The sequence below is a fragment of the Myotis yumanensis genome, unplaced genomic scaffold, assembly GCF_028538775.1.
Source record: "Myotis yumanensis isolate MYYU_CA2020_CCGP unplaced genomic scaffold, mMyoYum1.0.hap1 SCAF_9, whole genome shotgun sequence".
NCBI classification, from domain to species: domain Eukaryota; kingdom Metazoa; phylum Chordata; class Mammalia; order Chiroptera; family Vespertilionidae; genus Myotis; species Myotis yumanensis.
The window spans coordinates 83873574-84438948 of NW_027223760.1; the positions used below are offsets into that span (position 1 = coordinate 83873574).

General features: G+C 54.9%; 10 protein-coding genes, 1 long non-coding RNA gene, 2 other non-coding genes and 1 pseudogene across 22 annotated transcripts in view; 8 read left to right on the plus strand and 6 right to left on the minus strand.

The window, feature by feature from the left end:
• The window catches only part of SPMIP7 (sperm microtubule inner protein 7), a 36515-nt gene extending 23405 nt beyond the window's left edge, over window positions 1–13110 (minus strand). Inside the window, exons 1-7 of the mRNA XM_070425230.1 lie at window positions 12552–13110; window positions 6679–6776; window positions 5433–5509; window positions 3406–3544; window positions 1719–1786; window positions 948–989; window positions 123–230 (exon numbers count right to left, since the gene is read on the minus strand). Coding sequence (XP_070281331.1) covers window positions 123–230; window positions 948–989; window positions 1719–1786; window positions 3406–3544; window positions 5433–5509; window positions 6679–6776; window positions 12552–13110 — 1091 coding nt within the window. The remainder of the gene's footprint in view (window positions 1–122; window positions 231–947; window positions 990–1718; window positions 1787–3405; window positions 3545–5432; window positions 5510–6678; window positions 6777–12551) is intronic.
• A 1104-nt stretch (window positions 13111–14214) lies between these two features.
• Window positions 14215–28987, plus strand: ZPBP (zona pellucida binding protein). The gene is made up of 8 exons (XM_070425231.1): window positions 14215–14356; window positions 18317–18397; window positions 21262–21387; window positions 23421–23570; window positions 24028–24246; window positions 24583–24659; window positions 26529–26706; window positions 28893–28987. The coding sequence occupies exons 1-8, from the start codon at window positions 14236–14238 to the stop codon at window positions 28985–28987; spliced, it is 1047 nt and encodes a 348-aa protein (XP_070281332.1). The 5' UTR covers window positions 14215–14235.
• Window positions 28988–33589: 4602 nt separating this feature from the next.
• Window positions 33590–63949, minus strand: VWC2 (von Willebrand factor C domain containing 2). 3 transcript variants are annotated; one of them, XM_070425234.1, is made up of 5 exons: window positions 63692–63949; window positions 63153–63238; window positions 61165–61978; window positions 45901–46030; window positions 33590–35143 (listed from the first exon to the last, which is right to left on the minus strand). In XM_070425234.1, exons 3-5 carry the CDS (start codon window positions 61867–61869, stop codon window positions 34992–34994), a joined length of 987 nt encoding a protein of 328 aa, XP_070281335.1. In that variant the 5' UTR covers window positions 61870–61978; window positions 63153–63238; window positions 63692–63949; the 3' UTR covers window positions 33590–34991. The 3 variants fall into 3 exon arrangements, with proteins under 3 accessions (XP_070281335.1, XP_070281336.1, XP_070281333.1); XM_070425235.1 differs by lacking the exon at window positions 63153–63238; XM_070425232.1 differs by lacking the exon at window positions 63692–63949 and having other exon boundaries at window positions 63153–63510.
• Window positions 63950–91451: 27502 nt separating this feature from the next.
• TRNAR-ACG (transfer RNA arginine (anticodon ACG)) lies at window positions 91452–91530 on the minus strand. The gene has a single exon. It is a non-coding gene; the product is annotated as a tRNA-Arg (tRNA).
• A 29982-nt stretch (window positions 91531–121512) lies between these two features.
• On the plus strand, window positions 121513–254853 carry LOC139016034 (protein FAM3B-like; annotated as a pseudogene).
• Window positions 133967–134157, plus strand: LOC139017139 (U2 spliceosomal RNA). The gene has a single exon (XR_011472805.1). It is a non-coding gene; the product is annotated as a U2 spliceosomal RNA (small nuclear RNA).
• A 16555-nt stretch (window positions 254854–271408) lies between the features above and the next one.
• ABCA13 (ATP binding cassette subfamily A member 13) lies at window positions 271409–389602 on the minus strand. Its single transcript, XM_070424853.1, is given in 57 exon segments — window positions 271409–272798; window positions 273291–273428; window positions 274225–274327; window positions 277341–277433; window positions 283422–283525; window positions 284425–284559; window positions 284855–285005; window positions 290359–290468; window positions 291925–292111; window positions 294084–294337; window positions 294958–295114; window positions 295402–295517; window positions 296551–296728; window positions 297165–297219; window positions 299170–299278; window positions 302469–302556; window positions 303281–303408; window positions 304497–304566; window positions 305747–305836; window positions 309371–309593; window positions 314605–314713; window positions 317890–318120; window positions 318219–318278; window positions 318280–318377; window positions 319319–319515; window positions 321621–321839; window positions 323138–323318; window positions 324100–324237; window positions 327742–327873; window positions 329199–329268; window positions 330701–331030; window positions 332340–332454; window positions 336518–336824; window positions 337933–338109; window positions 339587–339677; window positions 341566–341679; window positions 342228–342367; window positions 343829–344003; window positions 344793–344957; window positions 345121–345315; window positions 350104–350222; window positions 350833–350912; window positions 351725–351888; window positions 352337–352455; window positions 355085–355185; window positions 356909–358522; window positions 359186–363883; window positions 366603–366769; window positions 367883–368047; window positions 368285–368418; window positions 369555–369691; window positions 371721–371884; window positions 375436–375464; window positions 377201–377352; window positions 381036–381159; window positions 383278–383371; window positions 389533–389602. Coding segments are annotated over 57 exon segments (13956 nt in total). The 5' UTR covers window position 389602; the 3' UTR covers window positions 271409–272705.
• LOC139016592 (uncharacterized) lies at window positions 373236–377058 on the plus strand. Of its 2 annotated transcripts, none has more exons than XR_011472697.1 (3): window positions 373236–373341; window positions 375244–375642; window positions 375725–377058. It is a non-coding gene; the product is annotated as an uncharacterized lncRNA (long non-coding RNA). The 2 variants fall into 2 exon arrangements; XR_011472698.1 differs by having other exon boundaries at window positions 375404–375642; window positions 375725–377056.
• Window positions 389603–394743: 5141 nt separating the features above from the next.
• UPP1 (uridine phosphorylase 1) lies at window positions 394744–405526 on the minus strand. Of its 2 annotated transcripts, none has more exons than XM_070424854.1 (8): window positions 405364–405526; window positions 400185–400249; window positions 398496–398613; window positions 396834–396992; window positions 396373–396487; window positions 395800–396009; window positions 395453–395599; window positions 394744–394948 (listed from the first exon to the last, which is right to left on the minus strand). In XM_070424854.1, the coding sequence occupies exons 2-8, from the start codon at window positions 400226–400228 to the stop codon at window positions 394809–394811; spliced, it is 933 nt and encodes a 310-aa protein (XP_070280955.1). In that variant the 5' UTR covers window positions 400229–400249; window positions 405364–405526; the 3' UTR covers window positions 394744–394808. The 2 variants fall into 2 exon arrangements, with proteins under 2 accessions (XP_070280955.1, XP_070280956.1); XM_070424855.1 differs by having other exon boundaries at window positions 405419–405522.
• A 1364-nt stretch (window positions 405527–406890) lies between these two features.
• On the minus strand, window positions 406891–418313 carry CUNH7orf57 (chromosome unknown C7orf57 homolog). Of its 2 annotated transcripts, none has more exons than XM_070425236.1 (9): window positions 418232–418313; window positions 417768–418100; window positions 415488–415673; window positions 413280–413391; window positions 412514–412667; window positions 409538–409635; window positions 408878–409110; window positions 408286–408300; window positions 406891–407507 (listed from the first exon to the last, which is right to left on the minus strand). In XM_070425236.1, the coding sequence occupies exons 2-9, from the start codon at window positions 417820–417822 to the stop codon at window positions 407461–407463; spliced, it is 900 nt and encodes a 299-aa protein (XP_070281337.1). In that variant the 5' UTR covers window positions 417823–418100; window positions 418232–418313; the 3' UTR covers window positions 406891–407460. The 2 variants fall into 2 exon arrangements, with proteins under 2 accessions (XP_070281337.1, XP_070281338.1); XM_070425237.1 differs by having other exon boundaries at window positions 417768–418104; window positions 418232–418307.
• Window positions 418314–422504: 4191 nt separating this feature from the next.
• On the plus strand, window positions 422505–435105 carry SUN3 (Sad1 and UNC84 domain containing 3). The gene is made up of 10 exons (XM_070423547.1): window positions 422505–422617; window positions 424349–424410; window positions 426060–426160; window positions 427680–427720; window positions 428600–428771; window positions 429196–429280; window positions 430313–430428; window positions 432028–432195; window positions 433218–433310; window positions 434986–435105. Exons 1-10 carry the CDS (start codon window positions 422505–422507, stop codon window positions 435103–435105), a joined length of 1071 nt encoding a protein of 356 aa, XP_070279648.1.
• A 1191-nt stretch (window positions 435106–436296) lies between these two features.
• On the plus strand, window positions 436297–444567 carry HUS1 (HUS1 checkpoint clamp component). The gene is made up of 8 exons (XM_070425238.1): window positions 436297–436421; window positions 438201–438325; window positions 438408–438584; window positions 438770–438877; window positions 439745–439819; window positions 441498–441597; window positions 442735–442854; window positions 444298–444567. The coding sequence occupies exons 1-8, from the start codon at window positions 436370–436372 to the stop codon at window positions 444378–444380; spliced, it is 840 nt and encodes a 279-aa protein (XP_070281339.1). The 5' UTR covers window positions 436297–436369; the 3' UTR covers window positions 444381–444567.
• A 4467-nt stretch (window positions 444568–449034) lies between these two features.
• On the plus strand, window positions 449035–508038 carry PKD1L1 (polycystin 1 like 1, transient receptor potential channel interacting). The gene is made up of 53 exons (XM_070424856.1): window positions 449035–449510; window positions 450247–450412; window positions 452694–452811; window positions 453459–453579; window positions 453950–454143; window positions 454548–454870; window positions 457374–457547; window positions 458114–458233; window positions 458544–458712; window positions 459155–459394; window positions 460021–460153; window positions 461798–462004; window positions 462471–462652; window positions 463145–463366; window positions 464100–464257; window positions 465731–466033; window positions 466706–466771; window positions 469456–469632; window positions 471122–471199; window positions 471958–472100; window positions 472562–472682; window positions 473375–473486; window positions 475975–476170; window positions 477151–477207; window positions 477594–477806; window positions 478654–478878; window positions 480023–480133; window positions 480243–480400; window positions 481026–481126; window positions 481291–481480; window positions 482801–482884; window positions 484102–484309; window positions 486780–486886; window positions 487469–487688; window positions 488118–488291; window positions 489440–489559; window positions 490323–490479; window positions 490676–490814; window positions 491573–491657; window positions 491961–492137; window positions 493116–493234; window positions 495252–495362; window positions 496593–496701; window positions 499075–499158; window positions 499696–499862; window positions 500175–500409; window positions 501501–501605; window positions 501780–501920; window positions 502453–502587; window positions 503226–503426; window positions 505482–505643; window positions 506587–506763; window positions 507632–508038. Exons 1-53 carry the CDS (start codon window positions 449436–449438, stop codon window positions 507671–507673), a joined length of 8112 nt encoding a protein of 2703 aa, XP_070280957.1. The 5' UTR covers window positions 449035–449435; the 3' UTR covers window positions 507674–508038.
• Window positions 508039–534762: 26724 nt separating this feature from the next.
• Window positions 534763–565375, plus strand: part of TNS3 (tensin 3) — a 106308-nt gene continuing 75695 nt past the window's right edge. The window contains exons 1-3 of one of the 5 annotated variants that reach the window (XM_070424858.1): window positions 534763–535109; window positions 556351–556429; window positions 561089–561126. The gene's annotated coding sequence lies outside the window, so the exon portion shown is untranslated. Of the gene's footprint in view, window positions 535110–536222; window positions 536240–542614; window positions 542634–556350; window positions 556430–561088; window positions 561127–565375 lie in introns of those variants that run through there. The other 4 variants (XM_070424862.1, XM_070424861.1, XM_070424860.1 and 1 more) reach the window with 4 other exon arrangements.

The following is a 565375-nucleotide window of genomic DNA, read 5'->3' on the forward strand; positions in this document are numbered from 1 at the left end:
TCACTCAGGAAAGTCACCTTTCTCCTCAACCCACGTTCAGAGCTCATTCCTTCACTTACAGTAAAACCCATCACCATGCTTCCTCCTTAACAATAAAGCCGGGCAGTTATGAGGGGACTCACCAGCCTGTGTTTGAGTGAAGGATTTTGGAGCTCCGAGGCTTGGCCAGAGATGTGATGTCCCCAGAGGGGTTGTCAATGTCGTCAGCATTGGTGGCCTGCACGTGGCCGCTGGGAGCAGGAAAAGAAAGGACAGCACAGGTTTCTTTCTAAGAAATACGGACGGAACAAATAAACAGTGTCCTACCTCCCCCAAATTGTTTGCCAAAACAGATCAAAAATTGACAATGCGAAAGAAGAAAGAGAGAGAGAAAGAAGAAAGAAAGAAAGAAAGAAAGAAAGAAAGAAAGAAAAGAAAAAAGGAAGGAAGGAAGGAAGGAAGGAAGGAAGGAAGGAAGGAAGGAAGGAAGGAAGGAAGGAAGGAAGGAAATGATGATGGAACAATTTGCCTAAAAAATAGGGAGAGGTTTTCTTTCTCAGAATAGGAGCTGCCAGGCTCTTGTGAATGTCAGTTTGGACCAGAGTGAGAGGAATGGCTGCCTGTGCTTCTGAGCACAGAAAGGCTGTTTCTGCAGAACTGACAGCCCATCTGCGGCCCTGCACTGAGGCCCTGGGATGACCATCTGTGGATCCAGGGAGGCGGCCGGGGCAAGGCAGGGGTGGGACCTGCAGAGCTAGCAGGGTCCCGGGAGATGGAACCCGGGCCACCAGCAATGGGCCTTTCTGTGCTGAAACCTGTCAGGGCTCTGAGGAAAGTCCTCACACTGAGCAGGCGCCGTGCGAGGAAAGCGTTAGTGTCTGTGACTAGGCATGCGCTGCCGAAAGGAGTGAGGCACAAACAATTAGATGTGGATCCAGTCATTTTAAAACATTGAAAACATTACTTACGTGTAGAGAGGAATGTATTTGCTTCTAGAACTTGGACTCACACTTAGGAAAAGAGAAAATACGGGCAGTTGAGTTCTTGATATTAACTTACAAAACCTCCACTTGTTACAGTATTTCTTTTCCAAATAAAAACAAAGTTTCAGAGCCATCGCATAGGAAGTGGCCTCTACAAGTCTCTAATGTTAAATAGGAATCACGTCAAGTTGGCGTTGTAAGTGAAAACCAAACACTGAACAAACTCGCTCCCAGCTCTCAGGGACACGTGTTTGCTGACGCCACGACCTCGCGCCAACGCGCACCTTCCCACGCATCTTCCTCTGCTCTGCCTCCCTCAGTGATCACACGTGGACTGTGGGTTGTAGTGAGAACCAAAATAAAGGGACTTTCAAAAGCACAAGTGCCATTTTTTAGACTAAATGAAAAAGATTACCTATGTGGAAGGATTTGTAATAAACCCATCATTTTTAGTGTTAGTAGAGCCCTAAAGAAGTCGATGACACGAAGTTTGATAAAAACCATTTCTAATCCCCGAAGCCCACAGCTGCCCCCTTGGAACACCTGGTGTCCTTGGGGCGCTCGGGTGCTGCGTTGTGCCACCTGAGCAGTCCAGCCGTTAGGGGGTAAGAGGCAGGGCCAGGAGGCAGCGGCCTGAGCACCGCGGCGGGTGGAGTCTGCGGCCGCCGGGAAGCCTCCCACGGGGGCTGTGGCACCAACTCCTGACCAACATGCCATCGGGAGGCCTGGGGGAAGCATGTTAGGGATGCGACTTACAAATTGACTGGTTTCGCCGGAACCAAGAAGGGTCTCGTCTGAAATCTGTCCCACAGTCCACCGACCATCTAGAACCAGTGGAACGGGCGACACTTAAAGAGCAAGTCCCTGTGAGGCGGGCACGCCCTCCACCCGCCACTCCTCAGACGCTGGCCCAGGGTCTTCCCTGCCCCGTCACCCCAGAGGCAAGCCCAGGCTCCCCAGGAAGAGCATCCCAGCTTCCCTCACAACTCGGCCGGCTCCAGAGCCACTCCTGGCCTCGGCGCCTTAACGCCAGCTGTGCTCTCACAGCTGGAACCGGCCATATCCTCCTCCTTCAGGACGAAGCCCCGGGAAGGTCTGGAGACTGTGCTGACGTGGATCCACCTTCGTGCCCACTGCCGGGTCTCCCCTTCCCTGCCAGCCCCCGCCCCCCCACCCCCCCGCTTGGAACTGCATCATGTGGGAAGGACTTTGGATAGCCGCATAATTTAACACCATTATCTGTAATAATATGACCAAGACGTAATACTTTCATGCAGCTGAGAAATCCTTAAAAAAATAGCGATAAGTTAGACACTTTCTTTTGTCCTTTAATTGAATTTCTATGTGAAAATCCCCTGCTGAGCCCATATGAAAGCTGTTTTCCTCTCTTAGTATCCTTTCCCTGTAAAAGCTGGAGACGTGTTACAGGATAACATGGGCTGCCGGACCGCTTGGGCCCACGGTGAGGACGGACTGCAGTGTCGCTGGTCCGTTCAGTCCGGCGGGCTTCACGTGCGCACATGACACTCCACGTGGGCACAGGCCCAGGGCCTGCCCGGCTCCTGAGAAGTGAGGAGGGCAGGGAGGTGAGGGCACCCGTGGGAGCAGATCTGCCAGCGCAGAGCAGGGCTGCTGGGAGGCCCAAGTGAGGTCTGAGGTGCTGAAACCTGGTGCGTCCCTGGGACTCAGCCTGCAAGAAACAGCGATGAAGGCGGTGGAAGACCATTTGCAACAGACAGGCCTGAGGAAGAGCGTGGGCCTGAGGTTGGCGAGGGCAGCACAGGCCGCACAGGCCGCACAGGCCGCACTGATGGATGACGGAGGGCGTGGGCCGGGCTGGACGAGGAGGAGGAAGAGCAGGAGAGACGGACTGCGGGGGCCTGTGGGCGGTGAGGGAGCCTGTGCCGGTCAGGGGACAGGCTCACTTTGTCCAAAGTGCGGCTGCCTCCGAGGAGTGAGGGAAAGGGCCTGTGGGAGAAGCTCCGGGCGGTGGAGCGGCCACCGCAGCCCGAGATGAATCGGGTGCTGAGAAATGAAGAGAACGGCCGTCTCTGCAGACCCCGCGGCGGGCTTTGTTTTCCAGACTCAGGCCGTCCCTTTCTGCGCCGAAAGCTCAGCGCTAGCCCTTTCCGGGGAGCCCTGCCCCCAGCACAGGCCTCTGTGTCCTCACCGTGCACTCCTGCTCTTCAGGGTCTAAAGTGAGCAGGCAATGCAAACGCCTTCTGAGAAAGAGGCGTCTTAAACACAACGTCTAAAATATAACAGATCATATAAAGTATTTGAGCTGATCGATAACCTTTATGATTATGGCACTTCCAATCCACACGTGCATAGATGTACTTGTTCTTTCCATAATTCTTAGCAATAAAATAAGTCTTACTATTGCGCAGAGTTTGGGAGTTCAGGTCAGTAAGTGAGACGCGGCGCCCGCGCGGCCCCTGACCTGAGTTACTGCCGGGACCCTCTCATATCTTTTCTGTGTGAAACACTGAGAGACGGGGTCGGCAGCTCTTTCCACTGTGGTCTCCTCTGGGTCGAGTTTTGGCGCCAGCATCTTGTCCCAGGGAACGTTTTCATAAGCTCTGGAAAGTGTTACATGATCGCATTTTATGGAAAACACAAGTTCAGTTGGTCTAGTTCACCACAATATCATACACTGTCCCAGGCAGAATTCTAAGGTGCCCCCCCTATCTCTGCGCCCCCCCCCCCCTATATGCCATGGACAATCACCTCCCCTCAGGTGTGGACGGGGCAAGTGGGTGTGATAAAATATCACTCTCATGATACTTTGTATGGCAACTGCATATGGCAAAAGATTGTGCACATGTAATTAAGTCCCTAATCAGTTGAATTTGAGTTCATCAAAAGGGAGACGATTCTGAATGGGTCTGATCTAAACTGGAGAGTCCTAAAAAGAGACCAAACAGCCGCAGGCACGTCACAGTGTCCTGGGACAAACCCTGTGAGTCCCGCAGCGGCGATGGCCAAATTCTGCTGAGATCGTGCAAGTCCTGAGCTGCCACGGCCTGAACGACCTTGGAGCTGAGGACGTGGCCGTGGCTGGCACCGGGACTCCAGGCGGGGACCTGAGCATTACAGGTGGGGCCTGCACTACAGGACGGTGCGATCAGAAGTGGGGAGGCTTACCGTCGCTCAGTTTGTGGTCATCTGTTACACAGCAGCAGGAAACACACACACTTACACACACCACCCCGTTTACAAAAAGCAGGCATGAGGCGCAGATGCCAGGCTCCAGCTCTCTACCTGTCTCGGGCACTGCCCCCGTGGAGCCCTCATCCAGTCACGTGGCTTTACGTACCCATCTACCCACCATGACACCCGGCAGTATTTCTCACACAGGCCTCTCTCCCAACCCCAGATCAGTGCACCGTCGCCTAACGGACACAGCCACTGGGATGTCCAATGAACGGCCAGACTGGCAGGAGCCTTCCCTCCACCCCTGCGGCACCGCGTTCATGTGTTAAGGATGGCATGTCCACACGTCCAGCTGCACAGCTCAGACCAAGGAGTCACCCGACTCCTCTCCCTACAGACCCACAATCTCCAAGCTGGACACTGCACTGGCTCTGCCTTCCACATACACCCAGAAGCCAACGGCTGCCTCTACCTTCCCACCACCCTGCCCGGGGCCACTGCCCACACCTTCCCACCACTCTGCCCAGGGCCACTGCCCACACTTTCCCACCACCCTGTTCGGGGCCACTGCCCACACCTTCCCACCACCCTGTCCGGGCCACTGTCCACACCTTCCCACCACCCTGTCCGGGGCCACTGCCCACACCTTCCCACCACCCTGTCCGGGGCCACTGCCCACACCTTCCCACCACCCTCCCCGGGGCCACTGCCTCCACCTTCCCACCACCCTCCCTGGGGCCACTGCCTCCACCTTCTCACCACCTTGCCCGGGCCACTGCTATTTGTGTCCTAGATGACAGTGTCTTCTTTATTTTTTCATAGACTTATCTCTATGATGTGAGCTATTTACTTATCATGCTTGTTGCTTAATGTCCACCTCTTTTTAGAATTAGAGTTCTTTGAGATGGTAGAGCTTTGCTTTAGTCACTGATGAATCTCATAGTTTAGGGAATAGACACATAGTAGGTCCACTATGTATTTTTTAAATGGATAAATGAATTCTGCGTCAAGCTTTCCCTGCTCCTGTTTTCTATGATGCTGCACTCACCTCCTCCCTCTCCCTCTCCCTCCCGCTCTCTCTCTCTCTCTCTGAGCATTTCCGTCCTGTTTTGGTTTTCCTTTCTTAGTAATCATAGGTTTTTTTAGATTCTTCCTTGACCTGTTTATGTTAGCAATAACATAAGTAACTAAATATCTCTATCTGATGTTTTCTGAATTTCTCATAGGATTCAGGATAATGTAGACACAAAGGGGCTATATCATTAAGTATAAAATAAAATTTTAAATCAAAATTCTACTTGAAGAAGTTCTTACTTTTGTGTAGAGGACTTATAAAACAAGTCCTTCGCGTCACGTTTCTTGTCTGGCTGTGCAGGGAGCTCTCCATCCTCCTGGAAGCATGAATAGAAAGACCAGCCGTAAACGGGATGGACGAGGCCTCGAGTCAGCTTGCTCCCTCTTCCTTTCTTCCCTTTTCTTCTTCGACGGCACCTTTGGGGTCAACTAGTGTATGCTTCCCAGCTTTCCTCCGCTGCCTGGGAAATTCACATTTTGCATATATTCTCCTAATGATTAAGTTAAAATTCACAAAGATGTATATCAAAGTTAACATAAAGTCAGATTTTTATGAGAAAGCCCTTGAATATTTAATGTTGACAAAGAGCGTTTAATTCCATAAAATTGCAACATTTAAAAAAATCTTCTTTCTTGTCTAATAACACAAGCACATTAGTTCTGAAATATTACCCTCTTCCTATCTTTCATCTCATTTTATCAAAACCAATTCATTGTTAATGCAGCCGCTGCTGCCATCGCTGATGGCCCCTTGCTTACATCCAGCACCACGTTGCCAGTCCCCGCCTGCCTTGGCTCCCTGTGTCCTCCTTGGTTTTTCCCACCGTGGCCCTTGGTTCTGTTCTTTCCACTAAAGTTCAGTTTTCAGTAATTCTCTCACGGATGCGAACTTCTCTAGCCCTCTTTTTAAACTCATCCTCACGTTTGAATGATGTTCTAGACGGACTAGAGGTCTAGTTTATGGTTATGATTATTTAATAACAAATACGTCCCATTGTCTTTGGACGGCACTGAGTTTAATTGCTTGCAGGTGTTCTGTGAGCTCTGACCTCCCCGCCCCCCTCAGGTTACAGTCAGGGTATCTGTATTGGGTTTTTCTACAGTCCCAAGGTAATTTCTTTAGGAGAGGCTATATCTCTGTCATCTGTTTTCAGACTTGTGATGCTTCTTCAGCCTGAGAATTCATGTCCTCTGAGGTGGTGGCTGTCAGCCATGGCGTCCATCAGGCCCTGCAGCTGGAGGAGGTGCGATGGGGGTCTGGATTGGGCCCTACCAGCCTCTACTACTCAGTCCTCCCCCGAAGCATAGCTGTCGGGGAGGCACAGGATAATGCAAGACACACGATGACTGTGAAGGTCTGCACGGCGCCTGGCACATAAGGCGTGTTTTAAAGTGGTAGCTATATCGGCTCAAATTATAAACACCACAGACAATGAACTAATTTAGTTACAAACACTGTGTCACACTCCCCGGGAAGAAGCCTTACTTTACAGGCCGCTTCCTCATCGAACGTGTACGTGTGAGAGACTGAGCACGCTTCATGCCGAGGCCGGGGAGGAGCGACTCTCACTGGGCTGGTCCAGCCTGAAAACAAACAGGATACCTTTCCGTTACCCTGCAGCGAACACTCCTTCCACCAGAGCTTCCTACGAGAAAGCTGAAATGTGTGCTGGGAATTAACTTTTCGGTGGGTTATCCAACAATTTTTCTCATCAGTGAGAACAGGATAGCTCTGAAATTTACATGTTAGATTGTTGTATTAGTGTAGAATTGCTTGTTATTTATTCCTCATTATTGGGAAATTAGGAATTATATTGAGACAAATGAAAACACACAACATAACAAAAGTCATGGCATTTAGCAAAAGTAGCACTGACAGAAATTCATAGGTATAAACCCTTATATTATAGAAGAAAGCTCTCAAACCAACAACCTTCATTTACATCTTACGGAGCTAGAAAAACAACAAACCAAACCCAAAGCTAGCAGAAGGAAGGAAACAATGAAGATTAGAGCGTAGCTACAAAATAGAGAAAATTCATGAAAGCAAAGGTTGGTTCTTTGAAAAGATTAAAAAATTGACAATTAACTAGATTGATAAGAGAGAAAGAAGACTCAAGTAAAATCATAAATAAGGAAACATTACAACTGATTTTACAGAAATAAAAATAATTATAAGAAACTAGAGGCCCGGTGCATGAAATTCGTGCAGGGGTGTGGTCCCTAGGCCTGGCCGTCAATCGAAGCGCAAGTGTCTGGCGTGGAAGGGCAGGTCCCAGCTGACCTCTGTGCCCTGGACAGCACCTGGGCCCTTGGGCCCCCATGCACCTCCCTCCACCTGAGTCACAGGTGCCCGAGTCCCCACTCGGAGCTGTGGTGAGCGCGGCTGGACGCTGCAGGCCGAGGCGCAGCATGGGCCTCTGGGCTGCCCAGCAGCACCGCAGAGAAGCCAGGTGGGCAGTGCACTCTCTCCCTGCCGGCCTCGCAGACCAGCTCCTGCGCAAACCCACGGGAAGCCCAACTGGCCCCTGTGGCTGCAGCCTGGCTCACCCAGAAGAGGTTGCGTGGGTGCAGGGCAGGCTCCTTGTGGGCGCCCGGCACCTGAGCATAGGGGCTTCCCTGGCCCACAGGCCCTGGCATCCCGGGGGAGGGTAGCAGAGGGAGTGCGAGTGAGCTCGGCAGACACCCCACATTCTCCCTGCACCTCCGTCCCCATCACCCCCGCCCCCAGGTAGCCGGCAAGAGGTTACAGTGCGTTGCCAACACCCACCATGGTCCACACCGCCCCCTGGTGGTCAGCACCGGTCATAGTGAGCAGTCAAACCCCTGGTCGAGAGGACAATTTGCACATTAGGCTTTTATTATATAGGATTAGTATGAAAAAAATAATTATATGAAATTACTGTACACCAAGAAATTGTATAACCTAAATGAAATGGACAAATTACTAGCACCACACAACCTACCCCGTCTGAATCATGAAGAAATAGAAAATATGAACAGACCTGTAACTTGTAAGGAAATTGACTCAGTAATCAAATACCTACCCTAAAGCAAAGCTCAGGACCAGACGGCTTCACTGGTGAATTCTGCAAAATGTTTGAAGAAGAATTAATACTAGTCCTCCCCAGGCTCTTCTAAAAAAAAAAATGAATGAGGAGGGAATACTTCCAAACTCATTCTATGAAGCCATCATTACAGGGATGCAAAAGCCAGACCATATCCTACTAAACACTGATGCACAATCCTCTCCAGAATACTATAGAAGAGACTTTAAGTGCACACCAGAGGATTATACACCAGGACCAAGTGGGTTTTATTCCTTGAATGCAAGAAACTGGAATTCTGCACTATCGGTGGGATGGTAAAATGTGGCGGTTGCTGTGATGAACCGGTGGTAGTTCCTAAAAAAATTAAACATAGAATCACCATAGGATTGAGCAACTCCACTCCTGGGTACATATTTAAAGAATTGAAAGCAGGTTCTTGAAGAAATATTTGTATATGTGTGTGCATAGCAGCATCATTCACAACAGCCCACAGGTGAAGCAACCCAAGTGTCCATTGATGGATGAATGGATAAAAAAAAGTAGCGCATGCCTAAAATGGAAAAGTACTCAGCTTTACAAGGGAAGACAATTCTGACACATGCTAATACATGGACATTGTTGTCCATGATGACATTATGCTCAGGGAAACATGCCAGTCATAGAAAGACAAACACTCTGTGAGTTTACTTATACGATGTATTCAGGGGAGTCAAATTCATTGAGACAGAAAGCAAAACTGGTTTCCAGAGGAGGACGAGGAGGAGGGAACTAGGGAGTTAGGGTTTAATGGGTAAGAGAGTTTCTGTTTTGCAAGATGAAAAAAGTTATGGAGATGTATTGTGGTAATGGTTGCACAATGCTGTACTTAATACCAATGAACTATATGCACTTAAAAATGGCTGAGAGCTGTGATGGAGCAAATGTTTTTGTACCCCCAAAATTTACATATTGAAGGACTGACCCAAAATGTGATGGTATTTGGAGGTTAGGCCCCTGGGAAGTAATTAGGTTTAGATGAGGTCGTGAGGGTGGGGCTCCCATGATAGGATTAGTGTCTTTCTAAGAGGAGAAAGGGATACTGGAGCTTGCTCGCTCACTCTCAGCCATATGAGAAAACAACAGAAGGTTAGCCTTCTGCAAGCCAGAAGGAGGGTTCTCAACAAGAACTAACTTGATCTTGGACTTCCCAGCCTTTAGAACTGTGAGAAACAGGGACCTGTGGTTTAAGCCACCCAGTCTATGGTATGTCCTTATAGCAGCTCAAGCTGAAACGATGATTTTAAAAAGGTTGGAAGACATACAAAGAGTTACATATATTGCTATTAGGATGCTGAAGGTAGGAAAACCAGAGGTCGCAACAGGCAACATCTTTTTCTGTCTGTGACAAGGGTGACTGTGTCAACTGCTGCAATGAGAACAAAGAGAGCAAGCAATGAAGGGTTTGAATGTGATTAGGATAAGTCTGGGACACTTGATCGGTGCATAAGAAAGAAAGCCAACGCTGAGCAACACGGAACTACCGCGTCAGTTAAATGTCTGACAAGCTTGGAATTGGGCAAGAAGCCAGCCAGCCAATCGTTTATGACTTGGCTTTGGTATTTATGAAAACCCACTGGAAAGCATACTGGGCTGAGACACGATTAATTCTGAGAAGATGCGCTTCCTTATCAGAATGTCTTAGGAATCACATGGATTCAGGTTTGCTAAAAACTGAAGTTCTTATTAGTAAATAATGACTATTTCCAGGATCTACAAAGTCACTGAAAGCCTAGGACAAATGATATTGCAACCAATCCCTGAACTCATGGCATTATTCTTTGAAAATGCTAATAGCTAATAATAATAAATGCTATTAACTGAATGCTTTACCAGGTTCCAGAAATTATGCTAAGTATTTTACATGTTAACTCATTATTTCTTACACTTTATAAGAAAAGGATTAATATTGCCAATTTAAGTGTAAAGTGACTAGAAACTCTAGACTTTGCTTAACCTTATAATATCTAACACTTATCGGTTCATGGTTCATTCCTTAATGTCAGGCATATTTACATGAATTTTACTAGTTTCACATGTTTACTAATTTCACATGTTTGCATGTGAACTTATTTTACAAACAAGGATGCGTGGACATAGAGAGATTAGTAACTAGCCCAAGGTCATAGTGAAAGTAAGCTCTGTGCCTGGATATGAGCCCAGACTGTCTGACCCTAGAGCCCATCTTCTGAATTCTGTTTTACTGACCCGGTAGCACCATATGGAGGCTGGATGAACTCTGTACTCGGTTCTGAGCTGCTGGTACAACCTCTGTTAACCCTAGTTTAGTGGGAAATTAGCTTTAATTTCTTAACCTTGTAAATTGTTGAAACACAGTTCTTAGAAAAACTTACAGAAACAGCCCAACCTGAAGCTGGGGTTGTCTGCTTACAAGAAAAGCTCTTACTTGCCTACAATGGGACCACTGTGAAAAATGAACTCCGTTCCCTTAAAGAAGGATCCTCGGCAATGAATACTGTTATGCACTAAAACATTAGCGAAAGATTGAGCTCCAGGCCTTTGCTGACAGGCTAGAAAAGTAGTTGCTAGTTCAGAATCAGGGCAATGTGCTGTCTGAGATGGACCTGAACTCACCACTGGTCCCCTCATGCACTTACCTAAGACAATTCTGCACCTTAGATAGTATTTGATTCTTCGCAATACTGTTTTTCCCTAAGTAGTATTTCCAATGGGTTGTAAAATAATTAAAAACTGGTCGTTGAACCTTATTTACACTCTCCACATGAAAATTCCAAACGAAGGTATTTCCCTAAGCCCTCTGTTAAGTCAACAACTGGAGTGCATATTAAAAGCATAATTCTTATCCTATGCTTACTAGTATATGTCCCCAAATTGCTCTTTCTGGTTCAAACGCGGGTACCTGGAGGGTAGGGCTCAGACGCGTCATATTGTGGCGTTATTTCATTCACTTTACCTTTTTTCTTACCCCTTTTTCTAGTCTCAATTACCTATGGCTTCTCTCCATGCAGTGGCAGGAACCATGACTCCCCACTGCTCCACCATATGCTGCTGCCACTGTCCCTCCCCCACTGCCTGCTTAGGCCTCTGGTCTAGGCTGGGTGTGGAGGAGAAGCAGTGCTAGAGGAAGCTCAGCATCTCTTGACGCCGTGTTTGGCCTTTTCCCTTCCACATGCTCAAAGATGTTAGTCTCTTTGCACTTCCTGTCTACCAGACGCACTCCCATACAGGAATATTTCTCGTGGCTTTCCTTTGCAAGTGTCAGCACTGCTGGCCAGGCTGGCGACATTCTCTGGGAGTGCCGACATAAGGTACAGCTTGTCAGGAGGTTCATCAATTGTGCCTTCAGAGCTGTGTGCAGCTATTTCTGCAGGGGTTGCTTCTCAGCTCCTGTTCTTACCAGGCGCCAAATTTCACTTTCAACTACTTTCCCATTTCAGCCCCTTCACCTAACTCTTGCATAACCATCAGATTTACTTCTTCCAGAGAGAGAATGCGGCATGTTACACACTTATCAATGTCAAATAGAATTTGGCTTGTGATACAATTAGGTTATCTATCCTATATAACAAAAGCCTAATATGCTAAGTGTCTGACCGTTCAACCAGTCACTATGACACACACTGACCACCAGGGGGCAGATACTCCAACCAGTAGGCTAGCTTGCTGCTGGGGTCTGCTTGATCCGGACTGGGAAAAACAGGCCAGACATGCCCTAGATCCCTCCCCTGGTCCCTCCCCAGCCCCAATCGTGCACTGGTGGGGTCCCTCGGCCTGCCCTGCACCTTCTCAGAATCCGGGAACCCTCAGGGGATGTCAGAGAGCTGGTTTCAGCCGGATCAAGCAAAGGGACCCCACTGGTGCACGAATCCATGCACTGGGCCTCTAGTATTTATGTAATAAACTAGAAGCCTGATGTACGAAATTTGTGCAAGGGGCTCGGCCCTTGCAACCCCAGCTTCATCTGGAAGGTCATCTGGAAGGATGTCTGGAAGGTCGTTCGGTCTAATTAGCATATTATGTTTTTATTATTATAGATTACCTCACATGTAATTTGTGTTGGTCACTTATACTAATGAATGCACTTTTAAACACCAAATATTATTTTACAGATAGATTTATAAAAGGGTTATCATTTTTACTTTTTCCTTACAATTTATAATTTAAAAATAAGATTTGATTTGGTTCTTTACAACTTTGTTAAATTATCTACTGAATAATGAATCTTATATCCATGCTCCTTCTCCCTGGTTTCAATGTTTAAAAATTATAAAGCCAATGTCACTTTATTTACCTCCAAGTCTTGCTCTGATGGCAGAATCTGAAGTTGCCCTGGAATTCCACTTTCTGTCTTGTTTTAGTTCTTCTAATAAAATTTTTTGCCTTTTTAGCGTTGTTTGAAATCCCCTATCTGGCCTGGGAACTCGTTGTTGAGGTTTCACGTCACTCAAATCCACCAGAGTTGGGATGGTTCTGCCAATGCCAGGCTTTAAATCAGCGTCGCCACCAGGACTCATGAACCCCGAACAGGGATCAGCTAAGGGTACATCATCACGGAGTGGAAATAATGGGTAATCTGGCCCATGTGGTGGGGGATAAGGATAGTGTAAATGATAGTCTGGTACGAATGAAGGGGGGTAAGGGTGAAATTTAAGAAAAGCAGGGTTGCATTTCTTTTCCGTTCTCTCACAGTCATGTCTGTCCTCAATTCCTTTCACAAAAGGCATGTTCATTCTTCTTAAGAGGTTATAGTAGTGTGGGTAATCTGCATTCTCAACCGCCTTTGCTCCTGAAAGAATGGACCGTTCAGAAATACTTATCTTCCCAGGTGTGCACTGTGAATGTATATCCATAGCTTTTCTTAGAAAATTGGGTGGCTGCAAATACAGTGTCTCTGATGACTCCTTTCTCTTAACAATAAAACATATACTTCCAATAGTTGAGAACTGGTTAGTTTATCGTAACAGTATTGACTTGGCTTTCTAAATGTCGACAAGTTAGGGTTTTTGTTTTTTTCTTTTTGAAGGTATTTTCTCTTGACCAAAGGACGCACAGGGCGGTAATGAACCGGGGCAGGAAACACAAACAGAACAAAGCCCTTGTTGCTTAGCAACAGCTAGAACGCAGACACCCTGGGTCCCTCATTTCTTCCTCTGAGAAGTGACAATACACACTGTCGTTTGGGCATTTTGTCTTCAGTTGCTGGAGGCTTCCTTCTTGAATGCATTTGCACCAACCGAATAAAATGTTATTTCTAGCGACTCTGTTCCGATTGAGTTGACCCTCCCAGTTGCAGAAAGCAGAGCCATCATTCTCGCACGTCCCGGCTATAAATGCCCTTTTAGGCTGATGGGTGGCTCCACAGACACTGTGTGAGCTCTGGCGGGAAAGCCTCCCTCCCAGGCCGGTGCTGCGTGGAAACCATGTCCCGTCGGGGCGGCCACTCTTCCTCCCGCGGCCTCCTCCTCCTCCTGAGGGGCGGGGGCTGCTTGCCGTCCCACCGCGTGTGCGTCCTACTGGCCTCCCCTTAAGCTCCAGGGAAGCACCGTGGCTGCCATTCCCGGGGCCCGCCGTCCCCGGCGCCCGGGTGCTGACCCGCAGGCCGCTCCCTGTGATGCAGGCCCGGCCTCGAGGCTCCGGCAGCCATCAGCCTCCGGGGGCCTCCGGGCCCAGCAATGGTCGCAGCGGGAAGGCGGCTGTAGTCGGGGCTGCTCCCTCGGCTCCGGAACCTGCTGGGCCCGCGTGTTCCCGGGGCCACGGTGGCCTGGCGCCCAAGGCCCCTGCGCGGCCAGCGGACCGAGGCCCGGCCGCCATGTTGGCCCGGCCCCGCCCCCACCCACCGGAAGTGGCAACCAGCACTTCCGGCCGCCATTGTTCTGCGGGCCTCCATTCCAGTTCGCCGCGGGCGGGCGAGCGGGCGCGGGCTGGCTAACGACCGCCGGAGTCCACGGTCGGCAGGTGGCGGGCGGCGGGTGCGGATGGAGGCCTGGGCCCCGGGCCTGGCGCGGCGGGGCCGGCGGCGGGCCTCGGGCTCCCCGCTCCCCCGGGCCGCCCTGGTCCTCCTGCTCTCGGCCTTCCTCCTGCGGGCGCCCCCGGCAGGTGAGGGGGCGGGGCTCCGGCGTCCGGGTCACGTGCCCCCAGGCGGGGCGCTGGGCGGGCCTGGGGCGTGTGCGCAGGGCCGGGCCCTCCCGTCTCGGCTGCGAGTCTGCGCCCCCGCCCTGCGCTCCATAGACCCGCACCTGCGGCGAGGCTCCCCAGGCCCATGGCCGTCCCGCGCTCCTGCAGCGCCACCTGTGGGCGGGCGGCGTGGGCCCAGGGAGGACCGGGGTGTGGTCTCCCCCTTGGAGGCCCCTGAGCCCAAATGCCGGCCTCGGCCTCGGCCCCCCTCCAGCAGAGGTGCTGGGGCCTCGCTAGGAAGGCTTGCCTGGCCCTGCGGTGTCCAGGCGGCAGGGTGTGTTTAAAGTGAAAAGTGTCCCCAAGCCCGAGAGGGACTTGTTTGAAATGCGCATATTTGCCCCATCGGGAAGGAGCCCCGCCCGGACACGCATGGAGACGGCTGTGGGGGTGGGGGTGGGGGTAGGGGGAGGAGGGGAGCACAGGGGTGACGAGGGCAGGGGCCCCAGGACCCGGGACCATCCTCCTGGGGAAGGTGGGACCAGCCGGTCACTGCTCATTGCCCGGTAGGAGCAGGCCCTTCGCGGCCCTGGCTGACCCAGATCCACCATGTCTTACTCTAGGGGTGATGGGGGGCACGGGGGGACACAGATCCACCATGTCTTACTCTAGGGGTGATGGGGGGCATGGCTGACACAGATCCACCATGTCTTACTCTAGGGGTGATGGGGGGCATGGCTGACACAGATCCACCATGTCTTACTCTAGGGGTGATGGGGGGCATGGCTGACACAGATCCACCATGTCTTACTCTAGGGGTGATGGGGGGCATGGCTGACACAGATCCACCATGTCTTACTCTAGGGGTGATGGGGGGCATGGCTGACACAGATCCACCATGTCTTACTCTAGGGGTGATGGGGGGCATGGCTGACACAGATCCACCATGTCTTACTCTAGGGGTGATGGGGGGCATGGCTGACACAGATCCACCATGTCTTACTCTAGGGGTGATGGGGGGCATGGCTGACACAGATCCACCATGTCTTACTCTAGGGGTGATGGGGGGCATGGCTGACACAGATCCACCATGTCTTACTCTAGGGGTGATGGGGGGCATGGCTGACACAGATCCACCATGTCTTACTCTAGGGGTGATGGGGGGCATGGCTGACACAGATCCACCATGTCTTACTCTAGGGGTGATGGGGGGACATGGCAGACACAGATCTGACCATGTCTTACTCTAGGGGTGATGGTGGGGACATGGCGGACACAGATCTGACCATGTGTTACTCTAGGGGTGATGGGGGGCATGGCGGACACAGATCTGACCATGTGTTACTCTAGGGGTGATGGGGGGCATGGTGGACACAGATCTGACCATGTCTTACTCTAGGGGTGATGGGGGGCATGGTGGACACAGATCTGACCATGTGTTACTCTAGGGGTGATGGGGGGCATGGCGGACACAGATCTGACCATGTCTCACTCTAGGGGTGATGGGGGGGTGCCTCCTTTTAATCCAATAAGGTCAGACCACAGGGCGTCAGAAGGGTGATAAGCAGGCAATATCTAACCTCGACGCTATGGACAGTAAAGACTGCTACTGCTACAGCATTTTATAGCTTAGACAATCGTCCATTCAAACCCTGCTGCAACTCCAGAAATCTGGAACTTAGCCTCATTTTGCAGATGAGAAGACTGAAACTCCTAGAGTTTACAGTGACTTTCCTAAGGCCAACCAGTGGCAGCTACAATTTAAACTTGGTCCTCTGACTTGGAGGACCGTTCTGTTTTTCCCTTACTCCCTTTCTGTTAAAGGTAATTTGGGGAATGCTTTAGAGCAGGGGTGGGCAACCCCTGGCACGCATGCCAAACATGGCACGCCAGTAACTTTTGCTGGCACGCAAAACCCTCTCTTATCTTCCATTTACAGTTTTTGTGAACATTTGAATGACTTAAATGTTAAATTACAAGGAACTGGCAAGACACTTGATGTTATGTTAGGTTACATAAAGGCTTTTGAAAAGAAACTGGAAGTCTTTAAGAGGGATGTGGATGGTGAGAGATTTAGATATTTCCCAAACCTCAAGAGGCACATCAAAGACCTCCCAAAAGATGACAGAAAAGACTGTCAAAGCCTTCAAAAGCTGTTTTTAAACATCATCGAGTCATCTATTGAGCAGTTCTTCTCAAGATTTGCAAAATTCAGAGAACTGGAAGAGACAGCAAAATTCATGAGGTTTCCAGACAGCATGAAACTGGAGGAACTAAACTTACAAATGTTTTCATGGATAGACATGGCTGACTTTGAAATGCAGTTGATTAAATTTCAGATTAGCTCAGTTTGGAAGCGGAAATTTATTGACCTTAGAGTTAACTTGGAAAACATTGAAAAAAGTGATTAGAGACAGGAGTACCAGAGAGAAGTGTCGAAAACGAACTATTGAGGACTTGGAATGCCATTCCAGAAAATTTTTTCTGTTTAAAAAACTTTGCAACATCGTTACTCTCCATGTTTTCATCCACATAAACTTGTGAATCTTTGTTCTCAGTGATGAATTTTGTTAAGTCTCATAATAGGAGTAGCCTGACGGATGAAAGTAGTAGCTCGTGCATATCTATGAAGGTCACGAAATAAAAACCTGATGTAAAATCTCTGTCATCAGTGATGCAGCAGCAAAAGTCCCACTGATAATATCAAATGGAGTCATAAAGTTTTCTGTCGGACTATCAGTGTACATGTATACATTAAAAAATAAATGTATTTTTCATTATCATATACTGTATTTTTGTCGCTCAAATGAATTTTATTATTTCTTCAAGGTTATTCACATACATACCTTAAGAGATATCAAGTATGCGTAACATGTTCTCAAAAAATTAGGGTTGGCACACAGAAGAATTTTGAGTCAGAGATTTTGCTGATTTTGGCACGCACTCACAAAAAGGTTGCCCACCCCTGCTTTAGAGCATTTTTATACTGTTCCTCCCACTAGTTCTGTGCACACAATTATGTCCATCTCATTTGCTCATTCCACAATGACTGGAGTATCAGGATATATTTCACACTCATTATTTAATATTTACTAAGTGCAAGATATAGTACTTTATACAGATTTTTGATAAGTTGACATAAATACTGATCCTATTAGAAGTGGAGCTTGTAATCTAAGCAGGAAAATTACGTATGTGCACACAGAACTGTGATAGGACGCGGAGTGGGTGTTGTCAGAAGGGTGCTGATGGTGTACTGTGGGAGGTTAGAAGTGACACAAACCGAAGGTCTGAAGGAGGAGAGACATGGGACCTGCGCCTTGAGGATGCCAGATTTGGACTCTTACAAATGAGGAATGTATTCTAAGTGGATGCAGTGAAAGCCGGAGGCAAGATACAATAGGGGCAGCAGCGGACACATTCATTTTATTGGAGCATGTAAGGGCAGAAGACTTGATGGGTGCCAGGTGTCAAGGGACTGATTTATGGCTTGCCCCTTCAACCAAGATCAAGTATCCTATATAGTAAAGCCTAATATGCAAATCGACTGAATGGCAGAACGACCAGTTGGCGGGGGGCAGGGCTGGTGAGTGAGCGGCACCAGGCCAGCCAAGGCAGGTGCCAGCGGGCAGAGGGAGGGGATGGTGATCGGGGCGGGGGGTGGTGGCGGCGGAGTGATGGGGAGGGGGGCCGGTGCCGTCCCCCTGTCGGCCCGCAGGTTGCCTCCTGCAGAGGGAGGCGAGACTGCAGCTTAGGCCTGCTCCCTGCGTCAGATATCCCCCAAGGGCTCCTGGTCTGCAAGAGGGTGCAGGCCGGGCTCAGGGACACCCCTATTGCACGAATTTCCATGCACTGGGCCTCTAGTACTATGATAAAGTACTACTTGAATATGTTGGAATTTCTCAGGAAGATTATTGCTCATTTCTTTCTTTTTTTTTTTGATAGTTGGATATTTGATTCGATTACCAAGAGGTTTTAGCTTGACCCAAGATTCACTGAAAATAGTGGGATCACCAAATTATCCAGGTATTAATAGATAGATATTCAGTAATTTTTAGAAAGTAATTAGCATTTGTTTGTATTTTATCAATCTTGTCCAAAAGGCTCATGTTCTTCAATGACCCTAGTCTCCTAAGGCCCTTTTCCTTCTGGGACAGTGGGTTATAGTTGTTTCCATATAGTTAGATTCACCCAAGTCTAATTATGTAACTGCTTACGTGTGCAAAAAATAGTTCTTTCTAAAAGTTATGTAATTAAAGTTGCCTATAGTGTTTTCTTGTTATTATACAATAACTCCCATATTATTAAGTGTATATAGTTCAAATATAGTAAAGCTTTTTTCAAACGAGATCTATATATCATAAAGATTTTGGATTCATAATATTTTGCAGTAGCCATGTAAGATATAGCAAGTAAAATTTTTTGTATATTTTCTTATTGAGGTAAACTCACATGCCTTAAAATTCCTCCTTTAAAGCATACAATGCAGTGGTTTTTAGTATATTAACAAGTTTGTGCAACCATGGACACGATGTAATCTCACATTTCATTGTTCCATAAAGAAATGCCATACCCATTAAGTGACCACATTCCAGCCCCTTTCAAGCACTGACCCACCTTCTGTCGCCGTGAATGTGCCTGCTCTGCACGTTTCATACGAGTGGGCTGGTACACCAGGTGGCATGTGGTGCCTGGCTTCCTTCACAGTACAGTGATTTCCAGGTCCGTTCATACTATGGAGTGCGTCGGTCCTTCATCCCTTTCTGTGGCTGTGAGATCCCATGTGGGATATGCCACTTGCAGTGTCACCTGTGGATATGTGGGTGGCTTCCCCTCGCTGGCTGTGAGGAATGATGCTGTGATCGTCCTGGGCCAGCTTCTCTGTGAGCATCTGCTTCCAGTTCCCTCCTCCTCCATGTGGATATCCAGTTGTTCTAATTCCAGTTGTGGAAGAGCTTTCTCATTCTTGATTGAACTGTCTTGATGCTCTTGTTGGAAAGCAGTTTACCATAGATGTGTGCTTTGTTGCTGTTTTTTCTCAATTCTTTTCCATTTATCTATGTCTATTTTTAGGCCAGGACTATACTCTCTCCATTACTCTTGCTTTATAGTAAGTTTCAAATCATTAAGGTTGGTTCCTTCAAATTTGTTACTTTTAAGATTGTTTTGACTATTCTGGATCCCTTGCAAGTTGATATTAGTTCTAGAATTAACTTGTCAATTTATGCAAAAAAAGACCATTGGGATTTTAATAGGGGTTGCATTAAATATGTAGATCAACTTTGGGAGTATTACCACTTAACAGGTGGTAAGTCTGCCAGTTCATAAACATGGATTATTTTTCCATTTATTTAGGTCTTCTTTAATTTCCCTCAGTGATATTATGGTTGTCCGTGTACAAGTCTTATACTTCTTTTGTTAAATCTATTCCTAAACATTTTATTTTTTGATGCTAATTTAAATGGAATGGTTTTCTTAATTTACTTTTTGGATTCGTCATTCCTATTGTATAGATATACAATTGAGTTTTGCAAACTAATGTTGCATCCTGTCACCTTGCCACCTTACTGACTCACTTATTAGCTTTATTTTTTAGTGTGGGTGTGTGTGGGGTGGAGTTAATCTTTAGGATTTTCTGTATATAAAACACCACATAATTTGCAAATAGAAGTAGTTTTATTTCTTCCTTCCCAATCTGGATGTGTTTCTTCTTGTGTCAGTTGCTCCAGCTAAAACTTCCTCCAGTTCAGAATTGAAGATAGCAGATGCCTTAATCCCATCCCTAATCTTAGGGGGAGGGAAAGACTGAAGTCTTTCACTCCTGAGTACAGTGTTGGCCGTGAGCTCTTTGTAGATGCCCTTTGTCAGACTGAGACAAGTTCCCTTTGTCCCTGGTTTGTTAACTGCATAAAGCATTCGTGTGAAAGGGCGTTGCATTTGGTCACATCCTTGTTTTGCATATATTGAGATGATAATGGAGTTTGGTCCTTTATTCTACTAATGTGACATGGTATTGAATGATTTTTGTATTTTGATCTAACCTTGCATTCCTGGGGTAAAAAGCAATTGATAAAGATGTATAATCCCTTTTTATGTTGCTGGATCTGGTTGCTAACATTTTAAGGATTTTTATGTCTATATTCATGAGGGAAATGTATAGTTTTCTTGGGTAGTATTAGTCTGATCTTAGGATAATAGTGACTTTATTAGGTGGGATGTGTTCCTTCATAGTCTATTTTTTGGAAGAGTTTGGGAGCTATTGTTAATTAATTCTGCTTGGAAAAGTAATTTTGTTTGGAAAAATTCACCAGTGAATTTATCTGGGGTTGGACTTTGTGGGATTTTTTTTTATTACAAATGCAAACACTTTGTTTTAGGTCTACTCAGACTTCCTATTTCATATGGTTTCAGATGAGAAATGAGCTACTAATTTTATTGAGGATCGCACGTATGTGATGAGTTGCTTCTCTCTTGCACAGCTGGAGAGGGGAGCTGGGAGTAGGGCAAGTCAGAATGCTAGCACGCTCAGCTCTTAGCAGCACATTAGTGTCCTAGGGGTGGATTAAACAACAGGAATGTGCTGCCTCGCAGGTGTCGGGACTGGAAGTCCCATCATGCAGGCAGGGCTTTCTTCACAAAAAAGACCAAGTGCAGATATAGAATCATCTTCACACTTTATAAGTAAGACCAGTGCATTATGCTCAGATTGAGATACCCACACACAAGTAATGTATGTGTACATTTTTAGTGTTAGTTACCTGGGATGCAATGAAATTCAGTCCTTATGAAGTAATAACAATAATCCAAACAAAACTTATGAAAACATGTAATCCAAACTGCAAATATGAAAGCACGAAATGTTATTGGAACATTTTAATATTGTATTTCAGTGAAGGTATATGTCATGGTCCATCAAAAAAGTCCACACGTGCTATGTGTAACCCAAAGGCTGCGGAATACCGAGCTGATCGACCCCTCGTTCCAGTGGCACGGGCCCAAGGGGAAGATTATCTCAGGTAGGCCTTGGTTTCCGCTGGCGACAGTGAACCGACATGTCTGAGATACACAAGAGCAAAAGAACATCTGTGTCTCATGTTCATTTATCTGTTTCCGCACTTCTTTTTCCTGTGGTTTCCTTTGGGAGTTGTGATCCAACGGTGTGGATGGTGTGCCCACTTTTCCCAGGCCTTAATTTTAGATACAGGCATAACTGTTTGGGAAGTTCTCTAAGCATCTATATTCCAAAAGGTGTTCCTTTATTTTAAAGTTCATAAAATCATTTGGTTACCTCAACCAGACTCATGTTAGTAACTCATAGTCTGTATGCAGAAGTAAATAGGATTCGAGTTTTTGTTAAAAATACAAATGAACACTTTGAGCCATAGACTTACTTGTAAGTATGATTTTGCTTGATGTCTATGGCCCTACACCAGGGCAATTCAGGATTTTAATAGTAGTTACAGTTTTATACCTTTGATTTTATATTTCCTTCTGACCAAAATCCTGACAATATGGATATTTGATTTTAATTTAAATATTATTATCAAATATTTTTAAATGACTAAATTTAACATTGAATATATTATATCAAAAACATGCCTTTAAAGTGCTTATAAGAGAGTCACTTAGCATTTGCATATAGATCCAGAGGAAAAGTTGGGCTCAAGATACATCTGAATGGTAGCCTTGCATTTTTCACATTTTTGAGAAACAAGATCTAATTCTCATGCAGGTACTTTTCCCACGGGGCAGTTACTGTTGGTATGACTGATTCATCCGCATTTTCTCCATTCAACTTCTTATTTAGTGATTTGGAAATGCAGATCTTATTTTTATTCTAATGTTTCATTTGCTAAAAGCCAATTTATTTTTGCAGTGCAATTCAAACGTGTAGATGAGCTTAGCTCTGTTCTTTTCAGCCTTGAAAATTCAGATGAATGAATTTTCATCTTGAAGGTCTGTTCAATGAAGCACTTAATCATTTTTGCACATCTCCTGAAGAAGTTTTTCTTTAGTGCTCTGTCCCCCTTCATTCCTTCCTTCTTTTTTCCGCCCTCTCTCCCTCCCTCTTTTCCTTCCTTCCTTCACCTTATTAGTATATTGATATGGTGCTTGCGGATGAAAACACACAGATTTACGTTGTCACCTTGGATAGAGGAAGAGGAACATATTCATACAAAGACTTGCTAAAGAAGCAGTCATGGGAAATGTTTGTTTTGTAGCATGTTTTGATATTTTATATAGTTGAATGATCTCCGCTGTACCTTACTATGAAGCATCTGATATATACATGTGTGTATAAGATACATGCAAGTTATGAAGCATGATAAAACAAACACATATGAGCCTGCTGTGCAAGTCAAGATTTACAGTTTAACCTCTTAGTAAGTGGCTTTAAAAATTCCCTTAGTCTTTTCCCAACCCCTCTATCAAGTAAACACTACCCTGAACTTTTACAATATTGCTTCTTAGCTTTTCTCTGTGCATTTACCACATATACACTAGTAAAGGCACACATTCAAATACATATTATGTATAAATATACGTGTATGTATTTTGCAAGAGTATGTTTTCACATTTTTATTTTGAATTTATAAAAATTACAGACATACTATATTTGCCGTGTGCTAGCTGCAGGTCTAAGCAGTTGGACATGACAAATCACTGAGTGTTGCAGCAGCCTTTGCAGTAGGCACAGCCATAGTCTGCACTTCACACCTGGAAACAGCTGCATGTACGTACATCTGAACAGGTGTCTGAGAATGCCCCGCTCTGGTGCCCAGTTAGAAACTGGTCCTTGTAGAATTCGTCTCTTGCCACTCAGGCAGCCACACAGCTGATGCGCTGAGGTTAGTGACATTTTGACACCACGGTCACCCTGGCACCTGCCGTCAACAAACACCAGATGCAACCACACGTTCTGCCCTCCACTCCTTTGAATGATCCTGTGGATAAATGGTGATGGCTTTACTTTGTTTAGAAGATATGTTGTTATTTTATCTTAATCTCATGTAATTTAAGAAACGACTACATCTTATTTCTTTATTAGAAAACAGCACCACACACATCACCACCACAGGGAGCCTTGTGTTCCAGGACTTTGAGGAGAGTATGACTGGCGCTTACACGTGCTTCCTGGAGTACAAACCTACCGTGGAGGAGGCGGTTAAAAACGTCCAGCTCAAGTTCATTGTGTACGGTGAGGAGGGCGCCTACGTGCGTTTATCATGTCTTTGTGTTTTCAAATATTTAACGATTATAACATGTTTGTGTTAAAGGGATTGTGTTACTTTTACTCTTTCAGTTCAAGAGGAATTCCTGCCTCCCTCTCTTTCACACAGTCCTGTGTGAGGAGGTCACGGGGAGGGCAGATCATCTTCCTTCAGGGCTGTTTGTGTAGACAGTCTGTTTATCCCTAAATTTCTCAAGATGAAAGTAAAAATAATTCCAATCTTAAATGATGTTAGGAAATTTAAATGAGTTACTATTTGCAAAGTGCCTATTATAGCATTTGTCAGTGATGTTTAGATAAATTGCTTATTAAATTGATACATATAATGGCTTTATTCCATGCAATGATTGCTCTTGAGTAGTGGCAATATATTGGAATTGCGTCAGTAACTATTGTGTGTTGCTCTCTGTTCATTTTTTCGCAGCGTATCGTGAGCCTCGCTTTTATTACCAGTTCACAGCTCGATACCATTCAGCTCCTTGCAATAGTATCTACAACATTTCTTTTGAGAATAAACTTCTCCAGATTTTAAGCAAACTGGTTCATGACATTAAGTGTGAAGTTTCCTTACAGAAGTCTGAATGCCATCATGTTAAAATGCAAAAAGCTGGTTTTCAAAATGAATTGTTTTTTAAATTTGCAGGTAAGGATATACAATTCTCTAAAGAATACAACTTGAGAACAGGAAGCCAGTGTTGAGACCTGTGAATTACCAGCAGTGTTTTCACATGGAGATGCTAGAATCTGACTATGTTCATGTTCTCTACTTTGACTTAGTTCTAGGACCCCCCAAATAATAACCTCCTGATTTATGTACTTAGTGAAAAGTTTGAGCTCACATAACTGAAACCTTGCTACGATATTTTACTTTAGAATGGAATTTAGTATAAGGAATGTCTGTTATGACATTTAGCTACAAGCTGGAAATATTACGATATAATATATTAGATCCATGATCAAATGTACTGTGTTTTCCCAGTTTCATGTATAGATACTGAAAAAGAACCCAAGCCATGTGACGACAATACTTGTGACTATTCCAGACAGCTGTCTAAGGTATGTGTGAGGCTGGGAATAAGCAAAGAAATGCGCATGCCCGGTGCGTAAGGCGTAAGCAAGCATCTTAGCTCCTCGTGAAGCAAATCAGTCCCCACACACACTGAGGGAATTCAGCAGTGATAATAACACTTCATGAGGTAGTAAATGCCAAGAGTTTGCAACATTTTGATGAAATACTTTGAAATTTAACATTCTGATTACATTAAGATGATTCCCATTTATTTGGCTTAAGATAAAAATTACGCTTTAACTTCCAGCAGCAATTTAATTTACTTGTTTCTTTTACATTATACTCAATATATTGTCATGCTCAGTAAACTCAGATATTTTCCTATCTCTAAGTATTCTAAATGACCATATATACTTTATAAAATTATTTTTAAATATTTGGAATATTAAATTATTTATATTATGATGATTGTAAAACTTTCCCATTTAAGGTGTAGGAATTACACTTAAAAAGGGGATGATTTCTTTTTAGTCATTTATTTTTTAAAGTATATGTTTTTATTGAGTATATTGGGGTGACATTGGTTAATAAAATAACAGGCTTCAGGTGTACAATTCTATAATCTATCATCTGTATATTGTATTGTTGTTCGCCCCAAGTCAAGTCTCCTTCCATCACCATTTACCTCCCCTATACCTTCTTGTACCTCTTCCCCCCCTTCCATCTATATTCTGTCCTTACTGTTTCCCTAGAGGGAACATAAGAAATAGGCATCTGGTTTACATGGTCTTTTTAATTCCCATCGGGTTTTGTGAGGTTTGTTTCATTGATATTTATTATTTACTTACTGGATGCTGTGTTAGGAAGCTAAGTGTTTCCTGACACTTTTAATCGAGTTTGGCAATTAAGCATAGTTAATTAGATACCATGTTTCTATCTCTAATTAATTCTTAAGCACTTTCTTAAATAAAATTTATGTTTTACCAAGTAAGTATCAACAAATTCACCTGAATTTATTAAAAGTTCAAGAAAACCATTTAAACTATAAAAAGGTAATAATTGAGTAATGGAATTAGAATTATATATGTGTTGAAAGAAGTGTATGGAAAGCATTTTAATAATTACTTACAGACATTTTTATGGAAGGAATATACCTTGTGTGGTGTGTGAGGTGCACCGTTAGTGGTTGTAGGTCAGCGAGAGCCGTTCACCCAGCTCCTGACTAGGTCAGAGGGGAAGCTAGCTGGTGAGAACCCAGCAGAAGCCACTGGCTCGCAGAGGGTTTGCCTCCATGGCCACACCTCTTGCTTCAACAGGTAAAATGGCCAGTCATTGAAGAGTATATGCCTCTTGTTAATTTTATTAGTCAATCCAGAATAATTATTACAGACAAAAATGTGATTAATTATGGGTCACAATGATGCGGTGATTGTCTTGTAAATTTAATTTTTGGGGTCACAAAACTGGAAGTTGTGACATGTTTAAACCTGATTTTTGTTGGTGGAGCGTGCAGGGGCTGCCTCAGGACATACCCCCGTGAAAGATGCTCAAAGCCGTTGCTTGCAGTGCGTTGGGTTGTTTGAGTGCATTTCCTGGAGGACATTTAATTTCATAGACAAGTCTTGATTTCGCTCATAGGCCCATCCACATATCATTCAAAACCCCAAGCGACCAAAATGTGTGGGTGTGTGTCCAGTGGTTTCTCTGGGTTGTGTTCGGAAGGGCGTTTGGAAGTAGTTGAGGTCTGCAGTTGCCATTCTTTAATTTTCACGTATTATCTACGTCCTATGAATGCAAAGAAAAGAAAGAGAACCTCAAGAATGTGGGCTCCCCTGCTTCTACATCCATAGCAGCCTTATGTATCTAAATCACACTTATTTATGAAAATGGTTTTTCACGTTGTATTTCTGTTTTAGGCTAAAAATCTCATAGAGAGGTTTTTTAGTCAACAAGTAGAAGTTCTCGGCCGACGTGCCAGTCCATTGCCTCAGATATACTATATTGAAGACACGCTGCAGATGGTGTGGATTAACCGCTGCTTCCCCGGGTACGGAATCAGTGCTGCGAAGCATCCAAAATGCCCCGAGTGCTGCGGTAGGTCCTGGCCTGTGCTCCCTGCCTGGTTCATGAGCATGCGCTTCTGCTCGTTATGCCTAAGTGACCACTGGCGTGTGTTTTACCAACGTAGTCATTTCTTAGTTTATCGGAAACAGTGTTTGAAAAGACTGTGAGTCTGAGGATATAAAAGAGAAAAGGCTGGATTTCTGCCGAGGGGTTAATACAGCAAAGAGGGTGAGGCGTGCTGGGCAGGGGTGGGGAGTGGGGGTGGGGGGTGGGGGGGAACAGTAGTTACGAGTCAGAGTTCTTTACCCGAAAAAGAGTCCAGTCACCTCTCCTTTAGCATCCACTCCTGATGAGTGCACGTGTGTGGGCTGGACTAGGGACCATTCCCCTTCTCTCTCTGGAAGAAGCACGGGAACGGCTTCGTTACCAGCTGTTCCCCGATTGGATCCTGGCGCCAGAGGGTCTGAGCCGCTCTGGCCGCTGTACATTTTTGGGGTTTTGGACAAATGTCCAGTGACATGACCCACCATCATAGTGTCACACAGGAGCTTCATCCAGATCCTCCCATTGTCCCCCTCCGCGTCCCTTCACCGCCGATGACCTATGGCCTCCCTGGCTCTGCACTCACAGAACGTCAGGTCATGGGAACCACGCCATGGGCCTCTTCCACTAATTTTGTGCTTTAATAACATTTTAGTATCTTCCTCAACCACTTAAAAGAGGACAAAGTGCGTTAGGCTGTTCACTTGGAGAGAGAGCCATTTGCATCTGCAGCCCCCCCGCCCCCCCCGCCCCGCCCCGCGGTGCCATTACATGGACCGGCTTAGGCAGTTTCGTCCGCTCTGAAAGCAGTCAGTACACAGCTGATAGGGGGGGAGCTGCTGTGTCCCGGTGCCGCCTCCCGTGGCCTCGGGAGACGTGCCCCTCTCGGTGCGTTTCCACGTGTGTGTGAGAAGGCGGGCCATGGGCACAGGCCTCTGGAAGCATGGCATGACAGCAGTAGAGTTTACCTCATGTGTGGCCACCTCAACACCCTTATTACTGCAGGAAATAAATCTAGCTAACTGTTCAGCCAGTATTTTTTCCATCTGAAGTATTATTCCCCAAATAAAATGCCTGTTAATACTTGAAGAACTCCGTGGAACCGAGAATGGGAAATTATTTCTCTGAATAACAGTTTAAATATTTTGCAGTTTGAAAAAATATGTGTTAAAAAGAAAGCTATGAGGTTAAAAAATAGCATCTGGCCCAGATCCAAACAATGCCGTGCGTTTTCGCATCATGGTGCGGGAAAGGGTCTTCTCTGAGGCCAGGATCCCGGCCTCCAGGCCTTGGCGGGCCCTGGTGGCCTCAGGTGCAGGGGCAGAAGGAGGGTGAGGATCAGACCCGCCAGTTGAGGGGGAGGGGGTGTCACAGGACTGCCGCCGCCTCCGCCCAGTGGGAGGAGTGGGCAGTGAGCGGTTAGTGACACCGGATGCTTTCCGGTCTAAATCCTTGTTTTTTCTACCTTCTTTACTTTCTCTGATGCAGAGTAGCTGGTAACACATTCACGATATGATATATGTTATTCTTATATTGGGATGATCCAACTCCAGTTAGGCTAAGTAATTTTTTTTTTCAAAATTACACATTTAGCAATTGATACATAGGCTTGAATTGAGATACTGTTAGAAATGCGGTACATATCCTTCCATATTGGCTGTCTTTAGCCTCTAAGTCATGGCTGTTGTGGGCAATACCAGTCACATTCGGTCCACCCACGGTCCTAACCTCCGTGGCTTCTGCTGTAACTTACAGGACGGCCCAAGCAACCTTTAAACTCAACATTATGTGACCAGTAAGACTATTGTAGCTCACAGTCTTAGTCTCAGGCGGATCGGAGGAAAAGGTTAAGACTCTTCACTTGTATGAAGTCTTTCGAGTGTCAGACTTTACAGAAACAAGGAGCAAGATGGGGGCTGCAGAGCTGGGAGGGGAAGAGGGGGAGTGTGAGGGGCAGGAGCTGCAGCTTTCCCCAGTGGAAACATCTGGAGATAGTTGTGCAGCAGGGCAAGGTACTTAACACTCCTGGGCCACACACAAGAATGGCCAGATGGCACATCGTATGTTCTGTGCGTGTTACACAGTTAAAAACCAATGACGTGTTCAAGTACAAGGCATCTTAGGAAGTGGCCCTCGTGCGCGGGGACACGCTCTCACCCTTGTTCTCTCCACAGTGATCTGCAGCCCCGGCTCCTACAACCCCAGCGACGGGACGCACTGCCTGCACTGCAACAGCAGCCTGGTCTTCGGGGCCAAAACCTGCCTGTAGGCGCTGTGCTGTGGGGCTTGTCACGTGGACGGATAGTTTTGAAATATTAACACATAATAAATCACTATTATGCAAAATTAAATGTATCAGATTTTACCAAAAAATGGTGTCATCATTTCACTTGCAGCCCTCTGTGCCCACATGTTTTATGAGGGGAGCACCCAGGACTCCGTGCTCATTCGTGTGAGTCCGGAATACCTCCTGGGTCATCGCTTTTCAAAAATAGTCGCAAAACTGCATCAGGCTGGCGGGGCTCCTCCAGAAAGGTCTCAGCGCCCTGCACTCCGACTGCCTCCGGCCACCGGCTCCACCGCTGTAACTGCGTTCCTCCCCGCAACCGTGGGATTTGATTTCTGTTAGTTTGACCTTTCATAGTTCAAAGTCACTTTTTAAAAAGACTGTTAGTCTTATTATTGCAGTTTTTAGCCACTTGTATAAGGTCTCGTGCCAACAACACAATAGGTGGCAGGCTTTAAGTTTTATTTTAAAGTCCTTTAAATTACCTTCTTGACATTTTCAAATGGAGTAATTTTTGTGTGTGCCTAAAGGAAGGTGTGACTTCCACAAGGAGGTGTCAGAGAGAAACAATTTCCCCCAGAATGCCTCTGGGGAACGACGGGCAATAGCAATAAAGTTTAACAAACAAAAACAGTGATCACCCTCTGCATTTCTGACGCTGTGAAAGGTACAAGGGGAGGGCCGCCACCACCTCACACTTCCTGTTCACACTGCAAAGCTATGTCAGAATACGAAAACTACCAGGAATTGTAAAGATTAAGCACAGGAAAATACGTGAGTAGCTTACAAAACCCGTGGTTGCTCAGCTTTCTAATTGAGCGGCCGCCCGTCACCCAGGCCCAGTGCCCCTGAGGCCGGCGTCAATGCCCCCAGCAGGCGGGTGGGGCTCTTTAATGGAGAGGGGAGTATGGGCCCCAGGGGCCAGCTGCTCCCCCTGCACTTGGTGGGGGGATGTGAAGTCGGGCCTGAGACCCAGAAGCTTTCTATGGCTTCCAGGGAAGCAGGCCTTTCTTCCCGTGGCAACGGCCGCCCTCCCTGCAGGCTTCTGTGGGCCCAGCAGCAAAGCACCTGCCCACCACCTGAGGCGTTTCCCATGTGAGAGGTGGGGCATCACTCGGGACAGAGACTGGGCCCCTCCAAGCCGAGGTGAGGACGCGGGCGCTGAGCCGGGCTCCCACACCTCCTGGGCTGCTCGTGCCGAGAGGCAGCCGCCGGCCGCGGAGTGGAGGCGCTCCCTCCCACAGCCCTGCCTTTGCTGCTGAGCCCAGACCTGACCTGAGTCCTGGCAGTTGCAGGGTGTCTGGTACCCCGTGACCTACCCTGCACGTCAAAGGCCTTGCGGTGTCTGGGCAGTTTGGATCAGACATCTGGGGCGCACAGGCCATGCCAGACACACCGACGGGCCGTCTCCTGAGTTCTACTCTGGAGAACCCTCTCCCCTGAGTGAGGGTAGAACCTGTGACTGAACCAAAACAGGTGTCCAGGTGAGAGAGTCACGCGTACGAGTGCGTGACACTGAGCCGCGAAGTGAGGTGTGCACAGCAGCTCCGTGAGCCCCGGGGGCGCCTGGTGTGTACGGAGCTGGGCTCAGGCAGGTCCTGACGGCAGAGTGCGGCCCATGAGCAAGTGGCTCAGGGTCTCACGGCTCCTCCTCGCGCCTCCTCCCTTCCGCCTGTGTCTACCAGCTTGTGGGGACTTCTCTGCGACACATTCAGGGGGGAGATGTTGGCGCAGACTTCCAGATGGCTGACAGCGCCCCCAGTGGACAGCCGCAGGCACCTCGGGGCTGACGGGCGTGGAAAAGAGGCACCTTGTGCAGGCGGGATCTGGAGCCGTGCACCTGCTTCCCCACTTGGGGAATGAGAGCTGATGGTGTGGAGCCGCAGACATTTGTAAACAAGTCAATGATCGGGGACTTGGAAGAACAAGAGTGGGAATTTGGTACCAACGTGCTGGGAGGAAACGGACCTGCACGGAGAGCGAACGCCCCGAGAAACTGGAGGGCCTGCTCAGCCAACGGACAAGACGGCCGTTCTGCGGCCTGTGGGCAGCTCCTCGTTCTCGTCCTTGTCTCGGGGACAGAGACGGACGATCTGCTGGGCTACCAGGTGCCATCTGACCAAGCCCCTCTGCGTGCCCGGTGTTCCCACGCAGTCAGAGCCCAACAAGGAGCCCGCCAGCGCCGGGCAGCAGGCGGCTCCCTGGCCAGCTTCACCGCGAAGGGCCAGCTTCACCGCGGAAGGGCCAGCGCTCCGTTCCCACTGGAGCTGGAGTGGACTTGCTCTCCAGAATTCCTGCCAACTCCACCATCTGTGAATGTACTGCATGCTTTCTATCGCTGTCGTCATGTTTATCACAACACTGCTGCTGAGCGGGTGCTCATTGGACAGGAATGAGCTGTGCAGTGGGCTTCCACTCGGGTCATTTACTGGTAGCACCACGGACCCCATGTCCTGGAGCAGCTGGACTACGGCTGTGGGGAGCCCGTCAGACTCTGATGGTCCCAGCCGAGTGGCAGCGCTGCGTCAGGGAGGCACCGTCCTCCAGGGTACGAGTTCCGCTCTAAATCACCAAGCGATGGCAGCTGGCCACGGGTCCCTCATTGATTTTATGTCTGTGGAGCGACGGTGATGGTTGTAAGAAAGGCCTGGTGGAAGCCCCTGGAACTTTCCCCACCTCTGTGACAGGGATGGTTGGCGGTGCTGCTTCTGTAGCTAAACTCATGGGTCCCAGAACTAGGCGTGTGTTGGAGGGAGGGCGGTAGGAGTGGCTTCTCATGATTACGCCGTGTTGAGTAGCAAAGCATGTCTTGTGTCTGCAGTTTGGGACAAGGCGAGCTCAGAGGTATGTGTGAGGGAGGAACGCTTCTATTATTGCAACCCAGAACGTCCACCTCGTGCTGCTGAGCCAGCGGTCAGAAGGAGGGGACTGTACAAGGGCTGACCCCCGCCATCTGGGGGAAACGGCATGCCATGGCACCTGGGACGGAGGAGTGCCACCCATCCTCTGGGTGTCCTGGGGTAAAAGTGGATGGGAGGCTCCAGCGCCCACTGTAGGAAGCGCTGGGGATGGCAGGGAATGAAGGTGTCACAGCTCTGACAAGCGCCTGTCTTCCCGTGTGAGGAGCAAGGGGACTGGTGACTTGCCGCTGCCTCCACAGCCACCGCCGCGAGCACCGACGCCATGTCTGCAGCGACGCCTCCCCTTCCATTCCCAACACTGGCTCCTCGTGCCTGCTCTCTCGTTTTGTTCATGATCGAGGGCATGAGGGTGACAGTTTTTATTGTGGCATCTCCTTTGTCCCAGGGACATTTAGAATTCTATTTCTTAATTTGCAGCATAGGAAGAGTTTTTGTTTGGCTTTTCTCATGACATATAGTCTAACTGAACTGGTGTCAGTATTTACATTCTGTGTGATGTCAGTTTTTTATAATGTACTATGGCTTGGCATAAAGTCTTTGTTTATAAATTTTCCACATATACTTTAAAAAAATACATATCCCATAATTTTTTCAAGAAGAATTATGTACCTGTCCACTAGGTCAACTTTGTTAATTATAATATTCAGGTCTTCTATATCTTTTATTATTATTTTGTCTCCTTTCCATTCCACCAGTTAAATGTAAAAATATTACCCTATAAATTATAGCATACGTCCTTATCAAGATCAAATAATTGTTGGTCCTTCACCATTTTATAACCTTGTCCTTTAAGAATGCAGTCAACATAAAGATATTTTCAATTGAGTAGTAGCTGAAAAATACTACCACTACTGGAAATTCATTTCAAAATATACCAAAAAATATTCTTCAGGCAGAAGAAAATAATCTGCAATAAAAAGTGAAAGAAGGAATCAAATCACAAATATGGGGATATAGCTAAATCAATAGTGGCTATTAGAAAAATAAAAGTAAAGACTTGTCAGATTTAAAATACACCTAAATAACAGATGTGTAAGAAAGAGGCCAAGGGAGTAAAACTATACTATGACTTTCACACTGTTCGTAAAAATGATGGAAGCCTCCACATTTTTGGGGCACCTGTGGGTACTGTAGTGATCTACAGGTGCTATTTCTGTGTCTAGAATTCTAAATTAGCAGTTATTTTCCTTCTGCACATTGAAAATATCCAACTGTCTCCAGAATTCCATGGTTCCTTTGGATACCATATCATTATAATTGCTTGCGAATGGAATCAGTATTTGTCTTCTGGCTGCTTGGGGATTTTCATTTCCCTTGTTTCACTGTAGTGGTGCTGCTCTGGAACTCTTCACTGCACGTGGTCCATCAGCTTCAGAGGACTATCAGCCATTACCTGTTCAGTGTTGATTCTGCTCCATTCTCTCCCTTCTCTCCCTCTGTAGCTTTAAAAGCTCACCACATTCTTTACTCTCTTGTGCTTCCTTATGCGTTTTCTACATGTGCTTCTTGTTGGTGCTCTGTATTCAAGTTCACCATTTTCTCTTAAACTATGTCTAATAGGTTGTTAAACTCATTCAACTGAATCTTTAATCTTAGTTATTATATTGTTCAGTTCCAAATTCTTTTTTTTTAATATATATTTTTATTGATTTTCCACAGAGAGAAAGGGAGAGGGACAGAGAGCTAGAAACATCGATGAGAGAGAAACATTGACCAGCTGCCTCCTGCACACCTCCTACTGGGGATGTGCCCGCAACCAAGGTACATGCCCTTGACCGGAATCGAACCTGGGACCCTTCAGTCCGCAGGCCGACACTCTATTCACCGAGCCAAACCGGTTTTGGCTCAGTTCCAAATTCTTATTTGGTTCTTTTCCATTTGACTGGCCTGTTAGGTTTCTAAGACTCTGCTGAGATTTGCATTTTTATCCTGTACCTCCTTGAGCACAGCACTGTTATCCTGCATGGATTCTGATTATTCCACTCTTTGGAGACCCTATAACTCTGTCCCTATTGTTCTTGGTTTCTGCCCTTTGTGTTCAGCTTGTCTCATAGGCCTGGGTGCCTCCTCAGCTTTGATAATATGCTTTATCTTTGAAATTTTGGGTAATCATAATTTAGGGCCAAAGCTGTGGTCATTCTGAGGAGAAGCGTGAGTCCACTGAATGGAGTGCTGGGGTTTCTGTGCCCATTCAGACTTCAGGCATAGACTCAATCAGGAGTTCATCTGCCTTAACTCCCCTCCAGTCAGTCAAGGGAACCCCTATTTTACTGCCTGCTTCAGCTGGATGGAACAATGGTGCAAGTTGTCCAGCTCACCCTGCTCCTCGGTCTAGGGGACAATTTAAATTCATGATTAGGAGACAAAGTAATGTCAGTGAAAATGAAACATGTATGTGTCCATCCAGCAGGGGTGCTTCAGATGAACAGAAAAAGTGCCCATCAGTTACCTGACACCTGCATTTTCCAAGCGACAGAGCATGGAGGTGACAACAGCAATAAAGTGCAAGACGGGAACATTACATTTGTGTGAATCACACTGGGCCTTCCAAGGACAGACACTAGCTATACCTCTGAAATGAAACCGCCTGTGGGCAGGGCCCCAGGAGAAATCAGCCCCATTATTTCATGACCTGCTCATGGGTACAGCGTTCCGAGACGTGGAGGAGGATCAGCCCCCAACAACGTCACGTGATGGGGACGAACTGAAAAGGCGCACAGTGCAGACGTGGGCAGCACAGCATTTTAATCTGTGTCTATAGAAAACAGCGGTGAGCTCTCTGACGGGGATAGAAATCCATCGCACAGAGAACAGTGGACTTGACTGCACTTGCTCTGAAAATAGCACGTTTATTGAGAGAGAGGCTTCCTGCCCAGAGTTCTCGGTGATGTTCTGAACTATATCCTCTTCCTTCTCTTGCAGTAATTGTTACAAAGAAAAGCCAAAGTCCCGACAATCCCCCATTGTTCCTCATCAAAAGTCTCCTTTTGGGTGGCACTTCCCAGTCCCCTCGAATGTTCGCGTCAGGGAAGTGTTCCAGGAGCCGGCGTCCCGTGCGGCCGGGCCTACCGCTGCCGGCACTCGTGTCGGGTGCACGTGGCCTGCCGCTCGACCCGCCACGTGCCCTCCTCGTAGGTGCAGTGGCAGACGGTGCACTCGTCCGTCTTCACCTCTCGCCCGGCGGGGATGACGGCGGTTTCTGCAAAGCAGTTGGGACCTGAAACACACAGACACGTCAGTAGCGTGCGATAGGGAAACACGCGGCGGTTCAGTCAGGCGCCGGCTTCCCCGTCCACATCTGTCACTCTCTCACGAGGGACAGAGAAGCCCTAAGTGAAGGGGCAGCACCCCATGCTCCTCCTGAAGTGTAACCAATGTTATTTAAAACTGTCCACGTGACGGACAGCTGTTCTTTTCACTAACAGATTATCCCATCTGGGGGCCTGACCTACCCAGAGGCCAAGTCTGCAATCATTCGAGCTAATTAATTCTACATCATCTTAGAAAAAACATAATTAACCGTGACTTCCGAGAACCAGTCTTATTCTTCAGGCACTTTTCCGAGTGAGAGTCTAGCACAGCGAGCTGCCTGAAACAACCTGTGTCTCACACAGCTGCCACAGCACGCGGGCGGCTTTGCGGACGTCAGAGGCGAACCAGCCGCCTGGAGGGCTCTTCACACATGTCTCCGGCCCAGCACCCCCAGCTCCGCAATCACAGCTTGAAACTGGCTTTGGAAACCAATTCCCGGGCGATGCTGAGGCTGCTCTGGGACCCCAGCTGAGACCCGCCGTCTGCGCACGCTCCTGGCTGCATCCGCCACAGATGCCCGTGGGGACCTGAGGGATCCTCAACCAACATCCACTGTGAGCCCCTCCACCCCCACAGGGGCCATGTCCACCTTCAGGTGAGGCTGCGGACAGGGAGACGCGACCGTCAGCAAGGGGCAACAGTTCCATGCTGTGCCCACACACCTGGCTCAGCTGCCAGCCTCCCTCTGGGACGGAAATGCCTGTCGTTACTGCGGCTGACAGGAGGCTGCCTGACCCCGACCCTGGGCAGGGCGCTCCAGTTCTCACCTCCTGCCTCTGCCTGGAGCGTCTGCGTCTCCGAGTGCTCGCCACCCGAATGCTGCATCACGACGCCTGCAGGGGTCCAGGCGAAAGCAAGGGAAGGAAACCTGTCTGCTAACGGCGACAGAACACTGAGCCCACGCGACAAAGTACAGGCTTTCAGCCACCTTGCACAACTCAGCGAGGGGGAGCAGGGGAGCGAGCAGCGCATGGGGGAGAGGCAGGGGAATGATGGAGGCACCATTGGAATCTCTACCTATTTCAACACAACAACACCCGGCCGGCGTGGCTCAGTGGTTGAGCGCTGACCTATGAACCAGGAGGTCAGGGTTCGATTCCAGTCAAGGGCACAGGCCCGGGTTGCAGGCTTGATCCCCAGTGTGGGGTGTGCAGGAGGCAGCTGATCAGTGATTCTCTCTCATCATTGATGCTTCTCTCTCTCCCTCTCCCTTCTTCTCTGAAATCAATAAAAAAATATTTTTAAAAAGGAAAGAAAACAACAAAGGTTTAAATAACGGCAACTGATGCCAAAACAGTGACCCTCACGCGGGAAAAAGTGAGGCCTAGACAGTTGGTGGTTCCGGTCCCCCCAGCAACAGATCAACCAGGACAGTCACAGAACAGATCGTCCTTCCTGACTCTGGGCCTTGACCTTGGAAAGGGTCCCGGAGGACAGGGAAGGTCAGTGCCCAGCAGGAGGCTGGTGAGCGAGTCCGGAAAGGCCCTGTGTTGTCCGGCATATCCTCTCTTTTGGTTGTCGGGACCCCGTGGAGGATGCTGGTGGCCACGCCTTCGCTCCAGTTCCTTGGGCGTCACCGCCGTCTGCAGAGGCGGCTCTGGATGGAGAGCTCAGCCCCGAGGGTCCTGAGGAACGGAGGCGGTTAAACGCGTCTGAACCGCCAGGCCCGTCCCGGGAACCGGGCGGAGCCGGGACCGCTGGTCCACGGCGCAGAGGAAGCACCTGCTGGGAGTGCGGGCTCGGGTTCGAAGTGGGCTTGGCAGGTCTGGCAGACGCTGAGACAGACGGGTGGGGGGCAAGGAAAGCCGCTCCACCCGGCGATTAAGAGACTCGCTTTCCAGCTAATTAGGCCCCGTTTCTTCGCGGCACCTAGTAAAGCTGTTGACAGGTGATGGCTGAAGGCAGGGTCAGGCTGTCAGAAAGCCGGAGGAGGAAGAGGGTCTTAAAATAGGATGAAGTGTCAGGGCTCTTGAAACAACAGCACCAGCTTCTTCCCGCTCCAGGCCCTCCAGGCCGGGCTGCCCAGCGAGCGCGGAGGTTTCCCAGATGCCTTTCCTCGCAGCCCAGCGTGCCCAGTGCCCTAACAGCAGGTGCTGCACCCGGGGGGAGGGGGGCGGGGCTTAAACAGCCTTTGCAGCCTCGTTACTCTCCCACCTTACAGATGAGGAGACGGAGGCCCCTCCTGGTCACCACACTGAGGCCGACAGAGAAAACAAAACCGTCTTTCCAACGAAAGGCAGTGCGTTTTCCATGGGACCCAACCAGCTGCTCCCTGTGAGGAAGCGCCCTGACCTTCCAAACTCCTCGCACAACAGCCCGTATGCACCGCCCTCACACTGTGCCCTCGCCGGCTGGTCTGCGACAAAGAAAATGAACCTGCGATTGAGATTTTGAAATTTATACAAAATTCATTTGGCAAAAGAGACCCAAACCTGGTGTCTGCTTTCGCACAAGCGATGCACATCTCTTACTAATAACCCTCATCCATCCCTGAGCTCTGACAAGCCACCAGTGTTACCTCGAGACCAGACCGCAGCCATCGTCCAGGGAAAAGGGATTCATTCCTTCTCACCTTCCATGTGATTTTGCTGGAGCACAATCCGTGCTGCTGTGGGCAGTGGGCAGCCTGACTCCTGGCCGCAGCCCCGCCCTCCAGCTCCTGGTGGACTGGCTGACGGTGTGTCCCGGCCGGAGCCGAGCTCTGCAGGGTCCAGACTGGGTCTGAGGCACCCCGTCAAGCAGGTGCTGCCCAGAACCCTGGCTTCCCCGGCTACTAGAGTTCTCCACGCTCAGGGCAGGGGATGCGCCCGCAGCCTGTTCTCCAAAGTTCTAGAACAGGGGTCGCCAACCTTGCGCACCTCACAGACCACCAGTGGCCCATGGACCCGGGTTGGCGACCGCTGTTCTAGAACATGATGGCGAGTCTAATAGTTTGCATTCAGTGTTCAAAGAAACACGTATCCATCCACGAGCCACGTAAGAAAGGAACTTCCGAGACTGATGCTACCACCGACCAAAGAGCAATCGCCCTGTTCAGGCACCTGTACTGGGGGCGGGCCACGTGCGGGAAGGAGGCAGGGGCCTTGACAGGCAGCCGGGGCGGCCCCGTGTTCCGAGGGGTCCACACAGTGGGAGAGAAATAGCCCAGCATCCTTGCTTTAATAACAGTTTTTGCAAAAGATAGACACGTTTCCAGCAATCAATCCAAGAATGTCTCCGTGTCATTAAGTCCGATTACACAAGGTGGCCTGGGGAACATTCACCTGCCCACGGAGCCGCAGAGCTCTGGCTGCTTAAATTTCCCTCAATGAGCATCGCAGCAGCAATTCTTCGTCAAGAGGCCTCCCATCTCCATGGAATATGTTTAATCAAAACATTTGAAAAGAACTGGACCATTTCTGTTAAGGTTCTCAACTCACTTCAATAGCTGCCACATGCCATCCTCTGAAAAGCCAGTTTCTCATGTCACACAAAGCAAGTGACTTGGACTTCACAGGCTAACAATTCCAGCAATTATTGGCTATATTCTTTAGCAGTAAATTGTGCACACATTTTCATGTATTTCAAATGTTGTTCAAGGGCAGAACACAGGTAGTATGAACCTGTGACCTAAATTCTCTCTGAGAAGAATAAACTACATATATAAAGAGTGGTGTGGTTTCTTGCTCAGAGTGCATATATACATATATCGTTTGCATATCAAAATTCTGGAAGATTTTGCCAGGCCCAAAAATATTTGTATAAATTCTGTGCTCACGTAATCACAGTTTTTAAACAGGGTTTGAATAAAAGCTGCAGACAAAAGCATGACTTGAAGAGTAAAAATATTAATGAAAACCATCCACCCACACATTTCTCTCTTAATGTATCTTCTTCAATCCTCTGTTACCAGTTTGGTTTCGTAGCGGTGAACACTATTCTCTCATTACCTGGATGAAATACCCCACCCAGGTCAAGGGTGACAGCGTGGTGCCACATGGGGTTAGTCTGGGAACAGCATCCCAGGCTTTGGTTGAACTCAGAACGAAAACAGACGACCTAACGAAGTCCCTTTCTCTGGCTTCTGGTCACTATCTACACCAGCGGTTCTCAACCTGTGGGTCGCGACCCCTTTGGGGGTCAAACGACCCTTTCACAGGGGTCGCCTAAGACCATCGGAAAACACACATATAATTACATATTGTTTTTGTGATGAATCACTATGCTTTCATTATGTTCAATTTGTAACAATGAAATTGGGGGTCACCACAACATGAGGAACTGTATTAAAGGGTCGCGGCATTAGGAAGGCTGAGAACCACTGGTCTACACGCTCCCGTTTAATGTTTTTATTGATATTAGAGAGAGGGAAGGAGAGGGGGGGGGGAGGGAAGGAGAGAGGGAGAGAGAGAGAGAGAGAGAGAGAGAGAGAGAGAGAAATGTCCATTGGTTGCCTCCTGCAGGGGCCCTGACCGGGGTGGAACCCACAACTTTTTGGTGCATAGGACAGCGCTCCAACCATTGAGCCACCCAATGAGGGCCGAGTGCCCCTTTCATCCCCAGGGATGGGTAACCAAGAGCTGTATTTTCCTCTGAAGCAATGCAAGACCCTTGATTTCCTACGTAAGGAATTTGGTCATCATGCCATTGTAAAAGCTTCAACTTGGTGTTTCTTTGGGTTCAACACCGAATGGTCATTATAACAAATTAAGCGTGGAAAAGGGAGTAAAAATATTCAGACAGTTTCCTCTGTCCTTCGGGTGACAATGAAGCACTCAGTCGCCCGGCTTATTACACGTTCTGACCGGCTGTCCCTGGTGCGGGAACGCTGCTGACCTCCAGGCTCAGCGACACGACAGCGACTCTTCCCGCCCCTGGTCCCCACGAGGGACCGTCGCAGTCCCTGGGGGCCCGAGCCAGGCCACGTCACTGTGGCCTCACGGCCCAACATTACCCTGGCTTACACCTCTCTCTTCATTCTAGAACCTCAGGGACTTTACTCTGTTTTTCTTTCAAACTAGGCTACATATTTCAAAAGCAACGCAGACTCTATGTCCATATATACGTGTCTCCCGTCTTTTGCATTTGCAATAGGAGTTTCATGGACCTCAGCTCCATCTGCCCTGCGACCAGAACCCAGCGTATTTTCTGTTGATGCTTCAGCACACAGCACAGACACTGACACTTAGTAGGGCCAGCGAATCAGCTTGCTCCCGGCCTGCTGCTGGGCACACGGACATCACTGGGTCCCCCTCTCAGCCCTGGATCTGCTTCCGGCCTGGGGTTCTTCATGTGTGAGGGACACTTCCTGCCCAGGTTCACTCTCCATGTAATTGGGGGATTGTCCTCCCGCAGAGTCCCTCCTGGAAACGAATTAGCCGCCGGGAAGAAGACAGAGGACACTGGAACCTCCCAATACGCTGCACCCAGTCAACCTTGATGTCCGCCCCAGGCCCACAGAACCCACGGAGATCATCAGCAAATCGGAATGTCAGCCCACGGAGCAGCCCTGGTCATGGAATAAACAGCCCTGGTCACGGAATAAACAGCCCTGGTCATGGAGTAAACAGCCCTGGTCATGGAATAAACAGTCCTGGTCATGGAATAGCCCTGGTCATGGAATAAACAGCCCTGGTCATGGAATAAACAGCCCTGGTCATGGAGCAGCCCTGGTCACGGAGCAGTCTGGTCACGGAATAAACAGCCCTGGTCACGGAGCAGCCCTGGTCATGGAATGGCCCTGGTCACGGAGCAGCCCTGGTGATGGAACAGTCTGGTCACGGAATAAACAGCCCTGCTCCCGGAACGGCCCTGCTCACAGAACAGCCTGCTCACGGAGCAGAGGGGAACATCTGGGAGAAGAACAAACCTACCTCAGTCCCAAATCCTACCCACCCGCGAGGGCCCAGGGGACCACTGCTGATCCCAGCCAACCAATGACTTTACCCAAGATCAAGGCCAACACCTGGCCTCTGGGCAGGATGACCCAAAGGTCACTTCCACATTCACCTCCCTGGCCCGGGCCCCCCTCTGACTTCCAGACCCCAACCACCAGCTGGACAACGTCCCATGGATCTCTGCTGGCGTATAGAACTCAACACACCCAAACCTGACCGCCTAGCTCGTCCCGCCCCCATCCTGCTGTGCCCGCCCACACTCTTCTCCACAGGCACCAGCCCCTCCTGCAGCGGCCCGGGCCGAGCTCCGGAGTTCACCCGAGCCCCTCGCATGTCCCAGTGCAGTCCCTCAGCAAATCGCATCCCCCGCCTTCAGCATGTCTGCGTCTCCACTCCTGCCATGGCCACTGGGTGCCCTGGAGTCTGCACATTTCCAACTCAGGACGTACGGGTCTGTAGTGGCGATTCTGGAAACGTCCTTCTCCGTGGAACTCTGGGAGATGGGCCTCCCTGGGCACAGCCACTTTCTGTCCTGCCACTTTCAACCCTGCGGCTAATGGAGCGTCCAGGGCTGGACACGTGGCCGAGGGAAGCTTAACGGCCACTGGGAAGCTCACTGTCAAGAAGCTAATACAACTTGAGAACGTCTCGCCAGCGTGAATTTTATCTGGAGGTCAAGGCCCCACGCACACACGCTTGCACACACATGCGTGCACACACACACACACACACACACACACACACTGCTGTGCTCTGGAAAACGCTGGCTGCAAAGGCTCCCTCCCTCCTGCAGGGCTGGGAGGAGACACACCCGTTCCCGTGTCCCGTGAGCAGGCGCAAACCCTTCAAATTCCCCTTTTTCCTCCATGGTTAGCTGAATTGTTTTCAACGCTGGCAACTCAGAAGAAGCCGTGTTAGCTTCCCTCCGGGGCCCTGGACGCTGGGACACCATCTGCCGAAGAAGCAGAGGGCTCAGCGCCTGCCCCCGGAACAGGCTGGGCCCAGGAGAAGCGTCCTGTCGTCTCCGACCCCATCCTGCCCCCTTGGCCCCACTTCCCACACGCGCTCCCTCTGCCTGGGCGCCGTCCCTCAGAGGAGCCCACAGGCCTAGCGGACGAGGCCTGCGGGCCTCCTGGCCACGGCGTCTCTCGTCTGCCACCATCCCTTCCCCCCTGATCCTCTCCCTGAACAAGTCTTTCCTTGCCGTCTGGATGCTGTAATGAGGTGCTGGACCATCCTGTGGACAGAAGAGGACGTTGGGTTTTCACCGTCGCCTCGGGCTGTAAACATGACCACAAGCAGCAGCGAGACCGAGAACAGTTAGCCAGGAGTCATCTCCCCGAGGCAGCTGTGACCTGCGGTGAGGGTGAGGCGGGGCCTGCAGTTGGCATGGGAGTCTGGGGAGATGCTCGTTCCAGCAGCCGGAGAAGGAGCCAGACACCCGGGGCGCGGCGCTGGGCCTGGTGCTGTTGGTTAACGTGTGAATCCTTGGAGAGCGGAGGGGGCCGGGGCCCAGCTGAGCCAGATCCCGAGGCGACGCGCCTTCAGTGAGCGAGGAGGCACACCCGGCTGGCAGCGTGACGGGCGAGCCGGAGGCGGCCAGAATGCTCGCCAGCGTCAATGGCTGTGAGTAAAAGCCAGGCTGCAGCAGGCACAGCCAGGGAGCCAGTCTGCACCCCAACGCCTACCCTGGGGTGCTGAGAAAGTGATGGGTTCAGGGCAGGCCACCCCAAGGCCTCCTGGTCCCCCAGCAGCTCTCAGACACCAAGAGCATGTGCGCTCTGTTAAGGGGACTGAGCCAGGGCACGCAGAACAGCGCCGGAGACGGCTGGTGCGTCACACTGACCCCGGGCACCGCTCCGCACTGACACACGAAGGGCAGCGAGTGCGTCGTCACACCAGACGCTGTGAGTGGCGCCCTGGTGGCACAGCAGGTTCTACGGGTCAGAATCAGAAAAAGGTCCCGCCTTGGACCCAATCGCGTCACTGCTGGGTTCATCCCAGTGAAGTCATTCAAGGGCCACCAGAGGCCCCACCCACGCGTGTTCACCGCGATGTTACTGGGGTCCCCCGCCCCGTCCTCTTCCTTCAGTGAAGCACAGACACCTCTGTTTGCAGGGCCGCAGTCGGTGAGCTTCTGGGGCGGGGGCCACGTACCCGATTCACCTGTGCACCCGCAGTTAAGTCAGTACCAAGCGCCTCCTCTTATAACAGCAGTATGTCAGCCCACAAGCCTGCCCACAGGCCTGCCCACACGTGTGCTCACACGCGTGCACACTCACACACACACACACGCACACACACACACGCACAGACACCACACACAGACTCCGCTCCGAAAATCAGCAAAGAGACCAGACATTCAACAGAACAGCCACAGAGCACGTTGGAGGTCGCCCCACTGTCCTGCTCAGACACAAGGCGCTCAGATAGTGTGCTGTCCGGTCCCTCCTCCAGGCTCCTCTGACGCCTCACGGCCACTGCAGGTCAGCACCCTCCAATCCCACTCACGGGAGCCCCCGTTTTCCTGCGGCGTCTTTGTCCCGGGAGCAGCCCTCGCGTGCCCCAGTGCAGTCCCTCAGCAAATCTCATCGCCCCCACCTGACAGTCGTGTCAGAGCGGCGGTTCTCAACCTGTGGGTCGCGACCCCTTTGGGGGTCGAACGACCCTTTCACAGGGGTCGCCTAAGACCATCGGAAAACACATATATAATTACATATTGTTTTTGTGATTAATCACTATGCTTTCATTATGTTCAATTTGTAACAATGAAATTGGGGGTCACCACAACACGAGGAGCTGTATTAAAGGGTCGCGGCATTAGGAAGGTTGAGAAACGCTGGGTTAGAGGCTTACAGTCACCTGCGTGCGTTTGTGAACGTGGCGCCCTCCTGGCGGAGCCGTTCCCCTTGGAGAGTCAGAGCCAGGCCCGCAGACCCCGTGGGTCCCCCCTACGTGCAGGAACGGTGGGCGCCTGCGTGCAGACCCGGGACCTCTGATCATCCACGTCCACAGGGCAGCCCGGACGGAGGGGTCAGGTGGGACGGGGCTGGGGACCTCACCTCTGCACGCACCCACTACCAGAGAGACCCGGGAACCTCGAGGTCAGCCTGACACCCCCTGATCGTATTTTCGGGGGAAACAAAGACACTGCCACTCAAGCATCCACTTTATCAAGAGAAAACCCTCGAGAGAGGGAGCCACGCAAGCCAACCGCGTGAGCAGACCAAGTCGCATTTGCTTAGTGATCATTTATTTATGTTCCAGGCTTTCTTGGCCCAGATGTTTGCTGCTCTGATGTAAGCGACTCTGGCAGCTGCGAGGGAGCGGCGATTCCCCTCCGTCGGAGGAAGAGCTGTTTAACGCTGCAGGTCAGGGCGTCGGAGGGAGGGCAAAGGCCACCATGGTGGTCACCAGCCCCGACGGCCCTAACCCCCTCAGCCAAGTCCGCCTGAGCATTTACTTTCACAGAAGGCGCCGTTGTTGATGTCCCGTAACCTGTGAGCTGCCAGTGTGTAATTGTGCTTTATGGAAGTGTTCTGTGTGGGGAGCGGCGTGGACAGCAGCCGTGAATTAGTCACCAATCCCACTCAATCACTGCAGAGCGCTCCGTTCTCATAGAAACTGTCTTCACTTTTCAAGCAAAAATTGTACCAAGAATTCCAAACTGTTTACCCTTTCAAGGTGAGAAGACGACCAGAGAGGGCTGGAAGCCAAGGCTCTGTGGTTGGACGTTGGTCTAGGAACCAGGAGGTCACGGTTCCATTCGGGTCGGGGCAGAGGCCCGGGTGCGGGCTCCATCCCCAGTGGGGGGGGGGGGGTGCAGGAGGCAGCCGATCAGTGATTCTCATCATGGATGTTCCTCTCTCTCCCTCTCCCTTCCTCTCTGAAATCAATAAAAATATATTTAAAAAACAACAAGGAGAACACAGACGGGGAAACCAAGATGGCAGCATAGGTAAACACCGGAGTTTGCTGCCTGGAACAACCACTTCAAAAATACAACTAAAAGACGGAACAGACATCACCCAGAACCACAGGAAGGCTGGCTGAGGAGAGATTCTTCAACTAGAAGGAAAGAGAACAGCATACCGAGGCTCAGAGGCGGCGCAGTGTGGAAAATACAAAGGTACCGAGGTGCGCGTGGAGCGGGCTGGTGGCTGAGGGCGTGGTTGTCGTTTTCAATCGGGAGGGAGTCTCAGACTCTGAGCTCCAGATCCGGGCGAGTCTCTAGGGACTCAGACTCAAACGGGAGAGGCGGGATTGTCTGGCATCGGTCGGAACGAGAGGGCAGCTTTCTCTCTGAGATTTGCAGCGGTTGCTGGGATTCTGAGAAGCAGAGCCTCTGGGAACGGGTCTGAGAGCAGCCATAACTGCTCCCTCTGCCCGCCCTGTTGATCCCGTGCGACCCGCCCCACCCCGCCCAAGCCCTGCGCAGAGCCATTTGCCTGATAGTCTCATTTTCTAACTCTCTATCCCTCTCCCTTCCTCTCTGTAAAATATCAAAAAAATATATATATATATATATATATATATATATATATATATATATATATAAAACAACAACAACAAGGACAACACCACCAGAGAATTCCTACCTCCTACTGGGCGGCTCCCAGCAGCCCGGGGCCTGGAGGTCAGAGACGTGCACCTGCTGTGTGGACACCTGGCCCCTCCCGCATCCACACCTTTCACGCCGGGAAATACGGGGGAACTCTGGATGGTGGGGCGCACAGAGGCGCACCCCGCTGATGTGCACCCCGCAGTGGACACGTGCACCACCTACCGTTTTTGCAGATGGGGCAGCACTGGTCAGGCTCGTACACGGGGTCCACGCACTCGGTCTGGGGACACGCGGACACGGAGCACAGCACCTCCCCGCTGGCCTCGCAGCGGCAGCGCTCGCACGGGGACACCTGCAACACAAGCCACAGTCAGGGCGTCCGTCTGCGCCTGTCTCCCCGCAACCCCACCCCCCCCCACGCACCTGTCTCCCCCCCACAGGCCTGTGTCTCCGCCCCCCGTCCCCCCTATCCCCACATGCCTCTGCCCTCTCCCCCAGTCGCTGGGAAGACAGCCCGTGTCCTAGGCACGTGGTTTTCAGGGGGCACAGGCCCGGGGTTGGGGGGCCCTGGGGCACAGACACAGGTGGGCCCGGGTCGCTCCCCTCTCAGCTCCCAGCGGGCAGCCCATCGGCTTTGGCGGACACACTGTGGTTTGGGCAAACATTGCCCAAAGCCTGCGGCCCACGGAGCTCCTGCCACTCAGCGTGCAGACAGGACAAGCCCCTTCCCCTGGCCCCCAGGGCCCCCACCCAGCCCACAGCACCCGGCGAGCGTGTGAGGAAGACAGTGGGGCGGGGGGCACTGAGGCGGGAGGGAAACTGAGTCAGGAGCTGCCCGAGCAGGCCTCCTCCCCGGCCCCGCCCCCGTAGCCCGCGGGCCCCCAACTCCCCCTGCGGGGCATGTGCTCACTGCCCGGAGGCTGAGCCCGAGGGCAGCTCCTGGCGTCCAGTGCGTGGGCCCTGCCCTGTCACCCCCGCGGGACCCTGCCCTTCTCCGTGCAGCGCAGCCTCAGCCCCGCTCCTGTCCGGGTCCCTCCCTCGGCCTCAGGGCTGTGCCTGGGAGGGCGGCCGGGGGGGAGGGCACAGCGGGCGGGAGGCGCCTTTCCTAGGGGCCACCGCACCCCATCTGTCCACCTGTCCAGCCCACCCAGGACGCAGGAGACCCGGCACACAGAAGCAGAGCTTGGACGGGGCTGGGGGTGAGGCCGCGGAGACAGGGCACGGCCGGCTGTGTGCTGGGGGCCGGGCTGTCTGGGGTTCCAGGCCCGGGGCGCCGCCGCACCCCGAGGGAGAAGCGCACACAGCGGCCACCTCCGTGGTCCCAGGCGGACGAGGACATGACCTCCGAGGGCCTGGCTCTGCGGGGGCCGTCCCCGGCGGGAGGGGCCGATGTTTGCACTCAGGGAGGTAAATGAACATTAGACTCCACCCCCTGCTCTCCCCCCGAAGGGGCCTGACCCTGAAGACGGCGGCGGCTGCATCTGAGGGTCGTGTCCACATTCACCCCCACTTGAAGCGAGTCCCGGGACCCCAGCTGAGAAACCAGTTTCCAGAGGCACCAGCTCCAGCCCTTCACCCGCCCAGCGCGGGCCCGGCGTCATGTCACCGTTTGGTCACCAGAGGGCGAACGTGCCCTTTGCAGCCGGAGCCGTCTCCTGCAGGTGCCAGCGCCCTGAGCAGGTGCAGCAGCAAAGTCCCAGGCCCCCCTTCCAGTCACACCTGGGCTTCTGATTACCTGGACCAGGGGTCCTCAAACTACGGCCCGCGGGCCACATGCAAATACAAATATTGTATTTGTTCCCGTTTCGTTTTTTTACTTCAAAATAAGATATGTGCAGTGTGCATAGGAATTTGTTCATAGTTTTTTTTTAAACTATAGTCCTGCCCTCCAACGGTCTGAGGGACAGTGAACTGGCCCCCTGTTTAAAAAGTTTGAGGACCCCTGACCTGGACGGTGGCCTGGAGGCCGGGAGGCGCAGGGGTTGGGTCAGCTCTGCTCCGTCCGGAGCGAAAAGCCGCCCGCAGGCTGGGAACGGCCAGGAGTCCACCCGGCAGGTCGGGGCGGCGGCTGAACCCGGGTCTGCGCAGCCCTCCGGCCACTCAGGTACCATCTCAGGTCTGTCCCGGCCCCACTGCCCGCTCCCCCAGCCCCTCCCGCGCCCGGGAGCCTGGAGGGTGTATGCAGGTCACGCTTTGTTTCAACAGGCGCCTCAGACTGCATCTCCCAGCCTGGCTCAGGTTCCTGACCTCAAACTGTCTCATCAAACCAGCCCGCGGCATCTCCAAGCTCCATCTCCAAACCGGAGCAGGTCCGCAGGGACAGGAGACACTTCGGCCTGCCTCCCCACCCCACGGCCTCCCTCCCCACCCCTCGGCCTCCCTCCCCACCCCTCGGCCTGCCTCCCCACCCCTTGGCCTCCCTCCCCACCCCTCGGCCTGCCTCCCCACCCCTCGGCCTCCCTCCCCACCCCTCGGCCTGCCTCCCCACCCCACGGCCTGCATCCTGGGCTCCCAGTGCTGTGTCATCCTCCCCCCTCACCTGGGCTAGCACAGGCCCGGACCCTGCGCCCCTCAATCTCCTCCTCCATGGAGGGGTGACTCCCAAGCAGCCGCCCCCAGCCCAGCACCAGCTGTGCCTGCTGGCCAACAGAGCCTGTGCTCTTGCAAGACTTTCTTGTGGTTCGCTTTGTCTTTTCATCCTGACAGCGAACGGATTTGCACACAAAGAGACTAATTAAGAACTGTCCCCAGAAGCTGTCAGCTCCCAGGCCCAGGAAGGAGACGAGTCCCCCAGCACCTGCAGAGGCACAGGTAGCTGTCAGGCCCACGGCTCTCTCCGCGAGACCCCCTCCAATAACTCGTGAGGCCTCTTGTGACTAATCTTGGGCAGGGGCTCACTGAGGAGGGGTGAGGAGGGGAGGGGGGTGAGCAGGGGTGAGGCAAGCGTGCTGGCCAACAGCTGTGAAGGGCATGAGGTGGGCTCCCCAGGGCGGGGCCCCAGGCCTGGTCAGCTCCTGGGGACACAGGTGCTGAGGGAGCAGCCAGACCATGGGCAGCCAAGTGCAGGCCGAATCCGTGGTTGGAGCCCAGCCCCCAGTGGCAGGGCATTTGCAGGTGGGGCCTCGGGAGAGCATCAGAGACGATTGGAGGCAGGTGAGGTCGTGAGGGTGGGCCTCCGGCTGGGATCTCGCCCGCGGCTGCAGGTCTCTGCTTTCTCTCCACCATGGGGAGACCAGAGACAAGGGAAGGCGTCCTCTCAGAACCCCACCGGCAGCACCGTGATCCCCGCACCGTGATCCCCGCGGCGGCGAAGGTAAATGTCTGTGGTTCGGGCCTCTCCTGGCCGTTAGGGCAGCTCGCGCTGACTGAGACGCCACCTGCACCCGTATTTTTGCCGTAGAATCAGATGTGTGCCCCCTGCCCCCACCCTGGCCTGAGGCGCACAGAGCAGGACAGCGGGGAGGAGTTTGGGGAGCACCCAGGGGCCACAGGCAGCACTCAGCTCGGCTCAGCTCCACCTGGACACTGGCCCTGAGCAGGGAGGGGCGTCTTCTCCCCTCCCCCTCCACCTGGGACGCTGGGCCATGGTGAGGTCTTGGTGGAGTTACTTTAACAGATGCTGTTCTCACTCCTGGATCCCTAAGCTAATTCCCCAACAGAAGGGATGCGATGTCAACAGGGCACACTTATCTGGAGCAGACTGGGGGCGGGGGGAGACAAACCCCTCATGTTAAAAAGGTGGGAAGATCTAAACCCATTTGTTTTAGATTTAGAATAAAGGGTCGTTAGAGATAGGCAATACTTGGGAGGAAGAAAAGGGCTTGATTTTCACTGAATAGGTAAATAATCAAAACTAAATGTCTTCCAAAGAGTAGGCTTTGAAACGAGGGGTGTGAGGGTGGCCTACGAGGCTGGGATCTCTCGGGGGGTCACAAAGTCAAGTTCTTTCGGGGACTCAACATATAAGATGGGACAGTGAACTCGGTGCGTAATAGAGAGCAGTGGGGACGGCGGCAAACAGAAACTAACAAGACATTGCATCTGATATGCACACCTCTTCCTAAAACACACACACACACCCAGACACACAGACACACAGACACACACACACGCACACACACCCAGACACACAGACAGACACACACAGACAGACAGACACACACGCACACACACCCAGACACACAGACACACACAGACACACAGACACACACACACAGAGACACACACAGACACACAGACAGACAGACACACACACACACACCCAGACACACAGACACACACAGACAGGCAGACACAGACACACACACACACGCACGCACACAGAGACACCCACACACACACAGACACACAGACAGACACACACACGCACACACGCACGCTCACACACGCGCACACAAGACACACACGCACACACAGACACACACGCGCACACAAGACACACACGCACACACGCGCGCACACACAGACACACAGACACACACACACACACACGCACACGCACACGCACACAGACACACACGCGCGCACACACACAGACACACAGACACACACGCGCACACACACAGGCACACAGGCACACACGCGCACACACACTCACACACACACGCACACAGACACACAGACAGACACACACGCACACACGCACGCACACACATGCACACACACACGCACACACAGAACAGCCACTCCTCTCAGGCATCCTTCACCTGAGATGGCAGCAACAGTTTAGGCAGGGCGTGGGGAAGACAGCCAAAGACGTGAGTCCATCTCCTTTGCCCAAAGCTGGCAGGGCTCCGGGGTCGGGGCTGAGATGGCCCAGCGATAGGGCGGCTTCCTGGGCGCCTCTGGACGCCATCTGAGGTCGGAGCTGGGTGTCTCCCTTCAGGGCGCCTCCGCTGCCAATTGCCCGGCGGATGCTGGACCAGGGCCCAAGCAGGCGGTGGGCATCGCTGGCTCACACCGTCACCCCGCACTGCTGGTTGGCGCGGAGCCCCTTCCCGAGCACCCTGAAATCACAATAGGACGCCCCCGCGGCATCTCCAGGTCCTGATGGCCCTCCCACCGCAGGGCTCCCTCCCAGGAAAGGGCCCCGCCAGCTCTGCCTGCATGGGACACACCGGCGCCTGGTCTGAGAGATGACCACTGAGTTGTGTGGCCCCCGAGGAGCAAGATGAGCTGCTTCCTTGGCTTCCTGGGGGCATGGGGAGCTGGGGTGGAGGGGATCCGGGGAGGGGGAGAAGGAGGCTCTGCTGGGAGGTGACCTGTGCTGAGAGGTTCTCATCAGAGCACAGTCCATCCCTGGGGCTCAGGAGCCTCCGCTCCTCGCAGGCCCCGGGGAGGGCAGTGCTTGTCAGAATCACTTCCCTTCCAACCTTCCCGCCTGACACGTCTGCGCGCATGACAGCCTGGCTGACCCCCCAGCCGGGCCAGCGAAGGTGCTCAGGGCAGCCTGTCCACTGGCCAGGCTCCCGTGTCCCCAGGACGCAACTGCCCACAAGGCAGGACTGTGACCAGGAGCAGAGCGATGGCTCCTGACACCTTCACGGAAATGAACGAATGTGAGTTGTGACTTGCTTGACACTAATTGTGTGTGTGTTCCGGTCCAAGCCTCCTCAGACAAAAACACTGAGCTACCCTGACCAAAAGAAGGTGAGATTTGAAAGTAAAACACCTAAGCGAGGAGCTGTCAGGCCGGCAAAGGAGTGCAAACGTAGCACGGCAGCCTAGGCGGGAGAAAGATGCCTGCAGGCCTTTCTGGTGGCCTGCACCTCGCTGTTCACTGCGGAGCTGCCCAGGGAGGGGGGGGCCGGAGAAGCAGCCAGGAGCCCTCCTTGCCGGTAGCTCTGCATTTTCTCACAGGAGGCGTGGGAGCCATCGCTCATGGCCGACCAGAACTTGGGGGCATCTGTGACCAGCGGCCACGGACAAAGGAGGGGCCTTTGAGGATGTTCATGGGTTTCGTGATTTTTGCCTAAAGCTGAGCTGGCCCAGTAATAACTTTTTTTCCAAAACATTTAAAAGTTGTATTTAATGGGATTGCCTGTGTGTTTAAAGATAAATTTCTCACCCTAACTGGTTTGGCTCAGTGGATAGAGCGTCGGCCTGCGGACTGAAGGGTCCCAGGTTCGATTCCGGTCAAGGGCATGCACCTTGGTTGCGGGCACATCCCCAGTGGGGAGTGTGCAGGAGGCAGCTGATGGATGTTTCTCTCTCATCGATGTTTCTGACTCTCTATCCCTCTCCCTTCCTCTCTGTAAAAAATCAATAAAATATATTTTTTAAAAAGAAAACGAAAATATCATTGTTTAGACTTGTTCCTAAAAGAGTTTTGCTGGGTATTTAAATCGGATTGACAGATATTTTCTCTTTGTTCTTTAAGGCTGTTCTCCCGCTGCTTGGGATTTTCTCCTGTTGACAAGATGTCAGCTGACCACCTACTTACTGTGATTGTGCAGGTAAAGTCTCTTCTCTCCTTTTGTTCTTAGAATCTTTCCTGCCTTTGGTGCTCTGCAGCCTTGCTGTGATACGGGAGGTGTGGGTGTATGTTTATGTATCTTCCTTTGGATTCACTGGGATGCCTGATTTAGAAAACAGTGGTCTTTCACCCGAGCTGGTGTGGCTCAGTGGATAGAGTGTCAGCCCTCGGACTGAAGGGTCCCAGGTTGGATTCCAGTCGAGGGCGTATACCTGGGTTGCAGGTTCGATCCCTGGCCCTGGTCACGGCGCGTGCAGGAGGCAACCAATCGGTTTGTTTCTTCCTCATCAGTGTTTCTCTATCTCTCCTCCTCCCTTCCACTCTCTCTAAAAATCAATTTTTAAAAATATCCTCGGGTGGGGATTAACAAAACAAAAAAAACGAAAGAAAGAAAATAGTGGTGTTTCAACGAGAAAGTCCGAGACGGCTCTCTCCACTTCTCCCGTGCTCTCACCGTCCTCCCGTGTCCAGAACTCTAAGCTGATGTGCCTTCGGTCCTGTCTCTGCCCTCCAGGAATGGAAGCACCTCCCATGCTCCATCTCTGTCTGTGTTCATTCTGGGTCACTTCAACCCCTGCGGGGCCACTGCCGTATCTACAATCTTTTCCTAACTCGCCACCCCACCCTCCAGTGAACACTAATCCAATTGTTATGTCCTTCATTTATACGAGCTCTGCTTCTTTTCCGAAGTTGACTCGGGTTTCGGGTTCGCTCGTGTTGTTCACCGTGCATCGTACCCGGCGTGGATTTCTCTGTGTGTGTTAAACGCCCCCCTTTATTCTACGCCAGCAGCTGGGTCTCCTCTGACTGCTCATCTCCGTGGCCTCTGGCCGTGGACCCTTTCTTCTTGTATCTCATCTTGACGTCACTTTCCCGGGACACTGAGTGTGGGGCTCGTCCCGGCCTGGGTGGGGAGTGCATCACTGCTGAGGGCGTCCGCCTGTCAGACACCAGCCTGGGACCCTTTAAGCAAAAGGATCCCTCTTGGTTTTTTGGGACCGCTCGGGAGGCAGGAGCTGGGCTCTGCACCTGGCTCAGCCCTCCCAGGGCCTGCGCCTGCCCCGCTCCCTGCGCCTGCCCCGCCCTCCCTTTGCATCTGCCCCTGCCCCGCCCCCTGCGCCTGCCCCGCCTCCTGGCATCGGCCCCGCCCCCCGCTCGGCCCCACCCTTTGCGTCTGCCCCTGCCCCGCCCCCTGCGCCTGCCCCGCCCCCCACATTGGCCTCACCCTTTGCATCTGCCCCTGCCCCGCCCCCTGCGCCTGCCCCGCCCAGGAGTGTCTCTGCCCCGCCCCCTGCGTCGGCCCCGCCCCTACCCGTGCGCTCAGGTGGGAGGTGCTGATCTGCTCTGATGCTCGGGATGGGGCCCTGACTTGTCACCTGCGCGGCTGTGAGGACCCCGCGGGCCCCCGGCAGCTCCTGCTCCGAGGCTGACAGCTCCCTGGACCCTGACTCCACCTCCGGAGGCGTTCCTCTCACTGGCCTTTGAGCGGTGCTTTTCAGAAGAATAGTACAGGGTTTCCGGGATTTCGCGAGTTCTGCACACGGCGGCCTTGCCGGCTCTCCGTCCTCCGTGTCCCCAGGCCAGGGGTGGTCACATCCTGTCTGTAGCAGCAGCATTTCAGCCCTGAGAGCAACTGTGCGGAGGGGGCTGCCAGCCAGGCTCCCTCCCGGCCTGTCCAGGGCTGGGCCGGCAGGAGCCACAGGACGGGCAGACGCCTGACATCATCCTCCCTGCAGCTTCGCGAGGCACGCGGTGTCCTGGCTGCACCCCAGTGCCCGACAGAAATAGAATGCCAAGCGCGTCCGCTGGCAGCTGGTCAGCTTGGAGCAGAGGAGCGGCGAGAAGGGTTCCAGCGGCCTGGTCAGCCCCGGGCCTTCCTCCAGCCACAGCCACTGTTGGAGACAGACTCCTGCCCTCGCCCCAGACGCAGCCAGGATGCCTCTGTCACTAACAAGGACCCACAGCAACCACGGAGCCTGCACGTGTGGCTTCACCGTTCCCCGCAGAGCCCCCCGTGGTGCCCCCTGCACACCTCCCACACCTGGGTCACTGCCTGGTTACTGGGGACCCCATGGTTTGTCACTGCACTTCCCGTCTCCTGACCAGTGCCTGGCAAATAAATATTCAAAAACTATTTTGAATAAATAAGTGCAAGAATGATATTTTTAATTGGAATTTATGAGATTTGGAGATATTCCCTGAGAGGTAAATATCACAGGAAGACACAGCCCCCTGCAGCCACTCCCTGGTGATGGTGCCTCCGCGGGCAGGCTGTCCAGAGCCCAGGCTGTCCAGAGCCCAGGCAGGCTGTCCAGAGCCCAGACGGCGCTGGGGGCAGTCGCCTCCCGTAAGATGCAGGGGCCCCGACGGCAGGCGTGTCTTCCCTGCTTGGTCAGAGCTGCGGAGATCTGATGGCTTCCGTCTCTCAGCTCCTTCTTATCTTGTGAGAGGTGAGCAGGACACGCTCCAGCTTTAACCATAGAAACACGGAGGCTCTGACAACTGCCCCGGGCCCAGGCTGCCCCGGAACCAGGCTCCTGCCCACCCCGTCTTCCCGTGGCTCGTGCCCTGTTCTTGAAGCTCTAGATTCTAGAAGCTGATGCTCCACCCAGACTGCAGGCCGGGCCTGACCGCTGGGCCCCGGTGCCCGAGCCTCCCCTGAGCCAGCTGGCTGCAGGACTCTGAATAATGAGATGTCTCTACTTGTGCAGAGAGAGGCGTGACAAAGCCAGGTGGCTGAAGGACCACAGGTAAGCCACGCCCAATGGACACATGGTCAGCAAACGCCCTTCGAAAGGGGCGGCGTGGCGCAGCTCGGGCAGATGGCTGCCAGCTGGGCACCGTCCCGTCTGCACCACTGGGCAGTCCGGGTGTGTACGTGAGCCCCTCGTTTGTGAAATATATGCACTCGTCAAACAAACATCTTATGTGCCAGAGGCCAAGAGAGCACGGTCTAGCGCTAGAGGTGCCCCTCGGGCCACCAGTCTGCCTCCCACCCCCACCCCCGTGGGCCTGCTCTTCGCCAAGGTCTCGGCCGCTTCTGGTGACCTAGTGTTCCGTCCACTGCCCACTGAGCCCTTCCCTTTGCCCGCAGGCCACTCCTGAAACCCAGTGCTTCTGTCCTCATTCCGAGTCAAGATTCCCTTCTTTGAGGGGCACAGGTATTTATTGTGTCCTGGGTGGCTGGAGTCAAATATGACACAACCCACATAAATAAACACTTCACCAGACCGATCCAGCGCTTACTAGACACACTGCAGTCAAGTGCCCCACGCCTGCCTGTGCTCTCCCTTCCCCAGGGACCAGAAATTCCCTTGGCCACACCCTGCAGGCCACTTGGTCCCGTGTGGTCATGTGGTCATGGAGCTGAGGAGGTGGAGTCCCACCACTGGCCCGCTGGTTGGCACTGATCCAATTACTTAATGGATATGAGCCTTAGTTTTCTCTCCTTTAAAATAAAGAAAATACCAACTCATCAGTCTGTTGTTTACGTCACCCCCACAATGTGTCACGCATCCAGGTGCTGAGTAAATGCTGGCTCCTTCCTCCGTCACGACAGATCGAACTTCTGACGTGTTTATCCCACCGTCTTGGCCAATCGGATGTCTCGTGGTGCAGACCACGTGCAGGCATTCGAGTTGTTTCCCCACCGAGTGAGGGACACAGCCGTATGGACGCCCCAGTTTTTGTGTCCTGGTTCTTGTTGAAGTGGCTTCAGACAGGAGGCAGAAGCTGAGAGTCCGGAGTTTACAAAATCTTACTCAGAACCCAAGCAGACGCAGAGGCGGCAAAGGCACAAACATCAGACCGACTTAACGAAAAGCACATGCCCTTTCCGCGGCATGATTCATTCGATGTGACAAAGGTCAATAATAACTATTGTTTTATGTTAATAATATCAGCCGGTGGAACATCAACTCCATTTGGAAATATGAAGAATCGCATCTCCCTCTTTGCAGGCGCTTTGTCACAATTGCAATAGCGATCTACTGAGATGGAGCTTTTGATTCCAAACCTCACGTAAGATAACTTTTCATGAACAAACTTCGCGATGCGATGTGGCGGCAGGGTTAGTGGCCATAGGGTAAGTGGCCGTCAGACGCTGACGACAGAGCGGAGGGTGTGTTTGACTCAGTGGTCCCCGGGCATGTCACCTGCTGCCACTCTCGCCGTTATCTCCCCGTCGCCAGTCCTCAAGCTGTGAAAGACAGCCCTGGAGCAGCACTTATTAATAATTCATTGGCTCTTTTTCTCCAAAGACGTGTACACTCGCCGATCAGAGCTCCCGATCAGCTAGGATACCCAGTGTGGACACAGTGAACGGGTCCCATCCCGCCCACAGCCGAGCGACGGGGAGCCGTGTCCTGCGCGGCCTTATCTCGGGAGCTGCCTAAGTCCCACCAGCTCCCATAGGACACTGAGCCCAGCGTGCAGACCCGTTTCTATGGTCACCTCCCCCAGGGCCGGGATGCCCACGGGGGAACAATCCTTTTATTGTTCAAAATGGAATTCTGTCTTATCAATGAACTTCCAGTTTGATTTGCTGCCGGCCTGCCGGTAGTCATCGGGGTGAATTAAAAACTGCTCGGTAGAGCCTGTCAGATTGCCCGTGAGTTACAAGGACACAAACACAGTGACCTGGGTCACGCACCCCTGAAGTGCTGCTCAGCACGGCTGGGGCAGGATCGGAGGGCTCCCGGGGCTGCAGAGGTACGGTTCCAGGCCGGCGGTTTACTCCCCTCCCCCCCGTGCCTCCTTTAAAACACTTCCAGCCGGGCTCACCATCACCCTCCCCGAGTGATTCACCCTCCCCGAGCGCGCTCCTCTTATCCACACGGCTCCTGCCTATGAGGTCGAGGAGGCCCAGGGACTCTGCCCACCCTCCCCGAGCGCGCTCCTCTTATCCACTGGGCTCACGCCTATGAGGTCAACGAGGCCCAGGGACTCTGCCCACCCTCCCAGATCCAGACGCTGCAGTTCTACCACCTCCACCTCCGAGCGGGACTGGATATAGGCACCTTAAGGCAGCGGTTCTCAACCTGTGGGTCGCGAACCCTTTGGGGGTCAAATGACCCTTTCACAGGGGTCGCCTACGACCATCGGAAAACACATATATCATTACATATTGTTTTTGTGATGAATCACTGTGCTTTCATTATGTTCAATTTGTAACAATGAAAATACATCCTGCATATCAGACATTTACATGACGATTCATAACAGTAGCAACATTACAGTTAGGAAGTAGCTACGAGAATAATGTTATGGCTGGGGGTCACCACAGCATGAGGAGCTGTATTAAAGGGTCGCGGCGTGAGGAAGGTTGAGAACCGCTGCTTTAAGGTAAGGAAGTTAAAACGAGGTCATAGGAATTGGCCCCAACCCAGCATGGCCAGTGTCCTTACAAGCAAAGGAGACGAGGAGACGGCCGCAGAGGGATGCCCCGCTGAGGACAGGGAGGAAACGCTGCCTGCTCGCCAAGGGGAGGCCTCGGGAGGAGCCCGCCGCCCACAGCTGAGCTCGGCCTCCCAGCCTGCGGGGCTGTGCACCAGGCCTTGCCCGAGCTCCAGCCACTGGCCGCGGTACTTGGTCAGGGCAGCCCTCGCCCAGGAACTCGCCCCGGGAGGCAGACGGCGCGTGGACATACCACTCGCTCCTAAACAACGTGACCCAACAGGCAGGCCTCCCTGTCAGCGCTGGGCGCCTGCGGGTGCGGGTGAGCACGGAACCTGCTCTAATGGGAGAGGCAGCAGGGAAATCCTCCGAGCGGCTGGGTTCTGATTTGGACAAACAAGCGAAGCCGGGCACGTCCTGGACGCATGAGGAGACCCCTAGTGGGGTTTGGTTGGTACAGGAGTGAGGTCAGTCAGGCTGTGAGGGATGGGGTCCCCATGGGGTGAGGGACATGAAGAGGTGGGGAAGGCGGGTCTGAAGTACAGGGAACCCTGGGCAGAGGGCAGCCAGCGGACATGCACCCCAGAAGGAGAAGCACCGAAGGCAGGGGCCATGGCACTTCCCAGGCACAGGTTCTATGGCTCCTCCCCGAAGACCACAGCCCACCCCCCCCCACCCCCCCCACCCCCGCCCCACAGTCTCCTCCGGGGGAAGCAGAGAACAGGCGGCCCCCGCCTGAGTGCCTCCGAGGGCAGCCTCCCTTTCCCCTCCTTCCCTCTACGCGAAGGAACCGGTGCTCACAGCCTGGCCAGATTGTACCCCCACCGGCGGTTCAGGCAGGACATGCGCTCCTCTCCATTTCCCATACGCCCTGGGCCGTGCACCCCACGGGCTACGAGATCTTGCTCTGAGCCCAGGATCCCCAGAGCAGGCGTGCGAGCTGTGGTTGTGTCCTGGCACTTGGCACCATGACAAGTCTCCATTGTCACAAACCAGGGACCCCGTGGGCTCCGGGCTCGCTCTTGACTCTTCCACAGTCATCCTTCCGACACCCCTCTCCCGGCGTGAAGGGAAACCAAACTACAGCCACCAGCTGACGGACACAAAGCCCACTGAGCTAGGGACACGCGTGGAGATGTTCCGATGCTAACAGGAAGGAGCAGGCAGGGTCTATCCCGCAACGCAGTCAGCACGCAGTGTGCGTCTGCAGGGCAGGCACAGAGCTAAGGACGCGAGCAGCTTCCCAACATTCCTGCTGGGACAGCTCACGGCTGACAGTGATTGGACAGAAGTTAGAATGAAGAGTCAGTCCTGGTCGGTGTGGCTCAGTGGTTGAGCACTGACCTATGAACTAGGAAGTCATGGTTTGATTCCCAGTCAGGGCACATGCCTGGGTTGCCGGCTTGATCCCCATTGGGGGGCGTGCAGGAGGCAGCCGATCCATGATTCTCATCATTGATGTTTCTCTCTCCCTCTCTCCTCTCTCTCTCTCTTCCTCTCTCTCCTCCTTCCTCTCTGAGATAAAAAAGAAGAATGAAGAGTCAGTTGAAGAGGAGAGATGCAGTTCATGCTCTAAAAATAGGGTTATTGGCCCTTTCTTTTTCCCCAACACGGCCCTCTTTCCAATGTCCCCTTTGCTGCCCCATCTCCCACCTGCGGAGTGTGACACACATTCCACTCAGTGGCCCACTTTGAACGCAGGAGTCAAATAGGAGCCCCTCCCCCACCCAGAGGCAGGCTGGCGGCATCCGCCACTTGGCAGGGAATTACCGCACAGGCGTTTGCGTTGGGCATTTTAGATCAAACTGCTAATAACCCCGCCGCCTACCTCCTGGGACACGTTTAAGAAGTGACCATGGAACTCCATACAGTGCAACAATCCATTTTAATAATTCAAAACTAACCACACGTCTTTGCTCTTATGACTCTTAGATTTTCTTATGAACGGAAACCTCAAGAGAATTGTTTCGTTGGGTCCCTCCCTGCCTACAGCCCTGTCCCAGGCCAACAGGGAAGTCCCTCCTCTGGGCCTCGCCAGCGCCCATGGCCACCTCTGCCTCTGCCCTCAATGCCGCACCCAACCACCCGGGTGTCCGCCCGGCTCCCAGGACTCGGGGAGCACTGTGAGGGCAGAGCCCTGCTGACTCAGGGCTGTGGCCCAGCCCGGCCCGTGGGAGTTTCTCACCAAAGTTTTCTTTGTTTCTCCAAGGGCTGAAACCAAGGACTGTGAGGACAGACAGGTTTGGCATTGGCTCCCAGGAGGCGGAGGCGTCGGGGTAGCCTGGCCCCTTATGTCACAGGTAAGAATAAAGGCACCACGAGGGGCCTGGGCTGGGTCCCTGTCGTGCGCTGGTTGCTGCAAAGCCAGAATGGATCCTCGTGGTTCCCGACTCTGAACCCCGGCATTCTTTCTACACTTCCTACTTTACAGACCTATACCCCCAGCTTCCTGTTTGCACAGCATCAGCATCGGGGGTTCAATCCTAAAACTCCCCACAAGCAGGCCCACCCTGGGCACACCCCGAATCTGCATTTCTGGGTGGCTGTGGTCTGGGGGACCAGCAGGATCCTCCCCACCTGCCCTTCCCGTTCAGCTTTGGGGGCTCTAGGTCCCAGGATGCCTTCTGCCGCCAGGAAATCTCTGGCCTTCCCAGTCTATGGGCCGAGGCCAGGCAGGCCTGGCTTGCGCCTGCGCTGGGGGGTTGGGATGGTCGAACTGCCTGCAGGTGTCTCCCAGGCCCCTGGCGGGGAGGCAGGGCTTTCACTCGGGGCCAGGAGGTCACTTGGGGCCAGCGCATGCGTGTTGGGCAGCATCTCCATCTCCTCCCTGGACTTTGGGTCCCAGGGAACGGGGCAGCCGCATGGGCAGCGGAGTAGAACCTCTGATTGGGACACAGGAGTTTACTTCTGAAGAGCGGTGCCGCCTTCACGTTACTTAACAATCCTGAGGCTCAGTGTCCTCTTCTCCACGCCTGGGGACAGCAGCCGTAACCTGCTTGGTAGCATGGCATGAGGCTGAGCTACGTGACCCGAGTTTGAAAACCAGCCCGGAGCCTGGCTCACAGGCACTCGGAGGGGCTGCTGCTCACACTGGCACGTTCTCACCTAAAAGAGGTTTTACCCCTGCACTGGCATCTGGGTTTTTGCTGACCACTGTGTCTGGGCAGCCAAGGAGCAGGCGTTTTCTTTCCATTTTTAGAATATTTTCAGGATGGCCCAACACATACCAGGGGAATGGCTGATTTAGATGAATCCTCGCCCTTAACTGGCTATTAGCGTAAGAATACACCCTGAATGGCCCGCACTGTCATGCAAATCGCCGTGTGTGAAAGCTGGTGGAGCAGGTCAAGGGCCAGGAGTTTACAGGAGTAGCCAGAGCTAAGTTCACCTTAGAGGTGCCGCCAGTGGAGACCCGGCCGCGCCCTCCGAGCCTGGCCTCCCTCCCAGGAAGCCCGGTCCCTGGAAGGCAAAGGGGCGAATGCCAAGTGTCAGCCGCTATGGGAGAGGTGGCGTTAGGGGCGCGCGGCGATGCCCAGCTCTGGGGAGCGGAGGGCGCCTCTTGTCCCCAGCGGGGCTCCCCGCGCTCCGAGCCGGTCCCCCCGCGGCTCGCCTCTTACCGCGAACTCCTCCAGGGTCTGGTAGGTGCGGCCCCGGAATTCGCAGTAGTTCTTCCGCTCCTTGCACTGCGGGCAGCACTGGCTGGTGTCGACGTGGACGCAGCGCGGGTGCAGGCGCGGGCACTCGGGCTGCGCGCACAGCGGGCCCTCCTCGGTGCACAGGCAGGGGCAGGCCGACGGCCCGGGCGCGAACTGCTCCCCGATGGCGTACACGAAGCCGCTCTCGTCCACGCAGCCCTTGCCGCGGTAGTCCGGGTACGCGTACTCGTCGGGCGGCTCCGTCGCGGGCGCGGGGTCGGGGCCGGCTGCGTTCCGGGCTGTGGCGGCGGACGGGGGCTCCTCGCGCGGGGTGTCCCCGCGGGGCCGAACCTGCAGGTCCCCGGCCTTGGCCCCCGCGCCCTGGGCGGCCCAGGCCTGCTTCTGCCGGCCCCACGCCTCCCGGCCGGCCAGCCCGCGGCCGCCCTTGCTCTTCCAGTCGCGGCCGCCGCCGCCCTCGTCCCTCGCCGGGCGCCCCAGCTCGCTCACCCGCCCGGGGCCCTCCCGCGAGGCGTGCTCGCGCTTCTCCGGGCCCGGCCGCTCCCGCGCGGGCGCCTGGGCCAGCTTCTCGGGCGGGATGCTCGGGCTGCACAGGGCCACCACCAGGCAGCAGGTGACCAGGAGGGAGCCGGGCAGCGCGCCGCCGGCCATCGCCGCCGAGCGGGGCATCCCCTACCGCGTCCCGGCGGACGGGCGGGCGGGGAGCGTGGCCGAGGGACGAGGCGCATTCACAGCCCCGGGGCGCGCCGCCGGCCCGGAGCCGCCGTCCCTGTGGTCCCTGCGGAGAGAACAGCAGCTCAGCCGAGCCCGCGCCCGCCCCGCCGCCCGGCCCGCAGCTCCCGCAGCTCCCGCAGCGCCAGGGGCGCGAGCAGGACCGCGCGGGCGGGGGCCCCGCGTCTGAGCCCGGCGGCTCCTGAGGCCTCAGGACGCGGAGACCGACATGGAAGCGAAGTTCCAGACAAACCCCGCGGCGTTTCTCGCGGAGTCGTGAGGAACAGGCGGCCGGCGGGGCGGCGAGAAGCCGCGAGGCGGGCCCGGTCCCCCACCCCCACCGGCAGGTCCTGGATGGAGCCCGGGGTGCCCCTCCCCAGGTCCCGGCCACAGTCCCAGAGGGTCCCAGTGGGGAATTCCCTGGCGGAGTCGGGGACCAGACCGCGCTGGCAGCTAAGCAGGACCCCCACCCCACCCCACCCCCCGGGACCGGAGGGGGCATTTCCAAAAACTTTTAAAATGCGTGGGGGGGGGGGGGCGAGGGCAGACCCCCTCCCCGCCCTCCTCCCAGGCCGGTGCCCAGGAGGCTGTGGACACCCCCGCGGCAGGGTGGGGGACTCTGAAGCTTGGCGCCCCACTGGCCACAGCACCCAGCAGGCTGCCAGTGACTGGGGGGGTGGCGGGGAGAGAACCCCGCGTGGGCCGCGGCGCTCCGTCTTCTGATCGCTTTGCACCCGGGAGGGGGTCATGGTGGAGGAGCCCGGGTGCCAGGGGTCCGGTTGCACGAAAGCGCGCGGTGGGGGAGCTGGGGGTGGAGGGCGCAGGTGGGACGAGTCCCCCTCACCACCCCTGTCCCTAAAGCCTTTCTAGATCCCAAAGTTTCTGCCGCCCAAAGGGACCGAGAGAACCCTAGACGCAGCAGGGTGCGGGCACCCCAGCCACCCTCCGCTTCCAACCCCCACCCCCACTCGGCGCGCTCCGGGGACCCCACCCCTGGCCCCACCCCTGGCCAGCTCTCCGGGGCTCCGGTCAAGCGTGTCATCTGCTCACTCAGCCCGGCCGGGCCCCTCAGCAGGCATGAGGCGCCGGTATTTACAAACTCGGGAAGGAGGCCTTCGGTGCCCAGGGAGTGGACAGCCGGCATGCGCCCTCATCCCCATCCCCATCCCCATCCCCATCCCCATCCCCACCCCCATCCCCATCCCCATCCCCATCCCCGGGCGGGCGCCCAGTCTACATACATGATCGCGGGTCGCTGGTCGGGCTCCGGGCTCCTGGAGGGCGCAGCCCCGAGGCGCCGGCACCCACCCTCCAGGCGGCGGGGGACCTGCGCAGGGCGCACGGAGGAGCCGGCAGCCCCACCTGCGCCTCCCGCCCGGCCCGGCGCGTGCACCCGGCTAGGGCATCTGCGGGGGCCGGTCCATCGTGCTGCCCGCGGCCGGCAGTGGCCGGCCTGACCAGCATCAGAGCCCCTGCCGCCCTCCGCGGCTCATCCCCGGTCCCCGGCCCTGGCGGGACCTGGCTCCGCCCCTCCGCCCAGCGGGGAGCTCTCCCGCCGCAGCTGGGATGCCGGGCGGCCGGCGTCAGAGGCGGTGGAGACACCGGGAGCGCAGTGGCGGGCGAGTGGCTCGCAGGCCGGCCTCCCCGGAGACCGCGCGCCCGCCTCGCCCGCAGCGCTGCCTCCCGCTCCGCGCGCTCCCGCTCCCTCCGCTGCGTGGCCCGCGCGGCCCGGGTTTGGGGACCTCCTGCCACCGGCTCCCCTTCCTGGGGGCGCACCTACCTGTCACTCTCGCGCGCGGCCGCGTCCCCCACTCCGCCGCCGGCCAGCAGCCGGGCCATCCTCCTTCCTTCCCGGCGCTCACTCACTTCCCTAGACCCTCATCTGGGATTTTCTCTCTTTTATTCTTTCCTTTCATTTCTTCCTTCCCGATTGGCCCCCTCGGCTCTCCCTGCGTGGACAGCTCAGATCTGCCTCCTTAGGAAACGCTGAGCTGCCTGCCTTCCCTGTGGGACTCAGAGGCCGAGTTAGCTTGCTGGGCTGCTAAGAGTGTCCCCTTTACATTCAGGAACAGCGAGGAAGGAACTCCTCAACCCACCCAGGTCCCGCCCAGATCTCCGCCATCCCTCCCCGCCCCCCCCCCCACCACAGCTCCCCATGCCCCCCCCAGCCCCCGGCCTCCCCCGTGCTGCCCACTCTTTCCTGCGCCAACAGAAACATTGGTGATGAACTTGGTTGGAATGGGGCCTCAGGCAGAGGCCTGCGTGGCTCAGATGTGTTGTGATCCTTGGATCTTGGTCAAGAAATGTGCTACCTTTTGGGGTAAAGGGGAAAAATAGGCAACTGTTCACATTAACCCCTGAGAGGGGACTTTGGGGCGTTATCTGTTTCCGGGGCACTGGTTCCCACTCCCGGGTCTTGGAGTCACTGAGATGCTCAGATGCATAAACACGGAATCTCTCCCCCCAATTCCCTCCTCCCCCACTTACGATGGAGGAACCAGACTTAGGTGCTAGGAAGGACAGGAGGCCCCTGGAGGCTGGCGGGAGGCTGCTGCTCCTGACACCAGATAAAAGGGGGGAGGGGGTGGCCAGAGCGCAGAGCCAGATGTGGGTGCAGGCCTCTGGGAGGCTCGCGTCCCTCTGCCTTTGCCCTCCTCACTCTTTCTGCCTCCCCAAGGCTAGAGGCAGCCCCCCCCCCTTCCCTGCTCAGCAGACCCCACGTGACCCACTCCATGGAGCACAGGCCCCAGTGGCCATGCAGGCCTGGACCAGCAGGCACTGCGGCCCCGAGGTCAGGCCCGAGCAGGGCACAGGCATACGGGCCTGGCGGAGGAGGGTCCGGGTGGGAGCGTCCTGGACCTGGAAGGAGGAGGAGGGGCAGGTTCTCTGGGAAGGAAAGTAAGACCAGGTGCCCCGGGTGGGAGGCACATGGAGGGAAACAGATTTGCTGCTGGAAGGTGAGGGAGGTCCTCCCTGGAACGTGTGTGGCGGAGGTGGTGTTTGTGACCTTGGGCGAGGCTGCATTTAACTCGAGGTCAGAACCTGAGCCCGTGGAGAAGAGCTGTGAACCTTCCTCTTTGGGGGTTGAGGGACTAGAAGCCGGGTCCACCTGGAATCTAGGCTCAGCGGGGTCGTGTGTTCGTGCAGGAGGCTGACCTCGGACTCTGAGCGGAGAAGCCACCGCTGCTGCTCCGTGGCTGCTGTGGGTGCACACAAGCAGGCCTGCTGCTCAGGGATCAGATTCTGCCAGTGTCAGGCGCCCAGGGGGCAGGGGCAACTCCATTCCTGCCAAGTCCCCCCATCAAACTGCCCAGGGAGCCTTCAACAGCCCCCCCTCCCCCCCATCTCTACTCCTGGGCATGTGTAGGGCGGCATTGCATACGCGGAATTATCCTCTCCCCTCCCTGCCAGCCCTCACTGGCAGTCACTTCTGTGCGCACAGCGTCCAGCTCCTGTGCCATCCCTGGCACGCGGCTAGGCCATGACGGAAGTTTATGGGATGAATTAAAGGAGAATCACGAACAGGACACCAAGTGCTTTTCTGATCTTGCCTTTGTCTCCATCCCCTGGCCCTCCCCCACCTGGCTCAGTCTCCCAGAATAATCCTGCAGCTCTCCCTCCCTCTGCCCTTTGCCCCATCTCCCAGGCACTTCCTCTTCTCCCCCTACCCCCACCCCCCACCCAGGAATATGCAAATTAGGTTTTGTCTCCAGCTAAAGAGAGAAACTCCATTCTTTCACCACCAGGCATAAGGCAGCCTGGAATTTCCGGTTGTTCTGGGCCATGAACAATTCTTGTTCTATTGCTCTGCTATGGCTTCTGCATCTGAGTCACCCCCTCTCTTCTGCAAGAAAGAAGTCCTTTGAGGAGTCCATTGAGGGTTGAGGGATTGCACACCTGGTCCCCATCAATAGTCAGGGAACAGGTGACTTGGGTGCCCACCAGAACGTGACTGTGGGCCAGGCTTCCCCACCACACTCTTGGAGTTGGTCTTAGGCACCTAGTAATCAGCTCTATTTTATTCTTTACAGCAAGTTACTCGGCGTGGTCCATTTTGGGGTGATTCTCATTCTACTTCCAGTAAATTAACTTGCCAGCCAATGGTTCTCAACCTGTGGGTCGCTACCCTTTGGGGGTTGAATGACCCTTTCACAGGAGTCGCCTAAGACCATCGGAAAACATATATAATTACATATTGTTTTTGTGATTAATCACTATGCTTTAATTATGTTCAATGTGTAACAATGAAATTGGGGGTCACCACACATGAGGAGCTGTGTTAAAGGGTCTCGGCATGAGGAAGGTTGAGAACCGCTGATCTAGAGCTTTAAGGAATGAGCCTGGAGGGGCTATGGCCACACCTGGGACCACTCAGCACATCACTGCCCCCCTTGACTCCAGGTCGAAACCCAGTCACTAATTTGTATTCTTGGAGTAAAGATACCAAAGCACCTTCTGGGCTGCATTCAGATCGTATTCCTTCCTTTTGCCCCAAAGATACTGTTTCTATTCATTCACCAGAAATTTACTTCTTTATATTCACCCCGTTGGCCCTCCCTACCCACGGGGTCTGCATCCACGCGGAGTCCACCAACCCGGATGGAAAATATTTGGGGGAACCTTTGACGTTGCTGCTGCAGACTAGTTAGGCCTAGATGTTTGCGTCGCTGCTGGACGTGTGCAGACTTTTTCTTGTCATTGTTTCCCAAGCAATATGATGGGGCAACTACTTACACAGCGTTTACCGGGCAGTAGGGATTACAGGGAATCGGGAGATATTTAAAGTATCTGGAGGATGCGTGTAGGTTAATGCAAATACGACACCCTTTATATAAGGGACTTGAGTTTCCAGGGACTCTGGTAACTGCCGGGAGGTGGGTCCTGGAACCAATCCCCCTGGATACCAGGGAGCCGGGCCTACTTGCAATGGAGACTGCGTGCAGGCAGCGGGGTGCAGCTCGCGCTGGCTATGCAGAAATGTTTGCCACCCAATAGCCGTTCTCTTTCTTCTCACTGCAAATGCTCCCTGGAGAACCAGTCCCCGTCCACGCGCAGCCACCTGCTCACAGGCAGAGCTGGCCGGGCCAGGGCAGGTCCTGCCAGCATGGCCGTCACGTGGCCACGGTCGGTGGCTCAGGGACACTCCCTCGGTCTGATTTACACCATGAGAGCCAGACCTCCGACTTCTGCTCGAACCATCTGAGAGCAAACGTGTTTTTCTTGGGACGTGGATCTCATGAAATATTAAGGCTGGGCCTCCCAGGGCATCCCGAGTGGTAGCTCCACCTGCAGTGGCGACAGCACAGCAGAAACTGGAAGCAAGACAAGAAGACGGGCTCAGTGTGATGGGGTGAATGAGTCTGCGTCGCCCAAGCAGAGCTGTCTCTCTGCCTGAGCTGGCTGGAACCGGAGTTCTCTCACTTGCAAATTCAAAAGCCCAGACAATAGCAGGGCTCCCTGATGGAGCTCAGCCACAGCAACATTCTTCAGTGGCCCCGAGGCCCCACCATGGTGCTGGGCTGAGTGGCTTCTGTCCCATAGTCACTGCTCCCAAACGTGCCCCCCAACCCCCAGGAGTGAAGCCTCTGCTCTCTACACAAGAATTCCCCTCGCGCGGGAGTCCCGCAGGCTGCTCTGCGCTCAGAGGCACAACTGTCTGGGATCGTGCACTGACCGGCTGCCAGCTCGGCGTCTCTGGCAGCCCTGGAGTCCAAGCAAGACGCTGGACCTCTTCCAGCTGCAGCGCCATTAGGAGCGCTCAGTGCTCCCAGCCCAGCCGGTGGGTCCCTTTCAAAGGGGGAAACACCTCACAGACCAGCTCCTTGCCCGGGAAGGTGGTCAGGCGGGAGCAAACATAACACCCTGTAATGGTCAGGCTGCTCGCGTCCAGGCGTCTGTAAGAGACATTTACGGATCCGATAGAAGATAATCCCCAAACCAACGGCACTGACTTAGCCTGCAGGGGCCGGGGCCTGGGTGGCCGTGTCTACAGGGCCGTGTGCTCCGCATCATGTCTCGTGGCCCCTGGATGGTCCGGCCTTGCTCTCTGCCCAGAGCCCTGGCTGCCTGCCCAGCGTGGCTCCGATCGGCCCTGCGTGCTCTCACCACAGCCACAGCGTTGTCCGGACACGCACGCTGCTGCTGGCTGAGATGAAAGCAGAGACTCCTGAGCCCATGTCTCCATGGTGGTCTCTTGAAAAACAGCAATTTTGTCATGAATTCCAACTTATCAACTGTGTGTTTTATTCATTAGTGTGTGTGTGTGTGTGTGCACGTGCTTTCCAAGACATCTGCACTTACTCTGAGGCTGAGAACAGTGTTCCCATGTTTCTTCCGGAGTGTTACAGGGTTAGCTTTTGTGCTTAGCAAGTTCAAGGTCATTTGATGGTTTATCCAAAGTTAGAAGTCAAGGTTTATTTCATTCCAGATGGATACCTAACTTTCTCAGCATCGTTGTTGAAATGACTTTCCTTTCAGATTTTTTCCCTTTTTTAATTCTTTTAAAAAAATATGTTGTTGCCCTAACCGGTTTGGCTCAGTGGATAGAGCGTCAGCCTGCGGGCACATCCCCAGTAGGAGGTGTGCAGGAGGCAGCTGATCGATGTTTCTAACTCTCTATCCTTCTCCCTTCCTCTCTGTAAAAAATCAATAAAATATATTTTAAAACATTTTTTTTTTTATTCTTAGAGAGAGGAAGGGAGAGGGAGAGAGAGATAGAAACATTGATGAGAGAGAACATCTTGATTGGCTGCCTCCTACAGACCCCCTATTGGGGATCTAGTGTGAAACCCGGGCATGTGCCCTGACCAGGAATCGAACCAGCAACCACTGAGCCACACCGGCTGAGCCCTTTCAGAATATTTCAATGTTCTATCAACGATTGAGTGTATCTGCTTGGGTCTCTGTTCTGTTCCATGGATTTATACATACATCCTTATGGCAGTAACTACACCCCTCCAGCAGAATTCACGGTTTAGGGAATTACCCGGTGGACCAGACTGTCTTTGCTTTTGCATCTCCTGCAGACTCGGAAGTGACACGCCAGCCGTAGATTTCTCAGTGGACTTTAGCTCTCAGATTGCTTTGCAGCCACAACTCCTCAATGAAGTTTTCAAAAATTTGCTTTTGGCATTTTGCTGGTACAATGGGAGGGATTTTCTTTACATCCTTATAAATCTTAAGTGGACATGGAACCAGCTGAGGTGATTTTTAAAATTCTTAGAAAGATGAAGTTTAAAGACTTAAATCAATGAAAACAATCTAAAAACCTCAAAGCTTATGCCCTAGAATATTTAGCTCAGTTCCTGGTCAGGGCACATGCCCAGGCTGCAGGCAGATCCCTGGTGGGGGGCCTGCAGGAAGCACCAATCGGTGAAAGTTTCTCTGTCATTTATGTTTCCATGTCTCCTCCCTTCCTCTCTCTCTGAAAGATTCAATGAAAACATTAAGGCTTTTCTTACCCTGGACTCTTTCCACTTGAGACTGATGGGTAAATGCATGAAATACTGCGGGAGACATACTTACATTAAAAATATTACCTGTTGTTTATAAGAAATTCAAATTGAACTGAGAATCCTACATTTTTATTTGCAAAACCCGACAGTCCTCTTTCCACTGCATAATATCGCATAATACCGACTACTTACGTTAAGACGTTCTACAAGAACACATTATAATGACCGTTTTCCTTTTTACGAAATCAAAAGGCCAACAGTGAGGTTTTAACGTTCTACTCTTCTGTAAGCAGGGCTTCGTGAGGAAGATTTTGGACATATAGTGCAATCATTCTAAAGCCTGGGCTCAGGAAAGGATCCAAGCAGATGTTTTACGCAACTGAAATTTCTTCTATTGTATTGTAATTTCCTTGAGGGAAGAGACACACTCTTTTTACTGATATTAAAAATATATATTAAGGGCACTTAATAAGTATCCATCTAACAGACATTTGGAAAATTATGACATTGCATAAGAAAGAATCAACAATGATTTGATCACCCAAGGGAAGCTTCACCCAAGGGAAGCTGCGTTCCTTTCCCTCCTTGTGTAGATACAAGGCGCGTGCGTGCCTGGGGGCCGGAGGGGGGCGGGGGGCGCGGGGAGGAGTATTTGCAGATTGTCTTAAACTCCAGCAGCCAGTCTTAACCACGGCTGTAGATGTATTTGCAGCAACGGCTCTTGGTGACAGCCTGCGAGGTGACTTTTAAAGGCTGAGGATGCACATGCTACATTCACATTTGCTCTTCATCTTACTGTTACTCTCCACTCCTTGTCTCTGAATGATGCCTGCAGTTTCAAGTCCCCCAGTGAGGCTCTCCCCGCAGGCCCCTGGCGGAACCCGGTCTGGTCCAGTGGCAGCAGCAATCACCTGCCTTGTGGTACTCTGGGTCCAGCGAACAGCTGGCTCCTATCCTGCGGCCGTGCTGTAGTGGGAAGAGCTGTGTCCACCCCAGGCCACGGTGGCCGAGCGCCATTCTGAGCGGCGGCCGTCCATCGCTGGAGAAACTAGAAACTAGTCCAAACATGCTGGGGTCCAACCCCAGCGGGTCCAGGGGTCCCCAAAGGTGTGGACGGAGTCGGCGATGAAGGAATGACATGGAGACAGTGTTCAGTTGATCAGCAGCCTAGCCAGGATCTCTAGCCAGGAACTCCAGCCAAGTTCTGGTCAGGATCTCCAACCAAGTTCTGTAGCCAGGTTCTGGTTCTCCAGCCAGGTTCGGTTGCCAGGTTCTATCCAGGTTCTCCCGCCATGTTCTGTCTAGGTTCTCCAGCCAAGTTCTGTAGCCAGGTTCTGTCCAGGATCTTTTGCCATGTTCTCTCCCTAGGTCCTCTCTCTAGGTTCTGTGTCCAGGTTCTGTGTAGGATCTCCAGCCAAGTCTTGTCTCTAGGTTCTGTCTAGGATCTTTTGCCATGTTCTCTCCCTAGGTTCTCTCTCTAGGTTCTGTGTGTTGTTGTCTTGTTACATCTGTATTTATACCAGTCGATTTTAATCCTGTCAATTTCTATTGCAAAGGTTAGGGCGTTTCTTATCTCCATTCCAGGGAGTAAAGATTATGTAGCTTAAGTGTGATTGTTTGTAGTTAAAGTGATTAACTACCCGCCTGGCACTTAGTTAAGGGGTTGTATCCCCTCCCTAACCTCAGGGGAAAATCCCCACCAGGGGAAACAACCTTTCTCGGAGAGGTGACCCTGGTTAAAACGCATGGCACTAAGGAAAGCAAACATATTAAGAACAATATGCTATATATGCCAGGTCCCTTGAAACATATGCTGTGCAGATGTTTCTTTCCTGCAGTAACTGTGTCAAGCAGCAAGGATGGACCGGCTTCCGGCACAAACAGGGAAGCCATGGGAACTCTGGGAGATAGGGCCAGGCCATCCCAGTGCCGAGAAACAGCCTTTGTGCCCTGGCCGGTTTGGCTCAGTGGACAGAGCGTTTAGCCTGCTGACTGAAGGTACCACTAGGTTCGATTCTGGTCAAGAGCACATGCCCGGGTTGTGGGCTCGATCCCTAGTGGGGGGCGTGCAGGAGGCAGCCGATCTATGATTCTCTCTCGTCATTAATGTTTCCATCTCTCTCCCTCTCTGAAATCAATGAGAATATATTTTAATAAAATAAAATATAAATAGAAACAGCCGTTGAGGTCCCTTCATTGGAAGATAAGTCTTGTCCACTGCATGTTTACTGCTGTGACAAACAGGAGCGTCTGGAGGCAATTCAGAGAATGAAAAATTCATCTTGGTCGTATCTGTGGCCTGTGGTTGGCTTGTGCATGGAGTATTTCTATGGCAACATGTTGCTTAGAGTTAATCAATACTTTGCTAAGATAAGCCCATCGCCAGCGATGAGATGCGCCCACCTACCATGGAGGCCGGAGAACCGTGGGCAGGAACTAAAGGAGGCCCTTGCTTTCGAAGGGAGGCCTGTGAGGGGCTAGACACAGAGCTTCGGATGGAACACCGTGCTGGGTGTGTGTGGGGGGTAAGGTGGGGGGGTCCTCCTGCCTTACCTTCCACCCCTTTTCAATCCCAATCAATCTTCAGAGCAGCTTGGAGCCTCACAGACCCCCCTGCTTTGGGAACTGGGCAATGTCTCTCCCAAAATCAGGGACTCAGCCTGTCTCCACCTGCAAAGTCCCTGGAACCGAGCCCCCTGTCCAAGCCAGAGCCCTGCCAACCCCGGGAGGGCGCCCTCTGCGGGGGTTCCCGCGGCGGTGACTCAGGATGTGGGCCTGCCCCTTCCTCGGGGACAGGACCCATGAAGGTCCAAGGTGGGGTGGGGGGCCAGGCTCCCCTGAAGCTCCCGCTGCAGGGCCGGTTCCGCGCCAGCCCCCCCGCCCCGCGCCCTCGGATCAGCCGCGCTCACAGGAGCCGAGGGCCCCTCGGTGCTGATGGCCACGGGCCACTCCTCCAAGAGGGTCCTGCTCCTCTGCCCGCCCGGCCCTTAGGCGCCTCCTCGGGTGCGAGGGTGTGCGCGTCAATGCTCACAGCGTCTCACGCGGGAAAAGCACCCGCAAGCCTTTCCCCTTCTTTCCTTTTTATTTATTTATTTTTATTGATTTCAAAGAGGAAGGGAGAGGGAGAGAGAGAAACATCAATGATGAGAGTCCCTGATCAGCTGCCTCCCCCAGCCCCACACTGGGGATGAGCCCACAACCTGGCACCTGCCCTGACCTGGGACTCCAACCGTGACCTCCTGGTTCATAGGTCCACCCGCAGTGCACTCTGGGAGCTCCCAGGCTCCAGGCCATCCCCCCTGCAGTGCACTCTGGGAGCTCCCAGGCTCCAGGCCATCTCCCCTGCAGTGCATTCTGGGAGCTCCCAGGCTCCAGGCCATCTCCCCTGCAGTACATTCTGGGAGCTCCCAGGCTCCAGGCCATCTCCCCTGCAGTGCATTCTGGGAGCTCCCAGGCTCCAGGCCATCTCCCCTGCAGTGCATTCTGGGAGCTCCCTTGCAGTGGGCTCGGTATGGCTGTTCTTGACTTATCCGGAACTTTTCTAGCCGATTTGGACCTGAGATGCATCCCTTTGAGCACCCAGTTAAGTGCCACCTTTTCACAGCACGGCCTCCCGCTCGCCCAGTGGAGATCCCCGCATCTCCCATAGTCCTGGCACCTCTGCCGCACCCCCCGCGCCGCCCGGTAAAGGCCTCCTCCCGGTGTGCGGCGGTGGGATGAATGCTTATTTGAGGCGCTTGTCTCCGTCCCCATTTGCAAACCCCGTGCGATCAGAATCTTACCTGCTTCCTCTCGCCTCCTTCCCGGACCCCAGGAGATGGCACGCACACAGGAGACGGCCTGCAAATGGGTTTTAGTAAATGCATTCATTTATTAGAACATAAACTACTCACCCACACAGTCTCCCAAGATCTTTTGCCATTTTATGCCCTTAAAAGCCCATTATTATTGATAAAGCTTCTCCTCTAGCCTCTAGCTAAAGAATTTTAAATAAATTATGGCCTACTGAGCACAGAAGTTATTTAAAATGATAATGCTATTTTATTTATTACAAGGAAAGCCTTGCATTCTAAGAGGAAATGTAGATTAGTAAAGGCATGGATTATCTATCTGTGCGTGTGCCTGCCTATAAGCCTGGGAGGATAGAACCCGACACATGAGTGATGGTTCTTTCTAGAAAACGGGACTCCGTGTGGCGTTTCTCCCATTTATTTGCTTGTGCTTCCTGTTCTTCTGCCGGGACTGGATGACGTGAGGTTGATTGTTTTTAAGGGGAAAGGACAGGCCACCGCTAAAGTGAACATCCGGTGGACATGCCATCACTGGGGACATCCCCGTCCCCAGGTGGAAGGAGCTGCGGCCAGGGCGCTGTGAGGGGGCGGCCGGGCCCCTCCGCGGGGGGCACCTGGGTTTGCAAAGCTCCCGCCTCAAGCAGTTTCAGGCCCGAGGCCTTGTCTCTGCGGAACAGCGAGGGCTGGAGTCCCTCGCAGGCCCAGGCCGCTGTGCGGAGCAGGAGAGCTGGCCTTTGAAAGCTCTGGAGTTGACAGGTGATGAGCCCGAGGTGCTTTCAATAGGAAACCGAGCTGGCCCGGGCATGCAGTGGCTGCATTTCCCAGCTGAAAGGCCAGGGAGCCCCTGAAAGGTCCTTCTCCGAAGGCCGTGTCCCAGAGCTCCCTCCCTCCCCGCCAGGGCCATCTCTGCGCCCCGATGTCACTGGGGGGGAGGGGGGCGTTGTGCAGAGGGGACCGCCTTAACTGGGCTTAGCCTTAGCCATTCCCACTCTGCAGCCACCAACCAGGGACGCTGTGCTGGGAACCAGGGAAGTGCCTGCTCAGCAGCCTATGTGCTCGGCTTTACCTAAACCCGCATCTGGGCCGCTGGTTCTTGCTTCCCCAGATGTAAGGGGGGGAGAGGGGGCATGGGAGCCTCATGAGCGGGACACGGGGGTCTGTGCTCCTGGCCTTGACCTTCCTGGGAAGGAACTGGGGGAAGATCCTAGCACCTTCACTAGGAACGTGCCTTACTGCTTGCTGCGCGTTAAATGTGAAGATAAATGCTCACCCCTGTCCTCTCACCCTTTCAGTTTCTGTAATTATTATTTAAAAATATATATATATTTTTAAACATATATTTTTATTGGTTCAGAGAAAAAGGGAGAGGGAGAGAGATAAAAACATCAATGATGAGAGAGAATCACTGATCGGCCGCCTCCTGCAGGCCCCGCACTGGGGATCCAGCCTGCAATCCCGGCCTGTGCCCTGATGGGGAATCCACCCTGACCTCCTGGTTCCTAGGTTGTTGCTCAACCACTGAGCACACCAGCCTGGGCTGTAATTATTCTTATTTAGCCTAGAGATGTGGATCATTAATGTAGCAATACACTCTTTGTTCTTTTTTTTTTTTCACTCAAGAAGTATGTATTGAGCGCCTTCCCTGTACAGGTGTAACAGTGGGCGGTATACAGGATATTGGCTTTTCCAATGCTGAGCCAGCTTGTATTCTAGGGATAAAACACACTGGGCCGTGATTTGGGGTGGCTTTCTGTATTGCTGGGCTCTGTTTGTGAGCATGCATCTACGTTCACAGTGATACCTGTGGTTTTGTGTCTCTGACTGCTTTGTCTGGTGTAGCCCCCCCTGCGGATCGGGGTGGTTGGTGGGTCCTGGTGTTGGTGACATCGTTAGTGTTTGTTGGAATGGGACCGAGGAAGCAGCTGCCCCTACGGTTTTCTGAGCTGGAAGGTGAGTACCTGTCAGTGAACGTGACGAACAGGCAGAGGGCAAGTCAGACGAGTCATTTTTTTCTTGACCTGCGCGTTGTTTAATATGATTTTAAATTTTTTCAAATGTATAGCATTCACCTCTCTTTATCTGTTGATATATCCCTATAGTAAAATATGGAGTGATCCAAATATGTATGAGGATTTTAATGAGATTATACAGGTAATTTCCAGTGAAAAAGCAGCAGTCAGAATCATTCATTCAGAAGCATTTCAATTTGGTACAAGATTTTGGCAAAAATACTGGGTGTGATATATATAAAATGATTCAGTGGTCCTCTGAGCGGGGCTATGTAGTTGATTTACACACTTTTCTATTCTTTCTAATTTTGAACAATGATTCCTGTTGTTTAATTGTCAGGACTAAAGAATAAAATTTCATTGAAAGGCACAGAGGTTCCCAGAGCTCTCTGTGAAAGCCTGGACACCCTGGTGCTCTGCTTGTAGTCATCACTATCCCCAGGGCTCCCTCGAGCAGCCGGGGGCGGGCCCGGTGCCTGGGTCCTCTCCCTGCTCCTCCCTGAGGGCACCTCGCCCTGCCCTTCACCTCTGCTGGCTTCCGCCCCCCATGGCCCCCCTGCGCCGTCCTCTGTGCCCTCAGGAGTGGACGAACCCCTCCGGGTTCTCTTGAAACCCTTACTGACACCTTTGGGAGCCCCGTCTACCTTGAGACAACCCACTGAGTGTCCCTGGCTGGGGCTCCCAGCCGGCTGTCCCCAGGCTCACCTTTGTTCAGGCGTCCAGCCAGGGAAGGCGAGCCCGGTGGCACATTTGGCACTCCCTGCTCATTGACTGTGGGAAGAAAATTGATTTTCCCATTCACAAGAAATGCTGATAGGCAATGACTACTCTTCAGTTAAAAACAAAAATAAAACCAAGGGAGGCACAACCCCCAAAGCACACTCGTGTGACCTGCTAGGCTCACCCACTTCCATGATCCAAGTGTGCTTCCGCGCTTTCAATACATTATTCCTTTTAATCTATGAGCATCCCAGGGCGCTAACGAGTATTATGATGTATCATGGATTCCCTGTGCTGCTAGTGAGAAATCTAACCTCCGAATGCTGAGGCTGCGAACTCGGAGCTCACCGCGGCTGCTGGTCCCAGATCCAGGTCTTAGGTGCACGGATGGGCTTGGGCCGCGGCCCCTCTGAGGCATCATCTGGGCACCTTCCTGTGAACTGCCCCCCCCCCCCCCTTCCCAGGCTCTGGAGCAAAGCCCTCGGGGTTTGTGGTGTGAGTAGCTCCATCCTTAACCACTGGGATCCTGACTTCTTCCTGGCGCCCCGGGAGCTTGTACTGTGTTTGTGGCAGCTCCTGTTCCATCTCTACAGACCTTCCCGGGCGTTACATCAGGAGCCCCTCTTGTTCAGCTGGTCCTACGTCAGACTTCAAGCACCCCTTCCATCGGAATGTGGGGGTCACTGACCCGCCGGTGAGCCGATGAGGCGGCCACTTCCCTCGGGCCTGACTTGGGAAGGTTGCGTCCCCACCTCGCCTCCCCGTGGCCCCCCCAGCCCCCCGGGAAGAGCTGCTGTTGCTATGGCTCCGTTTTCCCGTTTTTCCTCGTGTGGACACGTTTGCAAGGGTCTCTTCTCTCAGGAGAAGCTAAGTACACAATGTAATCAGAGTTCTGCTTATGTCCTTAATATTTGATAAGATCTTGCAATATCATTATTATCCCACACATAAAAAAACAGAACCCAGCACACATTGTGAGCTTCGTCAACGTTATCAGAAAAAATTCAGGGAGGAGTGGAAAATGTTTAGAGGAACCGTATCGCCCCAACAGGCCGCCTGTCCCAGGCCGCCCCGAGTCAGACCCGCACTGAGCTGCCCACCCTGAGCTGCCTGCCCTGAGCTGCCCACCCTGAGCTGCCCACACTGAGCTGCCCGCGCCAGCGCAGGTTCCTCCAGGACCAGGTGTGTCCTCCCCACGCAGCACTTCCTCCCGTGGGGACACCCGTTCTTCAGGGCCTGATGCCTGGCCCCGCTACTGAGCTCTCACTGCAGAGCCACCTGCCTTCCAGGATGCCTTTCCCTCTAACGTCAGTCACACCCCCAGGTCACCAAAAGCACTGCGTTCTCCTGGGGCTCAGTCTCACCAGGTAACTGTGCATGTGACCGTCCCGTTCTCTCCTAGTTTCCTGTACAGCGAGTCTCAGATGACAGCGCACTGTCGGCCAGAGAGCGAGCGCAGCAGGGAGAGGGCTCAGTGCTGAGAAGGCAGAGAGCACTTACACAGAAGTGGGGGTGGGGGGGGCAAGCCCCCAGCCCAGCAGCTAGAGGGCACGCCCCTTGTCTGTGCCGAGCGCTCACTTTCTCTCTGAACTGCCTCTCCCGTGTTCATTCCCAAGCCCACCCCATCCGAACCCTCTCCACTGCATCCTGGTCACGCGGGCTAGTCCCTAGACACCTGCATCCAAAGCGTGTCCCCTTCTTCCTTGGTATCAGTCGCCGCCAATGGAATCGTTCATGCTCCTCAGTGAGTCGTATTGGAAAACGCGGTCCACTTAATGGTGGTGATGGCGGGCGAGTCCGGCATCCAGATGGGAAACCATCGCGGGAAGAGGCTCCGTGTCATTGTCACCGGAGAATCGATCGCACATTAAGATAACAGTGTGGGCCGCGACCAGGTGCTAGGACGGCTGACACCCAGACACGGACAGCGCCGGCCGCTGTTCAGGACACCAATCAGGCACTCCCGTTCGTGGCTGCTGGGAACGCAAACGGTTCAGCCCCTTGCGAGATGGGGCAGCAGTTTCTTGCAGAACGAACCCCAACCTTCCCACAGGCCCCAGCAGTCACACCTGAGGCGTGACCACCGAGGTGAGCACTGGTGTCCGTGCAAAACCCTGCAAAACCCTGCACGAGAAAGTTTACAAATGTTACTCATGGTCACCTGCAACCGGAAGCAACCGAGCTGTTCTTCCGCGGGCGGATGAACGAAACACGGGCTGCATCCGCGCCTCGGACTGCTGTTCAACGGGAAGAGAAAGAGCTGCGATTACAAAAAGACGTGGCTGAGTCCTAAACGCATGTCGCCAAGTAAAATAAGACGGTCCGCAGAGCTTCCTGCCACGTGGTTCTCATGACATGACATTAAGAGATGGTTTGGTTCAGTGGATGGAGCGTCGGCCTGCAGACTGAGGGGTCCCAGGTTTGATTCAGGTCGGGGGCATGTACCTTGGTTTCGGGCACGTCCCCAGTCGGGGGGCGGGGGGGAGGCGGGTGCGGGAGGCGGCTGATCGATGTTTCTCTCTCATAGATGTTTCTGGCTCTCTGTCCCATTCCCTTCCTCTCTGTAGAAGGTCAATAACATATATTTTTTTAAAAAAGAGAGATCAAATCTAAGGAGCCAGCAAATAGCCTGGCGGTGGCTAGGGGTGTGGAGGAGGCAGTGTGGGAGAGGTAGGTTTCAGTGTACTGAACCCATTCTGTATGATACTGCACTGGTGGATGCATGGCCTTATACGTTTGTGAAAACTTACAGCACAATGAGTGAACCTTAATGTATAAACGTTTTAGAACCAGCCCCGCCCGGTGTGGCTCGTTTGGTTGGGCACCGTCTTGTGCGCCAGCAGGTCGTGGTGTCAGTCCCAGGCAAGGGCACAGGCCTGGGTTGCAGGCTGGACCCCGGGGGCAGGGGTGCCGGAGGCAGCCAGTCCATGTTGCGCTCTCACATCGATGGTTCTCTCTCTCCCTCTCTCTCCCTTCTCTCTAAAAATATCAATAAGCTAGTCTTTCAAAATCATTTAGGAGTCAAGGAGCCCAGGAGGGAACGCAGGAGGGGGCAGAGGGGAACAGGTGCTGACCTAAGTAACTTGGGGATCAGTGGCGTCTGTGAGTTGAAGGCGGGAGGAATTTCACTCGAGCTCTGTGCTGCGGGCGGGCGGTCGGCCGGTCGGTGGGGCTGCCTCCCAGGCGCAGCTAATCATCCCGAGGCTGAGGCTGTGCACACAGGCTGGAACGGAAAAGCCACATCGGTGCAGAGTCAGTGGTTGGAGCCAGGTTTCTGGAAATGTGCTTGGCCAACCCAGGAGTGGCTAGCCCGCCAGGCTGCTGGTTCCGAGGGCAGCCTGAAGGTCCAGGCTGGGCAGGACGGTTCCTGCCCCGTGGTCCCGTGGGTGCCATGGTGCCCAAGGGGACATCTACAGAAACTGACTCCTGTTGGCCAACCCGAACGGCAGTCGCGTGGCAGGTCCTGCGAGGGTCAGAGCAAAGGCCCGCCTCCCTCCGCCAAGGACGATGCCTCCTAACAAACAGCCCATCCTGGCGGAGGCCGCCTCCTGCTACCAGGTGCCACGTGACAATCAGACTTGAGTTCCCCTTTTTTCAAAGATGTCCCCTTCTTCCCCATTGACCACCCCTTCCCCCCCAGTCCTTCACAACCCTGTTCTCTGTGTCCATGGGCTAAGCCTCTATGCATGTAAGATCTCTGGTTCATCTCTTCCCACCCGCCCCCTTTCCCTTCGAAACATGTCAGTCTGTTGCTGCTTCAACGTCTCTGGTTGGTCAGTTTATTTTGTTCGTTGGATCCACATAATGAGATCATGCAACACTTGTCTTCTCTGGCTGGCTTGTTTCGCACCGTGGATTGGTCGATATCGAGTCACCAAACCACAAGGCAGCTGCAGTGTGTGGCCGGAATATTTACCATGGAAGCGGTGTTTACAAATACCCGGGCTGAGCCCTGAGGCGCCCGCGCCTGCACGAGAAGGTGGCAGACGGGCCTTGTTCTTTCCTGACCTCTCCTCAGCCCACAGCTGTGACCTCGAGGGAAACTCCCTTTGGCCAGTTAGTGATGTTAAAATTAAACACCAAATGGAGATTGGACCCGAGAATTTCCTGAGCCGACAAAACCATGGAAGCCACGTCAGCAAACTAAGTCTCGCCTATTCTTCAACGTAAGCCAAGCCCAGCGGGGGTGTGTGTGTGGGGGGTGTTATTGTAAATGCCTCTGACAGCCAGGAGGAACCAGAAGCATCTCCCTCAGAATGGCCTGAGGGAAGCACTCTGTTCCCCACCCCTGCTGTCTGGACCCCCTGTGATCATGGATGGTTGGGAAGGTTAACAGCTTCCTCCTTTTCGCTTATGGGCCACCCTGTAACTCCCCTCCCAGCCCCTTCCTCGTGGGCGGCCCCTGCCTGCAAGCCCCGCTCCTGGTGCACACAGGCACGCCGGCGAGTGGCTACTTCAGTGACCCACGGCTTCACTTTGTTTTTCTCCCTGAACTTCTGACAGCGAGAAGGAAAACACCTCCGCCCTGGCTTTCCGCAGGTCCTGTGCCGTGTACTGGCCTCAGCCAGCCTGCTGCTGCCCTGATAAACCCCTGAGGCGTGGCCCCACCACGCGTGGTTACGGGCAGCCCTTCCGACGGGACAGCTTCCCCAGGTAGCGTCGGGCTGTGCCCTCCGAGTAGAAGGAGAAATGGCGGGAGGCGCAGACATGGCTTCTTCATGGGGAAGGGTTAGGGTTCGGCCGCTCGGCCCCGGGTTTGGAATGAGTGCAGGGCTTGTTCCCAACACGAACAACCAGTTCTCCGGGCGCCAACTGGGCGTCCAACCATTTCCTTCAGTTCCGATACTACCTACCTGGTGTTGGCCTCGGACTCCGCGGCGTTCAGGGTTTAGTCCGAGGGGACTGCCCCCACTTCGGACGGCAGCGGAGAGTCCTGAGACGTATGAAGGACCGGCTGCGAAGCCGGCGTCCCCACCAGCGGCTCCTCAGGTCACTGATTCTCTGCGAGGCGCACAGAATGTTCGCTTAGGTCTACTGCTTCGTCAGGAAGGAGTGTCGGGCCAAGAAACATCCAAGCGCTAGAGAATTTGAGTGTATTTGAGCCAAAATGATGGCCTGCCAGGAAGCAGGGTCTCAGACGCTCCAGAGAGCGACAGGTGCGCAGTTCTCCTTACGCATTCGGACTCAGGAAGGTTATGTGAGGGCGGGAGGAAGCAGGGGGCAGGGGGCGGGGGGCTCGGGGGGATTCTCTATGATTGGACATAGGAAATGAGCAAGATTATGTGCTCCCAGCACAACTGAAAACTTGAAAAGTTTAAGTTCCCAGGTTAGTTACAGCAGGAATTGTCTGCTTCCTCATGCCTCAGACAACCTGGTGCTTAGTAATTCAGCGGCTTGAATTGCCCGCAGCCTCTCTATTCTCCCCTCACTGGCCCCTGCAGACCCCTTGGGGCAGGTTGGTCACCCCAACACGGTAACCTCATCACGATGTGCTGGGGACAGAGACCTCATGTCCTGGGGACAGATGTATTTCACGTGCCCAGATGCTTCCGCCAGCCGCACTGGTCTTGACGTGTCCCCTATAATTAGGAGCAAGACCCTGATGCATTCATGTTCTACTCAGTCACCACTGGCTTAGAGCCGCCCTTAGGAGTGATTGCTGTGTTCCAGGATGGACTAGGTGGCGGGCCATCCCATGAATAACCTTTGCTTCCTGTTCCTTCAATTCTGAGACCTGTTGGCTTAGAGATCCTAGTTTTCAAAAAAAGAAATCCTTGTGTCTGTGGCCAGCCCGTTGTCCCGTTCCGTGGGAGGGTAGACCGCCCCTTGACTACTGCTGGCTCCTGAGGGCTCTGAACCCATGAGCCCGTAGAGTACTGTATTCTTTGGGGTGACTGTTCCCAATTATTAAGGAGAAATGGGGTTGCTCCTCACTGTGGAGTGGGAATTATATATCTGCACACTAGGGAATTCTCTAGAGTGCCCCTAGAAGTCCAGGTTCAATGGGAACAGTCACCACGTGACTATAAGGAAATAAGTGGGGGCCATTTAGGGTTTTACTAGGCACAGAATGCCAGTCAGTTAAGGAGCTAATGGAGGCAAGATTGTCAAGAAATAGATGTGGACGCGGGAAACAGAAATAGTAACTGCTGCCTCTTGACCAGTTACTCCTCTTGCCTCTGAGGAGTGTCGGCCGCACTTAGGGTGTGAGCAGACCAAGACTCAAACCCTGAATTTATTTAGAAAGTCACAGAGGTAGTAGTGAGCCATAGAAGAAATGGGCTCAGGAAACAAGTTACAGTAAAAGAAGGGTCCTGGGATGGGGGGGGGGGGGGCGGGGGGGGGGGGCGGGGGGGGGGGAGAGAGAGAACCCTGGGGGAGAAGGGGTGGGAGAGCCTGAGGCTTGGCCACAGAGGGAGCCACATCCCGAGGGCTTTTACCTGAGGTCTCAGGGGAGGATTTCAAGAGAATATTCATCAGCGTTCCCTTGCCTTGCGGCTTCTCAGGGCCATGGTCTCTTCTGATTGGTCGGCGCCAGGCCATTCGTCAAGGACATTCCTCCTGGTGTCAGTCCACCGCGGTGCAGTCACTCAGCTGGTCTGGCTGCTTCACTGAAGCCCACGTGTCCTCTCCAGGGGTTGATGCTTAAGGGCCTGGTGTGCACGGGCTTGTAGCTTTGCCTGTTGCCAGGCACCTGGAGGTCTCCGCCCCGTGACCCTCTGTCCCTGGCTCACATCCTGCCCTGCTCAGTGCCCTGCAGCCGAGGGAGGGAGACAGGAGGCAGGACCACACACCAGACCGGGGATGGCAGGGTCCGAAGTGGGGAGACCTGGCTCTTCCGTGCTGAGGACCGGGGGTCCCGGCGCTGTGGTGCCTGAAAGACCGGAATAACTGTGTGCCCAGAGGCTCTGCTCTCTCCCCTCTGTCGTATGAAGACCCAGCTCCCTCTCAGACGTGTCGGTGTTGTTCCTGGGTCATCTTGTAAACATGGCCAGTTTCTTCGCTTCGTAACCCGGCTGCCCAGACGTTCCGGAAGAGTGTTTCTTCCGATGCCAATACCGTTTTATTAAAGAAATAACTCAACCTTTTGTAACCGGGCCATGAATTGCCAGAACAGGTCCAGCCCGGCCGCCCTCGCCAGAAGCAACACATTCCGACCCCGGAGCACGCATCTCCCTCACCTTGGTCCTTTGGCTCCTGGAGGAGGTTTCTATCCAGAAGATTATGGGATTATAAACGCTCAGTGAAGGGAACACATCCAGGTCTTTGCATCTAATTGATCATGAAAATAATGGCCAGTATTTACATAAGATAAAAATACATTTTAGGTAGCGTGTTAACCACATGGATCGCTGGCTATCCCCATTTTGAAAACCACCATGAAATAGGTCTGTTGGTGTGCTCATTTCACTAGGAGAGTTTAAATAATTTGTTCAAGGTTCCAGAGACAGTCAACATTGGAGCCGAGACTCACAGGAGGCAGTCTGCCTGTAGAGATAGCCCCCTGGCTTCCTCGCTCAATGGGAAACAATTCTGGCTCCATTTGCATATTTATTTATATTGAATGTAGCTAAAAATGCTATTATAATGTTAATCGTTTGGCCAACTCTTCTTTTTTGTTTTTTGTTTTGCTGTAGTTATTTTTTATGTTTAAGGATATTTTTTTTGTTTGTTTTTCTTTAATAATTCTTTATTGTTGAAGGTATTACATATCAACTCTTCTTTTTAACCCCTGGCCCATCAGATGTGGATCTCAGGCCCTCTCCTCTGGGTCCCTGTCACCCTAGGAAACACCCCACTGTCGCACCAGTCCTGGGGCTCTTGAGAGAAATGGTGTGTTTTTCTGATATTGGAATCAAACCCATGTCCTTATGCCCGACGTGCAGCAAGACCAATCACTGAAGCACCGAGTGTGCAACAGGGAAGGGTTTATTCTGAAAGGCAGCCAAACAATGAGACAAAAAGCCAAACCCTGAATCCCCAATCCAGGGTACAGGGCAGGTTATAAGGGGGCAGGGGGAACAGGGGTGTGGGATCACTTACAGGGCAAGTTTTAATCGGGGCACCATCGATCTTGACCATTTATGGTGAAGGAGTATCAGCACCAGATCTTCCTGGACAGCGGACTCTTTGATTCTGGTTTTCCTGTTCAAGTTCCTGTTGTGTCACTGTCCTTAGGTTCCCTGTGTCTGTGTGTCAGGGGGAGACTTTGGTTCTGGGAACAGCTGGAGAGCAAAGTTCTCTCCTCTGTATGTGCTTCAGCTGCGTGACTTGCAATGTGGGTCTGTTGTCTCTGAAAAGCAGCTCGGTATCTTATTAAACAGGACAGGACCATTTTGAGCTTGTTCTGTGGTTCCAGTATCAACATTGAGAATGAGGAATGGTGCTTAATGTAAGGACAGGAAAAAATAGGTCTTTATTTTTCTTTGCTGTGGTCTTCCACAACTTATGAGAAGCCTCTGGTGATTAAACCCCAAGATTGCAAGCTCCTCTGATTCAAACAGCCCCTCCGTTCAAACTACAAGACAAGACAAGCTACTCTCAAGGCTACATTCTTGCAATCTCCTCCCCCCTGCTGTTTTCACAACTCAGGGATAATTTGCACCAATGAGTCTCTAGTTAGTAGAAAGTTCCCTTCCCCGCTATTCTTCAAACAAGCCTCTTTTGAACTCTTCATAACTTTTGCTCTAAGAATGTTCTACAGCAGCGGTTCTCAACCTGTGGGTCGCGACCTCTTTGGCGGTCGAACGACCCTTTCACAGGGGTCGCCTAAGACCATCCTGCATATCAGATATTTACATGATGATTCAGAACAGTAGCAACATTACAGTTATGAAGTAGCAACGAAAATAATGTTATGGTTGGGTCACAACACGAGGAACTGTATTTAAAGGGCCAGAAGGTTGAGAACCACTGCTCTACAGGCTTGGGAAAAATACTGATAAGACAACTCCCCAGGACTCTGCAGGACTGTCTCCTAAAAAACAAACTCAACTTCAGCCCCAAATTCTCCTCCCTTCCTTGTCACTTAGCAACAGCCAGGACTTAAGAGGTAAAGGATCCATTTGTTTCTTGCCCTTCTATTGGTTAGCAATGCACCGGCCCTTTTCCTTTGTGGAAAGTACAAGAAACTTCCTGGGTGCATCTCTTTCTTCAGTTGTGAATTCTTTCACATCCCTCGTCACGGGCCCACCCCTAACATCTAACACCTAAAATCACCTAACAATTATCAACTGAAAAGGTGGATGAAAGACTATGGGTATTTCTGGACTGGAGTTTAGGACATCTGAGGGGAGGGGCAGGCCTTCTGCACCCCCTCCTCCTCTGAAGCTGGACTTCCATCCGTCTTACCCTCTCTCTGCTCTTAATTACCAGGACAGCCCCCGTCTTAAAACTCTCCTTCTCCGAACAGTTGCCTATTTTCGGTTTTTATGAACACGGCTGAAGGGAGATTCTTTTCTTGCTTTAGATTTCTCCTTTTTTTCCCTACTTGACAACTCTTCAGAAATGGGAACTCCACAGGGAGGATTTAGGGAACATGGAAGCACTTCCAGCCAATAGCCTTGCCGAACTTCTCCAGGAATTTTAAATTCTGTCTTCAGGGAAGCCCTGGGGTTTGGAGAGTTGAATTGAGATTCTGGATTTTCGATAAATCTTTTTATTCCCACCCCTGCTAAAGGGCAAAGCTTTTATTCTTCACATTTCTCCCGACTCCAGCCAAGCGACATCTTCTTGACTTCAGGAGCGTCGGCAGCCAGAGGGAGGCCCCGTGTCATTTAGTGGCGTCATATTTCATTTCTCTCTGCAGAGGTGTTTTACAGGTTTTGCTTTTCTCATTCCCTTTCTGCCAACCCACTGGGAGCAGAGGACTCCGCAGACGCTGCTGCCTTATTTGTTTTCCTCCCTGGCTCGCGGGATAATGTGATTAGTCGCTAATGAAAAAGGCCGAACTACATCAAATTTACATCGTGATCACGCACACTCATTTCTCATGGGCCAAGTCCAGAGGCTTGAACTGTGAGGGAAGCCAGTAAAGATTCCCGTGAAATAAAATAGAAAGCTTGGGCAGCTCTGGTGAAATCCCAGCTCTGACATTCTCTAGATGTAGAATCTTGGCAAGTTCTCTTTCTCTACGAATTGTATTTCCCTTTTCTATGAAACTCGGGCTCTGTGGAGTTGTGTCATGACTTTTAACAGCCAATGTAAAGCATCTAGAATGGTGTCTGATGAATAACAGGTGGTCAACTCATGTTCATGTCCTTTCCAGTGTTTTATATTGGAAAATGGATACCCAAAGGCATGGAGTGCAAGCCCTGCATCTTTTCCCCAAATCTTACCCAGCCAAGGGCTCTGTCTCTGCTTGACTCCTCCAGCGGCCTCTCACTTCCCTTCGAGAGCCTATTCCAAGCCCTCATACCAGAGAGATCTTTCTTACAATGAGATGAAGAGAGAGTATCATGGGCAGGGGTGGTGTGCAGTTTTGGGTTTTGTTTGACTGTAGCCTTTTCCCCGCCAGCCGCCATGCCCCGTCTCCCCGGCCACCGCCCCGGGTAAAGAAGGCCCTTGTGGCGCCCCCTGGTGTGGCTCAGTGGATAGAGCATCAGCCTGTGGATTGAAGGATCCCAGGTTTGATTCCAGTCAGGGCACATGCCCGGGTTGCAGGCTCAATCCTCACTGGGGGGCATGTAGGAGGCAGCGGATCAGTGATTCTCTCTCATCATTGATGTTTCTCTCTCTCTCTCTCCCTCGCCCTTCCTCTCAGAAATCAATAAAAATATATTTAAAAAATAAAAAAAGAAGGCCAGTGTGGGAGAGCTCCCTGTGGTTCCGCCTCCTGGCTCTCACCACTTGGGCGGTCTTCTCCCCATGAGTGTGGGCGGGGTCTGTGGCTTGCTTTCCTCCAATAGAATATGGCAAAGGTAATGCTGCTTTCGTGTTACATTTGGTAAGATTGCAAGTGAGTCTTTCTAGAAGATTCTATGCTGTTCTTAGAACATGGCGCCCAAACTGATAGACTGTCTACTGTCCTTCAGCAGAGCAGAGTGTCTCTGGGGCCTCCTCCGACCCTGGGACGCTACGATAGTCAGAGGCCCAGGTTCAGAAGCTCGGCCAGAGGTTACCCCCCTCCCCCACTCCCGTCACCTGCCCCGGGCTCTGGCTTGCTCCTCCGTTCCCTCGTCACGGCCACCCCTGTCTCAGCGTTGGCACCGCCGTTTATTAGCGCTCCTGAGACTGGCACTTACTGCTTCACCCGCTGACTCCTGGCTGCCTCCTGACTGTGGCTCAGCTTATCGTGGACGGACTCTCTGGAGATGAGGCCTCCTGCTTGTCTTCCTAACGCCCCTCCGGCCTGTCTCCTGGGCAGCCTCAGTGGGCTCAGCCTGGCATTGCCCTCCCCGGCCCTTCCTTGGTTCCCGTCTTGCAGGGACAGATGTAAGAAACATTGTGGTTGTGCAAGTAGGTGTGAGGAAAACAAACAGAACCTAGTCCCTTCCCCTCCCCCCAAACTGGTGGACGGAGTTTCATCCCCGTTCATTTCCATTGTCTTGGCTCTGCCGCGGCCTCGGAAGGTCACTTGGGATGCTGCCATCCCATAAATTCACCGGGTATCCTGGCTTTTGTCCACTTCAAAAAATGATGAATGTGCTGCCCCAATTGTCTCCCGTGAGACAATTTTCTGGCAAATTTGGACAAAAGATAAAGTCTGATTCCCAATATAGTTAAAAACAAAACAAAACAGATCGTGTCTTCACATTGGCTAAAAGCAAGTACAACTAGATTTGTTTTAACATTTAATGGGAGGTCTTGGGAGAAATGAAAGACTCTTATGCTTTTCAACAAAGGAAGTTCTCTACCGACAGAAAGGAGCAAAGAGTGTATTTGATCCAAGACCGAGGGCCAGCCCAGAAGAAAAATCTCAAAGGATTAAGAAAGTGCTCCGGGGATGAGCAGTGTGGCGATTCATTTTCTACACGAGAATAAAAGCCATGGGAAGGGCACATGAAATCCGCTGGCAGTAGAGTAAGGAGGTGGGGAAAGTACAGTGGAGAAATCTCTAGAGTCTGATAAAGAGTGAAATGGAGAGGTTCGTACTTTTTTCCACTGGTGGGTGCAGGAGTGCTGACATTGAACACAGTGCACAGAGGCGCATGGGGACAAGGTAGCAACGAGGAAGGAGGAACGCCGGTGCTGTCTCCCCCGACTCGGGCGTGTTTGTCTCTGGAGCTGAGTTTCCACAATCATCGCCTCAGCGCGTCACCCCTCCCCGTACCACCCCTTGCTCTTCGCTTTGGTATTCACACCACAAAGGCAGCATCCCTTCCTCCCCCTCAGCTTTGAGCTGTGCCTTGTGTCCAGTAACACAGCTGGTCACAGCTGGCTGGACACAGACAGGGGCTTTGCGTGTGCTGGTATTGTCCGGGAAGAACATACGCCGTGGCCTGCTAATCCTTCGTGGGGGGTGGAAGAGGTGTGGAGGCGAGTCATTCCATGGATCCATTAATATGTGAGCAAGAAGCCAGTGCTGAGAATGAGACGCTGGGGTTGTTTGTTACGCAGCAAGAGCTGACAGTCACAAGTCCCTTATAGCACCTCCCAGAAGCTGGGCCCTCCTGATCCTTTGGCTTCACTCCCCACCACGGATTCCCTGGTCACTTCCCCTGAGTGGCCTCCAGGGGATGGCAGGTTCTTGAACAAGCGCGTGGGGTGGTGATGTGTTCCTATTGGCCCGAATGCCTGCAGGGCCTCTCCCCAGCCTTTCGCCCGCTCACCACAGGGGTTCAGAGTCAGACCGCCCTCTCCGTGGACACAGCCCTGGCCACTGACGCGTGGGTGCACATGCTTGCTCTCTGCGTCCTCACCTGGGAAATGTGTGCAACACTCTCAGAGGGCTTCCTGACCATTACGTAAGTCACGTGCTGCACTAGGTTAACCTGCTCAGTAAGATTTGCTGATGTTACGTATTCTTTCCATTCTTTCCAGATTTACATAAAAGTCACTTCATCTTGAGAATTTGCTATTCCCGGCCCCTGGCTTCGGTCTCCCTGTTCCCCGGAATGAAACTCACTGTACTGCCCTGTGACGGGGGAGACCTTAAACCTCTAAGTCTAAGGGGACAGTGTCTCTTAGCGCCGGTTGGGACGTAGCAGGGGCCGCGTCTGCCTCGTACTGCGCTGAACTCTCCCCTGGGCAGTGGCCTCTTGCTGCCCCACCTGAAACCCGGCTTCCCAGGGCCACGTCCACGATCAGCGTCCACATCGGCCCGGCCTCCCGACCTCTGGCTGTGCCTCTGTTCTCGCCTTAGAACCAGGCACATGTCCTTCCTGCACGTTCATTCCAGAGGGACGGGCGGACATGACTGTTCACACGGAGGCGTAGACATACGCAGCGGGTGTCCTTCTGGGAGCCCGTAAACTAGAGGCTATTAATTCAGCCTGAAGACGAGGAGTTTAAAACGCGTTTCCCGTTTAATGACGCGTTCCGCGTAACTCGATTGTGTTCCGCTTGGGAAATGGCAGGAGAGTGCTCTCGCGGCTAAGTTAGCACCTGTTAACGGCGAGGCCTTCCTCCCCGCTGGCCAGGGGCGCGGTGGTTGCACCGCTTTCCTAAAGAAGAGGAAAGAGGAGGGCACGCATTACCCGAGTGAAAGAAACCGAATCCAACGTCGCTCCGGGAGTCCTGCTCTGCTCACCCCTTTTTAGGAACACGGACTGCGGATGGGTGAGCCCGCACTCACTGCGTTTCCTTCACGCGGTTTCTGCCACTCTCCCCTTCCTGGGAGACGTTATGAGGAAGTGGCAACCGTTCCCCACAGCTTTTTGAGAGCTTCGAAGCGAATAATTTAGTGTAAAGGGTTGAACTTGTAAAGAAGAAAGCGTCAGGTACACAGGAGACAAGGGCTGCCGCTTCGAAGTCAAGGAAAGGTGCCCGTTGAAGCGAATTTTCCCGGCGTCTTGGGCGTCTCGGCCTCAGATGGAAGCGACAGAGATGGAAGCGGCTTTAGATGGAAGCAACAGAGACAGCGCACAGTCTGCCTTCAAGCGCAGCCTCCAGGGCGCAGTGGCCGTTCCCGTCGCATGGTGCTGGTCGGTGACGAAGCCGCGCCTCTGTCACGGAGGGACAGGTGGCGCTGGGGTTGTGGCCTCACCCGCGTCCACCGTCCCCTTGACCGTGTCGCTCTGAGCAGCCGCCTGCCCTCGGTCGCCTCGGCTGGGTCAGCGGGGGAGGAGCGGGTACGGGACCAGCTTTGCGGAGCTGAGCAGGAAGATGTTTTGGGGGCTCGGATGGCCCGGTGACTCGCTAGCGTCTCTGCTGGGGGAGAGGCGCGGGCTTATTCCGATATAAGTTAATGCCACCAGGGCTCCTGCTTCCAGTACAGATGCTCCCTGTCGCCCACTCAGGAATCATCGCGCAGCCTCCTCAGAGCGCGGGTATAACCCCCAGCGCCACTGCCCATCGCGCCCACTTCTACCCGCTGCCTCCCAGGCCCCTGGCCGCAGCCTTAGGCCGCCACGAACCTGCTCTCTGCCTCTTACACTCGCCCATCAGAAACCTTTCCATTGATAGTGGAATTACCTGATGTAAATACGTGGAGTTTGTCCCGGCGTCCGCCCCTAGGCCCCGGTTCCGAGGCCACCCATGCTGCACGTGTATTCTGCAGCCTCACCGGCCAGGCACCACGTGGTCATGTCCGTCACCCCCACTTGCGCTGCATTTCTCTTTCCACCAGGTTGGGCCGGTGGTGGCCTCGCTGGTGAGGCACCGTCACCAGTCACAGTGACTAACGCCCACCTGCGCGCTGACACCTGCCCGCGGAGCATTGAAACGCACTCGCTCGGCCGGTTAATTGGAAACAAGTATGAACCGCCGCCCCTGCCGCAGCCTGCGGGGCGGGAAGGGGGCGCCGGGCGGGCGGCGGGGCTGCCGCTCAGTGAACACACCACGGCCAGAGCCGAGCCGGAGCCGGGTGCGCCCTGGCTGCCAGCCCGGCGTGGGGCCGCTGGCTCAGTCCCCGGCACACGCAGTGCGGGTAATTAGCTATGCAAATCAGGTAATTACGGACATAAGTGCCCACCGCGCCTCCCTGTCTGCGGGCGGGGACTGCCAGGTCTGGAAGGACCATGTGAACCATCTCCAGGAGGAGAGGCACGGCCCGGCCCAGCTGCCCCCACTAGGGTTTTGCAGTGACTCCCCTTTTTTAAATTTTATTTTATTTTATTTTATTTTTAATATATATTTGTATTGATTTCAGAGAGGAAGGGAGAGGGAGAGAGAGACAGAAACATCCATGATGAGAGAGAATCATGGATCGGCTGCCTCTTGCACGCCCCCTACTGGGGACCAAGCCCACAACCCAGGCATGTGCCCTTGATCGGAATCGAACCCGGGACCCTTTGGTCCGCAGGCGGACGCTCTATCCGCTGAGCCACACCGGTTAGGGCAGACTACCCTTTTTTAAAAATTGATTTCAGAGAGGAAGGGAGAGGGAGAGAGAAACACCCATGATGAGAGAGAATCATGGATCAGCCGCCTCCTGCACTGGGAATGCAGCTCACAACCCAGGCATGTGCCCTGACCGGGAATCGAACCCAGAACCCTTCAGTTCGTAACCCAGCGCTCTATCCACTGAGCCACACTGGCCAGGGCAGTGAATACCTTTCTTATTCACTGTTGTCTGGAATGGGACACGGTGTCTCTGAGAAGCTGTGCGAATTCGTTATAACGTGCCGGGCTCTCCCTGGGGTCTGTGGACAGTACGGATTTAAATTAATGCTTATTCTTGTTTCCACTGTTCAAAGTGTCTCTAAGACCCCCGGCCCAGCACTCCTGACGGTCTCGTGTCTTCTCCGTCCTCACGCCCACCCGCACGCATCGCTTCTGTTTCCCAGAAAACCACATGTTGCAGACGGACGTTCATATCAAACCACATCACTTTGACATGAAGTATTAGTACGTCCCGTGACGCTATGGGTTGTGAGTACCTCCTAGTTGTTGGGCGGCAGATCAGTCGTAGTTGAATTCGCCGTTTATCGAACCGCCCCCCGCCCCGGGTGTGGCCGCCAGGGATCTGTAGCTGCAGAGACCCCACCTCTGATTCAGGAGGGACTTCGGTCAGCTGAGGCGCATCAGGGAACAGCGCTGGACCATGCGACTCGCCAGGTGGCGGGCTCCTGGCTGGAGGTGGCCCCACACAGGAAGCTGACGACCTGCTGTGACAGCGTGGGGAGCGCCGCACGGTCCTCGGCCGGAAGCATGAGGCCCAGCCCCACTGCTGAGCACCGGGCGTCTCTCGGGGTGAAGGCGGCGCACAGAGGCAAGAGCCCCAGGAGCCCCAGGAGCCCCAGGAGCCGCTGCCCGCCCGGCAGGAGGAGGAGCGGCGGGAGGACTGTGGACTTGCAAACCGGGGCTGCTGAGCTCACACCACTCCTTCATGACCCAGAGACGGCGTGCGTTCTCTCTGTCTGTCTGTTTTCCGGCTGGAAAGACAGTGGTGACCCATGAAGGCAGGGCAAAGGCGAGGAGACGTGGCCACCGCCAGGAGCGCCAGGAGCAGAAGTTGCGGGGAAGCGGACAGGCTGCGGGCCCGCGGGGAAGGGCGCAGGGAGAACCTGGGGGGCGGGCCTGACGTCCCTCTAAGAAACGAGGCTCTGATGAGCTCATGGGCGAATCCAGTTCAGAGCGTTGGTTCGCGATGAGCTGGAACGGAGTCCAGGTCCGGCCGACTCGGCGCTTACTTTCCTCCTGTGTTGTGGCCTCCGCTCCATCCAGAGGAAGCCACCGCCGGCGACAAGGGAAGTCACGGAAGATGCTCTGAGCGGGCGGCTCAGGCGGGAAACGTGCGGTGAGGACGGTCTCCCCCACTGGACGGTCTGTGCCGGGAACACGCCAGCGTGGCCCTGGGTCTGTGCGAAGGCTGGATGCAGCCAGGCCTGGGGGAGTGTGTGTGCGCGTGTGTGCGCCTGGGAGACACGCGTCTGTCTGCGGGAATCCGGGCTTGCCTTTGGGTTGGGAACCGAGGAGCAGCTGCTGAGGGTGAGCCCAGAGGGTGGGAGTTGAGTCTCACACAGTGCAGGGTGGACACGTGCAGGGGGCGGGCAGGTAGGGGTACAGGTTAGAGTCCTCAAAGCACAGAGTTATCCTGGACCCACGATTTATTAGTTACTGCACCGTTTTCCATACAAACACTGCAAGCCTGCTCTGCCCCCTGCGCCTTCTGAGGGGTAAACCCACGGCTATGCTCCCCTGTCCTCAGGCCCAGGCCGCTGTGGGTGGGCGCCCAGCCCTGACAGCAGTGAGTGAACTTTGTTCTGACTGTGGGTTAGTTCGGGACACGGATGAGGACTTGGTCGCCGCATCCCTCGAGTCCTGGCAGCTGGTGTGCGAGCTACTGCCGAGCGGGGATGCAAGGGGCTCCTCCGAGGGAATCGCTCACTCTCTGGACATCCACCTGCTGCAGCCGTCTCCGAGGGGTTAAAGTTCAAACGCATTTTTCTGGGAGAAAAAACTTTGATCACACGTTTCTATTGTACGATTTTTTAAAATGATCTTTTTAGAATATGTTTTTATTGATTTCAGAGAAGCGGAAGGGAGAGTGAGAGAGAGAGAGAGAAACACCGGTGATGAGAGAGAATCATGGATCGGCTGCCTCCTGCTCACCCCACACTGGGGATCGAGCCTGCACCCTGGGCACGGGCCCTGACCAGGAATTGAACCGTGACCTCCTGGTTCTTGGGCCATCACTCACCTGCTGAGCCACATTGGCTGAGGTGTACAATTATTCTTTTTTTCTTTCTATTCTTTATTGTTTAAAGTATTACATATGTCTCCTTCCCCCCCCCATTGACCTCTCCCTGGCCGCTCCCACCCCCCAGCACATGCCCTCACCCCCCTACTGTCTGTGTCCATGGGTTATGCTCATATGCATGCACACAAGTTGTACGATTATTCTCAACATACATTCATTGACCTGGATTGGATGTTAAGGAGAATGGAGATATGTTTACCTACTGCAACCGTCAGCTCCTACTTAGCACATGGGCCCGGTGGTCACAAGGACATAGCGGGGGTATCTCTCTCAATACCATGAGGGTTTTAATAAAGTTTTATTTAAACTTGAAATAGTTGTACGTGTCACTAAGAGGGAAGAAAAGGAACTGAGAGTAACAGCGTTTAAGCTGTGCGGCTCACAGAGAAGCAGGACTAGTGGGCGTGACCTCATTCTGTCCTCGCGTAATCTTGCAAGGAAGCAATATGCTGCCTTCGTCCAGACGGGCACGTGCTGCTGAGGGACAAACCCAGACACACACAGAACCCGTCGCACAAAGATACTCCCGGAGAAGAGAGCGGTGCACAGACACAGCATTCTTTGGGAAAATGGAGTTCATAGGATTGCTAAAATATTCATGATTTTAAACACAGAGCAGTTTGAAGACCCATTCCTAATTTAGCATAGATAAGAAGGCCATAGTATTATTAAGTCCAAAACATAATTACTAATCCATTACAGAACATTCAGAACGGAGGTGGGAATTTGGGCAAGTTAATACACATATTTGAGTGTTTTAGTTTATCATTTGTAACAAGGAGCCATTGGTCTATTTTAAGTGATTTCACATGAAGCCCTAGTGCAGCGGTTCTCAACCTGTGGGTCGCGACCCCTTTGGCGGTCGAACGACCCTTTCACAGGGGTCGCCTAAGACCATCCTGCATATCAGATATTTACATGACGATTCATAACAGTAGCAACATTGCAGTTATGAAGTAGCAACAAAAATAATTTTATGGTTGGGTCACAACATGAGGAACTGTATTTAAAGGGCCAGAAGGTTGAGAACCACTGCCCTAGTGCCTTCCCGACCCTAGCACCCTGAGCACTGGCATATCTGCGTGGTGGTGGCGTGACTGCGACATTAACGTGCAAGGTGGAGGCAGGTCACGGGAAATAAACTTGAGCAAATATCAGACACACGCTCCAGAGCAATCCCTTTGGCCGAGTGACGCCTTGCAGTGATTGCTCTCAATATGCAGCATGTCTTCTGGCTGAAGTTTATAAAATTCAGCAAAGAAAACCTTCAAAAACTCCCACCAATAGTCAGAATTCTTAGAAATAAAAGACTGATTTCAGTAATCATTTGTGTACACACTGATTTATTGTTGAATCCCACCCTAGTCAGAGGCTCTGCAGTGAGCAGGGGCCGGTCACGCCAGTCCCTGCTGGCTGCGCTCCCAGGCCTAAGACGGCCCCTGCGGGCCCAGCACCGGGCTTCTTGGCTGCACTGCGATGCCTGTCCCCTCGGTCATCACCACAGGGAGCGAGGCTCTGCCCCCGGCAGGGACGGAGGTGCTGGGCCTCCCCTGCTCACGGCCTCCCTCCCTCCAGGAAGCGTCTGGGAGCCGGGGCCTGGGGCCTGCGCTGCAGGGAGCTCAGCGGGGACCAGGCCAGGCTGCCAGCATCAGCACCGCCCACGGTGCTGGGCTGGGCCACATGGATTTCTAGCCACTCGTGTCCCTGCCTCAGGAGGGACCAACTCAGAAGTGGACTCAGGAGCTGGGCAGTTAAAGTCTCAGAACGACTTGGCCAGCTGCGTTGTTGATGGCGAGGCGGGGGCGGGGTGGGGGGGGGCACACGGGTTTCTTCTGCGCCCCCTGCCATGAGAGCCACAGCCCCTCCCGGGCACCTCCCTCCAGGACCTGCGGGGCAGAGCGGTGACCACAGGAGCTCAGCTCCGCACACGGAGCCAGGTGTGCCCTGCAGGCTGCCCCGGGGAACCTGCCGAGAACGGGTGGGCCTGCAGCTGCGTTCAGCACCGCATCTTAGACGGGAGGCCGGTCCTGTGGCAGAGACTGAGCCCAGGGACCGCCCAGAACCTCCCAGAACCTCACCTGGCACCGCCTCTCTCAGCGGAGGACTCTCGCCATGTCCGCCACCTCCACGGGCTCCTGTTTGTTTTTACAATAAAAACAGCCCGAGCACGAATGTTTCTGTGCCCAGGAGGCCCCCGAGGGCTGGGGAGGAACCCTGGGCCCGTGTCTGTGCGTCTGGATCAGTCCACCTGCAGGGGCCCAAGGGCCTGATTAAACTTCTGCTGTGCAAGCAGGTTTGGAGGCAAAGCGCGTGGTTTTCGTGGCCGGGGTGAAAGAGTCGGCGCTGTCATATTTCCTTCTTTTTTGTGCTGCATAATATGCCCCATCGGGAGTCCCTCACAGCCCAGTGAGCCAGCACAAACAAGTTACCTCTCACAGATTAATTCTGCCAGCGACGGTTTTCCTTTTTCCCTAAACTTTGATTTGAATCTCTGTGGTAATTTCATGAATTCAAGTATTTTTGTTGCCTTACCAACAAATGTCTCCATGTTGCCTTACTTTAAAGAATATGTGTATGTAACCAGGGAATCGTTGTTTTACAAAGAACAGGTTTTGTGAAACCAGTTTAAGCAAAAAAGGAGCCCGAAGGGTGACTTGCGAACTCACAGGTCCCAGCCTCCTAAAGCCGACCGAGCCCGGGGGGTCTGCGTGCAGCAGGCCGAGCCTCGCCCCTTTCCTCTCAGAAGCCCAGTCTCCCGCCTGGTTCTCTCTCTCCCTCTCCCCCTCTCTCTCTTACCCGTTTCAGCCAAAATCCAGCCTTCTGGCCTCATCTCTATGAGCCGGGAACCACACTGTGACATGTGCTCTCGACTTCTATGATTTCATGCTGCATTGGCTATACCAGCAGAAACTTTTAACAAAGAGAAAGCAAATAGATTTACAAAAATTGCAAAGAGGTGGACACAAGTACTATTGGAAACTTGTGGGGATGTATACCGAGGAAACCCCAGAGAATGCGCTAGAAAACAAAAGCAGAGAATCGGAGAAGGCGGTAATGCCCAGGGCACACGCTCATCATAGATAACCCAGGGCTTTCACATGGATCAGCCACAATCAATCAGAACTTATTGATTTACCACAGTAACACAGGGATTAAGTACTCAGTCAATCAACTTAACGTGACTTCTGTAATGTAACTAAAACACACGTAATTAAAACAAATGAAATGGGGACACAGTCATAAGGTTTTTATAACTTAAATTTTGTCAAAATAGAAATATACTAAAATGTACAAGACCAGTGAAAAATAACAATCAGAACACTTCGAAGAGGACGCTTGAAAAGTAGGAACATTACCAGAGAATGTCTTTGTTTTTCTGCTTTTCTATGTGAATACGTTTTACCACTTCTAACGCTAATGTCCTCAGTAAATGGCCTGTGCTTTGTAAATGCATCGTTATTCGTTTGATTTCTCAGAATACACGTAGCAGCCGGAGACGCGAGACGCGCCCGGGAGGAGTCAGGGCTGACCTCCCCGCTCTACACTAATGACCACAATCTCGGGAAAGCCTGTCGCTCCTTCGGAGATCAATTTCCTCCTTTGTTCACCAGACAGAGGCTTCCGGAATGAAAGCCAGGGCACCGGTCCTGGGTGGCACGAGCTGCAGGTGGAGAACTTGCCTTTGGGGCGGAGGACACCATCTTCTTGCCCAATGAGAAGGCGGGGCCCTGCCCCTTCGCCACCTGAGCATAACTGCACCGCAACTTCGACAGGTGGGGATATTCTCATACAGCTCCAGGGGCAATGATGACATAAGTGCATCCATCAATAACAAGCAAGTGTGCCGGCCGGCCTGGCTCAGTGGCTGAGCGTCGACCTATGAACCAGGAGGTCACGGTTCGATTCCCGGTCAGGCCACAAGCCCGGGTTGCGGGCTCCATCCCCAGTAGGGGGCGTTCAGGAGGCAGCCGATCCATGGTTCTCTCTCATCATGGATGTCTCTATCTCTCTCTCCCTCTCCCTTCCTCTCTGAGATCAATAAAAAAAATATTTTAAAATAATAACCAGCAAACGTAAGCAGGACGCAGACATTCGGAGAGCGCACGTGTGCCTCTGAAGCAGGCTGCCTTCCTGCTCGGGGTCTTTTCCATCATTAAACGCGCTTGTTCCTAAGCTGAGAGGAGCTGCGCAGCTGCAGGCTTGGTGCTTGCCAACTTGACGGCAGTTTGGAGGCTGTGCAAGTTCTGAGCACTTCACTGGGCTTGGAAGCCATTTTTGCAAAAACTGGACGCGGTGGCAGCCTGAGATGGATTTTAGAGCGAGCAGGTCGGCGCAGAGGCACAGGGCAGAGGTCTGCATCAGGCTGGCACTTTGGATACGGAGGGTTGCGTGGAGCCTTGGTGCCTCTGGGATGCGGTGACCAGGCTTGACCTTGGAGAACAAATTGGTTATGTAAGTGTGTGGCTTGAATCAGCAAGCACAGAGGACTCCTCTAGCTCTGGGTGAATTACGTTTTCCTTGAGCACAATTTTAAAGCTGTAGAACTTAGAGAAAGTCAACTAGATCCCATGTCCCAGAGACCGAGACTCACGATTTGTTTTCCCAAAATGGAAAGCATGTTAATTCTCTATCCTGCTTCCCTCCCCCCACCCCCACTTAACATTCCAATAGGAATTGTCCTGTGTCATTACCTGCTTTTAAAAATAAAGTTCATTGATTTTGTGATTGCACTTTATGGATCGACCATACTTAATGTAACCATTTGCTGTACTGGAGACCCCACGTTTTTGCCCTTATTTGTGAAAATGTGCTGAAAGCCTAAATCTGTGCTTGGATTTCTGGTAATTTCCTTCTACATTTTTGCTTGAAATTACTGGGCCATAGGGTGTCTTGATTTTAAGGTTTTAAAACATATTTTGAAATTGCTTTCCAGAAAATGTTTTACCAATTGGGTGTTCTCAGCGGACATTGTGAATTCTGAATGTCATTCGTGATTAAATTGGATGGATGCGTGCCGGCGATTGTAAAGGCCTGGGAGACTCTGGCCTTACCACGGGCTGCGGGGAATCCTTTCCTGCATTCAGATTTCTCTTGACTCCGCAGGGCGGTGGGCGTCCCAGGAGGACCAGGCACCCACGGGCAGGGCTTAGGACAGAGAGAGTGAACTGGCCTTCAGAATAGGAACTTGCTGGCAGTAACGGGGACACTGCAAATAGATAATTAGAATCTATTCGTCCACAGGGTAAAATGTTTATTTCTCCAGAGATATTTTAAAAAAATGTAGAGCCTATCTTCCTCTGGTCGGTTCAGAATCCACGCTGGTCATGTAGAGGCTAGAGCAGGTAATGCTGAAGGCAGTCGGTAACGCAGGTACCGAATCGCCACGCTCACCGTCTGGTACAGAAGTGTCTCTGGATGTACCTGTTGTGTCGTTGGTCTCTGTTTTATGTGACGGTTCTTCCTGTAAGCATTCCCGTCTCCTCTAACTCAGGCTGGAACCCTATGAATCCACATCCGGCACCCGGGCAGGAGTTTGGGGAGCATCTGAAAGGAGCAGGCATGGGTGGAGAGCTACGGAGTTTCACCCCTGAGAAAGCGGTTACCAGGGCTCGTTTCAGGAGAGCGAACCGGTTTGTTAGGTCCTTCTGGTCTACGGCCTCCCGAGTGACCTGAACAGCTGAGCATTGTCCGGTTCATGTTCTACTTGTGTTTTCCCACCAAAGTTTGGCGTGTGGAGTTGATGAAGACGTCAACCTCTGAACGGAGAAGTGACTTCTGTAATGTAACTGGAACACATGGCATTAAAACAAATGAAAAGGGGACACAATCATAAGGTTTATAACTTGCATTTTGTTAAAAATAGAAATATATGAATTAATCTACACTATCACGTTGATTTCACAGAAGAGAGATCCCCAGTTCGGGGGCCGGAGCTCCTCCTCCCCATGAGCTTCCTTCCTACCTAAAAGCCCTCACTGTGAACCTTTGTTCCAGAGTCTTCTGGGAGATGAGTGTATATCTGACAAGTATTTGCTTATTGATTGATCAATTTTTTTAGTTTTTTAAAACTTTTTTTTTTCAAAGAAAAATATCAATATCCAATTGGAAACATTATTTAATTTCATTTTTTAAATCTAGAAGTAACTTACTGATTTTCTATTTCACCACCTCCCCCTCTTCCTCTTACTGAGGTAAGAAGCATCCAAACCTGTAGAGAACTTTTATGAGTTTAATTTGAGGCAAACATAATTGTCAGGGAGCAAGATCTCAAATTCTCCGGAGGATAACAGTTCTGCCGTTTTAAAATGTGTTTGGAGTTAAGGAGGGCATGATGAAGGTGGCATGGAGGTGGGAGACTTGGGCTCCCAGTGTTGGATTGGGTTAGAGTTTTGTGCCTTAGGGGTGGTTACGACCTTGAGGGGTATTACTTTGAGAGGAGTGTTGACCTGCACCAGCACAGCCCACAGGAACACGGGCAGGTTGGCTTAGAAACCTTTCGCTAAAAATGTTACAGGCCTGGGCATGACTAGTCACCTTGACCTGCCCAGGCAGGAATTTATTTTTAAATTAAAAAAATAATTTAAATATATTTTCATTGATTTCAGAGAGGAAGGGAGAGGGAGAGAGAGAGAAAAACATCCATGATGAGAGAGAATCATGGATCGGCTGCCTCCTGCACGCCCCACACTGGGGATCGAGCCCACAACCGGGGCCTGTGCCCTGACCGGGAATCCAACCGTGACCTCCTGGTTCATAGGTCGACGCTCAAACACTGAGCCACGCTGGCCGGCCCCAGGTAGGGATTTATGATTAGATCACCCTGTGAGCTTACTTTCCATAGACTCCTTTTCGTCCACAGCCTTTGAATGCTTTCTACCTGCTGTGCTGGCACAGGCAGGGGTCATGAGGGACAAAACCAAGGTGACATCACACTTAGGGGAGCCTGACCGGGCCCAGGTCCCTTTGGGCCCCTCTGAAGGAAGTGAGTGGGCCTGAGCCCTAGCAGTAGGTTTTGTGGCCCAGACCCGGCCAGGTGAGCCCTGCTCACCTGGCCATCCAGGCACAGGCTGCGGGGGCCGGGGGGTTGGGGGGGGGGGCCGGGGGGTAGGGAAGGAGAGGGCATCTCTGTCCTCTGAGCTCGATTCCTGCTGATTCTCCCAGCAAATGCTTCTCAAAATTCTTTGAAGTTGGTTCTTTCTTGTGTACACAGGCAGAATTATCCTTCATTAATGCACATCGATCCCATGGATTTAGTTAAAAATTAATTCATCGATCCGTGGGCTTACAGCAACCGCTTTCATGGGATGTGGGCACGCCGGTAACGCGGGGCCAGCTTTGAGAAGGAGGCGCAACCAGCCCAGGCGACGGGAATAGAGCGCACCCTGCGGCTGGCGTCACCGCCCCCAGGGAATGAGCGCGTCATGGTGATTTACTCAGGCGATGGGGCGCTGGGGGCTGGGGTCCTTGCAGGAAACACGGAGAAACGCTGGCTTAAGGCTGGAGGCTGCAGCCTCGACCAGGCCCCTGGTGTCCGCCGAGCTCCCTCTCCATCTGCTCTCGCCGACTCCTTCACCTCTCGTCTTGTCAGGCCGAGTGCTGTCTCCCCACCACCTACTCACCGTGTACTGAAAGGACCCTGTTCTCTCTTATTCCCCCCTTGTGTATGGTCATTCTTAGGACGTAAAGGGTGCGTCTCCCCCCTGCTTTCTAGCCTGCAGAGCCCACTTACCCATCAAGGCGAACCTCTGGGTCCCTGAAGGCCGTCCCACCTCTCGCGGCCAGTCCCCTCCGCCTCCTGGCTTCCCGTGTGGGGTCTGGGGCATGTGCTGATGAGCTGTTGCTGGGGAGCTGTGCGTGCTTCTGCCGCCTCTCCTGCAAATTCCGTGGCCATGGCGTTGAGTCTGTTGGAGCCGTTAGAATAACAGTGCCAGACCCCGGTGGCTTATAACAACAAGACGTGCAAGATCAAGGGCCAGCAGACTCGCTGTCTGGTGAAGGTTCCTGGTCCGTGGAAGGCCATCTATTGACTGTGTCCTGGCACGGTGGGAGGGGTGGGGTGCTCTCTGGGGCCCATGGGCCTCACCCTTATGACCCCATCACCTTTGAAAGGCCCCCCACCAAGTACCAGCACTGGGGTCAGGGTTCGTCGGTGAATGTTGGGAACACACTCAGTCCACAGCAACAGTGATGAACATTTGTACCGTCTGCATTTCCCTAGAGAACGGCATTTCCTGGGGCTGATGTGGCTTCCTGGGCACGTGCTCCCACACGGACTCCTGAGTGTTGAGGGGTTCGGACTCTACCCCCAACCTCAACTCTCTATCTGGACGCTCCTGGCCTCCCCGCCCTGTGAATCCCCTCAGCTTGTGGTCAGCAGCCTTGGCTGCAGCGATGTCAGCAAATGCTGGCTCGTGTCCATGTCCTGTCCACTCTGCCGCGTCTCTGTTTACCAGCTACTTGGTCGCGATCCCACCCACCCTTCACTCCCCCCGCAGGAGGACCGAGCGTCGGACCTGCTCCTTCCTGGTCCAGGTGATGGAACGAGGAGGCCCATCCGCCCCCTGGTTAGTTGGCAGTTCTCTCCGGGCTCGGGCCCTGCCTCCTCAGTGTTTACCCTCCGTCAGCCGCGAGGCCGTGGGCAGAGGGTGCTCCGTGGGTGTCTGCTGATGGGGGAGTGAATGGATTAATTGCAGAAGGCTGAGCACCAGCTCGGGAAAAACAAACACACAAACGAGGTCCCATCTGCGGGCGATGCAAGCGGTGGCAGGAGGCCTCCCGCACCCCCACCCCCACCCCGGGCAGCTGGGCTGAGTGGAGCTTTAAGTGAGAAGCCCGTTTCGGTGCTGATAACCAGATGTGGTGATGCCTCCCGGGGGAGGCGGCTGGTGGCTGCCTCGCTATCTCCCGCCTGCCGTGTGGAGGCAGAGTCGCGGGAGCTCGGAGGGCCCGGGTGGCCCTCCTGTGGGAGTGGGCTCTGCCACCATGCCTGGCCCTGCGGCTGACCTCGTTTCTCTTACCCCAGCCCCATGGCACCAGGGTCTGGCACTGTTATTCTAACTCACCTGCAACAGCTGGTTTCTGTTCAGCGGTGGCCCTGTCGCCGTGAACATCTCTGTTCACCACTGACGTCCCGGCCTTGCAGCTGGGACTCCGGATCTGATGGTCCCGGTGTCCTGTGCTCCAGCCGGAAAACGGGACCAAATTAGCAAATGTCAGCTGTGCCCCCCTGTGCAAGGCGCTGCCCCGGGCTCAGTCCCTCCCTAGAAAGCCAGGCTGCTGCCAGGCTGGCCGGGGCCTGGGGAGCACCTGGCAGCTGTGGGGGAAGCGTGACGTCTGGAGGGGGATTCTGCAGGTGAGGGAGACATCGGAGCAGGAGGCCACCCGTCACGTCATGATGGTGAGGGTTTGACTGAGAGTGAGTGGGCAGGGGGAGACCAGGTGGGCAGGGGGAGACCAGGTGGGCGGGGGGGAGACCAGGTGGGTAGGGGGAGACCAGGTGGGCAGGGGGAGACCAGGTGGGCAGGAGGAGATGAGGTGGGCAGGGGGAGACCAGGTGGGCGGGGGGAGACCAGGTGGGTAGGGGGAGAGCAGGTGGGCAGGAGGAGACCAGGTGGGCAGGGGGAGACCAGGTGGGCAGGGGGAGACCAGGTGGGCGGGGGGAGACCAGGTGGGTAGGGGGAGAGCAGGTGGGCAGGAGGAGACCAGGTGGGCAGGAGGAGACCAGGTGGGCAGGGGGAGAGCAGGTGGGCAGGAGGAGACCAGGTGGGCAGGGGGAGAGCAGGTGGGCAGGAGGAGACCAGGTGGGCAGGGGGAGAGCAGGTGGGCAGGAGGAGACCAGGTGGGCAGGGGGAGAGCAGGTGGGCAGGAGGAGATCGGGTGGGTGGGAGGAGAGCAGGTGGGCAGGGGGAGACCAGGTGGGCAGGGGGAGACCAGGTGGGCAGGGGGAGATCGGGTGGGCGGGAGGAGACCAGGTGGGCAGGGGGAGACCAGGTGGGCAGGGGGAGACCAGGTGGGCAGGAGGAGACCAGGTGGGCGGGGAGAGACCAGGTGGGTAGGGGGAGAGCAGGTGGGCAGGAGGAGACCAGGTGGGCAGGAGGAGACCAGGTGGGCAGGGGGAGAGCAGGTGGGCAGGAGGAGACCAGGTGGGCAGGGGGAGAGCAGGTGGGCAGGAGGAGACCAGGTGGGCAGGGGGAGAGCAGGTGGGTAGGGGGAGACCAGGTGGGCAGGGGGAGAGCAGGTGGGCAGGAGGAGAGCAGGAGGAAGGGGGGACACTGTGGGTGAGGAGGCTCAGGGTGGTGGGCGGACCAGAACTTACCTGAGAGGATCCACGCACCTGCTCCCAGCCCAAGTGGCAGTGCTAGCACCCCCGTGTGAGTCCCCCCTCAGACCCTGTAGCAAATGATGGAAAGTTTTCAGGCCTCGGCTCCCTCATCTGTGAAATGAGGCTGAGGATCATGGTCTTGGGGGGAAGGAAATAGAATGTGCAGCACGGCCTTGGGGATGGGTCCATTGTCGCTCACTCGGCGTCTCTCGGGATGACTTCCTGGCTGCAAGGTGCCCTCGCTGCAGCCTGGACCAGCTCCGCAGAGGGGTGCGCAGACATGGGCCAGGGAGAGAGGCGCACACAAAGCTCCTTGGGTGCCGAGTCAATATTTAGGAATGTGGCTGAGCTGCCATTAAACTTCAAATGAGGGACAGGCTCTTGTCCAGGCGGAGAGCAGTCCGGGGTCGGGAGCGGTGGCCACTGGACCAGTGGTCCTCATGTGGCACAGGGAAGGGCCAGGGGGTGGGGGCAGAGCAGGGACAACGGCTTCAGGGGTCCGGTTTGGGGGCTGCACCCGGAAGTTATAGAAATAGGAGCTGTGGGTCAGCCACACCGCAGCGTCTCCGAAGGCGGTGCAAGGGCTGTGAGCGACTGTTGAGCGCCATTGAGCAGGGAAGTCACGTGTTAGACTCGAGCTTTGCAAACTCACCTGCAAGCAGAGAGGTGCTCCCGGCGAGGCAGGAGGGGGCTTCGTGGGGGCGAAGGGGTGTGCAGGCCGGAAGCCCACCCCCTTTGGCAGAGGCAGCGTGGGCTCTCCCCTGGCCATTCTCTTCACGGACCTGAGCTGGGTGCTCGCCCACAGCAGGGACCCGGCTGGTGGCTGGTGTGTGCATGACCGCACAGGGGTGGCCTGAAAGACCTCGCGCTGCTTATCTTCTGGTCCTGGGGGTGAGAAGCCTGACCTCGGCCTTCCCTGCGAACACCAAGGCATTGGCAGGCGGCGCTGCTTCTGGGAGGGACCCCGGCCTCGCCTTCTCCAGCTCCGGGGCGGCCTCCCTCTGCAGATGCAGTGATGGCTGCTGCGGCCCCGCACATGGGCAGCATCCTGACACGGACTCACTGGTTCGTTTTCTGCTTCTGCCCCTTTGACTGTAAGTTCTCTGATGTCAGGGACTGTGCTGTGTGCTCATCCTACTGCCTTGAGTCCTTCGTGCTGTGGGTGCAACAGAGATTTGGTAAAAGAAACATAAACCAAAGAAGGACACAGTGTGGGGGCAACAGTCAACATCGATATGACGGATCTAAAGAAAGAGTCCACAGACACTGTTTCCCCAGACGGTCAGTATCGATTATGATTATGTGATAATGTGAACAATTAAACCAGAATTCAGGCGTTCCTTACACAGGGAAACTACTCTGAAGAAAGCACATCAACCATACGCAGCATCTCCAAGAAGGGGGTTCCTGGGTCATGTTTATTTCCTTCTTTATGCTTTTCTGCAGTTATTAAATTCAGCTACTTAGTGTTGGCACAGGCTCCCGGGTGAAAAAAATGCTATGCAAGTGAGTGCACATGAATATTGGACAACATGCCCCTGTTAGGGAAACATTATTGTAAATGGAAGTCATTGCTTTCAGGAATGTAGCCACGAGAGCTGCAATGATGGGGGAAGTAGGGCCGTGATGTAAAAGACCTAGCAACCCGAGGTTGCATAACACAAGTGAAGGCCAGAGATGGGAAAGAAAAGAGCCCCAAGTGTTGTTCTTGTCAACCGGAGAGCCCCTGCCTCCTGCAGCCCTGGCCTGTCTGGATGTAGGATGCTGACAGCAAAGGAGGATGTCCAGGGTAACCGGCAGGGGCGGGGGCGGGGGGGGGGGGTGCTGCCTCATCAAAGTCAGGACCTTTCCATTTCCAACGCAGGAAGGGAGTTCTCTGTGAAACCGGTGCAGAGGGCAGTGGAAACGGAAACTCTTCAGGAATATTTTTTGCTTTTCTCTCATTTATCACATGGGACAGGGCCACGCTGGGATACTGATGCAAATGTAGAGCTAGAAATAAAGGTTAAAGTAGATGGATATCTGGTAGATGCAGATGGAGATGGAGAAAAAGGTGGGTGGAGATGAAGATGGAGGTGGAGAAGGAGGCAGATGGAGGTGAAGATGGAAATTGAGAAGGAGGTGAAGATGGAGGTGGAGAAAAAGGTGAGTGGAGATGAAGATGGAGGTGGAGTAGGAGGTGGATGGAGGTGAAGATGGAGATTGAGAAAGAGATGGAGAAGGAGATGAAGATGGAGATTGAGGAGGATGTGGAGATGGAGATGGAGGATGTGGATGAACGTGAAGATGGAAATTGAGAAGGAGATGGGAGTGGAGAAGGAGATGAAGATGGAGGTGGAGATTGATAAGGATGCAGAGATGAAGATGGAGGAGGTGGGTGGAGGTGCAGATGGAAATTGAGAAGGAAGTGGAGATGGAGGTGGAGGTGCAGGAGATGAAGATGGCGATGAAGATTGAGAAGGAGATGAAGATGGAGATGAAGATGGTGATGGAAGTGGAGTGTAGATATAGTTATAGATATACTGGTAGATACCCCATGTCCCATCTCATACATTCTTCTCCAACCCCCCTCCCTTCTCTTATTCCTTATGCATTCCAGATACATGTTTCTGTTTTGTGCAAACATCATGCTGCTTCACACCCCCTTACCTCTTCTCATGTTGTTTCCTTCACTAGGAAAACCCTACTCTCGCTCCACCGGCCACCTTCTTCAAGAACTAGCCCAGGAACATGCTTTCAGAAAAGCTTTCCTGTGATCCCAAATGATGGGCTGGTGTCCTCGACAATCCAGTGGGACCCTGCACTTTTCTCTGCCTTGGCGTTTACCACACAGGGAGATAATCGCCTTTGTGGTGACGACTAGGCTCGGAGGGAGGCAGAATGAAGTATTTCTTCGCTGGCTCCAGATCTCTCTGGGAGTTCGCTGACATGCACCTGATCCCGGCCAGGAGAGTCAGTGCCCACACACGGTTTGTGTTTATTATCGAGCTGGTGCCAAAGAGCTCTTCCTTCGCTGTCACCGCTAATGGGAAAAGTACTAGGGAGCGTTAACTCATAAGTGATGTGCTTTCGCCGAGCGGAGGCCAGATGGCACCGTGGCACAGGGCACTAATGAGGTTTCACAGTCGCTCAGACAGGGATGCGGTGGGAGACACGCGTCATCCCGGTGCTCGGGCTCACAGACGCACAACTGCAATTCACGGCTGCAAAGCCTCACCCTCTGCCTCGTTCAAATCTTATTTTAATCCACATTACATTCATTTGTGGTTTGTATATTATTTGTAGGTGGTTCCATATTTACTTATACTTGGTCTTTTATTACATGACTAAAGGCCCGGTGCACGAATTCATGCACGGGTGGGGTCCCTTGGTGTGGCCTGCGGGGATTGGGCCGAAACCGGAAGTCCAACACCGCCTGCTGCTCCTGCTGGCCAGTCTGCTAATCCCAGCCTGCTGCACTTGCTGCGGGCTCATGCCCATTCAGTCCTGATCAGGAGAGATTTATGCTACCGTAGTGGCACTCACCAGCCATGAGCCCTGCGTCTGGCACCTGTCCGAGGGGGGACTGGGACATGATCGGCCCTCCGGGCGGGCAGTGGGATGCCCTTGTGGGCCAGCTGGGGACCCGGATCCATCCCACTGGTGTTCACGCCGGTTGTCGGGAGCCACCTAGGGTTGGCTTTTATATTTTTTCTTCAGTGCAGAGGTCTAGGGAAGGGAAGCAGCTGTGGTGCCTGAGGCTGACTTCCAGGAGGCCAGCAGTGCTGTCTGGATCATGCTGATGGCACTGGTCCATCAGTGCCTGGCCTGTTCTCTGGAGATTGGACCTGCAGGACTACTAAGGGAGTGAGTGGCTGCTGCAGGGCTGGTGGGCCACTGGGACACTGAGCGGCACTCCTGCTGTGGGAGCACACTGACCACCAGGGGGCAACTCCTGTGTTGAGCGTCTGCCCCCTGGTGGTCAGTGTGCATCATGGCGACCGGTCGGTCGACTGGTCGACCAGTTGTTCGGCCACTTAGGCTTTTATATATATAGATTAACATTACAACACATTGAGTTAGGTTGTGAAGGCTATGGGAGCTCCTTCTCCTCACTGAAAAATGGGGATACTATTGGAACCCACCTTATGTGTTTTTTAAAGATTTAATGAGATAATCCATGTGGAGTGTTCGATGCAGTGTGTACTAACTACACCCGGTTGTCATTGATATTACTAGGCAGCCGGAGGGCAGGTGCTATGTCTTATTCAACTCTGCCCCTGAACAAAGTCAGGTGCTTAGAATAGGTCAACTATAAGAATTCATTGAAGTAAAGTCCCATTTCTCCTCTGTCGTTTCACAAAACGGGGCTTCCTGCATGAGGGGTAGGGGTTCTTGAGTTAGGACTTAATGAATCAGAAACTGTGTCCACAGCTCCATCTTTCAACACTTGGCCCTGCCTGGAGCGCAGAGCTCATGACTCCTGGAGCCCAGATGGAGCCCAGAACATCCTCTGCTGCCAATCAGACCTGCTCCTTTGTTTTTGTTTTTGTTTTTGCTTTTGTTCAGTGGTCCTTTCGCTGCAAAGGTGGTTACTCAGAGCAGCTCTAAGTTCTAGCTTGACTCAGACCATCCCCAGCCCACCCTCTTGGTGTTGATTAGATACTGTGTGCTGTACAGACGTTAGTGCAAATCCCACGTCCTCAGTCTGCAGGGTCCTGTGTGTGGTGGGCTCTGCGGTCTCGACGTGCTCTTTCTCCCTCCAGCCCTCCTCCCAGGGAGCTCTCCCAGCCTCGCTCTGGTTCAGTGGACACAGCGTCCAGGATGCGCATGTTTGCTCAGACCCTTTGCTGATGCATGAATACCCTCCCCTTCCCTCCCCTGTGCCTCTCGTCACCTAAGTGACATCTGCGCTCGCCCAAACTCAGATTCCACTGGGTCAGGCCCTGGGAACCTCGAAGGCAATGGGGCCTGATCAGATCTCTGAACTGTGTTCCAGTCCCAGGGCAGGTCGTGGCCCCGACTCTAACTGCCCCTCACCTTCAGTTGCCCGGAAGTGTCCTTTACAGCGATGGTGACTTGCCCTAATGTCTCAAAGCGGCAAGGTTCCTCATGGAGCGGAGCGGTGAGGGGACTCACAGGGGTGAGCCCGGGGCGAGGCCTGTCCTTTCAGGCCGAGAGGCGGAGGCAATCTCCTCGCGATGCAGCGACTGGCTCCTTATTGGCACAGATGCGCGTCTCTGATTAACGCGGTGCCTTCTGACTGAAGGGCTACAGCGAAGCTTGGCTTCTACGCACTCACAGTTGGAATTTGGTAATGAAATAGAGGCTGTGTTGTGGGAGGGACACGCTGTTTCTAAGTTACAGTAAATGGAACGTGTGTGTCAGGACTGTATGGGAGGAGGACTGACTTCCTGGGGGATGTGCTTTTCGTTAGGACCAAGTGCACAGAAGATCCTCAGTGCATATGCTCAACGTCATACATCACGAGGGAACAGCAAATTAAAACAACAGTGAGCTAGCACGGCACACCCATCGCAACGACCAAAACCCGGGACGCTGACCACACCGAATGCGGGGGAGGGTGTGAAGCAGTACGAGTGCTCGTGCGTCGCTGGAGGAACGCACAACGGTGCCGCCACTTTGGAAGACAGTTTGGCTGTTTCTTATAAAACTAAACGTAGTCTTAGTAAGAGGTCCAGCAGTCACAGTCCTTGGTATGTACCCAAAGGAGTTGAAAACTTACATCCACACAGAAAGAGCACACAGATGTTTATAGCAGCTTTATTCGTAATTGCTCTTTATCCGTAAAAGCAGCCCAGATGCTCCTCAGCAGGTGAGCAGACAAACAAACGGTGATACATGCAGACAATGGACTGTTGTTTGGTGATAGAAGCAGAGGAGCTGCCAGGGCCCAGGAAGACAGGGAGGAACCCAGGTGCCTGCTGCGCAGGGAAGGAAGTCAACCTGAGAAGGTCACACACTGTGTTTCCCAACTACGTGCATCTGAAGAAGGCAAGACGATGGAGGCAGTAAAAGGGTCATGGCTGCCAGGGGCGGGTGGAGGGGAGGGGGGTGAACGGGAAGAACACAGAGAACTCTTAGGGCCATAAAACCTAAACGCATGTTATGTGTGAGACTGTATGGTAGACATATGTATTATCCATTTGTCAAAACCCATAGAATTTCAGCACAAAGAATGAACCGCAGTGTAAACTATGGACTTTAGTTAATATTACTGTTGCTGTTGACTCATCACTATTAGGTTTTACGCCGCCGCAAGGAAAAACCGTGAGTCCAATCAGAGACCAGATTAAACAGGCTTTATTGGGAGCACACGGGCGGGTTCACCAGCTCGGAGAGGGGAGCTGGAGAAGCCGCGCCAGACTGGAGCAGGGGCAAGTTTTTATGCTGGCAGAAATTGGTGGCAGTGGGGGTTTTCCAGGGTCAGGTGAAACCTGTGGTCTGTCCTGCGGTTTTGGCCATTTCCAGGAGCCGTTTGTCCGGCAGGGACTTTCCACAGGGGTGGGGCAGTTTCTGGACGTCAGTGTGGTGAGGTCAGTTTCTCACCGGCCCAAGAGAGGGAGGGGGTCTTTTCGCCCCCGGGGCAGGGTGCCAGCGAATACCGGACAATCACTTATAACAAATGTACCACCAAATGCAACATGTTAATCATGGGTGAAACTGTGTGTGGGGGTGAGTGGGACAGGTGTATGGGAACTCTACTTTCTGCTAAATTTTTCAGTCAGCCTGAACCTATTCTCAAACAATAGCTTATTAATTAAAACAAAACAAAACAAAACAAGGTGTCCCTTAAAGTTGCTCCTGTAGAAGTCTAAAGACTCCCTGTCTAGTCTGGGATGCCCTCGCCTGCTGCGGGTGAGTTCCCTAGGATGCTACCTCCCCCTTCGCCTGGCCAGGGTTCCGCTCTGCCTCACGAACTCCGAGAAGAGCAATGAGCCCGAAAGAGATTGAGAAAAGGTGGGCGGAGTCTGGGCTGGGACAACACAGCTGCTTGGGAACCAACCTGTGAAGGCCAGTTGGTGTCATTTCTGACTTCTGAGCCCACAGCCTGTCTCCAGGGGGCTTCACTGTTGAGCCCTCTGCAAGAAGCTTCCTTGGGCCGTGGCTAACCTTGGGGCTCCATCATTCTTGCTCCCATCACTGGCTTCTGTCTGGTAGAAATGGCGCCGATAAAAGTGACGAATCCCGCTTTCATCTGAGATGCTCTGTGTTGTCATCCACCCGAGGGAAAGATATGGACGTTGTTAAAGGCAACGGGGAGATGCCAATTTCAACATGGCAGTTGGTTCCGTCTGCAGCTCCAGTACTTCTCCCTGCACGGGACGTGGTCATAGGTGTGCAAGGATGACATTAAAGCTCCCCTGGAAGACAGAAAGGGCACCTTCCCGGGCTATGCACTGTGCGAATTCCTATTATTATTAACCAGTAGCCCTGTGCACCAATCCATGCGCGAGTAGCTCACTGCCATTGCCTCAGCTGGCCAGCCCGCCCACCACCGCTGGTAGCTCTCCGCCACGAGTAGCTCGCTGCCCCGCCCTCCTGTAGCTCTAGCCACTTGTAGATTGGTCGTGATGTTATGGCGTCCTGGCTAATTGGCATATTCCTCTATTATTACGTTAGATTCTGTTGGCAGTTAACATGCTCCATCAGAGCTCCTCGGTGTCAAGGGCTGGGAGTAAGTTCAAGGATGAGCACAGTCAGTCATCAGGAGGTTCTGACAAAGCCACAGACCATCTGGGACATCGAAATGGGCTCCCCATGCCCTCCCTCCTCCTTCAGACTCAGCCCCTGGCCCAGCACATCGGGGAGGTATCCAGGTGCCCTGTGTGAGGATGTCTCCGCAGCAGGAAGTGCTTCCTGCCACACCTCCAGCCACTCCCCTCAGCTGTGCGCCTGGCATTGGGCCTCAGAGGCTGGGCTTATCTGCCAGGTAGTTTCTGCTAAACGAGTGATTGGTAGCGGGGGTTTGGGCCACGCTGTGCTGGTCTGATCACTGCAGGGACTGGGACTAGGGACTAAGGTCCACCACAGTGGGGCTCCATGCCGAGATTCCTCCTGTGAGAACTGGGAAAGGCTTTATACTCCTCTGTCTCCCTCATCTCCCGCCTTCCCAGACTCTCCTGACCTGCTTCCTCTCCTCCCTGGGGCCGATGTCACCTGGAATGTGTAGCAGGTCCCCCGTGGGGAGAATTGGGCCGACACGTCCCTCCACTGCCCGCACTGCCCGCACTCAGCTTCCATCCGGAACAGCAGCCTGGAGCACGTCCCGGGGAGGGCGAGCGGGCAGGTCTCTAAGAAACGTGTGCATGTCCTCGGGGAAGACGGCGCTAGACGGAAAGATGCGGGTTCCAGTTCTTGGCTCCTTTTATTGTGCAAATCACCTTCTTGGATGCTCTCTCTGCTTATGCTTGATTCTAGTAAGTCGTCTTTCACTAGCCGGGAGCCAGAAAAAAGACGCTTCTTCAAACAATGGGATTCCTCTGCTGTGGTGCAGCTCCCATGGGTTGCCTTGGAAATCGGACTACGCTCATTCTCCTCAGAAGGAAAAATAATGAGTTGGCCTGGTCTTCTTTAATTGTAAGATCCTAGAGAGAGAGCAGACGGTGAGAGCGTCATGTTTGAGGAGGGAGTGCGAACTCGATTGTTCTCAGTGCTTTGTGTCCCCAAGGAAGGAGGACAGGGAATTTCAGTTTAATGTTTGTCTTCCCTGCCACAGAACCGTGTAGGCCACTTCACAGGAAGGATCTCCGATTGGGCCACGGCCTTTGTGAAGCCGGTACGGCCATTTCCAGTCTCCAGATGAGAAAACAGGTGACAAAGCCCACAAAGCAGCGTGCGGAGGAGGCAGGGCCTGCGGACCGGGCTGTGATGTTCCGGCAGGTTCCTTTCCATTTATATCTGTCAAAGGACTTAACGCAGGATCCTGTGATGTCATGAAAATCTCCACTCAAACACATTGCTCTGAAGCGCATGGTAATTGTGGGCTCCGTGGGGTTTGTGAACACAGAAAACTCTGCTCTCTGCCTCCCAGAAACGTTTCGTATTGATCACACTCATGTCCGTGTCTTCAGCAGAAGACGAAGCTCCATTATAGGTTTTATGAAACCCCGTAAGCCTGCTGCCAGCCCCCCGTCCCCCCCCTCCCGGACCGCTTCCCCATTCTCCTCCCCCCATCACCCCCACCTCGGACAGGCCTGCAGCGCAGCTCGGGCGAGTTCAAGCTTTCCTTTCTTCTCGTCTCTTTTAAATTCTGTTGAGGGCACAAGCGTGCCCACGTGCACAAGTGAGTTCTTTTCTGCAGCCTCGTGCGGTTAGGAAGCAGCTGCCGCGCATCCCGGGAAGCGACATGGACATTTGCATGTGGAGGAGCGAGAGGGTCACCCTAACGTGGTCCCTGCCAGGCCGGACGCCCAAGTGCTAGCGTGTCCTCCGGCCCTGAGGGCGCCCCGGGGAGGGGCACAGTCTGCGCAGGTGCAGGACATTGTGCCCAAACCAAGGGCAGGAGGCAGGACATTCCCAAAGGCACCGAGTCTCTCCTAGCGTTCTGTGAATGTCCTTCCAGAATTGCCCGGGCTGGCTCTCTGCACAGCTCCTGAATGAACCGCCCACAGTCGCCCTCCTCCTTGGCCCCTGGCTGCAGGCATCCCGTCCCCGCTGTGTCTGTACAACACAGAACCCTCCGGGGATGAGATTAATTCCATGAAATGCATCCAAGTCGTGTCTGGGGACTGCGGGCATGTTAATTGGCGCCCGCGGGCTTTGGAGCGGCTGTTCCCATTAGCATTGATGGGATTAGCAGTTAGAGTCGTGTAAGGAACAAAGAGCAGTCCTCAACTCGGGCAGACAGTGCAGGGAGGGGAGCTTCCATTACATCCGCACCTCGTGCCCAGAGGGGAAGGGGCTCGCAGGGAGGCGCAGCCTGTTTGCCCAGAACGTGTTCACAGGATGGGAGTGCACCGGGCTTGCTGGCCACCTAAGCCTGGAATCCTGCATCTGAGCCCGTGACCCTCGCGGGTGCTGAGTGCGAGGGGGAAGCTCTGTGGTCCCCAGGACAGTGCACTGACAGGAACATTTGTTTTTCCTCTATTAACAAAACAGAGGATGAGACTCCAAGCAGAATGATGCTGCAATCTGTAACAACTGTCTGCAGGCCAGATTGTTCCCAGACAAACTGGCGGCTGACAAAAATCATCTTGGCAATGGATCAATGAGGATTATTTGTGTAGTTACGAGCAAAATGCAAAAATAACTTCTAAAAATATACCCTCCTGTGAGTGCCTCCCTTATAGTATTGTTCAAAAAATAATTGAAACGGCAAAATTATAGTCCAGAGGAATTGAAGTCTCTCTCTCTCTCTGCCTCTCTCATTCTCTCGGTTTGCAAGGAGCTGGCATAACAAGCCACCACAGATTATTGGCTCCAATAACAGAAATTTATTTTCTAACTGTTCTGCACGCCAGGAATTCAAACTTGAAGGTGATGGAAAAGGATGCAGCTAAATCCCATTAGGACACCTGACTCCCAGAAATGACACAACGAAAAATGTTCAAGCAAGAGCGCAGGTGACACGCTGGTCAGGGCCGTGGGTCATCCCCAGGTCCACCTGGTGAAAGCTGTCCCTCTGAGCCAGGTGGCGTTGACCGCGGACGGTGCCTTGTCAGTTTTAAGCCCGAGGGCCTGCGTCTGGCTGGTGGTGGGCTGGGGCCATCCTCTGTCCTGGTGTTATGTGGGCCCCTCCTACGGGAACTGTGCACCATGGCCGCGTGCTTCATCAAACTAGCAAGTGACAGAGTCTGCTAGCAAGACAGGTGACCCTCTTCTGTCAGCGAGTCATGGAGTCACCTCCGCCTTTGTCCCACAGAGGGCTCGAGAGCCTGAATGCAAAGAGCGGGAGAGGTGGGGCAATCGTAGGGTTGGTCTGATGGTTGGAGAGGGTCTCTCCCTGCTGGGATTCATCAGTGGGGATATCAAAGGAGACAACGCTTCCAGAGAGAAGCCTCGGACCCGCTGTGGCCTCGGAATTTCCCCCGACGGCTCTCCCTCCCTGAGTCTGGTCAGACGTCGACATTAGTGATTTTCCTACCTCTTCCCATCCTCTTCCTCTCTCTCCTATGAATGGGTTTCTCCTGGGGTTCTGCCTTCGTCACTGTCGACTGTATTGGTCCCTCAAGATCGCATCCTCTGAGAGTTCCGCCTTTCCTCCACGAAGAAGGATCCACGGTTTACACTGTTCTCCCTCACTTCCTCTCCCCGCTCCCCTGTGTTTCCAACCACCTGGCAGGTAACAGTTGGCTATCCGTCAAGATCCTCTAAAGTAGCACTTGCAAAAATGAACAGACATACCTGCAGAATCATACATTTTTCACTATCCTGGTAGCCAGGCAATTTAGTATCCGTGGAGTCCCACCCAATGTCACCTTGGGACTTCCTACGTGCCTTCCTATAGCTTCGTGTGCTAGGTATTTGAACGTGTGCTTGCATGTGTGTGCACACTAAGGAAAAAATATCTGTATCTATATGTGGTGATATATATTCTCACGTCGCACCTCTTTTTGAAAATTTTTGCTATTTCCCAATTGATGCCAACCTTCTTGAATAGCAGCTAAGGCCTTCCACACTGTTTACAATGTACCTTCCAAAATCAACGCCAGCCCCTCCCCCCACTTTTTCAACTCACCCTCTAACTATCCTATTCACTGCATGGCTTTGTCAGCACACTATACTGTTTATGCCTTAATAACATATCATTCGTGCAATATTACTCACTGCTACTTTGACAGAAATCCTATTCATCAGAAGTGCAACATGAAACCAAAAAGCACGGCAGTTACGTATGTTGATTTTAAAGAACAGTAAGGTGAACAACCATGTGACTACTCCCATGAGTGGTTTTGACATTCATGGAAATGTGTTCATACCACACGTGTTCTTCTGTGCCTTGTTTATTTTGCTCAAGAAGTCTAAGATTTATCAATGTTGATGCTGATGGCTGTTTGCCCATCTTTGTTTTAAATTAAATTTATTGGGGTGACATTGGTTAGTAGGATCATATAGATTTCAAGTGTCTCTCTTATCTCAAATAAAGGGTGTAATTCAGAAAATGACTTATTTCCATCTATTGAGATGACCAAATAAGACCTTACTCTGTTAGTGTTGATAACGCTGATTGATTTTTGACATGTTAAGTCCATAACACAGTGTGGGCAGAGCCCGACTTGATCATGATGCGCCATCCTTTTCACACGTCGTTCTGCCTGGTTTGTTAGTTTCAGGCATAGAACTCGGCATCCACATTCACAGGTGGTACTGGCCGTCCCCGGACTGTGCCTTGTTCATATCGTTCGCAGGCCCGCTTGGCACTCCCGCTCCATGAAACCCGGCCGCTGCGGGGAAGCATCAATGGCTGGGGACGTGCTCACGGCCTTTGTCCATCTGAGAGCTACGAGGACAGCTTGTGAGGACTGTTCCAGTCACAAGAGCTGCAGTCAACAGGCAGGGCGATGCTGGCAGGATGCAAGCACATTCCTTGAACCAGTGAATGTAATTCAAATGATGACTTCCTGGGTTTGGAAAAGCCTGAAGAAAGTGGCTACACTTTCATTAACGTTGCCACTGATTCCTGCTGCTCTGGGAGATGCTCTGAGGCTGGGCTCGTTCCCAGCCGGGCTGGGGTTAGCTAAGCCACAAGTCTCTGTTCTAGAAGCACTGCAGGGAGACCCCCGGGACAGGCAGTGCTGATGAGCAGCTCCCTGCAGCGAGGGGGCGCCGGGGGTCGCCCTTTACCACACGCTTGTTAGATGGTTTCTGTGCTGACGGTTTCCTGCAATTAATACTCAATTGTTCAGATTAGATTTTCTTTCCAGGAAAAGATTTGGAAAAATGGTAAAATCACAAAACCATAAAGCTATAAATATTTAAACACCAACTGTTAAATATTTCATTTATTTATTCATTCTCTCACTCACTCGCTCAGTTATGATTCCCGTGTTCATTGAGCCTTTAAGGCACCTTGGTCTTCGGACAATTGAATATGCACATTTTCATTCCCCACACCCCCCTCCACTGCAGCGCCTTGTTTTCGCCTGGCTCCGACCAGTGTCTGCATCCTAAGTCGCTCTGGCCTAGTCTCGTTAGTGAGTCCAGTTTATTCCAGGTTTGACTTTATTCTCTAGGTCAGGGGGCAGGTGGTACCGCTTATGGTGGTGGAGTACAGCTGAATGTGGTCGGTGGAAATGAGGCTTTTCCACGAGACCATGAGGAAAACACTTCGCAGACCCATGCAGGGGAGACTGTGTGTGGCCAGGGTTATTCGGGAAGGCTGTCCTGGGTTCCCCCCATGTCCCTCTGTCCTGCCGGGAACAAAGTCCAGCCGTGTCTTCAGTGAGGCCAAAACAAAGTCCAGGGTCCAAGGCCTCTGCTTCGCATGAAAGACTAGTCAGTCCTTTGGAGACTGCAGGTCTGCTGTGGGCCCCATGCCCGCTAGGCCCACGTGGGCTCGTGTCCCCGGGTGAGAGAGAATGGGAATACCCGGGGCAAGTGTGAGTCACCGAGTGAGAGAGATCATTGTTCACCTGGGGTCATAACCAGGAGCCTTTTCAAAATAACCAGCCAACTGCCCAAGCTTTGGCAGGCTCCTGACGGGCCCACTCCCTAGCCAATGCTCCCTTTCCAAGGTAAAGCTGACAGGCCTCTAGGTCACGCAGCGCCCCCTGTGACATTGACTTCTATTGTGCATGTGCTTATCTCCCCCTGCTCCCCAGACAAGTCAGTGTGGGAGGGCCGGCTGGTCCCCACCTGGGGGAAGGGGGTGGTAGGACGATGCTGTCTCTTCCTGGTGAAACAAACAGGCTCCTGCTCCCCAGCCCATTAGGCTCAACAATGTAAGTTCCTCTTTGACATGCGCCCACCTGTTTTCCATCAGGTATGGGACACCCCTAATCGAGGTCCTCTCTCTGTTAGGGGCAGAAATAGAATCTTGGGGATGAGCTAGTCAATAAAGAAATAGTAATAGTGCTCTCTTAACCACAACTGTTTTGTGCTGATGAAAGAAAGCACATTCTAACGTGCTGGGAGTTGTATAAGGGACCCGGGAGCTCACGTGGAAATGTGGCCCCTCCTCCTCATCCAGGAGCTGCCTATTATCATGGGAAGATTAACAACCTGTTGAGGAAACCAGAGCCCCAGCCCTTTGCAAACCCCCAGCCCAAATTGCCTGTAAACTGTAACCATTATATATATTTTTATTCTGCAAACCCATTCTTATTCCTTTTGCCTACTTCCCCATGTAATCTTTGTCCTTCTACCCCATATAAGCAACTGGCTGGTGACCTGCTGCTCTCCCTACTGCATTTATTGAAATAATGCTCATATGGGATTCAACCCCATCTCTGCTTAATTGGCTCTAGAAGTGACAGGCAGCCCAGATCCATTTGTTGTCCGGTTTCATCTCCAAATCTCTGTCCTTTCTGTTGGTTCTTATATTCCTCGGTTATTATTTCTTTGTGTTTTGTATGTTTAAACTCTTACAGGTTTACACAGAAGAGCCCTCCCTCCAATTTCCATGACCACCTCTGAGGAGCTCTAAGCAGTGGAGAAAACCGATTCATCTTGCATTTTAAAATATTCCTCTGGCTGGTGGAGAGAATTGATTGGAGCTGGAGTGCAAGTGTGGAAATGTGGAGATCAGTTAGGGGACCACGGCAGCACCCCTGAGACTGCAGAAATGGACAGGAGGGAAAACAGATGGATTCACTTGGGAAATATTTGGGGTTTGAAAGGAAGTTTAAACTCCCACCCTCCAAATATTGGGAGGGAGGAAAATCCAAAGATTCATAAAATTAAAAAAGGTCTTTTGCTACTCATATTGGGTGCTTAAAATGTATTTCTTGAGGAAGTACATCATGAATAAAGTAAGGAAAGTATTGTACTTTTTTTTTTGTTTAGAGCTTTGATTTTTGTATGGAGGTCTTGCTTCTCTTTTCATTAAATGTATTCCTCAGCGTATGTTGTTTTCTAGTGCTATCAATTAACACCTTTTAATCAGCTGCAGATTATAAAGTAGGGATCAGTTACTGAATTACTTTGGATTTTCTATGTACACGATTTGCCATCTGTGAATATTTATAGCATCACTTTATTGTGAACCTTTATTCTTTTACTACTGTTCCTTAACTTATTATCGCACGTGCTAGGACACGCAGTACAACATTGAAACGGTGTTTTGATTTTAGACCTCTTCCTTTTTCTCCAGTCCAAATTTCTCGATCATATGGCAGCTCTATTATGCTTTTTTTTAGGAATCTCCATACTGTCTTCCATAGTGGCTGCACCAATTTACATTCCCACCCACAGTGCACGAGGGTTTCCTTCTTTCCACATTCTCACCAGCAACTTGTTACATTGATTTATTGATGATAGCCATTCTGACAGGTGTGAGGTGATATCTCACTATAGTTTTAATTTACATTTTCCTGATTAGTGATGTTGAGCATCTTTTCATATGCCTGTTGGCCATATGTCTGTCCTTTAGGGAGAAATGTCTATTCAGATCCTCCGTCCATTTTTTAATTGGTTTGTTCTTCCAGTGCCAAGTTGTATGAGTTCTTTATGTATTTTGTATATGACCCATTATCATATGTATCATTTGCAAATATCTGTTTCCATTCAGTAAGCTGTCCTTCTGTTTGGTTGATGGTTTCCTTTGCTGTGAACGAGCCTTTTAACTTGATATAGTCCCATTTGCTAATTTTCCCCTTTGTCTCCCTTCTTGATGAAATATACCTAAAAAGATATTGCTCACAGCGATCTCAATTTACTGCATACATTTTCTTCCAGGAGTTTTCTAGTTTCACGTCTAACATTTAAGAGTTTAATCCATTTTTAGTTTATTTTTGTATATGGTATAAGAAAGTGGTTCATCTTTTTTTTTTTTCAAGTATCTGACCAGTTTTTCCAACCACTTATTGAAGAGTTTGTCTTTTCCCCACTGTATATCCTTGCCTCATTTGTCATAAATAGAACATGTTAATGAGGGTTTATTTCTGGCTCCTATTATATTTAACTCAGGGCCTAGTGCATGAATTCGTGCACCTTAAAATGAACTGTGGGCTGCAGGGCTGCAGTAGGCACACAGGCAGGTCTTGGCCCATCCTCTGTTCCCCCACTAGGCCCCTCCCGCCGTGGCCCCCAGTCCTGTCCTGTCTGCCAGCAGCCCCGCTGATGTTACCGGCCCCATTCACATCTGCTGAGGGTGTGGAGCGACTGGGGCCAGTGCCAGCAGCAGGTACGAGCAGCAGCTGCTGCCCCAATCGCCCCTCAGGAGCAGGGGGAGGTGGAGAAGCCCTCAGGGGCAATCAGGGCCGGCAGCCGCCACTCACACCTGCTGATGGGGCCAAGTGATCGGGACTAGTGCCGGGCACCAGCAGGGGGTGCGGGCGTCAGGCAGGACCGCAGTGTGTGGGAGCAAAGAATTTTCAGTAACCACCAGAGGCTTGCCCCAATGACAGTGACTGGCACTGCTCCACCATCCTGCCCCAGCCAATGCCCACCATGTCCCGAACACTCTCCCTGGTGGTCAACGCACGTCATAGCGACCGGTTGTTCGGTTCCACTGTTCAGTCTATTTGCATATTAGCCTTTTATTATATAAGACTGATCTATGTGTCAGGCTTTGTGTCACTACGATACTGTTTTGATTATTGTAGGTTTGTAGTGCAGTTTGATATCAGAGACATGTGGGTCCTTTTTCTGTTTCATAGAAACCAACCTGCTAATGTTTTGTTGAGAATTTTTGCATCTCTGCTCACCAAGGATTATCCTTGGTTTTGCTATCAGGGTAATGATGGTTTTATTAAATGGGGTTGGAAGTTTTTCTTCCACTTCACTTTTTTGAACTAGTTTAAGGAAGGGAGGTATTCATTGTGTTTGGCGTTTGGGGAGGCCGATAGGAACCAAGCGTGTGGCTAAGGCATCGGGCCGGCCCAGGAGCAGCTCCAGGTGGGAAAGCCAGGTGCGGTAGTGACCTCCTGTTCAGGCTAAAAAGGCTCCAGCGAGAGCGTGAACACAGTGTAGACCCTGCAGGCAGGCCCCGGGCGTGGGTAGCCCACGCAGCCCAGAGGCGGGAGGGACTTAGCCCTGGTGCTCCTTACCCTCCAGCCCCGGAAGTCCCGCAGTCCTGGTGCGCCCCGCAGCCTTCCCCGTGTGGCCTCCCTCTTGCTTGTCATGCTGGAAGGTGTCCCTCGTGGAAGCCACCTCCGTTCGGGCTTCATGGGGCTGGTAGTTGGAGAAGCTATGCAGGCGGTTCTCCCCTCTGGGCCAAGAGGAACTTACACCACCTGGGCCCGCAGGCATTGCTGGCACCTGGGCCGGGCAGGAGAGGCCTGCGCCTGGGCCCGAGCTTAAACTTCCAGGCTGAGGCCACAGCATACACTTCCGGTGCCTGGGCCCAGCAGGTGCTTCGGGCTCCGGACCGAGCAGAAACTTCCAGCGCCGGGGCCTTAGCATGCACTTCCGGTGCTTGAGCCCAAGCCGGACTTTCGGCGCCTGCGCCAAGCAGAGACTTCCGGTGCCGTGGCCGAGCAGGCACTTCCAGTACCTGAGCCAAGCAGAGACTTCCGGTGCCATGGCTGAGCCGGCACTTCCGGCTCCTGGCCTGCGACGCTTCGACGCCTGGGCCGAGACAGCACTTCTGGGCCGGACCGGACGGAACGGGCCGCAGCCCAGGTAGGTGCGGTTCTGCCATTGCCCGCGCCCTTCGTGAGGCGGCTGCTCGAGGCCGGAGTGGAGGGCGGAGGTGGGGGGGCAGCGCTCCCGGCTCCTCCGCCTGGAGGCTGCCGGCACCTTAGCCGCTGCCGGGCGGCCCCAGCGTCTCTGTCTGGTTCGCGGTCCGAGCTGTTGGGCCGCACCCACCCGCGGTCTCGCCAGAGCGTCCTCCGCATCGGGTGGGTTCGCTTTGCTTGCGGAGGAGAGACCAGATCCTCGCCGCCGCCGCCATCTTGGTCCTCAGCAAACGTTCCTCAGAGTTAAAGGTCTGTCCTTGTCAGAGGACACTGCCCTCGGGCAGCACCGGCCTGAGGCTGCAACATGCAGGGAGGTCAGCGCGGCCTGAAGACCGCAGGCACGTTCGCGGGGCGTCCGTCCTTAAGGTGGAAAGAAAGGAACACGAGGGCGCTGCGGGCTTCAGTGTCTGAGCGGACGCTCACTGGGAGCGCAGTGCCGGCGGGAGGGCTGTGCACAGGGGCCCAGGTCGGGCAGGACGGTGGCCGGAAGGGGCTGTGCACAGGGGCCCAGGTCGGGCAGGACGGTGGCCGGAAGGGGCTGTGCACAGGGACCGAGCGGGCTGGACTGGACGGTGGCCGGAGAGAAAGTGGGTGGTCGCTGCCATGTTGTTTCCAGGGGAGGCGGGGCCTGGCCTCCCTGGTGCTGCAGCGTTGGCTTCTGATGGTTAGGGTTCTGTTTGCGCCGGTTCCGCCGCCCCTGCTTCTGCCCCGGGGGGACACCGGGCGGTGCCCGCTGCCCGGTGCCCCTGGCCTCACTGGGTGACCATCTTTTGGGGCCGCCCGGGCAGTGTCCTGGAACCATTGTTGGGTGCATTTGTGCAGGTTTTTCTTGCTTCGGGGGTGAGGTAAACCCGCCTCTCGTTTATTGTGGTACAAAGTCTCAGTCCGTTGTTTCCGTCTAAAGGTGCGTCTCACGCGGCTAATGGAGTTGACTGTCTCCCGGCTGCACGCAGGCCCGCCCGCCGCGTGCGTGGGTCCCCTCCTCGCGTGCGTGGGTCCCGCGTGTGTGGGTCCCCTCCCCGCCTGTGTGGGTCCTCTCCCCGCGTGCGGACGGGCTGCTGCAGGTGCAGCCGTGGCTTAGCCCCGCTTCTGCCTTCCTCTCGGCCTGGCAAACCCTTCAGCGGGGAGCACACCTGGGCTTTGCCGTCTCAGCTCAGAGATCTTTCCGGAAACCGGCGGTGGGTGCTGAGTGAGCCTGCGGGGCCCCTTTTAAAGCTCACGCCTCCTGAGGGTTCGCCAGGGCGGCCCCGTGCCTTTTCATCCCTCCCTTGGTTTTCCATTTCCGGGTTGGACTGTCACTTCCTCTCCGGTGTGGGCGGACATGTGCACTAAATGTCTGCCCACCAGGCACAACTTACACCGCGGACAGCAGCTCCGGAAGCAGCCCTGAGCCTGTGGGCACTACAGCGCCCCTGGCTGGACGGCCTGAGAGCTCCCTGCCCGAGAAGGGAGCTGCCGCACACAGAACATGGCGTCGGCAATAGGCCACTCTGGGAAATGAGCGAAGTGACTGATTTGGTCCTCAGTACTCACACTGCTGAACAATATAATTATGTAGCCTTTTCCCTAATTAACCCGTTCACAACTCTTAACATTGGAGAAGCATAGGTTATTTTTATGTTGTAATCTACTCCGAACGATTCAGCTGAAAATCAGCTAATTCAACCACTGTAGTTTAAATGAATATAGGCTCTGATTTTGGGATGCTGTTACCATAAACACCAACCATATACAGAATGAGTCATAATATTTCTACGGTATTTAAGAGCAATCACGTCCCAGAGCCGGCAGGAAGGGAAGTTAGGGATATAACTCATCCAGGACACAGTCATTATCGGAAACGTGATGCCGGCCTCAGCTGTGCATGTGGAGGGATGCAGGAACAATTACTGTGAAAGTTTAGAAAGTAATAATGTCTTCTTAAATGGAATATTAGTTGGAGCAGACTCTATTTTATTTTACTTTATTTTTTAAATATGTTTTTATTGGTTCTTTAGAGAGAGAGAGACATGGATCGCCTGCCTCCTGCACACCCCCTACTGGGGATCAAGCCTGCAACTTGGGCTTGTGTCCTGACCTGGAATCAAACCAAGGACCGCTTGGTGCATAGGATGGTGCTCAATCCACTGAGCCACAATGGTTGGGCAAAGCAGACTCTTTTTAAATCACTATAATGCATAAATGTATTTAATATTCTTCAACATAGGGAAATATAATTCCTCTGCCTACATATTAAAGGTACAAGGGGGGTTTGTGATGTGTGATTTGCACTTGGGCTGGTGTGAGAGCGAAAAGTAGATAAGGAATGATATATATGTCACCATTATGTTTATACATGTATCTACACTTCAAAATTCAGAATGGGTTGAGTTTTTGAAGGTATAAGCATCATTAAATTCTTTTCAGACACACTATAGGGTTGAAACTGCAAAAAGATAATCTTGCCTTAACTTAGTAACTCTTGTAAGGTGGTTAGTAGTATATTTAATTTAAAATCAGATAACATAGAATGGAAATATCCCACTTAAAATCACATTGCCTGTTTTACAAAACATAAGCTTCGCTATTCATTTTGCCATGACACATACGTTATTTAATTTCGGTTAATTTTGACTTGCAAACATATGGAAGATGTGTTCAGTCAGAACCACTGGAGAGTCTGGGAGAGGTTTAGAAAATATTGGTGTGTAAATCCACCCTCGAAAGCCTGCTTGAATGATATAGGGTGCGGCCCCAGTCTCAGGACTTTACAGTCTCCTTGGGGAGTCAAATGTGTAGACAAGAAGAGAACTACCCTGTGAAAGGAAGAAAAGCTTCCACACACTAATGTTAAGGACTTAGCAGCATATTTCGTTCATGCATATGCTTATTTCCCCATCTCTATAGCCCGAGTGTTAGTGGTGCAACAGATTTCACACCATGGGAGAAACAGCTGACTTTCCACAGCTTCAACCTCTGTGCGAAACATCTCTGTGCAGAGTGGTGAGAAAGATTGTCTTCATGCTGTCATCCCAGTAACAAATACAGCTGTTTTTATGGCCCATTCATCAACTTTAATTCCCTTTAATAGAGTGAATCCAATATCCTTGGTAATTCATATCCATAGACTTTGTACAGCAAGCTCGCTTGTGTGAAAAAATATGTTACTTAAGGGTAAGCCAAGTGGAAGGTATGTCCTTTATGGAGCTTGGAGCCAATGGGAAAGACCGGAAACCTGGAGGGATAGATAAGGAGACTCCTAGAGGTAGAATGTTGGGGAAAATTCGAAGCAAAGCTGTTGAAAGGATATGGGGACAGAGTTCTCATGAAAAGCCATCATCTCAGACGACTGTCATTAGGGAAACAGCACCTGTCCAGTCCCCGAAACCTCAAACATGGTGACTGTCTTCACCAGGCCACCTGTGTGGTGCCTAAGGAGAACTCGTGACTGGAGGACCAAGTCTTTAACATGATGGCATGTGCTTTGTCCTAGATGGCATGGAGAACTGGTTTGATCTCACTAGACACCGATCAGAGACTATCGGGGCCTCTTTGATCCTAAATCTATCCTTTAGTCGTGGTCTGTTCGATCTGGTATTCTGAGGAAGAAGTTTGTGATTCTGGGGAAAGCATGCAGGGATAAGACATGGTTGACCTCAGAGGCTTAGAACACAGTGAGTCTCCTGGGCCTAGAGTGGGCAACCCTGATGCAGATGGATGCCACCATCCCTCTGGGAGAAGGGCGTCTGGGAGGTGAGGAGCCTCCGTGAATCCGTCCAGAGCCTTCCCTTTCCACTCACACTCCACTGCGTGGCAGGCTGAGGCAGTAAAATGTTCATCTCGGTCTGACGGTCCATGTGAGAATAGGACAGAGCGTTATCTTTGAATCCCACTGCAAACCTTCAAGTATGTTTGTTGGATTATAATGTTTGAAGAGATGACATATGACTTGTGTGCCGATATGAAGTAAGGACACATGTTTGACATTTGCTCAACTCATGTGGTGGCTCTTCTACAGCGTAACTGTGGCTTTATAGGCAGGGACTAGGCAGTAGCAACCTTTGTGTTGCTCATTTCCTCTGACACTAGAAGAATTGGGTGAAGTTGATTTGAATGCATTATCTGATGTGTGCAAACGGGTTATGATGGTTTATGGGTAACTTTGTAATTGAACTGTAAAATGCGTTATGAAAAATGGCCTCCTATTAGGGAGAACTCCCATTCTGGAGAAGCTAACTAGTAAGGTTCACCATTGCCTGTCTAGTCAATTTCAGAGAAAAGTCATATAATACCGAACCGTTGCTAACAGAGAACACCACACACGATAAAATAAATGCCACCGTTATAAAAAGCCGGCCAGTTTCTGGTCTTGAGCGTTAACCAGCACTTGTTTTATATGCGGGTCAGAGAGCACAGGCTTTAGGTTTGGGGCCTCATGGTCCCTGTTGCAACACTCCCTCTGCCATTGTAGTGGGACGGAGGCTTAGGTGGCACGTCGTGAATGACCTTCCGTTAAATTGTTACTGACGGAAACAGGCAGTAGGATGGCCATTCTAGTACCTCCACAGAGGAGTCTTTGGGGATGGAAGGGCGATTGCTAAAGTCCATCCATCCTCTGCTGTTACCGGAGGACCCGCTGGGGAGCAGTCTTCGTTCTTTGAGCAGACAGGTTTTCCATGGTAATGGTAAGGGCACCTTGGTGAAAATTCCCCACCTTGTGAATAGGGGTGAAGGGGCCGCAGAACACAGTTCATGTCCTCCCACCCTCACCACACCCTCCCCAACTCCAGTCATTCATCCATCCTGCTTATCTTTGTAGGGGTGTGGAGGTGAGGTTCGTCAGAGCTGTTGGGCAAACAGGCAATTTGGGCATCTCACAGGGAACCGGCCAGGACTGGGGCTGGTTCCCAATGGGTGACAGGAGGTGGATCCAGAAATGTGATCATCCAGAACCTTCCGGCCTGAGTTGGAGGTCAGGGCTGGAGAGACGAGCAGGAGGCTTTGTTCAAGGCAAGATCAGAAGTTTTCCTGCTGAGGATGGGACGATGCTCTTGTGCTTATGCCAAGCATCCCTGCGTGTGAAGTGTGCGAGGTGCATGTGTGCCAGGCCAGCTGGAAGCTGGGGATTGAGAAAGCTAAACGTGGTTCAGGTGACATGAAAACGACAATTGGAACCTAATAATAATATCGCTTTCGTGTCCCAGTGTTTCAGGGTTTTTTCTCGCCGTCTCAGAATCTCACAGTTCTGCAGGGAGGACGTGGAAGGTGGTGGGCTCTGAGGAGAGCACGGGCCTTGAAACAGCAGCACCCTTGGCCTCCTTTGTTTGCAGTTGTTCTCGGCTGCCTTTTCTGCCTGGGCCTGTGACCCGCTGTTCATGTCCATGGAGCCGACTTCAGAAGGAAGCACCGGCCTCGTAATCCTCCGCGAGGGGCTGCGGGGACAGCTAGCCTGTGCTATTGGGCAAGCATCTCCCCTGTGTAGGCACCTACATTGTACAGTGAGCCTCCGACACCGCCCTCAGTGTTCAGACATCGGCATCTGAGTCTTTAAGGCTATGTATGTTAGTTTTAGCACAAGCCATAGAGGGATAACTGACTTCACTGGTTTTCTGAATGGGAATTCATATTATGCTGTTTCTGTAACTGGAGATGAGTAACAGTTTGGATCTGCTTCAGTATTTAAGTTGATAAGCATCCTTCACAGAAAAAAATAGCTTAGAAATGCCAATTGCTTCGGCTTCCCGGAATGATTTGCAATTATAAACCACTTCCTCTGAGTAATCAGAGGTGGCCCAGCTCAGTAAGTCGGGGGAGCTGGGGTCAGGCGGGAACTGGGGGTCAGTAGGGGCAGGTGGAAGTCAGTAAGAGGAGCTGGGGCGGAGGAGGAAGCCTGGGTCATCCCAGGAGCTCAGTCGGGGAGACAGCACGCAGCCACATGTGACGTCCTTTGTGAGCCTTTGGGTTTCGTGGGAGTGCAAGTGTCATCTGAGGAGGCAGCTGTCTTCTCGGGCCGGCCGTTTATAGCACCCATGTCTGCATGCTGGTTCTCAGCCTCACAGTCTCACAGTTTACAGACTTCGGGCCCCGAGCGGACCAGATGCAGGAGAAGCACAGGGCTGTGCGACAACCCAGAGCCTGACCCACAACCCAGAGGCCAGTCTATGAGATGTGGGCGGGAGTGTCCCCTGGTAGGGACAGGGGTGCTCAGTGGGCTAAGCAGGCAGAGCCGCCTCTCCTGTCCGGAAAGCCGAATGGCTCTGTGTGCATGTGGAATCACGAGTAAAATAGAGCACCTCCCAGGAGGGTCCTTGGGCTGGGGGTGCACAAACATTTCACGTCAGATCTTACTTAAAACTCCTAACGACCTGTAAGTTGGAGTCTGTTACTCTCCTTCCTTTCCAGAGAGAAAGCGGCCTTTTCTCAGCCAGCAGTGTCCTCGCTGGGGTGGTGGGCGGGGCTGGGACAGGGTGTAGTGGGCCAAGGGTGACCCCTGCCTTCAGCACCCACGTGGACTGCAGGGATCCCGTCGCTGCTGGGCACCCTCCCTGCAGTTCCCCTCTGTTCTCATCACACCCACACGGCTGGGATGTGCTGTCCTCGCTGGCCTGGCTGAAGATTACCACTGGCACAGCGACTTGGAAATCACACATTTGCCAGTCAAGTTCCATCTCCTGACTTCCATTTGTTCGTTCATTGTAATGCGACCTAATTGGGCATTTGTCACGATGTGTCATGGACTCAGTACCTGACACACATACTGCTTCATCAGATCCTCACAGTGACACCATAGTCCTCTTCTGACATCCAGAGAATCGGGGCTTGGCTAGCTTAGGTCATTCGCTCCAAATGTCACCGAGTGTTCAGATGTCACAGAGGAACCTTTGGAAACGAAGCACCTGGTTCTAATCAAGGTGCTGCCAGTGCGGCCTCATTGATGCTGGTGATTTATGCCCTTGGAGACAGTGTCCCAGCACACAGACGTGCCATAGGACAGGTGATTATTCACGCGGAAGTGCTTTTTAAACACCATGCAGCCCCCTCACGGAAACGCTGAGGAAAATGGTTGCTGCCACCTTGGCCTTTTGAGCATCATTCAGAAACAAGGAGAATGAGAGCAAGGAATTAGAAATCCGCCTTCATCAATGCTGGATTGTAAAATCCCGAAGCACCGGGTGTGAGGCAAGGCTGAGAGCAGACAGAGCTGCTGGGATCCCTGTCTACACCCCCCGCCCCCTCCAAGCTGAGGCAGCCACAGAGCCCTGTCCTCCAGGAAGCGGGCTGGCGGCCGCAGGAGAGGATGTCCACCCTCGTGCTCCAGGCTGTGAGCTGAGGAGGACAGGCCAAGTCACAGCGTTCATCCCCTGCCCGATGGGAGTCCTGCTGGGTGAATGTGGCTGCTCCCTCATCCACCAGACTTCCTGCCAGTGATGGGCCGGGTGACCCTGTGTTCCCATGTGAATAATGGTCCAGGAAGAACCAGAGGTCCATCCGCAGCGCTGCGTTCATATGAGTCAGAAGCTCTAGGCGGTGGGCGTGGCTCTGTGGCCAACAATGGCAGCCACGCAGGCTAACCTCTGGATGGAGCTCAGCGGTGTGCTCCTGAAATCAGCCCACATCCTCACCACTTGTAAAGGTTCTGCCAGCCATCGACACGTGTCCCAGATTATGTTGTGGATGATATTAGAGTTCTGTGGTACATGGGAAATGGGTCTTCTAGTCACAATGAATTATGGGATTAGAATAGTAGGAAGAGGAACAACCATTCACTCTTGACTAATTGACATAATCTTGGAGAATTCACTTTATTCTCTTAATGCCGCTTTACTCATCTTGTCAACAAATACGGCAACAAAGCCTTACCAAGTAGGATGCCATTAAGTTGGAATAGACACCAGCTTGTGTTCCAGCGCTTGTGCCATGTAGTAGGTTGTCATCTGGAGTTCAATTCTAGGATCGCAGTGGCATTAGAGCATCATTGTATGAAGCTCCTTTAACAGTTTTTTACTTTATTATTATTCTGTCAAAATAATTTGTGTTGCCCTGGCTGGTTTGGCTCAGTAGATAGAACGTCGGCCTGAGGACTGAAGGGTCCTGGGTTCGATTCTGGTCAAGGGCACATGCTGGGGTTGTGGGCTCCATCCCCCAGTGTGGGGTGTGCAGGAAGGAGCCGATCAATGATTCTCTCTCATGGGTGTTTCTATCTCTCCTCCCTTCTTCTCTGAAATCAATAAAAATATTTTTTTAAAATTATGTTGCTTCTGCTGCAACTGGTAATTAGAAGTGTGTTTGTCCCGCATCTGAGACATAACTGTCATTCTTAAGCCACCTGATGCTTTGAAATGTAACATCTAACATCACATTATAAACTGAGTAGAAATTTCACAAACAAGAAAGCAGTACTGCTGCTTCTCCTTTGTTTTGTATCTTCCCTCAGCTATCTCACTCAAAAGAGGAACAAAACGGCCAATGGCACCGCCTTTCCCTCCACATTTGTCACTGTAAAGTCCTGTGCTATTATTTCTTCTCGGGTTTGGTGTCGTTTCTTTGTGGAAGAACGGGTCCCACAGACCTTCTGCTTAATCAGTGTTCATAATCTCCCGCTGAGCAACATCCCTTCTGGACAGTCACTGTCATTCCACCATCAGATCATGCCCGGTTTGGGGTTACCAGTGAGCACATGTTTGTTATTCAGACACCATTTTTGCCCTCCTCCACAGCCGCTTCCCAAATGACCCTGACGTTAACCTAGGACATGGTGGGACCATCAGGGGCCAACTGACCACTTCCTTCCTTCATGAGGTCGAGAGGAAACCATTGTTAGGAGGCTGGAGGTAGCCTGAGTGTTAACAGGGGTTTTTAATCTGTAGTTTGTTTGATTGATTTGGTTAAGACCAGGAGCTGCAGTCTGGTTCTGACTGCTTCTGGGAAGACAATGTCAGCTGTAGAGAGCTTAGTCGGGGGTAAATGGCCGAGGAGGGAAATGAACAGAGGTTTAATGAAATGTTTAATAGTGATCTGTCATCGTCAGGCATTAGGTAATGCTGTGAATGGCATTTGAGGGAGCCTGGCCGTAGTAGTACCTGGACATGGAGACTACCCCAGATTTGTACTTGTGCTTGTATTACCTTGTCCAGGTAAGTCCTGGGCCTAGGGCTTTAGTTTAGTTCTGCCTGTCTTGCTCTAGAGTAGATAGGAAGGAAATCTCGAGGATGTAGAGCCAGCGTTTGCCGAATTCCGTGACAGATGGGCCATGTAGATTATCTCTCGAAATCATCCTTATTCAGAAGACGAAGAAATGAACATTTAGAAAACATGCCATACAAATATAGCAACAAAAACATCCACTAAACAGGATGTAATTAAGCTGGAATTCACACCAGGGCTGAGCCTGTGCAGCAAAAACTGCCTCTTCCCAAAGAGAAATCTGAAATCCAGGCCCCGGTGTCCCTCCTGACCACAGGTCTTTGTTCCCCGTGGCTTCGGCCAGGCTCCCACTGTGGTGGGTGCTGTGGTTCTGGGACACGTCTTGTCAGCGCTGGCTTCTGAGGAACCTCAGACTAGGCCATTCGAGGGAACCTCCGGGAGAGGCTGGGCACTGAAGGGCCCCGCAGCAAGGTCTCTGGACACTGATGTTTGGGGCAGAGCAGGGCCCTGTACACACCCTCAGAGGAGACACCACTCCTGAGAGGGGCGACTGGAAGCTGGGGTTTGACCCCTCCCAGCCTCCCTGCAGGCACCCCTTCCTTTGGTGAGCCCAGTTCACCTCCTTTGGCTGTAATCGTAGGGGCAGCACTTTCCTGAATAATTCTGTGAGTTATTCTAGCAAAGGTCAGTGTTGAACCTGATCGGGGGACATTTCCCCAAGTAGTCAGCCAGCTGGTCTGCAGTGAGAGTGGCCCTCGGGACCCTAACCTTGCAGCTGGCGCCTCAGTCATGTACAGCCTGTGCCTTCAGACTGTGCCGTTGGCCTGACTCTCCAGCAGCCCAAGTCCGCGCTCTTCCTCCGTCACTGCTTCACTGCTGGGGGGGGGGGGGGGGGGGTGCGGGGGGGGGGCGGGGAGGATTCCTGCAGGAGGCCTGAGGCCCGGTGTCCCTCAGACCTGTGGGTGGGCCCAACAAGGTGAAGTGCTCTGCGTCACTCACCATGTGAAAATAGTCGCTCATTCTCCTCATTCTGGTTTGGCAGCTTGGCGGTGCTTTTATAAGTGAAAAGTTGTAAAAAGATGGATATACTCATCTGTGATGTGTGGGGTTCGAGTTCAGTAAAGGCTTTGAAGGTGGAAATTTTGCAGTGTATTTCAAAATAAACATTTCACATCATTTTACTCTATAATTCCCTTACTAGGGGTTCTCTCCTAAAGAAACAATACAAATGCAAACCCAGATTTCCTCACAGAAGGGCCATCACAGAGTTATTATTTATTATATATGCAACCATTGACTAAATCATACAAAGCCGATGAAAATCATGTTTGAAAAAAGTAAATGACAAGAGAAACAAGCTGTGGTGTGTGTTGGAAACATACCCAGAGCATATATACAATGCTTCCTACATTGTTTGCAGAAAGTAGTGTATAATTCAGAGAGTGGAGGCAACCACGTCAAAATCTCACCTATGATTTAGCCTCCAGGTGCAGGATTGTGGGTATTTTTTTTGCATTCACTCAGCGAAAGTTCTCATCACTTCAGCTGCCTGAACAGGCAACTCTGCGTTCCCACGTGGGCTGAGGTGCCATTTGAGGATGGGCCTGGAGACCTAGTCTGAGCTGAGTCTCACTCAGCAGCTTTGGTTTGAAATCAAAGCCCTCGTGTCGTGTGAGCAGGGAGCTGGTTTAACACCCGAGAGGACCGTTGTCAGGTGTCTCTGTGAGGTTGGAGGTTAGAAGGCAGTCGGAGCTAGTGGGGAGCGGTGTGAGTGTGTGTGTGTGTGTGTGTGTGTGTGTGTGTGTGTAAGCGTGTGTGTGAGCGTGAGCATGGGACACCGATGGATGCTGCCTAATGATTCGTTGTGGCCAAAACACAGCCCCTCGCCCAGCACCACAGATATGATTAGAAAGTCCGAAGGCGTCAATTGAAATGCATCTGGTGTAACGACAGGACACTTTCAAAATTTCAGATACATGCAGTGCCACTGGTTTGGGCGGCTACTGGGAACTGTGCTAAAGATCGCTCCACAAAGCTGCTGCAATTTCCAGAAACAAGAGCAGCCTTATTGCTTTTATCCTTGATTTAAGTCCTATTTAGTGGGTGAGCATTTTTATTCATGAACAATTGTTCGTTGCCAAAGCATTGCATTCTGAGTCCTGTGAGCCCTGGGATATTGCTGTAAATGTATTAAACCAGGAACCTTAAACACAGGCTTCTTTACAGATGCATGAGGACATGGGGTTCGCTTATTTCTCCTTGTGGGGAATGAGATGGTTGTCCAGGGGATGCATTCGTTAATAGAAATGGGAAAGCAGAGTTAGACTGTTTCAGAAACACTTAACTGTTCTCGTCTGACTAATATTTTTGTCAATAAGGTCAAACCTTGAACAACATTTTTCATATTTGACGTGAGCTGATGCCACAGCTGTGACATGGCACAGAGCGAGGACAGCGGTCCCAGCACCAGGTCTGACTTCGCCCCACACCAACGTGGTCCGGGCTGACCCGCAGAGCTCAGACAGAGCCACGTGGTGACTGCCTGGGTCAACTCAAAACAAGACCCCTGTGGCTACATCTGCGCACAGGAGCATCAACACTGTCCAGAGCGATAGTGACCAGACTGCATGCGCCCCGGCTAAGTGCAGCGCCTGCTGCTTGCTCACCGCTCAGCGTCAGCCGCGGTTCACGCCTGAGCCCTCACAGACCGGTCCGCTGTGACAGTCACAGAATCGTCCACGTCCTGCTCCTGCGGGTGTGCGTGTCCATTAAGGAAACTTCCAGTATCAGAGCCAGCTCCATGTCTCTGGTCTAGGGTGTTTGCATCACAGGTTCTTTTTCTACATCTAAACTTTCTTTCCAGAAACATAATTAGCCCTTTAACAATGAAGATTTTATATTTACCTTCTTTATTTTATTTTCTAACACTATCCCTTTTCTTCTTCTCTTTTGGGAAAGTTTTTTACGCTAGGAAAGATTGGAAAAAATCACTTTACACTAGTATGTATCCTTTCATGACAAATAGTCAAAATATCTATAAAAAAGACAAAGTTTATCCCTTCTCGGCCTTTTGGCTAAGATCAAGTGTAGTGTCTCTTCTTATCAGTTTAACATCTGGTACGTCCTCTCTCTGAGGACATTATATTAAATGTATTTTTGGAGCAGGGAGATGGAGTAGGAGCTTGCTCCGTCCACTTCACGCATTGACCCGGTATTGCAGTACCTCCGGGAACGGTGCACCAAGAAAAAAATAAAAGCTCTCACCAGTTTGGCTCAGCGGATAGAGCGTCAACCTGCAGACTGAAGGGTCCTGGGTTCAGTTCCGGTCAAGGGCACATGCCCGGGTTGTGGGCTCAATCCCCATATGGGGGCGTGTAGGAAGCAGTCAATCATTGATTCTCTCTCATCATTGATGCTTTTATCTCTCCCTCTCTCTTCTCTCTGAAATCAAGAAAAAAAGAAAAAGACAAAGTTATTAAACTATATTTCTTTTTTCTCCACCCTTAATAGTAAGTACATTTACAAAATAGCTTTCATTACTATAACCATGCGCTTTCAAAAAGCTCACGTCCAAGATAAAACAGTACGTGTGGGACAAAGTCATTAAAAATTCAACATCTTTTAAAATTAGTTTCCCATACAAAAAAGTTCATACAATAGTTTTGTTTGTATTAAACCACAGTTAATTTAATTCCTGATTCTAGCTCCCTAAAATCCCTATACTCATTTTACAGACTAGATAACTGTTTTTCACAACTTGTTTAAAATTTAAAAATACATGTACAAAATGACATTTTATAGAGTTAAATTTTATAATAGTCTCACAATGGGAAGATTCATAAAGATTTAATATTATTCACTAAGTTTTAATTTCCAGATACTTTAACTTTCAGATCTTAGGCCATTGATTAAGTTAATTAAATAATTTCTGAACTGCCAGGCATTTCCTAAATAAGAAGCAGGTATGAAATATTCATTTCTAAATATAATTCTTTGTGGGCCTTATTTCTTAAAATGCCAATAGGTTAACCAGGTACAAAGTGCCTTTCTACAAGCTGGTGGCTGGGAGCACCCTCCGCTCCTAGAGGCCTCTCTGAGGTCCTTGCTGCCTGGAGCCCTCCTCCAGCCCCGCACTGTCCCTGAGTGCTTCTGTCTCTGATATGCGCCTCCCCCCCAGGTGCATAAGTTGAACCCTACCCCGCAAGGTGATGGTATTTGGAGGTGAGACCTTGAGGAGGTATTCAGGTCATGAGGGTGGAGCCCTCAGAAATGGGATTCGTGTCCTTATAAAAAAGACCCCACAGAGTCCCTCAGCCTTCCTCCGTGCGAGGACACAGTGAGCACGTCACAGGGTGCAGTGCCCGAGCTCTCTGCCTCCATCTCATTCAAGCCTGCGCTGTTCCCGTCGCCTTCAGAGTGCCTAGACCTTGACTCCTGCTGTCCCTCCTGCTCATCAGGGCACCTGCCACAGACAGAGTAGCTGAGCGATAAGCAAAGGGGTAGCCTCCTGGGGAACGTGTGCTAGCTGCCTCCCTCTATGGAGGAGGAAACAAACGCGGTGCTAGCTTTACTCCATGCAGCGTCTGCACTCTCCTCTCTGCCTGCACCTGATTCTATGCACACATCTGGGGTCACGAGCTCATCATGGGGACACTTGGGCACAGAGCCTGTGACTGCTGGATCTCCCTCTTTCTGTAGCACCTCTCTCTTCCCCGGTCTTCCTGGAGCAGGAGCCTGGTGCCTGTGGAGACTCTCAGGAGACCTTGTGAGACAGGGAGCTCAGGCAGATGTGTGAAAACACCACTTTCTGCACATCCAGCTGCATAAGTGAAGGGTGCTGTGACAGGAGACACAGCCCGAGGAGAAAGAGTGCTGGGTGAGCGAGTGCTGGAGGCACCTTCCCCCCAGTAGGAGGAGGGTGGGGAGTGGGCAGAGGGCATAGACTGGCATCTCCACAAGACCAGGCGCTCTTACCAGGAAAGGCAGGAGGTCCTATGTTGGGTAACATAGAGCCAAACCCTGCAATGGATCCATCACCCATTCACACATAAAATAACAACTGTCGAGATGTATGTCTTTACGCTAATGGAAATGACATTTCAAAGACCAGCGTTTTCATATACAAAATATACCAGCCAGAGTTAGTGAGCTGTGATGATTAGTTTATTCGTTTTTTCTTCTGGACCTATTTATCCTTGCCCTTCAGGGGTGCGATCTCTCTAAACCAGACCCCTTTCTGCTGGTACCTTCCCTGTAACTGCCAAGCTCCGTTCCGTCTGCACCTGCCTGTTCACGTTCTAGAGCGTTTTTCACTGAAAATCATTATCTTTTTCTACCGCTGAGTTTTTTAAATAAGTTGCTCTCATCTTATTTAAAACAACTTTTGTTGGATATTTTGAATTTACTGCATCTGCATGTTAGTAACAAAAGTCCTGCCCTTTAGTAGATATTGCATTTTAAAGCCAAAGGCAATTAGGGCAGAGGCGAATTTTCTCTGCTCACGCTCAGAGAGAAGATGGTTTGAACAGAATGTCTTTTGATATATCAGGGTAATATTCGAGGTTTTCTTTATCCTAAAAAAACAATAAAACCTTTTTGGGGAAGGTGATAAAAGTCATCTTGCTTATGAAAACATGTATGTTCACCTTAAAACATTTTTATTGCTTTCGACAACCACAAAATCGCATGCTCCTAAGAGTTAGAGGGGACCCCGAAGACCACTTAGAGCAGCTTCCTGGGGCGGGGGGGAGGGGGTAGCTTCTCCTTTATCACCCAGTGAAGACGCCGCTGCAGCTTCATTTTTACGCTGGACCAAGGAGCACAGGACTGGGAGCCGGCCGTTCTACCCCTTGACAATACTTATTATGTGAAATGTTTTCACTTATATTAGAATCAAATCATGTTTTGAAACTTTTATCACTAGTCCTATTTTAAAACAACAATAGAACCTCTTTTCTTTTTTCCAAATGAATCCTTTATACATTGGAAGGCAAGCATAATAAGCTCATAGATCTTTCTTGTGATTCATATTTGAAATATGTTCTTTCAACATTTTCCCAGTAGCTGTTATTCTTCAGGATCCCAGGCTGGTTGCTGGAAACACAGAGATGAAGGGCATGGTCTTTGCACCCACAGTGTGTCAGGAAAGATGCTCAAAGAGTGGTGAATGTTGCAAAATAGAGAGATATCCCTGCATATATATATATATATATATATATATATATATATATATGAGAATGAGAGATTCGGAGGTTCGGGGGGGGGGGGCATAGAACAGAGTATTAACTTTCATTGTGATTTGGATCAGAAACAAACAGAAGAGCTGCAAAATTGGGAAGCATGTGGAATGGCCTTCCAGGGATGTAAGGCAAAGAATGACCTAGGAGAGGGAAAAGCTCATGCAAAGGCAGGAGACAGTGAGGCCTGTCTTATTGTGCTCGGGAGCATCAAGGAGCTAGTGGAGCTCGGCTACGTGTTAGTCACGGAGAGAGGCAGACACAAAGCTGAATAGTAAGTGGGGCTCAGGTCACAAAGCATCTTTATTCTGCTGTATATAGTTCAGATTTATAGTTAAAAAATGATAATTTTCCTGGGTGGGTAGATAAATTGGGATAGAGAAGGTAAGGCCAGAGCTGCTGTGTAAATCAAGGAAGAGGTCAAGGTGGCTTGACAATGCCAGTGACACTGAGGATGTTGGGAAGTGTAGAGATGGTTTTGAGGGTCTGTCTGTAGGCCACAGTAGTAAAAATAAACAATCAATCACACGGGGAGAGGGACTCATGAGCAAGTAGGAATAAGAAGCAGCACTAATAAATTGAATAAATATATAGATGATAAAACAACTAGTTAACACTCTTGAATAAGTAAAATAGAACTTTCATGTATCTACAAGAAATGTATAATTATGAGCATAACCTAACAGATTTTAAAAAATAACACTAAGTAGAGTATCTGTAAGTGGCAAAAATATAATTGGAATGTAGAAGTTACTATCTGGTATACTAGAAGATTGATACAGCTGCAGAGAGAGTTCATGAACTGGAAGATAGATAGGAGGACGTTACCAGAATGCACCCCATGGGAATACAGAGGTGAGCCATAGAACAAGTAAGAGACTTGAAGGACAAAGTTCAAAAAAAAGTAAAGAAAGAAAATGCATAAGAAAATAATGTCTTCTAGAATTAAAAAAAAGGAAATGTTTAGTATTAGTAACTGATAAGTAGAGAGAAGAATATAATCAGAAATAGTTTTCTTCTACATTCTTTGTACTTGTAGGATTTATGAAGAAAAAAAGACATTTATTTCACTTAGACTTTGGCCCATTAAGCATGCATATTATAAATTCTAGGTAAGCAGTCGGGAATAAGCTTACAGTAAATATAGTGTCAGAAGGAGAAAATTAGCATGCCCAGCCATTTAGTCACACAACTTATATTATTGAACAGAATAGAAGATCTCATTTAGAGTGAGAGAAATTCTCTTCTAGTGATAATTGTATTAAGTTTGTGGAAGAAAGTTTCATATATATATTCAAGGAGAGATAGCCCAACCAGTATGAACTCTTAGAATTTGACAATTTTCTAGATAAGAAACAGGATCTTACACTTCAGAAAGATAAGAATTTGATTCTAGGTGTTGGAGGTTTCATCCAGTAACAGCTATGACCAACAAAGGAAAAGTAGGTATAGTCCAGACATGCAGATAATCCAAGAATAACAGGAGGAATTTTGGATTTTTCCCAAACAGATATTGCCATCTGTTTAAGAAACAAGAAAATTGGGAAATAGAGAAATTAGCCTCCCACCATAGGGCAGTAAGAAATGACATAGGACTAGTCTCCTCTGTTGTCCAGCATCTAAATTAGAGAAACAATGATTAATGCTAAACTTGGAAACAATGCGCATATAGAATTATATGCTCTCCCATTTGTACATGTATCATAACAACTCTATGAAAAATAAACAAGTAAATCAAAACAAGCTCGCTGACTTCAAGCTCAGGATGCTGTTAGTTGCATGAGAACATGGAGAGGCACGCACCTGGTCATTCCCTTTGCACATGCTAAATTTGAAGTGATGTACAATTTAAACATCATTTCCTTCACTTTTTCATGTCCTACTTCTCAACTTCTGTTTAAATCACACTTGTCATCAGATGAATTCTATTTTTGTTTCACTTAGAGAGTTGTACTTCAACTTTCAGCAAACATATAAATATGGTTTAATCAGCAGAGCTCTTGGAAACTAACGCTTTGGTAGATCTCATAAAGCCTTTAACACAGGTTTCAGAAGAGCCAGAGAAAGGTCAGAGGGCAGTGACTTGGTTCATGTCTGCTGTGAAATAACCCTGAGGATTCCAGGATTTCAGTGCCATGCTTGCTGCTGCGCTTTCACTGGGAGGGCGCTGGAGGGGCCCTGTGGGAGGATGGGCCTCCCTGGTTCCACCTGCTCTGTTTTGGTATTTTTTTTTGCTTCTGTGGCATCGCATGGTCAGCAGTGGTGCGTCTATGGGAGAATCCGTGGTCCTCTGCCCAGCCACACACCCAGGGTTAGTTCCTAGGTTCAACTTCTATTAAACAAATGTTAAAGTTCTTTTTGAAGAGTTCTGTCTCCTGGTTGCACCCAGGTTGATACAATGGTCCATAATAATGCTCCTCACCTTAGCCACTCATTAGGGAGGCTTTGTACCTTGCCTTGGATCCAAGCAAGCTTATCTAGCTCCCATCCCTGCACCCCTCTGACCATAGTATTCTGAGCCCCCCGCTGCCTTTGAGGTTGGAATCACCACTAAGCCTTGTATTACGGAGCGTATGTATCCTGGCTCATGTATTATAACTAAGACTTCACCGGAAACATTCCCAAACAAGTGTTCAGACTAATATTTAATCTCTGCTGAGAGTCCCATGTCCAAGTCATTGTTGCCAGTTCCAACCCATTGTCTTTATCTCCAGACTAGATACCTTCACGCCTCCTGAGCTGTCTGAATAGAGGACACGAGGCATGCAGTCCCCGATGTTGTCCTCCTCGTCCCATATGTTTACTTTCTGTCCTCACATATGGAGTTCATTGTCACCAAGTAGCTATCCTTGGAGCAGCAAACCCTCCGTGAGACAGACTAAGGAAACAACACGGGAGATGACCCCTGGGGCAAAGAGCAAATTAATAACAATCTCTGAGTTTCAAATTATGGATTAATTGATTGACATGGGAAGGAGAATGAGACCATTTATTTAGTGCTCTGCTAGTGGTCTGGTCTCTGTAGTCAGCAGGGCTGACCTTGAGGCGAACAATCAGTGGAAAATCGATTGTCAGAGCAAATATATATGAATTCTCCAAAATTCAGTAATAAAACCATAGTGTTGTCTATGGTTACTCAAAGGAACAGTGTGTACAAATATGGACTGATTTAACATTCTTTTCATTCATTTTGCGGAACAAGTCATATTTAGCACAAGTATCTACAGCTGTGACTGTGATTCCCTTGTCTCTAATATTCACTTACATCAGACAGTGGCCTGAACACGGCTCCAAGAGAATGTCAGCATACTCAGCAAGTATTGGAAAGCCGGTGTGCTGCTTTAGGCTCTACGCATGGGTAAAACTGACCAATGTTTGCTCTCCAATTAAAAAGGCATGTTTAACACAGTTTATCACAAAGGTAATATAGGCAGCATCCATTTTGCATTTAGAAAGGTAATGGTTCTTGCATGTGAGGTATAGAAAAAAATAGTAAGAACTTTTTTTAAAAAAACCTTTGTCAGTTCTATAGTCTGCCTGCTGTCTCCTTGTCAGTATTGACAGCCAGATCAACCCACACATCAGTTTGAGAGGAAACGTCTGATCTGGCTCAATGTCTTGCCTGACTCATTACAACAGAAGACCGATCTACTCACAACAGTTAATCCATAATTTATTTGATGTCAATACTTGCATGTTAATAGCCAAAGGACATAAAAAGTCCTTACTAAAGAAAACAAAAAGCAGCTAGTTTAAATCATCTTGTTTTAAAAATAAATTCATTGGGGTGACATTGGTTAATAAGATTATATGTTTCACAGAGCAATGGATCAGAAGTAAACCCACATATATATGGGCAAATAATTTTCAACAAAGGAGCTAAATCATTCTAACACGTTAACATTAGCTATCAACTGAAAATTTTACTAAAGTTACGTTAGCAGTAACACTTCACATGGATAACTTTATGAGAATGTATTCAAAATTGAACATGAAAGAATATAAATTCTATGAATCTTGAAATTACCTTAATAACATAATATGTTAATATAAAATATAATACATGATATAAAGTACATAAAATATAATGCATAAAATATTATTACTGTAATTATGGTAAATATATTTACACATTAAAATATGTATCATGATATACAATACACATAGTATATATTATATTTCATCGTGTGTTTCAGTGCTATTCATCTTACTATGTATTAAAAAAAAAACTTAACATCGATGGATTAAATATTTGGTTTTGTTTGAGCAATGAAATATCTAGGAACTGAATACCGAATTTGTATTTTCAAGAGATTTCTTTATTTAAACAAAATGATTGCAGATTCATGAGAGATTAAGGATACCACAGCTTTCTAAATCAAACCACCTCTGGCTTTATTCCTCATAAGAAAACTGTGAATTGTTCCATTTTACAGGTAAACAAACCTGGGGCACTGTGGTGACTTACTCGAGATCATATAGCGGCAAAGGGACAGAACTGAGACAGTCCCTTAGCCCGGATCCATCATAACAGCGATTTCGCCATCACCCATCTCTGAAGGGATGTGGAAATGGCAGCTACTGTTAGGCTTTGTAGGCCGGTAAAGACATTGTGCATGGACAGAACTGGGTAGAACTTGATGTTGGCATTGGCACTGCAGTCAGATGCCTCCTCATTGTGGAAGATTAAATTTTGAGGCTCAAGCCTACAGTGGGGCTGCCCATTTTACTGAGTGGTGACAGGAAGCTCCAGTTGGATAGAGAATGTCTGACAACTGATTTCAAGCACAATTTTAGACAGATTTCAGCAAGAACTAGAGAATCCCATCCTAGTTGAGCCAGAGAAATCCACCCTTTCCTTCAGCACCACGGCTGGGATTGAGACTGATGTCACCTGTCCGCCACAGCCCACATGTGTGGCACGTGGAACCTGATGTCTTCCATGGCATGTTAGACACAGTGCCCAGACCCTTCATACCATGACAGCCAGGCAGGGCTCAGCCATGGCAGCACCCCATCTCTAAGCTGAATACTAGGTGCCAGTGTTACCCTAGAAAACACTTTCTCCACCCTCAGTGACTGGGAGAAATTCATTAAATATAGGGTATCCCAAAAATGTGTACACACACTTTGAGTAATTATAAAGGCAGTGTTTATTAAAATACATTCCATGTTCAAAATTGAGCTCTCAGCTGCTAAAGTGTGTATACATTTTTTGGGACAGTCTATCTACACTAATAAAAGACAAAGATGCTAATTGACCATACCTTCGCTACGCCCATCAGCCAATCAGAAGAGCAAGCAAATTAACCCAACAAAGATGGCCGTTAAATTTGCATACTGCAGGTGGGGTGGGACAGCACCATCCGCCGCCCGCCCGGCTGCCATCCCGGCCTCCCGTGTGCGACCCGGGGCGGCGGGGCAGGACAGCGTGGCTCCTCTGTCACCCCAGCTTCCTCACCACAGCTGTGGAAACTGACAGCAGGGAGAAGGAAGTCCCACCCCCACAGAATCATCCCGAATCAGCCGTTGGTCACACAACTCTCAGCGGCCTGACAGGCAGGACTCTCATTCACCTGCATCTCAGACCATGACAGTAGAGAGGTGGGACTATGTCCAAAGAAAAACGGTTGATACAATGTAGCTCTGCAGCCTATCGACAGAAAATGTCTGCAGAGCAACATGCGTCTGATCTTGAAAGAAGGCGCCTGCAACAGGATGTATCTGAAGAGCAGCTACTGGAAAAACATCACTCTGAAGCCGAAAAACAGCGGCGTCTTCAACAGAAAATGTCTAAAGACCAACTTGCCTTTGAAGTTGAAAGAAGGTGGTGGCGACGACAGAATATGTCTGGAGAACAGTCATCAACAAGTACTACCAATACCGGTAGGAACTGCCTTCTCAGCGAAAATGGAGTACATGAGGATGCAATTCCAGAACATAGTTGTGGTGGAATGACTGTTAGATGTGAATTTTGCCTATTCCTAAATTTCTCTGATGAAAAACCATCCGATGGGAAAGTTACTCAATGTTGTAGCAAAGGGAAAGTCTGTCCAAATGATATACATTTTCCAGATTACCTGGCATATTTTAAAAGATTAATGACAAATGAAGATTCTGACAGTAAAAATTTCATGGAAAATATTCGATCCATAAATAGTTCTTTTGCTTTTGTTTCCATGGGTGCTAATATTGCATCGCCATCAGGATATGGGCCATACTGTTTTAGAATACACGGACAAGTTTATCACCGTGCTGGAACTTTACACCCTTCGGGTGGTGTTTCTCGGACGTTAGCTCAACTCTATATTTTGGATACAGCTGAAGCTGTCCCGCCCCGCCTGCAGTATGCAAATTTAACGGCCATCTTTGTTGGGTTAATTTGCATGCTCAGAAAGACTCATGATCAACATCAACAACCTCATGCATGAAATAAATGAATTAACAAAACCGTACAAGATGCTACATGAGGTAGAAAAGGAAGCCCAATCTGAAGCAGCAGCAAAAGATATTGCTCCCACAGAGGTAACAATGGCAATTAAATACAATCGTAACAGTGACCGAGGTAGATATAATTGTCCCTGTGTAACCAAAGTTGCTGTCATATTCAGAAATGAAGATGGAGAACCTCCTTTTGAAAGGGACTTGCTCATTCATTGTAAACCAGATCCTAATAATCCAAGTGCCACTAAAATGAAACAAATCAGTATCCTGTTTCCTACATTAGAAGCAATGACATATCCTATTCTTTTTCCACATGGTGAAAAAGGCTGGGGAACAGATATTGCCTTAAGACTCAGAGACAACAGTGTAGTCGACAATAATACTAGACAAAATATAAGGACACGAGTTACACAAATGCAGTATTATGGATTTCATCTCTCTGTGAGGGACACGTTCAATCCTATTTTAAATGCAGGAAAATTAATTCAACAGTTTATTGTGGATTCGTATTCAAAAATGGAGGCCAATCGGATAAATTTCATCAAAGCAAACCAATCTAAGCTGAGAGTTGAAAAATAGAGTGGTTTGGTGGTTTATCTCAAATCTAGATCTGAAAATGACAATGTGCCGATTGGTAAAATGATAATACTTCCATCATCTTTTGAGGGTAGTCCCAGAAATATGCAGCAGCGATATCAGGATGCTGTGGCAATTGTAACAAAGTATGGCAATCCTGATTTATTTCTAACCATGACATGCAACCCCAAATGGGCAGATATTACAAACAATTTACAACGCTGGCAAAAAGTTGAAAACAGACCTGACTTAGAAGCCAGAGTTTTTAATATTAAGCTGAATGCTCTTTTAAATGATATATGTAAATTCCATTTATTTGGCAAAGTAATAGCTAAGATTCATGTCATTGAATTTCAGAAACTCGGACTGCCTCACGCTCACATATTATTGATATTAGATAATGAGTCCAAATTACGTTCCGAAGATGACATTGACCATATAGTTAAGGCAGAAATTCCACATGAGGACCAGCATCCTTGACTTTTTCAAATTGTAAAATCAAATATGGTACATTGACCATGTGGAATGCAAAATCCAAATAGTCCATGTATGGAAAATGGAAAATGTTCAAAGGGATATCCAAAAGAATTTCAAAATACGACCATTGGAAATATTGATGGATATCCCAAATACAAACGAAGATCTGGTAGCACCATTTCTGTTGGAAATAAAATTGTCGATAATACTTGGATTGTCCCTCATAACCCGTATTTGTGCCTCAAATATAACTGTCATATAAATGTTGAAGTCTGTGCGTCAATTAGAAGTGTCAAATATCTATTTAAATACATCTATAAAGGGCATGATTGTGCAAATTTCTGAAAAAAATATTATCAATCATGATGGAGTACAGGACTTTACTGACTCCAGGTATGTGAGCACTCCTGAGGCTGTTTGGAGACTTTTTGGAATGCGAATGCATGACCAATCTCATGCAATCACAAGATTAGCTATTCATTTGCCAAATGATCAGAATTTATATTTTCATGCAGGTGATTTTGCTGAAGTTTTAGGTAGGGCTAAAAGGCATAACTCGACTTTTATGGCTTGGTTCTTATTGAATAGAGAAGACTCTGATGCACATAATTAATTATTATTATTGGGAGATTCCACGGCATTATCTAATCTAATAAAAGACAAACATGCAAATTGACCATACCTTCGCTGTGCCTTAAGCCATGCCCACCAGCCAATCAGAGCGACTATATGCTAATTAACTCAACCAAGATGGCGGCCGTCAGCCATGGAGCTGAAGTGAGCAGGAGGCTTGGTTGCTCCAGTGATGGAGGAAGCCAAGCTTCCCGGCCGGCTCTGAGCTCCACTGAAGGCAACAAAGTTTCAATTATAGAAGATAAATAAACCCCAGATACCTGCTTTCAGCCGGCTGTGGCCACGGAGCTGGAGCGAGCAGGAGCCAGCTCTGAGCTCCACTGAAGGCAACAAAGTTTCAATTATAGAAGGTAAATAAATCCCAGAATAAAAAGAATAAAAGGAGAGGCTGGGAGCTTCCGTCACTGGGGGCCTTGACCAGCCTGAAAACGGCCCTCAGCCCCTCACCCAGACTGGCCAGGCACCCCAGTGGGGACTCCCCACCCTAAAGAGGGTGTGGCCAGCCTGAAAACAGCCATCAGTCCCTCACCCAGGCTGGCCAAACCTCCATGGGGTGAGGGTCCCCACTGGGGGGGGCTTGACCAGCCTGCAAACAGCCATCAGCCCCTCACCCAGGCTGGCCAGGCACCCCAGTGGGGACCCCCACCCTGAAGGGGGTGTGACCAGCTGCAAACAGCCATCAGCCCCTCACCCAGGCTGGCCAGGCACCCCAGCGGGACCCCCACCCTGATCCGTGATATCCTTCAGGGCAAACCAGCCAGCCCCCACCCATGCACCAGGCCTCTATCCTATATAATAAAAGGGTAATATGCAAACTGACCCTAACAGCAGAAAGACTGGGAATGACTGGTCACTATGACACACACTGACCACCAGGGGGCAGACGCTAAATGCAGGAGCTGCCCCCTGGTGGTCAGTGAGCTCCCAGAGGGGGAGCTCTGCTCAGCCACAAGCCAGGCTGACGGCTGCCAGTGCAGCGGTGGTGGTAGGAGCCTCTCCCGCCTTCTCAGCAGCGCTAAGGATGTCCGACTACAGCTTAGGCCTGCTCCCTGCTGGCAGGTGGACATCCCCTAAGGGCTCCCAGGCTGCCAGAGTGATGTCTGACTGCTAGCTTAGGCCCAATTCCCCAGGGAGTGGGCCTAAACCAGCAGGTGGTCATCCCCCAAGGGGTCCAGGCCAGGCCAGGCTGAGGGACCCCCCCCCCCCCCCCGAGTGCACAAATTTTTGTGCTCTGGGCCTCTAGTGTGTTTAATAATTCTTTGTGGACAAAACGCTGAAAGGGTGGGAATAAAGTATTAGGTAGACTGTTCACTGTGAGCTTTAGAAAACCAGAACGATATTACCTTAGACTTTTGCTTCTGCATATAAAAGGTGCTGTAAGTTTTGAAGATCTGCGAACTGTAGGAGGTGTAACTTATGATACATTTCATGAAGCTGCTAAACACCAAGGATTATTACTTGATGACACTATCTGGAAAGATACGATTGACGATGCAATCATCCTTAACATGCCCAAACAACTACGGCAACTTTTTGCATATATATGTGTGTTTGGATGTCCTTCTGCTGCAGACAAATTATGGGATGAGAATAAATCTCATTTTATTGAAGATTTCTGTTGGAAATTACACCGAAGAGAAGGTGCCTGTGTAAACTGTCAATGCATGCCCTTAATGAAATTCAGGAGGTATTCACATTGTATGGAATGAAATGTTCACATTTCAAACTTAGGACTATCCTTTATTAATGAATGCAAATACATGTGATCAGTTGTACGAGCAACAATGAGCAGAGGTTTTCATAAATTCTCTGAATGATGAACAGTTGGCAGCCATTCAGACTATAACTTCAGCCATTGAAGATCAAACTGTACACCCCAAATGCTTTTTCTTGGATGGTCCAGGTGGTAGTGGAAAAACATATCTGTATAAAGTTTTAACATACTATATTAGAGATCGTGGTGGTATTGTTTTACCCACAGCGTCTACAGGAATTGCTGCAAATTTACTTCTTGGTGGATGAACCTTTCATTCCCAATATAAATTATCAATTCCATTAAATGAAACTTCAATTTCTAGACTCGATATAAAGAGCGAAGTTGCTAAAATCATTAAAAAGGCCCAACTTCTTCTTATTGATGAATGCACCATGGCATCCAGTCATGCTATAAACGCCATAGATAGATTACTAAGAGAAATTATGAATTTGAATGTTGCATTTGGTGGGAAAGTTCTCCTTCTTGGAGGGGATTTTCTACAATGTCTCAGTATTGTACTGCATGCTATGCGATTGGCCATAGTACAAACAAGTTTAAAGTACTGTGATGTTTGGGGATGTTTCAGAAAGTTGTCTTTTAAAACAAATATGAGATCAGAGGATTCTGCTTATAGTGAATGGTTAGTAAAACTTGGGGATGGCAAACTTGATAGCAGTTTTCATTTAGGAATGGATATTATTGAAATCCCCCATGAAATGATTTGTAACAGATCTATTATTGAAGCCAACTTTGGAAATTGTATATCTGTAGACAATATTAAAAATATATCTAAATGTGCAATTCTTTGTCCAAAAAATGAGCATGTTCAAAAATTAAATGAAGAAATTTTTAATATACTTGATGGAGAGTTTCACACATATTTGAGTGATGATTCCGTTGACTCAACAGATGATGCTGAAAAGGAAAATTTTCCCATTGAATTTCTTAATAGTATTACTCCTTCGGGAATGCCGTGACATAAATTAAAATTGAAAGTGGGTGTAATCATCATGCTATTGAAAAATCTCAATTGTAAATGCGTCTTTGTAATGGTACCAGATTTATTATCAAAAGATTACTACCTAACATTATCGAAGCTGAAGTATTAACCGGATCTGCAGAGGGAGAGGTTGTTCTGATTCCAAGAATTGATTTGTCCCATCTGACACTGGTCTCCCATTTAAATTAATTCGATGACAGTTTCCCATGATGCCAGCATTTGCAATGACTATTAATAAATCACAAGGACAAACTCTAGACAGAGTAGGAATATTTCTACCTGAACCCGTTTTCTCACATGGTCAGTTATATGTTGCTTTCTCTCGAGTTCAAAGAGCATGTGACGTTAAAGTTAAAGTTGTAAATACTTTATCCCAAGGGAAATTAGTTAAGCACTCTGAAAGTGTTTTTACTCTTAATGTGGTATACAGGGAGATATTAGAATAAGTTTAATCACTTTATCAGTCATTATTTGCATCAGTGTTGTTTTTATATCATGAGTTTGTTGTTATATCATTTTATTGTTTATTAATAAAATTATGTATTATTTTCATATACATTGTACTCATTTCCTTTTATCTCTCACACTTTTATTATAGAAAAAGGGCAAATAGCAATATTAAAATATTTCCTCTAATTAATTCCCTTTCAATGTGCATGAATTTCATGCACCAGGCCACTAGTATTATATAATTCTATTATGACTATTAAAGCAGAATGTTAGAATGCACTGAGCAGAATCCACAGTTGCTGATTTGGTGCAGGCAGACTGGTGTGTATACACAGGACATTACACCCCTTTCTCACCACCCCTGGGAGCTTAGTCATTCTTAATACCCTGAGGTCTGCATCACATCCTGAGTGAAAAGACCTCTGTAGGTCAGGCCATCTTTAGATATTCGGGCCATGACATATCGCTGGGGATTTTGGTCCCTGGAGTGAACAAAGCTAGTTTGGAAAATTCTCCTTTAAAAGTTCAGGCTCATTGCTCCCTGGGTCGGCTTAGTCATCATTTGTATTTGGTGCCAGGATGGGTCACGACCTGATTGTCTCTTCTTCTGAGTCATAGTCGAAATCTGCTCCCAGCCTCTGAAATAACTTTGAAGATCAAAGGCATTTCTGACATATTATTTGGGTCATCTTTTATTTCTCTGGCAGGTTACAAATCCCTGCTCCTCCGATTTCTGGGGACAGGAAGTATAATTCCCTGAGTCTACTCTAAGTAGACTGTGAAGCATGCATGTGGCAGGCAGTTGACCATGTTCGCAGCATTTTCTGTAATATTTCAGATGTATATCAATTGGTTGTGTAACGACAGGAAGGGGACTGGCTATGTGAGGAACAGGACAATTTCCTCCATGCCCCCGCTGGGAGTTATCGCCCAGCCTGGTGTCATTCATTTCTATCACTTAAAGTTCCAATCATCACTTGAAAATAGATGCCATGATAATTGTTACTTTAAAATGATCGATTCCAATCACTTCCCCCAATAAGGTCCCAAGCCTGGGGACATTTTGGTTTTTGTTCTTTAATGTCCATTATTTTATTTGAACCCTCTCCCAAGTTTCCATGAATACATGTGTGTACCTGAGGACCATCGAGCTAGACTGGACGGGCGAGAGCCCTCGGAACAGGCAGTGCTGGGTGCAGGCTCCTGTGAACACGAACAAGTCCGTGGCTGGGAGATGAGGACAGAATCTGTGCACTCAGAGTGGAGGTGCTGTGAGTACGACAGGATCTATTGCCACATCCACACTTGTTGCTTCTGTCAAAGAAAAAATTTCCTCTGGAACCACATGATCTTCCATTTCTTACAGAAAATTCAACTTCCTCTTATGGGACCACTGACATGTGGTTCGTCATTGACCAGAATGGCATCCTAAGTTACCTGACTGCATTGGCTTTAGCTGAAAATGTCAATTGCCTGTGACAAGTGTGCCATCGTCATGTACGACATGAATAATGAGGACACTTGGTGTCGGTTATATGGGAACTATTGGGAATCTTCTCGATTTTTCTATAAAACTAAAACTCCTTTAAAAAGACAATTATTGCAAAATCAATGAGAAAAATCACCATAGAGAATGTTGAGAGATCTGACTGAATAATACTGGAAGCAAGAGTGTTTCGAGCACATAAAAAATGGAATTAAAATATACATAACTGGGGGAAAAGTCATTGACAAAAATGGTACCATTTTGTTTTAAAATTATCAGAGTTTTAAATTATTATGAGATTACAGAGATATCTATGTAAATTGGGACAAAATGTCTGATAATAAATATTAATATGTAAATTAAAAGTTTTAATCACATGTGTGCATTTACCTAAGTAATTCTACTTTAAATTGTGTGATAAAAAATTTGATATGCTGTCATTGTTCCATGTTGAAAGTTCTTCATTGAAGCATTAGTTAAAATGATCAAATCTTAGAAGACCATCTAACAAGAAAATTTTTAGGAAATTCTGCTAAATCTATATGATATAGTATTGTCTATTAAATAGCCTGAAAATATCTTAATGACGAAGGAAAATGCTTATGATCCAAACTGGTTAGGATCGGAGTTGTATGTACCAAGTAACCTCAAATATGTAAAATCGAAAGCAAGGAAATCCTATATAATAAAAGAGAAACATGTAAATTGGCCATCCCTTCGCTATGCTCACCAGCCAATCAGGGTGAATATGCAAATTAACTTGGGTGGAGAGCAGAAGCGGGAGAGCTGGAAGCTTGGGGGAATGTGCCTCTCTCAGTCGCTCCCTTGGGAGGACGTGGCTCCCTCTGTCGCCATGCGGAGAGTAGAGTAGGAGAGCCAGAGGCTTGAGGGGCCATGGCTCCCTCGGTCGCTCCCAGTGCAAGGAGCACCAGGAATTCTTGGAATAGTAATTCTGATGGCAGCCCCAGGACCAGAAGCAGAAGCCCAGAGCGCGGGGAGCACCAGGAATGCTGGGAATCGTAGTTCTGGTGGCAGACGGATCTCCTAGACACTAGAGCAGCAGTTCTCAACCTGTGGATCTCGAACCCCTTTGGCGGTCGAACGACCCTTTCACAGGGGTCGCCTAAGACCATCCTGCATATCAGATATTTACATTACGATTCATAACAGTAGCAACATTACAGTTATGCAGTAGCAACGAAAATAATTTTATGGTTGGGTCACAACATGAGGAACTGTATTTAAAGGGCCAGAAGGTTGAGAACCACTGCACTAGAGCAAAGTGAGCCTGGAGGAAGTTACTGTTGCAGTGTGGGATGGAGGGAAAGCAAAGATGAGAGACATAAGTAAAATCAGTGTCTAAGAAAAATTAAAGGGAAGATATCCTAAAACTTCCAGGAAATCTCCACCAATGAAGCAAAGAAAAAAAAAATACCTCTATTATTCTGTGAGCATCAAACCAAACTCGGTTGGGGATCTCAGACAATTCGTTCATATGATTGCAAAGACAGGCAGAAACTCCCGGATTGGAGAGGTCTCCCCTGAGGGCTCCCAGATTGGAGAGGGTGCAGGTCGGGCTGAGGGACACCCCCCCCCCCCCCCGCCCTGCCCCGTGCACGAATCTTCGTGCACCGGGCCCCTAGTATTTATTATATTAGAATGGGTTCTCTTGAGATGTTTGGATTATGAGTAATAGTTTTCTTATTTATAATATTTTTATTTGCCACTAATTATTATGCACTATTTTGCAATGAGAAAAAATGAAATGGAGATACTTATTCTGCTCTGAATGAGTTGAAATATAGCCACAGGCCACCCTTTATTATAGCTGTTATAAAATCTATTGTAATATCTATCTTTATTACAGCTATGAAATCTATTATAATAGATATTGTCAATAAAATTTGCAGCAGAACCTTTATCTTAAGATGACTTATTTTCTTTCTGAAAGTTCAGATATCCTTCCAGAATGCAGAATTAATTGCAAATTGCAATGCCCCCCTCGGGTCAGTGGAATCAGAGCTCTGAAGGAAGTATTGATTTCTCTCTGTATCTTTTCTCCCAGGATTATCCTTTTATCTCTTTTAACCATAGTTTTCTTGTATCCCGAGAGCCTGAGTACCTGTATTCCCAAACCCACAAACTCTAGAGCAGTAGTTCTCAACCTGTGGGTCGTGACCCCTTTGGGGGTCAAATGACCCTTTCACAGGGGTCGCCTAAGACCATCAGAAAACACATACATAATTACATATTGTTTTTGTGATTAATCACTATGCTTTAATTATGTTTAATTTGTAACAATGAAATTGGGGGTCACAACATGAGGAACTATATTAAAGGGTCGCAGCATTAGGAAGGTTGAGAACCACTGCTCTAGAGTCAGCCGTGTATCTGGGGAGGAAATATGTGTTAAAAAATAGCAAAGACCATATTGATGATACCATGAGATTGGAAAAGTGTTGAAAGATTAGAGAGGAAGGTGAGCGTTGACCTGGTCCTTCAAGGAAAATATGATTGGGAAGTTAGTTGGAGGGAAAGTGAGTATGAGGGATGAGTTTATTCCATTTTTTAGGATAGTCAAGTCTTGGGTGTTCATTTTTTCCACAACAAATTTTCAGAACATCCTGCACACAAGGCAGCCTGCTGGGCACTGGGGTTACAGTAACAAGTCAGATGTATACCTGCCCTCGGACAACCGGAGCTTTGGTGAGTCAGAGAGACAAAAAATCTATATGGTGATAAACAGAAACATGAAAGAAGTTGAAGAAAGTTAGAGTCTGGATGTTGTAAGTTAAAGAACAAGAGGAGAGGGAAGGACTTGAAAATCAAAGAGAAAGAACAATGGAGGCAAACTTCCCTGGGAAAGGAATGGGCGGTGCAAGCGGCTGGAGGTTTAACTTTCCCTGCAGGGCAGGGCAGGGCAGCAAAGCCTGGTCAGAGCATTTGCCCATTTTTGTGCTGTTGGCCAACTTAAAATACCCGTGCGGTTCCCCGGCAGGTGGCGTTGGGAGAGACCCCGTGGCAGCACACACCTTGCGTAGCATCTCCACCCACAGGTGCCCCCGAGCACAGATAATTTAGAGCTGATGGCTGCCAAGCATGGACTACTATTGCTGTTCATTGATTTAAGTGTAAGTTTATAAAACAACTTTAACGATGAGCCGATGACAAGACTTTGAAAATTTAGTGATCAGCTCTTCAACAGAACACGGACACGTTCACGTGGGTTTGAGTCCATTGCAAAGGGAAGAAAGGAAAGAGCGTTCGGGATATAGAACAGGATGTCTGGCAAGACTCGAGCTGACGACCTTGAATTCCAATCTCAGGAAAGGAGACCTCATTCTGCCGTGCTCAGGAGCCCCTGGGATCAGCAGTGACATAGATGCTGAAACCGGGCTATTCCTCTGGTGGATTCAAATGGGCAGCGTCGGACGGAGCACGGGGAGCCAACCCGGAAACTCCGTCCCGCAGCAGGAAGGAGACACAGACCTGGAGAAGCAGAGTGGGGACAGGGTGACACACAGGAGAAGCCCTGGGAACCACTGCTCTGTGCTCCGCAGTGAGCCTGTGACATCAAGAAACATGGGAGTAAAATACAGGCTCCAAGGGTGGAAGCTGGCAGCTACGCAGAGAAAAGGCTGAAATCGGAAAGAGAACATTCACGGGGTATTTCCTGTTTCTTTTCTTTTCGGTTCCTCTTCCGATAGGTCCAGTCTGCTTGTCTGAATGCTGTTAGCTAGTAATAAAGAAATGGCCGCTGACCTTCATCAGGTCGCGCAGCTCAGCTGGGCGATTTTCAATATGGTTTCTAACTCAGGGTTTATATGAAAGAGTGTAGGTGTGTGATTTTATTAAAAGGTGGTTTTCTGACTTTAGGAAAGTAAGCGTGAACCCTGTTTGCTCTGGGTGGTTCTGTAAATGTTCTCTATCCCAAATTCGGAAGAGATTTCCAGTTCTCAGCCTGGGGTGGGAGCTGTAATTAAAATGCAAATGTGTTAGCTTCATATAATCGCTGGAAGAAATCTTAAGGATCAATCTCATTGAAGAATTTCATTTCACAGATGAGAAACCTGAGTCTGAGAGCTTAGTGACCTTTGACAAATGGCGATGGCCCGTCTCGCAGGGGGCTGTAAATGGGACCAGGCAGGCCCACGTGCAGGGCGGGCGCAGGTGGGACCTCAGGTGGCCGCCGGCATCAAGAATCCAGCTCCGGCCTGTCCATGGTGCAGGTGACCCGCTGGTGGTTGTTATTGATGATAGTGTTGCTTTGAAAAGAAATATCTCTGAAAACGTGATTTTTGTTATATTTCTGAACTGAATTTGATCCAGAGAGGACCTCATCTCATTTTATGAACTAAATGGCAGCCTAACTTGCAATGCACTTCAGCATTCTGGAGCCCCATTACCTGTGAATGAGGAAAACAATCGCCTTTTGTGAGCTGAAATGCTGGTTACATCGGGTCACACGCACCCAGTGCTGGTCCTGTGCCTCACACGCTGACTCACCCTCCAGGTGCTGATAGATCAAACGGGATTGCACTGTTATGGCTCCCTGATTAGGGCAGAGTGGACGGCACTGATTCTAAATTAGAGCTGCCTACTCAGCAAAGCCCAGGGTTATTTGAAAACTTACAAATCATCAAATCTGAAACCCAAGTTTTATAAATGGAGAATAGATTCAGTTGCATCATCTATGCGTTCATCCAAATAAAGGAAATGTTATTTATTTAGAATTTAATTAAATTCCAAAAATCTTGTTGCCCTTCTATGCCTGCCTGGCTCTAGGTCCAATGCTAAGATATCCCGATAAGAAGAAATGGTCTTTTCATCAAGAATATCTCATCCACAGTGGGGAATGGGAAGCCAACAAGCCCTGCCTGGTCACTCATGTCTGGGAAGGCACACCTGAGTCAGCCGGGGGCTTCCTGGCGCGCAGGAGGTTGGACGGACTTCTCCCAGAGCAGCAGGACTGAGTCGGGCGATGAAGGGGGCAAGGGTGGGTGTGGCCATAGGGATGAACACACAGACCATGTGGCTTAATGAGAACATGGTTTATGACGGAGAGGTGGTCTAGGAGACACAGGCTGTTTGATGAAAGTTCACTGGTTTTGTTTCTGTTGGTCATGCTTATGCAAGGTTGGCTTAATCTCAAAACGGTAGGAAGCCATCCAAGATTTTAATGAGGAGAGGAGTCTGATTCCGTAGTTACCTTGTTACCTAGAGCAGTGGTCAGCAAACTGCGGCTCGCGAGCCACATGCGGCTCTTTGGCCCCTTGAGTGTAGCTCTTCCACAAAATGCTGACTTCTGCGCATGGGCCACGAAGTTTCAATTACACTGTACATGCCCGTGGTATTTTGTGGAAGAGCCACATTCAAGGGGCCAAAGAGCTCCATGTGGCTCTTGAGCCGCAGTTTGCCGACCATGGCCCTAGAGCACTACAGGGGAGTCTGGAGACTGAAGGCCCATTTGCGGATCTGTGACCACCCAGGCCTGACCAAGACCTGTCCCATGGGGAGGCATACAATAAGTTAGCCAATATGTAATACTGCCTGATTCTGAGTTAAAAACTAACATTAACCAAAATTCCTCCTTTTCCTAAAATTGTCACTTATGAAGGGGTGAGGGATACTGTCATTCTCCTGATTTGTGATATTTGTCTTCCTACTAGTGGGAGCCCAGTGGAAAGTTCACTTTCCCAGGGCTCACAGCCTCTCCGGGGACAGGCGTCTACTCTGATGCATGGTGTTTGACTTCCTGCCAGCCAGGAGATTGACTGAGAAGATCTACAGCTCCGTGCGACTGAAGGGGCAGAATTTACCCTCTGGGCCTCTCTGTGTCAGAGCAGCCCCGGAACCTGCATTCAGAAGACCCAGCTCAGACAGAACACCACAGCCTTGTGGGTTTCCTGCCCTGTGGGTGCTCTTCAAATTAGGGCTCAGGCCCAACACTCTGTAGCCTTGAGCTCTCCAAGAGGTCTTAGAGATGGCCCGAGTGTTTGTGGACAGTGAATACTGTAAATACAGTCCGTCCTATCCAATGTCTAACAGTGGGTGGTAATGATGGGGAGGCTAAGATCTCTCCCTTCTTAAAGAACGACACTGGTTAGCGCTCCGGATTTTTGCTTACTAGGTATTTTTTTCTGTGCAACCTTCCTGGTTCCTGCTGTTTGCTAGTTTTTCTTCTTTCCACCTGCAGATTTCCTTCTCAGAGAGTGATGACTGTGAAAAACAACTCGGTAGCATTTCCCCCCAGGGAGAGTTCAGCACACAGGAAACAGGCTTCTCTTTCAATTCCTGATACTTGTCTGAGGACATGGCAGAGAGAGTTTAAAAAGTAACAGAAACTTTCCCAGGAAAGATGACTAGACCCTGCCGTCCTGGAGAAGCACTAGACAGAGGGTCAGCTCGCTTGTGTGGACTTGGCAGGAGCTCAGGAAAGGGCATGCACAGGGCATACCTGGAGCTCCCCACTCTGTGGATGGGCAGGGTCAGGAGGGAGACTGGGAGGAGCTAGACCAGGTCGCTGGGAGGGCAGTGAGCTTCTAGGGAAACTGTTTAGTCACGCTAATGGGTTTCTTCCACAGAAGGTAAGTCCTCCAGGTCACGTTGACCTAGGGGAAGGGAGCTACAAATGTGGTGGAATCTAGGCTACTTGGTACAAAGGCTCATCATGGCGTTTTGGTTACCAGATGTTATAAAAGCAAAGTTAAAAACCAGAATATCATGCTAAGAGAAATAAGGTGGAAAGAGTCAGAACCACATGATTTCATCCACGTGGGATATAAAACAGAAAGCAACAAACCAGAAACAGACTCATAGACATAGACAACAGTCTGGTGGTTACCAGAGGGAGAGGGGTAGTGAGAGGTAAAGAGGGCCAAATATCTGGTGGCAGATGATTGGGTGGTGAACGCACAATACAATATACAGATGATGTATCATAGAGCTGTACACTTGAAGCTGTATAATCTCATTAACCAATGTTACCCTCATACATTTAATAAAATTTTAAAAAAGAAGCAGGCAGCAGTAGGTATGGAAGCCATGAAGTAAATTGAGCCGGTGTCACTTTCCCAGCCCTTCACCTCTTCAGTGGACGATAATTGCTTCCTTCCACTCAATTTCCTTCTTCATGACTCAGCATAACCAACATGTGCTGCCGGTTTAGAATGTTTCCGTAGTTTTTCATCAGGCTTAACAATGATAAAAAGTCCTTTTCATGGTCCTCAAGACCTTCCATCTCTGGCCCATGCCCAGGAGTAAAATGGGCATAAATCTCATGTCTGTGATGGAGCCTTAGCCAAGGTGGTCAACACGTTTTCATTGAGAAGATGAGACTGTGGCTGGTCTTGCTAGTTGACCCAAATTTTGAGAGGAAGGGTCAGAAATGACCATTAGAAGGACTCAGCACCTGAAAATCTGGACCTTACGCTGTGCCTGGAGCAGAGAAGAGGGTTAAGGAGAATTGATTATGTAGAGTAATCTGCGGTGCCTTTTGAGAGTTGGTTTGGCTATGGAGTTTGGGCTTTTTGGTACTAAAATGTAAGTGAAGAGCGTGAGCTGTATGATTACACTAGAGGCTCTGGTACACAAGATTCGTGCACTGGGTGAGGGGGAGGGAGAGAGTCCTTCAGCCTGGCCTTCACTCTCTCGCAGTCCCGGAGCCCTCCTCAGGCCTAAGCTGGCAGTGGGACATCCTTAGCGCTGCCTCAAAAGCGGGAGAGGCTCCCGCCACCGCATCTGCGCTCACCAGCCGTGAGTCCAGCTCAGAGCTTCTCTGGCTGAGCGGTGTTCCCCCTGTGGGAGCACACTGACCACCAGGGGGCAGCTCCTGCATTGAGCATCTGCCCCCTGGGGGTGAGTGTGCATCATAGCGACTGGTTGTTCCGCTGTTTGGTCAATTTGCATATTAGCTTTTTATTATATAGGATTATACAGGGAGCAGTATAAGGGATAGATAAAGCAAAAGTTAATGGAACCTGAGATATTTGGGAGTTTATTGAAAATGTCCCAAGAACTAGAGATAACTCATTTGCATTCTAAAGCCCTTGTATCAGCTCTTAACAAGGTGGCATGGGGAATAACTTAATTAACTATAAAACGGAAATGTTTCTTCCCAGGTTTGTGAAAGTACATTGGAAACCAATGAGTGTGAACGTGTTTTATAAACTGTCAAGAATCATTAGTAACAACGTGGTGATATTCTTTCATTTAGTCCATCAAACTAGTAGGTTCTTGAGCCTTTTTTCTAGATGTTCCAATTTTTCTTTAAAGGATTAAAACTCTGTCAGCTACTTTCTAACATTTTTTCATAAGCAACAGCTGGTTTGATGTGCCTTCATAACCTGTATTTATTACTTGTCTCTGCAGAAGGGCAGAGTAAATATTCTTACTCTCTGGGTGACACGCCTGTTTTTCACCTTTAGAACACATTTATGATGAGGCTTGCTTAGAATGATTTCTTGCATGCCAAGTTTTTATTAAGAAATCCCAAGTACCTGGAAATTCTCAGCATAAAACACAGCTTTTGTTTTGGCTTATTAGCGTGAATACAGTGTGCCCTTTTAGCCTGCTTCCTCCTGTGGTCTGTCAAGCAATTCCCTTACAGATTTCACTCCAAGTCCTGACCTTGACTTCCCTAAGAGACTGCAGGGAAATCACTCCACATTTTTGCCTGAAGCCAATTTACTCATTATATTTAGCAAAGGCCACTCACTGACCATGGACCTCTCCATCCTCCTCCTCCATGATCAGATTCCAGACTCCATGCTACCTGGGGGCCATTCACGTTATTGACTTTGGTGGGTGAATGTCAATCAACTTGAGTTCATCTGGCTCTCTTGACACTCCCTCTCCACATAACTCACCAACATTATGTTATTCCTTTCTTTAAAGTTGCTTCATAAGCTTCATAACTTTTTTCCTTGCATGTCACCCTCTGAGTTTTGCAGGCATTTATAATTTATTGAAGAGTGACTCACCTTAGTATATATCATCACTGCCTTCAAGTGGTGACAGAGACTTTGACACTGAGTCTTCATAGCAACTCGGAGAAAAATGTATTAGTTACCCCTATTCCATCGGTCAGCAATAGTAATTTCTAGAAAGAGAAAGTTAAGGAAGTTGCCGCGAGTTCAGAATTCTGACTAGCAGAAGAGGTAGCTTTCCATAAACCACAAGAGAAAATGAACTTCTTGTTTTACTTTTCATCTCACATTTTATTCTAAAATATGTTTGATTTAATTTTTAGTGAGAGGAGAGGTCAGTGTCATGGTATATCCAGGTAGATCTCAGGTTTGAGAATCACTCAGACTTGCAGATGTGGGGACGGCAGACCCAGCTCAATCTTCTGACCTCTGCAGGAACGCTATATACCAAGAGGACAGTCTATTCATCCTGCTTCTCGTTGATCATCCCCAGTTTGGGGACATGAATTATCTTCATAAACTGTCTCTTCCCAGATTGAACAGCTGTTACTTTGTGCTTTTCTCAGATTTGACAAAAGAACACAGGTGCTTTTTTCGGTTATGTGGTGGCCCTTCAGTATTTTGAAGTCCTCACTGTCTTTCAGGGGTGATCGCCTAACAACTCCTTCTGGGTTAGACGACTTAGATAATCAGTTGACGAGCTCAGCATTCAGACAGACGGAGGGTGCACATCCTAAGGCTGAGTGGAGCCTGGGTCTCCAGGTCAGCTCACGCGTTCTCATCAGGCAGCATCATGAAAAGTCTTTCCAAAAGGAACCTTCGTTCTGTGGCGGAAGGTCATGTCCACTCACTAAGTTAAGATGATCATGACAGTAGCCTGTGGTTCCTCAACAACGTATTGCTGGAGAGCTGCCCTGTGGAGGGAATGAGGGCATCTTAGAGCCAGTAGAGGGTTTTCCACCCACACTTTTCATTTTGAAAAGCACAGAGGACTCGCACGCCCTTGCTGAGAAGAGCAGCGAGCGGGCCAGGAAGTTCGTCTCTGTGACAGGTGTTTTCACGTGGCTCCAGGTACAGAGACCGGAGGGATGAATCGGCCTTTACATGTCACGGAGGTACACCATTTGGTCAGTCCTCTGATCTAGGGAAAATCACAAATTCTTTTGTTACTTGCATAGCACACGCTGCGTTGTCATTCATGGACATGAGAGCACACCTTCTACACGAGTGAGTGTGCACAAATATATCCAGACAACATCTAGAGAAATATATCCAGACAATATTCTCCATAAATCCACGAGAGATCCACTTTCTGGAAGCTTCTTCCTCTCTGACTCCAAATAGACCTCAGAGAACAGACGTCCTGAAGGTCTGTGCTGACCCTCCTCCCAAGCCAGATACTGTGTGTGTCAATGGCCTTCACAGGCTGGTCTCTCCATCTGTCGTTAGATGTCCTTCACCATGACATTGGAAGACGTTAATAAAGCACGTGGAGTCTTTATCATGGAGTTAGCATGCAGTAAATGCAACAAAGGGTACCTGCTGTCATCCATTCCCTCGTCTACCAGGTTGCCAAATCGTTTCCCATTTAACCTAGCCCACACTCACGTGTTGAGACACAAGTCCATAAATCGGGCAGCCAGTCCATCCCGTGCAGCACATTCAAGAAAATGATGTCACAAACGAAAAGAAATAAGTGACCTCAATAAACTTCAGAGATGAATGTGTCCTCCAGGTGTCTTACCTGAGGGTGGCCTACACTCTAAGGACCCGTCCATCATCGGAGCTGTCAGACCTGAGCCCAGGACGGAGTGGCTCTGGTTTTGCTGGAGTTTTCCCTGCGTGCAGTGCATGTCTTCCTATTTGAGTCCATTTCTCTTTCTGCTTCAATATGAAACTTCTTCTCAAATGCTTTCCCGACCACTCAGAACACCTGCCACAGAGGACAAAGATGCTGTTCTTGAATTCTTATTTCCATCAAATCCAAAATGGAAACACAAATGAAGAAATGGCCTATTTTTCTTCATCTTCAACTGTTTATACAGATATTATTGCAGGACATAAAAGTACTTGTTTATAATAGTTTGACTATCTTGTTATATTTTATGATGTTAATTTTGAACATCTTGTTTTCTAATATTATATAATTTGTGTCTTGTGCAACTTAAAAATATTTCTGAACTGCAAAGCTTCCATTTATATAAATTTTCATTGAGTTTTTATAATATTTAATGTATCGTTTAATAATGAGAGACATAAAAAAGTTAAGCTGGGTTTTCATAAATATTCAAGATGTTTGTACTTATTCAAACTCCTTTGTGGAAAAATTAGCCCATAAATTTCTGTGAAAACTCATGTCTCTCTTCCCATTAAATTTGCAAAATGTGATGAGTCTAATGCTTTTATTTGTGTCCATTTGAATTTCTACACAAACATCCCTTGCTTTCTTCAAGAAAATACCTTAAAAACTCCAAAATTCAGAAGATGCTAAAAAAAATTACTATGTAATGTCAATTGAATTTCTCTAGCCGGTAGTACTTGCTAACGTCTGTATGGCACTGTGGTAAGTGCTGGCGTGAGCTGACTAAGTCTTTGCAAACTCTGTGGGGCAGGTACGGGTGCTGAGTGTCCCTGACCTCGCTGATGACCGGGAGCAGAGACACCAGGATCGCTCTGCTGATGTCAAGGGGACTTAGCACATAGAACACAGTTTGGCCATCTTTCCAACGTTGCATCTTGCCGACTTGTAGCATATCAACCAGCACGTTTTAAAAATCCATAGAAAACCCGTGGAACTTATTGAGGGAACACCAAATATAAACGATGTGGAATTACAGGCAGTCCTTGGGTTACGTCGACTCGACGTACGTTGTTTCGTGGTTACGTCGCCATTTCCCATTTATTTATAAAAAAAATAAAGTTCCATCATTTCGACGTATGTCCATCTGTGCTTTATCTTTTTTACTATTTCTTTACCACAAGTAAAGGTCAGGAATTGTTATCTTTCTTTTAAATTGTTTTACTGTTTCCCTTCATGACTGCTGTGTCTGTGCTCCATGGGAGTGACGTAGGTGCTAATGTAGGTGGGTTCCGACTTCCGGCGAAAATCGTGTTATGTCGCCGTAGGAACGGATCTCTGACGTCACCCGAGGACCTGCTGTACCTGGAAATGGGCCTTTAGACTCTGTGGAGCTGTCTAAAGGCCCATTTATTGCCATCCCTGACTGGCGCAGGGGGAGTGCCAAGGTGCAGGGATCTTGGCGACCTGCTCGGGGTGGCCCGCTTCCCAGCAGCCGACGGCGTGGCCAGAAACTGGAAAGGCAACACTGCTCAGAGTCCCGTTGGTTTCTGTCTTTCCTGGCACGGAAAGCCCAGACAATCTTGACCTGACCTCGTGATTAACTCATGTTCATGTGCGCCCCTCGCCCGAACGATGCAGATCTAGCCTTCGACCTGCAGTCTGCACTGACGCTGACAGCTGCCCCCGCGTGATTCCGGCCGTGGATGCTCGCGTCTGTTTATCCCCGCTCCCACCTCCAGTTACTCTGTAGCCACGTGAGTCTCTATAGAACAGCTTTGGGCATGTGACTGTTGCTCTGTGGACACCAGTCCAGTCAGATCTTCACTCGATCTTCACTCCTGCTCTTTCCCAGCACAGGCATGGGGAAGTAAAGAGAGCATCCAAATTACAACAACTTACTAGGAGCAAGTAGCGCAATAAAATTATCCCTGCCCAGCCGGTATGGCTCAGTGGTTGAGCATCACCCTTTGAACCAGGAAGTCACGATTCAGTTCCCCGTCAGGGCACATACCTGAGTTGTAGGCTCCATCCCCAGTGGGGTGTGCAGGAGGCAGCTGATCAGTGATTCTCATCATTGATGTTTCTCTTTCTCTCCCTCTCCCTTCCTCTCCAATAAAAATATATTTTTAAAAATTGTTTAAAATGTTGATCTGTAGAGTTATGCTGTTTGCTTGCTCTCGATGTGAATAAACGAGGATGCTCAGAACAGGTGGCAGCAGGCGCCGTATCCGCTGAGACGTGCAGGGAGCATGGGCTCTTTCTGTTTCCAAAGAAAGAGAGACAACAGCAGCAAAGATGATGTCAGCTCTTATTATGGAGTTTCCCTCACTAGTGATTTTTTAAAAATCAGATTCTATTTTTTTTCTGATCAAGGTTATTATCTGCTTGAAATTAACCAGCGTCCTCACTTTCATAGAAATCACAGGATAGATCATTGACAAAATGCACAAATGCACACCCAAAGGACCATATAAAAAAAAATCACTGGAAGCAGACAGTCCATTCTTTCCCTACCCCCTGATTTGAGTGCATCATTGGCCACATATTTTGCTTTCTTGTGGGTTTTTTTTTATTCTTACTAAATTTATTGGAGTGACATTAGTTAATAAAATTATATAGATTTCAGGTGTATTATTCTATAATACATCAGCCATATATTGTATTGTGTGGTCACCACCCCAAGTCTCCTTCCATCACCACTTATTTCCCCTTTATCCTCCTCTACTTCCTCCCACCCCCTTTCCCTCTGGTTATCACCATACTGTTGTCTATGTCTATGAGGGTTTTTTTGTTCTTTGCTTAATCTCTTCACCTTTTCACCCAGGCTCCCACCCCCTCCTCCCCTCTGACAGCTGTCAGTCTTTTCTCTGTATCTGTAAGTCTGTTTCTATGGCTGTATAGTTTGAAAATTACTCTGGATTAAATGACCCTGAAGGTGCCTTTCAAATCTGGGATTGTAAATGATTGTTGCTAAAATGCACATATGTTTATGTATAACTCTTATCTTTTTTTAGATTTTAATATTTTTAAGAACAAGAACAGTGTTTTGAAATCCTTTGAAAATCCTTCACTCAGGTAATGCACTTTGTGGCAGCTTCATACATATTTATTGATGACTGTTTGAATGAGGGGGAGATAAAATACCAGGGAATCCTTGTACACTCAGTCGCAAGCTCTGTTTGCTCCTAATTCAAAATTGTTTAGAAAACACATAGAAAGATGCTTGCATCTGTGGTCTTGGCTTGACCAGGAATTCAGACCCTTGTGCTCACATGCTGTGAGTTGCCCTCCAACTAGCATTTTTTGTTATGTTTGTTGACTTTATGGTTGTGTGTCCATTTCTCTTTGTCAAGTGTCATGATTTTTATCCTCCGACCTTCCACTAGGCCAATGGTCAGCAAACTCATTAGTTAACAGAGCCAAATATCAACAGTACAACAATTGAAATTTCTTTTGAGAGTCAAATTTTTTAAACTTAAACTATATAGGTAGGTACATTATTATTAACTTAATTAGGGTACTTCCAAGGCTTAGGAAGAGCCACACTCAAGGGGCCAAAGAGCCGCATGTGGCTTGCGAGCAGCAGTTTGCCGACCACAGCACTAGGCCCTTGCTTGCAACATGCCTAGGTCCCTCATCCTGTGCCGGGCTGACCGCCAGATCCTGAACGACGGATGAATGATTATTCTGACACACATTTCTGTGAAAGAGAGGCTATCGCCATCAGGTAGCCCTGTTCGCCTGCCTCCTTTGGCTTTTATTACAGCAACAGCTTGAACTAAAATTAACTATTAGATACTATCGGCAGGGTAAGCATCCTTGAGAAGGCACAGGCATCCTTTAAGCGAGGATGTTTTGAAATCTAAACATAAAGATTCTAGTAAAATACCCAGGGGATCAGACTTGTTTGGAAAAGTCAAGGTAGGGGCTGCCGCCTTTGGCAAGGTCTCCCCAGAGACCCCCAACCTTTCAGAGAACCCTCCTTATAGACCTTCCAACCAAGTCCCGCGCTTGCCCACACCCTTGTTCCTGTGTGTATTTGTTGAGTCTCAACTCTTTCACTCACCATCCCCTTGAGATTGCTCATTTCTTTACATCTCCCCATAATGCTTTTCGTCATGAGTTTATTTCGGGCTCATTCTATAAATCCACGAAGCTACTTCAGGTTGAAATGCAAGCTTCCTTCCAGACTTGAAGTTTCTCCTGCAGCCCAGTGATGAGCTCACAAATCCTTGGGTCAGTAATTGACACCTGCCTCAGGCAGGAAAACAATGGTGCGCAGACCCAGAGGGCGCGAACCCACGCTCCTCTGTCCACATCTCAGTCAGGGATAAGCCCATTGCTGTTGGTTTTCCCAGTGACCTGACCCCCAGAGGAGGGAGACAGAAAACGACGCTGCTGCCTTTCCCTCCGGTTACTTCCACCAGCATCAGGAAGTTCAAGTACAGCTCCAGTGCCAGGGGCACTTCACCTCAGCAGACCGCATTGCTAGTCACCCATTGGCTCGTTTCACACAGCAAATGCTTAAAAACAGTCCAGCAACTGGGGAGGTAATGGCCATACAACAATGAGACTGAATCCCTTCTTCCGGAAACCTAGTTACAATGGAAAACAGGCACGCAGGCATGGACCATACAACTAAAGCACCAATGAGGGCTTCCCTAGAACTGCGCTGAGGGGATGAGGGTCCCTCCTTTTTTCAACCAGCGAAGCCTGGAGAGGAAGCTCGGGGCTGGGTTGGGGGAGGACAGGTGACGCTCCCCGCGTGGATGAGTCTAGGCGTGTCTGGAAGTCAGAGCAGAGGGCTCTGAAGGAGACTCGTGGTCCTGCCTGTTTGAGAGGTAGGAGCTCACAGGAAATGTGGCTCCACAGCTCCCTCTCTGTTCCTTTCAAGAGGCAAGCTCTGTATGCACAGAACCTCAAGACTGGGAAGACAGATGAGAAATCATCTTTGATGCTGGAGTTTTCTCTGTGGACACCCTCTAAGTATGTGAATGACATTCGGAAGGCATACAGCTTCATACATCACAACAAAGGAGAGAAACACTGACCACTGGAGAAGGACTTGGGCCTCTAAACTACCCCGTGTCCTTGTCATCTTAAACTAATCCTGGAGGGAAAACAAGTATTTCCAAGGTAGTAACTAGAGAAGAGAATTATTACAGTAAATTTAAAAGTGCCATCAGTCTACATTGCAGGCCTACTGCTAATGGTGATTAAAATGAAATTGATGCCTCCAATTAAATCTGGATTCACTTGTTAAAGAAAGAAAAAGTCTTCAGAGGCTTAAGCTTGCAGATCCCAGGCAGTTTCACACACTTCGGTGCAGCTCATCAAAATTCCATCTGATTCCATGTCAACACACTCCAGAAGCACTTCCAACCTTCCTATCGGTATGAGCCCTAGAGCAGGATGGAGATGCAGAGGGGGTCACGGGGTGAGGCCCACTGTCAGGGAGACATAATCCTGATGATGAGAAACCTGTTCGATGTGCTACGGATCACAGGTGAGCATAACCAGGGACAATGAACACCTGCAGAAGAGGTGCCCTTGACAGGGAGCCTGGAGGGTTGAGGAAGATTCCATGTGGAAAAGTAAGATATGGGAACATTGCAGACATGAAGACAGAAGAAATGGAACCTCCAGAGCATTAGCGGACTGTGTTTCACTAACTCTGTCCACAGATGCTGTGTCCATGGTTGTGCTGGGAGAGGCAGGGAAGGGAATAGCAAAGGCGAGGCCGAGGCTGGGAAGGGCAGCCTTCGCCAGGGTTAATGCTGCAGTGGCATCACTGTTATTCTGCAATTTAACATCTGGATAAACTAGAGTGACATCATCTGATGCTACCCAGTGACATGGGTAACATCAGATGTGTGGAAATTGGAATTATCCCCAATGCAGAGCTTTTTGTAGGTTTTGCTCCTATCGCTTGGCTTCCCTTGACTTTCACCCTATAAACTCTAATCTCACAGTTTTTGGTATCAGCCAAGAGCTCATACTTTGGGTGGCATGTTGGGCATCTGGCTTTGGAGAAGGAAGGGAATGATAATCCGAGTGGACATTTCTGGTCACAGGCTGAAGGTGAGAATGGACCCAGGAAAGCAGCCAGTCATCCACCTGCCAGTGCGCCCACATCCACCTGGAAGGAATCCCCATCAGTGGGAAGAGAGTCAGAAAGATCCTGAAATGCAGCGCAATTGCAGAATTAAAAATGAACAAAAATACAATCAAATGTATGAGCTTTTGTTGAGATATCAGAATATATAATCTATGTGACAACAGTCTCGGCTTAACCAGCTTGAATCTAGGAAGAAACCATCATCAGTCTTGGTATTTTGTGATAATCTGGCCTAATCTTGCTGTATTAAACAATTTACTTATTCAACATAGATTTGTTGAGTGAGGATAAATGTTGAGAGATCAGAATAGGTAATATAGGTAACAACAGTCAGCTTCACCAGCTTGAATCTAGGAAGAAATTACCATCAATCTTGGTATCATGTGATAATCCGGCCTAATTTTGCTGGACTAAGCAATTTACTTATCCAACAGATGTGTTGAGTGAGGATAAACATCGAGGCGCTGTAGAACGGTTTCAGGGTTCTCTGTCTTCCACATTCCGGAGGAGACAGGGCTGGCTGGGTGATTACAATGCACAGGACACATGCAGTCATCCCTGAGATGGAGGGAGTGTAGATGGATTAATTCTGGCTCAGTTAATTTCCCCTGACTTCACCCAACAAACATGTCCCTGAAATTTTCAGAGCTAATTGCATCTGACTTGTAGGTAATCCTTCAGACCAAACACTCTCCATGCGAATTCATGGTTTCAGCATTGGATTTCTTAAAGTTAGCAGTTTCTTATATCCTGACTATTTTCCAGCTTTAGAAAGTAATACTAAGCAGAATTCACTTCTTGTGCCCTGTATTTCAAGCCACGCATTTGAAAAGGAGGCAGTAAACAACCTGAGGCTCCCTGACCTGTTCTGCACACAGGCTCTCTCCTTCCCTCTCTCCTTCCAGGAGAATGTGTTCCGCCCCTCGGCCACCGCGCTGTGCTGGGGGAGTCTCCGCTTGGTCCAGAACGGCCTCTTCTCGCTCTAAGTAAGCTGTTCCGCTTCCCCAGTGCATCCTGAGACATAAAAATGATTTTGCAAAGTCCACCCGCCGCTACATTTCAACTTTATAGCCACATGCTTTAAAGGCGCTGTCATGTGATCGCGACTCCCCACATGGTAACTATTTCATAAAACACCCCTGAGAGGGAGAGCGCGGTGTAAATCAGAATATCTCCTCAGTCGATCTCCACTCCTGGACTCCTCTCACCCTCCTCCTAGGCCACAGCGCGCTCCCTCTCGCTCTCACCGCAGCTGGGGAAATTCTCAGCTTTTAAAGATTTGCATGATTAGATTGCATCCATTTGGATAATCTCACCACCTCCAGGTTCAGTATATTTTTAATTTATTGGGGTGACATTGGTTAATAAGATCATATAGGTTTCAAGTGTACATTTTCATGATCCATAACCTGTATATTGCATTGTCCGCCCACCACCCGAAGTCAGATCTTCTTCTGTCACCAGATATTAGGGCCCCCTTTCCCTTTCCCTACCCCACTCCCTTCCCTCTGGGAACCACCATCCTGTTGTCTGTGTCTATGAGTTTCAGTTTACATTCCACAAATGAGTGAAATCATATGGTACTTAGCGATTTCTGTCTGACTTATTTCACTTAGTGTGATATTCTCAAGGCCTGTCCATGTTGTCACAGTATTTCATCTTTCCTTATGGCCGAGTAGCATTCCATTGTATTTGTCCACATCTCCTTATCTAGTCCTCCATCAGATCTGTCTTGAGGGTCAGTGTATAAGCACATAAGGCAGCACATGCAAGGGTTGGGCGGATTGAGAAGTGGATACTTCGGGAGGGAGCCTTGTTCTGCTGACCACACAATGGAAACAAACAGCACTGACCCTTAGCCCGCCCCGGGGAGCTTTCCTTGTCCTCCAGGAAGGGATGGGATGAAGTGGGGCCATGAAGTGGCTGTTAACTACATAGTCGGAGAATGGGAAGCTCATTCTTATGGAAAAGAAGACAGTGTAAGGTTTAGGTTACCGTCTTGTAGAAGGAAGGTAAAGCATCGACCTATGAACCAGGAGGTCATGGTTTGATTCAGTCAGGGCACATGCCCAGGTTGTAGGCTCGATCCCCAGTAGGGAGCATGCTGGAGGCAGCCAATCAATGATTCTCTCTCATCGTGGATGTTTCTCTCTCTCTCTCTCCCTCTCCCTTCCTCTCTGAAATCAATAAAAATATATTTTTGGGGAAAAACACCGTCCCTGAGGTTGCATGTAAAGTCAGTTTCTGGATATTGTAAACACAGGTATGTAATAAGTGACACCAGCATTCCATCATATTAGCAACGGGATGAAGTGCTGTGGCTTTGACTTCACAGGGGACCGGCACAGGTGACGTCTTCAAAGGGCACGCATGGCCCCCCTCCGCCTTGCGTCATGGAGAGGTTAGTGGGGGTGAGGTTGGAACATGCCAGGGAAAGGATGGGCTGGTCATAACAATTTCATTTGAAGCCATTGATGTTGCTTTTGCTGCAAATATTGCATCTGTTTATCGTGGAGTACACAGCAACAGAAAGGCCTTCCGTGCCAAGACGAAATCAGTCCATTTCGTTTTCAGTGCATTCAGCTAATCAGGCAGAGGGACATTCAGTGTATTTATCCACCTGCGTGTTGAAAGAGACACCAAGAGAATGTGCTAAGCACAGGCACAGAATAGGAGAGGGAAGAACCGGACGGGCCTGCCCGATCGAATCAATAACCGAGTACTTGAGATCCTACCAAAAGGGAGCTAAGCTGTTAAGCAAGGTGGGTAATGTGGGCTCAAGTGCATTTTCACAGATTAAGGTTATAACGACACTTGGTCTTCCTGAGGCAGATGTGGTCACATGTAAGGAGATGCCGTTAGAGAGGAGGACAGTGTGATGGCAGAGTCTTGGACAGAAACGCTGAACAATGGTGTGGGCATGAGAATGCTCACAGAGAGGCCATCTTGGAAGCCTCTGGAAAGTCAGGTGATGTTAGGAATATATGAGGACTCTCAGCTCCAAGTCATCTACAGAACACTGGGATGCATTCTGGCGTTGCATTGTTCTCATAGGAACAATACTATTGTTTATGGGCATTCTGTCTTAGCAAATAGATTATTGTTGAAATTTTAAAATGCCAGCTTTGTTTTAATTCCAAAATATTTTAGCTCATTACTTTCTGAAGTTGTTTGCTTGACATGTATCGATTCGTATTGATTAGTGAGCAGGATATGAAGAGACAGGCTGACAGAAGACATAGCCTCGCCCATAATAAAGGTGGGACTGAGCAGGGAGTGTCACACACACACACACACACACACACACACATTGCTAGAATCTAAACGAGAGACAGCCCTTCAGCCCACAGGTGTTTAGCACCTTATATTCCAAGCTCTGTCTGGAGACAAGCAATAATAAAAATTAATTTTTTTAATGGAGAATTTTTATTTAAAAACTCTCTTTACAAAAATTTATATTTTAGTTGTTTGAAATGTATAATACAAATGAATATAGAGTACCAAGAATTTTTTCAAGATAGCAATTCTTATAATCTACAGAGGTAATCTATAATAATAAAAGCATAATATGCTAATTAGACCAGACAGCTGAACGACCTTCCGGACGACCTTCCGGACGAAGCCGGGGCTGTGAGGGCCGAGCCCCTTGCATGAATTTCATGCATTGGGCCTCTAGTGAAATACTAATCAAATAAAAAATTTTAAACAGCATACTTTGTAGATATTAACGAAATAATTCAAAAATGTATATGGAGAGCCAAAAACCAAGACTAGCCAACACAATATTGAAGAACAAAATCCAAGAATTGACACTACTTGACTTTGGGACATACTATAAAGCTATAGTAATTAAGACAGTGTCCTGAAAAGTTGACCAATAGATCAGGAACAAACTGGAAAGCTCAGAATAGACCCACACATGTGTGGTCCACTGATCTGTGACAAGAAGCAAAGTCAGTCCAATGGAGCAAATAGTCCTTTCAACAACTAATGCCGAGACCACTGGACATCCACATGCCGAGACAACTAGACATCCACATGCCAAGAAAGTAGACACAGAGCTTCCCTCTTTCACAGAGTTAGTTCAAAAGTGGACCATAGACTATGTAAGATGCAAAACTATGAAACTCTTAGAAGATAATGTGGCATCTTAGGTGACCTTGGGTTTGGCAATGATTTCTTACACATGACACCAAAAGCACATCCATGGGGGGAGAAAAAACTGACACATTGGGTTTTTAATTTAAAAAAATTACTTCTGTAAAAGGCACTGTTAATCTATGAAAAAAGAAGCCACACACACATAGGAACATATAGTGAACACATGATTTGACCTTGCACAATGGCCATTGTCATGGAGTGGAGCCTAAGGTATGCTGAGATGGTTCTCAGACTTCCCTGTGCCAATGACACCTCAGGGAGCTTGTTAAAGGCGATGGCCGGGCATTCTGATTCCTCGTGTGTCTAGAGGATCTCTGGACTCAGAATTTAAAAGCAAAATAAAACAAGGTACCGTTGCAGTTCTTAACTGGCACTTTGAAAAACAAGGAGGATATTTTAAAAATTAGTGCCTGAGCTTGCAGACTCCAGAGTGGCTGCCGCTGGGGAACCGCACGGATTCTTTCCTCCATCTATTGAATTGATTTCAGTTCAGTTCCAGGAGCAGGAAGCCCGGCGCTGAGATAAGCCTAGATGAGCTCCGGACGAGCACTGCGCTGCGAGGGCCCAGCCTCAGCGTATCGGGTATTGTTGGTGCTCCCGGGGGAGGACAGGCACGATGATTTAATGAGCACACCTTGAAGAATGCTTTTATCCATCTGTACTAACAATTGACCCAAGATATATTCTTTCAGTTTCAAATACAGTTTGCTTTTCTGTTAGGTCTTTTTCCCCCTCTGGTTTCCTGAAAGTTGTGAAATAGCTTGTAGCTAGCATTTCACAAAATCTTCTCAGAGATGCTACTACTATGACTGATTAAAGGAAACATATGTGTAAAACACAGCATACCTAATAATTTAACAACTGTTATGAAACAAGGTAATTTTGGTTCCCACGTGGAATGTGTAAATGTACTCACTGGTGTTGCTTAGTAACATACATTCACCCAGATTTTCCAAGCAATTTCACGTGGGTCATAAGACCTTGTTCCCACCTCAGGGGTCACCGAATGCTTCATGCCTTCCTTCATGCCTTCCTGTGGAGCCACACTAGTCTGAGGACTTCCCCTCCCACCTCCCAGATGCCCCTCCCACATTTAAAACAGGAACTATGAGCTCTGAGAGTGGCATCATGGCACAGAAATGGAACCAGTATTTCCTGAACCATAGGAATTAGGAGTGCTAGACAGCTTGTGTCACAGCAGGTTTTAATCCTTACTTCACCATGAAGTTGGCATCACTAGATCCATATAAGTGAATCAACTCTTGTTAAAAAAAAACAAACCCTACTGAGTACATTTTAAAGATCTTATTAGCTTTATTTAATGATTCATGAAACAGGCAGCATCTCCACGGGCGTGGCACAGAGGCTGGCACATAGTAGGTCAGCAGTATGCCTTCCAGGAAGTGAAAGTCTATGTAAGAACATTCAGAAGTTGGTTTGACCGGCGTTGAGCAGAGCTGACCATGACATTAATACCTAAATGGGGTTCTTCTGTAAACAACACAGACAACTTGAAGGAAATCAAGAGTCAGGCTGCCTTCTTCTTTCTTGTCCTAAAACAAGAGAAAGAGGTTTAAAAATTCACTTCTGGTGACAGAATAATTGGATGACTTGATGCCATTTCGCTTCATGTCATGTTTTCAGCCCCTTCGGCCCAGTTTAAACACGGAAAGTCTGTCGGGGAAGCGTGTGCTCAGCTTGTCTGTTTGTTAAGGCGGCTTGATCCCATGGCTGAGGTCGCCTCCCTCTCAGAGCCTCTGTCACTGGTGGCTCCCGCAGGGATCAGGGAGGAGAGGAACTTGTCGCTGAGACGATTTCAGACCTAATGCCTCCTTCCCCAAAGGGAAGGGAGAGTAAGCCTCCACTCCCAGCCATCCGGGTCTTTGAATTTGTCACAAATGAAAAGCTGAACTTGCTGAGAAGGAGTCATGTATTTGTTTATAGGCACCAAAATAAAAAATAATAATATGACATTCCTCAAACAACATCCATTTCTTTTTTAAAATATATCTTTATTGATTTCAGAGAGGAAAGAAGAGGGAGAGAGAGATAGAAACATTAATGATGAGAGAGAATCATTGATCGACTGCCTCCGGCACGCCCCCATCTTGGATCGAGGCCACAACCTGGGCAGGTGCCCTTGACTGGGAATCGAACCATGACCTCCTGGTTCATAGGTCAATTCTCAACCACTGAGCCATGCCGGCCAGGCAAACAACATCCATTTCAAAAAAATAGAGAAAAATCACTGCCTTAGGGGAATAAAACATTAAATATTTTTAAACCTCTCTTAGGCACACACACTTTGTAGGCCAAAATATATATAATGATGCTAGAAGAAAACCTCTTTATTGTAGGTTCTGTTACGTGGAACTTGAGTTCAGTCTCAGATCCCGGAAGCCCGATGAAGGTATTAAGATGGTTACTGCTATCTCAGGCCTCCACATTGTCGAGATCTATAAACCTACATCATAAACCTGTTCCCTCTCAAAAAATCCCTCAAGATTTAGCCTATTTGCTCTGCTGCCATCAAAAAACCATCTCTGCTTTCCCCGAGAGAAGCCTCCCGTGTTACCAAGGGAACCAGTTTTGAAATTGGACAGATTCAGGTTCCACTAACAGTTTCAAAGTGTGAAGTGTGAGGAGTTACAAATTGGCTTCATTGCGACCTAACTCACAGGATTATGACGAAGATCAAGTGAGAGCACAGATGTGGGGGAGACAAGCCCTTAGTCACTTCTTCTCCTCTGGACGCTGACAACCAACACTGTTGCCAAACACGGGGACCATTTGGGAAGTGAGACCCAAAGCAACTTTTCAGAAGGAAATTAGGTCAGATCATTAAATAGAGAGTGTCCCCCCAAAACGTAGACACACACTTTGAATAATTATAAAGAGTGTTTATTACAGTACAGTTCATTTTCATAATTGAGCTCTCGGCTGTTACAGTTTGTGTACATTTTCGGGGGACAGCCTGTATTTAGAGTCACAGCCTGTGAAGTCCAGCGGCCCCTCTTCTAGGCATTAATGACATACATACGTGCACACAGGCACAAACAGGAGGTTTCTTGTGTGTAACCCAACTTTGCTTACAGGGACACTGGTTCATTACACAAATGCAGATATATAAGAAATATATTGCTTTGCTCATTTTTAAAAATTTTTTTGAAAAATCTTTGTTGAAAGTATTACATATGTCCCATTATCCCCCTTCCCGCCCTCGCCCCCCACCTCGGGCCCTTCTCACCCCAGTGTCTGTGTCCACGGGTTAGGAATATATGCAAGTTCATTGGTTGATCTCTTCCCCTCCACCCTCCCCTGCATTCCTTCTGAGGTTCAACAGTCTGTTCATGCTTCTGTGACTCTGGGTCTATTTTTGTTGATCAGTTTATTTGTTTCATTAGATTCCACATATGAGTGAGATCATGTGATACTTATCTTTCACCGACTGAATTATTTCGATTAGCACAATACGCCCCATGTCCATCCATGCTGTTGCAAATGGCAAGAGTTCTTTTTTACAGCTGCATAGTATTCCATTGTGTAGATGTACCACAGTTTTTCAATCCACTCCTCTGCCAATGGGCACTTAGGCTGCTTCCAAATCTTAGCTATTGCACACTTTGAGGAACGATTTTTGACTGTGAGTTCTCAGAATGTGTGCTGATTTATAAAACAAGTGATCTCTGTAACTTTCTGAGTTTGTAGAGGGAGATTGGCATCACCTCTCTGTTAACACCCTATTCCCCGGGTGTTGAGTTGATATTTCCCTTTTGACCCTCTGACGTAAACCTTCATTCATGATCAACTCAAGGTGCTCGACTCCTCTGTGACTCAGAATCACCCAACACTCATGAGGAAGCCAGCCTGACTGAGCGCAGGACTGCAAGAAACACAGGTGACAGAGGAACCTGGTGAAGGGCCCAGGGCACGGGCAGGCACGGAGTTCACACGGTGAAGAATTCTCTAAGAAAACCGACTGGGGGATCTTCAATCAGTATGTGGCAAGGGCCAGTACAAAAGGATGAAGACTCACAGGTTAAAAGAACCTCAGGGCACACATCAACCAAATGTGATGTGTGATCCTTATTTGGATTCTGATTCAAATGACCAACTACTTAAAAATACGCAACAGTGTGGAACATTTTACTATTGATTGGGTATTTAAAGGTAACGGGGAATTATTGTATTTTAGTAGCCGTGGTAGTAGTGATGGCATTTGAGACATCAGCATTGATTTGCTGTGCCCACATGTTTGTCTCAGATTTTGTTATATTTTAATTGTAGTGCAGTTCAATCTACTTTTTAAATTTACCTTTAAAGTTCTTTGACACAGTAATTTTTTAGAAATATTTACTGTTGTTTTTCTGTCATTGATGTTCTGTTTGGCGCCACCATGGTGACACCCTCTCTACAACTTCAATTCTTTCAGTGCTGCCAGGCTGGAGTCCAGACCAGGGTCGCTCTATCCACTGAATGTCCTGTAGGTGCCTGTGGGGCAGCACTCTGCCGCTGTCCATGGTGCTGTAAACGGCTGCATCGGAGAGCGTGGGTGAATTGTGTTGATCGGGTCTCCTGTCTTGCTCATTTTCTGTCTAGTGCCCATCAGTGGCATACAGGGGATTTCTGAAATATTCAACTATGGTTTTAAGTTCATCTATTTATTCTCTTGGGTTGATCAGTTTTTGCATATCCTTTGCAGGTCTGCTGTCTGATGCACACACGTTTGTAATCAGTATGTCTTTCTGATGGATTGTTTTATTGTTATGCAATATCTCTCTTTGCTTCTGGCAATTTTCTTTGCTCTGAAGTTTATTTTATCAGACATCAATACACCCTCTACTGTTTTTGCTTTATTAATTTTGGCATAGTATATTGTTTTCTTTTTTTTTTCCTACTTTCAATTTACCTGTGCCATTAAATCTAACTTTCATTTCTTGGATAAAGCAGAAATGTGGGTGATCCTTATCTACAGTTTAGTCTCTGTCTTTTAACTGGTACATTGCCAATAATTACTGATATGTTATTTCTTAAGTCCACCATTTTATTACTTGTTTTCTGTGTATTTCTTTAGTTCTTGCTTCTCTCTCTGTTCTTTCCTTCCTGTGGATTACTTAACATTATGCAAGATTCCATTTTGATTTTTTGGATGTATTTTTTTGTATATATATTTAATGGCTTGTCTGAGTATTACATTATGAACACATGACTTATCACATCTTCCTAGTGTCAGCATTTTACTACTTTGAGTTAATTCTGAAATCCTCACTGCCACAGGTTTCTCTGCTCTCCCCACTTTTAAATATCATTGTCTTCAGTGTCACATATTGTTAATAATTTTGTTTCATCGCTATTTATAAATGGATGCGTTAAAAGATGATCTAATTGCATCCCCATTTCTGATTGCTGTGTTGTTCTTTCAGAATGCTCCAAGAACTAAAAAAAAAAATCCTTCTCTTACTTTTTGAAAAACTTTCCCCACCAATCGTTACCATTTAGTCTACCAGTAACACATGCTTCTTTGTCTGATAAGGTTTTATCCTCCCTTTAGCTCTGAAGGCTTGTTTTTCAAGATACAGAACATGCAGCCAACAGTTCTTTTCTCACTTAGATGCTGGTCCCCTCCTGCCTGGCCGCCCTGGTTTGCAGGGGGATGTGCACGGCCATTTGAATTGTTCCTCCGCAGGAAGCTCATCTTTCCTCTCAGACGGTCTTCAGGATTTTCACTTTGGATTTAGTTTTCATAAATTTAATAATGAGGTGTCTTGGTGCGGATTTCTTTGGTTTAATACTGTTCAAGCTTACGGAGCTTCTTTAATCTCTAGTTTTAAATCATGTGTCATATTGGGAAGTTCTTAGCCATTATTTCTTCAAATCCTTTTTCATTTCCACTCCCTCTCTCCTCTCCTTCTGAGACTGTGATACTGATGATGAATTCTTTGTTATTTCCCACAGATCCCTGCGGCTCTGTTTATGTATTTTAACTCTATATCCTCTCTCTTGTTCAGATTGGGTAAATCCTTTTTATTGTCTTGAAGTTCACTCATTCTGTCCTCTGTCATCCCCTCTCTAATACTGAGCCCATCTCACAAGATTGTTAAAGTACTGCTATTTAATTTCCAATATTACAACTTCTATTTGTTGTTTTTCTCTTATAACCACTATTTGTTGGTGTTATCTTAGTATTTCTAAGAGCGTTACATGTGGAAAAATTTTGACCATTATTCTTTTCAGACATCTTTCTCCTTTGTTGGGAATTGAAATTACAAATGTATTTGGCTTCTTGTATTATACCACAGTTTAATGATATTTTGTGGATTTTAAAAAACATTTCCACTCTGCATTTTATTTGGGTTTGTTTTTATTACCGTGTCTTAAAGTTCACTCATCTTAAAGCTCACTGTTCCTAATCATAACTTTTTAAGCTTTGCTTCCTCATGGTGTCACCTGTGTCATCCGTGTGTCAGGTTCAATGTGCTGCTTTCTTCTCTTCCTCGCATTCATACTGTTCGGCATTTACTCACCTGGCCCTGGTTTCCGGGCTGGCAGACCCTGTAGTAGATTGTTTAAATTCTATAAATCTTACGGGACATTATCTTGGGCTCCGCTAGCTCACTTGCTGCTGGTTTCATCTTCTTGGCGCTGCTTTGAAGCTTGTTGGGGAAGAGCCACAGCCTTGAGTGCAGGATTAACTAAGCCCCTGTTGCAGCCACAGCCTGAGGCCCACCTTCTGTTGGTGACATTTCCTCCCCTGGCGATGTCAGTGAGCGTGTTCCTCTGAGATTCGCTCAGGTGGTCCTTCTTGTACTTGGGGAGTTTTCTCACATGTCCAGCTGGTGTGGACGCAAAGCATTCCCAGCCCTGGGTGCGCCGCATGTTCTAGTGCAACATTAGGGGGATCCTTACCAGGCTCAGAGGTTCCTCCTGCGCACGCGCTGACCGCCACTCAGCTGAGAGTTGAAAGAGCATTTCTCTCTCTCTCTCTCTCTCTCTCTCTCTCTCTCTCTCTCTCTCTCTCTTCCTCTTCCTTTGCAGGCTTCTTCTTCCCAGTGCCCTGCTTTGTGGACTCCCCCCTCTCTGACCTTGCAGGCCTTCACCCCTGCCTTCTCCAGTTAAAGTATCTGTGCTGCTCCGCCTGGTTCCCCCTGTGAGGCTGCAGACGCCCCAGAGAGTGGGGCGGGGGCATCACTGGGCCCCTCCTCTGTTTCCGAGGTTCTCAGGATCACTGTTGTTCCTCCTGATGTTTGATGTCTGGTTACCAACCTTTTTGACGGTGTCGGTATTGTTGTTATTACTGTTATTTCTACACTCGTGTTTTCATGGATGGCATGGTTATTATTTTAATGCTCATTCTGGCCCATAGTTGTCCAATAAAGTCTTTCGTATCGGCGACAGTGTCATGTCGCCTGGGCTGTCACAGCAGCATAGCCCCCTGGATACTCCCACCGCTGCCCCAGGCGTTCCTCAGGGGCCGTGAGTTTCCATTCAGAATTTCACACGTTATAGTCACACCTGTTACTTCAGTGTGGCGTGACCTTGAGAAAGTCACTTAATGTATCGGAGTCTAAATTTTGTTTTTAGTTAAACCAGTGTAGTAACTCCTATCTTGTTGTATTGTTGTGATAACTAAATGAAACACTATATATAACAAATCTTGGCAGAAACCCTGATATTTAATACATATTCAAAACCCATTATATTATTTTATACCTTCCTGTCTCAGAGATAAGAATATCTTTCAATAATTATAAAGATATATGTGGGTATTCCTGCTGCTACAGTTCTAATTGTTCTGTCACATCAGTAATGATTTATTAAAATGTTATTTCCATTACTCACTTAAAAATACATGTTCAGGTATCTCCACTTTATTCTCTCCGTGAACTCAGATAAGTAGGTACATGATGGATGGCGCCTGTACTCACTGAGCATCCCGTGTCGTAAATCTCTGAGCCTCCTGGGTTCCCTGAGTGTTGTCATACATCCAACCTCACATCCACCTGCCCATGAGCGGCCTCCACTCCTCACAGCCCTGGGGACAGGAAGCCAGGGTCAGGGACAGGGTCGGCGTCTTTCATGGACACCCCCTCCTCTGCCGCGCAATTACGGGAGGGATCTCTCGCATCCCTTTGTCGGGGCTTCACCAGTGGGAGAACCATTAACAGTTCACATATCCTCCTCCCATTGTTTACTTCTTTGATTTTCCAAATAATAGAGAACAAAAGTCATTTGCTCAAAACAATTTTCTGAGTGGAAAATTATTCCCCATTATGCCTGTACTCGGCTTTTTAGAATTCCTGTTTAAAGCTCCAAAGAGTGAATAGACCAGAAAAAGTAAAAAATAAAGAAAGGCAGGAAGAAAGAAAAGGAAAGAAAAGAGAAAAGAAAGAACAAAGGAAGAAAATGGGGGGGGGGGGGGGAGGCGAGGAGGGCGGGCGGGAGGGAGGAAGAAGTAGAAGGAAACCTTCGTGGCCTGTTTGGCGAAGGCTCCAGCTGGACGCTGGGCGCCCGGCCCTGTGCTTTGTGCAGGAGCAGGAGGAAAGTGGTGAAGATGCGGAAACAGCTGGTGGGAGACCACAGCTGCTGCATAAAGTGTGAGGATGCGGCGAAGGACAGGTGTTCTCCTATGTCTCCCTTTCTCCTTATCTTTCCAGCCGTAACCAACTACTCTTGTTAAATTCCAAATAAGTTCATGACAGGGTATTTGCAAAATGATACAAAATATTGTGGCTCGGAGCACAGCGACCTAGGGGAGGCGCCCTAGGACCCAGGCAAGGCCGCTGGCATGTGGAGGTGAGGTGAGAGGGAGGAAAAGCAAGAGAGAGCAGCGATGACATGCAGGAGGGACCCGGCGGGGCGCCCTCTCTGTAGCGCCACAGGCCCGGGCTGGCCCTACACTCATCACACACATGAACACGCGAGCAGAGCGCCTCAGACCGACGAGATGGCGGGGAATCATCCCTCCCTGCCCCTCCTCACGAATAAAACCCTGGAAGCAGGGAGAGGCGACCAGAGGGAGCATTAGGAGCCGGTAAGGAGATGAACGGGTTGGGGCCCGGGAATGGGAAACAGAGCAGCCTCGGGCGCCTCCGTCCAACCCCAGAGAGCGCAGGCCCGAATTTCCTGCCCCCACACAGCGCGAAGGTGGCCCAAGTGGCTCCATCCCTCTGCTGAGTCAAAAGTGAGCCCCACTGCCCCAGCGTGGCTCAGTGGTTGAGTGTCAACCTATGAACCAGGAGTCATGGTTCCATTCCTGGTCAAGGGCACATGCCTGAGTTGTGGGCTCAATCCCCAGTAGGGGGTGTGCAAGAGGCAGCTAATTGATGAATCTCTCATCATTGATCTTTCTATCTCTCCCTCCCTCCCGCTCCCTTCCTCTCGGAAACCAAAAAATATATATATATTTTTTAAAGTGAGTCCCGCGGACAACCTCAGGGAAGCCCGACAACCACTGGGCCGCGCGGCGGGTGGAGCAGCCACTCTTCCAGGGGGAGCGGGTGGAGACCCTCCCCCACGGGACCGCCCCTCCCCGTCACGGGCGTGGAGCATCCGAGTCTAATCAGTCTCACACCTGAAGCGTCACTAATGCGCTGTCGCCTTTGCCCTCAGCCCTCAGCCCCTCCGACCCTCCGACCCTCCGACCCTCTGTGGGTGGGAGTCCGTCCGCACAGCGGCTGGAGGAAGCCTGGGCCCTGCTCCTCCAGCATCGCGTCTGGGCCATCTGAGAGTCGGGTCATGCCCACTGCCCAGCTGTAGAGCCTGCCCGCCGCTACAGGCCCCGCGCGTCCCTGGTCCAGCCGCTGGAGACCCCTCCTCATCCCGCCACGCGGTCGTCTGTCTGTCCGTCTGTCCGTCTGTCCCCGCTCCCTCGGGGACTCTCCTTCAGCGGGGACGGCAGCTGCCAGTGCACGGCTCTGGGTAAAACCACGTTCTGTTCTCCCAGCGATGGGAGACCCCGGGGTTATAGGCACATTGCATATTTGAGATGTGACTCATTAAAACAAAATCTCGCAAAAATAAGCCGCAGCGATCCCGAGACGAAAGGAAAGGCAGTTCTCTCTGCAGGCCGCTGGCCCTGGGCTCGCCGTGCCTTCTGCGCGCAATGCTGTCAGCCCATCGCCTGCTTTCTCACGCTCGTTTGAACCAGAGGACTGTGAGCTGTGTCCCTTCCCCAGTGCCTCGCAGAGCAACCGATACACAGAAAGCACTCGGCCGTGTTTGCTGAGGGGCCTGTATTTCATAAACATCACCAATCCGAACGCCAGGAGAGGTTCTGCCAAGAAGCGGCCGCGGCTGCTTGAACAAGTGCCAACACGGAGCTTCCCAGGGCTGTGCCACCTTCACTTTGCCAACCCAGTTCTTTCTCAGGAGACCTTTCCATAGTTTCCTACAGAACAGGGACGATTCCCACTGCCGCACAACAAAAAGAAAAGTAAGCATTTCCCTTTACAAAGGGGGTCAGGTCCATTACATAAAGTCCGATTCAAAGCATGACCTTCAGCCTTTGCCAGAAGAGGTGGCAGCTATGAGCCCACAAAGAGCAGGTGAGGCCGGGAGCAGCTTCTGAAGGGAAAGGGGGTTTTCTGGTGAAAGATATGCAAATGGGCAGCGTATTCACAGTCTAAAATAAGCTTCTGGGTCCAAGATCACCCCTCCCACCCGAAACTCCAAGGTAAAAATAAATACCTGACGATTAAAGAAAGAGGGTAAAAGGAATATGTTATTTTGGGCCTGATGCTAAGACATATTTATGAAGAAAGAAAAAAAAAACCTGATTATTTTACGATTTCAACAGCAAGAAAGGAAAACTGTGTGAAACATCATGTCCAAGAGGAGCAACACTTTTGTAAGAAACATTTCAGTTAAGCTACTAAAATCTTACTGCACTGGCCTTAAAGCTTCCAAATTATTAAAACTTTGGAGAAAAGCTCTTATTCCCAGTTGTTCACCTAAGAAACTAATTCAGACCTGGCTTCAAACACCGGGGAGATGGCGCAGATGCGGGAATAGAAACACCATTGGTTTGTCTCTCCACAGGAACAATGAATCATGAAGACAAACTGTGAGAACTGGCATTTGAAAACCCGTAAACTAGCAGATCTTACAAGACCCAGAAAAGCAATTCACAAAAAACCGGGCAAAACAAAAACTCCACGGTCCCTGGGCAGCAAGGTCGGCTCTGGCCTGGTGCTTTGCCCGCTGTCCGTGGCTCCCAGAGGACCAGCTCCCGGGGCTTTGTTTTTATCTCATCCCACTCAGAAGCTCCCAGGCAACTCCCCGCAGAAGCTGTGCTGACAATTTCAGTAACTATTTCAGCAAACGCATCAGGCAGTGCGGCCTGGACCCGTGAATAACAGCGGGGGAGACGCTGGGCAGCAGAGGCTGAGGAGATGGATGCGTCAGGGGACGAGCGTGGCCCTGTAGCCTCAGGCCCTTCACGTGCCAGGGCCCGTGCGGCCGGGTGGAGCGTGGCAGGAACGCCGGGGGAAGGCCCTGGCTTCGGGCGTGGTGCTTAGTGAGCAGTGTTTTAATCTACACCTTCTTTGGAGAAATGTCTGTTTAAATCCCCCCCCCCCCCCCCCCCCCCAGTATTTAGTTGTGTTTGACCCTTATTATGGAGTTTTAAGAGTTATATCATATTCTGGTTGCTAGACATTTATCAGTTCCATGATTTGAAAATATTTTCTCTAAATCTGCATCGTCTTTTCATTTTCTTGGTACAGTAACTATCTGTAAATGACAAAATGGTTAAACATGGCCATGGTTAGAGATCTGAGGAGAGTTCATTATAACACAGTTGACAAAGGAATGTGGTTATGTCTGTGACATTTATTTTAAGTAGTAACTAGAATCATGACTGACAGCATTGTGCCATATCAGATTTTTAGGAATTTTACACAATTTCTAGAACACACTTATACTAATAACTTTCATGCAAATAGAATCCAAAGAAAGCTTAGCATCGCTTCTCTCTTGACAATACCCCCAGTGGAATTTAGCACCAAATAAGCCTAAATACATCAGCATCTTCCTTTGATAGGGAGAGAGAACAAGTCCTTTGAGATGTTCAAGTGACGCGCTGGGAAAATCCCAAGTTGCTTTAGAAGTCAGAAATGCTTCATTTAGAATTTGATTTTCGAGGATACATTTGTCAAAATATCAAAGTTGACTGAGATCAAAGATCTTTATAAAATAATACTTAATTACCTATGTAAGTGAAGTGGAAATAAAGTTTTATGGAAAACTCAGCAGATTACAGTTTTGAAAAAAGTTACCTCTTTTAATAGACAGGGGTCTGATTCCTTAACTAATCAAAGACCTGATAAAGACATCATGAAGAAAAGGGCAGGAAAAAACACAGAGTCTTGCCCGGCCCATGTGACTCAATGGTTGAGTGTCGACCTATGAACCAGAAGGTCACAGTTCGATTCCCAATTAGGGCACATGTCCAAATTGCAGGCTCAATCCCCAGTAGGGGGCGTGCAAGAGGCAGTCGGTGATTCTTTCTCATCATTGATGTTTTTCTCTTTCCTTCTGCCTTCCTCTCTGAAATCAATAAAAATATGTATTTTTAAAAAACTAGAATCTTTATTTTCTTGGCAGATTACTTATAATATAGAAGCATTTCACAATTTTATCAGGAAGAGACCAGTAGTACAGAAAAACTTTTTCCTTTTTACAGATGAAAGAAAATTAAGTTTGAATTTTACCTAAGTACAACATTGATATTAAAGCTTATTCTTTAAGCTAATTAAACAGAGCTCTTTTACAGGTTAATTTTGGCCATACCCTCCAGAAATAGAAAACCATCACATACACATAACATATCTGTAGATGTTCACACACACAGACAGACACAATCAGAGACCCTACAGCTTTTCATCCAGATCTTCCCCCAGGGACACTGAGCAGACAACAGAGGTAACTAGAGACAAAAGGGAAGTTGTGCTGAAGGTCACTGGATCCTATGGTATTTTGGTGGGAACAAATATGCATATTAATCAAGGAAGAAGCAATTTTCTAAGTCAGGGAAACAAATCAGGAACTTAGGAGGTAAAAACAACCCTGCTATTGATCCAAACTGATATATGAAGTCTTACATCAAAAAACTTTAAAAAAAATAGGTATTCAATAATTAGAGAAAGCCCTGCGGGCGTATTTGTTCAATTTGAGCACAGCAGGGCTGAGTCATTGCGCATAGTTTGCGTGAACTCAGTTTTGACATTTGGAAAGTATGGAACAGGAAGTCATATAAATTGTGGCATAGAGTTTATTATAACACCAATTGCTTGTATAACCAACTGAATTGTAGTCCTATCTGGTTTAGTCTATGCCATCATTAACTCATTCTTAAAAGAATAAATGCAACATAATTATGAGGTTCATTAATTTTTTTATGATGGTCGTACCAGATATTGGTGCTGCCGTAGCAAACACCTAAGAGTGTGGAATCAGCTGTAGAGTTAGATAGTAGGTAGAGGCTGCAAAGTTTTGCGACCCATAAAGAAAAAAACCAAAAAACTCAGATGCCATGAGGAGACTGTTAGCAGAACTAACTATAAATCTTAAAGGTACTTCTAATGAGAACTAAGACAGAAATGAAAAACATGTTATTAGAAACTGATGGAAAAGCAATTATTGTTACAGAATGGCAAAGGAATTAGCTGCATTTTGTCCCAGTGTTTTAGGGAAAGTGGAACATGAAAGTGATAAACTTGGATATTTATTGAGGAGATTTCTAAGCAAACTATTACATGTGCGGCCTAGTTTCTCCTTGTTATTTATAGTAAAAGGCAAGAGGAGAGACATAAATTGAAGAAGCAACTGCTAAGCAAGGAGAAACCAGCTCTTTATGATTTGGAAGATTCTTAGCATCTCCAGATGGTGAGTTCTGGAAACAAGGCCAAGGGTGTGGCTAGACAACCACTTGCTAAATAGATTATCTGTTGACTCATGGATCCAATTCCATGAGTTGTTTTTATCTCAGGGTTGTTTTTATCTCAGCAGATGCCAGACAGAGAGATGTGGTTCCCCGGGAAATATTCAGTCTCCTCCAATGGTTTGGACCCCCTTGAATTGCAGAGGAAGCCAAGACTTTTGAGAATATTATAGCAGCAGTAACAGTGCAAATCTGCCTGGACAGAAGTGAAACCAGGGGAACAACCCTCAGGCTCGGCTGCCTGCCGGCATGAAAGCCAAACTCATGAAACAGGTTATGGTGAGAAGGAAAGTGATTTATTCAGGTGCCAGTAACCTGAGAAGATGGCAGACTCATGCCTTACAGACCATCTCAGTGCAGACAGAGGTTTTTATAAGGAGGGAGAGGGCAAGTAGAACAAAGAAGTGAAGGGGATGGGTTGGTGGAATTTCTGACAATGTGCAGTCCTTGCTCAGGCTCATTCTTGCTGTTCTGATGTTATTTTCAATGTGGGTCACCTGGACATCTGTAGTTTAACTGCTGACATTATTGTTCCTTGCTCACAGGACAGGCTGTTAAATTGTAACAAGAACTTGGCCAGAGGTGAAAAAACTGGGTTTAACATGAAGATTAACACGGGTAGCTTTATATAAACTCTTTTATAAGCTTACTTTCTTAGTACATTTTTGTTTTCGTTTTATTTTATAGCTAGTCAGACTAGTATAAGTAGTATACCAGGTTCATTCCCTGGTCCAGAAGGGGACAGAAAGGAGACAAAAGGAAGGAAGAATGTGTCCTGGGTGGGCAGTGTCGTGGGAGAGAGGCCTATGGAGCTGCCACTGTCACCAGGGGCCGAGGGTCCAGGCAGGGTATGGCCACCACTCTGGTGGACCTGGAGGGCATAGCATTCACCCTGAAGGCCTGAGGGACAAAGTGTGGAGTCAGAAGGATTCTCCCCAGGCCTTGACGTCTAATGGAATTGCCCTGTGATTTTTTGGACTTGCTCCAGCCCTTTTCTCCCTCTAATCTCCCCTCTTGAGTGGAAATGTCTGCCCTGTGCCTGACTGGCCACTGCATTTGGGAAGCAGATAACTGGTTGAGAAGTCTGGCTTACAAGTCCACAGCTAGAGAGGAATTCAGAATGAATCATACCTCAAGTCTCACTCACCTGACTTCACTGATACTTAGATGAGGTTTGGTACTTAGAGTTAATGCTGGACTGAGTTAAAGCTTTTGGGATGATTGGATTGGAAGAATGTTTTTGCATGTGAGAAAGACATGAATTCAGGGAGGGGGGAGGCTGAGGGAAGAGTGTTATGAGTAGAATTCTGGCTCCTGAAATTCATGTGTTGAAGTCTTAGCCACCAGTACTTCAAACCCCAGGTATTCCCTTCCATGGAAATAGGTTCTTTGCAGATGTAAATAGATAGCGAGGGTGAGTCACACTGGAGCTGACTCATGCACCACAGCCACTGTCATAAAGATGGGGCATTTGGACACAGACACACACGCAGGGAGGCCACCTTTTGAAGGTGGAGACTGGGATTAGCTTCTATAAACCAAGGAGCCTGAAGATTTCCATGAGCCACCAGAAGTTCAGACAGAGACATGAAACGCCCCTCCCTCCCTGCAGCCCTCAGCAGGAGCCCACTCTGCGCCTCCGGGATCTCGATGTCTGTGTCCAGACTGCGAGACGGTGAATTTCTACTTCTTCACCCACCCAGTTGGTGCTGTTTTGCTACAGCAGCTCTAGCAGATCAATACAGATGACAGCAGGGAGAGAGGAGAAATGTGTCAGACCTGCCGTTCCCAGGAGCCAGCCATTTGCAAATTGGATATTTGTTAGTTCAAATTGCCTGTCTGTGATCATAAGATTGTTTTAAAAGCTGTTTTTATGACAAGTTTTCTCTCCTTGGACTCTAATTTGTTTCTGATCTCTTCGTATAGTATGTGATTTAACATTCTGGTTTTTCAGCACTTCGCACTTTAAGAAAGAGAATATCAATTATGTCATAATTTATATTAAAAAGTGTGCATGTTTTAGTTTACACCAGCTGTTCTCTAGGTGATGCAACAGCAGAATAGGTATTTCCACACAATTTACTCACTTTTGAAGATGCAGATTATTGAGTGTGGGCGGTTGAACAAGTGAAGGATAATTTTTAATTTTCCTCTCGGATTAACGAGATGTTTGATGTGAGTGGGACATAGGGGACACTGACACACACACACACACGCACACACACACGCGCGCACACACACACAACCTGTCCAGAATTATGTTGGTCTCAGGGACCACAGAGACTTTCAACCCTTTGGGCTCAGTGATGCAGCCCTTTGATTATTCTACTCCTATGAACTGTGCAGCCAACTCTGTGATCGTGTCCTTATCAAACAGAGCCAGAAGGTCAGATGAAGAGGAGGTGATGTGACAATGGAGCAGAAAGAGAATGCAAGCTGTCTTGTGTTGGCCTTGAATCTTCGAGGAGTCCCAATCCAGGGAACACGGCCTCAGATGGGTGTGGCCTCGCCGACACCTGGTGAGGCCCGGAGGCCCATGTCAGACTTGCTTCCTCACATCCAGACAATGAAAGAACATGGTCAGGTTGTTTTAAGCCGTAGCTCTGTTAGAGTACCAGCAGGGAGTGAATACAGATTAGATACGGTAAAACTCTTTTGGTTAATTTGGGGAAACCTTTTGAATTAATAATACGTTATCTCAAGTATTTTAAAAAGGTGATTCCACATTTGATGACCAGTCTCCTTTGCTAACTACTGGAAATGAATGGAGGGATGGATGGTCTAGAGCGTTCTCGGGTGCATTATTTGCATCTTATTAAATGGTTCTTCTCAACATGGCCCTAAATTTGAGCAGCTCTGGTTTTGTAAATGCCGGTTCTGAGCTCAGAGCAGGACAGCTCCTCCCACCCCTCGTGTTTCCGCCTGCAGAGTGATGTTGGTCATGTTTCCTCTGCCTGGACCTGCTCTCCCCAAGCTGCTCGCATCCTCCAACTGCCTCGCCCACCACCTGGGAAACCTGGCCCCTCCGGTCATGCCCAGACCTCAGTGCTCATCTCCGGATGCTTCCCTGGCCGAGCCTCTCACACACCCCTCCCAGCAGACGTGTCCCTTCCTGCAGAGCTCCTGGTGCAGCTGCAGTACTGCAGCCTCGGGAAGCCTTGCCCGGACCACGTCCTCAGTGTAGCGCTCTGTGTTCATTGTACACCTGACACCGGGGGCCTCTCCGGAAACTGTTCAGGACGTCAGACAGCTGTCAACAGGAAGGAGAGAAAACCTACGCTCGCTCACTTTAACCTCTGACCCAGAACAGTCTCCATACAAACTCCAAGCGAGGCAACTTACATGAAAAGTATGACTTCACATTTAATATTGTTTCCTTTTTTATGCGTTTCTTTAGGTTACGCTAAATGCACGTCTTACAATGAGTGGCTTTGGCAAAGAAGATGTTTTTTTTCTATGCAGATCACTCGGTTACAAATGACCTTGCCATCCGTTCTTACCTTCTCTCCCCTCCTGCTGGTACTTGAAGTGCTTCTGTTAAATAAGTGGAGGAGATGCTGATGACCTTGAACGCCATGTCAGCACTTCACTTGCCGGGCGGTGGGTAGCCCCACCCGGGACGCGCCGAGGCACCGTGCGCGCAGCCGGGTGGTTCCCGAGCGGGAGACGGTTCCGGCTTGCAGTGCCATTTCCATGAGTAAGTGCCCTAGTGGCTCCTACCAAGTGACTTCCTCGTTTGGTGGCATTTTTTCCTAAACGTGAAGGTTTAGATGATATGATTGTCATAACAGTGTGACTAAGATTTCCCCTCCCCCGAGTTTTTAGGAGAAAAATGGAAAAGAATAAGGTTTGTTAAAGAGGTAGCAATTGATGACTTATTTACAAACAGAAGAAGGGATGAGAGGGACTTCGTTCACAGGTAAGCTCTCAAAAAATAGAGCAGGTGATAGGTGCTAATTTGTGTTGGGAGCCATTATAAATCACATATACATCTCCAGCTTACAACAATAAGTTTCTGGCTCCTCCAAGCCAACTCCCGGTTTGGCCTGGAGTTAAAAGTTAACCTTGCGATTTAGCCTGGAGTTAAGAAATAACATACCCTCACCCTAAGCACAAAGCAAGCTACATCTCCGCTGATAAGCTGCGACATTCCAAAGCCTGTTACATCCTTAACGACTTCCTTTGCCCACCCCCCTCCTCTAGAAACAACATAAATACCACCCACTGTAAAAATAAAACTGAGGCTTGATCAGAACTTTGTCTTGCCTCCATTTCTTCGCGTCTCCTATCCTCTCATTCCTTTGCAGGATTTGGTGTGGAATACCCACGATGCATGCCCTGCAGGTCGGGGCAAATTTGTATAAAATAAACAACTCTGATCATAAATGAGTTTTTAAAATAAGGACATTTACTTTACTGTAAAGACCAAACATCTATGAAAATTGGGTTTTCCTAGAACAGTGTCATTGTGGGCCAGAGCCGTAGTTACTGGTCGCTTGGCCTTTTCCATGCACAGTGGTAATCCCTGCTCTCCCTGCCTGATTAACGTACAATTCTCCTCATTGTAGAATTTGAAAAACTAAAGTTTATAGAGTTTAACAAACTGTCCAAAGGCCACCAGGCTCTCAGATGCTTTGAACTCAGTCTCCTGACTGCCCTTGCGTGTGTGGGTGTGTGAAGGTGGGTAGGTGTAGAGGGGGACATCCGTGTGGTGTGACGTGCGGGCCTCCGGGCTGGGAACTGCCAACACCCGGAGCAGTGGTGGAGGGAGAAGATCGGGGCGCAGCTCCAGCTTTCAGCTCTGCCCCTGTGTGTCACCTCCTTCAGCAGGTTAGCATCTCCAGACCTTAATGGCCGCATTTGCAAAATAGGAAGGTGGGCCCAGGCGAGCTCTGGTTGTGACGGCTGTCAGTCAGTCAGCAAGACAGCTTCCCAGGTGAGGCTGTACCTCCGCACATGAAAGCCCCTCTGAGCGCAGGGCGTGCGATGAGTGTCGGAGGCTTCTCTAAGGATTTATTGACACCAACTGTTACATCTTGGTTTCTTATAGGAAGATGGAACCTGATGGCTTGTTAGAATCTAAATGAGATATTTTTTATACGGATCCACAGAGTTATGTGGCTGGTTTAAGTCAGTAGTGTGTTTCCATGTGTTCATCCATCAACACTTTTATGAGAAACGCTATTGCTTCATAAGAAGAGAAAGGCGGGAAAACAAGAGGGTTCACAGCGGTTCAGAGACTGTTTCCAGGAGAGCAGCTAACGTTTGACTCTGGGACTGTCTGCGGTCTCAGGGCTGCAGAGTTTGTGATTCTCCCAGAATCGGCAGCCTCGAGGGGAGCTGTGTGCAGAGATCTTACACAGGGATCCTCTAGGGCAGTGGTTCCCAACCTTCCTAATGCCACGACCTTTAACACAGTTCCTCATGTTGTGGTGGCCCCCAGCCATAACATTATTTTCGTTGCTACCTCATCACTGTAATGTTGCTACTGTTATGAATCGTCATGTAAATATCTGATATTCAGGATGTATTTTCATTGTTACAAATTGAACATAATTAAAGCATAGTGATTAATCACAAAAACAGTATGTAATTATATATGTGTTTTCCGATGGTCTTAGGCGACCCCTGTGAAAGGGTCATTCGACCCCCGAAGGGGTCTCGACCCACAGGTTGAGAACCGCTGCTCTAGGGGGCCTCAGCCCTGGGTGAGGGTGGGACTGCTTCCCCCGAATCCTTTGCCTGGCCTCGCAGGGCGGTCCCGCGGGCTGAGGCACTGCCTTGAGGGGCAAGGGAGCAAGGGCTGATCAACATCAGCCAGAGCACGAGAAAGGGGTGTGGTCACCCAGGGGTTCGCCCACCCAGCGCACCCGCCCAAGAGGCGGACTCTTTGGGAGATGGTGACAGTGAAGGTTTTACTCTCAGAGTATTTGTCATGTCCCAGGCCTTACCACGCATGTGAATATGTCACCTGTGTAAATATGTGGTGCGGTGTATGACTCTCTGGGTTCAGAATCTGCAAACACCCGAAGCAGTGGTGGAGGGAAAGAGGGAAATGATCACCCTACACCCACACCTGACTTTTGCTCTGAGCATAGAGACTGTCTTGTTTTGCACTGAGGTCGGCTGTGCTTGCTGAATAGAGAATCAGTCTATAGATACTTGAGTGACTGCACAAACGTTTGAATGAACAACTCACTAAATGAATCAGGGATGGAGGTTCCAAGAGACCTACAACCCGTGTCTTACCTCGCAATGAGAATCCATCCAGAAATGTTCGACTTTCCAGTTAGAATTGTCTAAGCACAGGGCTACAGAGAGCCATGCGATTTAATTAAAGAAAAGTAGGTCATGTTTTCAGACACATTGGAAATGAATATGGGCTTTCATATCTTTGTTCACTTACTTAGCCGCAGCCTTGTTCCCATTTTAAAGATGAGAAAACAAACCCTCTCCACATGATAGGTAGGATCCACACGGAGGTCTCCTGACTTCACAGCTCGAGGCTCTTCCTTTGTACGTGGCATCTACATGTGAAAATGCGCACAGGGTGTGCGGGTGGCTGGAGGCACAAGAGTGGGCGTGTCTGGATTGGGGTGGGTTCCCCTGTCTCCGAGGGCAGCGGGCGCCAGCTGGTGGTCCGTGAGGGCTGAAAGGTTGGCGACTGCTGTCCTCGGGAACCTGGGTCCCAGCACAGGTGTCTATGCCCGTCCTCTTCAGGCCCCCTCCCCCCGCACTGTCAGTAACGGAAGCTGTTTCCAGGTGTGGTCGTTCTTTATGCATAAATACATGGCTCACTTGAGCTGTTTCCCATCCCCTCGTCCATTCTGCCATCAAACATTAGGCCGCACAGCACAGCAGGGAGCCATTCAGACGCGCTGCTGGTGGCGGCGTGGGCCACGCCTCCTCTAGGACACAGACATCCCAAGTAGCTTCCCTCTGCCTGATGCCAGGGACTCCCATCGCCCCTCGCACGGCTGCCTTCAGGGCATTTACGGCGACTCCAGGAGGCAGCTCGGGATGCTGTTTGGGGTGAGCAGCTCTCGGACCTTCAGTGCCTCCTCTGCCCGTCCGCCTGGGGGCTCAGGTGCTTCCCCCCGGGTGCTGGGCGTGCTTGTTTAGGAAGTGTGGGTGTCCCTGTCCGGGACCTGTCACTCATCACCCACCGTCTTCCCAGGCGTCTCCTGATGCCACCTAGACCTTTCACCCGGAGGGTCAAGTGCAAGACGGATAATGGCACTTTATAAAAGTTCACTGAATGGAGCTTAAATCTTTAGAACCACCCCCCGCCCTCTTTTTCTTTCCAGTGGTCACCGAGCGGGTGTGGCTACCAGGTTGACCAGGAAACAAGAAAGATCTATCATAGCTGGCAATCACCAGGGTAAAATTCTAAATTTTCAAAATAGGCCTATTCCGATCTCCCAGTCCTTCTGCCCTAATTATCCAGGAAGCAGCCAGGAGGGATGATCCTTCTCTGAGCAGAGACTTTCTCTACGGTGTGTGGTCCAGGAGGGGGATCGGGCCAGTGATGTTTTTGGTTGATTTTGAGCAGGCCTTGCCAGCATTTAAGAATTCAAGGCACGCCCGGCCGGCGGGGCTCAGTGGTTGAGCATCGACCTATGAACCAGGAGGTCAGGGTTCGCTTCCCAGTCAGGGCACAGGCCCGGGTTGCGGGCTCCATCCCCAGTGTGGGGCGTGCTGCAGGCAGCTGATCCATGATTCTCTCTCATCACTGATGTTTCTGTCTCTCCTGCTCTGAAATCAGTAAAACATATTTTGAAAATAACAAAATAATAAAGTTTTTTTTAAAGGGTACCTACCAGGTGCCTGTGAATGGCAGGGAGTCCTCACTTCATTTGTGAGTGGCTTTCAAGATGAACACTGTGCAGTCACCGAGGTGCCACCCAGACCCCTGAGGGGCGAAAGGCCAGGTGTGGGCCTCTGCCAGGGCAGCTGGGAGGATGTGCCCGTGCACCGTGGCTGCCCTTCCTGCCAGCAGCCCAGCGTCGGCGCGGGCCTGGGTCATGCGTCCCCGCAGGAGCGCCCGGCATCAGGGCCTTGTATTTGTTTATTTTACTGAATGTGCGGGGTGATGCTGGTTACTAACGTATGTGGACTGCAGGTGCACACCTCTGTGCTCCGTCTGTGTGCTGCCTCTGCGCTCACCAGCCACGTCGGATCGGCTTCCTTCGCCGTCTCTTTGGCCCCTGGGGCCTCTCCAGCTTCCTCCATGGGAGTTAGAAATGATGATGACCGTCATCCAGAGTATTCCTGATTTGTGAACAAGAGAAAAGCCAGAAGGCAAATAGCAGAGAGGACGACAGGACATCTTCTGGACATCACAGCAGGTTTTGTATAAGACGCACATTTCACACGCGGGACTTCAACACAAACCCAGCGGGCACCGTGCGTCCCCTGCGCCCGTGCGCATGAAGCCGCAGGACAGGCATCGCGCTCACCAGCTCGGGGTCAGAGGCCGAGGCTGAGCCAGCGAGGTTTCCCCGGAAGGCCTGCACCAGGGAGGCACCCCTGGGGGAAGCACCAAATCTGCTCGAGGTCAGATTCCCTGGCTTATGGCAAAGCTTTCCTTACAAATTACAACACTCTTCACTGTGAATGTTAAATCATCTAATGGGGTAAATGTCACAGAGTTCCATTTGCTCAGATGGATCGCCCATTTTTCAAAGACTGTTCTGTAACTCATTCATCTTTTCTCCTGTGGCCAGAAAGCCACGCTCACTACATGCCTGACCCTGAGGCTTGTGTGTGTCACCTCACACAGGGTGTTCCTGTCACCTGCCCCAGAGCACAGCTCTCCACCCGTGAGTGCTCAGCACTCCTCAGCTTGGATGCCTGTGAGGGTCGCTTTGCTGGGTTCCCAGTGGGGTCCCCCACCGTGAGTGCCACACCCACTAATGCCCTCTGCCCTGTCTTCTCTTCCATCCTCGCTTCTCCATCACCAGGATCACGTCCTCAATAAGTTACTGGACCCTCAGTCCTTTCCCTAGGGTCTGTGTCGGAGGAGACTGTGGCCACAGGCCCTCAGACATGTCCATCCCTCCAGGCGTGCATTCCTGCTGGGATCACTGTGGGGCAGAAACTCAAAGCTGGTGAGCAGGCAAGAACCCAAGGCCTCGGGATTTGATGAGCTCGGACCTGGTAGCTGCTGTGACACCCGCGTGTGACCACGGTGATGTCACGGTGAGCACCCTCTCTCATGGACTGCACCCCCGAGGTCCCAGAGCACTCAGGGCGCCCCCACGAGTCCTCTTGACAGCGACTCGCGCAGCTGCTTACCAGCAGGAGCCACTAGGAACTGGCGCTGATGAGCTAAAGGCGAGCCGCATCTGCTTTGGGGTTTCTCTGTGACGGTTTCCACGCCACTAGCAAGCGCCGGGACGTGCGTCTGCCCGTTACTCACGGTTCGGCCTCCCGTGTGCAGACGTTTGTGTGTGAGATAATCGGGTCGCTGCCCACCAGCGTCCGGGGAGGACTCGCTGGGAAACATGAGCTCCCCATTTCTGAGGGGGCAGCCAAAGGGCTCCCATTGACGTCTGGGGAGGCAGCATGCTGACGTTGAAAACGTCATGGTTCTCGTTACGTGAATTCCCCTCAGGGAGAGGTTTTGGTGATCACAAGCCCCAGCTTCTCTGCTGCATGTAGTGCCTCTGGCTCTGACTGGAACAACCGACCTGTTGTTCAGCGATCCGGAGAAGTCTGTCCGTCCGTCCGTCAGCGCTCTGCCAGCTGGAGGTCAGAGGTGTGCACTCCGGACCAAAGGCGGGAGCGGGCGGGGAGATGCTCACCGACGGGGGGCCTCTGCCACAGAGTTCGTTCGACGTTTCTAGCTTATCGCTAGGGTTCCCGCCTTTTCTTCAAATGCCACTCAGATACATTTTTTCACACTTATCAATATAATCAATTAATTTACTTATAGTTTTCAAATACTTTCTAAATGTCAACCGCTCTTAATGTCATGAGCCATCCTGATGACAGCCAGGACCTTACTCTGAGGGACAGCCGAGAGGAAGGGTTCGCTGGACTGAGTGGGGAAACCGTGACTAGATGGGTAAGTTCTAAAGGGTTTTGTCCGTGTTGTGGATTTACAAATTCCTGAATACAACAGCAGGCAGAGAGTGAGGGTGAGTGAGAGGTAGAAGGGATGTTTGGGGACATCACAGAGGAGGACACTCCATGGTGGAGGCAGTACCTCCGTGGGAAGCTCCCCGTGACAGGCGGCGTGGCGAGGCAGAGGTCACGTGTGGATCTTAAGAGCAGTCGGGTGTGGACCGGGTCCAGGGCTTAGACTCAGAAAAGTGCAGGGAGAGGAGGTGAGCGAGAAATGCCTTCGGTTGGAGGGTAAGAAAAATGAAAGAGAATAAAGGAAGAACTGTGTGCTGTGAAATTCTCAGCAGCCGGGAGGTAGCTAGTCATCTCTGTAGGAATAGACCTGCAGAATAAAGGTTATTCACAAGTCCCAATTGAGTAAAAGAATGACGATTTCCTCAATAAGTCAGGTCAAAGGCCAGAGTTCAAGTTCTGCCTGTAACTCCACTGCCTCCCGCTGGAGTGACCTTGGGCGCCTCATGAACTTCTCGGCCTCCGGCTTTCTTCGTGTAAGACGGCAGTCAGGAGCAAAGGTCTGTCATTTGTTGAAAAGCAAAGCGCTCGTTTGCCATTTTAGCTGAGAAGAGCAGACGTTAAAAAATAAATATATCATCTTATATAAAAAAGGCATATGAAACAAACTAAGAGAAAGCAGAAGAATGAATGAGAAGTGGAAATTAAAAAAATTATAAAAGTGGGGAAACTTTAAAAGTAATAAAAAGCTGTCTCGGAAAAATCCATATAATATGACAACAACTCCCAAGACTAATTTTAATAAGATAGAAATACAAATTTAAAAAATAATTATCAAAAGAGACAAAAAACAGAGACTCTAGTACATGTCTATATAAACAATTAGGAAACCTAGGTGGCATAAATAACTTTCAGGGGAAATGCAATTCGCCCTCACTGACCAAAATGGGGTGAAATATCCAAAGTGCCCCCTGTGCTTAAGGAAATGAAAAGGTGCCCCCAGCCCATGACCACGGGGCAGGGATGTGCACGGGTGTGCTCTGCCGAAGCGCTGACGCCGAGGTATCCATTTGGTCCTCAACTCCACCCAGATACCATTTCTCCAATAAAATATGGCCAAACACAAGCAGCCGAGAATGGAACCTGCTGGTGAGATGAGCCAGCCTCTCCCGCGACGCAGGCAGAAGGAGCAAAGCGGCATGGAGATGACGTGCCTAGCATCCTACTTCCCCCAGAACAAACCCCGAAAGCGTCACGTCCGTGGGATGTTGCTGAGGTGATCGGATCTGAGGGCTGGGTCCGTGTGGTATGGTAACGACAAGGTCCAGGAGGCGATGACTTGCCAGTGGCCCAGGGGCCCTTTCATGCGCCCTGAACACACAGCGCGCACGGGCCCCCGGAGAGCCCCGAGGGGAGACGAGGAAGGCAGGCACGCAGGACTGAACGCGGCATTTGCTGGCCCTGGGCCCCTATGTAACAGGAATGATTTTTTTCATAAAAGAGTTTCTCCCCATCGGTTGCACTTCTTGCTTGTTTGCAGAATATCCTCCCTTTGGTCACAATTGTAGACTCGTTACATCCTCGTGAACAAACGCCTGTTCCGTGACGGACGGACGGCCAGCACTCCGCAGAGCGAGGCCATGGCAGCACCACGGTGACGCAGGCAGGCGCGTCCCCACAGACAGGCCCGGCCCTGCCCGCTGCTCTCCTCGTGCACAAGTCGTGGGCATTGGCTTCACATTTCAAGGACAAGGATTCCTAGAGCCTGGCACGTGGGCCGGGTGGGCCCTGGGTGTGCAGATTGGGTATCCTGGGTGCTGTCCGTTCCGGAGTCAGGGCGTCCTGTGACCTATCATGGGCTGAGGCAGGAGGTTAAATCCCTCGCTGCAGAGGTGGCCGTGGCTCCCGAGGTGATGAAAACTGTTTCCTCATGAGAAATGGTGCCCAGGAGTGACCGAGGCTCCTGCGATGTTAGGAAATTGGGGCCATTGGCCGCGCTCATGCTGAGTTGCTCAGGACACTCAAATAAGCTCTTTCTGCGTCTCTTCAAATGCTTATTGAATGTATTGGGGTGACATTGGCTAGTAAAATTATAGAGCAGCGGTTCTCAACCTGTGGGTCACGACCATCGGAAAGCACATATAGCATATCAGATATTTACATTACGATTCATAACAGTAGCAAAATTACAGTTAGGAAGTAGCAACGAAAATAATTTTATGGTTGGGGGTCACCACAACATGAGGAACTGTATTAAAGGGTCGCGGCATTAGGAAGGTTGAGAACCGCTGTTACAGAGGTTTCCAGGGTCCAGTTGCACACAACACCTGTACATTGTGTTGTGTATTCAGCACCAAAGCGAATAAACGCCTCTATATGTCTCAGTCATTCTTACGAGGAGCGAGCAGTGGGTTGCTCACCACATAAAGAGCTGGGGCTCTAAGGAGGCCAGTGTTTCTGAGACGCAGCAGAGCTGTGCAGAGCGAGTCAGGGCTGCAGATGCCGAGACTGAAGGGCCAGGTGAGGGAGCTGTGGCTTGTCCTGCGGGCGCAGCGCCCTGGGGTGCGGAGGATGCCTGCAGGCCCGCACCTCCCCTGTGTTTATTCCTCTTCCTTGTCTGCGGCTCCTCCCCTCCTCTCCTGCAGGCACTTAGATGTCAAACCAGCCAGTTGATTTGTTGGAATCAGAGTTCTGCCTCCATCCTATCTTCGTCTGGTGTGTGAAATTATAAATCCCAGCCTGTAAATTACAGATTTCACCCCTATGTGCCAGCTGTCTGGATATTTCTTTCTGTTAAAAAAAAAAATCTGTGAAAATCCTGGAACTGCATGAATCCTCCTTCCATATAATTTTTTAAATTCCCGCTGGAGAACCCCTTCTCTTCATGATTCCGTTCAAGGGCTTTGCTCATCCTCACACTTAGGCACTAAAATAATATCTTCTAATTTGGTGCCACGTGAGAGAACTCTGACCATGACCGCGAAGTTTGGATTATTTGGGGGAAATCACTGTTGCCAGCTGCATCTCTTGTTATTAAATCTCTGCGTTCACCAACTGTACCGTCTCGTCCTCTCATGTGAAATAGAAACACCCACTTAGCAGGGCGTGAGGATTCACTGAGAACTTGATACGTTGCATTCGGGGAGCGTTAGATTTCTCCCACTCGTTTGTGGCACCAGCCCCGACCATGAAACTCCGAGTGTGGAATGGCGCCTTGGCCATCGCTGAATCCCGCAGCGTCTCCCACAGCGCCTCCTACAGGGGCGCTTGTCACCTCCGGGTGGCAGCCCAGGGTCGGCCCGTTCAGGGCGCTGGCTGAGTGGCTGTTTCCTTCCACAGGAGGCAGCTGTGAGTTCCGCCCTCACGACAGATGTCTCCATTCAGAGGCGTCTCCCGTGAAATGTCGTCTTTCAAGCCGAAGTAGGAAGAGTCTCCCAGAAATAGTCTTGATGAGCTGTTGCGAGTCGCATGAAGCGCAAGGACAAAATTCTGTACGTTAGAGTTGTTGCTCTTGATCATAAAATCACCACCATTATATACGGGTCCATTCACGACACGGTGGCTGATTAGGCCCACACACCTGACAGGTGGCTTTTCTCTCCCAAATTGATTAAATACAGTTTCATTACTGACCAACGAATTCACTGTTAATTCAAGAAACCAATATAAACTTGATTCATCTGATGAAAGCTCAGATATGACTTGCATGTGGTCTACTTTTGCTCAGTACAAAATACGTAAGAAAAGTACCAGCTGGTTCATCAGCACTTGCAATATCTCAGTAATTAATTGTATATTTACGGGGGAGATACCAAATGCACATTCTCAGTGAGCTCTGCTTGTGGCAGCCAAGTACTCGCTTGGTGGGCGGTTAGAGTGAAACCCCAGCTCAGCATCTTACTTGTTCGGAAACATCAGGCCAGTTATTTAAATACCTGTTTCATCATCTGTAAAATGGGGTAATATCAGTTCCTTTCTCAGTGACTGTTAGGAAAATTTGGTGACACAACGCATGTAAGAAATGTAAGGTTCTAAGCTGAAAATACTAGGAATAGGTTATCGATGATTGCTTTAACATTTTCTTAATTATTTTGCTATGTCCACGATGGTATTGATGAGCAGGTTTAATGACAATTGGCTGTTTGAATAAACTGTGACTTCCCTCTCCTTATTTCATGAATTACCTAATCATGCGTCGAGCAGAGTAAGAACTACAACTGCAGCAGCCACAGATGAAAAATCAGTTTTTAGCTCCTTCCTCTCAGTGCAATAAAAATTTTGAGAATGATTTTTTCAAACATTTTAGTTTTACAAATGATATTTTTATGAGTATTTTTCTTTTTGTTTTTAAAAATATTATCATCTTTTCTAACGGTGTTGCCAGGCATGTGGTCTCACTAAAGTAAAACTGCTTTCCAAGCAAGCTGACAATCTGGGCTCTTGCACATCACTAATATTTTTCTAGTGCGCACGCGCACACACACATCTTAATTCATACTTTTTTTTTGCGAATTACCTCTTTTTAGACCACTGAAGAGTGATTTTTTGTCCCCCTCCCCTCTTCCCATTTGACCCCTGTCCTCAGAGACCTGACCCATCACTGTTTTAGTAGTAGATTCAAAATAGTGAATTCTTGCCCTTTATGCACCAACTTCCACTCTGGCACAAGTAAGCTGTATACCCGCAGTTCACACGGCCACTTGAATTCTTTGCTCTCGGGATCATGGTTTTCAAGGACCCACTGCCAGCTTCATGTCTGTGTTGGAGGAAGCAGCGGCGCTTTTATACTTGGGAGCTCTTCATGGGCGACGAGGTGGTTACGGCGAATCGTCTCGCTGGCCTGCGTTTGGAACAGGTTCTCTGAGCCGGTCCTGCAAGTGGAGGACTGAGGCTTGGAGATGAAGTCCCTGACGGATGTCACATGCAGCCCGCAGAACCTGAGTGAGGGCGCTTGGATCACACAAGCGTAGCGCCAAGCACCGATGGGCTGGTGTTTTACAACCAGAAAAAATTCGAGTTGAAGGTCAAGTTCCAGACCTCCCATGGTGGGGAGTCGTGATTCCCTTGGTGCTGATGCTCTTGTCTGTAAGGAGACAGTAGCACCTTGTTTAGGAGTGTCTCGGATATTCCCACGATTACAGGGCCACGCCTACTTTGGCCAATGACCTGTTCCCAGATGTGACTGACAGACGAGCGCCTTCCCCGTGTCACCCAGACTTTACTGGGCATGCGTTATCTGGCCTTCCTCTGCTCCTTTCCAGTTATTCATAACTAGTTAATTACGAGGGGATCAGGGGGTCTAAGAGCAAAGCTCACCCCTAAAGCTCCAGGGGGTTCCGATGCATGACCATGAGCCATGCCGCTCTGACCCCCAGCACACAGCGTCCTCTCTCCTGCCAATCGCCCCCCTTGGACAATCTGTGGATGACAAGGCAACGACCTTAGCCCCACACCTGAGGCCCCTCGCCCTGTCCTGTCCACAGGAAGCGCTAAGTGAGGAATAACTGGTGGTGGTAGCATTTGTGATATGACAGGTTAAAGTAGGTTTTAACCAAAACAAGAAAATTATTGTAGAGCGTGGAACAGACTGACACACCTAGATGCGGGGTTGCGGGTACGAGAAGAGATAGACCCAGAACTTACACACTAACAGGCACGGCAACAGGGCAGTGAAGGCCTGGGGGGCGGGTGGGGGCTGAGAGGAAGGGGGAAGGGGAGGAAAACAGGAGGTGTCTAATACTATCAACAAGAAAAACTACATTTAAAAAACTTTATTTATAAAGCAGTTGGGGGCCTAATTTGAATCTGATTTGGCCCTGGGCTGTTGTTTGCTGATCCTGGTCTGAGGTGTAGACAGAAGCTTCCAGGAAGATACAATTCAATCTCCTTCCTCCAATTTTAAATCTCATATGGAGGAAAGGCGAGCATGCAAACAAATCTATCTAGAGGAACATAGGAGAGAAACTAACCAGTTTTTCTAATGAACTTGTCTACTTCAGTGCCCACACAATAGATATGCAACAAGATCGAAAGGACAACTGACACAAATACTTTGTAGAAACTTCAGAGGGAGAAACATTGTAAAAGACGGCCAAGGACCAACGGGAATGACTCTTACATTCGAGAAGCTCTGTAGGCGGTGCAGTGCCTTCCTACTTACGTGGGAGCCTCCGGGCCCCATCCCTCGATTTCAAAGTCCAGTGCCCACGGGAGGCCTGTGCCCGCCCCCGGCCCCAGGCTTCCTGTCTTGCTGCGAAGAATGATTTCATGACACATGTCTAAGGCCATCACTTCTTCTGAAAAGTTGGTAAGAATTCTTCTCATTTAAAAATACCTGCATTTGCTCCCAAAATGTCGGCTTCTCTGCACGTAGAGACCATTTTTCTGGAAGCTGTTCCTCGTCCTTCCTCTTTGCGCTACTCTTTTGGCATCTAACCTCTTGCTGGAAGGACCTCGGAGACTGACCCGGCCAACATGGCGCTTCAGTCATTTCAAGACACCCTCCCTTACGGTCAGATGTCCCTGCGTGTAGTCCCTCTGGCTGAATAAAAATGATACCAGGACGGGCATAATGCTTACTTTTCTCAAACATAATCCAGTTCCCTCATCGGAACAAGAAGTCAGTCGGCCTCCAGTGTCCTAGGTTTCCACCTAGGAGTCCTGTGAATGGCTTTTGCGGTGGGAAAGGGCCAGGTGTTTCAATGGCCACTGAAGTCTGACTTGCTTCTTGTCGGCCGTAAGGTTACTGCCCCGTAAACAGTGCCGCTGCCCGGTGTTCCTCACCCGCGCCCGCGGGCTGGTTCCGTGAGGCCACCTGGGGGCCTCGGTGAGCCAGGCACACGTGCTCCCTCCCGGCTGCCGCCGAGGTTCATGTGCATTCTCATGTTCCTTGAGGTTGCATTTATGCTAATATTATTCTAAATCTAATAACCACACGGTTATCTAGCACAGGGATGAAGACAATAGGAGTTCATAACATAACACACTGCTCTCAAAAGCTGCTGGCACAGCGTGAAGTGTCAGCTCCCAGTCATCTTCCCAAACTGGCTTTGACTCCGGGAAGGACCCGGTGCTGACGCTAGCAGAACTGACTCCTCACTGTGGACGTTCTGCTGTGTGTCACTTGCCCGCACCCGTCGGCGTCTGCACCCTGAAACCTGGGTGGGGCGGGGGGCGCCGGGCTGATGCCTCCTGAGAACGTGCCTCGCGCACTTGCGAGTTTATGCGGCATCACTTTGCTCTTCCTTCCTGAAGGCTCCGCAGAGCTGCCGGTGAAGGCCCGAGGCTCGGGGATGATACACCTTCTCCTCTGTCGTCCACCCGCTTCCTCATCACGTGGACCAGAGCCCACGAGGGTGGATTTCTCCTGTGTGGTGGCCAGAGCGGTGAGGGACGGCAGGTGCCAGCAGGTGGTGGAGGTGCCCACTGAGCGCGAGGCTGGGGCTCCCCCTCCAGGAGCCCACACACCTGGGGACACTAAGGCCGGTGCCACGGCAACCCCAGCTGGTGTGCAGGACCAAGAGGAGCAGGGAGGCCTGCGTGAGGGACTCGGACTTGTCCAGGGGGAAGGACAGGGACCCTGTGACCGGGTCCTTGAGCCGTGTTTAAAATGCAGCCTGAGGCCACTGGGAGCGTCAGAGGCGCCTGATCTGGGAGGGGGTTCAGAGCTGAACCCACACAGAGCGCTCAGAGAGAGTTCCGAGGGGAGGGAGGCTGCTGGCTCCTGAGGGCTCAGGCTCCGTCCACGTGACTGGGAACCACGGTGCGGGGAGGGGGATCGAAAGCCTAGGAGTGTTATAAAGGCCCAAACAGCACCTTGGCAGCAGCCAGAGGTAGAGGTGGGCCACAGAAGGAGGCAGGGGCTAAATTAAGGACCTGCTGCCACAGTTCCTTACAGGATCGATGAGGGCGGCGGGGGAGGAGAGAGAGCACGTGAGGCTCCTGTCCAGGAGCAGGCATCACTCCAAAGTGGACACGAGTGTCATTTGAATATGGACCAGGAAGATGAACTCGTTCGAGCTATTGTAGCTTACAAAAATGACGTCAGCAATTCAGTACACGGTGGAAACGACATATGTGCCCTGACTGGGAACCGAACCTGTCACTTCAGGTGTACGGCAACCCTCCCACCCACTGCGCAACAGCAGCCAGGGCCGTAGTGTTTATTCCCAGCCCACACCGGTCAGGCGTAATTTACAGCCAGTCAATGTGCGGGTGATTAATTTGCCAGAGCAGCCGCATGTTTTGAAATAGCCTGTCTTACACGTGCTTTCATGTCCCGGCGTCTTTCTAAAGCAGTGGTTCTCAACCTTCTGGCCCTTTACATACAGTTCCTCACGTTGTGACCCAACCATAACATTATTTTCGTTGCTACTTCATAACTGTAATGTTGCTACTGTGATGAATCATCATGTAAATATCTGATATGCAGGATGGTCTTAGGCGACCCCTGTGAAAGGGTCGTTCACCGCCAGAGGGGTCGCGACCCACAGGTTGAGAACCGCTGTGAGCCTGTGTAACTCACTGCTTTCAAAAAACCCCAGGAACTTAAGACCCGAAGGAGGAGAAAGGCACATACGTGTGTAGCGTGCACAGCGCCCATGATACATGACCCAAGATGCCACTTAGGGAACACTTTCCAGTGGAACTTGCGTCTCTCCTTAAGTAGCTCTTCTTGCTCTGCCAGATGGATTACCTGCCTTATTTCAGATCCGGGCATTGGTTTATAAACATTTATCTTGTAATGGGAAATTTAAATAGAGATCGGCTCTGATGCATTGTAAATCTAATGGTCTAAAATTGCTTTGTAAAACTTGGCAACTTAGCCAATTAGTTAAATAACACTCTCAGAGCAGTGCAAAGATTTATTGACTTTTACTATTCAAGATATTCATGAAAACAACCTTCAAAGATACCTATTTGTAAACATTTTAATCACAAGATCTATGCCATTAGGTGGTGGTGGACTGTGGGAGGAATATTAAGTTGCCAAACACTGCATCATCCTTAATAGCTGAACACCACATTAGCGCTTATCTTCAGAAGCAATTTCCTTCACTACATTTGCAGGGAGAGTTCTAAGAAGGAAAATGCTAAGAAGTTACAGCATCAACTACCTTTTCCTTGCAGAACCGCTTCAACAACGCCACAGCGATGGGCCGTCAGCTACACAAAGTACGACAGACCTTAATTAATCCCTAGTTGCTGGTTTTAAAAAAACTAATTTTTGTTCATTCCATCATTTTGAAGACATCATTCAAAGACTCTTCAAAGGAGAGTCTTAATGCGGAATAACACTAAGGCCGCAGGAAGCCGTTTTCCTGCCACTGGCCATGTAATTCACAAATGAATCGAAATTAGAAAATTAATGTCTGAGAGTAAGTAACAAAAACATCATTAAGTATAAAGAGGTGAGTTAAGAGGACCATTGTAAATATAATTACTCTATTGAAGCACAAGACAAGAAGCTGGCCTTGAAGATCAGATAAAAGCGTGGTTTTGTTTATTTTTCTTTTTTTAACGAAACAAACGTTGCCTAATAGTAAGCTGGATGTGTAAACTTAGATGCAAGTAACAAACCGGGCAGGAGTGGGCGTCCGGAAGCTCTGTGCAGCAAAAACCCAAAACTATGGGTTCTGTTCATGACGGATAATTAAGAAAATAAAGTCAAAATATGTACTTGAGAAAATACATTCTAAATAAAATTAAATCCAGCTAGCTGCTAGCAGATTTTCTGAAAACCTTCTTCCCAAGTTGGTACAAAAAAATTAAGCAAAGAATAATACCCCCCCCCCCCCCAGATTACAGAAAGTACATCAAACAATTATAACAAAAAAAAAAAGAAAGAAAGAAAGAAACCGAAAACATTTGATGGGGAAAACAAGGATACAGAAGATGGAACATGCAGTTTGCAGAAAATAGGACCAATGCAATATCTACTTGGGGACCATCTATTCAATATTTATGTGGAGAAGTATGACTAATTTTAGCTAAAATGTACTGAGCTGGTTGAATGTGCCTTTACAAGTTGCTATGTGGTTTTCACGTTTAAGTCTATTTTTTATTATAAAATGTTCAAACACTTTCCCCTGGGTTGGGTCTAGACGTGCCTCTTCCATCTGCACTGGGCAGGCTGGGTCCCTATTGACCTAGTATGGATGGAAGGGGCATGTTTAGAAGACCCTGGGGTGGACGGTGTAGGGAGCATAGCTGGGCCTGTGCATGTGGATATGCTGGCCAAGAGATTAAGCACAAAGAAAATCCTATATAATAAAAGGCTAATATGCAAATCAACCAAATGGCAGAACAACCAGTCGCTATGACACACACTGACCATTAGGGGGCAGACGCTCAATGCAGGACCAGGTTCACGGCTGGGGAGCTCAGTGGCGGTGGCAGGAGCCTCTCCTGCCTCCATAGGCCCATGGGGAGTGGGCCTGGGCCATCAGTCCGACATCCCCCGAGGGCTCCTGGACTGCGAGAGGGCGCAGGGTAGGCTGAGGGACCCCCCGCCCCTTGAGTGCAAGAATTTTGTGCACCAGGCCTCTAGTAGTATATAAGTTAATATTTCAATATAGTAGGAACCGGGATACAGAAGGCAGTAAAAATATGAAAATAAATAAGGCTAGGATTAACCTGTGGCACTGAATTAGAATCCCCTGGTCAAAGTTTGAGGTCATGGTTATCAATTCTATATAATAAAACCCTCACATGCAAATCAGCTGAACTGCTGAACGACCCGTCACTGTGATGCGCACTGACCACCAGGGGGCAGACACTCAGTGCAGGAGCTGCCCCCGGTTGCGGGGAGTGTCCTGTGATGAGCATCTGCCCCTCGAGAGGGAGGCGACCAGTGGCGGTGGTGATCAGGGGGTGGGGTTGGCCAGCGAGCGGCACCAGGCCACCAGCCAAGTCGGGTGCCAGCAAGGGCCCCCTGATTGCCCCGTCCTCCGGTCACCCCGCAGATGGCTCTGATCACCAGCCAGGTCTAAGGACCCTACCCTATATATTGGGAACAGTCTCTTAGATTTAAAAATTAAAACCTGGCAAGGCTACTCTAACACTGAAAAAACAGGATGATGCAGCGATGACATGCATGGACTCTGGCTTGCACATGTTGTGGTCAGCCCTGATTCTGACACTTACAACTGTGTGACAAAGCCAATTACTTAACTTCTCTCTGCTTCAGTTTTTACACCCGTAAGATGGGGAAATGGTACTATTGCCTCGGAAGGATCATGTTATGAACTACTTTTTATAATCAGGGCAAAAAAATGTAGCTGCCCATACAGCAGCAAGATGCCTTTCACCTGTGTGAAAAGTGTGGTCACTGGTGCATGCAGCGTCCCCGATGGTGAGAGGGATGTCTGACTGCTGGTTTAGACCTAATATCCCCTTAGGGGTCCTGGATTGCGAGAGGATGCAGGGCAGGCTGAGGGACCCCCGCCCCCCCCCCCCCCCCCGCCACCGGCACAAATTTCATGCACTGGGCCTCTAGTATTTATATAAAGGTATGTATAGCCCGGCCAGCATGGCTCAGTGGCTGAGGGTCAACCTATGAACCAGGAGGTCATGGTTCAATTCCTGGTCAGGGCACATGCCCAGGTTATGGGCTCCATCCCCAGTGTGGGGCATACAGGAGGCAGCTGATCAATGATTCTCCCCCAGGATTGATGTTTCTATCTCTCCTCTCCCTTCCTCTCTTAAATCAATAAAAATATATTTTAAAAAACTAAAGATACATATAGACATAGATGTACGGACATGAATTTTTTCCAGCTCCGTCTGCCGAGAGGGACTAGCCGGAATGACACCCCCACAGCAGAGAACCAGCGACCCCCCCTCCATGGCTGGCCAGGGACAGTACGGGATGAGCCGAAGGATCTCGCCACAGCAGGATGTGAGGAAGTGCTCGGAGAGTGATGAGACTTGTCAGAAGGACCTGAGAGCCAGCTTGAAGGATTCCCGTTGGCGGGTCTGAGAAATACTGAGCTTCCAAATACGCAATGATAGTAATGGATTGTGACACATTGAGTTAAATTGGAATCTATGAGTCCTCACGGATATAAGTCAATACACGGGGAAGGGAGGTGAGCTCAGCCTCAAGGTAGAGCACAGCTTAATAAATACAAATGGTCTGGTAGGAATGAAACCTCCACTCGGCTACCGTCACAGTCATCATGGATTCAGGGGAACTGGCAGCAAGTGTTAAAATGAGTGGATGAAAGCTTGATGTGGAATATGATAGTTACATGATATTTATATCGTTATTTTCTACTTCATTTAAATTATCTTTTATCACCACTGTTGGAAGTAATACAGATGTACCCTTTTCTCCCCGCATTGACCTCGGCTAGCCCCCCCTCTCCTCCCACCCCGGGCCTTCACCCTGTGTACAGGGGTTATGCATAGATGCATGTAAGTTCTGTGATTAATCTCTTCCCACCCACCTCTGCCAATAAGTAAAATTTAATTACTAATTAAGTTGCCAGTGCAGAAAACTCCGGATGTCATAGCAAAGTGAGAAACTTAGCATCGCCAGTAACAGAATAAGTTAACTTCATGGTGTCCTGATGAAATGAGAAATAAACATCATTCCTATGGTACGTCCACCCAAAACGCATAAACCATGAGCAAATGCCTAACAGATCCAGACTGGGGGATATTCTAGAAGGAAAACAGCTTGTAGTTATCAAAATATCAAAGTGTGAAAAACAAAAAATAAAAAGACAGCAATTGCTTCAGACAGAAGGAGACTACAGAGACAGAACGACTAAATAAAATATGTGCTCATGGATGGGATTGTGGATCTATAAGAAAACTATTCAAGCAAAAATTGGCAAAATTTAAGTGGGTTCTGTTGATTATAGAGTGGTCATAATTTTTAAATTTTGTTTTTTGTACTGCAGTTATATGGGAGAGTGTTATTTTTTTAAGGAATAAATGTAAGTGTTAAAGGGTGAAGTGGAAACGTATTTGCAACTTACTTTGAAGTGATTCAGAATAAAAGTGTGTGTGTGTGTGTGTGTATGTGTGTGCGCGCGCACGCGTGCAGAGACAGAAAGAGAATTTGCAAGCATGCACTAAAAAGGAATAAATTTTGCTTCATTGCTTAAAGTATTACAAAGAGTATTACAGATGTCTCCTTCCCCGCCCCCCGCCCCAACATTCCCCCGGCCTCCCCTACCCCCAGTGTCTTATGTCCAAATAAAAGGAATAATACAAGCCAAAGACTTTCACTCAAATTCAACAAATAGCAATATTTTGCCACATATGTTCATTGCTTCATTGATCCATTCTATATTGCTAAGTTATTTTACGGAAATTCCCAGACATTTTAACCTTTTACATTTAAATTCTTGGGATCAGGGTATAGAAAAGTTCCATCACCCTACAAGTCTCCCTCGTGTCACCTGTATGCTGACACAGATGCCCTGCTCCGCCCATCATCGCTCTGTCAGAGCCACGCCCTGTCGTTGCTGTAGCTACAAGAGCCTGACCATCAGGAAGAGGGCTCCTCCCATTCTGTTGTCCTTTTCAACACATTTCTGGCTATTCCAGGGCTGTTGTATTCCATTTAAATTTTGAAATGAACTTGATTTCTCTATTTAAAAAAAATTGTTGAAACTTTAACATATAGATCAACTTAGGGAGTATCAGCATGGTACCTGTGTGTTCAGTTTGGGTATTTCATTTCTTCTTTGTTTTGTAAAGTTGAGCATATAGATCCTGGACATGTTTTGTTTTGGGTTTTTTTTTAATTTATTTATACCTGAGTATTTTATTTTTGTTACAGCAAATGTACATAGTGTTGTGTTTTTAAACTTTCTCTTTTTACCTGTTTGTTGTCAATATATAGAAATGTAACTGTTTTTTGTGTTTTGGTCATTCATCTCATGACTTGACTGAGCTCACTTATTAATTCTAGGAGTTTTGTTTTGTTAATTAGTTGAGACATTCCATGTAGACAACCAGGCCATTATCTCTATGTAGACACAGGTTTATTTCTTTGTTTTCCATACTACATGGCTTTTATTTTTCTTATCTTATTGCAGTGGCTAGTGTTTTCGGTACTATACTGAACAGGGACAGAGAGAACAAATATAACTGCTTTGTTTCTGATCGTGGAGAAGTGATTAGTCTTTAACCATTAAGTATAATGTTAACTGTAAGGTTTTTTAAAAATAAATTTTGTATGGGATTTAATGGTTCTCTTTATTCCTAATTGTTAAAGTAATTAAGCAAGGAGCCTTTGGATTAAAATGGTTTAATGCCTTGATAAGCAAACCAAAACCTAAGCTAGTGTTAATTCCTATAAATGCCTCAAGATTAAGGAATTGAAAGCTAAAAGCAACCAATCACAAACAGACAACCCCAAATAAGATAATGACATAAGCTACTGCCAATCAAATAGTTTCCTGCTTGGCTTCCACATCTAATCTATAAGGTTCTATAGGTGGGTGTTCCTCTCCACTTCCAGTTGAGTCTGCCCAATTCAGATTCATTTTCTGCTCAAATAAACTCTTGAATATTTTAATGTGCTTCAGCTTATATTTTAACATTAGAGGCCCAGTGCGCAGGTGGGGTCCCTTGTCCTGGCCTGCGGGGATCAGGCCGAAACCGGCTCTCTGACATCCCCTGAGAGGTCCCTTATTGCAAGAGGGCAGTTCTCAGGTGATGCACCCCAGAATCGGGCTCCCTCTCTGGTTCCAAGTGCGTCACCTGAGAACCACAGCTGCCAAGTCACTGCAGTTTGGCAGCTTCTGTGTTGAGCGTCTGCCCCCGGTGGTCATTGCGCGTCATAGCTACTGGTCGAACAGTCAGACGGTTGCTTAGGCTTTTTATATATATACTAGAGGCCCGTTGCATGAAGAGATTCATGCAATAAGCCTTCCTTCCCCTGGCTGCTGGCACCAGTTTTCCTCTGGCACCCGGGACCCAGGCCTTCGCTCTGACTGCAGTGGAGAAGCCAAGCCTCTTCAGCAGTGGTTCTCAACCTTGACTGCACATTAGAATTACCTGGGAATCTTTTTAAAATCCTGATTTCTGGGCCTCATCCTCCGGAAATTCTGTTTCTTTGTATGGGGTGGGGCCACAACATTAGTAACAAAGAAACAGAATTTCCGGAGGATGAGGCCCCAAAATCAGGATTTTAAAAAGATTCCCAGGTGATTCTAACGTGCAGCCAAGGTTGAGAACCACTGCTCTTCAGTCTTCAGTTGTCTTCAATCTTTAGTCGTCTTCAGTCTTCATTCGGGCGGAGCCTTCAGCCTTTGCTCCGTGCCTGCATATGCAAATTAACCACCGCCTTTGTTTGGTTAATTTGCATACTCACCCTGATTGGCTGGTGGGTATAGCAGAGTGACACCAATTTGCATATTTCTCTTTTATTAGTGTAGATAGTATTTGGAAAGTTTTTAACACAAATAGATGAATTTTGTGACATCCTTTTCCTGCTTCAATTTATATAATAATGTCATTCTTTAACCTGCTGATATGGTTAATATGTGATTAACAGTGATTGATCTCATGTTGACACAGCCCTGCATACCTGGAATAAATCCTGCTCCGTCATGTGGCATTATTCTTATTATAATTGCTGGGTTTAGTTTACTAAAACTGTGTAGAAGACTTTCGCATTTCCGTTCACGAGATATTGGTCCATAGATTTTGCCTATGGGCTGTTTTTTCATATCAGGTATTGACACCAGTCATACTGGTCTCTTAGAATGAGACTCCTCTTATATTTTCTTGGAAGATATTGTATAAAATAGGTGTTAATTCTTCTTTGAATGTTTGCTAAATTCTCTGGCGAATTCCTCTTGGGCCTGAAAATATCTTTAATTTGTAATTTTTATAATATGGATTCACTTTCCTTATTGGTTTCAAGGCCAAGCAATGATGCCTTATGTTTAGTGAGTCCTGGCAGCGTTTGCTTTGGAGGAATCGGTGCCTTGGCTGTGGGTTGTGTGCAGGGTTTTCTGGTTGTCACTCTGATGCCTGCAGCGGCTGTCCTGCTATCCCCGGCCTCGTTCCTGAGGTTAGGAATCGGTGTCTTGCTAGAGATTTGATCGTGTGATGAAGAACCAACACTTTGTTTCACTGATTTTTCTCATTTTCCTGTTTTTAATTTCATTGCTTTCTCCCTTCTCCTTTTTTATTTCCTTCTTCCCCTTGCTTTGGGTTTATGTTCTTCTTTTTCTAGTTTCTGAAGTGGGAGCCGATGTTTCTGATTGAAGACTTTTTTTCTTTTCTCCGTGTTTGCATTTACTGCTCTAAACCCCTCAGCACTGATCTGGCCGCCTCTGCCAACGCTGGGTACACGCGGGAGGGAGGGCAGGTCTGGAGAAGTTTGGGTCTCGCTCTGAGAGAGACCGTGGCAGGTGGCTGGCTTCAGCGACCAGTCAAGTAGTCGGGACAGCACTGGGCTCCCCCTCACAGCTGCCCGCCACTCAGCCACCTGCGGCAGGAGGGCAGGGCTCCCCTGGGACAAGAGAGCCTGTTTGTGGGGAGGAAAACCATCAGCCTGGCTACAGGGTTTAATAAGCGCATACAACTCCCCGAGGAGCAAGGAAAGCTGTGGTTGCAACATCTGTCCAGGACCTTCATTAAGCAGCCCACTCCCGGCTCAACCTGATTGCAGCATTTCAGAGACGAAACCGCGCCATCTGGCACTCGAGCCACATCCACTCCCCCTTCTCACAGCGTTTGCCTGTGGATGGAGTTAGCGCGGAGCGGAGGCTTGCCCTGGTTCCCATCTTCTCCTCTCAGTCGTTCCAGCCCAGACCCTGACAGTCCCCCACCCTCTGCGCTGCGTCCTTCCCACCGCAGAGCCGGTCCGCACCCCCTCCGTGTGAACCCCGGACAGAGCCCCACGTGCTGACCGCGGCTCACACGCACCTCCAAGGAGCCACTTGTTACCTCTCCTTCTCAAGCACCCGGAATGTTCTGGAATCCATGCTCAACAGCTTGTGGAGAGCGAAGAGGTTATTTGTATTTTTATCTGTGTTATGTATGACAGGGAGTTAATGTGGAAGGAGCAGCAATTTATTGCCCAAACCTCAGAGACAACCAGTAGAAGAGGCAACATCCCCCCCGTGACATCAGCCCACCACGCGCTTCCAGCAACTGGGGTGGGGTGGGGGTGGCCGGGCCCCGAGGAGGCAGATGGGGGCGTAGCGGGTGTCCCGCCCCAACTACACTCCTGCCAGAGGCCGCTCAATACTGAGCATTCCCTGGGGGCGGACAGCGGGCTTCCTTCACTGGGCTCTTCCTTAGAGGAAATGTGCCCTGGAGCCCAGGAGGCCTCACTGCTGAGGCCACACCAGCCTGGTCACCGCCGCCCTCCGGGACCATTGATTGTCACTCAGCAAACCCAGCTGGGCTGCTCCCAGCAGGGGGCTGCTCCCAGCAGGAGGGCTCCTCCCAACAAGGAGTTGCTCCCAGCAGGGGTCTGCTCCCAGCAGGAGGGCTGCTCCCAGCAGGGGGCTGCTACCAGCAAGAGGGCTGCTACCAGCAAGAGGGCTGCTCCCAGCAGGGGTCTGCTCCCAGCAGGAGGGCTGCTCCCAGCAGGGGTCTGCTCCCAGCAGGAGGCTGCTCCCAGCAGGGGGCTGCTCCCAGCAGGAGGCTGCTCCCAGCAGGGGGCTGCTCCCAGCAGGAGGCTGCTCCCAGCAGGGGGCTGCTCCCAGCAGGAGGGCTGCTCCCTGCAGGAGGGCTGCTCACAGCAGGGGGCTCCTCCCCCCAGGGGGTTGCTCTCAGCAGGAGGGCTGCTCCCAGCAGGGGGTTGCACCCAGCAGGAGGGCTGCTCCCACCAGGAGGGCTACTCCCACCAGGGTGTTGCTCCCAGCAGGAGGGCTGCTCCCAGCAGGCGGGCTGCTCCCTGCAGGAGAGCTGATGGCGTTGGTGTGACGTCACACAGGGGTCACTGGAAAGAGCTGACCTCGAGTCGGAGAAGACAAGGGAGCCAAGTCGGCCTGAGACTCCAGGGGCCGCTTGCAGGAGCCCCCTGAGGACACTGCCTTGTGGACTCACTGCCTGAGGGGACAGAACAGGGACCTTTTCTCCGGGAATATGGTTTCGCCCGTCTGGGGTGGATCAGTGGTTGAGCATTGACTATGAACCAGGAGGTCAAAGGTTCGACTCCCGGGCAGGGCACATGCTTGGTTGCAGCTCCATCCCCAGTAGGGGGCATGCAGGAGGCAGCCGATCAATGATTCTCTCTCATCACTGATGTTTCTATCTCCCTTTCCCTTCCTCTCTGTAATCAATAAATAGATATATTTTTTTTAAAAAAAGAAATACGGTTTAATTTTAATAACGTTTCTCTCCTGTGCTGCTTTGGACTGCTTTAAAGAACTTCCCTAAACATCTAAACATCTCACCTTGGTGACATATAGTCTGCACCACATGCACACGCTTGGCCTTCGCTCATGATGAACCACCAAGTACATTTGGAGAAAAGAGCAGCCCCCAGTGAGGAGCCCCCCGCCCCCCCAGCTGGTGGTGCTCTGACTGACAGGAGCTCGCTGGGTTCGCAGCTGCCTCTGGCGCCCCCTGGGGCCTGTTTGCTCTGTTTGCTTGGGGGGGGGGGGGGCGGTAGTAAAGATGTTATTGAAGCCACTTTATTTGAAGTTAATCATTTATTCATGTTTCCATCTTTAATTATTTAAAAATACATAATCATTACAGAAACATGGCATTGTACACGAAAGCCAATGTGACAGGAAAGGAGCACCCACTCCCATGGCCCGTAACGAACATGCGCTGTGAACAAGGCAGAAATCCCATCAGATGCATAGCTGTGTGCGTGTGCGTGTGCGTGTGCGTGTGCGTGCGCGTGCGTGTGCGTGTGCATGTGTGAGTGATTGTAACTGTTCAACCGAAACGGGACCTCGTGGCTCCACCATCCGCCACGGGGACAGACTGTCTGGTTTTGTCACTGGTGGCACAGTCTTCTGTTTTGAGATATATAGATATTCATAAAATTTATGAATTAGTTGCAGAGTATTTTTATTTAAACTCTTAGGGAAAGATTTATTTTTTATTTTCAGGATTATAAAGCAATGTCATAGGCAATCTAGTTATATATTCAGCTATCTTATTAGGATAAATTGCTGGAAATTTTACTTTAGGGTCCAATGCCTAGAATTCCTTAGAGTTATTCCTTAGAATTGTCTGTAGGTATGGTAAATCATATATACAGTTTTTATTTATCTTAGCCAAACTATTGGACAATTTAGAGGCTCAAATTGTACTTTTTGTTTATATTAATATGGTTATGTTGGTAGTATTGGTACAGTAATATGAAATATTACCACTGAATCATATATACATAAGTTATATACGAAATAGTATGTTGTTGTGTAACGCTGACGTTTCAAATAGAAGTTTCTCTTATGAATCTTTGCTGTGTCCTTCGCTGCTGTCCTCCGGGTTTGTGGGAACAGGACTGTGGCATTCTGGCTGCCGTTCCCTCACCTCCGGGAAGGGTTGGTGGCTGTCTTCTGCCACCTTCTTCGAGAGGGGGAGTATTTGTTTAGTACAATTGGCAGCTTTGTCGATCTGACGTCGCTTTTGCTAGCACGCCTCACCCAGCCTAAGTGGCCGTCGATGGTCCTGTGTTCGGGGTTACGCCTGCAGCGCGGGCTCCGTGGATAGAGCATCGGCCAGGTCATGTATTTAAAGGAGACCTGTCGGGACTCAGAATGTCAGGGACGTGTCTTCTAAGGAGGAGAGAAAAGTGAGAATGAGTTGCTTCGAGAAACAAAGAGCAGGAGGCGGACAAGGGAGTCGCTGAGTGGCTGCAGGGAGCGCGTGACTCTCAGCCCAGAGTAAAGAGGAGCGAGCTTCTCCCTGGGCTCAGGGTCAGTGTCTGAGTGCTACTTGGTCACGTTTACTCAAGTCACTCACTCTTCGGCCCTCACCCGACTCCCAGGGGCCGTGGGAGCTGCCCGGCGGGCTTCCCTGTCCGCTCATCCCTCTGGCCCTTCCCTGGGGCTTCTCTCCTTTCGCCACAAGGTCTCGGGTGGCTCACAGAGGGCATGGCTGGCCCTCAGGCCCCTCTGGTAGCCCCCGCCCCCCTCCCCCGCCCCCCCCCCCCCCCCCCCCCGCCGTCCCACTGCGGCTCTCAGCTCTGGGGTGATACCCGGCCCGGAAAATCCCGCTTGTCCTCGCACAGTGACCGGCCTCTCATTTCCTTGTCTAGGAAGCAGGACTCCCGGCAGGAATCCGCTCTGTTCCCATGAGTATCTTGAATGGGCCTGGTCTCTCCTTAGTGGCGACAGCAATAGCGTGTTCGCTCTAATTTGTACAATAACTGAGGATTAGACGTGCGAAACTGGGTGAGGGGCCTTGAAATCATGGGCCCAATCCGCCTCTGGAGCGTCACACTGCAAGCACTTGTGCTGGAGGGAGCCATCCCCCCGTTTTCTGGTTCAGCCCCCCCCCCCAATCCGCATTTCACGTACTTGTTTCAGCAGCTGTTGCTAAGTGACTAGCTGCCTCCTTCCCCATTATTGAAAATACCACTTTTTTAAAAAATAGCAGCATTTACAGACTTAATCTCCTGTCCCTAGTCATGACCTCCGATTCATAAACAATAATTGCAGTTCATGGTCATGCAGATGTCTTAGGTCACTGGGCAGAGTGACGGTGTTCCCTTTACTGTCTGCCTACAGCAGGAATGAGAGCGCATCTCAGTGTCATCATGGAGTCACAAAGTTTCCCACATTCTAAGGCCAAACTGTGTTCTAGCGCCGAATGGAGCCCTGTGAACAATACCGCGGTTTAGTTTATCAGATGCTTTAAGGACTTGTGCACGTTGCACCTCACATTGTTTCACCGCCTCAGAAAACCACGGCAAACATTGGACTTGGCTTCGTCGTTCACTTCAGGACGCCAGCACCTCGCGGTTCATGGACGGCAGCGCCTTCCCTCCTGCTGCGGACTGAGTCTGCCGCCTGCCAGTTCTCTACACAATTGTTGTGTTTTGAAAAAATAGACACAATTTATTAAAACGCTATTGAAACTTCTCACCAGTAGGAAGAACTGGGTAATGACATTAATTTATCCTCATTCAAGAAGCACCGCACGATCCCACAGCTTCAGCAGCGTCTGGGTTGCACCGAGCCAGGACTTACCACGTGGGCCAGCCGACCGGTTTTCATGGGTGATCGCCAGCAGAGTTACCCTCCCAGTTCCCAGGCGTCTCCCTTCTAACCGACGAGCAGAGGGTGGAGGGCCCTGTCCTGAGGGGGGCGGGAGGGTCTCAGGGCCGTGGCTGCAGGGGCATGGGCCCCCTGACCCCTGGCCCCCTGCGCCGTGGACAGGCAGCGGGCCAGGGGCCAGGGCAGGACTTGGGCAAATGACACCACCGAGCCTTGTTTTCTTCGAAGGGAATCGGGATTTTTACCACAACTTTTCTCTGGTTTGGGGTAGAAATGACCCCCCACTTGTTATTTCTGTTGGTAAAGATGATAATGACCGTAATCCCACAGATCACAGTGATTTGGGACAAGTATGGGGAATGAGGACATTCTGCAGGGTTCCAAAACCCACGGGACGGGTGGTGCAATTGCAGGAATAGAGTAGATGCCGGGACACCGTGTTCTCGGCTGTAACTTGACAGAAGCATTGCATGTTTTCATCACAAACGGAAATTACTCAGGAGAGAGGAGAACTGGGTTTCTTGGGAGGAATGGGTGACTTAGTGGAAGAAATGACGTGGTCGGAGTTGAGGCCAGGTGTGGGATGTTCTTGGATTCTTTGGAGAGAGGGTGCTCCCCTGAGTCGGCCCGGACACGGCAGGCACCTTCCCGGAGGGTGTGATGGGCTATCCTTTTATCCCGAATAAACCAGCAGCACCCAGATGCTAATGTTCATGCTTCTAAAACGTGTCTACTCGCCCCTTCTAGGGCACATGAGTAAATCCTATAGAAGTTATATCCATTCAAAACAACGTGCTTTTAAAAATATAAAATTTAATATGTAATACCCTTTGTAATACTTTGAGCAATAAAAAAATTTAAAATAATAAAATAAAATATAAAATTTAAAGAAGTCAGCCCTGGTCCGTGTGGCTCAGTTGGTTGGAGCATCATCCCGGCCACCAGAAGGTGGTGGGTTTGATTCCTGGTCGGGACACATACCTGGGTTTCGGGTTCCATACCAGGTTGGGGCAAGTATGGGAGGCAACCACTTGATGTTTCTCTCCCCCCCCCCCCCCACCCCCTTCCTTACTCTCTAAAATCAACTAAAAAAAGAAAGCAAGCAGGAAAGCTACTCTACAGATGTTTCCATAAAGTCTGGTTTGCGGATGTTCTCAGTTGTAAGCAACTAGTCTTCGGCCAAGGTGGCAGGGCGACTGGAGAATGAGCTCCTCATTATGCAGCATTTTTGCATAACTGACATTGGCTTATGTTTTTCTTCCTTCCCCTTTGTTAGTGTTCGGTCCAAGCTTCGTCTCTGTCACTCCAGCTGTGGCTTCCCTTTGATGTTCGCTATAATAAGTGACAGTCGCTCCGGGCTCTCAGCTTTCATTCGCACAAAGAAAACCTGGCAGCGCTCTCACAAACGCTGTCAGTGCTGCATCTCACTCCTCGCAGCGTCCCACACAGCTGCGGGCCCTCGAGGAGCCAGCACTGCCTTCCGCCCATTCAGTCACAAATGGGGGGCTGTTCTCCTGACAGCAGCCCGAGTGCCCCCCCCCAGCATGGCAGGCACCAGCGAGCGTCCCTGCCCTTCCTCTCTCCAAGTCTGCGGGGGGTTTTTGCCCTTTCCCCAGCTTCCCGTTAGGTTGAGTTACACATCCGATGTGTATTTGTTAAGACGCGCTTTTAAAACCAAGTGACCAGGTGGAAATAAATAAGCATTGGGACGATTATAAATGCGTTTATTTTTCTGTTAACATGAAAAATATGCCAGAAGTACTTTCTTGGTGTTTTAAGGTTGAAAAGGATCCCTAATGATCATTGAGAACATTCACAAAAGCTTGGAGACCCAGTGGGCAGTGGCCGCCCTGTGTCTGGGGAGGGCAGGAGGACGTGTGGACATGACCGAGTGGACGTGGCCCCGGAGGGAGACTGTGAAGAGGTGGTCATCCCGCCTCCCACGGGCTTTGTAAGCAGACTCGGAGACGAAGGGTATTTAACTACCAGATCAGAAAGCTCTGAACTCAGCAAAATGGAGAGTTCCATCAGGAAGAACGGGACCAAAGCTCGGGCTGCAGAGTTAGGAGAATCAGAGGGTGTGACGGAAGGAGAGGCAGGCGGGGCCCGTGGACGAGGTCAGTGTCATGACCCTCACAGTGAGGATGCTCTGCTCAGACGGCACAAACCTTGGGCCCGAACGAGGACGTCCTGAACACCCACAGATGTGGTACGATTACGGGGAGAAACACGCGGGCCGGTTGTCTTTAAAGAGCGGATGGATTTGCAAGAAGAAAAATGAAGGAGGAGGATATAGGGACGCGGATGTAGAAAAGTTCAAACCTGCTTGGAAATCAAGAGCTTGCTATATTGCCCTAACTCAGCAGTTCTCAACCTGTGGGTCGCGACCCCTTTGGCGGTCGAACGACCCTTTCACAGGGGTCGCCTAAGACCATCCTGCAGATCAGATATTTACATGACGATTCATCACAGTAGCAACATTACAGTTATGAAGTAGAAACGAAAATAATTTTATGGTTGGGTCACAACATGAGGAACTGTATTTAAAGGGCCAGAAGGTTGAGAACCACTGGAACTGATTTGGCTCAGTGGATAGAGCGTCGGCCTGCAGACTGAAGGGTCCCAGGTTTGATTTCGGTCAAGGGCATGTACCTTGATTGCGGGCACATCCCCGGTAGGGGGTGTGCAGGAGGCGGCTGATCGATGTTTCTCTCCCATTGTTGTTTCTAACTCTCTATCCCTCTCCCTTCCTCTCTGTAAAAAAATCAATAAAAAATATATATATTTTTTTTAAAAAGAGTTTGGTATAGAATCAATAGTGTGCTCAAAAAGTGGGCTAGAAATGTGCCTAACTCGTTCCTGGAATGCTCTCTCTTCCTGAGAGCTTGCAGAATTCTTGTTTACTGCAGAAATACATTTAGAAAATCTTGGCTTAAAAGAGTTGAACGTTTCTTTTCTCTGAGACATAAACTATAATCACAATAATTACTTTCCCAACAAACTGGCAGCCTGCAAACTGTCACAGCTCTGCCTGACCCCAGAGCCAGTGTTGCTAATGCCCGTGAGGCCCCGTGTGTACAATTGGAAAAGCCTGGAAATGTGATAGGTCCCGTGTCCTCTGGCTTAGAGATAAGTCAGAAAAGGCGGGAGGAAATGGGCCTGGAACCTGTCACCAGGCAGAGGCAGGGTCCCGCACCTCCCAGGTGAACCTGTTCTTCTCAGGGACACAGTCCTTCCACAGGGAACGAATTTGCCAAGGAAAACACAACCCTCAACCTCAGGAACTAAGTTAAAGGCAGGACGGTGCCTACCTCCAGGGGCCCCAACAGAGCGGAACAGGACCTGGGGGGGGGGGGGGGGGCGGGGCGCCTTCCCTCTTTAAATACAGCTCCGTGGCCCCGGGTGTCCTGCAGCTGCCGAGGCGGCCGAGGCTCCGTCTCATGCCTGTGCTGTGCTGTTCCCATTGGAACCATCTGAAGATTGAGGTCTTGCCTCCGGCCAACACTGGCCTCAGGCTGGTCGCTGCGAGGGTTGAGGGGAGGACAAGCCAGTGGTTAAGGCCTGGCCAGCTGAGGTCAAGAGAAATGGGGGAGATGGGAAACAGTAGCCTGAAGAGTTCAGGGGAAGAGTGTTTCCCGGCGGCAAAGCTCGACGCACCCCCTGCGGCCCGTCGACCAGCAGTGCGAGGACCGGCTGGGAGAGCAGCGTGTGGACGCTCGGCGCTCGGGCAGTGAGTCGCCGCCGGTCACCGCTGACACATGTGGGAGAAAAATAAGGAAAAGCACACCTTGAATCGGGACTAACTGGGAACTAACTCCCCTCCCCTCTGGGCCCTGGAGACGAGGTGATGTGCCAACTAAGAAGCACACGATGTGACCTGAAATATGCTGGTATGTGCAGCAGGACATGTTAGAAAGCGGTTCCAGTCAAACTCCCCCCAAACGCGGCCTCTCTAAGACATGAGTACACCTGCATCCATTTAAAGTGCAAACAAATCCAAGTTCCCACAAACCAGGACAAGGCTAAACAAAATGAAGGACAGTTGAAGGTCCATGTGGTAAATTTGCTCCAATGTGAGAGTGTGGAGAAAGGATCAAGACAGTAAAAAGGCGTACAGAATAGATACACCAAATTATTATAATCAGTTAATAATAACTGTCCTTCAGTCACGATCAGCAGAGGCTAAAGAGTGGACGTGAGAGCAGTAAACAAGACATAGAGTTGGAAGATACTGTCCACAGGGAACACCGTCAAATGAACTCACAGTAACTGAAGCCCAAGGGCCTGTGCGAGGACATTTCCAAGTACGAGTTAAACAGGCCCCTGGCCTGACATGTTTCTCTTGCAAGTTTTACGGTTAATCATTCAAACTCCAATCACCCTGAGAGAAGTAGAGAAATAAAAGTTTACTCTCACGGCTCCACTTGAATTGTCTGTCAATCATCTACGTACTTAAATTTATTTATTTGTTATTGATTAAGGTATTACATGTGTGTCCTCACCCCTCTTTGCCCCCCCGCCATGCCTTCACCCCCCTGCTGCCTGTGTCCACTGGTGAGGCTAATATGCCTGCACACAGTGAACTTACCTTCGAGTGGCAAAGGCTTGCGGACAGCTCAAAGGACTGCTCGGAGGCTCGCTCGCTGTGCGTGCTGGGCTGCAAGTTAACCCGTTGCGCATAACCGTGGTTCTCTCGCCTCTCAGATCAGCACGCGATTCCTACCGGAAGCTGAGCTTACTGCAGACATGAAGGGTCCCATCGGTGCGGCACAGACCACAGGGGCAGGACAACGGCCGTGCATTGTTTGCTGTGTTCCCCTCGCCGTCCGGTTACTGGCATTTCCTCAGAACCTTCTCCGGGGGGAGGTTCTGAAGCAGTTCTTCGTCTTCGGCGTTCGCGTTCGAGGACAAGCTTTATCTCTCTCACTAGGCCGGCAGCCCTGCGTCTGGTTCATTCATGTTACAAATAATCGTTAGGCGATTTTTCTGTCTGGCGCTCTGGTAGGAAGCATAAGTTACCTGCGTTTTTGAAGATAATGTTTGTACACTTTTGGTAATTAACAAAGTGGCAGTTTATCTTCAATGTGCAAATTACAGGTGTCTCCCGAAAACCAGGGTACATCCATTCGTTTAAGTTAGAAGCATTGAGACAGCAGGAAGGTGAGCCTGGGGTGGGACAGGAACTGGGCAGAGGGGGGCAAAGGGAGAAAAATGGGGGACATCTGTAATGCTCTTACAGTAAAACACACCTAAAAAACTAGTCGGAACCAGGCATTTTGCATGTAAACAGGAAGTGAAGTATTTCTTGATAGAAATCCATAAAGATTCATCATAAGGGATGTAAATGAAGGAACGTTCAGTCACTAATTGCGTTGAAGCAAGTCCGTAAATGAGTTACGGCTCCCGCTTCACGTCTAGAACAGAGGCTAAAATCTGTATAATAATCTCACCTTTTGAGCGAAGGAGTTGGGTATTTGCCAACTTGAAGTAATACACAGGGTGGGCAAAAGGAGGTTTACAGTTGTGAGTGTACAAGAGTTTATTCTTATATTATTATTTATTAAGTACTAGAGGCCCGGTGCACAAAAATTTGTGCACTCAGGCGGGAGAGGGGGTCCCTCAGCCCGGCCTGTGCCCTCTCGCAGTCTGGGACCCCTCGGGAGATAACGACCTGCTGGCTTAGGCCTGCTCCCGGGTGGCAGAGGGCAGGCCCAATCCCTAGGTGCAGCCCCTGGTCGGGCTCAAAGCAGGGCTGATTGGGGAGTTGGGGTGCCGCCCCCTGTCATGCACAGAGCAGGGCGGATCAGGAGGTTGTGATGCCACCCCTAGTCACGCTCAGGGTAGGGCTGATTGGGGGGTTGGGGCACCGCCCGCTGTAACACTCAAGGCAGGGTCGATGGGGAGGTTGTGGCGCCACCCCCTGTCACGCACAGAGCAGGGCCGATCAGGGGGTTGGGGTGCTGCCCCCTGTCACGCACAGAGCAGGGCCCATCAGGGGAGTTGGGGCTCCGTACCCTGTCACGCACAGAGCAAGGCCGATCAGGGGGTTGGGGAGCTCCCCCTTGTCACACACAGAGCAGGGCCCATCAGGGGGTTGAGGAGCTCCCCCCTGTCACTCACAGAGTAGGGCCATTAGGGGAGTTGGGGCACCGCCCCCTGTCACACACAGAGCAGGGCAGATCAGGGGGTTGGGGCACCGCCACTGTCACACTCAGGGCAGGGCCGATGGGGAGGTTATGGCTCTACCCCGTCACACACAGAGCAGGGCCTGTGGGGGGGGGGGGGGGGGGTTTGGGCGCCGCACCCTGTCACACACAGAGCAGGGTCGATCAGGGGGTTGGGGCGCCGCACCCTGTCACACAGAGCCGCAGGGCGATCAGGGGGTTGGAGAGCTCCCCCCTATCAGGCACAGAGCAGGGCTGATCAGGGGGTTGGGGCGCCTTCCCCTGTCATGAACAGAGCAGGGCGGATAGGGAGGTTGTGGCCCCACCCCCTGTCACACACACAGCCGCAGGGCGATCAGGGGGTTTGGGCGCTGCCCCCTGTCACGCTGATCCCGGTGCTGGGAGGCATATTACCCTTTTACTATATAGGATAGAGGCCTGGTGCACGGGTGGGGGCTGGCTGGTTTGCCCTGAAGGGTGTCCTGGATCATGGTGTGGGTCCCCACTGGGGTGCCTGGCCAGTCTGGGTGAGGGGCTGAAGGCCGTTTTCAGGCTGAAGGGTGACTGAAACTCCCAACCGCTCCTTTTTTTCTTTTTTTTTTATTCTGGTCCAGCTTTAGCTCTGAGGCTCGGCTGCTGAAAGCAGGTTTCTGGCCTTTGTTTACCTTCTGTATTTGAAACAATGTTGCGGTCCTGCTGGCTGAATCCTGGCTGACTGAAAGGTTTCTGGGGTTTTGTTTAGCTTCTATATTTGTTACAATGTTTCTTAGAGAGCGGCTGAGAGGCCGGCAAGGCAGGCAGGGAACCTGGCTTCCTCTGTCACTGGAGCAAGCAAGCCTCCCTGTTCGCGTCAGCTGCCTGGCTGCCGGCCGCCATCTTGGTTGGCAGTTAATTTGCATATCTCAGTGATTAGCCAATGGGAAGGGTAGCGGCTGTATGGCTAATTACCATGTTTCTCTTTTATTGGATAGGATTGTATTATTTTCCATACGAACAACCATAACCTCCTTTTACCCCACCCTGTCGTTGTAGGTTGAGATTGGTTCTTCAAAAGTGACTCAACTATTCTGTTGCGTTAGCAGCTTTTGATTAAACTCTCACCACACGGATTTTCCATGGCGCACGCCTGCGTCGTCTCACCAGCTGCCTGGAGACGCTGGACAAGCCCATGTCTAGTGACAGGTGCGGGGTTGGGCCGGGGTCACACAGAACGGACTCAAGGCTCAGTGTCATCAAAATAATATTTATTCCAGGCACCTGGTGCAGGTGGTCTGACTTGGGAACGAGCCAGCGGTGACTTGGGGAGGGAGCAGGTCTTTCATGTTCAGGGAGAGCTGCAGACGGCTGGGCTTGGTCCAGGTGTCAGGACCGCCCCCGCCCCCGCCCCCCATAGTCTTATGGCCTTGTCCTCTGTCCTTCTGGCCTTTCTCGTGGGCTGTGCAGGGTGATGATCTTCAGGAATCTGTAGAGTAACCACTCGAGGGGAGCATGTGTGCAAGGCTCAGAGCGGCTTTCTCTGTGGGCCCTGCTTCAGTGGAGCCTGTGCTGGACTCACCTTCCCCCAGGAGAAAGCGGGCAGTCCCCGTCCTGAGTGAAGCCTCTGCCACTGATTGTGGGAGAGGCCGGAAGGACGGTTGTGTGACCAGTTAGTCAGCCCCAGTCATTTGGTGTCTTCTCTTTGTGGAAACGCGTGCGAATGGGGCAAGTTTTATCTCCGCGGTCTGTGTTACTGTTGGATCTTCACTCCTCTGTCCATGTTTAACCGCTGAAGCGAAGTGTGGGTTCTCATTCACGTCAGGATGCCCTGCCTGACACTGCTGATGGGGTCAGTTATGCAGTAATATCTGCTGCACTTTCCCGTGGATTCTCAGCACGTCGCTAGCAGCACGAGTCCTCGCGTCCTCTGCTCTTCTGTCTCCTCGTTAATAACTTCGTGCCCAGTGAAGTCATCAGAGCAAATTCTCGACAAAAGCAAATAAATAGCAGTCACATGCTTTTCAAAAACCATCGTGATGCATCTTTCATTTCTCAAATAGAAGGTGCTGAAGGATGAGGGGCCCCGCAGCCCCGCTTTAATATTCTCACGGTGCGTTTTCTTCTGCATTAACCGATTCTCCCGGCACAGCCTGAGGCGCGGGGCGCCCGGGCCTCTGTGAGGAAATAGGACCTTTCCAGTGGGAAGCAGAAATGGAAGGAACCGCTTTTTCACACTGATGCGTGTCTCTCCCTTTTCAAAGGGAAAATAATTCCGTGAAACTATTTTAATGTGAAATGGAAGAAAAGCACTCAGAGCGGCATCGCGGCCATCAGCCTGGCATTGTGAGCACCCGTGGAAGGCGGGCATTCCTGCGCGGATCTTTCTAAAGGCCTCCAATTAGAGCTGCAATTTGCCGAGCGCCCAGCCCAGGCCAATCTCCAGGACGCTCCTCGGGAAAAGGAGAAATCCTCCGCTGTCTGCTGGGGCCTCCTCCATCTGCATTGCTTTTTTCACCTCGGTGCCTTTTTTATTGTTTGCTGTTTTATTGTTTGCTGGCTACTTGTTATAAAATGTGCAAATTACAAGATCTAAAATCAATGTTAGAGGAACCCCAAGGGCTAGAGAGAGAAATGTTTCTTAACAAGTTCACAGCTCTCCCTGAAATTAAAATGCACCATTATATTACGATGAATGTTTAATCAGCTGTCCATTTTGGAACTGTTGAGGAAAATCACTCGCTGCAGGTCCCAAGCCGCTGCTCCCATCTCCTTGCTTTGCCGGTGCAGCATGGCTTTTGCATCGGGCCCGGGCAAGCGTGGATTTGAAACCGGGTGGCAGCCTGTCTGAGCGCCATTGGGCGGAGCCCTCGCTCCTGGGACAGGGGACGCTCCTGGGACGCGGACGGTGATAGCCTGGCAGGCAGCGGCTCCATGGCCCTGCGAGCTCCAATCTGTGGCTGATTGGAATTGGGGCCCGGCTGCAGCGATGATACAAGCTCGGAAACAGCAAGATGCAGCTGGAGGTGGCATGGCTGGGGCTGGGGCTGGGGCTGTGTCTCCATTGGTCTCACCGCGTGCAGACACCTTACGGGCTGGGGCACCTGCTACCTCATCACCCCCCTGCGGTCCTGTGAGCTGGATACGGATGCTCTGTTCTCTTAAAGTACTTGAAACACACAACTGCCAACAAAAGTGGAACATTTCAACAATGGCCGATAAAGAAATGTTTGTTGAAGAAATTTAGTTTTTTAGTTTTTGATCTCAAGATGAAATTTATTTCCATAATTTAAAAAATTATTTCCTACACAACTACACTTACTGCTAATAAATGTGAACTTATATTCTAAATTATATTTTTAAAAGTTTACAAACATCTGAAATCAGCTTCTGCTTGGTTATTCTAAACCCCACCGAGCAGACGGGACAGATTTATCGGTGAGAAAAGGTCTGTTTGTTTTGTTTGTGTGTTGTCTTCCGACCGGTCATGCCCAGCAATACTATCTAACGATTTTTTAATATGCGATTCCTATTATAAAAGATGCAAGGAAGTCATCATTTTTCTGTAACCATTTGTACAGATTTATTACTTAATTAGTTTTCTTACCTTTATTTGACAGGGGTTATGAAGTGCAGCTTAGAACTCTATGCAGCCAAAACAAAATCTAAGTCATCTTTTATGGAGTCCGACATTCAGACGCAGTGTAACTAGATAGTAAAGTGTCTTAACACATCTCAGAGAGACCTCAAGTTGTCATATCTTTCAGGCACTTGGGAAATGTGTCCACGGAGTGATTTCTTTCCTGGAAGGGAGTCAAGTCATTCAACCACAACAACAGAATTAAATTAGTGTTTTCTACCCAATTGAAATGGTCAGAGCCACACACCGTGCTGCCTGTGACGGGGAAGCGGAGACCCGCTCGGCGCTGAGGGAAGGAGTATGAACCGTGGCACAGAGGACACGGGGGATACTGTGCGGAGAGGATCAGCCCGATCGGACCTGTCACAGCTCCGGGTAAATGCTGCTGCTGCTGCGGGTCCTGCCGACTCCACCCGGACCTGCACTGCCCGTGCTGACTCGCAGGACGGAGACCCGGGGTCGTCCGGGCAGCCAGGGCAGGAGGAGAAACAGCCTGTCTCCAGGGACAGCTAACACTCTGGATGAAAATACAAGCGTGAATTTGAATATGAATATTTATTTATCAAATGAACATGAATGCCACAGATTTTGCCAGCTGTCAGCCATTCCTCGGGCCCCCGAGCTCACGCACAGGATGGAGGCTCTGTTTTCACAATGGCCCCTTGCACTTTCTAAGAGTCTCTGTGGTGACTCAGGTTCTTTGTCTTTGGGCCAACGGCCATCGATGAAATAGAGGATAAAAATATAAAGTCAGCCCAACCAAATATTCTCTTTGAAACAGACAAACTTTAACCAGATTAATGAGACAAACAGGCAGACAGATGGACAGAGAGGGAGGAGACTCAGGTGACGAAAGCAGGGATGATGGATGGACCATCACAACCAGCCTTAGCGGGCTGAGGAGGATCATAGAAAAATACCACGGGCAGCTTCTGCCAGCAGCGGAGAAGGTTGTGTCTCCTCAGCGTTCACAGGTGGGAACTTAATCCCCGACGTGCTAGCATTGGGAGGTGGGGCCTTAGGGAGATGATGAGGTGGGGCAGGCAGGCCCCCGGGAGTGGGGTCCCTGCCCGTATGAAAGAGACCCCACCAGCTCCCCCCACCTGGTGAGGACACGGAGGAAAACACAGCTGCCTACCAACCAGGAAGCGGGTCTTCACCAGCTGCCGGATCAGCCGGTGCCGTAATACTGGGCTTTTCTGTGGTTACTGAGCCGCCCAGTGTGTGGAATTCTGTGACAGCAGACCAATCGGACTAAGACAATAACCTCAATTCATGGAGAAAATTCCTTTAAGGAGACAAGCTACTTGAAACGGAATCTAGAGAAATGAGAAAACCTAAGTAGGCTTAAGAGATTCAAGTACTAATAACACTTCCCACAGAGAAAAGCCAGACCTCGTGGCTTTCCTGGAAAGTGTTTCTAACTTTTAAAAGAAGAATGGACACCAGTCTTTGACATAACCTTCCCAAAAATAGAAGAGGAAGGATTACATCCTAAGTTATTCTAGGAAACCAGTGTTGCCTTGAGACCAAAACTAAGAAAGAAATCACAAGGGGAAAAAATGATGCATCAATTTCTCTTATGAATGCAGACCCCAGAATCCTCAACAAAATACTAGCAGACTAAATCCAGTAACATATCTATATATATAAAAGCCTAAGCAACCGTCCAACCATTCGACAGTCCGACTGGTAGCTGTGATGCACACTGCCCATCAGAGTTGCGGTGACTTGGCAGCTGCAGTTCTCAGGTGACACGCCCGGAACCAGAGAGGAGGGAGCCCGATTCCAGGGTGTGTCACCAAGAACTGCCCTCTCACAGTCTGGGATCCCTCAGGGGATTCAGAGAGCCGTTTTCGGCCAGATCCCCACAGGCCAGGCCTAGGGACCCCACCAGTGCACGAATCTGTGCACCGGGCCTCTAGTAAACATATAACATTCATGATCACTGAGTAGCATGCATCACAGGAATGCCAGGTTTGTTTCACATACAAAAAAAAATCAGCCAATAGAATAGACTCTTGTTATTAGAATGAAAGGGGAAAAAACATATCATTTCTATGGACTTCGATAATCATATGGCAAAGTCTAACATTCTTTAATGATAAAAACACTCAAAAAACTAGCCATAAAATATTACTTTAGAAAAATCTGGAATTTTAATCTAGAACTGAATGCAAACTCATGACCCACAATGCTTTGTGTTTCCACAAAACGAAAGAGCATGTAAGTGTCAGCCGGGCACGGGGGGCAGCCAGGCTGCCTCTCCCGGAGTTTCCGCAGGCAGACGCCCATCGCTGAGGGAGGAGGAAGGAGAGCTTGGGTACCACTGTCCCTCCATCAGCCACTCGCTGGCTCCTCCAGTGAGTGTCCGGGAGGAGACACTCGATGTCTGTCTGTTTCCCATTGGCCAGACTCGAGGAATTGCGTGTTACTGTCTTTCCTTCTCTAATGAAAACAATAGACTAACTTATCTTGCATTTACCCATGAAAAAGAATTATGCCCTGATACACACTGGTTGGCTAATAACCAAGAAATGGACTGTTCTATGCGCACGCTGAGGGACTTGCTGAAGAGGACCTGGAAATATCTGTCATGTCCCTCTGCTCACTTCGGGAGATTTTTGAGGTCAATTGCCCATCTGCACGGAGAAGCATGTCATTATTTTGCAGCCTCTGAAATATGGCCGGCTTTCAAGGTTCACTCGTTTTTTGAATAAGCGGTTATTTTACTCATTTAATAAACAGCGAAAGTGACGCATCTGGACGTACCCACGTGTCGGCCCAGAGGAGCTTCTAATTACAAGCCATTTCCTGAGGAATCAGGGTCAGCGTCACAGCAGCTCCCCTGGAAAGCTCCCCCCCTCACCCCCACCCGCCCGGCAAAGCACAGAGCGCCAGGGAATGGCTTGGTTTTCAACTTTGGAAGCAAAAGTTTTTTCAAGATTTGGTTTCCAAATGCAGCCTGATCCAGGCTTCTTTCGAATTATATACGGAGTTTTCTTCCACAAAAGAAACCACATTTCTACCAGGCGAAAAAATAAACAAACAAATAGGCAAAAGGATAACATTCACTTTCAAAGGAACTTCAAGCTTTACGTTTAAGCGTTTTAGATTTTGCCTTGAAACAACCCTAAAGTCCATCAGGGGATGCTCTATGTGTCCAGAAGAAATCCTTTTTTTTTTTTTTTTTAAGTTCCAAGTCGAGGAGAAGCGTACTGTGTGACACTGAAACCTGCTCTCCGGCTTCCTGGGCCCTGGGAGTGTGTAAGTCCGGAGCATATTCCCTAATGAGAACGACACGAGTGATCATCACCAACAGACACTCAATACGGTGACCTGTGCCAAGTTTTGTTCTAAGTTCTTTACGTGTATTAACTCGTTTAGTCCCACAGCAACCCAGCGAGGTGGGTCCTATAAACACCCAGTTCGAGGCGAGAGGGAGGGTGTGGAAGGTGGGGGAGCTTGGCCGAGGCCACCAGGGGAGCAGTGCCAAAGTGCAGGGATAAGGGATGCGGGCAGAGCCTCGGTTCTGGCCCAGGCGGGACTCGGGGTATTTGTTACGGGAGTGAATGAACACATAGAAGAACGAAGAGGAGGGTGGTGGGTGCAATTAGACTTTATTGGTCTCTACAATAATCCTCGATATTTATGTAACTTTAGCATCAGTGAGCATTGTATTTACGTGAACTTATTTAGTGTTTATCACAGTCCTCTGCTGAGGCAGCAGGAACTCCATTTCCCCTACAGGGACATCAACTCCGCTGCTCTGACAATCTTATCCCGTGATCTTGGCATTGAAGCAGCCCTACAATTAGTGCTAAGTAAGATCTAGTTCACCGCCTGGCAAATAATAGTGTACAATGACTTTCTCTTAAATAATTGCTTGTTAGAAATTATTGAGAGTTTAAATTAAAATGCGATTTGGTGTTTAATTGTCCATGTGCCCACAGACAGCTCCAAACATCCTACTACACACATAGAATTGACAACAGACCCAACCATGAGGAAATGGGGCTTTTTAAGAGGTAGAATAAGACACAGCGCTTGTGCTTGGAGTAAATGTAAGTATGTGTACAAAGGAATAAGATGCAAAACAACAAAAGCAAGAGAGATGTTTGCGATGTTTTTTTGAAAGAACGAGTAGAACCTGCATGGACTGGAGCAGGAGAGCCGTTCTCTGGAGCAAACGCTGCTCTGTCCACAGCCCCTCACGCCTCAGCATCGGGGCAGCCTGCTGACCGGGCCCAGCCCAGGGGGCGTGACCCCTACATTGAAGGCCTTTGAATCCACCGCTATGACCGTCATCCCCGGCACATCAGCTCTTGTCTGGGTGACTCTGTAGCCTTCAGATAGATCCATCTGCCTCTACTCTTGTCCACTTAGGGTTTATTTCTCAAATAATCACATCTATTTTTTAAACATACAACAAAAAACCTCACTGACCTATTTCATATGGGCCCCATCGTAAGTGTGATAACATCAGGATTCTTCACGGTGGACTCCAAGGCTACCCGCCGGCTCTCCGTGGCCCTGTGACCTCCTTCTTATTGGTTGGCCGTGTTCCCACGATAGTTGTCATATTTTTGTTAACAATCTCAGGCTTTTTCCTACTTCACCTCTATGCACATCTCTGTTTTCTGCTGGAAATGTTCTCCTGCTGGAACCCTGTGACCGTCCCTCCTACGTCAGCGCTGAAGACCACCGTTGCATCCTCAGAAAGGACTCCCTGAGCACCCACGCCTGCTCCCCCTCATCATCATTCCTCAGAACCGCTATCTCTACAATCGCCATCCATATGTATCGCTCCAGCGAGACCCCGCCAGAGGACACCACTACTTGGCCGAGGGGAGAGGAGACCACAAGAACGGCTTCCATTTTCAGGAAGACCCTGCCCTGAAAGGTGCGTGGAAGGGTGTTTCCAATGGGGGCAGGACTGTATCTTCTCAAGCTCCTCCCATTCACTCTCTCCCCGACTCTGTTCGCCTGTATCCGTGGCGTGGCCGGGCCTGGGGGAGTGTGGCCGGGCCTGGGTGAGTGTGGCCGGGCCTGGGTGAGTGTGGCCGGGCCTGGGGGAGCGTGGCCGGGCCTGGGGGAGCGTGGCCGGGCCCGGGGGAGCGTGGCCGTGCCCGGGGGAGCGTGGCCGTGCCCGGGGGAGCGTGGCCGGGCCCGGGGGAGCGTGGCCGGGCCCGGGGGAGCGTGGCCGTGCCTGGGGGAGCGTGGCCGGGCCTGGGGGAGCGTGGCCGGGCCTGGGGGAGCGTGGCCGGGCCTGGGTGAGCGTGGCCGGGCCTGGGTGAGCGTGGCCGGGCCTGGGGGAGCGTGGCCGTGCCTGGGGGAGCGTGGCCGGGCCTGGGGGAGCGTGGCCGGGCCTGGGGGAGCGTGGCCGGGCCTGGGGGAGCGTGGCCGGGCCTGGGGGAGTGTGGCCGGGCCTGGGGGAGCGTGGCCGGGCCTGGGGGAGTGTGGCCGGACCTGGGTGAGCGTGGCCGGGCCTGGGGGAGTGTGGGTCCTGGCGGAGCACCCAGGAGAGCCTGCCCCTCGCATCGGGCTCCTCTGGGGAGGAGGGTGCGCTGTGACGAGCATGGCATCGCGTTGACTCCTGTGCGGCTAAGATGCCCACGTTAGCGTCAAAGCGTTTTGCTCCTTGGCCTCAGCCAGTTGGGATCCACCTGGAGCCTGGTGTCATTTCCTGTTTTGGGCACGTAAACGCCCTTTGCATTGATGTTCTGGTGTGAGACTCTGCTGATTTGGCTAAAGCCTGCAACCCTGCTGTCGCCTCCACTGGGGCGGGGCCGGGCCGACCAGTGCTCTGGACTGTAACGGAACGTGCGACTGTTCGGGGCTCATTGTCACCCTTCACTTTTCTGCTGTTTGTATGGTAAGATATTGATCAATTTAAGATGCAACACGTTTTGACAAACACACAGCACATGCAACCACCGCCGAGTGCAGGATACAGCACCATCCCAGCACCTCCTCCTGGCCTGGCCTCGCCCCTCTCCTCGCCTCTGGCGCAGTCATCGCTGTTATATTGCTTCTAACGTTTTACACAAATGAAATGGTATATTTTGCAGAATCTTCTGTCAGGAATAGGATAATGCCAAGAATTGTATTTTTTAACCACTTATGATAAACTGGCGACTCCTCCCTTTCTTTGTTAGCTGAAACAGCACCGAGGAGGCCGGCCCATCTACTTTGGAAATGTTTCGGGAAATAAGAGAAAACTATAAATATATATAAATATTTTTATAAAGTTTAAAGGAAAAGGCATGTAAGTAGATAAAAGGACATGATTGATTGCCTTTTAACTCACAAAATATTTGAAAGCGTACACGCTCTTTCCAGTCGCTTCTGGCCTCGCTGCCCTCGGTCTGGGCTGATCTGCTGGCTGCCTCTGCTTTAGTTTAGATGGAGGACAGTCCACATGGACACCTGGCTGCTTTCCACTGGAGCTCGTGTCGGGGTTTTGTCCGCGCTCATTTGCAGCCAGTTCGGTCCAGGCACCTCCTTGGGGCTCCGGGTGGCCCAAGGCTCTGGAAACGGCCCCCCAGCACTGCCTCCAAAATGAGATTCCGTCCAATCTGATGGCGGAAAGCTAGTGTCAGCACGCGCCCTGTCTGTGCTCAGGAATTTCAATCGGCACAAAGCGACAGAAATAAAATAACAAGAGACCCAGAGAGCGGCCATCAGTAAAGTGGGGAATGGCACCAGGAACCTGGTTTGAGACCAGTGTCCCCTGCGTTCAGAAATGCCTGGGAGCCGATGTGAACGAAGACGTTACCTCACTGACAATACTTCTCATCTGCAAACCCGCCGCCTGCTTTCTGGGCTTGTTTGCGTTTGGTTCGGTCCTGTTTTCACAAAAGCATCGCTTTGTCTTTGCACTGACTAGTGGGTTGGCTTTTGATTTTTGTGCTTTTGCCAGTTCAGACTCTCCTGCTGCCGAGACGGGGCCTGGCTGCGTGTCTGTGTTCTCTCCCTCGTAGCTTTCCATGTCCTGGGCGCCAGCACATACCCCCTGGGGACCAGGGCTCATGCAGGTGCCGGGTCGGAGCTGGACGAGCATTCATCTCCCGTCTCTGCAGACCCTCCATGGCGCACAGAGGAGATGCGCTGTAACCCTTCTGACCAGCAGCCACAGTCCCCGCGAGTGACTGCGTAGCCTGTGAGATAATGTGAGATGACGGAGCTGACGGAATCATTCCGCCGCCGGAGGGCTCCAGGTCCTAGTCCCGGCCGCCTGGGAATGCGTTCTCTCGCAGGACACAGTGGGCTTGGTTGTGTGGCTGAGTTGAGGACCTGGGGAGGGAGGGTCACCCTGGGTTCAGGGTGGATCAGTGTAATTCCTGTCCCCCCCTCGGCATGGCCCTCGCCAGGCCCGATCTCAGCTCCCTCCCTTCTCATTCCCCGTCACTGGTGCTCAAGGCCTCAAATCCACTTTGTCATCCAAATCTAGACAGTGACTGTCCATCCAAGCGCAGATCTGGCTGGTCTCCGTACTGACATGCACTGTAACTGTAATTGGTAAATATTACCATCAGCTGCCCTGGCCGGTGGCTCCGTGGATAGAGCATGGGCCTGTGGACCAAAGGGTCCCGGGTTTGATTCCGGTCAAGGGCATGTACCTCAGCTGCAGGCTCCTCCCCGGCCAGGGCCCTGGTCGGGGCACGTGCAGGAGACAACTGATTGATGTGTCTCTCTCACATCGATGTTTCTCTCTGTCTTTCCCTCTCTTCCACTCTCCCTAAAAATCAATGGAAAAATATCCTCAGGTGAGGAGTAACAACAACTACCATCACCTATTGGAATTGCTCCGTGCCCTTCCAGGAAACGCTGGGCTTTCCTTTCCCGCGGTCGGAATCCATGCCAGGAGCAGCGACAGCCTCAGCCTTGTATCTTTCACCCTCACACCACTGAGCTCTTCCTGACTCCCCACGTTTACATTCACGATTACAATTTGCCTGGACTCATCCACTCAGTGACTCATTCATCACGGTCGGGCCATTATGAGGACGGCATAGAGGTTCCTCAGAACTAAAATAGGGCTTTCCTAGGATCCTGCACATCCTCTTACGGGCACGTGCGCTCACAGGGAATGAAGTCAGCTCCCGGAAGCCATGTCTGCGCTCCCAGGTTCAGTGCAGTGTCAGTCTCGACCTCCGGGATCAGACACGACCTCAGTGTCTGCGAACAGATGAATGACGGAGACACGGCGGAGCATGCGACATGGAGTATTCCTCACCCCGGAGCCAGAAGCGCCTCCTGGAGGGTAAGCCTGGAGGACAGTGTGCCGGGAGATGTGCCAGCCCAGGAGGGTGAATGACACCGCCCGATCCCACACACACAGAGACCCCACATACCACTCACACAGGAGCAGGGGCTGCGTCACCGGGGACACAGGGTGGAGGAAGTAGGAGATGTTGGTCAGAGGCTAGTGTCCCTGTGGGGCTGGACGGTCGGAGGTCTGATGTGCGGCATGAGGACCATAGATAATACTGGGAAAGGCGAACAGAGTCGGTTTCAGGTGCTCCGCCACCCCCAATGGTGACTGTACGAGGAGGTGATGCGTTCACTGGCTTTACTGTAGCAGTCATTTACGTATCCTAGAGGCCCGGTCACGAATCCGCACACCAGTGGGGTCGCTCCACCTGGCCAGCAATCGGGCCGATCAGGGCCGTCTCACCCAGTCCCGATCTCGGCCCTTGGGGGCCAGTGGCAGGGAAGGAATTGCAGGAGAGACCTCGGGAGGGCTCCAGGGCATGTCCAGCCCCATCTCACCCAGTCCTGATAGGCCAGACCCTAGCAGCAAGCTAACCTACTGGTCAGAGCGTCTGCCCCCTAGTGGTCAGTGCACGTCATAACCGGGCGGTTGAGCGGCCTTAGCATATCATTAGCATATTACATTTTGAGTGGTTGAACGGACAATCAGACACTTAGCATATTAGGCTTTTTTTATATAGGATGTATATCAGATCATCCTGTCTATACCTTACACAATACAATTTTTATTAAAATAGTAGACAAAAGAAAATAAATAAAAATATGTGGACCTTCGGACTCAGCCCCTTGGTGTGCATGGAGCACTAAATGGATATTCTCAGCATGTAGTTTGGTCGTGGTACAACTTAACTGTTGAGCTGCTCTTTCCTGAACCCTACACTTTCTGGAATTACCACTTAAGGGCACGAATGACTCAGTCTACGTTCTGTCTAAACCCGGGCCATTTGAGATTTACCTTTGGATCACTAATCATTTGAACAAGCCCTTCCCACTGGCCCATCATTCCTATTGAAAAGACGCTCTCATCTCATTACAGCTCTGATCCAATTAAGCTTCTGAAGTGCTTGTCGTGTGTCCTCTGTCTGAAATGTCCTCCATCCGGTGCATGTAGAGGGAGACGTCTTTTTTTTTTTTTAATATTTTATTGATTTTTTACGGAGAGGAAGGGAGAGAGATAGAGAATTAGAAACATCGATGAGAGAGAGAAACATCGATCAGCTGCCTCCTGCACATCTCCCACTGGGGATGTGCCCGCAACCCAGGTACATGCCCCTGACCGGAATCGAACCTGGGACCTTTCAGTCCGCAGGCCGACGCTCTATCCACTGAGCCAAACCGGTTTCGGCAGAGGGAGACGTCTTTACTGTCTAGCCACGTCGCTAGGACGTGCACACAGGCAGCACTTGTAAAATTCACACCTGCACCCATGTCTCAGAGACGCACCTGCTTCCTCGCCCACCGTCACCATCCTCTTCATCATCCTCTTCAGTCTCGCCTTCTGTGGGCTTTTTTCTTTCTTAAAAAAGTATGTTTTTATTGATTACAGAGAAGAAGGGAGAGGGAGAGAGAGATAGAAGCATCACTGATGAGAGAGAATCACTGACCAGCTGCCTCCTGCACGCCTCACCCTGGGGACCGAGCCCACAACCCAGGCCTGTGCCCTGACCAGAACTTGAACGTGACCTCCTGGTTCCTAGGTCGATGCTCATAGGTCGAGCCACGCCGGCCGGGCTCTCGGGACTGTTTTCTCAGGAAGTGCGTGCCGTCGAAACAAAATGACCAATGACAGCAAAATGCACCAACAATTGCAGAGCTTGACAAGGCCCCGCCGGTTTCACCCGTTGATCTCAGTCCTGTTTCCACAGCAGGGGCCGCATGGTCCTGCAGGCAGAGCTCCGAGCCTGTGCGCTGCCGGGAAGAGCGCCGACCCTGGGGGGAGACATGCACTCGTCCAGGTTTAGGACCAGCGCCTGGGAGTGTGTGGCCACGGGAACAGCGTCTGCTCCTGCTCCAGGCCCTTTATCCCATGAGAGGGGCGACCACCTGCCTCCCAGGACTGGGGCAGAATGACCAGTCACCCCACTGGCAGCGCCCCCTTTCTTTCCGACTCCAGAAGCTCTGAGTTTTATAGTCATGAGGCCACGGGAATACTCCTCCCGAAACTAGATTTCAACGCCATAAATCTGATGCGATTTTATGGTTTGTACTTGGAGCATCTTCTCAGTGTAATGGGGGGGTGGGGGGTGAAGTTCGGCCATAAAGTGGAGAGGCGGCGGCGGGGGGGTCTCCGCGTGCGCCTTCAGAGCTTGCTGACCAGCACCTGCTGCTTCTCCCTCCCGAGGGGCAGGTGCCGCGGTGGAGGCCGTGGTGGGGGCGGCACAGCAGGAGTCCGGGGCCCAGTCATTTCCCGTGGAGTCGCGCCCCAGGCTGCCAGCCTGTGCGGGTGACATAAGAGAAAATGCATTTAACCCCAATCCAACCTCAGGCTGCCCCGGTGGGACCCGATCGTTTCCTGGCCGCCTGTGACTGCGAGGTTTTCTCCTAGTTACTCACAGGCGTGCCTGTCAGATGCCGGGTGTTGTGGTCGCTCCAGACTCCTGTTTGTGTTGATTACTCTTACTGATTTCTCAAACTCCGCGCCACCCATCTCTCCCCCTGACACAGCAGATACCCGGGCAGGCCCGTGCGGGGTGGGCCGTCCTCCATACCCCGAGTTGTAGCGACGGGCGCAAGCGCTGGCTGGAGTACCCGCGGATACAGTTTCTGGCCACACTTTGTATTTTGTTTTCTTTTGGTTCTGGGTTTAATTTGCTTTAGACACCATGAATCTGATGAGATTTTATAATTTCGACTTGGGGTATCCTCTGGGATTGGTTTCTTGTTAACTGAATACAAATATCCTTCTTACGACATCACGTCTGAACGATACTTTCTAAATAGAAAATGATCGTCTCGTTTTATTTTCTTGGTTTCTCTTCCTTCAGCGTGTACAAATGCAGCCCCATTGCCCTTTGCCCTGTGTGCTGCCTCCGGGAGTCTGGCAGCAGTTTAACCCCTAATCGTGGTTGTCATCTCCTCTTCTGGTCAAGCTTCTAGAATTTTCCTTTGTCGTTGGTTGTCTTGAATTTCACAGTAATTCACCAAGATGGGTGTTTGTGTTCCCCGGTGGGTGTGAGTGGCCCACAGAGGACTCTCCTTTTCCTGGGAGTGAGGGTGACCCAGGGTCTGGAGTAGGTTCTGGTTCCGGATCGGCCACGTGTTAGACCATTGAAATGGGGCGGGAACTCCGGCGACTCAGTTTTCTTGTCTGTAAAATGGTGTCACGGTGGTGGTCGTTAAGAGGTAAATGAAACACTGGCAGGTCCCCGATACTCAGAGCCTCCTTCCTGCATCTGAATCCCTGCTGTTGTGTTTGTGTTTATCCAGCAAGCCGAGCCCTCCCCTGAGGCATCAGCGCCAAGGGGAAGGGGGAGGAAGGAGGGAACAGGAAGGGCATGCGTGGTTTGAATTGTAGGGAAACAGGAGGGTGTTGGGGAGTCTCGTCCTTTATGATGATGGACCCATCATCTCAAGCACAAGGGTTTATAACTGGAAACGAAAGCGTGAAATCTGAAAACGTTTTAAATAACAAATCCCGCCGCCCGTCTCCTGGTCTCGGTGCCACGAGGCTCCAGAGCTGTCGTGGCAGCTGGTCTGAGAACAGCGTTTCCGGGGCAGACACAGCGAGCCACTCGTCTCTCCATGGACACCTGCTCCGTCCGGGGCCCAGGGTGGAAGGAGCTGCGTTTACACTCCGTCCTCGGGTCCGCGCCCGCTCCCAGAGCGCCCTGTGGATCAACCCCGGGCCTCGCCAGTTACGTCAGGAGGAAATACTGGACTAGGTGCAGGTTACTCAGACGCCCACAGTGTGGGGAACACACCTCATTCAGAGGAAGAGGAGAAGGTGGGTCCTTGGTAGAGGCTCTCACCGTCGCTCACATGGCTCATTACCCTGAGGTCATGCCCGGCAGCAAACAAGCGCAGTGGCAACCAAAGCGAAGGCTCACGCGGATGAAACGGCATCGGGCAGTGGGCTGTGGCCAGGGCTCCTGTGCCGGTGAGAGAGCAGGGGTGTGAGCCACCTGTGTTCGGGGAAGAATCTATGTCGGAGCGTCTCTGCGTGGCCGCGTCCACATTCCATCCCTCCACAGTCAGGCCTCATTGGCTGCAGAAGCCCCTGCCGCCGCCTCCACGGGAGCTGCTGGGACAGCATCTTGTCCAGAACAACAGCCGTCAGCGTCCCTGTGGCAGCGCCCCGGGCGGGGCCGAGGGACAGCTTGGGCCTCGGCGCCTCTGAGAACCTGCAGCTCCCGGCCCACGCGGTGGGTTGACTTTCTACGGAAACTCGGCAGCATCCGAGCCCGGTCTGCCTGGGGCCGCGCTCCCGCCCGCACTCTGTGAGGTACGTTCCTTCTCATTGAATGTGTGTGTGTGTGGCGGGGGGGAGGGTCACTGGTTAATAAAGTCACAGAGGTTTCAGGTGTGCACGCCTGTAGTCCAGCATCTGATAGCGTCTGTGTGTTCACCACCCAAGTCAAGTCTCCTTCCATCATCACTGATCCCCCTCTACCCTCCTCTACCTCCCCGCTTCCCTCTGCAGTCACCCATTGTTGTCTGTGTCTATGAGTCTTTCCTTTGTTTCTTTGCTTAATCTCTTCACCTTCTCACCCAGGCTCCCCGCCACCCCCATGACAAACCTAGGCTTTGGGAGCCTGGCTTCCTGGGGTCCCGCGAGCCCGCTCCTCTGATGACACGGAACTGAGTGGGCACGTGAGGGAGACGTGGTAGGTCCCACCAGTGACCTGCTGTGGCACCTGCATCCCCCGGGAGAGAGGGGGTGGGAAGACGCCATGTTGGTGAAGTTGGGGGGGGGGGGGTGCCATGCCTTTGACAGCAACGATGGGGAACTTCCTCCTTTATCAAACAGTCCTGCTCTGCTGCTGGGCTCTGGACATGTCTGAGGACTAGGCCACCAGACACTGACCCTAATCCCGTATCTCACACCCAGCACCTCGCCTCGTCCAAAGGCGGCACTCCCAGACGCTGGCCACGAGAGCACTTCCATCAGGTGACGGACGAGCCTGAGAAGCCACGTGACCCGAGAGGCAGCGTGGGAATGGGGCAGCTTCTGGGTTAGTCGTGTGTGTGTGTGGGGGGTGGGGGGAGGTCCTGAATTAGTTCCGTGACCTTGAGAAACTCGTGCACCAGCCAAGTTGTCAGCTTCCTCACGTGTGAAATCAGCTGTTTGGTCTGGATTTTCTCGGAGCCGAAGACCTCCTGGCTCTGAAGTGACAGGACTCCGTGTGACAGGCCCCACGGTCAGCAGCGTCCAGGTGCCGGCACAGGACGTCCGCCTCCATCGGAGTGTTTCCCGTGTGCTCACTCCTCACTTCCCACATGAGAAGCACGGAAAACTGAGTCCTGAATGGGAAGATGCAGAAAAGAATCAGAAGAAACACTGAACAGCGATCAAGTTAAATTAAAGCAGAAAATAAGGATGAAGTTCCTCCGAGCTCTCGCCCAGATGAAGGGAAATGTTGAAAGTAAAAAAGCCCGAAAGACAAGACAACCGCCTCGGGCCCCTTTCACCAGCGATCCCCTCTTTCCCTCCTGACAGCTCGCTGGCTCCGCCCTCACACGCCTTTGAAAGCCAATCAGAATAAAGGTCTTCAGAACCCCAGGGAGCAGGTTAGTTCTTTCTGCCTTTGTATTTTCAAAGGACCTGTCCCCTCCGGCAGCTTCCTCACGGGAGGAGGCGTGGAAATTGGCCCAGGACTGGAGCAGGGGGTCCCCTTCCCGCTGGACTCCAGGGCCAGATGGGGAGGCGCGGCTCCCGTGGGGCTGCAGGGCTTGTTTCGTTCCCTGCACGTCCGTGTTCTGGGACTCTCACTCCAGGCATCCCCAGTCCACGGCGCTGACTGGCGTCTGAGCTTCAAACAGCCTCAGTCTCTGTTCCTGACAGTCCCTACGGCGCCTGATCAAGGGAGCGTAACCCTTTTATCATCCCCTTTAAAGATGAGTCCCGTGACCCATTTCGCTAATAATGATGCGTGTCGCACCAGAGCCCTGGCACATGAAGCCGCAGTGAACTCACTGAACAAATGTGCTGGGATCCACTGGGAGCCAGAGACGGAAAGACGACCTCCTGGCCCTCGAGCAGCCAGAGGCACAGACGCCGCCAGCAGGACAGAGTCCACCGAGGGAGGGACGCGCCCGGCGCTGCTTACGGAGGCAGGCGGGTGTGCTGTCTCTTCAGCTGGGGCTCGATGAGCCCCCCTGCGTTCCAGACCAGCCAGGGGCTCGCTCTCATGGAGAGCTGCCACTTGCAGGACAGCAGGCAGAACACAGGCAACTGGGGAAGGGGTATAGGATGGCGAGGCCTCAGGGCCATCTGGTAAACCGAGTCCTGGTGTGGGGCATCCGTCCGCCCAGTCTGTGCTTCGCTCTCCTTCAGAGCTCGTGTCGGCCTCTGGCCGTAGACGTAGTCAGTGCACCTGGACCGTGACTGCGAGCGATGCCAAGGGAGCTGTAGCGTAAAAAGGACCGGGGCTTTGGGAACCAGAGGAGGGAGGCGCCCTGCGTGCCCATCTTTATTTCTTTCATCTCCTGTGCGCCTCCAAGCAGGTGGCCTAACCTCTCTGTGAATTAACTGAAATCAGTGCCTTAATGTCCCGCCTGTGAAATGTGGACCACGCACATCAAATCATTGCAATATGTGTTGTCTGTTGTAATATGTATATGTTTCTTAGTCGGATAAACCATAGTAACAGAAGGCCTTTGCTTGGCGCATAGTAGCTGCTCAGGGAACGTGTGTGTGTGTGTGTGTGTGTGTGTGAGAGAGAGAGAGAGAGAGAGAGAGAGAGAGAAAGAGAGAAAGAGAGGGAGGGAGGGGGTATTGAGGGACTTGCCAGTGGGAGAGCAGAGAACAGCACAGTTGAGCAGCGTGACTGTATGAATGGAGCTCGGTCACTGGCCAGGCCCAAGTGTCCATGTGCAGTCCTTGCCCTTGGAGCCCCTGCTGGCTGAACTGGGAGCCCAGCCCGGGTGACACCGGCCCCCCCGCCAGGCGTGCCAGGGCTGGAAGCGCTCACAGCTGCTGAGCCTGGTCCAGGGGAGGCGATGCCCCCCAGCCGTGCCTCTCCTCCTTCCACCACATCCCCTAACCCACCACACCCACAAAGGCCGCCAGTGTCCGCCGGCGCGCGCCTCCCCGGGCCCTCCACTGCGCACCAGATGCCGTCACGGGATTTTTTAAAAATATATTTTTATTGATTTCAGAGAGGAAGGGAGAGGGAGAAAGAGAGTAACATCAATGATGAGAGAGAATCATCGATCGGTTGCCTCCTGCACGCCCTCCACTGGGGATGGAGCCCACAACCCGGGCATGTGACCTGACCGGGAATTTAACCGTGACCTCCTGGGTCAGAGGTGGATGCTCAACCACTACGCCAGGCCGGCGGGGCCGTCGTGTGATGTAAGTCCTGACCCCATCAGCTCCTTCGGTGCAGGAAAGCAGCGGTCTGGCTTCCCGTCCACTGGGGGTCAGGAGGTGGGGAGACGGCGTTGGAGGAGTGGCCGCTGGCAGTCCGGGTCCAGCTGGTGAGCAGGGCTCACTCGCCCTTGAGGCCCTGCGGTCACGGGTGGGAGGGAACATGTGCAGATCATCGAAATGGGGGCCAGGTGCGAGCACAGGAAGCCGCACATGAGTGCTGTACGTGGGGGTCCCGAGGTGACATCTATGAGCCCTGAGGGAACCGGGAGACGGGACAAGGCAGCGGGGCCTAAGGGATGTGAGCCAGGAGTGTGTCGGCGACGGGTGGGCGCAGGCGGAGCAAACACAAAGACGGACAAGAAAACGAGAGAAAACTGAGGACCAACCCAGTGGAGCGCTGGAGCCTGAGCTTGGAAAGCCTGGGAGGCACTGCGACGGGCGGATGCCGCGCTGCCGAGGCCCCCACTGCTGGGACTCAACAACAGCGTCACGGCAGCTCTGCCTCAGTCCCTGCTGTGGGAACTCCACGCAGTCTTCATGGAAACATGACCTAGTTTTCTGTTGGGGACGCTGAGGACCAGGGGCTTAGTGACTCCAAAGACCAGACAGACTGGGGGTCACAAGCAAGGAGGCTGTTTACCTGGCAGGTGTGGCCCCGTGTCTGGGCCCCTCCCTCCCTCCCTCCGGGCCAGGTCCTTTCCTTCCCCGCTGGCTCCCTCCTGCCTCGCTGGGAGGCCCCGGGAGCTCTGTGCTGTTCGCCGGGCCGCCTGGGAGCTCACAGCAAAGAGCATCATCTGAGGCCTCCGGTCTAGTCCAGGACTGACAGCCCAGGGGAAGGAAAAACGAGATTCGTCTTCAGAAATATACAGCCCGGCCAGCGTGGCTCAGTGGTTGAGTGTTGACCTATGAACCAGGCGGTCATGGTTCAATTCCCAGCCAGGGCACGTGCATGAGTTGTGGGCTCGATCCCCAGGAAGGGGTGTGAAGGAGGCAGCTGATCAATGATTCTCTCATCACTGATGTTTCTATCTCTCCCTCTCCCTTCCTCTCTGAAGTCAGTAAAAATCTAGAAAAAGAAATCTGCATCGCTGGGTCCACACGGCTGGAGAAGAGCCCCAGGATTTACCTTCATGCACACGCCAGGGAAGGAAAAAGATCCGGAAGTGTTTTAGGAAGAAAACATTAAACGAGTCCATAAAGTTTATTTACAAACCAATAAAGTGGTTCAGTGATGAGGCCTCCCTCTCCAGTTAACCACGAAGATCCCCAGCGATTTACTGCGGGGGTCGCCTCTCCGGGGCACAGTCCCAAGTCTCATCATGAATGACACTGGCCTCCCTCTCACGGACGGGGCGTGGGCTGTCGTCCACAGGATGGGAGAGGAGCCCCGGTTCAGTCTGAGGACCTGCGTCTGCAGGTACTTAAGCCAGAAATAGTTCACGCCCGGCAAGGGGAAGCACAATAATCCAAAGAATCGGTCGAAGAGTGGTTTTCATCAGTCAGGCACTCGCACTGTGTTGGGTAAGACTGAGCATGGAACCCCCGTGACAAACCTTCTCCAGGAGAAATGAACAAATCACATTTATTGTGGACTTAAAGGCATGACTTGGCGTTTGAATCTTAATTGTACCGTCACTGACTAGTGGTCACTGTTTAGCAAGTCAATTAAATCTTGGTTTTCTGGGAGGGAAAAATCTAGATTGTATCCCTCGCCTACGGTAAGAAGTAAATGAGCTCACGGAGAACCAAGTGCTTTTCATATAAAGGACTTTATGATCCTGGTACCCAGTGGCCTCCCTAACCATTTCAGCATTTACATTCTGGGGTCTGAATTTCTCAAATAGGCTGGTGGCTCATTCAAGACGAGAGACGAGCACATGTATGGAGTAGCTTCTATGACCGAGTCACATACAAAGCACCCTTAATCTTCTATACACACAGCCCAACAGTCCCCAAAACTATCTTACTCTCTTTCTTTAAAAATGAAGAAATTATTTTGTTGTTGCGATGGTAAATGGGATTATGTTTTAGTACAGGGGTCCTCAAACTACGGCCCATGGGCCACATGCAAATACAAATATTGTATTTGTTCCTGTTTTGTTTTTTTACTTCAAAATATGTGCAGTGTGCATAGGAATTTGTTCATAGTTGTTTTTTAAACTATAGTCCGGCCCTCCAACGGTCTGAGGGACAGTGAACTGGCCCCCTGTTTAAAAAGTTTGAGGACCCCTGTTTTAGTATCTCTTGCTGAGAATTAATTATTGGTGTATAAAAATGGCATCAATTTCTGTTTATTAATTTTGTATCCTGCTGCTTTGCCAAATTCATTTATTAAATCTAGTAGTTTTTTGGTGGAGTCTCTAGGGTTTTCTACACACAATATCATGTCATCTGTGAATAATGACAGTTTTACTCCCTCCTTTCCAATTTGGATGGCTTTTATTTCTTCTTGTCTGACGGCTGTGGCTAGCACTTCCAGTACTATCCTATATAATAAAAGCCTAATATGCTAAGTGTCTGGTTGTCCGGTTATCCATTCAACCAAAGTGTTATATGCTAATGATATGCTAAGGCCACTCAACTGCTCTCAATGATGTGCACTGACCACCAGGGGCCAGTTGACCTGTCAGCCAGTTGCTATGACATGCACTGACCACTAGGGGCAGACACTCTGACTGGTAGGTTAGCTTGCTGCTGGGGTTCAGCTGATCGGGACTGAGCGAGATGGGCTGGACATGCCCTGGAGCCCTCCCATGATCCCTCCCCGCTGGCCAACCTCCCATGTCCCTCCCCAGCCCCAATTGTGTATTGGTGGGGTCCCTCAGCCTGGCCTGCACCCTCTCGCAATCAGGGACCCCTCAGGGGATGTCGGAGAGCTGGTTTCGGCCTGACCCCACAGGCCAGGCCAAGGGATCCCACTGGTGCACTAATTCGCGCACTGGGCCTCTAGTGTGAATAAGAGTGGTGAAAGCGGACATCCCTGTCTTGTTCCTGTTCTTAGAGGAAATGGTTTTAGTTTTTGCCCATTGAGAATGATGTTGGCTGTGGGTTTGTCATATATGGCCTTTATTATGTTGGGGTATGATCCCTCTATTCCCACTTTGCTGAGAGTTTTTAACAAAAATGAGTGCTAGATTTTGTTGAATGCTTTTTCTGTGTCTATTGATATGATCATGTGATTTTTATTCTTAGTTTTGTTTATGTGATGTATCATACTTATTGATTTGTGAATATTGTACCAGCCTTGCATCCCCAGAATAAATCCCACTTGGTCATGGTGTATGATCTTTTTAATGTATGGCTGGATCCAGTTTGCTAATATTCTATTGAGGACTTTAGCATCTACGTTCATCAGGGATACTGACCTATACATTTCTTTCCTTCTAGTGTCTCAGAGGGCAGCGGGGAGGGGAGGGATCAGGGAAAGAGATTAACCAAACAACTCATATGTGTATATGCGTAGCCCATGGATACAGACAATAGTGTTGTGAAATCCTAGAATGGGGTGAGGGCTGGTGGACAGGGGAAGTGTTGGGCCGGGGCGGGGGAGAGTAGGGGACATCTGTAATAATGTCAACAATAAAAAATTAACTTAAAAAAAAAACAAGCCTGGCCAGTGTTGCTCAGTGGTTGAGCATCGACCTATGAACCAGGAGGTCACGGTTAAATTTCCGGTCAGGGCACATGGCCAGGTTGTGGGCTCCATCCCCAGTGTGAGGTGTACAGGAGGCAGCTGAGCAATGATTCTCTCTCATCATTGATGTTTCTATCTCTCTCTCCCTCTCCCTTCCTCTCTGAAATCATTAAAAAATAAATATTTAAAAACAAAAACAAATGAAATAGAGCGAAGAAAGGACGGTGGCCAGCGAGCTCTGCCCCTGTCCGTGGTGCTGAGTAACTCTAGTCAGCTTGGTCCGGGCTGTTTCTCCTAATCCAGTGGTTCTCAACCTTCCTAATGCTGCGGCCCTTTAACACAGTTCCTCATGTTGTGGTGACCCCCAATTTCATTGTTACAAGTTGAACATAATTAAAGCATAGTGATTCATCACAAAGACAATATGTAATTATAGATGTGTTTTCCGATGGTCTTAGGCAACCCCTGTGAAAGGGTCGTTCGACCCCCAAAGGGGTCGCGACCCACAGGTTGAGAACCGCTATCCTAATCCCAGAATCCAGGGACTCTGCCCAACTTTCCTTTGCTTTTCATTTCTCTTCTTGATGACATTTTAACAGTGTTTACTCCGCTGCGGCATAAACAGAATCTGTCTTGTCTTTTAAAAGGAATAAGAAACGAACGTTCAGAGATCAGGTAACTCAACCGAGTTCACACAGGAAGAGTCAGAGGTAGTATGAACCGAGCGTCTGACTGTGAAATCGGCCCCCAGGTGGTGACTCCACACCCTGCCCCTCCGGTCTTGCGCTCCCGCACCTGGACACGGCTGTGATGTAGACTGGAACCTGCTTCCGGACCGGGGAGCCCAGACTGACCGCGCCCACCGGCTCATGTTCTTATCAGTTGCCCCTTCGACCTGCAATTTCCTTCCATTCCACGTCTAAGGTGTCTCCTACTTTCCGAATGTAAGTAGCACATGCTCCCTGTATGATTTTGTTACAAATACTTTAGGACAAGATTATGACAACCTTGTCGGACCCCAGCAACACTAGAGTCCCGATCGGCCGGGCCCCGACAATGTTCAGTTTTGAGCTTTCACTATTTTCTTCAATGGAAATAAATGAGATAGATCCCTATGCACATATTGAAATCACCTAGAAACACAGTTTTGTCCTTGCACACGTACCACTTACTGTGTAGGCAGCCTCTCGGGTAATTTAAGAGGATTTGTTCGCCATGCTGAAGAGTTTTCATTCGCCACGGTCATCTGAGCAGTGTTCTCACCAGCGTGGGTAGAATTCATCGCGGATTCACATGGCACTTGAAGAATCCACTCATATGAAAACGGAAGGGAGCGTGGTGACCTCTGGGTATTCATTCCAGGAGTCAGACCAAGGGAGAGGTTTGCATTGCCCGCAGCTCTCCGCAGCTCTCCGGGAAAAGCCGTGTTAGAGAGCTTCCCTTGTTTCCTCTTTCTTTCTCCTAAACGGCTTCCTAACCTCCTTCTCTCCTTCTGGATCCCACTCTGAACCTTTGAAAGCCGCTATGTTGCAGAGAAATTCATTGCCAGCCTAACTCCTTCCCCAGATCACAGGTGGCGGCCAGGTCAGGGCTTCATGTCCTTCGATGGCCTCATCCAAGGGAGAGGCAGGCACAGCTGTGTTTACCCCCAGGGCTCCAGGGCCTCGGCGTGACCAGAGGCGTCTATCAGATTAGCTCTCCTCTTCCCAGCCCTCCCGGGGGCATCTTCCCAATAAAGCCGTCTCTCCACTGTGCGTCTGTGCGTGTAAAGTCGTCTTTAAATGGTGCTTTTCTTTAGCGACAGTGACAGGCTAATTTCCTAAACTTCCGCAGCACCTAGTGGGGTTCTGTAACGTGCACACAAGCCCATTTGGAAGAACAGGTCTCAAGAAGGGGGTAAATGCCCCCCGTTCAGAAATGGTAGACAGCCCTGGGTTTTTACAAAGAACCAACAAGCGTAAAGAATTTCTAAACGTCAGCGTGGTTCTACAGCTTCTACGGCTTCTACCCCAGAGAGAACGCAGCTCGAGCTCAGGTCTACGGTCACTGGTGACGAGCCTGGCCCCGTGTGGTTTCTGTTGTGTCCGTCCCACCGAGAGCTCTGCCCGCTAACGATCACCACTCGGGCCGTTTCTCCTCTTCCTGACCTGTCCTCCGGCCAGGCCCACTGGCCCCGGGACCCTGTGACACACACGGCTCTTCTGTCTCCTGTTTGCCGCGGACTCGGCGCCTTCTTAGCCTGGATATGAAGCCTGAAGGTGTCTTCACATCTGTGCTCACCTTTCTCTCAAAGCCCATGTCCTTCTGCCCACCTTCCAGGCTGCTCAGCTGGCACAGCGCACCGTGTCCCTTTCTGTTGGAGCCTTTGCTCCTGGCCGTTGTAAGTGTCCCTTCGTCTTTCCGATTCCTGTTCTGCCTCTCTCTTGCCAAGGAGCCTTCTTGTGACCCAAAGACCCAAATCTATGGGCAGCATGTTGTTCCTGAGAGTGTGTTTATTTACCTGCCTCCTTTTCGCACTGGGTTGGGGTTTGCCCGAGGCCAGAAAGTGTAAATGGTGCTTCTCTCGTCCCTAAGAGAACAGGGAGCACGGGAAGGAAGGAAATACAGACATTGAGCCAGCAGATGTGTTGACCCTGTTCCCAGGAGCTGTGGGCAGTGCTCGGGCGCGTGCGCGCTCAGGTGCTGACTCGGGCAGACAGTGCAGTCGAGAAGACGACGTATGCGACAGTCGCTCATAAGCTAGGAAAGGTGATTCACACTTAGACGTTTATTAACGTTTCGTTCTGCACAGACAGAGTCACATTCTGAAAACAGTAACTACCGAGAAAGAACATACCTACTGACCATCCCAGAAAGTGTGCGTGGAGGAGGTCTTCCTGGAGATGCACTTGGAGAGGCAGGGTCTGCACCGCAGCCTGCACGCCGGGGCCATGCCGGGTCCTGGACAGGAAACGGACGACGGGCGCCGGGAGGACAAAGGGAGGTGCACGGCGACCAGGAGGAGTGGGGGGGGAGGGTACAGCTTCAGTAGATGGATGTGAGGACGCAGCCTCCGCCACGTGCCTTCAGTTTCAAGTCCACACGCTCCACAGCCTCTCCTGACCTGGCTCCCCCGTCCTCCTGTGCTCCCCGCATCTCCCCGTGCTCCCCGCATCTCCCGTGCCCCCCGCATCTCCACGTGCTCCCCGCATCTCCCCGTGCTCCCCACATCTCCCGTGCCCCCCGCATCTCCCGTGCCCCCCGCATCTCCACGTGCTCCCCACATCTCCCCGTGCTCCCCACATCTCCCGTGCCCCCTGCATCTCCCCGTGCTCCCCGCATCTCCCGTGCCCCCCGCATCTCCCCGTGCCCCCTGCATCTCCCGTGCTCCCCGCATCTCCCGTGCCCCCCGCATCTCCCCGTGCCCCCTGCATCTCCCGTGCTCCCCGCATCTCCCCGTGCTCCCCGCATCTCCACGTGCTCCCCGCATCTCCCCGTGCTCCCCGCATCTCCACGTGCTCCCCGCATCTCCACGTGCTCCCCGCATCTCCACGTGCTCTTGCAGGGCGCGTGCAGACTCCTGGTGCACAGCTTCCCGAGTCCTCTCCTGGCTCAGCCGTGCTGACCTGTCCTCGTTGCCATGGTGAATGCGTGCTGACCCAGATAGTGGCTCCTCTCAGCGCGGGTCTCATGCTACAATAGGAAGGGACGCGTGTATGGTTTGCCAGTTGAAGGGCTGGAAGGTGGGCAGTAGGAGATGGACTTGGAGACAAAGGCTTAGCACGGACTTGGAGAAACCTTTACACTTGAATATCAAAAAGCCACCAGAAGTCCAGAAGCCAACATGAGTGACAAATTCGATGTGTTTTACAGGGTCTATCGGGCATGTGACCTTTTTATAAAAATATATGTTTTTGTGGGTTTTTTAGAGAGAAAGGAAGTGAGAGGGAGAGAGAGCAAAACTTTGATGAGAGAGAAGCATCCTCAGCTGCCTCCTGCAGGCCCCCTTCTGGGAACTGACCTGCTGGGTGACCTCTCGGTGCATGGGATGCTCAACCAACTGAGCCACACTGGCCAGGGCAAAACACATAAATATTGAAGAATGATTTAAACGTTTAAAAATATATATAAAAACTTTGATTTAGCGTCATCGGTGAAGTTAAAGTGAAAACCTACCCTTGTCGCCATAAGATTAGATTTGATTGTTTTGTTAATACTGTTGTTTTTTTTTAAAGAGAATACAATTGTTCACAGCCCAGCTCTGTGTCACATTTCTGTGTTTCCCGTGGCAATGGTGCCTTCTGTGCATAAGTGATTATAGGCCGGACACAAACCTTTACTTTCAAAGCTGTGCAGACAGTCACAGGACATTTACCAAGAAACAGTATTTCCACATTGTTGAGATAAATTTTTTAATTTTTAGTAACTTTAGGACCATTTAGCCATTACTGTTGTCACTCCATTTATCAGAGAGTCTTATGTCCATCTTTGTACTATTTTCTCTTTTGTTCCAATAATATGCTCATTCAAGATAGTGTCAAGCATTGTGATTTCCCAAGAAACTGTATAAACTTTTAGGACCTAAGAACCAAGGGGCTGAAGGAATGATTTTCAGAATCCACCGTCAGCCAGTGCTCTGTGTGGGGGGGCTCTGACCGCATCGCGGGTTTGCTGCTTGTCTCGGGAGCAGCACCTGCCTCCCCACTGACACTCCCCGCCGTCTTGTGATGGGAACAGCGTGTCTCCCTTTTTAGAACGTGGTGGCGGTAACCGACTTTTGCCTTTATTTAAATTTAAAGGTCACCGTATACTAATCCGCTGGCCTTCTTTCCGAAGCCAGCCTGCAGGAAGTTAGTTGATGTTTTGTGTAGTAAAGAGGGCTTGGGCCCGGCTGGCATGGCTCAGTGGTTGAGCATTGACCTATGAACCAGGGGGTCATGGTTCAATTCCCCGTTAAGGCACATGCCTGGCCTGTGCGCTCCATCCCCAGTGTGGGGCGTGCAGGAGACAGCCAAACCATGATTCTCTCATCATTGATGTTCCTCTCTCTCCCTCCCGCTCTCTGTTCCTCTCTGAAATCAATTATACATATACATTTTTTTTAAAATAGGGCTTCTCGTTATGGCACCACCTCTAAAGATGTCTTTGCTGAAGAACAGACCATCCTCTGAGCCTTCAGAGCTCGTGTGCAGGAGATGGAAGCCAGAGGCCAGGGAACCCCCTGCGTGTCCCCTTGAGGAACAGGGACAGGGGCTCCAGGAAGCAGCGGGACCCTGAGGAGGACTCTCCCTCGGTGTCCCTCCAGCGCCCTCTACTGACGAGCTTCCCACGGAGCCCAGACAAGCACTGCAGGGTCCCTGCCCAGGTCCCAGCGCCCGTCCCAGCGAGGGCAGAGGGGGCAGAGGGCAGGTGCAGAGCCCGGAGGCTGCGAGCTGGACGGTGCACAAAGGAGACTCCTCAGTGCTATTGCAGGAAGCGCCCCGCTGGACACCACGCAGGACTGGCCGCTTTCATCCCCTTTCCGCCTCTTTTCTAACCTGTCTTGCTGAGCTGTCATCACTTCAGTGTTAACAGATCTCGGAAAGCGAAACCCACGTTATTTGAATGTTTTGCAAATACGTGAACGTCCCAGCACAGTGCGCTGAGCAGGGGGCACTCGGTGCGCCCGTGTGAGTGGGCGCCTCACAGCAGCCGGGGTCCCACCGGCAGGGCCTTCAGGGGTGCCCAGCACCCGCTTCCTCACCATGGAAACGAGAGAAAGGCCAAAGCAGATGGGACTTTTTTAAGTGATGTGTCTCAGAAGATTTTTTAAATGTTTCAATTGCATCTATTCCAAGAAAAAACTTTAAAAATCTCTCTTCTCTCTCTCTCTCTCTCTCTCTCTATATATATATATATGTATATATATGATATATATATATAATTATTCTCTAGAATTTTTTTTTTGGTTAATCCTCACCCAAGGATATGTTTCCATTGATTTTTAGAGAGAGTGGAAGAAAGGGGGAGAGACAGAGAGACATCGATCTGAGAGAAACACATCGGCTGGTTGCCTCCTGCATGCACCCCAACTAGGGCTGGGATCCTGCAACCGCGGTACGTGCCCTTGACCAGAATCGAACCCAGGACGCCTCAGTCCGCAGGCCAGCGCTCTGCCCGCTGCCAAACCGGCCAGGGCTCTTCTCTAGAGTATTAACGACCCAGACCCTCCTGTTCTGGGAGGCGCTGTTGCCAACATCCCAGCTTCACTGAAGTCGCTGACACGGGTCCAGCATCACAGCCCAGGCAGAGGCCGGGCCTGGCTGCGCTCGCCCACAGCCCCCCTCGGTGCCAGGGGCGCCCCACTCTGCGGATCCTGCAGCGTCGGCTTCGTGCCCTTGTCCTGCCGTCGCGACCTCGTCAGTGTGACGACGGCTCCAGCGTCGGCGCTGCCGGTCTGTGCTGCTGCTGTTCCCAGGGTGCACGGCCGCTCAGTAGATCCTGGTGAATCCGCCCTCGCGCCCTCCATCTCCACCGACTCCTGTCCCGTGTCGACAGGGCACCTGGGCTGGACCTCACCCACTCCGTTTGCCGAGTTCATCACGAGCGCAGCAGGAGAGCAGCTAATTATGAAAGGGGCTTGGTCGGCAGAGGGGCGGGCGTGCCCTGTGACGATGAGCGGTCTGAGAGGCCTAAGGAAGGAGCAGGCCGAGCACTGAGCGTGGAACGAGGACACTGGACTCTCAGAACCAAACCCGATGTCCTGCCCGATGCGGCTCCGTGGATAGAGCGTCGGCCTGCGGACTGGACGGTCCCAGGCTCAATTCTGGTCAAGGGCACATGCCCGGATTGCGGGCTCGGTCCCCAGGAGGGGGCGTGGGGGAGGCAGCCAATCAGTGATTCTCTCTCATCATTGATGTTTCTATCTCTCCCTTCCTCTCTGAAATCAATAAAAATATATATTAAAGGGGAAAAAGAACCAAACCAAGTCCATCTCAGGCCCTAGTGCTTCGTTTCGAGTGGAGAATCGTGGTACGTGACCTGCCAGCTCCATCAAGGGCGTGTGAACATTAACAGGTCCCGGGAGCGCCACGCCTCCCTGAGCCACCGCTGCGGATGCAGGGACTCGGTGATGCGGGAACGCCGTGCAGCCCAGACCGGCCGGCACTGGGGCCGCATTCTGCTGGTAGCCCGAGGCTTCCTGGAGTCTGATCGGGTCCACGGCGCGGGTTCCGTGATTCTGTATTCAACTGCAGGGATCCTTATCTTAGTCACTGTCCGGGTTACAGCCGCTTCTCACCGAATCCCCTCCCTCGTCAGCACTTCCTCTCGCCCTGCTGGTGCCATGTGGACGCCATGGGCTCCGGGCCCTGGGGAGGAGGGTGAGCAACTGCCCACAGAGTGGCTGCAGGGCAGGGGCAGGCCGCCTCTCTGGTCCTCGGAGGCCCTGGCTGCTGGCTTTCCCAGGTGAGGAGTGAGACAGACCCCCGGTGGCCCCAGCCAGAGGGGGGCGGCCCCGGCCCCCCCTCGTGGATGAAGGTGATCAGCAATTTCCAGAAGGCGCTAGCCAGGCAGTGCCTTGGCCCCGCTCACAGGCGGCTCAGAAGCCCCCGCCTTCAGATGAAATTTGGAAGTCGGTTCCCAATTTTCAGAAACACTCTTCAAACCCCTCCTTCAGCGCAGGGCGGGGGGTGGGGGACCCCGAGAAACATCCCCTCCACCTTCCGCTCCCCACCGCACCTGATAGGAAACAAGCAGACAGACTCCTTCCCTCCGGCAGCGGATGACAGAATGTCCTGATTGTCATGGTTTCCCACGAATGTTGTGATTGGGAAGGTTCTGGGTTCGCACTGAGTCCCCTGAGAGTTCGGGTGGGATAGGCCGGGAGGACGCCTCACACCATCAGCCTCACTCAGGACGACAGGAAGGTAAGCGGGTTGGTCGGCTTATGCTGACATAGTTCCATTGCTTGGGGTTCAGACTACACCGCACCACGTGTGTCTAGATGAACAGGGGTCATGGTCAAAACGAAGACTTGGACCCTTTCGTACGTAGCTCACAGGACCTTGACGCCCCCTTTCCACGTGCAGGTGGTGGTGGAGTCTGTCCGTGCCCACGACACGGACACGGTGAAGGAGACGCCAGGGCCCGGAGTCAAAGGTCTCGCTGCCGGTCCCGGGAGCTGCAGCAGAAAAGACGGAAGGACCCCACCGAGGAGCATCTTCAACAGGAGGGCGAGGGCGAAGGCTGCTCCCTCCCCGTCGGGGATGAGATACGGGCAGCAGGGACAGAGGACACGCGTGCCTAGTTCTCTGCTGACCGGTGCCGAGCAGGGACCTGCTGAGGTGAGAGCTGACCGGCCTTTCCCGATGGAGCCGCCACAGGGACAGCAATGACCCAAGTCCGCCCAGCAGACGAGGCTGCCTCGTCCTGCAGTCCCCACAGGTGCCCAGGCCTTCGCTGCTGCCACGGGGAGCTGGTGGTGCCACTGAACGTGTGAGCTAATGAACGGGAGTGACTGGCTACGACACGAAGCTGCCTCCGCGTGAGTCCTCCCCCGCCCCCTCCACACGGCGGCCCCTTCCCCAGCCCTGGCGTCTGCTTCACGGAGCCAATGCCTCGCACTTTCCATTCACACACGTCACTTCCCTTCACGGACAACGCCACGCATGCTTTCTTTTTTTTTTTTTCTTTTTCATTTGTCTATAAAAAAGGGGATGGCACGGGCTTGGGGGCGCAGACGGCTCCTGGCGCAGAGGCCGCAGGCGGAGACTGGGCGCCCTGAGAGCCGTGCTCTTCACCTTCGCCTCCGTGTGCGCCTGGTATGCCGGGTATCTGCTGGCACGGCTCGTCCCAGACGTGCCCCTGTCCAGTGCCATCTACAGCGTCCGGAGCATCGGGGGGAGGCCCATCCTCAAAGCCCCGGCCCCCAAGAGGCAAAAATGCAACCACTGGTCCCCATGCCCCCCGAACACCTATGCTTACCGGTTGCTCAGCGGCGGGGGGCAGGGACAAGTACGCCAAAATCTGCTTTGAGGACAAGCTGCTCATAGGAGAAAAGATTGGAAACGTTGGGAGAGGAATAAATCTTGCCATTGTCAGTTATGTGACTGGGAAAGTGATAGCAGCACGGTATTTTGATATGTATGAAGGAGGTTACTCCGGACCCATGACCAAGTTCATTCAGGGCGCGCCTGCGAGGTCCCTGCTCTTCATGGGGACCCACGATGACGGCAGCAGCGACTGCGGAGGACGCCAAGAAGACCACAGAAGCACTTGGAAGCAAAGAAATCAGGAACATGCGGCTCAGGTCCAGCTGGGTATTTCTTACAGCGAAGGGCTTGGAACTTCTGCAGGAATTGAGAGAGAGAAGATCAGCCACTCTGATGTTGCAAAGAACAGACACCCGGGCTGGCTTGCAGAAATACAGATAGTCGGCTGTGTACCGAAAGAGCTAAGCTAACATTGTGCAGACTCAATAAATGTGTGTATTTTTATAGACAAATGAAAAAAAAATCCTCCACACGTGCTTTCTATTCTCTGTCCAGTGCAGGCTGCGGGATGCACGGCCATTAGTGGCGGCAGCTCCAGGGCCAGGCGCGCGTGGGAAGGGGCCTGGGGCGAGCGGGACACGGGTTTGCGGAGAGCACTCGAGCGCTGGAAACGCGTTTCATAAGCTCCTCGCCAGTAAGACCCTGGAGTTAATTTGGCAAAACCAACACCGGTGGGGCTGTGGTTTGAGGACAAAGGCGACAGGAGATCCATCACTGTCAGCAGGAGCCTCAGGCCGGAGAGCTCCCCGCGGAGACAGGCGTGGGTCTGGGTGGGACTCGGGTGCCCACCGAGCTCAGGCACACATGTCCGTAGACCCCGTAACCTGCTGCTGACGGCCAAACCACCACCTGTCAACAGCTGCGCTCACAAGCTCAGGGCGCCTGCGCTGTGACTTGTTCAAACCCAATGTGCTCCTGGTATTTCTTGCCTGAGGGCGGGGGAGGAGGGGGGTTGTAATATGTTTTTATTGATTTTTAGAGAGAGAGGAAGGGAGAGGGAGAGAGAGAGACATCCGTGATGAGAGAGAATCATTGTCTCGCTGCCTCCTGCACGCCCCCCACTGGGGATCAAGCCTGCGACCCCGGCCTGTGCCCTGACCGGGAATCGAACCATGACCTCCTGGTTCATAGGTCGGTGCTCAACCGCGGAGCCCCGCCAGCCGGCCTCACCTTTGCTTTTATAGAGCTATGTCTCTATGTTCTTCAAACCAGAATTTATAGATCGTGGGCAGCGCCCCTACTGTGGGGAGCATGCCCCAAAGCCCCCCTCCCAGTAGCTTTGGCTCCGGCTAAGCCAAGAACGTGCCAGGAGCAGCAGCTAGAACCCTGCACTGAGCAGGTGCCCCTCGGGCCGTGCTGCCGACCGCAGGGCGGGGAGTGCGAGGAGGTCACGCAATCATCCCAAGAGACCGTTCGTCTACCTTTAGCCTTTTCCTAGTTGGTTGTTTATTTGCCTTTAAGTTCCAGTTGTTCAGATGTATGTGTATTTCACGTCACAGTGTCCTCAAATGCTTTGGGATTGGCTATCACAGGCAGACTCCCTAAGACACTGTCCGATACCCGTGTGAATGCCAGTGCACGCAGGGGTGAGGGGTGACGAGAGAGCAGCCGTGCCCCACAGGCCCGGCGTGGTGAGCCACCCCCTGAATGTTTGTGAAATTCTTACCAATTGTTCTGAAAGTCAAATATTGCCATTTAAAGTCATTGTATCCGAACTGAAATATTTATTCCTGGGACACTTTAATCTCATTCCATGTGACAGGCCTTCGCGCGGCACTTGTTGGATTTATTCTGTTACGTCATCACATAATGTGATCTCCCCAGAACCAAGGGATTATGTCACCCAAATGCTAGGGAAGCACCTCCCATCTTGATCCGACTCCCCACATAGGCAGGAGGCACCCACCAGCACATGGGTGACATAGCGACAGCCTGTGTGATAGTCACACACTGGGACAGGCCACCCTGCCACCCTCCCCTGGCCGCTGTGCTGCATGGCTCCGGCTCGGGGCGAGTTAGCACACAAACCCTGCGCTCCCATGGGTGAGGGTGAGGGTGAGGGTTAGGATGTATGGTGAGGGGGAGGGGGAGGGGGAGGATGGAGGGGGAGGATGGAGGGGGAGGATGTATGGGGAGGGGGGGAAGATGGAGGGGGAGGATGTATGGTTAAGGGGAGGGGGAGGGTGTATGGTTAGGGGGAGGGGAGGGTTAGGATGTATGGTTAGGGGGAGGGGAGGGTGTAAGGGGAGGGGGAGGGGGAGGGGGAGGGGAGGGTTAGGATGTATGGTTAGGGGGAGGGTGAGGGTGAGGGTTAGGATGTATGGTGAGGGTGAGGGTGCAGGTGAGGGGGAGGGTGTATGGTGAGGGCCGAGCGGGGGTGCCATCCGCTTGGGCCTCCTGAACACGTCCAGAGCTCGAGTCCTTCTCCACCACGTTCTGACCCAGGGTTAAGCCTCGGCTGAGTACATGTCTCATGAATTGGTTCTGCCTTCGTTTCTCTCGGTCATTAAATATTCTAAGGGGGGTGATCAACTTTCTTGACTTCAATAAATTTCCCTGACAGAGGAAGCACCGAAAGGGAATTAAAGTTTCATAAAATCTCTAATGTGCACTGTACACATTTCCCTGTCAGACAAGCTGTTTTTAGTAAAGACTTGCAGGAGGTTCGGTTTCAATCAGTGGAAATTTAAATAAATTCATTCCAATCGCCAGTTCCCCTTCCAGCTATGAATCTGGGGAGACCTGCAGAATTCATCTGAGCTCATTACCGGGCAAGATCCGTGGGGCCGCCGTTTTCTTGATATTAACCAGAACATTACAGGAGGCAGTGAGACCAAGCCTCTGGATTGGAAGATAAAATAATAGAATTAAATCAAAGTCTGTCACCTTAAATCAAGACATTTAAATGTAAACTGTTGTTGGGGAAGGAAGTGCTGCATCAAGGACGATTCTTAATGCACCGTAAGGAGGGAAATAAAAGAATATTCTGGTGAAGGGGAGGGGCCGCTCGGCATGTAGATCACCCAGGCTATTCCCAAGGCATCGCATGTTAGCTTATTTCTTTTCCTTTTCTATTACTATTTTTCTGTTAATTTAACAGAAAAGTTATTTATTTATTTTATGTTGCTTTTTAAATGTTATTTTTCTGTTCGTTTCATAGCAAAGTTGTTTTCAGTTATTGTAACGTGCTTGTTTTTGTTTCTGTTAATTTGACAGTGACGATTGGGTGGCCCAGAACCAGGGACGGTGAGCGTCACCTCTCGGGGGTAAACTGGCCTCCAGTGCCTCCCGGCTCTGACGTTCTAGGAGGAAACTGCACCAGCCACGGCGACCAGCCAATGTCTCCACCACACGTGGGCCACAGCCACGGCCACAGGCCCCGGCACGGGCTGGAGCTCGGCTTGGAGGAAGCCTCGGGGCCTGGGCTCCTTCCTGGGCCTTCCTTCTGGCCCCAGGGTCTGTTCCAGGGGCCTCTTTTACCCCCACCCCCTACACCCCCCGACAGGAAATCTGGAAAATTACCTGGAGTGAATGCCACTGAGTGGGACCAACTACCAAAGAGAAAGCATGACTCAGCAAAAAAAATCAAAACTATGACCCAGCAAAAACCAAAACCACAACTCAGCAAAAGTCAAAACCATGAATCAGCAAAAAATGAAAAGCATGACTCCACTAAAGTCAAAAATCATGACTCTGCAAAAATGAAAAGCATGACTCAGCAAAAGTTTAAAAATCATGACTTGGCAAAAGATCAAGGTTAGGGTTAGGTTGTTAGGGTTAGGGTTAGGATTTAGGGTTAGGTTTAGGATGTATGGTTAGGGTTATGATTCAGTGTTAGGGTTAGGTTTTCAGGTTAGGGTTAGGATTAAGGGTTAGGGTTTATGATTAGGGTTAGGGTTAAGGTTAGGATTTTGGGTCAGAGTTAGGGTTAGAGTTAGGGTTCAGGTTAGGATATAGGGTTAGGGTTAGCTTTAAGGTTTAGGCTTAGGGTTAGGAGTTATGACTAGGGTTAGGATTAGGGGTTAGGGTTAGGGTATGGTTCGGATTTAAAGGTTAGGGTTAGGGTTTAGATTTCTGGTTAGATTTAGGGTTAAGGTTATGGTTAGGCTAGGGATTTAGGGTTAGATTTAGTGTTATGGTTAAGGGTTAGTGTTAAGGTTAGGAGTTATGATTAGGGTTAGGGTTACAATTTAGGGTTAGGAGTTAGGGTGAGTGTTAGGGTTATGATTTAGGATTAGGGTTCAGTTAGGGTTAGGATTTAGGGTTGTAGTTAGGGTTATGATTTATGGTTAGTGTTAGGGTTAGTATTTAGGGTAAGGGTTAAGGTTAGGTTTTAGGGTTAGGGTTAGATTTCAGGTTAGATTAGGGTTAGAACTTAGGGTTAGTGTTAGGGTTATGGTTAAGGGTTAGGGTTCAGGTCAGGTTTTATGGTTAGAATTTCAGGTTAAGTGTTAGGGTTAGAGTTAGCATTTCAGGTTAGGGTTAGGGTTAAGGGTTAGCATTAGGGTTAGAAGTTATGATTAGCATTAGAGTTAAGATTTAGGGTTATGGTTAGTTTTTAGTGTTAGGGTTAGGATTTCAGGTTAGGGTTAGGATTTAGGTTTAGGGTTAGGATTTCAGGTTAGGGTTAGGATTTCAGGTTAGGGTTAGTGTTAGTGTTAGGGTTAAGATTTCAGGTTAGGGTTATGATTTAGGGTTTGGGTTCGTGTAGGTTTTAGGCTTAGGATTATGGTTAATGGTTAGGGTTAGGATTTCTGGTTAGAGTTAGGATTTAGGGTTTGGGTTCAAGTTAGGATTAGGGTTAGAGTTAAGGGTTAGGGTTAGCTTTTAGAATTAGGGTTATGATTTCAGGTTAGGGTTAGGATTTCATGTTAGGGTTATGATTTAGGGTTTGGGTTCGGTTATGTTTTAGGGTTGGGATTTCAGGTTAGGGTTAGGATTTAGGCTATGGTTAGGATTTCAGGTTAGGGTTATGATTTAGGGTTAGGGTTAGGGTTAAGCGTTGGGGTTAGACTTAGGGTTAAGGTTAGGATTTCAGGTTAGGGTTAGGGCTAGGATTTCAGGTTAGGTTTATAATTTAGGGTTCGGGTTAGTGTTAGGGTTAAGGGTTAGGGTTAGGATTTCAGGTTAGTGTTATGATTTAGCATTAGGGTTAGGATTAGCTTTTAGGGTTAGGGTTAGCATTTCAGGTTAGGGTTAGGATTTCGGCTTAGGTTTAGGGTTAGCATTTCAGGTTAGGGTTAGGGTTAGGGTTAGCATTTCAGGTTAGGATTTAGGCTTAGGGTTAGGGTTAGCATTTCAGGTTAGGGTTAGCATTTCAGGTTAGGGTTAGGGTTAGGGTTTGCATTTCAGGTTAGGGTTAGGATTTAGGCTTAGGGCTAGCGTTTCAGGTTAGGGTTAGGCTTTAGGCTTAGGGTTAGCATTTCGGGTTAGGGTTAGGCTTTAGGCTTAGGGTTAGCATTTCGGGTTAGGGTTAGGGTTAGCATTTCGGGTTAGGGTTAGGGTTAGCATTTCAGATTAGGGTTAGGGTTAGGGTTTGCATTTCAGGTTAGGGTTAGGGTTAGGGTTAGGGTTAGCATTTCAGGTTAGGGTTAGGGTTAGGGTTAGGGTTAGGGTTTGCATTTCAGGTTAGGGTTAGGGTTAGGGTTAGGGTTTGCATTTCAGGTTAGGGTTAGGGTTAGGGTTAGGGTTAGGGTTTGCATTTCAGGTTAGGGTTAGCATTTCAGGTTAGGGTTAGGGTTAGGGTTAGGGTTTGCATTTCAGGTTAGGGTTAGGGTTAGGGTTAGGGTTTGCATTTCAGGTTAGGGTTAGGATTTAGGCTTAGGGCTAGCGTTTTAGGTTAGGGTTAGCGTTTCAGGTTAGGGTTAGGGTTAGGGTTTGCATTTCAGGTTAGGGTTAGGGTTAGCTTTTCAGGTTAGGGTTAGGGTTAGCATTTCAGGTTAGGATTTAGGCTTAGGGTTAGGGATAGCATTTCAGTTTAGGGTTAGGGTTAGGGTTAGCATTTCAGGTTAGGGTTAGGATTTAGGCTTAGGGCTAGCGTTTCAGGTTAGGGTTAGGGTTAGCATTTCAGGTTAGGGTTAGTATTTAGGCTTAGGTTAGGGTGAGCATTTCAGGTTAGGGTTAGGGTTAGGGTTAGGGTTAGGGTTAGGGTGAGCATTTCAGGTTATGGGAACGGTGCTCTGGGCATGGCTTTCCCGCCTGCGCCTGCTTGTCTGCCCTCTGCCCTAGTGTAAGCGTCACGGTCAGGCCACTCCCTTCGCGGCCTGTGAGCGCCTCTCAGCCAGCCTGATCAGAGCTCAGTGGCCTTGGGGTCACACCAACGAAAGGAATGACGACGTGAGTTAGGATGCTTGGTGGATATCTTCGTTAGGACCCAGATGGGTATTTAAGGCCAATAGAGCAGTGCAGTGCGGAAGGAGCCTCCTACCTGCCGGCAGCGGTGCTGCTGCGACTCTCCCAGGCCCTCCCGTGCCCGCCAGCACCGGGTCCCCTCGCCCTCTGCCTAGAACACTCCGGCTCCCAGCACGGATGCTGAGTGAAGGGCGTGGGGAGGATGAGGAACGGGACTGTGAGCACTCACACCCCTGCCTGCTGGGCCTCCTACCCCAGGGCCCGGTGTCTCCGGGTCCAGCAGCAGAACTGCCACTTAGGCACCCCACAAACGCCTCAGGAAAGTGAAAGGAACATGGAAGAAACGTGGGACACTTGTGACGGGAGCCCCGAGCCTTGTGCTATTTTATATCCAAGAGTCCAGCGAACCGAGCAATTGTTCCTTTTGTGGCTTGTTATTCCTGAGTGTCGGGTCTGCCTCACGCGCCGCAGGGCTCTCCCGACCGCACTGCCTGTGCTGCTTCTGTTGGATGATCTGTCCAAGGACATCGCAGACTTTTTATGAAAAGATGGTTTTGTTCAGTGGCTGCTATACAGTCTATGAGACACTTTCAGTATCAGCGTCAGTGAATAAAGTGAATGCTGTTCATATGGAGCTTTAACCAATGGTTTCCTGGGATAATATGAAAATAGCCACCCAAACATCACACTCCGGGCATCAGCAGCATTCCTGCATAATTAAACAGCCCCGGCTCAATCGCTTGAAAAATCAAATGTTCTTGAAGCTAAAAAATATACTGAGATCATGATGTTTACTTATAATGAATATTGAACATAGTTTTACAAAATTATTAGCGTTTTAAGGCATGTGTGGTTTTGAAATTGAATTGCAGAATTTCAATTAGTGGAAAAAAGTAAAGTCTAACCCCGCTGTCAGGTCCTGTGCAGCAGCTGCAAATACACAAAACAAACAAGCCCTCCGTTCCCAGAGCCAGCGGCCTAGAGAGGGAGAAAGACAATTAATAAAAACCACAGGATGCCTGCAGCCGTCACTACTGAACGTTTAAACAAACTTTTTAATACCATGTATGTCTATACCATTTGTATCTGCACTTTTCCTTTGCCAAATTCATTTCCCAAGTAACAAATGGTGGTGTGGTCAGGGAATTGCATTTTTTAACTGTATTGCTACTGAAAAAGCGAAAAGAACAGCCGTGGCCGTGGGGTAAGCCAACCTCCCGAAAGTGAGGCGCGCCCGGCAGAGCCCACTGAGCAGAGGCGGGACTCGCTTCAAGGCGCTGCCTCTCACGCGCCTCGGAGATGCGGGTGCTGGCGTGTGATTGTTTTTGCGAACTGAAGGTCTGTCGCATCCCTGTCTGAGCAAGTCTGTTGGCACCATCTCCCCAACATTTGCTCGCCTTGTGCTTCCCGGCCACATTTTGGGATCCTCGCAGCAGTTTAACGTCCCTGATGATGTTTGTCGGGTGATCTGTGGCCAGTGGCCGCTGAGCCTGCCCTGGAACTGCCTGGTGGGCCCCGGGCCGCACCGAGTCTGCCAGCTGAAGAGGGGGAAGCTGCCCCACCCATGCCAGCCCCCCGCCCCATCTCCTTGGGTCCCCTAGTCCTTGAGACACAACAGTATGGAAATTGGGCCAATTGATGACCCACGTCGGCCTGGGAGGGTTCAGGTGGCAGGAGAGCTGGCCTCTCACTTCAAACCAGGACTGGAAGCGGCCCGGCCTGGCCCGGAGGGGGGGCATCGGGAGGGAGAGTGGGCGGCCCCCACTCGCTTTAAGGACTCACAGCGGGCGAAGGCCACTCAGGAAAGACTCAGGCTTCACACAGGGAAGGTCCGTAAGAACCACAGACAGGAGCGGCGCCTCCGGGAGGAGCAGGGGGGAGGGGTGTCCTTGGGGGATGGTGCGGGGGGGGGGGGCTGCTCCCCTGGGCAGGTGGGTCCGGCTGGGGGTGAGCCGTCAGCAGGGCACCCGAAGGCAGGCGAAGTGGAAGCGGCAGGAGCAGGCGTCTGGGGTGGGGGAGGGGGTCAGAGGAGACCGAGCCCCTGGGGGAGGGAAGCAGCCTCCTCGCAGGAGCCAGGAGCCCGGGCAGCTGGTCCCGTAGTCGCAGGAGGGCCCGAGGGGAAAGTCAAAGGTCAAAGGTGGGCCACGCGGGGCCAGGAACTTGCCTGGAGTCCAGATGCCCGGCCAGGCCATCCCCCCACACAGGCCGTCCCCCCCACACACAGGCCGTCCCCCCACAGGCCTCTGCCCCCCCAACCCCCCACTCTCCCTCCGGCCAGTCCCACCCTCCCCGTGGGCTGCAGGGCTCACTCTGACCTGCCCTACGCCTGTCCCCCAGCTTCCCCGATGCCCTGGGACTGATGCCAGGAGGACACATGGGGAGAAGTCCTCTCTGGGTCTCCTCCGGCCCAGCACCCCAGCCCCCAGGTGCCCAGAGGAAGTCCCCTCAGCTCCAGCTTCTCCCCAGGAGCCACAGCCAGCTCTGTGGATGCCCCTCCCCCTGCGCCACATCCCAGCACACCCCTCCCCCTGTGCCCCCCTCCCAGCACCCCCCACCCCCTGCGCCCCCTCCCGGCACCCCCTCCCCCAGAGCCCCCCCTCCCGGCACCCCCCTCCCCCTGCACCCCCATCCCAGCACCCCCCACCCCCTGCGCCCCCCTCCCCATATCTTCCTCCCCCTGCGCCCCCTCCCGGCACCCCCTCCCCCCGCGCCCCCCTCCGGGCAGAGGTCCAGGTGGGGCATCAGCTGTTCTCTCTCTTGAGTTTGGATGGTTTTCTCCTTTAACGCAGCCCCTCCCCCGCCAGCAGCTCCCATCTCTCCGGCCCCATCTCAGTCCACTGCGCCCTTGGCCAGCGGGGCCTCCGCACTGTTCCCCCGGCAACTCGCTCATAAGAAAGGCATCCGCACGCGCTGGCCACATCTGTCCCCCAGTGCTAAGGGCCCGGTGCTAAGGGCCCCCGGTGCTAAGGGCCCCGGTGCTAAGGCCCCCGGTGCTAAGGGCCCCCGGTGCTAAGGGCCCCGGTGCTAAGGGCCCGGTGCTAAGGCCCCCGGTGCTAAGGCCCAGATGAGTGACCGGGATTGAAATCAGTCCTCGTGGCGGCGAGGGCATCGCTGTGGAAAATTTAGGGCTTTTTACAAATACATATTTCTGTTGCTTTCAGAGAGGAAGGGAGAGGGAGAGAGAGAGAAACGTCGGTGATGAGAGAGGATCACTGGTCGGCCACCAGCCAAGAGAACATCGAATGCACCATCACCCCATCCGCGCCGCCTCCACCCCCATGGCGGCCGCGGCCTCCACCCCTGGTTTCCCCCTGGGCAGAGGGGCCTCTCACACCGGGAGCAGGGCCCCAGGTTGTGAAACTCCCTCCGCTTCCCATTGCTCGTAGGTAGAATCTGAACTCCTTTGCCCAGGTCTACAGCCCCCCCTCCCCGCTCCCCCTCCCTCCCTCCCACCTCGCCTCCTCGCTACTGAGGCCCGGCTCCTCCAGGGCCGCCCAGGTGACCCTTCCGTCTAGCTCATGGCCACAGAGAGGCCCCCTTTCCCCACAGGCGGAGGACACAGCGCTGGTAGAATGAGGAGGGGCCCTGGCCGGCGGCTCAGTGGTTAGAGCGTCGGCCTGGGGACTGAAGGGTCCTGGGTTCAACTCCAGTCAAGGGCATGTACCTCGGTTGCAGGCTCCATCCCAGTCCTGTCTGGGCCTGTGAGGGAAGCAACCAATCAATGTGTTTCTCTCACATCGATGTTTCTCTCTCTGTCCCCCCCTCCCTTCCACTCTCTCTACAAATCAATGGGAAAATATCCTCAGGTGAGGAGTAACCGAAAAAAGAAAAAGAGCATGAGGGAGTGCCCACGACCCGCCTCCGGCCTGGCCTGGGGTCTCCTGGCCTCGTGAGGACGGAGGTTGGGTGGGAAGGAGTTAAGTTCCCGCCTCTGCCGGCAGCATCCCAGGCTCCGCAGAGTTATGGCAGTGCCCGAGGCCAATGCGGAGGTGACGATGGCCTTGCAGTGTGGAGACCTGCCCCTCACAGCGCTGGAGGCGCCTCTCGCCAGGAAATGAAAAGTTTATGAGTTCCTGCCTCAGAATCTTTAAAGGCCTCGGGGTGTCTTCTGAATTATGGTCTGAAAAGAGCAAAACCATTTAAGTGGCTGATTACGTGGGGAATGCTGCAGACAGAACACCTTCCCGCGCCCTCGGACTGATGAGGACGCCAAGTCAAACCTTCGTTCAGAAACCAGACCGCAGGCTCCACGCTGCGGCTGATGGAGCACTTCCCTTCGCACGGGGCGGCCTCAGCACTCCGAGTCTTGAAGGGGGAAGTGACCCCCAGATAGGAACGTTAAATCAAAAAAACTTACCAGGAGAAAAAGCTTAACAGCTGCTAAACAGGAAAATTACACGACTTCGATGGAAAAAGAAGCCAGAGACTTTCTGCTTTCGCCTATGAAGAAAAGTCTATACAAATACATTTTTCCTTAAAAAAAGGAAGAAAATGCCCAGCTGGCGTGGCTCAGTGGTAGAATGTTGACCCGTGAGCCAGGAGGTCGAGGTTCGATTCCTGGTCAGGGCACATGCCCGGGTTGAGGGCTCGATCCCCAGGGGGCGTCAGGCAGATGGTGGGGAGAGCAGATATGATAAACCACACTCCTCATTTCTGTCCTCTGCTTCCCTTTTTCATGCAGATTTAAGCTATTCATTTAGGACAGAAATTGTGAGAAAGGGGAACTATGCCTCACGGTGGGAAAAGTCCTTTCGAACCAAATAGGTCTTGGTTGCCTGCAGCAGCTACTGCCTGGCAGCTCAGTGAACCTTTTCCCGGTCACGTCACCTGTGAAATGACAGGCACGTCCTGGCAGTGTTGTGGGAAGACCTGACTAGTTAAGGGCCATGCAAGTGCCCTCCCAGGTGAAGCAGCAGAGGAGCTGGTCAGTGTGTCAGTTTCAGCTCCCGGGGTACACTCCTTGCAGGCTGACTGCATGTCTATTTACCTTCCCAAGCCCCTCTCTACAGTCCTCAGCTCTTTACCTGGTACATGTCATCACAGTACAAATGTTTAATTACTAAGAAAGAGTGAATGAATGCATGAATGAGTGCATGGATGGATGGGTGGGTGGATGGATGGGTAGAAAGGTGGATGATGAGTAGATAGGTGGGTGGGTAGATGGATGAATGGATGGATGGATAGATGGATGGATGGACAGATGGATGGATGGATGGATGGATGGATGAATGGATAGATGGATGGATGGATAGATGGATGGATGGACGGATGGATGGATGGATGGATGGATGGATGGATGGATAGATGGATGGATGGACGGATGGATGGATGGATGGATGGATAGATGGATGGATGGATGGATGGATGGATGGATGGATGGATGGATGGATAGATGGATGGATGGATAGATGGATGGATGGACGGATGGATGGATGGATGGATGAATGGATAGATGGATGGATGGTGTGCAGGGACGCGCACGGAGCTGCCCGGGGCCACCTAGTAAGAGCTACAGCGCTGCCTGGGATCGTACCTGCCTGTGGGGCTGGGAGCACCCGGGAGGGGTTGTGCTGGAACCGAGGCAGCTGCCATGCTGGTGCCAACTGGGCACCGCTGAGGCAGCTGCCGCTGTTCGGGGCTGTGGACCGTGAGAGATTTGAGGGCAGTTGGAGCGCGAGTGCAGGCTGCCCCATTGGGCGGGAGAGAGGTCCGCAGAGCTTGTGAACGGGCTGGGCCGGGGCCTCGGAGAATCACCGCTCGGGCTGGGCGGGGGGGAGCTGTGTGAGCGGGTTAATGGAGACTCGGAACTGGTCTGTGTGCACCTGGGCTCGCACGCTGTGTGTGCATGTCGGGGGGTGCATGTGTGTGCACCTGGGCTCGCACGCTGTGTGTGTGCATGTGGGGGGGCATGTGTGTGCACCTGGGCTCGCACACTGTGTGTGTGCATGTGGGGGGGCATGTGTGTGCACCTGGGCTCACACGCTGTGTGTGTGCATGTGGGGGTGCATGTGTGTGCACCTGGGCTCGCACACTGTGTGTGCATGTCGGGGGGTGCATGTGTGTGCACCTGGGCTCACACACTGTGTGTGTGCATGTGGGGGTGCATGTGTGTGCACCTGGGCTCGCACGCTGTGTGTGTGCATGTGGGGGGACGAGTGGGGGACGTTCAACAAGGGACAGTGGCTTCTGCGGGCCCCGGAGAGCTGCCCCTCAGCCCGCCCTGAAGCAGGAGGTTCGGTTCCTCCCCAAGTCCCTTCCTGGGGCCCGCAGGGAGTGTGGCCGAGTGAGTGAGTCTTGCTCAGGCCCTTGAAGAGGGCGCTGGGGCCCACAGAGCACGTGCAGATGGCCTGGCCCAGCCTTGCAGACCACGCATGGCCGTGGGCCTGCCACCCAGGGGGCTCCCACACCCCCCCGCTTGCTCTGGCTTCACTCCCAGGGGAGATGTTCTCCTAGTTCCTGGGGTTGGAAGCTTGTCCCCTTGTCCTCCTTCGGGGAGTCTGGGTGGCTTCGGGCGGAGGGAGGCAGTGGGCCTGGGATCAGAAGGAAATGGGGGGCTGCTGGGGTGACTGTGCTTCTCACCCTCAGCGCCACGTCTCTGACGGCATCAGGCGTCTCTAGCGCAGAGGGTCTCACGCCTGAGAACCGTTGTTTCCGATGGTAGTTCTCATTCTTTTTATTATATTTTATTAAAATATATTTTTGTTGATTTCAGAGAAGAAGGGGGAGAGAGAGAGAGAGACATCAATGATGAGAGAGAATCATGGATCGCGGCCTCCTGCACGCCCCACACTGGGGATCGAGCCTGCAACCCGGGCCTGTGCCCTGACCTCCTGGCAAGCCAGGCATTTCTCATTCTTTTTAGCTGTTTCAGACAGGAAGGCAAATCTGGTTCCTGCTTCCTCCGTCGTGTCAGAAGTCAGCCTCCCTGTAAACACCGTTTTCATCAAGGACAGCGAAGCGGACGGGAAGAACACCCGGCTGCAGACTGCTCCCTGTGTGTGGCCACGGGCCACTTTAGCCAGAGGACAAGCCAGGCCGTTGGCAGCGAGTACGTGACCATTGGAATTCCATGTAACTCAAGTTGCAAAATTTACGTCAAAATGGCCAGCACAGGGTTCGGCCAGATTGAAGACTAATATTGGGGGAGACGGTCATGTCCGTCCATTAAATTCCTCTTGCTTTTCTGAGACAGTAACGGTTCTGGAACTACTGCCTCAGTCTCAGAGGTTCCCCTGCGAGTTGTTTTGAACACTGAGCTGTTTTTCTCTGTGGGAAACAAGCTTAAGGTTGGAGCTAGGTGATAAGGCACAATGTGGACACACCTACTCGATACAGTTTTTATTAATTGGAATAAATAAAACTCTAGGTATTTCCAAACTCTATTTCTGAGATCTAAGGAGCTAAGCTGTGTTTTCTGTGAATATTCTCAGAGGAACGCTCCTCACGCAGATCCCCACCACATCCTCATCTTCATTCTGCTTTTAAATAATGAAGCAATGCAAATTGTTTTTCATGCATATGGACTAGAACATTCAATTAGTTCCAATTATGTACCCGACTGCTTTTAAGAAACTCCCAGTGTGTACTGTGCTAACACCAGCTCTTTCCTTTTTTGAGCCTTACCCAGTGTTAAGAAATCGGCTAGCAATCCTGCAGCAGCTCATGGACTGAGGAAGAAAGAGTTCACGAGGCTTCAAAATAAAGAGACAGCCTGTCAGAGAGGTAGGTGGAAATTGCTAGAAGAGCACAGAGAAAGGACATCCTAGCAGACGGAGACCAGGAGACACATCCAGAGATTCGTCCGTCTGTCTGTCCATCCATCCACCCACCCACCCACCCACCCACCCACTTATCTACTCATCCATCCATCCATCCATCCATCCGTCCATCCACCCACCCACCCACTTATCTACTCATCCATCCATCCGTCCGTCCATCCACCCACCCACTTATCTATTCATCCATCCATCCATCCATCCATCCATCCATCCATCTGTCCATCCATCCATCCATCCATCCATCCATCCATCTATCCATTCATCCATCCATCCATCCATCCATCCATCCATCCATCTGTCCATCCATCCATCTATCCATCCATCCATCCATCCATCCATCCATCTGACATGGGCCGGGGTAGGTGAGAACCCGCCTCACCACAGGTCGTGGGCCCACAAAGGTGCACCTGAAGCAGGTCCCAGCTCTTCCTGCACAAAACCAGAAAGCGAACACACAGCCCCGACTGGGGAGCAGATAAAATCAACCACAAAAGTGGCACAAGGCACTCGCAATGCCGCCTCCTGCCTGGAAGCAGATGCGCCTGAGGCCCCGGCTGGTCTGCACCGTGGGCCTCGCAGGCGGGGATGGTTGAACTCAGAGGACCCTTTTCCTTCAAACACTTTAATGTCAAGGTCGCCTGTGCCCCGACCGGCAGAGAGGCTCTGACTCCGTCAGCAACTTGAACCCTTTCCAGCAGGAAAAGCCGCCCGTAAAGCTCTCCCAGGCCCCCTCCCTCGCGGTGAGGACACGGCACCCTCGCCACCCTCGAGGTGAGGACATGGCAGTGCCGTTCGCTCGGCCTCATGGGAGACGCCAGCACGCCTTGCTTCTCCCGAGTCTGTCACCCTTGACTTGGCAAAGGTGTGGGAGCCCCAACGGCACCTGACCTACAGACCGTGACCTACAGCACCTGACCTACAGACCTGACCTACAGACCTGACCTACAGACCGTGACCTACAGACCTGACCTACAGACCGTGACCTACAGCACCTGACCTACAGACCGTGACCTACAGCACCTGACCTACAGACCTGACCTACAGCACCTGACCTACAGACCTGACCTACAGACCGTGACCTACAGCACCTGACCTACAGACCGTGACCTACAGCACCTGACCTACAGCACCTGACCTACAGACCTGACCTACAGCACCTGACCTACAGACTGTGACCTACAGACCGTGACCTACAGCACCTGACCTACAGACCTGACCTACAGACCTGACCTACAGACCTGACCTACAGACCGTGACCTACAGACCTGGCCTACAGACCTGACCTACAGACTGTGACCTACAGACCTGACCTACAGACCTGACCTACAGACCTGACCTACAGACCGTGACCTACAGCACCTGACCTACAGCACCTGACCTACAGACCGTGATGCGGCGCTTTCATCCTGAAGACGGAAACCGGGTTCACGTGACACGCCCATCGCTCTCATTCTGCTCCCTTCCTCCTGCCTGGAGGCGGGCCTCGCATCACGGCCACACGGACACCGCACGGCCCAGACATCCCTGCAGCCGCGCTGCTGGCTCTGTGGGTGTCCCTGGCCGAGGTCACACAAGCCTCAGGATGAATTAGGCTGCCGGCCAGTGGCCTGTCCACGGCTGGGCCCTCCCCTCCGTCCAATTCCTCCTTTTGCTGCTTTGAGCACTGCGGTCGCTGGAGCTGCAGCAGCGGCTGCGGAGCGTGAGGGAAAGGACGAAGGTGGCAGAGCTGGGCCTGATGCTCCTGGGTGACAGGCAGGCAGCCGGCTGTCCCTGAACCTGGTTCCTTTGCTCTGAGAGTCTCTCTCCCTCAAAGGCCCTGCCCCTCCCTCCCTGGGTGAGGCCCATCAGGCGAAACTACTCCATGAAGTCGGCTCCCTGTCCCTGTCCCTGGTCAGGAGGAGCCACCTGATCACTGGGCCCTGGAGCAGGAAGCGCGTGTGGCCGAGGTCTCCCCGTGCCCCCCCCCCCCTCCCGCCCCCCGCCCCGGCTGTGCGTCTCGGGCAGAGCTTGTGGCATCCTCCTCTTCTTCTTCACCCGGCTCCGTGTTGACGGTGCCCGCCGTCTCCGAACGTGCACAGACGGCTCAGAGGGGCTGACGGCGTGAGTGTGTGTGGCCCAGATCTGAAAGGGCCGAGGACTGCGGGGTGACACTGAGCTGTAACCCCGAGCGCCCCGAGCTGACACCCTGCCGGCCGATGGGAAGCCGAGGTGCACCGTGGTCACACCCGCCCGAACACCCGAAGGTCTGCATCCCCGTGTGGGCGGGGCCCCGGGTGACGGGAGGTTTCGCCGGGATCGTGGGAGCTGCTCTTCACTCAGACCCCACAAGCCGAGCTGGCCGTGGCCTTCCGCCGCTCTTGGCCACCGCGAGCTGTGATCTTTATCTGCCTTTCAGTCTGGAGTTCGCACGACGGCTGGGACTCTCTCTCAATCCCGGACACGCCTCTGTCAGATCAGCTCTGTCTGCAGGCTCCCCCCCCACGCCCCCACAGCGGGGTGGCCGCCCCACGCAGCAGGCAAGGCGCTCCCAGGCGGTTTGTGTGCCCAGTGAGTGACCTTAACCCAGAGGCCTGAAGACACACGTCCACGTCCGAAGCAGGAAACACCTGCCTAACTGGTCGACCGACCAACACGGTGAACACGGGACCTGACCCGGGCGGTCATGACTCGGCTCCCCCTTCCTGTTTGCTCTTCAAGGCACCTCCAGCGCGGCCAGGAGAGGAGCCTGGAGCAGGCACAGTGAGTGAAACCAGTGACCCGTGAGCCTTCTCGGCCGCGAGGGCCCGGGGCGCGCGGGGGCCGCCTCCCGAGTGACCCCGCCCTGAGGTGCAGCCCACGGGGCGTGGGAGTCACGGCGCGAGTCACGGCGTGGCGTGTTCTAGGCAGGCGTGTTTCATGACTTCATTTATTCATTCAACAGCAACAATAACAAAGGGTTACATCTCCCGTGTGACAACGAGCTGCGTGCGACCAGGGAGGTCACGCGTGTGAACTGCAGCGTCCACCACGCGCCGTGGCCCCATCCCTGCGGGTCACAGCCCAGCCCTGGGAGCTCAGGAGGCAGAGTCCGGCCCAAAGACCCTCCCAGAAGCGCCCGTGGCCACTGGCGACCCCTCCATTGGAGTCAAAGCGGGCGCCCTGCACTGAGGCTGGAGAGACGGCCACTCGGCGGACGGGGAGGTGTCAGCGGCCTCAGCAGTGGACACGTGACCGAGGGATTTAGGCGCCACCAGGTGCAGCCTCTCAGCCTCGGTCAGCACGTCAGACCTGAGGACGGACGTGGACAGTGCCCTGAGGCCTTCAGGAAGCGGGGGAGGGTAAAGGTCTGCGATGGTGGCTCTGCCCTACGCCATGCTGGCTGGGTGCAGCGGGAATGCGTGTCGGAATCGCAGGGGCTTGTGTAGAATTCAGGTCACGGGGCTCCCCCATGTCTCAGACCCACGGCCGCTGGGCCAGGCCACCTGCCTTCGAACAAGCGCCCAGGAGCTGCTGATGCCGCTGAAAACCACCAATTTACAAGAGTTTAAACATGGTGACTACTGATCCAAACTAAGAAAAAGAAAAGGCATTTCCATCCCATCGCTGCGTATACTCCCTTAAAATTATAATCTGTGAAATTCTGATAAAACTTTCATAAATCATACAGATTACCAAGTTCAAATTACTTAATTTTGCGAAAACAATCATCCTTTTTTATAGCACCTTTGAGATGAAAAGAAAGGCGATTTTTCCATGTCATACCATATACATCGTCCAGTACAAGGGGAATCTGCATTTAACCCACTGAAATCTTAGACACTTGAGAGCTTATCCAGTAAAAAGATGACAAATTAAAACATGATCCTGGGACTGTTTCCCGTAAGGAGGCGGGAGGGGCGTGGCCTCGGCCTCACAGGAAGGTGAAGCCCGGGGCCTCCCAGCGCCCAGCCTCTGAGTCTGGTTCAGAATCACGCACACGTGCGTCACCAAGAAGGGCCCCCCTCCCCCCAGCTCACACAGGGCGACTGGGCTGGAGGAGCCGCCCAAAGGCTTGGTTCCTCATGAACAGAGAGAGAGGGGGCAATGCAGGCAACAGAGGACGCCCAGGCCTGGCATGTCCGGGCTCCTGCGCTGGCTGGGGACTGAGGGGGGCCGGGGCGGGGGGGGGGGGGGGGCAGACTCCTTCCTCTGAAGCAGCGTCCGGGGCTCAGACAGGCAGGGGCTGGGGCTGGCAGCCCTGGGCGGGCGGGTCAGGAGGCGCTGGAGGAGCCGACTGCTCAGCAGCAAAATCAACAAACACCTGAAAGGAAGAGTGAACATGATTGTCAGCCTGTAAGAACCCGGCCACCGCTCCTCAGTGTTATACAAGGAAACCCTCCCACAGAACACCCACCTCTTCCTAGAGCCTCAACCCTCTCTCTCCCACCTCCTAGACCCTCTCTCTCCCACCTCCTAGACCCTCTCTCTCCTACCTCCTAGACCCTCTCTCTCCCACCTCCTAGACCCTCTCTCTCCCACCTCCTAGACCCTCTCTCTCCTACCTCCTAGACCCTCTCTCTCCCACCTCCTAGACCCTCTATCTCCCACTCCCTCCTAAGTCCCCCTAAACAAGTAAAACCTCTGAAATCGAACCCCAGGGGGCATAACTATGAGCAAACGTTAGCATGGAGGCCGGGACCCAGGTGCAGAGCAGACAGCAACCGGCCTCCCACTCAACACCCCATCCGCGTCCTGCGAAAGCAACAGCGCTGCCCGGGAGCGGCGAGGGCACAGGGCGTGTCGTGCGGCCCACCTGCTCCAGCGTGGCCTGGGCCAGGGCGTAGTGGCGGATGCTCCCGGCGGCCTTGCTGTCCTCCAGCAGCTGGAACAGGTCGGCCAGGCAGGCCCACCCCTCGGGCACGTGATACTCCAGCACGTTCAGCCGCTGCCCCTGGAATCCAAACGGAGTGACCCCTGACACAGGCATCAGCACAACCCATCTGGACACCACCCACGCGGACACAGCAGGCGAGGGTCCTTCCTGGTCCCCGTGTGGGGAGAGGGCAGTTTACCGCGAGGCACACACGACACGCAGCAACCCCGGCTTCGCCCCCGCTGGCCTCCTGCCGGCCGGGCAGCCCCTGGGCGCGACCGTCTCCAGGCCCCATAGAGCGACTGGACAGGGTGTCCCTGTGGGCCCTGTGCTCTGCCTGGCGGGACCTCCTCCCTCACAGCATAATCGGTGGGTGACTGCGGCGGGGCGGCCCCTCCTGGAGGCAGTGCAGGGGGAGCTGCTGGCCCCCCTGGAGCCAGGGCCCTGGGGCTCCACTGCTCAAGGTGGGCAGGCAGAGCACGGCCTGGACTCAGGCAGCAGCTCCCGCCAGTCCCGGGGGAGAGGCTGCGGCCGCACTGCGTCCCCTGGGGAGCGGCTGAGGGGGCACAGGGGCCCTGGGAAGAAGGCAGAGGCCCTGGGCCTGTCACATGTCTGCACACCGAGGTCACGTTGGCCATTATCTGTCCGGATCGAGGGAGCCCGGCCAGGAGCTGTGCCCAGGACAGGGTGTGACTACAGTGTCCTCGGGTACCCACCCCGGACCCGCAGGGAACCCCTTCTCAGTGCCACCAGCTCCGCCCGCTCACATCTGCAGGAGGAGGCCCTGCTCTGCGCAGACAGAAGCGGGAAGGAGCAAGTGCAGCCACAGAAGCCTTCGCTGCAGACAGACACTCAGCAGCGTCCCTGGCGCTACCTTAAGCCGGGCTCCTGGGAAGCGCAGCTGCAGGCGGTCGGAGAGTGCGCTCTGACTTCCTCCCGCGCAGACCCACACGCGGACGGTGTAGCTGGCCCCGAACCTGAGCACAGGGAAGCGTGGTTACTGCTCAGACCAACACAGTGCCTTCTGAGTCCACTGCTCAGGAGGCAGGAAGAGAAGCAACCACTCCAAATGCTGGGGTCTGGGAAGCTCAAAAATATATTCACGCCCGGCCGGTGCGGCTCAGTGGTTGAGCATCAACCTAGGAACCAGGAGGTCACGGTTAGATTCCCAGTCAGGCCACATGCCTGGGTTGTGGGATCAATCTCCAGTGTGGGGAGTGTAGGAGGCAGCCGATCAGTGATTCTCTCTCATCACTGATGTTTCTGTCTCTCTCTGCCTCTCCCTTCCTCTCTGAAATCAATAATAAAAAATATTTAAAATATATCTATATATATAAAAGGCCTAGTGACTGACCATCCGTCTGTCTGACTGACTAGTACTTATGACACGTACTGGCAATTTAAAAATAAATGTTGACTCGCGCATGCGCGATACATATAAAGTGCTCGCTGGAGCCAATCACACGTGACCAACCGGCCAGTACATATGACACGCAATGGCAATTTAATTTTGTATTTTAATGTTATAATACTATATTATATATACTATTTTGACATGTGATTTTTTGCAGTAACGTAATTACTACATGAATCTTTCTTCTAATTAATTTATTTTCAATGTGCACAAATCCGTGCACCAGGCCACTAGTTTATATATATATATATATATTCAGAAATTAATTATAGCTGCTATGTAGTTTGCTCTAATTCAACTTATACTGACACAGAAACTAAGTTAATCTTTTTAAAAAATCATCAAATCCTGGAAGCAACACCCATTTGATAGAGAGGAAGGTGAAAATGCAAACTGAGAAAGCGAGTGCTGAGGTGGGAGCTGAGCTGCTGGAGCACCCGCCCCCCCCCACCCCGCCCCCTGCCACCCCCAGCAGGGCTGTCAGGTCTGCAGGGACCGAGGTGGCTGGGGAAGGACAGAGGGATGAGGGATGGGGAGCAATCAGCCAGCACGGCTGTCACTGAACCAGCCGCCCCCCTGCCACTGTGAGACCACCAACCCCAGGAGCCTCTGTGGCCTGAGGGAGGGCAGCCCTGAGGAGCTGCAGGAGGCCCCCTGTGGCCCGAGGGAGGAGAGCAGCCCTGAGGAGCTGCAGGAGGCCCCCTGTGACCCGAGGGAGGAGAGCAGCCATGAGGAGCTGCAGGAGGCCCCCCTGTGGCCCGAGGGCCACAGCTGAGGAATCAAACAGTGACCTCCCCAAATCCACGGGCCTCCCAAAGCCACGTTATCCCACTGCGACAGGCCAGGTGCCGGGCATGGGCCCATCACAGCATCTCCACGCTGAGTGTGAGTGTAGCCTCAACCCCTGTATTACCAGTAAGAACAGTCACAGGCAGTAACCGAGCCCCTCACCAGGCACCAGCCAATGAGAGTGAACCGAACCTGCACCAGGAGCAGCTCGGAGACCGTAGAGATCAGGTCGGGCACCAAGAAACAGAAAGAGAAAATCAATGAAACAAAAACCTGGTTCTCAACAAGCCAGTCAATGAAGGAAAAATATCACATGATCTCACTCTTTCATAAATAATTAAGACCATTACAAACTTTTGAACAATAATAAATACAGTGGCAGAGCTGCCTCAAACTGATTGTTGGACTGCAGTGGGAAGGCCAGGGAGGGTTGGGGGACAGGAGGGAGGGGAGTAAGAGATCAACCGAAGGACTTGTATGCATCCATATAACCATAACTAATGGACATAAGACACTGGGGGGTAAGGGAGGGCAGGGGCTTGTCAAGGGCGGGGGGGAAAAAAGGACACTTATGTAATACCCTTTGTAATACTTTTAGCGAAAAATAAAAAAAAATAAAATAAAATAAAATAATTAAAAAAAAGAAAAAAAAACAACAAAAAAACCTGGTTCTTCCCAACAATCAGCACAATTCACAAACCTTTGGCCCTACTGACCGAGCAAGACGACAGAGACTCCAACTCCAGGATCAGGACTGGGAGCCGGGACATTCCCAGCCTCATGGGAGGAGGGAGGAAGGAAATGAGCCGCTGTGTCTCCAGGCACCGCTGTGAGCGACACACGCTGCTGAGCCCGACTCCAGAAGGGAAGTAAACAGACTTCCAACAAGAGAAGAGACGAAGCTGGTGGTTTCAACCACCCAGGAAGGAAGTGCCAGGCGAGGCGGCTCACTGAGTAGAAGGACACGAAGGAGAACCCACGCGGACATACACGTCATGCAGGAGGCGACCGACCCAGCAACACCCACCCGGGCCCGGAAAGGTGACCTTCACGCCCCAACACGGCGTCACAGGCCAAGCACCCACAGGGCTTTCTCCGTCCAATAAAAGCATATTAACCTGACACCTACGGCTCCTCAACACATCTCTGCTCGCCAATTAACGTTAAAAACATCGAACAAACGAAAACAAGAAGAGAGGTATCGACTTAATAATGAGCCGATATAAAAAACAGGTTAAACAAATTAAAAGGAAAATAGAGACTTTGAAAACAGTTTAGGCAACACCGAGTTTTTAAGAAGTTATATTGGGACATAAAATACTCATAGAAATTGATGACAAAATCACTAACATTCCAACAAGGAGCAGAAAGAGGACATGAAGAGGCTGAGCCAGGGGAGCCTGCGCGAGGCGTGGGCCCAGGTGCCTTGGGCTTCACCATCGAACGGGAGCACCCACGGCGCCCGGCTCCAACCCTCCCACCGGGGAGGCCTGGGCCAGGGGCACGGGCACAGCCTTGCAGGATAGCCTGTCCATCTTCATCTCGACTCTGCCATGGCACTGCCAGCCCTCCTGGAGCCCACAGTGGTCCGGGTCCCCGGGGAAGGAGACAGCGGGGGCAGCAGGGACGGGCCAGGCCCTGAGCTGAGGCATCATCACCCGCTCCCCTCCGGGCCTTCACCTTCTTCCGGCGAGGAGCCACCTGGCTGGGCTGGCGGGGAAGCACCTCCAGGAACCACCCCGTCGCTGCGGACGACAGCGAACAGGCGGGGAGAGAAGCGGACGTACCTGTCCTTGATGTGCTGGGGGGCGCCCAGGCACCTGAAACTGCCGTCCACCATGATGGCGAGCCTCGTGCACAGGGCCTCGCACTCCTCCATGCTGCGGGGAGAAGGGAGCATGTGAGCAAAGCAGCGAGACACCGACCTGCAGGTCAGCCGGCCCGCAGGTCATTCAGCACCAGCAGGTCATCTGGCACCTGCAGGTCAGCTGACAGCTGCAGGTCATAGGTCATCTGGCACCCACAGGTCAGCTGGCCTGCAGGTCAGCCGGCACCCATAGGTCATAGGTCAGCCGGCATCCACACCTGCAGGTCAGCCGGCACCCATAGGTCATAGGTCAGCCGGCATCCACACCTGCAGGTCAGCCGGCCTGCAGGTCATAGGTCAGCCGGCACCCACAGGTCAGCTGGCACCCGCAGGTCAGCCAGTACCCACAGGTCACAGGTCAGCTGGCCTGCAGGTCAGCCGGCACCCATAGGTCATAGGTCAGCCAGCATCTACACCTGCAGGTCAGCCGGCCTGCAGGTCATAGGTCAGCCGGCACCCGGTCAGCATCACAGAGAGCACCTCTCAGTGGTGGGCGCTGACCCCACAATAACCAAGCGCCTGCGTGTTTCCAGTCCAGGAAGCAGGTGAGATCCATGAGCACCTCCAGCAACAGCACGAAGTGCAACTCAGCAAGAAGGACCCTCCCAAAGCAGTGACATTTATGGAAAGAAACAAGTTTACTGATGGACTTAAATGAAGACTTCAATCAACAGAACGAAGCATTAAAAAAAGAATGGATATTTTTAGAATGGGAAATTATTACAATATAAAAATTATTATACAAAATTATTGTAATGTAAAATATGATTGGTAACTTTAAGTGTCAAATATGATAAGCATAAACATTAAATGTGATTAGTAAAAAATTGTATAAAATATGTTTACCATATATAAAAATAAATATGCGATATTTAATATACAATACAATATAATAAATAACAATATAACTTGTAATTATAATTCATTTTGTAATATAAATTAACATTACTTTGATACAAAATATTTCATGAAGATTTATAATTTTTAATTGTATTCTTATAATTATATAAAATATAACATCCTATCTAATAAAAGAGAAACATGGTAATTAGCTGTACCTCTGCTACCCTTCCCATGGCTAATCAGGGCGATATGCAAATTAACTGCCAGCCAAGATGGCGGCCGGCAGCCAGGCAGCTTGAAGCGAACATGAGGCTTGCTTGCTTCAGTGACAGAGGAAGCCAACGTTCCCTGCCTGCTGCTGCCGGCCTCTGAGCTTGCAGTTTGAAACATTGTTACAAATATAGAAGCTAAACAAAACCCCAGAAACCTGCTTTCAGCCAGCCAGGATCTCAGAGCTGGAGTTGAAACAGTGTTTTGATTATAGAACCCAAACAAACCAGATATCTGCTTTCAGCAGCTGAGGCCTCAGAGCTGGAGCCAAGCCTCAGAGCTAAAGCTGGCCCAGAATAAAAAAAGAAAAAAAGGAGCGGTTGGGAGCTTCAGTCACCCGCCAGCCTGAAAACAGCCCTCAGCCCCTCACCCAGACTGGCCAGGCACCCCAGTGGGGACCCCCACCCTGAAGGGGGTGTGACCAGCTGCAAACAGCCATCAGCCCCTCACCCAGGCTGGCCAGGCACCCAAGTGGAACCCCCACCCTGATCCAGGACACCCTTCAGGGCAAACCAGTCGGCTCCCACCCGTGCACCAGGCCTCTATCCTATATAGTAAAAGGGTAATATGCCTCCCAGCACTGGGATCAGCAGAGCCGCGAGGCCTCCCAGCACCAGGATCAGCGTGACAGGGGGCAGCGCCCAAACCCCCTGATCGCCCTGCGGCTCTGTGTGTGACAGGGGGCGGGGCCACAACCTCCCTATGCGCCCTGCTCTGTTCATGACAGGGGAAGGCGCCCCAACCCCCTGATCAGCCCTGCTCTGTGCCTGATAGGGGGGAGCTCTCCAACCCCCTGATCGCCCTGCAGCTCTGTGTGTGACAGGGTGCGGCGCCCCAACCCCCTGATGGGTCCTGCTCTGTGCATGACAGGGGGGAGTTCCCCAACCCCCTGATCGACCCTGCTCTGTGTGTGACAGGGTATGGAGCCCCAACCCCCCTGATGGGCCCTGCTCTGTGTGTGACAGGGGGCGGTGCCCCAACTCCCCTATCAGCCCTACTCTGTGAGTGACAGGGGGAGCTCCTCAACCCCCTGATCGGCCCTGCTCTGTGTGTGACAGGGTATGGAGCCCCAACCCCCCTGATGGGCCCTGCTCTGTGAGTGACAGGGGGCAGCACCCCAACCCCCTGATCGGCCCTGCTCTGTGCGTGACAGGGTATGGAGCCCCAACCCCCCTGATGGGCCCTGCTCTGTGAGTGACAGGGGGCAGCACCCCAACCCCCTGATTGGCCCTGCTCTGTGCGTGACAGGGGGTGGCGCCGCAACCTCCCCATCGACCCTGCCTTGAGTGTGACAGGGGGCGGTGCCCCAACCCCCTGATCTGCCCTGCTCTGTGTGTGACAGGGGGCGGTGCCCCAACTCCCCTATCGGCCCTACTCTGTGAGTGACAGGGGGGAGCTCCTCAACCCCCTGATGGGCCCTGCTCTGTGTGTGACAGGGGGGAGCTCCCCAACCCCCTGATTGGCCCTGCTCTGTGCATGACGGGGTGGTGCCGCAACCTCCCCATCAACCCTGCCTTGAGTGTGACGGGGGCAGTGCCCCAACCCCCCAATCGGCCCTACCCTGAGCGTGACTGAGGGTGGCATCGCAACCTCCCGATCTGCCCTGCTCTGTGCATGACAGGGGGCAGCGCTCCAACTCCCCAATCGGCCCTGCTCTGAGCCCGACCAGGGGCTGCACCTAGGGATTGGGCCTGCCCTCTGCCACCCGGGAGCAGGCCTAAGCCAGCAGGTCGTTATCTCCCGAGGGGTCCCAGACTGCGAGAGGGCACAGGCCGGGCTGAGGGCCCCCCTCTCCCCCCCACGTGCACAAATTTTTGTGCACCGGGCCTCTAGTCTACACTAATAAAAGCCTATGTGGTCGTCACACCGTCACACCATGATGCCCTCAGGCCGTAACAATCCATCACCAGGAGGCTGCATGCGCAGCGGGCGTGCACAGGTGGGTGGGTCCCGGTGGCTCCATGTGGCGTGGAGGCAGGACCTCCGGCCCCGGCCTACCTCTTTAGGGCAATCCATCGAGGAGCACTGGATGGGTGGGTGGGGCCTACCTCTTTGGGGAGATGGATCGTGGGGCTCCTGCACTGTGAGAGAGCACAGGCCAGGCTGGGGAACCCCCCGCAAGTGCACGAATTTCGTGCACGGGGCCTCTAGTTAATTATAATAAGGCTATGGTACCATGCCCATCAACATTTTATCACTCCGGATGAGACATTTAGAGTAATTCTTATGTCTATCTTTAGAAGCATTTCTGAGAGGCAGGAAGACTGAGGGGAGGGGAGGGTGGCCCTGTTTAGGGACCACATCGCGTGGGGCTGGGACAGTGACAGGTCGTGCACCAGGCACTGCAGGGCGGTCCCTGGGCCAGGAGAGGATAGTGCAGACCAGACGAGACATTAACATCTCAGAACGTGCGTGGCCTGAGGTCAGGGAGGAGGCACAGGCCCGGCCAGCCCTGGACTAACTGTAGTTCCTCTCCATATTCCCACCCGCACCTCCTGCCCCTGCGGCCCCCAGGACCAGGGTCAGGAGTGAGGAGAGGAGGGAGTCACCGAGCCGTCCTGCTGGCACGACAGGCCCTCGGACCTCTGGGCGTGGACGTGGACAGAGGCATGAACCGAGGCTGCGTCGTCGCTGTGAGCAGGGGCTGCCAGAGGCACCGCAGCGGTGGGTCCTCTGAGGCGGTCAGACAGTCACAGGAAACGTGGAGCAGGAGGAGTGTGTCATATGACACTGGCACCCAACCTCAGAGCCCCGCCCCTGACCTGAGGCAGCACGGGAGGGCAGGCCGAGTTTCCAGAACTGGCCAGCAAAGGGGTCATGTCAGGCAAGAGTGCATTTGTCACATTTAATTCGTTTAAACGTGAAATTCTATTTTCTGAAGAGCAAACAAATACAGAAGTTAAAAAGAAAGGCAGAACTTCTGGTCACAACCAATGGAGAGAACTGACAAGTCCCTTCCCCAAAACAACTCTAAACCGGGCAAAATGAGCGACAGCAGCCATTTCCGAATTCTGCATATTAACCAAGGCCTGAGCCACCAGAGAAACGCAGCTGACACCCTGCGTAGCCAGGGGAAGGTCTGATCTGAGGCCTCCAGCTTCCCCACACGGCTGCTGAGAGTCCGGCACGAGGACTCCCGGCTGAACCACTGGGCAATGTCCACGCCCCACTCCGTGGTCGGTACCGTGACTGTCTTAGAGCTGAGGGGACGGCCAGCGCCAATGGCTCCAGCCCCGGCCTGAGCTGGGCTCCGCTAGACGGCACGGGGCGGCCGGGCCCACACCTGCCAGACAATGTGGTGGGGCCAGGGCGGCCCACACCCGCCAGGCTGCCCCCTTGGGCAGGGCAGAGCCTGCGCAGCCACACACTCCACGTTGGTCCCCGGCTCCCCACACACGTCTCGGGGACCACGGAACCCAGGAGGAAGCAGCCTGGGCAGCTAGGAAACGCCTGGGCCCCGTCCACACCAGGTCCCCACCCGGCCAGAATCCCGTTGCTCAAGGCGGCTGAGCACCACCCCCGCCCAGGTGGCGGCTGTGAAAGCTGGGAGGACCTCAGCACCCAGGCTTTAAAAATGACGACAACATGCCCTGGCCAGCGTGGCTCAGTGGATAGAGCGTCGGCCTGTGGATGGAGGGGTCCCAGGTTCGATTCCGGCCAAGGGCACATGCCCGGGTTGCAGGCTCGATCCCCAGTGAGGGGCGTGCAGGAGGCAGCTGATCACTGGTTCTCTCTCATCATTGATGTTTCCATCTCTCTCCCTCTCCTTTCCTCTCTGAAATCAATAAAAATATATTAAAATAATAATGATAAAAATAAATAAATAAGAATGACAACATTTAGAAACACATTTGGTGGAGGTGTCGGTCGCTGCTTGCCCACCTCGCGGAGTTCTACCCCCGGCACGGCAACCCTACAGACACACAACGACCCACGAACACCCTGGCAATACCAGCGCTTGGAGAGGGGAGGAGTCAGGTCCGGGGTGGACCTTTAGTACCTAAAACATCCACCTCTCCGCAAACCTTGGACATGCAAGAAACAAAGAATGCGTGGTGCGCTCAGGCCACGGGCACAGGAGCCTTTTCCACGTGTCCCAGATGTCAGATGAGCAGAAACGCTTCAACGCCGCCCCTGGAAATGCGTCTGACAACCAAAAGCACCATGTTTACAGAGTGACAGCGAAGTCTGACAATGCCATCACAATGGCCACCACAACAGAGAGTCTGCAGGGGACGGAAATGCATCTTTAAAAAGAAAGGCATGGGAAGCTTCCAGATGAGCCGTCCCTGCAGGGCCCCCGCACACCTGAGACGGAGGAGAGATCGGTGACCGTGAAGATGAACCGATAGAGACGGTCAAACCCGAGACGAGAGAAAGCAGGGCCGAAAAGAAAGGACAGAGGCCCGCAGACACAGTCTGCACCCACCACGGAGGGAGGGCCGGAGGCCCACCCCTCTCTCGGGCCTTAGCAGCCAAGCACACAGCCCACTCGCCCGGAGCGGCTCTGTGAGCCTCACATGCGAGTGCTGCGCGGCCAAGGAGGTTCTGACATCGAATCACAAGATGAATTCTGTGAGCAAGAAGCCAGGAGACCAAACTCAGAGGCTGCTGTCTTCACGTCAGCTCGTCCTCCTGCTGGGGACGCGGCCTTAGACGGAAAGGCCCAACGGGCCCAGGAAGCCAGAGGCCCGGCTCTCCAGGGACCTTGGACCCAGCAGACCCCAGGAGCGGATTCCAGCTGTGCTGCCACTGGCCACGGCCCTGGCTGTGCGGCTCCCCTGCCCCTGGGTCAGTGGAGGGCACAGGCTGCAGTGGACACGGAGGACCCTGTGGGCAGCCGGAGCCCAGCCCCGGCCTGTGTGCCCGCAGCTCGCTCCCGGCTCACCTGTGCGAGGTCAGCACCACGGCGCAGCCTTCCTGAACTTCCTGGGTGATCGTTTTCCACAGGAACCGCTTCGAGCAGGGGTCCATCCCTGAGCTGGGCTCGTCCTGAAGGAAAGCCACAGAGATGGGTCAGGAGCTCGGCCATGAGGAGCCCCGCTCCGGCTCCGGGGCCGCTGTCCGCGCTGCCTCACCCCGTGCTCCCCACGGCACCTCCACGCCAGCTCCTCCGCGGGGGGCAGGGGAGTGAGCCCCCTGATGTTTCTAAGACGCACCCTCAGCTGCTATAAAGACTCAGAATGAGACACCAAGGAGGACGTACGACAGCGGGAAAAGGCTCCATTTACTAGCAACGTCAAGTCACGTGCCGTTTCCTGGAGCCTGACTCCTCTCAGCGCCAAGCACGTCCTGTTGGAGCGCCGGGGAGAGATGCTGGCCCAGTGGGAGCAGGTCTGGCTTGTGCGGCCGGGGAGCCCCCAGCACGTCTCCCCGAGCTCAGGCCGCGCTCCACGGGCGGGCGCCGCCGGGATGTGTACACAGGCCGCCCCGCTGGGTGGTCAGGGCGCCGGCCTCTCCCCCGAGACTGTCCAATAAGGACAGCAGCCAGCACAGCCACGGCGTCCCGTGTGAAGGGACCCAAGTGACACCTAACCTTTTGTCAGAGCAACAACGACACGGATCCTTGTGCCGCAGGACGTCACCCGTGGGTCTGAGTGCCCTGGGACGGAAAAGGCCGGCGACCGCCGGGCAGAGGACACACAGGTGGGTGAGCTTCCGGGTGAGTCCAGATCCTCCAATGCTGCTCTTCATGTCACAGTTTCATTGAAGCTTCAATTTGACAATGAGAGGGACCATCGAGAAGTAAACTCACTTCCGCAAACTCCCGGGGACGGGTCTGACTGTGGGGGACGCTGACCCCGAAGAGCGTTACTTCAAGCCCGCCCCACCCCCACCCCTGCCCCCGCTCCCAGCCTAGGACGAGCCCCCCGCTGATGCCCCCTGCTCACCAGCAGGAGAAGGTGGGGCTTCCCCAGCAGGGCCAGGGCTGCGGACAGCTTCCGCCGGGTGCCCCCGCTGTAGGTGGCCACAGGCTTGTCCACGTGGGCCTCCAGGTGTAAGCGCCTCACCAGGTCCCCGGCCACCTGGAGGAGAGCAGTCTGTGCACAACCCACTCAGGCCCCAGCCCCACCCCTCCGCCTCCCCCTGCCCCGCTGGGCGATGAGGAAGGACAGACAGGGCTCACTGGTGAGGCTCCAGGGGCGCTCTGGGCCTGGGAGCCCTTGGAGGGCTGGGTTGGAGCCCAGGGAGCCAGGGCTGCCGGAAACCAGACAAACAACCCAAGGGGGCGGCAGGGGGCCTGACGGGGAACAAAGCCCCGAGCCTCAGGGAGCAGAGAGGCATCCCTGGGGGCCCCTGTCCTGGTCCTGGGGGCCTCACCTTGGGGATGCGCGGCCCCGGGATCCCGCGCAGGCGGCAGTAGTAGCGCAGGTGCTCCCAGCCCGTCAGCGGCTCGTCCAGTGCGTCCTGCTGCGGACAGTAGCCCACGCGCACGCCGGCCGCCCCTGCCGAGAACAGAGGCACGTCCTCCCTGCAGAGAGCGGCGGTCAGAAAGCTCCACACAGGACAGGCCAGGCCTCGGCCCGGCCCCTCCCGGAGGCACCGAGGTCTGTCTCAGGAGGGCTCCGGCCTGAGGAGCACCTGTGCTCAGACTCCGCGGCCACGACTGCGTGTGTCACGGGAAACCCTGTGTGAGCGCTGATCGTGGTCCGGTGTCTCCCCACCAGGACAGTTCACCGGAATACCTAGTTCATCGGTGACTAAACTGTCACTCGGTGTCAGGTTTTAAATTAATAGGTTAAACAAGAAAAGAGCACTGCTCCTCACGCTGGAACCTTAAAGGGCAGGGGCTTCAATAAGATGGGTGCCGGAATCACATGCTTCCGTGGGCAGGAAGGTGTAAACACCGAGTGCTTAACACTCCATTGTGTCCTAATTGCCTTTTAATTCCTTGAATACCAATGTACAATTCGCATTACAAGTAATCAAGGTTGAGACTATAATGAATGCAAGGGTGCTTCAGTTACAATTAAAGGAGCCGCACAGACATGCAGCCTAGCAGGGGCTTGCCGACCGTTATGGAGATGTGCGTTCATTGCTGCTTTCCAGAGCAGCGATTTGAATTTCATTTCCCAATTATTTTAGAAACGATGGACCAAGATTACAAAGGAGACAGACAGCCTCCCAGGGATGAGAAAATAAACCATATATTTTTGTTTCCTTTTGAATTCTGATTATTTTGTCCTTTTGTACTTGTACACAGAGAAGTTACCACAATAAATAAATAAATAACAAAACACCACCCAATCAACAGAACGCCTTCTCACTCCTATGACTGCAGGGAAAACCAACAACACAGCCTGAGAGCTTCACCTCCACACAGCCACCTGGATCTGCAGCTCGATTCACTCCATTCACACCACACACACTCCCTCAGCCAAACTCTGTTTACATTTCTTAACACAATTAGTTTGAAACATTGACTTGTTTCCACTGATATGGACTAACCCCAAGTGTAACTGTATCCCCTGCCTGCAAGCAGCAACACTGTTACAGCTGGGAGCTGATATGCAACATTGTTACAGCTGGGAGCTGATGTGCAACACTGTTACAGCTGGGAGCTGATGTGCAACACTGTTACAGCTGGGAGCTGATATGCAACACTGTTACAGCTGGGAGCTGATGTGCAACACTGTTACAGCTGGGAGCTGATGTGCAACACTGTTACAGCTGGGAGCTGATGTGCAACACTGTTACAGCTGGGAGCTGATGTGCAACACTGTTACAGCTGGAAGCCGATGTGCAACATTGTTACAGCTGGGAGCCGATATGCAACACTGTTACAGCTGGGAGCTGATATGCAACATTGTTACAGCTGGGAGCCGATATGCAACACTGTTACAGCTGGGAGGTGATATGCAACATTGTTACAGCTGGGAGCTGATATGCAATATTGTTACAGCTGGGAGCCGATAGGGACAGTGAACTGACTGCCTGGCGGGTAAACATGGAGGTTTGACAAGGAGTGAGGCAGACAAGGTTTCGTGTCTCCCACATTCTTCACCTCAGTTAGGAGAGGGGATCACTCTTCAATGGGAAGAGCGTCCTGAGACTGGATAGGGGGTTTCCTATGAGACGTCATTCACACCTGGAGTTGTCATCACCCCAGGATACAGACGAGGGGAGGCAGGGAAAGGGGGCCGGAAGGGGCAACGGGACAGGAACCACGGCAAACTCCGTGACCTCTCCCACATCTGTTAGAATGAGCCCAGAACAATGTCACCAAAACATACACCCCCTAATTGCTCACATGGAGGGTGACTGGAAATCGGTTATCTTGAAACCGGATAAGTAAGAAGGGGAATAATGAGCATCCATCTGTCCTTTTTCATATGAACTATAGCTCTGAGTAATCAAATAAAATATAGGAGAGCAACTCGTTGTAAAATTATTCAGGCTCAGAAGTGAAGACAAAATGAGTCGAAGCATCGCCATGCTGCAACCCCCAGTGAGTGAGTGACGGCATAACCAGGCAGCAGGCTTCCCAGCTGCCAGCACCAGAGGAGTGAAGACAGGCGAGTGCCTCCGGGTGGGAGGGGCAGGGCAGCTCCTGTGGGTTCTGAGCCCGAGGGGGCCTCACCTCTCACGCAGACAGCCACCTGGACAGTGCTCTCTCCAGGCCCAGGGCCGGGACCAGCAAGTAGATTGTAAAGAAAAAAGGAGCTGGAGAGAGGGAGTCTGAGATCCAGAGACTCAAAGCCACACCAAGTACTGGCAAAGGAGCGAGATTAAACTGTGGTGTCTTCAGTCACTCCCGGTAATGAAGCCACACAGAATCTATTGGGTGGGAATGGGCTAATCCTATATAATAAAGCGGCAATATGCAAATTAACCCTCACACCCTCACAAGATGGCTGCCTATGACCAGGCCAGCAGGGGTGTTAGTGAGGGATGACCAAACAACTGAACAGCAGGCTGTGTGGGGCAACCAGGCAGGCAGGGGGAGTGCAGTTAGGGGCGACCAAGCAGGCTGGCAGGTGAGCGATTAGGAGCCAGTGGTCCAGGATTGTGAGAGGGATCCCAGATTGGAGAGGGTGCAGGCTGAGCTGAGGGGACCCGCCCCCCCCGTGCATGAATTTCGTGCACCAGGCCTCTAGTAATACATAAAATGGCTTTTTAAAAAAAAACCAGGAGAGGTGTTACCCAGAGGGGAGAACTGACCGGAAAGGGATTTAATGGGATGGTTTTGTGCTGTTTCTTGAGCTAGTACAGATTATAAAAGAATATTACTTTGTGAAAATGCATCAAGATGTTCTTTTCTATATGTAACTTACACTCCAATAAATACTTTTAAAGGAATTTCAAAAATCTTAAGCCATATCATTGACTATATTCCTTATGCTATACTGTGCATCCCCACATATACCTGAAATTAATATAAATATAAAAGAAAAAGAAAAATATTAAGCCCAGGAACACAAGATTCAGCATCTAGAAATACTCCTACATGTAAATTTTTGAAAGACTAAATCAAACTTACATGTGTCATTTAGAGAATATGACACCAATAATGTCACTTATCAAGTTTTTAGGATCCAGGTTAAGCTTACCAAGAAGCATATTTATAAACTTAATTATTTGATAATTTATTTTTTAAAATATTTTAAAATTAAATCAAGAGGTCAAAAACAAAACAAGACTGAGAAAAGCATGGTGGAGGGCTTAATACGAATGACAGAATCCATAAATGTGGAAACGAAAAGACTTGAATTGCTGAAGAAATTCAATCATTCATTCTTTTTAAAGTAAAATAGTCACGGTTGAGAAAGTATACAGATAGTTTTATAGGAAATCTCAAGCATATTGGTATAGGGATAGAATGAAAATACAAATCTTACGATAATTATGACTCTATGGAAAAGTAGTAAACAATTTTAAATTGAGTTTTCATAAGAAAATACAAATTGTCAAAATGCAATGAAAATAAGAATAATTTAATAGTAAGGATTGGAAATGAAAGATTTCAACCACAAACTAATTTTTCTTATGACTCACAAATTTAAAATATTACATAAAATTCAGCAAATAAGAAAGACTTAAATCCATAAGAAAATAACGTTTACTGCAGAAAGGGAAAGACAGATCAATAATCAGAAATGTTTTATTTATGATACTAGAGGCCCGGTGCCAAAATTTGTGCACAAGATGGGGGTCCCTCAGGTGGCCTGTGCCCTCGGGGGATGTCTGACTGCCAGTTTAGTCCCAATCCTGGCCTGAACCGGCAGTTGGACATCCCCCTCGCAATCTGGGATGCTTTTCATACAGGTGAAAGGCATCTTGCTGCTGTATGGGCAGCTACATTTTTTTGCCCTGATTATAAAAAGTAGTTCATAGCATGATCCTTCCGAGGCAGTAGTACCATTTCCCCATCTTATGGGTGGAAAAACGGAAGCAGAGAGAAGTTAAGTAATTGGCTTTGTCACACAGTTATGTGTCAGGATCAGGGCTGGCCACCAAATGTGCAAGCCAGAGTCCATGCATGTCATCGCTGCATCACCTGTTTTTTCAGTGCTAGAGTAGCCTTGCCAGGTTTTAATTTTTAAATCTAAGAGACTGTTCCCAATATATAGGGTCGGGTCCCTAGGTCTGGCCGGCGATCAGGGCTGATCTGTGGGGCAAAGGTGGGCAGGGCAATTGGGGGCCCCTGTTGGCACCTGCCTTGGCTGGCGGCCTGGTGCTGCCTGCTCACCAGCCCCACCCCCTGCCGCCGCCACTGGTCGCCTCTCTCTTATGGTATCTGTCCCCTGGTGGTCAGTGTGCGTCACAGCGACTGGTCATTCGCCAGCTGTCCCACCCTTCGGTCAGTCCCACCCTTCGGTCAGTCCCACCCTTCGGTCAATCTGCATATTAGGGTTTTATTATATAGGATAACTATGTGGAAAGAAAAAGAACTATAAAATATGAATGCTGAATTGATAAATTAAAATTTTTCCTTAAAGAACTTTTAATAAAATTGCAAAATAATATTTCCTTGAGGTAAGAAATATTATGTATATAATTTTCAAACCACCACATTTAGTAAAATAGAAGTACTACCATGGAAGTAGTGAGACGCACTACCGTTAACATGCTTTGATACCTTCAGGGAGAACAAAGAGCAATGGGATCAGAGGCACGGCCAAGGGAAATGGAGAAAATGGTCCCCTCATTACTGAGAAGCGCATTGCCTTCTGGGTAGAACATGGGGACTGACGAAAAGACATCCTAGATCAGTGGTTCTCAACCTTCTGGCCCTTTAAATACAGTTCCTCATGTTGTGACCCAACCATAACATTATTTTCGTTGCTACTTCATAACTGTAATGTTGCTACTGTTGTGAATCGTCATGTAAATATCTGATATGCAGGATGGTCTTAGGCGACCCCTGTGAAAGGGTCCTTCGACCGCCAAAGGGGTCGCGACCCACAGGTTGAGAACCGCTGTTCTAGAGGCAGATTTATCTCAGGAGGTGAAAACATATACGAGGTTGGCAGCCCTGTCAGTCCCGGGGGATGTGAAGCTGAATTGGCCAGTGAAGCCGGAAGGGCCAGTGAAGCCGGAAGGGCCAGTCCCCCCACACACCCCATTTCCTGCCCAGCTGAGTGACGGGGACCGAGAGCAAGCACCCCACCGCCTGCGCCTCAGCGAGGTCCCTGCTCTCCCACCTGTCACCGGGCGCCTGGCGGAGTCCTGACTCATGTGACGCCGCCCCAGGAGGGGGTGAGGGCACTCGGGGAGGAGACCTCGTGCCCAGGACCCAGGTGTCGGACCCTCGGCTCCAGTGTTAGCCCCCCAACACTCCCCCACCCCCGCAACCAGGCAGGAAAGTGGCGAAGGGCTCTTACCCCGTGGGCGTCCTGACCACGGCGTGCCCTGCGCTCGGGGCCTCGTCCCCACTCAGCATCTTGAACGTGGTGCTCTTCCCGGCCCCGTTCACGCCCAGGAGCCCGAAGCACTGAGGAGGGAGCGAGCAGAGGACACGTCGCGGTCAGAGGGCACTTGCTCTCCGCGGCTCTGAGGCTGCCTGTGCTGTCTGCAGTGTAAGCAGCCTCGGGCACAGAGCAGCCTGCGGGCTGCAAGGGTCCTGACAGACCCTCGTGGAACAGGAACCTGACCACAGGGACCCACGTGGAGCGCAGAGGGGCCCCATGATGCCGCGTCCTGTGGCCGCCCAGCAGTCTCCCTCCAGGGACCAAGATGCCGTAGGCACAGCAGGACCATCACTGTCCCCTGGCTCCTGCACCTGCGAGCGCTTTCTGAAAGGTGCTCTGCCTCCTCCCGCCTCCCTCCCAAGCCAGCTCTGGACTCGGCCGTGTCGTATGTCCTATCAGCCAGTGAAGGCAGAAGGGCCAGTCCCCGCAACACACCCCATTGCCTGCCCAGCTGAGTGACAGGGGGACAGCAAGCACCCCACCATCTGCTGCCTCCGCAAGGTCCCCTGCACGTGAATGTCCTCTATTTCATTCCTGCACCTGGTCCTCCCCTGGCACCTGGGCACCGGCCCCGAGTGCGCTCCTAGTGGAGGCGACGTGCCGGCTCTGTGGGTCTGGTTCCTCCCATCTCCCTCTGAGGCGCCCATTCCTGGCGGCAACCTTCTGTCTGCGGCTCCAGTGGCCTCCTACCTCCCTGAATCTTGGACACTGACTTGTGGGCTCTCTGCCGCCATCCCACTAGTCATCCCAGGACCGACTGCGTCCCCCTGGGTGGCCGTGGCTCCCTCAGTCCCACCTGCTTCAATAGCCACGCTCCCCCACTCAGCTGGGTCTGTCACCCCCGGCCCATGCTGATCCACGGTGTCCCTCACACACAGCGCACCTGACTGCCGTCCACACTGCACCCCACACTGCACCGGTCCTTCAAGGCTCCACACTGCCCTCCCACCCAGCTGCCACCCACCCAGCTGCCCCCCACCCAGCTGCCATCCCACCCAGCTGCCCCCACACAGCTGCCACCCACCCAGCTGCCAGGGACACCTCTCAGCCGGATCTGCTCCCCCGATCCGCCCCCCAGGCCCTACAGGCACCCCCTGTCAGCTCCCTGGAGGCCTGGAGAAGAGCCCACGGGGAGTGTGGCCTGCATCAGCGTCTCCTCTGAAGTTCTCTGGGCTTCCTCCCACCAGCCCAACCTCGCGCAGAGGCAGTGCAGCCTGGGCTGACTTTCCAACAAGGGAAAACCAGCTCAGCAGCCCAGCCACATGGTCACGTCCATAGAAGCAGACCCCCACCTCCCCCTCCGCAGGCCCAGGGTCACATGGACACACACAGACCCCCACCTCCCCACTCCGCAGGCCCAGGGTCATATGGACACACACAGACCCCCACCTCCCAGGCCCAGGGTCACATGGACACACACAGCCCCTCACCTCTCCACTCCGCAGGCCCAGGGTCACATGGACACACACAGCCCCTCACCTCCCCGCTCCGCAGGCCCAGGGTCACGTCCTGCACAGCCGGCCGCCGGGAGCACCCGTAGCTCTTGCTGAGGTTGCAGAGCACCAGCAAGTCCCCGCCGGTTCTGCCCTTCAGCACCCGCGCCTGCTCCGCCTGCACATCTGCGTCCGCACAGGCTGTGACTGTGCCCTGGACAGCCGAGCGCCTCCTGGGACGAGAGACGCCGTTAGTCCCCACCCGGACGGGCCTGGGGCATCAGAGATGGGAGGTCAGAGATGTCCCAACCGAGGAGGCCTGGAAAGGCGGCAGCAGCTCGGCCCGCGTGGTCCCACCAGGGCAGGCAGGGTCCCCAGGAGGCAGCGGGCAGACACCCTCCAAGCCCCTCGCTGCATGAGACACGCCCGCCGCCCGCACTGAGGGAGAGAGGTCAGCGCAGGCTGCTGTCTGCGAGTCCCCGCGCTGGGCACTCCGTCCCCTGGGCTGCACGGCACAGCCCGCGGCTGTAGTCACAGGCTGTGCGGGGCCGCAGGGAGGACTGAGCCCACGCACCCTGCACAGTGCCTGCTCCTGCATTTAATGAGTTTGTCAGATGGACTCACATTCACTTTCCAGCTACTCACTCACACCCGAGCTGCTCACTCCCCACTCCTGCTCCTGACCGCTAACCGCTAACCGGTGCCTGGAACTTCCAGGGACTCCCCGTTTCCCTGTGAGCTGCCCACACAGCCCTGGCTCACTGACAGGGCGCAGCCCACCGGCTGGTGTCTCCGACCCTGTGTCCTGGCCCTGCAGGTGCCGTGTCAGCACATGACCGTGTCCCGGGGAGAAGCTGGGCGCAGGGGACACGGGCTCTGCACCCATTTTGCAATTTCTTGCGTCTAAACTACTTTAAAATTAGCAGATATTTAAAATAAAATAAAATCTCCCCGTCCAGCCCCCAGGGCCCCAGGTCCTCTCCTTGTACTATTTTTCCGTCCCAGAAACCAATGGAGAAATCACAACTTATTCCGTAGACAACGCAGCTGATGAGGAAACATTCGATACTTGGGAGCAGACGTCCCACGATCCCATCTGTGTAGCATTGAAACGCACAGAGGGGAGCAGCGGAGATAGGAGCAGTGGAGGGGAGGGGGCGGGGATGGGGCAGGGAGGTGGTCGCCTGCAGAGCCCACAGGCCCACGTCCGGGCCTGAGAGCTGACACACTCAGTCTGGGGAAGGTGACATGTGTGTCCAGTTGGTGAAAATTCATCAAGTTCTACACGTGCCTTTAGACTGCTCTCTCCCCTCCCCACCCGCCCTGAGCCCCGGCTCCCAGGGGCCTCTCTCAACCAGGAACGATCTCCTTCCTTCCCTCCCGCTATCAGGACCCGCCACAAGGCGCCCACCAGCGGGCTGGCCTGTCATCAGTCACCGGGGAAGCTTTATGGACACCTGTCCCCTCGCCCCCCGGCACCCATCTCCCCCAACACTGTCCCTGGGTACCATCCCCCCTCTTGATACCCATGCCCCCTACACCCATTCCCCTGACACTTCACCCCTAATACCCGTCCCCCCTCCTGACACCCATGGCCCCCCCTGGCACCCGTCCCCCTGACACCCATCGCCCCCCCCCCTGGCACCCGTCCCCCTGACACCCATCGCCCCCCCGGCACCCATCCCCCTGACACCCATCGCCCCCCCCCCCGGCACCCGTCCCCCTGACACCCATCGCCCCCCCCGGCACCCATCCCCCTGACACCCATCGCCCCCCCCCCCCCGGCACCCGTCCCCCTGACACCCATCCCTCCCTAACAAAGAGGAGACACAGCACTGATGGCAACAGGACTGGGCGACGGCGCGTGGCTGTGGGCGCTGAGCCGTGCGCGCCCACCTGGGAGGTGACCCTCCCCACACACACAGCCGCCTCCCCGTCCAAGGGCACCTGAGGTGCCACCTCAGAGCGGGGGGAGGGGGGGGCGGGGCTGAGCACTGGCCAGGAACCTCCTGGGACGAGTCAGTCAGGGAACAGGGCCTCACACTGTCCTTCCTCGTGTCCATGATTCGCCCGACCCCACACCAAAGGGAACATGAGCCCCCTCATCAGAGCGTGCGGGGCAGACGCGGTCCCGTCTGTCCCGCAGCCTCCGGGACAGAGTCGCCCCTTTGCTCTACGTTGGCGCCCAAGGGGCACCGCGCGTACCTGGCCCTCCGCACCGCGTCCCCGTGCAGGAGCAGCCGCAGGAGCAGCAGCGCCGTGCCCTGCGAGGCCAGCTGCACGAAGGCCCAGCCCAGGAAGCTCATCTGGAAGGGGCTGGCGTAGGTGTCGACGCCCAGGCTGCGGGTCAGGTCGCACTGGATCTGGTTGTAGCAGAGCTCGATCAGGCCTTGGCCCAGGCAGAATTGGGGGAACAGGGTGAAGACCCACTTGAGGATCTCGCAGATGGTCTGCAGGTTCTGCAGGGAGAGGGAACAGAAGCCCAGCTCGGGGCTGCTCGCAGGCCCAGCTCTCCTGCGGGCCACTCCCCTCCCCCCGCCCCCCCCCACTCCCCTGCCTAATCCCAGCCTCTGTCACACTCTCCTCGGCCTCCGCCCTCCCCGCCCCCCCCCCCCCCAACCTGCCCAATCCCAGCCTCTGTCACACTCTCCGCGGCCAGCACAGTGGTTCTGTCTACTCCACAGCCCGGGTCTGAGGACGCCGCCTGGCTGGGTGGGACCCGCGGGCCCAGGGTCTCCCTGTAGGATGGAGTCTTTCCCACGCTGCCCCCCACTGGTTCGGGAGGGAGCTCATCTGTCTCCCAGGCTCATGGCTGGAGAGGAATTCTCAGGAGAAGAGACCTGAGTCACCCGGGCCTGGCAGGTGGGATTCAGGTGACATTTCAGACCTCAGCGTTGGTGCTGAAATGAGCTATGGCTTGGGGTCTGCTGGGATGACATGGATTTGGGGGAGTCAGGGTAGAATGTTATGCACTGAGTGTGTGCGGCCCTAATAGCCATCTGGGGAGGCCCTGACCCCGCGATGGCATTGGGGGCGGGGCTTTGGAGAGGCGACTAGGTTTGGTGACGCCGGCGCTGACCTGAGCCCTGGTGACGATGGCCAGCAGCCGGGGCATGGTGGTCATGAGCAGCGTGCAGAGGCCCAGGACGAAGTTCAGCGAGACGTAGGCGATGAAGGCGACGTCCGCGCTGGGGAAGAGCCTGGACGTCAGGTACATCCACGGGAGGGTCGCGTACCTGGAAGTCAGGTGGACACGTGCTTACTCCCTGCTTATTTGCATGAGGATGGAATGACCGGCCCGGCCGCCTTCCTCGCTCGGTGAACAGTTTCCTGGCTCCAGGGGACCTGGCACCCTCCCCCGGCTCTCGGCACCTCGTTCCCGCAGCATCCCCCCTGGAAGCAGCCTCAGCTCTGGAAGGGAGCAAGGAGAACGCAGCCCACGGCGGCTCAGAGCCCCCGGGTTCCTGCCGCAGGACACAGGCCCGGCTGAGCGGCCACGCGGCTCCTCACGCACGTCACGCACCCAAACAGCACCAGCAGGAGGGCTGTGGCCGCCAGGTTCTCGCGGAAGGTGAAGGCTGGCAACCCGAAGGCCGCGACCACGGCGACACACAGGCCGACGGAGACCGAGTAGAAGAGCTGAGGAGACAGAGGGGCCCCTGTGGCAGCTCCGCCGACCACCACACCGCACTCTGTCCCACACAGTGCGGGGCGTCTATGGTGCACGTCGCAGGCTCCGCAGCCGGGCTGGCCGGTCCCCCAGGCTTGTGTCCAGGCCCAGCGCCCCCTGGTGTCCTGGAGATGGACCTGGAGCTGGGCTGGCAAAGGGTGATCCCGGCAAAACGAGAGGAAGGCCGGGCCGAGGCCAACGCGACTGGTGTCCTTCCAGGAAGAGGACACAGAGCGCACAGGGTGGCCGTGGGGGCACAGGAGAAGGCAGGGGCCTCGGGGATCCTGGAGGCGGGGCCCCTCCAGGCCTATCCTCTGCCCTTCTCCCGGGGAAGCTGTCGTCACCCGCGTGTTAAATGGTGGGCATGGCAGCGGGCGGCACGGGGACAGGAGGGAGCCAGGACTGGGCAGCTGGCCCTGCTCTGAGGGGGCGTGGACCGGGGCCGGCCGTGTCGTCTCCTGACCCGAGTGCCCCTCAGTAGAGGTGGGGCCAGCGCCAGCCTTTCTCAGTCTGGGCTGAGACCTTAAACCTCCCGGGGCTGACGAATGTGCGACTCAGGCCCGCGGCCCGGGCAGGACCCGCGGCCGGTCTGGGGAGCGTCTGTCCCGGAGCCCAGCCGTCGCACACAGGCAGGCGGGGGAAGCCTGATAGACTCCGGCCGCCGGAAAGGCTGAGACCGCGGCGCTGCGGCCGCAGACTCCACAAGCCCAGCTACATGTTCAGAAGGGCCCGGTCAGCTGAGCTCCACGCCAGGTCCAAGGCAGGAGCCCGCCGGGAGCCGCCAGTGACGCACAGGACTTCACCTGAAACGTTCTGCCCGTGAAATGACCCCTGCTCTGTTCACGTCTGAGGTGGTCAGCCCCCCCAAATAAAACCACACACGTGTACACATACACACACACACACACGTGCACGCACACACATGCACCCGAAATACACACACATGCGCACACACGAACAGGTCACATGCATGCAGGGACTCGGGTAGTACCCACAACCTACCATGTCGTACAGGAAGTTAGCGAACCAGTAGGCCCCGTAGCCCAGGCCACTCAAGTGCTGCAGCCTCTTGGCTCCGGTCACCCGGTCCCTGACCACGGAGCTGCCGATGGAGGCGGCCAGGACGGAGACGCCCAGCACGATGCAGAGGGCCACGCCGCACTGCCGGATGCTCTCCAGGCTGCGGGGACAGAGCAGCTCGTCAGGGGCCAAGAGCGGGGCCTCTGCCTGCCGGTGGGACCAGCGGTGGGACCAGCCACGGAAAGCTTCACTCATCACCCCACCACCTTTCCGGCAAGGATGCTGCTCCCACGTGCAGGGCATAACCGAGGGGGGCAAAGCTGAGGGACTTTCCCAGGCTGCGTCTCCAAGTCGGCTCCTGACCACTGAGCCCGACCCCCAGCTACAAGGAAAGACGTCCCGGAGTGGCCGCTGCGGGGCTGTGGCTTCGGCCGAGGTGGGCCCTGCTAGACAGCAGCCCCCAGGGAGCGGGGCAGGGGCAGCTACAGCGGCTCACCAACTCCACGGGCCAGCCTCCCTCAGGGCCAGCGCACAGCTGCATCCACCTGTCACCCAGAGATCAGCTGCCCCCACCCCACGTCCGTCCCTCAACTCACATCTTGTCCTCGTTCAGCAGGGCCCCTCCGTACGGGTGGCTGTAGAGCGTTATTCCTGCGAGAGACGGGGACGTGAGCCCGGCCTCTCCCTGCACGGGCGGCGGGAGCCCCTGAGGACTCCTGTGGGCTCTGCCCTGCTGGGGCGCCCGTGCCCGGGAAGGGGAAGCCACAGCGCACGCTGGACACACCTGACGACAGGCCCGGTGCTGACAGGGGCACACACTGCCCTCGAGCTCTTACGAGCACCCCGTGGCCTGAGTGGGCCATTTCCCTCTGGTGCCCAGGAAGTTTTAAGACATGTGACACCTGACTATCTAGTCAGGGCACTGACCTCTCTTCCCTTCAATCGTCAATTTAAAAAATGACAGCAGCCCACACAGTGGCGTCCAGTCTGGGCCCATAAACACACAGGTCGTATACTAGAGCTGCATCTTCTTTCCTAGGTCAGAACAGAATCTATTCTCTTAAAGAGCTGCAATGCTACTCCATGGACGGCTACAGCAGCTCAGTCAACCATTTTCCTACCGGCGGGCCCACCAGGGCTCACTGGGAAGCCACGTCCGCCTGGTCTAGGCCAGTGCCTTCCAGCGGCTTGAAAGTGACCCCATGCAAACGGGTGTCACTCTAACAGTTAGAGTGGTCGGCAAACTGCGGCTCAGCAAACCGCGGCTCACGAGCCACATGTGGCTCTCTGGCCCCTTCAGTGTGACTCTTCCACGAAATACCGACTTCTGCGCATGGGCCACAAAGTTTCAATCGCACTGTACGTGCGCGCCCGCACGTGGTATTTTGTGGAAGAGCCACACTGAAGGGGCCAAAGAGCCGCATGTGGCTCGAGAGCTGCGGTTTGCCGACCACGGGTATAACCTACCTCACACGCAGTTCCCTCTAACGCTGGGGCCTAACACTCTCCGGCTGCCGTGTCTTTAAACATCTCCCTCCCCAGCCCCCCCCCACCCCCGTCTGTGCTCTGTCACGTCCCAGATGCCCGAGCCTGCCCGAGACTCTCAGCACAGCCAGCCCTCCCTCCCTCACAGCTTCCAGAGGGTTCTCCCTAACGGATAAGCTGGACATGCCACTCTCGTTCCCAAACGTCAGAGCAAGCCGTCCTCTGCCTGCCGGACAAAGGCCACACTCCTCTCTGTTGGTCCAGCTCAGCTGGCCTGGCTTCAGACGACGTTGGAGGGGTCACGGCCACCCCCCCCCAACACACACACACACACCCTCCTGTACGACAAGGTCACACTGGCCCAGCCTATCCTGGGAATGGACGCCATGGTTCCTCTCTCACCCTGACCCCTACCCAGTGTGTGTGACCCCTCCAGGCGGGCGCCCGACAGCGGTGACCTCTGACCTCTGAGCCGGCTCAGGGACGCACCCTGGCAGAGCCAGCCCTGGCCCTGAGCCTGCAGACCTGTCTCACCAGGAAGCAGAGCGACGGGAAGACGCAGCGAGACCAGGGATGCCGAGTATCTAGGGGCCCCCTCGGCTCCACACGTGCTCCACTCTGCCGCTGCCTGCTGCAGGCCTCACGCGCGCGTTTCCGTTCCCAGCCACCTCTCTGGCTTTTATTTTGCTACTATTATTCCAAAATACAGGGCCCCCACATAAGCAAGTCCAACGTATTTTTAAAATGGGTGGTGAGGGAAGCCCAACATGGAGGACAGGTGAGGAGCAAGGTGCTGGGACTTGGGCAAATGTTTCCCTTCATGTCTACGTGGCTGGTAACAGACCTGGCGAATAAACTACGGGCAGAGGGCCGGCTGGTGCTTATACATCCTGTTCTTTCTTTTTGAAAAAAAGGAGATGAATTTGGTAAATTACAACTTTCCCCGCCGCCCCCCCCAAGTGGGGCACATGGCATCTCCGCACCAGTCATGCACTCTGCGCCCGAGATGAACCCCTCATTGGCCAAAATGGGCCTGGACGTGGACCATGACCCACACAGACGTGACGGGCCGAGGCCCAGCCCGAGGGGTTTCGACCTCCCTTCCCGAGGGCTCACCGTACTGCCTCCAGTCCGCAGCCGGCGGCAGCAGCCTCCACAGGAGGAGGTTGCTCAGGTGGTTCAGGTAGGAAGGGAGGGCGTGGAAGGCCTTCTGGTTGTACCACACCTAGGAGAGAAGGACGGCTGCAGGCACTCGGGGGGGGGGGGGGGGGGAGGGGGGAGGCGTGTCTCCCCCCAGCGCTTCTCAGACACGAGGACCACGCGTGTCCCTCGGCCTCGCGGGACCTAAATGCTGCCTCAGAGCGGTGTCCGTGCACAGCTGACTGTGAGCGGTCGGCTCCCGTCCGCTAATTTCACATTTATCTCAAGCATATAATTCACAGCTAAAAATAGATTAATTTTCCCCAGAACAAATGTGAATGTTGCTCTATAATTGTATTCTCACAGCGAGGAAAAACCTAAACCCATCATCTTTTTTCTTTCTCGGTTGGTAAGCTAATGTAATTTGACCTGCAAATTAAAAGTGGGGAAAGTGATAAAAAAGATTACTTTCAAATTAATAACTGAACGTGGAACATGATTTCTTAAAATCAAGGGAGCCGAGCATCTGCTGAGCGTGGAGAATGGAGCCGCGCCTGCCAGAGCGGGGGACGGTGAGGGAGGAAGCAAGACGGACAACGTCATTAAAGGTGAGATCGTCAGTAACTAAGAGGTGCTGATTGAGCCATCAGTATCCGTATTTCAGAATGCTCGTATTTAAAGATAATTTTAAAAACAATCTCCACGTGGAAGGCTGGCGAGTGTCTTGAAGGAGTGCATCGCCCGGGCTGGTGCGCCTCAGTGGCTGAGCGTCCCGGCACCGAAAGGTCACAGTTCGATTCCGGGTCAGGCACGTGCCGGTTGCAGGCTCGATCCCCGGTGGGGGGCGTGCAGGAGGCAGCCTGTGGAAGTTTCCCTCTCACATCGATGTTTCTCTCTCCTTCTCCCTTCCTCTCTCTCTCCCTAAAAATAAGTGAAAAACACTTTGTTAAAAAAAAGAAGAAAGTACATCAACCAGCAAACTCCGGTCCTCGCTCTGTTGACGGACAGCCCACCCCTGGGGACCCACCGTCCCTGGGACAGACCCCCGATGCGGAGCTGGGGCTGCTCCCCAAGTGTGCATGCTCGGGGCGGCCAAGCTGTCCAGCTGACGCCGCGTCAGGACCAGCTCTCAGGCCCAGAAGCCCTGTCCTCCCACCTCGTCACACTGTGCCTGACGCTTAACCGGGGTCCCGTGTGGCAACTATGATGCCCACGGGAACAGCTAAGTGGTAAACAATTGTCCACGTGGTTAAAACGGACACCCGTATACGCTCCCCCCCCCCCCCCCCCCGCCCCTGGCCTCTCTCGGACAACCACCTCACTGGCAGCTCAGGAGATGGGCCCGTCTCCTCTGGAGGCACCGCTGCCCTCTCCCTCCTCCAGTATTTCCAAGTGGAAGGAACACCGCTGGAGACCCAGGGCGGCGCGATGCCCTCGGCTGGCAAACTAGAGGCGGACGGCGGATGGCAGGACGGTGTGAAGACACCAAGGGGAGCTCAGATCCGTGTGTGACAGACGCAGTTCTGAAAAGCAGGGGAGCACAGACTGGCCGCCCCGAAGGAGGCCTCTGAGTGGCCTCCTGCACCCACTCAGCGAGTCTCCTGCCTGCGGGACTGAGCCTGGCCCTCGCCTGCCGCTCGCACAAGCACCAGCCTGTTTCTGGCCGTGACAGAAGTGTGGGGCTTTGTGCAAGTCGAGGGACCAAACCGAGAAAACCTCTGCCTGTGCACCCTGCACCCCACTGCCCGCGACCTGCCTCCCCGACTGCTCAGCTGGAGAAGGCGAGGAAGGGTGGTATCTTTGTATGAGATCAGGGCACTCACATGCTTTGTTTTTCATTTGTTTTAAAAGCAGGGTGACTTTTTTCATCTTAAAAGCGACACCGTACAAGGGTATAAACACCAAAGTGGGGCCATGGGGGCTGGGACACAGGCTGCCGCCCCCTGCTCCATGCTCTGGGCCCTGGGGCTTCCCCGGGCGACTTTCAGGCCTTGGACTAGGCGCTCAGCCGCGGGACCTTGGCCAGCAGCGAGTGCCGCACAGCGAGTGCCGCACAGCGGTGAAGAGCGGGCTTCCCCGAGCCCCTCGCTGCTCACAGCTGGGATGCGCACGGTGGCCGAGACAGACTCCGCTGCTGGCGCGAGGGTCACTGTCACAGAAATTACACATGTGCCCAAGGCAGCCGCCCGCACTCCTGTGCCCGGCCACGTACACGCCAAGCACACGGAGGGAAAACTGGGGGCTGCAATACCTCTAACAGCAGTAACCTCACAGGCGGGCGATCGGACCATAAAGTCTAACAAGACAGCTCATGGTGGATGGTGGCTTCCAGGCAGGTGACTCTTTTCCTAACGGGCTCATCTCTGCCTCAGGCCAGCCCTGCCCACGGTTCCTGGGCACCCAGGTGAGCACACCTGTGAAACCCCCTCTTCCAGGCCCTCCACAGAGACAGAATCCTGTTCTCCCTGTAGCCGTCCCCGCCGGCCCCTCCCGCCTCCATTCCAGAGGCAGGAAAGAAACTGCGAACATGTCCTCTGGACGTCTGAGACCTCGCTTCCCAGCATGCTGTCATTTTGGCTCAAATAAACTCATAAAAATTCTCTGCAGGAAATTTAGAAAAATTCTCTGTAGGTTTGGACATTCTTAGATCAACAACCTCAAGACTGCAGAAGCCCCTAGTCCCGCAGGTCGGTGCAGACTAAGCTAAGCCCAGGGAAGAGGAGCCGCGAGGGGAGCACAGAGGCCACAGCAGAGACTGGGGAGCCCGGCTGCGGCCCCGACGCCAGTGAAGACGCACCGGGGATCGCGTGTGCAGGGGAGGCCCTGTGGCCGCCCTGTTCGGACGCAGCACCCGAGTCCCCGCTGGTGGGAGGCCTGTCCTCCCCGTCCTCATCCCCTCACCTGAGGAGCCCTCTGCACACTCGTGGGGGCACAGACAAGTCCTGCGGAGCCCCTGCGTCTGTGTGGTCTCTGGGCCCCGCCTCCGGACTCTGGAGGGGGAAGGCTAGTGCGTGGGACGTCCCCGCCACCAGGGGCCCCCGGGGCGCTTCCAGACGCCTTCCCATGTGCTACTGGTCTTAACCAACAGCGGCCGTGTGCTCCGTGGCTACAGGAAAAGGACCTCGTTCTCGCTCGGGGCTGTTGAACTATTTTGACTCCACAGGAACACACACTGGGATTGGCCTGGTTCCTCCTGAGCCCACAAATATACCTGGATCTCAGGTATATGATATCCTAAATGCCTCCCAACAGGAAAAACAAACAAGAACTATTACCTTTGCCAGGTTTTCTGGTTTTGACAGGTTTGAGTTCACATCTTGAGCAGGATCCGGGCCTTGCCCTCCAAAAGACCAGCCCCCGAGCCTGGGGACAGGGAGCACGGTCAGGGCTGCGCCGAGGGCGCGCAGGGCCCCACACGGGCGCACGTCCTGACCGCGCTCATCTTAATGGCCCTGGAAGAGCAGCGAGCTGAGCATCAGCCCTGGTGACATGGCCACAGAGGTGGGCCAGCAGCAGAAGGAACGGCAGCTCGCAAGGCCGGGGCAGGGAGCTGCTCAGACAGGAGGCCTGCAGGAGGCTCCGCCGTGGCTGCTGGAACTCACCGCCTGGTGAGGAACTAGGCGCCACGGCCAGGCTGTGGCCGCAATGGCCACACTCTAATCGCCACTCAGGCTCCTTTCTCTGCAGACCAGCTACTCCGAGCCCCGTGCTCCCTGCTCTGTGCTCCCGCTCCCGCTCCCTCAGTGGGGTGCAATCTGCCTTGCTCTGTGCGGCAGGGCTGCGGCTGTGGCTGCAATTTAAAGCCACGAGAGGCACTCTTCCTGCTCCCCTGCCCCGGCTCGCCACCGAGGCCTCGGGAATCCACACACAGCAGCTCTCCCTGCAGCCCACGCGGAGCTGGGACACACGGCCCAGAGGGTCTGAGGGACATGGCCCCACGAGCGGCTCCCACCTGCTCCCACTCTGGGCGGTGATGTGACCAGGGGATGCCCAGGGCACGTCAGTGGTCGGGGGCCTGTTACCCGTCCTAAGGACACCGAGTCTGGAGCAGCCGGCCCTGCCCAGCACTCCCGGGCTCCGCACCCACCTGGGGCTCTCCCCGGGCGCCAGCAGGTACTCCTCCGGGCGGAGGGCCGACAGGTTCAGCAGCGTGTGGCCCCGGAGGTTGGTCAGGGCGGGGGCCCGGGCACTGGCGTTGGGGCAGCTCTGCAGGTGCTTGCGGGGAGATCAAACAAGCGGGTTGGCTGACGTTGCTAAGCGTGACATTGCTGCAGCATCATTCCTACGGGCGTCTACGCTCCAGTTTCTCGAACTTCCTCCGGGGGCGCCCCCATCCGCCATGACACAGACCCGCCGGACCGGGGCGCCGGTCACACTGGGAACTGGGGATGCGTTTCGGTGTGAGATGGGCAGGTGGGTGAGCACGCAGCAGGGAAGTGCCTCCTCGCCCTGTGACCTGGAGGAGCCCGGACGCAGGGGTGGGAAGTCGGGGAGAGCGACGGGTGAATTCGGGGCTTCTTTCCAAAGGGCCTCAAGCAGAAGCCTAACCGCTCCCCTCAGGTGACTCGTTGGCTCAGAATCATGGACTCACCGCCCAGCGGGGGGGAGGCCCTGCCTGCCGCCTCGGACCCGGGCCCTGTGCTCCTCCCATCTCTCGGGACGTCTGGAAAGATCACGCATGAGGACTGTCACGAGCCCGGACGGGACACTGGCTTGCGCGGCGGCTTCCGAAACTGATTCTCCTCCTTTTCGTACCCAGGGTCCCATGTTAGTTGCTGACGGTGGCCGCCAGGCCGACGCCTGCATTAACTGCCCCTGAGTTTTCCTTTGAGATGAATTCCAATCGGTTCTCCAAGTGGGTCCCGACCTGCGCTCCTTGCAGACGGGGCAGCCAGGCCTCTGCCCGGAACCGCTGCCAGCACCTCCGCTCAGCAGGCACCAGCCGTCGTCAGGAGGCCGATGGCATCTTCGCGTTCACCCCTGTCCTCAGAACTCACGTAAAGAACACGGGGCAGGAGCCCGGTCACCCTGCCGGGACGTGGGAGCTTCTCCCCCAGGCGATTCCAGCTTCCCGGCGTCAGCGGAAGCGTAAACGAGGGCCGCCGTGGAACCCACGTTACGTCCATAACGTCCGAGGGTCTGAACGCTCACTTTGTGGGATGAACCTTCCCAAGGGGCAGCTCCCCACGTCAACCGAAGCCCCCAGGCTCAGAGTTAACAGAAACGGAGGTTTTATAAGTGACGTAAACATCGTTACTTGAGGTTTAGACTTTTTTTAAAACCAGAATGCCACTGAAACCTACCAGGCATCCACAGGAACCCGGGGCTTCTGGGTGAGACGAGGGCTCCGGGTGCCAACAGGAGGCATTCGTCCTGCGGAAACAACAGGACCGAGTGAGGCTCCGGCTGTACACCGGCTTCTGGGCGAGTCCCATCGACAGGCACGTCGCTGGCTGCGAGCCCGCCCCCCACGCGCCCCCACGCAGATGTCAGTCTGAGGACAGGGTTTCCAGTTCTCCCCGTGACGCTCTGCTGTGGATGCCTGGCTACCTGGGTTTTACAGGTAAAGGAAGGAGGGCAGGAGAGAGGCAGAGCGTGGCCTGCAGGCCGGGCTGGGGAAGTTTGGGGACCAGGGCCTTGCCTGGCCGAGAACCTAAAGGTGAAACTGCTGTTTGCACACAACGTGGAAAGCGTCCTGCTGCCCTTGGCACTGACTCTACGCCTTCTCCCTCGAGAGGCCAGATAAGGAACCGTCTCCTCCCCCCTCCCCATGCCCTTCTCTGTGCGAGGCTGGGCCAGGACGGCGCCCCAGACCACGAGTTCCTCCTCGTTTCAGTCGCAGGAAATGAAAGCCTCACAGAGCAGCTTTATTTAGTTAAAGCAATTACTTTGTTTTTCAGAAGAAAAGTAAAGGGAAACAACATAATTAATTTTCTATTAATCCCCCTGCTGAGACCATTAACAGCCCTTCAGTCTGGAGCTAATGGCCCCCATGACTAATAGACAGAAAGTGTCACCATCAATTAGAAAAAGAGATTCCCAACATGGCATTACTGTCTGCGTTTTATATTTATCACTTGAAAACACGCACTGCTGTCCTTAATACATCATCATGGTTTTCATCTCTTCGGCGTTTGCTCTACCCAGAGCGCTAGCGCCTGGGACCAGGCCACGCCCACACCCGCCCGCTTCCACCACAGCCCGCCTTCATGGAGCTCCTCAGTAAGGAACAGCCAGGCCCGCGAGGGGGGGCTCAGCGAGAAAGCCGGGCTCGGGCCACGCTCGCTGAAGGCCAGGCCTCTCGGATCCCTTCACGCGGTGGGAAGAGATATTCAGGGCAATTGGCTCCCAACCTGAAGTCGCTAAGTCCCTCAGTCAAAGAAGAATTAGAGCGAATTGTTTCACACACACACGGTTCCCTAAAAGTAAATGGCAGGTGATCCACAGGCCTAGTTAACTGTACTTCATGTTTTAGCGCTGGGTTCCTCACAGACACGGGACGCTGGGAATGACTGGTTCGAGTTCTGTCCCGTCTGCGGCGGCTGATACTCACAGGCCGGGGGCGAGGCTGGCGCAGAGCTGCTCCCTGTGTCCGAACTCGCGCAGAAGCACGCGGGCCAGGTCCATGCCATCGCTGTCACTGCTGTCAGGACACAAAGGACGGGGGGGGGGGGGGGGGGGGGGGGGGGGCGGAGCCGTCAGACGGAGCCACAGGCAGGTCTGACCTCACAGCCTGTGCTGGGGCTGGCCACAGGCACGGTTCCGCAGGTCAGAGCCAGCGGCTGGTTTGGTTTTCATGGTAAAACCAAGCCAGGAAGGAGGTAAGAAGTTTCTTCCACTGACCAGTTTGCCACCCTAGGCACCCATGTGTGCACACCTGCCCCACGGTGTATTCTCTTCCCACCTTTTCGCTTAATGTGACGTTACCATCTGTGGCGTTTTTACATGGATTTAAAATGAGTTGCAAAGGCTGCATATATTACATGGTGTCACGATGTTCACGTCTCTGCAAACGTTCTGTGCTGCTGGAGCTCCGGCGGGCGGAGCCTGCGCCCTGGCAGGCCCTGCAGGGAAACCCTCTGCCTGTGTCGCCGTCGCCATGTGCTCTCTCTCGAACACCTGCTCCCAGGAAGGCCCAGTGCAGAACCCTGGGCGCGGCCGGCACACACAGGTCTCCTGGGCCATCAGTAGCTCAGGCCCCCCTGAGGGGAACCAGGCCGACCACCGTTCCCTCGTGGAGGAACCCCAGCGGAAGACGGGCTGTCCTAGTTTCGGGGGGGAGGGGGAAACGAACTCCGCTGAAACTGTACACATCCACTGCAGGAACCGCTGATGTGGGGAAACGTGGAGGAAAGGACACTGCAGCCTCTGCACGCTGGCCTGACGGGCAGTCGGTTCACTTCAGTTACTGAAAATTCTGGAGGACAGTCTCACAGACACAGACTTGTGACTGCCTAAGACTTACATCACGTCTGTCAGCACATGCTTTCAGGTGCACGCCGTGGGAACATGCGTCCCCAAAGCAAAGACGAGTGGGCGCTCTTCGCGTGAAGGTGACTTAACGCAGACGCCTCGTCCTCCGGGAAAGGACGCGCAGCAGGAGGCCCTCCTGGGAGCACAGCGCCCTCGGCCTCCTCGGCCCCGCTGTCTCTACTTGGTCTCTCGGTCCATGGACAGTGGCCATCTGACTGACTCCCAAATATCGTTCTGGACGGTCACCAGCTTTCAAGCACAGGGACGTCCGAACCGTTAGGCTTACTGACCCCCACATCCCGAAAGCAGTCACGCCCCGAATGAGGCGACGTCATGTTTGTGCCGGTCGCCCTCTGCTCGGTGGCGATTTGACGAGATTCCTAATTCCCTAGTCCCTTCTTTGAGCCTCTACCAGACCAATCTGGCATTTTTTATCTCAAAATTTACCAACAGCTCCCTGCTGCCAACGTGGGAGCCTTGAAACAGTATTTAAACCCCTCCGCCCTCTCAGACCTGCATGTCTTGGGACGAACACCCTCTCCCGGGAGCCACACCAGCCCAGCCCGGAGGAAGCCCCCAGGTGCAGCCTCCGCAGAGGGGCACCCCCTTTCCTGCTACTGGATGGAAACCACCCCCAGCCGGTAAGTTCCTTCCCATGAGCCCCCTGTGCTCAGGGACCTGCTGACAGCTCCACGGGGGTGTCAAGTCTGGCTTCTCAGTCTCTTTCCTAGACCTCCTGCTCCACGAGCGAAGGACAGGGGCTGGGACACAGCACGTTCTCCAGAAGCACCCGGTGAACCAGCTGCGCTGTCACTGCTGCCCGTTCTTCGCCTCTGCTCCTTAGTCGCTTCCCTGGAACTGCTCTGCCCTGACCTCGTCTCTCGCGGGAACAACGGCACCGGGAGAGGACGCGCTCAGCACACCGGGTCTGTCCTGCTGAGCACAGCTTTGCTTCAGAGCAGTCACCATACACCCACCGCTGCAGCCCAGACCCCAGGAGGATGTCACAGAAAACACCATCTCCTCACGGACTCAGCCCCATCTAACTGCTCATGCGCTGGTGACCATGAGGGGAGAAAGCCTCCTTTCACGTGGAGGGGGGCCCTCAGGGACACAGCCCCAGGGAAGAGACTGCTTTGTAGTCCAACCACCCCACGGGGGGCGGGGGGGGGAAGGTTTTCTCCTCTCCTGGCAACTAGCTCAGCCAATGGGAAGCCATCGCCCCCCTGAACTCTCCCTTTCCTGGGACTTGCATTCACAGCGCCCCTCCCACTTCCTCCTCTGTCTCTAATGTTCTTTCTCCTCTTGGCTTAACTTGCCTAGTTTTGCTACAGCGTCCTGATCCCAAACTGCAGTTCTCTGCTGTTTCCAAATAAACCACTTTTGCTGATAAAAGTAACTGGGATTTTTACTGTTAAGTCAACATGGTTTATGACTGGCCTAATAGGACTCCCACGGCTACAGCCAGAAACGCTCCTGATGGAAACGCTGACGTTTACAGCGAAGGTATGTCCCGTAAGCGAGCAGTGTGACCCTGCACAACAGCCCTCACGTTCCTGACAAATGAGAAAACACTCCACGATGAAAGACACATTTTCCACCGAAATGTCGCTCATAAAGAGAAAACGTTCCTTGTGACATCTGTGAAAATGCTCAGATTGCCCTCTTTTGACCTATTAATCTAAGAACAAACACAAAAGTTTAAAATGCTCTTTCTGGGGGAAAAAATATCGATCCATAAAGTAGTTTCCTTGGAATAATTACTAAGAGCAAGATTTAAAGTTATGGTTTACTTTTTGCTATTTTGTTGCTTCGGTCTAGAGGTCACTGTTTGAAAAAACAAACCAACTGGCTTTCGCTTGTCCTGTTGCCCTGGAACAGGGCTACTTAGGGTGCTGCGGGGGGGGGGGGGGGGGGGGGGGCCTGCTCTCCCACCAGGATGGAAACCAGCGCTTCCTGTGGCTCCTGAGGCGGCTCTGAGTGGGTCCCGTGCTCTCTCCACGGCAGCACTTCCGAGGTGCCGCGTCCACCGTGACCCCGCAGCCTGCTGCAGAGCGTGGCCGGCACACCACCCTGAGGGCCTGTGTCCTTGTCTGCCCGCCCTCCCCATGACTCTGCTGCAGATGGAGCTCAAACAGCAGGAGGGCGGGGGTGGGAGGGGGGATGGGGCGCCTCGGGCAGGAGAGTAGCTCCCCTCTGAGGTGCCTGGGCTGATGAGCAGCTGCAGGGCCTGGCTCCTGGGAGTCACTGCCCCTTCCCCATTGTCAGGCAGCACAGGAATGCCACCTGAAGACCAGCTGCAGAGCCGGGGCTGGGGACCAGGAAGCGCCCTGGTCTGCACCCCGGGAGTGGAGGACAAGCGGCCCCGCAGCCAGACACCCTCCTGCGCCCGAGTGGGGAGAGCGCAGAGGAAGGAGGAGCGGAGGGTCGTGAACTCCACGCCAGAGACCTGGCTCCGGTGCCTGCTCGAGGCCGTGGCATGTCAGCCAGTGGCACTCACGGAGGGGCTTGGTGCCTGGGGAGCTGCGGGTGCCCCGAGACACGAGCTTGGAGGCCAGGCTGCCTCGTTCACCCTGAACGGGGCCTGGAGAGCGGACCCTCCTGCTAAGACTCCATGTAGGAAACACGCGGTCCCGGAGCTGCTGCTGTGCCCCGTCCCCACGGAGCTCGGGAGCACGGGCCTCCCGCAGAGCGGGTCTCTCACCTGAAGAAGGAAGTCTCGGCCTTCCCGTCGCGGCCAGGCGTGAGCTGGAGGGCAGGGTAGTCGGTGGCCAGAGGCCTCACCATGAACAGGCCCATCGCCAAGGCCATGAAGAGGACAGGCAGCAGCAGGTCACAGAGCGCGCCCCGCCAGGCCCGGCGCGTGCGGCACAGCCGCTGGGTCAGCAGGGCAGCCACCTGCGTGAGGGAGCTGGCGGGGGCGCCGTCTGTGGGACAAGAACACACGCCCACGTCACCTAGGGCCCCACAGCCTCGGCTCTGTGACCCCTCACCTGGGGCCTCGGCTCTGTGACCCCTCACGTGGGGCCTCGGCTCTGTGACCCCTCACGTGGGGCCTCGGCTCTGTGACCCCTCACCTGGGGCCCCGGCTCTGTGACCCCTCACCTGGGGCCCCGGCTCTGTGACCCCTCACGTGGGGCCTCGGCTCTGTGACCCCTCACGTGGGGCCCCGGCTCTGTGACCCCTCACGTGGGGCCTCGGCTCTGTGACCCCTCACGTGGGGCCCCGGCTCTGTGACCCCTCACGTGGGGCCTCGGCTCTGTGACCCCTCACCTGGGGCCCCGGCTCTGTGACCCCTCACGTGGGGCCCCGGCTCTGTGACCCCTCACCTGGGGCCTCGGCTCTGTGACCCCTCACGTGGGGCCGGACTCTGGCCTCTCGTCCACTGTAACCGGGCAGCTCTGAGCACAGAGACCCCTCACTGAATGAGAGCTCTGGAAAAGTCTACACGACGGGTCACCTCAGGACATTAATGGCAACGACAAGCTGCACCTGAGACGTGTGCAGCCGGGAAGGGCTCCACACACCTGGTGTGGAAGGTTTTGTCTGGGCGGCAGGTGGTACAGGAGAGAGGAGACAGACCCCCTGGGTGTGGATTCCACCCAGGAAACGTGCCTGGGGGTGGAGGGCAGGAGCAGAGGCAGAGGGTGGCCAGGGGTGCCCACGGCCTGGCCCGGAGACTCACCGGGCTGGGGAACTCTCGGCCACACATGCTGTGTGACTTCTGGAAAATGACCCACCCTCTCTGAATGTCGCTTCCCTCGGCTGTAAAATGAAGAGTTGGGACCTCTTCCCTCTAAGTGATGAGGCTTGTTCTTGCCACACTCACTGAGCTACAGGACAGAGACAACATCGGCCTCAGGCACAGTAAGTGCTCACCACACAGGCTCAGTAAGTCGGGGGGAAAGGCTTTGCTCATATTAAGAAAAACGAATTTCCCCACCTCCCCCCATATGCTAATGGGAAAAGTAAAAGGCCAAGATAGTTCATGGCCATGAATCAACCACCAATCAAATATTCATGGCAAAACTCATAAAAGCGTTTGCATGAATAATTTAACAGAGAGAACTAAATGCTGACCCAAACTGTTGGGAGTGGTCGTGTCTGACTTATGAGCACAATTACGGAATGCTGAGTGAGAAACAACTTCAAGTGACAAAAGAATAGCCAAGCGGCCGCACGCGTGGACACGCAGCTCACAGACAACCCACGCGAGGGCCCACACCGACGCGTGTGAGGTGGAGCAGCAGGGAGAGCGTCAGCTCACCAATCCGGCCAAGAGCGCGGGCGCACACCCTAATGGAGGGAGCGTGGGAGCCCTGGCCTGCTCTGCAGGGCCGGGGGCAGGCGCAGTCTTGCTGCAGGAACCCAGTAGGGTCCGTTGAAAGGCATCAAGGATGTCCAAGAAGGAGCTGTTGGGTCCTACAGGAACAGCAGCCGGGAGTGGGAAACCCCTCACTGCTGCGCGTGGGGCTGGCGGAACAGGTCGCAGGACCTGCGCGAGCTGAGCAGCCTCCGGGAAGCAGCACGGCACCGACGCGGGCGCTCACTGCGTGTCATGAGGTGAATAGAGCACGTCAAGAGGATGATGTCATCTTTTCAAAAGAAATGTCTAAGAGTCAGTGAAGTGAGTGGTGGAGGAACTATGACCCCCAAAAAGGAGAGGATGAGAATGTGAATATGGAAGTACAGGAAAAGCATCCGATGAACAGAGTGTATCGCAGAGCAGCACACAGGATAAACATAACTCACAGGACAGCCCGGGCGTGTGTGCTCCCATGAAATAGGGTGTCCTTCAGGAAAGAATTTCCACTCTGTGCTGTCTGACTGAGTGGGTGTATTCGACCGCTAAAGCAGCACATGCATTTTCAATCGACTTAAATATTTACATTTTTATGTGGTAAGAACATGGCTACTTTAAATTTTTTCTTCAAAATATTCTGGATTTTTTCTACAATGAGTATTTGGGCATCTTGTAATGAATAAGCATTTTGTAAACACTGGTTACTTATTCCGAAAATGAAGCCAATTTTATGAAATAGAAACTTAATCATTCTGTGTTCACTGAGTTGCAGAATTTGAGAGTTGAAACGAACCTTAAAATTGATGTGATTAAATCTGTCTCATTTGTAAATGCACCCAGTTCAGGAGAGGCTATGAGACGAGTTCGATTTGGGGAACAAAGCCTGGTGCTCACTGCACAGAGCACTGGCTGGGCCCTCGGTCACCGCCCTCTCTTTGAACAACATCCTGGTCAGATAAAGAGCTTCACTGACAAGAAAAAGCTAAAGGAGTTCATCACCCCCAAACCAGTGTTACATGAAATGCTGAAGGGTGTTCTCTAAGAAGAGGAAGAAGAAAGATAAAATTTTAAAGATAAAAAATTATGAACAACACAGTGACAACAAATATATATCAACAGGTGAATCTAAAAATCAAATGAATAAAAAATCTGATGAACAGAACAAACTGGTGAACGTAATAGAATCAGGAGCATGGAAGGGGAGCGGACTGACAATTCTCGGGGGGACAGGGGTGTGGGGGGTGTGGGAAGAGATTGGACAAAGAGCTTACACCTATGGACGAGGTCAGTGGGGGGGCGAGGGCTTGGGGGGGGACCGGATGGAGGGGAGCTATGGGGGGAAAAAGAGGAACATCTATAATAATTTCAACAATAAAGATTTTTAAAAAACATCCTCAGGGCTCTTGGTTGTGTGAGAAAGCCTGTCAGTGAGCCCGAGGACACCAGAAGGACGCGACCAGCAGAGCCTCAGGGGGCGCCGGACCAGGAGTCCAGCACAGTTGGCTGCTGACGGGGGGAGTGGCTTGAAGAAGTGAGCAGGGCAGGGCTGCTCAGACAGTCCCAGGAGCCTGTCCTCAGGGAAGAGGAAGTGGGGGAGGGAATGGGGCTCGGGTTGGAGGACCACAGCCCGCTGGGGTGCCTGCTGCCCTGACCCAGGACCAGAGCCGCCTGCCACCACCTGGCGCACTCTGGCAGCTCTGGTCTGGGCGGCTGCCAGGGCTCACGCCTCTCACCTCCCCGACCCCCCACAGCCCCTAACAGGAGCTGCTGCTTCTGACCTGCCCAGCATCTGTCTGCCCGAGTCCATCTCAGTTCCATTTTCATCTGGGCAGACTGCTTTCTGCAGAGCGCCCGCCGCCAGCTCTCTGGGGCTTTCGCTAACGTGGGAAACAGGCCTTCCCTGGCCTGTACCACAGGCAGCAGCCACGCTCCCCACCCCCCACCCCCCACCCCCCACCCCCGCCCCCCACACACCCCCCCCCCCCCCCCCCGGCCTGCATGCAGGGAAGGCAGTGCCCCGCATTCGAGGAAATCTGGACAAAACGAAAGACAGCCCTGAGGGTTAGCAGCAGGCTCAGCCCAGGAGACACAGAACTTGAAACAGCTCGTTCAGGAGGCAGAGGATGATGCCTCGCCGCGCAGGGTGGGCTGTGCAAACACAATCCTTAAAAAGCCAACGAGAGAGGCTGCAGGCCCTCCGCTAACCACTGTGGACACTGCTCTCCATCGGCACAAGCAGCAGCAATGAGGAAGGAAGCACCGGGGATGAAACTGTGGAGAAAACAGGTTACGGTGGGAGGTGGAGTGTTCCTGACAAACCATAGAGCTGAGAATGTCAACGCAGTCTCAGACCTCGTGGGGGAGAGGTGAGGCTTCTGAAAAGCCGTGGAGAAGCCGGAAAGGGGAAACCACGTTTCCTAGCTGCTCCCTGCACTCGAGGATCTGGGTCCTTCCCACACGCTGAGCGTGGAGACGCTCACAGCGCCTCCCAGTGACCAGGCCCCGCAGCACAGGAAAGCGGTGCTTCTCTAACAAGCGTGCACGTCGGAGTCCTCAGAGTCCAGGCGGCGGAAGCTGGGCCTAAGCGCCTGCCTCCTATAAGCACCGGGTTGTTGTAACGGCCATGCCCACAGGGGCGCGGTCACCGCGTGGCTCCCGCTGCAGGGCCTGGATGCCGGGGAGGCTGAGCACCTGTTCCTGCCCCTGGTGGCCATCTCTACGTCTTCCTTTGAGAAATGTCTGTTCAGGTCCTTTGCCAATTTTCAATCAGGTTATTGGAGAGGTTGCCGTTTCACTCGGTCATGTCCTTTGCTGTGCACCAACTTTGGGGGAGGGTGTGGAGAAAAGCGGACGCTTGTGCACTGTTGCTGGGATGTGCATTGGAGCAGCCACTGTGGGAAGCACTGTAAGTTCTCAAAAATATTAAAAAGAGAACCACCGCCGGCCGGAGTGACTCAGGGATAGAGCGTCGACCGATGAACCAGGAAGTCACATTTGATTCCCAGGCATGGCACAGGCCCAGGTTCTGGGCTGGATCCCCAGTGGGAGGCATGGAGGAGGCAGCCGATCCATGATTCTCTCTCATCACTGATGTTCCTATCCCTCTCTTCCTCCCCCTTCCCCTCTGAAATCAATACAAATATATTTTTAAAAAAGAGAACCACCATGTAACCCATTGGGCCCGTTCCTGGGTGTTTATCCGAAAGAATCCCAGTCAGGATCTTACAGAGGCCTGCACGCGTGTCCCTGCCGCTGAGCCGTGGGAACCACCACGTGTCCACCCAGGGCGACGGACACAGAGTGTACCCTGTTGGTACCACGGCCATCGCTCAGGGGTGACCCTTGTGACGCGTGGATGGCCGCCGGGCACTGTATAAGCCGGACACGGAGACCAACGCTGCCTGAGGCCCCCTCGCAGAGGCACCTAAACTACCTCAACTCGCAGTCCTGAGCGGGGAAGGGCGACTGCGGGGCAGGGAGGGGAAAGCCCTGAGCTTCCTGCTGGGAACCTCTCCTTCCCGTCCAGCCACACCTGGCCCTGCCTCCAGTCTCTCTCTGTTCAACTTCAAAGCCAGGGCTTTGCTGGGGACGAGGCACTTCCCTCGGGGAAGCCCACGCAGACGCTCTGTACTCACAGTGGGAGCCGGGAGTGGGCACCGGAGGCCTCGGGCTCTGCGCCTCCAACGCCGTCCCTGGGGCCAGGTCAGGCTGCTCGCTGGGATCTTGCAGAAGCATCAGAAACACCTTTTAGAGAATGAAGAGAGGTCCGTATTAGATATGCTCCTTCCACACTGCACTGCTTTATTGGCCTTAATTACCCAGCTGGGTCCTAACGAAGACATCCACCAAGCATCCTAACTCACGTCGTCATTCCTTTCGTTGGTGTGACCCCAAGGCCACAGCTCTGGGCAGGGTGGCTGAGAGGCGGCTCACAGGCCGAGAAGGGAGTGGCCTGACCGAGACCCTGACACTCGGCAGACTGGGCAGACCAGCAGGCGCAGGCGGCAAAGCCACGCCCATAGCACCGCACCCCGTCCCCGTGCGGACCCGCGGTGCCTGCAGCTTAGAGGCCCCTGGCGCTCTCAGCTTCCTCCGTGGGGACTGGGTGTCTGTGTGGACACCCCTGAGGCGGTCCCTGCGAGAGAAGGGCCTGAGGTCCCTGCTCTGTGCTGGGAGCACAAGTCCCACCTCCGTCTGGTTGAATCCAAGCCCCAGGCCCCCACCCCATGGTACCAATGAGGTGCGGACAGAGGGACAGAGGGATGTGAACTCAATGGGCAAAGTCTGCCCAGGCGTTCTTTGTTCGCAGAACATAAACCACAACATCAGGCCTTGTTGCCCCTGGATCTGATCTGTGTCATTCGGGACCGAAGCTCCACCCTGCAGGTGGGGGGTCTGAGCTCACGCTCCCCATCTGGCACCAGATCCTTCCTGAGACACAGGGGCCTGCTGAGCAGAGCAGGTGGGCAAGCAGAAACGCCCACCTCACAGCCGCCAGCCTGTGATCCTAAACCCCCGGGAACCATGGAGGACACACCACTGTGCTGGTCACGGGAGCTGTGCTGTGGGGGCGGGCGCGTGGGCCATGTCTGCACCTTCCACGCAATATCGCTGTGAACCCAAAACTGCTCCAAAAATGGGTCTATTAACAAATCCACCACTGAAACCGGTCCGATTGCATTGCGTCAGCAGACCCCGTGGCTTCAGGGGCTGTGCGGGCACCACTCTGTGCCATCGAGCCCTCAGCACCCTGGCCCAGCCCCCCACCTGGCAAACACAGGTCCTCACAGGAGGAGAAAGAACGTGTCCATTTTGTAATGAAACTGGTGACAGCAGTGGTTAGATTTCACACTTAACCTCGCTGGCTGGGGGTCTACTTGGGGACCATGTTTACGAGCAATGCCCTGCGGTTTAGAGCGAGACCTGCTCCCAAGCGCAGAGTCAGGGTGTGATTGTGACCCCCTCCCCGCAGCATCCTGGGCAGGACGCTGATTAGCGGCAAGCAGGCACGTGTGATCGCAGCTGCGCCGACGGTGGTCGATAGCAGGCAGGAGACAGGAAAGTCAATACCTGGCGAGTGTGAGAAGTCGAGATTGGCTGGGCGGTTGTTTTATAGACTACACCACACAAAAGAAAGCTCTCTAAGTGCTTAATCTTTTTCCAATTTAAGATATCTTTCCCAAACAGGTCCAAATGTGCCATAACGTTGTATTTTGTTAAATACGGTTTGTACCCTTTGCTTATGGCTGTCCTTCACACAGATAACTGCTTTTTTAGCATCTGCGTGTGGGAGAGAGACAGAATCTGATCAACTGGTATTTATTAGCACCTCTTATGTGCAAGGCCGAGCTCAGCATAGCGGGTGGCAATCACCGCGGGCGGGAGCAGCACGAGCCTCTCCCGGGGAACCGGGTGCCGGCTCTGCGGCTGGCTGGCAGCTTCTTGGTGACTAACTGCAGGCGTGAGCGGGGCCTGGGAGCATGCGTAGAGGCGAGCTGTGGGAAGAATTGCGCTTTAGGGCGGGAGCATGGCGCCCCTCCACTGTGTGTGACCCCCTGACCCCATGCATTTGTCAGAACTGAGTGAGTGGATCTGGCCATGTGCAACTTCATAAATAACCAAACATTTTTAAAAACAGCAGCAAAGAGGAAGAAGATTAAGACATTTCCAAAAGGAACATGGATGGGCAAAGTATGAATCAAGATATTTTGGAGCCCAGCTGTGTAGGAACGATTTCCCATCAGGGCACATGCTCAGGCTGTGGGCTCGATCCCCAGTGCGGGGCGTGCAGGAGGCAGTCGATCCATGATTCTCTCTCATCATTGATGTTTCTATTTCTCTCCTTCTCCCTTCCTCTCTGAAATCAATAAAAATGTTTAAACATTTTTTTAATATTTTGGAGAACAAAAATGAGTAGTAAGCAGAAAAGAAATATTGAAGGAACACGGCATCACGAGGGTTTTCAGAAGCGACGCTGAGATAAAACACCTCGCACACTGGAGCGCCCGCGCAGGCTCTAGCACAGAACGCCTGGTGGCAGACGCCCAGGGCCCGCGTGCCCGGTGTGACGGCAGGAAGGGGGACACTGAGAAGCCCTCACTGGACGACACCCCTCTGTGAAGCCTGTACTCAGCGCTGCCGCCACGTATCTGAGGCGCAAACCCTGCGTGAAGGCCGGGGCGCTGGCACCCTAAGCGCTGCAGGACTTTAGCTCTCGTGGTTCCTCAAGCTCCTGACACGGCTTCGAGTCCAGGAGCCACCACCCACCACCCACTGTGTCTGCACTGCGTCCGGGCAACGCAGGGACAGGCAAGCCTCCCACCTCCTGCTTTCATCTCAGCACTGACCGCTGCTCTCACCCCTCAAGGCCTTCTGTAGGTTCGAGCAACGGAAAGTGAGACTCGAATCGGGCCCCACAGGCAGCCTCAGCCCCACACCAGGAGGGGACCTGGTCTGACCCGCCAGCTGTGTGAACCGCACACGCGGACGGCAGCCCCAGCAGAGGCCGGCGGGGCTGGGGACGGCAGGGTCCGCAGTGTGCACCTGCTGGCGCTTGGTTTCTGCTCGGCTTCTCTGCCCAGCAAGGGCCGCGGGGCACCCGGACTCCTGAGCCAAACAAGGCCGGCAGTGAAAGGGAAGGCGCCTCCGTGAGGGAACCCCCGCCAGCGCCGGCCCCGACGGCGTGGGACACGGATGGCCCTGGATTCGCCGCCCACGCTCTCACTATGAAAGTGCTGGCTTCCCTGCGAGAGCAGAAGCCGCGGTCGGGTGTGTGCAGTTCCGAACTGGCCTACACCCCGCCTGACGGTGGGAAGTTGGAAGAAACACAAACACAGATGTCTGACCCCCTCCCCACGGCGGCCCACCCTCGTCACTGACAAGCGACAAAGACAGGGACAAGGTGGCGGGAGCCCCAGTACCTCCTCCAAGGTGGTGTCTGCGACCCCGCAGCCCGCCAGGCGCAGGCGGTGCTGGTTCTGCTCCAGCGCCTGGAAGAGCCCCTTGAAGCCGGCTCGGTCGGCGTCCTTGGGGAGGGCGTAGCTCAGCGTGCGCCCGCTGCGGTCCCTGAGAAACGCTTGTGGGACGTAGGTCTGTATCAGGGCCGTGGTGCGAGCCGCGTCCTGCAGGCTGTCCAGCTCCAGAGCGGAAGGCTGTCCAACAGAGGAAGGCGCAGGGGGCATGAGGGCCAGCGCCCCAAGCACACAGCCGCTGATGTCAGCGTCCGGCCCCGGAAGCAGCCCCCGGTCACCTGCTTCGTGAATGTCAGGCAGAGGCCCTGGCCGTAGGCCTCGGTCAGGCCGAGGGGGGGGGCCGCAGCAGCGGAGCCGGCCCTGCTGCAGGACGGCCACGCGGTCACTCAGCGCCTCTGCCTCGTCCAGGTGGTGGGTGGTGAGGATGATCGTCCGACCTGCGTCCAAGAAGGCGGCATCAGAACCGGCCTGACACAGGCAGCGGGGAGCAGGCAATGCCACGATGCCCACCCTGTCTAACCGGAGAAGGGACGGCGCGGCCCTGACCCTCCCCTCTGCAGGCCTCAGGGTCGGGACCAGCTCCCAGATCCTCCCCCTCAGAACTCGGGGCTGGGACGGGCCGAGCGGGAGAAGCAGGCGAGCACAGGGCCCTGTGTCCCGCCGTCTCTAGGCCCGGAGCACTGTGCGAGCAGAGGAGACGTTTCATAAAGAGAGGAAGCCGGGCGCCCGTCTCCCCACGCATCCTCAGGCACAGGCTGCCGGGCACTGGAGGAGAAGTCTCCTCCGTGAAGCGGCTGTTGTGTAAGAAAATGGACGGCGCCGTGTGAGGCTGGAGGGGTGTCCTTCAGACCAGGGACCATGCGCGTGTGAGAGGATGGGAGCCGGACAGATGGTGCTCTGGGAGGCAGGCAGGGCAGCCGGTGAGCAGGCAGGTGAGGTGAGGACAGGAGGGGAGGCCAGAAGCACCAACCTGCAGACGGGGCCAACTACCAACCGCCCTCTGCACAGTCCCTGTGCTGGCATCGGGGCAGGGTGGGCTCTGGTGGTCCCTGCGCTGGCAGCGGGGCAGGGTGGGCTCTGGTGGTCCCTGCGCTGGCAGCGGGGCAGGGTGGGCTCTGGTGGTCCCTGCGCTGGCAGCGGGGCAGGGTGGGCTCTGGTGGTCCCTGCACTGGCATTGGGGCAGGGTGGGCTCTGGTGGTCCCTGCGCTGGCAGCGGGGCAGGGCAGGCTGGCAGCGGGGCAGGGCGGGCTGGCAGCGGGGCAGGGCGGGCTGGCAGCGGGGAAGGGTGGGCTGGCATCAGGGCAGGGTGGGCTCTGTGGTGCCGCCTCGCAGTGCAGGGGGCCCGGGCCCGGGGAGAGCCGGAGTGCGGTGCCCCCACCTTCTCGGTGCCGGAGGAGGATGTCCCAGATGCCGCGCCGGGAGCAGGGGTCCACCCCACTCGTGGGCTCGTCCAGCACCACGGTCCGCGACGTGCCGAGGAAGGCGGCGCCAATGGACAGCTTCCGCCGCAGGCCTCCGGACAGGGCGCGGGCCTGCTGGTGCTGGTGCTGCGTCAGCCCCACGGCCCGGAGAGTCCTAACAGGAGAACGGCCCTCTGTGCCTCCGGAAACCGCGCCAGCACCCGGGCAAGGAGGACCTGACCCCAGCAGCCCCCAGACTGGAGGCCGACAGGAGCGGCACCTCGAGGGTCACGCTGGGCTCCAAGGACGGCCGGGTCCCAGAGAGTCCCAGGACCTGGCAGGGCTGCCTGCTGTCCCGCGGCGGAAGGTGTGTCTGTCCCGTTATTTGCTCCTGCCCCTCCTGTCCAGCACGAGCTCAGCTTCCTCAGCTCCTCGTCACTGTCACCCACGTTCCCTCAGCGCAGGGCCCTCTGCGAGCAAACCCAACCCCGTCACAGCCGCAGTGCACGTCCCTGCCTTCCAGGGTCCCCACGACAACGACACCCCGGCTGGGAGAGGACGGTGCTTCCTTTCAGCAGGTCACTGTGCTGGCCCTTCACTCCCAACACACGGGTGACCCCACGCGGGTCATCTCCACACAGGGGGACCCCACACAGGGTGACCCCATACACGGTGACCCCCAGACAGGGTGACCCCATACACGGTGACCCCACGCGGGTGATCTCCACACAGGGTGACCCCACGCAGGGTGACCCCACGCGGGTCATCTCCACACAGGGGGACCCCACACAGGGTGACCCCATACACGGTGACCCCCAGACAGGGTGACCCCATACACGGTGACCCCACGCGGGTGATCTCCACACAGGGTGACCCCACACAGGGTGACCCACACACAGGGTGACCCCACACAGGGTGACCCCACACAGAGTGACCCCACACAGGGTGACCCCCACACAGGGTGACCCCACACAGGGTGACCCCACAAGCAGGGAGTGAAGCTACCAGGCCCCCCTGATCACTTTAACCAGAGGCCCAGCAGCTGAGAAAACAGAAATCCAGTCACAGGGAGTCAGGGCTCTCACACGCAGCTGCGACATAAAAGCAAACCCTCCATTTCTGCCCATTCACCCCCCGCCCCCCGCCCGTCTCACGCTCACAGCCTGACCCACCCTCGCCGCCCTTTCCATAACCCCTGGTCCCGCCACGGAGGCTCCTGTCCCTCCTGACACCTCCTTTCTCCCGCTGACCCGCCACAGTCACTCAACCCCACAAACTGTCTCCCACCGCCCCACCCTCCACCCGCGGGTTTAAAGCCCACACGCTCGGCCTGCGTCCTGCTGCCTCCCCGAGCCCCTCCCGCTGCACGGAGGCTCCAGGCCACCCTCCTCGGCCTCGGCCTCAGCCGCGGGTGCTGGTGGCGCCTCCTTTCGTCACCTCACTTTCCCATCTCCATCCCGTCCCATGTCTTTGCTCTTTTGCAGCAAAACTCCTTCCTTCTCTATAACGACCCCGTGTGACCTTCCTCAACATGCCACCGCGGTCACCGAGGGCCCCGCATTCTCAACCCAGAGCTCATTTCTCAGTCTTCACCATGGACCCTCCACGGCATCCATGCACCTGACCGCCTTCTCATGGACGTGCTCCCTCCTCCCTGCTGGGCTCCCCTCACCTCTGCAACCTCTTCCAGTCGGAGTGACCAGGGCTCGGTCCTCAGCCTCCCCTGCTGTCCACCTGCACACACGCCCCCGACCGCCCATCACCACCCAACAAGCCAGCCTCCCGCGGGTCCCAGGGCGCCCCGCAGCTCCAGGCGCTGAGCTGGCTGCCAACAGCACCCCCGACCCAGGCCTGCCCGAGGTCCCCCGACTTCTCTCCTCTCCTTGAGGGAGGCCTGGCTCTGGGCTCTGCTCTCTGCTCTGGTCACAGGATGCACGTCCTGCCCTCAGTGACCCCTGTGCTGCCAGGGCCACCCCTGCACGACGAAGCTCCAGCTCCTGTCCTCACCCCCAGTGCCCTCGCCCCTGCACCCAGGTCCGCGGCACCGACTCACACTGGCAGCCGCCCACACGCACCGTGCCCTTCGCCCCCTCCAGGGCCAGTCAGTGAGACCCCCCAGACGCTCCTGGGGCCCGGGGCTGGCGGCCGGGTCACAGCCATCAGGAGCTGTTTGCTCGTTTCCTCTCATGATAAAGGCACTGCACCTGTTTCTGAAGCGCCTCTTCCTGTTCCCCTCACGGACTCAGAGGCAGGGAGGCCCCCGAAGGGACCGCCACTCACTTGTCCACCTGCTGCCGGCGCTCCGCCCGGGTCCGCTGCGGCGACTTGATGGATGCGAAGAGCAGCAGGTGCTCCAGGACAGTGAGCCTGTCTAGCAGGACGTCCCGCTGAGGACACACCCCCAGCTCCTTCCTGACCGCGGCCAGGTCTGTCTGCAGGTTCCTGCCGTCCACGAGGACGGTTCCAGAGGTGGGCGCGTGCAGCCCGGTCACCAGCGACCTGCGGAGAAGACGCGCCGGACGGTCAGCCCAGGCCGCTGGGTGCGGGGTGGGTCTGTGGGCATCGTGCTGGGTCTGTGAGCATGGGGGCCGGGCGGAGGGGCATGGGGGCCGGGCGGAGGGGCATGGGGGCCGGGCGGAGGGGCATGGGGGCTGGGCGGAGGGGCATGGGGGCCGGGGGAGGGGCACAGGGAGTCGTGGGAGCTCAGCGCCCTGGTGCGTGCACTGCACTTCAATGCCCTTCGTGATCAGCTGTTTGCTGGGCTATTTCAAACATTCCGTGGACCGCAGGGGAGGTGTTCCCATTGCTGTGTGCCTCAGGGCTTTTGTTTAAACAGTGACGACCCATCTGCTAACTGGCCCTGCAGCCTGTCCTCTGAGAGCTGCTGGGAGGGACAACCCCAGGTGACCAGGGTCGGAGCAGCAGGGCCACCTGCCCCTTTGCCCTGCAGGAGCAGGTGTGGCCCTGGGGCCCTGGTCGCGGCTGCGGTGGGCACTCCCCACCGAACACAGTAGCGGGCTCAGCAGGGCCGGGGCTCCAGCCCATGGAGAGAAGGAAACGCCGTGTTTTCCCTCCAGCGGTTCTCCCTGGGCTTCCTGAAGCTTCGTGCATGTTCCTTTCCTGTCGCTGCTGTCATGAGGCAGAGACAGCGGCTGCTCCACCAGGGATGTCCCTCATCACTGCAGGCTTAGCCTTAAAGGGCCACCGTCGCCACAGGCCGCTCGGCTGCTTGTGGCCATGAACGTCTGAGCTCCTTATTTCTCTGGGACAACGAGGCTTGATGCTTTAACCAAAAGCACAGCCTTCGGATTCTAAACTAAACATCAAATCTTAAAAGAACAACCAAACACACAAAATCAGAACATGAAAAACTACTCAGGTGTTTACAAAACTACAAACTCCCTCTGAATGTCACCTTCCTGCAGAAATGCAAACACAATTAAACGGAGGAGAACAATGAAAAGAGCCCTAGAACTTTCCAAGACTCAAGTAAAAGCAGGTGAGTTCATTGGAGGGAAAACAGGAAGAATTAAAGATTTTAAAACCCATCACCCTCCCCTTGCACCTGCCCCAGGCCTGCAGGGTGGGTTGGGGGGGGGGGCACAGCAACCGGGCAGAGAGCAGAGGGCAGAGAGCAGAGGGCAGAGAGCAGGGGGCAGAGGGCAGGGGGGCAGAGGATAGGGGCAGAGGGCATAGGGCCATGCTTCCTCCGTGAGAAAGGAACTGAGCCTCGCTGCTCGGTGGACTGGCGTTTAGGAAGGGGAGCCCTGAGTTTTACGAGGTGGAAGGGGACGCACATGACGGTGGTCTTCCCAGCGCCGTTGGCCCCCAGCAGGGCGGTGATCTGGCCTCTGGGGAAGGTGAGGGTCAGGTCCCGCACGGCCGCCTGGCGGGGCTGGTACTCCTTGGTCACGGACACCAGGGTGACACCCGGGGGGCCTCCTTCCCGCGCCCCTTTCCCGGGCTGAGGCCACGACCCTGTGAAGGTGCAAACACACCTGAGGGGTGGTACCCCCCCACAGTGCAGTGACCCAGCCATGGCCCCAAACATGAATTCTGGCTCCAAAACACGTGAAACATGCAAAAATCTCCCTTCACCAAAATCAAAAGGCAAATTACATAACAGCAAAAAGTAAGTGAAACCTCTGGCCACAAAGGTTTGTACCCTCATGGTATCCATTCTGTAATGAAACAAAAATAAGCACACACGCACCTGCACATACATGGACACACCCACGCACCTGCACATACATGCACAAGCACACCCACACCCACGCATGTGCACATACATGAACACATGCATGCACACACCCACGAGCATGCGTGTGCACATACATGCATGTACACGTGCACACTCACACGCCGGCACACACTGCATGTACATCTGCAGAGGACAGCAGCAAGCAGGTTAGTCACACACCACAACGCCCTCAGGCAACAGCCTCGGGAGGAGGAGGGACGGGTGTTGGCTGCCCGATCTCCTAAGAGGCTCCCGTTCCCCGTGTGACGTGGGAGACCATCCCTTCACAGACTGACTGCAGAGCCACCGTCCCGAGGGCCTGTGCACTCGGATGCCCGGCCGCCTCCCACGGGGCCCAGGGATGGCAGGACTGGGCAGAGGGGCCACCCTCCTGCCTGTCCCCGTAGCTCCCCGGGAGCAGGAACAGGATGCGCCCCCCGGGGAAGCACCAGGGGAGGATGTGGGAAACCCCGGGAAACCCTAAGTGTCTGCCGTGCCCCCACGCTGCTCTGTACAGACCTGTGTGTCTGACGTCCTCACGGAGGGAGAACAGCCTGGAAGCCCGAGCACACGGCCTCCGGGTGGCCAGGCCACACGCGCCCTTCCAGGAGGATGCCATGAAGGGGAAATACCACGGCTTCTGGACACCCCCGGAGCCTGGGAAACGAGGCACCGGTCAGACCCATTCAGCTCTTTTCTACTCAGAACAACATCCTGTAACAGGACATCCTAACTCTGAACACCACGTTATTCCATGCCGACACGTTCCACACACGTGCCATGGACGAGCCAGCGACAATCTCGGGCCTGACCCCTCCTCACTGCACAGGGCCACCTGGGCCCTCCCTCCCCTGCCCCCTGCGGCCTCCTGAGCAGGTGGCAGTACAGGCGGAAAGCAGACAGCTGGGAGAGGCCTTGCAGAGTTAGGAGAAAGACATCAGAAATAAGTTGGATATTAATGGTGATCTGCTCATTAGGCCAGCCCAGCTCTAACCTATCTGGACTTTAAAGATACCCCTCATTGATCTACTAACGTAAATGAACGGGAGCCGCCAAACCCAGGCTGGCGGGGCCGGGGCTCCCAGCTCCCCACCCTGTGCCCTGCTGCCCGCTCCGCGCCGGCCCACCACCAAGTGTGGCTGCGCATCCACATGGGCCCCAGCTCACCTCCCAGGCTGGGAACCCATCAGCCGAGCCCCCCACTGGCAGCGATGGAAGAAGGCAGGGGCGTCAGACAGACCCGAGAATGCGAGTGGCCCACACGCACGCACGTAAAGAAGATTGTGAGACACGAAGCCTGAGCGGCCAGGTGTGCCGTGAGCTGCGGCTCGGGAGCCTCCTGACGGCGAGGCCGGGAGAGAGGCGCAGGCCCGGCCCTCGTGCAGCAGCAGACCCTGGCCTTCCTTCTCCACGAGGCAGCCACTCAACGGGGTTGCACAGCAGCAGAGAGACCTAAACCCAGGTGCGTTCTGAAAGCAAGATGTGGAGGGGTGCTCATCACTCAAAGGGCCCCACACCCAGTGTCTGCCTCTGCGAACCTGTGTGGTGTGGAAGTGACTGGCTGGGGCCTCGCTCACTGGGGTCACACACACGGCGCTGCGCCTGGTGGGAGGGGAGGCGCTCCGGACGAGCACGCCCAGGGGAGGTAGAGACAGCGCCAGCCACCGGTCTGGGGCCTGGCTGGAGCTGGCTGCGTGTGGCTGCGTCCAAGGGAACTGCTCCAGTTCACGAGCAGATGTTATGGGTAGAAATTTGCCGTGAGCTCCACCAGGACTGCTGGGTACAAGGCTGACACACGGCCTCCCCTCGGGAGGCACCGAGCAGGAGCCGCGAGCAGGCGAGCCGGGAGGAAGGGACAGATCCCCAGCCTTCTCCACCCGCCAAGGGCTTCCTGAAACTTCTCCGGATTGGCATTCAGGTGTCCTGTCCCCGGAGCCCCGAGCTGCTTCATTTGGCTTCTGCAAAAATAAAACTCAACGCTCCTCTGAGCCACCGGTGTGGCTGATGCCCCACTGACTCCCACGACAAGGACCCACTGGACACCCCATCACTCAGATCGGCCTCCCTGAGCCGAGCCACCTTCCTTCATGGCTTCCACCAGCTCCTTCACTGGAGTTTCTCCAGATGTGACCTCAAAGTGCACTTCTGCACCCAAGTCTTCTGTGTTGGTCTTCAATGTATGTGACAAAATACACCGCCTCATCGCTTAAAGCACCGCTGAGCGCATTCACACTGCTGTCCAACACCTCCAGAACCTTCCCTCCGCCCCGACCACCCACTTTCCGTCTCCATGAACGTGACTATTCTCGGGTGCTGCTCAGGGTCTCCAGAGGGATGGCCAGCAGGACACGTGGGCTCGTGGGAAGAGACTCCCTACGAGGGGCGGGGGCACAGATGGGTGCTGAGGGCTCCCGTGATCGTGCTCCACTCCCCACCCCCACACCTCTTGTCAGAGCTCCCCTCCCCAGAGCAGGGCTTTTGCAAAACTTGGCACAAATCTGGGCAGGTGTCAATGCAGAGCTGCCAGAGCCGAAAGCAGCAGAAACTGACAGGAGCTGTGCTGCACACGGCGCTGGCACCGTAAGCAGGGCCGGAGGGAGGGCGCTGAGAGAGGGGCGGGGACTGCTACCTGCTACCAGACAAGAGGGAAGAGTGAGGGGACACACAGGCGCCCCTGACAGCAAGCGAGGGCATGGGACCCAGGGCAGAGCCCGCTCAGACCCGAGGGCCATCCCTCACCATTGTTCCTCTCCCCAGGGCACAGCGCCACCTTCATAAAGACACTGCCCCACCCGCTTGGGCCTTGTGACTGCTGTTCCGACCCTCGAGTCCTCCCAGGGAGAGCAGAACCTGCCCTCGCACCCGTCTCTAAGGAAGAGGAGGACAGACGCGTCCAGGCTCACTCCTCCCAGCAACACCAGCGGCTGCTCCCCAGCACGCCTCTCCCTGCTGTGCAGCTGCGGGGCCACACCCAACATGCCTGCTCTCTGCGCTCATTAAATCATTCGCGTTTTGAAAAGATGAAATATAAAACATATAGTCAATTCCTGTAGTTTAACTGCATTACAGGAGACGTGCATGTTTAAAGCAGAAAAATTAACGGAAAAAAGATGTCACATAAGTCCACATAAACAACCATTTGGCATTTAAACCAAATTACGATGTTTTAAAATTGTTAACTAAATACTGAGATATGTCTTTTTAAAATCTGATTTGAGAATGTTATCATTTTCTTTAGTTTTATAAGCTTATAAATTGTCTTATAACTTTATTTGGCTATTTGCAATTTGATTTCAATTCTTCTAAATGAAACTCGATTTTCATCACTTACGTCTTCGGTGTTTAGAAAACCTCCCCTACCTTTAACGACCGTGCATTTCCCAGTGACTCATTGTCTCACGATGCTTGTTTCTGACGAACGTGAACGAGTCTGGTTTCCTCCCTAGTAGGTGAACTGAGTATGTGTCTCTTCTCATTGACTGACATGCAAACGCCACTGCAGAGCGACACGCTCACGAGCGGGCTGGCTACTGAGCGCTGCCACCTGCTCTGCTGAGGGCTCCACTGTTTACATCCTCGTCGAGTTACAGGAAGGTTTTATACCATCACCAGTTGCTGTCGTTATTTTCAATGAATCTTGAACATTATTATTAATTTATATGTCTAGCTATCTTTTGGAAACATTTCATCAATTAAAAATTTCCTTTTTTAGTATTTTATTTAAATAATTTGTGTTTTAGTATATTATGTTAACATGTTACATAACTTAAAGTTATATAAACGTCTACATTAGGCCCAGCCAGTGTGGCTCAATGTTGAACATCAACCCATGAACCAGGAGGTCACGGTTTGATTTCCCATCAGGGCACATGCCTGGGTTATGAGCTCAATCCCCAGTAGGGGGCGTGCGGAGGCAGCTGATCAATGAATCTCTCTCATCATTGATGTTTCTATCGCTCTCTCCCTCTCCCTTTCTCTCTGAGATCAATAAAAACATATTTTTAAAAATGATGTATACATTGCCTGGAGAAAGTCAGCATTACTTAAACATAAACACCCACATTTCCTCTCTGTCTCTGGTGCAGCAGTTTTACTGCAACGGCACAGTAGCTCACTCACTTTAAGTTCATTCTGTCATCTTACAACGTGTAGGCGTCTTACCAGGAACCAAGTTGCTCAGGTACCAGCCACACAGAAAGTAAAGGCCCGAGTCGACCAGAATCATCCCGCAGACCCAGCTGAGAGCCATGCCCGCCTGCTCCGGAGGCTGGTCCAGGTTGCCCCACTGGACCCCTGGAGGGAGGGAGGGCAGAGTCAGCCCCGGGGAGGGGAGATGGGGGTGTTAGTCCTGGAGGCTCTGGCAGAGCTGGCAGCAGCTGAAGCCCAAGGAGGTGCGCTGGGTTCAATGCTACAGGCAGAGTGACCATGAACATTAATATCCAACATTTAAACTTTCTGAAAGGTGCTTTCCTCATTTACTGATTTTGAGAAAATAGGCATGTGATACAAAAAGATAAAGAAGGCTCCTTGCAATCCAGACCCTAAATTATACCATTGTGTCTGCTCTCAGGAAATATATAAACAGGACGTACAAGGCCTGGGACAGGCTAGGACCATTATTTCTTACAATGTATTTGCAATTTACTGCGGGTTAAAATACACGCTAAGTAAGATATCCCTCTTCCTCAGTCCCCTAAGGACAAGCCTAGAACTCACAGAATAAATGCTGACACTTGTGGGAATTTGTCCGAAATGATCAAAGGCCTGACAGTGACTGCTCCCTCTGCCTCCCGGGACCAGCTGGTTTCGGAGCCGCTGCGGGCGCTCGGAGGCCTGGCTTGCATGCCTGTCTCAGCACAGCCTCCGTGTGAAATGGCAAATGGCTCAGCATGTTTTGCTGAAATGCCGGAGAATTCCGAGACCAGCGCCCAGCGCCCAGTGAAAGGGCTAGTACACAGCAGCTGGAGGTGAGTTGCATTTATTGCGTATATTTTAACGGTAAGTTTTCACAAACACCATATAAACATGGAAGAAATATATGTCTGTCCTGGCTTAGGATGTCAGTTGTCAAAATTTCAAGATAAGTGAAAAAGGCTGCCAATCAATTTTTTAAAATGTCATTTTAGGCCGAATTAATAGGGATGCAATCATGGGACTAAAGTGGATAATCGTACCCTCTCTGCACTGGTTAAGTCCCTTTCTGGACGCAGAGACGAGAGCGGGCAGACCGCAGTGGAGGCTGACGCGTGAGAGAGAGAATGGGAAAGAAACTAGGGAAGTGGGCAGAGACCCAGGGAGGCAGAGTCCAGTACGACGGGACCCTGAGAGCCGGGCGTGTGCACACCCCATTCCTGGAAGGTTGCTAAGGGAACGGGGTGTTGGGGAGCCGTGAGGAAAAGCCGGGCGTTGGATGGTGGGCTGACCGGGCATCGGCCGGGCCACGGCTCCGTGGCTACTCCCGAGCGTTCCGAGGGCCAGGGCAGCTGGACGCGGGAGGTGCTGCGCAGCCACGCTGAGTACCAGCATCTCATCCCAAGGGCCCTGCTCTGGGGTGGGGGCCTCCTACTGTCCCGCCCACAACAGGACCCTGCAAACCCCCTGACGGCGCGTCGTCTTACCTGCCTCCTGCCCTTCCAGGAACGTGACGAAAAACACTCCTTGTCCAAAGGCGGTCGTGGAGAGGAGGCACTGCGCGGAGCGATGAGAGAGAGAAACAGCCGCTAGTGCGTGACGGGACAGGGTGTCCACGGCGCCACGCGGATCCCCCTAAGGGCCCCGTATGCCAGTGTCCGCACCTGGACACGCAGCCCACTGCCAGCCTCCGGAGACGCGGGGACACGCTCGTCTCTAACGCTGAAAGGAATGGTCTCTCTCCTGCAGCGCCTGCAGCGATGACCCCACGTTGGGGGCAGAATGCGGCACACGGCCGGGGACGGGCAGGGCCTGTCCTATGTTCTGTGCTGAGCGAGGCCCCAGCCCAGCGCAGGCTGAAGACGCGCACGTGTCCTGCGCCAGGACGATCAAGCGCGAGGGAACCGCCGCTCCGCTTCCGGGGCAGAGCTCCCAGGTCAGGAAGGCGGCTGAAAAGGCGCCTCGCGTTACTAAAGCATAAGGTACCAGAGGCAGGCTTTTCCGGTGGAAACCACCTGAGCACGCAAAGAGGCAATCAGACTTTGCAGGGAGCCCTTCCCCACGAGGTGGGCGTGAGACCAGCTGCAGCGTCTGAAACCCATGCGGCGTGAACGGCCCTTCTCCCTTTTCCTACGTGGAGAGCATACGGGTCCTCACAGCCCCGGCGGCTTTCGTTCCCCTGAAAACACCGAGCACCAGCCCCAAACCGTGGTCATGGGTTTTCACAGGCAAAAGGCAAGTAGTCACACTGACGGCACCAGGCCATGCACACGATGCTCGCCCAACAGGAACGCCTGTCCACCTGTCCCCCTGACCGTCTGCATGCGGACGGTGCTGTGTGCGTGGCCCACGGGGACCGGGCACAGAGGGGTCTACTGATGCTGGAGAAAGGGATGTGGCTCACACAGAATATTCTACCCTCAGGTCGGCACCAGCAGGAGACCCTCCCACCACTGAGGCCACAGGCAGCCGAGGCCGCACCTGCAGGGGGTGAACCGTGAGACAGCCCCGTGCTCGCACGCTGAGCCCGACCCTGTTCATGACGATCCATCCCTTCCCCGCCGACCACGTGCCCACCAGCGAGCAGCACAGTCTTCTCCCCGAGTCACGTCAGACCTGAACGTGTCCTGCCGCTCCTTCCGGAGGCGGGTTGAGTGGGGAAAGCCTGACTCTGCTGACGGACAGACTTCCACTTAATGCTCGGGCATTCATGGCGCCTCCGGGAGAAGGCAGGCTGCTTACGCTACGATAGCTATGGAATTGCGTTTCTTCCCGCGCGCGCGCGGAGCAGACCTGAAGCTCATGCTCGCATGGGTACTGGGGATCGCCCCGTCTCCCCGGGAGGGGCTGTGAGGGGAGAAACTCCCAGCCCCCCGAGGGCCCCTGAGGAAAGGAGACCAGAAGGCCGCAGGCGGAAAGGGCCGGGCGGTGTGTGCTGTGGGGGGTGGAGTTCTGTCTCGTTGGGCATCTGGCAAAGCCGCGCACTCACCAGAAGCGCCTGGGCGGCCGCGCTGAGCCGGCTGCGCAGCACCAGCAGCACGATGTAGGGCAGGAAGCTGGCCATGTAGAGCAGGCTGCAGCAGAGCGCGGCCGTGGGCGCCCGCCGGAAGCAGGCGCTCAGCAGGTAGCTCAGCATGACCACCGACAGCCCGAAGTCCAGCAGGAAGAGGAACACGATGAGGGCGTTGCTGTGTGCGAAGATGCCGCTGGCTTTCAGGACGGCGGCCAGGGCAGCGCTGCCCACGGCCATCACCGCCGCGTTCTCCAGGAACCAGGCCAGGAAGCTGGTGGCCGGGTGCACCCCCATCATCTGCAAGTGCTGCGGGGGAGGAAGCCGTTACCACAGCAGTGGGTGCCCGAGAAGAAGGGTCCGTCCTCGTCCTGGGGGAAGGCAGCTGGCGGGTGGGCGCCCCGCCAGGACCTCCAGCCCCGCGCGGGCTCCGTGCCAGGCAGGTCCCCTGCGCCCGCGTTTCATTCTTAGGAGCCCACAGAGGCCGGTCCCATCCCGCGTGAGGGCAGAGAGCTGGGCCTCGAGGGAGACCACACGGGACAGCTCAGGCAGGTCCCGCCCGGCGCCCGCTGACCCACGCAGGCTTCCTCGTTCCTGCGCTTCCTCTCACTTCCATTCTGTGTTGGTTTTCATTTTGCTTGTGTTGGTTTGTTTCATAAGGACAAAGAAGACAATAAAGGGGAAACACTTTTCCTCAAGTTCGAGGGATTGTGGCATAGGTTTTAGAATGAGTTTTGCTAAATAATTCAGCTTGAAGTAATTCAATAAAATTAATTCATTTGCTCATCTATAACATCGCAATACTGAGCATGAAGAAGGATTTCTGGCCAAGGAGCTGGGAGCCCATGAGAATGACCGTCCCCCAGGCCCTCTGCCCAGGGGCCCCCTGGATCGGAGAGACCGGGATGCAGGGAATAGGCGTGCAGAGCAGCAGGCAGCGCCATGTGGAGCCGAGCGGGGCACGGGGCACTCGCACGCTTATCTGTGCCTAATAAACAGCCGGTAAGTAAACCCTCTGCCTTTGTCTCCCGGCCTCGCCCTCCTGTGGCTAAAGGGGGGAGGGGTTCCCCAATACTTGCCTTGTTAAAAGCAATTTTGATAGTTTAGGTTTTGACAAAAATAGCAAGTATGAGCCTGAACAGCCCCAGCTCCAAGTTAGGACGGGAAGCTGGCTGTCCTGTCGTCCTGGGTGGAATAAGAGTGGCTGAGCCCTGGGCGGGCGGCTCCACCAACCAGGCACCGAAGGCTGCCGGCTCGCTTCCCGGTCGGGCACAGACCTAGGCTGCGGGTTCGATCCCCAGTTGGGTGTGTACAGAAGGCAACGTGGGTGTTCCTCTCACGTCAGAGTCCCTCTCTCCCTCTGTCTCTCTCCCTCCCCCTCTCCCTCTCCCCTTCTTCTCTCCAATAAACATGTCCTCAGGGAGCGAGCACACAGGTTTCCCTCCTCCCATGTCACCTGCCTTTCACTTCCTCCATCTGCAAGGAAATGCCTACTGACCCGCAGGCTTCGGGCTGACGGTGACGGTGATGCTCCCGGAACAGGGGCCCCGGCTCCACGCGGAGACGGCAGAGGAGGGGCAGGCAGAGGCCTGTCTCCCAGCAGCCCCGGGCGGCTCACCTCTTCCATCTGGATCTCCCGCTCGTAAACCAGCCTTCGGACCATGCTGGCCACAGACACGACCCACGTCAGCATCATGATCAGGGGCAGGAAGAAACCCACGTTGTTCAAGAATCTGTAAAGAGGCACCCAGGGGGCCTGTGAGCGCCAGCGGGCGGCTCTGCTCCCGTCAGGCAGCACCACGCTGGGCACGCCTCCCCTCGCTGCCCCCTCCCACAGACACGGTCCCCACGCCGCCCCCTCCCACTGAGCACTGTTGGGAACAGGCTCCCTCAGCCATGCCCACAGCCCTGTGACAGGCAGGACAGCTCTTTGGGGTCCTGACTCAATAGCCGTGCGAACTCACAAGGAGACACGTCTAGCTGACAGGGCTGTGGCCTCCACCACCTGCCACTGTGGGTGCCTCGCTCCCCAGGGCCCTGCACCCTTGGGGCCTGAGGTTCTGTCCTGAGCAGCCTTGGTCACCAGCATCGAGGCAGGTGACCCACTGCTCACCACGCATCAGCCACAGGGTTTCCAAAGCAGAGAGAGGGCATTCTCCTGGCAAAACGTGGTCATTTCAGTGTGTGAGACACGCATCGCCCCTCAAAGAGTCGCTGGATCGTCTGACACAAGCAACCAACCACCTGATGCTTAGACGGCGCTGAGCTAGCGTTCTTCTCTATCTTCTCAGGTCTCGGTCGGTAACCACTGACTTCTAAAGCCAACAGTCACAGTGGAGACAAGTTCCGGTCAGGCACATCGCCCAGCACCCTCCCCCCATCAGATCCCCAGGAGAGCAGCCCCCCCAGATTCCCAGGAGAGCAGCGCCCCCAGATCCTCAGGAGAGCAACCCCCCAGATCCTCAGGAGAGCAGCCCCCCAGATCCTCAGGAGAGCAGCCCGCCAGACCCCCAGGAGAGCAGCCCCCCAGATCCTCAGGAGAGCAGCCCCCCCAGATCCCCAGGAGAGCAGCCCCCCCAGATTCCCAGGAGAGCAGCGCCCCCAGATCCTCAGGAGAGCAACCCCCCAGATCCTCAGGAGAGCAGCCCGCCAGACCCCCAGGAGAGCAGCCCCCCAGATCCTCAGGAGAGCAGCGCCCCCAGATCCCCAGGAGAGCAGCCCCCCCAGATTCCCAGGAGAGCAGCGCCCCCAGATCCTCAGGAGAGCAGCCCGCCAGACCCCCAGGAGAGCAGCCCCCCAGATCCTCAGGAGAGCAGCCCGCCAGACCCCCAGGAGAGCAGCCCCCCAGATCCTCAGGAGAGCAGCGCCCCCAGATCCCCAGGAGAGCAGCCCCCCCAGATTCCCAGGAGAGCAGCGCCCCCAGATCCTCAGGAGAGCAACCCCCAGATCCTCAGGAGAGCAACCCCCCAGATCCTCAGGAGAGCAGCCCCCAGATCCCCAGGAGAACAGCCCCCCAAATCCCCAGGAGAGCAGCCCCCCAGATCCTCAGAACAGCCCCCCAAATCCCCAGGAGAGAAGCCCCCCAAATCCCCAGGAGAGCAGTCCCCCCAGATCCCTGGGGAATGGCCCCTGGTCAGGAGTCCAAACAAAAGCACTGCCCCCCAGGGGCAATCAGGATCAAAGCTCCTCTTCTGAGCGCTCTGTGAAAGGACAGCTGGTCTTCATCACATTTAATTGTCACCTCTCTCTCCTGCAGCGCAAGTGCTCCATCTACATGGCATTCGCCCCGTCAGTGTTTTCTCTGGGCTCCACTCTATTAGCACCATCCTGCCTCACAGACAGCAAGGAGCCGCTGAATGCAAATCACACCAGGAAGGACCAGGGAAACTGGCTCTTGTGTTTGTCAAAGACACACAACTTTGATCCAAGTGTCCGTGACGTGACGGGGAACTTGCAGTGCCTGCCCCCTAACCCCACCCGGCCTCCTGCTGCCCCCCCCCACCCCCGCCCCGGGCGCAGGTCAGCAGCGCCCAGAGGCCACTGGGCAGCGGGAAGGGCTGCAGGGTGTCCTCCTTGGGGACCAGCCCGCAGGCAGGAGAAAGTGATGGTGACACAATCTGAGAGTCTGTCCCTTCCCTCCCCCCGAGGGGGTGCCACCCCCCAGCGCCTGCCAGCCCCTGGTGGGAGGGGGACGGACAGGAGGGCCTTCCTGAGCCTGAGAACAACCAGCAGGGGGAGCTTCTGAGCAAACAAGAGTTCTGCTTGCACATAAGAGGGGGTTTCCTACAGGCACCTGAGGACACTCCCAAGGAAAACATGACCAGGAGTGTAGGGAGAGGCCCCGCAGGCTGTGAGGGTCACGCTGGTATTTTTTTGGAAGCAGGAACCTGACGCTTCAAGCATGAACCCCTGACCCTTCACTCCTCACTTCCCCTGGAGCCCTCACTCGGCCCCCAGTGGCTCCCCCTCCTCCGGCCAGCACTCCCCCCTCCTCTGGACTAGCTGCTCCTGTGGACGGCAGGGCCTGGGCTGTGGGGCAGAGAGCGGCGCCCTTCCCAGGAGCCGGCTGCATATGGAACAGCTCTGCAGGCTGTTGTTTTTCATTTCCTGAAAGCCTTTCGTTAAGTTGCCTTGCTCTCTGAAGCAATATATTAACACTTGAAATTCTCTATATGCATGAAGCGCACCATAAAGTTGTCCTGCCATAACCACCATGAATCACGGGCTGAAGGGAACATCACATTTTATAGAGTCCCGCTCCCATCCCACCCTGCACTCCTAAAGTAACATTTCCCCACGTATGTCCCGCAAAACATGAGCCGTGGCTGCTAATAGATATTAAATGGGAGGGGGGGGAGAGAGGGAGAGAGAAAGAGAGAGGGGGGGGGAAGGGAGAGAGCGGGGGGAGACCTGTGGCTGAGACGGGACGTGCTCGGCTCAGTGGAGGTGAACCTTGTTCCTCTGGATGAAAGGCCTGCGCTCGGCCCCACCCCTTGCGAGGGCTGCCCCCCTGCATTACTGCAGTTACACCCATCAGTCCTCGCCTTCTACTGGACTATCGCCGACAGCACCCTATTTCTTAAAAAATGTAAGAAAACCGCGCTGGCCGGTGTGTCTCAGTGGCTGGAGCATCGGCCCACCCACCAAAGGTCTCAGGTTCCATTCGTCAAGAGCATATGCTGGTCGGGAGCGTGTGGGCGGCAGCCAATCCGTGTGTCTCTCGCACACTGACGTTTCTCTCTCGCGCCCCCTCCCTCCTTCCCTTCCACTCTCTCTGAAAAGCAACAGGAAAATATCCTCAGGTGAGAATTAACAGAAAAGTTAAGAAAACCTCTTCTTCCCACTGCCCACCTCCCTCTCCGCCTACACAGACTCCTGGGCGGTCTGAAGGCTGGCTCCCTCCTGCCCTCCCGTCCCAGTGTCCTCGCTAACCTGGCTGCACCCCCTCCATGGAGGCTGCCTTAGTGAAGTCCTCAGTGGCCCAGGTGCCCCCTACACGGACCCCGCCTGAGCGCGCACTGGCCACGCCTGAACACACATCCCCCCCCACCCCCCGCCCCCAGCAGCTGCGCAGGCTCTGATCGCGCTCTGGCCTGCTGTGGGCAGCACACCCGTCTTTAAAACCCTGCGGAAAGAGAGCTGTTTTCTGCTTCCGTCATTCCCACAGGTGGACCTGGGAGTCTGACCTGCGGAGCCTGGACAGCACTGCACCCCCGACCCGAACGTCCGAATCACAGCAGCCAGCCCTGCCGCGGCATCATCTCCACGGCTGTCCTTCCCGCACGGCTGTCCTCCCCGCCACGGCTGTCCTTCCCCCCACGGCTGTCCTCCCCGCCACGGCTGTCCTCCCACCACGGCTGTCCTTCCCACGTCCTCCCCCCACGGCTGTCCTCCCCGCACGGCTGTCCTTCCCCCCACGGCTGTCCTTCCCCCAACGGCTGTCCTCCCCGCACAGCTGTCCTCCCCGCACGGCTGTCCTTCCCCCCACGGCTGTCCTCCTCCCACGGCTGTCCTCCCCCCACGGCTGTCCTCCCCACACGGCTGTCCCTCCCCCCACGGCTGTCCTCCCCCCACGGCTGTCCTCCCCACACGGCTGTCCTCCCAGCACGGCTGTCTCTCCCCCCATGGCTGTCCTTCCCACACAGCTCAGGCCGAGAAGTGCGCCTAAGACACTGAGCGCGCCAGGCGGCCTCCTGACGCTGAGGTGACTACACAAAGCCCAGGAGGTGCCCCACGGAGGGGACACGGGGCCTCACACTGAGGGGTCACGGGGGGGGGGGCGGGACCAGGACTCACAGGTCGCTGCTGTGGCAGGGGTACGGGATGGGCTGTGCCTGCGCGGCGGGCCCCACGGCCTCCTGCCCGGTCTGCACCCGGATGAGGGCCCGCTCGAGCATGTCTTGCAGGGGGGCGAAGACGTAGTTGTACTTGAAGCCGTCGGCCGGCAGGCTCTGGGGGTGGAACTTCCAGAACGGGTTCTCCGCCTGGTCGGTCCGCATGCTGTACAGCAGGCTGGTGCGGATGGTGTAGGCCACGCGTGGCGGCAGCGGGGGCGCGTCTGCGCCGGAGCGCCCGTGCACGGAGGAGCTGTTGAAGATGACACCTGAGGGACGGATGGATGGATTGACGGACGGACGGACGGACGGCCGTCACCACCGGAGCAGCTGGCAGGGAGGCCCCAGGGGAGGACATATTGGGGGCGGGGGAGTATGTGAGTGCGTTTGACACCAGCGGCGCACAGACAGCTGGGGCAATGGGACCAAGGCCTCCGCCTCCTCGGCCATCCCCGTTTCATTGTAGTGAACCCACACGGCACCCCAGTGCGCAGAAACAGCTGGTTCTGCGTTTCTCGGGACTTTGCTCTCTGGGACCCAGGACATTCCTAAGCACTGATGTCCTGGGTGTCATCGCTCAGCGACACAGGGAGCTGCCTCTGCCCGCGCCTTCGATGTCTACTCAAGTTGCGTCTGAGAACACATCGGGTTTGCCTTGAGTGAGTGAACCATCAGTAGATGGGGCAGAATCGGCCGCTGTCCTTCCCCCCAACACACACACACACCACCCCCCGCCCAGACGTCAGGAAACTGATAAAAATGGGAGCACTTTAATCAGGAAATGTCTAATTTGTCCTGTGAGACTTCCCCATAGAACCACAGGGTCACCCAGTAAGGCAGGTGCAGGCACAGCCTGGGCCAAGGCGGGGACAGCTCAGGAGCCGGGCACGGCCACCTCTTCCTCAGGCAGAGCCCTGCTCTGTGTGGAGGACGCTTCTCTCTGAGCCACGGGAGGCACATTCGGGAGTGGGACGTGTTGTCCCGGGGTCCCCAGCTTGGGGAGGGGCGTGCTGTCCCGGGGTCCCCAACTCGGGGAGGGGCGTGTTGTCCCAGGGTCCCCAGCTCGGGGAGGGGCGTGCTGTCCCGGGGAGGGGCGTGTTGTCCGGGGGAGGGGAGTGCTGTCCCGGGGAGGGGCGTGCTGTCCCGGGATCCCCAGCTCTGGGAGGGGCGTGCTGTCCCGGGGAGGGGCGTGCTGTCCCGGGGTCCCCAGCTCGGGGAGGGGCGTGCTGTCCCGGGATCCCCAGCTCTGGGAGGGGCGTGCTGTCCCAGGGAGGGGCGTGCTGTCCCGGGGTCCCCAGCTCGGGGAGGGGCGTGCTGTCCCGGGGAGGGGCGTGCTGGCGCGGCCCCCGTGAGCATGGTTCGCCACTGGACACTTACTGGCCAAGAAGCTGTTGTGCTGCATGAGGCCGTGGGCGGCGGCCTCCAGGGCGGCCCCTGACTGCAGACCCCGGAAGCGGTCCAGCCGCACACAGGACGACAGGTTGACCAGCGCGTGGCCCAGGGAGAGGAGGTGGGCGGCGCCCGTGCGGCTCAGCATCCAGCCCAGGCCCCCTGCTGAGGACAGTGAGCGGGGACATGGCAGCTTCCCCCAGCACAGCGCCTGCCGCGGACACTGCACAGACGCAGGGACACGCAGCTAACTTCCTGCAGGGGGAGCTAGTCCAGACCCAATTTTGTTCACAAGCAAACTGCTGCTGTCAGCGGAGTGTACCCTCCCCTTTCGTATGCGCTCCCAGGACACGGACACTGCACGGAAGTGAGAAGAAACGGTTACATCAGCGAAGGCTGGGCACGTGGGGCAGGGGACGGAGAGTAACAGCCAGTCTGGGCAGCAGGGAGAGTCACCCGGACTCGCGCGACCCTAGACAAGCGCCGCCCTGGAGCCAGGCCCGTGGCAGCCGCTCCTCGGCAAGGCTGAGTCCACGGACAGTTACGGAGGCAAGTCCGCTGCACTCCTGGCCCGGGGGTGGGGGGGGTGGGGGGAGGCCGGGGGGTGCGTCCGCGCAGCAGGTGGCATTGGCAACACCTCGGCCGGCGTGGAGGCTGCACATCAAACGTTTTCAGGACGAGACCCCACGAGGGCTCAGCGACTGGCTCTGGGTGAGGGGGGGGGTCACAGGAGAGAGCACAGCCAGGCCCGGACAACAACTACCGAAGGGGCAGGTGTGGGGGCACCCAGCCCCCGGGTTGGCTCTGACGCGGGCCCCGCAGCAGGAGAGGCCCCAGGCCCCCGAGGTCCATCACGGTGGCCCCACAGGTGGTGTGAGCGGAGGTGGAGGCCCTCCCCTCGTCGGTGCAATGCTCACCGCACAGGGCTCTCCCCCGCTCCCCACGCCTCGCTCCCCAACAGCACCCACAGACGCTGGTGCAGGACTTTATGAAGAAAGTCCGAGCAGTGAACATGCATGCAAACACACCAACATGTTTTTACACACCCATCACACACACGTACATGCACACAACTACACTCACACATACACGCATGTATGCTCACACACACACTCACACATACACTCACACACACTCACACACACATTCACACTCACACACACAATCACACACTCACACACACTCACACACACACTCACACACTCACAATCACACTCACACACATTCACAATCACACTCACAATCACACACGCTCACACTCACACACACATTCACTCTCACACACACAATCACACACACACAATCACACACACTCACACACACACTCACACACACTCCAACTCACACACATTCACACTCACACTCACAATCACACACGCTCACACTCACACACACACACACACTCACACACACACACACTCTCACAATTCACACTCACACACAATCACACTCACACACACACACACACTCCAACTCACACACACTCACACACACTCACACACACTCACACACACACACTCACACACACAATCACACACACTCACACACACTCACACACACACTCACTCACACACACTCACACACACATTCACACTCACACACACACTCACACAATCACACATTCACACTCACACACACTCACCATACGCCTGCAACTTCTCAGTCAGGTTGTCTACATTGATGTGTAACTGGTTTTCCACAAAGTTTCGTATGAACCTGCTCCTCAGGACCTCCTACAGGAAACACAGTTCAACAAAAATAACGGCACCGTTTTTCTTGTTGACAATACTGGTTGGTTTACTCTGTTTATTGTTGTTCAAGAAAAAGGCACATAACATGCGTCATCCTTAAAGCGGGCCTACGCGCCCCAGTGAGCCCGGGAGGATGTGGTAGGGCTTCACCTTAAACAAAGGACCGGCTGTGACCGCGAGGCGAGGCATGGACCTGCCGCGAACACTGAAAGCCAAGACGCAGGGAGCGTGACTCTGGGCAGGTTCCCAGCAGGCCTTCCACGGCCTTTCCCGCGGGCAAAACGTGAGAAGGGGCAGCACTTTCCGGACCCTTAACCCTGTGACGCTCTGAGCCTCCGGCTCCCTCCACACCGTCACCCTGTCACCCTGTCGGTCCTCTTTCCCGACTACGTCCCGCCCCTGCCCTCCCTGCGGACGCCTGTGCCGGGGGCGGTGCTCCGGGACTGCTTTCCACGCCTTTAAGTGGGCAATGCGCAGGGGCGTGCACCCTGTTCGCACCCACACAGCCTCCCACCCTCACCCGAGCCTCACCTGCTCACCCCACTTCACTGCAGCAACGCAGCCCGATTCCTGGGTCAGCGCGCTAGTCCTGAGCAAACAAGCTGCAGAAGAAGGTGTCCCAGCAACGGCCGGCGCCGACACAGCTGTGCCACACGCTCCACCACCAGGGACGCCCATCCCAGTTCGCCCAGAGCCGCACCTGCCTCGCGGGCTCCGGGCCCAGGGCCACCGCACCAGCCCATCCCCGGAGCAGGGCTCCTCTGACCGGACCGCTGGCGACTGACTGTGGCTGGATGGCGGGTCGGTCCCCAAGGGCAGGGCTGTCCCAGACGCTACAGCGACTCCCTCCCTCTCTCCGCCAGGGCCAGACCTGCATCACCATCTGGCGTGGGGGCTCCGCCCTCCCTCCAGCTCCCGCCTCCTCTGCCCTGACACCTGTGCTACCCCCTCCTGGCATCTGCTCTGCAAGGACCAGACACGAGGCACGTCCTGCCTGCCCAACACCGCTCCGCGTGCTTTACACGCCCCACGCCATTCACAGCTGCCGACCACTACCCCTCCCGTCACCGGCAGGAAACCCGGCACAGAGCAGTCCAGTGACCAGCCCGGTAACACAGCACAGGGGCTGGAGGGAACCAGACGACCGGCCCCCGAGCCCCTGCTCTCATCACCTGAACTGCTCACCGGGGCACGAGAATAACCAAACTCGAAGAGAGATGTGGCCTGTTTCTCACCCAAAGGACAGGCGTCAGTCAGAGCGGCACCCACACCCCCAAGGGCATGACCTCCCTGACAGCACCTCTGCAGTCGAGGGCTGCAGGCCCCAAGGAAGGGCTCATTGTACACCGCAGCCCGTGGATCTTGGAATGTATTACATATTCAACACAGAATATTAGGAAATGATCATTGATCATTTTAATAGACCTACAGTTGAAAAGTATACAAACCACCCCAAAAAGCATTAAGTTAATATGGAACATAAAGCTTGGGTAACTATTAATAAATTATTAATAACCAGCGGCCCGATGCATGAAATTCGTGCAAGAGTAGGCCTTCCTTCCCCCGGCTGCCGGCCCCGGCTTCCCTCTAGCACCCGGGACCCGGGCTTCCCTCGCAGCCCCGGCTTTGTCCAGAAGGACATCCAGTCTAAATTAGCATGTTACACTTTTATTATTATAGATACCTTGCATGGTGGGCAAAATATTTGACCATTACAAAAAGTCCTCACACATATCCAACTGTGCGTCAGTGTTATCAGTCAACTGTGAAAGCCGTGCCCGAGGTGACCGCACACCCTTCTCTTGGACGCGCCTCTCCCCACCTCCCCCCCCACGTGCTCCCCAGCCCTCAGAGGAGGAGCCACGCTCACCTGCAGCTGCCCCAGCATCTGGCCACGCCCACTGCTCTGGACGCGGCTGGCCATGCTCAGCAGTGTCTGTGATAAAGTCCTCAGCTTGTCCACAAACACAAACGTGTGATTAGCCTGCAAAACAGAGCCCAGTGGTTATGGCGCCGTCTCAGCTGGAAGGATGGTGGCTGTGGCGCCTGCAGAGCTGAGCGCCGGTCTGCCCGGTGCCCCACTCCAAGGCCCTCGGGTCTGAGGTGTGTCCCCAAGACCTCTCGCCCAGACTCTTCCACACACTTACCTGTCCGCCTCAGTGTGCCCTTGCTGTCCTCCTCGGGGTCCCCACCTGTTCCCCTCGGGGTCCCCACCTGTTCCTCTCGGGGTCCCCACCTGTTACCCTTGGGGTCCTCACCTGTTCCTCTCGGGGTCCCTACCTGTTCCCCTCGGGGTCCTCACCTGTTCCTCTTGGGGTCCCCACCTGTTCCCCTCGGGGTCCCCACCTGTTCCTCTCAGGGTCCCCACCTGTTCCCTTCGGGGTCCCCCACCCATTCCCCATGGGGTCCCCCACCCATTCCCCATGGGGTCCCCACGTTGACCTCACTGTCTAGAACAGCAGGTGCCTCCGCTACACCTTGCTCCCGGAAGCACTGCTTGTATGGCCCACCCGACCCTCATTCACAGCTTACCTTCTGGATGACCTTTTTCATCTCTGGGGTGTTGGGTGTGTACAGTATTTTTCCATGTAATACAGGTTTTAGGAAGGACCACACCAAAGCGCCATTTGGAGACTGTAGTATTTCCTGATAAAGCTTCAAGCAAAATGGTGCTGTCGCAATTAAAAACAGAAAGAGTGTTACCAAGATGGGATGCCCAGGTGAGGGGGGAATTCGTCTGCACATCCATGCGCCTTGCTTTCAGTGAGTGATGGACACAAGTCTGCATTTGGGCGGAGACTCGGGAATGTGGTTCTTGACTGTGCTTAGTGGCTCCTGTCTCATGAGCAGCCTCAGGTACCACGTTCTCATCGATATTTGAAAGAAACGGAGTGTGACCTTCACGTTCCAAACTGAGCTTCGACGAGAGCACTAGGATGGCAGGGACACCCGCAGACGGACACGGTGAGAAAGGGAAGCCCTGGCTCCCAGTCCAGAGAGCCTGCGGAGTTTGGGGGCCGGGACAGATTTTTTACATAAAATTCGCTTTATAAACTGCTACTGATTGTCTTTGCTGCACTACACAGAGCGGTGGCACTCACTCCTTTGATATGTGAAACTGCCTTGTTTTCACTCAGATCCTCCATCCCTCACAGTGGTGCAGTGGGGTTTGCTTGACTCGAGCACAGGGAGGAATGAAGGCAGGGCCTGCATCGCCATAGCGATGAGTAATCAAGTGTCATCAGGCTCCCATCCCTCTTGCATTTCCCCTGAAGAGAGCATGTGGAATGGAAATGCTCTCTCTGCTGCGATCCCCGATTCCTGACACCCGAGGCATGAATGTGGTTATTTCCTCCACATTCTCCATGTGACACAGAGAGTACCATAAACTCGATAGAAATAATCCCATAAGATGTCGTGAGAGCATGAGCACACAATAAATTTAAAGCACGAATTACAGAGCTCGCTCTGCACTTTAACAACTCGCACTTTAAATTATGAGCTTAATGTAGACGGCAGCGACTCTGACTTCACAAGAGACGCATTCGTGTTTATGTGCAGCTGCCACGCCAGCGCCGGGCAGCCTGACTGAAAAGGAAGGACACTTTGCTGAGAGTGTTGGTCATGAATGGGTTCTGAATTGTGTCAGATGCTTTTTCTGCATCGATTAGTATGATCATATGATTTTCATTTTGTTTATGTGATGTAACATGTCAATTGATTTGCAGATATTGAACCAACCTTGCATTCCAGGAATGAATCCCACTTGATCATGGGTATTTTCTCTTTAATGTATTGCTGAGTTTGAACTGTTAACTTTTTTGTTGAGAATTTTTGCACCTATGGTGCCAGGCGGACACTGGACTAACGGGGCGTGGGCGGGGGGGGAGGGGGGGGAATTACTTCATAAATTATATAAATGTCTGACCACTATGCTGTATACATGATACTGATATAATATTGAATGTCAACTGTAACTGAAATTTTAAAATTCCAATAAAAAGGAAGGATAACAGTTAAAGGGTGGAAAAGCAATCCCTTGTCAACCTTCTACACCAAGCATTTTGTATAAAGCAAAGTGAATGGTCAATATACAAATTAATCAGAGCAGACATGGATTACAGTTTTCTTACTTGAGTCCTCAGGAATGTTGAATTTTTCTTTGTCACTTCCCGAGAGCTCGTGAACTCTGGGCAAGTTAAAGAACATGTTCGAGTGGCTAAGAAAAGACTCTTGCTCCTGGCAAACCATCGTCATCACAGCCTGGAAAGAACTGAAGGCTGAACGGGCCGGGTCCAGGGTGGGAGCCTGAGCACACGGAAACACACTTCAGTGAGCAGTGACGTGAGCGATGCCCTCGCAGGCCTGTGGAAGCGCCCCTCCTCCCACGGAAAACACACGGCAGCTGGTCAGAGGCGTGCAGTCCCTGCCGTGGCCTGTTCTGTTCTGCGAAAACCACGCAAACCACCAGGGGGTAGGTAGGGTCACACACACAGCCAATCCCTGTCCACGATGAACTACTGATCCACGCAATGTCACCAACGCAGACTAACGCTCTCAGGGTGGTCTCTACTGGCAAACTGCCCACACCGACGTCTCCCCTGACTGTCCCCGGGCTGACGGGCAGCTCCGAGGACTCACTCCACCATCTGCCACATCCTGCCCCCCATGTCCACACCCCACACACTCCCTCCCAGTCAGCTCCATGCCAGGCAGAGAGTTGAAGCAAAGACAAATATCACACCACTAACCTTTCGAGTTTGTTTGTATTTGCAGAAATGCCCTGTAATTTTATGCCAATTATTTATATGGAAGTAACTGTCTCAGGGTTGAGAAAGCATTTACTCTCCGACTTGAGTCAATAAGCCCTGGACTCTCATTTGTGCTGACAGACTAGGCACGAACGGCCCAGCCTCCCTTCTAGAGAGACGCCGGGCCTGGCTTTTTGTCATGCTGTTGCCCCAGAGCCATTCAAAGGTTTTCCTGTCCCTACATTGCTGTCTCGGGCAGCAGTTAGACGTGGCCAAAGAAACGCAGGCAGAAGGATCGAGGGCCCAGCCCGTCTGAGTGCTTCCCTGAGGCCCAGACCAAACACACCTGCTGAAAGCCGGGCGCGTCCAGCAAGGCTGTGATGTTCGACGTGTGAAGGAACTGGGGGAGGCGTTCCAGGACGTGGCTGGCTCTGGGGAGCAGGCAGCTGAGCCTGGAGACGACGTCCAAGAGGGAGCTGAGCACGCCCTTGGCTTCCGCCGGCACCAGAGTCTCGAAGGAAAACACACAACACGCAATCACCACCACCACGCTCTCCCTCCCAGGGCGTCATCTGAGGGCGAGGCCCTGCTGCTCTCGTTCCCTCCTGACCTCTTCCCCTCCCCCGGCAGCAGCCCCACAGACCACGCACGGGCCACACCAGCTGGCACCCTACCTTGTAAATGAAGTTGCGCAGGTCCAGGTTGCGAATCACAGACACAAGCAGAGAGTACACTCTGGCCCCGGGCAGGCCACACAGCTCCTTAGTGGCAAAGCCAGCCTTCCTGTCCTCGGGAAAGGCCAGCAGGAGCCGCAGCACGTCCTGGTCACATCTCCCGGACAGAGCCACCGTCAGGGCGCCGGACAGGACCTGGTGGAGGAGGGTCCGAGCAGATGCACCCAAGCCGGGCAGCCCCACTCAGAGAGGAGCCTGAGCGCCCAAAGCCCTGAATGCGGGGGGTTCACCTGGAGACACAGGAGCCACCTCTGTTCCACTCACACATTCGGATGAAAATGTTTCTGAAATGTGCGCCTAACGTAAGCACTCTGCCCGCTGATGACTCAGGGCAACACAGGACCACCCACCTCCCCCCGGCCTCCAACCCTGGCTGCTCTCAGATGGAGCCATTGCGACTTTTTCTTCACGCTCAGCCTCAGCCTCTGCTGTCAGTTTATCACTTTCACTTCTCACAGTTATCAGTGTGAAACTATGTGTTTTCTCCTCTTTTTGCAACTTGAAAACCAGAGTTCTGAGCTTCTTATAATTTTTGAAAAGGAAAAGCAAACAAAGCCAGAGGAGGGGCTGAGGAGGACCTGAGTTCCATCTCGTTTGTGACTAGTGACCTGGTGCACGGATTTGTGCACATTGGAAGGAAAGTAATTAGACGGTGGCCAGGGAGGCAGGACTGGGCGAGACGGGCCAGACACAACCTGGAGCCCACCTCCCACGGTCCCTCCCCGGCGTCAGCGGAGTGAACAGAGTCCCTCTGGCAGGTGGGGTCCCTTGGCCTGGCCTGCGGGGATCAGGCAGAAACCGGCTCCCCGACATCCCCTGAGGGGTCCAGAGTGCGAGAGGCACTCTGCAAAGTTGCTGTCGTACAGGGTGTGGAACGCAAACGCAAGTGTGCAGTAAACCAGATTCGGGGCCGACAGCGCCCCAGCAACAACAGAACCCTCGGCCGAAGGTGGAATCGCACAGCCCCACAAGGAATCGGGCTCCCTCCTCTCCGGTTTTGGGGTGTGTCACCCTAGAACTGCTGCTGCCAAGTCACTGCAGCTCGGCAGCTCCTGCATTGAGCGACTGCCCTGTGGTGGTCAGTGCGCATCATAGCGACCGGTCAGACAGTCAGACACTTAGCATATTAGCCTTTTATATATAAAGATAACGCCCTCAGAGGAGCTGAGCTGCTCTCTGTGTGGGTGTAGCTTTCAATTACTGAACAATAAGATTTTAAAGACATGAGCTTCCCTTCCTGTCCATGCTCATACTCTGACAGGTACAACTGCTGGGAAACGTTCAACCCAGCGGGGGCTGAGACCCCAAGTGACCGTTCAATTGCCAGGAGCCTGAGAGCAGGTGGAACTCATCAGATGTTTTCATATCACGTCACAAAATGCCCCAAACGATGAACAGTTAGTGTTGGGGCTCTCCTGCACACAACCAATAGGACGTGTCTATAACATGCAGAGATATTTCTAAGGAACTGGCTCGCACAATCGTGGGCCAGCAAGGAGGCGACCCCAGGCATAGCTGACACTGCAGCTCAGGCCCAGAGCCATCCAGTGTCCTCTGAAGCCCTCAACTGATGGGATGTGGCCCACCCCCACTAAGGAGGGCTGCCTGCGTCACTCTAAGTCTATCCATTTAAAGGTTAATCTCATCTTAAAAAATACCTTCTCACGGACATAAAGTTTGGTGTCTGCCCAAATATCTGGGTGCTGCGGCCCAGCCAAGCCAGCATTTAAATGGACCCCACATGACTGGGATGTGCGGAAGGACATCTGCAACCTGTGCGGGGACATGGCAGGTGTGTCCAGACCTACTCCACCAATTTCTTCACAGGGGCTCATGGGGCAGACACACCTTCCCCTTCGCCAGAAGACGGAGAAGTGAGGGGGTTAAAAAAACCTGAAGGGCCCTGGCCGGATGGCTCAGTTGGTTGGAGCAACATCTTGTGCACCAAAAGGTTGCAGATTCGATGCCCCTTCAGTGCACATAGGGAGGCAGCCGATCCATAAATGTTTCTCTCTCCGTGTCTCCCTTCCTCTCTCTAAAATCAATCAACATCCTCGGGTGAGGATTTAGAAAAAGATACTGACCGTTAGAATCACTGGCCAGAATAGCAAGCGCTTGCAGAGATCAATGCAAACCCTGAAAGTGAGGTTCAGAACTATGTACCTAAGTGCACACAGGTGCACCCCCTACAGGGTCCCCAGCACCCGCCACCCACACGTGCCTCCCCGCATCCCGTGTCCTGACATAGCCGCCGCCCAGAGAACCCTGCTGCTCGGAGCAGGGACAGCCCGGCTTCTGGAGGCGCCGCCGGGAAGGGCGCGTCCACGTGGACGTGTGAGTGAGGCCCTGCTACTTTGCTCAGTGGAGAAGTGCTCCCTCAGGCGGCCAACAGCTGGACTGAGGATCCGATGCGACGAAGGCACAACCGACCGGCCGTGCCGGGAGTCCAGGGAGACGGGTAGCAGCAGTGGCCACAGGGACACGCAGGGCGCTGCCTGCTGCCATGGGACAACCTAGGAAACCAGAGCCCAAGGGTCGCCTCCTAAGGGACCCCAAGCGCAGGCAGGGTCTGGGGACGCGTGCGGGTTCGTGGACACACATCATGATCAAATTGCGTGAGTGTATCGTGTACTTGAATGGCAGGAATTCGAGCTTTCTCATAGCCTCCCGTGCCTCACTGTCCCGCAGTTAGGTGACCACCGTGACATCCACTGTCAAGGAGGCAGAGGGAGAAGCAGGGACGCAGGGATCAGCTGGCAGCCTCTGCACAGCAATGTCCCTCTGCACAGCCTCCTCCGAGCACAGCCTCCTGAGATGAGGCACTGGCGACACCTGGTGGCAGCCTGCTTGACAGGCAGCAGCACCAGCCTAGGTCAGAGCCTGATGGGAAAGGGCCTGGAGGGAGCCCGACTGTCCCAGCTCCAGCCTGCGGTCAGCCTCTTCCTTAGCCAGTCCTGCCCCGCTGCCTGGAGATCCCACACAGAATTTGATCACAGCTGCATGCAGGTGCTCTCTTACCATCTCACCCCCACCCAGGCACTGGGGCCTCTCCTACCATCTCACCCCCACCCAGGCACTAGGGCCTCTCCTACCATCTCACCCCCAACCCAGGCACTGGGGCCTCTCCTACCACCTCACCCCCCACCCAGGCACTAGGGCCTCTCCTACCATCTCACCCCCACCCAGGCACTAGGGCCTCTCCTACCATCTCACCCCCACCCAGGCACTGGGGCCTCTCCTACCATCTCACCCCCACCCAGGCACTGGGGCCTCTCCTACCATCTCACCCCCACCCAGGCACTGGGGCCTCTCCTACCATCTCACCCCCACCCAGGCACTGGGGCCTCTCCTACCACCTGACCCGCCACCCAGGCACTGGGGCCTCTCCTACCACCTCACCCCCCACCCAGGCACTGGGGCCTCTCCTACCATCTCACCCCCCACCCAGGCACTGGGGCCTCTCCTACCATCTCACCCCCCACCCAGGCACTAGGGCCTCTCCTACCACCTCACCCCCCACCCAGGCACTGGGGCCTCTCCTACCACCTCACCCCCCACCCAGGCACCGGGGCCTCTCCTACCATCTCACCCCCACCCAGGCACTGGGGCCTCTCCTACCACCTCACCCCCCCACCCAGGCACTAGGGCCTCTCCTACCACCTCACCCCCCACCCAGGCACTGGGGCCTCTCCTACCACCTCACCCCCCACCCAGGCACTGGGGCCTCTCCTACCATCTCACCCCCACCCAGGCACTAGGGCCTCTCCTACCATCTCACCCCCACCCAGGCACTGGGGCCTCTCCTACCATCTCACCCCCACCCAGGCACTAGGGCCTCTCCTACCATCTCACCCCCACCCAGGCACTGGGGCCTCTCCTACCATCTCACCCCCACCCAGGCACTGGGGCCTCTCCTACCATCTCACCCCCCACCCAGGCACTGGGGCCTCTCCTACCACCTCACCCCCCACCCAGGCACTGGGGCCTCTCCTACCATCTCACCCCCACCCAGGCAGTAGGGCCTCTCCTACCACCTCACCCCCACCCAGGCACTGGGGCCTCTCCTACCATCTCACTCCCACCCAGGCACTGGGGCCTCTCCTAGGACCTCACCCCCACCCAGGCACTGGGGCCTCTCCTACCATCTCACTCCCACCCAGGCAGTAGGGCCTCTCCTAGGACCTCACCCCCACCCAGGCACTGGGGCCTCTCCTACCATCTCACCCCCCACCCAGGCACGTGGCACTCAATGAGCCGCCTGTTGGGATTGTCCCTCAAGCAGACGCTCTGTGACAGCCACAAAGAGCGTGCTGATGCTGTCATTTGCATTCTGGGCTCCTAGCTTCGCTCTATTTCTTTCTTAGTACAGACTCATTCTTCATTAACTGATCTACCTGCCACGGTTTGCATTTAGCCCCAATTAGCCAGAATCCACATGAAATTTAACACATGAAATTGGGGTCCAGCTGATTGTCAATAAAAATGGTCACTTGAAGGCCATCTTCATGGTGACTGCTCTGGAAGGTTCTCTGTGGGGAAAGTAAACCCTCAACTGGCCGAAGTGCTGGAAGGGCAGCTAGAAACACCTGCTAAGACCCAGGTGCTTCCAGTGCAGCATGAGGTTCACCTGCCTGCCCGCCCGCCGTGCGTCCCCACCTCCTAGTTCAGCTGCCCAGCCATGCACCTGGGTGTGCGTCGGGGCTAGAATCCCTGGAGTAAGTATCGTCACCAAGTTCATCCCTCCTCACCCCAGGGAGGCCACACTGTGCAACTCCGGGCCCTGAGGTCTCGGCATCAGACAAGGGCACCTCAGTTCCCTCTGCCTCCGGGTGGCATGGATCCCAGCAGCCCAGCCCAGTGTGGGAGGGCGGGAGGGCAGGCCAGCAGCCCGGGCGCCCGAGGGCAGAAGCGGCCACACTGTACCTGTGAGCGGGAAATATTTGCTTCCAAAATACTGCTGATGGTGGCGTCTGAGAGGGGGGCAGAGCGAAGCTCCGCGGTGAAGGCGGTGACGTTCTTCATCACGTCTCTCACTCTCACATCTGAGAAACAGCAGCGGGAGAAACAGTACAGTAACGCATGCCGGGCTGGTACCGAAAACGAGGTTCGATGCTAACACCTGGCGAGGCCCATTTCCTTCCGCAGCCGCAGCCACGCCAACACCACATGGTCTTACTGACCGAGCCCTGAGCCCCGCCCCGCTCCCCGGAGCCCAGCAGCCCCGGGCTCAGCAGCTCTCCCCGCTCTCTCTGAGACCTGCACGTTACAGATTTCCTCTGGGAAGAGGTTCCCTGAGGAGCAGGACCCCGTGCCTCCCTTCCCTCCCTGCATCTACTTGTCTACGGCTCTCCACCAGAGCAGGGTCATGGCCTGCCGGGGGCCCCAGGCCCGGGCACTAATGCCACAGGCGCCTGTGAACTGCCAGAGCGAGGGCCACGGGTCCCCGCGTGGCCTGGGAGCAGGGCGGGTTTGGCAGCAGGATTTGAGGACCTGCCTCCTTCACCCCAAACCCCTCTAGCCAGCCGAGCTCTGAACTGTTATTAATCACAACAGCATGACTTTTCCGTTTTATGTTTTATTTTGATCATATTTTGGTGTGAGAAACTGAACTTCACTTTTAATCACGCGAACGTGGAAGAACCACATACTTACCCACAGCTCCTGTGAGATTGCTAGGAGAACTCATCATCAAATTCCCAGGAAACAAAATCTTTTCGAGCCTCTGGGCCAACCTGAAATTAAAGCTGATTTACACAAGACGCAATGACAGAGGCAGTGCCGGGTGGGAAGCCCTGCCTGGCCCCGGGAGGGGAGCAACCACGAGATGGCGTCTCCACGGAGTCCTCACACCACAGACATGTCTCCTGGCACTCTGTGTGGGCGACCACGCAGTGACACTGCGCCCCAATCCTTGCTGCAGGCCCCCCCTCCGCCCCCGCTGGGCGTGATGGGTCTGGGGAATAAGGATGCCCATTGCCCTGGCCGGGGGGCTCGGGCGGTTGGAGTGTCGTCCTGTGCACAGAAAGGTGGTGGGTTTGATTCCCGTCGGGACACATACCCAAGTTGTGGGTTCCACCCCCAGCCAGGTGCATGCGGGAGGCAACCAATTGATGTTTCACTCTCACACCACTGTGTCTCTCTCTAAAGTCAGTGTGTCCTCCGGTGAGGATTAAAACGGAGGGGTGGATGGAACACGGATGTCTCAGGAACTAGGAGTCGGAGGAATGCCTCGCTCCAGCAGGACACCAAGTGCCCGATTTCCCCTCCTGTGGTTTGTACTTTGAGAACATAAACAATGACTCCACTGTGAGGAAGTCATTCGGGAACCTCTGCCTGTGGTGTCGGGTCTCAGCATTCTGCTCCAAGCCCGCGACCACCCACAAAGCCTGAGAGCTAGCGCTGCCCTCCCATCTCACAACGTCAAAGTCTGCAAAGTCGGACTTAGAAACACACGTTACTGTGCACACGGTAAGGGTGCGGCCCACGCTGCTGTCTGCAATCCGTAACTGAAGGAAACCGTGGTGCAAGGGGCCCGCTGACATACGTGTGCAGGCGCCGCGGGGTCCGGTCCCACGCGGGCGGGCACGCACAGCCCCGGGCGGCGGCGCTCTCCAGGTGGCTCCTGAAGCGCCGCAGGGAGTGGGAGAGGTTCCTGCGGAGACCCTCACAGTCCAGCTGACCTGGCGCGGACCACACCTTCTCCAGGTCCTGGAACAGCAACGAGAGTCAGAACGCAGCTGAGTCAGGTGTCAGGTCTGAGCCCACGTGCTGGGAGGTTTCAGCTCATTTTTCCAGAACGAGAGAAACCATGAGGAGCCAGGCAGTCCTGAGAACGCGGCTGGAGGAAGGCATGGCCCTGGGGCTCCGCCTGACACCCCTCACAGGAAGGCACCTCCAGTTCACAAGTGATAACTACCTGCAGCCCTGACTCCCCACACCACCGTGCACACCGTCAGCAAGCTCGGGGGGCACACGCTGTTCCCCACATCACCGTGCACACCGTCAGCAAGCTCGGGGGGCCCTCACTGCTCCCCACACCACCGTGCACACCGTCAGCAAGCTCGGGGGGCCCTCACTGCTCCCCACACCCAGCACCAGCAAGCTGCACGGGCCAACCCCACGGACATGAAACTCTGAAACATGAAAGACAACCAACCTGGTAGAGGTCATGCAGCACAGGGACCCCCTGCAGAGCAGACACAATGAGCCACCTCATCCCACCTGGCTGGCAGCTCCGAGCAGCACACAGGGCATCGCTGGCCAAGGACGGGTTTTCTGCCAGAGGAGACACAGAGAATAATTCCTCACCCATTTTCTCCGGAAGGAGTTGCTCTCACGGTCATTTCTTAAAGACTCAAAGTGATACAAATTCAGAGATCTCTTAAATCGTCAAAATGAACATTGGAACACGAGGGGAGAGCTGTGGCGTTTGAGTTCCAAATGTAACTAGTTACTCAGTTCCCTGGGCCTCCCCGATGGACAGAAATGCATTTCCCTCCGCCATGTCCCCACAGGGGTCCCTCTTCTGCACCCGCTGGGCAAGGTACTCACTCACTCTGAGCTTCTCTCCTCATTCCCTCCGCTTTCTCTGAAATCTTGCTTCTCTCCCCATTCTCTACATTTTCTCTGCTCTCTCACTTCTCTCCTCATTCCCCCCATTTTCTTTGATTTCCCACTTCTCACTATTTTCTCTGATCTCTCTCTTCTTGCCTCATTCTTTCCATTTTCTCTAATATCTAGCTTCTCTCCCATTCAATTTACTCACTCAGCAAAAATTCAAAGCCATAACTCAGCAAAAAGGCAAAGCCAAAACTTGGCAGAAATTCAAAACCATGACTCAGTCAAAAAAAATCAAGAGCCTAACTCAGCAAAAAATCAAAACCATGACTCAGCAGAAATCAATATCATGGGTTAGGGCTAGGGTTAGGGGATTAGGATTAGGGCTAGGGCTAGCTAGCATTACAGTTAGGGTTAGGGTTAGGTTTAGGATTTAGTGTTAGGGCTTAGGGTTAGGGCTTGGGTTTAGGACTAGGGCTAGGGCTAGGGCTAGGGGCTAGGGTTTAGGGGTTAGGGGTTAGGGTTTGGGTTAGGGTTAGGGTTAAGGTTCTCACCTGCTGTCCCTGAGCAGAGATGGCAGTGCCCCTTGAGTCCCAAAAGGAAGGACGGTGACACACTGATCAAGGTTAGGGCACCCAGCCTGCATACTCATAGGTCACATCCAAAAATCTGCCCCACCTCACATCCTCACGGCCATCTCTCCTCCTGACAGCACCCACTGGGTCTCCGCCCCTGCTCACCCCTGCACCGCCTTCCTCTCTGAGCCTGGGGCTCCCCCTAAAGGGGGCTGCTGCTATGGGTCCTCCGAAGGCTCAGGTCATATGTAGGGCCTCCCCGCAGCTCACTCCCCAGCTCCGTCTCCCCACAGTCCCCTGCACCTCCTGCACCGTGCTGCCTCCCCTCCGACCTGCCTTTCGGGGCCCGGCCACAGAACACCTGCGGCCCCAGCACAGCGCCTTGCACTCCTGCCCCCAACTGTGCGGACCAACAGGGGCTCATCCCAGCTGCATGGACCCCCGGCACGCACACGCTGGGCCAGACTGTGCAGGGCTGTGCTCACTTCTTGTCCGGGTCACTGTTCTCACGCAGTCATTTCTGACATAATTCAAGTATTAGGTCCGCAGGAGGAAGTGACAGCTCTCCTCCTGCTTCAAACTCAACTCAGTGGCATGCAAATAGCTACTCCATTTCCAGTAGGAAAGTCACTGGGCTGCCTGCGCCCCCGGATGCTGGAGGAGCAGCCATGCCCACTGTGGCCCATTCCGGCCCGAATCCTATCGGTACCTTCTCTGGGCCTTCACCGCCTCCTGCTCTACAGAACGAAGCGGCCGTCTGATACAGAAAGGAGCGTGACAGGTGTTTTTCAGGCAGCTTGCAGATGACATACTTGAGTTTTCTTGTTGTGAAATGTAAAAATTCAAAATTAAGTTTCTGCTACTAATGGAACTTCAAGTATGCTATATTAATTTAGCAGCTGCAGTGCAGAATGACAAAACGCACATCAATTCAGGTATTATTGAATGTAAATTCCTTTCGATGCCCTCCCACTAGCTAACTGAAATGTCAGCATAGGCGCAGGGTGCCACATACGCAGGCGGAAGAGCCACAGCTTCCTCCTGGGAGCGCGCACCTCCCGGGTGCGCCCGGGCACGGAGGCTCTGCACTGACTGCTGCCCAGGCCTCACACCCCCACCCGGAAACACTCCCTTTCAGAAAACAAGACCCTCCGTGGCCAGCGGGTTTCCTAGGAGGCAGCCCGGCATTTCCTTCAGCAGCAGCACAGAGGGGAGAGCTCACTGAGATACGCAGGAGAGGACTTAGCAAGCAGGACCTCAGTAGACGAGTTAATTCATTTACAACCCAAACATTTAGTCATTCATGGCCCAGGTGCTGGGGAGGACAGAGACTGATGGAGTAAGCGGCAGACCCTGCCCTCGGGGAAGTCAGACGGTGGTAGGAAAACCTGAAACATGAGCGCTGAGTGCCCTGCGTTCAGGTGACCACGTGGGTCCCTCGGCACACCTGGGGGAGGGGAGGAAAGAGCACCCTCTGTGCCAGGCACAGGATGTGCACCAGGTACCGATGTGGCGGCTGCCTTCAAGAAACACGACTCTGGTAGAGGAGGGAGCCGTACAAACACTAGTGAGCACACTGGCATTGCATTTGACAGAGGTCTGCTCAAGCCACGGCCAGCGAAGGGTGGAGGCAGGCCTCCTGGAGAGCCACCCCAGCTCCGACCCCTCAGGGCCTCGGCCGCCAGGCTAGAAACTCAGAGGCATCCACCGTCTCCCTGACAGCCGGCCCCGGAGACCAGGGCGTGAGCAGCACTTCCCACGGAGCGGCCCACCTGTGAGCGTGAGCAGCACACGCAGAACCAGCGTCCTCGCTCTCTGCAGGGTCCCCACAGCTGCCGCGGGCTTCCAGGGCGGCTGGGAATCCCGGCACATTCTGGCAACACCCGGGAGAGAAAGAAATGCCATTAACGGGTGAAGGTGTGGCCACGGCGTCCTCCCTGTGCCCGGGCACAAGTGGCAGCACACGAGTGGGGACTCCTGGCCCCGGCACCGCGCACACCGCCAGGGCCTCCTGCTCGACCGCAGGCACCGCTCTCAGCCTGGTGCTGCCACGCCAGGACCAGTGAGCTCAGTGCTGTGACCAAATGCACTGGCCGGGCCACTGCAATCCTCGAGCTGCTGAGAACGGGTTTCTGCGGAGTTGCCATGAGCCCCTGCAGATGGCAGAGTCTGAAGTCCCCTGACACCTCTGAAGGCCAGCCTCAGGGGAGCCGGGGAGAGCCGAGCAGTGCTCCAGAGACAACAGACAAAGGTCTACTTCTCAGCTACAAGAAAACATAGGCGAACTGGAAGAGAAGGTGGGCGGAGCCTAGTTATTACTGAACTGTGTTTTAGCCACAGAAGGACAATCATATGTAATTTATCTTTCTGGCCAAAAAAAAAACAAAAAACATGACGGTGTGTAGAGCCATTTACTAATCACCATCAGGTAATATATACTTTGGTAAATCGTGAGGTTTAATTATTATATTTCAGTTGTGCCACATGATCGGGGCCTGGGAGCAATAGGCACTATTCAGTCTCTGAACAGCCATGAGGGGTGACTTTCATTCTTGCTCAGTAGATGTGTTGTTCTGAGTATGACATCACCCTGTCCCTGTCTCAGGGTCCCAGCCTCTAAATGAGGAGTGAGGTCGAGGCCAGGATGTCAGACGACAGCATGGCTGCAGAGCACCGGCGACCTTGCTCATCACACACAGGCTTCGACGGGCAGGTTCCCACCAGCTCCCAGGGAGGCGCTGGTCCTGTGAGCTGACACTATGGAGGCAAGTGCTCGGGTCTCCTTGCACCAAAAGGCTACAGGTTCAATTCCCAGGCAGGGCACATACCTAGGTTGCGGGTTTGATCTCTGGTTGGGGCCCTTATCAGAGGCAACCGATCAATGGCTCTCTCTCGCTCTCTCTCTCCCCCCTCTCTTCCCCTCTCCCCCTCTCTCTCTAAAAAGTCAATAAAAACTTATCCTCAGGTGAGGATTTCAAAAAGAAGAAGAAAGGGTGGCCCGGGACAGCCAGAGCATCTCTGAGACACGGGAGCAAGTCCTGCAACCTCAGGCAGCAGACTCCGAGCCTGAGACGTGCTGGGCTGAAGCTTCTCAGAGCAGGGTTCCCCAACCTACCATCCAGGGGCGGGGCAGTGCTTAGAGTGGGTCAGCCACATAGCGTGAGGTTGAATCTAAAGAGGGAGGAAGCCAAGCGCTGCCTGGCCCCTCGCAGTGGCCCGGCAGTCACAGCTAGAGGCAGCGTTTCCCGTGGGAGGTGTGTGGCCTTCATCTCACTGACACAGCGTGACCTGTGGCTGCGCGAGCACATGAACAGAAAGGCTGTGTATCGACCGAGTCTTGGGACAGGTGAACAGAGTTAAGAGGTTTTTACTGTTGAAAATAAAATAATTTACTTTTGAAAATTTTTGGATAAATTCAAATTCTATTTGCAAATAAATGAGTCAGACAGTGAAAGGGACTGGACTTGACTGGCGCCATGGAAGCCGCCTTCGGACAGCAATGAAGGTGAAGTGAGGACACGGGCCTGGTCAGTGTGCTCCCTGCCTGTCCTGCTTTAAGCCGCTGTGGGAGGAAACAGCGAGTGAGTGTGAAATACCTTTCATCTGCCAGGACTTCCTGCCAGGACTCCGTCCACGCAATTAACCCCTTCACGCAGCTCTCACACGGTGCCGGTGCCGGTGCCGGTGCCGGTGCGAGCAGGTCAGGAGAGGCGGTCCTCTCTCTCTGGGCCTTCTCCCCTTTCTCTGACGTGACACTCTTCCCAGCGGCTCCATTAAGAAAAAGCTCCAGGACGGGCTGGAGCACAGTTTCTGCGGAACTTGTCCACTGAGGGTTGTTCAAGAGAAGCTCTTTCCGCAGGAGCGCTGCCCCGCTCAGCACGCTCCGGGCGGCCTCCTCCAGGTGCCGAGGCGTCACTGCCCGAATCAGAGAGGAGGTGAAAGCCCAGGCTCCACTCCCGGCGCCTCCAGGGGCAACCTCCACAGCTGTCCCCAGGGCTTTCAAAAGGGCGTCTGCACGCTGAGCCCACGTCAGCCACAGCTGAGAAACATTCAAGTCGTCCTTCTCTAAGGGACCCCACAGAGCCACGGCCAGGTCAGCCACCATTCCCAAGAGGGGCCCCATGTCTGTGCTGTCTCGTGACCGCATTTCATCCAAAACCAGGGCCACTGCGTGAGCATCCCGAGGGAAACCACGCGTGGAAACGGGATTCGGACGTAGGAAGGCTGTCTGGTGGGTGATGTGATTCATAGAAATTAAGCAATCTAGGATTTCTTCCCATACGCTGACAGAATCCATGGAAAATACTTGAGTTCCATTGGTAATTGCTACCAGAAGATGTTCCATGTCTCCCAAATTGATTTCCCCAGAAGTTAAAAATTCTGCAATTTCTTCTGAAATATCAGAAAAGTCCCTGGACTGGTTCACATAGGACAATATGCTAGATGACACATTGAAAATACCAGAGTCTTGGGAAATATTAGGTTTGATCCCAATCATCCCAAAGGCCAAGTCCAGAAATGGCATCAACAAGTCATTTATATTTTCAAATACTAACTGATCCACTTTTTTCAAAGCAGTTATTTCATTCACAACATTTCCAACATTCTGCTGCAAAATGGAATACAGAGAATCAACGAATTTCATGGTGTCATTGGTGCCCGAGACAGGATGAGTTTCCAACGCAGCGGCCACCTTCCGGGAAACTTTCTTGGCGAGCTGGAGCAGCGCCACAGTGGAGTTCACAGCCGCGGCCAGGTCCCTCATTTCCGCACCTGCGCTCGCCAGCACGCCTAGAGCACCAGGCATTTCCGGGAGGGGTTCCGGGACGGGACGTCCTCCACCAGCTCTTGAGGTAACACCAAGAAAGCTCTTAGTAGTTTCGAATGTTGCTCTGTTTCTTAGAGGGAATGAATGGTTTGTGAAGGAAAGCAGATCAGTCAGGTTAGCAAATAGAAACTCCAAATTATTTTCAGTCTTATTTTTCACAGAAGTTTTGCTTAGAAGAGCATTAAATAAATCTCGCAGGAACTTCCATCCTCGGTGATTATCAAAATAAAAGTCTGAGTGGTCTGACATGAACCATCCTTTGATTAGGTGATATATAGTCTCCTTTAAACTTGAAAAAATGCTCATCAATTTTTCTTCTTTCATGTAGGTAAGAAATTGGTCCACTTTCAGAATTTCTAAAACTTTATCCTTTGGGACAAAGCTGTAAATATGTATTTTTTTATTTCATGTTTAGCAATGGAAAGATTAAAACATACAGTTATTTTTTTTGTTTTATACGAGCATTATGGGGGGATAATACTGACTGGCTGCTGATGCTAAAGTACATCGCCGATGAAAGCTAACATTTGTTCCAAACAACATAAAGCTTGTTGGCAAGCTTCAGAGGGATGGAAAAGGGTATATGGGAAAAATATGTGACTGTTAGTTTTAAAATTTTTGAATTTTGTCAATTCCCAAATATAAACATCACAGTAGATAAACTGAAAATACTTAAACCCCTCAGTTGTGATTAGACAGTTACTACAATAATTCGAATTATGACCATGATATATATGCGTAAGTACTTAAAAACTAATTTTAACTTCATATAACAGAATTTCATAATTATATTCATAACCAAAAAAGACAAGAAAGTAGAGTAAGTGACTAACTGCAGGGGCTAAGCAGTTTCTATGTATGTTTAGTAGTTAAACAACAGTGATCAGTTCCTTTACCCTGACGTTTCAGTAAGATGTTCACTAGGCCACAGTTCACTTCAAAGAGCTCCCACAGGGCCAGGCACAGTGCTGCTCGTGGCAGGTGGGCCGCGGGAGGTGAAGGGGGTGGATGTGTAACGACATGTACTGCACAGAAGCAGACTCACCTCATCTCTGCGACGATGTCGTGGAGGTCTTTCGGCAAAAGAGATGTTTTGTTCTCAGAATTTTCCTTTTCTAAGAAGGTGAAGAATGTTTTCAAAAGCTGTCCCGTGGACTCCACCATGCCTCCTGGAGGGAGAAGTACCCTCTCACCCTTTTCTAACGGTGTCTGGTTCAAGGTGAGGTTAATGAGATTCAGGATCTGAAGGTCAGTGTCACTTAAGTTCCAGGCTGCTTGTCGAGAGCCCGCAGCTAAGTTATCGACTGAATTAATCAGGAAGCTTTTCAAAAGCAACCTAGCAACTGAGAAATTGGTTGACTGTTCTTGGTTTACCAGTTGAGCAAGAAGGTCAATGTGAGAATCACCTCCTCTGGAAGTGTTTTTGAGATAATCCAAAAAGGTATTAATATCTTTAGTCAATGTTGAACTCTCACTGGCCAGAAGGAGGAATAATATTTGTATTATTCTGGAGTGTTCTTCACTTGCATGTTTACGAAGCCAATTTTTTGTGACGGATGGAAAACCTCCGGTCATTTCTGATGACGGCAACGATGATGAATTCAGGCTTTCCAAAATGTGGACAAGTTGCTCAGTCATTTTCTGAAGAGCCACTGAGTTAATCATTGGAATCTCTTCCTTTATTTTAGAGAACAGGATTCTTCTCTTGAAGCTGAGGTTTGGATCTGTCATGGCTTGTTCAGATTCAAGCCACAGATCTTCAAACTTGTAAGCTATTTTACTCTTTTTAATAAAACTTGATAGTGCTTCGAAATGCCTTCCTAGAAGGTTTGCATTCAAAAATGTCATGAATAGAGAGACTACAGAGCAAGTACTATTTCCTAGGCTCTCATCCCCAGAAAGTGACTGTATCACCCTTCCCAAACGTAAGGGAAGGTTCCTAAGAGATGCCTCTGCACCTTCATTGTTAAGGATCCTGTTTAAAAGAGCTAAGTTGTCAAGAATGTTTTCATCTGATGTAGCTTTTGTAAAACTGACGTTTCTAAACTTTTCTATGATTTGTAAAGCAACCTGCTTCAGGGGGCCAGGGGGACAGAGTCCAGAGGTGCTGCCCTTGCTCTGATTTCCAGAGAGCACAAATGGAGACACCTTCCGCCTAAATTCTTGCACAGTTTTCACAAGCGAGGTTTTCACGTGGAAGACTTCGGACAGCTCTAGAAGGATGGAGCTCCAGTCCACTAGCTCATGAATTACACAGACCGTTTTCTTAGTTATTTCCATCCGTGAGCTTTCGTTTGAACATTGTGAGACTTCACCCGGGGGAGACAGGTGGAGGCGGTCAAGTATACTAGCCACTCTGCTGTAAAAGCGGCCATTACAGGCCTCTAACTCTGGATCCTGCTGAAATGCAGACATTGTGTGATTCCAGCACCAAACCACAGGAAGGCAAGTCACAGCCTGGGCAAGAACCCCTGGCTTATCTGACACTAATTCAACGGTGTCCAGGAGAGTTTTCATCACAAACATAAAGTCTTCCTTGGTGACATGAGAAATGCCTATGCCATGAAGGACTGTGAAGTCGTAGACATCCTTGAGGGCTTTGGTGACGTTCTTGTCTACCACTCTCTGCAGGAGCCTCACAGCGTGAGGGAGGGCATAGTACAGATCCACCACACCATCCACGTCCTCTCTGGGAAACAGGCGTGACAGCCTCAGCAGATGATTGACATCCCAAGAATGGGAGCTGTCTACAAACTTCTCCATCAAGCCCACAAGCAACTTGACCCCCAAACTGTCAGTACCTGGTCTACTGATATTCTTTATAAAACCCATTAGGCTTTCACCAACTTGTCCGAGTTGGTCTACCAGAAGGTCTATGTCGGTCTTCTTTAGGGTGAGCAGGAAAGAAGCTATCTTCTTTAAAACTTTATTATTACCTGGATCTTCTGGAATATTGTGATGGACTGGGGGCATTAGAGAGTTGAACACATCCCTAATCAATTGAATACCAAGACCCACAGCTCTCATTATTTCATGTGGAATTATTTGGGGTGAATTTTGGAGATCATCTGATAAGTTGAAGACAAGGTAACTTGCTAAATGAAAAAGTGAATTACCTAAATGATGTATATCCTTTTCCTTTGGACTGGCAGTAAATATATTTAAGAACTTTTCAGCTTTAGAAGAGAAGTTATTTTCCAGAATGTTAGGGAAAATATCTTTCACAAGTTTTTGAATTTCTTTCCCCAGATCTACTAAATGCAGCCAAGTATTTTGAAATCGGATAGGAATTTCTTCTGACATTTCCATGGGTCTTAGAATTAATTCAGTAAAATGTTTCCAGTTGGATTGAGATGCAAATTCAAAGTCTCTTGTTAAGTTGTTGATAAGCATACTTACTTGGTTTGTGGAATTATTTAAAAGAGTTAATAAAATCTCAAATTTTGGTGCCTTTTCTTTTTCAAATACTGTTGTAAGTATAACATTTAAGAAGTCAGTTACATTTTTTAAGTAAATAGCCATACAATTTATATTTGACTTATTCACCCAACAACCAGATTCCACTGTATTCAACAGCCAAGTAACAAGTGTCAATGTAGAGTTAATTTTGTTTTCCACATCACTGAAATGCTTCAAAACACCCTGAAGAGGGCCTTGTGAAAAACTAGGGTTATAGGCCACATACGAATGATTGAAGATGTCCACCCACTCAACGCATCCTTTCAGTCTGATCACGATGTCTTCGGAGGAAAAGAAGGAATTTAACATGGCCAGAATACGTAACACCCTCTGTGAAGTATTTACATGTAATAAGCCATCTTCCAAAATAAACTCAGTGATGTTTTGGAAACTATCAGCACAGGACAATAAAGTATGGTCATGTGACACATTTCTAAGAAATAATATTGTTTCTCTCAGGTCAGTGATGATGCTTTCAGAGTTTACTTCATAATCCGTGAGGTTATTTAAAAGGAAGTGATTGATCAAGTGTGTATGTCTGTCTCTATAGCCTGAGGTATTGCTTACCCCCGTGAACACATTGAGCACAGAATACAAAAACTCCCTGCCTGCTCTTGTGTTGAGCGGAAATGCCTTCAGCTGACTCAGGGCAGTGTCCAGGGTGGAAAGGGATTTCTCCACCTGGTCCGGGTGGAGCAACTTGACTCTAACCAATGCATCACGTACTGCTCCCCAGAGGGCCCTGAGATCCCGAAAATCGTCCCTGTCATGGAAGCCGCCACCTTGAGTCATGTTTTTCAGCAGGTTTAATATGAATGTAGCAGGGCGATGAATGGGAAATATTCCCTGGCAGCTTTCAGAAATTTTCACATCACTTTCCAATTCACCCAAAAGCTGGGTAAGAGCGGTATGAAGAGGAGTGAAAGCATTCACATCCAGCTCCAACATCTGAGCTGCGCTTCCCCAGATTTCAGCCCACGCCTGAAGCCATGAAATGGAACAGTGAACAGCCATCCGCTCACTGAGCACGCTGCCATCTGCGGAGAGGTTTGAATGAATCTGTGCCCACAGAAGAGTAAGTGGAGGCCCTCCATCTACTGAGTAACTCATAGAAGAAGTGATTTTATTATTCAAAGCAAAGCATTCATTACCCAACAGGGTTCCTACTGAACTGTTGAAGAGCTGGTTCACATACTGAAATAAAGAAATACGAAAATCTTCATCCCCCATGAGCAGCTGTTTGAGGCCGGTCAAAGTAGCGTGGATCACTTCCAGCTCTGGGCGCTCTGCGGACAACAGGGACTGGGCTTGAAGCTCCAAAAAGTTGAAAACTGAAAGCAATTGCTGACAATAAGATACTTCAGAAATTCCCCCAAGAAGTTCTGTTGTCTCATATAAAAATGCAAATGCTTTGCTGATATTTTGAAAATTAAATTGCTTCATAATCTCAAAAATGTGCTTCGAGGTTTGAGTCAGGAAAGAGAGCAAAGACTCTCTCCTCTGGATGCCCACTAATCTGTCAGTGTATTGGTGAAATGAAGAATAAACCCGCAGAAGAAAAGCTGAATCTGGGTCCTTAAAGACATTTCGATAGATATGAGTCAAAATGGTATCAACTTCTTGTTTTTGCGGTTCAGAAAGGGCAGAGAAAAGAACAGATGCATTCCTCACAGCATAGACGGTGGCCAGAGCCTCTGAGACTTGCTCCTGCCTCAGGAACCCAAGTTCATAGAGACTGTGGATTATAGATTCACTTAGGCGAACAAAATCCATTTCCACAGCTGGTGATTCAGACCAATCCGAATGAAACAACTTGGAAAAATTAAAGCTTTTACTAAGAATCCTCTCATTTTCTAGAACAGAAACATTTGAAAGTGTAGACAAGTTTTCGAATTCAGTTCTCTTTCCTTTGGAAATGCCGTATGTCCACAATTCCAGGAGCTTGGGGTTAATTTCAGAAAGTACTGTTTCCATAAATCTCAAAATATAGCTTGACTCTTTCTTTTTAAGAGTGTGCATTTTTTCAATCACCTCTTTGCCAAATTCCAAAAGTTTCTGAGCATGGAAACCAGATGGCTCTCTTCCTAAATTCTTTAAGTGACTTATCCAGGAATGACTGGCATTGAGAGGAGTCTCGGTGGGACCGCTGGGAGAGTCAAAAGGGTTAGGCAGCAACAATTTCTCCAAAAATTCCGCAAAGGACAAAAGAAAGTTCATTTGCTCATCCTCAAGGGCATCCAACTTCTTTTCCTTCATGAGATGTGCCTTTGTGGCATTTAAGACCCTACAATATTAATAGAACTGTATTGATATCAGAAAAAAATAAAGATAAATTCAACCTATCAAATTTTCAAGATAATAATCAGATTTATTGTTAAAGATAAATGAAATATTTACTAGACAGTGTGTTTTCCCAGTAGGAATTATATGAATGTGAGCATCTGAACGTGTTTAGAACTCCGCAATGCAGCTGCCCGTATTTAGCTAAAAACCTCTGCTTGCTGCACCGAAAACAGCCCATTTTCCTCCGTATGGCTGTTAGAGACAGAGCTGCTGCTTATTTATGCAGAAGAACCTTAGGGTGCGATTCCTCATCACATCTCCATGTCTTGGCTGCAGGGATGGTCCCCAGGGCAGCGTGAGTCAGACACTGGCCGGTGCTCTGAGGACCAGTGTTGGGTCCCTGTTCTGGAAAGCAGTTCCTGTGCCTCCCACCATTACAACCTCATGGGGTACTTTTCCTCTAAGTGTTTATTTTTAAAATGCACACCTTTAAAACAAGAGTTCTGCCACAGTAGCAGCTGAGGAGTCAGGACAGGCCCACACTTGTGAACGGAAGTCCTGACTCAGGAGCGACAAACCCATTGGGAAAGCCCTGGGCCCCATGTGTCTCAGACGACAGGAAGAAAACATGGCGCACCTGTCAGATGAGTGACAATGCCCCCTTCACCCCCGGGGCTGGGGCAGCCCCTTCCCAACCCAGTGACACGTCTGTCCACCGAGAAACCTAGGAATAAACTCAGACCATGTGTGGAGGGTCAACAGACTCGTTAGATTTCAGAATTGTAGATAAGAGATTTGGCTATTAATGCTTTAAAGGGTGAACCTTCCTCAACTTCTTTAAGTCTAATCCTGCTGTGGGACTCGGGCCCAGGAGACACAGGACGATCAAACACAGGAGTTGAGCAGTGCTGCTCTCTAACACCTGGGGTCCCGGAGCAGAGAAAACACGGGCTCAATCGAGCCTGTTGTTTGCAGGACAGAGAGTGGCTACTCTGGCCCACGGAACACGGAAAACATCCCCATTGGAACGAAAAAGCTCCAGCTAGGGACCCACACCGTGATCTGCCCGGCCCTCCGAGAAGCGTCTGCACACGCACGGGGCGCGTCATCGGGGCTGACAGCGCTGGAGTCTGTGCGTCGCGGGGTGGGGGTGGGAGGAGGCGGCTGTGCATGAGGAGCCCTTGGTATAGAGCCAGTGCCATGAGTGGAATGTGGCCCCACGGTTTTTGTGTCCCTTCACACTTTGTACAGCACGGCCACAGCCACAATCCTAGTCACCCCTCCACATCATTTCCATCCGTGGGAAAAGAAACATTTCAAAAAGGGCAGGAAGGGGACGGCACGTGGCCCCGTGTTCTCCCTCCAGCTCCGCTATCTTACATTGGTGGCTTCCTGTCCTTCTACCGACTCATTTACCACCACCATCTGGCCTCTATCACGAAGGTACCGTTCCGGCTGCTACAAGCACAAGCACACCCTGAACGTGCCATGGAGCGCATACAGATGCCGTTGTTGCCGTCTCTCTAGGGCTATTGAACATTTGAGACTTTCAGGAGAGTAAGGCAAGGCACTGGTTCTCCTTCCCATCCTCCTCCTCCCGGGAGTGAGAGTCCAGGCCTAGGGGTGCAGGTGTGCTCCGAACCAACTGCAGAACCCGTCCATCTACAGAAACCTGGGCCCTGCACACGGCGAGTCAGCCTTCAGCTTTGGTCCAGACTTGCATATGACGGCAAACTTCACGGAGAGGTTTGATCCACTCCTAGGCTATGAGCCTGCTCTAATGCCAAGCTCCGTCCCACCGTGCCCCTCACACCCACCAGGACAAAAGCACGGCGACTTCAGGAGGGTGGAACAGCAGGTCTAGGAAAGGCCACAGTGGTTCCTTGATTCTGCTGGAAGCCTAACAAAAGAGGACTCGGAATCCTTCGGACTCGACTTCCCCTCTGGCCGAGATGAAGGACAGACAGATGGAAGCAGGTAAGCTGGGGGCGACTTGGACCGCACAAGGAACATACTTGACCTAATTAATATGCATAAACCCCTGTACCCGACAACAGAAGTCACGTTCTTTGGAAGAGCAAATATATTTACCAAAATCGATCGTGTGAGCATAAAGTTCATCTCACCAAATTCAGAGTCTAAAACATCCAGAGTATGTCCTCTCACTAAAACGAAACTAGAAATCAATCTTTAAAAGTAACTTGAAAAGCCCCCACATGTCCATGGAAATTAAGCGATCTGCTTCTAAATAACTATGAGTCAGAAGAACTCACAATAAATATGAGGAGATTTTGAATTGGAAATATTAGAAATTGATGACAGAGCCCTGCTCATCCAACTGTGTGGAATGTACCAGAGCTCTGTGAGGAGAAGGGGTGGCCCTAGCATCTGTTACAAAGAAAGAAAACCTGAAAACCAAGAAGCTGGAAAAAGATCAAACTAAATTTAGTAGAAGAGGCTAATGAAGATAAAGGAGAAATTCATTAAATAGGAAACAAATGTTATTGTTCATCTTTAAACAGACGTCAACGACGTAAAACCTAACATCCAAAATGCTGTCCCTTCTCAAACACTCTACCCATCAGGTGGCCTGCTTGCACAGGCTCACTAGACTGGGATTCAGGATCCAGCAGCTTTAAGAATTGGTTTCTAACAGTTTCACTCTTTAACCCTCAGTGTGCTCTGGGCTAAGAAACCCTGAAACGGGCAGTGTGTCTTACGCGTTTGGCGGAGCGTGGCTGCTGGGGCCTTCCGTTGTCGCGCTGCCCGTCAGCAGGAGCAGCCCAGCCTGCAAAGCGTCCGCCACCTCTTGCAGGGAGCGGTCTCGCTCCAGCAGGTTCCTGAGCGCCACCAGGCCTCGGCCGCCCTCCCGCCACCGATGGAGCACCTGCGGTCAGAAACAGGGCGACTGTCACAACAGTGACTGAGGGGCAACAGCGTCTGGCCAAGAGACAGCCACAGGCCATCGAGGTGACAGACGGCCGTTTTCCAAGGTTGGGAGACTGAAAGGACTGGCCACAGCTGCCTTGTGGCTGAATGTCTCGGACAATGAAGACTACAAACTGCAACAATGGATGGGTGCGACACTTTCATCAGCCCCGTTTCTCCTTCCTCCCCGCTCCCATTCCCAGAAGGGAAAGCAGTAGGTACATTTCTAAACAAGTGAATCATGCCCCCAAACTAAGCGGATGTGTTTGAGACGGAATAAATACAGTCGTCTTTAAAATGAGGCCATAATTAACGCCCAGTCACAAAGGCCCCTGGACGTCACAGACTTGGGGATGATGAAGCTCACGGCAACCAGTACTGTGGCTCCACACGACATCAAACAGATGGCTCACGCGCAATCATGGAAGGCAGGGAGCACGTGACAAGGCTCTTGGGGGGAGGGGACCCTGACAACCCAGCAGTCAGGGACCCGGATAACGGCTGAGCAAGGCGTCCACCTGACCACGCTGACGCTGGGCAGGTGGCTCTGACCCCTGATCACTTTACTGCCAGACAAACTTAGTGCCACCAAGTGGACAGTCCCATCTGCAGCTTTAAAATGTCTTCTCTGCGTCACTGACACACATTAGGAAGGGAAGCTGAAGATGTGTGTCCTTGGAGGGAGGCGTGTGGTGGGGGCTGTGAGGGTCCTTGCGGCTGCCATGCCCATGAAGTCCAACACAGGCTTCCCGGGGACATCTGTGCTGAGGGCAGCGAGCCCAGGCTGTGGGGCACAGGGAGGAGGGCCCAGGGGGCCAGGACGTAGGCCCAGGGCCTTTCCTGGAAGCACACAGGGACACTGAAGAGGTGGGGTGTGAACGGACGGGGGAATAACTGTAGGCCTGTGCCCGGTGCTGCGCCCGCAGTCAGTACTGCTCGGGGGGTAGCGCCCTGTGAAGCGTTCCCACCACAACAAACTCAAACACCAACCAGAGGAAGACGTGGGAGGAGCGGGTGGAGGTGACGCACTTCTACCCTCGCACGCACACGGGCGCTTCGATGGGCACAGCACCTGTCTGTAGACCTGCAGCCAGCTGACCGCGTGGACCAGGTAGGTTTTGGCTGCTGACCAGCTGGCGGGACAGTCTCCAGGGGGCCCCTCCCCGTCAGCTTTGTCCTTGGAGGCGCGGGCTAAGGCTGAGCACACCATCCACTCCAACCAACGGTCTGTGGGAATCTGGCAACGACATGAACAACACTTAGAAGTCAAGCTTTCTTTTTCTACAATGTTTCTCTTCTGAAAATATCACTGCAATCTCGCTAAACGGAAGGCTGACATTGGCTTGACTGAGGAAGTAACAGGTTGATAAAGTGTCGCTTAAAATGTCCTTGCGCCGCCCAGCCCGCCCACGCGACTGATTCCCAGTCTCTCAAGGAGAAAGCCACGCGCGAGAGGAGCGGGAAGCGTGCGCACCTCGTCCAGTTCAGCCGAGTAATTCAGGATTTGCTCCGCGTGGAGGTCGTCAAATCCAAACCGGGCCTGCAGGTCCGCCTGCACCTCCTGCGGGGCCCACAGCAGACCGCGCAGGGACAGGCCGCGCCCCGGCTCTGCAAGGCAGCAGGGGGACAGGTCACTTCCTCACACTGTGGCAGGTGCTGCTGCAGCAGTTCAGAGAACAGCGCCTTCACTTTCGAAGGGAAAGCAAAGGGCGACCCAATGCCATTGGGACGATCAAGTAGGAGAAGCAAACCCAGGCTGGCCCAGGTGCAGCCGCGTGGGGAGGGCGCCCGCTCCCCGCGGGAATGACTGCGGATCTCTAAGGTTCTGTGCATCGTCCAAGTTACAACGATCACAGAATTCGGGAAAGAAAGGAGAATAGTCATATCAGCCCAGGAGCGGGTGTAACACTGTCCAATCGGTCTAAAATCAGAATGACAACTTGAGTTTTGGAAGTCGGGGCTAATGACAGCGCAGAGCATGCGGATGAACAATCCCGAACAGAGCACGCCAGCCCAGAGCCGGAGCCACCGAGGGCCTTCCCGCCCCTCGCACACTGTCCTCTGCTGGTCTTTGGAGACACAATTAACGAAGACAATCTGTAGCTGCCTCCAGAAGCTGTTCTGGGGTCGTTCTTAGCTCTCACTCACTGAAAGTTAATAGCACATCACTAATTTTAATTACATTCTTAACTGTAATTATATTTCCAATTGTCAGGTTAGTGGATCGTGTAATTTGGATGACACACAGAACCTGAGCTTCCTAATGACAACGCATTTGTTAACGGAGGTGGTGGAAGGGTTCAGCGAGGGGGTCTGTGTGTCCCCCACTCCGCTGGGCTCTGTGCTGAGCATAAGAACCCGTGGCTCCTGCTGCGATGAGCCCACAGGAGAGCAAGGTAAACACTGGCAGCCTGGCTTCCCTCCGGCAGGGCCAGCGGACACCCTTCCTGTCTACGGGTCCTCCCTCCACTGAGCCACTGGCAACGGGAAGAACTGGGGGCCTGGATTTGGAGGCTGCTCCACGGGCGGGACATCGGGAAGGAGCACAGAAGTCTCGTGTAAGCGTCTCCCTGTGCAGGTCAGAGGCGCCAATTCCCAGTCTACTACTGCCTTTTCTCAACAGAAACAGCTGTTCTTTGTTGCCTTTGTATTTTAAGTGATTTGAACAGCACTTGAGCTCTGTTGGTTGTCAATAAATTTAACAAGTGAACCACTTGAAATACCGGAACCGCTTAGGTACCCACCCGCACCAGCGGCTGCCACTCCATGGTCCTGCAGGAATGTCAGCGCGGAAATGGTCACCTTCAGCAGCATTTTGGAAACCCTGGAGGTAGCAGGGTTGAGTGGCAGCCAATCTAGATCTTCCAGAGATGCTAAGGAACTGGAACCAAACAAAAGCAAAGCAGCGTGAGCTGGTCGCTGGCGCAGGGCATGGACTCCACTCTTCCGTCCCAGCCACTGTGCCAGCCCCTGCAGCTGTGCCGGGCCATCCACTCTCGGCATCCGTGGCCGCAACGCCCTGGACTCGGGACTCCACACAACAGCCCAGTCCCCTCATGAACACTTGGCACCCGGGCCACCTCCCGCTCTGCCTGGGACAGAACCCCAGTCTCTGACTTTCCAACGCTCAGCAGGGCAGCCAGGGTGCGAAGCGCTGTCATCGCAGAAGGCAGCTGAGCCGTCAGCCCGGCCGCCTCCAGGGCGGGTGCTCAGCTCACGTCTGGCGGGCACCCCCTGGGACGCCGTCTTAACCTCTGGGTCTGAGCGGTCAGCGATCGTGTTTATCAAACCGCCTCACACACACCGGCCTCAGGGAGTCCACATGCTTGTACAGTGGGGCCTTGACTTATGAGTGTCCTGACTAACGAGTTTTTTGAGATACCAGCTGTCTCTCGGCTGATTTTTTGCTTTGAGATGACAGAGTAATTTGAGTTAACGAGCTCCTTAACGAGCTCGGTCTCGGAAGGAATTAAACTCGTAAGTCAAGGCCCCACTGTAGTGCTAATGTTGTTTTTATATATCAGTATTTTATTTCATAAATAATTATGCTTAAACGTGTAAATTTGAAAATCCATTCAACTGACACGGGAATATATCTGAATTTTAGCAACACGAGGCCAAAAAGACATGTTTTGCTCCAAAGAGGTTCTTTCCCTGCAGCTTCTTGTGAGGAAGATCTCGCGTGGCATCCTGCACACTGCGGAGCCCAGGTTACAGGAGATGCCACTGAAAACCGGTCGTGCCGGGGAAGCACCCCAGGTGTGCAAATGTGTAAGTGACAAGTCAAACCAACAATTGTCAAAATACATTCCATCTTCCTACATGACAAATACGCCTTCGTAACGACTTGGGAAGCCATGTTCAAGTTAGCTAAATTTATTCATACATGTCATATCTCCTTTAGTGAAAAACTCAGAAATAACCAAACATCTAAGTACATATGGTAGGTGGCATGGTACCAAAAGGGAATGTTATGCAGCCATAAAAATGTTCACTTGAGGACCCTAGGAACAAATGAAATGCCAATGGTTAAAAAATTTAAATCAAGGAGAACGTGCTCTGAACAGCATTGCTGCACTTATGTAAAATATTTATACAGGTACATGACGGCAGGTGGAGACGCAGGAATTCTAGCTTTGGGATGACATCACTCTGGAGTTTTTCTTGTCCTATCCTATATAATAAAAGGCTAATATGCAAATTGACCAAAAGGTGGAACTACAGGTCACTATGACACACAGTGACCACCAGGGGACAGACGCTCAACACAGGAGCTGCCCCCTGGTGGTCAGTGCGCTCCCACAGGGGGAGTGCCGCTCAGCCAGAAGCTGAGCTCATGGTTGGTGAGTGCAGAGGTGGTGGCGGGATCCTCTCCTGCCTCAATGGCAGTGCTAAGGATGTCTGACTGACAGCTTAGGCCTGCTCCCCCCACCCCCGGGCCTAAGCCGTCAGTCAGATCTCCCCTGAGGGCTCCCAGACTGCAAGAGGGTGCAGGCCGGGCTGAGGGACCCCACCGAGTGCACAAATTTCGTGCACTGGGCCTCTAGGTATCCAATAATTACTCGGAGCCATGGCTGGTGTTGCTCAAGTGGTTAGAGCATCAGCCAATGCACAGAAGGGACTCGGGTCCAATTCCTGGTCAAGGGCACGTATCTGGGTTGCAGGTGCGATTCCCAGCCCTGATCAGGGTACATGCAGGAGGCAACCAATCAATGTGTCTAACATCAATGTTTCTCTCTCTCACCCTCCCTCAATCCCTCCATTCTATTCTAAAAATCAATGGAAAAAATACCCTTGGGTGAGGATTTAAAAATAATAATTACTCAGATATATATATATAATTTCCCATTAAAAAAGTGAGGAGGAAGCACCCCACACCTACAATTCATTGTACTTTCTTTGTATCTTACTTCAAGACAGCCTGGAGAAGGTGGACGGCACCGCGGAGGCCATCATCGATGGGGACATGGTGTGCGTACAGTCTGGGCAGGAAAAGCAGGAAGTCCCAGACCTGGGGCTGCTGGTGAAGGCTTTCCAACGCCGCTATCACCTCCTCGGTCTTATTGAGATCTGCCTGATCGAAAAAGATACCAAGGGTTTTTCTCTTTATTTTTGTTCATCAATTAAATGATGGGGCGTGGGCTGCAGAGTGTAAGAAACCAGAACCTCAGGTGGCAGAGGCCATGCCTGGTAGGTCACAGTGTTTTGAACAGGTAAGATGTGCAAATGACTGTGAGGTTGGGCTTTTAAATGTCGTGCAGTGTGGCCGGGGAAAGAGGGGCCGAGGCAGGTCTTAGCAATGAACGAGGTTCGATTGTGCGTAAGAAGGGACACCCACTGCGACGGGCTGTTCTGTTACAGCAGCGAAACCCAATGGCAGTGACCCACCCTGTCCGGACGGAACACCCCCCCCAGACATCCCCAACCCCCTCCCCACCGCACGAGCAGGTCCTGGTGGCACAACCACTACAGTGTCAGCGCAGAGAAAGGGGGATAAAGATGATGGCCAGCCCGGCCGTGCGCTCAGCAGTGAGCCCCGAGGGTCATGGGTTCGAGTCTCGGCCCAGGCCCGCGGTCACATGGATGCCTGCCTCCCCGCCCCCCTTCCTCCCTCTCCAAGAACCAATGGGAGCATCCAGTGAGGATGGACAGCAATAACGCTACAGGAGCGTTTTGCCAACAGCCTGGGTGAGAACCCACGGCGGGTTCTTCCTCCCGGAGAAGGACGAGGCCCGGAGAGGAGCGGCCCAACCGCACGGAGCGCCCTCCCGGCCGGAGCTGCTTCCACCGGGCGGTGGGGACCCCGGCCGCGCCTGCGCCCCACGTGCTGTCTCCTGGCGGCAGCGCCGTCGTGTCCGGGAAGGGCCTCCCTGTGCCCGTCGCCGCCCGGGACACAGGCCCCACGTCCCCCCACGTCCGCGGGCCCCGGGCTCCGGCCACGGCCACCGCCCCGGCTTCACCCCGCGGCCCCGGCCTCCCGTCCCTCGCGGCCCCGTCAGGGCCTGGTCCTCAGGCCGGTGGTGCCCGAACCTGGCGGGCCATGTCCGGGGGGGAGGCTCCCTCCAGGGGGTCCCGCCCCGAGGGTGCCACGCGGGCAGGTGTCCGGCGGCCTCAGGCGGCCCAGTCCGCGCCTCCTGGGGCGTCACTCCGCAGGTCCCACGCCGTCCCCGTCCTCGGGCAGCGGCCGCCGGGAAACAGGGCCTTCCCCCCCTTCCCCCCGCGTGTGCAGCCCCGGCCAGGCCGTCCGCGCAGGCGCAGTCACCGCCCAGCGCGGAGCCGAGACCTGGGGCGGAACCAACGTGCGGGGACCGGTCCCCGCGGACCCGTTTCAACACGCACAGTGCCTGCCACTGCGGCTGGTCGGAAGGAAAAGCCGACGCACAGGGAGTGATGTCCTCACCAATCAGGTCCCACCAGGACGGCTTCCTTCCGGCTTCTTCTCCGGTGACTCCAAGCCCCGGCCATGGAGTCAGACCCGCAGTAGAACCAGCGGACGGGACAGCCCTACCTCCTCCTGATCCGGTGGAGAAGGTGCTCCCCCTTCCCCGGCCCCTCCGGTCCATCCCGGACGCAGAGACCCTCAGTGGCGACACCTGGGCCGCAGCGGGAGTGGTGCCCAGGGCGAGTCAGAGGGACCCAGATGCGGAATTCAGGCTAACCTGATGTCACAGACATCAGAGCTCCGCCCCCCAGGCCTCACTGCACCTGCTGCTCTACCCCCAGGCCTCACTGCACCTGCTGCTCCACCCCCCAGACCTCACCGCACCCGCTGCTCCACCCCCACGTCACTGCACCTGCTGCTCCGCCCCCCAGACCTCACCGCACCTGCTGCTCCGCCCCCGAGACCTCACTGCACCTGCTGCTCCGCCCCCAGGCCTCACTGCACCTGCTGCTCCACCCCCCAGACCTCACCGCACCTGCTGCTCCGCCCCCGAGACCTCACCGCACCTGCTGCTCCGCCCCCGAGACCTCACCGCACCCGCTGCTCCACCCCCACGTCACTGCACCTGCTGCTCCACCCCCCAGACCTCACCGCACCTGCTGCTCCGCCCCCGAGACCTCACCGCACCCGCTGCTCCACCCCCACGTCACTGCACCTGCTGCTCCACCCCCCAGACCTCACCGCACCCGCTGCTCCACCCCCACGTCACTGCACCTGCTGCTCCACCCCCGAGACCTCACTGCACCTGCTGCTCCGCCCCCAGGCCTCACTGCACCTGCTGCTCCACCCCCCAGACCTCACCGCACCCGCTGCTCCGCCCCCGAGACCTCACTGCACCTGCTGCTCCGCCCCCAGGCCTCACTGCACCTGCTGCTCCGCCCCCGAGACCTCACTGCACCTGCTGCTCCGCCCCCGAGACCTCACTGCACCTGCTGCTCCACCCCCACGTCACTGCACCTGCTGCTCCACCCCCAGGCCTCACCGCACCTGCTGCTCCACCCCCCAGGCCTCACTGCACCCGCGGCTCCGCCCCCCAGACCTCACCGCACCTGCTGCTCTACCCCCAGGCCTCACTGCACCCGCTGCTCCGCCCCCCAGGCCTCACTGCACCTGCTGTTCTACCCCCAGGCCTCACTGCACCCGCTGCTCCGCCCCCCCACCTCACTGCACCTGCTGCTCTGCCCCGGCCTCACTGCACCTGTGGCTCCGCCCCCCAGACCTCACCGCACCTGCTGCTCCGCCCCCCACCTCACTGCACCCGCTGCTCCGCCCCAGGCCTCACTGCACCTGCTGCTCCACCCCCAGGCCTCACTGCACCTGCTGCTCTACCCCCCAGGCCTCACTGCACCTGCTGCTCTACCCCCCAGGCCTCACTGCACCTGCTGCTCCACCCCCCAGGCCTCACCGCACCCGCTGCTCCGCCCCCGAGACCTCACTGCACCCGCTGCTCCGCCCCCCACCTCACTGCACCTGCTGCTCTGCCCCGGCCTCACTGCACCTGTGGCTCCGCCCCCCAGACCTCACCGCACCTGCTGCTCCGCCCCCCACCTCACTGCACCCGCTGCTCCGCCCCCGGCCTCACTGCACCTGCTGCTCTACCCCCAGGCCTCACTGCACCCGCGGCTCCACCCCCCAGACCTCACTGCACCTGCTGTTCCGCCCCCCAGACCTCACCGCACCTACTGCTCCGCCCCCCACCTCACTGCACCCGCTGCTCCGCCCCCACGTCACTGCACCTGCTGCTCCGCCCCCCACCTCACTGCACCTGCTGCTCCACCCCCGAGACCTCACTGCACCTGCGGCTCCACCCCCAGGCCTCACTGCACCTGCGGCTCCGCCGCCCCCAGGCCTCACTGCACCCGCTGCTCCGCCCCCCATCTCACTGCACCTGCTACTCCGCCCCCACCTCACTGCACCCGCTGCTCCGCCCCCCACCTCACTGCACCTACTGCTCCACCCCCACCTCACTGCACCTGCTTCTCCGCCCCCAGGCCTCACTGCACCTGCTGCCCTGGACCCAGACCAAGCTCCTCTTCCAGCCCATCTCCTCGGGGCATGTGCCTTCCCCAAACCAGAGTCCATGGGCTGTTACTGAAGATAAAATCAGGAGATTGAAACCGTGTTTTCAGCCTAACCGTTTTGTCTCTGAAGACCATGTTTCAAACTTCCGGCGCAATACTTACTGTTAAGAAGCTGGAGCCATAAGGAGAACCTACAACAGAGAAGATTTCAGACGTGTTAGTTCAGCCAGCAGTCAGAGCGCACTTGCTCAGCGGCCGTTTAGTTCTAAAATCAAAAGGCTCAACACAGACTCTGGGCCACAATATGATTACATGCCTGACTGAAGAATAGACCGCCACTTTCGATTTCTAAAACACATGGACATTAAAGTAAATTCCTGGGGGAAATTGGTAAACCAGATTTCACTAATTTGCAGAAAAAGTATAATTTTATCCATCTCTCATTCCACAGGCATTGTGACCATTCAGGACAGGACAGAGAACGTGGAGCAAAAGAAAGCAAAGAAAGAAAATGTTGAAGAGGAAAAGCGAAAAATTGTGATTTTCCAGACCTACTGAGTGCCCACAGAGAACGGGAGAATTACTTGGTGCAGAAAACCGGACATCAGTTGTGTTGTGAATAGAGATTTTCTTTTATCGTGAGAAATGGCTCAAATAGTGGCAAACTGAAAATCAAGCGGAGATTGCCTCTCAAAAAAATTATTTCTCTCTTGAACAGAATGTTGAAAAGCTCATTTGAAAAACACATTTTACTAAAGTACAATGATCCCAAGAGCACCTACTAATCAGGACTCCATCTTCGTGTTTGGAGCTGTTCTAGTCCGTGGTAATGCATTTGGTCCATGGTGAAATCTGCCCCTCCTGGCTCCACCCTGCACAAAGGTGCTGGTTTCTCTCTTAGAAATAATACATAACTTCACCTGCTTCGTTTCTCTGCCAAACTTTCTATTTCGCTTTCTTGTATTACTCTATAAAGAGGGAAAAATCACTTCAAAAGAAAAATTGGACCTAGCCGGCTTGGCTCAGTGGATAAACTGTTGGCCTGTGGACTGAAGGGTCCAGGGTAGATCCCAGACAAGGGCATGTATGTATCTTGGTTGCAGGCCCAATCCCCGGCCCTGGTCTGGGTACATGCGGGAGACAGACCAATTGATGTGTCTCTCTCACATCAATATTTCTCTCTGTCTCTCCCTCTCCCTTCCACTCTCTCTAAAAAAATCAATGGAAAAATATCTTCTGGTGAGGAAACTTTAAAAAATTGCAAGTGGGTTCTTAGGGTTGCCAGATTTAGGAAATAAAAACATATTTAAACTAAAAAATTGTTTACCTGGAATTCAAATTTAACTGAATGTCCTGTATTTCACCTGGCAACTCTGGATGGGGTTGTGTTAAAAAGTTGCGGGGGAGGCACGAGAACAGGATCACTGTGACCCCAAAGTATGGATGAAGTTTGTAGGCAATAACTCAGCTATGGAAAGACAGGCAATTACCCGCCCCCCACCCTGAGGTCCAAGCATAAGAAATCATAACTGAAGTGTTACGAGCGTAGAAAGGCCCATTCAAGTCTACCCGAGGGAGGAACCAAGTGATCAAGGTGTGTGTGTGTAAGGCAGGATCGGACTTAAAAAAGGAAGAGGGGATGAGAAAGGAAGCAAGTAGCAGAAGAAAGGGGGACAGAGTATGGAGAGGGGTCTGCAGAGATGCGCAGGATGAGCTGCAGCCGCTCTGAAGGCTGTGCCCAGTGTGCCATCCCGGGGGAGGTGGTGGGAATCTCGCTCGCTCTCGCTCGCCCTCCGCAGCCTCTCTGGGTGCTGGGCCTCACCCAGGCCGGGCGCCTATTCTAAGAGGAAGAAGGGCCGCCCGGCGCAGTGCAGGGCTGCTCAGGCCCGTGTCCAGGTGAGAGGCTGACAGTGTGAGCTTGACTTGCCTGGAGCCTGGGAGCGTTCCACCCACAGCTGTTTTAAGTTTGTTGCCTTGTCCATCAGCTCGCGCATGTCGTCAGCCAGGTCCTGCATCTCTTGTAAGAAGACCAGCTCATGGGTCTCGTGATGGGCAGCTGTGGCTCGGAACCTAGACGGACTTCAAGCAAGCAGAATGATACCGCAACAGAACCCTCGACAGGAGTACGTGTCCTGGGCGTTTTTAAGATTCCTGATGCCAAATATCAAGTCGTTGTCAATGCAACTTGTGCCCATTTCCCCTTCCACCGGCTGCCCCAGGAGCCTATTTTCCTTGCTTGTCATCCAGAGTGGAAATCAGGTTTTTACAACCTTTGCCAACTTAAAATTAGAAAGTTGCTCTCGCCGAAACCGGTTTGGCTCAGTGGATAGAGTGTTGGCCTGCGGACTGAAAGGTCCCAGGTTCGATTCCGGTCAAGGGCATGTACCTGGGTTGCGGGCACATACCCAGTGCGGGGTGTGCAGGAGGCAGCTGATCAATGTTTCTCTCCCATCGATGTTTCTAACTCTCTATCTCTCTCCCTTCCTCTCTGTAAAAAATCAATAAAATATATTTTTTTAAAAAAAAAAAGAGTGACAGAGGGACGACCTCCTTACTTCCCTTTAAAAAAAAAAAAAAAAAAGGAAGTTGCTCTCAATCCCGTTACTATCTGTGAAGTGTAACCATTTTACATGGTTACTAGTCACTTTTTTTCATTTATTTTTCGCATGTGCTACAGCACGCCCTGTGCAAGGTGCTGGGAATAAACACACCAGTGAACAGAGGCACCATACACCATCAGTGTATGGAGAACACAGGAGGGGAGTCCACAGATGTGCCTTGTAGCTGTGGGTGAAGTAAATGGCAGGAGGACGGTCAGATCTGATGAGGCCGCGCGTGCGTGGAAGTGTGTTGTAGAGACTGCGCTCAAGATTGGCCTGAGAGGCGGTGATGTTGGGCTGAAACCTGAAAAAAAAATGGTCGGCCAATGGGAACAAGTGGGGGTTACAGGCTGGTCAGAGACTATCAGACGGCCCAGGGGTGAGGAATAGCTGAGGGCAGGGGGGGGTGGGAGGAGAGGGGCATAAAGTGAGGAATAAAATGGAGTCACCACAGTCAAACTGAAATCACTAAAATCAAGTCGGCTGAGGTCTGAGGAAGCAATTCTGCTCGGGGACCTTGCCCCCTGCACCCTCCAGCCCTGCCTCGCGCCGCTCTCCACCAACCCCCACATGACCCTGCCTGTGAGCCCCGAAACCCTGCTGGCCAGCTAAGGGGGAGGCTCCTCGTAGCAAAACCAGGAAGGGAAGTGGGTTTGCAGAATCATAGCAACCCAGATGGGAGGAAAACTGGGACTTGTGCCCAAGAACTTCCCCGGGGGGATTAGGAAGGGCCTGGAAATTCACACTCAATTAGCCGAGATCGAGATCGTGTTTCCACAGACTTGAATGGAAACTGGCCTCAGAGCATCTGCAAACTGAGACCAAGTGGATGTTTATTGATGGCGATAAAGATCAACTGACTTCATCGTTGAACCAACATAAGAACCAATGAGAAAGGGCCGTCAGGGGCAGGTTCAGAAGCCAGAGGTGAGCTAGCCCGTGTGTGGGCTCCCTCCTGGTGCCTCTTCCCCGCCCCCTCTTTCCTCAGATCTTCCTCTACTGCACCTCATTTCTCACCCCTGGGCCTCCCTGGCTGTCAGTCACAGCCTCGAGGTGCCGCTGCTGTGAAGACCACGGCTCTCGGCAGGCGGGAGCCCTGTCCGAGCTCCCGCTGTCATCCCTGCGTCCAGCACACTGACCGGAGCCTGAAGTGCAGGGACCCGGAGGAAAGGACAGTTACTCCCTGGCGTGGAGAAACAGGTTACTGCCGGCCAGTGACGCGAGCTGGCTTCCGGAACTCCCTCTGCGCCAGGCCTGCTGTGTTAAGTGTGTGGCCTTTGCCCGGCCGGTGTGGCTCAGTGGTTGAGCGTCGACCTATCGACGGTTTGATCCCTGGTCAGGGCACATGCCCGGGTTTCGGGCTCCATCCCTAGTGTGGGGCGTGCAGGAGGCAGCTGATCAATGATTCTCTCTCATCATCGATGTTTCTATCTCTCTCCCCTTCTCCCTTCCTCTCTGAAATTAATAAAAATATTTTTTTAATTATTAGGTGACAGGGCCAGTGTCGTCTGGTGGGAAGCCCCCCTGTTCCCACGCGAACAGCATTTCAGTTTCCTGTTCTGAGTGAGGAGGGACAGGAGCACCTGAGAGGTGCTGGAGAGCTCGAGCCCTTCCCCTCCTCCCCGAGAGGGTTCTCCCTGACGAAGGGGCCACGTGCTGACCTGACAGCTCAGGGGAGGCCTGCATGGCGGCCTTGGACCTCAGACCTAAAGCCACCACAAGGAGGGTCTGAAATTAAACTTTAACTAAAGCAGTGATGGTGGGGAGTCACATCCTAGGCCGGTATCTTCCCTGACAAGGTCAACCTTTCCCTTCACTGAGCCCGTCTGTCTTTTTGCATCTCTGAGAACACACCCTTGAAATGTCTGGGTAAATGGTAACTTCCCTTTTTCCGGACCCCTCGGGGCACAACCTAATGTGCTTGGGCACCAGGACAGATGCCACAAATTCCTTCATTACCATGTTAATTGTTGACTGTTGGCTATCCTGCACCCATCTAAGTATGTGCCTATTATTTTACTTTTTATCCAATCCCAGAGGTTTCTCCCGCCTCCCTAATCTATCACCAGTGGATTTCATGTAACCCACCTACGTCCCCTCCTTTGATCGCAATGTATAAAAATAGATGAAAACCCGCCATTCTCCGAGCGTAATCCCAACCTGTTGGGATACTGCTTCCCAGCAATTGTCGACAGTTTGGCTCAAATAAACTCAGAAATTCTTTACACCCTTCCTCCTCCACACACACACGACAACCCTCGACTGTCGTGGGGTTCTGCTTTCAGACTATTTCCACATGATGCTCTCTGCATAATGCTTGGGTACATAATACCCATCTCAAACACGTGAGCGCCGTTTACAGTGCACCAGGCTGCCCAGAACTGCCTGGAAACGTCTCCGCTTCTTCTTGTAACTTAAAGTTGCGAGATAAAGAGCCTATGTTTTCACAGGCTTTACCTTGAACTGTCTTAGCTTAGTCGATGGCAGGAGGTACAGATGATCCAAAACGCAGGTCATTCGTAGCCCATAAGTTCAAACTACCGCCCTGAGCCAGCCGCTCCCACTCCCACCCCCTCCCAGAGGTTCCCGGGCCAGGCGGGACCTCGCAGTGAACGAACTCCCTTTGTTTTGACTCTTGTTTCAGAAAAGACTTCCCGCTCTTTCTCCTTTTGCTCTTTGATGCCACAGGAACCACAGGTGTGGCGTGGGGAGGGTCAGAGCTGCACACCTGTGGCCTAGTGAAGGGAGGGGCCAGGCCCAGAAGGAAGAGGGCAGCGGTCCTGTTTTCATGTGACCGCAGCTGCGGGCGGCAGGGGCGCGGCCAACGACCACACGGGGCGGCTCAGGCCAACACTGGGCACCAGCATGATCGGGTAGCTGAGCAGGTCGTTCTGAAGTCGGTCTCAACCACAGGAAACAACCCTTTGCATGCAAATGGCCGTGCCAGTTGCTCAGCAATCACTTTGTGGAACAGCCTGGGAACTGCTCAGGGTGGATAGCACTGCCGTGTGCGTTTGCATTTAATAAACACGTCTGCCTTGTGACTCTACCTCTGTGCTTGTCATGACCTCCGGCCCGTCCCAAATGACGGAGGTGTTACCCAAAGCCTGCGCCCCTGCTAGCCCCGCTCCCCCGGGCTCTGAGAGGCGCTGCGTCTCTTACCGGAGATGGGGCTGCGACGGCCCGGTGTCGCTCCTGTTCCGGCACCGCGCCCCCGTGTTGCAGAGGAGGCCCCGGACGAACGGGAGGACACCCCGGCTGGGCAGGTCCCGGGGCTGCAAGTAACCTGGAGGGGGCGCGAGGAGCTGACCCATGCAACCGGCGGCAGAAATGCACTGCTACCGAGTTAGAATCAGAAGAGTAACCTGTCCTGTCATGCTATTGCCTAATTAATTCTGCTGTTGCGCTCAGAAGGAGGCGGGGGGCGGGCGGGGGGGGGGGGGGTTAATTTGGGCAAAATTCTGAAGTCTAATACCCCTTGCATTCTTAAATGTTTAAGTGTAGCTGCTAATGATCATATAAAACAAAGAAGTTTAGAAAAACCGGAAGGGACCCTAGGTTTTCAGGACTAATGTGGCCCCAATAAGCCACCTCCCTTAGCAAGTGCTGCTCACGTCCCCCCCGACTCTTGGCACACACTCCGCCCCTGCCCTTCACACACACACACACACTCCACCCCTGCCCTTCACACACACACACACACACACACACACACTCCGCCCCTGCCCTTCACACACACACACACACACACACTCCACCCCCTGCCTTTCTCACACACACACACGCACACACACACTCCACCCCCTGCCTTTCTCACACACACACACGCACACACACACTCCACCCCCTGCCTTTCTCACACACACACACACACACACACACTCCACCCCCTGCCTTTCTCACACACACACACGCACACACACACTCCACCCCCTGCCTTTCTCACACACACACACACACACACACACTCCACCCCCTGCCTTTCTCACACACACACACGCACACACACACTCCACCCCCTGCCTTTCTCACACACACACACACACACACACACTCCGCCCCTGCCCTTCACACACACACACACACACACACACTCCGCCCCTGCCCTTCACACACACACACACACACACACTCCACCCCTTGCCTTTCTCACACACACACACACACACACACACTCCACCCCCTGCCCTTCACACACACACAACACACACACACACTCTGCCCCTGCCCTTCACACACACACACACACACACACTCCGCCCCTGCCCTTCACACACACACACACACACACACACACACTCCACCCCCTGCCTTTCTCACACACACACACACACACACACTCCACCCCCTGCCTTTCTCACACACACACACACACACACTCCGCCCCTGCCCTTCACACACACACACACACACACACACTCCGCCCCTGCCCTTCACACACACTCACACACACACACGCACACACACACTCCGCCCCTGCCCTTCACACACACACAACACACACACACACTCTGCCCCTGCCCTTCACACACACACTCACACACACACACACACTCCGCCCCTGCCCTTCACACACACACACTCACACACACACTCCGCCCCTGCCCTTCACACACACACACACACACACACACACTCCGCCCCTGCCCTTCACACACATACACACACACACACACTCCGCCCCTGCCCTTCACTCACACACACACACACACACACACTCCGCCCCTGCCCTTCACACACACACACACACACACACACACTCCGCCCCTGCCCTTCACTCACACACACACACACACACACACACACTCCGCCCCTGCCCTTCACTCACACACACACACACACACACTCCGCACCTGCCCTTCACACACACACACACACACACACTCCGCCCCTGCCCTTCACTCACACACACACACACACTCCACCCTTGCCCTTCACACACACACACACACACACACACTCCGCCCCTGCCCTTCACACACACACACACACACTCCGCCCCTGCCCTTCACTCACACACACACACACTCCACCCCCGCCTTTCTCACACACACACACACACACACACACACACACGATGGATGAGAACGGCTGGGACCCTGGTAACCGTAGGGAATGTGGAAGTCACGCATCCACACGGCGTGGCCCACAGAACCGGGTGGACAGCCGCCCACCAGCCGGGTGGGTCAGCTAAGCTAGAAGAGTCAATCTGTCTGGCAGAGTGAGCAAACATGTGGCTATTACTCCCAAGAGGGAAGCTGTAAACGCTGCTGCCGACACCCCAGAACCGCAGCCTCTGTGATGGGACAGGGGAGCCTCCCGTGCGTCCACTCAGAGCCCGAGCTCCCGGGAGCGGAAGGAGGGCTGCGCTCTCCCTGGAGACTGGCAATAAGGCGACACTCACAGGTGTCTCGGTGCCGGGGAGGCTCTTGAAGACGAAGTGCTGTCAGGATGATGAACAGGATGCATGGCCAGAGGAACTCCGCGAGGCACAGGACCTGGGGAAGTGGTTGATTTTAAACAAAATAGTGCTGAATAAACTGCAACGCGTTACGGTATCTCCATCTCTTAAAAAATGGCAAACAGGCCCGCTGGGTGGCTCAGTGGTTGAGCATCAGCCTCTGAACCAGGAGGTCACGGTTCAATTCCTGGTCAGGGCACAGGCCTGGGTTGCGGGCTCGGTCCCCAGTGTAGGGCGTGCAGGAGGCAGCTGGTGATGATTCTCTCTCATCATTGATGTTTCTCTCTCTCTCCCTCTCCCTTCCTCTCTGAGATCAATAAAAGCATTTTTTTTAAATGCCACACTGGCCAGGCTGAGCCTCCTGCCGTGGGTCTCTGAGAACAGTGGTTGGGGACAGGGCCCCAGAGGTCACCGGAGAAAGGAGAGGAAGCAGAGGCCGCAGGCAGGCTCTTCTCAGGTGCCGAGGTCCAGGAGACCAGGCCCCGTCCTCACTCGCACGCCCTGCAGTGCTGCCAAGCCCTTAGTCACCCACCCTCCCCTCCCAGCAGGGAGTGGGGAGCCCGCTTTGCACACAGCGCACCAAGGACATAGCTCGTTTGCCCCGTATCCTTGAACCAGCTGTGACGGAACCTGGGCTGAATCTCAGGCCTGCAGATGAAGTAACTTTCCTTCTGCTTCAAACCCATTTTCTGTTGTTTATCTGTTAATCTTCACACAAGGATTTTCCCATTGATTTTTACGGAGAGCGGAAGGGAGAAGGAAAGACAGAAACACCGATGTGAGACAGACACATCGACTGGCTGCCTCCGGCACGCACCCCGACCAGGGCCCAGGCCAGGGAGTAGCAAAGTACGTGCCCTTGATGGGAATCGAACCCAGGACCCTTTTATCCGCAGGCTGATGCTCTATCCACTGAGCCAAACCAGCCAGGGCAAACCCATTTCTAAATCCTCCAGTTGCTCAGGGAGCTGGTGGTTTTGGTTGCAACTGAAAACCACAAGGACTAGAACATTCCGTGCAAACAATAAAACTGTAAAAGAATGGAGGAGGGAGACCTCACTGGGTGAGAGGACACACCTGGGTGGGAGCGGCTAGAATATCCAGGAAGCGGCAGGGAAGCCTGTAATTAGCCGAGGCCGCTGCTCCTGGGAGACAAAGGGCTCTGCGCAGGGCGTGAAATTCCATTGTGCCCTCGGGGCATGCGGTCCCCGCCTCTCAGAAGGGGACGCTTTCCCAGAGTATCAGGTTTGTTTGTAAAACAAAAGAAACACGGTTCACACTAACAGGAGTCCCACCGAGAGCCCAAACCTGCCGCTCGGCCCCCCACCCACGGGAGGGCAGGGTGCGGCGGGGTCCTCGCTCCCTCCGTGCTGAGCGCAGAAGGCGAGGGGTCTTAGGGAGGACGACTTGGAGGGAGTCTCTTGACGCCCGTGGGCTAAGCAGCATCTTTCTCCCTGGGGTGGGGCTGGGGGTGGCACTGAGGTCCAAGCCACCCGGGGGCGCTGTACCATCCAGAAGGTCCAAGCAATGGGGGCGAGCATGAGTCTCCTTGGGCTCACAGGACAGAGCCCAGCGGACGGTGCCAACACGCTGCCATGGGCTGAACTGTGCCCCCCAATTCCCTCGCTGAAGTCCTGACCCCTGACCTCGGACCATCAGCTGATTTGGGAACAGGGCTGGCAGGTGCGGTTGGTTAGGATGAGGTTCCAGGCAGCAGGTGGGCCTCGTCCGGTCGGACTGCGTCCCATAAACGGAGAACCCATGCCCTGCTCCGTCCTTTAGAAACAGCCCGAGCTTCCATCTGTCGCTGTAACAACCTGCTTCTACATAAAAGGAATTCATTTTGCCCTGCTCTGTTGCTCAGTGGTTAGAGCCGCGGCCCACAGACTGCAGGGTTGCGGGTTCAATTCCCAGTCAAGGGCGTGAACCTTGGTTGCAGGCTCAATCCCCGTTCCCAGTCGGGGTGTGAACAGGAGGCAACTAATCGATGTGTCTCTCTCACATCGATGTTTCTCTCCCTCTGTCTCTCCCTCTCCCTTCCACTCTCTCTCTAAAAAAAAAAAAAAAAAAATCAATGGGAAAAATATTCTTGGGTGAGGATTTTAAAAAAAAGGATGCATTTTCCCCAAATAGTTGAGTAAAATTGTCAGAAACAAAAATAAGGAGAAGTTAGGACACAGACAAACAGAGGGAAGACCCAGAGGCCTCAGGAGGACCCAGCCCGCCCACACCTGGACTTAACTCTCCTGGACACCGTGCTGAGATATAAGCATGTGCTGAAGGCGCGGCCTCGGTATTTGTTACAGCTGCGCTGACTGATACACTCCCCACAGTGGGGCTGCCCACTGACGGCCTTGCCCGTGTTGGCTCCCCAGGACTCCAGGTGAAAGGATTTGGTGAATGAGCCTCAGTCACCCCTTTTAGCACAAGATTCCACACCAGTGACTCCATTTTTAACCGTTTTCAGTGTAAAACCACTGACAGGTCGTCATTCATTTAACCCAGTGGTTCTCAACCTTCTGGCCCTTTAAATACAGTTCCTCATGTTGTGACCCAACCATAACATTATTTTCGTTGCTACTGCATAACTGTAATGTTGCTACTGTGATGAATCGTCATGTAAATATCTGATATGCAGGATGGTCTTAGGCGACCCCTGTGAAAGGGTCGTTCGGCCGCCAGAGGGGTCGCGACCCACAGGTTGAGAACCGCTGCTTTAACTCCTCCCCCAACACTTCCAGCCCCAAGCTGTTATTGCTTAAACTTCCTGTTTTTCCCTCAATATGAAGCTATTCTGCGGCTTTTTAAAAACACACAACTACCCGCTTGGGTCCCCTCCCTGCAGCTGGGAGCTTTTCTGTAATGAAACTTTGCTTTTGCTCAAAAAACAACAAAAAAAAACATACACACCCAACAACTATAGCATCTCGTCAGAAATCATCCTTCCATCTTTTCCCAACCTGCCTATCGGAGAGGTCAGGCTCCTGACCTCTGACCTCTGGGCCCTGCTCACACCCTTGGACCTTTCTAGCAAAGGAAAGCCACGTAGCTGATGGCTTGTGATGACACAAAACCAGCAAAACCTACCTCTAAGACTTAAACACATTTAAAAGAAAAAGTTACTTGACTTCTGGGGCTGGATATCTGTCATTTTTTGCAATTTCCGAAAATACAGAAACTGTGAGCAACATTGCCTCTAAGGGAAACTATTCTTTAACATCAAGGTAGGCTTTTAGCACCTGAATCCAGGAGTGGACAAAACCTCAAAGAAATGTGTGGCACACGCACACACACACACCCACACACGCACGCGCGCACACGCACACGCACACACACACACACACACGCGCGCGCGCACACACGCACACACGCACACACGCACACACACACGCACACGCACACACGCACACACACACGCACACGCACACACGCGCACGCACACGCACACACGCGCACGCACACGCACATGCAGGTTCTGAGGTGGGAGGTCCTTGGAGCTCAGGCGGGGATTTTAGAGAAAACAAGTGGCTTCCCCGTGGAGCTGTGAGGACCAGGCCCTAAGGCAGGAGGCAGATACCAAGCCTTTCCTGGGGTTCTCTAACGGGGGGGGGGGGGGGGGGGCGTGGCTTGAACTCAGCTTTGTGCTGAGTGGAGAGCCCCCCAGTGTGGAGCTGAGAGCCTCAGGGGCTTCCTAGGAGCCAGGGGAGAAGCCCAGGGGAAGGAGAAGCTCAGGGGGGAGGAGAAGCCTAGGGGGGAGGAGAAGCGTGGAGGGGGGAGAAGCCTAGGGGGGAGAAGCCTAGGGGGGAGGAGAAGCCCAGGGGAAGGAGAAGCTCAGTGGGGAGGAGAAGCCTGGGGGGGGGAGAAGTCCAGGGTTAGGAGAAGCCTAGGGGGGAGGAGAAGCCTGGGGGGAGGAGAAGCCTGGGGGGGAGGAGAAGTCTGGGGGGGGAGAAGCCTTGGGGGAGGAGAAGCCTGGGGGGGAGGAGAAGCCTGGGGGGGAGGAGAAGCCTGGGGGGGGGAGAAGTCCGGGGTTAGGAGAAGCCTAGGGGGGAGGAGAAGCCTGGGGGGAGGAGAAGCCTGGGGGGGAGGAGAAGTCCGGGGTTAGGAGAAGCCTAGGGGGGAGGAGAAGCCTAGGGGGGAGGAGAAGCCTGGGGGGAGGAGAAGCCCGGGGGGGAGGAGAAGCCTGGGGGAGGGGGAGCCTGGGGGGGAGGAGAAGTCCGGGGTTAGGAGAAGCCCGGTGAAGGTACCATCATTTGCGTCTGCGTCTAAGAGAAAGTGGCCCTGAAAGCAAGAATCCAGTGGTTCGTGTGGAGAGGGACGAGGTGTGAGCCGAGTTTTATTCTCTCTGTCAGCCCCGCGAACCCACAGTCGGGAGAGGACCACGCGTTTTTAGGACAAGACGTCCTTGCATGAAGCTCAGCTCCAGCCCCTCCACTGGCCCAGGCCCTCGGGAAACGCTCACCAAACCCAAAGGCCAGCACCAGCGCTCATTTGTGGGAGGAATCGGAGCCCGTTGATGGGGGAGGGGACAGGGCAGTCACAGGCCAGACGCAGACAGAAGACTGGAGGCACCTGTCTGAGAAAGGCCCCTGTGCCCCGAGAACAGTCCCTGCGCCCCGAGAACCGTCACTGCGCCCGAGAACAATCACTGCGCCCCAAGAACAATCACTGAACCCCGAGAACAGTCCCTGCGCCCCGAGAACAGTCCCTGCACCCCGAGAACAGTCCCTGCGCCCCGAGAACAGTCCCTGCGCCCCAAGAACAATCACTGAACCCCGAGAACAGTCCCTGCGCCCCGAGAACAGTCCCTGCGCCCCGAGAACAGTCACTGCGCCCCGAGAACCGTCACTGCGCCCCGAGAACCGTCACTGTGCCCCGAAAACAGTCCCTGCGCCCTGAGAACAATCACTGCGCCCCGAGAACAGTCCCTGCCCCCCGAGAACAGTCCCTGCACCCCGAGAACAGTCACCGCTCTGGGAGGTGACGGGCAGGTGGGGGCTGTGCAGCCGAGTGGGCCAGCTTCTCTTCCACATCAAACCCCCGAGACTGCAGAGCGAAGAGGACTCTGAGCAGCAGGCATCATTTTATAGTTTCTTTTATGTTATGTCTTGTTATTAATTTGTTAAACTTAAAAACATACATTTCCTTTTTCCCCTTACAACATTTTTTCTTTTTGTTGTCGTCACGAAATTGTTCAAATGAGAAAGAAGCCTCAGACTGACGTTCGGTCAGACTGGACATGAAGGGGACACGCTATGAGCGCCTGTGGCCGTAGGGCCGGGCCCGCCCCCAGCGAACCTGCCAATGCCGATGAGACTGCTCAGACACGGCCAGGCGGGGGCTCCTGGGGGCCCTGCCCACGGCACCGACCTGCCCGACACAGGTGTCCTCACCTGCCCCCCGAAACCCAGCTCCAGGAAATCCATTCCAGAGAAGCCGCCCAGAGGAGGGCGTAGTCACAGCAGAGGCCTCAGCACGGCCGCGTGGGCCAGGCACGGGTCCCTGCTGGACGGGCAGCGAGTAGAGCCGGCACCGGGCCCACCACGGGCACCTGCTACAGGCTGGGCTCCACCCTGGCTGCTGGGCCGGATGGTGAGAGTGCCGGCGGCCGAGGGCCTGGGGTCTGATTCCCAGTCAAGGGCAGGAGCCTCAGCTGCAGGCTCCCGGTTGGGGCAGGTGCGGGAGGCAACCTGTTGAGGTGTCTGTCTCTGCCCCCCCCCCCCCCCCCCCCCCCCGCTTCCATGTCTGAAGACCAGGGAGGGGAACATGCTGGTGAGGACTGACAGAAACCACAAGCTACCCTGAGCGACCCCATCCCCCGGATTCAGGCCCGGCAGGAGAGGGTAACACTGGCCCCCCTGGCTCCGCCGGACCAGACCAGCCGAGGGCACTGGGGGAGGCGGCCCAGGACGCACTGGTCATAGACTAAGGGTCACGGACTACGGTCACACCTGGTCCCGCCGCCGGAGGACCCACCGGTTAGGGTTCACAAGAGGCGAAGCCACGGGCTGAAACTCCGCCTGTTGTCCTTTCAGAGTCCCCCACCCGCCTCTCCTGACCACACGCCGCCGAAGGTGTGCGGGCCTCGGTCGGCCACTGCGGCCCGAGGGCAGGTCCCGGTTCCCTGCAGGAGGGGCAGCCCCAGCCCCTCTGTCCCCCCCCACCAGGGACCCCACCGACCGGAGCAGGGGCCCCACTCACCCGGTACCGGCATCGGACCAGCCAGTTCTTCCAGACCAGGGCTCCGAGCTGGTGCCCGGCCGGCCACATGCTTTCTGGGCGGGAAGCTCCGTGCTCTGGGCGGAGAGCCGAAGGCGGCTTATACCTGCGGCCGAGGGTGGGGGGGGGCGTGTGCTCCTTAGTCACCCCCCCCCCCCGCCCCCAGCAGAGGCGGTGACGCAAGCGGGGCCACGCCTCCCCCCCCCCCCCCTCGCGGGCATCAGGTGTCCTCCTGCTGTGCGTCTGCGGGGAAATCTTACCTTTCCCGGCAGAGAGCAGAGGCCGGGGCAGCCCCGGGCCTCTCCCAGGAAGGGAACCAGCTCCCCCTGCGCCCAGCCCGCCTCGGGCTGATGGATGGGGTCACTCCTCCCAGAGGACATGGCAGGTCTGGACCCCGGGGAACATGGGCGGAGGGTTCAACCTCAGAGGCGCTGTCGCCCTCCCACCCCTTCTTCACCCGCTCGCCCCCAAGGCTGGGACCTGCGTGCCGAGGGCCCGTGAGGAGGCGCAGCCAAGGGCCAGCCCTCCCCCTGCAGCTCGAGGGAAAGGGACCCGTGAACCCAGGGGATTCCCGCGCCTTCGCCATTCACCAGCCCGACGGCTCGGACGGCTCAGCGGCAGCTGCTGCACCGCCTCCGTCCGAGGCCAAGGCCGGGCGGCCGGGCTCCTGGGCCCCTCGGACACCCAGAGTCTGTGGTCACCCGTTTCATAAAGCGCTTCACCCGCCCTGAGTCCCGGCCGATGGCTTTTGCCACAGGAAACGGCCCGGACCTCAGCAGAGGGCGGCCCAAGTGCCCTGCAGGCCTGCCTTTCCCAGACCATAGCTTTCACCTTTTAGTTACACATTTCCCTGCTCCAGCACGAGGGCCACCGCCTGGCGGGGGGAGGAGGGCAGCTCGCACGCACGGGCACGCACAGGCACGGGCACGCAAACACAGGCACGCACAGGCACGGGCACGCACACACGGCACACACGCACGGGCACGCACACACGGGCACGCACACACGGGCACGCAAGCACAGACTTGGGTTTGCTGTTGCCAGCGCCCTGTCTCCCTGGCCTCACCTTCTCCAGGCCCATTCTGTCCTCTGAGTGTCGCTACCTGGTTCCTTTGGCAGGTAACACGCCTGGTCCTTGGCAGGTGACACGAACAGCACTTCCCATCCTGGGAGACTGTCATTATTTCTAAAAACCAGGATTAGGAAACTGCCCAGTCATGGGGTGCTCCTGTTTCAGGTCTGTACCGGCCCGTCTGCATGCACGTACATGATTGCAACCAGCTCCAGGCCTGTGGGAACATAGGTGTCTTTTGACCTCCACCTGCAGGCGGGACTGGGTCATGACCACCCAGGGACCGATTCTCGCAGCTGACAAAGGAGGCCCCAGCTGCTAAGCTGGCCCCTGTGCACCTGCAGGCGAGGCCGGCTGGGAGGCTGAGGCGGGGCCTGCACCTGACCCAGGTCCGGAGGGAACGTGGAGCAGGCGGACAGGCGTTGGTCTGAAAGGATCCTGAGGATGGGACTTCCTGGGGACCCGCTCTGACGTGGAGGCTGCCGCGAAGGAGAGCTGGTCACTCTACGCCGGGTCCCCCGATGCTCCGTGCCTACAGGGACCACGGGACTGGCCCCGTGTCTGCTCCTTGCTGCCCTCCCACCCCATCCCTTCTCCCCTGCCACTCAACTAGATCCTTTCCATTAAGGCTGGAGTCCGCGGAGAGGTGGCCAGGAGGCCGCACACACCACGGAGAGGACGGGCTAAATCCAGGACAGCAAGACCTGCCGGCCAGTGTTGCTCAGTGGCTGAATGTCGCCCCATGCACCACCCAGAGGTCACCAGTTTAATTCCCAGTCAGGGCACCTGCCCAGTAGGGGGCGTGCAGGAGGCAGCCCATAGATGTTTCTTTCTCATCAATGCTTCTGTCTCACCCTTCCTCTCCCTGAAATCCATTTAAAAAAGCACAGGAAGGGATGAGGACCGAGGCCCCGAGGGCTGAGACCCTCGAGTCCCCGTCCCTCCGCACTCATCGAGCCCTGCCCGGACGCCCCGCTGCAGACGAACGTGCTTCGGTCAGAGCTGACGAGCTCCCCCAATGAGCACGCCCCAAACCTGGCTGTAGGAGATTAACACCCACACTCGGCTGGTCCCTCTGAAAGGTTATGCTAATGCAGTTTAAAAATTGCAACGTAAATCACTCAGCAGTTTCAGGTGGAATGGCCTCTTTGTCTCGGTTTAAAAGCTTTATTAGAATTAGGGGCAATAAGCAATTAGAAGTTTTAGAGTTGAAAGAACTTGCATGACCCAAATGTTTCTTATTTAATTGTAATTTATAAATCCTGAAAAAAATAAATAACCTCTTGGGTGATTTAAATAACTCATTTTCTCTGACACTGAAATTCCATCCAGCTAATTTCAATAACTTCTCATGAATCTGAATTAGTCTTGCTCCTCGCTCTAATAGAAAACCATAATTCCAACTTGTAGCGAAAGCATATTTGTTCCAAAGACGGCAAATGGATAGAAACACGAGGTTTCATCTTCCCGTGCTACCTGGTGCCCTCGGAGCTAAGAAAATTAAAGGAACCCCCATAAATCCATTGGGAACGTTGAGGGAGGCCACCCACACCCGCGTGGGTAGGCGGGAGGGCGGTGAGGAGGGTCCCGCCTGTCCCGCTGCAGAATCTGAGGCCTAAATCACTCTCTCCCACCTTCCATTTGCGCTGAATAGTACTTCTCCATGAAAACACCTGAATGCCTCGCCCCAGTTTCACCTACACCTGGACACCTCGCCCCGGGACCCCCCGCCCCCCAATTACAAGGTGCCCGGGACACCAGACTCCGTTTCCCAAATCGGACCTGACAGTTCCATCAGAACGAACCCGGTATCGTCCCCAGTTCTCTCGGACCCGCCCAGGCAGCGAGGGCATAGTGTGGCTGTGACCTGCCCCTGCTCAGAGGGGCACGCTCATCAATGGGGAGGGAGGGAGCCGGGACCAGGCCAGCACCCGGGTGGGTGGCTGTGCAGTGAGGAACCCAGGCAACACGTGTTTGAGGGCGCTTTCAAGGTCACCTCGAGTCACCTTGGTAACCAAACTAAATTCCGAGTTCAGTTGTCCGGACAGAAGTGTGTTCTTAGCCCATCAAAACAAGCTCCTTTGTTCAGAGGGCGCGCCCTGCGCTGGGCACTGTCCGGCCCACGAGGTCATCTCGCAGCCGCACGCCCGCCATGAGGGAGGGGTCGCCCGCTGACAGAGGCAGCACCTGTGGGGTAAGTGACCTGTCGTCCCACCCGTGGCCAGCAGGCGGTGGTGCAGGCCGGCTTCGAGCAGCAGGTCCTCCTAGGAGCCCCGGTCCCCCCTGCCCCACCCCTCGGGGGCCTCAGCTCCAGGTTCTGGGAGGAGGCACCTGAGACCAGCCCTCTGGCTGGGAGCAGCTCCTTCAGCTTCAATGTGCCAGTTGCCCAGTGTGGGTGCCCCCCCTGCTGGCCAGGTGCGCTCCCAGGAGTGGCCAGGTCCCTAGCGGCCACACGTGCCTGGGAAGGGCGGGAGGGGCCCCCACAGGCCAGGCGATGAGCCCCTCCCCCTCCCAGGCAAGTGTGGGGCCGCGGCTATCCACACAGAAGCGAGCCTGCCTCCACAGCGCACTGGCCCCAGGGCCACTCCCACCCGGGGCTGAGGTTTGAAGGGCAACACCCAGCTGGAGCCTGGGGCACTTGGGAGCCTGGAGACAGGTGGGAGAAGAGGACAGTGGCCTGGGACCGGGAGGACAGAGTCCGGTCCTGCGCCTCGGGCTTGGGTCATAGCGGACAGGCTGCCCGGGGGCTCTGACGGCCCGGCCCTCCAGCACGAGTCCTCCTGGTCAGCCTCCTGGTCGGAGAGCCCCCGGCTGCTTCTCCACAGCACAGCCTCCAGGCACGAGCAGGGAGGGGCTCCTCCTCCGAGCCGACCTGACCCTCCGCCTGGAGTGACTCAGAGTCCCAGGGAAGGGCCTTCGACAGAGTGCACGGGCCACACACAGCGACACGCGCGGGTCTGACACTGCCCTGCCCAGTCACTCAGCTGACCGCCAGAGCTGAGCCAGACACGGCGGGGGAGGACAGGCGGGGGGAGGGGCCTCCGGGCACAGCCAGGAAACACCCCTCCGGTGCTCACGACAGGATCCAACACCAGAGAGTGGCCACCCTGACGTGGATTCCACGAGCCACGGCTGACTCGCCAGACGTGACCATTCCAACCCACAGGCCCAAGGACCCAGCCCCATCGGCTACGTGTGGAGAACCGGCCCATTATGGCAGCAGCATGAGGCGGACACAGAAGTTTCCGGAAATGTGGCTGTGTGTGACAAGGGAACTGCGTATAGACCCTGGACCGGGAAGCAACGCCCGGTTAGGGCCACCTCCCGCGCAGTCGACAGTCTACGTGTAACTAGAGCCGGGCCTCCACACGGCAGGCCCAGCCGACAGTCACCCGGAACAGTGTGGGTTACACCGCACAGGCAGTGGAGCTGTGGTCCAACGACAGAACCCGCGTCTGGCCCAGGCTGGGCTGCTCGGCTGGTCAGAGCGTCACCCCGACACGACACGGTTGCAGGTTCGATCCCCAGTCAGGAGTGTACCGGAGGCAACCGATTCATCTCTCTCTCTCTCTCTCTCTCTTTCAAACCAATTAACAACAAAAACATATCCCCAGGCAAGGATTTTTTAAAAAGGAATCAACCAATGAATACGTAAATAAGTGGAACAACAAATCCATGTTTCTCTCCCTCTCGCTCTAAAAATCAATTTTTAAAAAATCCTCTAAGAAAGAAAAACTCCATGTCTGAGTGGACCTGCGCAGCTCAAACCCGTGCTGCTCAGGGTCCGCCGTGACACGCGTGTGCGTGTGCTCCTGGCGGCGTTTCCTCCTCGGACTCCGGCAGCTGCCTCTGCGTGTCCGTGGCTCTGGCTACAGAGGGCTGTAGAGCGACATGAGGAAGTGAGTGTCTGGCCCTAGAACCAGACCTCTTAGCGATGTGAAATCGGACAACCATTAGCATCTAAAAGTCTGAAATTTCCCCCCAGAAATACTTTCATTTCAGAGGGACGTTCACACAGAAAACCCAAACCAGGCTGATCCGCGCGAACGGCTCCCTGGAGCCCGAGGGACTCTGGGGGAGGCAGCCTCGGGCTCCCTCATCGAGTGCACAGGACGCAGAGGGGCCTGGACAGCGATTTTATTTGCAGCCACGACGAGCTCGGCTCCGTCTCCGGGACGCAGGGACCTCAGGCCCCCGCCAGCCTCTTCTTGATGAAGTGGACGACCAGCCGCTGCGGCCGTTGCTCGAACTTGGCCAGCAGGTCGTGGGGGCTGGAGACCTGGTCCCCCCGCAGGCGGTCCAGTAAGGTGACGCACACCACGGCCGCTGCGGAGGGCAAAGGTCCCGTCAGCAGGAAGGGCAGGGCTTCCAGCTCAGTGCGCCGACCAGAGAAGGAGCCACCCGCCATCCCCAGGAGACGGGGCCCCTGTGGGACCCACAGGCACGTGGACGGGAGGCGAGCACAGAGGGCCTGGGGCCTCCTCCTCCTCCTTCCGCCTTCGCTTCCCACCGAGTCCCCGGCACATCCCCGGCTGGGAGGCAGGGCTCTCAAATCCAAGGCTGAAAGCCAGACCCACCGCAGGGTTGGTGGTGGCCTTGCTGCCCAGAAAACCTGAGGGAGCTGGTGCCACCGTCCTCAGCCCACCTGGTGGCCCGGGGCTCCCAGATTCTGAGAATCCTGCCCTCGGCCACGTGACCATCACAGGCGTCACCCCGTCCAGCACAGGCTCAGGGACAGGGCGGGCGGAAGGCAGACGCTGATGCGGGGGGGACCCGGGAGGATGGACTGGGCAGGAGAAGGGAGCGGGTGGCGGCCCAGTGCCCGCCTACCTGGCAGGCCGCAGGCGCTGCACATGGCGGCCAAGACAGACGACTCCATCTCGATGTTGCGGACGCCGGCCGCGTGGGCCGCCCGCAGGTACTCCTGCTTGTCCTGCTCCGTGTAGGAGCACAGGGCCCCGTCCAGTCGGCCCTGCCCTGCAGACACGAGGAGAGGGACGTGCTGACGGGGTGCTCCCCGCCAGGGTGCAGGGGTGCTCCGGCCCCCCCACTCCCCCCACCCACCTGCCCTGGAGCCCAAACCGCCACTCCCAGCAGGCGTGGCGCCTGACACGGACACACCGGTGAGACCTGCCCCCCTCCCTCCCTCCCTCCCGCAGGGACAGCCCAGCCGGCACCTTCGTAGAAGTCCAGGGTGCACATGGTGTTGCCCACGACCGTGGGGAACTCGCCCAGGTCCGCGGAGCACTGCTGCAGCTCCTGCGCCAGCCCCGCGTCCAGGTCGGTGCTGCGGACCACCCGCTTCCCCAGCACCAGCTGCTCGAACTCGGGCTTGAAGCGGGCGTCCACCGCCTGCCTGGTGATCACCACGGAGCCGGGCTCCAGACCTGAGGACAGAAGCGGTGTCACCTGCTGGGGGCGGAGGGCGAGACCGAGCGCGTGCGGGAGACGGCCCGGCGGCACGCCACACGCTGGAGCGCTGGCAACGTTCTATTTTTTTCTGAAATATGTGTTTTTATTGATGTCAGAGTGGACGGGAGAGGAGAGAGGGAGAGAAACATCCATGATGAGAGAGAATGATGGACCGGCGGCCTCCTGGGCATGGAGCCTGCAACCCGGGCCTGTGCCCTGACCGGAACTGAACCCTGACCTCCTGGTTCATAGGTCCACCCTCTACCACTGAACCACACCAGCCGGGCTCACCAGTAACGTTCTAAGAACAGGCAAGGCCCGGCCACGCGGCCACTCACCTATGCCGCCCGATGTGCCCAGGCGGATGGCGGTGACGCCCGAGCAGCGGGCGTGGTACAGCAGCTTGAGCACCTCGTGCAGCATGATGGCCATGGAGGGGACGCCCATGCCGTGCTGGCGGGAGGAAGGGGCGTCAGGCTCCGCGGCCCCGTGTGTGCTGCCGCACCCCCCACCCCCAATGCCCTCACCACCCCCCCACCCCCAGCAGCCACAGAGCACGAACCTCAGCCGTGCACCTCGGGAGGCGGCACAGAGCTGTCCCCAAGGACGGTGTCACACAGCCAGCCCCGGCTTTCCTCTCTTCCCTTCCTCCCACTCCCGGCTCCCACACTAACTGCTGGCTGCGGCCGATGGTGCCTCCTCGGATCTGCCTCCTCCTCCTCCCGGCCTGACCGGCCTGTGTGTGGAGGACAGGGGCCTGCAGAGCCCGGGACCGGCCGCCCGAGGGACAGGTACTCACGCTGACGGACAGCACGGGCCCCACTTTGAACATGACATAGCGGTCGGTCCCCGCGCAGATGTTGGGGAAGTCCTCACCCGGCCGGCCCAGGCCCAGCTCCGAGGCCACGTACTTGGCGAAGGCACTCATCCGGGAGGGGCTGCCCCCGACACACACGAACTGTGGGCAGAGGACAGAGCCGTGGGCGCAGGGCCCACCCCCGGCCCAGCGACACATGCCCCTCCTGGAACTTGCTAGAAATGCAGCTCCCTGGCCCCACCGAACAGGCTGTCTGGGCGCCTCCTGGTGACTCGATGCTCATGAGTCCGGGGGCCTGGCTGGTGGGGTCACACTCAGCAAAGCCGTGGCTCGCCAGACGCGGGCCCAGACCTGCTTCTTTGGGAGGCAGGGTGGGGCCCTGCCTGCCGGCCTCCGTGCAGCATGGGGACTGGGGAGCCGGGGGTGGACTAGGACAGTGCTGGCTCCTCGCTGTGCAGCCCAGACCCACAGCCCGCCTGTAAAGTGGGCTTCTGGTCCCGGCCGGCGTGGATCAGCGGTTGAGCATCGACCTAGGAATCAGGAGGTCAGGGTTCAGTTCGCGGTCAGGGCACAGGCCCGGGTTGTGGGCTCGATCCCCAGTGTGGGGTGTGCAGGAGGCAGCCAATCAATGATGCTCTCTCATCATGGATGTTTCTATCGCTCTCTCCTTCTCCCTTCCTCTCTGAAATCAATAAAAAGATATTTTAAAAAATAAAAATTAAAAAAATAATAACATAAAATGGGCTTCTGTCTACCACCTCTCACCACCACCCAAGCACCAAATGGCCAACGCGTGGCAAGCGCCTGGGGCTGGTGGGGGCCCGGGAAGTGGCCATGGAGGGGCGGGACTCAGAGAACCAAAGCAGTCACCCATCTATAATAATAAAAGCATAATATGCTAATTAGACTGGACAGCCGAGCGACCTTCTGGACATCCTTCCAGACGAAGCCATGGTGGTGGGGGCTGAGGCAGAGGCAGTTAGGGGCAATCAGGCAGGCAGGCAGGTGAGCAGTTAGGAGCCAGCAGTCCCCGATTGTGAGAGGGATGTCCGACTACAGGTTTAGGCCTGATCCTGTCTAATCCAACTGGGACCGGGCCTAAACTGGCAGTCGGATATCCCCCGAGGGGTCCCGGATTGCGAGAGGGTGCAGGCCAGGCTGAGGGTCCCCGGCCCCCTGTGCACGAATTTCATGCACCGGGCCTCTAGTCTGTATATGAGAACTTACTTCTCATTTTGTTTTACACCAGAAAAGCAAGTAAGCGTGCCAGCTTAAGGGAGTTAATGGCCAAAGAACTAAGTCTCTAAAGATGAAACAAGCCACTGAGGCGGCTGAACAGATGGGTGTCACCGTGTGTGCATGTTACTCACGGACCACACACGAGAAGCCCCTCTGACTATCCTGCGCCCGAGACACCGCCGGCGTCTCCTGTTCCCTCAGAGGCGTATGGTCCCGTTACACCCTAAACGCACACGGAATCAGAGGGGCCCACGGGCAGGCCTGAGGACAGTTTCCGCTCCTCAGGAGCTGGTACGCAGACCAGGAACAACTCGCAAAATTCCAATAAGCCTGTCGCTTGGTGAGCGTCCTCTGTGGGGGCGTGGGCTCAGGCCGCCGACAAAGGGGCTGACGGCAGCTCCTCACCTTCACGTCCCCGAACATGGCCGGGAGGTCGTGCGAGCTGGTGCTGAGGCTGAGGTGGTAGAGGATGTCCTCCTTCATCGTCGCGATGTTCGGGTTGCAGAGCCGGACGCAGCGGTCGCTGTTCGACACCAGGAGAGCGGGAGGTCAGCCGAGCACCAGGTCCAGTGGCCGCACGGCGACGAGGTGCCCGAGGTCAGCGTGTGGCCCGTGACGGGAAGGACAGGCCCCCGCACGCCAGGCTCCACCTCCTGTCTCCCCTCTCCCCCTTCTCACCCCTCCCCCTCTCCCCCCTCCCCACACCCAGGGCCCTGTCTGGAGAGTGGATTTGAAACAACCCAAGGAACCTAAAATGGACAGTATCAAAAGGTTTGCCCAGCCAGTGTGGCTCAGTGGTGGAGCATCAACCCATCAGCCAGGAGGTCACGGTTCAATTCCCGGTCAGGGCACATGCCCGGGTTGTGGGCTCAATAACCAGTTGGGGGCATGCAGGAGGCAGCCCACTGATGAATCTCTCTCAATAGATCGAAAGGCTCAATCACAGGCCCTGGCCAGTGTGGCTCAGTGGTGGAGCCTCAGCCCACGCACAGAATGTGGGTTTGATTCCTGGTCAAGGGCACATCCCTGAGTTGCAGGTTCGATCCCTGGTCCCAGTTGGGGTGGGTGTGAGAGACAACCAATCCCTGTATCTCTCTCACATCGATGTTTCTCTCTCTGTCTCTCTCTCCCTCCTTCCTTCCCTCCCACTCTCTCTAAAAATCAATGGGAAAAATATTCTTGGGCTGCACAGCGGAGGCCTCGCCAGGCACGGCCCCTGGGCAGGTGGACATAAAACTGAGGAAGGGTGAACAATGACGGAGCGAGGGAAGGGGGGACTCCTGTGGAGCCCGGCTCCCCTTCTGCAACTTCGCTTCAACCACTTCCCCTCGCAGCCCCGGGGTCCTCAACCCAAGGGGGGCTCAGAGTCGGGGACAGGGCATCCTGGTTGTCCACCACGGAAAGCAGCAGGGATCCTACCAGCTCAAACAAAGTCATCTCCGCAGGTAACGCTCACAAGGCCACCTGCCACGTGAAAACGGCTCAGAGCCCCCAGGGACGGAGGGAGGGGGCCAGGTGTGCCTGTGGGGTTACCACCTGGACACGTGACCAGCCTGAGAGGCCTCGGGGTCACAGAGGAGCTCCTGAGAGTCCCCCCAAGCAGGGGCTCCCACAGGCTCGAGATCAGAGGTCGCCGGGACCTGGAGGCCACTGCGACAGGGCAGGGTGCCCAGGTCACCCCAGGTCTGCCCGGCAGAGGCGGGGCAGTGAGTGTCCAGGAAACAAGAAAAGCTAGTGGACTTGAAGTCCGCACAGGAACCGGGACTAACACAAGAAATGGGTGCTTTTCCAGCAAAAAAACATAAAAGGTGCCATGAGAACGACCAACGAAAACTGTGGAAAACTGCCAAGAAATCCGGAAAGTGCTGAGGACTCGGGACGGACAGGGAGCTGGGGGAACGGGGCCGAGTTCCTGAAGGGTGTCCAGGTGTCCGGTAAACCCCACACGGGGCAGAGCTGAGCACGAAACTCGGGGTTCGCAGACCACGCCTCCACCCAGCTCTGCGCCCACCGTCTCAGTCCCCAGCACGTCCTGAGTGGCCGCTGGCACAGTCCCCTCAGTCAGCACAACCCAAAACCCCGCCCCAGGCTCACCTGTGGGTCTCAGACTCCTTGGCGCCACCTCCCTGGAGGGCCATCCTGGCAGACACAGCAGGACCCTGGGGGCAACAGGGAACCGTGTGAACCGGAAAACTGAGCCACAAACACGCTGTGGGCTCTGAGCACAGATCAAGTCAAACCACCAGAAGCCTGGGAGGGGACGGGAGGGGACAGGAGGGGACGGGAGGAGGCTGGGCAGGGCTGGCCGCTGGAGACTGGCTGTCCTTCGTGGCCTCATTTGGGGACCTCGAGGCAACACCAGGCTCGGTTTGCTGAGGGCATCAGAGCAGAGGCCCTCAATCCAGTGGCCCCTTGTTGAACGGACTGAACTACAGGGACCCCTGGTAGGGTCCGAGGTCACGGCCGTCAGGGAAGCTGCGGAACCTGCAGACAGTGAAAGGCGGCCTCCACCCAGCAGACCCCCTGCCGCCTGTGCTTCCAGCACGTTCCCTGTCCTCCCTCAGGCCCCAAGTGCAGCTCGGAGAGGGAGGAGCTGCTCAGGCCCCGGCTCCAGAGACCTGCCCCGGGAGGAGGACGGAGGCTGGTGCTGGGTCCTCTGCCCGGGAGGGAACCACCCCACAGACTTTGGGCACCAAACGTGGCCTAGGACAGGTCTCCGCGGGGAGGAGGGGAGCCGAGCCACAGCGCGCAGGGGACTCGGCTGACAGGGCTGGACCCCCGAGCACCTGGCCTGGCACCTGGGCGGCTCCCGGTTCCCCCAGCCTGGCGCCTGGCGGGAGGGACACCGAGCTTAGAGATGAGCGGAGTGACGCCAGGGCCACCCAACGCCCAGGCAGGAAATGGGGTGAGTGGCGTCACCAAGAGCAGCCAGGCCCGTCCTGATTCCCAACCAGGCATCCCCAGCCGCCTGTCAGACACCCGGCCACCCAGCTAACACCCCAAGGTGCCTGTGGAGGAAGGGCCGGGTCACTGTTCTGACCAGCCAGTCCCCACCGCGGAGAAAAGAGCCACTGGGCCTGGAGCTGAGGCTTCCCTACAGCCTCCTCTCCTCCCCTGGCCTTTCCGCCGGCATCGACAGGACACTGCTCTGCAGACGCCAGCCTCGGCCCAGCGAAGGGAGCTGAGGAGGCCAGCGAGGCCTAAGGGGCGGCAGTGAGGGCCGGTCCCACGGGTCTGTGATGCGGGATCACAAACATACTTGGTCTTCCTCCCATTCCTGGCACAGCTCCTAGGCCCTGCCACATCCTGTGCTGAGATGGGAACAGTGTCTTTTTATTGTTTTTCCTTTCTTTATTGATTAGCAGTGGTTCTCAACCTTCTGGCCCTTTACATACAGTTCATTTTGTGACCCAACCATAAAATTATTTTCGTTGCTACTTCATAACTGTCATGTTGCTACTGTTATGAATCATCATGTGAATATCTGATACGCAGGATGGTCTTAGGCGACCCCTGTGAAAGGGTCGTTCGACCGCCAAAGGGGTCGAGACCCACAGGTTGAGAACCGCTGGATTAAGATATTACATGTGTCCTATACCCCCATCGCCCCCCCTCCTCCAGCCCCCCCCCCTGGTGTCTGTGTCCATTGGTTAGGCCTATATGCTAGCATACAAGTCCTCTGGTTGATCTCTCCCCCTAACCCCCACCCTCCCCTGCCTTCCCTCTGAGGTTTGACGGTCTGATGGATGCTTCTCTGTCTCTGGATCTGTTTTTGTTCACCAGTTTATGTTGTTCATTATTTTCCATAAATGAGTGAGAGCATGTGCTATTTATCTTTCTCCGACTGGCTTATTTCGCTTAGCATAGTGCTCTCCGGGTCCCTCCACGCTGTTGCGAGTGGTAGATCCTTCCTTTCTCCCGCAGCGTAGGATTCCATTGTGTAGATGGACCAGTTTCTCACCCACTCGTCTGCTGCTGGGCACTCAGGCTGCTTCCAGACCTTAGCTGGGTGAACTGTGCGCTATGAACGGTGCCTTTTGTTATATCGATGAAGTGACCTTAGGGCCGCCCCTGAGGACCAGCTGGTTGCCAGAACGAAGCACCTGATGGGAGGACTGGACCCCTCAGCCACCCCCACCCTGGGGAGGGGACAGGGGCTCTAAGTTGAATCAGTGGCCAAAGAGTTCGTCAATCGTGCCCACGAAAGTCCCCTCGGAAAGTCAAAAGGACAGGGCTTGGCCCGGACGGCGTGGCTCAGTGGTTGGGTGTCGACCTATGAACCAGGAGGTCACAGTTCGGTTCCCAGTCAAGGGCACAGGCCCGGGTTGTGGGCTCATCCCCAGCTCGGGGTGTGCAGGAGGCGGCCCATCCATGATCCTCTCTCATCGATGCTTCTCTCGCTCCCTCTCCCTTCCTCTCTGAAGTCGATAGAAACATCTCTTTCTTAAAGTCTGCTCCGAGAGCAGCAAGGCGCTGGCTGCGGCTGAGACGCTGTGGGCGCCCTTTGTCCTCAGAGGCACCTTCCAGGAAACTGACAGCTTGGCCAAGGCCCAGCCTCCTGCTCAGCGGGTGAGGCTGGACCCTGGCACCGAGGCATTGCTGCTGCAGCAGTTTCAGGGAGCATTTCCTGACCCCGGACACGATGCTCAGACTTCTCCCTCGGGACGGATGTGCTGTGTCCTGAGACAGGCCTGCCCTCCGCAGCAGGGCTGGGCTGTCCCTGCAGCAGGAGGGGGTCCCGGACTCCCAGACAGGACGCCGAGGGCCAGGTTCTGCTCTGGCCCCTGTGGACAGAGGGGGCCACGTGCCAACCTGACTAACCCTCAGAGACCTAAATAACCACGAAGGATGGCCTGCAGTTAAAATTTAATTAAAAAGCAGTCTAGCCGAAACTGGTTTGGCTCAGTGGATAGAGCGTCGGCCTGCGGACTGAGGGGTCCCGGGTTCGATCCCGGTCAAGGGCATGTACCTGGGTTGCGGGCACATCCCCAGTGGGAGATGTGCAGAAGGCAGCTGATCAATGTTTCTCTCTCATCGATGTTTCTAGCTCTCTATCTCTCTCCCTTCCTCTCTGTAAAAAATCAATAAAATATATTTAAAAAAAAAAAAAAAAGCAGTCTGTGGTGGGCAGTCACATGCCAGGCTGGAATCTTCCCTGACAACTGTGATGAGCACCGAGCCTGTTGTGTTTGCATCTATGGTAACAAAACTTTGGAATGTCTGGAAAACTTGTAACCTCCCTTTTTGGCTAGGGATGGCCTCATAAACCCTTTATTTTAAAAGGGGGAGTTAAACCAGGGGGTCACAGTTCATTTACCGATCAGGGCACGTGCCCGGGATGCCGGCTTGATCCCCAGTGTGGGGCGGACGTGCAGGAGGCAGCCAATCAATGACTCTCGCTCATCATTGATGTTTCTATCTCTCTCTCCCTCTCCCTTCCTCTCTGAAATCAATAAAAATATATTTAAAAATAAATTAATTAAAAGGGAGTTAACATTTTTTAACATCACCCATTAAAGTACAAGCCAGACAGGCACGTTACTTTGTGTAAACAGCTCCCGCGAAGGAAAAGCCTCGTAAGGGTTTATGGAGCCAAACCAAAGACAATGCCGGGGGCGGGGGGGGGGCGGGGGGCGGGGGGTGGGGGGTAGCACCCGGGGCCTGAGATGACGCTCCGAGACGGGCCCTTCTGCTGCCTGTTCTGCACGCAGAGGCCCAGGCTTCCTCCGGGACTACGTTCACGCCATCCTATGTGGGTGCTTGGTCTCTGCGCTTGTGGGGCCCCCACACAGGCCTCCCCTGAGCCCTCAGGTGTAGCAGGGGCCCCTTCACCCACGGTATGCAAATGCTTATAGAATCTTAAGTGAACATAGTTCATATTTAAACTGTGTGTGTGTGGGGGGGTGAGAGTTTGCCTTTAGGTAGTAGAAGCAGCTGGAAGTTTCACTTTGTTAGTTACTATTTTTTTTACGACGACTGTTAACTTGACAATCAGGAAAGACAAAAAAAGTCCACTTGGACAGAAACCACTGGAAGGAAAACTAGTATCCGCTTGAACTGCAATGTGCTCCCCTTACGGGAACCTGGACTGTAATCTCCCCGGAAGGAGCCGCGCGGAGTGACAGCCAGCGATGGGGGCAGGAAAGGAGGGGAGCGTCCCTGGAGCCGGCCAAGGAGCAGGGCTGGGCCCGGGGCGGCCCCACCCTGAGAGCCGGACTCTGGGAGGACGGGCAGGGCGTGGTTTCAAATCTAGGAAATCCCCATTTCTCGGCGCCAGTGAACTGAACTGGAACGGAAGGACTCCTTAGCCCCAGAGGGCAGGGCCGGTGTGAGCCAAAGCGCCGGCGGGCGGGGCGGGTGGCTGTTTATGGACTTACAGCCGGGGAGCGGGGAGTGTCCGGGGGAAGGCCAAGGCCGCCTGGAGTCCTCCGGGCCGGCGGGCAGCATTTCACACAGGGTTTCCCTGTAAGCGCCCCGAGGGGCCGGGCCTGGCAGGGCGCTGACCTCAGGCCGGGGAGGTGCCGCCTCGTCCCGGGAGGTGCCGGCCGGAGCCGCGCTCCCGGGAGACCATGAGTCGCTTGGCCAAACCCTGGCTTAGGACCGGGCCATCCGGGGACAGCCAGTGACGCTCCCCAGGACCCGCTCCCTCCCGGCGGGGACCGTGTGCCCTTTGACCTAGGACAGTCCGGTTTCTCTTGCGCCGCCAGTCCGTGCGCTGTGACCATCTGTCGCTGCGGGCTCCGCACCCACTGGGGTCCATTGGACGCTGCGAACCCTCCTCGTCCAAAGTGCAGCTGCGCTCCCGCAGGAAACGGGGAGTTCTCGGGGCTCCCGCGCCCCCTTCCGCCGGGTTTGGAAAGCATGGGCTGGGGGTGGGAGGCTCTCTCCGGGGGGCAGGGGGGTCCCCCTGCCGATCCCGCCTCCAACAGGTGGAACCTGGCCGGAGACCCACACCCCGCTGCGCCCCGGGTGCGAGGACACGGAAGAGGCCGCTGTGGGTGGACGCGAGGAAGCCCACCCTCCCGAGCGCCCCCCTCCCCGCGCGCCCCCTCCCCGCGCGCCCCCTCCCCGCGCGCCCCCTCCTCGCATCCTTTCCGGGCGCCCCCCGCCCCGCGCGCCCCCTCCTCGCATCCTTTCCGGGCTCCCTCTCTCTTCCTCCTGCAGCCCCTCCCCGCCCGCGCCCCTCACATCCTCCCAGCAAACAGCCGAAGTCTACGGCCCGAGCCACCTCCCGGGTCCGTCCGTCCGTGGGGCCGGGCCGAGGACCACTCACCGCGGGAGCTGCTACCCTGGCCGCGCCCCCTGCGCGCGCCGCCGGATACACACACCTCGCGGGGGCGGAGGAACCGGGGTTCTGGGGGGACACGCGGGGCCGGAGGCTGCGCAACCGACTGGAACGGGGAGGTAACCCGGAGTGAAGGGAACTTGGGTTCCGAGCCCGCGGCCCGCCCGCCCCCGGGCCGCGCCCCCGGCCTCCCCGCCCCTTTCCGCCGATTGTTTATTCCCCGGAGCGCGCGGGCGGGGAACGCCCCGGCCACTCCCCGCGCCGCCCCCGCCACCGACGGGACTTCCCTGTCCGACGGCCGGGACGCTTCGGGGGAGCCTGGTCCCCGCCGCCGCCGCCGGGGCGGGCGCGCAGGTCGGACGGGACGCCCGGCCCCGGCGGGAAGGACGAATGCGGAGCGGACCCAGCGGGTCGGGAACGGGGGCTGGGCCACGTCCCTGCGCTCAGCGGGTCGCCCCGGCCTCGTACCCCGTCGGGGACCTTCCCAGCCGGGAGCCGCGGGCGCAGGGGGAGGAAGTGACCATCCGCTCAGCCACCCGCCGAGGCGCGGAGCTGCCGGGTCGGACCGCGCGGCCACCTGCGGCCAATACCCTCCCGAGGGCGCGCGGGGCGGGGGCGCCCTGCCTGCCGCTCGGGGGGAGGAATTTCATCTCCAGGAGCCGGGAAATCAAACGCAGAAGACTGGCTTGTCCAGTGAGAACTTGGTCCTTGCGGCCCTGGCCGGTTTGGCCCCGTGGAGAGAGCATCGGACTGGGGGCTCCGGGTTCGATTCGGGTCAGGACACGGCCCGCGCAAACTCCGATCCCCAGTAGGGGGCGTGCAGGAGGCAGCGCATCAATGATGCTCTCATCATTGAAGTTTCTGTCTCTCTCCGTCTCCCCTCCTGTCTCTAAAAAATAAAAAAATCAATATATACATTTTTTGAAAAAAGCACCTATGTGAACTTTATGTCCCCACCATATGGGTTTGAGGTTGACTATTATTAAAAAAAAACAGTTATAAGTTACTGATATCTGTTCCCCAGTATTTTTCTTAGGGTGGGGATGTTTGAGAATGAGGTTGGAACTGAGGGGGAGGAAGGAGGAGGAGAGGAAGAAAAGAGGGAAAATAAGTCTATGAAAATGCTACATTCTTCCTATTCAATCGCATACATTCCCCAGTGAGGTTGGTTTGATCAAACAATATAGACACATGAGCTCACTTAATATCGCATTGAAAAAACTAATTCGAAACTTCTCATCACGTGAGCTAGGGCATGACGCATTACTCCAGGAACGAAGCTAAAGTATTTGTGACCTTATTTGTCTTTGGCAATCTTTCATTAGAAAACCATTATTTTACTAGTGAGTGAAATGTACAAAATGTAAAAACTGCTCATTGCATACAAACAGTAACAACATTGATAAAACAAGAGAAGCCAGTCTACTAAAGAATTTTTGCGAAGACTACTAAGTTAAATACTGAAATTAAAGACAGTTTTACTTGAAGGACAAAAATATATGTTTAATCGTATAGATCCCAGTTTATTAAAAACTTAGCAAACATTTAAAACTTGCAAATGCTCCAGTGCTTCTACATTAAATGTTTAAAACTTTGAGGTCTAATAAATTAATCCTTTTCTCAATATAAAGCACATCCCAATATTCTGGAATTAATTTTTTTAACAGAAAAAATGACTTCTGCAGCGATTACAGGGCCCCATCACGGGAGAGTCTGTGAGTTTCTTCTAGCTCAAGTCTGAACAACAGCCTTCAATGAAAATGTCACCACCAGAGGGACCCAGGTCGGGGTGATGCCAGCTGGTGATGGGGAGGAAGTGGGTCCCAGACGCTGGGCCTTCCCGGGTGGGGGAGGCATGACGCCCCAAAGGCCCCTCCTTAGCCCCCCAGAGACATGCACGGGGCAAACCCCCCCCCGCCTCGCGCCGCCTGCACCACAGTGACGTCAAATCTGTTTTAACACAATTATTTCATGAGAATCTATATTGGAAACGTAGAGCAGGAGCCTTATAAACATGGTGCGACACGGTCGGCTCACATCTAGTCGTCGGGGTCGGAGTGTGATCCTCCCACATCCTGGGCTCCGTTACTTGGGCTCAGTGGGCGTCCCTGTGGCCGGAGCGGAGCCTGGACCTGCAATGCAGAGCGCAGCCATGAGCGGACGGGAAGTGGAACAGTGTAGCCGATAATTTTAAATAAAGGAAAGCCAGCCCAGCCGGAGGGGGCGCGGGGGAGGGCTCATTTGAGCGCCGACCTATGAGCCAGGAGGTCAGGGTTCGATTCCCATTCAGAGCACATGCCCGCCCGGATTACGGGCTTGATCCCCGGTAAGGGGTGTGCAGGAGGCAGCTGACCCATGATTCTCTCTCATCGTTGATGTCTCCCCTCTCTCTCTCCCTCTCCCTTCCACTTTGACATCAATAAAAAAAAAAGGTTTTTTTAAGAAAGTGTATACGATGTTAAATGACAGTTCTTGGCGAGGTTATATGTTTGGTCAGTGATGAAGTAATTCTATACGTGAAACTGCACCAAAACGCTGCTAAAATCCTGACTGTCCCTGCAGGCGAGGCCCTGGGCCCCGGCCTTTCCATTCTCGCCGCCCTCGCGCCTCACTGGTGTGAGACGCAGCGCACATCTCTGAGCCACACTGTGTGTTATTTGTGTTATTTCTGCATAAAAACAAAGCAACACGTTCTTGTGATGCTAGTGTATGTGCTTCTTCTCTCGCCGCCCCCAAGCCATGGGTCTAGGACCTGGCGGTTCGGCCAGCGTCGCCCTTGGAGTGCGTGCAGGTTGGGGAGGGACGTCCAGGGCGGCCGGGCAGCCTCGGCTGCCGGTTGAAGAACTTCCTTGATGTTTGTGTCCAACCTCTTTTGTGTTTCGATGCAAATACCGTTCTAAAAACACTCACTTGTTGGAGAAGACTCTGGAAGAAAGAACAAGCACGTTCGTTGTTCAATGTCATGAAGCAGACCACGTTTTAAAAGAATTAGTGTTTCTAATAACGACTTGAAAAAACTCCCAGCCGAAACCGGTTTGGCTCGGTGGATAGAGCGTCGGCCTGCGGACTGGAAGGTCCCAGGTTCGATTCCGGTCAAGGGCATGTACCTGGGTTGTGGGCACATCCCCAGTAGGAGATGTGCAGGAGACAGCTGATCGATGTTTCTCTCTCATCGATGTTTCTAACTCTCTATCCCTCTCCCTTCCTCTCTGTAAAAAATCAGTAAAATATATTTTAAAAAAAAAGAAAAAACTCCCAAAAGGTTGTGTTACTGACAACGATACATCACAGGACACAACGGCCATTGTGAAGCTCAAAAGTGCACTTTTGACAGCAGCTGGTGGGAACTGCTCACGTATCGGCCAGAGAGTGGAGGGAGGGTGTGTGGGCAACAGACCAGGCCGGCCACCTGGGGTCCCGTGGGGCTGCGTGGGGCCAGGGCCCGCGGGCACCAGGACAACACCCCTTCCTCCCGGGCCCGGGCCGGCTGGGTGCACCTCACCTTGAGCCTCCGCAGAGCCTTCCGGAGCCTCCGGGTCTGGGAGCTGCTCGGCATCCTGCCCCTCAAGGTCCTTCGGGGACTCGGGCGCTGGGGGCGCTGGGGGCGCTGGGGACGGCTGCGGGGTGCTCTTGTCCGCGCCGTCCGCGTCGGCTCGCTGCTGCAGCCACTCATCCCTGTAGCCGTTGCTGATGAGTTTGGAGAAGTTGGTGGGGGAACTGGTTTTGTGACCAGGCCTGGGAACGAGAGAAATCAACGACAAGCGGAAGTACCAAGGTTAATGGTAATTCTGAGTTCTCAGCAAACAGCCTGACAATAAATTAGATGCTTATTGTTCCTTAAAACATCACGGAGACTCTCTCTCTCTCTCTCTCTCTCTCTCTCTAAAGAATTAGACAACTGACCCATTAATTGCAGCACAATTTGAGGCGAGTGAAGAGACGCCTCCTGTTGAGAGGGAAACGGAGCAGCAGGCAGCAGGCAGCAGGCAGCAGGCCCAGCAGGCGCTGGGAAGTTGCAACCTCAGAGCCATATTCCACGCGTGGCGGGACCGCTGTCCTCGGGCCCACGTGAGCCAGCGTGCGGCTGCCTCTCGGTCACTGGTTACGTGGACCCAAGACCAAACCCCACCGAGCCCACCAGCGCGGGAGCCCCAGCACTTACATTGGGGGGAAGGAGAGCCTGCGTCCTGCAGGATCTCGGGGGCCCAGCGGGGGCCCCGCTTTGCTGGAGGACCTGGAGTGAATGGCGGGGAGCCTCACCTGGGAGAGAAACACACAAACCCTGGTTCAGTGAAAAGCGCTCAGCAGCCGGGCGCCGAGGGAGAAGGCGGCTCGCAGCCGGCACAGTGCGTGTCCCTCTCTCCCTCTCTCTCTCTCTCTCTCTCACACACACACACACACACACACACACACACACACGAGCCACGGTGCCACGCCGTGCGGCAACCCTGTCAACACTGCGGTGAGGAGTCCACAGCGCTCACGGCACTGCTGTTCCAGCAAAGACGCCCCGACTGAGAAGGGAGGCGGAGCAGCTCAGGCGGGAAATACCGGGGGAGGGCAGGGTCCCAGCTCGGAGGCGGCAGCCCTAGCTGGGTCCGGGGTCGCCCTGAGCCGTCGAGGGGGAGCCAGAGTGGACAGGGCGGAAGGTGTGCTCTTTCCGTCCAGAGCGGGACCTGCTGGTGCGTCACTCTGCACAGCGCCCCCACCAGGCACCAGCACGTGTGTCTGATGTCCAGGACTTGCTGCAGCCCAACAACTCCAGGGGGCACGGGGGGCGGGGGGGGGGGGGGGGGGGCTGTGGCGACGGGGAAGGCACGAAGCTGAGGAGGAGGAGGTCCTGGCCGAGGAGGGTGGGGCTGATGTTCAGAACTAGAACCAGGGACCTGCCCGGCGAGGGACAGGCACGAGGGGTGATGGGAAGGTTACTCCCGAAATAAAAGCCGGGACATGCTGGGAAGAAGGACGGATGCTGGGGGTGGGGGGAGGGGAGCTGTGAAACTTTTAGTCAAAGTCCCAGGGAAAGACTGTGACCAGGGGTCAGACAGAGCTTTCATAGATAGAAAGTCATAAATGAAACAAACAGATGAATCAGACTGTATCCAGACCGAGAACTTCTGTTCTCCCAGAGACAGTGTGAAGGGAAGGAAGGAAGAGACAAGCCACCGATGGGGACCAGATGCAGGTCGGGCTTGGGTCCGGGAAAGGGTCTCCCGACGACACACAGGGACTCTCCAGCCGCCAGGAAGCAGGCTTGATTTAAAACGGCCAAACCGGCCGGCGGGGCTCAGCGGTTGAGCATCGACCTATGAGCCAGGAGGTCACGGGTAGATTCCTGGTCAGAGCACAGGCCCAGGTTGCGGGCTCGATCCCCAGTGGGGGCCCGTGCAGGAGGCGGCCGGTCCATGATTCTCTCTCATCGTTGATGTTTCCATCTCTCTCTCCCTTCCTCTCTAAAATCAATTTTTTTTACAAATTAATTAATTAATTAAAATGGGTGAGATTAGGACGGATGCTTTACCGACTAAGATGCTGGGGGGCGGGGGGGGGGCATATGAAAAGATGCTCGATGCATCACCGGCCCCGGGAGACGCCGTTTAAGCCACCACGGGAGGCACCCGCTCAGAACGGCTCAAACCCCGACAAGGACAAGGGCGTGAGGGCGGGGAGTCCCTAGCTGCCCTATGCGGCGGGGAGCGGGCCCGGAACATGAGGCGGCCATGGTGCAGGCGACTTCTCATGAAGGTCAATATGCCCGTGCCGTGACCCAGCTGGTCGGTGTTTATCCGACTGACGTGCAGAGAAAACCTGCCTCCCACACGGCCCGTCTGCATCCACACGGCCTGTCTGCGTCCACACGGCCTGCCCACATCTACACGGCCTGTCTGCGTCCACACGGCCTGTCTGCATCCACACGGCCTGCCCACATCCACACGGCCTGTCTGCGTCCACACGGCCTGTCTGCGTCCACACGGCCTGCCCACATCCACACGGCCTGTCTGCGTCCACACGGCCCGTCTGCATCCACACGGCCTGCCCACATCTACACGGCCTGTCTGCGTCCACACGGCCTGCCCACATCTACACGGCCTGTCTGCGTCCACACGGCCTGTCTGCGTCCACACGGCCTGCCCACATCTACACGGCCTGTCTGCGTCCACACGGCCTGTCTGCGTCCACACGGCCTGCCCACATCTACACGGCCTGTCTGCGTCCACATGGCCTGCCCACATCTACACGGCCTGTCTGCGTCCACATGGCCTGCCCACATCTACACGGCCCGTCTGCATCCACACGGCCTGCCCGCGTCCACACGGCCCGTCTGCGTCCACACGGCCTGCCCACGTCCACACGGCCCGTCTGCATCCACACGGCCTGCCCGCGTCCACATGGCCTGTCTGCGTCCACACGGCCTGCCCGCGTCCACATGGCCTGTCTGCGTCCACACGGCCTGCCTGTCCATACAACCTGCCCGCGTCCACACGGCCTGTGTGTCCATACAACCTCCCCATATCCACACGGCCTGTCTGCGTCCACACGGCCTGCCCACGTCCACACGGCCTGTCCGCATCCACATGGCCTGTCTGCGTCCACACGGCCTGCCCGCGTCCACACGGCCTGTCCGCATCCACATGGCCTGTCTGCGTCCACATGGCCTGCCCGCATCCACACGGCCTGTCTGCGTCCACACGGCCTGCCCGCGTCCACACGGCCTGACCACGTCTACACGGTCTGCCTGCATTCACATGGCCTGCCTGTGTCCACACGGCCTGTCTGCAAGGGTTGGCAATGGCTTCATGACCGTCACCAAGGTGAGAAACAAGCGAAGGCTAAGACAAGCCATGAGCGACCAGGGGTCTGCACACCACACCCTGGCTCTCGCTGCCTGTGCCGCGGGGGAGCCAGGTGGGGCCGCAGGGGTGCCAGCTACCAGGCTGACTTCCCAGGAGGAAGAGGTGATGTCGAATCGCCCAGGCCTGCCGAGGGCTGGGCCGCCCCTTGCCTCTCAGGAGACCCCAGTTTGAAGTCCAGAGCCTGTGATTCACGGACAACAGGAGACGCGCCAGCACCAGCGGCAACATCCCCCCCCCTCAGGGGCCACGGCACGGCCACGAGGCGTCTGTGAGGGCGCCCTCACCTTTTTCTTCTTATCCAGTTCCTCGGCCTCTCTCTGCCAGATGGTCTTCATGTCAAAGTCGAAGGGCCCCCTTCGGGACTCGTAGTTCCCGTTGGCCAGGTCGGGGTTAAACTCTTTGTGAACCATGTAGTCGGGCATGTAGGCAGCCAGCCCCCTGCAGAGACCCAGGGAGACCCCCAGTCAGCTGCTGCTTCCTCATCTCCCCCCTTACCTTTCATCTCCCCTCCCCGACCCCCTCCAGTCCCCCTCCATCTCCTCTCTCCGCCTTCCCCTCCATCTGCCCCTCCCCTCCCCCACCATCTGCCCCTCCACCTCCACTTCCACCTATGTCTGCCCCTCCCCTCCCCCTCCATCTGCCCCCCCTCCACCTGCCCCTCCCCCTCCCCCTCCAGCTCCTCTCTCCAGCTCCCTTTCCATCTCCCACCCCTTCTATCTCCCCCTCCCCTACCCCCTCTATCTCCCCTTCTATCTCCCCCTCCATCTCCTCTCTCCCCCTCCCCCTCCATCTGCCCCTCCTCCTCCCCCTCCAGCTCCCTTCCTCTCTCCCTCCCCCTCCATCTGTCCCCCATCTCCCTCTGCCTGTCTTCAGGTAGCACCACCCTTTCTCCTTTCCCGGGGCCTCCAGCCCTTCCCTCCAGGTTCTGAGAATGAACGCATCGCCCTTCTCCAGGGCCTGCTTCCCAGAATCCTGAGGTGAAGCCAGAAATCACAGGTGTTTTTTAAAAACCAGTTCACCTCCCTTCTCCTGTGAGGATGAAGGACTCACCGCCTCTGGCTGGCCGCGGGCGGCTGGCTGTGGTGGATGTACCAGTCGGGCAGGGAGTAGGCAGCGGCGGGCGAGCCCTTCCTGGAGCCGGGCACCAGGTGCATCAGCAGATCTCAAAAGCAAAGGGGCAGGTGAGCGGCTTCGCCCCCCCCCCCCCCCCCGGCACGCCCAGGGCCAGCGGGCACAGGGTACAGGGATGCCGACCTCCAGGTTGGCTCTGGGCTCAGGGGCTATAGAAACCAGGTGGCCCTGGTCCTCAGCCCCTGTGTACATCCTATGCTCGGCCATCCCCTCCACACACCCCCCACCCGCCCACAGCCTAAGCAGGCATCTGCGGGCTCCAGCACCCACCCCTGCCCGCGGGTGGGTGGTCGCTTCAGGCTGACATCTGAGGGGGCAGAACTCCTCAGGTCTCGCCCTGCAGCCGGGGTCAGTCTGGTCTCCTCTGCCTCCGAGGGGCTGTCCCTGACCCCACAGCAGTTTAGGGAGAAGTCCTGGCCAGCACCACCCACCTCCTCCTCTCTGGTTGCTCTGGCCTTTGCTGCTGCCCGTCCTCCCCACCCCCACCCAAGGGTTTTGCGGTGGAGGGGGGTGGGGGAAGGGGCGGGTTAAGGGTTGGTTTCAACAGCAAAGGGAAGGTAGGAGCAGGGGAACAATGGTGGCAGCCAACACGACTGCCTTCTCACTTTCAGTAAGAGAAGTTTAACTTTCGATTTTTAAATATTTCTGACACTGAGAATAGTTGCAAGGACAGGACCAGTTCTGCTGTAGGCTTCAGCCAGGTCCCCAGGCCACCTTCATCCTCCCATCTGCCGTCTCCTCCCCTCTGCTCTGTCCCATCACCACCTCCACCGGCACCTCCACCGGCACCGCTCTCTCTAGCTCATCCCTGTTCCCATTAGTACTCTCACTGCCATTGCTGGAGATTAAGGCGGACACATCGTTAATCAGATTTGCCGGCTGACCCCTCCTGTCCTCTAACCCCGGCCGGAGCGGGCGGCCTGCGCGGGGAGCTTCATGTGGATGACCCTGAGGGCTTGCTCTGGCCCTTTGACATCGCAGCCAGAGGCTGTCATTTTGGTTTTCATTCCCGATGACAACCTTCTGGGCCAGTGGTTCTCAACCTCCCTAACGCCGCGACCCTGTAACACAGTGCCTCATGTTGTGGTGACCCCCAATGTCATTGTTACAAATTGAACATAATTAAAGCCTAGTGATTAATCCCAAAAACAATATGTAATTATAGATGTGTTTTCCAATGGTCTTAGGCGACCCCTGTGAAAGGGTCGTTCGACCCCCAAAGGGGTCCCGACCCACAGGTTGAGAACCGCTGTTCTGGGGGGTCATGGCAGCCAGAAAACAATGGCCAGCACCCTCAGCGCCCCCTGTGAAGAGGGCAGCCTCCTTCCCCTGGTCAGCCAGGCGGCGCCCCCTCCTCAAACCACAGCTGGGCTCACCGGGTGCTGCTCAGGACCCTGAGGCTCAGGACAAGAGCAACCACAGGGACAGCCACCTTGCAGGCCGGTCCGCAGGGCCGGTGAACTCTGCCCGGGAGCAGCTTCCTGAGGCTCTGCCGTGAGACCGTGAGACCAGAATCACGGCAAAGGTGGGAGCAAGTCCCCAGGGCCAACTCCAGGTCCCGTCTATGGAGCTCAACTTCTCATAGAGGCAGCCGTCCCTGGGGAGAGACCCACCCCCACCTGCCCCATAACCTCCATCACCAACAGCCTGACACCCCCACCTGCCCCATAACCTCCATCACCAACAGCCTGACACCCCCCCACCTGCCCCATAACCTCATCTCCAACAGCCTGACACCCCCACCTGCCCCATAACCTCCATCACCAACAGCCTGACACCCCCACCTGCCCCATAACCTCCATCACCAACAGCCTGACACCCTCACCTGCCCCATAACCTCCATCACCAACAGCCTGACACCCCCACCTGCCCCATAACCTCCATCACCAACAGCCTGACACCCCCACCTGCCCCATAACCTCCATCACCAACAGCCTGACACCCCCCACCTGCCCCATAACCTCCATCACCAAGGGCCTGACACTCCCCACCTGCCCATAACCTCCATCACCAAGGGCCTCACACCCCCCACCCAGCTTCGGTCAGAGAGACTTTCATAGGAAGGGATGATGGCGGACGCCCACCCACCGCTGTCCCCGGGGCAGAGCCCGAGCGCCGGGTGCTTACCGGGCCGGCCGCCTTGCTTGGCCAGCTTCACATACTCTGAGTCCGTGTCTTTGACCCAGTACCTCCGGGTCCCCAGCAGGTGCCCGCCGGGGGTGTCCCGGAGCTCGCTGAGGCCTGGGATCTGGGACATGGGCGGGGCGTCCACAGCCTTCTCCGACCGCTTCACGGGGAGGTGGTAATACCAGTCTAGGGAGAGGCGGTCAAGGTTGGGTCATTGCAGGGAGGTTCAGGCAGGTGTGGCCGCTGCCTGGGAGAGGCTGTGCCGGGAAGGGTCGCATCGCCCCTGGGACCACGGGACGCACATGCTGGGGAGGTGAGACTGACACTCAGATCACTCAGATCTGCAGACTCTGAGAAAGGCAGGTCGCCCTCCACACTGTGGGTGGGCCGCACCTAATCAGTTCAAGGACAAGGATGTAGGAGAAAAGACCGCGGTCCCAGGGGGACGGAATTCAGCCTCCAGCTCCCTTCAGACCCAGGACTACAGCACCGGCTCTGCGGGGCCCAGGCGGCTGCCCACCCTGCAGGTATCGGACCTGCCTGCTTCACAACTGTGTAAGCCCGTTCTTAACCTCTCTCTCTCTCTCCCCACCCCCCCCCTCTCTCTCTCCCAACATTCTGTTGATTTTGTGGCTCTGGAGAGCCCTGCCTATACAGCAGGCACACAGGAAACTGGTCTGAACTGACCGATTTGCATCAGCAGATGGGACTCCGTGAGCAAAAAGGCCCGTCCTCTAAGCAAAAGGCTTAGACATGCGATTTCTCCTTAGAATAGAGCTGGGTGCGCTGCATGCAAGTGAATATTTAACGCGGAAGTCTTGCCGATTGCCGGAGGACAGTGATTAGCTGCATCGCCACTGCCGCTGCGAAAAGGAGGGAACCCCACTGGGAAGGTGTAAGGAGAGGTAGAACGCTCCCTGAGAATCACGCTAAGAATCGCGAGTTTGGGAGCTTCAGACGCACGCAGCTCGTGTTCCGGTCAAATCGTTTCTCTCTCAGAGGGAAGGCACTCATGTCTCCCTCCGTTTTCCCTCTCTGTGTCTTGATGACTAATTAACCCACAGGGAACACAGAGTCTCGTTCTTCTCATTACTGGAAGCGTTGGGTCCGCCATTATAACCGGGTGCAAAGGAGCTCAGAGAGCCAGGGCCTTACCCACTGAGCCCCACGGTCACCACCACACACACAACCGAAGGGGACAAGAATCATCTTGCAGCTTCTGTCGCTCACAGGTGATGAGTCCTTGCGTGGCCCCAGGCCACTGACTCTCGTGTGGGTTTCTGTGACCGCCCTCCTCTGTCGGCCAGGAGACAGCTGAGGGAGAAGGACCGGAGGACGCAGCCGGCAGCTCTCCCGTCTCCAAGCACAGAGCTGCGTGGCACAGCCACACCCCACAGGGGCTCCCAGAGACACCGCTCCCCTTGTTTTGGCCGCCGAGGCCTCAGGGAACAGGGGTCCAAGCTGGGCAGAGGGGCCACCTGTGAGGGGTGCGACCTCCGGCAGCAACCTCGGACCCTGTGCCTCAGTTTCCTCACCTATAACCAGGGTTAACGATACCTCGTCGTGCTGTTTTGAGGTTAAATGTTAGTGTATGAAAGTGCTTATTTCAGGGCTTCTTCGTATGGGGAGGTCACTCAGTGAGGCCCCAGAGGCCACACATAGGCTGAGAGCCTGTGGCAGAGAAGGGGAAACCGCCATGCGTCCTGTCCCCCTGTCCCCCTGTCCCCCTGTCCCCCGGTGGTCACAGTCAGAGCTCAGACTGGAAGGGTTGCTAGATCACATGAAGGCCAAGCTCTGTCCCACTTCTGAACAAGAGGCTGAGCTGCCGGCCGCCCCACCCTGCCGCTGGCCGCCAGCTCCTGGATCGCCTCCACCCCGTCTCCAGACCTTCCCAGGATGCGGAGCGACCGCACCAAGGCAAGAACAGCCCTCAGCACCAGGCCTCCTCCTTCCCCTCCGCCCAGCTTCAAACCCTGCTAAGTGCAAAGCCACACCACCTCCGGGGGACCCTGGTTTCCGTGTCCAGACACTCACAGCCGGGGACAAAGTTAACTCGGTTCTCTGTTTCCTTTGTTTCTGAAAATGGGGGGGGAAAGGACGATCCCGCCCCCGCCCCCCACATTTCCCTTTCAGCCTTGCTTTGACACCGGGGCACAGGAACATACATTGTGCCCCTTTCTTTGGGGGTATTCCGTGTTGGTCTATCCACAGGCACGCGGGGCGCTGGGCGCGGAGCTGTCCAGCAGCAGCGGCTGAGGGCTCCTGGGGCTGGGCACTCACCGCAGGGGGCGTAGCGGCCAGTGGCGCCGGGCAGCTCCTTGCTGGCGTTCCTCATGCCGGAGACACGCGGGGCCGGTGTTCGCGATGAGCCGGGAGACACGCGGGGCCGGTGTTCGCGATGAGCCGGGAGACACGCGGGGCCGGTGTTCGCGATGAGCCGGGAAGCAGGGAACCCGGAGACACGCGGGGCCGGTGTTCGCGATGAGCCGGGAAGCAGGGAACCCGGAGACACGCGGGGCCGGTGTTCGCGATGAGCCGGGAAGCAGGGCACCGCGCCGGGCAGAGCTCTTGCACAGACCAGGACCGCGCCCCGCTCGGCCTGTCCGTCCGCCTCTACCTGACCCAAATGCAGACGTGTCAGCACTAGGGCCGGGCGTGCACGTCCCAACAGGCGTACAGCAGAGGACAGCGGGTTCCCAGGTGACCCCTCCCCGTCCAGACCCCTGTCTGCCCGCCCGGCTCACCGGCTCGCGGAGGGTCCGGTGGGTACCTCCCGCGGCGCCAGAGGCCAAAGTCTACCCCGCGGGCGGCGGGGCCAATCACCAACTCCCCACGCGGCGCGCAACCACAACAACTCGCGTCGCCCGGGCAACGGCCGGGTGGCCAACCGGCGGGCGCGGCTGGAGTTCCGACAGCCAATCGGGGCAGCCTGTGGGGCCGCAGCAGGCCAATCAGGGACAGGGGCGGAGCGCGGACCCTGCCAGTCAACCGCCCGGGACCCTAGTGGGTGGGGCCGCGAAGGGGGCGGGGCGGGGCCAGTCTCCGCGTCCTCCTCTCCCCCCCGCCCCCCGCCCCCGACCAAAGCGGTCCCCGAAAACGCTCGTTTACTTAGTGCATTTAAAGAAGAGGACGATACAGAACCTCAGCATCAGACTGTGCACCAGCCGTAACGTTATCCTGGAAGCGCCTTTTCTCGAACCTGGATTTTTCAGGACTCTTTCTGGTCCCTGAGTTGAGAACGTTTGGCAGGGCTGGACTTGGGGTCCGCACAGGGAGAGGGCGGGGCATGCCTCCTGCTCCCCGGATTGGGGGTCCGCACAGGGAGAGGGCGGGGCATGCCTCCTGCTCCCGGGACTGGGGGTCCGCACGGGGAGAGGGCGGGGCATGCCTCCTGCTCCCCGGATTGGGGGTCCGCACAGGGAGAGGGCGGGGCATGCCTCCTGCTCCCGGGACTGGGGGTCCGCACGGGGAGAGGGCGGGGCATGCCTCCTGCTCCCCGGACTGGGGGTCCGCACAGGAAGATGGCGGGGCATGCCTCCTGCTCCCCGGACTGGACATCCCCTCTGCACAGGGCTCAGGGCCCCTGCGGTTTTGTTCCTGGAGAGCGAGCTCCCTGCCGCCCCGGATGGACACTGAGCGAGGACCCAGGGTTGACCCGGTGTGGCCAGACCAGGTGAGCTGTGGGAGCTGTGGGAGGAGCGCAGGAGGGACTTTGGTCGTGCTGAAATGTTTCTGAAACCAACACATGTTAAGGGCGCTCATTTGGCAGCTTTAGTGAGAGGAGGTGTTGCTTTTCCTGAACAGGGAAGCCTGGCCCAAGTCCAGCAGAAGGCAGGGGCCTAGGAGCGGCGATGAGAAGGTACCTCGTGGCGGGAACTAGCCACAGCTCCGTGTCCACGCAGCTCTCCCACAATATTGCGATGAATTCTCAGGGTCCACAGCTGGCCCCTCGTGTGGGCAGTCAGCACTTCCCATTGCAACGCCCACTGCTCGTCCTGCTGTGTGGAGGGGTAGTTAGGCCGTCGCCGAAATAACAGAGCTTTCTTTTGCACAAGCCACAGTGTCCTCCACGGGGACGGTGCCCTCCAGACAAGCTCTTTACAAATAGTTGATCGCAGGAACTGGAGCCCCCAGGCTACAGTCTCTCGTACTATTTCTGAACGGGGTTCATAGGAGGATCAGAGTGTAGCCACGCGGACACCCCCTTACTAATCAAAGTCGATTTCTGAGTCGTAATGAAGAGCGCTCGGTCCTTAGAAGAAAGGAAGCTTTGACCTTTGTGGTATGACTGAAACTCCCGCCTTTTGCAGATGCCAGATCACACCCAGTGGTTCTCAACCTTGGCTGCACATTAGAATCACCTGGGAATCTTTTTAAAATCCTGATTTCTGGGCCTCGTCCTCCGGAAATTCTGTTTCTTTGTTATGGGGTGAGGCCACAACATGAGTAACAAAGAAACAGAATTTCCGGAGGACGAAGCCCAGAAATCAGGATTTTAAAAACATTCCCAGGTGACTCTAACGTGCAGCCGAGGTTGAGAACCGCTGCACTGGACTCTAGGGAAGGTGCCGGGCCAATGGGCAGGGGAACGAGAACCACCTGTTTAGAATGAGAACAGCTCCGTGTCTTAGTGCCTGCATTTTGCCACAGGTGGGCCTTCTGTCATGTAACCTTCTCCGCGTTTAGAAGGATCCAACGTCTCCTCATGTCTGACCTCACTTTGTGCACAATTCTATTCAGTTTTATTTACAGATGTTTTGATAAAATATAAATAGAAATGTTTTATACTCCTATCTACAACATGTAGATGTCTTTATATTGTGTATGTTCTAGAATATCTGATATAGCTACAAGATGTTGATATATAGAGGCGCTATTATAGGTATATCTTATGTGGATGTCTCCTGTTTGTGACTGTTTTGAGAAGAGAAAAAATGTTTTTGAGTAAAATTTCGATTTTTCAGAGCCCTCGACCCTCCCTGCGGCCTAGTCTCTCTCCTTTGCCCTGTTGTTGACGGACTCAGATTTATGGAAACCCCCAGGACTCACCGTCACTTTCTGCTCTGCTCACCCTGTGACACACGCCAACCCCAGGCAGCCGAGAGGCCATCACCCAGGCACACTCCTTCCCCCACTGGGCACTGAGCCCGCAGCCCAGGCACGTGCCCTGACCGGGAATCAAGCCCTGACCTCCTGGTTCATAGGTCAACACTCAACCACTGAGCCACGCTCCTTCGACCCGGCTCTCGCAAACCCAAGGGGCTTGGAAGCCTGGCGTTTTCTCTTTGAAGGTCATCGAAAGTAACTGAAGGACAAGCTGCCCGTTGGAGAAATGGTTATGGGTGTCAGTATCTGTAGCCTTTTGGGTTTTCCGCCTCATTAGGAAAAGAGGCCCAGAGTGGGCGGGTTTCTTTATGTCCCCGCCCACACTGTCTACAGCAGTGGTTCTCAACCTTCTGGCCCTTTAAATACATTCCTCATGTGGTGACCCAACCATAAAATTCTTTTCGTTGCTACTTCGTAACTGTCATGTTGCTACTGTTATGAATCGTCATGTGAATATCTGATATGCAGGATGGTCTTAGGCGACCCCTGTGAAAGGGTCTTTCGACCGCCAAAGGGGTCGCGACCCACAGGTTGAGAACCGCTGGTCTACAGGAACTGTAAGAGGCCCCGGAGCCACGGGAAGCGATAAACACGAGGGGCAGGAGTGGCAGTGAAAGTGGGAGACCCCCCCTCGGAGCCAGCCTGCCACCCGACACCCCAGGCTGCCGAGGACCCCGCCACGGGAAGACGGTGCCTCACCAGGAAGCGAATGGTTTCCAGACGGAGTTTTTTTACTTCTTACTAGAGGCCTGGTGCACAAAATTCGTGCACGGACGGGAGGGTTCCCCTCAGCCCAGCCTGCACCCTCTTCAATCCAGGACCCCTTCGGGGAAGTCCAACTGCCGGTTTAGGCCTGATCCTGGGGACAGAGAACCATCAATGTGAGAAACATCAATAGGTTGCCTCCTCATGCACCTCGGCCAGAGATCAAACCCACAATCCAAGTATGACCTGACTGGGAAATTGAACCTGTAACCTGGGGATTGGGCCTAAACCAGTAGTCGGACATCCCTCTCACAGTCCTGGACTGCTGGCTCCTAATCGCTCACCTGCCTGCCTGCCTGCCTGGTCGCCTCTAACTGCCCCCTACACCAGCCTGATCACCCCTCACTGTCTCTGCGTGTTGGCCAGGTCGCCCCCAACTGCCCCCTCCCTGTTGTCCTGGTCGCTCCTAACTGTCCCCCCCCCTGCCAGCCTGGTTGCCCCCAATTTTACCCCCCCCCCCCACTGGCCTGGTCGCCTCTAACTGCCCCCCTGCTGGCCTGGTCACCCCACACAGTCTGCTGTTCAGTTATTTGGTCGTCCCTCACTAACTCCCTGCCGGCCTGGTCATAGGCAGCCATCTTGTGAGGGTGTGATTGTTAATGTGCATATTACCTCTTTATTATATGAGATTTTTAATATATTTTTATAGATTTCAGAGAGGAAGGGAGAGGGAGAGAGAGAAACATCAATGATGAGAGAGAATCATGGATCAGCCTGTGCCCTGACCGGGATTTGAACTGTGACCTCCTGGTTCAGAGTTGACGTTCAACCACTGAGCCACCCGGCTGGGCAGGAAGAGGAATTATAAAAATCCTATTTTTCTTTCACCCTGTACCCCGTCAGGTTCTGGGCCTTCACAGTCCGTGGCAGGGTGGGCAGGTGCTGCGATAAACCCCCGTCAAGGGCGTCGGGGTGTGACAGAGTGGAGAGAGGCCCTGCACCCTGGAGCCATTGTGACGCATCACAGAGGGTGACACAACAGAGGGCCCGGCACTCAGACCCGCTCACTCCAGTCTCCCCCTCGGTGGAGAAACACTGCGAAGCGAGACAGAGAGCCAGCCCGCCACCATGTGCAGCCTCCTGGCTTCCAGGCGCTAAAGACGGAAAGGCAGTGGGACGCTCCTCCTGCCGCCGCCTGTCCCCGGGATGAGCGGGAGGCCGGAGCCCGCGCAGGGCCTGGCGGGAGAGGCCAGCAGCAGCGGCAGCGACAGCGTCCAGGCTTTGGTCCAGGGGCGCGAGGGCCCCGCCGCCCGCAGCAGGTGCGTAGCTTTGCGGAACGAGTCCCATCGGATCGGCGTTCCCGGTCAGTTACCCAGTAGGAGCTTTTCTCCTTTTCCGAGAAGATCATTTCCAAACGTTTGCTCTCACAGACCCCGCTGTGGCGGCCTTGTGTCCCTGTGGTCGGCAAACTGCGGCTCTCGAGCCACATGCGGCTCTTTGGCCCCTTGAGTGTGGCTCTTCCTAAGCCTTAGGAGCACCCTAATTAAGTTAATAACAGTGTACCTACCTATATAGTTTAAGTTTAAAAAATTTGGCTCTCCAAAGAAATTTCAATGGTTGTCCTGTTGCTATTGGGCTCTGTTGGCTCATGAGTTTGCCGACCACGGGTCCAGGCCAGACGTCCGGGTGAATTCGGCGGCTGGGACGGGGCCTATGGAGGAGAAGCCACCGCTTAAGAGAAGGAACCTCTTGTCCTTCTCTGACTGGCTTATGTCACTCAGCACAAGAGCAGGACCAACGCCACGTGAACAGACTAGAAACAGACTCACAGACACAGCACAGACGGACAGCGGTCAGAGGGGAGCGGGTGGGGCTGCAGGAGAGGGTGGAGGGATGAAGCAGGAGAGCCGCGACGCAGGCTGCAGCCCAGGGGCACGGTCCCTGCACGAGGTGACGGTGTGGGCCGGTGGGGGAAGCGGCAGGGGCCGCCCTGAAGCGGTGGTTTTCTAACCGCTGTGCGGCGCACCTGAGACCGACCGGGAGCAGTACTGCTGAGAGGGGCCTCTGACCGCTCACATGCGGCCGCCTCCTCGCCGTGCGCAGGCCCGAGGTCTGCGGGGCTCAGCGGGGACTCCGGACGCGGGGGGCTTCTTTCCCACGCCCCCGCGTGGGACCTGACCGCACCGTGGTAAAGGGCCACGGCTTGAGCCCACAGCTGTGGTTCGTCTCATTAGAACAGGTGTGCAACCACCTGGCAGCAGGCAGCGGGGAGGCCCTGTGCGCCTGGCGGGCTAAGCCTCCCCCGCCCCCAGCCCCTCTCCCTGCCCGCGCTGTGCTGCTGCTGGGAAGGCCAACACCGAAAAGAACAAAGTAACCATCCCCCCCGCCCCCCCACACGAAGCCCCTGCCAGAAGCGCCCGTGAAGTAAGAGGAGGGAGTGCTACCAAGTTGCTGTGAAGAGCAAGTGTGGGAGTCCCCACCCACGGAGGGAGGCCGAGTCCCCGCAGGTGGGCCGGGCACAGGGGGCTTTGCAAGGCCCAGCCTGCACCAGGGTTTACGCAGAAACGTAGTGAGCCTTGGCCCAGCCTCGGTGGCTCAGTGGTTGAGCGTCGACCTATGAACCAGGAGGTCACGGTTCTATTCCCGGTCAGGGCACACGCCCAGGGTGTGAGCTTGATCCCCAGTGTGGGGCGTGCAGGAGGCAGCTGATCAGTGATTCTCTCTCATCATGGATGTTTCATTCTCTCTCTCCCTCTCCTTCCTCTCTAAAATCGATAAAAAAAAATTTTTTTTAAAGAAGCTTCATGAATCTTGGTGGATATGGTGCCGTGGGCATTTTCTAACTCAGCCCAAGTGGAGGGCTCTCCAGGGCTGCCGTGGCCGTTGGATACCATCCCGGAAAGGATCTTCTCTCAATTCCAAAGACAATAGATTAGGCATTGATTCACAAAGGCAGCCCCACGAGCGCCTCAGCTGTCTTGGTGGAGGGTTCAGACGGACGCGGCCTGGGGACCCTGTGGAGTTCCTTCCGTTGTGTTTATTCTTTCCAGGCTGACGCGGTCGTGGAAGATTGTCCTGAGCGTGGTGCTGGCACTGACTCTCCTCCTCGTCGGTAAGCCTCCCCTTGCCACGGTCCTCAGGCCACTTCAGGGCGTCTGTGAGAGGAGACCACGGCGGGAGGACCACGTAAATGACACGGAAATCGCCGGAAGTGGCTGCACACGCCTGAAGCTTTTTTAAATTATTATTTCTAATTGTGAAAGCAGGGTTTTTTTTCTTTTCTTTTTTTAAATATATATCTTTATCAATTTCAGAGAGGAAGGGAGAGAGAAACATCAATGATGAGAGAGAATCATTGATCAGCTACCTCCTGCACACCCACTACTGGGGATCGATCCCGCAACCCGGGTACGTGCCCTTGACCAGAATCTAACCCGAGACCCTTCAATCTGCAGGCCAACGCTCTATCCACTGAGCCACACCAGCCAGGGCAAAGCAGACTTCTTTATTGAAAACTTAGAAAGCACTTTTTTTTCTCTTAAGATCATGGTTTAAAAACAGAAATTGCTTTAACATTAAAACTTGACATTTTTATTGAGGACACATTGACCTTTCCTAACTCTGAGTGACTCAGCAAAGACTATCACTCATCACAGGATTTTGGACAAAATGGCCGTGAATGATCGGCGAGCAGTTTCCTGAGTGTCTGTATCACACACCCCCACCTCCACCCCCACTTCTATCCCCACCCCCACCCCCACCCCCATACACTGGGAAATGGCTCTTCAATTTATGGGCCACGGGAAGATAGGATGCCCATGGAAACCAAGGCTTCCTCCCAGTTACTGCCAGGAAATGCCACCCGATAACTGGGCAGCACTCGAGGTGCTGTTTGCTGGGGCTGCAAGCACAGGGGTCCCTGGGGTCTTTTCTGAGCATGCACATGGCACCCCTTTTCCTTCTCACGCCCTCGGCCTCCTTCCTCCAAGCTTTCGTGTCTGTCTGCCACTCCCTCATTCTCTGTCCCCTGTCCGGGTGGGCGTAGCAAGTTTATGACTCGAAATCTTTCAACAGACACTGCAGCCTCCCAGAAAGCCATTCTGGCCCCAGGGAGTGGGGAAACCACAGGCCAGCCTCTGACCAGCTGGCAGGGGGCGCTGCTAGCTCCCAGCTCAGTCACCGCGCTTAAGAACAAGGTCTGGCCCGGCCGGTGTGGCTCAGTGGTTGAGTGTCAACCTATGAACCAGGAGGTCAGGGTTTAATTCCCGTCAGGGCACGTGCCCGGGGTGCAGGCTCAATCCCCAGCGTGGGGCGTGCAGGAGGCAGCCCATCCATGATTCTCTTTCATCATTGATGGTTCTCTCTCTCTCTCTCTCTCCCTTCCTCTCTAACATCAATCTAAATATATTTAAAACAAAACAGAACAAGGGCAGTGTCGCCTGCTGACACCAGCAGCTGTGCCCATGGCCCCGCCTCCCCGTGGCTGTGGGAGGAGGCGGCAGGTGAGCGGAAAGGCCGTCGTCCTCCCCACGGAGCCTGCTCTTTCCTTCAGTCCTGGGTGTGTGGCTTTGGATTTGACTTCAGGATTCCCAGAGCGTCCGTCGATCCCGGTCCTCTTGGCTGACTGGGAGGGAGGACCGGGTTTCAGCACCTTGTGTTGTCCGTCACCCAAGGGTCTGTGTCCCTCCTGATGATGCGTGTACAGCGCCGCGCCGTGTCCCGGCACACTCCCCCACCGACCCACCGGGTCTTCCCGCACAGGGTTCCGGAGCCACGTGTGGCCGAGAGGACACTCCGCCCAGAAGCCCCGGCGGCTCTACACAGTGATCGCGGAATACGGCTCCCGGCTCTCCAACTACCAGGTGATGGTGGCTAGATCATGGGTGTCGCTCATGGAGGCTGAATGGTCACAGGGCGAGGGTAGGTGAGATGTCCTCTGTGTTTGCACGTGGCATCTCGTGGAGATAAAGCGGGACCAGAGTCTGTTCCGTGGCTCCCCCCAGGCCAGTGGCTCTCAGGAGGAGGGTCCCTCTGGCCTTCACTCCTGGGCTCTGTGCCCGCCCCCCACCCGCCCGGAGGCTCATGGTGGCTCTTTCTATAGTCTCTTCAACGATGCATAACAGCGTTTTATGGCTGACTAATAACACCATAAATGATGTACTCAGCTCTGGCTAGTGTGCTCAATGGTTAGAGTATTGGCCTGCACACTGGTGGGTCATGGGTTCGATTCCCTGTCAAGGTCAAGTACCTGGGTTACAGGTTCAATCCCTGGCCCTGTTGGGGTGCATGCAGGAAGCAACCAGTAGATGTGTGTCTCTCGTGTCGATGTCTCTCTCCCCCTCACCCCCTCCCTCCCACTGTCTCTAAAAATCAATGGGAAAAATACCCTTGGGTGGGGATTAACAAATACAAACAAACAAAAACAACGCATTCAATACAGACTTCTACACGTTGGATTGTTTGCAATTTTCCGTAATGATAAACATAAACGCCACTCGGCTCAATCTTTCCACCATCCTTGATTGTTCACTTGGGATCAGTTCCTAAGAGAACAGTCACCGTTTCCAGGTGGCCCTTGAGCCGGCATCGCAGTGACTTCAAGCTGCTCCCAAAGCCGGCTTCCACCTCCCCGTGTGCCACGGCTACCGGCCGGTGACAGCGCGGCACCGGAGGGCTGTGCGCGCAGTGAGTGCCTGCTCGCTGACCTCAAAGTGACCCCTCAGTGAGAAGACCGCTACACGCGCGTGTGGGTGAGGAGGCCGGCTCAGAACGACTGGGGGACTCCACGTGTGTGAGCGCAGCACGCTGTTCGCTCTGGACCCGAAATTCACACCAGACGTTCAGAGCCTGGCCCGAGGTTTGGCGGTTGGCAGCTTATGTGGAGGACACAGTCTGATGACACACAAAGCGCGGCCTCAGCCACCACATCATCACGGTCACGGCCAGCGAGGAGCTGAGGACCCGTGATCACAAAGCACTTGCTGCCAGCAGGGCATTGGTTGGCAGCTAAACCCTGCCTGAAGCAGCCATCATTTCCCCGGGGGCAGCCCTGCCACGGCTAGATTCACCGGAAGTGATCTGGTTTAACTTGAGGCATCGGGTCTGGCCAGTGTGGCTCAGTAGTAGAGCGCAGGGTTTCGGGTTTGATTCCCAGGCTCCAGTCAGGCCTGAGTGGGAGGCAACCACTCGATGTCTCTCTCTCACATCGATGTTTCTCCCCCTCTCCCCCTCTCCCCCTCTCCCCCTCTCTGCCTCCCACTCTCTCTAAAAGTCAATATAAAAAATACCCTCGGGTGAGGATTAACCAACCAACCAACAAACAAGAGCGATACTTGGGGTTTGGGGAGGAACAGGTGGGATTCAGATGCTTTCTTTTTCCAGGCCCAACGTCAGATGCCCAAGGAGCAGCGGGAACTCTTCAGGTGAGTGAGGGGCTCGGACACGTGGGCCTGTCCACTGTGGTTCCAAATACTGACGTGTTTTTATAAAATCAGAAAACAGTCGTCATTTCTGCGTCTATAGATAATTATTTAACAACGGAGGTGCCTTCAGTATCATTTATGATTCAAACAGTGGAGGGATAAGGAACCCAGCGGTGGGGGAATGAGTGACAGCCCACCCAGCCCCAGGGAACCATGGGAATATCTGAAATAGACAATGACTGGGGAGGTGCCGTGGGACACAAAATTGTAAGGACGGTCTCGGTTCTGTTGCATAGAATAAACCTGCACACACACTAAAGTGCCACAGTGTTTGTCTCTCCAAAGGTTTTGCATTTTCCAAATTGCGAACGTGGGTTGTTCTACAAATTGGAAAAATAATAGGAGATTTGTGTTTACCTTTTCTCCACAAGAGAAATGCCTATTGGCTTGACATGACCAGGAATTTCAGACGGTAAAGGGAGCAGAACCCCTTTGCTAAGGGAACATCTGGCCCCGGCTGGGCCGCCCTCCACCCCTCGCCTGAGGCTGGTCCGAGGCGCCCCAGGCTGCTCTGTGCCACACTCCATGCTGGTGCTCCTGTCGGTGGGAGGGGTGGGTGTGGGCACGTCGCCAGCCTCAGGTCAGGGCAACAGGGCTCCTGAGAGACAGGAACCGTGAGGTTGGCGGAGCCCACTCCCCGCTCCGAGCTCCCCGGGCCCCGCGCCCTCAGGACAGTCCCTGCGGGTGCTGAGATGCGGTGTCCCCCTGGGCTCCCTGTCCTCAGGTTTATCTTTCTGCTCTTGGCCCCGGAGCCCAGCCCCCACCGGAAGCCGGCCTCGTCCTCTTCTCACATGGGGGTGGGGGGATCTCCATTCACAGGAAGGAGAGCCAGACTTTGGAAAGCAACTTGCGTGAAATTCTACTTTTAATGGAACAAATCGATGTTCTGAAGGCGTTGCTGAGAGATACGCGGGCCGGTCTGCACAATTACAGCTGGAGCCCCGACGGCGACCCCGTGGAGGCCCAGGGCCAGGCGGAGGTCATGGACAAGGTGAGTGAATTTCTAACATGAGCAACCACGCACTTTCTGAAACTAACTTACCTCCTAAATGGCTATAGAACGTTCCAGTCTTCGTTAGCGAGCAGAGACGGCGGTGCAGGAGGGGACCCAACAGGTCGCACAGGCAGTGCCATCTCGCTGGGTGGTCCTGAGGGCCTTGGAGGGGCCGGAGGTCTGACCATGCTCTGTGACCTGGGGGAGGGAGGGAGCACAGCTCAGCTCCCTGGGGCGCGCTGAGCCCGCGAGCTGTGCAGGTGAGACTGCAGGGCCCGCCCGCCTGCGGCTGGTAAACTCTCATTATTATTATTACTGTTCTGCAGGTGAGGGGCCTGGGGTCCGCAGGCACAGCGCACGCGCGGTCCAGGCTTCAGCAGTCGGCAGGGACTTAACAGAACACGATTTTAAATTCGTGCAGGAAATGTCGAACTTGGTAAACTATGTGCTTAAGAAGCTGAGAGAAGACCAAGTCCAGATGGCGGATTATGCCCTGAAGTCGGCAGGTGAGTGAGGAGGGAAAACGCTTCAATAGTGTCTCTGTTCTGTATATTTCTCTCTCTTTCTTTCTTTCTTTTTTAATATTTTGGGTTTTTTTCCAAGAGGAAGGGAGAGGGAGAGAGAGAGAAACATCAATGATGAGAGAGAATCATGGATCAGCTTCCTCCTGCACACCCCCTACTGGATATTGAGCCCACAACCCGGGCCTGTGCCCTGACCGGGAATCAAACCCTGACCTCCTGGTTCATAGGTTGATGCTCAACCACTGAGCCACACCAGCAGGACTCTCTATATTTCCTTATTAGGAGAACATGTATCTATCTGGTCACGTGGGAGGGAGAGAAATGAACACATCCAGACAAAAAAGGAGAATAGAAATGGTTGTTGTTTGCTCCAAGTTGGTGCAAATCTCAGAGCAAACGCGGAGTCGCTTCGTTAGCGTGGAAAAGGCCGCAGAGAAAGCTGGGTTCCCAGCGCCTCAGGGGCAGCCATTAGGTTCACGTCACAGGAAGTAGAACCCTTCACACTTTTGCACTAAAATCACCAAAAAAATCTAGAACTAATCAGTAAGGTTAAGTTAAATTCTATATATACAGTTTTCAGATATTAGTCATAAAAGATTGGAAAAAGAAAAATTTAAAACAGTACTATTGGGAGGAAGAGGGTAAAGGCGGGGATGCGAGATACTGTAATACTAGCAACAGTAAAAAATATTTTTAAAAAGAAAAAAACAGTACTATTCACAACAGTTATTTAAAAAAACACACACACATAAAATACTTAGGCCTAAAGCCTCCCCTGTCACGTGATCGGTTAAAAGGGGTCCCTGTGCCTCTGGGAACAGCCGCCCACCACAGTCCCGTCTCTAAATCAGTGGCCTCAGAGTCCGTGTTTGATCACAACAGCGTTTCCAAAATGCTGTGAAACTGCTCAGCACACACGGCCCAGTCCTCATTGTCCAGCAACATCATTGAAACCCACACCAGGTGTTTTGAGTTTTTTAACTTTTTACTTGAAAAACTATGTGATCATTTCAGGAGCCTCCATCGTTGAAGCTGGGACCTCGGAAAGTTATAAAAGCGACAAAGCAAAGCTCTACTGGCACGGGATCAGGTTCTTAAATCACGAAATGCCTCCAGAGAGCATCCTCCAGGTGAGAGCCAGGCGGCGAGCAGCCTGTTTCTAGTTTAGAATCTTGTTCATATTTTTAACCTTAAAACATTAATGTCTAAAATGGGAGCAACTCTGAACGTGTCACAGAACCTGAACCTACCTCCTTGAATATTCAGAGTCATCAGGTTACACGAGTTCGTCCTTATTTTATGGTCAGTAAACTCTGATTAATTACTAATCTATTATTTGAAGGTCGGTAAATTAGATGATGAACTTCTCACACAGGACAGACACAGTCCGCATCTTTACGTGGCTCCGTGGCCCCCTTTCCATCAACACGTTCCATCCCAGCTCACGTGTTGAGGGTCCGTGCCCCGAAGTGCCTGTGCTGAGCCACGTGCTTTCAGGCCAGCACATTGTTAGGAAGTCCAATAACAACAGGGGAAGTTCCAGATAAAATGTCCACGAACTTCGCTTCGAAAGGCACTAGACATCCACAGGTGGCAGAGCTCTCGTACTAGAGCCTACACACCTGAAGTTAGCTTCCAATTTATAAATATCTTCAGGGCAAACCTGTAAATCTCATCCCAGAGACAGTCTAGAGCAGTGGTTCTCCACCTTGGCTGCACATTAGAATCACCTGGGAATCTTTTTAAAATCCTGATTTCTGGGCCTCATCCTCCGGAAATTCTGTTTCTTTGTTATGGGTTGGGGCCACAACATGAGTAACAAAGAAACAGAATTTCCGGAGGATGAGGCCCAGAAATCAGGATTTTAAAAAGATTCTCAGGTGATTCTAATGTGCATCCAAGGTTGAGAACCACTGCCCTAGAGCTAGGAAATGGTACATCTTTTATTTCCCTGAACACCAGGACCAGCACCATTCTCACCATCACCACCACCACCACCATCACCATCACCACCACAGTGATCACCATCACCACCACCACCACCATCACCACCACCACCACCATCACCACCACCACCACCATCACCATCACCACCATCTCCACCACCACCACCACCACCACCACCACCACAGTGATCACCATCACCACCACCACCACCATCACCACCACCACCACCATCACCACCACCACCACCATCACCACCACCACCACCATCACCACCACCACCACCACAGTGATCACCATCACCACCACCACCACCACCACCACCACCATCACCATCACCACCATCTCCACCACCACCACCACAGTGATCACTATCACCACCACCACTACCTCCTCCACCCTCAGCACCCCCAGCACCCCATCACCACTCATACCAACTAACTGCCTTCTAGTAGCTTCTAGTCCAGTTCGAACACTGAAAGAAAAGATTCTCACATAACAAAGGGCTCTAACAGATATAAGCACAACGTGAGCTGGAAGGACAACCAACCCTACAGGTGTCTGAAGTTCTCCTGTTTGACACGCGTCCCAGGCAGGGCCTTTAGAACTGTGGTCGCCAACCTTTTGGACCTCAGGGACCACCAGCAGTCCGTGCAACACTGATTGGCGACCGCTGCTTTAGAGTATAGGCGTAAGCGAGACCTGTGGTCAGTAGCGACCAGATGGCCAGTATTGTGGGTGGATCTATGTAACCAGGTAAGAGCTGAGCTCTGTCTGCTTTCCAGCCGGATGTTCACCCTGGAAGGTGCTGGGCCTTCCCAGGTTCTCAGGGCCACGCCCTGATCAAGCTCGCCGGCAAGATCATCCCTACCTCGGTGACCGTGGAGCACATCTCCGAGAAGGTGTCTCCCTCGGGAAGCATCTCCAGCGCCCCCAAGGAGTTTTCTGTCCACGTGAGAATCTCCCTGAATCTCTGTTCTGAGAGGGTAGGGGAGAGGGCGGTGGGCCAGGGAGGAGGAGCTGGGGTCTGAGCTGTGCAGCGGACCGTTTGTATCACTGGGACCAAGTCCCATGTTTCCCAGGCTCCACTCTGTCGTCTACGCAGTGAGGGGGGTCGGACCAGGTGGTTTCTATCACCTCATTTTACTCTGTCAGACTCGGACATGTAGAATGAAAACATCGACATTTCCACGTGTTTATAACAAAACAGTTTGTCCTTGTCCCACTTCTGCCCCCGGCTTTTACTCTCTAGAAGCTTCCACTTGCAACTGTTTTAGCTGAAAATAATGACTTAGGTTCTTGCCGCCTTCGTATTTGCTTTTACTAATTTCTTGAGCTTTAAGGTTTGGTTACTGTCTACTGAGGCTCTCCGATGGGAAATGACTAGCTCTCTTCCATGGCTTCCCAGCCTCAATGTTTGTGTCTTAATTACTGAGACATAATTCACACGCACGCAATTCATCCATTTAAAACATACACGTCGGTGGCTTTGGTATATGCACAGATCTATGTATCCATCACCATCATCCATTTGACCATACTTTTGTTATTCCACAAAGAAACCCTGTACCTCTTAGCTGCCACCTCCCACCACCCACTCCCTCCGTCCCCCAGCCCTGGGCAGCCACCAATCTACTGTGTCTCCATAGACCGGCCTTCTGGACGCGTCATATAAATGGAATCACCTGTGTGGTCTCTTGTGAATGGCTTCTTCCACTTGGTACCGTGTTTTCAAGGTTCACCTATGTTATATAACGTGCCAATATTTTGCTTCTTAAATTGCATTTTATTTATCCATTCATCATTTGATGGACCTTTGAGCTGATTCCACGTGTTTGGCTATTTGCACAGTGCTGCTGGCACCTGGCACCCCAAGGCACCTGGAGAATGGGCGCCACTTGACCACACAGCTGCCCCGTTGACTTTGACGGAGAATCCACTCCTTGCAGCCTCCTTTCTGTCACTTTCCTCACAGGGCATCTCGAAAGAGTGTGAAGGAGAAGAGATTTCCCTCGGTCGGTTTGTGTATAACAAAACAGGAACCACCGTGCAAACATTTGAGCTGCAGGTAACGAGCGCCCGGGTTAGGCTGCGCGTGGCTCTGTCCCTGAGAGGGGTGTGGGGGTGTGCATTTAGGGTTTCATAGAGAGATAGATAGATAGATAGATTGATGATAGATGTATATTCACATGCTCAGCCCTTCCCTTCCCTGTTTGGTTCCCTTGAAACTATTAGGCTAGATAGTCACTGTCTCACCTTCTGTGTGATGTGTTAGAGGCAAAAAGGAAGTCAGAGGGAGAGAGAATAAATGCTTGATACCAGATAAGGCAGGTAAACTTCTCTTCCTCACTCAATGGGAAAAAACACCAGCTGTTATGCTGGCAGGCAAGGCTCAGTGGTTGAGCGATGACCTCTGGACCAGGAGGTCATAATCTGCTTCCTGGTCAGGACACATGCCCGAGTTATGGGCTAGATCCCTAGTGCGAGGCGTGCAGGAGGCAGCCGATCCAAGATTCTCTCTCATCGTGGATGCTTCTATCTCTCTCTTTCCTTCTCCCTTCCTCTCTGATATCAATAAAAATATATTTTAAAAAAGAAAGAAAAATACCAGCTGTTAACATGTAACCCCTCCTGAAGTCCTTAAGGCATCCTCCTATATAATAAACCCTAGTATGCAGATTGACCAAACGGTGGAACAGTGGTCGCTATGACGTGCACTGGCCACCAGGGGCAGATGCTCAATGCAGGAGCTGCCCCCCGGTGGTCAGTGTGCTCCCACTGGGGGAGTGCCGCTCAGCCAGAAGCCAGGCTCACAGCTGGCGAGCGCAGTGGTGGTGGTGGTGGGAGCCTCTCCCACCTCCGCTGCAGGCGGGCAGTAAGGAGGGAGGGGGTTCCAGACTGCAAGAGCCCTAGACTGCGAGAGAGATGTCTAACTGCTGGGGATCGGGCCTAAGCTGGCAGGTGGACATCCCCCAAGGGGTCCTGGACTGGGAGAGGGCACAGGCCGGGCTGAAGGAACCCTTCAACCGCCCCTACATGAATTCTGTGCACCAGGCCTCTAGTATGAAATAAAATCTCATTGCTTCTCATCAGCCACAGGGAGTAATGAGATGGAGAGGGCACCTCCCACCATTAAAACAAGGGTTTTAGGACACTGCTCAGCCAATGGGGAAGAAGCAGTGTTAGAAATGAATGTACCTGTGGAGTTTCATATTTGATTATCTGTGTCTCTCCCTCCCACCGTGGGGTGGCCTGCAGGCCGCTCTGTGGGGGTGTGGCAGTGGCAGTGGCAGTGGCCATGGTAGTGGGAGCCTGTGGCTGTCCAGGCCACCTTGTCATCTCCTCGCCCTGCGTTTGTCCTCTTAGGAGCTCTTTATTCATAGTGGCTCACTTCTCATCCGTTAGGGCAGCGGTTCTCAACCTGTGGGTCGCGACCCCTTTGGCGGTCGAACGACCCTTTCACAGGGGTCGCCTAAGACCACCCTGCATATCAGATATTTACATGACGATTCATCACAGTAGCCACATGACAGTTATGAAGTAGCAACGAAAGTGATTTTATGGTTGGGTCACCACATGAGGAGCCGTATTAAAGGGCCAGGAGGCTGGGAACCAGTGCACTAGAGCCTGTGATTGCACTTAAGGCAGGAAAGAGCTCCTTGCCCATTACAACCGAATTCCTTAGGAGCCTTTGAGATGGGTGTCTTGATAAGCCATTAAGTTTCTCTTTTCTTTTTTTCCAGCATGAAGTGTCTGAGCCCTTATTGTGCGTGAAACTTCGAATCCTCAGCAACTGGGGACATCCGAAGTACACGTGTTTGTACAGATTCCGGGTCCACGGCCGCCCCGGGGGCCACGGCTAGAGGGTCTGGTGCCCACGGCCACGACCACGGGTCCGGAATACGCGTGTTCTTCTCCCTTAGACTTACTGCACGTGTAGAAATCGAATAGAGGGTTCACACTTGCCCGTAAAAAGTGAATGAATTTTACTAATAAAAACTGTGAAAGTGGTTTCAATCTCCTGGTGATGGTTTAGCTTTTGAGGATGAATCATGTTGTTGGAACACTAACAAATGAATTTGTCTAGAAAAAGATGTATTATTTCGTGGTCTTTCTTTTTTTGTTAATCCTCAACCAAGGATATTTTTTCCATAGAATTTTAGAGAGTGGAAGCAAGGGGGAGAAACAGAAACATTGCAATGTGAGAGAGACACATCCATTGGTTGCCTCTCACGGGCCCCAACCAGGGCTGGGGGTGAGCCTGCAACCAAGGTGCGTGCCCTTGACCAGAATCGAACTCTTCAGTCCACAGGCCAATGTTCTATCTATCCTCTAAGCCAAACCAGCTGGGGCTTGTTTTACTTCTTAAAGTCTACATCCTTTCTATTATTTATGCTGTAAGAATTTTAACAGAATCCAGTGAAATTCATCATGAGACAAATTGCAGAATTATCACTTAACGTCACTGTTCTTTAAAATCCTGTGTTTCCCACCCTTAAAAATTTAAATTTAAAACCATAATCCAGGGTGGCTACCGGGCTGAGTGGGATCTAAAGCTACCCTGCAGCAGATGCATGCATCTGAGCATTTTATTTAATCCTTTACAAATGAACCATTGGTTTTTTGATATTTTAATAAAAGTGGCAATAGGCCCGGCTGGTGTGGCTCAGGGGTTGAGCGTCGACCTAGGAACCAGGAGGTCAGGGTTGATCCCGGTCAGGGCACAGGCCCGGGTTGCGGGCTCCATCCCGGTTGGTCGGGGGCTGCAGGAGGCAGCCGATCCATGATTCTCATCATTGACGTTTCTCTCTCTGCCTCCCTTCTCTCTGGAATCAGTAAAAATATAGTTTAAAAAAACAAGTGGCCGTCGGTGTCAACGTTCTTTAACCCTAGAACCCCTTCTCACACCTGGGGCTGAGGAGCCCGCATTCTAAAGCGGAGCCGCCGCCTCCCCACCCAGGGCGGAACCAAGGGGCGCGGCCGGCGTTTCCGGCCGGACGCCCAGGGCAGGGCGCTGAGGGCCGGAAGCTGAGGGCGGGACGCTGAGGGCGGGACTCTGAGGAAGGGACGCTGAGGGCGGGACTCTAGTCCGCCGCCGCCGGTCTCCCGGGGGGGGGGGGTCCCGCCATGAAGTTTCGCGCCAAGATTGCGGACGCAGCCTGTCTCAACCACTTCACGCGTGAGCGGGTCGCGGCCGCCCGGGGGTGTGGAGGGAGCGAGGGGAGGGCGGGCTGACGGCGGAGGGGCGCGCGGAGGGCTTCCCTGGAGCTGAGGGGCTGGGGGCTGAGGGATGAGGGGGTGAGGGCTGAGGGGGGTGAGGGGCTGGGGGCTGAGGGATGAGGGGGTGAGGGCTGGGGCTGAGGGGCTGGGGGCTGAGGGGCGCGGGGCTGAGGGGCTGGGGGCTGAGGGGCTGAGGGGCTGGGAGCTGAGGGGGTGAGGGGGTCAGGGGCTGGGGGCTGAGGGGGTGGGGGGGCTGAGCGGCTGGGGGCTGAGGGGCTGGGGGCTGAGGGGCTGAGGGGGTGAGGGGCTGGGGGCTGAGGGGGTGGGGGGGCTGAGGGGCTGGGGGCTGAGCGGCTGGGGGCTGAGGGGGTGGGGGGGCTGAGCGGCTGGGGGCTGAGGGGGTGGGGGGGCTGAGGGGCTGGGGGCTGAGCGGCTGGGGGCTGAGGGGCTGGGGGCTGAGGGGGTGGGGGGGCTGAGCGGCTGGGGGCTGAGGGGCTGGGGGCTGAGGGGGTGGGGGGGCTGAGGGGCTGGGGGCTGAGCGGCTGGGGGCTGAGGGGGTGGGGGGGCTGAGCGGCTCGGGGCTGAGCGGCTGGGGGCTGAGGGGGTGGGGGGGGCTGAGCGGCTGGGGGCTGAGGGGCTGGGGGCTGAGCGGCTGGGGGCTGAGGGGGTGGGGGGGCTGAGGGGCTGGGGGCTGAGGGGCTGGGGGCTGAGCGGCTGGGGGCTGAGGGGGTGGGGGGGCTGAGCGGCTGGGGGCTGAGGGGCTGAGGGGGCTGAGCGGCTGGGGGCTGAGGGGCTGGGGGGCTGAGCGGCTGGGGGCTGAGGGGCTGGGGGCTGAGCGGCTGGGGGCTGAGGGGGTGGGGGGGCTGAGCGGCTGGGGGCTGAGGGGCTGAGGGGGCTGAGCGGCTGGGGGCTGAGGGGCTGGGGGCTGAGCGGCTGGGGGCTGAGGGGGTGGGGGGGCTGAGGGGCTGGGGGCTGAGGGGGTGGGGGGGCTGAGGGGCTGGGGGCTGAGCGGCTGGGGGCTGAGGGGCTGGGGGCTGAGGGGGTGGGGGGGCTGAGCGGCTGGGGGCTGAGCGGCTGGGGGCTGAGGGGCTGGGGGCTGAGGGGGTGGGGGGGCTGGGGGCTGAGGGGCTGGGGGCTGAGGGGGTGGGGGGGCTGAGGGGCTGGGGGCTGAGCGGCTGGGGGCTGAGGGGGTGGGGGGGCTGAGCGGCTGGGGGCTGAGGGGGTGAGGGGCTGGGGGCTGAGCGGCTGGGGGCTGAGGGGCTGGGGGCTGAGGGGGTGAGGGGGTGAGGGGCTGGGGGCTGAGGCGGCGGGCTGGGGCGGGGCTGATGGCTGGGGGCGGGGCTGATGGCTGGGGCGGGGCTGGGGCGGGGCTGATGGCTGGGGGCGGGGCTGGGGCGGGGCTGATGGCTGGGGGCGGGGCTGATGGCTGGGGCGGGGCTGGGGCGGGGCTGATGGCTGGGGGCGGGGCTGGGGCGGGGCTGATGGCTGGGGGCGGGGCTGATGGCTGGGGCGGGGCTGATGGCTGGGGGCGGGGCTGGGGCGGGCCGAGGGCAGTGGGGCCCCCACGTGGTTTGGCACCGGAGTGGTCCCGGGGCGGCCCTAACCCGGCACAGGCGGTTCTTGGGGGCCGAGCTGCTGCCCTGGGAGCCTCGGTGTCCTCACCCCACCCGCGTGCGCCTGGACCGCGCCGGCCTCCAGGCCCGCACAGGGACCCGCCCGTGACCCGCGCCCCCCGCAGGCGTCAGCTGCATGGTGGCCAAGCTCGCCCGCACCTGCACCCTGCGCATCCGCCCGCACGCGCTCAACTTCATCCTGGCCGACCCGGCGGGCGGCGGCGTCAGCATGTGGTGCGAGCTGCCCCAGGTGAGCCGCCCCTCCGCCTCCGCCTCCGCCTCCCTCCCCGGCCCCGCCCCAGCGCACCGGCCCTGACCCCGCGCGCCCCCAGGAGAACTTCTTCAGCGAGTTCCAGATGGAAGGCGTCTCCGAGGACAACAACGCCATCTACGTGGAGCTCGCGGCCGAGAACCTCTCCCGCGCCCTGAAAACCGCGCAGAACGCCCGGGCCTTGAAGGTCAAGCTGACCAACAAGCACTTCCCCTGCCTGACGGTGTCCATAGAGCTGGTGAGGAGCGGCCCGGCCGGGCAGTGGCTGCAGCAGGGGAAGGGGGGTCATGGCAGCGGGACTGCAGGGCAGGTGCCCCCGTGACCTGCACACCCTGCGTGCGATGGCTCCTGGGAACGGAGAGCCCCCACTCGGCGTGGCCGGCGGGTTCCTGTCCGCCCCTCAGGCCCGCCGGTTCCTCGCAGGTGTCTGTGTCGAGCAGCAGCCGCATGGTGACCCACGACATCCCCGTGAAGGTCATTCCCAGGAAGCTGTGGAGGAACCTGCAGGAGCCCACAGTCCCAGACGCTGATGTGAGTGATGGCAGCCCCGTCGCTCCACACGTGCCCGGTGGCGTCATTTAATTCCCCGATGTCAGCACGGCTTTGGGTCTGCTTGTTGGAAAGCATACTCCTTTCTATGGCTGCTCCAGGAGGAACGGGCCTGTGCCGGGTTGTTCCCGTAAAGACCCTCAGTCAGCACGGCGTGTGGCAGGAATGCCAGCGGAGAGGGAGTGTCCACCCAGGGACGGCCGTGCAGCTAGACTGCCCTGGAAGCCCTTCGCGTCCCTGCCGGGTGGTGGCCTCGGGCACCAGTGTGGGTCACGGAGGGACGCTGCCATGTCGGGGAGGAGCGATGTCCGGCGGTGACAGCCAGCAGGGAGGCCCTTTCGCTCTGCTCACTGGTCCCGGGGCAGGGACTATGGTGATGCCCAGGCTCCTCTGCCTCCTGCTCACACTGCTGGAAGGAGGAGGATGGAGAGGGAATTCTAGGGGGCCCCTCCGGGGAAGCAGCAGGGCACCAGGCACATGGGAACCGTCTGACGCCAGTGCAGGCACTTCCCCCCTCGCGTTTCTGGGTGGAAAGGCCTGAGTCCTGGGCATCCCTCCGAGGACCGCCGTGTCCCTGGTGCATGAAGGCCTCTAGCTGAAGGCGGGTCCTGGGACCAGAAGTGCCACAGGGACCAGTCGCCGAGGTAACCAGAGGCAGGAGTGAGCTAGTGAAACTCTGATAGTTTTTATTTTCATATTTTAAAAAGAACTTTATTCAGACAGTTTAAAAACCCAGGATTCTGGAGCTTTTAAGCTTCCATGCGTTCCAAACCTAGGTAGTGAGCGGGCACCTGCCGGCACTTGCTGTACGGACATTCTCATGCTCTGGTTTTCTCGTTGGGCTTGTAGGTGAGCATTTATCTGCCGGTCTTGAAGACGATGAAGAGCGTTGTGGAAAAAATGAAAAATATCAGCAATCAGCTTGTAAGTCACAACTTCTTTAGCAAAGAGCTCTGAAGTGTTTGCTGTGGGCTGCACGCCTGCCCGCGGTGTGGGTGCCCTGGCACTCAGCGTGCGGGGTCCCCTCATTGCGGTGGTTGAGAGCTACAGCTTCCCAGGCGCCCTGGGGACCCTGCCCAGTGCTCTCCAGGGGCTCCCTGGGGAGAGTGTTCACATCGGCCTCCTGCCTGTGTTTATACTCACAGTAGATTCAACACGTTCAGCCGCTCTGGCTTCCTCCCTTACGCTCGGAAAGACATTGCACATCTGCTAACGTCTGTGTTCTATGAGGTGCTGGTTTTGGCAGTGAGCTGAGTGTCCCGTGAGTCCAGGCCACAACGTCTCACTCTAAGCGCTCTCATGCCAACTAGATGGCGCGTGGCTGTTCTGTCTGTCCTTGTGGCGGCCCACTGTGCAGCAGGACATGGCACCGCGAGGGGCAGCGGGCGTTGTGTGGAGGAGCCTCAGTGTCAGCTGGTTCTCCTGACTTCTTCCTCCACTCAACCGAAGCACCTGTCATATGTCCCTGAAGCTTTTAAAAACCACTGCCCACCTGATGAAGCATAGACTTGATTTTCACCCTCTGCCAGTCCTCATCCTTGTCACATGGCCACACCCTCCCTGCCGAACCACCCTCAAGGCGCGCCCTTCCCCCAGTGCCAGCTCTTTCCCAGTTCTGTCTCCCCATATTGCCCTGGAAAGCACGCGGCTCCCAGACTTCTCCCGTTGCCAGGGGTCCTTCCGACCCTCCTCAGAGCCGCTCGGTGCTGCCTGGTAAGTTCCCTGCTGGTGTCTCAGGACCCTGCTGACCTGCTGGCTCCTGGGAAAGGGAACTGTCTCAGCACCAGCCCCTGTGGGACGGCACTCAGTGGGCTGTTGGCGAGCTGGCCGGTCCTGGAGTGGAGGTTGGCTTTTAGAGCTCTTTGGAATTGCAGAGGTTTTCTGAAACCTGGAAAAGGTTCATGGGCCATTTCATCTCTACAGTTGTGTCCAGTTAAGAGTAATTTTCTTTCATGGCTTAGTCTCAGAGCTCATTTAATTGACAGTTGGCTTCGGGCGAAGCAGTGAGAGCCGTGCTGATGTGCTCCCATGCCTGCCTACCGTCGGGCTGTCGGGCTGTCGTCAGCCTGGGAGCTTCCTCTGGGGACGCCCTGGGGGCCTCGGGAGAGCTTCCAAGCCTGAGAGAGAGAGGCAGGGCAGCTGTCTAAGGACCCGTGATTCTCCGTGCAGGGCCGAGCCACAGGAGCCGCGATAGAGGCCCGGAGCACGCAGAGCCTCCCCTGCGGGACCTCTGAGCTCGCTCCCGCGTTCCCTCCCCTCATAACCCAGGGTGCCGTCCCCTTCCCTGTGACTTCTCCTTGAGTTTCTCCTGTGAGGGAGCCAGCCTCCCAGGCCTCGCCCACCAGCCTCCACCTGTTCACCTGTCCCCGCCGAGGTCTCTGCTCTGAGGGCTCCTCCCAGCGGGGTTTTCCAAGTCCCTGCCCTCTGGCCTGTCTTCTCTCTGTTGCCATGCCATGCGGGTCCTGGTGCTGTCAGGAGGGAGCTGGGGGTTTGTAGGCTCCCTCGTCACCTGGTATGGAAGCTGACGTTTGTGGTGGATTTTTACTTTATTTTTTTGCTTTCCTTTTCTTTTTTAAGACTTTGTGAAATACTCCACTTGCAGATTATTGAAGCAAACCTCAATGGAGACTTGAACCTGAAAATAGAGTCGGAACTAGTGTGCGTTACAACTCACTTTAAAGATCTTGGGAATCCACCATCAGGTAGGTTTTCTGGTAGATTGTGTTTTGCTTCTGAGAAGTTGTTTCACACCTTACTGAGGCCTCTGAATGAACGGGAAGAGGTTGAAGTTCGGGAGACTGTTCTATGCTTGGGAGACAGGCGACAGGCTGGCTTACGTGCTGCTGGATGGACAGTGGCGTGGAGAGACGGGCCTCCTGGGCATGAGTGTGCCTGGCTGGAGGGTGGGCTCAGGGTCTGGAAACGTGGCGCCATCCCAGCTCTTAAATCCCTGTTTCTGCGACTAAAGATGGCAGGTTCCCACCGGGAGCACAGTTGGAAGGTAGATGACGTTTCTCCTTTCCTCCTCCTGGGTCTCTAACACTTAGAGCACTAGATGAGCAAATGCAGACTTTTCTCAGGTGAGCAGATTGCCTGTCTCCTGCGAGGTGATAGGCCACGGAATCAGTTCAGTGAGTGGTGAGCACGGCTGATGGATGGATTGGAGGCCTGTGCTGCAGTCACAGTGTGGGTGGGGCGGGTGGAGGGGGAGAGGCCAAGGTCCTGGGGAATGCGTTTGCTAGTGACCTGAAACCCTTTCAGTCACGCATGTGTCCCAAACAGTTATGCTGGCCCTTCCACTTTCAGAATTGGTGTCTCACCCCAGGGTTGCTGTGCACATTTTAGCATCGCTCTGGGGCTGGGCCTTCACAGTGGAGGGGTGTTGTGGGGAGAGTGAGGCCCATGTGGTCAAAGCTTTGGTAATGCTGAGGGAGAGGACTTATTCTGGTCTGCCTCATTGTGTTCGTTTTAATAAACAAGAAAGAGGGTTTTCTTACCTTGATGCTTTCCATGGTTGAAAGGACTCTTTCCGCTCTGGAATGAGAGGCCTTGATTAGCCGTCCATAAGCGTATGAAGCATTAACTATACACGTGTACTAAGGGATGCCGTCTCCTTGGACCTAATGGGGGAGATTGGGTCATGTTTCAAGGCCCTGGAAATGAAGATTTCCTGGAAATTGACATAGTATTTCAAAATCAGGATTTAATAAGTTCTTGCTTAACAAAGGGTCCTATCTCCATCTCGCACTCTTCATCCAGTATGCTAACATCAGGGTAACGCAGCTCATTTATTTAAGCAAACAGTCTGCTTTTACATCTAGACGTTTCTGTCATTTTAGCCTCTGAAAACGAGTCTGAGGACCGCAGCCCAGAGCAGATGGCGGAGGTGCAGGTGGACATCAGGAAGTTCCTGCAGTTTCTTGCTGGACAACAAGTGAATCCCACAAGGGGCGTCTGCAGTGAGTGTGCCTGTGATTGTTTTCACGTTTCACACGCTTGAGTCACCTGTGGTCTCACAGCTGGTTTGTGGTCTCGTAAATGCATGGCGGCTGGGTCACGTGGCCTCTGATTTTCCAGGGCCGGCAGATGATTGGGATTTCCCCGGGTTCAGAGGTAACAGGTGGGGCTGTGCTGTCTCACCGGGCGTCAGGCATGGTCTCTGCACCCAGAGAGGGGCTGTGGAAGAATGCGCTGACCGTCCTGTTAATCTGACCTGACATCTGAGCTGACATATGCGCAGCCCTGACACCATCTGGCTTGGATTTAGGTTCCCCTCACGATGCCTAGGCTTCTTCCTGTGTCTCAAGCTGACGTCTGTGTCCTCTTGACCCCTCCCTTGGCTCTGGTCGGCCTGTCCTCAGCAGCACACCTGCCTCAGCAGCACGCCCGTTCCTGTACCTGAGCAGCACGCCCGTTCCCTGTACCTAAGCAGCACGCCCGTTCCCTGTACCTGAGCAGCACGCCCGTTCCTGTACCTGAGCAGCACGCCCGTTCCCTACCTGAGCAGCACGCCCGTTCCCTGTGCCTGAGCAGCACGCCCGTTCCCTGTGCCTGAGCAGCACGCTCGTTCCCTGTGCCTGAGCAGCACGCTCGTTCCCTCCCTGAGCAGCACGCCCGTTCCCTGTACCTGAGCAGCACGCTCGTTCCCTCCCTGAGCAGCACGCTCGTTCCCTGTGCCTGAGCAGCACGCTCGTTCCCTGTGCCTGAGCAGCACGCTCGTTCCCTGTGCCTGAGCAGCACGCCCGTTCCCTGTGCCTGAGCAGCACGCCCGTTCCCTGTGCCTGAGCAGCACGCCCGTTCCCTGTGCCTGAGCAGCACGCCCGTTCCCTGTGCCTGAGCAGCACGCTCGTTCCCTGTGCCTGAGCAGCACGCCCGTTCCCTGTGCCTGAGCAGCACGCCCGTTCCCTGTGCCTGAGCAGCACGCCCGTTCCCTGTGCCTGAGCAGCACGCCCGTTCCCTGTGCCTGAGCAGCACGCCCGTTCCCTGTGCCTGAGCAGCACGCTCGTTCCCTGTGCCTGAGCAGCACGCTCGTTCCCTGTGCCTGAGCAGCACGCTCGTTCCCTGTGCCTGAGGAAGGGCTCACTTATCTCCTTGCCACTGACATCACAGTCCCTGAAAGGAGACTTTGCTTGCAAGTGCTTCTGTCTTCCACGTCTTGTGGTCATGGGTCCTGGCTGCTGGGTCCTCTCGCTCTGCCATCACTCCTCGTCTGAGGCGCTCCATCTGCCTTGTGCCTCTGCGTGAAGTTTGCTCTTCACCTGGAGGTGCCTGATTTTGCCTTCGCAGACCATCCCATGGGGGCTGGGCGTTCCTGGAGCAGACGTCGCCTTCAGTGGGTCCAGGATTCAGGGAGCAGCCCTGTGCGCAGAGGCTCCGTAGTGATGGGTCTTTTCTGTCCCCAGATATCGTGAGTCACAAGATGGTGCACTTTGACCTGCTCCACGAGGATGTGTCCCTCCAGTACTTCATCCCGGCCTTGTCCTAGCACTGCCAACTGCACGGGGCCCGGAGACCATTGCCATGACCCGGAGAGGCACGGGGTGATGTGCTCAGTCATTTGTCAATATGTCCTCACAGCAGCACAAATTTTGTACATTTCCCTTATTTTTCCCTCCATGATAATTTAACTAGAAATTAAATTAATGAAATAGTTGAATAAACATGTTACTTCATATTATTGTAACTTGGCAATCAATGGGTCTGCACTGCCTGTCACTACGTGAGCCAATTAGGCAGAGACAGGGTTGAATCATACATGAGCATTTATTCCAGTACTGCTGGCAGCATGGGAGAGCAGCAGGTCATCCACAAAAATCTGCTCTGCCCCCACCATAAGCCAGCTGCTTATATTGGGTAGAAGGATGAAGATTACATTGGGAAGTAGGCAAAAGGTATGTCAAATAAGCAGGTCACAGGTAATGCAGGCTGGAGATTTGCAAAGGCCTGCAGGTATGCAAAGGCTGGGAGTATGCAAAGGGCTAATCAGCTCTGGTTTCTGCAACAAGGTTGTTAATCTTTCCATGATAATAGGCAGCTCTGGGATGGGGAGGAGGGGCCGCATTTCCAGGTGAGCTCCCGGGTAATGAAGTGCAACTCCCAGCCAGGTTAGAATGTGCCCTCTTTAATCAGAATGAAACAATCACGGTTAACAGCAGGATTAATATTTCTTACAATTATAGCTGGTCCCCAGTATTCCATTTATGTCCGTATTATTTCCCCACTGCTATTTTTACCATCTCATATCTATGAGATTTGTTTTAGATGAAAAATCTCATCCTGCCAGACTGCATTTGCTTCTGCCTCGATAGCAGTTCTTGGGGATGGAATACAGGGTCTCAAAATAGGAAGAGATTGAATACAGCAGTAAGCTATCAGATTACAAAAAATAAACAGGAGAAAAATTTAAGAGAATTCCCAATCCCAAACAGGTTAGGTAGCCAGGAAGTTAGGTTGGTGAAGTCAAGTCCATAAAAAACACAAAACAAACCTTGTGTTTTACTTTGGAGATGGTTTCTCTAATCTGTTGAATGTTGTTTTCTATCTAGAATTGTCAGAAAGATTGAGACAGCACAGTCCTTTAAATTCCTCACAATCCTGGTTATGCCGCAACAGTAAGTAATCTATTGCTGCCCAATTCTCTAGAACTGTGTCCCTCCCCTGGCTCAGCTGATTTATCCCCTGTATAGCCCTGGAAGTGGCATTCAGCGCCTTTACCCTGCTACAGGCTAGCCGGGTCACTTCTACACTAAGGGGCCTACCATTCCTGGCACAACAAAGATGGTTAAAGCAATATAGTCAGCAGGGCTCCACAGCGGGAGGTGGTCATTGCAGTCTGGTGCCACGGCCGTGAGAAGGTCTCTTCTGGTTCGGACCCTGTTATGTTTCTGGGGCATAAAGACTAGTTGTGCTAAGGAACAAGGCCCCTCGGTGTTATTGGCAGGGATATATGAGTAAACAGTCACCCCACATATCAGAAACCAGCCGGCCGGCAGCTTAGTATGTCCATTACTATAAGGGAGGGTGAAATTATCAGAACAATTCATATTGTAGTTATTAATACTGAGAGACAATAACTAGAACACCCAGTAAAAGACATCCCACACAGGAAGCCACTGCAGCAACTTTTAAAGAAAACATCCCTGCACCCTTTCCCCAGACAGTGGGTCCCAACATATAAAAGTCCCCATATGTGACTTTCTTCCCAAAATGAATGGAATAATTTTTACGTATTAGCAGTAGTTGTCCCAGTAGGCAAAGTGTAAAGGTCCGTCTGCACAGGTCCCTCCACAGCCAGCGTCAGTGCGGTGGGAGTGGTGAGAAGCATGTCTCAGGGTCCCGTCCATTTCTCCTCCGGTGGGCCCGTCGTCCTTGCTCTGCTCATTCTGTCCAACTGCTACCACATCTTCCCCACAAGGATCCTGGCTCTGAAATCTTTCATGGGAAAGGGACCTAGGTTCTCTTCAGAAACTACTTCATGTTGAGGAGGGACAAAGTTTTGTTTCAGAGTCAAGAGATCCTTGCTCTCTGTCAGAAGGACAATGAAGCCTAGGCACAGAAGGAGGTGGCAATGGTGTCTAGAGGTGGTTTCCTTGAGTATAAGTAGGGCTTGTAATCTGGTGGAGACGAACTGTGTTATAAAATTTAGTATTACTGGGCAAAAGTTAGAATAGCAAGAATTACAACGAATAGTTGGTGAAAGGAAAAAACATTTGAGTTCTAATAATTCCCTATTGAAACACATTTTTTTCCCTAAAGTCACCCTCATTTTTATTAAAGAGCCAAATTAAGACCAATTTATTTACTGTATTAAGTCTAGTTACAATTTAGCTTGATTGTTTGCATGAACACAATAAAAATAACAATTGATCATATAGACTTTTAAAAAAATACTTTGTTGGAATCTCGTGATTTAGCTTTACTTAGTCCTACAAGGCAAAGAAGCTGAGCCACCTAGCGGCCATCAGGCTTGCCTGCAATACCTGTAGACGGGTGAATTCCTCAAGTTGAGGTTGCCAATGATGTCTTGAGGTTCCTTCCTTGCCATTTCTCAGGAAAGCAGCCTTTCTGCTTTACCTGGAAAGACTGCGTGAACCAGGTGACCAACAAGGAACGAAGCTTTCTCCAGGGGCTTTTATTGGCCTCATTCCTTAAAGCTTTCTGGGGACACCCAGAGTCCAGGCATGTTAGAAATGACATTCCTAAGTCTTTGTTAATAAAACCACAATTGGAAACTAGTCTTACTGAATTCATGCAAAGGAACGTATTGCTGTGACTTACTGATTAAGAATTGCCAAATTTTGGAGGGATCAGGTAGGGAGAAAAATATATAATTTACCATTTGCTTTCAAAATGCTTTCTTATATATGAAAAACAAAGTTTAAGAATCAGCAATACTTTTAACAAAAGTTACAAAAGCTATATAATTATTTTCAGTTCATTCAGTCCCATAATCAATTTTTGTTTCTCCTGATTTTTCCTACCAGTACTTCTGTAAATTCTATTCTATAGAGCAAGCAAAGTATATCAGTAACCAAAGTTAGGTTACAGACAGACAAGAACCCTCACTAGCTAAGAGTTTCCAGCGGCTGGTGCCTTAGTGGGAGAGCAAGGAAGGTCCCCTGAGTGAGAACTCTGAGCAGCTGCTGGGTTCCGCCTGCCGCCAGCAGGGGGCTCCCCAGAGTGGGATGTGCCCCATCGTTAACAAACCAAACAACAAAAGACAAAACAACAGCAGAGACACTCTGTACAATATTTACAGGCGCGCACAATCTACAGACAAGAGATTCACACCATGCTCCTTGTCCAGCCGCAGAAACCCCAGAATGCCCTGCATAGAAACAACCACTGAAGCAGAGCAATGTCTCTCGTCCCAGAGTGGACCAGACTAAGGGCTCCGAGACCAGGCAAGGACCACTGGAGGTCTCTTGCCACACAGCTGATCAGGCTCGCCCAGACGAGAGGCAGTAAAATACCTTCGGCGCCATGCACAGGCCTTAAAAAACGTGCAAAGAGGCAGCTACTGTGTCTCCTGCTGTACAAACGCTTGATTCCTCCCGTCATACAAACACGCTTGATCCAACTTAGGTCTTAGGTGAGACGGGATTGCTGAGGCTGCAGCTGGGACTCAAAACAGGACAATACCTGGCAGTGCTGCAAATAAGAGTCCAGGCCGCAGCCCCAAGAACCCCCAGTCCAGGCAGTGGGATCCCCAGTACCCACCCCAGAGGAGTCCCTTGCTTATGTCCCTTCGTGGTTGCCAGAATATGTAACCAGACAATCAGTGGGTCCACGCTGTCTGTCACGACTTGAGCCAATTCAGCAGAGACAGGGTTGAGTCATATGAGTGTTTATCCCAACACTGCTGGCAGCATGGGAGAGCAGCAGGTCACCCACAAACATCTGCTCTGCCTCCACCATAAGCCAGCTGCTTATACTGGGTAGAAGGATGACGATTACACGGGGAAGTAGGCAAAAGGTATGCCAAGGCAGTTCACAGGTAATGCAGGCTGAGATTTGCAAAGGCCTGTGGGTATGCAAAGGCTGGGAGTATGCAAAGGCTGGGGGTTTGCAAAGGGCTGTCGCTCTGGTTTCTGCAACAAGGTTGTTAATCTTTCCATGATGATAGGCAGCTCCCAGATGAGGAGGATGGGCTGCGTTTCCAGGTGAGCTCCCAGGTACTGAGTGCAACTCCCAGCAGGTTGGAATGTGCCTCCTTTAATCAGAATAAAACAATCACGGGTAACAGAGCAGGATTAATATTTCTTACAATTATAGCTGGCCCCCAAATACTCTATTTCTGCCCCTATCATTACTTCTTTGTTTTCATGTCTGTTTTGTTTTGCTGTTAAGGAATTGAAAGGGAATTATCCATCCAGACTAAGTGATACCCATCTGGGGATCTCAGGGATGGCAGCCCCGGAGGTGAGCAGGAGGAGCAGCAGGAGGTGATGGCTGTGCCTGTGCCACCCCCCCCCCCCCCCGCGCCCCCCAGCCCTGGCTCCACTGCGTCAACCTCTACAGCACACAGTCCTGTGAGTCAGGAATGTGAGGTCAGTGTCTGGTGACTCTACTGCGCCTTGAGGACATGGGACCCTCCATTTTGGACGTGTGGGATCCAGGGGTGGCTCCAGCTTGGCCCTGGGGTGTCGAGGGGCCATCTGTCGATGTGGGCTGGTCCCGAACCCCGCACAGCAGACACTGTGCTGGACTCGCATCACGTGGTGAGGTGACCCAGATGGCAAAGACTTCCAGAGGATTCTGTCCTGTCTTAAGACATCAGGTATTGCTACTGAATAATGTTTGTTTTGTGTGTTGTTTTTTTAAAATATAATTTTATTGATTTCAGAGAGGAAGGAAGAAGGAGAAAGAGATAGAAACATCATTGATGAGAGAGAATCATTGATCAGCTGCCTCCTGCAAGCCCCCTGTTGGGGGGTCAAGCCTGCAACCTCGGGCATGTGCCCCGACCAGGAATTGAACTGTGACCTCCTGGTTCATAGGTCAACACTCAACCACTGAACCACGCCAGCCGGGCTGAATAATGTTTTTATTCCCTGTGGCTTTAGGGGAAGTACTCCCAAGAAGAGGACGAAGGATGAGAGCCAGGCTGGTGGGGGTGAGCGTGGGCTGAAGTGACACAGATGAGCCGACACTAAAAACTTCTCCTGAGTGTGCGCCACGCTCCCTGCACTAATGCACTGGGACGAGCTGAGGGCAGCGGTGGTCACGGCGACTTCCTGTCCCTGACGCGTCTGAGGGAAACCGGGATGGTCACTAGACCCTGCAGGGCTGAGTGGTTGGTGCTGGGACGGTCCCTGTCCCTCGGGTGGAATCGCCACAGGTGTCTTTGCAGAGAGAGGGGGAGGGGCCCGGAGGGAGCAGGTAGGGCGGAAGTCATCCCTTCACTCCCAGGGACCACAGGACCAGGCGCCCATGGGGACGACCGTCAGGGCATTGAACACAGAGCGCTGGGCGATGGACGTTTCATTTTCTTCTGCAGCCAGTGGGGAGGGGGGAGGGTGTAGAGGACCTGGTGCCATGTGCTCATTCAACAGCCATGAGTGCACCAGACAAAGGGCCACTCAGAGTCCCGGGGCAGCAGGTTTGTGTGTCCTCTACCTGGGACACTGGCTATAGGTGTCCTGTGATGGACACAGCACCAGCCGTGTCACCAGCTGTGTCACCGTCACCCCAGGGGGAGAGCAGGTTGACTTCAGTGCAGCTGTGTTGAGCCCCATGGAGGGAGGACTCATAACACCCTCAGGACACTTTGATCTGAGGGAAGCCGCCCTGCCGGTGGGGGTGGTGGGGGGTGATTCTGAGCGTACTCACAGTTGGCTGATTGTCCACAGGTGCTGACCAGGGGGAGGGTCAAGCCTTTAAGAGCCAGGCCCTCACAGCTTCGCCTGGGCTGTGACGGGGAGGCGGGAGCCATGGGGCCGGGGAGGAGGCTGCTGGTCCCAGCCCTGGCACTGCTCTGCTTCCTGCCCCCCGGGCCTGGGAGCTGCGCAGAGGAAGGTACGTGGACTCTCACCAGGATCTAGCCATTGCCTCTTGTTTTTGCCTGAGTCCAAGTAGTGACCAAACTGTGCCTGGGCACTGCGCTGCTCCACGTGCTGGCTGGGGAGGGCTGGGTGCTGGGAGGGCTGGGTGCCCGGGAGGGCGGGGTGCCGGGGAGGGCGGGGTGCCGGGGAGGGCGGGGTGCCGGGGAGGGCTGGGTGCCGGGGAGGGCTGGGTGCGGGGAGGGCTGGGTGCGGGGAGGGCTCTTATCGCTCTTAGGTAGTGATTTTCCTCTTGATTAGTGCCTCTTAAGTACTGTGTCCTATGGAGTCAGGAGGAGCAGAACTGAACAGTGGGCATTACACCTGAAATACAGAATTTGTGGTTAAAAAATCCAAATAGGCTTTTGTCCATCAACTTAGTGGAGACAAAGGACAGTGCGTAGCCGGGCCCGAGGCTCCAGGCTCCTGCCAGCGGGGCTTCTGCCCTGCACAGTCCCCGCTCCCCCCCCCCCCCCACCTTAATCCAGGCCTCAGGGATTCCCGCCCCAAGTCTTGGTGAGTCTGATCCTTCCTAAGGAGGAGCTTGGGTGGGGATCTCCTAAAAGGAGCCCTTCTCAAAGCCATTGAACGAATTGCACCAGGAACATTTGTCCTGGAAGTAGCCTCGGAAACAAGGTGACACTGTCCAGCTTTAGGGCAGCTCATGGTCCTACTGTGCTGATGACCATGGGGTCAGGCCCCAGCCCCACCCACCCAGTGCCGGCCACCAGGACACTCCAGGGTGACAGTCACTCTGTGTCCGGACACTGAGCCCTGGACATGTGGCCAATGTGCTGGAGAAACTCACCTTCACCCCTTAACCTGATTGTGTTTTAATACATTTTTATTGATTTCAGAGAGGAAGGGGGAGGGAGAGAGAGAGAAACATCAATGATGAGAGAATCATTGATCGGCTGCCTCCTGCACACGGGGGATGGAGCCTGTAACCTGGCCATGAGCCCTGACTGGGAATCATACTGTGACCTCCTGGTTCATAGGTTGATGCTTAGCCACTGAGCCACACCAGCGGGGCTTCACCTTATTTATTTTGAATCCAGCTCAGGCAGCTCTGTGGCTGTGGCCAGCACGTGGGCCGGACACACGGGGCCAGTTCTCCCTCAGTCCTGGCACCTCTGCTCCCTGTCATCTCGGGTTAAGTGTGTGGCCCTGCACACTTCACTCCTGGGCGTGTAGAGTACGTCCGGATTCCCCGGGAGGAAGAGGCAGAGCAGGGTGTCATCCTCGGTCCCTCTGACCCGTGGGGTGGGGGCCAGCTCAGTGGGCAGGGACTCGGTACCTGGGAGCTCACCTGGAAACGCAGCCCATCCTCCCCATCTGGGAGCCGCCTGTCATCATGGAAAGGTTAACAACCTTGTTGCAGAAACCAGAGCCGACAGCCCTTTGCAACCCCCAGCCTGCATTACCTGTGAACTGCCCACGTGGCGTACTTTGGCCTACTTCCCCATGTAATCTTCAGACTGTGTGATGCCTCCTCCAGGTCAGAGGACACCGCAGGCTTCAGAGGGCACTCTGTCTGCAGTGGTCCTTCCTGTAGGCACAGGACATGGACAGGAAGGCACACGCTTCCTGAAGTGGCTGGGTTTACACACAACAGACACAGCGGGAAGGAGCCAGAGGGCGGGGGCTGTGAGGGGCCAGGTGGCTGCGGGAGGCCCCAGTCAGCCCGGCACAGACCTTGAACTCTGCAGGGGCCCGTGCTCTGTTGACCACTAGCCTGTCAGAGTTCTGGGGACAGCAAGTCCTGGGAACAGTTCACAGAAACGTGCCTGGGCCTGGAACCCACAGGTTCTCAGCCACCCTCCCTGGACCCTTCCAAGTTCCCCCACCCCCACCCCCACCCCATCCTGGGAGCCATTCTGAGCCACAAAACACCCCGTCTTCTTGGTCCTTTCTTCTCCGGGTAAATACTAATCCACACACAGTCCTGGGGCAGGGAGAGTGATTGGTGCAACACCAATGAAATGAAGAGCTGGGGGTGGGGCGGGGGCAGCGAGGGTGCCCGTAGCCGTCCCCCGAGTCCTTGTCCACAGCTATCGGACCTCCTCGGAAACGGCAGTGCCCAAGAGATGGCCTGTCTTGGGCAGACACGCGACCCCTGTGTAAAGCGCACTTGCTAAGAGGAGCTCTGAGAGGGCGGGGAGCGTGCATCTGTGATCAGGAGGGTGGTGGGCGTCCTTTAGTCCGTGGTGTGGCGCGTGTCCTGACACCAGGAGCTGCTCCCGTTCACCGTCTCCTAGGGGATTTTGGACGAAACCGGCCAGCAGACCACCGCAGCTGTGACCGACCCACCCCAGGGAAGACCTCAGTCCCCACGGCCCAGGAGCCGGCCCCGGGAGTTTCTGGCGACCAGGAGAGGTGAGCTGCCTGTTCCCAGGGGACTTAGAGGCTGTGTTTCCAAGTATGAATTCTGTATTTCTTTCAAGAGGAACATTCCACCTTCATGTCAATGGAGGGAAAAAGGGATTTTTGCAGGAGTTGCTGGGATTAGAGGACCGTACGCAGACTGAGCTTTTACCCAGCTGCCGTTTTAGGTGCCGTGGTGACGAGGAGACCCCAGTCTGAGCCTCCTTGCCTGGCCTGTGCTGTAGCAAAGACTAATCCAGACACTGACAGCATACCCCACACTGGCCACCGTGTCCCCTTTGCTGCCACAAGGGTGTGAGCGCTACCGTGGCCATGTGGTGTCCATGAACTCAGGCAGTCACTGCTGCAGCAGCGGCACCTGGAGGGCCGTCGCGTTTATTGGGCCCTGCGCTGGCTTGGTGGGGAGGTGGCGGCTCCTGAGTCTCGGGGCAGGGTCCCCGCTGACACCTGAGGGCGCAGGGGTGGGGCCCTGGGAGTGAGCTCTGCATGTGGAGTCCGTGCTGAGAGGGAGCGTCGCCTGAGGCTCCAGGGGTCCTGGAGGGCTGCTGAGCTCTGAGCTGTGCCCTTCACTCTCCCAGCAGCAGCCAAGGGCGGCACCAGGGAGAGAGACTGACAGGCTTCCTCTCCCTCCTGTTCAGAGGCCCCCAGGGATCTTCCGTGGGAACTGCTGGCTGCTGGAGCGGTGGTGGCCCGGGTTGCCACCACCGAGCGACGTGTGCTGTTGGGGAATTGGACGGCGCCTTCTGTGAGCTGGTCCAGGTGGGTGTCTGGGGGCGCAGGTGACCCTTAGGCCTGTTGGACCCGTGTTTTGAAGTTCTGGTCCTTTGGACACCGCTGTCGACTTGGATTTACAGCTGATGTAAAAGTGCTCACTTCCACCCGCCTGGCTGGGGCGCAGCGTGGACATCTGATGTAACTGTGCCCAGTTCTGCTGAACGAGCCTCAGGGTGACCGCGGGCTCAGGAGCGCTCCTGGCTGCCCCGGAGGGTAGGAAAGCCTGCCTCTTCCTGGACGGCCCCAGCGCCGGAGCCACTGAGCTCGGGAGCCCTGCTGGCTGCTGGCTGAGGACACGCACCAGCGCAGACCCCACCGCCCATCTGACCCTCACTGGTGTTACCCTAAATTCCAGTGCACCTGTCCCGCGGGGCCCTGCAGCCTGAAGGTGGAGGTCCCCTCCTGTGCTGTGGGGCCACTGCGCTCTGCAGAGGACCTGGCCCCCGAGCTGCTTCCCAGGACAGATGCCACCACGGGGGTCTCCATCCAGGCAGCCGCATCTGCTCAGACCAGCATCCCGACCTCACAGCCTGCCGTCTTGCCCAGAAGGTAGGGTGAGAGTGGCGTGGAGGCCAGTGTCCCTTCTAGGGGGCTCTCTGCCTCCATGGGGAATGCCCAGTGAGCCATGATCTTGCATCTGCCTTGTTCACGTCAGGGGCAGTGGCAGCCCTGGCCCCTGCTTCAAGGCACAGGCTCAGGACCACGCAGGTGGCGCTGTTTCCTACTGGTGCCCCTGAGATGCTAGCGCTGCTTACCCGGCCTTGAAAGTGTCCTCTTGCTGCTGGGAGGCTCTGTCCTAGTTCATGCTGCGCTGGGACCCACTTTGAGAACAGTGACCGTGAGCCCGCGATCAGGCCCCACAGACCTTGCTGTTGGCTGCTCCCTGCTGTGTCCCGTTCCTCCCGGTAATGTGTCACTGTCCTGAGATCTGAGGTTGTGCCCTCTCCCCACAGCCCCCACGGCCTTCCTCCCGGCCCTCCCTGCACCCTCAGCCTCTCCACGCCCCGGCCTGGGCACCAGCAGCTCTGGCCCCACGCTCAGTGTCCCGCTGCTGCCTTCCCAGCCCTGGGCCCTGAGGACGCTGCGGATCCTGTCGTCCCTCGCTGCCCACAAGCTGATGCTCAGGCACTTCCGAGTCTGCGGTTCCAGGTTCAAATCACTCCCGAAGCCGCTCTGTGTCTGGTGATGGACTTCGGGGATGGTTCTGGGGTTCAGATGAGGACCCACCGTGCTACTGGGGACGTGACTGTCACCTCCTTCCACCGGTACAGAAGAGGTATGTGCTCAGGAGCAAGGGGGCGGGGCATGCTGAGGAGAGGAAGGCCCAAAGAATGGTGCTGGGACACTGACCAACGGGACACTGGGCCTCCTCTCCCTCCCTCCTCCACCAGCGGCGCTCCCCCCTCTTCCCTCGCCTCTGGGGGAGGTTGTTGAGGTTGAAGCACTCACATTTGCCTCTTGGTGATCACTGAGAGAGATAGAATTCTACAGGGGCCTATAATTAAATTGTGAAATCCCTACATGAAGAGAGAGAAAAGGAGAATATGTCATTTTTTCCCATGTCTCTAATATTCAGAAATATTCCCCTGAGAAAATTGGGGAGAAGAGACAGGGAATAAGATTATGTGTGCCTAGCTCCTGAGAAGCCTTCTCAAACTCTGAAAGAGTAACAGGATAACTCCCTGCGGACTAAAAGGCATCTCTGGCCAGCCTTGGTCTCGAAGAAAGTCTTGGCTTAACAGTCCTTTTCCAGAGAGCAGGCTGCCTAAATTAGTGAAGAAGTTGCACCGTAGAAGAGAGGATGGAAGGAGATGAGGTTGGAGAAAGGGGTCCCAGGCTGTCCTCACATGGAAGTCATTACAAAGCCTCTCTTTCCCACACTCCCTCTTCACTCTTTCTCCCTTTCACCCGGTTCATCTATTTGCTTTAAAACAACCCCTCCATTGAAAATGGAAAACAATTCAGGCCTTCGTCAGGATTTTCACCTTTATCCTGAGAACAATAGGAAACCATTTGGCAGACTTAATTAAATGAGTGGTCAGAGCAGGTTTTCTTTTTAAGTTTCTTCTCATTGTTATACTGAGAATGGTCTGAGAAGGAATGGACAAGAAAGATTTCGACAGAGCAGTCAGGTGGTGATAGGTAAGAGAGATCATGGTAAACTGAAGTGGTGGTAGCAATAAGATAAAAGGGTATTGGACAGGTGTGGAAAGTACTTCTAAGGTAGAATTCATAGGTCTTGCTGATGGGTTGAGTGATCTTTTACCCTCTCTGCATCCACCCCCTTGGGCATTTAACTTTGAAGTGTCCTCTGCCTCTGTCTCCTGACTTGACCATGTGCCTGGCTTTGGGTAATAGAATGAGGCAGAAGTGCAAGTATGGTGCTTCTAAGTCTACCACTCGAGAGGCCTTGCTCTTTCTTGAGTGTCTGTCATCTCCATGAGGACATTCCTGAGGTAGCTACTGGCACGGAACAGATACGGGGCAGAGGCTTGAAGTGCCAGTCAGCCCAGTTGAGACTCGTCTAGATCAGTGGTCGGCAAACTCATTAGTCAACAGAGCCAAATAGCAACAGTACAACGATTGAAATTTCTTTTGAGAGCCAAATTTTTTAAACTTAAACTATATAGCTAGGTACACTGTTATTAACTTAATTAGGGTACTCCTAAGGCTTAGGAAGAGCCACACTCAAGAGGCCAAAGAGCCGCATGTGGCTTGCGAGCCCCAGTTTGCCGACCACAGACCTAACATGTTAAAGCTGGGAGTCAGATGAGCAAGTGAAAACCCACAGGTGGGGTTGGGATTAGGACAGTGATGGCGAACCTTTTGAGCTCGGCGTGTCAGCATTTTGAAAAACCCTAACTTAACTCTGGTGCTGTGTCATATACAGAAATTTTTTGATATTTGCAACCATAGTAAAACAAATATGTATATTTTTGATATTTATTTTATATATTTAAATGCCATTTAACAAAGAAAAATCAACCAAAAAAATGAGTGCCATATGTTTGCCATCACTGGATTAGGGAGTTGCTGACAGTCATTACCTGCCACCGTGTTACAACCACCCACAGCCCGGAGCTCCTCCTCTCAGGCGGTTTCCGTCAGAGGCTGCTCCTGGCGGTGGGCTGGCTGCCACCAGGGCGATGGGGACGTCAGTCAGGGGTCTGGTGTGACTCAGCGGGCCAGCCAGCTTCTTCACACGAACACAGCTGAGGAGAGCCATCCACGCGCAGGCACCTGCCCCGTCTGGCACCAGTTCACGGGGTGGAGATGGCCAGCCTGAGCGGGGCGGCCTGCAGGGTCACGGGGTCGTGTCATCGGTGTGAAGCCAGGAAGCACGGGGCCACTCTATCACCTGCTGTGATGGTTCTACAGTCCATTTCCACTGGACGGTTACTGAAGTGTCTTCTTGCCCAGCTGTGGGAGGCCAACATCTGTTTTCATTCTTGCGACTTTTCCACTCAGAATTAGCTACGTGATCCTCAGGGCCCAAGGCAAAATGAAGATGCCTCCCCTTGTTAATAACCTTCCTAAGAGTGTGAGACAGCAGGGTGTTCAGCCACGTGCTGCGCCCTGTGGACTGGGGGCTGAGCCACAGCAGGGGAGCGAGCCCACGAGACGGCTCTGTTCCCACGGAGAAAGGAACAGCGTGGCCTCTGTGTGTCATGTCATTTCACACGCTGGTTGCCCCCCCCTCCCCCCCCGGCCAAGCCACAGTGTTAGCTGCTGTGCGTGCTTGTCACACTCCCCAAGCAACCACCTTCTTCTCTGTGCAGACGGTGTCTACGCGCTCCAGGCGGTCCTTTACAGCGAGTCTCACGGGGCTGAGGTGCGACTTGGGCCTTACTACGTGGAACTGGGCCCCGAGGCCACATCTGTGTTCCTGAATGCCAGCAGTGTCCTCGGGCGCCACATGTGTGCCTTCGGGGGCTCCCCCACGGATCCGAGAAGTAAGCCGTGCACCTGGGGGCTGGGCACCCAGCCCCACGCTCTGGGCGTCCACATCCTCACAAGTCCCCATGCAACACAGAAGCAAACCATTTCAAAGGCACCGACACAGCGTCCAGGCAGGGCCCTCTCCAGAGAGAAAACACTTAACTTTTAAAAAAATATATACATTTTTATTGATTTCAGAGAGAAAGGGAGAGGGAAAGAGAGATAGACACATCAATGATGAGAGAGAATCATTGACTGACTGCCTCCTGCACGCCCCACACTGGGGATCGAGCCCACAACCCAGGCATGTGCCCTGACCGAAATCGAACTGTGACCTCCTGGTTCATAGGTCGATGTTTAACCACTGAGCAACACCAGCCGGGCAACACTTAACATTTTATTGAGAGAAATTTTGTGACAAAGTACATGTTTCCCAGGCCTGTCTGTTTCCAAAACACAAACTTTGAATTTGAATGTATTGGAATTGAAGGAGAGAAGATGGAGGAATGGGAACTGTGGGCGTGTGTGACCAGGGAAGCAGCTCTGAGACGTCTCCCTCTGCCTTTCACTCTCCTTCCAGGCACCACCGTTTCCCACCGTTTCCCACCCACTTCCTCCTGTAACGTGTCCTTCGCCTTTCAGACCCACGTGGGGGGCAGGCGGTCCTGGTCCAGCATGGCCGTGCGATATCGGATGCAGCGTATGTTTCTATTCTAACTCCAGGTCTAATGAACCCTTTGCAGTCAATTGAGGTGAAGGCCATGGCAGCACCAGGTCTGTGGTTCGCTCTGCCGAGGCCCCGCTCGCCATGAGGTGGGTGGTTCCATGCAGAGCCAGCAGAGGAGCCGGGGCCCCTGATGAGCTCGGGCCCAGTGCCCCCGGGTGCCCACCACGGCTCCATGTACAGTCAGGCGTCCAGATGCCTGTGGCCACGCGGGAAGGTGGGGACGTGACTTCCCTGGCAGATCCCTGCCCTCCCGCTGAGGTACCCCTTACCCCCTCTGTCACAGCCGTCTCTGTCTACACCAATGGAACTGTGTTTGCCACTGACACCGACATCACTTTTGTGGCCGTTACCAAGGAAACCACTCCCCTGGAGTTCACGTGGTTCTTCGGAGAAGACCTGCCCGTGAGGACCAGGCGCAGGAGCATCCAGAGAAGGCTCGGTGCCCCCCGGTGGTGCGTAGTGGTCCTCGCCACGGGCAGCTGTGGCAGGCGCAGCGCAGCCTGCAGGTGCCGAGCTGGTGCTGACATGAGGTCGTGTCGCCCGCACACGGAGCGCTGCCTGTGGTTTGGTCACACGTAGATCTGAGGGCCGCGGCGGAGGGTGGGGCCTTGAAACCAGGCAGTCCGGGCGCAGGTGCTGTTCCGCCCCATGGCGGCCTCAGCGTGTTCCTCCTATAAGGACGGTGGCAGTCTCTCCATGGCCATGCCTGGTGCCTCCACGATCAAGAGGGAGGTCAAGGTGTCACCCCTCTGCCCAGTGAGGCGCAGCCACCGGGCGCCCCATCATTCCTGAAGATGACCGCTAGCTCCCGCCTTTCTTGGGAGAATGGTGGAGTTTCTCTCTCTCTCTCTGACCTGGCGCTGGTCACCACCTGACCTTCCTGTCCCCCCACAGGTACCGCGTGGTGGTGCAGGCTTCCAATGGAATGGGCAGCGTGGCTTCGGAGCCCCACCGTGTCCAGGCGCAGAGGAGAGTGGTGGCCAGCGGACTCGTGGCCGCAGACTCGGCTCTGGTGAACACTCCCGTGACCTTCCAGTGCAGAGTCAGCTTCGGCACCGACGTGGCCTACCGCTGGGACTTTGGGGACGGCACTGGTGGCCTGGGGAACAGCTCCACCAGCCACGTCTACAGCAGGTGAGCGCACGGTCAGCAGGACCCGCGTTCTCGTGCTCCGGGACCTCCATGTGTGACCCCTGCAGTCCTGAGTGCCGGCCCACGGGCATCATTTGCAGAACAAACATGTGTTTCCTCAGAAAGCACCACCTCTTGGCCAGGAACTACCTGCCACACTCTTCCTGGTCTGGCCTCTCGCCCAGCTGTGCCCCTCTGCCCGCCCCCCCACCCCACTTCCCCCCGCCCACCCCGCCCCTGGCCTGCCTCTCCTCCAGGCGGTGGGGTCTGCCACCTCCGGGACAGGAAACAGCACACGAAGGTCTGGAGGTCCCGAGACTCAGGTCCGCGTGCCCACCAGCCGGGGACCTGAGGGTGTCCCTGAGGGGTGCAGAGGGGCGAGCCCTGCTGTGGGTGGGGCTCCCAGGAGGGAGGCAGCATGTCCCCTGTGGGTGCTCCTCGCACAGCAGATGCAGCCGTCTGGGTTCCGTGTCTGTCCCGGCCTGTGCTGGGCGAGCAGCTGCCTATGGATGAGCAGGTGGCCTCTGGGATGACCTCCTGACCGTGACACACAGACCTGCTGGGTGTGGCGATGAAGGGCCAGCCTGGGTGGACTCTGTGTCTTCGTGTTTGTGCTTGTCTCCTCCCAGGGAAGGAGAGTTCACGGCTGAGGTCGTCGCCTTCAATGCCGTCAGCACCGTCTCCCTGAGGAAGCGCCTTTTCGTCGTGCGCAGGCCCTGCCAGCCGCCCCCTGTGAAGAACATGGGGCCAGGGCAGGTGCAGGTCAGGCCTGCATCACTGACCCACGTCAGCCTTTCTCTGGGGGCGTGGCGGGGGGGGGGCGAGCAGGGACGCTTCTCCAGGTCAGCCCCCTGTGTGGGTCGTGAGGGCACCTGGGTGGGCTCCCGAGGTCCCAGAGTCGACCGGCCCCAGCGAGGGACATGCCTGCCCCAGGCCTCGGAGTCTGCCTCCATTCGCCCGTTACTCTGGGTCCAGCTCAGTGCATGTTGACGAGCTGGTGAGACCCTTGTGCTAGGAACTGGAGCGTGTTCAGGAGAAAGGAGAGCCGGGAGGTGGTCATTTGCTCGGTGAGCACCTGCTGTGGGGACAAAACTAGGGCTGCTTTCTAGTCCTTTTACCCCTGGAGGCTTCTGACCTGGAGCAACTTTTCCTTTTTAGGGTCAGAGTGCCCACACGCAGACGCACGGGAGCCCGTGGCGTGGCTGCATTTGCCAGGAGCTCTCCGTGGCTTCTAGCAGAGGCTGGTCGCTGGGCCTGAGTCTCAGGTTGGGCACCTCCCGCCCCGATGTGGCCGTGGAGATGAGGGAGTACAGACACGCCCAGGGCCAGGCCAGGGCCGTGGCCTTTCCATGGGATTCTCCCTCCAGGTCCTGAGCCCCAGGACCTCACAGCTCCCTGGGGCCTGGAGAAGCCTGGCCCACGTCAGCCTCTCAGAGCCGACTCCCGCCCCAGGCATTGCCTAGTTTTGTGTGTTACTATCACTGGGATAAGAATCAGCATCTCAGCGTTAGGTGCCCACAAATCTGGGCTGTGAAGTGACACATGCTGGGATCGCTCATATCCAGGATAGAAACAATAAGCACAATTGTAAAGTAATTTCGATAATGACTAGAGCCACTTGAAGAAAGCCTAAGGTAAAGCTGTTTGCAACAAATACCAATGTGGTGTTTAAAGTCCTGCTTCCCAGCTCCAGACTGGGTGCTTTCCAGCTTCCACAGGAGCGCTTCACTAAAAGTCCTCCAGGGGGCGCCCTGCACCTGTGGCCAGCGTGGGAGTTCGTTCCACTGAGCAAGATCTGCACTTGCACTCCACCTGAAGGACAGCCCTTGGGAATGTTTTGTTCCGTTGTTCCATGGGCTGTCGGCATTGTCTCTCAGGCTCCAGACGCCCGTGGGCCGCACGCCTCGTTTATTTGGCCCGTGTTAGCCTTTGAGTTTGACATGCTTGGACTAGAGCCTCAAAATGCTGTATATTAAGGTCACTTGAAACACATCTTTATTCTGTTACTTGTTTGAAATCCAGTTACTTTCTTTTGTTTCCAGGGATCAATTGCTCGGTTTCCAATGATGAGTTGCTCGGTTTTCTGTTGGAGACTTGGAAAATTTTCTATTGATTTTAAATATTAACCCTGTCATATATTTTGCAAATGATTTCCCTTTTTCTCTGATTGCCTTTTTAATAATATTTTATATTCAAAGTTTAAAATTTTTATATAATCAAATCTATTGACCTTTTCCTTTCATATTGTCCCATTAATTTATGCTTCTAGGGGCTTTTCTCGTTGAGTGTGTGAGTCTTTATTCTCACTGACTGATCACACAGACACAGCTGAAGTCCTGCGTCCTGAGCCACTCCCTCTGGAACAGGCAGACGCATTTCTGACGAGACATCTTTCTCCTCACGCAGGTGTGGCGGGCCCAGCCTGTGACACTGGGAGTGACCTTCGAAGCCGCCATTCTCTGTGACATCTCCCAAGGCCTCTCCTACAGCTGGAGCCTCACCAACTCCGCGGGGTCGCCGGTGCCCCTGCCTCCTGCCATCAGCACCCACAGGCAGACCTTCACTGTCCCCCACTACTTCCTGGAACCCGGGAACTACACTGCGCTGGCCCAGGTGGGTGGCAGCCGGCGGCGGCACCTGCCCAAGCTCATGCTCCCTTCCCATCAGCCTCAGAGACCCTGGGACCCGGACCCGTCTGTCCCAGAGGAGGGTGCTCTTAAATCCCTGGCATTCCTTTAAGGCCATGATATGTTCGGGGTTAGAAAGGGAGCTTAAGCAAGGGTAAGCTAAACAAAATCAACACCATGGGAAAATTTACTGTTGGCAGAGAGGTTATAAACCAGGGAATAGCTGGATGTATGTCCCCAGACCCAGAACCCCAGCTTCATGTTAATACAGACACGAAGAGGAAAATGCTCCTGCTCCTGTACCCCAGCCCCTCTGTCCCCAGTGGGCCCCCTGCTCCTGTACCCCAGCCCCTCTGTCCCCTGTGGGCCTGCTGGTCCTGTACCCCAGCCCCTCTGTCTCTAGTGGGCACCCTGCCTGCCTCACTGACGCCCCCTTGTCGCCCATGTTCCAGGTGCAGGTGCAAGGCAGTCCCGTGCACAGCAACTACTGCGTGGGAGTGGAGGTGCGCGCCCGGGCGCCTGTCAGCATCATCTCTGAGGGCACGCACCTGTTCGTCCCCAGGACCCCCTTGTCTACCATGGTCCTCAGGGGGTCCCTGTCCTACGACCCCGATAGGCCCGGGGCCACTCTCAGGTGAGCACTGGGGCTGTGGGGCCCCTCCTCCTCGTCCTAGCCTTTCTCCTCTTCTGCCCTCTCCACACTCAGCTCTGGGGCGCTGAGTTATAATCCACACAATTTTAAGGACTTATACTTTTATCAAAGTAGTGTTTCATTTAGGATCAAAATGTAAGGGAGCTTTGGAAAGGGGCAGAAATAAACATGAGTAGCCTCTGTGTGCTGGGTCCCTCAGTGTCGGGTCCCTGGGCTCAGGCCTTGGCCCTCATCTCCACCCACTCCCCATTTCTGGGTGCCTGACCCAGTGTCCTGCCATGGACACTGTCCACACTCTGCTAACCCCTGAGCACAGACCCTCCACGGACACCGTCCACGTCGGTAACCTGGAACATGCTTCCCTGAGAACCATCCGCTGCTCCTGGGCAGGCCCCCCAGGAAAGCCACTTGGTGACACCATGGTCGCTAACTGACCAGAGCCGGCATGTCAACCCCTCCATCGCTTCCCCACAGGTATCACTGGGCGTGCACCCCAGCCAGTGCCCCTGGGCGCCCCTGCTTCGCTGGGCCCTCTGCACGTAGCCCGGATGTTGGGGCACCCACCCTGTCCTTCGCAGTGGACTCTCTCAGCAGTGGCTACGACCAGTTTCTTGTGACATTGACGGTGTCCAGCCACGGCCGGAACTCTTCCGAGGCGCAGGTGTTCCTGTCCACCCTCCCCGACGTGGCGCTCAGGTGCCAGCTGCCCCGCTGCCCCACAGTGCCCATCTGGGTGCCCCAGGCCAGGCTGGGGGTGGGAGCCACCAAAGAAACCCACTGTGCGCGTGGGAGATGGGCTCAAACACCAACAAACCCACTGTGCGCGTGGGAGATGGGTTCAGACACCGACCCGCTGCGCGGACAGTGGGGCTCCAGAGGGAGGTGCCCTCGCATCCCAGCAGCTGCCTGGAGACGGGTTAGCTCCAGGGCCCAGGGCCGAGGGCACAGAGGCTGAGTGTCTCGGGGCCTCTGTCCTGGCCTCCAGGCGCCACTGGGCACCATGGGCCCACAGGGGGGAGGCACCTGTCAGTTGAGTGTGATGTCACGGAGGCCACGGGCACCGAGGGCCACGCCCAACCCCAGACCCTGAACGCAGGTCGGCGTGTGCCACAGCTGCTCTGGCCTCCGGTGGGCGGGGATGGGTGCCACCTAGTGCCCTCAGCTCCGTGGGACACTGGGCCGGGTGGCCTCCGTCCCTGGACCCTCAGGGGGTCTGGGCAGTTACTTGTGTAAAAACACCTCGTGGTCACAGCCTGCACTGGGCGAGCTCCAGAGGCTTCCTGGGGGAAGCGCTCAGCCTCCCTGAGCGGTGGGGTGAGGTGGTGCGTCGGCCTCCGGGACCCGGTGATCTGAACAGACCTGACCTGGAAAATGCGACCAGAGCGTCTGCCCTGTTTCCTGGAGCTCCGGCCTGGTTTGCACGTTGCAGGCGCGTGCACATCTCCTGGGAGACATTCCGAGGCGTCCCTGTGAACTGGAATGAGGAGCTTTCGCTGCGGGCGGCCTGTGAAGACTGCGGGGAGGCGGCCCTCTCTTACTCCTGGGACCTCTTTTTGGTCAACGCGACAGGAAGGGACAGAGAGGAAGGTACAGACCAGCTTCGTTTTCATTTTATTTTTTTAGAGAGAGGGAGTGGAAGGGAGAGGGAGAGACAGAGAGAAACATGGATGTGAGAGAGACTGGTTGCTTCCTGCAAGCACCTGACCTGGGCTGGGGATTGAGCCTGCAACCGAGGTATGTGCCCTTGACCAGAATCAAACCTGGACTCCTTCAGTCCACGGGCCAATGCTCTACCTGCTGAGCCGAGCCAGTAAGGGCATGCGATGCTTGGCTTTGTTGGCTGAGCGGTTATTTTGAGTTTGCTAAAATGTGTGAGATCTCATTGGTTTGACCCAATGTGTCTGGTCTTGGCCATGAGCTATTCGCCCCCAGTCCCTCCTGGCTTCACACTTGGGAAGGTGGTGGTGACAACCAAGATGAGGAGCCTCAGCTGCTGCTCTCAGCCTGGGGGCAGCGGGAGCTGCGCCGTACCTGCTGGGGCAGCTCTCCTGGGTGACAAACGCACTGAGCGCTTTGAAATAGCACACGCCCCCGCCACTCTGCTGGGGCCATTGTCCCTCCTCTCCTGCTGTCCTCGGGGCCACACGTGGGACCAGCAGAGGAGCCGTGGAAGGTGGTCCTCCCTCCGCACTGCTCTGAGACTCTTTTCTTGGGTGGAAAATGTGGGTCCTAAGACTTTGCAAGGAGGTGAAATCCTGAGAAGTCACATGTGGGAACACAGCCCTGGTGGCGGGCGTGGCCTGTGGGCGGCAGGCTCCTGGCTTTGTGCCGGGGGTTATGTCGTGCCGGGGCCACGTGGACCGGACAGCGGAGGGGTATGTTTTGGGCTGGCTGCGGGTCCTCTAGCAGGGCGGTGCCGCCCACACGCTCACGTGTTTATGCTTCCTCGGCGCCACGGGAAGCTTACACACTGGGAGTGGCCTCGTGTTGAAGGAACAGGATGACACAGAGGGTCACGTGCCATCTGGCCGGTGACTGTGTGGGTCTGAAGCCCAGCCTGTGCTCAGTGTCCCAGGGCGCGGGGTCACCGCGTGGCTGCACCTTCTCCAGGGCCGGCGCTCGTCCTCTCGGGTGTGGCCCAGCCCTGTCCTCACAGAATCTGACTCACGTGGCGGCAGGGATGCTGACACGGCTATGGGCTCTGCTTCCACGTCCTTGCAAAGTTGTTCCTTGTTCTTGACCCTGTTTCCTAAGTCCTGCGGCACTCTGCGGCACGGACAGGTGGATGCGGGTCAGGAGAGGCTCCACGCGCCCAGAAGTTTCTAGCACCTTGTGAACGCCCCAGTGGGGTGCAGAGCGTGTGGCGGGCCCTCTCGGTGGCCCTCTTGTTAGCCCAGGCCTGCGGGAGGCGAACCCAGGGGAGACGGACGGGCCGGCCTCCCAGCAGCTGGGCTGCCCCGCGACACCTCTGGGTGCAGTTTTCACGTGGTGGGCTGCTCAGGACAGAACTTGCTCGTGGAATCTGTCCACGTAGAGAAACCACATGTCTCTGTGTTCAAGTTCCCTTTTGCAGAACCGCGGGGCTGCTGGGCTCCTCAGGATTGGGGTCTGTGTCGAAGCTTCCCGAGTCCTACCCACGGTCCCCGGGGCCACGCCGGGCAGAGCCACATGTCACGCCTGTGCCGTTTGCACGGGAGCCATGGCCCTGGACCCTGGGCCGGGCTGACCTCTCAGCCACGGGGAGAGCCTCCGCGGAGTCCACGGTCCCCGCACCCCAAGTTCCCGCTGCTGGTGACCCTGTGGCCCCAGAAGGGGATCCCTGGGACGAGGGGTCCCCGGGGAGCCCAACCCCTCACCCCCCTGGTAAGTGCTGTCCCCTCACTGATACCTGCCCTTGCCCTGAAGGTGCCCTCCGGGCCTGGTGTTTGTCTCTGCCCACTCCACCTCCTCATCCTTCCTCCCCAATGACCATGGGTGCCCGGTGTCCCTGCTTTCAGGTGGGACAGGAGCTATTTCAGTGCCTAGAAGGTGAGAGACATTCCTTGTCAGTGATCCAGGCTCTGGCCCTCCTGTCCTGCCCTGACGCCATCCAGCATGGCCGCTCAGGGTCATGGTCCTGTGCCCTGGCAAAGGCCTGCACCCCAGAGTCCCAGCCTTGGGGTCGTTGGTGGGAGAGCCTCCATGAACCCCTCAAGTGTAGGAGGGAAGTGCCTGGGGACAGAAAGGTGACAGTGGCAGCCGGATACTCCTGTCGGTGTCTCCCATGGGAGACAAGAGTGAGGCCCCTGGAGGACAGTTCTGGGCCTCGACATCCCCCCAACTAACCACACGGAGCCCTACTCGCTGGGGGAGCAGGGACAGTGACTGCCTCCCCCCTGTCCCATGTGCTGGGCATGGCCTCTGGGGGTTTTGTGCCTGCAGAGCAGGGCTGGGGCCCTGAGGTGGCCCAGGGCGACGTGTGTGCTCCCTTGGGGTCCTATGTGTTTCAGGGGAGCCTGGTTTACGGGAAATGCTCTCATTCTGTCCTTCACGCAGACTTTGAGGCCTATTACAGTGACGTCCAAGAAGCGGTGCCCTCGAGAGGACGGCAGCCGGCTGCCTGTGAGTCTGCTCTCCCCTGAACCCAGGCCCACACCCCTCCCTGTGCTCCAAGGCCAAGGGCAGTCTGCGCTCCTTTGGGTGGCACGGTCTGGCCCTGTTTCTAGCTCACCTGCTGGGGAGCCCAGGCCCAGACACGGCCCCTCTCCCGTCCTCGGACATGGGCGGCATCTGCCAACAGGCCTCCCTCGGCGCTCCTCCCAGGCCTCACCTCACAGCTTTCTCTTCCCGGGCGGCTCTGATGCCTCTCGTCACCGCCCCTCCCCAGCCCAGAGTGTGTACCCCCACCCACTGTCCTCGGGCTCTTTCTGTCTCTCTACTCTGCTCTGCAAGGCATGTTTCTTGTTTTAAAATAATTTTTATTTTTCCATTTTAGTTGACAGAGGATATGACATGAATTTCAGGTGTACACCATAGTGATTAGACATTTATATATTTTACTAAGTGGTCCCCCTGATATTTCCAGTACCCACTCGGCACCATTCATAGCTATTACAATACTATTGACTATATTCCCTGTGCTGTACTTCGTAGCCCCATGACTATTTTGTAACAGCCAATCTGTGCTTCTCTTTTTTAAAAATATATTTTTGTTTATTTCAGAGAGGAAGGGAAAGGGAGAGAGATAAAACATCAATGATGAGAGAGAATCATTGATCAGCTGCCTCCTACATGCCCCCACTGGGGATAGAGCCCACAACCTGGGCATGTGCCCTTGACCAGAATCGAACCCGGGACTCTTGAGTCCACAGGCCGATGCTCTATCCACTGAACCACACCGGCCAGGGCCAATCTGTGCTTCTCAATCCCTTCACCTTCTTCACCCGTCCCCCAACCGCTCTCCTCTGGCAACCACTAGTATGTTCTCTGTATCTATGAGTCTTTCTGTTCATTTGTTTTTTTAGATTCCACATATAATTGAAATTATATGGTATTTATCTTTCTCTGTCTGACTTATTTCACTCAACACAATACCCTTGAGGTCCCTCCATGCTGTCACAAATGGCAAGATTTCACCCTTTCCTATGGCCGAGTCATATTCCATCCTATATGCGCGTCTACTGCTGGGCACTCAGTTGCATGCATGCCTTGGCTCCTGTAAAAACACTGCAGTGACTACAGGAGTGTATACGTCTCTTTGAATAGTGTTTGGGTTTCTTCAGATAAGCACCCAGAAGTAGAGTGGCTGGTCTTTCTCTATCTCATGGTATAGCCTTCATTTTAAATGTCCTGGTATAGTTACTGCTGCCCCGCCTTTCAAGTTCCCATTTCCACGAAATATCTTTTCCGCCCTCCACTCCCAGCCTGCACCTGTGGATATGAGTGGGTCTCTTGAAGGCAGCACATGTGAGGGTCTTGCTTTCTTGTCCATTCACCATCCTACATCTTTTGGTCGGAGCATTTAATCCGTGTACACCTAGTGATTGCTGACAGACATGTGATTTCCGCCATTTTATTATTTATAGTTTTGATCTTTTTCTTTCCTCCTTCTTTTAAAGAAGTTCCTTGTAATACCGGTTTGTTGGCGACGAACTCCTTTAGCTCTCTCTTGTCTGGGAAGGGAAGGTTTCCCAGGCAGCTGTACACTTGTATTGGCCCTCGGTGAGCATGTTCTCGCTGACAACGCAGGACCAGGAGGGAGTGGTTCATCCAGCCCGTGAACAATGCTTAATAGATGCACAACCGCGGACAGTTCGTTTGTTGAATGAATAATGAGTGAGTGAGAGTGACTTGTCTACCGCATGACCAGGTGGGTGGTCAGGGAGCCCTTTGTTTACGACTCACTGTGCTGTGCTCTGTGGCCGTCCCCCTGATCTGCCTGGACGCTGGTTCCTCTGGCCACCCCACGCTCCTTCTGCTCCCCCAGGCCCGTGAGGGGCTCGCTTCACACTCCCAGCAGGCGCTTCATAAGTAACGTTGAATGAGGGAAAGGCCTGCGTTCACAAGTCACTCCTCCTGATGGTTCAGTCCTTCTAACCCCAACATGGATCCACTTTGTCATTTCACCATTTGTTTGGAGTCTGAAGTCGGTGTTTCCTGAGCAAGCCCAGCACCCTCCCCCGCTGGACAGGCAGACACTGTCTCTCTGCCTGGCCCGCAGCCCAGTCACCTCTCACACCCAGCCCAGCACACCAGGCCTGCCTCCCAGCCCCACACAGGGGAAGACGGAGGGAGCTGAGGTCTCATCTCTTCTTTCCCGCTCCCCCTCCAGCCACACCCAGACCCTCCCCGAGCAGCTTTTTCTAAAGCCCATTCCCTCTGTCTGAGCCCCCCCCCGCCCCGCCTGGGCTGCCCACCCGGCCCTGGAACAGCCCGTCCCAGCCCCTTCGTGCGCCTGCTCTGTCTCCCCAGGACACTTCTGTCACCGGCTTTCCTCTGCTCGTGGTGTTTCCTCGAGTGTTTCCTGACACCCTCCCCTAGACGTCCACATGGCAGGCCTGCTCCGTCTGCCGTGGTGCTTCCCGTAGACTCATTCCTGGCCGCGGCCCGAGCACGTGTGAGCTGAGGAAATGCCGCGGAGCCACTGATCGTGCGGGGCGACATTCGTCCTATGTGCCGTCGGAGACGATTAGACAAGCGGGTCCCGAGAGAGTGGGCAGCACTGATCTCAGCCTTGAGCCACTAGCACTTTAAGGGAACCATGGCCACCTTTGTCTCAGCCCTCCCTGACCTGGCGTGTCTCCTAGGGACCAGCATGCACCTCTCAGCGTCGGGACCCGGTGCCAGTGAGGACGGGAGCCGTGGGGATGGGGACAACCTGGTGGGCCCCTTCCTCCTGACCGCCAGTGCTCAGCCTGCACTCCTGGTCGACTGGCCCAAGTCCCCCGTGAGCCGAGCTGTTTTCCAGGGCTACACCGCGTCTGGTATGAGCGCCCCTCTGCCCTGGAACCTTAGCGGTTGCAGAGGTTCCGACACCAGCCTCCCCCTCCCCCCATTTCTCCTGTGCCTTCTCCTTGGACTAGAGACAGACTGGGGGTCACGATGCCTCTTTAGTTGTGCTCGTCCCTCAGTGGCCACAGGCCTGCGGGTGTCCCCCCTTTTGCAAAGTAAGGGGAAGAGGCTGCTGAGCAGGCGCAGGCACAGAGGACAGTGCTGTCCCCTTGTGCACGCATCCTGTATGCCTGCCGGGGTGTGTGTGCACCTCCCAGGGTATGTGTGCACCTCCCAGGGTGTGTGTGCACCTCCCAGGGTATGTGTGCACCTCCCAGGGTATGTGTGCACCTCCCAGGGTATGTGCACCTCCCAGGGTGTGTGTGCACCTCCCAGGGTATGTGTGCACCTCCCAGGGTATGTGTGCACCTCCCAGGGTGTGGGCCCGCCTCCCAGGGTATGTGTGCACCTCCCAGGGTGTGTGTGCACCTCCCAGGGTATGTGTGCACCTCCCAGGGTGTGTGTGCACCTCCCAGGGTGTGGGCCTGCCTCCCAGGGTGTGTGTGCACCTCCCAGGGTGTGGGCCCGCCTCCCAGGATGTGTGTGCACCTCCCAGGGTGTGGGCCTGCCTCCCAGGGTGTGTGTGCACCTCCCAGGGTATGTGTGAACCTCCCAGGGTGTGTGTGTGTGCACCTCCCAGGGTGTGGGCCCGCCTCCCAGGGTGTGTGTGCACCTCCCAGGGTGTGAGCCCGCCTCCCAGGGTGTGGGTGTGCCTGCTGGGGTGGAGGCCCCGGGCCTGCAGACTGAGTGCAGGATGCTGCCCGAGGAGCATGGCGCGGCTGAGTGAGCCTCTTTCTTTGAGATTTTGGGCCCCATGGTCAGCAGCTCGCTCGGGTCCAGGAGTCCCTCCCGCTCCTGCAGACACTAGGCCAGTGGTCGGCAAACTCATTAATCAACAGAGCCAATATCAACAGGACAATGATTGAAATTTCTTTTGAGAGCCAAATTTGTTAAACTTAAACTATATAGGTAGGTACACTGTTATTAACTTAATTAGGGTACTCCTAAGGCATAGGAAGAGCCACACTCAAGGGCCCAAAGAGCCGCATGTGGCTCGCGAGCCACAGTTTGCCGACCACTGTACTAGGATGTCGTTTGAAAGGGATCCACTTGGTTTAGGGGCCTCCTCAAAATACATGGACAGCGTTCTTCCCAGAGTCCTCTCCTTCCTGGGAGGCGAGGGCCTTTCTGACCGGTGCCTGAACCGGGCTCAGTCTGACTCTGTTGAGCGGGAGCAGAGATGAGCTTCATGCTTTGTAATAAGGGGCCGGAGGTAACGAGCAAACGTGGCATTTCCGGGTGAGACAAGCAGGGCTAATGGGACCTCTGCCTCCTTCGTCTGCAGTGGCCGAGGAAGGGTGTGTCTGAGCTGCTGTCCTTGGGGTGCCCTGACGAGTGGTCCCCGCCCCTTCTTTTCCGCAGGGATCATGGGACAGACAGTGACAGTGAAGCCGTACTCACTGCACCCTGGAGAGACATACGTCCTGCAGGCAGCGGTGGGTAAGTGGCCCCTGGGCCTGGCGGGGAGCCAAGCTGCGTGCCTGCTGTTAGGATGAGGGTCAGCGTCCTCGGAGTTTTACACAATTTAACACATGTAACTTGTGCCTGTAATTTATTTCAAGAAAAAGACATCGAAAGTAAAAAACAACTTTATGCATGAGAATTATCATTTCAGGGTAATGGGAAATGAAATGTTTAGTCATTGGGAAACAATCGTTATGGTTTAGAGAATACTATACTTCTTTACGACATTGATTTTGAATGCTGTGTGGCATCACAGGAAACATTTACAGTGTCAGTGCAGTTTATAGAAGCCAAATATAAACCCTGTCTGTAGAGTCAGCAGCAATACTTGCGTGTTCCGGACAGGGCTGCACACAGCGGGAATGGAGGGTCTGGTTTGCTGGGGGTGGATTCTACCTGCGAGGCTGTTGTCTGGCTCCCAGGTCTCGTCCGTCCGCCAATCTCTCAGGGCCTCGGGTACAGCTGCCCAGCGAGCGAGCGCCCAAATGGTGCTGCATCAGTGGGTGCCGCATGGCAGGGGTCCCGGGCCCAGCGTCCCCTGAGGCAGGCGCTGGCGCAGATTGCCGGCCCCTCTGGGTCTCACCCAGCAGGTTGGGGTGGCCCTGGGGTCGAGGTCTGTCAAGGTCACAGCAACGCCAAAGCCGCAGATCTGGGGGCCACACGGTCTGCACTTTGGGAACCTCCAGGGCTGCCTTTGGTTCCCAGCATGCAGGTGTCACCCCCTCTCTCTGCAGCTTCGGGGCACAGCTTTCTAGGGAAGGCTCAGCTGTATGTGACCGTCAACCAGGCTCCGCGGGACGTGGCCTGCCAGGTGCAGCCCCACCGCGGCCTCGAGGCAGACACCGTCTTCAGTGTCTTCTGCACGTCGGGGAGACCGGTGAGCACGCAGACCCCTACTGTCCTGAAGGATAGGCCCCGTCTGCCTCTGATGAAACGCTGGGGGTATGAGCGTCCTTCTGCCCCGTGTTGTGTTGGACTCCCCCCCCCCCCCCCCCCCCCCCCCCATGCATCTTCAGGAGGCCCTGACCCGGCACTCACTGCAGCCCCGCTCTGAGGCTGAGGGGGTTTCCCACAAATGCCCTGTCCCATCCCCCATGTGTTGTGTCCCCCAGAGGGAAGCAGAGGTGCAGCCTCATCCCCCCCACTCTGTGCATCTGTGACTGTCCCAGGTCCCGGCCAGGAGGGCCCACGGCCACGAGTGACAGACACAGCCACGTGTACCTGCCCCAGCCCATCTGTGCCTGACCTCGGGTGGGTGAGGACGGGGTGTGAGGACTTACTGGGGGTAGTGCTGTTTGCTCACCTGTGCTCTTTCCTTCACGATGGAACGGACCGCAGGACTTCCGCTATGAGTTTGGTTACCAGATAGGAAACGCCTCCAAGTGCACCCTGTACCGTGGGACAGACGCCCAGCACTACTTTGCACTGCCAGCTGGGGAGCCCGTGGACGGTTATCGAGGTGAGTCCCGGACAGACAGACAGATGGTGGGCAGGACTCAGCTCCGCCTCCCCAGCAGGGTCCCCACCACAAACCCTGGCCCTGTCACAGGAGGGAGTTCCCGAGTCCCCAAAAAGACGCTTCCTGCCCTGCCCATCTCTGTGCATAAATGACTTCAGTGGGGTTCTCCACGCCTTTGTCTGGACCTGCCATAGCCCTGCCCTCCCTCGGCCCTGGTCCCAGCAGTACCAGCCTGGACCTGCACCTCGGGGTCTGCGGACCCCTCCCTGGCCTTGCCCGCTCCGGCACTCACCACGTTTTTAACTTGACTGTGATCCTGAGTAGGCAGGGAGGGTGAGACGGGCGGTCCTGGTCACCATGGCATCTTGCTGCCGCGGGTACACAGTGCAGGCCAGTGACAGGGAGTGAGTGTGTGAGCCATGACTCATTTCCTGACCCTCCGCACGACGGCTGCCTGTCCCCTCCCCATTTTGTGGGCTGCTTCCCTCCCGGCTACGCACGCACCCCCCGCCCTGCCCTGTTCCGTGTGGAGTCGCCTCAGCTCTGCCTCCTGGAGGTCCCGTCAGCGTCCAGCACACAGGTGGGCCAGTGGTGTTGGGACTGGTCCTCTGGGCTCCGTCTCTCCCTTGCCATTGCGTTGGAAGAAGTTTCTCTGCCGACACAGGCCGCTGACCTCTGCTTGTCCCTTCCAGTCCTGGTGTCCACTGTGATCACCGATGGTGACGGCTCCCAGACGCAGCCCTGTGCCGTGGCCGTGACTGTGCTGCCCCGTCTCCATGGGGACCGCTGCCCCGGCGAGGATGTGTGAGTGAGGCTCTCTGTCCCCAGCCGCCTCCGTGGAGTACTTGGTGGCGCCTGCAGCCCAGTCCCCGACATCTGCACGGGCTTCCCGCTTGCGCTCTGGGGCTGTACCGCTCTTCATCTTTCTTCGCACAGCTCACTCTTCATGGGGTGTCACTCGTATACCATGGGGTTCGCCTGTCTGCAGTGCACGCATCCTTGGGTTTCCTACACTTAGAGTTGCCAGACGAGGACATTTCATCGATCCCACAGTCCTTGTTCTCATTGGTCCCATCCCTGCCCCCACCCAGCTTCCTCCCTCCAGCCCCAGCCCTGGATCTCATCCGAGAGCCCACTTCTGTCCCCAGATTGGCTGATTCTGGACCTTTTATGTCCATGGGGTGATGCCCCAGGTGGTCTTCTGTGACTGGCTTCCTGGACGCACTTCCTGTTTTGTGTGTGAGGTGCAGCCTTGTTGCCAGACCTCATTCCTCTTCGTGACTGAATGACAGTTTGTCGTGGATGCGCCACAGGTTTTCTCCATCATCAGCTGATGGCCGGTGCGAACGGTGCTGTTGTGAGCGTAGATGTGGACGTGTTGTCCTGTCTCACGCGACTCCTGGGCGTGGTTGCCGGGTCTCCGTGATGCTGGGTTGACCGTTGTGAGGTCCTGCCAGACTGTTTCCCAAGCAGCTGCCCGTGTACCTGTGGGTCCCGCGTCGTGCCCACCAGCTTGCTCTGTGCCTGGCCTGGTGACGGACGGTGCTGGCATCTGTCCACGGGCTTTGAACCATCGCTGTCTGTCCCGACACCGTGGTCTTCACGGGCTGTCTCTCCATGACTGAGGCTGCGAGTCCCTCACGTTCTGGCGACGTCCCTCGTCAGGGAATGACTTGTGCACATTTCTCCCGCCGTGGGTTGGGTTTTCTCTTCCATGTGGTGTCACTGACGCACAAAAGTTTTACGTTTGATGAAGTCCAACCTGTTCTCTTACTGCTGGTGCTGTTGGTGCATTTAAGAAATTACTACCCACCCCAGGCCAGCACGGTCACTCCTGCCCTCTTCTGAGAGCCTCGCGGTCTCACTCACGGAGCTGAGCCTTGGAGCTGGGGCGTGTGGTGCGAGGCAGGCTCCAGGCCTGCGCTTCGGCACGTAGCCAAGCAGTGTCCCTGCACCACAGGCCAGAAAGGTCCCCTCCCCCGAACTGTCTTCGTCCCTTTGTCAGAAGTCAGTGGGCCACAAGCGTTAGTGTCTATTTCTGGGCTGTCAGTGCTATTCCATTGACCTGCAAGTCTCTCTTACACCAGGACCACACTGTCCAACTGCTGAGTGCGAAGTAACCTTTGAAATGGGGAGCATGAACCCGCAGCTGAGTCTGCGTCTTCAGGGTTGTTGTGGTTACTCTGAGCCTCCTGGTTAATAGTTGGTCCGTTCCTACCAACAAGCCCCTGGGATGTTGATGGGTTGCCCGGAGCCTGGATGTCACCTTGGGAACATTGCTGCCTTGGCAACACGAGCCTTCTAACCAGGAGCAGTTTCCCATGTACTTAGATCTTTGCTTTCCTCAGTCACATCGTACGTTTTCAGGGTACAAACATTGAACTTTTTGTTCAATGGATCATAAGTATTTTGTTCTTTTTGATGTTACTACAGATGGACTTGTTTTCATATCATAGTTACTTGGAGTTTTCCGTAGTGTACACTGATACTTGCGTGTGGATCGTGTGTCCTGCAGCCTTCCACTCACTCGCTAGCTCTGGTGGGCTTCTAGCATATTCTGTGGGGTTTTCTGTGAATGAGACGTGCCACCTGTGATGAGAGAGGGTGTCACTCCCTCTCGGCTGTGCACACCTGCTGCTTTTTCTGCTGAGCAGACGTAGCAGAGGCGAGATCCTGGTCCTGCCCCAGGCCTGGGCAGGCGGCAGTCAGCCCGCAGCCTCTCTTTGGGTGGCACTGACGTAGGTTCTCCACAGATGCCTGTGAGCAGGTGGGAGAAGGCCCTGCACTCGTGGATTTGGGTGATTTTATCACCAAGGCCGTTGGATTTTGTCAGTGCTCTGCTAGATCCATTGAGATGATCACGAGGGCTTGTCCTTCTGCCTGCTGACCTGGTGCATTTCATAGATTGGTTTCACCCTGAATCACTCCTATGTTCCTGGACTGACCGCACGTGGCCATGTGCATCATCCCATCCACTCTGTGGGTCTGGGTGCTGCTCATCACCTCTGCCTATGGGACCACCAGCCCCTGCAGCCGTCGGGGTCTCCTGTCCAGCTCGGCACGGACTCCCTTCACCTGCCGTGTGTCTGTGTCACTCTGTGTGGCTCTTGGGCCTGTGCAGCTCTGATAAAGGAGGTTCATAGGATTGATGTGACTCCTCCCTGTGTCTTTTCCGTTTCCTCTGCACAGACCCACCCCGGAGTGTTTCTGTCGTGGATACCACACTGCGGTGGGTGGGCCGGAGCGTTGTGAACGTGTTCGACGATCATGGTAACTGCTCTGTGTCCTTCAGGTACAATGCTAGCCTGAGGAGCCTCTCCACCCTCCAACAGATGGGCAGTGACACGGAAGTCAGGAACTACGTCGCCGTGACCACCGGGGTCCTGGGTCGCTGGGCTAGGGAGGGCGGGAGCCCCTCCTGTGGCCAGTGGTCCCGAATCCAGGACGCGTTCATTTCTTCAATCTGCAGATTAGCTCCCCAGGACCAGGTATGGCCCAGAGTGTCTGTAGGTCTGTCTGTGCAGCAGGGACTGAGACTGGTCAGCTCGCTAGCAAGTGGTCGTGCTGTGAGGTACCATCAGTCATGAGACTGGTGGGCCGGCCTGCACGCTGACGTGGGGCTGTGGCTCTCACCTGTGCACACGTCTCACAGACCAGTGGGCTGGTTACTAGAGACCCACATCAGCCACGTAGGAGAAAATGGAAACCCAACCCGATCCCGCCTGGTAACAACGGCATCGCAGTGAGGCTTATGATTCTGTGGCTTCCAGGGCAGTGACCACGTACTGCTGTGGCACTGTCCTCGCCAGCATGGCTGTGCCTCCGTCCTGCCACTGTCACAGAGGATAGTCACATCTACGCCATCGTCACTATGGCATCACCATGGCGAGGACAGCCAATCTAAGGGCACACTCCATTGTCACCATGGCAACAATAGCCACATTTAAGGGCACACTCCATCGTCACCATGGCAACAAACAGCCACATCTAAGGGCACATTCCATTGTCACCATGGCAACAACAGCCACATCTAAGGGCACACTCCATTGTCACCATGACAACAACAGCCACATCTAAGGGCACGCTCCATTGTCACCGTGGCAACAACAGCCACATCTAAGGGCACACTCCATTGTCACCATGACAACAATAGCCACATCTAAGGGCACACTCCATTGTCTCCATGGGGCTCAGGGACCAGCTCCCCCTGCTGTACTCTGGTCCCTGAGCCCTCGGGTTCCCTTCTGATGGGGTGGGGGGAGTAGCCAGCGGGCACAGGGCAGGGGGGCCACATAGGCTGGAAAACGTGGGACCGAAGTGACGGTCTCTCCCATGTCAGCCTCCCTTTGTCTCTGAGCCCAAACGTGGGGTCTGCTCCATCTCCGCACAGCGAGCTGAGTCGTGCGGCCGTGACTGACGGCTGACTCCTCTGCCTTGTCATCTTGTCATTTCCATTTCTCCTGGTCAGGAGGAAGCGGCCGACTCTGTCCTCCTGCTGAGGGACCTGCTGCGCTTCCCCAACAAGGTGAGTCCCTTGGTCCAGGTGTGTCCCTGCTGCTTCCCTCACCGGGACCTCGGGCAGCTCCGGAGTCCTGTGAGGGCCCCGTGAGCACCCGCAGGCGGGTTCGGTTCAGGCAGAAGGTCACCGTTTCGATGTGGGTCCCCTCCGCCAGCAGCAAATGGCCCAGCCACGTTCCCTGGGACTCACTTAGCTTGCAGAGGCCGTTATTCTCCTCTGGTCATTTTACGGGTCTGGGGACAGACTCTGGGGAGTTACTGTCACTTGTGAAGTTGGTGCCGATCCAGACCTGGCCCATCCTCCCCGCCTGGCGTGTGGTGTCCCTCCCGGAGGGCAGGCCAGGTGGCGTGGGCGCTGTGGAGGGGCCTCTACCCCTGCCTGTTTCCACGCAGATGAGCCTCGCAAGTGCTCTTCTCGTCCTCGACTGCGCGCACACGCTGCTGGCTCCCGGCCGGCCCCCCACAGGCTGCGCGGTGGAGGCGGGCCAGGTGCGGGAGCTCATCCTTCTCGTGTCCGGGGTCCTGGAGGCCAGCGACCACGGTCACTCAAGGAGCTCGGGCCGCCTGCTGGAGGAAGGTGCTCAGGCCATCGCAGACGTGCTGCTGGTACGGTCCCCTCCTCCTCGGGTAACAGCTGCTCCTCCCTCGGACAGGAACTGGCTTAGTAATTGCTCTCGAAACCCACAATGAACTGGGGTCCTGGGGTCTGATGGCTACGATGCCAGGGACATTGGTCTTGGGGAATGTTCATGGTGAGCTGTGTTTCGTGGGTAGTGCAATGTGCAGTGGATGTCACCCCTGTCCCGTTCTCTGGGTCCAGTGGGTTTCCATGAGGGACATGGGGCCTGTCCCCTGAGGGGCGCAGGGAGTAAGGCAGGTGGTGGTGTTATGTGGAAGCAGCCCCGACAGACCTGGCCGCCAGTGGTCATTTCATGTGCTCCTGCTGCAGTGACCACAGGACAGTGTGTCAGGATTGGTTGGGTTCCTTCCAGAAGCTTCCATGTCTCCTCGGTCCCCATTTATCCTCCCCCCTGCCCAGACCTGCTGGTCACGTAGCTGATACTTGGTGTGATGCTGGGGAAAGGAGAGAGTGAACGGGTGTTCGATGTGAGCCCAGTGACCGCAGCCGAGCAGCAGTAGGCACATTTAGACGGCACCTCCCGCCCTGCCTGCTCTGTGCCCGCGGCGCTGTGCTTGTGGCCCTGGCAGCCCTGCATGTAGTAGTCAAGGTCTTGGCTCCCTGGGGCTGAGGAGCCCACGGAGCCAGCTGTGGGCACAAGTGAGTGGAGCGTCTCAGGAAGACGCATCGACACAAAAGCAGCTTGCATCCCGGTCACAGGGCTGCCCCCTCCTGGGGTCCAGTCCTGGCTCAGGCCTTCCCAGGTGTTTCCGCCTCTCGGGTCTGATCCGGAAGGTGATCCCACCCGTCAGTGTCTGACCTGTGCCGTTCCAGGGCTGCCTGTCCTCACGCGGCGAGCACCGGGTCCACGTGAGCGCCGGGCAGACGGAGGCCCAGGCGCAGCTTCATCGCCACCGTCAGAGCTCCGAGCAGAGCCTGGGCCCCGTCCAGGTGCGCCTCCCTGCAGACCTGGCCGGGCGGGAGCCCAGCCTGTGCTACACGAGCCAGCTCCTGCTCTTCAGGAGGAGCCCCTTCCTGCAGGGACGCGCTCCTGGCCAGGTGGGCACTTCCTGTGCAGCCGCTGGACCCACCATCGAAGCCGGAGGCGGAGTGGGCTGGGCGTGCGTCACGGCTAGGCTGGCCACGGGTCCCAGGAGGCTGAGCCACGAGGGGACCAGAGCCGAGGGCGTGTGGCAGTGGGGGCGAGGGGAGGAGGTGCCAGCGTTTCCGGGCTGTGAACACGGGCTTCACATCTGCTTGTGTCCAGGTCAAGGGGGTTGGGGCTGGGCCCCAGCGCCATGCTCCTGTTTCTGTGCGCAGACTCTTGCTCGAGGGCCTGGCTCCCTGGGCCCCCGAAAATGTCTGATGGACGAGCGTACAGAAATGAATGACAAACTCATCATGTGGTTCAAAAATGCTCATTTTCAACAGCAGTCACACACCTCCTTTTAGGGAAATAGACATGAAAATAATCCCAACTAACAAGCAATAAAGAAACAGAGATTAAAGTGAGTTTTTTCAACCAAAAAAGTGCAGTTGTGTAGAGACGTACCCGGTGGAGGTGGAGGTGGAGGTGGAGGTGGAGCGAGCAGGTGTCTGCCCATCTGGAGGCACTTCGTCCAGGCGCCCAGGGCTCCAGAAACACCCGGACCCGTTGTTTCCTCCCCCCACCTCCCAGGAAACAGGAGAGATTTCCTCAAAGCGACAAGCTTTATGTGTTTATTCAGAACGACCGTAGTTCTGATAACCTGGCTGCTGGTTATGTGAATGCAGCACTCAGGGGAATCCATAGGTAGCTAATCAAGCTGTGTCAACCAGGGAGTTGTAGCGGCTTTGGGAGATTTCACGCACAAACAAAAGTAGAACATCTGCTGCCCGCCCAGTGTGTCCCACCCAGGAGCGCCCGGACGCCCCAGGCAGGCGTCCTCGGGTAAGGCTCGCGGCAGGGCTCAGCAGTGCTGGGGGCCGTCGGCGCCTCTGCTCATTGTCACTCGGCAGCTGTGGCTTTCATATGAGCTTTTAGAATAAAAAATAAAATACTTCAACAAACTTTAAGAATGATTAACTTGATAAGAGCAGTGCACATGAAGCCATCCCCCACCCAGTCCTGCCGTGACCCCTCTGGCCAGTGACCCCTGTGTTCCCTGAGGATGTAGCCGCCCCCTGGCTGGCGTCACCACTGCAAGGTGCTCTGTGTCCCCAGGTTGGTGCTCTGCTGGCCCTGTCCCTGCACCGCTGCTCCAGCCGAAGGCCCCTGCACAGGCCACGGCTGAGGACGCCCGTGACCGCGGAGTTCGGGGAGGAAGATGGCCCGGTGAGGACAGCTCTGCCCGGTCCCCTCAGCTGCGTTTTAGGCTGCCCTGGTGACATGTGACGTCTTCACTTCCGAAAGCCAATTCTGCTCGTTGTCCACGTGCTGACAGGGTGACAGGAGAAATGAAACGACGTTTGTGCTGCTTCGGGATAGAGTGAACGTCCACCACTTCGCTGGGCTGTCTGCAGCCAGCCCGGAGGCCCTGCAGATCCGAGTGGAGTTCTCCCAGCCGGCCGCCAGGGCGTTCCCCGTCATGTTGCTGGTGAGGTGCGTGGCTGACGCTGTGGGTAATGGGGTCAGGGCAGGAGACGCGCCTGTGAGAACTCCTGTGAGTGAGGCTGCACTCTGCAGCGGTGTGTGGCGGGTTGTGGAAGAGATGGAGTGACGGCCGCTCAGGGAGGAGGTGTCGCTGCCTCAGACGGACCCAGCCTGCCGTTTGCAGGAGAGACTGGACCGTGGAGAGAGTGCAGGTGTCCGTCCAGGGCTCTCAGTGCACGTCTGGGCAGGACTCTCAATCTTTCATTTAAAAAAATATATTTTTATAGATTGCAGAGAGGAAGGAAGTGGGAGAGAGAGATAGAAACATCATGGATGGGCTGCCTCCTGAACGCCCCGCACTGGGATCAAGCCTGAAACCCAGGCATGTGCCCTGACAGGAATCGAACTGTGACCTCCCGGTTCGTAGGTCGATGCTCAACCACTGAGCCACACCGGCCAGGCTGGTGTTTATTCTAGTGAAGCAACGAGTGAGTGCCACACAGTTCTCGTGACGATGTGGTGCGTGGGGCTCAGCCTGCCTCACTGGTGAAAGGGTGTCTGCACAAAAGCAGGTGGCAAAGCCCGGAGAGGAAAGACCGAGACCAGACTGTGCTCACGGCTCTGCTTGTCCCAGGTTGTCCGAGAAGCCGACTCCTGCCGACTTACTGCTGAGGCAGCTGCACCTGTGGGAGGGGCTCACGGCGCACATCTCCGTGTCGGCGGCTGCGCTGGAAGGTCGGTGGACGGGACGCTGTGGCCCTCTGTCCTGTGATGAAGCCCCGGCTGTGGCGTGGGTGTCTCGGTGCTGCTGTCCGTCCGCCCCTCGTCCGCTGCAGGAACAGGCGGCGCCTTTTCCCAAACCTCAGGTTGTGATCCTTAATTTACATTTTCCCTTTCAGGCCACACCCAGGGGTACCTGTCCCTGTTGGATGCGGACTACGACAGGGAACCTCCCAACAGGTACTTGGCCGAGACCGTGAGCTACGTGGTGCGTTTCCAGGGGGTCCACTGCCTGCTCTGGGACCCACGGCGGGAGCCTGAGAGTCTCCCCCCACAGCCGGCAGCTTCCCCAGGGAAGGTGAACTGCAGGTGAGGCGATGCTGCGGGAGTCGGGTTTGCAGGGACGGCTTCCTCCCACATCTGGCCCGCCTGCGGCAGCCCCAGGGGAGTTCACGTGCCTCCCCCGGGACGTGGGTGGTGCTCAGCGAACATCTGGTGGACGAAGGAGTCGGTGGTGGATGAGACCCGTGTGGGTCGCTGTGTCCTGCTCATGCTGATAACCCCCCTCGGGTGGGGCCTCTGCTCTCCCCGCCCCCCCCTGGGACCCCGCGTCTGCCCCTCTGCGTAGTCGTGAGGGTGACCTTCACCACAGGACATGCGTCGCTACACCGACGGCAGCCGCCCAGGAATTTCCGGGAGCATCGGCTGGCCCTCAGTCAGGAATTCTTTATCCAGATGCAGAGCCGGCTGTTCTGTCAGCGGCCGTGGCTGTGTTTGTTACAGTAGAAACACCTCGTAGGCACGTGTAGAAATCATCGTCATCTTAAGAAAGGTTGAATCACAAAGCGACCTCCTAGCTGCCTGGGAGGAGGCAGTGTGTCCAGACCACTGTGTGCAGCGCCCGGCCGCCATCCGTGTGTCCAGACCACCGTGTGCGGCGCCCGGCCGCCATCCGTGTGTCCAGACCACAGTGTGCGGTGCCCGGCCGCCATCCGTGTGTCCAGATCACAGTGTGCGGTGCCCGGCCGCCATCCGTGGCTTCTCACGTCCACTCCGGTGCGCACAGCGCCGGTGCCGGGAGCTTTCTCAGGCTGGCGGTCAGGCTCAGTGTTCCCTGGGATAGTCATGTGTTCGTTTCTGCACTAAAGCAATTGTCCGCTCTCTGCTACATGGTTCTCTGCTGGCACCTCGGAGCCAGGGCACAGAATCAGCGCCGAAGGGCCCTACTCACGGAGCAGTGAGGGGGACAGGTTTGCTGTGGGAGAGTCCGTCTTCACGGTGACCTGTGATGGGCACCGGCTGCGCCCGGACCACGGACACAGTGCACAGTCTGTCCCTGGGCTGAGGCTGGACTGGGGGGGGGGGGGGGGGGGGGCAGTTGTCATGGAGATGTCAGCACCCTGGTCCCCTGGCCTCACAAAGATGTCTGCGATGCGCCCCAGGTCCACGCTGAGGACAGCAGTGTCCCGGCCTCGGAAGCCGCGCACAGACACAGAGGCCGAGCCCCACGTCTAACTCACTAGCTGACCCTTCACGCGGGGTCTGAGTCGTAACCCATAACGGGAGCCACTGGAGCTTGCACCTTTCCCCGCTCCCCCCCTCCCGCCCCCCCCCCCCCCCCCCCGCCCCCGGCCGCAGCGGGTGCCCGTGAACACTCGCGCACTAACACTAACGGTATCTCCCTCCCAGCTACGACCGCCTTGCCGCCTACTCCATTGCAAGGAGAAGCCTGAACACCAGCTTTGAATCCAGGGACGTTGCCCAGTTCCGGGGGTGAGTCCGCCTTCTAGACCAGGCCCTTTTATCTGCCTGGCCACCGGCTGCCCAGGGGTCCGTCAGCAGAGCGTGGACCCTGCTACTTGGGATCCTTTTGCTCTTCAGAACCTGCCTGTTAAAGGTGGTTGTTACTCACTATTGCCTAGTTGCCCATGTCCGTCTGTCAGCTCACACTTGCTGGCAGGAGAGGGACGGACACACAGAAGTCAGTGTGAATCTGGGCAGTTGTGACTGATCAGTAGGTGAGCGTCCATAGTGGTGACACAGCTGGACCCGCGGTTGCTGCTCTCTTGTCCTGGCCCCCTTGTTCCTCAGCAGGGCCCGCTTCAGGGGCGAATCTGAAACGCACTGCGTAGATAGCTCCGTATATTCAGGCTGAAATGTGGGCCAGCAGAATGCGAGCTGGGGCGGCAGGAGCTCGCTGCCTCGTCCATCTGTCTGTCCATCCCCCACATGGGGCACCAGGCTGCCAAGGCCGTGCGGGGTCAGCGCCTCATTCGTGGGGCCAGCGTCTGCATTCCCTGGTGCTGGGTGTCATTCTCCTCCTCACGTGTATACCTTAGGGACGCCGCCTGGTCATTCAATAGGCGAGAGTGGGTTCCTGGGTAATGTGAGTGGCTCCCTAGTTAGGAATAAGCCAATGACTGATGCTGCCGATGCTGGTGGTATGAGGTCACCAGGAGTCAGGGACTAGGACACAGGGAACAGCTGGTACCACTGTGCTTTCAGACACTACTGGGATGGGGAACCCCTTTCTCTGTGTGTGTGTGTGCACGTGTGTTAGACCTGTGTGCCTGCACACGTGTTAGCCAGTGTGCACGTGTGAACATGTGTGCCATGTGTATATGCACGTTAATTAGCCAGTGTGCATGTGTATGCAGATGTGTGTTAGCCAGTACATGAGTGTGCCTGTGTAAGCCCTGTGTGTGTGCATGTGTTAGCCCTGTGTGTGCATGTGAATTAACCAGTGTGTGTGTGTATATGTGCATGTTAGCCGTGTGTGTGCACGTGTATTAGCCAGTATGCATGTGTGAGCATGTGTTGGCCCTATGTGCGTGTGAGTTGGCCAGTGTGCACGTGTGTGTTAGCCAGTGCATGAGTGTGCATGTGTTAGCCCTGTGTGTGTGCACATATATTAGCCCTGTGTGGGGAACATCGGCTGGTCTCTGATTACATGTTTGTTTGCCCTATCTATTCTGCTTCTTTATTTACAGACGCCCGGAAAACCTGCTCTCCAGTATTTTTATTGTGGCCATTACAATTCTTTATGCCCTTTTGGTCACTAAAAGCAAACGTATGGATCGTCGCGAGAAAAAGAAAACGAGTTACATTTTCCTGCAAGACAGTGCCCCGCCCAGTCACCAGCTGTACGCGGTTGTCGTGGACACGGGCTTCCGGGCTCCAGCCCGCTTCACCGCAAAGGTGCCTGGGCATCTGGGAGACACGTGTGGGTGTGGACGGTGTGTGCGCAGGTGTGGGTGCATGGCTTGGTGATGTGGCCATCAGTCTGTCCGTCCTGTCCTGGAAACTCCAGGGAGGACAACAGGACAAGAACAAAACAAGAATCTAAGGTTTGGAAGGAGAGAACATTAGTTCCTGGCAGGTGATCTGATGTCTGCATAGAAAATGTAAGAGGGTCTTCAGTCAAATAATGAGAATCAATATGAAAGTTGAACAAAATCGCTGGATTCCATGGTTCAGTACATGTAAGAGTAAGGTGAGCCCCCCTCCAGGGTCCTGGGGGAACAGGCAGTGCACTCGGAGCCGGGCAGCAGGCCGCATCTCTCCTCCTGCAGGAGGCACCTGGTCCGGAGCCGCCCCTGGCCTGCCCTCACTCCTGACTGGAGCGCAGGCACACAGTCTGCGCGATTGGCTGATTCAAAGGGAGGGGTTGGCCTTTGCCATTTCAAGATGGCGGCCCCCAGGGAGCCGCAAGCCCTGCGGCCAACATGGTGACTGCCAAGTCACGCAGCCAACATGGCGGCTGCCTAAACTGTTCTCTGACAGAAAAGATGACTTGTTTATTCTCACAGTAAAAACCCTCAAAGGCATCTTCATGCAACAACAAGGACCACATAGGACACATAACTGAGACCACATGTTCCCCATCATGACCACACTGGGCACCCACAAGACCATCATGAGAAAACTGGCACAATATGCATAAAATATCCTATATAATAAAAGGCTAATATGCAAATTGACCAAATGGCGAACGACCGGTCGCTATGATGTGCACTGACCACCAGGGGGCAGACGCTCAAAGCAGGAGCTGCCCCCGGTGGTCAGTGCACTCCCACAGGGGGAGCGCTGCTCAGCCAGAGGCCAGCTCACGGCTGCGAGTGCAGCAGTGGTGGTGGGAGCCTCTCCCACCTCCACGGCAGCTCTAAGGAGCAGTGAGCTGGGCAGTAAGGAGCAAGGGGTCCCGGACTGCGAGAGGGTGCAGGCCGGGCTGAGGGACCCCCCCCCCGCAGTGCACAAATTTTGTGCACCAGGCTTCTAGTCAATATAATAAGAGCCTAAGAGTCTGTTACGGCAGAACAACCAGAATGACCGGTCGCTATGATGCACACTGACCACCAGGGGGCAGACGCTCAGCCAGAAGCCAGGCTCACAGCTGGCAAGTGCAGCAGTGGTGGTGGGAGCCTCTCTTGCCTCCGTGGCAGTGCTAAGGAGCAGTGAGCAGGCGGGCGGTAAGGAGTGAGGGCTCCCAGGCTGCGAGAGGGCGCAGGCCGGGCTGAGGGGATCTCCCCCCCCACAAGTGCATGAATATTGTGCACTGGGCCTCTAGTGTAAATATACAGTAATATTCATTCATGGACGGGAAAACCAGTTTTCCTTGTCATTTCTCCCACATTAACCTTTAACATTAACAGTAATAACACCAGCTAACAGAATTAGGACTTTACTATGTTGGGGTTTTTTTACTCCCCCCAAACCTCAAAACACTTTGGAAAGAGTTCTACTAATAGACCCATTTACAGGTGAAAACCAGGCACAAAGAGGTTAAAGTCCATGAAGTCCAACCAAAACTTCAGGAAGGGTTTTGTGGAGCTGGAAGAACGGATTCTAACATTTACCTGGAGGAAAACACAAGAAATCAGAGACTTCGAGGGTGGTGTCACCAGCAGGGGGAGCAGGCGGGCTCCGAGGGGCACCAGGCAGCTGGGGTGGGACGGGCTAGGAGAGTGTGGCGTGTCAGGAGACAGACAGACGGGTGCATGGGACAGACTGCAGACGAGGCATGTCGGGGCCGTGCAGCCCCGAGCAGAGCAGGGGTCACGCAGTGAGGTGCTCAGGGACGGTGGCTTCCGTGTGGAAAAGCAACGTGAAGCCTTCATGTCACGCGATGCCCAGAAACGCGCTCCTGAAGGCTAGAGACTTAAAGGTGAAAACACTTAAAAGTCACTCCAAGGCCGTACACCCCTGGCGACGGGAAAGGATGTAAGAGCAGAAATAAGTGAGGGTTTTTCCTCAGTGAAGGTGGGTAGATAGCACTGCACAGAATTGTACGTTTCTTACCACAAAAGCGGCCCAGCAAGGAGCAGCGAGCCCAGCTGCTGAGGACACACACCCTGTATCTATGGGGCCCCTCACCCACCCAGTCCCCTAAGTGCAGGGAGGAGGGCGGGCCCACGCGTGAGATAGCCACGCAGCCACACGTGAGCTAGCCATGTGCCCAGTGACCCGAAGGGGCATCTGGCCTTTCCTACTCCCTCCCCCCCCAGCAGGGACTGTCCCAGGACAGGTCGCGGGGTCCACATGGGGCACTGGCTTCCTGGATGGGGGTGTGGAGGGAGGGCTAGGAGGAGGGTGCAGGGGGGACCTGCCCAGCACTGGTTAGGGTCACGGGTTCGGTAATTGAACTCTGACCCCGTGTCTGTGTTTTGAGGTCTACATCGTTTTATGTGGTGAAGATGGACTTTCAGAGCCCAGAGAGCTCTGCTGCCCAGAGAAGCCGCTGTTTGAACGGAACTCCAGACACACCTTCGTCCTCAGGTATGGGACTCACCCGCAGAGCCCGGGCAGCAGCCGTGAGGCCTGGTGTGGCCGTCAGGCCGGCTCTCCAGAGGGACCAGTGGCTCCATGGGGACAGGCTCAGTGTGTTCACAGTGTATCTGAGGTTGACGGATAGCACGCCCATGTGAGGGACGGATGGAAGGACGGAGGCTGATTGGCTTACATGCTGGAACCTGCGTAACCATGCGTTTTCTGTCACTAAACCCACATGAAGGAGTTAGTTTCACCCCAAACGAGGGTGACGAGGGCAGGAGGCGTGCAGAGCCGGGTGGGTAAAGGGTTTACCAGGAGGACAGCCCGGGGCGGGCAGGAGGTGGGAGCTGCTCTTCCCTGGACGTTCACGTTCACAGGCTATGTCCCCGCTGACATAGGTCAGCTGTGGCGCTCCATGTGGACAGACCCGTGAGGTTAGAGAGACTGGATTTGGGGGAGCTCTGCGGGGTCCCCGCCCCATGCAGCCTGTTCCCGGGGGGCCTCCTGGGTCACTGCTTCTAGACGGGTCCTTCCCGCCCGAGGGTGAGAAGCGGCCGCACCCCGGCTGACGCCATGCTGTGCCCGCAGCACTCCGGCTGCGCTGGGCCCGCTCCGGAAGGTCCGCCTGTGGCACGACAGCGGCGGGGCCTGCCCGGCCTGGTACGTCAGCCACGTGATGGTGAAGGAGCTGCGCCAGGGACGGGGACGCTGGTTCTTCCCCGCTGAGTGCTGGCTGGCCGCGGGCAGGCGGGACGGCCGCGTGGAGCGGGAGCTGGCCTGTCTGCGTGGGGGCCTCGGCTTCCGGAAGGTAGGTGCCTTCGTGTCCCCAGGTGGCCCCGGCCACGGTGGACACAGTGCGGGAGGTGTGGAGAGCTGGCCTTTCCCTGTGCGTTTAGCTGCACTGGGAGGGGCCATGTGTGAGGGGTTCAGAGTCTGCGGGGACCGGCAAGGAGAGACGCGACCCGTGTGCGCGGTGAGGCCTGTAAATGGAGGCTCTAGAGACGGGCATGAAGACACTTGAGGGAGACACAGGCGAGGCGGGGGACAGGTCCCAGAGCTCAGGCCCAGTGGAGGGGCCAGCACGCCCAGTGTGCCGAGAGCATAGAGCAGGTCCCGGGGGCTGAGGGGCTGTGCACAGGCTGGGGCCCCAGAAGTTGAGCCGCTGCCGTCAGATCGCCGCTGCGTCTGTGCTGTTGGTGCAGCGCCTGGTGCATCGAGGTCTTGCGTTTCGTTCCAGCTCCTGTTCTCCAGGTTCACGGAGCAGCTGGAGGACCTCCACGTGTGGGCCTCGGTGCACAGCCGGCCGACGGGCCGGGGCCTCCTGCACACGCCGCGCCTCAGCGTGGCCTTCGCCCTGCTGTGCGCCTACGCCTGCCTGGCGGCCCTGGTCACCACCACAGGACACGGGCAGGTGGGACACTTTCCTTAAGCGGCCCCGAGTCCCAGACCTGCAGGGTGACACCTCCCTGACTCGTATTAGTTCAGTTCCCGGTTCTCGGAGGGTTCACAACAGGGAAGGGACCAGTGCTCAAGGCCAGGGGTGACGTGGGCCTGGCGGGACCCAGGGGTGTCTGCGGGCGGCCGCTGTGTCTCCGCTGACTGGCCGTGAGGGAGCCCCGTGCCACCCTCAGCCTGGTGCTCAGGGGGCAGCAGCCTGGAGTATCCTGTGAGAACCCCCCGACGTGTGGTAGGTTGGCAAGTAGTTCAAGTTCCCTCTGACGGAAAAGCAGGCATTCCGACGGCCACACCCGGCTGCGCAGCGCCGGTTCGCAATGGCAGCTCTGGTCCGTGTCCCCAGGAGACAGAGGCGAACTCTACGTCGGGGCAGGCGGTTAGAGCAGTGACCCCGCTGCTCCCGAGGCCATCACAGCCGCTGTGCAGGGACAACAGTCATATCTGCTTCTGTGACAACCTCACGGCCATTCCCAGCCCCCGCGGCTGGGAAGGTGGTGTAGGGCTCTCACGGGGGGCGGGGGGCGGGGGGGTGTCCACAGAGGGCACCAGGGCTCAGGGGTCACTGTCACAGCTGCGGGTCAGCAGGTTCTTCTTTGAAAAGAGCGAGTGTGGGGTGTGTGAGCAGGTGGTGGGGGTCTCACTGAGCAGCATGAGGGGACAGCTGTGTCCACCCACCGGTGACACTGGCCACGGCCCAGAACCTAAGGTTGGCTTCTCCTCCAAGATGGACAGTTGTCTGATCTTCCCTCTGCTTTTATGTTGGGGACGCGTTGGGGATTGACGGCTTCTTGTCAGATTCCAGCGAGGATTCAGCCAGCTTCGCTAGTGGGGCCTGGCGCCAAGCGAGCGCTCAGCAAACGTTTGTTCCGTCCAGAGGGGTTGTGCAGGAGAAAAGCAGCGTTTCCAGTGATTTCTTTTTTCACTCCCGCGTGGGAGTCCGAGGTTCAGGGAGAGAGAACTTCGTGAAGTACGACACACGCACTCACATGACTGCCCGTGTGATTACCCACGATGCACCTGCTCACATGGGCTGCATCATGATGACAAATGACCGCACTCTGGGCCGCACTGACTTGGGGCGATGCTTCTCTGTTGTCCCTGCAGCTCCCGCCAAGTGTCGGCCCGGCCGGCGTCCCCCTCGGGTCCTTCTGGACGGGCTTCCTGTGCACCCTCCTGGCTTCTCCGGGGGCACAGCTCTTGTCGCTGCTCTTCAGGCTCAGCCAGGTGCCCGGTCCCATCTGCACGGCCCTGTCCTAGGCAGGCCCTGGGGGGCCGTCCTGAATGTGTCCTCACCCTGCAGGAGGCCTGTGGCCCCACTGAGCGCAGCCCCGCCTGCCCTGGGAGCCACAGACGGCCAGGCTCAGGGTGGGAAGGGCATGAGGAGCCATGAGTACATATGGGTCCTGTGGGGGACAGAGGCCCCAGGCCCAGTGCAGGGCGAGGGCTGGGGCGGGGTGGGCAGGTCCGTGGAAGAGATGCTGGGCAGCGGAGGGAGTGAGGGGACACGAGGCACTGCCTGTGCTGGGTGCCGCCATCCAGGCCTCAGCCACTGTAGCTTCAGTGGACTCTCGTCCATGGCAGCGTGTCGGGTGTGGCTCCCGTGCTCTCTGGACTCAAGTCCTTGCTCAGAACCCGCCCCTGAGCATGGCACTCATCCCCAGGCTTGTGTTCTGGCTGCTCTTGCCTCCGCTGTCCTGTCCCCACACCAGGCTGGCTCCCTATCCTTCTGCCCGAACCTCACCCCCTGCCCCAGGTCACACGGCCACCCAGGGGCAGGTGCACACTCACTCTCGGCTTCAAGGAGCCTGTTAGTAGTTAGTGTCCTGTCATGGCCTGGGGCTGCCCTGCGCCTCCCCCAGAATCCATCCCAGCCTGAGGCATGACGAGGTTGGCCAGGCCATGCCCTCCCGAGAGGCTCACAAGGGAGTTGCTGTGGAGGGCACCACGTTCCCGGGGCACAACCTCACCCTCACCTGGTCTTTTCTAGGGAAGCGCACCGGCCGTTCTCTGTCGGGGAGCCCAGGCCCAGAGCGCAGCCAGCGGCGATGGGGCCACCCAGCCGCCCCCTGAGCTGGAGGCCTGCGGGGCTGAGCTTGGCCAGTGGGCTCTGAGGGAGAAGAGAGACTGCATTCTCGGTTTACAAGGTGACGTGGGTGGAGGGTGTGCCACGCCTGGCCCCTTCCTGCCCGTCCTGCATTGGCCGTCGGGAGAGTTGGGGTGTGGCGTGGGAGCTGGGCACCCTGTGAGCCAGGCAGGTGACACAAAATCAGTGAGCACACTGGGTGTGGTTGGACACGACGAGGGCTGTTCTCATGCTGGCCTCTGTCTTCTCTTCCTTAGCCCCCAGCCGTGCGTTCGAAGGACACGTCACAACCCCGTGGCCAAGGGCGCCGCGGCCGTGGTTGCGCTCTGCAGCGTGGGCCATTTGTGGGATGGTCTCTGTGGCCTGTGGCGTGGGGACAGTGTTTCTAGGGTACAGGTGAGCTGTGAAACATTCTCAGGTCTTTGGACGGCAAGTCCACTGTCCATAAGGAAACTCCTGGGTTTGGGGAGCTTGTAAGGTGGGGCAGAAGTGGCTCTGGCTGTCTTAGTCCTCGCGGCTCCCCTGTCGTCCGGGGCGAAGAGCGTCCTGTGCAAACCCATGGGAGCTCACTGCTCCCACGATAGGAGAGCTCGCAGGACCCCCCCAAGGTGGGAGGGAACCGGCTGCTGAGCTCCGACAGGCGAAGAGCATGCCCTTAGCAGTCACCTGACGATGGAGGAAGCACACACCTGGGAGAGGAAGCAGAGCCTGTGTCGTAGGGGTGATGCTGTGCTCCCCACACCTGCTTGGCTGGTCCCCGGCAGCTCGGCCCATCGCCAGCAACTCCAGGGTCATTCGTCATGGCTGTAAGGGCCACGTCCTAAACCACGAGAGTCCCAGCGGATGGTGCCTCTCGGGGTTAGGGGAGCAGAGGCGATCCTTAGCGACCCTGTTAGCTCAGGGATGGGCCTGCTCCGCTCAGCAGATGTGAGGCTGTTATTACTGTTATTGCCCCCTCCACCCCGCATCCATCTCCATCTCCATCTCCGTCTCCGTCTCTGAGCAGGAGGGGACTCACTCCCCTTTGTTGGGCAGAAAAACAGGCCCACCCATTGCCCCTTGCCCAGCGCCCCACCTTCATCAGTCCCCTGTCATGGGGGACGGTCCGCCAGGCCCTGAGCACAGACAGGAGGTGACGGCGTGTCTCCGGGCAGGTTCGGCCCCACGCAGTGTGGGCAGTGGCTGTGCCTGCTGACCATCTCCGTGACCTGCTGTGTCTTCGTCACCCAGCCCTTCATGGTGAGCAGCCCTCTGCGTGGGAGTCGCGTCCACCATCGGGCCGGGAGGGGATGGTGCCTGCGTGTGGGTATGTGTCCCTGCCGTGTCGCAGCCGGATGAGAGGCGGGAGGCAGGGCTGACGGTGGTGGCTGTCGGTCTCACACGGCCCTCGGCGCCCAGTGCTCCGGAGGACATCAGCCTTAGGGAGGCCGTGCTGGGAGCAGGCGGGCGGGAGTGAAGGCAGGGGAACTGAGCCCTGGGGTCCTGACCGGCTCCATGGGGCACAGACAGGGCGTGGTGACTGCGCTGTCCCTGTCCCTGCAGGTGGGCCTGGTGGCTCTGGGCTTCGCTTGGAAAAGGAGAGACGACGAGAGCTTCTTCACTGAGTCTTTACAGGAGGCCACCGAGGGCCTGGGCACAGGCCTGGCGGGGCTCTCCTGCACCCACATGCCCCACGCGCCCTGCTGCAGCTATCCCCGCGGCCCAGGCGTGGTTGGGAGGGTGAGGACGGGTCTGGGGCCTGCAGGGTCACTGAGCTTAGAGAGCTTGCCGTGGCCTCGGTGTGCGTGTCTGAATCACATTCTGAATCCAAATTTGGCTGCACCTTTAGAGACCTCTGGGGCGTTCTAGTTCTTAAGCGCCCTTACCTTCGCCCTGATCCCAAAGGAGCCAGACCATGAGAAAACCAGCTTATTTTACACTGAAGCAGAGGAGGACTGATTCTTGGCTATGACTTTGGAGAAGTAGAGGCCTTTTGCACGCCAATGGGCTCACAGAAACCTCCTCCCTCCCTCCTGCTTCCTTCCAGATCAGCTGCTCCCGCGTGCACAGCATGTCCTGGCCGCATGGATGACAAAGAGGAGAGAGAGGTGTGCCAGCCCCACGGGGGTGCCTGTGGCCTGCGTGGGCCTCGCGTGCTCATGTGGAATGACTAGTCGGGAGCTGTGACCATGGAAAGCAAAGGTCATTTCTTGCTAAGAGCACACTTTATTTATTTTAAATATATTTTTATTGATTTCAGAGAGAGGAAGCAAGAGGGAGAGAGAGATAGAAATATCAATGATGAGAGAGAATCATGGATGGGCCGCCTCCTGCACGCTCCCCACTGGGGATGGAGCCCACAACCCGGGCCTGTGCCCTGACTGGGAATCGAACCGTGACTCCTGGTTCATAGGTCGATGTCCAACCACTGAGCCATGCCGGCCGGGCACGAGTGCACTTTAAAATGGCTTTCCCCAATTTGAGCTCTGGAAGCGAACTGCCCTGTAGCTGGATGTGACCGAGACTGTGTCGGGGCCCTGCCAGCGTGGCCATGGCGACGGGACAGAGTGAGAACAGTCTCCTGCCTCCCCGGACAGCTGCCCAACAAACCTCAGGCCAATGCAAAGGCGGTGACCCTATCCTCCTGGGCTTGGCGGGCACCTAGGCCTCACCCCCTTGCTCTGCAGCCCCAGGCCCACGGCCCTCTCCTCCCCACAGGTCTTGGCTGAGCGACAGCGAGCTCGTCGCCTGCGCAGGGCACGTCCACCATCCACAGCGTGGCTCAGGGCCACGCGGGAGAGGATGCGGAGACAGACGCGTACCTGGGCAGTGCTGAGGTGGGTGGAGGTCCCACACTCTTGTCCAGAGCAGCCTGCCAGCATCTGGGAGGGGGAGCGAAGGGGGACGCCTCGCTGGCCCAGAGCCACCGCCGTGCGCCCCAGTCCACGGGATGCCAAGAAGCTGGAGTAACCGGGCTCTGCAGGAGCTGGTGGTGAGCAGGCGGGACATACACGGTGCTGGAGCCGTAAGACAAACACCTCTACCTGGGACGCGGATGGAGTTGGGGGCAATGTTCTCAAACCTCTGCCTGTTAAATACGTTGTGGAGCTCAGCGCAACATCGACATGATGCTTTTTAGATGAAACCCAAAGGTTAGGAAGTGCATGTGCCTGGTAAGCCTCCCCAGTGTGGCCTCTGACACCTTTCTCTGGATGACACCCCCACCTGGTCATGGGTGGGGCTGGATGGCTGTGGGGAGCCTTGTGCACTTGGCAGCGGATCTTTCTCTGACTTCCAGGCATCGCCTGCTCTCCCTCTCATCTTGCTGGTGCTGTTCGTGAAGCACGTGGGAATCCCTGACACCCACACGCTGGAGGGGGCAGCCATGAGGGCACCAGATGCCACCCCCGGGACCAGTGTTAGCCAACACAATGGAGGCTCGGCCATCTTTCCATGGACTCCAGGCCTGGGAAGTGGTGGCAGACTGACTGGCCCTTTTTCCCTATGGACCTGCCACAGCCCTACAGGAAGTGACAGAGCCCCACCTGACCGTGGGCAGCCTTTGATGAATTCATGGGCCTAAACACCGATCATCACAGCGACCAACATAAAGGAGGAAAAAGAAGGACCAGACGCCAAGTGTCTCCTGACAGCAAACACGTCCCATGCAGGGTGACCTCCCCCACTCAGCCGGGTCCTAATGTGCTCAGGCTCTGTGCCCGCTCGTGGTTCCCAGGGTCAGCACCCTGCGCGCCTCGGGGAGGGCGGGAGAGACCAACGGAGACAGACACGGTGCTACCTGGGGGTGAGAGACACAAGAAGGAGTTGACGTGGTTCACCGTCTGGACGGATCCAACAAGACAAGTCATGAGAGCATCTCGGGAGATGTACAGAAAGCATTTGACACCATCGATGTTCCTTCATGAAAACAGAACGAGAAAACCTCTCCGCAAAGTAGGACTAGAAGGGACTGTCCCCACACTCATAGGGGGCCTCTGTGACCCCACCTCCCTCACACCTGCTGGGACAGTGGGTGCTTGTTCAGGTAGAAGCCGGCTCCTGCTGCCCCTCCCAGGAAGTCCCAGCCGGGCCAGGGGCAAGGGAAAGAGCGGAAAGCTTATAGATTTGAAAGGAAGAAATAAAACAGCCTGTTGGCAGGTGGCGCGCATAGTCTACACAGAAAACCCCAAACGATCCTGAGAAAGGCTCCTGGGATTCACTAGCACAGGGGCCCGAAGGGTCACAGGATCGAGTCGGTGGGAGCCCAGGCGGCACTCGGAAGCGAAGCGCTCAGCCCCGGGTGGAAGGAAGCGCAGAGTTGGGATCTGAAAACCACAAGACCCGAGAGAAGAGCTCAGCGCCGGAGCAAGGGAGAGACGCTGCGTTCACAGCCGGACGTGCTGCATGGCCCCGTGTCAGATCTTTCCAGTGTAGTCAGGGCTGTCTCAACCCGAACCTGCAAGCTGAGCTTGTAGATGCCGACAGACTGATTCCAAATGTGTGCGGGAAGCAAGGGGCTGGCCTGGCCAGAGCCATCCTGGAAAAGGACAGTCTGAGGCGGCCAGTCCCCAACCTCAGGGCTGGGCCTAAAGCCCTGGACCCGAGACACCGCGTGGTGCACACGCAGACCAGCAGGATGGAGCCCGGACATAGACCCACGCGGATGCCCAGCAGGTCTTTGACAAAAGCACAAAGGCAGTTCATTCTGAGGATGGTGCTGGGAACTTGGAGGCCAATATGCAAAACATGAGCCTCCTCACAGACCTCACCCTTACACAAAAGTGTCCACTGGAAACGGTCGGCTGGTCTGCACAGCGGCCTGTGAAGACGCCATTCCCAATGTCTTTCTTACAGGGACACCTGCATGTCCGTCCTCATGCTGCTCCTACACCTGCTTATGACCCACGCACCTTCCCCCCGGGATGAACACTCCCTCAACCACGCCATCCGGAACACCTTCACCAGGTAGGCCCGGAGCCGTGTTCACGGTCGGTTACGGACAGTTCCTGCCAGCAGGTGGCACCACGTGCTCAACAAAGTGATCATTTGGGTGGCCTCCTGGACCTGGGAAGCTCACCCTGGGGCCTCCAGCCGCTCAGGGTGGCACACAGCTGGCCCAGGAGCCCGTGCAGCGGGGAGGGGGGCAGTGGGAGCCTGGGCTCTGGAAACGCAGGAAGCTCTGAGCGGTGAAGGCCATGATGGGGAGGGAGGTGGCCCGCCCTGCCCTCCTCTGAGTCCACACATTGGTGACATGTCACTGACCTGCCACCAGCTCCATGTTGCTCTGTCTCCTTTCCTTGTGTGTGGCCCGGGTTTGTCACGATGTCCAGGCTCTGCTCAGCGTGGGCCTCGGCTGAGCTGACGGGTTTCGTGGTCTGAAGCGCTCAGTGTCCTGGAGTCAGCTTCCTGGGGGGCGGGGTGGCAGACGGACACCTCACGGACAGCAGTTCACTGGGAGGCAGCACACTAGGCTTGTTGACCCTCACTCTGTGCTGTGTGCGCCTGGCTGTGTGCCTCGTCTGACCTCAGCCGTCAGAGCTGGGCCTGCTGCACTGGTCTGCAGGCGGGGAGGGAGGAGAAGCCATGGCCAGCGGGTGGTGGTGTAGAGAGCACCCTGTCTCTATCTGCGGGTCCCGCGCTGGCTCAGCCCCCGTTCAGCAGCCTCCTTTCCCTCCCGTCACCCCTGGCACATGCCCATCCTGGCCTGTGCCTGTGTCCCCTCAGACGTCCCTGTGGGCTCCTCCATCGCCTTCAATCTCTGCTGAAACGTACCCGCGTGCTGAAGGTCCCGGCTGCTCAAACTAAGGTTCCCCTGCCCCCTGCCCACGGCCCACGCCGGTGTCTCCCGCTGTTTTCTCTCCCTGATGTTTGTCACTGATGTGTTCGGCTTATGTGTTTGTGACGTGGGATTTGACAGGACAGGGATCTGATTGTCCGTGTCCCCAGCGCCCAGAAGAGGGCCGGGCAGGCGGTGGTCCTAGCCAGTGGCGCAGGTTCAGAGGGTGTCGGAGCGGGTGAGCCACCAGGAATGAGTCCACTGTCCTGTCCTGTCCTCTCGCTGCCGCTCAGGGGCCAGGCGCTCCAGGGCCCTGTGCCTCACGGTGCAGAGGCTTCCGCTAGCTCCCGCAGACCAGCCTGCCTGCCATCTAGTTACAGAAGTGACTTTTTACTTTGAGTTTCTGCTCTTGCGTTAAGAGGTGCCAGGAGCTCCTCCGGCAGCCTAAGCAGCGTGGATGCCTGGTGGGACTGGAGCCTGACCACACTGCTGGATGGCGTGTACCCGGTCGGCGTGCCCGGTGCTCAGGTGGGCTTCCCTCTGCTCCACCACCGCAGTGGGCGGGGTCGTGGCAACAACACGGAGGTCCAGAATGATGCTGCTGGGTGAGGGGCGCAGGCTCACAGTGTGGCTGTGCTGGGTGAGGGTGTGCAGGCTCACAGTGTGGCTGTGCTGGGTGAGGGGCACAGGCTCACAGTGTGGCTGTGCTGGGTGAGGGTGTGCAGGCTCACAGTGTGGCTGTGCTGGGTGAGGGTGTGCAGGCTCACAGTGTGGCTGTGCTGGGTGAGGGGCACAGGCTCACAGTGTGGCTGTGCTGGGTGAGGGTGTGCAGGCTCACAGTGTGGCTGTGCTGGGTGAGGGGCACAGGCTCACAGTGTGGCTGTGCTGGGTGAGGGTGTGCAGGCTCACAGTGTGGCTGTGCTGGGTGAGGGTGTACAGGCTCACAGTGTGGCTGTGCTGGGTGAGGGTGTGCAGGCTCACAGTGGCTGTGCTGGGTGAGGGTGTACAGGCTCACAGTGTGGCTGTGCTGGGTGAGGGTGTGCAGGCTCACAGTGTGGCTGTGCTGGGTGAGGGTGTACAGGCTCACAGTGTGGCTGTGCTGGGTGAGGGTGTGCAGGCTCACAGTGTGGCTGTGCTGGGTGAGGGTGTACAGGCTCACAGTGTGGCTGTGCTGGGTGAGGGTGTGCAGGCTCACAGTGTGGCTGTGCTGGGTGAGGGTGTACAGGCTCACAGTGTGGCTGTGCTGGGTGAGGGTGTGCAGGCTCACAGTGTGGCTGTGCTGGGTGAGGGTGTACAGGCTCACAGTGTGGCTGTGCTGGGTGAGGGTGTGCAGGCTCACAGTGTGGCTGTGCTGGGTGAGGGTGTACAGGCTCACAGTGTGGCTGTGCTGGGTGAGGGTGTGCAGGCTCACAGTGCGGCTGTGCTGGGTGAGGGTGTGCAGGCTCACAGTGTGGCTGTGCTGGGTGAGGAGCACAGGCTCACAGTGTGGCTGTGCTGGGTGAGGGTGTGCAGGCTCACAGTGCGGCTGTGCTGGGTGAGGGTGTACAGGCTCACAGTGCGGCTGTGCTGGGTGAGGGTGTGCAGGCTCACAGTGTGGCTGTGCTGGGTGAGGGTGTGCAGGCTCACAGTGTGGCTGTGCTGGGTGAGGGTGTGCAGGCTCACAGTGTGGCTGTGCTGGGTGAGGGTGTGCAGGCTCACAGTGTGGCTGTGCTGGGTGAGGATGTGCAGGCTCACAGTGTGGCTGTTCTGGATGAGGGTGTACAGGCTCACAGTGTGTCTGTTCTGGATGAGGGTGTGCAGGCTCACAGTGTGTCTGTGCTGGGTGAGGGGCACAGGCTCACAGTGTGGCTGTGCTGGGTGAGGGGCACAGGCTCACAGTGTGGCTGTGCTGGGTGAGGGGCACAGGCTCACAGTGCGGCTGTGCTGGGTGAGGGTGTGCAGGCTCACAGTGCGGCTGTGCTGGGTGAGGGTGTACAGGCTCACAGTGTGTCTGTTCTGGATGAGGGTGTGCAGGCTCACAGTGTGGCTGTGCTGGGTGAGGGTGTACAGGCTCACAGTGTGTCTGTTCTGGATGAGGGTGTGCAGGCTCACAGTGTGTCTGTGCTGGGTGAGGGGCACAGGCTCACAGTGTGGCTGTGCTGGGTGAGGGGCACAGGCTCACAGTGTGGCTGTGCTGGGTGAGGGGCACAGGCTCACAGTGCGGCTGTGCTGGGTGAGGGTGTGCAGGCTCACAGTGTGGCTGTGCTGGGTGAGGGTGTGCAGGCTCACAGTGTGGCTGTGCTGGGTGAGGGTGTACAGGCTCACAGTGCGGCTGTGCTGGGTGAGGGTGTGCAGGCTCACAGTGTGGCTGTGCTGGGTGAGGGTGTGCAGGCTCACAGTGTGGCTGTGCTGGGTGAGGATGTACAGGCTCACAGTGTGGCTGTTCTGGATGAGGGTGTACAGGCTCACAGTGTCTGTTCTGGATGAGGGTGTGCAGGCTCACAGTGTGTCTGTGCTGGGTGAGGGGCACAGGCTCACAGTGTGGCTGTGCTGGGTGAGGGGCACAGGCTCACAGTGTGGCTGTGCTGGGTGAGGGGCACAGGCTCACAGTGCGGCTGTGCTGGGTGAGGGTGTGCAGGCTCACAGTGCGGCTGTGCTGGGTGAGGGTGTGCAGGCTCACAGTGTGTCTGTTCTGGGTGAGGGTGTACAGGCTCACAGTGTGTCTGTTCTGGATGAGGGTGTACAGGCTCACAGTGTGTCTGTGCTGGGTGAGGGTGTACAGGCTCACAGTGTGGCTGTGCTGGGTGAGGGTGTGCAGGCTCACAGTGTGGCTGTGCTGGGTGAGGGTGTGCAGGCTTACAGTGTGGCTGTGCTGGGTGAGGGTTGCAGGCTCTCAGTGCGGCCATGTCCTCCTTCCCGCAGCCTGGAGCTCTCGGGGGAACATGCTACCTCATAGGGCCGGCAGTCCTTAAGCAAATAAAACTTTCTCCTGGCCCTTCATGTGAGGTAAGAAGCGACGAGGTCAGATGCTCTTTCTTTTTATTTCTAAAAACACATGGAATGTGAAAAGTCTGAGCAACCCATGGGCAGGAAACCCAGGCCCTTGGCGCCATCTCTGGCTGTGATGAATTGTGGGCACTGGGCTGGGGGGCGGGGGCGACCGCCTTCACCTCCCTCTCCTCTGGCCCAACTCCTCCCCGAGTGGCCTCCGTCCTGGTCCTGCAAATCCAGGCGCTTCCATCTCAAACTGGAATGTCACAGACCTTGTCCTGACGGGAGGGGGATGAGGACGGCAGGTCCCTGCATCGCTGGTGATGGAAACTCACTGACGTCCCAGCTCAGAATGGGGTCACCCCCGGTGCAGCCTTTCCTGAGGGGCCGGGTCCTGGGCTCAGGCGGGAGCCGGGGGCCACGCAGGGGACTGAGGGGCTCGGGCCATGTTTGAGGTCAGCATGTGCCCGCACGGCCCGGCCAGACACCCCAGGGTGAGGGCAGACGTGGCACCGCCTCTGACTCCTGCTCTGGTTCTGGTTGGCTCTGCAGCTTCCCAGGCCGCTCTCCGTGCTCCCGGAAGACTCTCTACCTACATGTCACCCCAAAGTTGGAGGCTCTGAAACCCCCTCTGTGACCAATGCAGAGACCCAAAGAGTGGCCCCAAGTGACCCCACAGCCTGCAGGGAGCACTGTGAGCTGAGCCTGGGCAGGACAAGGTCAGTGTGATTGGGGGTCCAAGTCGTCCACACTTGCCTGTCCATCGTTCCCATGGCCTGGGCGAGAGATGGCGATCTCTCCCAAGTGAGCCCCTGGGACAGGAAAGGCTGCCCTTCTCCAGGCCTCCTCAGTTTGGGGTCCCACCCGGGCAAGGAGAGAGGGGCAGTGGGCAGTGAGGAGTCAGAGGACACAGACGGCCACACGTGCAGTCCTGTGAATGCAGGGCCACAGCAGGGGTCGGCAGGGGTCGGCAGGGCCTGGGCTGGAAGCCTCCCTGCACGGCTTCCCCCTCTGACTTGCACGCTTTGCAGGCCCACAGCCCGCGCAGTGCTGACTGGCCTCAGGGCTCGCCGCTGGGTGGACCACCGCACCAGGGCCGTGTCCGTGCACTTCGTCCTCTACAACCCTCCCACCCGCCTCTTCTCCAGCGTGTCCCTGCATGCTGAGCTGCTCCCGGCCGGGGGCCTCACCCTTTCCCCCCTCGTGGAGTCGGTCACCGTCTTCCACAGTGACTCAGCCCCCAGGTACCACCTGCTGCTTTCCCAGGTGAGCTCACTGGCCTCTCGGCCACCCGTGGAGCACAGTGCCCCACGTGCCCTCCACAGACCCCTGCCATGCCCACTGGTGTGGGCACAGGACAGGAAGACCCCCAGGGGAATCAGCCAGTCTGCGTGGCTGGTGCAAATGCAGAGCTCTCGGGATACAGATGCCATGTGGGGGGCTTAGGACTGAAGCCCAGGCCCTGTCCAGGGCTCACCCAGGCTGCCATGGCCTGTGCCTCACACAGGCTTCCACTCAGACACTGACGTCCCTCACCCTGTGAGAACCAAAGATGAGTGGGCTACCAAATGCTGTCCACACACCTTCCAGCTTCTGTGGCATGGCTGCTACTGTTCTCATTCTTGTCCTGGGGCCCAGCACGTGATCTGTGGCAGCAGCACGCTCCCTTGTCCCCAGAGGGAGGGAGGGGTCCCAAAGAGGCGTTTTTAGTTTTAAAGCGTTCACTGGAAGGTGCACAGGGCCCTACAAGGCCGCGTAACCTCAGACAGGCCAGGGCCACTGCTGCTCTCAGGGAGGGAGGGGGTGAGGGGGTGAGAGGATCAGAGGGTGAGGGGGTAAGGGGATGAGGGGGTGAGGGGGCGAGGGGGGGTGAGGGGGTGAGGGGGTGAGTGAAGTCATGGTAGATGGGAAATCATCAAGGTGAGATCATCATAGACAGAACTTTAAGAAATTTCTTATGTGCAGGATCTTTCAAAGGTTTGACGTGGCCAAGGAAACTGTTAATACAGTTCATATGTTTTCCAAATTCATGAGCACTCTTTCTCTTGAGCATCATGAGGAAGGATTGGGGGTGGCAGGGTGGTCAGGAGACGCCCTGGGCGCTGGGCAGTACTCACAGGGCAGGGCTTCCATGAGGGCACCCGTCTCGAGCCCACGTGCATCAGCGGGCGGGTCTCTGAGGCTGGTGGGTGGAGAGGTGCAAATGCCCGGGGGCCTGCAAAGACCACGTGTGTCTCAGAACTCCACACGGCCAAGAACATGCTGGGATGGAGCCCACTCCTGAGGGTAGGCAGGGGTTTCAAGCTTCTCACACAATTCACGGGACTTTTGTCATCTCTTATTTCGCGCTCCTCCAGCTGGCCTTCCTGGCACTCACCCTGACCCACCTGTGTCTCCAGCTCTTCCGCCTGGCCGAGGAGGGCGTCCGTGGCTACTGGCAAAAACCCGGGGCCTGGCTGGAGGTAGGCCCTGTGTCCCTCACAACTCGCAGCGGACATAGCTATGCCGGGCCTGCCTGCGCACCCGCTCAGCCAGCGCAGGGCCGACCCCATGGCGTAAGCCTGAAGGCACCGAGGCGGTGTCATCCCCTGCACCCCAGGCCGCAGCCAGTCTGACGGTCTCTCTCTGCCCCGCAGCTGCCCCTCGCCGGGGCCGGCCTTGCCTGGTACGCAGCCTCCGGCCACCTGCTCTCTCTGGCCGGGGAGGTGACCGACCAGTTGCACATGGGACTCCTGCGGGGCTTTGTGGACCTCAGTCCCATGGCATCATGGAATCAGGTAGGACGGGCATTGGGGCCACACAGGTGGGCCTGGGCCTGCTGTTGCTCAGCCAGGCGGCTCTTGTTCTATCATCTCCTCTCCCGGAGCCCAGGCTCCATCAGTAGAAATCGGGGCGCTTCTAGTTTTATGAAGATTAAATGTTTCAAACGTGCGTGAGGAATGTTGTCGATCAGGCACTCGTTCCCACACAGGAGCGGGGCGGGGGCACTGAGTTCTCCACGTGCCGTGCCGTGTGGAGGTGGCCTTCCCCACTCGGTCCTGAGGCTGCGACGGGCAGCGCCGGGCCTGAGCAGGCCTGACCGCTATGGAGCCGCAAGATCAGACTTGGAGCTGGCCCTTCCGAAAAGCTCTAACTCTAGTTGCTCCTCCCTCGTGCCTTCCCTCTGCAGCCTGACACGCGCACCCTCTCACATCGTGGCTGGGGTGCTCCTCACCCCAGGACACGCCTCCCTAGTGCCCGGCCCGCAGGGGTGATGACGCTGTGCGCCCTGTAACAGGGTGACGCTGGCTGCTGTGTTCTCTGCCGCAGAGGGCGAGGTGGCTCCAGGGAATCCTGTCGTTCCTCCTGACCCTGAAGTGCCTCCGTCTGCTCGGCTCTCACAGCGCAGTGGCGTCCTGCGTCTTCGCCCCACGCCGCTCCCTCGCGGGCGTCCTCGCACCAGGGGTGAGAATTCTCCTCTCAGGATAGCGTTAGGGCATTTACACGCTCTGCTCCGACTCTCCCCGGCGTGTTATTGTTATGATGTGTGTGGTCAGAGCCACCTCCTGGGTGCTCGCTCGGTGCAGGAGCGGTGCGTGGCCTTCTTACCTCCCTCGCTTCGTGCCTGTGTGGGTGGATGAGGGAACAGCGTGTGTCGGGCCAAGTTCCTGGCCTGTTACCACAGACACTGGACATCACTGAGCTACACTCAGCACGAGACTGCTCTTCCCCCTCTTTTCCTACGTGGCTTGTTTTACTGAGCCCTCGAGGGCACCAGGAGCAGAAACAGTGACACAGGTGCCCCTGGCAGCAGGCATGGCCTCCAGCAGCTCAGGGTGCAGATGGCAAGGAGGAGGGGCGCTGGTGGGAGGAGGACCAGGGGAGAAGGGTGCCTGGGCTGAGCGCCTGGGACGAGTAGGGCGGAGCTGGTGCAGGAGGCCTGGGGAGGGGCCAAGGTCTTATACCAGATGATGTGATCAACAATCCAAAAATGGCTCCTCCAGGCTTTTCCTTATTTTAAAGCATTTAGAAGCTCCCGCCACATTCTGGGGCTCCCATGACCTCATGCTCAAAAGGTCAATGTGGCGGGTTTTCCCCTGCAGCTGGCGGGGGTCCTGGTGCTGGCCGCCCACGCCCACCTGCGTGGGACTCCGCTCCTTACTGTGGCTCTTCCATCGGGCACCTTCGCAGACGCCTCCCACCATTTTCCAGGAAGCAGCCAAAGAGACACGTTCCCGGGCCTCTCCAAGGCTGGGCGCTGCACAGCCCTCCTGGCAGCAGTGACCACTCTGTGGGTAGGAATGGTACGTGCCCAGCCTGGACTCTGAGGGCAGGGTTAGCAGACGTTTCATCCTCTGCCGGCCAAATGTCACGGTCATGACTCCCGAGGCCCATCTCTCCTGCGTGGGGCAGGGCTGAACCTGGTCCAGTTGGCTAGACAGTTTCAACAAGATGACCAATCACTCCAGGATGCTGCCTCTTCCAGGGAGCCTCCCAGCCTGAGCCACACCCCTTCTCTCCCACCTGATTTCAGGCAGAATCTCACTGTAGCTGTGCAAGCTGCTCCTTGTCCTGTTACCTCGATCTTCCCATCTTCTGGAGTATCTCCCATCAGCCAGCTGCACAGAACATGTTCTCTGGGCTCGGGGCTGAGTTAGGAATGGGGCTCCCTGCGTCCCACCCTCCTGCTGATCTGCCACATGCAAACCTAGTCATGTCACACGCACCACATGCACACACACACACACACATGTGCGCACACACATGCCTGCACACACACAGCCTCTGGCTTAAGCTCCTTCAATGGTTCCCCGTGACCTTCCCTGCCGCCCCTACTTGGGGCTGATGACTTACAAGTAAAAATACAGGACATCAGCTGATAGTCCCATCTCAGTAAACAACGCTTCCTTAGCAGTCCTCTGTCCCTGCAGTGGCTCAGCTCACCTGTATTAACCGTTTCTCACTGCTCACCTGAAAGGAAGATGTAGGTAGGCCTCCTGCTATCGCCACCCTGCCCCGCCCGCCCCGCCCCTCCCCACCCTCTGCCTGCTCTGGCACCCTGGTCTGTGGGTTTTCAGCCGGGTCCTCCCTAGTTCCTCCCCAGGTTTGCTGTCTCCTTTCCCAGCGGTGGGGCCGAGCACCCCAATTTTCAGAAACTTCTCCAGGTGTTCCTATGAAGACAGTGCCGGGAACCTGCTCTGTGTCCGACCAGGCACAGTGCCCCTGGGAGCCTGATGGCACGTGGGCCACGCGCCTCACCTCACCGCCTCCCTGTAGCCCCGCCCCTCCACCCACCATGTGTAAATCCTGAGTCTCAGAAGACAGCGTTCAGTGTGGGGTCACCCTAGGACAGGGGTGGGCAAACTTTTTGACTCGAGGGCCACAATGGGTTCTTAAACTGGACCGGAGGGCCGGAACAAAAGCATGGATGGAGTGTTTGTGTGAACTAATATAAATTCAAAGTAAACATCATTACATAAAAGGGTACGGTCTTTTTTTTTTTTAGTTTTATTCATTTCAAAAGGGCCGGATCCGGCCCGCGGGCCGTAGTTTGCCCACGGCTGCCCTAGGAGCTTCCCTGGCTACACCAATCCAGACCCCTAGCTGCCCACCCGACCCCACAGCTGCATGTGGACACCATGGTGACAGGTTCACATGTGCCTATGTCCCTCACACCTTGAGACACTCCAAGGGCTGTGTCATGGGGAGAGGGGGAAGGCAGTCTTGGGGAGGGTTTTGTGTGTGGGAAGTTGCCCAGCAACACACGGGAAGTCTCCAGGTCGGAGAGCTCCCAAGGGCAGCAGCACTGGGGCTTATACCTGCAGGGCCCTGTCTTCCAGGGGCGACAGCTGTCTGTGAGGTTCTGTGGGACACACAGCAGCTCCCAAGGGCTAAAACGCTGCTGTCTGTGCTCTTTACACGATCCAGAGTGCACGCCAGCTTCTGGGCTAGCAGGTCTCAGCCTGCAGCGGGAAACAAACCGCCCGGGACCAATTTGCAGGGACCTTCGCTGGCTGGTTTGTGTAACAAGGGCAAGCTGTGTCCTTCTGCGGGGCCCTTTCGGTCTCCAGGCGGGAGCGCGGTGGGGCGGGGTCACGCACAGCCCGTGGGGCCCGTTAGGGGGAGCCAAAACGCAGGCGCGGATCTCGCCTGTGGAAACGCAGGGCCAGTTCAGAATCTTGCTGCAGTTTAGCTCAGTTCATGAGAGAGAGCTGCCTGCCTTTTTTGCTACGCAACTGCTGCCTTATGGACAGGAAATAAAATGTCAGAGATGATCTCCATTTACAGTTGAGCAAAGTCACAAAGCTATTTTTTGCTTAATAACATGAAGTTTGTCTTTATTTTTTCCTTTTTTCCAGCTCAGAGGTTCCCTCATGGCTTTTGTTCCCAAACGAAAATCTTTTCAAAGCCAATCTCTTGTGAGACTTGGAGACGTGATGGCCTACGTGTGGGGGGCGGCCTGCTCTGCGCTGGGGCTGGAGAGGCGGCCGCCGGAGGAGGCTGAGCCGGCCACAAGCCACGTAAGCTCCGGGCTTGCATCAGCGAGCCCGTCCAAGGCGACGGTTTCGATGCAGAAGTTTGCTTTTAGTATCAAAGCGAGACTGTGATTCTGCACCAATATCCCTGCAAAGCCACAGGCCTTTACTGACAGTTCACAAGCCCAGGCTCCCCCACTAACTCCTCTGTCCTCGAATGACCCTGCAGGGTCGGCAAGGGGGGCGTTGGGATTCTCCCCATCGCACACGCCCTATTCTGTCCTTTTAGCCACCGAGTGTCGGCCCCCCCGACCTGAGTCAAACAGAACAAAGCAGGTGTGTGCACACTGGGCCCAGCTGCTGCGAGGGCTGGTGTTCCGGCGCCGCCCAGGGCAGCTCTGAGCCAGCTGCACCCGTGGTGGCAGTGGGCGTGCGTGGGCTTCACTGCTTGTCGCACTTTCCGTAGATGACTGCCTCCAAGTCCACTTTACAGTCCTTCATGCGGGTGTCTGAGCCTTAGCACTTAGATCTGTGGTTCTCAACTTGGCTGCACATTAGAATCACCTGGGAATCTTTTTAAAATCCTGACTTCTGGGCCTCATCCTCCGGAAATTCTGTTTCTTTGTTGTGGGGTGGGGCCACAACATTAGTACATAACAAAGAAACAGAATTTCCGGAGGATGAGGCCCAGAAATCGGGATTTTAAAAAGATTCCCAGGTGATTCTAATGTGCAGCCGAGGTTGAGAACCACTGGCCTAGATGCACACCTGTGTGATGTGCTGAATGAGGGACAGGTGTGCACGCTTTGTACCACGTGAGGGTCTGTGCACGCCTGTGTATGATGCAGTGCGTGAGGGCACGGAGATGTAGGTCCTGTGCGCTCCCTGACACAGCACATGCCACCTAAGGTCATCGCCATGAAAGGCTTCAGAGAATGAGGGGGATTAGGCTCCTGGAGGCCGTACTAGTCTCTTTTCCTCCCTCCAGAACCCTTCCCTGGATGAGTTTGCAGACCTGCTGGATGAGCTGCTGCTGAAGATCGACAGTCTGTCCGCCCGCCTCACCGTCCCTCTCCCAGCGCAGCCGCCCCGGGACGCGCCGCAGGCTGGGGCCGGGGCAGAAGGCAGCCCCTCGCTGGGGGCGTCTGATGACCAGGCTGCGGGGGTAAGCACGGGAAAAGGGGTGTATCCGTTCTCTTCACTGTGTAGGTCTCAGAGGAAGCGGGAGATAGTCGCCGTTCCACACCCCGTGTGCATGCCTGTCCCGGGAGCGTGGGTGACAGCGTGGCGAGGGGCGCTCCGGCGGGAACTGAGGGTCGGTGTAGCATGTGCGACGGGACTTCCAGCTCCACCTGGGGACAGGAATGTCTGACTAAAGCTGGAAACAGCCCCATGTGAGTTTCTAACTTCGGGGCATTGCTTCTCGCCTGAGCCACTCACAGTGAAGATGGCATCTTTGTGGGAGGGTGAGGATCGGACCCAGCGGTCCCGTTGTTCCCTGGGTTCCCCAGTGACTCGTGCAGCGAAAGGCCAGCTGCCAGCCTCTCCCGGGGTTTCCTGGGCTCTCCTCTGCCTCCTCCTCTCCTGGCCCCAGTTCCCACAGGAGAGGAGCTGCACGCAGTGGCCTTCTACTGGGCAAAGGGACTACCCTGGGTGGCCCCCTCCCCAACACCGGTGCCCAGCTTTGCCAGGGCTGCAGGCCTCCAAGAGCACCCGGGGAACGTGGCAGTGCCAGGTGGGGTTTCCACATTGTTCCTCCTGACTCACTCTGATAATGCACAGAGAGGTCAAGTAATTTGTCCCAGGTCACACAGCTGTGCGGGGTGGGGGGGAGAGCGAGGACGGGCACCTCCAGGCTGTCCTGTGGCAGGCACACAGGGTTTCCCACCTGAGTGTGCGCATGCCACCACGTCTTCTGCCTCCACGGTCTCCATGCCTGGGTGCCCAAGGGGCCTCCCCACCGATGGCAGGGGCACTGATTGCTCTTCCTTCTACCGCTCATGTAGGTTGATGTGGGATCTGTTTCCTTTCAGCCCTCAGGCATCAAGAAACCGCTGCGGCCTGGGCTGTGCTGAGGTGCTTACAACACGGGTCTCCTTCACGCACGAGGAACGCCAGGCCCCCAGAGGTGCCACTGGGCCAGCTCCCACGCGCAGTGAGAAGCCACGTGGAATCAGGTTTACGTGTCAGACTTGTTCATCCGGGTTCGAGGCGGGGTGGAACCCACCTCGGCTCTTTCCCGGGTCCTCTGCCAGGCGCCTGGAGCTGCGAGTGGGAGACTCGTTTGTACGTCTGCCTAACTGACTCTCTCGGTATCAAAGGCTAAAATCTTATTTTGCAGAATTTCTATTCTGTCTATTGAGTCTGATCGTGCAAGTTATCTCAGAAATCTAATAAATGCAACGAAACGGGCCAGGATGGAAGTCAGATCGTTAAATAAGATTTTGAAATGAAGTCCTCATTTTGTAAAGTTAACAATTGAATCCTGCAGACTAATAGCTCTCGTTCTCCTGATTCCCTAATTCAACATGAAATGGTTATGCAGACGGACACTTCGAGTTTGGCTGGGCTGATGTTTGAAACTTTAAAGACCTGCAGGCTCAGATCAGAATTTGCTAAGCTGGTTATTGCATTTGGAGCATTCGCTCCTACTTTTGGATTCAAAATGCCTCTTTGGAGTGTGGGAGAAGGGGCGTGAGAGCAGGCAGCTGTGGATACGGCTCCGGAGTCTTGGGGTGTGGGCTGCGATGGGGCAGGGGTGGGCCAGGCCCCTGGGAGGGTCAGGGGTCTCCGGATCAGGCAGACCCCGGGCAAGGTGCCCGCCCGCCTAGAGCAGAGTCCAGTGGAGCCTGCGGGCGGTTCCACCAGAATCGGGATGGTCCCCGTGGGCGCGTGGTGCGGGGCCTGGCAGCCACGGGCCTGCTCGGAGCACACACTTTAGTCTCCGTGTGCACCGCTGCCTCTGGGAACACGGCGGTCTCCTCTTCGAGGGGAGTCGAGTGCGTGGTTGGCAGGCTGGGATCGGGCCCCATTTTACATCTCTGAGCTGTGACAGGGTGTCCAGACGGGAGATCCCTGCTTGAGTCTTGTGGCCTGTGGCTCGCACCATGCCTGTTGGGCACCAGAGAGCACCTGCCTCCCCCAGCAGAGTCACAAGACGCGGAGAATACATCCTCACTGCAGCTGTTGTTTCGTCCCAGGGGCTCTGGAGTGGCTGGCTGTTCTCGCGATTCCTTCATCCAGAAGCAGTCATTGAGCCCGTGTTCCAGGGCATCTGTCCTGGCAGGGAAGGTGGCAGGAGGGCCGGGCTGCCCCTGAGCCGGGGTCCGTGTGCTGCAGGCCCGAGTCTCGCTGTGGGCGCCTCTCTAGTCCGTTTGCAGTCACTGTTGGTGACGGTGTGGGCCGAGGTCGTGTCCAGTCTGTCCAACAGTTTGTGAGGAGACTGTCCTCTCGCTGTGTGTTCCCGCCCAGGCCCTTGTCAACGCCAGGTGACAGTAGGCGTGTGGCCTTTTCCTGGCTCTCTGTTCTGTCCCATTGTCTCTGTCTGTTTTCATGCCAGGACCATACTGTTTTGAGGACTATAGCTTTGCAATGTAGTGTGACATAGGAAGTGTTTTGTGTATGTTTTATCTCAGATTGCTTTGACTCTGCAGGGTCTTCTGTGGTTCCATGCTCATTTTAGGATTGTTTATTGTTGCTGTGAAAAAAGATGCCATTGGCCTTTGGGTAGAGATGATATTAAACGTGTGGATCCCTTTGTGCACTGAGGACGTGCTCACAGTGTCAGTTCTCCAATCCGAGAACCGGGGCACGTTTCTATTCAGCTGTGTCGTCCTCAGTTTCTTTGGTTTTCAGCGTACAGGCCTTTCACCTCCTTCGTTAAACTTATTCCTGAGTATTTTACCCTTCTTGACGCTATTGCAAGTGGAATTCTTTTCTTAATTTCTTTTCATATTTAAAACTTTAAAAACTTCATCTGTATAAACAAAGTGACAAGAAAGCTCAGAGTGAGGAGAGAGATTGTTAACACGTAACACGTGGACCTGACAAAGAATCGTATACAGGACGTGAGAGCACGCCTCCACTTCAGCACGCAAAGGCAGATTCATCAGACAGGCCAAGCGTGACACGGCAAAGGAAGAGGAGCTGACTGGTTGATATGCAAATGGGAGCTGCCCAAACCCTCAGCCATCGAGGAAACAGGAAAATGATCCTCATTGTCATCCCCTGCCGCCAGCTCAGCACAAGTTCAAGTGTGAGGGCGCGGGAGGTGAAGCCAGCAAACCCTCACGCTGCTGGGGCACCGCAGGTTCCTGCCAGCGCGCCGAGAAACAGCTGGAGACACGCCGCCTCCTGTATGCCCTGCGGGAGCGGGGGGTGCTGTCCTCTGTAATCCCCCTCGGGGCGCTGGACACAGCCCCCTGGGCCTTGCCATCTCCCCAGGCCTGGCTGTGCCAGGTTCCAAAGCCTCTCCCAGGCCTGTCCCAGGACCAAGTCTGGGCCTGTGTCCAGGGCCTGTGTTTGGCCACTGAGCCCTGCAGGCTCCGATCTGACTGGGGAGAGAAGGGGAGGCCGGGCTGGGAGTGCTCCTGCCTCTGGGAGAGGGTGAAGGAGCCTCTGTCTCCACTTTAAACACCAGAGCAGTGATCAGAGGGCCGCAGGGCCTGGCCTTCCTCACCTGCAGGGAAGGGAGTGCACAGTGGCTCAGGTTTATTCTCCCACCTCGCTGCCAGGGAGACTCAGGGAGACACGCCTTGTTTCCGTGGGGGTCAGAGGTCACAGGGCTGCTCCAGGCCACACAAGGAGGTTTCCATGGGATGCCTTCCACCTGTGTCAGCTCCCAAAGCCGAGGGGCCCCTGCGGTCATCCTGCCTCTCAAGACAGAGGACGGGCAGGGGGCGGGCGCCTGTGCCCTCTGTCCACACTCTGCCGGCCCAGGGCTGGGACTTCAGCACCAGGATTTGAGGGACACAGTTCAGCCCAGAATAATTGCAGATTGCTCTTTAGAGACAAAGGCAGTGCCCTCACAGCCGTGCACCGGGGCAGCGCCTGCCTCGCCCTGGCACTGGGCGCTGTGTCTCTTTAGAACTCTCATTGCTGGGGCTTCCACGTGGGGACTCCCTCTTCAGTAACCCAGCGTGGAGCGGGCTGTGGGCCTTTCGCAAACAGTACTTCCCCTGCGGGCAGGACCCGACAGGGCGCCATGGAGGGGCCGGCGGGGCCAGAAGCTCAGCCAGGAGGACTGGGCCCCCCAGGCTGCGGGTCCCTCCCCATGGAAGCTCCTTCCAGAAGTGACGCCCAGCCCGGCGCTTTCTCATCGGCGTCCCCAGCCTGAGGCCTCGTCATCTCAGAGGAACAGCAGACAGTTGCCCTGGGAGGGTGCTGAGGGCTTGAGGGACAGCTGTCAGGGGCGGCTGAGGACCCCGCCCCCCTCCAGGACCCGGTTCTGCCTGAGGAGCGAGCTGGCCACATGTTCCTCAGCGCAGATGCCCCACCGGGCTGGTCCCGCGGATGCCAGCGTCTGCGTGGAAGGCAGGCTTGTGCCGTCTCGGTGCTGGGTCCGTGGGTCAGAATCGAATCACAGGGAGTGTGCAGGGACCCAAATTCAATCACCGGTCATGTTCCTCATTCAACCGCTTCTTCCGTCCTGGGTAAATTCAATTTTCCTCCTTCTAATGAAGCTCCCGGGAAATCGAATCTCGGCCTCATTTCCATCCCAGGGATTAAGCTGTGATGGACGAGCACAGAAGACCTGGTTTGTGGAAGGGGCTGAAGTGAGCGAACGGCGGGGCTGGCCTTTCTGACTGTCCCGGTGACAGGGGGCCCCACTCCCCCTGACGTCACATCAGCTGTGACCCCATGAACCAGGCTCGAAAGAACACCAACCATCCTTCCATTTTCTCAGAAACACAGGACAGCTGGAGCCCATTCACAGCCGCTGTGTGTATGTTCCCAGAGGCCAAGGGGGCTGTTCATAGACTCTGTCCTAGAGTGACTGTCCGCCCGAGGCAGGCACGTCAGATCAGCCACTTACCATTTGGGAACGGGCGTCTGAGTTCACCGGCACTGCCCCTGCGTGTGGTCCTGGCCACAGATGGCGAGGGGGGGGGGGGGGAGGGGAGGGCGGATTGGAGCCCAGGAGCTGGGGTTTGTTTGTCTTTTTTAAAATATACTTTATTGATTTTTTACAGAGAGGAAGGGAGAGAGATAGAGTTAGAAACATCGATCAGTTGCCTCCTGCACATCCCCTACTGGGGATGTGCCCACAACCCAGGTACATGCCCTTGACCAGAATCGAATCTGGGACCTTTCAGTCCATAGGCCGACGCTCTATCCACTGAGCCAAACCGGTTTCGGCTGTTTGTCTTTTTTAATTCTCAACAGAATTAACCAGCTCTTACATTCGTTACTCTCTTTTAAATTTTTTAAAATAAATTTATATCCCCTGCACTCATTTATTTTATCCCCCAACTCCTTCCTCTGCAACCATCAATCTGTTCTCTGTATCTGTGAGCTTGGGTTGTGTTTTTGTTTGGTTGGTTTTTTAAAGATTCCACATATAAGAATCTTTTTCACTTAATATAATACCCTTGAGGTCCATTCAAGTTGTCACAAATGGCAAGATTTCATTCCTTCTTATGGCTGGATAGTATTCCAGCATGTGTGTGTGTGTGTGTGTCGCATTTCCTGTACCCTTCCTCCGTCCATGGACACTGAGGTTGCTTCCCTATCTTGGCTAGTGTAAGTAATGCTGCAGTGAACATGGGGGTGCAGATACCTTTTCCAGTTAGTGATTTCATTTCCTTCAGAAAAATACCCCAAAGTGGAATTGCTGGGTCATGTGCTCGTTCTCTTATGTTGCTGAGGAACCTCCGTACTGTTTTCCATCGTGGCTGCACCAGTTCACATCCCCACCTCAGGCTCCCTTTCCCCGTCCTCACCAGCACTTACTGTTTCTTTCGGCAGCAGCCGTCCTGACAGGTGAGGGACAGCTCTTGTTCTGACCTGCATTTCCCTGATGATCCGTGATGTTGAGCATCTTCTCATACCCGATGGCGATCTGCGTGTCTTCTCTGGAAAAACGTCTATTCCCATCTTCTTCCCATTTTTAAGGGAACACTTGGACTTTTGTTTGTTGGGAGGTTTTTGATTACTGATCCAATCTCCTTACTAGTCACCGGGCTATTCAGATTTCTGCTTAACCCTGGTTTGGTCTTGATAGGTTAATGTTTATAGGAATTTAATAATTTCTCCCAGGTTGTCCAGTTTGTTGGCATATCATTATTCATCATAGTCTCTTACACTCCTTTGTACTTCTGTGATATTTTATAACATCGCCTTTTTCATTTCTGATTTTATTTGAGTCCAATATCTTTTTTCTTGTTGAGTCTCGCCATGGGTTTGTCCATTTTGTTTATCTTTTCAAAGAACCAGCTCTTAGCTCTTTTCCTCTTCTCTGTTGCCCTTTAAGTCTGTATTTCATTGATATCTTCTCTGATCTTTATTATTTCCTTCCTTCTACTGATTTTGGGCTTTATTTTTTCTTCCTTTTCTAGCTCCTTGAGGTGCACCGCTGGGTTGTCTGAGTCTTGTTTCTGTGTCGACGTTTATCTCTATGATCTTACAGCTGCTTTGGGCACCCGCACATTTTGGCATGCCATGCTTCCATCTTTGCTCGTCTCAGGCACTTTTTTATTTCTCTTTTGAGTTCTTCTTTGACCCATTGGTTATTCAGTAGCATGTTGTTTAATCTTCACATATTTGTGAAATTTCCAGTTTTCTTCTTGTAGTTAATTTTTGGTTTCATACCATTTGATTCAAAAAGTTGGTTCATATGAGTTCAGTCTTCTTGAATTGATGAAGACTTGTTTTGTGGCCGAGCATATGTTTTATCCTGGAAAATGAGTTCTGTGCCCTTGAGAACCAATGTGTGTTCTGTTGCTTTGGGATGGGATATCCTGTATATAAGTCCTTGTGGTGTGAGGTCCTTTAAGGCTGACGGTTCCTTGTGGATTTTCTGTCTGATGATCTGTCCATTGATGTAAGTGGGGTGGGTATTAAAACCCCCACTATTATTGTATTGCTGTCTCTTTCTCCTTTCAGGTCTGTTAATATTTACTTTATATATTCAGGTGCTTTTGTGTTGAGTGTGTACATGTTTACAAACCAGAGGCCTATGCACGAAATTCATGCAAGAGTAGACCATCCTTCCCCTGGCTGCCAGCACCGGTTTCCCTCTGGCCCCGGCTTCGTCTGGAAGGTTGTCCAGAGGGACGTCCAGAAGGATGTCTGGTCTAATTAGCATATTATGCTTTTGTTATTTTAGATGTTAGGTCCTCTTTTGGATTGACCCTGTATCACTCTGTAACTCCCGTCTTTGTCGCTCATTACAGTGTTGTTTTGAAAGCTGATTTTTCTGCTATGCATGCAGCTGCTCCAACCTCCTTTTGATTCTATTTGCATCCCTTCCCTTCAGTCTGCGTGTCCTCACACCTGCAATGAGTCACCTGCAGGCAGCGAGTAGGTGGGCCCTGTTTTTCTACTCATCTGCCACTTGTCTCTGATTGGAGAATGAGTCCGTTCACATTTAAAGTGTTTATTGGTGGTGCGCACCGCTGCAAGTCAGTCCTTCACGGCTCCTGCAGGTCGGAGCCTCCTCTCTCCTCCCTCCTGGCTGTCCTCCTCGAGGTTTGATGACTTTCTTCAGTGGTGCTTATCGCTCCTCCTTCGTGTGCTTTGTGCTTCAGTTTGTGGGCCTGTTGGTTCCCAGGTGGCAGCCTAGTTCTATTCTAAGTGGATAAGGACTTGTTTCATCCTGTTCCCAGGCCACAGCACGCCCCTCCCGGCCCAGAGCTTGTGGTTGGACATCACTGTCCTAATTATGGTCACTTTTCCTACGCGAGCCTTTTAACCTTCTCACCAGCTCTGTCAGTGGCTGATCTAGCACCGTTGCCGATGCTCACCTTTCCAGTGAGGTTATTCTCTCAAACGCTCCCTTGCACCAGCCAGTGCCTGCTGTCCAGCTCAGTGCAGTCCCTCCACGTCTCCTGGGGGTGGGTCGTGGAGTGGGCTCCTTTGGCCTTTGCGTGTCTGGAATCCGAACACAGCCCTTCCACTGAGGCCCGGATGTGAACATGCCCTGAGCCCAGCCTGCTGACGCCCGGTGCTGGGACTCAGCACAGCCAGAGGGTGGGAGGATTCACCGCCACTCAGAATGGCATGTGATCTAAAACGTATGAGTTGCTTATCTCTGGGATTTTCTATTTAATATTTTCAGACTGTGGTTGACCATGGGCAACTGAAACCACGGAAGGCAACACCGCGGACGGGGGTGGGTCACTGTGTACAAGGCTGAGCGGGACTGAGGATGACACCCAAGGTCAGCACAGCGGTGACCTTGGGAGAAGGAGAGGGGGTGGGGACGAGTCACACAAGGACTCGGGTGGAGGGGAGCCGGGGACACGGGTGTCCCACAGTCGGTGAGCATGCCTCAGACGTGTGGTCACGACGCTGTGCTGACGAGAACCTGTCCCTAACCTGGAGTCTCGGTGCTCGGGGTGGACAGGAGACACCGAAAGGCCTGGCGCTGCCAGAGAGCTCGGGGTGGTGCGGTGAGGCCTGAACACAGCCGGAAGCCCGGCGCGTCTCCCACACGCCCGCCCTCTGTGAAATGGGTGTTGCCCCGGAGAGTGGAAACCTTCTGGTTCAAATAGTCTGATTCCCATCTGAGCTGCACACAGTGCACGGAAGATGATGAGTTCTTTGGGCAGGAACGTTTTCAGTCTTCACATTTTTTTAAACATGAGCCTGTCTGGGTCTTCTAACTGTAAACAATCCTCGTGAAAGGTCTTTGAACGCCTCCCCGGGCGCAGGCTCTCTGTGGACGTGGACATTTGGGGAGAAGATGTGGAGCCAAAGCTCTTAGCGGATCTCCGGATGTGATTGTTTTTACAGCCTTGTAATTCTCTGTCCTGATTCTTGGATCCTCTGAGCATTAGAGGAAAGTGCACATGTGGCCCGCATTATGTCTCCTACGTCATAAGATGTATAAAAAGGAAATTATAGGAATAACAATCAAAAGTAATGGGAGCGGAGAGGGTGTCCCCAGATCAAGGGCTGCCGGCTGTGTCTGGTCTGTCGGTCATCGCCTCTGCCTGGTGCCTCTGAATTCATGGCCTTCCCACTGCGCCGCGGAAGGTGCCGGGGGGCCGAGGCTACCTCGAGGCACCCTGTTCCGTCTGGCACTCAGAGGGGAAATGGCAGCTTCCGCACTCAGGTTGCAGGGTCCGTATCCACGTTGTCTTCCCCTTGATTGCTCCTGGGAAAGCATCGAAAGCTCAGGAAACTGGCATTTCCAGCAACAATCAGAATGAAGGAGAACGTGCGATGCCTGGACGGTCTAAGAACACACAGCGGCCAGCACCCCGGCTCTGTCCGGGCCCTGGCGCAGGTTCCCACCCAGGTCCCGCCTTTCCTCTCCGCTGTCCCCTCTCCCACCCAGGACGGAGCCTGCAGTGCCTCCCGGGGATCATCCCCCAGCCGCACCCAACCTCACGGCAGTCCCTCAGTGAAATAGCTCTAGAACACGTGTGCTTTCCCGTGCTGGGACCTGTGGGAGGAGAGGCGGCAGCAGGAAGAGAGAGCAGGGAGAGGCAGAGGGATCTCACCGGAACCCCTGGTTCTGGACCGTCTTTGTCACGTTCTAGTCAATGGCAGAGCGAGTGGCCTTCATTGCTGCCCGAGGAGCATGAGAGGAACCCGAACCCCTCGCTCTGTAACAAGATTTCCTATTGCTCCCCTCGAGGCCAGAGCCCGAGCCCATTTCCCCCTGACGGACGTGATGGGTGGACCCGGGGCCGAACTCCGACCTGGCCAGGCTGCCCATCGAGAATGCCGGACGCAGATCCTGTTCTCCGCCGGCCGCCGCTAATGGGGACAGTACATCTTCCCTAACCGGCATCGTTGTGCGGTAATCGGCTTAGCCCTTCGCCATCCGGCCAGACCGCCTCCACCTGGCTCCGGGCGAGCGTCTGGCTGATGTTCAGTTGGGCAGGAGGGGCTCGGCTTGGTTGAGCTCAGCCCTGGCTTCATGGGAAAGCAGCAGGGTGTCCTGGCGAAAAACAGCCAGGCAGCAGCTGGGGTGCCAGCCGGCCTGGGTGGGAAGGTGGGAAGTCCTAGCGCCCGGGGGTCATGCTTCCTGCTGCGCCGCCCCCTCCTGCTCAGGGGAGGCCAGCCTTTCCTGGGAGCCCTTGGACTGGTGAGGTGAGGCCCACACACTGTGGAGCATGATCTGCTGTATTTACTAAAAGTCCACTGATCTCCTCTTAATCTCGTTTAAATCATACCTCCAAGCAATAGCTAGGATCATGTCTAACGAATGTCTGGTACCAGGGCCCAGGAGGAAGCCATCCTAACCTTTTACTCACATACGAATGTGTCCCCATAATGGCATCGGGGTCCAGCCCCAAAGGAGTCAGGGCTTAGGGCTCCTTCAAGGTCAACCCTGTTCTTAAAGTTCCTTGTTTGGGCCCTTCTTTTGAGCAGTTTGTGGCCATCATTGTGAGCTGGGCAGGAGGGTGTGCCGGGTACACGGCCTCACAGGGCTCATCTGCTTCTGAGGGCGATTCCAGCACCCGTGGGCATCAGTGGGGCTGTGCCCCCGCTGCCTGGGGCGTGGTCCTCCCGTCGCTCCCGCCATCCTCCCCTTCTCCCAGCTCCAATCTCAGAGCCAGAGGGTCTGGATGGGTCAGACTCGAGGGTCATAGTCAGGACACCTGCCGCTCTGAGCTGACCAGGGCTGGCCATGGGGGCCCTGACCACCTGTGTTGGTGCCAACCTCCCCCTCTGACGGGTACGCGGGGATTCCTGTCGGCCTCACTCTGCAGCTGGGCTCTGCGGTGGGCCCTCTGGCTGATCCTAAAGTCACCACGGGCACCTGGGTCCTAGCTCCCATCCTGTCCACAGGCTGACTCGGCCTTGGCCGCGAGATCAAAGGAAGGGCAGGCAGGAAGGTTTGGGTTTTATCCGTGGGCAGAGACTTGCTGTGTCCAAGTTTCAGGCTACAGGAGGCCTGATGACCTCACCCCACCACTGGCGGGGCCCTGGGGCAGAGTCTTGTGGGCTTGGCTGATTTCTGCTAGACTTCCCAGCTGCACTGAGCAAGTTCGAGTCAGGGCCCCGATGGAGCAGACAGTGAGGGGCCACGGCGGGGCCACTGGGGTGCTATGGGAAGTAGAGGGACCCAGTAACTGCCTGCAGACACACAGCGGCCCCTCATCTCCAGGCCTCTGGCAGCTGGGGGGTGGGTCCTGAGTGCGCCCAGAAGAGCAGAGTCATCCTGGGCAGCAGCTGGAATGCGTGTGTGCGTGGGGGGGTGGGGGGGGCTTCCATGAACTTGTCTGCCCTGTGGGAAAGCACAGGCCACCTCCGTGGAGATGGCAAGCAGGATGCAGGAGCGACCCAAGGGCTGGGAAACACGCAGGCGTGGCCGCCCTGCACTGCCACGGGCTGCACGGGGCCTTGCCTGCATGAAAACAAGCCCTGAGATTCGGGGATGTTTGTTACAGCAGCAGAGCCCGGCCCGACTGACCCACGGGCCTGTGGAGACCGGGGTTGTGATTCACGCCCAGGCTCCCAGGTTCCTTCTCTGGCTGTGAGGATGGAGGTGATGCCGTGGGGAGCTCAGCATGGCCCCGACCCAGGGTGACACTGATGTGTTAGCCTCGACTTCCCAGAGCCTAGCTCTGGGCCTGCATCTCCAGGGGAGACTTCCCCACCAGCCAGCGTTCTCGCTGCCGTTCCCACCTGCATGAGGGAGGACGGACAGGAATGTGTGGTCCAGGGGGGCCAGGCTGGGGGGGGGGGGGGGCGGGATTGGGAAGGATGCGCCGTGCCAGGTCCATGCCCTGAGTTCTGTGTGTGTGGCCGGGGTGGTCGGCCATCGCCCTGCTTCCCGTAAATGCTGTGCGCGCTGACAAAGAATCCCACATACTCGGAGCAGCACCTAATTATCCTGATTGATGAACTCTCCATGCCCGCGAGCCCAGGACCCGGCGTCCTGCCGTCCCCAGTGAGTCTGGGGTCTGGCCAGCCTCCTGCCGCAGCCGCCACGGTTCTTTCATTACGATCACCCAGAGTGTTTACAGTGGCCCGCCACTGGGGAGAGGCCCTCACTGCGAGTTCACAGCAAGGTCAAAGGCAGCCAGAGCCGTGGGCAGTGACGGGATGTCTGTGTGGAAGCTGCTTGGGGCCTTGGGACGGCGGCCACCCCACAGCGACCCTGGGCCCCAGTTCTCACGGTGCCTCCAGGAGATAAGGAAGGAGGCGAGAGCTCCAGGTGAAAGGCCCTTCCTTAACCACAAGGGGAGCGCCTGTGGCTGTGGCAGTTGCCCGAGTCACGCTGTCAGGAGGCACATCTGTCGTTCCTCAGCACCTCCCCTCGGGGGTGCTAAGCAGCCGTTCCCCGAGATGGGCAGGGCCTCTCCTCTCAGCTGGAGCCCCGCCGTGGCCCCTCACCGTCTGCTCCAGCGGGGCCCTGACTCGAACTTGCCCAGTTGGGGTGGCGAGCTCAGCTGCAGCACAAACCCGACTTCGTTTCAGAGGCAACGAGCCTCCGCCCATCCCCTCAGGGTGTTTAGAACCTTTAGGTGCGTGTGACTGAGTACTTCACTGCTCATAGCAAAGCCCAGGCTCAACACGGCCGTTCTCTCCCTGGGTAAGTAATGTACACGCATGCATGTGTGTGTGTGTGTGTGTGTGTGCATCCGTACACATGCGCATACATGCACGTGTGTGTACACACTGTGTGCGGATACGTATGCATTCACATGTGTTCGCGCATGTGGGCATTCATATGTGCACACATTGCACGCGTTAGAACCCTCACTTGTCAGAGCTGACCCACCGAGTGAGTCTCAGGAAGATCGCACTGAGGGTGGTTTGGGAGCTGAGTTGGCAGAAGAAAGTCGGGGTTCCAAGGGGACACAAAGGGAGAGTGACGTTCTCCCATCCTGAGAGCGGGGGGGTCTGAACAAGATGGAAACAGCGGCGGGGAGAAGGCACAGCAGAGGACTACGCTTCTCTCTCAGGGGAAGTGAAGTCGCAACTTGGGACCAACATGAGGGTGAAGACCAGGAGGTACCGACAGGATACAAAGCCGGGGCCCCCACCGAGGACTGAGGGAGCCCCGAAGAGCAGGAGCCGTGGCCTCAGAGCAGAGCCGGCAGTTATGGTTCTCGGCTGACGACTCTGGTCCCCCTTTCCCGGCGCCTCAGCGGAGGAGACCCACGTACGCAGACCTGAAGCTCTGACAACAAAAAGCCGGCGCCTCTGATGGTGGAGACCAAGCATTTCCTGGAACGCAGTCCGAGGGGGATTTATTGCTCCTTATAGTCGGCGTGCATTCCACACGGTTTTACAAGACACACTGTGAACTTTTCAGTGCAGAGCTCCATATGGCAGGGATGTGCCTGGGACTCAACCCAGTGGTGTCTGCGAGAGAATTCTCACCGGAACCTTCTCTGGAATCCCAACCCCGGGGATAACCTTGGAGCCCAGGGTGCCGGGGTAACCTGTCCCCACAGAGCGTCCGAGACCGTTCCCCCACAGGAATGACCGAGCCAGTTCAGGGCACTTTCTAAGAAATGTGGGCGAGCCTGGCTGGCGTGGCTCAGTGGTTGAGTGGTTGTGGGCTCGATCCCCAGTGTGGGGTGTGCAGGAGGCAGCCGAGCGATGATTCTCTCATTGATGTTTCTCTCTCTCCCTTTCCCTTCTCATCTCTCCGAAATCAATTAAAATATATTTTAAAGATGTGGTGGGAGATAGCCAGACCGGCTGACCTGAGGCAGGTGGCAGAACCGAGAAGATGGAGGGTTTGGAGAGGAATCTAGGACATGAAATCAACAGAACAAAACTCATGGCTAATGGAGGGGTCGCAGCGGCCCCGAGGGCAAGCAGACGGATCGCTCCAGCTGGGCCTGCTGGGAAGACAGGGCCCGTGGGGACGCAGATGTGAGGAGCCGTGGGTCAGAGCCGGGCCGCTGGGTTGGTCCCCGAGGACCTGGTGAAGGTACCTCGGGGACTGAGGTTCAGGAAGAGCCTGCGCTGGGGTTCCCTTTGGGGTACCCATGGCTGGTAGATGACAGTTGCAGCGCTGAGAGTGGATGAGGTCGCCGGGTGCATGTGGGGCGGCCTTGGCAGCAGGTGGCCAGCACAGCACCACCCAGGCGGCCAGCGTAGGGCACCAGGCAGATCAGCGTGCCCAGAGAGAGCAGACCGAGTGGGCAGTGTGTCCTCACCAGTGCAGAGCCCAGTGGGTCCCTTGTACCCAGTGGGCCTTCAGGAATTCCACCGGCTCTCCCCTCCAGCCACGACTTCCAGAACGTTCCAGTTTGCCCAGCCGCGCTTTTCAACCTGCCACACCACACCGTTCCAGGTTCCCTCGCTCCCTCTGCCACAGGAGGGAAGTAAATATCGAAGACGTAAATTTTTAACGATTTAATGAAGAACTAATATTATGCAATGTTAAAACCATCACAAATGAGAGAGAAAATCATAGTGTAAGACTCAAGGACAAAGTTCTGCTTTTCTACTTACAAGCTTTCTGTATCGAAATATCCAAGAACAGCAACTCGGGCAGAACACTCCCCCCCACGCCGCACCTGCTTTTTAAGTAACGACCAGCGCTGTGGGTTTCTGAAAGTCATAAACTATCCTGACATTCTTGGCGATGCAAAAACCACATGTTTAATACGAGTGAAAGATGATTTAAAAATTTATGGGTTGCTCTTGGAAAAAGTCAAATTTTCTACTTGCATATAATACAAACCAGTCTATCTTTTAAAGTACGATCCAAAACAGCCCTAGGTAACTGTTCAAAACTATGTATAAAGGATGTAGGCAAACAATGATGCCATTTGTCTTAACATTTCGTGTTTTAGTCGCTCTGTGAAACGGGTCCGGTGCCGGCTGAGCCTCGGCCTCGGCCTCGGCATGTGAAGGCGGGCGTGAGCGCTGAGTGCACAGCGTGGGTCTGGCCCGCAGCGCCCGCTCAGGCAGCCCACTCGGGTCTGCGCCCCGGCTGAACCCTCGGTGTCCCGGTCCACTGGGGCTCACATTTAAATACTCAGTCTCTCCGATGTCAGTGTGAGGGGGACCAACGAGGACTGGGTGCTGGCACGTGAGAAGAAAAACTGTGAAGGTAGACTAACAGGGCCAGGTCAGGGGTGCCTTCTCCCACGAGAAGGGGTTTGAACTGGACTCTGCGATCCCCTGGGCTGTGGGTCTGGAGCCCGGGAATGCCCCAACCCAGCGTTTAAACAACCAGGAAACAGGGAGCAGGTGCTCCAGTGGCCCCACAGTCACCGCTGGAGGGAGGACACGAACATCCCTAGCACCTGTGCCGTGGGCCAGAGACTTACAGGATGAAACAGCGCACGGAGCTAAAGCTGGCACCCGTCTGCTGGTTAAAATGTTTACTCACCTCCAACAGCGGGTTAGGAAGCCAGGATGTGTAGACACGCGATGCATCTGCAGGGAATCCCAGGTGGGCCTGTGTGGTTCCATGTGGCGTGTGGCTGTGCTGTCCCCGTGCAGCACACACAGAAGTGAGTGACTGTGGCACCACATCAGTGCACAGAGGCTGGGGACCTCGCAGGCCTCTGGTCCCCCTTCTCCTTCCCACAGTCCCCTCCAGCGTCACTAACGTCTACCACGCGCACTTCTGCCTGTGTCACTACTGCTAACGTCACTGACTTTCACTCCCTGTTCTGTGTCCAGTGCCTTCCAAGGCCCCCCAGTGAGCAGTGAGGGCACAGGGACTGGAGAGGTCATCCCTGGGCATGATGGGCCGGCCCTGGTGGGTCTGGCTGGGCCCCCGGGGGAGGGGCAGTGGCATTGGGGGGGAGGAGTTGATGGCTCTGCCCCCACGAATCCGCCTGCAGTGACTTGCTCCTGGCAGGACCGCCCAGTGCTGGGAGCTGAGGGCTCCGGGTCACAGCCCTCAGGCCTCACGGACTTAGGGTGGCTGCTGGCTCCACCCTGACCCGCTCACAGACCTTCTCCATGAGGTGTCTCTGCCCCGGGAGCATCCATCACCCCCGCTCCTGCTCGGAGGGACCAGGAGGTGGTCCCTGCATGGGCACACCCTGCCCCTCACCCCTTCCCAGTGACCTCCCTTCCTGGGCCTTTCCAGGTGGGGACGGGCCACCCCTGGCCTCTGTCACCGGGCCCTCTGACGCGTCTTTCGAGTTTGTTTAAACAGCCGGACGGAGCCTCGCAGGCCGCAGTCCCAGGCCGGCCGGGTGGCCTCGCTCTTCATGCGGACGTGTTGAGAGCACCTGTCAACCCCGGGACAGTTCGCTTCATGGCTTTTCAGAGGGCACCCGTCACTCAGCACAGATGTGGCCCTGGGGACTGGGCTGGGGGCAGGTGGGGCCTGGGTGAGGGGGGGTGGGGATGGCAGGGCGGCTGCCCCTGGTGGCTCTGCTCTTTCCAGTTACCGGGGGGCCTGTGTCCATCCTCACACCCCTGGGTCTCCCCGCAATGATGCTGTACCTGTGAGCTTTCTCCAGGGGGCGTAGGGCCTCCTGGCAGGTGTGAGGGCTGCTGGAGGGCCAGCAGAGTCCCTGGGGGAGGAGGGGACGCAGTAACTGGGCTTATGACCCTCTGCAGCCAGGCCGCTGGCTGCTTTGTCACCTCTACCTTTCACGTGGGGACAATGACCCGGCCCAGGGTCTTGGGGAGCGTGCAGGGCAAGGCCGGCTGTCACAGGACTCAGAAGGCACAGGCAAGAGGCTGAGCGCTGCCCCTGGGCCGTCGCGTCACTGCTGACCCGCAGGCTGTCCTTGTGCCCGGCTGGGCAGCCTCGCTTTGCATGCTGCTGACGGGAAGCTCAGGGCCGGGCTAAGAATAGTGAACACCGAGAGAGAGAGAGCGGGAGCGGAGGGCGGGCAGCTGCAGGTGGGCTGGCTCGGCAGGTGCCGCCTGCTGTGACCGCCTCGGGCCTGCCGCTCCACACGTCTTAAAGGCACCGGATCTGTTGGGGGGAGAAACTTTGGGGTGTTGCTGGCTCAATACAATGGAGGCTGAAGTCTGTACAGTAAGGAGGAGAGAGCTTCCAACCGCGTCCCGGCTCCTCCGTGAGGGCCAGGGAGTGAGCGTTCAATGCTCCGCCCCCGTCGTCTGACCCACGCTCGGCCTGGTTCAGGAGGTCCACAGGTTGGGGGGGCGGGTGGGCGGGATGGGTGACCCCACTTCCCACCCTGTGAATGTCAGCAAGATGCAAATGCTGCTGCTGCTGCGGCCACTATGCAAACAGTGTGAGGTTCCTCAAAAGTTAAAAATAGAACCACCATCCGACCCGCGATTCCCTTCTGGGTGTATCTGAGGAAAGAAAACACTAACTCAAAAAATGCACGCGCCCCCACATCTGCACCCCAGTTGTGGCGTTCTTCACAGTGGCCAAGACGTGGGAACAGCTCGGTGTCCACCCACGGGTGATGGGATGGCGCCAAAGTGGATGGGCGTGTTCATCTACAATGGAACGCGACTCAGCCGTAAAGAGAGCGAAGTCTCACCATGCCAGCCACGCGGAGGGGCCCGAGGGGGTCGCGCTCAGGGAGAAGCCAGCAGAGAAAGACACGCACTGTGTGGTTTCTCACGTGTGAGACCTTAGAAAGCACACCCAGCACCACGCGCACGGACACAGGAGCAGAGCCGTGGCTGCAAGAGGAAGGGGTGGGCGGGCACCAGGGGAGGAGGGGTCGGAGGGCACCGCTCCAGGGCCGAGATGGAGGAGTCAGTCGGGCGCAGGGGGCGGTGACCGTGGCGACCTTGGTGAGGCTCTGTCACAGAACGTGGCTGCAGAGGACAGCCCAAGTTCTCGCCGCGAGAACAGAGAATATGGATATCGTTTCTTTTCCTTTTTCTCCCGCCATCGGGGCCGATGGGCTTACGTGGCCACACCTCACGGTGCATGTGAGTCGGCTCGCCATGCCGAACCCCTAACCCTGCGCGTACACCGTAACCTGGTCAGTTACGTCTAATAAAACGGGAAAACCCCCCAAATTGCTTATACATTTTTTGAAAGTTTGTTTTCCCCTGGCTTTCCACATAGTAAACGTTCGGTGACATTAGAGACGGTGTCGTCACCGTTAACGGGTTTACGGCTTCGCTCCTCCCTCCACGGGTGCTTCCCGGGAACACACAGCAAAGGGCTCCCACGCCTAGCGAATTACCACGGTGTGGGCGCACCCGCGTAACTGCCTCCCAGCCACCTGTGGCCCTCCCAGTGCCCACGCTGTCCCCACAAACAACCACCATCCCACCGCGAGAGCCGCCTCCCACTGCCATCCCGCTGCCAAGCGCAAGGCCTGAGAGGCAGGCGAGGCCAGGAGCTCACAGCCCACCCCGCACCCCACACCTCACACCCCGAACCCCACACCCCGCACCTCACACCCCGCACCCCACACCCCGCACCTCACACCCCGCACCCCACACCCCGCACCCCACACCCCGCACCCCGCACCTCACACCCCGCACCCCACACCCCGCACCCCGCACCTCACACCCCGCACCCCACACCCCGCACCCCACACCTCACACCCCGCACCCCACACCCCACACCCCGCACCCCACACCTCACACCCCGAACCCCACACCCCGCACCTCACACCCCGCACCCCGCACCCAGGCACACAGCTTGGGTTTTCCCTGGGGCCCAGGACTGGGCACCCCCTTGATCCTCCCGAGCACGGGGGAGCTGGGCTCCTCACACCCACACCCCAGCAGGCCTGGCCGTGGGAACCTCAGGCTTCCTTGGGTCCCACTGCCGTCCTGTAATTTCCAGTCTATTTTAGAGGCCTGGCTCCTGCGACCGTTTACAATGTTGCCATTTCATTCCTGGTGTCTCCCTGACGGATGGGAGGGGGTGGGGGGCACACTGGGGCTGGGGCGCATTTTTGGCTTAAATATGATTGACAGCATGAACGCCATCCGCCGTGTGGTGCCCAGAGGCAGGCGGAGCCTCTCACCGAGCCTGTGGGATGCCTGAGGCTTTAGGCTGAAATAGGCCGGCCTGCGGAGCCTCGGCCAGGAGTCCTGCCCTCCCCGCGGCCAGCACCTCCCGGCGGCCAGCACCTCCCGGCCAGGCCTCCAGAGCAGCTCCTCTCTGGGCACCAGGACAGGTCGCGGCCTCGGGTGGGGTCACACAGTGTGGCCGAGGAATCAAAGTCAGGCGTCGGCTTTGCACCAGCGGCTCTGGGAATGAGACGGTTGGGGGCAGGCTCTAGGCTCCTCCAGGGTGGGGGAGGGCCCACGTGTTCATTTACAGAGGGGCCTTGACTTACGAGTTTAATTCGTTCTGAGACCGAGCTCGTTAAGGAGCTCCTTAACTCAAATTACTCTATCAACTCAATGCAAAAAATCAGCCGAGAGACAGCTGGTATCTCAAAAAACTCGTTAGTCGGACACTCGTAAGTCAAGGCCCCACTGTATTTTGTGCCTATTTCACTTCCCTCTGGGCTGTAAGCACCTGGCAGAGCTGACACAGCTCTGAGTTCGGCCGGTGCTGAAGGAGTTGGCGCCGAGTGAGTGGTTTCCGGGCCTGTCCGCGGTTCCGTCCGTGCCCGAAGCCGGCCCTGAGCCCCCATCCCACAGCGTGACCTCGGGCCAGCCCCGGACTCACACTGGGCTGGCGGTAACAGATGCCTCGACGCCACGTTCCCAATTCCTGAAGACGCAGGTTCTGCTGGCACAGGGCCCTCCCGATCGGCGAGGTGGCCCCGTCACCTACGGACCCCAAGGTGGCCCAGTGCCGGCCCGGAGCGAGGCCACCAGCAGGAGGGGTAGGAGGCCCAGGTCCGGCCCAGAGCAGCCTGGCTCCCCAGGGGGAGTCCTGGGCCAGGCAGGGGCATTGGAATGACACTGCTCACTGCCCCGCCGTCCCTCACGCTGCCACCCTCCCTCCTGCACAGGCCCTGGGCGTGGCCCAGACCCACGGCCCCGGTGTCCTGGGTCTGTGAGAAGTGCCCGATCTCGGGTCCCGCTCCAGACCTCGAGCCCCGGCCCCGTGACCCGTGTGCCCGGCAAGTCCGGAGGCTCCGCCCTGGGACCGAGGGGAGAGGACACACTGCCCACCTGGGGCCCCGCACTTGTTGGCGTGAGTGCTGGACGCCCCACCTCTGCCTTCGAACTTGCCTGGCGGCAGCGGCACAGTGAAGGCATTCATCCCACTCTTTCGGGCGCAAGGACAGAAGCAGACCTCCAGGAGGCACGCTGCGGTGACGTGCCGACAGCCACCAGGGCCAGGCCGCGGCGGTGACGTGCCAACAGCCACCAGGGTCAGGCCGTGGCCTGTGGGCAATGGGGGATGCCAGACTGGCTGGGCCACTTTATCAGAGCTCGGGCCTGAGAGCCGCCAGGAAAACAGAGGCCCAGCTGGCGTCCTACCAGGGTTGGGGGGGGTGGTCGAGGGGGGGCGGGGTAGCTTGCGGCACATGCTGGCTGTTCCCTCCGGTTTTCTCTGCGCTGGGAGTGAGCTTCTCATATAAAACGGGGAGGAGGAGTGGCTGAGGGGGAGACAGTGGAAATTGAACAGACGCTGGCCTTGGTGCCTGGCCTTGGACTTGGACCCGACATCTATTGCCAAGGTCCTTCCTGAGTCACAGTAGAAACTTGGTCGGAATGTGGTTGGAATCGGGGAAATGGGCCAAGGAGGGAGGTGGGTGGCGAGCTAGCTGCGTGGGAGGGGCCACGGGGCTGGGGGGGCTGTCCTGTCCCCGGAGGCCCAGGTGGTGCACAGTGGCTCAATGGCTTTCCTTCTGAGACTTTCCAACGTGGAAGAGTTTGTTTTTATAGTTTTCTAAGTCTGCCCCAGGCTCTCACAAAGGGAGCCAGCGCTGGAGGCCCTGGGCCACCAGCTCCTCCCCCAGGGACTGTGGCAGGGAGGAGGGACCACTCCAGGCCCGGCCCAGTGACTGGAAGTCCCCGGCCAGAGAGAAGGGAGTCGGGGCAGTGCCTGGTCTCCCCAGAACCTCGGGTCCCGTGACCACTCTGCCTTTGTCTACAGGCGCACGACTTTTTCTGAATGCGCGTGTGTGCGTGTGTGCACATGCACATGCCTGTTCACACACACATATTGGACATGTGTCGTGCACACTCACACTTGCACGTGCTCAGAAACTCTGGAGGTCCTGGCAGTTCTTGGGGTGCAACCCTGGGGATCCCGCCGTTTCTCAGAGTATGACCTGCGGGACCCTGGCGGTTTCTATGGATGTCATCCTGTGGGCCTGGGGATTTGGGGGTGAAACCATGGGGAGCTGTGGTTTCTCAGGGTTCCACTCTGGGGGGTTGGGTTTTTTCAGGGTTCCCCCCGAGGGCTGGGGTTTCTTGGGTGCTATTTGGCAGCCTCTGAGCAAACTGGCCCAATGGTTCCCTCTGGGGCTGAGTGAGGGAGTAATGAGTGAGTGTGGGGGCCTGGGCACCAGAGGAGATTCCTGGGGTGTGCAGTGAGGGGCACATGGGACTCTTCTGCCCTTTGGGGGGAGCGGAGTTGAGTGCGGCTCCTTCCAAGCCTCCTTTCTGGACCGGACGTGCTGTCTCTCGCCCCATGTTCAGGCTGCTCTCAGGCCGCACAACAGTCTGTAGCTGTGAACCCCACTCTCTGTGCCCCCCACTTCCGGTCAGGCAGCCAGTTCTGCAGGGGAGCAGTGACCTGGGCCCTGGACCGGCGGCTGGCCTTTCCCCCCAGGACCCTGGGCATCAGATTCCTAATTCACTCAGATTCTTCCCTGCCCCCGCCCAAACACACACACACACACAGGCTCTCCCCCCTCACCCCCCCAACACACACACAGGCTCTCCCCCCTCCATCCCCCCCGCCCCCCCGCCCCCGTGAGGCAGAAAGGGGGCTCCTGACGAAGCTCCAGGTGACGGAGCTCAGCTCTCGGCTGACACACCTCCTGGGGCGGCCCGGACAGAACAGGCAGGCCCCTGGCAGCACATTCCTGGGCTGGAATTCGGCCTGGAATGTGGAGCTCAGCCAGGATCCTCGTGGCCGCCCCTCCCCCAGCAGGCTGTGCGGAAGGCAGGCCCCCATTCCGCTCCCAGGCCTCGGCTCTCCGCATCGGGAGGGGGCCCAGCGGGGAGGGGGGCCCAGGGAGAGGCTCGGCCCCCAGGAGCCAGGCTGCTGCCCCAGGGTCTCTGCTGCTCTGCTGTCTGGGGCTCCCCTGAGTGCCGGTCACATTCCGGCCCCAGGAGAGTGGCGAGGGCCAACATCGCCCCCAGGGCTGGGATTGGCTGGCAGCCCAGCACGGGGCACGTGTTGATTGGCTGGCTCAGTGCTGAGCCATTAAACCAGCCAGGAAGAAGCAGAGGCACAGAGAGGTTCCTTAACTTGCCAAGCCACACAGCAAATCACGGGCCATGCTAGGATTTCACCTCCAGGCGTCCTGCTGGCTCCAGGCTGTACCCCAGGGAGCTCACTGTTACGAGGAGACAGGGGTGCCATTTGGGGGTGCAGGGCCCCTCAGCTCTGCAGGGAGACGCCGGGCTGGAGGGAGAGTACCTGGCTTTATCTTCATTGTAGGTCAGCCACAGGTCAGCCAGAGGGGCGATCTCAAACTTCAGAACCAGAACCAGAACCAACAGAGCACAGGGCCTGAGGTCAGAGGGGTCGTGGGCCATCCCCGAGCAGCCCTCGAACTGCCTCCCAGCTGCTGACCGGAGGCGTCCTGGAGCCAGAGGTTTGGGGGGCGGGGGGAGGCCTCCAAGAGCAGCTGATGCATTCCCCAGAGGGTGCATGTGCGCCTTTAAAAGCCACCCCCGTTTCGAAGGAAGGTGTGTCTAGGAGGAATCTTACGTTGCACAGTAGTACGATTTTATATATAATCCTGGAACGTGTGTCTCTGTGTGTGTGCGGGGGGCGGGGGGGGGGGGCGGGGGGAGAGCAGCTCACAGTGCTCCTGGTCTTACCGTTCAGGGCCCTAATGTCCCGTGGCCCCTGGCAGGCCCGGCAGGGGCTCAGCTGGCAGGGAGGTGGATGCCCAGCTCAGAGGTGGCGGGCTCCTTCCCAGCGTCCTCCTGACCTTCCTGGTGGCTGTCAGGTGGCATCTGCACAGACTGGTGTTTCATCCGACCGCTGAGTGTGGGGGCTGCAGGTGCTCATGAAGGACACCCACTCGGATACAGAGCTGAGGGAGGCTCCGGCTCATGGTCACAGAGCTCCCGGTGGAGGCAGAGGGGCCCGGCAGCGCCGTGGGAACCGGGCACATGTGGGTTGGTGGCTGCGGGCTCGCCCCTCCTCCCTCCGGACCCCGACATCCGCAGAAAATGGTGTCATTGCCCAGAACTGTGTCCGAGGCTTAGAAACGGGTGCGCCACGCAGAGGCCACGGGGCATGGAAGGCGGGAAGGTGCTAGGAGATGGAAAGCCCGCCCCAAGCGCGGGAGCTCTGAGCTGTGAGGGCCGGGCCCGGGCCGAAGGCTGATGGGACTGGGTTGGGGGTCAGAGCTGGGGTCCCCTAGGATCAGGATGTCTGCGGGGAGGCCAGGAGAACAGGCCCTGCCAGGCCAGGACGGGCCCCAGCGCCTCGCCCGTGTGCGAGGTGTGTCGGTTCTCCGTGTGAAGCTGCTGAGTAGCATCTGAGTAATTCTCCCGAGCATCATGATTGTTAACGTGCAAAAACGCAGCAAACCCACAGCCTCAGCCAGCGGCCGCTGCTCTGACGGTCATTCCTCTGCAGCGTCCAGTGTGGAAGCGGGAAGACTGGACAGTCCCCCCAGCCCACGTCTGCCCGGGGGCCAGCGCGGGTCACGGGAGCAGGGCTCCGGGGGCTGGGTTCATGTGCCCTCACCTCCAGTGAGCCGCTGGGCCCTGGGCTGGGCTCAGTGTCAGGGCAGCGGGCCACCCCTTGCTCAGCCCAGGGCAGAACCTGGGCCTTATGTGCATCACCTACAAACACCCTGTCTCTAAATCCCGTCACATGCTGAGGTTCTGGAGGTAGGACCCCAGTATGTGGATTTGGGGGGACACAGTTCAGTCCCTAACGGCCTCTGATTCATGGCACAGGTGGGATGTGGCCAAAGATACCACGAGGCGCCCTGAGGCCCCTGTGATCATCAGGGAGAGGCGCTGATGGGGCCCTGGCGGGGGAGCCCTCCTCCTCCTCCTGCCCCCGCAGTGGCCTCTAGCACCTCAGCCCCAAGCTCTCCTCCATGTCCATGCGCGAGGCGTCGGTGGTGGCTGGGACTCTGCAGCCAGCGGGCGGGGATCAGTTCCCGCTCGGTCCTCAGCACAGCGGCTGGTTCTCCACGCTGACTCCTCCGAGATGTCCGCCTGGGTTGCAGCCGGGTTTGCAAAGGGCTTTCCCAGCCTCCAGGGCCCAGTGAGGGCAGGAGCCCAGCGTCCCCGTGCAGGTGCCTCCTGGCCCAGCGCGTGGTTGTCTGGGGCCCCGCAGGTGGGGCTGTGAGCACCAGACAGGACACGGCTGAGGGTGTGGAGGGGAGGGGCTCCGTGCCCACCGCCCTAGGCCCCTGGCCTCCTGGCATAGCTGCTTCCGTCTTCTGTTCTCTGGTGGGGAAATATCGCATCCCGGGCCATGGGGACGCCATGCGGGTTGTGAGGACTGTGCTCGGCCAGGGGACCCAAGCTCGCCGCGGTCCCAGTCCTGTTGGGGCGGTGGCCAGCCCCCCACCCCCCAGTTCGGAGAACACAGGTTCTCAACCCGAGGCTGAGGGTGCTGCCTGAGGGCTCCCCTCCCGCAGGCTGTGCTGGGCGACCCGGTCCCCTGGGCCTGCCCTGGCGCTGCGCGGGAATCCCCCCTCTCCACACCGCTCCTCCGCGGGCTCCAGGTTAGGTGCCCCGTGAGAACAACGGGAGCCCACGGATCGGACCGCCACCGACTCCACAATCCTCCTGTGGGGATGGCCAGTTAGCGGCACCCCCAGGACACGGCAGTCAGGCGGTCACAGATCTGTGATTCGATTGCTGTAGTTATTATAAATACTGCGTACAAATGTACTCGGTCTGATTTTATAAAACGCAGTGGATAAAATGATTGTATTTTTCCTGTTATATCCTCGGACGAAAGTCAGGCGTGCTGACAGTTGTTCATGTGGAAAATCATACAGTAATTGACCAGTAACAATACACGAATAAGCTGTTCATGTACCCGCACGGCCGCCCTCCTCTGCCGCCCTGTCCCCTAAATCCCGCGGACGTCCCTGTGGCTCCCGCCGCTGCGCAGTGGTAGCAGTCGGCGCGTTCACCTTCCCTCACGGGCGCCCAAACAGCCCCGGGATGACTGGTTTCGGACACAGGCAGCAGCCTCCTGTGGGGATGGCCCCGGGGCCAAGGGGCCTGGTCTGAGGTCACCCCTTCGGGGCTCCCATCAGGACTGACCGCGTGGCCCCGGGACAGCACGGCCGCTCGGAGTGACTGTCACCTCTAGGAGCCTCTTCCCAGGACCCGGTCGGCAGCCAGAGGTCACTGCGTCCAGGCTGAGGGCTCCCCTGTTCTGCAGAGGCTGGTGCGTGGGCCTGGGGGGAACCGCGGGCCCCTGTGGGCCTGGGATCGGGAAGGTGAGGCTGTGTCTGGGGAGAGCAGGGCAGGGAGGAGCGGCCGGCATGTCTGGGGCTGCGGGGGTGGGGAGGGTGGGGGGGACTCGGTGTCTCAGGGACTCGCAGGCGCAGGCGGTGCTCACACTCCGGGCCGTGCCCAGGAGCCGGAAGCCGCATCTCCCACCACGTTCCTGCTGCCTCCTTAAGCGGCGCTTTGGAAAAGAATGCTCAGTGGCAGAAAAAAAAGGGAGAACAGATCCAAGTCCTGGCCCTCGTACTGCTTAGATCCTGGGACCCAGAGCTGTGCTACCCTGGTCATCGCTGAGGCCATCCTTGTGCAGTGACAGGCTCCCAGCAAGTGCTTCCCACACTCCCGGCTGAGAGGAGCGGAGGGGCGCGGCGGGGGGGGGGGGGGGGGGGGGGCGGGTGGAGACAGGGAGCCCCCTGCCCCCTCCTCCGCCCAGCGGGAGGCACAGGGCTCTTGGCTCGGGGCTGCTTCCCCTCAGCTCCTCGGATGAGACTTTGTTTTCGGATTTGAGGTATTTGGGACGGGTAAGAATGGAAAAAATGTGCTTTCCCTCTTCCAGATAATTGCCACAGGCCCCGCTTTTGTTTAAATTCTTGGAAACTCATGGTTGCGGCCTGTGAAGTGGGGAGGCTTGGCCCCGGGAGCCTCCCACCGGGAGGATGTGGGCGTCTGCTCTTTGGGGAGCCCGGGAGGCCGCCGCTCGGGTCAGCGCGAGGACACGGGCCAGTGTGCCTTCTCCCTCCCGGGGACACGCGGGGAGTGCGAGGCCAGGCGCTGTGTGAACGGCGTGCGAGATGTGGTCCCAGAAACGAGGTGTCCCAGCCGGCAGGGGACGTCAGGGCGGCCTTCGAGGGGAGATTAGGAGAGGTGGCCGGAGGCCGGAGGGCAGTGAAGAGCCCCAGCTTTCCAGCTGTGAGGTTGTGGCAAACCTGTCCGTTTCATACCTGACGAAGTTCAAGTTCACTTAGTCATTCTACCCAGATGACCTTGCCCTTGTGACAGGTTCTGTGGTGCCAGGCGATGTGCGGCGTTGGCCTGAAGCCCCGTCCTGTAGGGGAAGGTGTTTCCTCAAAGAGTACGTTGGTCCAGTTGTGCAGAGCGGGCGGCGGAGTGGGCGGCTGGGGAGGTGTTCTGCTCTGATCGGCTGGGGGACTTCGGGCAAGCTGCCTCCTTATTATTTTTTAACTAGAGGGGGTCCCTCAGCCTGGCCTGCGCCCTCTCGCAGTCCGGGAGCCCGAGGGGAGCAGGCCTAAGCCGTCAGTTGGACATCCTTAGTGCTGTCATGGAGGTGGGAAAGGCTCCTGCCACCACTGCTGCGCTCGCCAGCCGTGAGCCCAGCTTCTGGCTGAGCAGCACTCCCCTGTGGGAGCGCACTGACCACCAGGGGCAGATGCTCAATGCTGCCCCCTGGTGGTCAGGCATGTCATAGCGGCCAATTGTTCTGCTGTTCGGTCAATTTGCATATTAGCTTTTTCTTATATAAGATATGTTTTTTGTTGATTTTAGAACGAGAGGAAGGGAGAGGGAGAGGGAGGCATCAATTGGCTGCCTCCTGCCCCCCTCCTGGGTTGCAGGGGATCGAGCCTGCAACCTGGTGCTATGCCCTGACCGGGAATCGAACAGGTGACCTCTTGGTGCATGGGATGGTGCCCAACCACCTGAGCCACGCCGCCAGCCGGGCAAGTTACCGAGGACTTTAACCCGGTTCCCTCTCAGTAAAGAGGGCACAGAAAAAGGTACCAGCCTCAGCCCCACTCAGGGGTCAGCTGGCTGTGCCCTCCGCACCCCTGGAGGCTCCTTCCCTGGGACGTCCTGCCTCCTCTGGGCCCCTGGGAGGCGGAATGAATGGCCAGCCCAGTCCGGGGGAGCCATGTGTCCCTAGACATGACGACCCCCCAGCACGGCAGGGGCCTCCGGTCTCCCTAGGGGCGGTGCAGGGTCAGAGTGGACTCTGAGCACCTGGGCCTCGCTTCTCAGGGGGGAACCCCCCTCCTGCCTGTAGCTCCCTTTCTTCGCCTGCTCCCTGCAGGGGCAGCACCGCAGGGAGGGTGAGGGCGTGGGTGGGTCTGGGTGTGGCGTCCTGAATGGGGGCCTTCCTGATAAAACGCTCCCAGGCCCTGCCCTCCTCCGGGTGGGGGTGGCGGGTGGCGGACAGTCTCCTCCTGGTGCTGGAGGCGGGGGGGGAGCTTTCCTGCGGGCCTGCTGGTGTCCTGGGGTCTCCCTGCATCCCCAGTGTGGGTGCAGGAGGGGAGAGGTCTCACTGCAGAAGGGCCTGCCTTGCTGCAGTGTCTCTGAGAGCCTGCTGCCCACTCCCCAGACTTCTGCAGCAGGGAAACGAGGCAGAGCTGAGAGGGGGCCCCTGGGTCTTGGGGACGCCGGCATCTACCTGCTTCCACTCCTCTGAGCATCCCTCTGCCTGGGCCCTCCTTCCCTGTCTGCCTCTGGCCTCTCCGGATCCTGCCCTTTGAAGAAGTCACATGACCTCTGAAGTCTTGCCTCCTCCCTCCCTCCAGGGGCCGGGCCTGGGAGGGGTTCCCCGTGGCTCTATGTTTGCAGGACCCGAGGGGACTGGAAGCTGCAGGCGGGCAGGGAGGGTCCACTCTGAACCCTGTCCTCTCGGAGGGACGAGGGAGGGAAGTTGTGCAGGAACCAGCACTCAGCCCGCCCACCCGGGAGGCTGCTCCATGGGTCCCCTCGTCCCCAGCCCCCACGGGGAGGCCCCTGGGGGGCACGGGGCCCCGGCCCGCCCCTCTCGGCCGCACTGTTAGGGCGGCGAGGCCAGGTGACCGGCCAACGCGGCGCGGGCGGCGCGATTGCCCTTCGCGGCCTCGAGGGGGCCCTGCGGCGGCGAGAGCCGGGAGGACGGCCCGCTCCTCCTGCTCGCGCCCGGGCTGCTGCGCCATCGCCGGCGGGACCGCCGCTCGCCAGGTACCGGGGCCGCGCCGCCCTCTTTGTTTCGGGTCTGGCGCCTGCATCCGCGCCCGGGGGAGGGGTTGGGGCGCGCGGGCAGGGGAATCGGGGCGCGAGGGGACCGGGCTCGGCCGCGGTCCGGGACGGGGAGTGGAGACACGGTCTGGGGGCGCGGGGCGGGGATCGGGGCGCGCAGGGACCTGCTCGGGCGGGATTGGGGGCTGGGGCCGGGACGCGGGCGGAGGTGGGGGGACGGGTCTGGGTCCGGGGCACAGGCCGGAGCCTCGCTGTCCCAGCGCCCGAGTGGACTTCACTCTCCAGGACCGTCCGGGACTGCGGGGCGGGGAGCCCCCTCCCGCCCTCCCGGGCTCAGTCTCCGGGCGCGTGTGTCCCCGCTTTCCCTGCGGTGGGCAGGCGGGAGGGCCCCTGCCCCCCTCTGTCGCCGGGGGAGGCGCCGCCACCTGTGGCATGTGCTGCCGCCGCTGACAAGCAGGAGGAGGGGCGAGTCCTTGCGGGTCCGTGCGCCCTGCGCGGGCTCCGGCCGGTCCTTTGCTGGAAGCGACTTGAAAGTCGGTGGCGGGAAGGACAGAGCCCCCTCCGTCCGGGAAGCCACTCTCTAACCAGCTGGAACATGAAAGCACCGCGGGGTGTGGGCGGGAGCACCTGGGGGGGGGGCGCTGCCTACGATCAGCCGCAGCCCCCGAGGGCGCCCAGCCCCTCACAGCTTTGATCCCGGGCGGAGGCCCCGCTTCTCTTTGGCTCCTGGCAGTGACGTGAGCGCAGGACCTGCGGGACGCTCACCCCACTGCAGTGCAGTGTGGAAGCCGGGCGCAGGCCTGGGGGTGCCTCCCGGAGGCTTTGGTCTGTGACGTCCCCGAGGTGCGTGGCTGGTGCCTTGGGAACTCGATGTGCTTGTCCTGGAGGTTTTGTCTTCCACCTTTGGGCCCTGGGAGCTTATATTTGCAAATCAATCAACAAGTATGAAGGAAGGCAATTCTGGGAGGGCCTGCTGGGCGGGAGCGGGAGGGGGAGGGCCTGCTGGGCCGGGGAACCTGGGCCTCTGGACAGTCCTGCCCTCAGGACAAGGTGGTAGTGACCCTCCTGTGAGATAGAGCCAGTCCGGCCTCAGGCAGAGCCACCGCCTGTGGGTGAGTGTTTGCTGGTGCTGAGGGCTCTGCCTGCGTTCATTTCATCCAAATGACAACCCTGGGGCTTAGTTGGGGTTAAGATCCATTTTGCAGACGTGCAAACTGAGGCAGAGAACGTGGAGTGGGGCGCTGTGCCCGGGGTCGGGCCCGGACGGTGGGTGCGAGGCCTGCCCCCGTGGGGCCCGCACCTGTCCTCACGGCAGGCCTCCCCCGCGGAGCCCTGGGGTTCTTTGTTTACTATCCCCAGCGGGAGGAAAAGCCGGCCTCGCTGGTGCTTCTGGATGCAAACAGACTGGCTTTTACTAAGTCACTTCGCTTCGGCACCTCATGGTTTCAAATGGAGCCACTTGCAAATGTGACCCTGGGAGCTCAGGGTCACTGGGTCAGAGTCTGTGCCTGGGCTGTGGTCTTGCTGGGGGGTGGGGGGGGGGGCAGGTACAAATGGCCTGGGAGCGTTTCTGACCCGGCACTGGTGGGGGCCCCTCTCACAGGCCAGGGAACCGAGGAGGGGGCTGGGCCAGCCCTCTGGCTCTGTCTGCCGTGCGACCCTCCCACCTCCTGGCTGCTCAGGTGGGAGCAGCGATGTCCCGCCACCGCCTCGCTCCCTACCAGCCCCGCCCATGTCCCCCACTGGTGTCCCAGACCCCTGCTGGGGGCTGCCCCTGCTGGACAGGAGGGAGGGGGCCAGGGGAGGCAGGTGGCCACTGTTAGATGCCATAAGTGTCACTGAGAGATTGACCGTCATCATGGTGACCCCTAGACTTTTAAAAAGAGTTATGCTAATTAAAAAAAAAAAGAAGGCAGTGATCCGGAATCAATATATTTTGTCCCAAATGGGCTAAATAATAAAGACATGTATGTGTCTGGTGTCCCTGTCAGTGGCCATGGAAAGGCCCTCTGGGGGAGCAGTCTTGAGAGCCACCACCTCCGGGAGACACACCTTTGCTAATATGTCCCCTGGGTAGGCAACAGGACCCCCTGCTCCCAGCTCAGTCACCTTGCAAGAACAGGGCCTTCCTTTGACTGGGGTCACTCACGCGGACCCTGCTGGCTTGCTGGGCATGACCCGACACCCCAGCCTTGCAAGGCATGGCTTTGTCTCCTTTTCTGGGGATTGGGCAGAGACTCACTGAGCTTAAAAACGTGCCTGTCCCAGGGCTGGTGCTCCAGGTCGGGTTGGAACCCAGATGTGTCTGGGGACAGAGCCTGGGCCTGGCCATCGTCCACAGAAGGTGAGGACCCGAGCTGCGAGTGGGTGTGGGGGTGCGGTGCTGGGTGGGGTCCCTGATTGGAACCCAGGTCCCTCTGCAGTGCTGGGACTTCTTCCTAAGACCAGGGGTCTCCAAGGCCCCCCACCTTCCCCCGCCCCCCATCTGGGCAAAGTTTTGAGGAGCCCGGGCCACAGCTGTCCAGGGTTCCTGCCGCAGCTGCTTCCTGGGGGCGGGGGGGGGGGGGGGGCTACGCCTCCCTGTACAGCCCCTTCCTTCCTCCACAGCTCTAATTCGGGCTCTAATTTGCACGTGGAGGCTGCTGCCTTCCTCTTCCTCTGTCCTGGGAGAGAGAATAGCTCCCCACGTGTCCCCTGCAGCAGCTTTGTTCTCACGTGTATCAGGCTCTGGGCACCCGCTGCCAGCCTTCCCTCCGGCCAGGCTGCTCCCCTCCGACCAGGCTGCTCCCCTCCGACCAGGCTGCTCCCCTCCGGCCAGGCTGCTCCCCTCCAGGCCAGGCTGCTCCCCTCTGGCCAGGCTGCTCCCCTCCGGCCAGGCTGCTCCCCTCCAGGACAGGCTGCTCCCCTCCAACCAGGCTGCTCCCTCCAGGCCAGGCTGCTCCCCTCCGACCAGGCTGCTCCCCTCTGACCAGGCTGCTCCCCTCCAGGCCAGGCTGCTCCCCTCCGGCCAGGCTGCTCCCCTCCAGGACAGGCTGCTCCCCTCCAACCAGGCTGCTCCCTCTAGGCCAGGCTGCTCCCCTCCAGGCCAGGCTGCTCCCCTCTGGCCAGGCTGCTCCCCTCTGACCAGGCTGCTCCCCTCCAGGCCAGGCTGCTCCCCTCCGGCCAGGCTGCTCCCCTCCAGGACAGGCTGCTCCCCTCCAACCAGGCTGCTCCCTCTAGGCCAGGCTGCTCCCCTCTAGGCCAGGCTGCTCCCCTCCGACCAGGCTGCTCCCTCTAGGCCAGGCTGCTCCCCTCCAGGCCAGGCTGCTCCCTCTAGGCCAGGCTGCTCCCCTCCGGCCAGGCTGCGCCTGCACAGGGGACCCTCCAGGTGGGCCCAGGGTTGCACCTCCTGTGTGGTAGCGCCCGCAAGTGTGGTGACCACAGGCCCCGGCTCTCCAGGTCTGAGGTTTGGAAGACACAGAGAGGAGGGCCCTGGACCCCGCTGGGGGGTGTCCCCTCTCTCCCCGCAGCTGGGATGGGGAGCAGGCCCCCCTCTGGCTGCGTGCCCTGGGCCAGGCTGGGCCATTAGCGGGCGTCTGTGTTCTGCACACATTCCTCCGGGAGCTGAACAAAAGGGCCCCATTGACTGGGCCCTGGCGCTCTGCTCCGCTGTAATCCATCACCTCCCTGAGCGCCCCCGCCCCACGGGTGATTCTGGACACGGATCAAAGGTACAGTTCAGGCTTCAGGCGGCGGCTGGGAGGGGACGGCCGGGCCCGGCAGCCACAAACCTGGGCAAAGCTGCCCTTTGTCACGGTGACTGCCCTGTGGTCCCCTCCCTGCAGCCCGGACACGGCCAGCTCTCGGGACTCACCACACGCTCCCTGCGGGTGTGGTTTGTGTGATTGGGCTGTTTGTCCAGCGTGTGGCTCTTATTGGGGTCCTGGGTCTCCACAGCCCGGGCCCTGCTGGAGCATCGAGTCCGTCCTATCTGACCCCATGGGCAGGCCTGTGAGACAGCAGGGGCAGCGGGAGGTCGGGGGGCGGGGAGTGCTCAGGGCAGGAGCTTCTCAGATCATGGACGTGTCTTCGCTCCTAAGTTGTCCTTTGACCTTGTCCACAAAGTGATTCGTCATTTACGTGCGCTCGCGCAGTCTCAGGGCAGATGGAGAAGGGACGCAGGAAGGAGGTGCTGCCCGCAGCGTGTCCCCCGCGCGCGCCGGGCACCCTGTGTCCAGTTTACAAGCTGAGAGCAAGTGCACTATCTGGTACCTTTTGGCATTGACGTGGCTGGAACAGCCTTTCCCACCGTCACAGCTGTGCTCACGCGTGTGGATGACAGCACAGCGGGTGCCCTGTGCGTGGACGTGCGGCCCAGGGCACGGTGACCATTGGGCCTGCGGTCACCACAGCCTGCGGTCAGCCCTGTCGGGTCATCGTGGGGCCAGAGCCCGACTAGTCATGTCCTTGGAGGACGTCTGAGGCCATTCGAGGTCAAAGAACAAAACTCCTTTTGATTGTGGCAAAATACATGTGACGTAAAATTTACTATTTTAATCATTTTTATTTTATTTAAAAAATATATTGTTATTGATTTCAGAGAGGAAGGGAGAGGGAGAGAGAGACAGGAACATCAATGATGAGAGAGAATCATGGGCCAGCTGCCTCCTGCACACCCCACACTGGGGATGGAGCCCGCAACCGGGCCTGTGCCCTGACCGGGAATCGAACCAGGACCTCCTGGTTCATAGGTCAGCGCTCAACCACTGAGCCACACCGGCCAGGCCTGATCACTTTTAAGTGCACAGCTCGGTGGCACTAAGTACTCTCACATTTTGTGTGGCCGTTACCACGTCCATCCACAGCTCATCCTCCTGCAAAGCTGAGCCTCTGTCCCCATCACACACTCACTCCCCCCGCCCCCTACCCCTGGCACCACCGTCTCCTTTCTGTCGGATGAATTGGCTGCTTTGGGGGCCTCCTGCCAGCGGGCTTGCACAGTGTCTGCCCTGTGGCCGCTTGCTTCCTCAGTGCCATGCCCCCAGGGCCCACCCGCGGCAGCAGGTGTCGGATGGCCGTCCCCTCCAGCCGCGTCTTCGCCGCATGGTGGACACATCTGCGTGTCACTCAGGTGCTGAGGGGCTCGGCGGCTCCCGTGGGGCCCCTGCTTTGCACCCGTGGGCTCCCCCCTGGACGTGAGCACAGACTCTCTGAAGCCCCTTCACATGCGTGGTCCAGCATGGTCATGGGGTCCTGCCTGCGTCCACTTGTGTCTGCCCGTGTCTGCGCGGGGGGCGGGGAGCCTGCCGCAGCAGCCAGGCCCGCGGGGAGGGGCGAGGGGCCGGCGTCTCCCTGGTTTTGACAGATTGTGTAAACTCCGTGATGAATGCGATGAGAAAGCGGGAAGAATGGCTTTTGTTTAAAAAAAAAAAGAGCCTTCGTGTTGCTTGGTGTTATTTTCGGTTAAAGGCCCGATCTGTCTCTGGAGCCTGGCTTTAATTTGGGTGAACGGGCCCGTCTGGGAGCTGCTGCCGCGCCTGTGATCTGGGGAGCAGTTGCTCCGTGTCTTGGGGGGCAGACCGGCCTGCTCTGGCTCGGCCCTGGGCCGTGGTGGTGGCGACAGGGCTGGGAAGGCCTGGGCCGGCGGGAGGCCGAGCCTGCCGGCAGGGAGGCCCCAGCGGCGGGGCGGGGCCCAGGCCAGCTGGTGGCCGCTGGTTAATCTTTACCCGGAGAATATGTTCCGTCTCCAGCGGGAAGGCCTGCCCCGCCCGGAGCCACTGGCCCCGGACGCCGACTTCCTGGGCGTTTGCTGAGGTGCCAGGTGTGGAGGGCGGGCGGGCCCTCACATGCGCCCTCATCACGGGGCTCCCTGGCCAGGAGGCTCCGGGCCTGGCTTCCTGGCGGGGGGGGGGGGGGGGGGGGGTGCTGCGGGAGCTGAGGGAGAAATCGGGGTCCCTGTGGCCCCAGAGCGCAGCCCGCAGAGGACAGAGGTGTGGCCAGGTTGAGGAAGAACTGTGGGGCTTTGCGGGGTTTTAGTTCTGCCATTTGGGGTGAAAACGGGAAAACCCTGAGGCAGGGAACGAGGCCCATGCAGCCTGGGGGGGGGGGGGCATGGGGCCGGGGGCCTGGCTGCGGGAAAAGCAGTTCCCCCTGGCCCCCCCCCTGTTCCTGAGGAGGGTGGGGCTGAGCCCCCAGGCCTTTGGCACCCCGGGCGCTGGGTCCTGCTGGCTTGAGGAGCGGGGTGCAGCCACAGTGATGAGGCCTCGCCCTCGGGGTCCCCCCTTCCCTGAGGAGAGTCCAGGACCCCCGCCCTAAGGAAGGGGGCCCTGTGCTGGGGCTGCGTGGGGAAACCTCAGCACTTGAGCCTCATTTTCTAAAAGTGGGGCGCATGTGCACCCCATTTCCACAGCAGCCGGGCTGCCCGGGTCCCCCTTTGCCCTTGCTGCCTGTGAGGCCGCAATTTTAACAGGTGGAGGTGGTGAGGTTTGGGCGAGCTGAGTGGCTACGACCCTCCGCACCCCCGTTTAAACCGGAATGATCCCCAACACAGGCCCCGGGGGAGCGGTGCCCTCTGACCGCGTCTGTGCACACGCTCACACCCCGTGATGGCTGTGCGTGTGTGACGGTCCGGCGGCCACACTAACCACGTTCCCTCTGCGTCCCCCGGACAGACCCACTGAGCAGGGACCCGAGCACCCCGGCCCCACGCTGCCTTTCCTGCCACCCGGGGGCCTGTCCTGTGTTGTCTGGGGTCGGGGGGGAGGGGCGGCGGCAGGGGGGGCCTGTGCTCCTCTCTCTCCTCACTGAGATCTGAGCTCCTCCAAGGACGAGGGAGCCCGAGGCTTCTGGCGTTTCTATGTGATAGGAGCTTGGGAGGAGCTGTGAGCCCTTCCATGAGGCGTGACCGAGTGACCTCACAAATGACCTTGGACGAGGGGTGACCTCACTTGGAGCCTCCCTATCTTCTCGATGGGAGACCATCCCATACCCCCACTCCCCATTGGAACCTTCTGGAGGCTGATTCTCCTCTTCTGGAGGAAGAGAGCAAGGTGCTCCCCCCCCATTCACTTTTCGGGGCGCCCTCCACGTGCCTCTCACAGACTCGAGAAGGCAGTCGCCGTACTCAGATGTTCCCAGCAGGCCCTCAGAACCGCAGGCTGACTAGGCCCCGGCTGACGCACTCGCCTGGTTCCCGGCAGCAGATAGCAGCCTTCAGAGCCCGGGGATTGACGTCAGGGGGCCAGGGGTCGTGCCCTTGACCTTGACCAAGGCCTGAGGGAAGGAGGGAAGGAGGGCAGGCAGGCCGTCTCCCTGGCTGGCGGGACTATCCTCTGGCCCTGCCTCTGGCCCCCGTCCTCCTCATGTGGCCCTGGGACCTGCACCGAACGCTCATGCTCATTGTGCCTCGTCCTGACCCGCCTCCGTGGTCCCTGTGACCGTCCGCCCGCGAGAAGGAGTGTGGGCCCGTGTCTGCGTGTTCACTGGAGGTGCCCCCCGTGGGCCTGGAAGCCGAGGGACGTCGTCTGTGTGAGTGGAAGTTGTCACCCGCGCCTTCTTGGGGCTCCCCTGGGGCGTCTGGGCTGCGGGGGAGTCCGGCTGGTTTCCCCACACCCTGGCCCACGAACTGCTCCCTGGGGTGGGGCTCCCTGAGGCTGCAGAGCCCCCTCCTGCCCGGTTCTTGGACACAAACTCTGACCGGATGTGGGGGCTCAGTTTTCCCTCCAGGTGCACAGAGGCCCCCCGAGGTTGTCGGTGGGCAGGACAGAGGCGGGACGGGCATGAGGCCACCCCCACCCCGTCCCTGTCCTTCCTCTGTGCACACGGCGCCTGCTGAGTGGGGTTGGGGCGACTGGGCCCCAGCTTTCCAGCGAGGAAACAGTCTAACTTCACAAGCAGGCAAAGGCAGGTGGGCGTGCACCCCACTTCCTAGAAGGAAACCCTGGTGGCCTCTCTCTGCCCTCATCGGCCGGGCTGGAGGCACTGCTGGGGAAGGGGCACCCAGAGTCTGGGGGTGCCTGGGGTGTGGGGTGGGACCCTCTGCAGGGAGTCATGTCATCTTGAAAGGAGGGGAGCCGGCAGGGGACTTCGCCTCTTGCACTTGGCTAAGAGAAGAGAGAGCATCTGCGGGAAGCGTCCTGGCAGGGTTACCTGGCGGGGTTACCTGGGGTGGTTACCTGGCGGGGTTACCTGGGGGGGTTACCTGGTGGGGTTACCTGGGGGGGGTTACCTGGCGGGGTTACCTGGGGGGGTTACCTGGCGGGGTTACCTGGCGGGGTTACCTGGGGGGGTTACCTAGTGGGGTTACCTGGGGGGGGTTACCTGGCGGGGTTACCTGGGGGGGTTACCTGGCGGGGTTACCTGGCGGGGTTACCTGGTGGGGTTACCTGGGGGGGGTTACCTGGCGGGGTTACCTGGGGGGGTTACCTGGTGGGGTTACCTGGGGGGGTTACCTGGCAGGGTTAACTGGAGTGGCCGCCGCTGTGATGCCGCCCGGGGCTTGCTGGGGTTGCCATCCCTTCGTGTGGGAGCCCACATGGGCCCGGGACGGGCAGCTGCTGGCTCTTGCCTGCGGGAGCTTGCGCCTCCGTGGGGGAGGGTAGCAGAGGGTCCGCACAGCCCACCTGCCATCTCGTGTGGGGTGGGAGTGGTCCAGAGGCTCTGGCCAGGTGGCCAGGCAGCCAGGCCGGCCGGGGATGCCCAGCGGACCGTTCACTCCCTCCTGCACCCAGCCTCCTGAAATCGGGCACCCTTCCAGTTAGGCTCTCTCTGGAAAATTCCGCAGACACACCTGTGACAGCGGCTGTGACCCCCCAGCCGTGAGTGCACACGTCGCAGCGTTTCGGTGGCATCACTCCTGGTTGGAGGCTTGGCCATCACCGTACCGTGTCCTCACCTCCTCCACTGGGAGTCGGGTGAGGATTCAAACATTCCGGATATTTCCGAATGCCCTGGAGTGCCCTGTTTGGCTGGCAGAGAAGTCAGTCAGTGCTTACAAAATTGAGCTGCGATGAAGAAATTCCGGAGCATTCTACAGGCTGTCACTGTGTGTAAAAAAATGCACAAAACTTCCGTGATTGGCAGAAGTACAGCCAGTGGGTTTATTCCATAAAAGAGGGAACCGGAGTTTGGGAGAATCCAAGCACACCCTTCACATGCCCCTACTGCCTCCCCCTTTATGTGTGTACATGTATGTCCCCACATGTGTGTATGTGTGCATGCATGTGCATGCATGTCCCCATGCATCTAGACACATGCCTGTGCGTGCACGTGTGCTGTGTGTAAGTGCATGCAAGTGTACCCATACATGGCTGCAAGGTACACACATGTGTGCGCAGCACAGTGTGTATGCATGTGTGTACACGTGTGTGTGTGTGTGCACGTATACACGTGTTGCCAACTCCTGTGATGGAGGCAGAGCAGGGATTTGGCTGTCGGCTCCCTGGGTGCTGAACTCCAGACGGCTTCCTGGCTCGAGATTAACTTGGACGCATCGTTAATAGTCCTTTTATGTGTCAAATCCCTGCTATTCTGTTCCCGTCTGTCTTGCAGCCAAAACAGCCTCAGGGGAAAAGGAGGAGAAGAGCACTGAATTGGGCTGGTCGGGAAGATACGCTGGGAGCTGAGCTGGGAGCTGGGATGGGCGTCTGCTCACGAGCAACCCGGTGCCCCCCAGGGCTCTTTGCACCGGGCAGCACAGGCTGCTCCCCTCCACCTGCCCAAGCGGAAGCCCTTCGCCTCCAAACGTGCTGGCGAGCGGTTACTCATGCCGAGGTTTTCCAGGGCCCCGCCCCTCAGGCCTGTCCCCCCGGGGAGCTGGGGGTCATGGGGGGGCGGGTGAAGGGTGTGAATCACAGACAGTCAGCTAATCAGAAACCAAAGGGCAGCAGATAGGAAGCGGGGTTCCCGGGCCGCCCAGGCGGGGCCGAGGGTGGGGCCTCGGCGACAGGCGTCTGTCTGGTTGACTTATGGTCCTCATTCCCGACGTAACATGTGGCCCGTGGACACGCGGTGGACACGTGAGAGGAAGCCGAGGTGCGGCCCCGGGTGGGGTGAGCCCGAACGGGCCTGCACAGGCGTGTCCCTCCGGCCGCCCTGGCAGGACGGCGCCCGCGGCCGCTGGAGGTGGACATGGTGAGGGAGGTGGAGACGGTGTCCTTCACTGTGAGACTCACACACGTTCACTCTCCACCCAAACCCAGGGTGCTCGTGCCGCTTCACCCGCCTCTGTGTGAGGTCATGGCTGGGGGCGCACATCCACAGCTCCCCGATTCCCGCCGGCCCTCGTGCTCACAGACCAGATAAAAACCCTCCCCGACCCTGACTGTCGTTTTAATTCATTCTCATTCAGGTACAGCGGACACACCCTTGGTTTCAGGGCTTCAGCAGGAGCCGATATGTGACCCACCGACAGGCTCGCGTGGGTGGACTCCCGCCTCGTGCCACTCCTTCCCGGGAATCTGCTGCGGTTCCCGCCGACGGGCTGTGACGGCTCCCTCGTTCCCGCCGCGGTGGACGAGCCGGGGTCCACCCGCGTGAGCGTGTCGGCGTGGTCACAGCCTCACTCGTGCAGAGAAGGAATGTGTCAGTGCGGTGACTGACAGTGTCCATTTCATAACCAAAACCACCCATTGTTTACAGCTGGACATTATGGAAGCTGCAGTAACATGAGGGTTTTTAAAAATTTGTTTTGGGTCATGTTCACCCGAGGTTACTTTTTCCATTGATTTTTTTTTTTTTTTTTGAGAGAGTGGAAGGGGGGAGGGAGGGGGAGAGGGAAAGAGAGAGAGAGAGAAACACCGATGTGAGAGAGACACAAATTGGTTGCTTCCGCACGTGCCCCACCCCGAGCCAGGGACAGCCTGCCACCCAGGCAGGTGCCCTTGACTGGGAATGGCGCCCGAGACCCTTTGGTCTGTGGGCCGGCACTCTAACCACTGAGCCACCGGCCAGGGCGCCAGGAGGGTTTTTAAATGATAAGCAAGCCGTCACGGTGCCCGAGAGTGAAAACAGACGCAGAGTGGCAGCATGATGAACAGTGTTTGCTTTTTAAAAAGCTCCGGGAACGAGGAGTTAAAACTTGGTAATGGGTGAGAACACCCAACTTCCTCGGAATCCGAGCTGTTCGGTTCCGTGTCCAGTGGGGGGCCCCTGCCTCAGGCCGCGGGACCGCCTGGCGGGAACATGGGTGGCGTCTCACCCGGGGACTCGCTGAGGCAGTGCTGACTTGGCCTCCCCTTTGGCTAGTGACCCCAGATGCTCCGCTCACGGGGGCAGAGCATCCCGTGCCCTGGCCCTGCCTCCTGGGGTGACGCTCCAGCCGGTGCTGTGTCTGGCCCAAGGGGACCGGGTGAATTCCAGGTCTGTGCGGCCCGACTGTGACTCGGCACTCTGTCCCCATCCTCGTCCCCTCCGAGCAGGTCCTGCAGGTGTGGGGCCTTGGGACGGAGCCTCTAGCACAGGCAGGGGGTGGAGGGGGGCTGTGTCCTCACTGCACCCCTCCCAGGACCCGCTCTGCTGGCCTCCCAGACACAGGACGGTCTCCTCGGGCCCTCGAGGCCTGTCCCCAGGCCTGACCACCCTGCAGGTTTCCCTCGAGTTAAGGGAAAGACACATCCTTACTCTCTCACTCCCCCCCACCCCCCACACTCTCTCTAAAACAAGAAAAAAAATCACTGGGAAAAATACCCTTGGTAAGGATTAACAAAAACAAATTAAAACCCTCATGTTAATAAAGCCTTCCTAATTTATAGCTTTAAACAGTTAGTGGCTTTGTTTGTGAAATGGTCACTGTGAAATGGTAGCATTTGAAACGGGGGCGGGGGGGCAGGGGGAGCGTTGAAAAGACGGAGGGAACCAGGAAGCGGACGCTCCTCTGTCCAGCGGGTGGGGCGCTGAGCGGGCGGAATCCTCCCACGTGGGGGGTCTGAGCCCCCGAGGAACTGGCCGACCCTGTTGGGGTGCGCTGGCCGCCGTGACAGCAGAGGTGCCTGGCGGGCGTGGGCCCCGACCCCTCCCAGCTCTGAGGTGAGGACAGGACGGCCTGGCTCGCTTGTCCATCGTGGTCCGGGGCTGTGTGGGGAGCCGTGGACGGGGGAAGGGGTGGGGGAGCTCTGGGGGGTCAGGTGGCCTCTGGGTGTGAGATGCAGCGAGACGGAGGCTGGGAGGGGAGGCCCTGCCCGGCCTCTGGACAGAGAAGTTGTGGTTTCCATTCACCAGCTGATGGTGTCTGCGCTGTCCCACCCCCACCCCCAGGCGCTTTCCCGGGAGGGGCGGTGAGGGTCAGTCCCTTTTCTGAGGAACCCGGAGCTCTGGCCTCCGAGGGGCAGGGGCAGGGACACGGGGGTCTGCTGTCTCTGAGGTGGAGGCCTCCGTGTCCATGAGGCAGGAGCCCCACGCCCCTCCTGCCTCACCCTCCTGGGCCCCCATGTCCACCAGCCCTTCCTCCTCCAGACCCAAGAGGCCGAGGGTCAGGAAGGCCGAGGCGGGGCGGGGAAGAGAAGAGCGGGCAGACCCCTGGGAGGATGGAGGGTGGCCTGGTCACTGAGGGTGCCCTGTGCCTGGTCCCTGCCCTGCTCTGCGTTCCTGTTCTGGAAGCTGACTTTGCCCAGAAAGCGCGTTTTCTGAGCTTTTTGGAGGCAGCGGGAAGGAAATGAATGGGGAGAGGCGGGAATGAGGACCAGCTCGGGCTCTGGGCACGGCCAAACCGGAGGCGCAGGGTGTCAGGGGCACCACCTTGTTCCTTAAAAGAAGCCGCGTGACACGGGATGGGGGGGGCGAGGGCGGGTGGGGGCTGGGAGTTGCCTGGGACTCTGTGGCCAAGACCAAGAGATTTTGGTTCGTTGGCTGGAGGGAGACCTGGACGCAGGCAGCGATCTCCAGCGCGCAGAGCGATCCACAGGGCTCAGAGCAGGCAGAGCCCAGGGTGTAAGCAGGGCTGGAGGGAGGGATGGTGCTGGGGGGGGGGCGGGGGGGGGCTGGCAGAGCTGGGAGTCACGCAGGGTTCCCTGATTTGAGTTTGGGGAAGCTGGGCCTGGCCTGAGCCCATGTATGACTGCTAGCTCACCTGCCGGTGCCGCACCCCGTCTATCCCCATCTGGGGGGTGAATCACAGACGTGACTTATTAGTAATACGGGGGGGGGGGGGGGTCTGAATGTTGTACCTTTTAAAGAAGCGGGAGAGGGTCAAGGAGCTGCCCAGTCGGCCGGCCTGGGCATCAGGGCTCACAGCCTGACCTTTCGGGCTCCTGCTGGCTGCCAGGCCAGAGCCCGCTGGATCTCGCCGACTCCGGTGCCCCAGGCAGAACAGCCTGCTCCTGGCTCAGCTCGTCCCCACGCCCTGCGCCTGTCTGTGCCAGATGTTGGGGAACCGGACAAGAAGGCCACTCAGGTGTGTTCTGGGGGCCCTGCAGCCCCAGGGGTGGGGCCGTGTCGACAAACCAAACGCCGAGTGGCCACGAGAAAGGCGCGCAGTGCTGAACGGGCCGAGACGAGGACTGAAGGGGGAGCTGGAGTAAGGCCTCATCTGAGGGGGAGGAAGCCGGGGGCCAGTGTCTCTGGGGAGGAGCCAGCCGCACGGGTGCTCCCGGTTGTCTGGTCGTCTGTGGTTGGAGGTTGTGGCGGCTTGGCTGTCCCCCACCCCCACCCCACGCCCGCAGAAACGGACGGGCGGTGCTCAGCCAGAGCCTGAGAGGTTAATGCCGCCGGTCCGGGCTGGAATGCACACATGTGTTAGCCATAAAGGCCGCCGGCCACCCAGACTGCACTCCAGGGCCAGGCATCAGGAGTTGCAAGCAGAGTCGACAATCTGAATTTGGGGGGTGAGACCCACACAGGCCTGCACTGTGGACGCGCCCTAGGTTAGAGCCGCACGTCCACGGGCTCCGAGGCAGGCGGGGTCTGGGCCACTGCGCCCCACGGGGCGGGGGGGGGGGGGGGCCCTCAGCCGACACACGCACCATCTGGGCAGCCTTTCCTTCCTCCCATCACGCCCGGAGGCCAGAGCTTCCCCTGGTGGAGAGCCCAGCTCCACTGCAGGTGGTGGCGCCCGTCACGGCGCTCATCACGGCGCCCCTGGCTGCCCCGTTCTGCGGGTCGGCCAGGTCGGCAGGAGCTGAGCTCTCTGCGGACCATGCCCACCCCCCCTGGGGCTATCCTTCAGGCAAAGTGACTTCCCTGGTCATGTGACACCCCGCCCCCACCACGCGGTCACCTTCCCTCCCGAAGGACAGGCTTCCATTACTTTCTAGAATTGCAGACCCAGCCCTGGCCAGTTAAGCTCAGTGGATAGAGCGCTGGCCTGCGGACTGAAGGGTCCCTGATTGGATTCCGGTCAGGGCACATACCCGGGTTGTGGGCTCGATCCTCAGTAGGGGGCGTGCAGGAGGCAGCCGGTCCATGATTCTCTCTCATCATTGGTGTTTCTATCTGCCTCTCCCTCTCCCTTCCTCTCTGAAGTCAATAAAATATATATGTATATGTATATGTATATATGTATATGTATATATGTATAATAAAATAAAACTGCAGACCCAGAGAGGAGAACGGGCCTGAAAGTGGGATGGGGAGTCGGGGAGGGGCTGGGGTCCGCACCCCAGCGTGGGAGGTCCTTGCTGGGGGTGACCGGATGGCTTCCACATTGAAAACCCCCCAGTCCGGGACCTGCGGGCTTGGTTTTCAGCGCCTGGATGTGCGTTCCTGGAGAGGTCTGAACTCCTGCTCCGGCTGCACCCTCGCCTAAGGCGCGGGAATCCTGTCGGGGCGCGGGAGGCTTGCTGCGCCCCTGCCCGGGGCGGCGCGGTAGCGCACCGAGGCCCTGGGTTTGGCTGAGCAGCCTGTGTGCAGGCCCTGGAGCCGCGGGGCGGGCGGGGGAGGGAGGGCTAATTCGTGTCAGATGGAGGTTCGCCAGGGGACCGTGCGCTCGCTGCTCGCTGGCTTTTGTTCCCGCCGCTGACTTCTGGCTGCGGGGTGGAGGTGGAGGTGGTGGCGGCCGCCTCCGTTCCAGCCGCCGGCGGGGAACTTTTCCTGGGACTCGCAGGCGCCGCGGCACTCCTGCGGGGCACGGGGCACCGCCACCGGAGGGGCCTCGCCCGCCGCCGTCCGTGCCTGGCCAGGCCGGGCTCTCTGGGCGCCGGGAGAGGCCATGCGGCTGCGCGCCCTGACCCGGGGGCCGCCTGGAGGATGCGTGCGCCGGACGCGGGCGCGCAGGCACCGGCGCCAAGTGAGTGGGTGTGGGGCGCTCCGAGCGGGGCCGGGGTGGCGCGGGGTTCTCCCCAGCTCTTTCCGGCTGGCGCGCGCGCGTCCCGTGCTCATACCCTGGTCTGCGCGCGTGCCCGTGCGCGCTCACATGCCCAGGGTGCGCGCCTGAGTTCCCTGTGTGTGCATGCAGGAGAGGACGAGAGCGGGAAGGGGGGTCTTGCCTGGTGGGCGGCGGGCGCCGGGGGAGCCCCACGGAGTGGGAGACGGGATGGCTTCAGCCCGAACTTTCCAACCCAGCGGCCTCTCGGACACGCTTCCTTGGATTCCGTTCCCGGAACGGAAGCAGGACCTGGGCCGAGATGGGCTCGCAGCAGCCCAGCCCGTGTTTCTTGCGAAGGCGCTTAGCTCTGCGAGGATGTGGGCTGTTGGCCTGTTGCGAGGGTGCAAGGTCAGGGGCACATTACAGGGTCTCAAACCAGCAGATGCGGGCGGGCTCGGCGGCCCTTTCCTTGAGTCTCATCTTTCGGCCTTTATGGCGGCCACTTGCCCAGAAACTTGCCCATGAGGAGTCTTCCCAGTGTCAGCACCTCCCCATCCCTCAGCTGATGCTCAGGCAGCAGCCAGAGGCGGGCTGGGCAGCTGGGGGCGCTCGGTGCGGGGAGGGTGTCCCCCTTCTGGGTCCTGTGGCCTCCAGTGCTGGACACGTCTCCAGGCGGGAGACCCCCGAGGTTTGGGGGCCGCTCTGCCGAGTGGGAAGTTGCCGAGGCCCTGGAACTTCCGAGTGGAGCCGAGTTGTGTTTTTGCTCCGCGGCTGCCTCCCTGGAATGTGCCGAGGTTTCCCAGATATGAACGCAGCCTGAGCCCTCGTTCCCGAGAGGGGGGATTGAGTGGCAGCGCCGCCCTGGCCTGTGCATGGCCGTGTGTCACCCCAGCGCTCCTGGGCAGCCGGGCACGGAGGCCGGAGGTCAGTGGGGAGCAGAGGGCTGGCTCCGCCCAGCACCCACGCCAGCACGTCCTTGCTCAGATTTGCAGACTTTTCTTTCTAAAAACACCTCGCCATCCAGACTGGCAGTAATTGCCGGGCACCCCAAGGGCGTCCTGTGGAACCAGCCCTGGCTCTCTCCTTCCCCACGGTCTGCTCCCGGCAATTAGATGCCATTTAGATTCCTGAGCTGAGCCTGCTAACTGCTCAGTGTGGCGGCCTCCCCTCCCCCAGCTCACGCCCGCCTCTGGGAGCAATGAAAGTGTATCTCAGGTGAGAACAAAGGCGTCTAATCCCAGCTCCTCGCTGCTCTCAGCAGAGAGGTTCTGTGCCAACACCGGCAGCAGATGCGGCCACACGGTCCACGGTGAGTCCTGCGTCAGCGGGGCCGGGAGCTCAGCCCCACCGCAGCTCTGCCGTCCATCCGCCTGGTTCCTGCTGCAGCAGGACCTGGGGAACACAGGCCCTTCCTCGGGGGAATGACATCTGTAAGGAATCAAAGGTCACAGTGTCCGGCCGCGGCCCACAGACTGTGGCCAATTCATTCGGGAAACACGTGTTCCTTGAGGCCCGCAGTTCATGTCTTCAGCGCCGGGCAGAGCCTGGAGGACAGGGACAAGGGCCCGGTGTCCTGAGTCGGGGACGTGGCGGTGCAGACGGAAGAGGAGCGTAGACGGATGCCGAGGTCCGGGGGGACGGGTGCCAGCCGGGGATTGACTGCAGCTGGGCCCTATCAGCGCCTGAGCGCTTACCCCCTTGTCTGAGCGTGGGCTGGGCCGGACCCGCGGAGCCCGTACCCCTCGGCCCCAGGCTGTGTGGTTTGTTTTGTTTTGATTTTAATATATTTTTATTGATTTCAGAGAGAAGGGGAGAGGGAGAGGGAGAGGGAGGGAACCATCAGCGATGGGAGGGCATGTGCCCTGGTGGGGGCTGACCTCCTGGCTCACAGGTTGATGCTCCACCCTGAGCCATGCTGGCCGGGCCGGGCAGATGTCTGTGGTGCCGTCTGTTCCCTCGTGGTGGCTCCCAGTCCCGCTGCCCGTGAGAGTCACCGTGGCCGTGGGGGGTGGGGGAGGACCTTTGAAAAATCCACTTCCGGCCCCACCCCCGGGCCATCTGCTCTAATGGGTCTGGGCTGCGGCTTAGGCGGAGCTGCTGTGAAATCTCCGCCCAGGTGCCTCCCGCGGCGGGACTGCCGGTGCTCACACCTGGCCGGCATTTGCTCACTTCCCGCAGCTCCGCCCACGGCAGGAGGCAAGTCCTTCGTGACTTCAGGGGCCTGAAACGGGTGAAGGCGTCCGTGTGGTTCAGGACACTTGCCTCGTTGGACAGGTTTGACAAGACCAGCAAGCCACCAAGAGAGCCCGGACCGGTCACTCAGTGGTTAGCGCGCCAGCCCTTGGACCGAAGGTCATGGGTTTGATTCCCGGTCAAGGGTACAACCTCTGTTGCAGGTTCGACCCAGCCCAGGTCAGGGCGAGTGCAGGAGGCAACCAATCGAAGTTTCTCCCCCACATCGGTGTTTTTCTCTTTCTCTCTCCCATCCTCCTCACTCCCTTGTATTCTCTCTCTCTCAAAAAAAAATCCTCTAGTGAGAATTAAAAAAAACAGACAAAAACCCGCCAGGAGCCACCTGGGTAAGTGAGAGGGCTGCTGTGGAGCTTGGCTTTCGAAGGCCCGGGGGCAGGGAGCAGGGGGCAGGGAGCAGGGGGCAGGGGGGTAGAGGTGGTCACGAGGGGAACTCTAGTCACCAGCAGAGATCTTGACCAGCAGGGGACACGGGGAGGGTCAGTGCACATGGGAAGGTGGGAGTGGCTGAAGCTTTTGTAGATCTGAACAACTTTTGACTTCACTTCATTTTTTAAAATATTTTATTGATTTTTTACAGAGAGGAAGGGAGAGGGATAGAGGATTAGAAACATCGATCAGCTGCTTCCTGCACACCCCCTAGTGGAGATGTGCCCGCAACCAAGGTACATGCCCTTGGCCGGAATCGAACCTGGGACCCTTCAGTCAGCAGGCTGATGCTCTATCCACTGAGCCAAACCGGTCAGGGCTCACTTTCATTTTTAAACGGTGTTTTGCTGGGTACAGAATTCTAGATTGGCAGTTTCCTCAGTGTTTTGTGTTGATCCACTGTCTTCTCACTGCTATATTTTTTTTTTTTTTCAAAGAGAGAAGGAGAGGGAGAGAGAGATAGAAACACCAATGATGAGAGAAAAATCATTGATCGGCTGCCTCCTGCACGCCTCCTCCTAGGGATCGAGCCCGAAACCCGGGCATGTGCCCTGACTGAGAATCGAACCGTGACCTCCTGGTTCATAGGTCGATGATCAACCCCTGAGCCCCGCCGGCCGGGCTGCTGTTTTAAATTGAGAAAACTGCCGTCCTGCTAATGGTTGGTTGGTGTATGTAACGCACCTTTCCCCCTTGCTGGTCACGTCCGTGATTCTCTCTCTGTTGCTGAGTTTGAGGAATTTGATGTTCGTGTGCCCGGGTGTGGCTTCCGTTGCATTTCTTGTATTTGGGATTTGATGAGTTTCTTGAGTCTGTGGGTTTATAGTTTGGAAAAGTTTGGGCCATTATTTCTTCAAATCCCGCTCCTCCCCCCCCCCCCCCCCCACCTTTTCAGAAACCCCAGTTACACACATGTTAGGCTGCTTAAAGCTGTCCCACAGCTCTGCCCCTCTGGTGCTGTTTGTGTGTTTATTCATTTACTCAGGTGGGTCTGCTTTCCGAGCTTTATTTTGGGAAGCTGTTCTCTGAGGTCTAATCTGTGTTCTGCAGTGTCTGTTCCACCAATAACCCACCCGTGTATTTTCACCTCTGACTTTTACCTTTCTTTTCTATAGATGTCTGATTTGGATATTTTCATTTTTTAAAATTATTATTGTTAATATTTTTATTGATTTCAGAGAGGAAGGGAAGGGAGAATGAGATAGAAACATCAATGATGAGAGAGATCGTGGATCGGCTGCCTCCTGCACACCCCACCCTGGAATCAGCCCGCAACCTGGGCATGTGCCCTGACCAGGAATTGAACCGTGACCTCTTGGTTCCTAGGTCGACGCTCAACCACTGAGCCCCGCCGGCTGGGCCGGAACGTCATACCTTTGAGGATCCTATTGACCCTTTGAACATGAGGAACACAGTTATGACACCCCCTGCCTCATGGTGCTCTCAGCCCAGCTGCCATATCTCTGCTGATTCTGTCCGCTGGGGGTCCCTGTCCAGTGACCGAGCCTCCTCACGGGCGCTTGCTTTGCGTGCTGGTCATTTCCGACGGGTGCCAGGGGATGTCTGACCGGATACCGACGTGGCGAGTTTTGCCTTGTTGGGTGCTGGGTGTCTTCTCATTCCTGCAGATATTCTGCTTTGTTCTGGGATGCAGTTAAGTTCTTTGGAGAGAGTTTGATCCTTTCGGGTACTGCTTTTTATTATCTTATGTCTTTAAATGTTTTTATTGATTTTAGAGAGAGAGGAAGGGAGAGGGAGAGAGAAACGTCGATGCAAGAGATCAACATCAGCCCAGCCCGTGTGGCCCAGTGGTCAGGGCACAGGCCCGGGTTGTGGGCTCCATCCCCAGTGTGGGGCGTGCAGGAGGCAGCCGATCCATGATCCTCTCTCACCATGGATGTTTCTCTCCCTCCCTCTCTGAAATCAATAAAAATAGATTTTTAAAAAAAGAATGTGAAAAAAATGGTACAACTACTTTGGAAAACAATTTTTTCGCTGATGGGCTGTTTCACATTCTTGAAAACAGCGCCTCTTCTCCGTGAATTCGGGTGTCTCTGGGGTGAGTGACCCCTCGGAGAATCGCGTGGACAGGACTTACTGACGGAGCACATGCTGCGGATCGGAAACGGGCGCAGGGCCTGGCACTGGTTTCCAGGGCGACTTGAATCTGTACACGGTCACCCTCCGCCCTGAGCCTCGAGCCACACACGCGAGCTGGGCGGGGAGAGGGCTCCTGTCCCGGTGCCGTGTGTGTGTGTGTGTGTGTGTGTGAGTGTGTGTATGTGTATGTGTGTGTATGTGTGAGTGTGTGTGTGTGAGTGTGTGTGTATGTGAGTGTGAGTGTGTGTATGTGTATGTGTGAGTGTGTGTGTGTGAGTGTGTGTATGTGTATGTGTGTGTATGTGTGAGTGTGTGTGTGTGAGTGTGTGTGTATGTGAGTGTGAGTGTGTGTATGTGTATGTGTGAGTGTGTGTGTGAGTGTGTGTGTGAGTGTGTGTGTGAGTGTGTGTGTGGTGTGTGTGTGAGTGTGTGTGTATGTGTGTGTGTGAGTGTATGTGTGAGTGTGTGTGTGTGAGTGTGTGTGTATGTGTGTGTATGTGTATGTGTGAGTGAGTGTGTGTGTGTGAGTGTGTGTGTGTGAGTGTGTGTATGTGTGTGTGTATGTGTGTGAGTGTATGTGTGTGTGTGTATTTGTGTGTGTGTGTGAGTGTGTGTGTATGTGTGTGTGAGTGTGTGTATGTGTGTGTGTGAGTGAGTGTGTGTGTGAGTGAGTGTGTGTGTGTGTGAGTGTGTGTGAGTGTGTGTGAGTGTGTGTGTGAGTGTGTGTGTGTGAGTGTGTGTGTGTGTGTGTGTGTGAGTGTGTGTGTGTGTGTGAGTGTGTGTGTGTGTGTGTGTGGACCCGGGAGCCTCCGTCCTGTCCCGGCTGTGCCAGCCTCTCCTTAGGGTGCGCCCCTCTGAGAGGCGCCGGAGCGCATTGGAGCTGGGTGTTGTGTTAGTCACTTCTCCCAGGAGAGCAGCGGGGGCTGGGATGCGCGTGGGCTCCCCTGGCACAGGCGGAGGTGGGTGTCAACCTCTCACTGGAGGCAGGAACAGGGCCCCGTGAGCGGGGTTGATGTCCCCCCACACTTCTGGGGGGGGTTGCGAGCGGGGACCCCGGCATCGGGCGCTCTGACGGGCGGCCGAGGCCCCGGGGACCCTGTGGGCAGGGCTCCTTGGGTCCCGTTGGCGGGGAAGGCCCCCCTGCAGCGCCTGGCAGTCTGCATCCCGTGGTGGCCCAGGAGAGGGGAGCGCAGCCCCGGCGCGAGAGTGACCGCTCCCTTTGCCTTCCAGCCCGAGGAGCGCACGGCCGGCCCACGCAGTGAGGTCTCCACCGCCGCCAGCGTCCGCGGGGAGTGCCCGCGGGTCCCAGGTGAGCCGCTCCGCCTTCTGGGCGCTGAACCGAGCACAGCGAGCAGGGGGTTTCCGCGGTTCAGCCCTGGAATTCCCCGGACAGAGCCTGTCCCCCCGCTGGGCGAGCGGCTGTGTTTGCTCAGGTTCCTGCTCTGAGGAATTCCCCGGGGAGCAGGGGGTGGGGGGACAACAGGAACGGGGTGAGGATGGATGCAGAGGACGCTCCCTGCCCGAGGCCTCACAGCTGGGGGACGCGTTTTTCACTTTCTGCTCTTTCACCAAAGTTTACACACGAAGAAATGCTCCTGTCCTGCCGCAGGCTCGGTGCCCTCTGGTGAGGTGTGTGTCACGGAGCAAAGCCACCGGCTTCACTAGACGCCATGTGATCCATGGGACTTGCTGTTTTTAAAAAATATATATATTTGTATTGATGTCAGAGAGGAAGGGAGAGATAGAAACGTCCATGATGAGAGAGCATCCTGGATCGGCTGCCTCCTGCACGCCCCTCACTGGGGGTCGAGCCTGCACCCTGGCCTGTGCCCTGACGGGGATTCGAACCCTGACCTCCTGGCTCATAGGTCAGCCAGTGAGCCGCGCCGGCCGGGCTGCTGTGTCACCCCTGACGACACCTGGTGACCCGGCAAGAGAAGCTCTGGTGTCCCCTGAGCCCCCGGAGTCAGTCCTGGGGACGCAGGAGGGAGAGTGGCAGCCCTGAGGGCGGCGGCGGGCAGGGTGCGGGGCTCAGCTCGCTGGTGAATAAAGGCCCCACAAGCCCTGGGAGCGGCCGGTTCCCAAGGCTCCGGGAGACCCAGGAGGAACAGAGGGTCCAGGACAACGAGTAAAAATGTCGGCCGTGGCCGCGCCAGTGCCCTGGGCACGGGATCCCTCCCTCGGACCACAGAGCCTCTGTGTGGGGGGGCCTCAGTGTGGGGGGGCCTCTGTGGGGGGCCTCAGTGTGGGGGGGCCTCTGTGTGGGGGGGCCTCAGCTGGGGGTGCAGGATGGAAGGCCCGGGACCAGGAGGTGCTCTTTGCAGCCTGCATCATCGGCTGACCACCCCCACTCTGCTGCCTCCGCTCAGGTGCCCTGGTGTGAGGCGCTGATGGGAGGGGCTCTTCCGCCATCCGAGCGCCGTCCACCTGGTTGTCATGGAGGCCGAGCATCTGGACCAGGGGTCCTCAAACTACGGCCCTCGGGCCACATGCAAATACAAATATTGTATTTGTTCCCGTTTTGTTTTTTTACTTCAAAATAAGATATGTGCAGCGTGCATAGGAATTTGTTCATAGTTTTTTTTTAAACTATAGTCCGGCCCTCCAACGGTCTGAGGGACAGTGAACTGGCCCCCTGTTTAAAAAGTTTGAGGACCCCTGGTCTAAACAGAAGCAGAAAAGCCGTCCGTCGTGTTTGTTCAGTAAACGAGCCTTTCGCATCCTCACACATTTAAAATATCCGCTTTTTTCTCTTTGATTCCTAAGATTCATTGTTATAAACATGAACTTCTGAGCTGTTACAGCAGCAGAGCCTGTGCCGGGTTTGGCGGATCTGACCTTGTCTGTGTTCCTTTCTCCACCGTTTGCGTCACATGCCCGGCAGCTGCTGGTCCGCCCGCTCTCGAGGGCCTGTGGGTGGAGCTTTCGGCGGCTCAGATCCACCTCGTGTCAGGGCGTCTCCCTTCCCCGCGGTCAGGACGGTGCACGCGTTCTATGTCAGCGTCACTTCTGCTTCCCCTCCTGACCCCCTTTCACGGCTCATCCCATTGGAATTCTTGTCATTTCTGTTATTTTTCATGAGTGAGCCAGTTTTCCCACGTGACTTCCTGTGGGCCCATCCTCCCTCCCTCCCTCCCTCCCTCCTTCCCTCCCTTCCCTCCCTTCCTTCCTTTCTGTTAATCCTTACCTGAGGATGTTTTTCCCATTGAGAGAGAGTGAAAGGAAGGGAGGGGAGAGAGAGAGAGAGAGAGAAACATCGACTTGAGAGAGAGACATCAATGGGTTGCCTCTTGCACATGCCCCGACCGGGGCCTGGGACCGAACCTGAAACCCAGGTACATGCCCTCGATGGGGCTGAACCCAGCCTCCTTCAGGGCGCATCCGATGCTCTGACCACGGAGCCACTGGCCAGGGCGCGGCCATCCCTTCTCACGTGGGCTGTGAGGGGCCCCCTGTGCCCAGGCCTCGCGTGTGGTCGCCGTGGCCCTTGTCTGCTTCTGCGGGTTTCGTGTGCCACACGTGGTTTTCTGTGCTTTCCTTGCCTGTTAGAATCTCTGCCCCGTGTCAGCGTTTAGAACCGCGGTCTTCCGTGGCCCCGTATGTGCTTGGGGACCTATAGTTTTGTGGTTGCGTGGGTGGCCTCCTTTTCTCATGGCCGACAGGCGCCCTGGCCGCCTTGTTCCCCGTCACCGGGGAGTGAGAGGGGTGCTGTGGGTTTTCCGCGCTGCTGATACCTGCGACTCTTCAGGGGTCGATCCTCCTCTGCGTCTGCGTCCAGTTGGTGGGCAGGTTCTCCGGGGGAGCGGGGCCACAGGACCCACAGGGAGAAGGGTCCGCGCACCGGGTGATGCAGGCGGGACCGTCCGCGACCTGCCGTCCCCGAGGCCAGGGGAGCCCCGCCCAGGTCCAGCCTGGGGAGCCCTGTGTCCTGGCACCAGCACAGTGAGGCTGCGAGAAGTCCCCTCCGCCCGTGGTGCCCGGTGGGCCCAGGATGGAGCCACGAGGCCAGCGTCCCTGGGAGGGACCAGTGGGTGACGAGGGCGGGTACCTCCCCTGTGGTAGAGGTTTGACAAGGTAGCAGATCATCACTTTATGCTCTAAATACACACGGCTTTGTTTGCCAATTACACCTCCGACTCCGGGAGGCAGCCTGCAGGTGCGAGCCAGTCGGCTCCGAGCAGGTGGAGGTGGGGCTGACGGTCAGAGCAACCTGCACATTTGCCCTGGGCCTGTGAGGTCCAGGATGCAGGTTCTGGGGACAGTTCTGGTGCTTCTGTGGCCTCCTCCTTCCTGGGCCGGGGCTGTGCTGCGTGTCGGCCGGGGAGGGAGGCCCCGCCCCCGGTGTGCAGCCCGGCCGGACACCGGCTTCCAACAGCGACCCCGAGAGACGATGGTTTTCCATCTGCATCTTTAAAAAAAATTCTAAATTCGTTTTTATTTATTATTATTTATAAAAAAAAGTTTTATTGACCTCAGAGAGGAAGGGAGAGGGAGAGAAATAGAAACATCAGTGATGAGAGAGAATCATGGATCGGCTGCCCCCTGCACGCCCCACACTGGGGATCCAGCCCACAACCCGGGCCTGTGCCCTGACGGGGAATCAAACCCTGACCTCCTGGTTCATAGGTCAATGCCCAACCACTGAACCACTGAGCCATGCCGGCCGGGCTTTAACTTAATTGATTTTTAGAAGGAGAGGAAGAAAGAGAGAGAAACGTCATTCCTGCCCCCTGCCTGCGAGCCCACACACGGGCGAGTGCCACGACAGGGAATCTAGTGGCGACCTTTTGGTGCACGGGACCTGCCTAACCAGCAGCCCCAGCAGCCGCCGGGCTGCGTCTTTCATCCGGGGGAGCCCTCCGCTCAGTGTGTGCATGTCTCTGAGAGGCTCTCATCCCCTGGGGGGGGGGGGGTGTGGATTAGGTGCAGGATCAGTAACTTCACTCACCTCAGAGGCGCAGACAGGCAGTTCAGAAACTAGACCCCACGCACCCTTCTCCGCCCCCAGATCCGGGACCACCAGCCGCGGCCCCTACGCGGCCCATGTGAGGCAGCATGTGGTGCTGGCACGCAGGGAGGAGGGAAGGTGGGCCTGAGACGCTGGGGCCTCCACACGCCGACCTGGTTTGGGGCGTGTGTTCTGGCCTCTGAGGCTTGTCATCCCAGGACCCCACAGGCTGCCTGCCTTTTCGGAGCAGGTCCCCTGAACCGTTCCCCTGTGGCACCGCCGTGTCCCTGGGGGAGACACAGGCCAGGAGGGTCGCTGGCCCAGCTCACACGCCCCAGGCCCCGCCCCTCACCCCTCCGCTGCCCAGGGGTTCACCTGGGCGGGAGGGGTGCCCCGGGTCCACACGGAGCCTGGTGTCCGGCTGTCCCTGCCGGGAACGTTGGGGAGCGGCATGTCCCCGCACAGAGCAGGGGTGTCAGCCCGGGGGCGCCTTGGAGGGCAGGGCTGTGAAATCACGTTGGTTCCGGCGGGAAGCCTGCACAGTCAGCCCGACTGACACCTGCCGCTCGGGGTCGGCGGTGGCCCCGGGGAGGGTCCTGCAGGGATTCGGACGTGGATTTAGTCCGACGGTCAGTTCTCGGCTGAGTGGAACGTGGACTTTCTCGCTAAGTCCAGTCCCGAGTCCCAGGTTCTCAGTGGCTCCTCTTCCCTCCGAGAAGCTGTGTTTGCAGGTGAACATCGTGCTTCCCGCTGCTCAGGTTCCCCGAGTGCGTCTGGGGCTGGTCAGCCCCAAGCACCCTGGGGACCCCTGGGATGTGCCCCATCCGCCCGGCCCATCTGACAGCCCATGTGACCATGGCGGCTGTGCTGGGGTGGCGGGTCCTTGCACACGTGGCCCGACGACGAGCCCGGCGCTGCCCGTGGGCGGAACCTCCCCATCCGCCTTCTCAGGGCGGAGGGTTTGGCGATGTCAGAGGCGTTGCTGCCGGACCGCTGAGCACGCTCTCTCTTCTCTTCCAGCCTGCAAGTCCTCCGCCCACAGGCGATGTGAAGCCCAGGTAAGCCCCCTCCTCGGCCTTCCGCCCCGGCCCTTCCTCCTCGGCCACCGCCAGCAGATGCCTGGGAGGGGCCACGGGGCAGGAAGGAACCAGCGCAGCTGCCGGTGCTCCCCGAGGCGGCTGAGCTACAGGAAACGATGCTGAAGCATCTGGGGTCAGATGAGAGCTGCCTCTATCCTGGCACATGCTGCCTTGGGGCACAGAGGGGTGGGCCAGGGCTCGGCTGCCTGGCCTGGAGGAGTTGCCGGGGGAGTTGTCGTAGGTTGGTTGGGGTTTGAGGCTGTCGTGGGAGTGGGGGCCCTGAGTTGGGGGAATGGCCCTGCCTCTGCGTGTTCCCTGGAGTAAGTGCTGGACCCGCAGGAAGCCGGGGAGGCGGGAGCTTGGGTGGGTTGAGGGACCCGGTTAGTGGGGAGCTGCTGGCTCCCTGGACAGGCCTGGTTTTCACACAGTCACCGGGTGCGCAACCCCACATTCTCTGCACACGTGACCCGCAGCGGGGCCACCTTTGTGGGCCCATGAGATGTCTGCTGGCGGCCGTTCTGGGGTCCAGGGAGCTGTGGACCTCGTGGTCCAGTGTCTGGAGATCCCACCTGGTCCTACCGACTGGGAAGGACACGTGTGGAGGCGGCTTCGTGCCGTGAGCTGGCTTCCCAGGGTGCATTGTGCAGGGTGGACCTGGAACCTGGTTTCCCCCACCCTCCCCACCACACACACACACACACACACACACATGGATATGTGTAGGCACATACAATTCACACCCACGTGCACACTCACACATGCACACAGTCGCAGACAGGCACACAGGTGTACCAACACACACACACACACGGATATGTGTAGGCACATACAGTTCACACCCACGTGCACACTCACACATGCACACAGTCGCAGACAGGCACACAGGTGTACCAACACACACAACGTATACTCATGCATGCACTTGCACACACACAGGTGAATACATGCAGGCACAGTTCACACACACATGCTCAGGCAAGCACAGACAATGCACACACGTGTGTCAGGCGCACACACTCACAGACACGAAGGTGGAAGAACTGCAAGCGAGGCCAGCCCTGTATTCTTTCAGGGAAGAGTGAGTGACTTTTCTTTCTGAACTCTGTGCTGTGGAGAATTGGGGACACATGACGGCAGAGAATAGTGCAAACCTCTGCTGTGAGGGCGCCCGCCCGGCCACACACCCCCGCCCTCTCCACGCCGTCGACCTCTCCTGAGATGTCCCACTTGCGTGTGGAGCTGTGTGGTGCACGGGCGTCCGGTCTCACTTCGGGTCTCGCTCTGGGAAGGCTGCCTCTCCGCGGAGGCCAGGAGGCTCCTGCTCGCACACTCGTGGGCAGGACTGGTGTCCGACGGCCTGGTGTGGCCTGGGCCCTCACGGACGCCCCTGTGAAGTGTGCTCTGCACCTGTACCCGGAGGCTGTGGGAGCAGAGGTCCCGTGTGCGGTGGGTGTGGGGTCGGTGCCACCTTGGGAAATGGCTCGGGCTTCAGAGAGCGCCCCTCAGCCCCTGTGAGGGTTTAAATGAGCACCGACCCCTGAGGGTCCCCTTCAGAGGGAGCCTTGTCCAGCACAGCTGTGACTCATCACCATGGTGGGGAGCCACGCAGGGATCCTCTCTGTCCTGTGGCATTCCTGCATGTGTGTGGGGGTGTGTGCATGAGCGAGCATGTGCGTGCACATGCCAGTGCATGTGTGATGCACACGTGTGCATATTGTGAGTGTGTATGCATGTGAGTCCGCATGACAGTGCAGGTGTGTAACATGCACGTGCGAGGGAGTACATGTGCGAGAGTGCCTGTGTGGGTTTGCATTTGTGAGTGTGTGACTGTGGATGTGTGTGAGTGTGCATGTGTGGGTGTACACGTGTGAGTGTATGGCAGTGCATGTGTGGGTGTACACGTGTGAGTGTATGGCAGTGCCTGTATGGGTGTGCATGTGTGAGTGTGTGACTGTGGATGTGTGTGAGTGTGCATGTGTGGGTGTACACGTGTGAGTGTATGGCAGTGCATGTGTGGGTGTACACGTGTGAGTGTATGGCAGTGCCTGTATGGGTGTGCATGTGTGAGTGTGTGACTGTGGATGTGTGTGAGTGTGCATGTGTGGGTGTACACGTGTGAGTGTATGGCAGTGCATGTGTGGGTGTACACGTGTGAGTGTATGGCAATGCCTGTATGGGTGTGCATGTGTGAGTGTGTGACTGGATGTGTGTGTGTGCATGTGTGGGTATACACGTGTGAGTGCATGGCAGTGCATGTGTGGGTGTGCATGTGTGAGCGTGTGACTGGATGTGTGTGTGTGCATGTGTGGGTATACACGTGTGAGTGCATGGCAGTGCATGTGTGGGTGTGCATGTGTGAGCGTGTGACTGTGGATGTGTGTGTGTGCATGTGTGGGTATACACATGTGAGTGCATGGCAGTGCATGTGTGGGTGTGCATGTGTGAGTGTGTGACTGTGGATTGTGTGTGCATGTGTGGGTATACACGTGTGAGTGCATGGCAGTGCATGTGTGGGTGTGCATGTGTGAGTGTGTGACTGTGGATGTGTGTGTGTGCATGTGTGGGTGTACACGTGTGAGTGCGTGGCAGTGCATGTGTGGGTGTGCATGTGTGAGTGTGTGACTGTGGATGTGTCTGTGTGCATGTGTGGGTGTACATGTGTGAGTGCATGGCAGTGCATGTGTGGGTATACACGTGTGAGTGCATGGCAGTGCATTTGTGGGTGTGCATGTGTGAGTGCGTGGCAGTGCATGTGTGGGTGTGCATGTGTGGGTGTACATGTGTGAGTGCATGGCAGTGCATGTGTGGGTGTGCATGTGTGAGTGCGTGGCAGTGCATGTGTGGGTGTGCATGTGCGAGTGTGTGACTGGATGTGTGTGTGTACATGTGTGGGTGTACATGTGTGAGTGCATGGCAGTGCATGTGTGGGTATACACGTGTGAGTGCATGGCAGTGCATGTGTGGGTGTGCATGTGTGAGTGTGTGGCAGTGCATGTGTGGGTGTGCATGTGTGGGTATACACATGTGAGTGCATGGCAGTGCCTGTAGGGGTGTGCATGTGTGAGTGTGTGACTGGATGTGTGTGTGTGCATGTGTGGGTGTACATGTGTGAGTGCGTGGCAGTGCATGTGTGGGTGTGCATGTGTGAGTGTGTGACTATGGATGTGTGTGTGTGCACGTGTGGGTGTACACGTGTGAGTGCGTGGCAGTGCATGTGTGGGTGTGCATGTGTGAGTGTATGGCAGTGCCTGTATGGGTGTGCATGTGTGAGTGTGTGACTGTGGATGTGTGTGAGTGTGCATGTGCGGGTGTACACGTGTGAGTGTATGGCAGTGCATGTGTGGGTGTACACGTGTGAGTGTATGGCAATGCCTGTATGGGTGTGCATGTGTGAGTGTGTGACTGGATGTGTGTGTGTGCATGTGTGGGTATACACGTGTGAGTGCATGGCAGTGCATGTGTGGGTGTGCATGTGTGAGTGTGTGACTGGATGTGTGTGTGTACATGTGTGGGTGTACATGTGTGAGTGCATGGCAGTGCATGTGTGGGTATACACGTGTGAGTGCATGGCAGTGCATGTGTGGGTGTGCATGTGTGAGTGTGTGGCAGTGCATGTGTGGGTGTGCATGTGTGGGTGTACATGTGTGAGTGCATGGCAGTGCATGTGTGGGTGTGCATGTGTGAGTGTGTGACTGGATGTGTGTGTGTGCATGTGTGGGTATACACATGTGAGTGCATGGCAGTGCCTGTAGGGGTGTGCATGTGTGAGTGTGTGACTGGATGTGTGTGTGTGCATGTGTGGGTGTACATGTGTGAGTGTGTGGCAGTGCATGTGTGTGTGTGCATGTGTGAGTGTGTGACTGTGGATGTGTGTGTGTGCCTGTGTGGGTGTACACGTGTGAGTGCGTGGCAGTGCCTGTGTGGGTGTACACGTGTGAGTGCGTGGCAGTGCCTGTGTGGGTATACACGTGTGAGTGCGTGGCAGTGCCTGTGTGGGGTGGGTGTACACGTGTGAGTGCGTGGCAGTGCCTGTGTGGGTATACACGTGTGAGTGCGTGGCAGTGCCTGTGTGGGGTGGGTGTACATGTGTGAGTGCGTGGCAGTGCATGTGTGGGTATGCATGTGTGAGTGTGTGACTGTGGATGTTTGTGTGTGCATGTGTGGGTGTACATGTGTGAGTGCGTGGCAGTGCCTGTGTGGGTGTGGGTGTGTGAGCGTGTGACTGTGG

Bases quoted from the DNA above. Each gene is read 5' to 3' on its own strand.
- ZPBP (XM_070425231.1), top strand. From the start codon at position 14,236: ATGGAGGCCTGGGCCCCGGGCCTGGCGCGGCGGGGCCGGCGGCGGGCC. The intron at 18,398-21,261 runs GTATTAATAGAT...ATTGTATTTCAG, and splicing joins GGGATCACCAAATTATCCAG to TGAAGGTATATGTCATGGTC. The intron at 23,571-24,027 runs GTGAGGAGGGCG...ATTTTTTCGCAG, and splicing joins GCTCAAGTTCATTGTGTACG to CGTATCGTGAGCCTCGCTTT.
- VWC2 (XM_070425235.1), bottom strand. From the start codon at position 61,869: ATGCCCCGCTCGGCGGCGATGGCCGGCGGCGCGCTGCCCGGCTCCCTC. The intron at 46,031-61,164 runs GTAAGAGGCGAG...CTTGTGTTGCAG, and splicing joins AGACCCTGGAGGAGTTCGCG to GTGTCCCCGTGCGAGCGCTG. The intron at 35,144-45,900 runs GTAGGTGGTGCA...TGTGTGTTTCAG, and splicing joins CTGCCCCATCTGCAAAAACG to GTCCCAACTGCTTTGCAGAA.
- UPP1 (XM_070424854.1), bottom strand. From the start codon at position 400,228: ATGGCCCTCCAGGGAGGTGGCGCCAAGGAGTCTGAGACCCACAG. The intron at 396,993-398,495 runs GTGAGGAGCTGC...CTCTGCCCACAG, and splicing joins CCATGTTCGGGGACGTGAAG to TTCGTGTGTGTCGGGGGCAG. The intron at 396,010-396,372 runs GTGAGTGGCCGC...TTCTGTCCTCAG, and splicing joins GGGCACATCGGGCGGCATAG to GTCTGGAGCCCGGCTCCGTG.
- CUNH7orf57 (XM_070425236.1), bottom strand. From the start codon at position 417,822: ATGAGGAACGCCAGCAAGGAGCTGCCCGGCGCCACTGGCCGCTACGCC. The intron at 415,674-417,767 runs GTGAGTGCCCAG...GCCTCTCCCTAG, and splicing joins TGGCCGCTACGCCCCCTGCG to ACTGGTATTACCACCTCCCC. The intron at 413,392-415,487 runs GTAAGCACCCGG...TTTGCTTTTGAG, and splicing joins CAAGCAAGGCGGCCGGCCCG to ATCTGCTGATGCACCTGGTG.
- SUN3 (XM_070423547.1), top strand. From the start codon at position 422,505: ATGAGCGGGAGGCCGGAGCCCGCGCAGGGCCTGGCGGGAGAGGCCAGC. The intron at 429,281-430,312 runs GTGAGTGAGGAG...TGATCATTTCAG, and splicing joins TTATGCCCTGAAGTCGGCAG to GAGCCTCCATCGTTGAAGCT. The intron at 432,196-433,217 runs GTGAGAATCTCC...CTTTCCTCACAG, and splicing joins CCAAGGAGTTTTCTGTCCAC to GGCATCTCGAAAGAGTGTGA.
- HUS1 (XM_070425238.1), top strand. From the start codon at position 436,370: ATGAAGTTTCGCGCCAAGATTGCGGACGCAGCCTGTCTCAACCACTTC. The intron at 436,422-438,200 runs GTGAGCGGGTCG...CGCCCCCCGCAG, and splicing joins CTGTCTCAACCACTTCACGC to GCGTCAGCTGCATGGTGGCC. The intron at 441,598-442,734 runs GTAGGTTTTCTG...CTGTCATTTTAG, and splicing joins TCTTGGGAATCCACCATCAG to CCTCTGAAAACGAGTCTGAG.
- PKD1L1 (XM_070424856.1), top strand. From the start codon at position 449,436: ATGTTTTTATTCCCTGTGGCTTTAGGGGAAGTACTCCCAAGAAGAGGA. The intron at 499,159-499,695 runs GTAAGAAGCGAC...TTGGCTCTGCAG, and splicing joins CTCCTGGCCCTTCATGTGAG to CTTCCCAGGCCGCTCTCCGT. The intron at 502,588-503,225 runs GTGAGAATTCTC...TTTCCCCTGCAG, and splicing joins CGGGCGTCCTCGCACCAGGG to CTGGCGGGGGTCCTGGTGCT.